The following is a 546,512-nucleotide window of genomic DNA, read 5'->3' as shown; positions in this document are numbered from 1 at the left end:
CATCTATGTTCATCAGGGATATTGGCCTGTAGTTTTTCTTTTTCATTGTGTCCTCAACCAGTTTTGAAATAAAGTTAATACTGGCCTCATAAAATAAGTTTGGAAATATTCTCTCCTCTTAAATAATCTGGAATAGTTTGAGAAGAATGGATATTAGTTCTTTTTTAAATGTTTGGTAGAACTAAGCTGTGAAGCTATTAGGTCCTGGGCTTTTCTTTGATGGAAGACTTTTTATTAATGATTCAGTTTCGTCACTCGTTACTACTTCGTTCAGTTTTTCTATTTCTTCATAATTTAATCTTGGTAGTCTGTATGTATCCAGGAATTTATTCATTTCTTCTAAGTTATCAAATTTGTTGGTGTATAGTCATATATAAGTCTCTTATGATCCTCTGTATTTCTGTGCTATCAGTTGTAATGTCTCCTTTTTATCTCTGATTTTATCTATTTGAGTTTCTCTTTTTTTTTCTTAGTCTAGGTAAACGTTTGTCAATTCGCTTTGTCTTTTCAAAAAAACCTTTCTCTTCATTTCATTGATTTTTGAATTTTTTGTCTCGATTTTGTTAATTTCTTCTCTGAGCTTTGTTTTTTTTTTAATTCTACCAACGTTGGATTTAGTTTGTGGTTGTTTTTCTAGTTTCTTGAGGTGCACTGTTAGGTTGCTTATTAAAATATAGATAGATGATAGATAGATAGATGATAGATAGATGATAGATAGATAGATAGATAGATAGATAGATAGATAGATAGATAGATAGATGTAGGTATTTATTGCTGCAAACTTCTCTCTTAAAACTGCTTTTGTTGTCTCATAGGTTTTGGTATAATTTGTTTCCAGAGTTTTCTGTCTCAAGGAAATTTTTAATTTATCTTTTTTTTTCATTGACCCATTGGTTTTTTAGCAGCCATGTTGTTTAATTTCCATGTATTTGTAAAATTTCCAAAATTGTTATTGTTGCTGATTTCTAGTTTTATGTCATTGTGGTCATAAAAGATATTTGACACAATCTCTATTTTCTTAAACTTGTAAAGATTCGCTTTGTGGCCTAACATGTGATCTAACGTGGAGAATGTTGATGTGCAGTTGAGAAAAATGTGTATTCTGCAGCGGTTGGAGGAAATGTTACGTAAATATCTGTTGGGTCCATTTAATCTAGAGTGCAGTATAACTCTGATGTTTCGTAGTTGATTTTTTGTCTAGGTGATCTGTCTGTCCATTGTTAAAGTAGGGTCTCAAAGTCCCCTGCTATTATTGTATTGCAGTCTATCTCTCCTTTTAGATCTAATAATATTTGCTTTATATATCTGGATCCTCCAGTATTGAGTGCATATATATTTTTACAATTGTTATATCCTCTTGTTGAATTGATCCCTTTATATAAGGTCATTATCCTTATATAATGACCTTGTCTCTTTTTACAGTTTTGACTTCAAGTCTGTTTTATCTCATGAAAGTATGGCCACCCTTGCTTACTTTTTGTTTACATTTGCATGGAATATCCTTTTCCATCCCTTCACTTTAAGTCTTTAATGTTTGTCTTTAATGGTGAAGTAGTCTCCTGAAGCTAGCATGTACTTGGGTCCTGTTTATTTGTTTTTAATCCATTCAGTCACTCTATATCTTTTAATTGTACAATTTAATTCATTTACCCGAGGTAATTTTTGATCGGTAAGCATTTACTCCTGACATTTTAAAAATTGTTTCCTGACTGTCTTATAGATCAATTGTTCCTTCTTTTCTTATTAAGCTCTGAGGTTTGGTGGTTTTCTGTGCTGCTATGCTTTCTTTCCTCTTTCTGGTTTGTTGCTGTAATTTCTTTCTTTATGATTGCCATGAGGTTAGCATAAAGACTCCTGTAGTTATACTAGACTATTTAAGCTGATGGCCGCTTAATTTTTGTATCATAAAAATACTCTAGAGTTTTTACTACCCCCACAATATATATTTTTGTTATCTTAATTTGTTTATTATGCATTCCTTAGCCACTAATTGTAGCTAGTGTTATTTTTGACCATTTTGACTTTAAACCTTCATACTAGAGGATTGAGAGATTTACATAGCACCATTATATCACTGGTGTATTATCAGTTTGATTTATTAATTTACGTCTTATGGTGAATTTTATACTTTTACATGTTTTTTTTTATTCCATAACCTGTAACATACTTTTCACATGCTTTAATGATAGTAATTATCATTCTTTTCTTTCCATTTGTAACACTTCCTTAAGTATTTACTGAGAGGCCAGTCTATTGGTGATGAATTCCCTCAGACTTGCTTGTCTGGGAATGTCTATTTTTCCTCCATTTCTGAAGAATAGCTTTGTTGAATATAATATCTTAGCTGACAGTTTTTTTTATTTTCAGCACTTTGAATATACCATCCTATTCTCTATTCTGCTGAGAAATCTGCTAATAGTCTAATGAAAATTCCCTTAAAGGTGACTTGACACTTTTCTCTTTCAGCTTTTAAAATTCTATCTTTGACTTTTGATGGTTTTATTATAATGGGCCTTAGAAGGGTTTTTTGAAATTGAATTTAATTGGGGACCCTTGAGATTTCTGAATATTAATGTTCATATCTCTCTCAATACTTGGAAAGTTTTCAGCTATTATTTCATTAAAAAGGTCTTCTGTGACTTTCCCCATCTCTTCTCTGTCTGGAAATGCTATACTGCAAAATTTATTTGCATAATGATGTCTCATAAGTCCCACAGGTTTTCTTTATTATTTTTATTTCTACTTCTTTTTGTTTCTTTAAATTATGGTCTTCATGTTCAAAAATTATTTATTTTGCTTGATGTAGTCTGTTGAAGCTCTCAGTTGTATTTTTTTAATTAATTCATTAAATTCTTTGGCCCCAAAATTTCTGTTTGGCTCTTTTTTAAAAATATCTGTCTCTGTCAAATGTCTCACTCAGATCATGTTTTCCTTATTTTATTGAATTGTTTGTGTTCTCTTGTAGCTCTCTTAGCTTACTTAAAATTATTATTTAGAATTGTTTTTCAGGCATTTGGTAAATGTTCTTTTCTTTGGGGTCTGTTACTTGAGACTTATGTGTTTCTTTGGGGGTGTCATGTTTCCTGCTTTTTTATGTTTCTTGTGTTCCTATGTAGATATCTGCATATCTAGTGGAATAGTCACCCTTATTAATTTTATAGTGTAGTTTTCATGGGGAGAGACTTTTTTTTTTGTAGATGGGACCTTGAGTGTTCGTTTAATATAGTGTAATGGCTTTGTTTTTGGGTGTATAGTGTGTTTTCCATGCATTTTTCTTCCACTGTAATCCCTGTCAGCAGTGTCTGCAATTGCCTCAGTGGTCTAGGCTGTAGGAATTTTTGATGACAGTAGAGGGGTCTTGCTGGGGTAGAGGCTCTGGGCCCATTGTCAGGCTGGTTGCATGTGGGCACAGAAGACTGACTGGCCTTCCACTGGGCTGTCTGTAGAGTTGGTGGCTGCTGCCAGATGCCTGTCAGGCTAGGCTTGGGGGCACAAGGATGTGGCCAACTGGGATGCTGTGTGGTTCTTTCTCCAAAGAGGCAAGGCTACAGCTAGACTAGATGTCAGGCTAGGTATGCATAGGCATGGCAGTCCTGGGAGGCTCTGTGGCAATCTGTTGGGGGGCAGGTCTTCCATAGGACCAGCTGTTGGGCCAGGTACAGGTGCACACATTCTTGGCAGGCCATCTGGCTGTGGGTCATGGGTGTGTATGGACAAAGTAGCTGATCTGCTGTTTGTTAGCTCCCATACTGTGCAGATTTGCCTGTTCCTTGGAGACAGGGTATATCACATGGGTTTGGATACCAAAGTCTTGATTATTCCTTCTGGCCTGGGCTCTGGACAGCTGGAGTCATGGTGCTGCGGGCACCTGTGTAAACATGGTGGAATGATGGTGGGGCCTCAGGGATAGAAAAAAAAATCAGTTGCCACCAGCCCCTAGAAAAGGGTGCCCTTTTAGTAATGGGTGCAGTTTTAGGATAGCACCAACCTATAGAAGCTTAGGTCACAAGGGTGATGAGTGCCCAATGTAGGCTTCTACTCTGAGACAATGTACCTGCCTGAGCTCCTGGTTAATCTGCAAACTGAATTTGGTGCCTGTGAAGATTGGGGGACTTTACTCTAACAAGGATAGCTGGCATTTGGTGGCAACGGGGGCTGCCAGACATCCACAGCTCAACTTTTCCCAGTAAGAACTCCCTCCTGACGCTAAGTTGATTCTGGTGGGAGAGAGAGTGAGGCAGGGGCGGAAGGCCTCACTGTCCTCTCTCTGGTGCTATCCTGGGCTTCTGGGCTCCACAGAGAATTTGACACTCCCCTGGTGCTCTCCAGCATACTTCTTCAGCCAGTCTAGTCAAAATATAGTTGTTTGTTTGTTACTTCAGTTTCTTTTTGTGAGGAGGGTGAGTACTGGCTAACTCTAGGTTGCATCTTGCTGACTTCATTGAGGCTGTTGATTCTGTTCCATTGGTCTATGTGTCTGTCTTTATCCCAGTACCATGCTGTTTTAATTTTGAAATAAGAAAAGATGCTGTCTCCAGCTTTGTTCTTATTTCTCAAGATTTATTTGGCTATTTGGGATGTTTCGGAGTTCCAGTGAATTTTAGGATTGTTATTTCTACTTCTCTAAAAAAAAAGCCATTGTAATTTTGATAGAGATTGCATTGAATCTGTCAATTGCTTTGTCTAGTATGAACATTTTTTTTAGCAATATTGTTTCATGCCATGAACATGAGATATCTTTCAATTTATTGATGCCTGCTTAAATTTCTTTCATCAGTGTTTTTAATTTTTTTTAAATTTTTTATTATACTTAAAGTTCTGGGATACATGTGCAGAACGTGCAGGTTTGTTACATACATATACATGTGCCATGGTAGTTTACTGCACCCATCCACCCGTCGTCTACATTAGGTATTTCTCCTAATGCTATCCCTCCCCTTACCCCCACCCCCTGACAGCCCCAGTATGTGATGTTCCCCTCCCTGTGCACATGTGTTCTCATTGTTCAACTCCCAGTTACGATGAGAACATGCAGTGTTTGGTTTTCTGTTCCTGTGTTAGTTTGCTGAGAATGATCATTTCCAGCTTAATCCATGTCCCTGCAAAGGACATGAACTCATTCTTTTTTATGGCTGCATAGTATTCCATGATGCACATGTGCCACATTTTCGTTATCCAGTCTGTCATTGATGGGCATTTGGGTTGGTTCCAAGTCTTTGCTATCTTCCTTGTTTGATATTTGTGCTTGTTTTTTGGTTTGTTTGCATTGCGCTACTGTGTCTTTTTCATCTGTTTCAGTTTGTTTTCTGCTGCTGCAATAGAATACCACAGACTGGGTAATTTATAAACAATAGAAGTTTATTTGGCTCAGAGTTTTAAAGGGTGGGAAGCCTATGAGCATGACAAGCATTATCCCATGGCCAAAGGGTGGAAGACAGAAGCAAGTGTGTGTGTGTGTGAGAGAGAAAGAAGAGAGAGAAGCATCATCACATGACCAAAGGGTGGAAAGGAGAAGTGAGTCCATGTGTGTGTGTGTGTGTGTGTGTGTGTGTGTGTGTGTGTGAGAGAGAGAGAGAGAGAGAGAAAGAGAGAGAAGAGAGAGAAGCATCATCACATGGCCAAAGGGTGGAAAGGAGAAGTGAGTCCGTGTGTGTGTGTGTGTGTGTGTGTGTGTGTGTGTGTGTGTGTGTGAGAGAGAGAGAGGAGAAATCAGGACAAACTCTCTTTTATAACAATCTTAGTGTTGCAATAACTAACCCATCCTGTAATGATGACAAGCCATCATGACCTAATCACCTCTTAAAGGCCTCACCTCCAAATACAGTTATATTGGAAATTAAATTTCAATGTGAATGTTGGAGGAGACATTCAAACTATAGCACCATTCTATCACTTACTGTGTTTTCAATAGTCTATTCTCTTTCGTACTGCTTCTAATTTAACCTTAGTTTTTGTGATATATTTTTCCACTTCAGCATTTTTCCTGAACTATAAAAGAAGCAGAGCTGGTGTTGGGGATGTATTCATTCTCTAGGGCTACTGCAACAAAGTATCACAACAGAAATGTATTGTCTCAAAGTGCTGGAGGCTAGAAGTCCAAGACAAAGGATGTCAGCAAGACCACGCTTCCCCAAAAATCTGCAGAAAATTTTATACTTGCCTTTTCTTAGGTTATGGTGGTTTGTCAGCAATCTGACAAGTGATTTGTTGCTGAATCACTCTAATCCTCTGTCTTCACATGTTCTCCCTATCTATGTCTTCAAATAGCCACCTTTTAGTAAGGACATCAGTCATATTATATTAGGAGGCCAAGCTACATGAGTATGACCCCATCTTATCTAATTACATCTGCAACCACCCTATTTTCTTTTTTTTTAGGAGGGGTCTACTAACACTGTAATTTTTTAATTTATTTATTTTTATTATACTTAAAGTTCTAGGGTACATGTGCACAATGTGCAGGTTTGTTACATATGTATACATGTGCCATGTTGGTGTGCTGCACCCATTAACTCATCATTTTCATTAGGTATATCTCCTAATGCTATCCCTCCCCCCTCCCCACACCCCACAACAGGCCCCAGTGTGTGATGTTCCCCATCCTGTGTCCAGGTGTTCTCATTGTTCAATTCCCACCTGTGAGTGAGAACATGTGGTGTTTGGTTTTCTGTCCTTGCGATAGTTTGCTCAGAATGATGGTTTCCAACTTCATCCATGTCCCTACAAAGGACATGAACGCATCATTTTTATGGCTGCATAGTATTCCATGGTGTATATGTGTCACATTTTCTTAATCCGGTCTATCATTGATGGACTTTTGGGTTGGTTCCAAGTCTTTGCTATTGTGAATAGTGCCGCAATAAATGTACATGTGCATGTGTCTTTATAGCAGCATGATTTATAATCTTTTGGGTAGATACCCAGTAATGGGATGGCTGGGTCAAATGGTATTTCTAGTTCTAGATCCTTGAGGAATCACCACACTGTCTTCCACAATGGTTGAACTAGTTTACAGTCCCACCAACAGTGTAAAAGTGTTCCTATTTCTCCACATCCTCTCCAGCACCTGTTGTTTCATGACATCACTGGCCATCAGTGAAATGCAAATCAAAACCACAATGACATACCATCTCACACCAGTTAGAATGGTGATCATTAAAAAACCACGCTATTTTCAAATAAGATCACATTCTGAGGTACTGGAGGTTGGGACTGTGTATTAGTCTGTTTTCATGCTGCTGAGAAAGACAAGTCCAAGACTGGGTGATTTGTAAAGAAATAATAGACTCAGTTCCACGTGGCTGGGGAGGCCTCACAATCATGGTGAAAGGCAAAACGCACGTGTTACATGGCAGCAGGTAGGACAGAATTAAAATCAAGCAAAAAGGGTTTCCTCTTATAAAATCCTCAGATCTTGTGAGACTTATTCACTACCATGAAAACAGTATGGGGGAAACCACTCCCATGATTCAATTATCTCCCACAGGCTACCTCCTGCAACACATAGGGATTATGGGAACTACAATTCAAGATGAGATTTGGGTGGGGGCACAGCCAAAGCACATCAGACTTCAACATGTCTTTTAGGGGAACACAATTCAACCCATAACAGGGTGGATCTGCTGTATGCTCCTGATTCTCGCAAGTCTCATTTTTAAATAATTGTTTCATTAAAAAAATTCAATCTTGAGAGGTTTTATGTGTCCAGGAATTTATCAATTTCCTCTAGGTTTTCTAGTTTGTATGTAGATATACTCACAGTAGTCTCTAATGATCTTTTCTATTTCTGCAGTATCAGTTGCAATGTCACCTTTATCATTTCTAATTGTGCTTATTTAATTCTTTTTTTTGTTCAGTCTAGCTAGTGATCTATCAATTTTTTTATTTCAAAAAACTAAATTTTTGTTTTGATCCTGTGTATTGGTTTTTGTGGGTTTTTTGGTATCCTGAACAGACCAATATTGAAGGTATATAATAATTGCTATAGTTTGAATGTTTGTCATCTCCAAAATTCATGTTGAAACTTAATCCCCAAGGTGTTAGTATTGAGAGATGGGCCTTTAAGAGGTGATCCATGGATTAATGTATTAACGAGTTATCACAGGAGTGGGACTGGTGGCTTTATAAGAAGAGGAAGAGAGGCCTGGAATAGCATGCTCAGCTCCCTTGCTATGTGATGTCCTTCACTACCACAGGACCCCACAGAGAGTCCTCGCTAGCAAGAAGACCCAAACCAGATGCAGCCCCTTGACCCTGGACTTCCCAGACTCCAGAATTGTAAGTAATATTTTTTTTCTTATAAATTACCCAGTTTGGGGTATTTTGTTATAAGCTAGAAGAAAATGGACTAAGATACCAATTCTGTTTTAGAAATATTGAGTTCCCACATTTTAAAGTGACACCTAAGACAAAGGTTAGAGAAGAATTAACCAGCCATGACATATTGGATATTTCACTTACAACATGCAGGCTGGGAAGAGAATGAAAAATTGCATCTAAGTACTTAGTGGGATCTTACTAAAATTTTTTCTCTAACATAAGCAACGTGAGTGGGTGACACTTATAGACAACTTCATTTGACAGATGATGTTTCTTTTTACCTTCAAGTTCATGATTAACCTTGATTTTAAAAGAACAAGAGGGCTTCAAACATGCACTTACAAATATGTCATTTAGTAAAGGTTAAAAGACAGACTCTCATTGTATGCAGTTCCAAAAATATCACTACTAGAGGTAGTCATTTGGAAGCTTGTCCAGCTCATTAATGAGAAAAGAAGGTATTAACTTCTCTTCTTTCTCTATTGATTTCATTTATTGCATGGTGAATTAAAGGAGAAAATAAACCTTTAGTTGTCTTCTCTGAATTACAAGTACAGCATTTGGGTGCTGATATTTCAGTGGTAGTTCGTGTCCATGAACGTCCACAGCTTTGAAAAGAAGTTATCACATCAGACTCTGTCTGCACTCACAAGTCAGGACAGCAATAAATAACAATGAATTAAAGGAGCTGGGTATAGCAATGGATTCCATGTACTCAGGATTCAGCTTAACTCACTCCGTCTAGGGCTATCTTAAAATATACATGGAGTAAATTCATCTTTGAAGACTTTCATTCAGTTGTGAAATACCTGAAAAGTCTGCTACAGAGTGAAGTATTTATTTCATGCTCCCTTTGTAGTTAAAAATGTAGAGTGGGAAAAAATGAATATTTTAATATATAAATGCATGAAAAATATTGGAACATATTAAATTTAGCATTGATTCAGTAATCAGCCTTAATTTTTTTTTTGTTGTTGTTGGGGGGACGGAGTCTTGCTCTGTCACCCAGGCTGGAGTGCAGTGGCGCCATCTCTGCGCTCACTGCAACATCTGCCTCCCAGATTCTGGGTTCAAGCGATTCTCCTGCCTCAGCCTCCTGAGTAGCTGGGACTACAGGTGAACACCACCATGCCTGGCTAATTTCTGTGTTTTTAGTAGAGACAGGGTTTTACCATGTTGGCCAGGATGGTCTCGATCTCCCGACCTCATGATCCACCCGCCTTGGCTTCCCAAAGTGCTGGGATTACAGGCGGGAGCCACCACGCCTAGCCTAATCAACCTTAATCTTATACTGAAATGTTTCTTTAAATGTTTGAACATAAGCTCATTTTGGGGTAGCAGTGACCATTACTTGAGAATGTCATATGCTTAGCATTGTGTGTACCTGAGGACTGGCTTACATATGAATCCTGTCATAAAATTTCTATTTTAACCGTAACTGCTTTCTGGATAAGGTCAATTACTGCACATATTCTACATTGTTAGCAATGTGTATTGAATTTATCACTAAATCATCATCCTGTTAAACAGGATTGGATAGAAATATTCTCAGGTGGTACCACAAACAGCCTAGAGTATATATTCAATTTTTAAAGGTGTTATGCTATGAAAAATTAGATTCTACTCCAAGCTATTAAAATTATTCTGAATCACCAGCACAGGAGTACTATGGTACTTTACAGCACAAAATTTCTATAAGAGAAAAGTTTTTGGAGATTATCTAAAAGCTTATAATCAATAAAATAAAGAATTCCACAGGTATTGTTCTTTAACCCCAGATGACAAATAAAACAGTATGTTGAATTAAAATTGAAGCAAGAGTCCACCAACATTATTATAAGACTTTATCTAAAACACTTGCTTTATTCCTTTAAAGTTTTGTAGGCTCCCAAGTCACAATTTAACAGCAGGACTAACGATACACTAAAGACTCAAAATCAAAGTTTATATAAAGGGAGGGAAATGGCAGCTATAAATTTAATGTGGTTCAAAAAATTCAGCAAAATAATTATACCATGAAAATATACCATTATATGTTATCTTGGAGTGAATAGAATCATAATTTATTTAAATTATAATATATAAACTATCCTCTAGGGAATATTTAGCAGTGGAAAGATCTTAAGATAATGGATTTGATTTGGAAAATGCTGATGGACTTGTGGAACAATACTAGGTGGTGTTCAAGTGACTTTTCAGAGGCAGCAGATTGAATAACTAATATATAAAAAGTATCAGCAATACTTTATATGTAACTCCAAACTCTATCATCCATACTCCTACTTCCTTCTCCTCCTTCCACATATACACATTAGTTGATGAATTAGAAATAAGAAGAATCATGCTGTTATATGCTCATCTTTCAAAACAGAAATCTATGTAGAAGAAATGGGTAGTTGATATGATTTTATATCTATATAAAGCCTGTTCTTTAAATTGCTCAGTTATCTATTCTTAAACAATGACTACAGTGAGCAACAACAAATTCAACCATGCAAATGGACATTTTTACTGAGCTGATAATTCCAGCTATTTATCTTAAAGAAGTTAACTGATATATGCGAAATCTAAAAAGCACAAAATCATTGATGTCATTAAATCTAATAAAATGTAAGATAATTCAAACCAGTTATTTTTATAAAGCATCAAGTTCCAAATGGGAATTCTCCTTTTCAGTATAGTGTAGCAAACACAGTGACCAGTGTAAAATGAATTGTCAACTATAATACATTGCCATAATATGTAAACTTTATCTAAAAAGCTAAAGTCGGCCTTGACCAACATTCCCAATTCCAGTCCTCTACAATTGCCATCAGGAATTTGGTATGTATCTTTCCAAATGGTTACAAAGCCTTAAAATTCTTATACATGTTTTTATATAAATGTTATTATACTGCTGCACAGTATCTCCTAGTATGGATATGTAATTGTCCACTTTATTTCTCCCCTATACATGAGCATTTAGTTCTTTCCAAGTTTTAATTTTGCATGACGTATATACGAGCAATGCTGCAGTGAACAGACTTCTCTATCCTCCTCGTACACACAGATATATATGTAGTGTTGACAGTAAGGGCAAATACAAATAAAAAATAAGAGGCTTAATTCTCTCTGGTGAAAATAAGAAAAGAGATTCTCCCAGCTGCCCATCCCAAACCTCACTCACCCTTTTCTGAGAATATCTACATTAGAAACCTTTCAAGTTCTTTGTCTCTTTGAAATGCATGCACATCTTTTTAAAAACTGAATTACCCTTTATTCTGAGCCTATGTGTGTCTCTGCACGTGGGATGGGTTTCCTGAATACAGCACACTGGTGGGTCTTGACTCTTTATCCAATTTGCCAGTCTGTGTCTTTTAATTGGAGCATTTAGCTCATTTACATTTAAGGTTAATATTGTCATGTGTGAATTTGATCCTGTCATTATGATGTTAGCTGGTTATTTTGCTCGTTAGTTGATGCAGTTTCTTCCTAGCCTTGATGGTCTTTACAATTTGGCATGTTTTTGCAGTGGCTGGTACCGGTTGTTCCTTTCCATGTTTAGTGCTTCCTTCAGGAGCTCTTTTAGGGCAGGCCTGGTGGTGACAAAATCTCTCAACATTTGCTTGTTTGTAAAGTATTTTATTTCTCCTTCACTTATGAAGCTTAGTTTGGCTGGATATGAAATTCTGGGTTGAAAATTATTTTCTTTAAGATGTTGAATATTGGCCCCCACTCTCTTCTGGCTTGTAGAGTTTCTGCCGAGAGATCAGCTGTTAGTCTGATGGGCTTCCCTTTCTGGGTAACCAGACCTTTCTCTCTGGCTGCCCTTAACATTTTTTCCTTCATTTCAACTTTGGTAAATCTGACAATTATGTGTCTTGGAGTTGCTCTTCTCGAGGAGTATCTTTGTGGCATTCTCTGTATTTCCTGAATTTGAATGTTGGCCTGCCTTGCTAGATTCAGGAAGTTCTCCTGGATAATATCCTGCAGAGTGTTTTCCAGCTTGGTTCCAATCTCCCTGTCACTTTCAGGAACACCAATCAGACGTAGATTTGGTCTTTTCACATAGTCCCATATTTCTTGGAGGCTTGGTTCGTTTCTTTTTATTCTTTTTTCTCTAAACTTCTCGCTTCATTTCATTCATTTGATCTTCCATCACTGATACCCTTTATTCCAGTTGATTGAATCGAGAATAAGTTGTTTTTTTTTTTAAATCCCTAACGCTAAATGATGGGTTAATGGGTGCACACACCAACATGGCACATGTATACATATGTAACAAATCTGCACGTTGTGCACATGTACCCTAAAACTTAAAGTATAATAATAATAAAATAAAATTAACAAACAAACAAACAAAAAACTAAATTACCCTCTTTCTAGCTTTCTCTGGGGCCGGGGAGTACCATCTCTTTGAAATGTAGGAAGACAGTGGCCCTATCTCCCAGTTTCTGTAGGAGGGTAGGAGCCTAACCTTGCTGGGCACCTGGCACCAAGTTGCAAATCTACCATCTGGCATAAAGATATAAGAAGTTGAGTTTTCCTTTAGATAAAGCCAGCTGGTTAACACAGATCATCATCTCAATTACCAAGTGAATTTAAAATGAACTCTGCATAGAAAATGACTGTTATTTGATTAAGCACTAGATTAGCTTGACAACATGTATGTAATGTATTGAATCTGTGGGTCATAAAAAGAATAAGATTTCCATCTTTGCAGTGTCTTACAGTATTCCCTGTAGTGCATATCACATTCTGCTTTAGTACTTATTCAATAATAAAACCACTTCCTTTCTATTCTGTCTTTGTGAAGAAGTTTTATGTATTGGAAAGGGATTTTGTTTTTAATTCTATTTCCCCACAGTAACAGTTCCTCTTCTTGGCAAGACACGTACTAAGAGTGTAAACTGAATAGCAATTTTGCAGGGAATCTTGGTAGTAATTATTAAAATAAATTTAGTCTAATGGTAGATTGTGAATACCTATTTTTCTATGTATGTTCACAAATATCAGAGATATAATCAACCTTACACATTCTTTGTGAATCTAATAACACCTTACTTTATTGAGTTTATAAAACATTTCCTAAGACTTGCCTCTTCCATAAAATACTTGTTTTACATCTTTTGTTTCTTTTCTTAGTTTTCTTAATACCCCTTATTAGCCCTTACAAAATTAAACAGGTTACAAATATTTTGTCTGTTGCTTGTTACACTTTTGTTTATATCATCTTGCTATACCAGATATTTTGATGTAATCAAATGTATCTATCATCTTTTCCTCCTTGCTTTCAGCATTTGAGAATTCAGGATTTTCTTAGCCCAATATCAATTTTTTTCCCATGTATGCTAATTTTTTTGTAGCTTTATTTCTTGTTTTTACATTTAGGCTATTTTCTATATTGTATCAATTTGGGAAGCAGTGAGATAGAAAGGTGACTTTTTATTCCAAATAGCTAGCCAGCTTTAGCAACAATATTTGTAGATTAGTCCAGCCTATCAGAACCCTTTAGCTTCTGTTTTCTTCAGTGGATGGAAGCAAATTTATACTGTTTGTCCATGGTTTAAGATATTCAGGCTTTTTTTTTTTTAAGATGGAGTCTTGCACTGTCGCCCAGGCTGGAGTGCAGTGGCACGATCTCGGCTCACTGCAGGCTCCAGATATTCAGGCTTTTTAATAACAATGATTTACAAATGGGAATGAAAGTGCTATAATTTAAGAGTGTTCATGTTTTGAATAATATGATAGATTTCAAACTGAATAACACTGTAACTACGGTATTTACTCTAGGAGGTTTTCCAAAATGAACATCAGGTATTTTGTAAAAGCAGATTTCCGAGTGAGTCTCATCCCTACAAAACTAACTCAGTAAGTCTGAAGTAAGGCTCAGGATTTTTCATTAAGCAAATTGGGTGCTTTTATGTACATATTTCAGGAAACCAAACAACATTTTGAAAAGTCACAGCTTATGGTAACAGTCACTTTTAGAAACATTATTGAGTTACATACATATGCATATATATGTACTTTATAAATATACATATTATACATACATATGTTTTATGTATGTATATATAGTATGTATGCATACACACATAAAATTGCACATACATGTATACACACATATGTATCACATATATGTGCATATACATATTACACATCTATATATACATATTACACATATATGTACACATTTATACATATAAATGTATGTATATATACATTTATATATACATACTTCTATTTATGTATACATATATGTACATATGTATAAGTATACATATATGTATACATATGTATATATGCATATAAAATATATATGTAACCCAATTTATATGTACATATACAAATCATATAGATATAATTAGAACATTGGTAAATTTATGATGCCTGAGACACATGCAAAAAAAATCCTTTTAATTAATGAGGTATTCTGTACTTCTTGCCAGCATCTCATCCAGTGTGTTTTTATGTGTATCTGTGTGTGTATATATACATATACACACATGTATATGCAATTGATTTTTCAAAGTAAATAAGTCAGAGTATTCTCTTCTTTCTTTTCTTTTGGCTATTTATGCAGCTCACCCTAAATTCAAATTTTATGTTTAAGTTATAAAAACAAATTGTGGCAAGACTTTAAAAGTAATGTGAAATAGTGACTCAGTTTTATTTCTAAGCTGTAGGAAATGGTAAATATAATAAACTATCTCACACAAAAAATAATCTAAGTGTTTACAAAAAGCAATTTATTTAAGGTATTACCAATGCTTAAAATTACCCTGAGAAGTTAATAACAATTGTAAAGATGGGCAATGAAAGTGTAATATTCCTGATTTTGAATGTACTGTTAAGGGAATTTAAACACAATGGATTTCTTGTAAAAATGAAAATTAATATATAAAAAAGAAAATTCCAAGCAGATTGCAATCTTTTCAGAAACTACTTAGGATAAGCTTTATATTTCTAACATTTGAGGTTAAGCACCATTTCATACTTAATACCACTGGACTTTGAAATATAAAAAAGGTTGAAAAGTTGTACCTAGAGTAGAAAAAAACTAAGGAGTATGAAACATATTTTAGAAAGAAAGAGTTAATTCAATATTTAAAAAAATAAACAGATATTATAGTCATTAAATGATATATATTACTTAAATCAGGGTCTTTTACTTTTTCACTTCAGAAAATCTGGTGCTATGTAGATATGTAGAATACATATCCAAAGAGGTCAAAAGGGTTTTTTTCTTACTTAAATATATAATATATAAACATATATGTGATTTCTAGGCAAAACTTAGGTTTAATGAAAAGAGAGCTACATTTTATCGTCCCTGACAACTATTATTTATTCCCAGAACATAGCTGTCAAAGCAAATGCACTTCTTGCTGTGTTTTTCAGTGTTTTGTTTTTGTTTTTGATTTTTGTAAAGACAAGGTCTCTCTATGTTGCTAAGGCTGGTCTTGAACTCCTGGGCTCAAGAGATTCTCCCGCTTTGACCTACCAAAGTGTTGGGATTAGATCTTGCCAAGCCTAGGCTTTGGTTTTGTTTTTGTTCTCAATAAATTAATGAATCTTGCCCATCCAAGTTCACTTAATGTATAAAACAAATTTGGTCAAGGTCTCATTTTGCATTAGCTTTGGATTGTGTTACAAAACCCTTACAATTTTATTTGAAAGTTGGAAGTTCTGGCCAGGGCAATTAAGCAGGAGAAGGAAATAAAGGGTATTCAATTAGGAAAAGAGGAAGTCAAATTGTCCCTGTTTGCAGACGACATGATTGTATATCTAGAAAACCCCATAGTCTCAGCCCAAAATCTCCTTAAGCTGATAAGCAACTTCAGCAAAGTCTCAGGATACAAAATCAATGTACAAAAATCACAAGCGTTCTTATACACCAATAACAGACAAACAGAGAGCCAAATCATGAGTGAACTCCCATTCACAATTGCTTCAAAGAGAATAAAATACTTAGGAATCCAACTTACAAGGGACGTGAAGGACCTCTTCAAGGAGAACTACAAACCACTGCTCAACGAAATAAAAGAGGATACAAACAAATAGAAGAACATTCCATGCTCATGGGCAGGAAGAATCAATATTGTGAAAATGGCCATATTGCCCAAGGTAATTTATAGATTCAATGCCATCCCCATCAAGCTACCAATGACTTTCTTCACAGAATTGGAAAAAACTACTTTAAAGTTCATATGGAACCAAAAAAGAGCCCACATTGCCAAGTCAATCCTAAGCCAAAAGAACAAAGCTGGAGGCATCACGCTACCTGACTTCAAACTATACTACAAGGCTACAGTAACCAAAACAGCACGGTACTGGTACGAAAACAGAGATATAGATCAATGGAACAGAACAGAGCCCTCAGAAATAATACCACACTTCTACAACTATCTGATCTTTGACAAACCTGACAAAAACAAGAAATGGGGAAAGGATTCCCTATTTAATAAATGGTGCTGGGAAAACTGGCTAGCCATATGTAGAAAGCTGAAACTGGATCCCTTCCTTACACCTTATACAAAAATTAATTCAAGATGGATTAAAGACTTAAACGTTAGACCTAAAACCATAAAAACCCTAGAAGAAAACCTAGGCATTACCATTCAGGACATAGGCATGGGCAAGGACTTCATGTCTAAAACACCAAAAGCAATGGCAACAAAAGCCAGAATTGACAAATGGGATCTAATTAAACTAAAGAGCTTCTGCACAGCAAAAAGAAACTACCATCAGAGTGAACAGGCAACCTACAATATGGGAGAAAATTTTCACAACCTACTCATCTGACAAAGGGCTAATATCCAGAATCTACAATGAACTCAAACAAATTGACAAGAAAAAAACAAACAACCCCATCAACAAGTGGGCAAAGGATATGAACAGACACTTCTCAAAAGAAGACATTTATGCAGCCAAACGACACATGAAAAAATGCTCATCATCACTGGCCATCAGAGAAAGGCAAATCAAAACCACAATGAGATACTATCTCACACCAGTTAGAATGACAATCATTAAAAAGTCAGGAAACAACAGGTGCTGGAGAGGATGTGGAGAAATAGGAACACTTTTACACTGTTGGTGGGACTGTAAACTAGTTCAACCATTGTGGAAGTCAGTGTGGCGATTCCTCAGGGATCTAGAACTAGAAATACAATTTGACCCAGCCATCCCATTACTGGGTATATACCCAAAGGACTATAAATCATGCTGCTATAAAGACACATGCACACGTATGTTTATTGCGGCACTATTCACAATCCCAAAGACTTGGAACCAACCTAAATGTCCAACAATGATAGACTGGATTAAGAAAATGTGGCACATATACACCATGGAATACACCATGTCCTTTGTAGGGACGTGGATGAAATTGGAAATCATCATTCTCAGTAAACTATCACAAGGACAAAAAACCAAACACCGCGTGTTCTCACTCATAGATGGGAATTGAGCAATGAGAACACATGGACACAGGAAGGGGAACATCACACTCTGGGGACTGTTGTGGGGTTGGGGGAGGGGGGAGGGATAGCATTAGGCGATATACCTAATGCTAAGTGACGAGTTAATGGGTGCAGCACACCAGCATGGCACATGTATACATATGTAACTAACCTGCACACTGTGCACATGTACCCTAAAACTTAAAGTATAATAATAATAATAATAATAATAATAATAATATAATAATAATAAAAGAAAGAAGTAAGTTTGGACCTTTCTTAAATCAGTAAGTTGGACATGATATAAGTAAGTCCCTTAAAAATAAAAGGCAAAAGTTAACAAATTTTTCTAAGGCAGAAAAGTACATCCCATATTACCTTTCTATTGTAGAATTATACTAATTCAAAAGTAAGACTTCGGTCAAAATATTTATTATTTTCATTAATTGGCTTAAATGGTAATGCAGATATTGTGAATCTGCCTTAAGTTTCTTAGATATTATACTTTAAATGTCCCGACCCTTAGATAAAACCACACATGACCTAGTGTCTTTCACAATTCATACTATAGAAGCTCAGATTTAATTGTATATGCTTTGAAATACTTTCTCTCCTTGACCATTGCTATCACAGACTTGAGAAAGAATTGCAACCATCATATCACTTAGGCCCTCAGTTATGAACATAAACACACAGGAAGAAGAGAGAAAGGACTAGGGAGAGAGAAGAAGAAATGCTCATTTATATAGTTTCCAAGGGGTAGTAACCATATCCAGAAGGAAACATCCATAATACAGATGTGCTATGAGTACTTTTTCAGTCATTAAGAAGGTCATTTTAATGTATTTAAGAAGAGCGACCACATGCCACACCAGCTATGAATGGTTAAGTTAGTTATAAGTAAGGAAAGTAACTTTACACGAAGTTTCAAAAGGTTCGTTTGTTTGTTTTGCTTTGTTTTGTTTTAAGAAAGAGGTTCTCACTCTGTTGCTCAGGCTGGAGTGCCATGGTGCAATCATAGCTCACTGTGACCTCAAACTTCTGGGCTCAAGTGATCTTCCTGCCTCACCTTCTTAAAGTGCTGGAATTATAGGCATGAGCCACCATACCTGGCCTTTCCAAAGTTTTGAATAGAAAATCGCTAAAGAGAAACCTCAAGCCTTCGTGGCTAATAGAATCTAAAAACCCCCCTAAAAAGCGAGGATGCAATAAGGTGGCAAAAATAAGACTCAAAATGACCATAAGACTGGAGGTAACATTTTATTACCACCCCAGCACTTACACTAAAAGCTACAACTTGGAAGCCTTACCAAATCCTGAGGAATTGTCATATAAAAATGTTTAAAAGGATGTAAACATTATCTTCCATATGATGGCAACAATGACAAAAGCCTAATTGTCATCTGTTAAGTTACAGAGCCACTAGCAGGGATACTTCTCCCAAAGTTCCATTTTCAAATAAGTGCAGGCGCCCAGTGGTGCTGCCTTTTGAAGTGCCACATGTGGGAAGACTCCCAGCTAACATGACATCTGTAACCCATTCTCAGGAACTTCTTCAGAGCTGAGGCACACACAAGAGAAGCAGAAGCCATATATCAGCAACACTGGGATTTGTTCTCTGCTCTCAAGGTCTCTTGATCTAGCTTAATTTTGTCCACATCGTTTTCTTCATTAGGAAAGCTTTGGTGGTTTACAAGAATCTTCTCCACTAGGAACCGGGCAGCTTCCTCTATGTTTATGTTATCCTGTAATGCAGAAATGAAGAACGGGATTAATTTTTAGGATTAATTCTTAGAATAAGGCATTAAGAGTATGAATGGGACCAGGAAAATTTGTTAGAGGTGGCAGCAAGTGCACAGCCACTTTCCTCTAATACTAAAGTGTGTGCCCACTTAGAGTTGAATGTTAAAGAATAATGTGGTGATGGAAAGAATTCCCTTATTTTTATGAAGGACACCTTTTCTGATGTTCCTATCTTAAACCTTTGCCACTGAGGTTCCATGAGCTATCTCGACGGTTGAAAATGAATCTTTGCTCTGGGCTGCAATTCATATAATGAAGACATTCCAAATAAAAAAATTCCTGCCCTTGAATATCTAATTCAAGCAGTCAGGATACACTGTGAAAAAAACTGAAAGGGCTCAAACAACATTAAAATGTGATAAATGTATCATGTCATTTTTCCATCTCTAAGTACCAATTATTCCTTTTAGTTGTCATGTATAAATTAGCCTGAAACAATGTTGTCAGTGCAATGTCCATTAAGGACACCCTAAGGAATTATTAGCCGTCACAGCATTTGTGCGACTGAATTATAAGTTATCATTAAATATACAGTAGGTAACACATTGCAAAAACTGTGCTTATTTTTAAATATATTTAACTGTTCATTTTTAAATAATTTTGGATTTACAAAAACATTGCAAAAAAAGTAAACATTCCTACCATTCACACATATTTCTCAAATGTTAACATCTTAGATAACCAGAATACAACTATCAAAATCAGGAAATTACATAATAGTGTTGTATCAGTGCTAGCCTAAAAAGCTTACTCAAATTGCATCAATTATCTCAATGCCCTATTTCAGATCCAGGATCATAAGCTATATTTCACTGTTGTCGCCCTGGTCTCTTTTACTCTCGAACAGTTCCTCACTCTCCTTGCTTTTCATGACCTTGACACTCTCAGAGAGCACTGGCCGGTGAATATACCTCCATCTGTGATGTTCGATGTTTCCTTATCATTAAATTCAACGTATGTATTTTTGGCAGAAATAAAACACAAGTGATGTACCCTGCACAGTTTATCAGGAAGCACACTGCTTCAAGTTGTTTTTGCCATGTTTCTCCACAGAAAAGTTATTATTTTTCCCTTTGTACTTAGTGCAAATATGTAAATATCCTGTTTCTCACCGCACTTTTCCCCACTAATGTTATCATCAATTAATTCCTCCCTACAACAATCATCACTGTGGTGTTTAATGGTGACTTTTTTATTTCTGCCATTCCTTCTACATTTATTAGCTGGAATTCTACTGTTAGAAAGAGGTTCCACACATGTATACATACGTGACTAACCTGCACGTTGTGCACATGTACCCTAAAACTTAAAAGTATAATAAAAAAATAAAAATAAAAAAAGAAAGAGGTTCCCTTCTCCCCCATTTCTTTATTCATTTGTTCATTTTTATCATGGATTATTAGTTTACTCTATAAGTTGAACCCATTACAGTAATTATTTAGTTTGTTGCTCAAATTGTCTTACATGTTTGGAGCTTGTATGGCAGTATCCTGTATCTTTGTCACATGTCCCCATCATTTTGTAAGCATTTCCTTAGTTTCTTGCACAACAAAATATCTCAGGCACATCTTTACTTGACTTGTTCCACCCGTCCTAAAATCAGGCATTTCTCTAGAGATTCCCATTCTTTTTACTGGAGAATGATATTTAAAAACCGAATTTTGAGCACGAGGTAAGTTAATTGGTTCTGTGGTGTCATTCCTTTTAAGCCCTCTCAGCAGGTATGGCTAGTAAATAAACGTATGTATACACACATGCATCTGTATCAACTTCTTTATCTGTTTACACATATGTGTGTGTACATACATATATCTATACACACTCACATATATATATGCATATACTCTTACACACACACACATATGAAACCTGAAGCTCATATTAATGTCTAATCCAATCCAATGCTATGAGGTTCATTGTAGCCTTTTTCCTTATTTGTAAACCCTTTCTCAGACAACAAGAAACCTAAAACAGCTGTGCTATTTACAGGCATCTTTCATAGCACTGAAACAAGCTTTTTATTTATTTTTTACCTCCACTCCCAAGATAAGTGTTAACTTTAATTCAAGTATTGATCTTTTGAATGTCCAAGTGACATTCAGTCCCAGCTATCCCCATTATATCAAATAATTATAAAATTCTCTAACTGTATTTGGAAGCAGTTGGTTAAAATTCCAATGATAGTGTAACTAGTCACATGTTAATGTAATTCCCATATGTTAATATTATTAAAGTTTCATATTAGAAATCCATTATTTGCCATAAAGGTGAAATGATGAAATTTATTTGCAAAAGTTATCTTTTGCCTATGTTCCTAGTGAAATTCGGATGACTGCAATTCAAGCAAAAGTCAGATCTGAAGTTAGCTGCAGGCCAGCTCAGAAGTGTACCTTAGTGACATTTAGGCAGTACTTTAAGCCTTAACTCTAAGATTTTTAACCTAAATTTTTTTATTACTGTTATTCTCTTGGAACACGTCTGGTTTACTGCTAAGGAAATTCTACAGAAGCTGCTTCTATTATATTTGTATGGAAGCACAGAGCAAACTTGAAACTTGTACTCTTAACCAGCGTTTCACCTTTCACCTCTGCGTGTAATCCTATCCATACATAAAGTGAAACCGATGACTTACACAGTCACAAGCTACTAGTCACATGACGTCTTACATCTGGGGGCAAATCTGGATTTACTATCTGAAAGATTAAATAGAGCCTAAAGGGGAATTTTGTCTATCATTTATAAAACTCCTCCACCAAAATGCACACTCGCATAAGCAGTTATACTTACTGCCCCTTTTTTTTTTTTCGTCTTTTTACAGCAAAGCTGGCAAGTAGAGCAAATCACCCAATAGGCATACAGAGCAGACAGAGGGCATGAGTGTCCAGAAGAACACGCCTGTAATCCTAGTGCTTTGGGAGGCTGAGGCAGGCAGATCACTCCAGCTCAGGAGTTTGAGTCCAGCCTGGGCAACACGGCAAAATTCTGTCTCTACTAAAAATGCAAAAAGTAGCTGGGCATGGTGGCACATGCCTGTGGTCCTAGCTTCTTGGGAGAATGAGGTGACTTCTCTATAAGAAGGCTTTCTTTCTGTGATTTTCTCCTTCGTGTCAGATTAAGTGCTCACATAGCACTCCTGGGCTTCATCTTTCTTCTATCACTATGTTTTATTTATGAAAGGAAATTTTAAGATGCTATATTTATTCAAACAATTAGCCTCTAGCTTAGGAGTGTACATTTCTGCCTGCAGTAGACAGTCTTTTTTTTCCCAGTGACTCCATCATTGCGCAATATTTTTGGAGCGGTCTCCTTTTGTGCAGTCTCTCATTGCTTCGCTTTTATCCCGCAGATCATCATTGGCATCAAGTAGTTTTTCACTCTAAGGGTAAGTTTCTAGTAGAGCTAAACCTAATCTGATTAGTAAATATCCAGAATGAGGTGGGTGATTTGGAGGAACAATCATACATACATACATATATAAAAACACCCGTAAACACACACAAGAAATCCACAGAACATAAACTAAAAGCTAGAACTGTGTTATGATTTCAACAAATTTATGGTATAATGTTTATCTGTCATCACAGAATTTTTCAAACATTTCATCATTCTTACATAAATCTGATTGTCACTAACCCCCTTATGTGAAAGTTCCAATGCACGTAACCCCCCCCCCAAACATTTTATATATGTATAATTTTCACCTTTTTTCTATATCTAGACTATTAAGATTTTTTTTTTTTTGAGATGGGGTCTCACTTTGTCACCCAGGCTGGAGTGCAGTGGCATGATCTCGGCTCACTGCAACCTCTGCCTCCCAGACTCAAGTGATCCTCCTGCCTTAGCCTCCCGAGAAGCTAGGACCACAGGCATGCACCACCATGCTCAGCTACTTTGTGTATTTTTGGCAGAGACAGGGTTTCGCCACGTTGCCCAGGCTGGTCTCGAACTCCCAGTTCAAGCGATCTGCCCGATCCATCTGCCTCGGCCTCCCAGACTGCTAGGATTACAGGCATGAGCCACCGTGCCTGGTCACTAGACTGTTAAGATTTTTGAAAGTCAACTGAGTGTTTTATTTTTTCCTTCAGAAAATATTTTATTCAGCTTTCCATAATAGACAAAAGAAAAAATTCTCACTCTACTGTTTATGAAGCATACCACAAATGTTGATACTTTCTGGCTGTTTCAAATCTTTCGTACACAGTTAACCTAAAACTCTTCAAACATCATCTGAATAAATCTCCTCTCTGATCTTTTCACATGGTCCTGCATGTGACACACATCTTCACCAGAGGCATCTTCCTATTCACTTAGCCTTTTGTAAAAACCAAAAATTCTCGTGCTTGACAATACCCCCAACCACTCTAGTTGCATGAGAAGTACCTCAGTTAAAAACTCAAACTCACAGAAAATGTCATTTGCTTTTTGCCCTAAATAATTCTTTTTGTTTTGATGGAAAATCTGCCCTTCTATTAGCCATTAGCCAATTTGGAAAGCAGTCCTGTTGTGGACTGAAAGAAGCTATAACACATCCATGCTACACTTCTCATTTTCCAGACTTTCAAACACCACTCACATAAATATATCTAAATACTTTACATTTACAGCTCAGAATTATGAGCTAGAAAGCAAAAGATGCATAAGCAAAGCAGATCTCACCTTTGCAGAGGTTTCAAACCATCCGGCAAAGCCATGTTCTTTGCAGAATTGGTCCACCTGGGAAGGACTCTGGCTACTGTCCTTGTTCTGGTCACATTTGTTAGCCAAGAGGACAGCAGGGATAGGGCTGCCATTTGGAAGATGAACTTTACTATCCAGATCACTTTTCCATTTTAAGACTGCCTCAAATGTGGAACTTCTTGATATATCAAAGACTACAAAAGCACCAACAGCTTCCTTGTAGTATACTCGGGTCATGTTGCCAAATCGCTCCTGCCCTAGACATAAATATAAGAAAAAATTAAAAACTTGTAATTCAGACAGAGTCTACATTTAGGTATAACCCCTTTTACCCCAAGAGCAACACTATGAACAAATGTCTTCCATTCCACAGCAATATAACCTGGTGTGATTAAGGCTATCCATACAGACCATGACCCATAGAGCAGATGTGTCTGATAATTTGGTTTAAGTACATAATGAATTAGTTTTATGTTCTGTACAACATATTCTCCATAAAAACCAATATGACAATATTTAAAGCTACAAAGTCTGTCATTTATTCCGACTCGTCTCCCCTTAGTCTAAGAGAAGAGAGGCACTAAAGGAAAACATAAAGCTGGAAGTAGAGGAAGAAGAGACAAGAATAGAAGAAATGAAGCCTGCAGGAAGGAGATAAGTGCAGTGGGTAACATGCTAGTCAAATAGATTAGGGCTGGACATGAGATAAAGTAGTTCATGTTCTCAACTCATCTCTCCTTCATATCTCTAGCCCATACCCACTTCTGACTCAATATGCAAGATTTCACCCCTGTAAGTAGTAGATACATGAAAATCTGTTTCAGAACAAAAGGCACAACTGGTTGTGTTGTTACAAGAAGAATCAATTCCAGGGTTCTTCAAATGTCATTGTACTTTTAAAATAATTTATGTCAAACACTTTGGGAAAAATCTGCTTTGTACATTATATAGGACTTTGCAAAGCGTTCTCTTACTATCTGCTATTGTACTAATCTTTGGCATAGGAAAGACCCTTCTTTTCATCTGACAGATGTAACAACAGGAAAATGGATGCTTGGCCAGGATTATAGTGGCACTGACTAAAGAAGACAGGACTAGAATCCAGGTCTTCTGACTCCCACACACCTATAGAAGTGGGATGCTAGCCTTTCTGAACTATCTTGCAGTTGCCTTGACTTAGTTACTGACTACAGTGTGAAGGAAAAATGATTGGCAATCAATGCACATCTAAGATGTATCACTCTGTTCTATGATAAAGACACTTTCTTCTTGAAACACATGAGCAACAGGCTTTATCTACATTTTATTGACACATTTTCTCTGCACAGATGCAAAGATACCCCAAAATATAAAATTCTTCCTTCTCCAAACTCTACAATGCAATATAATTTTATATATTGTTTTAGGGAATAATGGAAGAAGAATAAAACAATGGTCAAACGTGAATGCATAAATTTAAGGTTTGTTTTGTGATGACTCCTCATATGGTTTAACTGAAGCTGTACTGTAATAGTCCAAAGGTCTAAATTTTACTGTAACAAATGGTCACATATGAAACCCTACTATTATGCTCATATTTTATTGTGATGTAAATCTGACCATTATATAGTTCATTGGCTCATAATGCTGACATTTATAAAAACTTACATGATATGCCAACTGTTCAAAATCGCTATTCTGCAGAAAGACTATATGCATTGAAATGATTCAGACTCCAATTTCAAATGCAGTGCACACATTACCAACCACTTCCATTTTTATATATTTTAATTATTGAATATGAAAAGACTAAGCAACAAGATATGACAGTCTTAAATTAGGAAATTGAAAAAGTAAGATTTCAAGATAATTACATGGTAATAAACTATTCCTTTGGACTATATCTTTAATTTAGAAAAGAGAGTGGGGTGACAAATGAGTAAAAGAACAGTTAGAAACCTAGAAGTTAACAAAGAGTTGTTAAACTTTAGTGACTGTTGCTTTTTTTTTTTTTTTTTTGTGAATCATCTGTAAATTTCAAGTATTTCCTTTTACTCGTGCTCATGAAAGATGATAGGAGAGTTGTGAAAAAAAAGACAAAGGGATATTACTAGGTATACTAATCGACAAAGTATAAGATGCAGCAAGGCAATCAGGATCCACATTCTATTTTGGATGGGAATCAAAACAATGTAAAATAAGTTTAGGCATAAATTATATAGTTTATATCTTCCAAGCACACATTTTATGCTTGGGTAAATATTATTTATATGAACTTCAGAGCAGACTGTTCCCAATTTGTCCTTTGGCCCAAAGGAGAGTTACTCATTCAGATTTTTATTAAAAAATGTTGATCCTAAAAAGCAAATCACTCAGTCAATACATGAAGGCTAAAGTATACTAGACCTAAATGGACAAACTTGTTTTTTTAAGATTTAACCTAGACCAGTCTTTCAATTTGCCTGAAAAATGCTATAGTGACTAATAAGCAATAAGCATATAATAGTAAACCAAATACTACTTTACCTACACTGAGCATTAAAAGGAAGATCAGAGACATCTCTTGCTATATCTTGAGTATGCATTTATTAAGATCTCTGTAAAGTGTTATCAAAGACTTCAAGATTTTAGTATATTTCAGTTATGTTTTGAGCAGCAGTCCTAAAGTACGTGTGAGTTAAGAGATGGCAATTGTCTAACACAAAAACTGCACTAAACTGCATCTGTATTTTAAAGCCAGATTCCTTCAATGCCGTAAGAACAGATTTGTGTATCTGAGGATCACAGTGGTTCTTAACCTGAAGAGTTCAGCTGAATCTGCTTAGCTACATGTGTAGAAAACATTTGATAATTCTAGCCTATCATACTTGCCACAGCTTTCAAGCATAGAGATTCGTCATAATTTCTTCACTACCTCGCCCTCTCACTGAAGCAACCAAAAAAAAAAAAAAAAAAAAAACCTAACTAGTAAAAACACCACACCTTAACTTAGTTATGGCAAGTAGCTGGCTCTATCTACTATTGTGCAATCAAAGAATATTTCTATTATTTGAGAATTAAATATGATCCAACTTTGTTACTACATAAGGCAAGTATGCTTAGCCCTGGGGGAAGTTTGTGGAGCAGCCATCAGTTTGCCTTCATTACATCATCATTACTTAATTCAAATGGTATGAGCTGAGATTCACTAGTAGCTCAAATATTCAAATCAAACAGTTAGTAATGTAGCTCTCCAAACTTTAGGCTAAGGATTTTTTGTTTTGTTTTGCTTTTTTTGGTCTCTAAAACAGTTTTTTTTGTTTTTTTTTTGTTTTTGGTCTCTCACTAAGCTATTTTTCTCCCTCATATTCAGAGATATTAAAATTCTATCTCTGAAAATCTTACTTATAATGTGAGCCTAATAATTTCTATAAATTTACCTCTAATTTTGTAAATTGCTGGTCTGTACTTGCTGTATGGGACAACAATACCTGTTGAAACAATATCTAACATCCAGAAATCCCTTTTGGAGATCTTAAACTTTTGTTTTCCTTCCTGGCAAAACTCAAGCTTTGGATTTAGTGAAAAGTACAAGGATATCCCATCTAGGCAGATGTTTATCAGAGTCTGATAAAAAACTAGATATGACCCCTTCCTGTCATTCGAGGTCTGTGATTAATAAAAAAAGAAGAGGTGATACCAGAAAGAAAATTTGTATCTTACTCCTGCTTTTACTTTCTCAAGTTTCTAACTATAAACACTTAAAAATCTAGTTACTCATACTGATTTACCAGCAGTGGGACCCAATCGTAGTTTAATAACAAAATGCCATAATTTACATAAAGAGTAAGGCAAGGTCAATCACCCTTGTAAGCAAGGTTTTAAAACCATCTTTGTGAAAAACCTCAGCTATGCTGCAGATTCCTGGAGAATGACCGTCACATGGTAAGGCAACCTTTAGAATCCATGACTTTGTCAAGAAGCAGAAATACTGCTCATTAGGGTTCTGTGCAACGGCAGGAAGTGTTTCGAAAAAACTTCTGGCTTCAAAGATGACTTTTCAAACGAACTTTTGGTTTTTGGTAACAAAAAACAACAACAAAAAGCTGAGTCCCTGGCTGATTACTCCTTTTTTCTGAGCAACTGAGTTGCATACAGTTATTCTCCTGTCTGAGGGACAGAAATGTGCTCTTAAATGAATGAGTTATAGGTTACAATTATTTACTACTCTTTCTTATGTAACAAGCTATAAATGACAAGAGCACTACCTGGCAGACAGACAGTAGACCTGTGATCCCCCCAACCACTCTGCTACCAGCCAGGTAGCTATACCCTCCATGGGCTTCAGTGTAGGGACTGTAGAATGAAGGGTGGCCTCAGGTGTCCTCTAACCCTAAACCAGCTCCCATTCTAATGCTGTACTGCAGACTGTGCTTCTTAACACCTGTAATGATTGAACAGAGTAATTTTCGTACTTTTTTTTTTTTTTTCTGAGATAGGGTCTCACTCTGTTGACCAGGCTGGAGTACAGCAGTGAGAACACAGCTCACTGAAGCCTTGACCTCTCCTAGGGTCAAGTGATCCTCCTGCCTCAGGCTCCTGAGTAGCTGGGACTACAGGCACGCACGACCACACTTGTCTAATTTTTTGTATGTATGTATGTATATATGTATGTATGTATTTTGTAGAGACAGGGTCTCACTAACAGCCCAGGCTGGTCTCGAACTCCTGTGCTCATGCGATCCTCCAGTCTAGGCCTTCCAAAGTGCTGGGATTACAGGCGTGAGCCACTGGCACTTGGCTTGGTACCATTTCTATGAACTTTCCAATAGTTAACATCATCTTTAAAACGCCCACTCCCAACCACCACACCAGGCAAAGTTCAAGTGTTCATAAATCAGAGCAGAGGGAAATGTACCCCCTCAAACAGAACAAATGAAAGCAAATGGCAGAGAAACACTGTATTGAGGAGTGGGGGGGGGGCGGGGGGGGGCGAGGGCACCAGGGATGGGACTAGGTGTTGGTTTAGCAAGAGAGGAAGGGGTGAGTGTAAGGTTTCAGAAAAGCTTTCCCAAATCTTCACGGAGTGTCTGTCCTCGGCTTCCGATGAGAGCAAAGTATTTGAGGAATGGAGTTTCCCTCACAAAGGCCAGTCTCAGAGCCAAGGCGGGTGGTGGAAAATGATCTGGAAAGGAACCTGGCTTTTGGTCTTGGTGGTGTCACTAACTAGGAGTGCAGCTTCGGGTTAAGTCACCCAATCCCTCTGAACTTGAGTTGAGGCTGAGAGGCGCCGGCCCGCTCCAAAGCAGCCTTCTCAACTAGTCCTGGTGTATGTATGATATACTTGCATTATTCAGAGTTCAAACTTCTGGAAAAGGCCCCCTGGCCTCCTCGCCTCCCTTCAGGAGAGCGAGCTCTGGCGTGCAGGACCTGCTCCAACTCCTACTGCCCATCCCATCCTCTGGGCCCCACCGAGTCCAGCCGACCGCGTCCATCGCATCTCGCCCTTGGATTGGGCCTCTCTCTTCTCCTAAAGGTACCCAGGCAGACGAGTTCAGGCAGAAAAGAAAAAGAAAAGAAGCAGAGAGGAGCCAGGCGGCCCGGCGGGGCTCTGGAGTGGGAAACTCGCGGCCGCGCTTACCCGCGATGTCCCACAGCTGCAGGCGCACCAGAGTCCTGCTGTCCCAGTTGAGGACCTTGAGGGCGAAGTCCACCCCGATGGTGGCCCGGTAGTGCTGGGAGAAGAGCTGGTGGACGTAGCGCTTGATGATGCTGGTCTTGCCCACGCCAAGCTCGCCGATCACCAGCACCTTGAAGAGGTGCTCGCGGGTCTCGGGCGCTGGGGCGGCGGCCGCCCCCAGGCCGGGGTCCCCGGCTCCTCCGCCCGCCATGAGCGCTGCGGCTGTCGGGCGCGCCTCGACTCCGAGTCTGGCCCCCTGCCCGGCCTCGCGCTCTGCCGCCGCGCCCCCGGCGGCCGCGGAAACTCCCCCGAGGCCGGCCAGCCCTCCGCCGCGCCCGCTGACGCCGCCTGACCGGTCACAGGACCCAGAACCCGCCAGTGCTCGCGGCCCGGGCGGGGCCAGACGAGGGCAGGGCCGGACGAGGGCAGGGCCTGGCGCCGGCTTGGGGAGGACCCTGCGCGAGGCGGCTCCCGCCCTGCGCCTCTGAAGCCCGGCCGGGCCCAACTGGACTTCCTCTCCCGGGCGGCGCCTCCGAAGCCCGGCCGGGCCCAGCTGGACTTCCTCTCCCGGGCGGCGCCTCCTGGCGGTCGCGGCGCGGAGGGAGGCCCAGACGCCCGCTGGTGGGCCTCCGGGGAGCCGGCCTGGAGCCTTTATGGGCCCCGGAGGTTCACTGGGGGCCTGAGGAGGCGCCGAGGTCGCTGAGCCCCCCCCGGGGCCGGGGTCGGCGTGGGGTCCGGGCCCAGCCTGGAAGCCTCTGGCCTGGAAATCCACCTCCTGCCCTACTCTCCCCGCAGGGAGAGCCACACTTGCGGGCCTTGGCTTGGGTCGCGAGCAGTCCCCTTTAGATGGGAAAGGAAGTGGCACCGTGACTTTGAACTTAACGAAGGACGGATAACACTGGGCTGGTAGTTCTGTTTTTAACTTTTTGAGTGAACCTCCGTAGGGTTTTCCATAATGGCTGTTCCAGTCCGCATTCCCACCACCAGTGTACAAGGTTCCCTTTGCTCCGCACATCACCGACACTTATTATCGCTTATCTTTTTTATAACAGTCATCCTAGCAGGTGTGAGGAGATACCTAGTGGCTTTTCCCTGTTCATTAGTGATTTTGAGCGCCTTTTCTTATACCTGTTGGCAATTTGTACTTCCTCTGGAAAAAAAAAAAAAGTCCATTCACATCCTTTGCCCGTTAGTTAACTGGGTGTTTTATTTATTTATTTTGGCTGAGTTCTGTGAACGTAATGTATTTTGGATATTAACCCCTTATCAGATATATGGCTCACAAATATTTTCTCCCAATCTATAGGCTGTTTTTTCATTTTGTTGATTATTTCCTATGCGGTGCAGAAGCATTTTAGTTGGATGAAGTCCCATTTATCTAGGTTTGCTTTGGTTGCCTGGGCTTTTGGTGTGATATTGCAAAAATCGTTGCTAAAGCCAGTGACCCAGCTATCCCTCTTCTGGGTGTATACTCAAAGGAAATGAAATCAGGATCTCAGAAATCGCTCTCAAGTTCATGCAGCATTATTCACAGTTGCGAAGATTTGGAAACAACCAAAGTGTCTGTTAACGATGAATGGATAAAGAAATTGTAATACATACATAGGCATGCACGCGCGCATATACACAGACGCACACACACACACAATGGAATATCATTCAGCCTTTAGAAGGCGATCCTGACATTTGCAACAACATGGATAAACCTGGAGGACATTATGCTAAGCGAAATAAGCCAGACACAAAAAGAAAGATACTGTGCAATATCACTTATATGTGGAATCTTAAACACACACACACACACACACACACACACGGAATACGTGGAAACAGTGGTGGTTACCAGGGGCAGGGAAGAAACGGAATGATGCAGGTCAAAGTGTACAAAGTTGCAGTTATATAGGATGAATGAGTCCTAATGATCTAATGTAGCATGAGCGTTATAGTTAATAATATTGTATTTTAAACTGGAAATTTGCTAAGAGAGTAGACTGTAAGTGCTGTTACCATTAAAAAAAAATTGCAGCCAGGTGTGGTGGCACCCACCTGTAGTCCCAGCTACCCAGAAGACTGAGGTGGGACGACTACCTGAGCCTGGGAGGTCCAGGCTTCAGTGAGCTTAATCGCACCACTGTATTCCACCTGGGCGACAGAGTGAGACCATCTCAAAAAAAAAAAAAAAAAAAAAGAAAAGAAAAAATGAAAAGAAAAAATTGTGTAACTATGTGAGATGATGGACATGTTAATTTGTTAATTTGCTTAACTCTAGTAACTATTTCACTATGTATATCAAAGCATCATGCCGTATACCTTAGATATAGATATATATATATATACACACACACACAACAAAATAGTCTATTAAAAACCTTATCATGCTTTAGCATTTAAATTATGGAAGGAGTTTGAGAAAGAAGACACAGGGACTCTGAAGCCATCTTACTTTACTTCCCTAACAATCCTTTTTCAACCTTCATCTGGTAGTGTTTGGATTAGATGTAAATGCTCTAAGATAAATCATAGGAAATTGATTGGAAAGTAGTAGACTTGTGGGTTTTTATTTTAAAGAAGAAACATGGGGGACAGCCCCTTGCTTTCTCTATCTATAAAGTTGAGGGATGCACCCCATCACCTTAATATTTAGAAACACCTGGAGCTGACATCATCTGGCAGCTTCCTTAAATAAACTAAAGCAGCTGCTTACCCTACTATCCTCACTCTAATTGACAATTATTGAAAAGTGTTTTTCAGAGATGGAGGCGTTTTAAAATTTAGAAGTCAAGGTGGGAGTAAAACCTTTTTCTAGAATAGCTATTGAAAAACCACAGATGTGGAAGTACAGCCAACCAGTACATGGCTTTTATGTTCACCCAATTAGAGAGCCCTTCCAAACCCATGTACAGTTTGGGAAAAAAAGGAAATCCTCCAATTTTTGGACAAAGTGCAGCATTTTGTTCCGTACGTATGTAATACCATAGATGTTTTTTTTTATTCGTCCTTCTCTAGCCCTGCTGAATTTCCACTGACTTTAGAGGTAGAATTGTGGTGGTGCTTAAAATTAGAAAAGGTCACTGCTAAAGGCAGGATAAAGTTGTGGATCAACGATTCAAAGACAGGATAAGAGTTTAGATGAGTGGTTTTCAAACTTGAGAGTTCTGGGTTTGTTAAAACAGAGGGGTTCTGATTCAGATCTAGGGTGAGGCAAATAATTTGCATTTCTAACAAGTTCCCAGGAGATGTTGCTGCTAAGTGTCTAGGAGCACAGTGGTTTGGATCAGAATTTGCTTCTCGAACTTAAAAGTTCTTATGTATCTAGTAATACATACCACTTTTTTTTAAATCCATTTATCCTTCCGTAGATATTGAGATTGCTTCCACACTTTGACTATTGTCAATTGTGCTGTATTGAACATTTGGGTGCTAATATCTCTTCAAGATTCTGATTTTCATTCTTTTGGAGAAATACCTGGAAGTGGGATTGCTGGATCATATGGTGGTTCCATTTTTAATTTTTTGAGAAATCTCCATATTATTTTCTATAGTGGCTGCACCATTTTGCATTCTCATCACCAGTATACAAGCGTTCAATTTTCTCTGCATCTCTACCAACACTTGTTGTCTTTTAAAAAATATAATAGCCATCCTTATATAATGGAATATTATTCCACCTTAAAAATAAGGAATTTCCACAATATGCAACAACATGGATGAACCTCAAAGACGTTATGCCGAGTGAAATAAGCCAGTCACAATAGGAAGAATTCTGCATGAATCCACTTATATAAGGTATCTAAAATAGCCAAACTCAGAAAATCAGGAAGGAGAATGGTGGTTTTCAGGGTCTGGAGTCAGGGAGAAAAGGGAAATTGCTAATTTCAATTATGCAAGATGAATAAGTTCTAGAGATCTGCTGCACCACATTGTGCCTACAGTTAACAATAGTCTTGCACACTTAAACATTTAAGAAAGTAAATTTTATGTTGTGTTCTTACTACAATACAATTATTAAAGTTCACATAAATTATGTAGGATCTTAGAAAAGTTTAAATTCTGATTCAGCATATCTGGGATGGAACCTGAAATTCAAAATTTCTAACAAGTTTCTAGGTGATGTCAATGCTGTTGGTAGACCACACTTTTGTTAGCAAGGTGTGATGGTTAATATTTAATGTCAACTTGATTGGATTGAAGGATGCAAAGTATTGTTCATGGGTGTGTCTGTGAGGGTGTTGCCAAAGGAGATTAACACTTGTGTCAGTGGACTGGGAGAGGAAGACCCACCCTCAACCTTGGTGGGCACCATCTATTCAGCTGCCAGTGTGGCTAGAATTAAAGCAGGCAGAGGAATGTGGACGGACTAGTCTTCCAGTGTTCATCTTTCTCCTGTGCTGGATACTTCCTGCCCTTGAACATCAGACTCCAAGTTCTTCAGCTTTTGGACTCTTGGACTTACACCAGTGGTTTGCCAGGGGCTCTTAGGCCTTCAGCCACAGATTGGCAGCTGCACTGTTGGCTTCCCTACTTTTGAGGTTCAAGGACTCAGACTGGCTTCCTTGTTCTTCATCTTGCAGATGGCCTACTGTGGGACTTCACCTTGTGATCTTGTGAATGAATACTCCTTAATAAACTCCCCTTTATATATACATCTATCCTATTAGTCCTGTCCCTCTAGAGAACCCTGACTAATACACACGGGTTCAGATTAGAATTCAGTAGTTCCCACATTTGCTGTGTATCTGACTTACCTAGGGAGCTAGCTAGTTAATTAGCCCCGACCTTCTGTTTTAATGTTTTAGAAGGGGATCCCAGGAATCTGTATTAAAACACAAACAAACCTAGATAAGCATGATGCACACACTAAAGAAACCAGACATACATAATACCAAGTACTGTAAGTAAGTGTTGGACAATATCTGCGTGTACAGCCCTGAACTGGAGAAGGTTGGGGGAGAATGGATAAGTGTTAGAATCCTGAACTGACATTTTAGAGGAAAACAAGTTTTCTTTCCACACATGAAATAAAGAGAACATAATACAGGTAATCTGAGACTTGTCACTGAATAAATACGACTGCCTTTATTTTAAACAGACATTTCCATTTACTACATAAAAAAATAGCCCACTCAGAAAGTCACCCTGTGATGTTCCCCTACACATTTATTATGTTTCAGCATTTGCTATGCCTTTTATCTAGAATGTTCCAAACCATTACCCCATCCCAGGCTCTCAAATAAACTGTCCTCATCCTTCCTGCGCTAGATCAAAGGATTATGTTATTTTCACTCCTCATTTTCCTGGCAGATTTGTATATTCATTTATTTATTCAAAAGCTTATAATTATACCTTGAAATATTTTAGATATTTTAGCTACAATGTTTAGCAGCATAGATAAATTCTTGTTCTCAGGGACTTTATATTGTAGTGGGAACAGGAAAAATAATTTAAAAGCAATCAAATAAATGAGATAATTTGAGATAGTTATACGGTTCATGAAAAATAAAATAGGAAAATGGTATTTAACGATAATCGTTGAATGATAAATATAAACCACACTAACCAGCAGGCCTACCCCAAAGGAAATACGAAAAGCAAACGTCAGGTTTCATTTGGTTCCCAGAGGGACAACTGATTGACTCAGGACTATTGACTCAGGACGATTCACTGAAAAGCCCATCTTTTTTCTATTCCTCCAACGTGCCACCTTTGTCGTAATTCAAGTAGTCCTGTAAGAATGGATCTGTTTCTGCTGTCTCTTGCCTTCATTAGTCTGTGGTCTTTACTTGTACCAATTCTTATTTAGTGATTGTAACTATGGTATAAGTCTTTTCTGGTAAATCAAATTCTCTCATTCTGTAATTCTTCAAGTTTCCCTTAACCATTCTGGTTCCTTTATATTTCGATACAATTTTAGTCTCAGCATCTCAATTTTCAGAAACACACCTGCTGGGACTTTTGTTGTCATTACATTGAATCTATAGATCACTTTGAGAAGAATTGGAAATTATACAACATCAAGTCTTCAAAAATATTGACATGGTATATCTATCATTTATGTAGGTCTTATTATATTTCAATAATTTTGAGACGTCTTAAAATTTCTGTAGCTGGTATGTAAAATTAAAATTAAATTAATTTGTGTATAATGAATTGATTCAATGACGCTGATAATTCTAAAGGTTTATTTATAGAATTACATTTTCTATGTATACATTATTTTAAAAAAAACTTTTCTATCCTTATTTTATTCCTTTCTCATAACTTATTTCACTGGCTAGGGCTACTAATATAATTTTGAATAAAAATGGAGACACTGGAGATGCTAGTTTTAGAGGTAAAAATTTCAACATATCACCATTAATTTATTTTAATCAAATTATCATTTTAAAATTGTGTTAGGTTTACAGAAAAGTTGCAAGGATAGTACAGAGAGTTCCTATGTACTTAACATCTAGTTTCCCCTGTTGTTGACATCTTAAATTAGTATGGAAAATTTGTTATAATTAATGAACTGATATTTATACCATTAACGAAAGTCTATGCTTTATTCAGATTTCCTTAGTTTTGATCTACTGACCTTTTACTGTTCCAGTGTCCCATTCAGGATAATCATTACTCTTAGCCAACATGTCTCCTTAGGTTCTTTTTGGTTGCAGCAGTTCTCAGAGTACAGGCTAGGTATTCTGTAGAATGTGCCTCAGTGGGGATGATCCGATGCTTTCCTCCAAATTATACTAGAACTTCGAGGTTTGGGGAGAAAGACCACACAGGTAAAGTGCCATTCTCCATGAATTACATGAAAGGTACATGCCATCAATATGACTTGTCATTATTGATGTTAATCTTGATTGCTTGACTAAGGTAATGTTTGTCAGATTTCTGCACTGTAAAGTCACTTGTTTTCCCCTTTTCCATATTGTTTTCTTTAGAATACTGTCCGCAGCCAATATTTAAGTAGCTGGGTTAATACTCTCTCTCTATGAAAGATAATCTCTCACAAGATGTTTTGAATTCTGCATAGTAGATTTAGATCTCCTCCCCTATTCATTTATATATCCAAACATTTACTGATGCTAGTATGAACTCATTGATACTTCTTTTCTGCTTCAGCTTACACCCCAATATAACTTTATTTTGTTGCTCATATTGTTCCAGCTTTCGCCATTGGAAGCTCTTTCAGTTGGCTCCAATGTCTCTTTGATATTTTCCTGTCACTGTGGGTTTTGTGGGTTTTATATTTGAGTTTTTTCTCACTTTCTGGCACTACAAGATGCTGCAAGATCATTATTTCATGCCACAGACCCAAATTGGTCATTTGTGCAACAAGTCTGGCATCCTTTCATTGGAGAATGGAATAAAAAACTGATATCTTTGAGCTAGGTGTGTTCACTGGTACTGTCCCGTTGCTCAAGACCATCTCAGCTGAAAGAACAAGGAAGTATGTGTGTGTACTAACTCATGTATACGTGCATATTTATAAATTTTTCTGTATGTATCTAAGAGTATTTATTTTAAGCTAAACATGAGTTCATACTCTTGTCTCCCATTCTGATCAATGATCACATGGATCCTTCTGGCATTCCCCACCTGTTTATGTGTAACCTGTCACTCCAACAGTGAGAAACCTGGCTTCTGTCATCAGCCAGCTGTTTACTTAATTGTGCAATTCCAATGTACAGGTATAGTAATTTCAGAATTATTGACCCATATCCCTGTGGGAAACAAGTTTATCAACTAGAATACAGAGCTTATGTAAGGTTCCTTTTATCTTCAGTATTATAGACTCTACTTATTTCTAAATATACTAACCAATTATCTTTTCTCCATCCTCTTTAGCAAGATTATTTCATACATTTGTAATACAGTTGTTTTTTAAAAAAATCATAGCCTGCATCTCATCCTAGGATCCTCTTATCTCCTAAATGTTTGTTTAATTTGCAAACATTAAGCTCCACTCTTCATGCTGTAAAGTTCTATGGTTTTCAGAAATGTAGAGAATCATGTATCTGCCAGTATGTATCATACCCAACAGTTTCACCACTCTAAAAAATCCTGTGTGCTTCATCTATTTACTACTACACCTCAGAATCCCTAGCCGCCATTGATCTGTTTACTTTATCATTTTGACTTTTTAATGGAATGTTGTTTTAATTTATATTTCCCTAACAAAAAATGGAAATGAGCAGCTTTTCATAGGCTTATTTGGTCACTTGTATGACATATATTCACTTGTATGTCAATGTATGTCACTTGTATGACATATATTCTTTGGCGAGGTGTCTGTTCAGATCTTCTACTCATTTTTATTTTGTTTTTTGTTTTCTTGTTGGCTTTTAAGGTTTTTTTGTATATTGCATATTTCGGATATAATTCCTTTATTATATAGCTGTGTTGCAAGTATTTTTTCCAATCTGTGTCTTATCTTTTCATTCTTTTAACAATGTCTTTTGTAGAACAGATTTTAATATATAAAGTTCAACCTATTCATTTTTCATGATTTTGCTACTCTTGTTGTATTTAAATATTCATTCTTAAATCCAAAATCATCTAGATCTTACCCTATGTTTTCTTCAATAAGTTTTATAATTTCTGTATTTTTATTTATGTCGATGATTTATTTTGAGATTCTTGTGAAAGGCATAATGTCTGTGTGTAAGTTCACGTTTTGCATGGATGTCCAATTGTTCTAGTACCATTTGTGTAAAAGACTATTTTTGCTCAGTTTAATAGCCTTTACTCTTTTATCAAAGATTCTTTTTTATGTTTGTGTGGGTCTATTAATGGACTCTCTATTCTCTTTTCTCATCCATATACTTGTTCTTTTGCTAATACCATGCTATCTTGATTACTGTAGCTTTACAATAAATATTGAAGTTATGTAGTGTCAGCCCTCTGACTTTCTTTCTTTCATATTGTGTTGGCTATTTTGAGTCTTTTGTTTTTCCATATAAATTGTAGGACCTGTTCATCAATATCTAAAAACATATATTGCTGGAATTTTCATTGGGATTGCATTGAGTCTATATATTAGAACAGACAGTTTAACAATATCGAGTCTTCCAATCGATAAACCAAGAATATCATTCCCTTTGTTTAGATCTTCCTTTATTTCCTCATCAGTGTTTTGTAATATTCTACATAAAGATTCTGTATATATTTTGTTAGATTTACACCCCACCTTTAAAATTTGTTAGTGTTATTGTAAATGATATTGCTTTTTAGAATTTAAATTCCCATTGTTTATTGCTGAGATATAGAAAAGCAATTGATTTTTTCATGTTGACCTTGTGTATTGAGAGCAGGTTATAGTATATATTAGTATATACTAAGTGTATTACTGTGTGTGTGTATGTATTAGTTCTAGGAGTTTTTAAATAGGTATTTTGGAGCATTCTACATAGAAAATTATGTCATCTGTGAATATGATCCTTTTCTTTTTTAATAATCTCCATAATTTTTCTTTTTTATGTTTTATTGCACTATCTAGGACTTTGAATAAACTTTTTAATACAAGAGGACAATCTTGCCTTATGTCCAGTTTCTTACAATTAAGATGCTGGCTGTAGATTTACAGATGTTCTTTATCAGGTTGAGAGTTTCCTTTTATTCCTAATTCTCTGAGAGCTTTTATCATGCATGGATTCTAAATTTTGTTAAACACTTTTTCTGTATCAATTGATATATCATATGATTTTTCTTATTTAGTGTTTTGATGTGATGAATTACACTGATTGATTTTTAAATTTTGAATGAGCCTTGAGTACCTGAAATAAATCCCACTCAGCCATGGTGTATAATTCCTGTTATACTTGTTGGGTTCAATTTGTTAATATTTTGGTAAGGATTCTTGTGTCTATGTTCATGAGAGGTATTGGAATGTAGTTTTTGTTTCTTGCAAGGTCTTTCTCTGGAACTGATATTAGGGTAATGCTGGCCTTATAGAATAATATAGACAGTGTTTTCACGGCTTCCATTTTCTTGAAGAAATTGTGGAAACTTGGTATTATTTTTTCTTTAAATGTTTAGTGAATTTACCAGTGAAATCATTTGAGTCTGGTGCTTTATTTTTTTGTAAGTTTATTAAATAGTGATCAAATTTCTATAATAAATAAATGGATATTCAGTTTATCTAGTTCTCCTTGTGGGAGTTTCAGCAGTCTCTTTTAAGGATCTGACCTATTTCAGCCAGGCCTAATTGGCTTTTCTTACTCTAGTTTCTTAAGGCGGAGGGTGAAGTTTTAGATTTTTCTTCTTTTTGAACACATGAATTTAATGCTAAACATGTTAATCTAAGCACTGCTATCACTGTATCACACAAATTTTGATACATTTTATTTTTTCTTCTATTTGGTTCAAAAAATTTTAAATTTATCTTGATACTTTTTTGACCCTGGATAATTTGGAAGTGTGCTACTTTCCAAATATTTTGGAATTTCCCAGCTATCTTTCTGTTACTGATTTCTAGTTTAATTATATTGTGGTCTGAGAACATAATTGAATGATTTTTATCCAATATGTTGGCCTCTAGTGATTTAAATTAATTTAAATTGCCACTAGCAATTGCCACATATAGCAATGTAAATTTAAATTAATTAAAATCAAATAAAAATGTTAAAGTATTTCCTCAGTCACACTAGCCATACTTTAAGTGCTCAGTAGCAACATGTATCTAGTGGCTACGATGTAGGTTAGCACAGATATAAAATATGTCTATTATTGCAGAAATTAGTAACAGAGTGCTGTTATAGAACATGACATAGGAGGATATATTTATGATTTTAAGATAAGTTAGAACATTTAAAACAGTCACAAAAACCATAAACTATAAAGGAAATATGCAAAATTAGACAATACAACTTAGACATTTCTCCCTCAAAAAAAGCTGACAAGAAAATAGAAGCCAAGTTAACAGACTAGGGAAATCTATCTGCAACACATACAAAAACAAAAAGCTCAGATTTGGAATATATAAATAACTTGTAAAACTCAGTAAGAAAATACATACAACAAAATAGAATGAGAGAACAAGTTGTGAAAAGATACTTTACAAAAGAGGCTATCCCCATTGCCCACAAACATGTAAATATGATCAACCTCATTAGTCATCAAAGAAATGGTAATTTAAGCCACAAATCAGTGTTTTCTTCATACTTTCTAGATTGGCTAAAATTAAAAAGTGCTGACAATACCAATTGTTGACAAAGATGTGGAGCCATTAGAGCTGACATGCACTACACGTAGTGGTATAAATCCGTGTATCCAACCGGAGAACTGCCATTATCCTCCAAAGTTGAAGACATACATTTACATTCCTAGGCATATACTTATGCACACTGAAAAACATGCATTAAAAGGTTTATAACTGCATCATATTTTAATGAACACAAAGTAGATAAATTATTGCATAGTCATGCAATGAACTATTATGCAGCAGTGAAAAATACTACAGCTATATGCTACAACATGGACTACTCTCATAAACATATTGAGGAAAAGAAACTAGACACGATATGTTCTGTATAGTTTGATTCCACTTACTTGAAGTGGCAAGAATAATCTATGGTGTTATCATTCAGGATAGTGTTTCTCTTTGTGGAAAAAAGAGGATGTAGTGTTTTGGAAGGGGACCTGCTTGGACATTGTAGGGTCCCAGCAATGTTAGATTTTTGGATGTAAGATCTAGGTGCTAGATGATGGTTATATTGGAGGTGTTTATTTTGTAATACTTTATCAAGTTGTACACTCATGACTTGTACGCTTTTCTCTATGTAAATTATACACTAATGAAAACGTTTTGTTAGAAAAATAATAAAATGGGCATTTCCTAGAAGTATGTATATGAATGGTCAAATGAATATATGAAAAATTTTTAAACCAACTAGTAATCATAATGAAAAAATACCAATTAAAATGAGAAAATATTTCACAGCTATCACATTGGTCCAAAATATTATACGTTACAAAATTACGTGCTGGTGACGATATGGAGAAATGTACATTTTCATCACTGTTGATGGGAATATAAAAATCCTACAATGTTTTATACATCTTGCCAATATTTAGTGAAATTGTATGCGCACATATCTGATGTATTAGTCAGCATCTCCAGAGAAAGAAGCGACAGGGTGTGTGTGTGTGTGTGTGTGTGTGTGTGTGTGTGTGTCCTATTGGTTTTATATACATCCTATTGGAAGGTAGAGAGAGAGATTTTAAGGAATTGGCTCATGTAATTGTACAGGCTAGCAACTCCAAAATCTGCAGGTCCAGAATCTGCAAGGTAGATTGGCAGGCTGGAACCCAGGAAAAAAAATGGATGTTATAGCTCAAGGCTGAAGGCAGTTGGCTGGCAGAAATCTGTCTTCTTCATGGGAAGTCAATCTTTTCCTTATGGCTTTCAGCTGATTAAAAGATGCCCACCCACATTATGAAGGGTAATTTACTCAAAGTCTTCTGATTTAAATATTACTATAGTTTGAATGTCCCCTCAAAATCTCATGTTGAAATTTAATTGCCATTGACAGTATTAAGGAGTGGGAACTTTAAGAGGTGATTAAGGCATGAAGGCTCTGGCCTCATTAGTGGGATTAATGTGATTACAGAAGGATAAGTATCGTCCCCTCTTGCTCTCTTGCTGTCTCACCTTCTGCCGTGGGATAACGCAGCAAGAAGGCCCTTATCAGATGCTTTGATACTGGACTTCTCAGCCAGCAGAACTATGAGTCAAGATATTTCTGTTCATTATAAATTACCCAGTTTCAGGTATTATATTATGGCAGCACAAAATGGACTAAGACAAACCTTAATCTCATCTTAAAAATACCTTGAAAGCAACACCAAAGTGTTTGACTAAATATCCGAGTACCTTGGACTAACCAAGATAAAACACAAAATTATCATTGCACTCAATAATTCATTATCTACACTAAAAACAAAAACCAACCTCTTAAAATTGTTCACAAGAAGTCATGTATTAATTGCTTTATTGATTGTAATAGGGAAAAAGCAGAAACCTGATCATTCCTCACTCAAGAGGAATGAAGAAACTGATTTATTTATATAGTGAGATAATATGCAGAAGGTAAAATTAATGAAATACCATGTTTTTGTGGAGATATTCCTCCTACAGCCTTTCAGTGTCCTACTGTAATTGGGATTGAAAGCTCTTAGGCTGGCTTACACAGCTATTGTTCTGGATATTTTCTTACCCATCACTCCAGATTTTTCTTCACTTCTCTTCTGGATTTCTGACTTCTTGGATCTCCAGTCTACCTCATCTTACTAGAGCATATTCTTTAATAACTTCCTGAGAAAATATGCTTTGAAAGTAAATATTTTTGAGTCCTTATATGCTTGAAAATACCATTACTCCACCTTCACATTTGACTTAACTTTTGAATAGCTATATAATTTTATATCAGAATTTTTTATGCTCTCAATTTTAATTTCAAAGACATTTATTTATTAATTTTTTGCTTTCAGCATTGTTCTCATAAGTCCAATGCCATTCTGATCATATTTTGTCTAGAAGAAGGTTTTATCCTTCTTTACCCTTGATATTCTGAAATTCCATAAGATATACCTTGGTGTGTATCTTTTTGTAATCACTGGACTCCTTGAATATAGAAATTTATGTCACCCAATTCTGAAAGTTTTTCTTACATTATTTATTTTATAAATTCTTCCCCTTAATTTTCTTGATGCTTTCTTTCTGAAACTTATATTAGCCGGTTGTTTCAACTTCTGGGTTGATTCTTTTTATTTGTTTAGGATTCTTATTTTTTGTCTTAAATTAGTTATTGTTAAAATAATGCTGTATAAGAAACCTCTCTCGAGCTCAGTGTCATGCAATAACATGCATTTATTTTCTTACTCATCAGTCTGCACTTGGTTGCAGCTCTGCAAAGATTGGCTAGAGTCAGCTGAACTTGGCTGATCAGAGACATTTCCTCTTTGTCTTTGTCTTCTTTCTTGGGCCACTGGCTTGAATGACAGATGTTTAATTAAGCCAAAAGAAACTCACATGCCTCTTATGAATTTGGTTTATAACCAGCACGCTGTCCTTTCTACACACAAGCAGGGCTTGGTGGCCCTAGCCCATCCTCCATGTAGTAAGAAAATATCCTCCACCTTTCAGGGAAGAGGAATAAATATTTTCTTAAAAATTATGGAATTTATTTCAGCTATGTTACATTTTTTTTCCTTTTTTCCCCCATTTTTGGGTTCTATCTAGATGATTTTCTGTTGACTTTTCATTTTTGCAATCATATTTTTTATTTCTAAGAACTCTTCTTTGTTCTTTGATAGTTCTTTTTTCAAATAGTGTGTTTTATTTTAAACAAAAAAATATTTTCTCATATTTCACCGAACCATTGATTGCTTTCTCTTTCTCTCTTTTTAAAGTTTTTTGTTCTGCTTTCTATGCTTCTCTGTTTCTTGGAGTTTTTTACTCTTTATTATGTCTCTGTCTTATATATGGGAGGCTATCCTTAAATGCCAAATACTACATTGATTCAAGAGTGAAGCACTATCATTAACTGAAAGTTCTGTGAGCATGGCAAGGGATTATTGCCTGGTAAGTTTTACTGCAGGATAGCTGGAAGGGAGACCCGCCTACTTTGTTGCCCCACTCCATGTCAGTATCTATAGATCTTTTAGATCTTTCCTCTTTGGCTGCTCATTTTCTCCAGGAAAGAATCTGAGTCTCCTTTATGAGAGAAATAAGCCTGGTGTCTAGCTAGAGGGCATGGAATTCTCAATGTTCAGTACACAGCCTTTCACCCACTAACCCTCTATCAGTATGGTACTTTGCCCTTCATTGCACCCTACTTGATGTCCTCTCCAGTGCAATTCTCCCTGATAACAACCTTATGTATTTTTTAGGAGTATGAATGGGTAGTAGTCTGTTGTACCAGAATGCAGAAAAGGTCTCAGCAAGTAATTGAACTTAATAGTGACTTTAAACTAACTCTAAACTGTGGAGAGTCCACCTTACAGTCTCCATTTGCCTTCATTAGAATCTGTTTGTTCAGTTCCTGAGCTTTTCTAGGTTTGCACTATAAATTCCTGCTATGGTTTGGCTGTGTCCCCACCCAAATCTCACCTTGAATTGTAATAATCCACACATGTCAAGGGTGGGGCCAGATGGAGATAATTGAATCATAGGGGCAGGTTTTTCCCATGCTGTCCTCATCATAGTGAATAAGTCTCACGAGATCTTATGGTTTTATAAATGGGAGATCCCGTGCACAAGCTCTCTTGCCTGCTTCCATGTAAGATGTGACTTAGCTCCTCATTCGCCTTCTGCCATGACTGTGAGGCCTCCCCAGGCATGTGGAACTGTGAGTCAATTAAACCTCTTTCCTTTATAAATTATCCATTCTCAGGTATGTCTTTATTAGTAGTGTGATAACAGAAAAATCCAATTCCCTTGTTTCTTATAAGTGTCTCATGAATGCCTAGACTTCTGCAGTCTCATCTGTGTGTCAGTTACCACTGTCTGTATGCTTTCCACCTTCAAAGTACGTGTAGCTATTTCTCATTTCCTATTGTTCCATCTCCTGGCCTAATTTGATCTTTTGAGTTTGCAACTTTTTAAATTAATCTCTTGTCATGTTACTGGAATTTTCAAAGCAAATGATGATAAACGCATGTGTTCAACTTACCATATTTAACAGAAATCAGAATAATATTTATAAAATTAAAATCAAATCATGCCTCAACCCTGTTTAAATCTTCTCAGTGACAGAAGATCTCTAGACATATTTATCTTGTACAACTGAGACTTTATACTCACTGAACAACTCCCCATTTTTCCATACCCCAGCTCATAGCAACCACCATTCTACTCTCTGAATCTATTAATTTGATTATTTCATATACCTCATATAAGCAGAATCATGCAGTACTTGTCCTTCTGTGACTGTGTTATGTCACCCACCGTGGTGTCCTCTAAGTTCATCCATGTTGTTGTAAATGGTAGGATTTTCTTCTTTATCTTTTTTTTAATGTCTATGCTTTAACTGCAGTTAGAATATATGCCCTGATTTCTGCACAAAGTGATATATAGATAATATTTGTAAACATGCAGATGTGTAAAATATGCAAAAATTAATCTTACTTTAAGAAGCTATTGAATACTTACTGTGTGCCCTGCAGAGTTCATTGCTGTGTATGTGTGTGTTTTCTCAATATCTTCTGTTTGAATGATCAACTTCTCATTTTTCTTAGGTTTCTATAGTAATGTGATTAAGAACAAAAGCAGAAAAGTGCCCCTATTAGTAACATGATTTTAAGTAATTATAAATACCTTAAATATATCAGGCAATTACATTTTACAATAATTTTTTACAGGTTACGTATTCTTACCTAACTATTTCCATTGTAATTCTATGTTTATTTCACATAATTTGCCACAATTAATGTAGAAAAGCTTGGCAAAATATAAATGGAATTCTAGCCAGTATGGACAATTCTGTTTATTGCCTTCTGTTTCTACATTGTGCAGGAGAATCTTATATTCATGATATCAGAGAGCCAAATATGATTATAATCTCTTTTCAGTTTAGGATATTATATTTTATATTGCATGCTCTTTGGGGAGGCCCCACGGTGGTGTGCAGGCAGGATGCATTTTTTTAAATTATTTATTCACAGAGCTAGTTGACCAAATCTTCCAGAGAATGCACAAAGGTCAATTTTACAACTTATTCTTATATTGATTTGAATATACTTTTTGGATCTGCTAAAGGCCATTTTTGAATAAATTTATTTTATTTATCTGCAATATGATTTTCATGTCTAAAAAAGTCATTGCAATGTTTATTCGATTGCCTGGAAATTTTGAAAGGAAATAGAAAAAATGGGAGAAAGAATATTTAATAAATGCCTCTTTTCTCTCTAAATCATTCAAGAATATAATTTGGCATGTGAATATTTACACATCTTAGTCTGTCATGTATGAATGTCTTCATGGCTTTATGGAGTCATGTATAGAATTATATGACTTGGGAGGCACATTTCAACACAGATTATAATCATGTGTTGAGACTTTTATTTTTATCTGTTTCAAATACATTTTGAAATGTTAGTTGATAAACATATAGCCCCTTTAAGAATAGCAGCTGCTGGGTGTAGTGGTGCACACTTGTAGTCCCAGCTACTCGGGAGATTGAGGGAGGAGAATGCTTGAACCTGGGAGGTGGAGGTTGCGGTGAGCTGAGTTTGCGCCACTGCACTCCAGCCTGGCGACAGAGTAAGACTACGTCTCAAAAAAAAAAAAAAAAATAGCAGCTGCTTGTCTAGTTAATATAGCCCTATGAGTAAATCATGTCTAGATACTAGTTTAGTGTCACTGTACATAATATTAGTTCATTTTATTTAAACACTTGTTGTGTGGTAAATATTATTTTAAACCCTGTACATGTATTAATACACTTAATTGAACATCACTGTAACATGGGTACTTTTATAATCCATATTTTATGGATAAAGGAAAGGAAGTTCATGATGATACTGACAAGAGGTAGTAACTCCCAGACACAAACCCAGACATCCTATTTTAGAGTCCTTGCTCTTCACCAGTCTGCAATGCCACAGATTCTGGCCCTCATCAGTCAGTAGCTTTAAAGAGATATGTAGACTAATCTCTATTATCCAGGCATAACAATTTATAAATTGGAACTGTTTGGCCTCAAGAGGGCAAGCTTTGCAAATGCAAGCCTGCTGAGTAGTGACAGCAAATGTCCTGGAACTCATAACTAATTTACCTAGGAATTTCCTTGTAGCAAAAGAACATGAAGTGTCCACAGTGTATTGTCCAGTGTATGTGGTTATGGCATTTTGGGTCAGTGGGAAGATCAAGGGGGTTTCAAGATTTGATACACATTATTTAAATGTGTGTTGAAGGATTATACATCACAAAATGTCACAGTCAAAATTTCCAGGCTCTGACCTTTTGAAAACAAAACTGTTACCAAGTCGGTCTAGGTCGAGGTCCTGTTGCTTGCTGCAGTCTAGGTACTGTTGCTTGCTGCACAGAAAGCCAGTCACTGAGACAAGTATTGCCAGGAAAGAAGGCTTTAATCAGGTGCTGTAGTTAAGGAGACGGGAGATCAGTCTCAAATCCATCTCCCCGACTGACTAAAATTAGGGGTTTATATTGTAGGGAAGAATTGTAAGCATGTGTGGGAAAACAGGAATTAGGAAGGGGTAAGGAAGAGGAGTTGGTTAACAGGAATCAATTAGTCAGGCAATCATGACAGGTAAGGCACCTGTGCTTTCATTGTCCAGATGCAGTGATCTGGTAAGTTTCAGTTCCTTGATACAATATGGGAGGCCTGATGGTTGGTTCCTGAGAAAGGAACTCAGATAAGACAAATGTAACTTTCTCAAGTTTCAAGAGTGGGAGGATCAATTTTTATGCTTATTCAAAATAGACCATAAACATCAGTTCCATGGGACACTTGGGCCAGTTTTAAAACCATGAGGCCAGACCCAGCATACTAGTCATAATTGGACAGATATATTCTGAAAAGAAAAATAAAACTGAGTTAATAATTCCCTTTACCTTTTACCAATTTGGTACTAAAATATTTCTGAACACCTGTTCTATCCCAGGAATTGTTCAACTAGAGTATAAAGTGCTGAATACAACCAAAATTGTTGTCCCTTTAAGGTGATATAGTAATCAGATAAATCTACATTAAACTTCATTAACAAACAATCCTGAAATTACAGTTGCTTAACCTGGAAAAGGTTTATTTTCAGTCTTGTGAAATCTAGTATAGGTTTGGGCCCATCTCTAGGCAGCTGTGTACCATGTGTTAGTTGGAATCCAGGCTACTTCCATCCTGTGATGTCACCGTCTCAACTGCAGTGTCCATAATCACTAAGCCAGGGCAAGAGAGGACTGGACAGGTTGCACCAGCCATTAAGTGCTTTGGCCCAGAAGTAATGCACATCACTTAAATATGCAAGACATTGGTTAAAACTAGTCATGAAGATCTGTCTACATATATGGGATATAGGGATGTATAAGCTTACTGTGGGCCTGGAAGGAGAGGAAACCAGGTGTCTCCATATATAGATTACTGTTGGCTAAACAGAGAGTAAGAAAGTATATTTATATTGTGAAAGATAAGGCGTTACTCTAATGGTTACAAGTAAATTAATATGATGACCCCTGTTTACATACAAAAAAGCTAAAACTCAGTTAATCGTCTAGTGGCAAATATACTAATGAAAATGTTTTACCTATCATATATTTTTAAGTTTGAGCCAGGGTTTCTCAACATTGGAACCACTGACAATTTGAGCCAGATAATTCCTTGTTGTATGGTGCTTTGCTGTGCATTGCATGATGTATAGTACACATATGGCATGGCTGGTCCCTATCCACTAGATGCCAGTATCCAACCCCTCCTCCAACAAATGTGACAACCAAACATGTCTCCTGACATTGCCAAATATCTCCTGGGGGGTAAAATTGCTCTAGATTGAGAACCATCCCCCATAACATTTTCTACAGCAAATCTTTGAGTTAACACAGTAACATAGGCATGCATGTATACCTTTTAATATATAAAGCATTTTACACAGCTTCATCTCAATTAATAAAATTATTGGAAGAGAAAGTTATTATTATATTCAACATATGAGGAAATTGCAGGGCGTCAACTCAATCTGAGTCCTCTTGCTCCAGATTCTTACATTTACTCTGTAAGTGTTTATTGAGTACCTCCTGTGAGACAGGCACTGTTCTAGTTATAGAGGATACAAGGATAAAAGATCCAGTTTCTGCTCTTAAGGGACTCCTGGTCTAGTGGATAAAAGACACAAATTAACATAAAATTACATAGCAGATAATTAAACTAAGTGCTGTTATAGAAAAACCTACAGTGCTTCAGAGAGAGGGACTTCACCATGGAACTTTGAGCAACACAATAGAAGCACAACACAAAGGAAGAAAGAGCAGCAGCACAAAGACAGCTGAATTTTATTTCTGAGTCGTCACTGGAAAAAATGAACTGAAATATAGGGAACTACAGGATCAAGAGGAAAGAGGAGAATTATATTTTGAGCTGTGAGAAGCAAGAATTGTGAAAAACACTGCTAAGCCTTAAACATACAGGCAAGTGCTGTCTGAAGAGTTGCCAGTGACCGAAACACCCCTTACTTACTAGGTGTCCTATAATGTTGATTTCAAAGAAGCTCATCTAACTGAAAGGAGAAATCATACTACAGAAAATCATTAATTTTTTTGAAAGCTCAAACCATGTGTCTCTAAAGCAGGAGAAAAAGCAAATGATTAAGAATAGGAGTAAAGAAGGTAATATTTCATATAAATGATAAGCAATATAATTTCTTTCTTTTCTTTTTTTTTTTTTTTTTTTTTGAGATGGAGTATTGCTCTGTTGCCAGGCTGGAGTACAGTGGTGCGATCTCAGCTCACTGCAACCTCCGCTTTCTGGGTTCAAGTGATTATCCTCCCTCAGCCTCCCTAGTAGCTGGGACTACAGGCACACACCACCATGCCCAGTTAATTTTTGTATTTTTAGTAGAGACGGGGTTTGACCGTGTTAGCCAGGATGGTCTCAATCTCTTGACCTCGTGATCTGCCCGCCTTAGCCTCCCAAAGTGCTGAGATTACAGGCGTGAGCCACCGCACCCAGCCATGCAATACAATTTCTTAACATGTAGTCTGCCTGGAAACTCAATGTGCTGCTCATTTGTTCAAGTTTTGAAATGAGGTCACTTGGAACTAACTTGTTTTGCCTTTTGCTTTTGATTGGACTCTGTCTTAATATTTATTTATTTATTTATTTATTTATTTATTTTTTTCTCAAAGTCATAACTCACAAGAGTTACCTTTTATGTATTCCATAAAAATACACTTTTTTTTTTTTGCTATCCCTCCCCCCTCCCCCGACCCCACCACAGTCCCCAGACTGTGATATTCCCCTTCCTGTGTCCATGTGATCTCATTGTTCAATTCCCACCTATGAGTGAGAATATGCGGTGTTTGGTTTTTTGTTCTTGCGATAGTTTACTGAGAATGATGGTTTCCAATTTCATCCATGTCCCTACAAAGGACATGAACTTATCATTTTTTATGGCTGCATAGTATTCCATGGTGTATATGTGCCACATTTTCTTAATCCAGTCTATCATTGTTGGACATTTGGGTTGGTTCCAAGTCTTTGCTATTGTGAATAATGCCGCAATAAACATACGTGTGCATGTGTCTTTATAACAGCATGATTTATAATCCTTTGGGTATATATCCAGTAATGGAATGGCTGGGTCAAATGGTATTTCTAGTTCTAGATCCCTGAGGAATCGCCACACTGACTTCCACAATGGTTGAACTAGTTTACAGTCCCACCAACAGTGTAAAAGTGTTCCTATTTCTCCACATCCTCTCCAGCACCTGTTGTTTCCTGACTTTTTAATGATTGCCATTCTAACTGGTGTGAGATGATATCTCATAGTGGTTTTGATTTGCATTTCTCTGATGGCCAGTGATGATGAGCATTTTTTCATGTGTTTTTTGGCTGCATGAATGTCTTCTTTTGAGAAGTGTCTGTTCATGTCCTTGGCCCACTTTTTGATGGGGTTGTTTGTTTTTTTCTTGTAAATTTGTTTGAGTTCATTGTAGATTCTGGATATTAGCCCTTTGTCAGATGAGTAGGTTGTGAAAATTTTCTCCCATGTTGTAGGTTGCCTGTTCACTCTGAGGGTAGTTTCTTTTGCTGTGCAGAAGCTCTTTAGTTTAATTAGATCCCATTTGTCAAGTTTGGCTTTTGTTGCCATTGCTTTTGGTGTTTTGGACATGAAGTCCTTGCCCACGCCTATGTCCTGAATGGTAATGCCTAGGTTTTCTTCTAGGGTTTTTATGGTTTTAGGTCTAACGTTTAAATCTTTAATCCATCTTGAATTGATTTTTGTATAAGGTGTAAGGAAGGGATCCAGTTTCAGCTTTCTACATATGGCTAGCCAGTTTTCCCAGCACCATTTATTAAATAGGGAATCCTTTCCCCATTGCTTGTTTTTCTCAGGTTTGTCAAAGCCTTTGACAAAATTCAACAACCCTTCATGCTAAAAACTCTCAATAAATTAGGTATTGATGGGACGTATCTCAAAATAATAAGAGCTATCTATGACAAACCCACAGCCAATATCATACTGAATGGGCAAAAACTGGAAGCATTCCCTTTGAAAACTGGCACAAGACAGGGATGCCCTCTCTCACCATTCCTATTCAACATAGTGTTGGAAGTTCTCGCCAGGGCAATCAGGCAGAAGAAAGAAATAAAGGGTATTCAATTAGGAAAAGAGGAAGTCAAATTGTCCCTGTTTGCAGATGACATGATTGTGTATTTGGAAAACCCCATCGTCTCAGCCCAAAATCTCCTTAAGCTGATAAGCAACTTCAGCAAAGTCTCAGGATACAAAATCAATGTGCAAAAATCACAAGCATTCTTATACACCAATAACAGACAAACAGGGAGCCAAATCATGAGTGAACTCCCATTCCCAATTGCTTCAAAGAGAATAAAATACCTAGGAATCCAACTTACAAGGGATGTGAAGAACCTCTTCAAGGAGAACCACAAACCACTGCTCAATGAAATAAAAGAGGATACAAACAAATGGAAGAACATTCCATGCTCATGGATAAGAAGAATCAATATCATGAAAATGGACATACTGCCCAAGGTAATTGATAGATTCAATGCCTTCCCCATCAAACTACCAATGACTTTCTTCACAGAATTGGAAAAAACTACTTTAAAGTTCATATGGAACCAAAAAAGAGCCCACATTGCCAAGTCAATCCTAAGCCAAAAGAACAAGGCTGGAGGTATCACACTACCTGACTTCAAACTATACTAAAAGGCTACAGTAACCAAAACAGCATGGTACTGGTACCAAAACAGAGATATAGACAAATGGAACAGAACAGAGCCCTCAGAAATAACACCACACTTCTACAACTATCTGATCTTTGACAAACCTGGCAAAAACAAGAAATGGGGAAAGGATTCCCTATTTAACAAATGGTGCTGGGAAAACTGGCTAGCCATATGTAGAAAGCTGAAACTGGATCCCTTCCTTACACCTTATACAAAAATTAATTCAAGATGGATTAAAGATTTAAATGTTAGACCTAAAACCATAAAAACCCTAGGAGAAAACCTAGGCAATACCATTCAGGACATAGGCATGAGCAAGGACTTCATATCTAAAACACCAAAAGCAATGGCAACAAAAGCCAAACTTGACAAATGGGATCTAATTAAACTAAAGAGCTTCTGCACAGCAAAAGAAACTACCATCAGAGTGAACAGGCAACCTACAGAATGGGAGAAAATTTTTGCAATCTACTCATCTGACAAAGGGCTAATATCCAGAATCTACAATGAACTCAAACAAATTTACAAGAAAAAAACAAACAACCCCATCAAAAAGTGGGCAAAGGATATCAACAGACACTTCTCAAAAGAAGACATTTATGCAGCCAAATGACACATGAAAAAATGCTCATCATCACTGGCCATCAGAGAAATGCAAATCAAAACCACAATGATATGCCATCTCACACCAGTTAGAATGGCGATCATTAAAAAGTCAAGAAACAACAGGTGCTGGAGAGGATGTGGAGAAATAGGAACACTTCTACACTGTTGGTGGGACTGTAAACTGGTTCAACCATTGTGGAAGACAATGTGGCAATTCCTCAGGGATCTAGAACTAGAAATACCATTTGACCCACCCATCCCATTACTGGCCATATACCCAAAGGATTATAAATCATGCTGCTATGAAGACACATGCACACGTATGTTTATTGTGGCACTATTCACAATAGCAAAGACCTGGAACCAACCCAAATGTCCACCGATGATAGACTTGATTAAGAAAATGTGGCACATATACACCATGGAATACTATGCAGCCATAAAAAAATGATGAGTTCATGTCCTTTGTAGGGACATGGATGAAGCTGGAAACCATCATTCTCAGCAAACTATCGCAAGGACCAAAAACCAAACATCGCATGTTCTCACTCATAGGTGGGAACTGAACAATGAGAACACTTGGACACAGGAAGGGGGACATCACACACTGGGGCCTGTTGTGGGGTGGGGGGAGGGGGGAGGGATAGCATTAGGAGATACACCTAATGTAAAGGACGAGTTAATGGGTGCAGCACACCAACATGGCACATGTATACATATGTAACAAACCTGCACATTGTGCACATGTACCCTAGAAGTTAAAGTATAATAAAAAAAGAAAAAAAAAGATGCTTAGTAAAATATATCTCAAAGGGGATGTTATAGGGTTTAAAGTAATAATTAGATGTACTTTATAAGTAGCTCTTAGCATAGTTCCTGGCATAGATTAATAAATTCTAAACAACATTACTGGGACCCCAACAATTATGTAGGCTTTTTGTCCTTGATTGAGCTTCCTCAGGCTGATGATCAATGAAACAATTTAGTTCTACAAAACTATATTACACTCTTATGGATATGGCACCTGGCTAGACACTGAGGGGATTTAAAGCATTGTAAGATATAATAGCTATCTTCAATGTGTTCACAATCTGACGGGGTGAGCAGATATGTACATATCAATAGTAAAATAGTTCAGTTGCAAAAATAGGGAAGGAGGGATTAATGCTCATTGGAGAAACCCACAAGTTCTCTGGAAACTGAATCTTGAAGGATAAGTAGCATTTCAACAGCAGAGAACTGGAGGAAGGGTGCTTTGAAAGTTAGAATGGCTATGCAGAAACGCTAGACATAAAAACGCTTAATGCATTTGGAGAATAATTAATCGTGTGTGTGTGTGTCTGTTTGTGTGTGTGTTGGGGGCGGGGAGAGAGAGAGTGTTTGTGTGTGGTGTGTTGGGTATTGGGATTGCTATAAATAATTGTATACTTATTGCTTTGGGATTTTCCTTCTAAAATGACAGGAATTATTTCTCATTCAATTGTACATTTCACACAACTCCTCATAGTGCCTTGAACAAGGTAAGCTTGAGTGAAACAAATTAAACTGAAATGTTTCTCATTAGATACAAATTTCCCAAATATCTTAAGGTTTATTGCTTTCTTTGCATGATGAGTTTATTTGATGGAGCCATCCCAATTAACATGCTTAGGGGTCCTTCTGCTAGTTTCAGAAATGATAGTGTGAACTTTTAAGTTATTGTAGCAATTTACTTGCCTTTAAGTAATTCATCCTTCATACTAGATTCAGCAAAACCATGCAAGAATTTAACCACCTCCCAAGATTTTGATTCTGGCTGATAATTATGAGGTTTCTCTCCGTCAAGGAGTAGTAATAAAGAAATATTCCTCTGCCTCTTTGAGTGTAAGGACCTGGAGATGGAGGTCTGGAGAAGAGGGCATTGCCCCAGCAAAGGAGGCAGCTGTTCCAGAGATACACAAGTGCTAAAAGAGTAACTGAGGGAAAGACTGGCAGCCAGCATCCTTACCAAATGAACTCAGATGGATCGTTCATTTCTGACCTATGTATTAATAAGGGAGGAAGAGGAAAGAGAAAGACAAGATAATGCAGTTAGTTTTAAGTTTGCACAGGCAAGAACATACTTTAGAATTAGGGGTATTGCTGGAGGGAGCCAATCCTCAAATGTATTTGAAGTCAATTTTATTTCAGTGATAAGTAAGTAAAACAGAATAATGAGATTTGAAGGATTATCATTTCAATATTTACTTTGTATTATGCATGAACTACTGTGTTGTCAGCTGTCGCTGTCTTTTTATCTGAATCTCTCAGATTGTCAGGTTTTCCCTCATGATTGGGCAATTCTCTTGACCCATCCTCCTATTCAGTTACCCTCTCTCTCTTTTTTTTTTCTCCATTGGCAAAAAACAAATCTTCAAAATATGTTCTCTGCTTAATTCTCCTATTTTTTCTTCTCCCGTTGTCTGTTGTAAAGATAACAATAATCTTTTCTTGGTGAAGTCTGAGATCTTGCCTCTCACTGCACTGGCACCCCTAGGGAGCCTCCTGACAGATGCATCCCCTTCTCTTGCTAATGGGGCATCCTTCTCTGGTTCTCCTCCTCCCTCTCTGATTGCTTTTTGTTTCAGACTTCTTTTGTGGGGCTCCATCATCTATGCTACCATGATACATTGGTGTTCCTCAGGGATCCTGGTTCTCTCCTTTATTTACATTTGTCCCTGGGTGAAATCATCCAGTCTTACAGTTTTATATGAATATATTTGCATTTTGAAGACCTCCAAATGTTCATCTCTAATCTGACCTGACCCCTGAATTTGAGACCTACCTCCCTGCTTACCATGGCCAAAACCAAACTCCGTTCCTACCCCAAAACCTGTTCCTCCTCAATTTTCATTATCTCAACAAGTGTTATCTCCACTTTTGTGTCGTGCAGGCCAATTGAAACTCTCCTTGACTCCATTTTTTCTGTTACTCCCTATATCTAATCTGCCAGCCATTGTCTTCACTTAGTATTTTAAAAATAATTATTAGCCCCCACTGTGTTCCTGGTACTGTTCTGGAAGCTTCAGATACAGAAGAGAATAAAGCAGATCAAATCCCTACTCTTAGGTTCTTGTGACTTTAAAATAGATCCACAATCAAGCAATCTTTCATCACCTCCCCACCCACACTACTACAGCCCTAAATTATTGCAGTAGCACCTCTGCTTCCACCCTTATCACCTATAGTCTTTTCTCTCCATACTAGCCAGTGTGATCATTTTAAAATATAAATCAGATCATGCCATTTCTTGCTCCTAACCCTCCAAAGGCTTCTCATCTTACTCAGAGCAAATCCAAAATCCTTACCAGAACCACAGGGCTCTATATGACCTAGGCCCTGATGTTGCTCTGATATTCCCTCTATCACCTTCCCTTCCCTGACTCTGCTCCAATCACACCAGCTTCCTGGCTCTTCCCCAGCAACAGTTGACAACACATGACCTTAGCTCTTGCTGTTTGATATATTCCTACACTTCAGGTCTTCCCTAAAATGTCACCTTACTGAGGAGGCCTTCCCTAATTGTGAACATAAAACAGTCTCCATACCTTCATCACTCTATTGTCTTTACCCCATTTCATGTATACACACATGTAATGTATGTATGTATGTACATATGCATGTATGTATGTGTGTGTGCACATCCTGGAGGCCTCCTGCATCTAGAACCTACACCTTTGAGAGCTAGGATTTCATTTTGCTCACTGCTATATCTCCATCTCTTAGAGCACTGCCTGACAAATATGCACTCAGTTAAGATTAATTGAACTGTCTTCAATCCTGGGATTTATGATTTTGTTATTTATAAACGTGTTTACATGAAGTCCTTTTTGATTAAGGGTCTGCATTTGTGAGTCAGCTAATTCTAGATAAGTGTCGCATTGATGGCTTCGAAGCAAGGAAACTCCACTTCCCTGTGACCTTATCAACTTTCTATTCTAGCCAAATAAGGTGTGTGAACTTTCAAATCTAAAAATTAAGTATCCCATCTCTTTGTTGTGACTAGTTTGCAATATCTGCTAAACTATTACACAGAAACCCTGCTACAAATATGCGGTTACAAAGCCCCTTGGAGGTGGTGTAAGTAATTAGCATTTAGTGGCTTACAGCAATGTCAAATTAACCATCTCATAATTAGGGATTTTAGATCAACTATAAAGTCAGGTGAGCTATGTAGAAGAGAAATCATTACATGCACTTTAATCCTTAGATAGTGAACTATGTAGGAAACTATTTCAAACTATCATATAGAACTATAATAGTTGATAAATTGTGGCAAAAAAGAGTCCATATACAAATATTCTCAGAAAAAAAATCGCTTGGATGTCATAAAGTAATAATTTAAATAAAAGACAATATCCATGCAGGAAGAGCACTGGTCTCTTATTTAGCTACCATTTCCTAACACCTGCAACCTGAGCTCCAGCCATGTGGAACATTTTGTCATTCATTCTTTGATATCTCTGAACTTTTCATGTACTTTCATCTGCTTGGTCTGTCCTTATCCCATAGCCTATAGATAGCAAATTCCATCAATAAGGTTCAGTTCAAATATCACCTTCTTGGTAAACTCTTTCCTGAATTCTTTGATAGATTTTGTTGCTTTTCCTCCTCTGTTGCCATATTCATTTGTACATGTGTATACTATAGAGTCTCACTGTATGAATTTGCTTGTGACTTTCTTCCTAATCTCTGTTGGTTCCTTAAGAATAAGAGATCTTGGGTTGCTTCTAAGATGGCTGAATAGGAACAGCTCTGATCTGCAGCTCCCAGCGAGATCAACGCAGAAGACGGGTGATTTCTGCATTTCCAACTGAGGTACCTGGTTCATCTCATTGGGACTGGTTAGACAGTGGGTGCAGCCCAAGGGGGGCAAGCCAAAGCAGGGCGGGGCATCACCTCACCCCGGAAGCACAAGAGGTTGGCAGATTTCCCTTTCCTAGCCAAGGGAAGCCGTGACAGAATGTACCTGGAAAAACAGTACACTTGCGCCCAAATACTGCAATTTTCAACAGTCTTAGCAACCAGCAGACCAGGATATTCCCTCCTGTGCCTGGCTCAGCAGGTCCCACGCCCATGGATCCTTGCTCACTGCTAGCGCAGCAGTCTGAGATTGACCTGTGAGGCTGCAGCCTGGCGGCAGGAGGGGTGTCCGCCATTGCTGAGGCTTGAGTAGGTAAACAAAGCTCTGGGAAGCTCGATCTTGGTGGATCTCACTGCAGCTCAGCAAGGCCTACTGCCTCTATAGACTCCACCTCTGTGGACAGGGCATAGTGGAACAAAAGGCAGCAGACAAATTCTGCAGACTCAAACATCCCTGTCTGACAGCTCTGAAGAGAGCAGTGGTTCTCCCAGCATGGCATTCAAGCTCTAAGAATGGACAGACGGCCTCCTCAAGTGGGTCCCTGACCCCGCCCCGTGTAGCCTGACTGGGAGACACCTCCCAGTAGGGGCTGACAGACACTTCATACAGGTGGGTGTCCCTCTGGGATGAAGCTTCCAGAGGAAGGATCAGGCAGCAGTGTTTCCTGTTCTGCAATATTTGCTGTTCTGCAGCCTCCGCTGGTGATATCCAGGCAAACAGTGTCTGGAGTGGACCTCCAGCAAACTCCAACAGACCTGCAGCTGAGGGGCATGACTGTTATAAGAAAAACTAACAAACAGAAAGGAATAGCATCAACATCAACCAAAAGGATATCTACACCAAAACCCCATCTATAGATCACCAACATCAAAGACCAAAGGTAGATAAAACCACAAAGATGGGGAGAAACCAGAGCAGAAAAGCTGAAAATTCCAAAAGCCACAGCACCTCTTCTCCTCCAAAGGATTGCAGCTCCTTGCCAGCAATGGAACAAAACTGGACGGAGAATGACTTTGATCAGTTGACGGAAGTAGGCTTCAGAAGGTCGGTAATAACAAACTTCTCTGAGCTAAAGGAGCATGTTCTAACCCAGTGGAAGGAAGCTAAAAACCTTGAAAAAAGGTTAGATTAACGGCTAATTAGAATAAACAGTGTAGAGAAGACCTTAAATGAATGAATGGAGCCGAAAACCACAGCACGAGAACTTCGTGACACATGCACAAGCTTCAATAGCTGATTCAATCAAGTGGAAGAAAGGATATCAGCAATTAAAGATCAAATTAATGAAATAAAGCAAGAAGACCAGATTAGAGAAAAAAGAGTGAAAAGAAAAGAACAAAGCCTCCAAGAAATATGGGACGATGTGAAAAGACCAAATCTACGTTTGATTGGTGTACCTGAAAGTGACAGGGAGAATGGAACCAAGTTAGAAAACACTCTTCATGGTATTATCCAGGAGAACTTCCCCAACCTAGCAAGGCAGGCCAACATTCAAATTCAGGAAATACAGAGAACACCACAAAGATGCTCCTCGAGAAGAGCAACCCCAAGACACATAATTGTCAGATTCACCAAGGTTGAAATGAAGGAAAAAATGTTAAGGGCAGCCAGAGAGAAAGTTCGGGTTACCCACAAAGGGAAGTCCATCAGACTAACAGCTGATCTCTTGGCAGAAACCCTACAAGCCAGAAGAGAATGGGGGCCAATATTCAACATCTTAAAGAAAATAATTTTCAACCCAGAATTTCATATCCACCCAAACTAAGTTTCATAAATGAAGGAGAAATGAAATCCTTTACAGACAAGCAAATGCTGAGAGATTTTGTCACCACCAGGGCTGCCTTACAAGAGCTCCTGTAGGAAGCACTAAACATGGAAAGGAACAACCAGTACCAGCCACTGCCAAAACATGCCAAATTGTAAAGACCATCGATGCTATGAGGAAACTGCATCAACTAATGGGCAAAATAACCAGCTAACGTCATAATGACAGGATAAAATTCACACATAACAATATTAATGTTAAATGTAAATGGGCTAAATGCCCCAATTAACAGACACAGACTGGCAAATTGGATAAAGAATCAAGACCCATCAATGTGCTATATTCAGGAGACCCATCTCACGTGCAGACCCATCTCACATAGGCTCAAAATAAAGTGATGGAGGAAGATCTACCAAGCAAATGGAAAGCAAAAAAAAGCAGGGGTTGCAATCCTAGTCTCTGATAAAACAGACTTTAAACCAACAAAGATCAAAAGAGACAAGAAGGCCATTACATAATGGTGAAGGGATCAATTCAACAAGAAGAGCTAACTATCCTAAATATATATGCACCCAATACAGGAGCACCCAGCTTCATAAAGCAAGTCCTTAGAGACCTACAAAGAGACTTAGACTCCCACACAATAATAATGGGAGACTTTAACACCCCACTGTCAATATTACACAGATCAAGAAGACAAAAGATTTACAAGTATATCCAGGATTTGAACTCAGCTCTGCACCAAGCAGACCTAATAGACATCTACAGAACTCTCCCCCCTAAATCAACAGAATATACATTCTTCTCAGCACCACATCGTACTTATTCTAAAATTGACCATATAATTGGAAGTAAAACACTCCTCAGCAAATGTAAAAGAACGGAAATCACAACAAACTGTCTCTCAGACCACAGTGCAATCAAATTAGAACTCAAGTTTAAGAAACTCACTCAAAACTGCACAACTACATGGAAACTGAACAATCTGCTCCTGAATGACTACTGGGTAAATAACAAAATGAAGGCAGAAATAAAGATGTTCTTTGAAACCAATGAGAACAAAGACACAACGTAACAGAATCTCTGGGACACATTTAAAGCAGTGTGTAGCGGGAAATTTATAGCACTAAATGCCCACAAGAGAAAGCAAGAAAGATCTAAAATCGACACCCTAACATCACAATTAAAAGAATTAGAGAAGCAAGAGCCAACAAATTCAATAGCTAGCGGAAAGCAAGAAATAACTAAGATCAGAGCAGAACTGAAGGAGATAGAAACACAAAAAACCCTTCAAAAAATCAGTGAATCCAGGAGCTGGTTTTTTGAAAAGATCAACAAAATAGACTGCTAGCAAAACTAATACAGAAGAAAAGAGAGAAGAATCAAATAGACACAATAAAAAATGATAAAGGGGATATCTCCACTGATCCCACAGAAATACAAACTACCATCAGAGAATACTATAAACACCTCTGTGCAAATAAAGTAGAAAATCTAGAAGAAATAGATAAATTCCTGGACACATACACCCTCCCAAGACTAAACCAGGAAGAAATTGAATCTCTCAATAGACCAATAACAGGTTCTGAAATTGAGGCAATAATTAATAGCCTACCAACCAGAAAAAGTCCAGGACCAGACTGATTCACAGCTGAATTCTAACCAGAGGTACAAAGAGGAGCTGGTACCATTCCTTCTGAAAGTATTCCAATCAATAGAAAAAGAAGGAATCCTTCCTAACTCATTTTATGAGGCCAGCATCATCCTGATACCAAAGCCTGGCAGAGACACAACAAAAAAAGAGAATTTTAGACCAATATCCCTGATGAACATGGTTGTGAAAATCCTCAATAAAATACTGGCAAACCGAATCCAGCAGCACATTAAAAAGCTTATCCACCATGATCAAGTCAGCTTTATCCCTGGGATGCAAGGCTAGTTCAACATACACAAATCAATGCATGGAATCCCTCACATAAACAGAACGAATGACAAAAACCATATGATTATCTCAATAGATGCAGAAAAGGCCTTTGACAAAATTCAACAGCCCTTCATGCTAAAAACTCTCAATAAACTAGGTATCAATGGAATATATCTCAAAATAATAAGAGCTATTTATGACAAACCCACAGCCAATATCATACTGAATGGGCAAAAACTGGAAGCATTCCCTTTGAAAACCAGCACAAGACTAGGTTGCCCTCTCTCACCACTCCTATTCAGCATAGTGTTGGAAGTTCTGGCCAGGGCAATCAGGCAAGAAAAAGAAATAAAGGGTATTCAACTAGGAAAACAGGAGGTCAAATTGTCCCTGTTTGCAGATGACATGATTGTGTATTTGGAAAACCCCATCGTCTCAGCCCAAAATCTCCTTAAGCTGATAAGCAACTTCAGCAAAGTCTCAGGATACAAAATCAATGTGCAAAAATCATAAGCATTCTTATACACCAATAACCGACAAACAGAGAGCCAAATCATGAGTAAACTCCCATTCACAATTGTTACAAAGAGAATAAAATACCTGGGAATCCATCTTACAAGGATATTAGACCAGTATCGCTGATGAACATGGATGTGAAAATCCTCAATAAAATACTGGCAAACCGAATCCAGCAGCACATCAAAAAGCTTATCCACCACGATCAAGTCGGCTTCATCCTTGGGATGCAAGGCTGATTCAACAAGGGATGTGACTTTTTTGGACCTTATAAGACTGGACCTTACAAGGGATGTGAAGAACCTCTTCAAGGAAAACTACAAACCACTGCTCAACAAAATAAAAGAGGACACAAACAAATGGAAGAACATTCCATGCTCATGGTTAGGAAGAATCAATATCGTAAAAATGGCCATACTGCTCAAGGTAATTTATAGATTCAGTGCCATCCCCATTAAGCTACCAATGACTTTCTTCACAGAATTGGAAAAAACTACTCTAAAGTTCATATGGAACCAAAAAAGAGCCCACGTAGCCAAGACAATCCAAAGCAAAAAGAACAAAGCTGGAGGCATCATGCTACCTGACTTCAAACTATACTACAAGGCTACAGTAACCAAAACAGCATGGTACTGGTACCAAAACAGATATATAGACCAATGGAACAGAACAGAGCCCTCAGAAATAACACCACACTTCTAAAACCATCTGATCTTTGACAAACCTGACAAACACCAGCAATGGGGAAAGGATTCTCTATTTAATAAATGGTGCTGCGAATACTGGCTAGCCATATGTAGAAAGCTGAAACTGGATCCCTTCCTTACACCTTATACAAAATTAACTCAAGATGGATTAAAGACTTAAATGTAAGACCTAAAACCATACAAACCCTAGAAGAAAACCTAGGCAATACCGTTCAGGACATAGGCATGGACAAAGATTCAATGACTAAAACACCAAAAGCAATGGCAACAAAAGCCAAAATAGACAAATAGGATCTAATTAAACTAAAAAGCTTCTGCACAGCAAAAAAACTATCATCAGAGTGAATAGGCGACCTAGAGAATGGGAGAAAATTTTTGCAATCTACCCATGTGACAAAGAGCTAATATCCAGAATCTACAAAGAACTCAAACAAATGTACAAGAAAAAAAAAACCACCAAAAAGTGGGCAGAGGATATGAACAGACACTTCTCAAAAGAAGACATTTATGCAGCCAACAGACACGTGAAAAAATACTCATCATCACTGATCATCAGAGAAATGCAAATCAAAACCACAATGAGACACCATCTTAGGCCAGTTAGAATGGCGATCATTAAAAAAGTCAGGAAACAAACGCTGGAGAAGATGTGGAGAAATAGGAAGGCTTTTACACTGTTGGTGGGAGTGTAAATTAGTTCAACCATTGTGGAAGACAGTGTGGCGATTCCTCAAGGATCTAGAACTAGAAATACCATTTGACCTAGCGATCCCATTACTGGGTATCTACCCAAAGGATTATAAATCATGCTACTATAAAGACACATGCACACATATGTTTATTGTGGCACTATTCACAATAGCAAAGACTTGGAACCAACCCAAATGTCCACCGATGATAGACTGAATTAAGAAAATGTGGCACATATACACCATGGATTACTATGCAGCCATAAAAAATGATGAGTTCATGTCCTTTGCAGGGATATTGATGAAGCTGGAAACCATTATTCTTAGCAAACTATCACAAGGACAGAGAACCAAACATCGCATGTTCTCACTCATAGGTGGGAATTGAACAACGAGAACACATGGACACAGGGCAGGGAACATCACACGCTGGGGCCTGTTGGGGAGTGGGGGCTGGCAGAGGGATAGCATTAGGAGAAATACCTAATGTAAATGACGAGTTGATGGGTGCAACCAGCCAACATGGCACATGTATACCTATGTAACAAACCTGCATGTTGTGCACATGTACCCTAGAACATAAAGTATAATAATAAAAAAAGAATAAGAGATCTCTTAATTACTGTCATACTTCCAGCACCTAACCCAATGTCTTCTTAAGTGTCTTCTCATAATTTTACTTATATTGAAAATTTATAATCTATTGAAATTAACAAAACAGCCTTAAGTATTATACCCTCTATAAAGTGTATTTTATACTTCCAAAGATCCTAGGACCTCATATAATGCAAACTTGTTCATATATAACAGTATAGGGTGGAAGGAGAGTGGTGATGGAAAGAGTTCCTATTAGGACCTTATGCTTATTACCTAAGTAACAAAATAATCTGTACACCAAACTCCCATGACACACAATTTACTGATATAACAAATGTGCATGTGTACCCCTGAACCTAAAATAAAAATTAAAAATATAAAATAAAACAGAATACATCAGAGCAACCTATTTTCCTATCTCAGATACAAGACTAGTATAACATAATTTTTTTTTAATGTTAGTGCTCCTTTAAACTAGTTGTTTAATGAAAGGATCAATAATAATGTGTTTCATCCCTCTTTGTGCTAAAGATATCAAAACACCATATTGGCATCAGTTTAGTCATCCTCATAAGATTCCTCATTCCATCTTATGTTGAATTTATAGATGAGAGGACTAAAGCACAGAATGTGGGCTGGCTTACTCACTTATCCACTATGATATAACTGGAAAATAACAGATCTATTCAATTTTGCTTCTATTTCCCTTTTAGACCTACATTCCCAGTTTTTGTACCACTCTTGGCAATATGTAGGTATTGAAAAAAATTTAATTCCAAACTTGGTGATTTTTCACGAATTGTTCCTCAAATATCTTAGAAGAAATCTTTCTCTTGTTTTTTCCCAATTGCATGGCTTGTTTCTTCTCCTTAATCTTAAATAACAATCAAATTATGTTTTGTGTTATTATTTTTACTAGATTATCAATTCTTAGTATCTAACTGGCCTTATTGTTAGATGTTTGCTGACTCTGCCCCTGGAAGAGTCATTTATTTGGTAAATCCCTGATCTTAGAAAGTGCTTAACCCTTGCAATTCCTGTGTGCAAGACCATCCTTAGATTCTTTCGGTTCTTGATGAGATAGACATTGCAGGGCATTAAAAGAGAAACCAAAGACTTTTACTCTCACTTTATTCCCGTTTAACCACAATGTTGAGTATTCCACCTTTGTAGTGTTTGCAGTCCTTTATTGCAGGTAAGATTCTTCAATACTCATAAGCTTCTGCACCTCAGGGTTGGTGGAGCCGCCTTAGAAAAGACAGAGTCATTTTGCCCTGAACCTACAGTCAAACCCCACAGGGGGACCCCACATGTATTTCCAGCAGGGAGAGGGTGTTCTCATCACTTCTATTTATGTTCTCCTGGATAGAATCTGGGTGTCCATGGTAGCATCCAGTTACAATTTCGTATTGCCTTATTTGGGATGCAAAGGGACAGCCTTTTCCCAATATTCCTAGAAGCATGGAATACTGACTGGCAAGCATGATTTCTCAGCAAAGGTCTTTAAAAAGCTTTGCCAACATTCCTTTTCCTTCCCTTACTGCAGGTAGGCAATTCAGCTGTAGGATGGGGCACATGAGCAATGCCTGTTAACCTCCTGCTCCTATAAGAAGAGACATTATTACATGGCCCATGAGAGAGGCCTAAGGTCCCATGTACAGGATTTCCCACAGCATTTCCCTAATATGGCACTTGATGAATATTGATTGAAGTATTAATCTTTGCATGCCCTTGTTGTTTCTTTTTCTCAGCTTGCCACACTACATAGCTCAAGTTCTTAAGGATATTTGTCAAATAGAATTGAGTTAACATCCTCTGAAGAGCTTCTGAAATTAATTACTGGAATGTACATTTTATGCATCTTTTTTTCCATGCATAATGCATTAGATACCGACTTTACTGCGATTTACTTTATAGCCTAGGCAAAATTTAACCCATTCTTTTCCCCACAGATTCAGCTCCCCAACAAGCTAAGGACGTGTGCCAAGGCTTCTATTCCTCCCCTGGAGATCCACATTCTCTTGCCAAAATATGGATACATTTTGATCAACTTATGACCTTTTGATTTTGCCCTAGTGTCCTACAGCAGATACAGCTGTGCTTGTAGCCAGACTCCAAACCTTAGTGTGGTCTGGAGATTAGGTGACAGAAAATAACTCTTATCTCATGGGCCATACTTCTAGGAAAGTTGGGTTAATTTTTAAATGGTCAAAATTTTCACTGGATTCACCATTGAACAGAATTTGATGTCATTTCTTGGGACAAGTGCTCAAGACTGTATGAGTTAGCCCCTCTCTACTCACCAGAATCCATGAGGAGGTCATCTTGGGTTGCATGGAAAATGGCCATGTCCCCAAAGCTTAACTCTTCACATAGTGCTTCCCGAACCTGTTTGTACTTATAATTGTACTGTTGAAATGCGACTATTGTGATGACTAGTGAGTGAGTTTATCAGATTCTGACATTGACTTACTGCTCTCTGATGAGCTTGGAAATTCTGATTTAATGCTTTGCGAGAAGAGTACCTTACTCATTTTTTGCTATCAGATCAATGATTTAAAAATCCGTCTTCAGTGTTTGGGGAAGTATGTGTCTCTTCTTTCCTATACAAAATAATAATAATACTAAGGAGAGTTCATCTATATCAAATTTATATCTTAAGACAATATAAAATGAATAATAACTACTTGAAAGATGTTTTGGAACAGCTGCCACAATATTCAGAGTGTATTTTTGGTTAGAAAGTTTCAAACCACAGATTGCAATTGATGTATACATTTGGGGGAGCTTATGTTTCTCATTTTTAAAATCCTAAGACAATTGCTCCTTAAAGTCAAATGTTGTTCACTTGGATGTAAAAGGCTACTCTTTTCTGCATGTTTCTGAACTGTGAGATTTAATTTTGTGAAGATTATTTTAACTTGGAAAATTATGTGAATTGCATTAACTCTAAAAATTGTCTTGATAAATATCATCTGAATTAGTTCCCTTGAAAGAATTCAGAAATTGACACCTAGGCACTTCCAGCTCTAGGCTCCAACATCTCATGCCACTTGCCAAAATAATCTCATCTATTTTATTGATTTGGTTCAGGCCTGATGAACAATGGTTGGTGCTCTTTATTTAAAGCTTAATTTAGAATTACCCACAAGGAACATAAGGGGAATATTGCAGTTTCTCAACTGCCTTAATGTGATGAAAAGCTGAGGGCTTTGTTTCATGGTTCTTTGCTGATAACCCTGGCTGGGGTATATTTAGGCTGTTCCTGCTTCTCAGAAGGTGTGAAGCTAAGTCACAGGACAAACTTTTTGTTTGCTTCTTATGATACTGACATTCGCAGACTGTTCATAATGGAACTACACCTTTCCCAGTTGCTCTGTTTTTCCTATTTACAAGAATAAATTGTGGTTTAATCAGGATATAATCTTATGCAATTCCCCTGGATGCTATTTTTTAATTTTAAGAATCATTTTAGATTGTGCTTTCTTAATTTTAAACTTTCCAAGGGCCATTCTCTGAGAATCTCTTCAATATCTTTGTTTCTGATGCTCATTCATTTTGACAGACAAAATGGGAGACAATTGGACTGAAGCAGGTTTTTTATATCAACTCTTGCAGTCATTTTTTATCTCTCTCCCTCGCTGATTCTTATGTTTCAAATCTCAGCTGCAAACATTCCACTCCCTCTGCTATAGCACTGTTCAGAGTATATTACTCATTGTTTGTCTCAGGAGTCATTATTTTTAGTAGCTCAGTCAGGAGTTTAGGGATATAGCTTGAACATATGCTATAATTCAAATAGAGAAAACCCCAAGTCTCTCAGGATCCTGGGCTTCTAATACTGCAGCTGCAAGGCAGGTGAGAACACAGACAATTCAAAATCTCATCATCATTTATGGTGTATGACCAGGAGGGCTTCTGTATCTCCTATATTATCTCCTATTTTACTGGATCTTAAATGCCACGTCTCATAAGAGTGTTCTGGTACAGGCCCCTTGTCTCATTTACTCTACAGGGGGTTGGGTTGACCACTCCTCATGAAAAATATCTCCAGAATAGAAAAATTCTTAGTACAGAGGGTTTTCTCACACAACTATCTCCTAGAAACATGTGAAGGCAGTAGGAGGAGTAGATTTGCCTTCAAAGCAGCAGCTTCTCAGAAGGAATATGATAGAGCTAACGAAAATTTCTTTTTCTCACTGCTTTTTCTTTTAAAATAGAAGCATTTCTTCTGACAACCTATTATAACCTACTCCAGGGATTCCCCCTGAATCTTCTATTTAAGAAAATGGATAGCAAGTGGAGCAGAGGTGATGTCGGGGGATGGAGGGGAAGAGCAAGGCGACTACCTCTTACTTCTTTAGGAAAGATAAACACACAATCCGCATTCTGACACTGAGTGGCTATGAGGGAGTTTGCTGAAAATAAGAAAGTTCATGGATTATGAAATCTCAGTATTATTCCTGGAGCTATTATATGGCTTGGTACCAGTATGACAGTGTGTAAATTCTCTCTCCCTGTATAAAACACATACACATACGCACACACCCCACAGGACTTTCCATCCAGAAAATGTCTTTAATGGTGAACTCCTTGCTTAAAGGCAAGATATAACCAGCTTTGTTGAACAGTTTTCTTTTCCCTGTTTATGACACACCTCCTATTGTGAATCTTGCTGAGAGGAATGCCCTTTATGTTTCATCCATGTAATTGTGCCTGACATTTTTGCAGGAACCACTCTAGTGATGATTTTGCTGTGTGGCCATGTACAAATTTTAATACAGAATAAGATTTATCCTTCTCCCACCCTGTTCATATTAATTGGACAACAGAAATGACAGACTATAATCCAACCCCAGGTCAGATTTGAATACAGAGTGTACAATCACTATAACATCATAGAATCTAGCGAGGGTTATAAATAAAAGGCAGTAAATTGTTGAGTTGCTCATTACACATCAAATGTTTCTGGCTATAAAACTATAAAAACAAGTTTAACAAAATCTTAGTTTTCATATAATTGTTAAAATTGATCAAATATAGCTATTCAGTTTAGTAGGTGAGCTGAAGGAAAGTATGCAGTTTTGAAGATACATTGACAATTATCCCTCTTTTAAAATTACCTAATTAAGATGTTTCTAGCATCTTGATGCACACCTTACCATTTTTAGCATGATTTTCCCTCTAATTAATAGATTGAATCATTGGTTTCTCCTCTTTCTTTCCTTTCTTTCTTCTTTCTTTCTTTCTTTCTTTCTTTCCTTTTCTTTCTTTCCTTTCTTTCTTTCTTTCTAGATCTCTTTGCACAGTAACAATGAGATGATACAATCATTTGTCTTGCTAATTATTTCAACAGAAAATGGAAAAATATATTTAATTTAAAAAGGATATTTATAATTCTCTCTTGCCACTCTTTCAATGTTGAGGCCCAAAATATCTAGACAGGCTACTGTATGCATGGGAATAGGCAAATAATAAGATTGGAGAATTGTTGGAGGTTTCTTTCAAAATATACTACAAATATTATCATATTATATTTCAAAATTAAAGTATTTCAAATTTTAGGAATGTTTGGGTATTTATGCACATGAATGCATTTTCAAAAGATCTAGGCAGTCTATATTTTTAAGTTCGTATACATTTTTATGGGATACAATTATCCTTTTCACCATTCATTTTATTTTTACCTATGCCCACTAGTAATGTCTATGTCCTTTAAAGTTATATCTAGCATTGTTTTCTTATGAATATTTGCCATTTTAACCAAACATGAGGAAATTCTTAATGGAAAAACATTTACCAAGTGCCTCTTCAGTGCCAGGTACTTCACTTCTCAAATGAAAAATGATTTAAGGAACTGGGAATGCCTAGCCTATAAAAGACCAGATTGATGCAGAACTATAGAACATTGTTCACACATTTGAAGAACTGACTGTAGATAAGAAATTCATTTTACACAGTGCAGCTCCAGAGGCAATAATGCCCATTTTTATTCAGCAGACATTTATCAAGAATCTTCCATGTGCCAGTCACTGCCATGAATCCTAGACATACCACAGTGCATAAGACATTTCTCTGCTCTCAAGAAGCAAACTATCTATTGAAACCCAAATAGGTCAAAGCCTCAGGGAAGATAATTTCAGATCAACACAAAGACAGACTCTCTAACAATTAGAACTCCCCAAGAATGTAATAGGCTGTCTTGTGAGCGCTAAGTTTGCATGTGATACTCCAGGATATGACAGAGGAGAGGCAGAGCCCAAGGCAATGAAGTTAGTAGTGGTTTAATGCTAGACTGGAGTGGCTGCCAAAGGCATCATCAGAATGTAGATATCAGGCCATGGTCAGTAATGGGATGGCAAGTGGTTGCTGGGAATAAAGTAAGGGGAAACCTAGAAGCTAAATTAGAGCAATGAAGCTAGGTGTGAATCAGGAAGTGCATGGTAAAGTTTGTTGGCAAACATGGCTACCTTTCATGCCTGTGGGAGATGCCTGTTTAGTATGACTAAAGGAACCTGCAAGGTCCCTGACAAGGGCGAAGCAAATGTCAAAGTTAATAGCATAGCCATATTCAGCAGATGAAAATACAAAACAGTCTATTAAATTTTAATTTCAGATAAATAAATACTTTTTTGGTATAAGTATGTCCTATGTATTGCATGGAGCATGTATATACTATCATCTTTCATTGCTTATCTGAAATTCAAAGTTAACTGGGAAAATTGTATTTTATCTGGCCACTTTAACCAAAGTAGCATCAGCCAGGATGTTTAAAGGGGATCCATTCATAGGATCAAGTTAAAATCATTCATCAGTATTTACGGGTACTTGATATAAGCTAGATGCTGTGCTCAACATTGGGAATACAAGAGTGAACAAGGAAGCCATGACCTTTCTACTCCATGATGTTACTTCTGGTGGAAAGAAAATATCATTCTGTAGGTGCTATGATGCAGGAAGCATGGAGTGTTATGCAACCACATAGTACGGTTTCCAACACGTTTCAGAGGGATCAGGAAATCTCTTAATCTCTTAAGATATGACTGTAGCTCTCTTTCGTAAACAGCTTTATTGAGTTAAATACTATAAAAAATGTACATATTTAATCTGTACAATTTGATGAATTTGGACACATGCAAACACTTGTGATACTATCACCACAATCAAGGTAATAGACATGCCAGCACTTCCCAAACTTTCCTTGTTTCCCTTCGGTTTGTTTTTTCCTTCTTGTAGTAATGACACTTTACATGATCTATTCTCTTAACAGATTTTAAAATTTACAATATCTTTTGCATTTCTCTGATGGCCAGTGATGATGAGCATTTTTTCATTTTGTCTTTTGGCTGCATAAATATCTTCTTTTGAGAAGTGTCTGTTCATATCCTTTGCCCACTTTTTGATGGGGTTGTTTGTTTTTTTCTTGTAAATTTGTTTGAGTTCATTGTAGATTCTGGATATTAGCCCTTTGTCAGATGAGTAGGTTGCGAAAATTTTCTCCCATTTTGTAGGTTGCCTGTTCACTCTGATGGTAGTTTCTTTTGCTGTGCAGAAGCTCTTTAGTTTAATTAGATCCCATTTGTCAATTTTGGCTTTTGTTGCCATTGCTTTTGGTGTTTTAGACATGAAGTCCTTGCTCATGCCTATGTCCTGAATGGTAATGCCTAGGTTTTCTTCTAGGGTTTTTATGGTTTTAGGTCTAACGTTTAAGTATTTAATCCATCTTGAATTAATTTTTGTATAAGGTGTAAGGAAGGGATCCAGTTTCAGCTTTCTACATATGGCTAGCCAGTTTTCCCAGCACCATTTATTAAATAGGGAATCCTTTCCCCATTTCTTGTTTTTGTCAGGTTTGTCAAAGATCAGATAGTTGTAGATATGCGGTGTTATTTCTGAGGGCTCTGTTCTGTTCCATTGATGTATATCTCTGTTTTGGTACCAGTACCGTGCTGTTTTGGTTACTGTAGCCTTGTAGTATAGTTTGAAGTCAGGTAGCGTGATGCCTCTGGCTTTGTTCTTTTGGCTTAGGATTGACTTGGCGATGCGGGCTCTTTTTTGGTTCCATATGAACTTTAAAGTAGTTTTTTCCAATTCTGTGAAGAAAGTCATTGGTAGCTTGATGGGGATGGCATTGAATCTATAAATTACCTTGGGCAGTATGGCCATTTTCACGATATTGATTCTTCCTACCCATGGGCATGGAATGTTCTTCCATTTGTTTGTATCCTCTTTTATTTCATTGAGCAGTGGTTTGTAGTTCTCCTTGAAGAGGTCATGTTCTCACTCATAGATGGGAATTGAACAATGAGAACACATGGACACAGGAAGGGGAACATCACACTCTGGGGACTGTTGTGGGGTGAGGGGAGTGGAGAGAGATAGCATTAGGAGATATACCTAATGCTAAATGACGAGTTAATGGGTGCAGCACACCAGCATGGCACATGTAAACATATGTCACTAACCTGCACATTGTGCACATGTACCCTAAAACTTAAAGTATAATAATAATTAAAAATAATAATAAAAAATTTACAATATCTTATTGTTAACTATATGCACTGTGTTGTACACCAGATCTCTAGAAAATACTTACCTAGCATAATTGAAATTTTATACCCATTGAATGCCAGCTCCAATTATTAAGACCTGATGCATATATAGGAGTTAGTCAGAGGTAGGAATAGGGTGAGCATTACTAGCAGAAAAAATAGCAGATGGATGAGATTGAGTACAGACCCCTCAAAAGATGAAAATATTTCACAGACTTCAGTTTAAATTGCAATTTGGGATTTACAAAAGATAACTTTGGAGCAAGGACTTGATTTTGAAGTGCCACAGATCCTGGTAGGCTGAACAAAGGAGGACAAATGTGGGAATAAAGACAACGACAAAAGAGTATATTTGGAAGCAGGAGTCAGGGGGCTCCTTGCTTCTAGTGAACAAGGGCGCTGAGCTTCTAGAGCCCTTTGTATTTATTGAGTAAAGGAGATAGGGAGAAGGGGTGGCTGTCGGTCAGCTGCTTGACTTAGTACAGACCTGCATGACTGCATTCTTTGAACAGTAGGCTCCAGATGTCCCAGTAGATAACCTCAAGGAGCACGGTGCCAGGGAGTGACTGCCCTCAGCATACCTTCTGGTGGCAGGTACAGATGCGAGTTTGCCCACATTCTGCATTCATGAAAAACAGCTTGCTGTTTAATCATATAGCCTCCAGTGGAATGCTGAGTTGGTCACGACCCTCAGGCTTTCAGCTCCCAACATTGAAGGGTTTTGGAAGCAGGACATTTGGATGCTACCCTAAAAGAAATGGGTATCTCCAGAAGGCTCAGCAGGTACCAGGTGTAGAAAAGGTCATGTGATCAAATTGACATAAGAGATATACGTAGTGGGGAAGCACAGAAGTAGATAAATTTTAGAAATATTTAGAAATTTGGATGGACAGGATAAGTGATTGTTTTGATGTGTGGTAAAAGACAATAGGAATCAAAAATTAGTCCCCAGGTTTCTGGCTTGTGCAAACAGAACACTGATAATGACATCGCCAGATGCCTCGAAAGTGAACACTGGAGGAAAATAATCTCATTTTGCATAAGAAGCAACTAGACTTGGAAGTCTTATGACAAGGGAAGAAGTCTCATATGCATCTGTATTTACTGGCCTAGCGCTAGGCACTTAGTACCTATCAACATGGAGATTGAAAGCAAGGCAGATGTAGATGGAAATTGAAACCAAGGCAAAGGAAGGGAATGCCCAAAGTAGTTGGCAAAATGAGGCAGGCCTTAGGATAAAGCCCTGGGGGACATCAACAATTACAATGGAAATGAAAAGTGAGAGTCTGGAGAGCTAGTCAGTTTGGTGACATTTGACACATATCCATCAACCTCAGGCCTCAGTTTTATCATTTATAAATTGAGTGATACAATATAGGATTGTTGTGAAGATTCCATGCGATTACACAGTGCCTGACATACAGTAGATACTCAATGTATTTAGCTTTATAGTCTGTGCATAGCCATTCACACCTGCTGTATATATAAAATTTGGTTTATTTTATACAGCAGTGGTTTTTAACATTTTTTATTTTGGTTGAGTTCTTTTGAAAACCTTATGCAAGTGCTCCCTTTCCAGAAAAATGGATATGAACTACGCAAAACAATCCCAGTGCCTGACAGAGTGCTCTGTATATAACAGACACATCGTAAATTTAAGAATGAATAAACTTATTATGAGTACATTATATTGCAATTGTATTAAATAAAAGGATGCAACTTATTTTTTTTTAATTGCATACCACTCATGGAGCTTGTGGACCTTCCAAAGAGACTCCATCTCTGCAGCATTATCTGAAGGAAGGGGACATATAGATTGTGTATGCCTCGTTATTCTCTTGGGGTTTGGGTGTCTATGTTTAAATCTATTCCAGGTATGTGGGCTATGGCAAAGCCATAGGGGTTCTTAGATTTAAGACAGAAGTAGGTACCTCTGTCTTGGGGGCTGATTTATTCTAATAGTGATCGGAGTATTTTTAAAAGATAAATGTCCCTCCATATCCTCTTCTTTTAGGACTCTATTTTGGAAATTAGTGACTGCTGTCTCATAGCTCTTTCCAGATTGTATTTTTCATTTATCAGTAAAATCAGTAACTTTATGGCATATGGTAAGGAATGACCTTGAGGTTTTTTAATAGAAGTGCAGTCTCCATTTATAAAATTATATTAACTTGTCTGCATATTTTTAAGCCTGTTGACTTTGCTTCTGTCATCAGAAGCCATGTTCAGGGAACAATAAAGACTGTCATTTTAAACTGTGTGTACACAAATCATTGGTAGTGTGCATCAAGCCATCTGCTCTTCCTGGAGGTTTTTCTTTTTCTATGCATATCCTAACTGTGAAAAGAGTTTAAGATGATAATGTCATACAACCCATTTCCTGTGCTACGATTCTCATTACCTTGACTTAGGAAAAGATGACTACTGATGACGTAGGTGCAAAATTCTGGCAGTAGATTGGTCCTTTCACTTCTACATATCACTTGTCATTTAAACCAGTAGATGTTTTTCAAATGTTAGAAAATCTCTCCTGAATAAAAGCAAATCTCGGCTTCATTGTCTATTTTCCCCTTGTCCCTCACATTTTTCTTCCTCTCTTCTTCTATTCCCGATTATTAATCAGAAATAAATGAATCATGGTACAAAATTTCAATCACTAACTTTTGTATAGAAAGATAACATTCACTCTCAACATAACATCAACATTTATTTGATAGTAGAAAGCAACATTTTTCTTCTCTCAAGTTCTTTGAATAATTCTGTTTACAACTGAGTCACTTTTGGAAGTTCCTTCTTTCCTTTCTGAAGTTCCTTCTCTCCTTTCTGACATCCCAGAGGGAAAGAACTATATCAAGAACTGTGTAACTTCCTATAAGGCTCACTGAGATCATTCATATGTGCTGAAATTGAAGTCCAAAGATGATTGGGTAGGGCTGCCATCTCAGTATTAGGGCATACTCAGAAAGGTCTATTCTTTTGTTCTCAACCTTTGAAAAAAAAATTACATATCTAGCTGAGCATGGTGGTTCATGCCTGTAATCCCAGCACTTTGGGAGGCCGAGGCAGGTGGATCAGTTGAGCTCAGGAGTTCAAAACCAGCCTAGCCAACATGGTAAAAACCCATCTCTGCTAAAAATACAAAACTTAGCTGGGCATGGTGGCATGTGCCTGTAGTCCCAGCTACTCGGGAGGCTGAGGAATGAATCACTTGAACCCGGGAGGTGGAGGTTGCAGTGAGCCAAGATCAAGCCACTGCACTCCAGCCTGGGTGACAGAAAGAAACCCTGTCTCAAAAAAAAAAAAAAATTATGTATCTATCATCCAGATACTGAAACAAAAAAAAGTTGTTTTATTTCAAACACTGAATATCAGAACACTTGAGTTATGTTAGAATCCATGTTTTCTATATGAAGCAGATTTGCCAAAGCTAGTGCCTTTTAGAATTCATTGGCAATGAGTTTCTAGAAGTTTCCAGACCCTGTGGATCCTGCAACACCTAGAGTAAGGATGAAAGAACAACACTTGGGATGTGAAGTCAGGGGTCACTGGAGATGGGGAAGCCTGACCCCCTACTATCCTTGATTTCACTTATTTCTCTTTCTCTCCAACTTCCTGCATCTGTCAAAACCTCTTCCCTGGGGTGGAAATTATTATAATATTAACACAGTTGTTCAAATATGTCACTAAGCAAAAGATTTAACCCAGCATAGGATTCTTTGCATCATTGAAGAGGAGCTTCTATAATCAAAAGCTATTTTCAAGAATGTCCTTGGAAGGAATTGAACTTTCACTGTAAATCCACTGACCATCCATGCCCTGGCATGACCATGAAAAGGGTTTCCAATAAACAGAATAAAGCCCGAGGAGGGTGGTGTTTCTGAGTTAAGGTTGCTCCTATGATACTTTCTTTTCACCCTAAATACTCAGGTTCTTGACATATAAATTAATAAACCACTTGCAGACATACATTTTCTGGAGAATGCAGCACTGCATTTTATGACAAAGTTAAAAGAGGATTCCCTATAATTTTTTAATTCTCTTTTGATGAAGTCACAGGCTGAAGAGGTAGTAGAAATTACTCCTGTCTTCTCATTACTCCATTCATAATGATGATGAACAGAAGGAAACTAATATGCTAGATGCTTTATATACTTCCTTTAGTTCTTACAGCAACCACATCAATAGTCCCTATGGTCACCTCATTTTATAAAGGAAGACATTAAGTTCAGAGAATTTAGGTAATTTTCTCAAGATTCCTTAGAGACAAAGGGATCAACACAAGTGAGCTGCCATAGCCTGAGCCAGTCAGGCCTGAGAGTGCCCAAAACAACAGAATTACATTGCATCTTATCATTCATAAGATTGACTTTATTTTAAAGAGAGATTTCATTTATAAATGCTAATCCATCATGTGACCCTTGACTAACCCTAAGTCCAGGAATACCTCCAGGATGTCTGGTTGATTTATTAGTCTTTATGTAGAAACACCTATTCACTATAAGTTTTGTCTTTCATCCAAAACAACCCTTTATGTTGTTGCAGAAATCATAGGTTGTGATGATTTCTCTCAACCACCTACACATTCTTTTCAAAGCATGCATACTTTTTTCCAAAATATAAGCCCTGGGTCGTGGGGTTGCAGCATGAAGATCTACCTGTCTTGTAGCCACCTGAGACTATGCTTCTGTCTGTTAGGTCCCCCCAGTAGATCACCTCCCACTGACAAACTGGGCTTGTCTGCCTCATTCTTCGGTTTCTTGACTCCTTTGGCATTTTGGGACTGCTTTGCATATAGGGCCTTTCATGGAATAATGATTTATACAAGCAGTAGCTGGCTGTGACTTTTTTTGACACACTAGGTAATTTCCTTCATGTTACAGATAAGGGTGGAGACAGTGAGCACACAGCAGAATGCCAGGCTCAAGATAAAGCCCAGATTGCTTCATATGTCAGATTCAATGGTCAAGAGTCTCATTTTCCATTTTTCTATAGGGTCCAGGGAATTCTGAAACCCTGAACTATAAGAACCTGAAATTTCAGAGGCTCACTGAGAAATTTGAAATAATTGGACTAAAAATTATTTCCTCTACATTCGCTTTGATGGAGCAAGGCTGCCTGGGTTCATGCCCTGACTCCATCACTTATTGTTGTATGACTTTGGGTAGGTTGCTTGATCTTTATATACTCAGTTTCTCTATCTGTGAAATGAGAATGATATTAGCAGCCTACATCATACATTATTGTAAGGATTAGATAAATTAATAAAATCTACCAAGAACTGACACATAAGATAGAATTGGCAAATATGTTAAAACAAATGCCTATAAATGCATTCTTTGTGTTCAAAAAGTTAAGTAGAAACATGATGACTAAATGCAATGTATTGTACCAAGACAGAAAAAGACATTAGGTAAAACTAAGGATATCTGAAAAGAGTATGGATCTTTAGTTAATAATAATGTATCAGTGTTGGTTTGTTAATTGTAATGAATGTGCCACACTAATGCAAGATGTTAACAACAAGGGAAACTGGCTGTGACATATATGGGATTCTCTGTACTATGTTCCCAATGTTTCTCTAATCTAAATTCTAAAAATAAAGTTTATTTTAAAAATAAATTAGATATTTTAATAAAAATTTCTAATTTCCTACCCTCACCTTCTCCCCTTTTTTTCTCCAAAAATCCCCAGGGGTTAAGGAAAAACAGGTTATACTATTTCATGTTGTTAGAGGAGTAGTTGATCTGTATAATGCTGTTTTCTGTTGCGGCCTTGAACATCCAGTTAAGCCATCGTGACTCACTCTTCTATCCTTGTCTCATTCCATATTGTTCCTAGAGCTAAAGGTCTCCGACAATATTAATCTGTTTTCAAACTGCTATAAAGAACTACCTAGGACTGGGTAATTTATAAAGAAAAGAGATTTAATTGACTCACAGCTCTGCATGGCTAGGGAGGCTTCAGGAAACTTACAATCATGGCAGGAGGCGAAGGGAAATCAAGACGCGTCTTACATGGTGGCAGGAGAGAAAGAAAACGAAGGAGGAAGTGCCACAGGCTTTCAAACAACCATATCTCCTGAGAACTCACTATCAGGAGAACAGCAAGGGGGACGTCTACCCCTGTGATTCAGTCACCTCCCACCAGTCCCCTCCCCCAACACATGGGAATTACAATTTGAGATGAGATTTTGGTGGCAACACAGAGCCAAACAATATCACCGACTAAAGATTGTATGGCTCATTTTTCAATGAGTTCCCCCTAAACACACTATAGTATCATTCTAGTCTGTTGTGGCCACCCCATGTAACCACTCTGTACTCCCAGAATATCAGATGGTGAGTAAGACATCACCCCACTTTCCTTGGTTTGGCTTTTGTCCTTTTCTGCATTTCTTATTTCTTTTTGTTGTTTGTTTGTTTGTTTGATTTTTACCTTCATTCAGAATCAGCCTGGCCAGATGAATGGTGCTCCTAGCAAATTTATATTTTTAAGTTCAGGCTATTTGTCTTCTGATTACCTAAAAAATTATATAGATTAGACATTTAAGTGGTACAGTCCTATAGTACTCTGAGACCAACCTGATTCTGCATTTAGAAAACTCTTCTTCAGAGGATGACCACCAGTCTGCATCCTTCTTCTGAGTTGTCTCATTGTAAATGTCACACACACACACACACACACACACACACACACACACACACACTTTCTGTTCTCCAGTAACTTCAAATGACTAGTTATTTCCAGAACATGCCATGGTCTATGAAGACAGGGTGGTTTTCATACATCATTCTCTCTCTCTCTCTCTCTGTCTCTCTCTCTTAATCTCTCTCTCATTTCTCTCTCTTTCTGAATTCTCAAGCTAGAATCCCCACTTACATATTAATGATCTACTTTTAAGCCTCCTTTAAGATCCAGCTCTGGGGAATCTTTACCTCCATAATCTCTCCTCCTGTAAAGATATGTTATTACTTTTTTACATGTCTCTCCCAGGCATGTGAGATCTTGGAAAGTAGAAACCCTGAGAATACATTGCTATGCTAGATTTGGCAAGCATATGTGTGTGTGTGTGTGTGTGTGTGTTGCAGAGGTTTATGTGTTTGAAGATGCTTGTTGGCTAGGACCAGTCTATGTGAGTAGAAATAAGAAAACAAAAGTCATTTCTCTGTGTGGTAGAGAAATAAGTATTTGGGGATTCTTTACTGGCTGTCAGAGAGAAAGGGTTTGGAAGATGATAGAGTGGCATTGGGAGAAAGGAAGCAGTACAGGAGGAAATCAGGCCTGAGGAGAACAACCAGAAAGCCATGCAACTTTTGTGAATGGTAACATCTAATACTTGTTTTAAAATATTGTTCTGTGCAATGCAATTACCAAATCTTCAGTAAAACTTCTGTGGGTGGTATGTTATGAACTGAATGTGACCCCTCTAAATTCACATGTTGAAATCGAATGCCCAGTGTAATGGTATTTGGAGGCAAGGCCTTTGAGCGAGAATTCAGTGATGATGATAGAACCTTTGTAAATAGGATTAGCACCCTTGTGAGAAGAGGCCAGAGAGCTAGCTAGCTTTCTTTCTACCATATGAGGACACAAGAAGTCAGTCATGTGCAAGCCGGGGGAGAGTCTTCACCAGAACCCAGCCATGCTGCATCCTGATCTCAGACTCTGTGCCTCCAGAGCTGTAAGAAATCAATGTCTGTTACTCATAAGCCACCCTACCTATGGTAGTTGTTTTATCAGACTGGACTAAGACATGGTGCCTTGAGAAAAGAGGAAAAGGCTAGATGATTAATTTGGGTAAAACGCTGCAGACAGGACAGCAGGAGAGATGAGGTGAATGCTGAAGAATCTTATTAAAAATTCATCAAGGGCAATAATAAAAGAGTGTTGTGTCCAAGAGAATCTAAAGACTTCCTGGAAGTTTTTGGAGACTTTAATGATGGTGAAAAAGTTTTCACAGAAGTTGAGCTGAAGTAACAAACAATTTGATTGAGTGAAAGGAAAAGATAACCCTGAAGTGTTGAGGGATTTGAGGAGATTTTAATAATTCAACATTTAAACGAGTTTAGCATTGACATTAGAATATAATATATTAAATCCCATTTTCAGTTATGTCAATATATCATGCTTTGCAAACTGCATTTTTTTCTCCACCTAAGAAATAAGAGGGTGGTGTTTCCATGTGTTTGAGAATAACATATAAACTACAGCACTTCTAGAAAGGAGCAGGTCTTATTCAGGCATATGATGTACAATGAGGCCTTTCTAGTCTATGTATTTGGGACATTTTAACCTCTAATAAATAAATTCAGCAATATTGAGAGGATTATCTACTCTGGGATTTATGATAACAAGAAAATCATTTGAGAATAAACATATCCATGGTATGACAAGAACAAAATAAATGTCACTAAATATTTATTTCAAAATATGTACACACATATACATTGGAATAGATACACATCTGAATATATATTTGGATACATATTTGAATATATATAAATTTATATATGTATTTGTATATATATATATGTGTGTATTGTATGTTTGTGTGTTTTTTTTAAAGAATGTAAAATCCATATAAAGAAGCCCATTATTATATAGCTGGTATTAATTTGGAACCTCTGAAACCTGGCTGGCCAGGTATGGTTAAAGTAAATATGCCTTCCAGCTCCTTTTCAGTTTTTTTTCTTTCATCATTTTCATGTCTATGAGAATTCCAATTCTTTAATATCATTTCATTTTAGTAGTTGTGCAGTGATTGATCTTCATTCTGGTAGGTGTTTGGTGATAGTTCTCTGTGGTGTGAATTTGCATTTCCATGATGACTAATAAAGTTGAGCACTTTTTTCCATGTTTAGGGCCAAATATAGCCTCCTGTGAAATGCCTGTTCAATGTTTTGCTGTTTTTTTTCTATTGAATTGCCTGATTTCTACAGTTGTTTATATATGCTGGACACAAGTGCTTTTTTAGTTTTACAGGTTACCTTAATAATACTTTTTTAGTGTTAACCAGCTTTAATTTGTTTAGTGTTTGCATGTTACATATTTTAATGTGTTTTTTAAGCTTTATATGTTCTTATATTTATATTGTATCTTTTATCCAGTCTGAAAATTTTTGCTGCATTTTTTCAATGTTGGTGATAAGTACTTATTTTCTAATATTACCATGATTAGAATTTAAAGTAGTTTTGTTTAATTTTTAAAAGCCTTTGTGAATAATGTTGGTTCTGAAGTCACTCACTACCTTCTAAAAATAAGATCTTATTAATGTGAGGCCCCAGGAAAAGTTTCCCCCAAAACATGCATATTCTAGGTAAGTAGACAAGTGCTTACTTTAATAGCAGTGAAAATGTCAAAGTTTGTATTTATTGAATATCATTTATATACTCACATTTTATATATACCACATTTTAATAAGCTTAAACTAAGTGAAACCAAATACCTAAAATAAATACCTAAAACTGCTTCAAAAATGCCAAAAAGCCTGGCATGTAACTGATGAGAAAGGATTTTTAATGTGGGATTCCTCACATTAAAGGCTGTTGATTGAGCCTTGGGATCCATAGAATAATTGCAAGAAGTCTAGATATGTGGACCAATATCTACATCATAATTTATTAGCTGAATATAAATAATCAACCCACTTCCTCCATGTTTGTTTTGGTCCCATTGTGATTTATATACAATAAATCTATACTCCATTATCATCACTATGTATTTTCTCAGTCAACCAATGTAATACTTACAACCGTTATTATAGAGTGATGTGGTATTTTTATGTCCTTGATAGGGTTCTTATAAGGGAAAAGTTTTGGAGATCACTGATATATTGAAAAATATTGTTTTTTCTCCCAGGGCCTAAGTTTTTTCAACTGCAAATGGAGATTTTAACATCTACCATGTAGAAATTTCGTAGATGTTGAAGAATTTAAAAACTGTTAATGTCTCTATCTGTCCTTCCCCACATGTATTAAAAGCATGGTTTTGCTTTGTAAAATAAAATTTCAAATTAAAATTAAATCTATTGATTCTCGATTTCTCACATTTCTGATTTCTTTTAAAAATTAATATAGAGAAAATTAATAGAAAAATCAAACTGTTTAGCAGAAATTACTATTGGAGATGAGTATAAGAATAACAATGATAGTTTACTAATATAACTGGTGGTCATAACACTAAACCTATGCATTAAAAGAGGTCGTTTAAACAAGTTAATTTATGTTTCTTTCTACTAAAAAAAACCCTGTCGGCCACAAAAAGTAAGAGTTTCAGTGTTTTACACATATTACTTTCTTTAATCCTTACAACAAACTTTTCTGTTGTAAGCGTATGCTAGTATTATTCTCATTTTATAGATGAGGAAACTGAGATGCAAAGATGTTAAGAACTTTCCTCAAGGTTACAGAGCAAGTATGTTGTAAAGCTGGTTTTAACTATACATCTCTCATTAAGGAAACCTTGCCCAAATCTAATATGAGAGATCGTCTTTGAATTGATTCCGATGCATTCTGGGTAAGTATATGACCTGTCGTGAGGGTGGGAGGAGGCAAGGAACTCACTCCTCTCCTCCTTCATCCCAAGAAAGCATGCCTGTTCTTTCCCTGTTCACTGAACATTAGCATTGAGCTTTTTCTCTCCCTCTCCTTCACAGTGAGCAGCTTCCTCGAAATTCCTCTGAGCCCTATTATTGTGTGAATCTTCCCATTTCTAGAGACTACAAATTAAGGGTAGCCTGGCTGATTCTGATTTTTCTGATATCAAACAGCCTTAAAATATCTCTCCTAGGAAATAATTATTTCAGGATAGTAGAGTGAAATTTCCTAGATATGTAGAGAGAAATAAGATTCCTGAGGCACATTTGCCAGGATAACTCTCTGAAGTAAAAAAAATCATATCTATGACAGAGCACTGAAATAAAGTGTCGATAGCATTGCTAATTCCCCTAGGGAATGTCAGTGGCACGCCCTGGTCTGTGAAAAACGTTTACAGTTAAAACTACAGAAGCCTAAGCTTTTACTTTTTTCTTCATTGATTACCAGCTTAGCTGGCTTGTTATGGTTGAATAGGTATACACAAGCATAGAAGAGTATTTGACTGATGTGAGTCTTAATGAACTATTTTAATAGCACATATCTCTCTTGAGAAAATTACTGCTACTTGGAGCCAAATTTTGCTATTCTTGTGAGCAGTGATTAAATACTTAGTAACCATGTATATACAACACTTTACTGAATAAATTGATGACTGGGCATAAACATACATTTACACAGGCAGAGAATTTCAGGAATAATTACACTCTGAAACCATAGCTACTAATGCAGAGAAAGCTTTGAGAGAGTGGGTCATCCAGAGTTATCTTTGTTGATTAATAACTGCTCCTGTCTCCTCTCTCCATTTTACTTTGCATGAGTGTTACTTAACATTAAATAATACATCAATACTGTGGATGTAGTCAATATTTTTTGTTATTGTTTGGGAAATGATTTGGCTACATTGTATAAAACACATTTAGAGTAACTGTTACTGGTTTATATATGGCTCATTTCTACTTTTCTATTGTGATACACTTTAGAAAAAAGTCCTTCATTATATAGGTCTAAACTTCCCCCCGCTTTTTCCTGTCAAAGAAGGAAGGAAAGAGAGAAAGCTGAAAAGACAGAGAGAGCTAGAGAGAGAGATGGATTCACAGATTCCATCTATTATTCCTTTCTTTAATTTCTGTAACTGAGTATAGGAGAATAAGTGTCGTTCAAGTCCCTCTTGCTAAATGGGTATCGTAGTTTGAGAGCATTTTGGAATTTTCAGGACCCTCGTGCTCTGATATAAACTTGAATATGCAAAGGCCATGACATAGGGAAAGAAGAGGTTCAAGAACAGACTAGAGGATATAAAATACACTGACAAAATATAAAAGCCAACAGGTGAAGTGGAGCAGACAACTGCTGGCATCCATGGGGAAATAAGCTGTGAATGACTCAACAGGAGGCCAAGATTCCAGTTATATCTCAAGGAGAGAAACGGGATTTTAAAATAGTGGACACAGCCGTTGACCTCACCTACTCCATCCAGCCACATGCTTGGCTGATCTGGCCTCTGGTGAGACCCCCGTCACTCCCTTCCTAGAGTGAGTGGTCCTACCGAGTGCAGATTTTTCTCTGACAGTGGAAGTACCCACACCTTAGTGCTCTGTTTCACTGCCAAACACAAACTATTTTTTTAAATTATTTTTTCCAAAGACAACTACAACTCTGTCAGCTTTTTATCCAATAAATGGTCTGAAACAGGAAGAATCTATTATTTCCCTTATGAGTTTATCAGTAGAAAAGATATAAAGCAATCCAGCTGTGCAGAAAAGGGCATAATCTGTTAATATCACCCTGAGTGAGAAAAATACATGCCATGATACCAAAAACGTGTTTGCCATTTACCTAGTCTTGAACATAGTATAGGAGACTGGATTATCTGTCAATAATCTCTGAGTCTGAATTTGTTAGAGCCCATTGGGTCATGCTTGAACAATCTTGCAATCCTAGAAGCTTGTCTATTGTTTCTTGTAAATCAAGATAAATAGAATATCCATATTTCTTAGAGACAGGAAGTTTTGTTTTTAGACTCAGCCATAAAGTACATAGACAATAAACAGTACTTTGGAAGAATATAAATAAGTATTTAAGTGGCATGAATGGTAGGGTAGAAGAAAAATATTGCTGTGTCAATTTTCATCCCAGAAAGATCAATAGGTAATTAAGGCTGCATCTCAGCTCCTTATAAAAACACATAATTCATTTAGTGCCTCTAATTCTCAATGCTCTACTGGTTGCTCTGGAGAATGAAATTCTCTCTTTGGACTTAAAATTAAGAAACTAGAAACAAATCATAGTTTTTATTAAAGTATGACCTGGATAGAATTCCTTAGGGGTCGTGTTAAAAATGCAGACTCCTGAGTCTTGCCCTCCGTCCCTCCCCACCCCAAAATAATTCAATGGCAGAAACTAACTTATAAAGGAAGAGATGACAATATCTAACACAAGCTTCCTTAGACACAATATTCCTTGAATATTCCTTAATGAGACTGGTCTCATTAACTTATTCATTCAGCGAATGTTTATTGAGTATATAGTAAATTCCAGGTATTTTTAATCCTGGGATTTAAATGGTTCCTGCTCTATAGAACCTCAGAGTTTCTTGATAAGGAGACAGGTCAAATTAGTGCCATAAGTAGTAAAACAGAAATATCCCCCAGGCTAAGCTGGACCCAGAGTAGTGGTGGATAAAGAAGAGATGTCAGCTTGATGGAGGAAGATGCATAATCTCCAGTAAAAGAAAAAGTTAAATTGAGAGAAAATCAAAGGCAGAAAGGCCAGTCAGGAGATCATCAGAATTAATCAGGAGAGATGTGGGCATTGAGAAGAGGAGACACATTTCTTTTCTTTTTCATTTCAAAATAGATGTCATCATTCCTTACTGAAATTGCTCCCTGCTTCCCTCCCCCAAACACAGATACATACACACAGGCCACCATCACTCACAGTACACTATCATCCTGACCCAGCCAAGGGTCCAAGTTCTGAGCCCATGACCATTTTTGTTACCTATCCCTCCGAGTTTCAGTGGACCAGAACTCAGTTATAACAAAAAATGTGAGAGAAACCACATAATAGTCAAAGATGAAACCACGACAGTTTCATAGAAGCAGAATTTTCAACAAAAGCAAGACCTAACAGTAATTTTTGGAATATAGTAACAATGCAAGATAAGCAGCAATGGAAACCATGGCCAAATCAAGACCATTCCGTTAATATTCATTGTTCCTTTCTTCCTTCTTTCCCCTTCTTTCTCCTCTCTCTCACGCCCTTGCTTCCTTTCTTGACACAAGCAGAACAAGTAATGGTGGGTGGTGCCAGGATGGGGGTCAGAGATGGGAGATGAGGGAAGTCTGATAAGCTGAGACATGGGCAACATAGGAGATTGGGCAAATAAGCAAAGAGGTTGAAGATGTTGGGGCTAGGCTTATCACCAATGAAGGAGCGAATATAAGTATGGAATAAAGGAAGATCTGAGTGAACTTAAACTCTGTAGTGTAGACTGCTAGAAAAGATTTAATAGAAAATCTAAATAAAAGGTACAAGTCAAGCAGCGAGACTCGCGTATCAATTAACATACCTAGCACCCAGACTTTGATTTTTAGATAGTACTCTTCATTTAAAAAACCAAACCTTCATAGAGAGATGCTTTATGCAGGGCTGATAAGTAAAGTAGAAAATATTCTTGAAACATCTGGTTGTGCCACAAAGGAAGACAGTGCTGGAAGAATGAAGGAAATATTTCAAAGATATCTTATCTAGTCCAAAGAGTTACCACTGTCCAAACCTGGGGAAATTATAGCATACAAATATTTATATTACTGTATCTATGTTGAATATAAACCATTAAATGATTTATATTAAATATATTTAAATACATTAAATATAAATAAATGTATATAAGAGAAACTACTTTTATGCTTGGATATATAATAATAAATATAGAAATTCTGACATAACTTAAAATCACCACTTACTACTCATTATGCTAATAATTAATTCAGTAAATGCTAAATCTAGTAGATGAAAATGGGATAAGGAATGGGACAGTTGATGGGCCTGAAATTTCTCCACAAAATCTACTTATTAATTCCAAAGTAATGTTACAGAAGAGAATCCTGGTAAATATCATTTTTATCAGTGATCAAATAAACACCATTAATAATAGATCAAATTGGCATTATGTACCACCTGATAGGACCAACTGTGTAATGTGGGTGTCTTTGGGAGGAAATATCAGACAGACCTACATGGAGAAAGACTACAGAAGGAATGAATGTCCTGCAACTCCAGAAACGTCAAAATCATGAAGGTCAAGGAGAGACTGAGAAGTTGCTCCAGATTGAAGAAAACTAGAGAGACATAACAAGTGGGTACCATGCGAAATACTGATGTGGGTGCTTTTATTATAAAGGATATGATTAGAACAACTGGCAAAACTCTAAAGGGATGTCTGGGCAAAAGGTATATTGGTATTCCTGTATATTAATCTTGTTTTTTTTAATATGTCTACTATCTCACACGTCCAAGAAAATCCATTTAAAAAGTGAAAAAAAAAACCATTTCTTATCCAAATTGCCATTATCTCTGGTTATCTCCTTGTGTACCTGAAGAGGCAGCTGGGCCCTATTGTAACATGATTCTTGCTGTACTTGCTTAGTTGTATGCCACTTCAAGTAGTCACAGAAATTGGAAATGGGATATTCGATAAGACATACTAAGTGTGGATGGATCAACACTTATAATACAACAAGAATAATAATAGCTTATTCTTCTCAAGCATTTACTGTGCTCTCATTTAATTTGTGTACCAGCTCCAAGAGTTAATATTATTATTCTCATTTTCCAGATGAGAAAACTAACATTCTGCTAAGTTTAAGTGATGGTTTTAGCAAATTATGGAGCAGAGATTTGAACCCAGCCAGTCTGATGCTATAGCCTACACTGTTAGCCACTTCTCATAGGTAAGTATGCCATTTCTCATAGGTAAGGTCAAACTCTTGAAAGGCAAGGCTGGTGTCAGGGATAGAAGCCATTGTGAGAGATCTGTTGTTCGCTTTGGATATGACCTTCTACAAGTAGGCCACTTGTAGGGCAAAACTCTACTCTTAGCCCCTTCCTTTGGCCAAGCCAAAGTAGGCAAGGGCACAAAGGCACATTTCAAAAAGGTAGGAGGAAGAGGAACTCTCATTTTCCCAAGGGGCCAGAGCACTAGGCAGGAAGGGCAGGGCAGAGTATAGAATGGACCCCAAGGCCATAGCTGAGACCAAGACTCCATACCAAATGAAACCCAGATATTTATCCTGACTGGGGACAGCCATGTAAACTTAGGATGTAGGAACCCAATAGTTGTGCTGGGACCTATAGAACTCAACATGGATGACTCAATCACACATCCCAGTGGACAGGGACTGTGGAAGTGCCTGCTGAATGCCTTCCCTCTTCTAAGATTGGCTCAGGGATTGGGAGGCCTTGAGGCTGTATCTGCATGCTTGCTTGCTCCAAGCTGCTGTGTAAGGCACAGACTAGTGTAGCTGAGCCTGAGTCACAAAATGACTTACAGTTATCTTATTACAAAATTCACTCCCCCAGTGAGGGCAGCTGGGACCCCTAATTTGTCTCAAGTACACAGAACTATTTCCTCTTGGCGTTCTTGCTCTTGGGACCCTAACGGATACAGCAATGAAATCCTAGAACATTTTGCTTATTTGTAAGCAAATTTTGCTTATTTTGTTTTACAGCACAGTCATCAACTTTCTCCTGAATGTCTAATTTTGCTATTGTCCCAGAAATAATAGTTTTCATAGATAACGCAGCATTTAGGGCTCCCTATTTAACATTCTCATTTCTCACAATTCACAAGCAGATTCACTCTGTTTGATGGGCTTTCCCATTGAGACAAACTGACTAATAATCCTGAGGCCAGCATTAGCCTCTATGGCAGCCACTTCCTTCCCACATACTTTTTCCACAACATCTAAATGATTCCCCTGTTTCCAGCTTTCAGATCCAAAGTCAAAATAAAAAGAAATGATAAACCTAAAATGTTTCTGAAGGGCAAAGTCACTGGAGCTCAGTAGCATGGATCCTGTACTTGTTGCTCATGAAAATTCCGCTAGTGCAGGTTAACCAAAAGAGATGTGCAGCAGACATCATGTCAGTAGGAAAAAGTGTGTCCAGGTGGGTTTGTGGTCTGGCTGACTTCAAGAATGAAGCCGCAGACCTCTGCAGTGAGTGTTACAGCTCTTAAAGATGGCGCAGACCCAAAGAGTGAGTGGTAGCAAGGTTTACTGTGAAGAGAGAAAGGACAAAGCTTCCACAGCACGGAAGGTGACCCAAGCGGGTTGCCACTGCTGGCTGGGGTGGTCAGCTATTATTCCCTTATTTTCCCCTCCCATGTTCGGTTTCCGTCCTATTAGAATGCCCTTTTTTCAATCCTCCCTGCGATTGGCTATTTTTAGAATCCTGCTGATTGGTGCGTTTTACAGAGTGCTGATTGGTGTGTTTTACAGAGCACTGATTGGTGCATTTTACAATCCTCTTGTAAGACAGGAAAGTTCCCCAAGTCCCCACTCAACCCAGGAAGTCCCACTGGCCTCACCTCTCAAAAGTACAAATCTAGATGAAAAGCCTTGTTGTTAAGGCTCATTTTTCAAATATTTGTAACCAAGATTCTATGGTTTGAAATTTCCCCCAAATTTCACATGTTGGAAACTTAATCCCCAAATTCATATGTTGATGATATTTGGAGAGGGCACATTTGGGAGGTAATTAGGAGTAGATAAGGTCCTCAGAGTGGAATCCCCACAATGGGAGTTGTGGCTTTATAAGATGAAGAAGAGACTGAGCTGGCCTATTTTTGCCCTCCCACCATGTGATGCCCTCTTCCATGTTATGATGCAGCACAAACAGCCCTCACCAGATGCCAGAATCATGCTCAGAGACTCCCCAGCCTACAGAACCATGAGCTAAATAAACTTTTTTTAAAATAAATTGCTCAATCTGTGGTATTCAGTTATAGCACCAGAAAATGAAGTAAGATGCAAGATAAAATCTGGACAGATAAGTTTTGCAGAGAATTGAAATGATGTCTATAAAGACCTATTTAGATTTGAAGTGTAATGGTCAATTGTGTGACAACTTAAACGTAAAAACACAAGTTAATAATTCCTGGAATACGTTTCAAGAGAAAAGAAAACTAAGGGTATGAAAGAAAGCCATGCAGGCTGGGTGCAGTAAAATTTCAAAAAAAAAAAAAAATAGAGGAGAATAAATGTCGAGGAGAATAAATTGCCTATTTTTAGGCAGTTAAAGCACAATAAAAAACACAAACCTCCAAGCATGGTTCTGTGTACCTATACTTCCAACTACTCAGGAGCCTGAGGCAGGTGGATCACTTGAGACCTGAAGTTTGAGGCTATAGTTCACTGACTGTGCTTGTGAATAGCCACTGCACTCCAGGCTGGACAACATAGTGAGACTTCTTCTCTAAAAAGTTTATCATCCCAGTTATTCAGGAGGCTGAGGCAGGAGTACCACCTGAACCCAGGAGTTTCAGGTCAACCTGGACAGCCTGGCAAGACCCCTTTTCAAAAATAATAAAAAAAGATAAAGCAATGCAAAATAAAATAAATAAAACAGAATTTTCTTCTAAATCAGCCTTCAGTTTTAATTCTCTTGACAGGTATTACTCAGATAATATTCTTGCATGGTACCAATATTATCAGACAGGATGAACGGAGGACTTTAAGATATTATTTGCCTATGTTCCTCAATTTTTTTTCTGCTCAGAAAGAATCCTTACAAACTACCTGCATCCTCTTTATTGGAAAAGCCAGCCCAGGTCCATTCTCCACAGAACTGACAAACGTAATATGATTAGAAAAAAACGTCATAACAAAGCTCTTAGTTTTGAGGGGTAATTTTTCCCTGATTTGTTTAGATGACTTTCCTCAGTCTTGAGAATCATAGCAAGAGGAGATCGTGCGTTCACTTTAATTAAAATATAGCTATTAACTGAAAGATTTATTTAACCATGTGAAACTAAGCAGAGAGACTAGAATGTGTTTATCTCCAGCAGAATAACAAGTTGCAAAAGAACACAAAACATTTCACCGCATGGTGAACCAAGGTTCATTTTATGGAATATTATATCAGGATTATGTCTCACAAATAATATTTATGCTGTCGGGAAGTCCCACTCAGGAGAGTGTCTCACAGGAGAGAGAGCTGTTCTCCTTTCTCTTTCTTTTGCCTATTAAATCTCTGCTGTTAATCTCAAAAAAAAAGTTGAGGTCACTTGAAACTCAGAAGAGTTAAAAACTTTTTATTTATGAATTCTGGGTCCACCCCTAGCTGGGCGATTGTAGATGAACTACATAAAAGTTTTTTTGATTTCTATTACGGGATGCATTAAGATAATTTTGTCCTTTCATAATGACAGACACAGATTCTCTCTCTCTGGCCCAGGTCATCATCTCCCACTTTGGCCTGCTACCCTAGATGACAAGCCACCCTTCTGATAGTCAATGTTAGAACTGCAAATGTAATGCCTGGAGAGAGGCAGCTTGTTCCAGCCCATTGTTTGCAAGCCTGTGTAAGATCACGGGGCATGTGAGTGTGTATGTGTGCTGAAATGGGGCTGTCCCAGCGTGGAGAGCAAAGGGATCAGCTGATCTCAAAAGGCTTGTTAGGAATTTCAGAGCTAAGTGGCTTCCAAACTTGAAGATTCTGTAGACAAGTAAAATTTCAAAGAAAATACAAGAGAATAAATATAGAAGAGAATAAATTGCCTATTTTTAGGCAGTTAAAACAATTAAAAAAAAAAAAACAGCCAGGCATGGTACTGTGTACCTATACTTCCAACTACTCGGGAGTCTGGCGTCTGAGGCAGGAGGATTGCTTGAGACCAGAAGTTTCAGGGAATAGTCCACTGATTGTGCTTGTAAGGATAAGGTGTAATATCATAATTATATATATAAAATAAAAATTAAATATGGGACTGATGAAACTCAGGTATTAGGATCAAAGTTGAATGGTGCTTAATGAAAATAACTTTTTAAATTTAGTTATTTAATACCCTGCTGTTTTTCTCTTTTCCTTCAAACCATACATCATTTTGTAAATACTCAATAATATATGACAATTTCCTTGTAAACATTCTGAAATTATGTCTACTTATGCTAATTACTTATGGTCATTACTCTTACGCTAATTACTTTCCGTTTTTTTCTTTCTTTTCTTTTTTTTTTTTTTTTTTTTAAGAGACAGTGTTTCACTCTGTCACCCAGGCTGGAGTGCAGTGGTGCAATCACAGCTCACTGCAGCCTCGACCTCCTGGGCCCAAGCAATTTTTCAACCTCAGCCTCCCGAGTAGCCAGAATTTTAGGAGTACTCCACCATGTGCAGTTAACATTTTAATTTTTGTAGAGATAGAGTTTCACTATGTTGCCCAGGCTGGTATCAGTCTCCTAAGTTCAAGTGATCCTCCTGCCTCCTCCCAAAGTGCTAGGATTATAAGCATAACACACAATGCCTGGCTGCTGATTACTTTTAAAAGACAAGTCCTAAATGCTGCAATAGAGAACAAATCTATTTATTACCTGTCAATCATGTCCAGTTTCACATGAATGATTGTAATTTAATGTCACTGAATAGCATGTAATACTTTTCATTTTTTCTCCTACTTCAACTCGTGTCAGTGGTTTATCTGCATTGTATTCTATTCAGTTGAAGAGTTTATTATTGTACAAAATACTTAGGAATTATTAAATAAAATTAAAAACTTTTAAGCAGAGACTATGGGGTTTTCTAGATATAGAATCATGTCATCTACAAGCAGGGATAGTTTGACTTTATCTCTTTCTATTTGGATCTGATACACAACTTTAGCAAAGTTTCAGGATACAAAAGCAATGTACAAGAATCAGTAGCATTCCTATACACCAATATCCAAACCAAGAACCAAATCAAGAATACAATACCATTCACAATTGCCACTAAAATAATAAATTACCTAGGAATACAACTAATCAGGGAGGTGAAAGACATCTACAAAAAAGAATTACAAAACGCTGCTCAAAGATATCAGAGATGACAAAAACAAATAGGAAAACATTCCATGCTCCTGCATAGGAAGAATCAATATCATTAAAATGGCCATATTGCCAAAAGCAATTTACAGATTCAATGCTATTCCTATCAAACTACCAACGCTATTCTCCACAGAATCAGAAAAAAAAAACTACTTTAAAATCCATATGAAACCAAAAAGAGCCCAAATAGCAAAAAGAAGAAAGCAAGCAAAAAGAACAAAGCTACAGGCATCACATAGCCTGACATCAAACTATACTACAAGGCTACAGTAACCAAAACAGCATGGTACCGGTACACAAACAAACACATGGACAAATGGAACAGAATAGAGAGCCTAGAAATACTGCCACACACCTACAACCATCTGATCTTCGATAAAGCTAACATAAACAAGCAATGGGGAAAGGACTCCTGTATTAGTCTGTTTTCATGCTGCTGATAAAGATATAGCTGAGACTGGGCAATTTACAAAATAAAGAGGCTTATTGGACTTACAGTTCCACATGGCTGGGGAGGCCTCACAATCATGGCAGAAGGTGAAAGGCAAGGAGAAGCAAGTCACGTCTTACATGGAAGGTGGCAAGCAAAAAGAGAGAGCTTGTGCAGCAAAACTCCCATTTTTGAAACTATCAGATCTCATGAGACTCATTCACTATCAGGAGAACAGTGAAGGAAAGACCCACCCTCATAATTCAATCACTTCCCACCAAGTTCCTCCCATGAAATGTGGGAATTGTGAGAGTTACAATTCAAAATGAGGTTTGGGTGGGGACACAGCCAAACCATATCAACACCCTATTCAATAAATGGTGCTGGGATAGCAGACAAGCCATATGCAGAAGATTGAAACTTGATCCCTGTTATTACACCATATACAAAAACGTACTCAAGTAGGATTAAAGACTTAAATATAAAAACCTAAATCTATAAAAACTCTGGAAGATAACCTAGGAAATACCATTCTGGGTGTATGACCTGGCAAAGATTCCATGACAAAGATGACAGAAACAAATGCAACAAAAACCAAAATTTACAAATGGGACCTAATTTTATTAAATAGCCTTTGCACAGCAAAAGAACTTATCAACAGAGTAAACAGAGCACCTATTGAATGGGAGAAATTATTTGCAAACTATGCATCTGGCAAAAGTCTAATATTCAGAATCTATAAGGTACTTAAATTTACAAGCAAAACACAAACAATCTTATTAAAAAGTGGGCAAAGGACATGAACAGGCACTTTTCACAAGAAGACATGCATACAGCCAACAAGCATATGAAAAAACTGCTCAATATCACTAATCATTAGAGAAACGCAAATCAAAACCACAATGAGATACTATTTCACACCAGTCAGAATGGCTATCATTAAAAGGTCAAAAAATAACAGGTGCTGGTGAGTTTATGGGGAAAGGGAATGCTTATACACTGGTGATAGGAGTGTAAATTAGTTCAGCCATTGTGGAAAGAAGAGAGGCAACTCCTCAAAGAACTTAAAACGGAAATACCATTTGACCCAGCAATCCCATTAGTGGATATATATCAGAAGGAATGTAAATCATTCTACCATAAAGGTACATGCACGCATATGTTTATTGCTGTACTATTTATAACTGCAAAGACATGAAATCAACCTAAATGCCCATCAACAGTAACTGGATAAAGAAAAAGTGGTACATATACACCATGAAATGCTACGCAGCCATAAGAAAGAACAAGATCATGTCCTTTGCTGCAACATGGATGGAGCTGGAGGCCATTATTGCTAGGCAAACTAATGCAGGTATAGAAAACCAAATACCACATGTTATCACTTATAAGTGGGAGCTAAACAATGAGAACACATGGACACAAAGAGGGGAACAACAGACACTGAGGTCTACTTGAGCAGAGGGTGGGAGGAGGGAAAGGATCAGAAAAAATACCTATCGGGTACTATGCTTATTACCTGGGTGACAAAATAATATGTATATCTAACCCCATAACCCACAGTTTACCTATATAACAAACCTGTACATGTACCCCTGAATCTAAATAAAAGTAAGAAAAAAACTTAAAACTTAATTAGCCACTAACCAAAAAGAAAATATGGAATGTCAAATTTGAAGTATTTTCACAATAAAATGAACTTTAAAACAATGCAATAAAATCATCTTAAATTCTAATTTTTAAAATTAAGTAATAAACCATACTATCACATAAAATTAATAGGCATTATCATAAGACAGTTTGCCCCATTAGAGAGCTAAGAATGCCAGGGGAAAGGCCTGTTGACTCATTGCCACAGTATTATTTCAAAAAGCAATATGGAATTAAACTTGAATTTTTATGAAAAAAACACTGCTAATGCAAAACCAATTCCACTAAGCCAATTTCATTTCTTTGCATACTGCCCTCATAAACGAAAGAACTGTATTTTAGTTGAGAACTCAAGAACTGAATGCTGAAACAATATCATGAGCTACAATTTGTAAAATGTGTTAAAGTCTGTTGTTTTGATAGTATGTACATGCCAATAGCTATGTTGACTTTTGCTTCTAAGCTGCCATAAGTGTTTCTTCAATCCCAGTTGTGTTTCTGGGCTTCAATTCCTTATTCTAATTTCATTGTCCTACCATCATCTTAAAATCAATATACATAATGTTGAATTTTTTTCTGTTTTTTGAGATGGAGTCTCACTCTGTCACCCAGGCTGGAGTGCCATGGCACGATTTTGGCTCACTGCAACCTCCGCCTCCCAGGTTCAAGTGATTCTCATGCCTCAGCCTCCCGAGTAGCTGAGATTACAGGTGCACATCACCATGCCTGGCTAATTCTTGTAATTTTAGTAGACACTGGGTTTCACCATGTTGGCCAGGCTGGTCTCAAACTCCTGACCTTAAGTGATCCGCCTTCCTCGGCCTCCCAAAGTGTTAATGTTGAGTTTTTTTAACCTTCCATCTAGATCAGCTTGTTTTCCTAATGTGCTTTCTAAAAGTTCTGTGTCAGCCAAACATTGTAACCTGTCATTTAAGAACTTCAACACTATAACCCAACCTATTTCTATTTCCTTAGTGCAATTTTCTACTGTTACTATGTTCTATTTTCCGTTAATTTTTGTTTATTTTGTTTTGTTTTTGTTACAATTACCTTTAAGAATCTGTAGACTTTTTTCTCCAGGAAAATACCCATGTATCTATAAACCCAACATTCTTTATGCTACTTTAGGGGGTTCAAGAATATTTAACAACTCACAAATAAACCTCTATGAGTTGTATTAGTTGATGCAAAACATTATATTTTCCAGGTTAGGCATCCCTTTGTTCTTCATGTAAAACTAGGCCATTTAATATTTTCTGCATATTTATTGCATTTTCTTCACACTGAGCTCTGATTTTGTTGATCCCTTCATCAGCAAACCCCCTCTGCTATACACACACATTCTTCAAAGCCTATCTCAAATGCTCACATCTCTACATTTTGGGGGGATTTTGACTATCCAGAATTTATCCTCTTCATGCTGATAATATTATATTTATTTTCATTGAAAAACTTACCCCTTTCTTATGTGGTCCACATTTGCCTTCCAGGAGCAATTCCTGATTAATTTAAACCAACAAGCAGATACAAGCTGTTGGACATAGAGATTGGTTGATATATAGGCACGTGACTGAGATGCTAGCAGAGTTTTGGTTGCTCCTTGAAAAGTAGTTTCATTACTCTTCAGTGGATATACTGTTTTTCTTTTAGATTTCAGAAAGCAAGTATATAATCTTTCTGCCGCTGCCAATGCCGTCTTGTAACTTCAAGTAAAGCAAATTTAGGCTTATGAAGAAAACAAAGGAAATGAAAAGAAACTAGGTCTTGAGTGACATTGTTGAGCTACTAGAGCATGACTGACAAGAAGCCTACATTTTCTGGATTTTACATTTATATTAATCAAAAAATTTTCCATATTATTTGAGCTAGTTTGAGTCCAGTTTTCTGTTTTTCACAAACAACCCTGTTTTTCCTTTTTAGTGCACTATACAATGTGTGGGTTCAATTATTATTTCACATCTCTTAATCCATGTTGTAATGGTATGTGTGTCTTATTTCCTATCAGTTCAGAAGTTCAGAGCTTGCAAAACTGTACATCAAGTATGTTTTTAACATCCATTTGATCTTCAACAAGACCTTGCTTATCCATAATTTCTTTATACATTACATTTTCACATCAACATCACGCTGCTGCCCATGCTCCAAGACTCCAGGACAGTTCTCACAGACCCAGGATTCTGGCCTGCCCTGGCATACTCAGGCTCAAGACCCAGCCCAGTACCAGATAAATCCAGGTTCCAGGCTGCCCCTCAGGGACCCAGACTCCAGGCCTACCTCTGCAGATCCAGGCTCCATGCTTATCCCATGGATATAGTCACCATGCCTACCCCAGTGGACCTCACTACCAGATCCATCTACCCATTGACCCCAAACCTAAGACAACCAGCCTGAGGACTCCAGCAGCCAGCCTTCCTAAGGACCCCAACAGCTGGCCTGCCCAGAATCTCTGGATGGACTGACTGATGAAGAGCTTTTCCTGCTAAGGTTAGACTGAAAAGACTGGAAGAGGTGTCTACTTCTTCAAATGTGCAGACACTAACACAAGCCCACAAGGATCACAAACAGTCAGGAAAACATGAAACCCCCAAAGGAATAAAATAAAGCACTAGTAAGGGATCCTAGAGAAATGGAGATCTATGAACTGCTTGCAAAATAATTCTAAAGCTTCTCAACTAAGGAAGCTTAAAGAAGTTCAGTGAAGACAAAGCAGAGAGACAATTAAACAAAACCAGAAAATGCATGAACAAAATTAAAAGTTCAACAAAAAATAGCAACTTTAACAAAGAACCAAACAAAAACTCTAAAGTTAGAAAAAATGAACTAAAAAATTTTATAAAAAGCTTAAACAGAAGACTCCAGTTGAAGGAAAAAATCAGTGAGCTTGAAGACAGGTCATCTGAAATTACCTAGTCAGAGAAAAGAAAAGAAAAAAATTTAAAAAGAGTGAAGAAAGCTTATGGGACTTATAGGACATCATGAAGCAAATGAACATATGCACTCTGGGAGACTCAGAAGAAGCAGAGAAACAGAAATTGACAGAAAGCTTATTTAAAGAAATAATGACAGAAAACTTTCCAAATTTATGGAGGGAAATAAACATCCAGATGTTTGAAGCCCAAAGAACCTCAAATAGATTAAACACAAAGAGATCTTCACTGAGACACATAATCAAATTCTCAAAAGTCAAGACAGAGTATTTGGAAAGCAGCAAGAGAAAAGCAACTTGTAACATACAAGGGAACTTCTATAAAACCATCACAGGTGTCTCAGCAGAAACTGTAGTCCAGGAGAGACTGGGACGATATATATATATATATAGATAGAGAGAGAGAGAGAGAGAGAGTGAGAGACAGAGTTATGGAGTACACTGTGGTTCTAAAATGTTATATTTAAATCGCTAACCCCCACTATGACTGTATTTTGTGTTGAGACCTTTAGGAAAGTAGTTAATGTTAAACGAGGTAAAAAAGGTGAGGTCCCAATCCAATAGAAGTTGTGTGCTTCCTAAGAAAAGGAAAAGACACAGGATCTCTCTCTCTCTCTCTGTCTCTCATTCTCCATGCACACACAGCAGGGCCATGTGAGGACTCAGTATGAAGGTAGCCATCTACAAGCTAGGAAGAGAGGCTTCACCAGAAACCATCCCTAATGGCACCTTGATCTTGGATGTCAAGCCTCAAGAACTGTGAAAAAAAAAAAGTTTAACATTTAAACCACCCAGTCTCAGGTATTTAGCCTTTTGCAGACTAAAGTAGGTAGGCAGGCAGATAGATATAGATAGATAGGTAGATAGATAGATGATAGATAGATAGATAGATAGATAGATAGATAGATAGATAGATAGACAGACAGACAGACAGACATGTCCTACTCAGACTTTGCCTTGCAGGGAGGTCAGAGAAAGGCTGTCATGCTGCATAACTCCAAGATATCTTATCCACATAAAACACAGTGTGAATTATGTCCCCTGGAGCCATGCAATGCTGCAGCTCTGGGTGACGGCAGGAGTTACTGAGAAGTAGAAGTTTGAATTGATGCTAGAAGTATAAATTAGTCATATTCATTGAAAGACAAGGGAAGAAGGGTATTCCAGGCAGAAGGCACACTTTGTGAAAGGTTATAGGCAAATGAAATAAACATGGCCTTCTTAAGAAACTTTAAGATGTAAGAACTTCTAAGGTAAGAGTAGAGGACACATAGGAGCGTGTGTGCAATAAAATCTTTGAACAAAACTGAGCTACCTGTTGCTGTTATTGTTATGGCCTTTGCCTAGTTTTGCTTAAAACAAAACAAACAAAAAATCTTGAAGTAAGACAAATTTTTATCTTATTTTCACTTTATGCTCAGTTGGTCTCCAAGTCCTAGTATTTTTTAGTTTTGAATATCTACCACTTTACCAAGTCACTGTCTATTCCCACTAGCACGTTTTACTCACTGTTGGAATATTGTCTAACTGCTAAGTAGACAGTACTTGCTCCTATTCTGTTCCCACCCGTGAGCCATGTTTAGAGAATGTAATTCGTTTGCTTGGATATTTTAAGAAGTTAGTGCCTTGGCAATACGTTATTACTGACTTTTATGTGGATTGATCAAAGTGAAAATCCGTCTATAAGGCCCTGAATGTGGAGTGAGTTTACAAGCAGAAGAAGGGTTAAGTGGCTGCTTTTAAGAAAAGAATTACTTTTAGTAGCAGAAGATGTTGATTTAGCTGCAGGATACTTAAGAATTGGTGTGATACAGATATATCTAATTGTATGCTCTTTTGGTTCCTCTTTGGGGAAATATTGCCCCAAATATTTACTATTATATATTCTGAGCAATACCAAAACCCCAATCCAGTGATCAAGCTATTGTCTCTCAGCAAAGTCCTCTCCCCTCTGTACTCTACACTCAGTCTTGTTTTGCTGAGACTGTGGCTCTGCAAGCCTTATTTTTGCCTTCCCAGCTAGATCCTTGTTAGCTTCCAACAATAGGGAGCACTAGATGAAAAATGCAAGGCTGCAGGAGAAAGAAAGGACACTCTCCTTCCTGTTGGCTTCCTACCTGGCAGCTTGTAGTTCCTGTGAGCATCGCCTTTCTTTGCTTCTTCACTCTGGCAGAGCAGTACCTTCCTGGAGCAGTGGCAGGAGGCAATTTGCAGCTTTCTGCGTTTTCTCTGAGCCGGTGTTACAGTGACTACTCAGAAACACCAGCATCAGCTGGTTATCCCTATCTGCTCAGAGAACTGTCCTAGGCCCACAGGCTCTGTCCTCTAAATTTCTAAGTTTTAGTAATTCCACTTTCTGTCCTTGCACCCTAAACATTAGGGGTGGTGTCTGATTCCTTCAGTTGCTAACTCTGTAATATACCTCAGAGTTCTAATTTACTCTTTCAGTTAGTTAATAACTTTTTACCTACTTAACAATTATTTATATTAAATTCTCATTATTCAAATAGCTCATATATGGGTCATAATTCAACCAAAGAAGCAGAATCAGTAGAATCAGTAGAATATCTATCTGTGTACTCTATGCATGCATATGTATATATGTATACCTACACATATGTATCTACATATATACCATATATATGTGTGTGTGTGTGTATGTATGTATGTGTGTATATATATATGATTGTGGGGGCAGGCTAGGCATGTCTGAAATCCACAGGGCAGGCCATCAGGAATGCAGTGCTGGAACTCTTGGGCATGGGCTAAACCTGCTGTCCACAGTTGGAATTTCGTCTTTATCAGGGAAGTCTCAGCTCTGCTTTTAGGTCTTTCTGTTTATTGAATCAGGCCCACCCAGATTATCTAGGATAATTTTCCATATGTAAAGTCAACTGATAATGGACCTTAGTCATATCTACAACATACCTTCACAGCAACACTTAGATTAGTGTTTGGTTGAATAAATGGGAACCACAGCCTAGCCAAGTTGACAGTCAAATACCTTCACAGTTGGTGTGGTTTCTGTCTCTTTCCTGGGGTCCGACTTGTACAAACCATCATCTATAGTTAGAGTGTTGGATTTTCTAGCTGAACAAATGACAGGAAAGAAGAATCAGTGGGAGGAGCTCTCTTTCTAATTTCTCTAAGACATTACAAAACGAGATCACTTGTAAATCTAAAGTGCAGGCTCCAGCTCTTTGTCTTTAAACATTTTTAAGAGTGATGTATATTTAGGAAACTTGCTTCTATTCCTGCCCTTGGATTCTTATATTTGATTTTACCCATAAATTATGAAGAATGCATCTTAAAATTTTATTGAACAAAAAGAATATATTTTTACTAGAACAGTGCATTAAATAAAGTCTTCTTGATTGATACGACATTAATAAACCTGAATCTAACATACCTTTGTCTATTTGAATATTTCCTTCAGATGCCTACATGTTAGAACTGCTGTAAAATTTATTTTTTTCCTATTCTATTCACTTAAATTGTTTTTATCTCAGGCAAAACACTTGGTGAGTTCTCTGACCTTGAGCCACTTTCCTGTTTATTTTCTGAGTTCTTGTGAGGTTCAAGTGGGATAATGTATAGGAAGATGTTTTGTCCACACTGTGAGGCATTCTTTTTGCTTTAGGAACATCAACTGTGATTTCAAAGATATGAGCACCTAGCAGTTCTGTTTTCTCAGCTCTAATATTTTAACTCATTTTTCTTTTTCCATTTTGAAAAGCTTTAGTGCCACCCTGGATTTATTTGTTGCACTTATTATTTCAATAAAATTCATTTAGGAAATAGTTTTCTTTGGATGGCACTTAAAAAGAGATTTATGACTTTGATTTTCTAGATTCATTTTTCAGAATCATAGACACTACATGGAGAGATTGTTTAGCTTCCACTAAGTACCTAGTGTTCCTAAGGTAGCTTTTATGGAGCTGATTAGCCAAACTTAGACCCAAGAGACCAAAGGGAGATCTAACCTTCACTCCATTCCGTTCTTTTCTAAAGCTCTGAAAATAAATGTAGTTGGATCCTGGTTTTATTCCATCTGGTCCTCATGCTAACATGATTGCAGTCTCTGGGATATAGGCTTGAGAATAATTTCCCACCTGCTGAGAACACAGTGTCAGAGAAGGTGGAATATGGATCTGTTGAATATTTCCTTCTGGAAAAACTATTCTATGCTCTTCTAAGATTTGTTTCTGAAATGTCCAACTCAGTTGGCTGGAAACACCGTGTAGAGGATGAATATTCTTTCCTGACAATAGCCATCCATTTATATGTACCCAGGAATGATAGGATATTAGAATGAGAAATTAAGGAAGGGACAGTTTTGATATGCACGTGTATTAGCTTGCTAGGGATGCTGTAACAAAATAACACAAACTTGGTGGCTTAAACAAATAAATTTATTTTCTCACGGTTCTAGAGACTAGAATTCCAAGATCAAAATGTCAGCAGATTTGGTTCTTTTTGCAGCTTGCAGGTGGCTGCCTTCTGGCCATGTCCTCACATGGTTTCACCTCTGTGAACACTCATCTCTGATATCTCTGTGTGTTCAAATCTCCTCATAAAAACATCAGCTAGAATGGATTAGGGCCTGCCCTAATGACCTCATTGTAACTGAGTCACACCTATATGCAGTCACATTCTGAGGTAGAAGGACTTAAATCTATGAGTATTGAGGGTGACGCAATTCAGCCCATAAACAGCATGCAAATAGCTCAGTACTAGGTATTGTGATAAGGCATTTTGTCATTTAATTTTTAAAGCAAGCTATCAAAATAGGCTCTATTATTTTCCCCACTGTGCATGTCAGAAAATTCATACTAAGTGAAGTTAAGATGGTTGATGTTGGTAAGTTGGTGGAGTTGAGGTCTTATGAATGGGAAAATGGCCCCTGGCATCAAAAGAAATGTGAGAAAATCATAAACCCGAGGAAGCTTCTGTCCATGAATTGCGTAACATTTCAAGAAGGTAAGGAAACAGGTTGGACTTCAATTTCACATCAGTGTAGTGAGACCTTTCCTATACTTTTGAGTTTTCCAGGATCTCACTCCAGAAAAGCTGAGTATGCCAGAATGTATCCAGAAAAGGCTCCTCTAATTCAGACTTAACTTTGTCAGTGCTTTGCATTTAATGGGTCTTCTTCAGAGGACTGGCCTTGGGCTACTGGACTCATTTCTAGGTCTCACAGATAGTAAGAGTACCTGGGAGTATATGTTCCCTCCACCCAGGGTTGCTCACCTGGCAATGGCTGACTAGAGCGTAATCAGGAGGACAAGCTCCTCAGTGTAACTTCCCTTGGAAATTCCCCTGGGAATCAGATTGAGGCTGGGACTTAGCTGGAAATTTCACCCTTGCTTGGTTTCTTCTCCTTTCCTGCTCTGCTTCCCTGGTCCATGTCAGTTTCCCTTTGTGGCATATTCTTAGTAAATTACTTGCACAGAAATCTTTGACTCAGGGACTAATTCTGGGTAACCGAAACTAAGGCACTTTCTGTGGCTAAATCTTATTCTAATTTGCTTGAATTCTTTCGAGAAAACCAAGGATTAAATCAAATCTAAATACTGTGATGGAAAAGAACAGAAAACCTGGGTTTAATTACTGGCTCTGCCATGTATCAGCTTAGTGATTGGATCCTTCATCACTCATTCCAGTGCAAAACACTGAAAATCAAATCAGTCAGACTTAAAAAAAATACAAAGGAGTTTGTTCATTTATCTAACCTCAAATCCAGGAGTAGCTCTGACTTTCAGCGTGACTGATGTTAGAAGAAATTTGTTTCATCACTTTTGACTTCTAGCGTTGCACCAAGATGGGCACCATGAGCTCCAGTTTTCACCTTAGTAGTTCAGCAACCTCCACAGAATGAGGGCACCTAGTCTCCCAAATCAGTCCTGAGATTTATTCTGATTGGTCCAGTTTAGGAAATGTGCCTTCCCTTGAACCAATGAGTGTTTCTAGTTGGCCAGGTGGGACAGATTTCCTTCCCTGGAGCCAGGGTAGAAGCAGCCCCAACTTAACTATAATAACTGAGGGTGGGGAAGAAGTGATAGGTTTCTTAAGGCAAAACTGAGGTAACAGAAGAAAGATAAATGGATATTGAGCAGACAAAATTAACTAGTGCATACATGGAGCTTGAATGAGATAATTAACGTTTATAAATCACTCTATCCTTACTGCTAATTGGAAATATAGTCCTTATTGTATAGGGTTGTTATGATGATTAAAATGACATGATGTAGAAAGAGTTATCAGCACAGTGCCTGATGCATAATAGTTGCTCAATAAATGATAGTTATTAATACACTAGTGATAGAATTACGCTTGGTCATCTCAAGGTCCCTTCTGTCTGAAGCATTTTATTATTCTAAGTTTTTCAGTGATGAACTCAGATGTGAGGGAATAAACTAAGACAGAACCCATATACTAAGGACATGTGCCTAGAATGGCAAAAGCTTCCAGGAGCAAGTCAAGTCGTGCTTAATGTTATAACAAGGCAATTCTAATCTGAAACTCTATTGTAAATGTCATTGTGATGATTTCGCTGTAAAGATTATTTTGGGTGGGGGATATTGGGAAGGGGAAATAATTAGGGAAGTAGAGAAGCATTGAGTATTTGTATTTCTTTTCTACTCACAATACCTGTTAAATTGCTAAGAAAATAATAGGAAAATACAAGATGTATGTAATTTTTTTCTGATTTTTGTGTGGGTGGCTATGAGATGACAAAAAGAATCATCTGTGGCCCTTGGTAGAAAACATAAATTTTTTATTGCTTTATAATGAAGCTCTATTTTATCATTTCACATAGCTATGTGCTAGGCAATAGTAAAACGGACTTCTCCATATGTATTATTTCTGGTTTAATGACTAAGTGTCACTCAATCATTTTCCTGATTGAATGTAAATATATCCAAATTAGACAGTACAAATTGCCTTTACAGTTAAACATTTAGCCCTTTTTCTTGGAAATAAACTTAATAATTACATATTTAATATTCAATGGTCCTTGTTACCTTAGAAGAACACAGAAGAAAAGAAAAAGTTAAATGAGAATATTAGCTTTATCTTCATTATTTTGGCTTCATACCTCTAAAATTTCATGCTGAAAGTCATTTTGTAGTTACAATTTTCTGGATAATACAAACCCTTCCTTTTAAATTGATCTTTAAATTTAGGATTGTATCCTTTTCAACTTGAGAAAAATATATTTTCTTCTCTGAAAACATTTCTCTTCTTGTCACTGGGTAGTAACATTATTTCACTCATTTTGAAAAGAAAGAAATATTTTATCAGATACCCAGACATACCCATGTATTCAGTGTTCTGTATAGGACAGGAAAGACCTGGAAGGGATAAAAATGTACAGTTTTCTCATTAGTGATTGGGCTTATAGCTTTAACAAGGCTTCTTTCTCTTTGCCTTGATCATGCGTGCATCATTGGAGAAGAGAGAAAAAAATGTTTCCAATCATTTTTTTAAACCCAGAAACCATTTTCTTTATCATTAATATGAACAGATAAAACAATGCTCATTAAAACTATTTAAGAGATGGAATCACATGTAAACATTAAGAAGTATGAAGTACCTCTACATATAATATTACCTAAGTCTCCAAGATAAGTAAAAAAGCGAAGTCCGAAAAGGAAAAAAAATGTGGTAACACAAATAGAATTTATAAATTATTTAAACATAGAATAACTCTTAAAACATAACAAGACCCCAATAAAATTGACTACATTCAGGGAAAACTGTAACTCTGAACTTGAGTTTTATTGTGTACCTTTATTCTTGTTAAAATGTCTCCACATGAAAGTAGAGAGATAGTATAATAATCCTCCACAGAGTCATCATCCATATTCAACAGTGTTCAGAATTTTCCACACTTGCTTCTTGTTTCTTATTTAAATTTTATTTTTGAAGCATTTTAAATGCATGTCCTAAACATTACATCATTTTTTCCAGTGTACATCTCTAAAAATATACAGGTGTTTACTTGTATAAGCACAATACCATTATCACCCCCAACACAATTGCAATGAACTAAGTGTTTTTGTTTCACCCACTGCCACCAAATTCATATATAGAAGTCTTAATCCCAATGTGATGGTATCTGGAGGTAGTGCCTTTGAGTGGTAATTAGGTCATAAAGGTAGAGTTCTCATGAATAAAATTAGTACCTTTATAAGAACAAGCCAGAAAGCTACCTAGCTCTTTTTGCAACAAGTGAGGATACCAGGATATCTGCAAATCAGGGACTTGACCTTCACCACCAAACACTGGATACTGGCACCTTGATCTTGAGCTACTCAGCCTCCCAATATTGTGAGAAATAAATGTTTGTTGTTTAAGCCACCTATTCAATGGTACATTGTTATGGCAGTTTGAACTAAGACAACAATTAACAATAACTTTTGATTTTGTGATATATCCAGTCCATTTTACAATGTCTTCAACTATCAAAAAAAGTCTTTGAAAAGGTTCGCATATTTTTTTAATTGTAATGACCATAACATTAAGTTATTTTTATCATTAAGACATTTTAATTTAGAGTAGTATCTTCTTTTTATTTGTCATGCCATTAACTTGTTGAAAAAACTAAGTCAATTTCCTGAAGAATATCGTAAAACCTAGATTTTTGTTTGTTACTTCATGATTTCTTTTAATTTGTTCCTCTATCCCCTCCCCATTATTCCAGAAAAATAAAAGGCAAAATCTTGATTAGATTGAAATATGTTCATTCCTAACATTAAAACTAAATGGGATTTTGGCCGGGCGCGGTGGCTCACACCTGTAATCCCAGCACTTTGGGAGATCGAGGTGGGCGGATCACTAAGTCAGGAGATCTTGACCATCCTGGGTAACACGGTGAAACCCCGTCTCTATTAAAAAAAAAAAAAAAAAAAAAATTAGCCAGGCGTGGTCGCAGGCCCCTGTAGTTCCAGCTACTCCGAAGGCTGAGGCAGGAGAGTGGCGTGAACACGGGAGGCGGAGCTTGCAGTGAGCCGAGATCGCGCCACTGCACTCCAGCCTGGGCTACAGAGGGAGACTCGGTCTCAAAAAAAAAAAAAAAAAAACTAAATGGGATTTTAACAACATTATTTCAACAAGAGTCTTTATGGATTTATTAAAGGTCCAGCTCTGATCCTGGTTCTGTTAGATGCATATTCAAATGCCCAGCATTCGCAAAATGCTCCCCAACATTTCCTTTTTCTTGCAGGAAATTGCTTGTTAATGAATATAAGTATTTGGAAAAGTTTGGTACTACCAGCTGGTCTTTAACAGCAACAAAAAGACCTGGTCTTTGACATATAGGGGGACTTTGAAGGTCTGAAAGCCCTATGTCTAATAGATGCCTTGGGTAGCTATTAAATTCCTAGAAAATATTAGATATGAAACTTAAATATGTAGAGATATTAAACTTCTAGAAAATATCAGAAATAACAAGGCTTAACACTTTTTCACTTATTTGTAGCCTGGCTGATTTTTTACTTTGCAAGTCTGAATGCTTTACATGCCCTCAGGTTTGCTTAATAAATTAGGTTCTTTGGAAAGCCCACTAACTTAAAAAAATCATTTTTCATTCATTTAATCAGATATTCATTTATTAATAATCAGTGAATCCCCACTTGGTGGCTGGCACTATTCTAGAAATTGGAACAAAGATGTAAAAACTCTACAATCATTTTAATGCTTTCCAATTGAGTTAAAAGTATTCCTCATTTAGTATATGTGTATACAATATACAAAGCATGAACAAGGCTTTACTATGATAGAAAGATACATCAGACAGATCACCTGCCCTCTTGATATCTTAGTCTGGTGTTTGGGACAAATGTACCCACATCCTTCTGTAACAAACTGCTACACTTGAAAGGCAGATGAAAGTCTATTGATACAAAGAATGATCAAGATTGTTTCTAACTAAAGGCTCTGAAGCTTTTATTTCATTAAAGTCCTCATTTAATGGCAAAATAATACTAGAAACAACTGGATTGATATGTGTTTTATTCATATGTCTTAAAAAGTCACAATTGGTTTGTATTCGAATGGAATATATCATGAATTCATGAGCATTTTTTTTATTATGAATGGTTTGTTGCTTTTTTAGTGATGTTTTTATCATTTACTAGCAAAAAGGCACTTGAGAACTGAGTGATGTACATTCCTATTATTTGTTTGTTTTGCATTTTTATTATATGAAGATCTTCTTCCCATCCCCATCTTATCCCTGAACTATGTTCAGTGAGAGGTAGCAGATTGAGTGGTCCTACGGGAAATGGGTACATGTCAAGTCAAAGACATCACCAGAAACTCATTATCCAAGCAATCATTGTTGTGGTTTTTCACAGAAGCCTGACCAGGGACAACTCATTCATGAATAATGAAAGTGCAGAAAGAGGAAAAATAGAAAGATTCGAGTCCTAGATTTCTATTTTTTGTTAACATGGAACTCTGGGCTTCAGAAGCAGGCCTTTCTTTGCCACCCTGACATAATTAGGCAAAGGTAGCGACAAATGCAGCTCCCCACTTTATTCTCATTAGCTGGCACTACCTGACACTAGGTTAAAGCAATCACACTTTGTACCTTCTGACTTGGAGCATGGTGTGATAGAAATAGCCTTTAATATATCAGAAGAAAAGTGTTTTAGACTTGGATCAACCACTTACTAGCTATGCAATCATCGGTGAGTTGTTTCTTTAACTTTTCTTAACTTTACTTTAATTTGGATGCAAAATGGGGTTTAAAATACTTTAAGGGCTTTTGTGAGAATCACATGTGATCATGAAAGTAACAACTCTGAAGGCTATGCAAAAAAAGAATCACAATCCAACTTCTTGGTAATATGTTTTGAAAAACTTTTTTTTTTCAAATAGAGATTTTATTATTTGTTTTTGTATCAAGAAACATTCACTTACCAGGAATTAAAATGGATATAGACTCTTCTCTTTAGCTGATTTTAATGTAAAAGACATAAGTGTAGGTGGTGGTGATGAGGCTGTATGCTGAATTAAAGTAATCACAGGTGTGGGGACTCATCTAGGAAGTGGCAAAGGGTTAATGAGTTTGAAAATTTGGCTTGGCTTAACCTCTAGCAAATAAGAGAGTTATAAATGATCAAGTTAGAGTTTAGAATCTGTAAGAAAGTTTGAGAAAAGAAAAAGCATATATATACATTTGATGAAAAGGAAAATAGAATTTGGCTGCAGTAAAAGAGGAGAGAGAAAAGCAGAGGAGGAGAGTTTGAATGGGAGGAGAAATGGGAGAGGCAGAGAGAAAAGGAAGGAAAGGAGAAGAGGAAGGGAGGTAGGGAGAACAAAGAAAGAGGCTAGCCTAGGACTTCCAATGACTTTGGAAGCCATTGGTAGCCCCTAGATTGAAACCATAGTTTCTCAACCTTAGCTGCACTTTGGAATCACCCATGAAACTGTAAACATACTGATGCATGGATCCCAGTCCCAGAAATTCTGATTTAACTGGTTGGGGGTAGACTTTTAAAAATCTCCCCCAAGTAATTTCTAATCCATAGGTTGATGTCTCTCTATCCTTAATATACATACAAATTGCCTTGAAAAACTGCCTGCCTGGGCTGGAGGCTGATATTCTGCATCCCTAAGTAACTCCCAGCTCCTAACAGGCTCCTGACAAGCTTACCTGTGACTTCTGGAAAGGGATGTAAGGTAACTGAAAAAGTGGTGAAATAACGATGATGCTAATGCCAATGATCGCTATTATTTAATGAGTCCCAAATATGTGCCAGACACTGTGCTGAGGACTTCCAGTTAACTTGTTAAAGTCCTCAGAACAACCATTTAAAGGTTTATATTATTATTATTATATTATTATTAACTTGCTTTACAAATAAGGAAACTGAGGCTTGAAAAGCTGGGCATCTTACTGAAGTTTAGAAATCTGTATATGTATTTGACTTCTTACGGCCTGATACTGAGCTTGTGCTATTAACATTTCTATTATCCTGGTTTTTAAATAATTCTGAGCCTTAATTTTAAATATTAGGCATACCTAGGAGAGAAAATCTGAAAGAAGGAAGTAAGTCTGGAAGGATCTCCAGTATTGGCACAGATGTAAATAAGTTTAAAATCTATACCTGCGTTACAGATTTTGGCCATGGGAAGAGCTGAAAAGAGTGGCATGAGAATTGTTGCAGAAAAAGCATAAGTTCTTTATTCTGGATAAGGCAAGTCACAAATTTTGCCAGGGTTCACAGCTATGGTTTCAATCTTGTCTGGGTAAATTTTTTAAATCTTGGTGTTTAGGTCACACCTCAAACCAAATAAATCAGACTTTCTGGGAATAGGATACAGGTATTAGCATTTTTAAAGCTTCCCAGGGATTCCAAATTGCAGGTAAGATTGCCAGTAACTGGGTTTGAAATGTGAAATCCTGGAAGGAAATTGATGCCACTGATGAGAAGATGTCAAATGTCACATTTTCCGAGCAGCTTATTCTGGCATCTGGAGGCATTTTCTTCTTCATCTGAGCTGCCCTTCTTTCTATCTCTACCTCTCTGAAAACACTGACCACATTCCATCTTTAAAATGGGTATTTTTGTCTTATCCAGCTCCCTTTGTAGCCCATAGCTTTGGAGACTACAGGGCAGTATAGTATAAAGCAGTACTACACAAAAGGTTTTTTACTAGGCTGGGTTCTAAGAAAAGCTCATAGCACCAAAGGTTTCCATTGTCAAATCAGTTGAGGTAATGTTGTGTAAATATTGCTCCCTTTGAGAATTCCAACAAACATGGCATTTGAAAGCTCTGAAGTATTTTGTAATAATGAAACATCTTTAATTTTGTCTCACTGAGGGTTTCCAAAAATACTTTAACAAAAATTCATCATAAGTGCCTGTAGGGAGAGGGATCCCTGAGGGCAGCTGGGGACAGTGGAGATGGAGCTAGCAGCCCCAGCACATGAAACTCAGGGGCTGCTCTCCATCTCAAACAAGAGGTGCCAAATCAGAGAAGTAATTCAGTAGCACTGCACTGTTGGAGGTATGCTTCATGGGCCCTTTGGGCAAAAACTCCTACTCAGCTTACCCACACAGCTGGGAAATCCCCTTCAGGACACCCCCAGTCCCCATTCTGGATGAGCAAGGCCTTGAAGTTTTGAAAGAGCCATGGTAAACCTGGGTTTAGGCCACCATCTAGTGCTGAAAAGGAGGCAGCAATCTAGGACTAAGGATATTAATAGGTGATTATCAGACAACATCTAAACGCATATATACTAGAGAGACCAAACCAACCCAGACAGTGAAGACTGGAATAAACAACTAATCCTTCCATGTGAAGACATACATGTGCATCCACATGTAACAAAAGCAAACAGGGAACCATAACCTCCTCAAATCCACAAATCAAGAAGCCAGTAAGAGAACCCAAAAAGATGTCAATGTGTGAGCTCTCACCTCAAGAATACAAAATAGCAGTCTTCGAGAAACAGTGAACTCCAAAATAACACTAAAAATCAAATAAGATATTATCATAGAAACTTAACAAAGAAGTCGAAATAATTGAAAAAACCAAATAGGAATCCTGAAACTGAGAAACATGTTAGCGGAACTGAAAAATGCATTGAAGAGTCTCAACAGCAGAATTGATCAAGCAGAAGAAAAAATTGATGGGCTCAAAGACAGGCTTTTCAAAAATACATATTCAGAAAAGAAAAAAGGAAAGAATAAAAGGGAATGAAGAACACCTAGAAAATCTAGAAAATAACCTCAGAAGAACAAATTCAAGAGTAATTGACCTTTGAGAGGAGAAAGAGCAAGGAGTAGAAAGCTTATTAAAAGAAGTACTTACTGAAAACTTTTCAGACCTAGAGAAAGATATAAATATCCAGGCACAGGAAGGTTGAAGAGCACCAAATAGATTCAATCCAAATAAGACTACCCCAAAGCACATAATACTTCCCAGAGGTCAAGGACAAAGAGAGGATCCTAAAAACAGCAAGAGAATAAAAGCAAATTATATATAAAGGAGCTCTAATTCTTCTGGCCATGGACTTCACAGCAGAAACCATACAGGCCAGGAGGGAATGGGAGGACATATTCAAAGTGCTAAATGAAAACAAATAAAAAACAAATAACAAAAAAAACCCTGCCAACTGAAAATATTGTATCCAGCAAAGCTATCCTGAAAACATGAAGGAGACATACATAAGACTTTTTTAAACAAACAAAAGCAGAGGAAATGTATGACCACCAGACGTGTCTTATAAGAAATACTAAAGGGAATTCTTCCATCTATAAGAAACAGGTGATAACATGAAGTAAGAAAATCATCTGAAGGTACTCACTAGTAAAAGTACACAGAAAAATTCAAATATTCTAATATTATAATTGTATTGTGTAAACTACTCATATCTCTAGTGTGACAATGAAAAGAAATATTTCAATAATAATAATTACAACAATTTGTTAACTGGACATACAAAATGATGTAAATCAAAACATCAAAAAGTTAAAATGTGGGAGGATAAATGACAAATTTTTTAGTTTTTTGTTTCTTTGTGTCAATGTTGTTATCTGTTCAAAATAAATTGTTATAACTATAATATGTTTTTTGTAAGCTCATAATAATTACAGAAAACCTATAATGGATACATTAGAAATATAAAACAAGGAATTAAGAAACATCATCAGAGAAAAAGGAAGATAGTAAGAAAAAAATAGGTGAAAAGAGTTGCAAAACAGTCAGAAAACAACAAAAAACCAAATTGGCAGTAGTAACTTCCTACCTATCAATAATAACATTTGAACAAAAATGGAGTAAATTATCCAAATAAAAGACAGAGTGGCTGAGGTGGATTGAAAAAAAAAAGGACTTAAATATATGTTGCCTACAAGCAACCTACTTCACCTATACTAAAAAGACACACAAACCAAAAGTGAAGAGATTAAAAAAAAATCTACCAAATGAACACCAAAAAAGAGGAGTATCTATACTTATATGAAACAAAGTAGACTTCAAGTTAAAAACTGTAAAAGATACAAAGGAGGTCATTATATAATGATTAAGGGGTCAGTTTGGCAAGAGGATATAAGAATTGTAAATATATATGCACCAAACACTAGAGCACCACAATATAGAAAGCAAATATTAATAGATCTAAAGGGAAAAAACAGACTGCGATGCTATAATAGTAGGGGACTTCAACACCCCACTTTCAGTAATGGACAGATTATCGAGGGAGAAAATAAAAAAAGAAACATTGGAGTTAAACTAAACTCTAGACTAAATGGACCTAACTGACATTTACAGAATGTTTTGTTCAACAGCTGCAGAATACATGTTCTTCTTATCAGCACATGGAGCATTTTTCAAGATAGAAAATATATTATGCCACAAAACAAGTCTCAACAAGTTAAAAAAATCAAAGTTATATCAAGTATTCTTTTTGACCCACAATAAAATAAACATAGAAATCAATAACAGGAGAAATTTTGGAAATTGTAAAAATACGTGGAAATGGAACAACATGCAGATCATCCTATATGACCAATGGATCAATCAAGAAATTAAGAAGGACATTCAAAAATTTATTGAAAAAAATAAAAATGGAAACCCAAAATACTAAAACCTATGGGATACAGCAAAAATAGTACTAAGAAGTAAGTTTATAGTAATAAACACCTACATTGGAAAAGTAGAAAGGCTTCAAGAAAGCAACCTAACAATTCGCCTCAGGGAACAAGAAAAGTAAGAGCAAGCAAAATCCAAAATTAGTAGAAGGAAAGAAATTATAAAGACCAGAGTAGAAATAAATGAAATGGAGACAAAAAAAATCAACAAAATGAAAAGTGAGTTTTTTGAAAAGACAAACCAAATTGACAAAGTTTTAGTTTGACTAACAAGAAGGAGAGCAGACCTAAATAGATAAACTCCAAGATGAAAAAAGAAACATTAAAGTTGTTACTAAATAAAAACAAAAATCATTAGAGACATTTATGAACAACAACTACACACCAACATATTGGAAAACCTGGAATAAGTGGATACATTTCTGGAGGAAAAAACACATACAACCTACTAAAATTGAACCATGAAGAAACTGATAATCTGAACAGAACAATAATGAGTAAAGAGATTGAAATGGTAATTTAAAAGTCTCCCACCAAAGAAAAGCCCTGGATCTGACAACTTCACTGCTAAACTTTACCAAAGACTTAAAATCAACTGATACACATTCTACTCAAACTCTTCACAAAAATTGAAGAGGAAGGAATACTTCCAAACTCATTCTATGAGGTCAATATTATCCTTATACCAAAACCAGTCAAGGACACAATGAAAAAAAGAAAAGTATTGGTCAATATCACTGCAAAAATTCTCAATAAAATACTAGCAAATAGAATTCTACAACAGATTAAAAAGATCATTCACCATGATCAAGTGAGGTTCATCCCAGGGATGCAAGGATGGTTTAATACATGCAAATCAAAAAACCTGATACATCACATTAACAGAACCAAGGGCAAAAGTTATATAATCATTTCAATGGATGCTCATAAAACATTTGATAAAATTTAACATCCCTTCATGAGAAAACCTCTCTGTAAACTGAGTATAAAAGGAACATACTTAAAACAATAAAGGCCACAACTAACATAAAACTGAATGGGGAAAACTGAAAGCCTTTTCTTTAAACTATGGCAGAGGACAAGAATACCCACTTTTACCACTTTTATTCAACATACTACTTGAAGTCCCAGCCAGAGCAATTAAACAAGAGAAAGAAAGAAAGGGCCTACAAATTGTAAAGGAAGAAATCAAATTATCCTTGTTTGCAGAAGACATGACCTTATATTTAGAAAAACCTAGAGACTGCACCAAAACACTGTTAGCACTAACAAAAATTCAGTAAAGTTGCAGGATCAACATACAAATAAACATACAAAAGTCAGTAACATTTATATAAACTAATAATGAATAATTGGAAAAAAATGAAGAAATAAATTCCATTACATTAGTTTCCAAAATGATACCCAGGAATAAATTTAAACAAAGAAGTAAAATATCTCTACAATAAAAACTATAAAACACTGATAAAAGAAATTAAAGAGAACACATACAGACACAAAAAATGAAAAGACATTCTATGCTTATAGATTGGAAGAATTAATATTGTTAAAATGTCCATATTGACCAAAGTGACCTACAAATTCATTGCAATCTCTATCAAAGTACCAATGATGTTCTTCACAGAAATTGAAAAAACAGTCCTAAAATTTGTATGGAATGACAAAAAATTCTGAAGAGCCAAATCACTCCTGAGCAAAAAGAACAAAGCTGGAGGCATCATACTGCCTGACTTCAAAATGTCCTACAAATCCATAATAACCAAAACAAGATTATATTGGCATAAAAGTAGACACATAGATCAATGGAACAGAATAAAGAACCCATAAATGAATTCCTTCATTTAAGCCAACTCATTTTTTACAATAGTGCCAAGAACGTACATTGGGGAAAGGAAAGTATCTTCAATAAATGGTGCAGAAAAAACTGGATTACCATATGCAGAGGGATGAAACTAGACCCCTCTGTCTTACTATATACAAAAATCAAATCAAAATGAATTAAAGACTTAAGTTTAAAACCTGAAACTACTAGAAGAAAACCTTGTTGAAATGCTAAGGATATTGGTCTAGGCAATGATTTCTGGGGTAGGTCCTCTAAAGCAGGTAACAAATCAAAAAGAGGCAAATAAAATCGCATCAAACCATAAAACTTGTTCAGCAAACAATTAACAAAGTGAAGAGATAACTTCCAGAATGAGAGAAAATACTGGAAACTATCCAGTATCCAGTGTATAAGGGACTCAAACAACTCAACAGAAAAAAAAAATCAATTAAAAAATAGGCAAAGAACATGAACAGACATTCTCAAATGAAGACACACAAATGGCCAATAGTTATATGAAAAAATACATAATATCACTAATCATTAGGGAAATGCAAGTCAAAACCACAATGTGACATAATCTCACCCCAATTAGAGTTGCTATTATTAAAAGGACAAAAGATAAGTGTTTGCAGCCATTTGGAGAAGGGAGAAATCTTATACACTGTGGATGGGAATGTAAATTAGTACAGCCATTATGGAAAACGGCATGGAACTTCCTCACAAAACTAAAAATAGAACCACTGTGTGATTCAGCAATCCCACTTTTGGGTGTGTATTCAAAAGAAAGGAAATCAATATATTGAAGAGATATGTGCACTCCCATGTTTATTATAGTACTATTCACAATAGCCAAGATATGGAATCAAACTAAATGTCCATCAATAGAAATGAAAATATGATACATATTTACAATTAAATATTGCTCAGCTATAAAAAGAATGAAATACTGTCATTTGCAGCAACATAGATGAAACTGGAGGTTATCATGTTATGCAAAATAAGTCAGGTACAGAAAGACAAATATTACATATCTTTACTCATATGTGGGAGCTAAAAAACTTGATCTTATTAAGGTATAAAGTAGAATGATGACTATCAGAGGCTGAGAAGGGTAGGAGGATGGGGAGATAAAGAAAAATTGGCTTTGGATATAGAAATACAGTTTGAAAGAATAAGTTCTTTTTTTCCATAGCGTAGTAGGTGACTATAATTAACAATAATTTATTGTATATTTCAAAATAGCTAGAACAGGAGATTTAGAATGTTTCTAACACAAAGAAATGATAAATGCTCAAAATGATGAATATCTCAAATACCCTGAATTGATTATTACATGTTATATGTGTCAGGCCTCTGAGCCCAAGCCAAGCCATCGCATCCCCTGTGACTTGCACGTATACGCCCAGATGGCCTGAAGTAACTGAAGAATCACAAAAGAAGTGAAAAGGCCCTGCCCTGCCTTAACTGATGACATTCCACCATTGTGATTTGTTCCTGACCCACCTTAACTGAGTGATTAACCCTGTGAATTTCCTTCTCCTGGCTCAGAAGCTTCCCCACTGAGCACCTTGTGACCCCCGCCCCTGCCCACCAGAGAACAACCCCCTTTGACTGTAATTTTCCATTACCTTCCCAAATCCTATAAAATGGCCCCACCCCTATCTCCCTTTGCTGACCCTCTTTTCGGACTCAGCCCACCTGCACCCAGGTGAAATAAACAGCCATGCTGCTCACACAAAGCCTGTTTGGTGGTCTCTTCACACAGACGCACATGAAATTTGGTGCCATGACTCGGATCAGGGGACCTCCCTTGGGAGATCAATCCCCCGTCCTCCTGCTCTTTGCTCTGTGAGAAAGATCCATCTATGACCTCAGGTCCTCAGACCGACCAGCCCAAGAAACATCTCAGCAATTTCAAATCCGGTAAGCGGCCTCTTCTTACTCTCTTCTCCAACTTCCCTCACTATCCCTCAACCTCTTTCTCCTTTCAATCTTGGCACTACACTTCAATCTCTCCCTTCTCTTAATTTCAATTCCTTTCATTTTCTGGTAGAGACAAAGGAGACATGTTTTATCCATGGACCCAAAACTCCGGCACCGGTCACGGACTGGGAAGGCAGGCTTCCCTTGGTGTTTAATCATTGCAGGGAGGCCTCTCTGATTATTCACCCACGTTTCAAGAGTGTCAGACCATGCAGGGATGCCTGCCTTGGACCTTCACCCTTAGCGGCAAGTCCTGCTTTTCTGGGGAAGGGGCAAGTACCCCAATCCCTTCTCTCCTCATCTCTACCCTTTCTCTGCTTTTCTGGGGGAGAGGCAAGTACCCCTCAACCCCTTCTCCTTCACCCTTAGCGACAAGTCCTGCTTTTCTGGGGAAAGGGCAAGTACCCCAACCCCTTCTCTCCTGGTCTCTACCCCTTCTCTGCTGTTCCGGGGAAAGGGCAAGTACCCCAACCCCTTCTCTCCTTGTCTCTACCCCTTCTCTGCTTTTCCGGGGAAAGGACAAGTACCCCAACCCCTTCTCTCCATGTCTCTACCCCTTCTCTGCTTTTCTGGGGAAGGGGCAGGTACCCCAACCCCTTCTCTCCTTGTCTCTACCCCTTCTCTGCTTTTCTGGGGGAGGGGCAAGTACCCCTCAACCCCTTCTCCTTCACCCTTAGCAGCAAGTCCCACTTTTCTAACGGGCAAGAACCCCCAATCCCTTATTTCCGAGCCCCAACCTCTTATCTCTGTGCCCCAATCCCTTATTTCCGCACCCCGACCTCTTATCTCTGTGCCCCAATCCCTTATTTCTGCACCCTGACCTCTTATCTCTGTGCCCCAATCCCTTATTTTGATGCCCCAACCCTTTCTTTGCTTTTCTGGAGGGCAAGAATACCCCACCCCTTCTCCGTGTCTCTACTCTTTTCTCTAGGCTTGCATCCTTCACTATGGGCAAGCTTCCACTTTCCATTCCTCCTTCTTCTCCCTTAGCCTGTATTCTTAAGAACTTAAAACCTCTTCAACTCTCACCTGACCTAAAATCTAAGTGTCTCATTTTCTTCTGCAATGCCGCTTGACCCCAATACAAACTCGACAGTAGTTCCAAATAGCCGGAAAATGGCACTTTCCATTTTTCCATCCTACAAGATCTAAATAATTCTTGTTGTAAAATGGGCAAATGGTCTGAGGTGCCTGACGTCCAGGCATTCTTTTACACATCAGTCCCTTCCTAGTCTCTGTGCCCAGTGCAACTCATTCCAAATCTTCCTTCTTTCCCTCCCGCCTGTCCCCTCAGTCCCAACCCCAAGTGTCCCTGAGTCTTTCTAATCTTCCTTTTCTACAGACCTATCTGACCTCTCCCCTCCTCACCAGGCCAAGATAGGTCCCAATTCTTTTCCAGCTTCCACTCCTCCACCCTATAATCCTTTTATCACCTCCCCTCCTCACACCCGTTCTGGCTTACAGTTTCATTCCATGACTAGCCTTTCCCCACCTGCCCAGCAATTTACTCTTAAAAAGGTGGCTAGAGCTAAAGGCACAGGCAAGGTTAATGCTCCTTTTTCTTTATCCCAAATCAGATAGCGTTTAGGCTCTTTTTCATCAAATATAAAAATCCAGCCCAGTTCATGGCTCATTTGGCAGCAACCCTGAGACGCTTTACAGCCCTAGACCCTAAAAGGTCAAAAGGCCATCTTATTCTCAATATACATTTTATTACCCAATCTGCTCCTGACATTAAATAAAACTCCAAAAATTGGAATCTGGCCCTCAAACCCCACAACAGGACTTAATTAACCTCACCTTCAAGGTGTACAATAATAGAAAAAAGTTGCAATTCCTTGCCTCCACTGTGAGACAAACCCCAGCCACACCTCCAGCACACAAGAACTTCCAAACGCCTGAACCGCAGTGGCCAGATGTTCCCCCAGCACCTCATCCCCCAGGAGCTTGCTACAAGTGCCAGAAATCTGACCACCAGGCCAAGGAATGCCTGCAGCCCAGGATTCCTCCTAAGCCATGTCCCATCTGTGCGGGACCCCACTGGAAATCGGACTGTTCAACTCACCTGGCAGCCACTCCCAGAGCCCCTGGAACTCTGGCCCAAGGCTCTCTGATTGACTCCTTCTTGGCTTACTGGCTGAAGAATGACGCTGCCTGATCGCCTCAGAAGCCCCGTAGACCATCACGGACGCCGAGCTTTAGGTAACTCTCACAGTGGAGGGTAAGTCCGTCCCCTTCTTAATCAATACGGAGGCTACCCACTCCACATAACCTTCTTTTCAAGGGCCTGTTTCCCTTGCCTCCATAACTGTTGTGGGTATTGACGGCCAGGCTTCTAAACCTCTTAAAACTCCCCAACTCTGGTGCCAACTTGGACAACACTCTTTTATGCACTCTTTTTTAGTTATCCCCACCTGCCCAGTTCCCTTATTAGGCCGAGATATTTTAACCAAATTATCTGCTTCCCTGACTATTCCTGGACTACAGCCACATCTCATTGCTGCTCTTCTCCCCAACCCAAAGCCTCCTTCGTGTCTTCCTCTCATATCCCCCCACCTTAACCCACAAGTATAGGACATCTCTACTCCTTCCCTGGCAACCGATCACATGCCCATTACCATCCCATTAAAACCTAATCACCCTTACCCCGCTCAACGCCAATATCCCATCCCACAGTATGCTTTGAAAGGATTAAAGCCTGTTATCACTCGCCTGCTACAGCATGGCCTTTTAAAGCCTATAAACTCTCCATGCAATTCCCCCATTTTACCTGTCCTAAAAACCAGGTAGGCCTTACAAGTTAGTTCAGGATCTATGCCTTATCAACCAAATTGTTTTGCCTATCCACCCCATGGTGCCAAACCCATATACTCTCCTATCCTCAATACCTCCCTCCACAATCCATTATTCTGTTCTGGATCTCAAACATGCTTTCTTTACTATTCCTTTGCACCCTTCATCCCAGCCTCTCTTCGCTTTCACTTGGACTGACCCTGACGCCCATTAGGCTCAGCAAATTACCTGGGCTGTACTGCTGCAAGACTTCACAGACAGACCCCATTACTTCAGTCAAGCCCAAATTTCATCCTCATCTGTTACCTATCTCGGCATAATTCTCGTAAAAACACACGTGCTCTCCCTGATGATCATGTCCGATTAAGCTTCCAAACCTCAATCCCTTACAGAACAACAACTCCTTTCCTTCCTAGGCATGGTTAGTGCAGTCAGAATTCTTACACGAGAGCCAGGACCACACCATGTAGCCTTTCTGTCCAAACAACTTGACCTTACTGTTTTAGCCTAGCCCTCATGTCTGCGTACAGCGGCTGCCACTGCTTTAATACTTTTAGAGGACCTCAAAACGACAAACTATGCTCAACTCACTCTCTACATTTCTCATAACTTCCAAAATCTATTTTCATCCTCATACCTGACGCGTACACTTTCTGTTCCCTGGCTCCTTCAGCTGTACTCACTCTTCGTTAAGTCCCACATTTACCATTGTTCCTGGCTGGGACTTCAATCCAGCCTCCCACATTATTCCAGATACCACACCTGACCCTCATGACTGCCTCTCTCTGATCCACCTTATGTTCATCCCATTTCCCCACATTTCCTTCTTCCTTGTTTCTCACCCTGATCACGCTTGATTTATTGATGGCAGTTCCACCAGGCCTAATCGCCACACACCAGCAAAGGCAGGCTATGCTATAGTACAAGCCACTAGCCTGCCTCTTAGAACCTCTCATTTCCTTTCCATTGTGGAAATCTATCCTCAAGGAAATAACTTCTCAGTGTTCCATCTGCTATTCTACTACTCCTCAAGGATTATTCAGGCCCCCTCCCTTCCCTACACATCAAGCTCGAGGATTTGCCCCCACCCAGGACTGGCAAATTAGCTTTACTCAACATGCCCTGAGTCACAAAAGCTAAAATACCTCTTAGTCTAAGTAGACACTTTCACTAGATAGGTAGAGGCCTTTCCTACAGGGTCTGAGAAGGCCACCGCAGTCATTTCTTCCCTTCTGTCAGACATAATTCCTCAGTTTAGCCTTCCCAAATCTATACAGTCTGATAACAGACCAGCCTTTATTAGTCAAATCAGCCAAGCATTTTTTCAGGCTCTTAGTATTCAGTGACAGACTAATGGTCTATTAAAAACACACTTCACCAAGCTCAGCCACCAACTTAAAAAGGACTGGACAATACTTTTACCACTTTCCCTCCTCAGAAGTCAGACCTGTCCTCAGAATGCTACAAGGTACAGCCCACTTAAGCTCCTGTATAGACGCTCCTTTTTATTAGGCCCCAGTCTCATTCGACACCAGACCAACTTAGACTGTGCCCCAAAAAAACTTGTCATCCCTACTATCTTTTGTCTAGTCATACTCCTATTCACCGTTCTCAACTACTCATACATGCCCTGCTCTTGTTTACACTGCCGGTTTACACTGTTTCTCCAAGACATCACAGCTGATATCTCCTCGTGCTATCCCCAAACTGCTACTCTAAACTCTTGAAGTAAATAAATAATCTTTGCTGGCAGGACTATGCTGAATCTCCTTAGGCACTCTCTAATCAGATGTCCTAGGTCCTCCCAATTCTTAGTCCTTTTATACCTGTTTTTCTCCTTCTCTTATTCCATTTAGTTTGTCAATTCATCCAAAACCATATCCAGGCCATCACCAATCATTCTATACGACAAATGTTTCTTCTTATATCCCCCACAATATCACCCCTTACCACAAGACCTCCCTTCAGCTTAATCTCTCCCACTCTAGGTTCCCACACCACCCCTGATCCCGCTTGAAGCAGCCCTGAGAAACATCATCCTTTCTCTCTCCATACCACCCCCCAAAACTTTTCGCCGCCCCAACACTTCAACACTATTTTGTTTTATTTTTCTTATTAATATAAGAAGGCAGGAATGTCAGGCCTCTGAGCCCAAGCCAAGCCATCGCATCCCCTGTGACTTGCACATATATGCCCAGATGGCCTGAAGTAACTGAAGAATCACAAAAGAAGTGAAAAGGCCCTGCCCTGCCTTAACTGATGACATTCCACCATTGTGATTTGTTCCTGACCCACCTTAACTGAGTGATTAACCCTGTGAATTTCCTTCTCCTGGCTCAGAAGCTTCCCCACTGAGCACCTTGTGACCTCCGCCCCTGCCCACCAGAGAACAACCCCCTTTGACTGTAATTTTCCATTACCTTCCCAAATCCTATAAAACGGCCCACCCCTATCTCCCTTCGCTGATTCTCTTTTCGCACTCAGCCCACCTGCACCCAGGTGAAATAAACAGCCATGCTGCTCACACAAAGCCTGTTTGGTGGTCTCTTCACACGGACGCACATGAAAATATGCATGTCACAAAATAACATATGTACGTGAGAAATTTGTATGATTACTAGTATCAATTAAAAAACAATAATAGTACCAAAATTCAAAGAGTTGTTGTGAAGGATTAAATTAAATGAGATTAAAATAATAAATATAATTAGTGATTTAAATTAAATGATGTCATTTATATAATATTCCATACATACAGTTCCCAATGTTGGTGGGTTTCTTTCTTTTTTATCTTCGTGGCCTCAAAAGTACCTATTACAGACCTTATGTTAAACACACATGCACAACCATGATCCTGGCAATATTTTTTTTCTTTCAAAACAGTAAGAAAATCCATAATTCATAAGTGGGTGTCAGGATTGAAATTCAGATTTGTTATTCATTTATTGATTGGATATTTGCTCAGTAATTAATATGTGCAAGGTACTCTGGGAGATACAAAAATTGATAAGATGTGGTCTACTTATGGACTCACTGTGGTACCTCTTGCTGCACAACTCTCTTACTTCTGGGCTGTCAGAAAGGCTGATGATGCAGCAGATGCTGGCAGGAGTTGTCCTGCTGGTTGAGCAGAGGGAAGGCTCTGAATAGCACCAGAGCTGGCCACTCTCACCTTTGTGTTCCTGGGCATTTTGTAAATGTGTCTATTTTTTTAATCAGCTGTGGACTCAGAGAAGAGCACAATGCCTGACCCTCAGCAGATCTTTTATAATTGGCTACTTAATGAATTAAATATGGGATTTAATGTCATTTGGCTTTGTGTCCCCACCCAAATCTCATCTTGTAGCTCCCATAATTCCCACATGTTGTGGGAGGAACCCAGTGGGAGGTGATTGAATCATGAGGGCAGGTCTTTCCTGTGCTGTTCTCATGATAATGAATGGGTCTCATGAAATCTGATGGTTTTAAAAATGGGAGTTTCTCTGCACAAGCTCTCTCTTTGCCTGCTGCCTTCCACATAAGATGTGACTTGCTCCTCCTTGCCTTCTGCCATGATTGTGAGGCCTCCTCAGCCATGTGGAACTATAAGTCCAATAAACTTCTTTCTTTTTTAAATTGCCCAGTCTCATGTATGTTTTCATCAGCATTGTGAAAACAGATTAATATAGTAAATTGGTACAAGGAGTGGGGCATTGCTGAAAAGATACCCCCAAATATGGAAGCAACTTTGGAACTGGGTAACAGGCAGAGGTTGGAACAGTTTGGAGGGCTCAGAAGAAGATAGGAAAATGTGGGAAAGTTTAGAACTTCCTAGAGACTTGTTGAATGGGTTTGACCAAAAGCCTGATAGCGATATGGACAGTAAGGTCCAGGTTGAGGTGGTCTCAGATGGAGATGAGGAACTTGTTGGGAAGTGGAGCAAAGGTGACTCTTGTTATATTTTAGCGAAGAGACTGTCAGCATTTTGCTCCTGCTCTAGAAATTTGTGGAACTTTGAACTTGAGAGAGATGATTCAGGGTATCTGATGGAAGAAATTTCTAAGCACCAAAGCATTCAAGAGGTGACTTGGGTGCTGTTAAGGGTATTCAGTTTTATAAGGGAAGAAGAGGATAAAAGTTTGGAAAATGTGCAGCCTGACAATGTGATAGAGAAGAAAAACCCATTTTGTAAGGAGAAATTCAAGCTGGTTGCAGAAATTTGCATAAGTAATGAGTCAAATGTTAATCCCCCAGACAATGAGGAAAATGTCTCCAGGACACGTCAGAGGTCATCACGCAGCCCCTGCCATCACAGGCCTGGAGGCATAGGGGAAAATGGTTTCATGGTCTGGGACCAGGGTCTCCGTGCTGTGTGCAGCCTAGGGACTTGGTGCCCTGTGTTCCAGCTGCCCCAGCCACAGCTGAAAGGGGCCAACATAAAGCTCAGGCAGTGGCTTCAGAGGGTGCAAGCCCCAAGCCTTGGCAGCTTCCATGTGGTGTTGAGCCTGCAAGTGCACAGAAGTCAAGAATTGGGGTTTGGGAACCTGTGCCTAGATTTCAAAAGAGCAGAAGTTTGCTGCAGGGGCAGGGTGCTCATGGGGAACCTCTGCTAGGGCAGTGCAGAAGGGAAATGTGGGGCTGGAGCCCCCACACAGAGTCCCTACTGGGGCACACCTAGTAGAGCTATGAGAAGAAGGCCATCCTCCAGACCCCAGAATGGTAGATCCACCAACACTTTGCACCATTCTCCTTAAAAAGCAGCAGACACTCATTGCCAGCCCATGAAAGCAGCAGGGAGAGAAGCTGTGCCCTCCAAAGCCACAGGGGTAGAGCTGCCCAAAACCATTGGAATCTACCTCTTGCATCAGTGTGACCTGGGTAGGAGACATGGAGTCAAAGGAGATCATTTTGGAGCTCTAAGATTTGACTGCCCCACTGGATTTTGGACTTGCGTGGTGCCTATAGCCAATTTCTCCCATTTGGAATGGCTGTATTTTTTTGCCAATTTCTCCCATTTGGAATGGCTGTATTTACCCAATGCTTGTATCCCCATTGTATCTAGGAAGTAACTAAGTTGCTGTTGATTTTACAGGCTCATAGGCAGAAGAGACTTGCCTTGTCTCAGATAAGACTTTGCACTGTGGACTTTTGAGTTAATGCTGATATGAGTTGAGACTTTGGGGGACTGTTGGGAAGGCATGATTTGTTTTGAAATGTGAAGTATGAGATTTGGGAGAGTCCAGGGGTGGAATGATATGGTTTGGCTCTGTGTACCCACCCAAATCTCATCTTGTAGCTCTCATAATTCCCATGTGCTGTGGGAGGGACCCGGTTGGCGTTGATTGAATCATGGGGCCAGGTCTTTCCTGTGCTGTTCTCATGATAGTGAATGGGTCCCATGAGATCTGATGGTCTTAAAAATGGGAGTTTCTCTGCACAAGCTCTCTCTTTGTCCACTACCATCCATGTAAGATGTGACTTGCTCCTACTTGCCTTCCACCATGATTGTGAGGCTTCCCCAGCCATGTGGAACTGTAAGTCCAATAAATCTCTTTCTTTTGTAAATTGCGCAGTCTTGGGTATGTCTTTATCAGCAGTACAAAAATAGACTAATACAGGATTCTTCAAGAACCAAGGGGATTCTGATGGAATAGAGATTAATTTAATAGAAAGGTATGTCCATGTCTACATGAAGAGGGAAATGTAACAAATAAAACTGATGGTTTTGTGGTTGTGTTTGTCGGGGGCATAAAGAGTTCATATCAGACATTGCGTCTCACATTCCCACCCTGCCCCCTTTGGTATTGAGTACAAAACCAACTCTTATTGGAGGATACTGGTCTGGTTGGGAGATGAAGAGAATGAGGAGGAGGAAAGAAAGCTCTTCATCCCCTTAGGAGTTGTTTTTTAATGCTTAATGTAGCATTTCTTCCTCCCTTTGGCCGATTCTATTGGGAGCCTCTGGGGCCATGGGCGAGCTCTCAGCTTGTTATACAAAATGTGAGCCAGGATTACAGGTAGGAATGTAAAAATTTTCTAAAGGAGACTTTTGTACAACTCTTAGGGATTTTTTTTAATTCAATGTCTCTACTCACACTTTTGAGACAATAATTCTCCATCCTGGCTGCACAGTAGAAAAACCTGGAACACTTTCTGAAAGATATGGATACATAGGCTATATTTCTAAAGGCTGCAAATTGTCTGAGAGGTTGGACTCAGGTATCAGTTTTGTTTTTTTGCTACTTTGGTGCTCTAACATACAGTCCAGATTAAGAACCATGGCCTTAGAAGGACTCCTTCAAATTTCCACAGTTATTAACTAATTCATTGGTTATTATTGTTAGAGGATTTATCAAAATGTTGGGGGCTGAAAAGACTCCTATGATACTGGTTGGCTAGCTGTTTCCAACAATGAGAATTTCTTCTAGTAGAAGAAGCATAGTCACAAACCATTAGATCATGAGGGTCCTATCCTAACTGGTGACTCTCACCAACAAATTATGAATTGTGTCAAATACTGTGGATTTTTGTACCTTAAATGTCAGGAAAGAAAACAATTCTAGTGCCTTTGGCCAGGTGACACATAATTGGTGACACAATAAATACCTATTGACCTTTTTATTTAAAACCTTTGGAAGAAATTTTAATAACTCCCTGAGCGGTTACATGGTCAAATTGTGCAGTGGTATAGACAAAATATCATTTTCTAACTTCAATTTTGAATATAAGGGACAATGATATTTGCTAGGAAATAAATCTCCAATATTCAGGCTTTTTTCCCAATATGCTGACTGATGCTGTGATTTGTGGTTTCCAAAATGTGAAATAGTTCCCTCTCCTTCCTTTAACGTTAGCAATGGGTGCAAAGTTTTCTTAAGATTCAGGTGTGGTTCAGGACTCTTTCTAGACTACAGTTTAAGAAGAACCAGTTTGAAAATAATATTTTAAAAAATTTAAATATACAGAGATAGTGTTTCTTAAACTTTGCATAAACATTTTGAGATAAAATTAAAACCCATCACATATTTGTGTTGGTTTTAAGGAAGTAGAATATAGATAACATTTGTTTTTAAGTGAAACTGCTTTATATATTATGCATAATGCTCTGCAATGTCATTACTTTAACATAAACAAGAGGAAGAGTAAAATGACGTTTGTCATTCAATTTTACCTGCATATGCCAACAGAAATGGTAAACAAAAAGATGATAATCAGGGAAAACTAAATATTTCATGAGTACATTTTTCCTTCTAGCTTAGCCTTTATATTTCAGACAAATTTAGAATGGCTTAATAGGAAAAGGGAAGGTAGATAATATTTACAGTCTCTAGGATTTCAGGCCTCAGATCTACAGATTTAAACATAGGGATTACAAAAAGAAGAAATGAGGATCAACAGTCTTTCTGAAGGTAAAACAGGCTGAAGCTCTGCAACATTATAACCTCTTATAATGGGTAGGAAATATCTTGACACCATTACAGCAAGCTGATGGGAGGCGTTAAGTGTAAATAATGCCGTAAATTATATCCTCCTCATATCTTGGGAATGACCATGTCTTCAGGTCACTTGGTATTGCTAATGTGGGTCATTGGTCAGAGCTTCTTCATTACTCACATCTCTTTGGATCTCAGACCCTGCACCTCTGAGGCTCTCCGCTGCCAGGCATTACAGTCATTCTTTCACAAAGCGTATGCTTTGTACAGGAGAAATAGAAGGTATCTCATCAAGTTGTAAATTATACATATTTCTACAGGAGAAATAGATTGCATTTCAGCAAGAAAAATATCACCCTGAATGAGCAGAAACCACTCATTAATTATAAGCCCTCTCTCCTAGAAAAGTATTTTCATTTTATCACTAAGGTTCTACTATAACCTTGCAGGTGTAAAAATAATGTGCTCCCTACCCTATATTTTTATATTTTTTAACTAGTTATTTTAAACTTTGGGCAAAAATTAATTTGTATTGATTAAAAATTATTTTAAAAATTAAAAACTCAACTGATGCCTTCAATTATTGAAAAAAACACTTCTCTCCATGACCACTACTTATGGTAAATTAAATACGGTATTCCAATATGAGGGGATTAAGGTTATTTTAAGATACATCTGTTTACTAGTTACTTGGGGTGGACTTGATGTAAGTCTTCACAATCAGACTGGGTTTTGATAAATAGAAAGAACTGGTTACAAAAGTCTGTGATAAAAATCTCTGCCATGTGCTCATCTGTGTGGCTACATGGAAACAGATTATACATTGTAACAAAGAACTGAAAAAAGAAAAACAAATCAAAAGAATTTGTGCTATCAGTTACTCTGTTTTCTGGGTGCAGTCATCGTGGTGACAATACTGCAAATGGAAGGAGACTTAGAGGTTTGCATAATTTAGAGGTTAGTTAAGGTAAACCCTGGATTCTTTTGATCCTGTGTCTCTCATAGTCATCACTTGTTAACTGTGTGACCCTAGGCAAACTACTTAGTATATCTAAGCCCCAGTCTTTTTATATATAGATTGGGTCAAATAACTATGACAGAGGCAGTGAACTGTGTTCACTATTTATGGTGTTAGACATTAGGGCGACTATATTTCTTAGCCTCCCTTATCGTTAAGTTTCAGGAGATACATGACTGAGCTCCACCCAGGGAGTGTGGGCGGAAGTGAAGAGAAGCCATCCACTGCCGGTTCTGGTCTTTACAAGCATCCTGCACAAGCCTCCAGCTCATGCAATTGCCCTGTGTAGTGACTTAGGAACTGCAGAGTCCAGCTGGGGTTGCTACTGGCATGAAACAAGGTAGCTCAACCTGCATGTAACTTTATGTAAGCATGAAATAAACGTTATTTTATGAAGGCACTGAGATCCCCTCCCCTCCCCTCCCCTCCCATCCCCTTCCCTTCCCTTCCCTTTTGTCTTCCCTCTCTCCTAGCTTAGTCTATTCTGTTAATACAGCACTTCATACCTACTTCACTCAGCTCTGTGGATTAAACAACATCAAAGACATAATGCTAGAGACATAGGGACATGTAATAAGTCCTGAATGCATTTATTATTATTTTACATAATCGATTCATTATTTTAGAGATAAAAATGCTGAGGATTAAAGGAGTCAAGTGATTACCCACCACCAAACAGCTAACTTTTACTACAGCTAAGTATTTCTAACCTAGGTTTCTTTTATTACAGATTTTCCCCCTAAATCAGATGTACCACCGTAGTGAATGAAATGTTTAAACATGCTAATTCTGAGTGAGGTTAGTCTATAAAAAATAAGAACTGAGTTTATTTTTAAAATATAGCCAGTACATTGAGGGTTTACTGATACCCACACAATGTTGGTCTCAATTTTATAATTGTTGGGTGATTCTCAGTAGGAATTTAGCTGACTATTTTTACATTAACTTATGAATAGCTTCACATTTTTGAGGATAGAGTAATTTCTTCTCTAACTTTTTTTTTTATTTTGAAATTCTTTAGTAAATATTTTGGAAGTAATAATGACCTATTTTTTTAAATGTTACTTTCAGAATGGTGTATGTTATTAAATTGCAGAACCATAAGATAATTACTATAAATCTTTTTATTTCAAGTATTTTTCTAATATATCTATAAATTACCACAATTAAACTGTGATTCAAAGGTAGAATTGGGCTTTCTTGTGGTAGCCTTCCACGGCAAGTCAATGTGTGGTGGTAATTCTACTTGTGTAGTTAGACGAACTTCCCCAATTCCATAGAATCTTGAAGCCCCTACGGAGATAATTCATACTCACTTTCCAACTGGTGATTCTACAGTCAGCAGTATAACATTTCCATTATTTTGCTATTCAAACTGAGTGTGTTTATTTGTATCAAGAGCTTTCAGAATAGCATTTTTAGCATAGCTTTTCAGCATAGTATGGTGGTTAAGAGTGTGGGCTTTGCAATCCAATGGATGTACTTCACTAGCCTTGTGATCTTAGGCAAGTTTATATTTTTGAGCCTCAGTTTTCATATTTATAAAATAAGTCCTATCTCAAAGGATTTTACCAAGTCAATTGTCATCTAAAAATATATTGTTTGACAGTAAAAATAATAATTATTACTAAATAATTGATAAAATAATAATCTCAGAAACTAGCCTAAAAATGATATTATACATAGAAAAATCTTTTGGCATGAAATAATTTCTCATACTAATTACAGAATTCAGAAAACTATAATAATCAAAATGTCTAGAAATAGGGAAATGATTAAATACATTAAGATATATTCACATAATGAAGTTTATGGAGTATTTTTGTTAATGTCAGTAAGAAATACCTTCAATGCTTTACCTTTTAGCTGATGAATACTAAGCAAGTCACTTTAATGATTTACCCAAACCCCCTATGTGCCACATGGCAAAGCCCATGGCATGTCCCAATTGCGCTGGGTCTTTGGATAAGGGAGAGTGTTGCCCTTCATATAATTTGCATACCGCCTGCATCTCTGCCTTCTTTGTTTCAGCTGCTAATTTTATGCTCTGTTTTGGCTCTTGCCTGTGGATACTTTATTGCTCCTATGGTTGTTCCATGCATCTATCCACAGCCACCTAGCTAGCTATTCCTGGCTTGAGCTGCCCATGAGGTAGTGCTTACACAGCATTGACATCTTATGTCCTATGAGGTTCTCTTCCTTGCTGTCATTAAGAGCTCAGGTACTCAGGTACCCTCTGCTTCCGATTTCTGTTATTGACACCCCATGATACATTCTTAATGTTGAGCCACACAGCCTTCTTTGTTGCTGAGTGTGGTAGATTCTGATGGGTTTAATCCCTGCTCCAGGATCTAATGGGTTTAATTATTGCTTCTGTCCACCCATCACCCAAGCCTTGTTGCTGATTTTTGCCCAGATGTCATGCTTTCTTCTTCTCCCTCTCCCTCTCCTTCTGCTTCTTCTCTTTCTTTCCCTTCCCTTCCCTTCCCTTCCCTTCCCTTCCCTTCCTTTCCCTTTCCCTTTCCCTTTCCCCTTTCCCCTTTCCTCTTTCCGGTCTTATCCTGTAACTTCACTTAGGCTGCAGTGTAGTGGTGTGATCATGGCTCACTGCAGCCTCATACTCCTGGGACTCAATGGATCCTCCCATGTCAGCCTCCAGAGTAGCTGGGACTACAGGTGTGCTACCGTGCCTAGCTAATTTTTTTTTTTTTTTTTAGAAATGGGATCTCTCACTTATTTCTCATGATTCTTTTTTTCTCCTTCTTTCACACCATCTGTTGCCCCTCTCCATAATCTGATTTCCCCAGGACACTACTGCCTATTGGCTATGGTGCTATACATTTGAACCTCAGTTAGGAACCAGGTATGAATTATTTCCCAAAGCTTTCCTGGATTCTGTGAGAGAGGGAGATTTGTCTAACTCCATAAGTGGGTGATTCCTCAGATCTGATCAAGTGGAGACTCCTGCTGTAGGTCACAATGCTAAATGAAAAAAAAAGAGCAGAAAACCCAATTATCGGGTTGGTGCCAAGGTAATTGGGTTTTACCATTAAAAGTAATAGCAAAAACTGCAAACTGCAATTACCTTTGCATCAATCTAATATAAATGAAAGCTGATTCTAACTCTGTTAAAATGAGACTTATATGAAAGTCACTGGAAGGAAAAATAAAATCTACAATGTCAATGTTTGGATCATGTGACTATAGGTTTTTTCTTTAATTCCCAGTTGTCTACAATGCATTTTATTACTTTTGTAATAGAATAATGACTAAATTTAAGGAATCATTGCATGGAAGTAATCCAGAATCTAACAACACACTTATTTAAAGCAAGCTTTCACTTTAATTTTCTTTTGTGATTTTCCTTGCTATGAAGAAATAGTAGTCTCTATGGGTGATTCTAGAAGTGCCTGTTCCCACTACAAATGATTAGATATACCTTTGCTTTGACTTCTTCAGGTCTTTGTTTTCACGTCTTTATCTATAGTGTTATCTATGTCTGTGGAAATATCCCCCCACTTTCTCTCTTTCTCTCTGTCTCTCTGCACTCCCCCGCCTCCACCTTTCTTTCTCTCCATAATCACATCTGTATCTAGTATGCTATTGCTCTGACCACGTCCCCTTGGTGCCTACCTTCCTCACACAAACCAACATTAAAATGTCCAACCTCCAGCATCTGCAACTCTTTGCCTGAGGGCTTTCTCTGGAGACAGGAGCCTGTACTTGGGACACACAGGGAGTAACTAGAAATTGACATGTACCTCCCTCCCCAGCAACGTTCAGCCATGATTGACAGGAATTGCTCCAATTGCTACCCTCAATTCTCTTGCCCCACGGGGAGTGAGGACACTTGTGAGGCATGTTCTCCACTGTCTCCCAGAGTTCCCAGCAGGACTGAACTCCTGTTTCCCACAGCGGCAACCCTGCATGATAATGTCCCTTTATTGCCTGCATATTGTTTGCTGCCTCTTGCCCGCTCTTCTACCAGAGCTTCCAGGGATCGCTTCCCCAGTACACAACTTGTGGGCAAGTGCTCCTCTCAGGGTCTCTTTCTGGAGAAATTCAACTTAAGAAAAGGTTCATATTCATATCCAATTATTGCAATTCATATAAAAATGGCTTCAGGGTTATAGCTGGCTCTGAGCTAAGTGTGAGCTCAAAATGTGGCAAGACTGCAAACAAAGTAACGTAAATTTAGGCAGAAATAGGAGAATAATGATTAAAGAGAGTCAAAGTATATGTGTGGTATTGTGTCCAGTTCTGGATACAATATGTTCTTAAAGCATATTCAAAAATTGGGATATGATCATGGCCTGATTAGGGGGTTAGGAAGACAATAACAAAGGTAATAATGGAAAGAAGCGATTTGTCTTGGAGCATAAACTGCTAAAGAATGACATAATCACTGTATTCAAGTAGCTGAAGGGAAGTCACGTGCACAGTGGACTAAATTTGTTCAGTGTTTTTCTAAAAGGCAGAACTCAGGAAAAATTAGAGAAAAGCAATATTCAACTCAGGAAAGGAAAGAATTTTCTAACAAGTAAAGCTTTCCCTTATCAAATATAAGATTCTAGTCTCCAGAAATACTTAGGCAGAGGTGAAAAAAAGTCACCTAAATCTATCCTGACCCTTAAAATAAACTCTGGTTACATATGTAATCCTCTGAAAAGCTCATTTTTGTCACCAGCATTTTATCTGCAGAATTTCATAGCCTACCACCCTGTTGCCTGCCTTGATGATTTTTCCTTGTAGATTCCCTGGTTCCTGTCATGCCTCCATTCTGGATTTGGGCCTGAGTTCTGTTCTCTGACCAGCATTCTGGTTTAGCAATGTGGTTTTGGACTTCTTCTCCCAGTGTCTAAGGCTCTCTGCCTTCTCCTTTGGCACAGCAACTGCAGGTAGTTGGCCCTGTACCCAGCCCAACCCATCAGTGGTGGCTTCTCGCTGTCTAGGAAGAGGAACAGAACACAGGAGAATGGAATCCTAAACAGGGTGAAAGTTTATTTTAAGTGACTTCTAAGTTTACTTCCAACTCTAAGCCTCTGTCACTATTTTCCTTTTTGATTTTTGTGATCTTCATTCTTAAGCTTTGTTTCTCTTGTTTATTAACTAATAAGTCTTTCTTCCCAAGCTGCCCTGGGAAAATCAAGCACAAAATCAAGGTTTCTGGTGTTATTAGTTCAAGTCCCTACCTAAGCTCTTCCTCTCCCTCATATTTCTCCAACTCTTGGTAACTGGTTTTGTTTGCCTGTGTCTGAAGAGACATATTTCTTTAAGTAAGGAAACCTGCCCCTGCTTTTCCCATGGGTGATTTATGTTGCCCTCACTTAAAATGTCCCACTTCAGTAGTTTATGTCTTACCTGCAGTTCTTCTTCAGAGGACGCTGTCTTCCATACCCAGCACTGATCTCTGGCTGGGCTCAATGGACTCTGCAGGAAAGGGGGACCTGCTGCCCATGGGCCAGCTCTTTCTGATGCCAAAAGGAGAGCTTGCTTTTCATGATGAAAGCATGTGTTGTTCCAGCTGGCAGAGTTAGAATTAGTAGGTGGAAATATAGAGCTCTGGACCCCATAAGGATCTTGGAATAAATCTTCAGGGAATTGAGCTGGGGAAACTATATGGTATTATAACATTCATTTTCTATAATACTTTCTCAACAAATCTCTATTGAATATGTGCTTTGCCCTGAACTCAGAAATCAGAAAGAAAAATTGATCCCAAGCGAAAAGGAACTACGTCCATCATTCTTCCCTGGGCTCTGGAGAGGAACATGAATTCACAGGCTCTATATTGGATGAAAATGACGATTGAAGCCCTGCTGGGCTACTTACTAGCTGAGAAATTTGAGGTGGGTTAGTTCAGTTATCTAAAGTTTCTATATGACAGCAGTAATGGAAAGATTAAATAAGAATGAATTCAAATAACCTAGCACACAGTGGCTGGCACACAGCAGGTTATAAAAGTGTTGTTTCCCTTCTCTTTGATTCCCTCACAGGGCATTCTCTGTAGAAATCACTGGGCAGTTACTCATACATCATTTACAGCATCTGGACCCTAATCCTTACCTCTCCAAATGCCTTCCTTATGGTCCAAGTAAAGTTTCTGGACTCTCTCCAGATGGAGTCCTTTGTGACCTATCATGACATTTGGATATGTCTGTGGACTACGTATCTTAAACATTTTTCTTTTTCTTCTCTATCACTTTTCTTCATTTTTTTCTTTCCTGTTTTTGTTTCTCATTCTCTCTCCTATAACTTTTCCTCTTGAGACACAAAGCTCTCATTTCATGATTTATTATTGCATCTTTTAGGCACACTGAAGAAACCTCTGGTGTCCCAGCCCCTGTGTGTGGTTCTTTAACATTAGTCTTCCTGTATGGAGCTTGCTCCTGCCATCAAAATGCATGACAATCTCATCGTGTGGTCCTTGTACCATCATATTCTCTTTTCAAGTGATACTTGGGAAATGCCCTACTTTGCAGGAATCTCATAGCAGAAAATGTGAATAACAGAGACTCCTTTGTTTGGGGAACCAATGAGGTGTCAGTTGAAATGTAGAGGAATAGAACTTAGGGTGAGCAGAAGAGTAGCAGTAAGGTTGGAAACGAGGCCCCCCTAAAGTGTGAACCATGGAAAGAAAAGCCTTGTAGGGCATGAATGAAACAAAGCTGGGAACATTGGATGCCTTTGCCCCCAGAGCTCCACTAGAACGCCAGGAGTTTGTTCAGCCTCACACCCTCATCAAAAAGACGAATGACAATATCTGCCAAGGGCACTGCAAATTTTAATTTTGGAGTTCATTTAAAACTGTTACAACATGAGGTACCACTTCTTCATGGTCAAATTGTACTTCTCACCTACTTGATCTGTAGATCTTGTGTGGCATTCTCCAGCTTTCACCCAGAAGACATGTTCTGAGTCAAATCAAAACCTTGGAATTATTTCTTCCACTGGTCTATTTCTATTATTATAACTCTCACAGACTATAGAGAAAGAACATACACATTTAATAAATAGAAAATATTTATTATACAGCATTGTCAAGATTATTTGACAAAAGGCAGTAACAAGCCGAAGGAAAACACATTTACAAGAAGCTGAACAACTTGTATCAGAACATACATCAAGGTGAAGAGTTTCGGCCCTCTTGGTATAGGGTATGTATGTGTACATCTCCAATTTTGAACAATGATGACATAAGGACTAATACTCTATTTATTCAGGAGACCCCATAATCAGGATAATAGTAGGCATTCAGAGTAATAAAGTGATCACAGTTGAATGAACGTGTTCACCAAAAGTCTTAGACCAACCTGATATCATCTTACACTTGAATATAAGTTGTTTCCTTATCTATCCTAATTTTTTAAAAATCTGAATGCACAAGCCCTGTGATATTAGGGATGTATATTAGTGGCATTAAGAGTAAAAAATAAGCATGATTCACTAATAAAGAGATCATATGCTTTCCCTCATGAATTTGTCAATTACTAAAAACCCATCTATTAATCACTGGAGCCATTGATTTTCCGCTCTCTGCTTTCTTACAATGAAAACATGGAACCAAAGTCCACATCTCAGTCATGAGATCTTTTCAATAAAGGTGTTTTAAAATAATTTTTAAAGGAAATGCAGTTCATTCTTGGTGTGGAACTGACTAAACTTGGCAATAGAATATGATGAAATATAAGTAATACAAGCCTCCAACATTGGAATGGATGTTAAATTCTGAACAAATGATGCAATGGATATTTAAAGATTCTAAGATGATTTTTGGCTGAGAAATCAGCAGCTTCAATATGAAGGAAGCATATTAAAATATGACTGAACATAAGGCATAAACAAAGATATTTAAGGGGGGTATAATTCATTCCACAAATAATAGAAGAAATCAAAACAGCAAGAAAAATCCTTTTATTGGTGGTAAAAAGGGATTGTAAAGATGGAGTAAGTGGATTACATGTCCATGGATATTACACAACAGCAAATAGCAGAAATAAAAAGTTATGACAGCCAAGACACAGGAATAAAAGTCCATGAACATAAAAATTAAAAGAAGGCAAAATGTGATTGATAAAGATTTTACAAATTATTAGCTGAGTTAGATGTTACTGTATGTTAGACACTCAAGTAGCTGTGGAAAATCTTTAAAAAAATGATATAACCTGGAATAATCTAAATGCTTTGTTCAATCTTATGTGTTAATAATGTGTGCAAGCTTATAAAATGTACCTTTTATTTTCACTCTCAGTTTTTGTGCACTTTTAATATAACAAATTTTCAAACCACTTCATTAATAACATATCTCCACATCAGAAAATATCTGAAAAATAAGTTCCATCTTAGAAGAAAAATGTCCATCCGAGCTGCATATGAAAACCTTGAGCCATAGTATTCAAACCGTCAAAGAGCTTCTGTAGATATTGATGACAATGATGTACAAAACATTATTGGAACATAAAAAATATATATAGTATATTCAAAAGACAATTTCTAATTGCAGTTAGATTGACTACTAGGTTGACATTGACCAGTCAATTTGACATTACATTGCACAAATTTTACGATCGCACATATACAAGGACACAGGAACACATTCACTCGCTAGTTACAAGGACTTCAGTGACAATAGGATAGAATTATTTGTCATTTAAACCAGTAATAGTTGCTATGAGTACACCATTAGATTCAAAGATGGATTTGTTTCTCTAATACGTAGGAGAAATAATGGCACCAAATTGTACATATACGCATCTTAGAAGTTCAACTTGTAGGTATTATTTGCTACAGTAAGTGGAAGGTAACAATTTTGTCACATGGTTTGTTCTTTAACTGAAGGTCAATGGAAAGCCCGCTTGGCACAAACACAAGTCAATCTACAAAAGGGTTTCTGCCACTCTCGTAACAATCTCTTGTTCCGGCCTTTTCCCCAAATCGCCAATAAGTGAATATGGAACATGAGAAGCTGATCATGTGTTTTTTTTTCAAAGTCTCATGCTGATGGATTGTTCTATTTCTAGCTCCTTCCTCCTGTAGCACGCCTGATGAAGCACTTTTTGGTGATAATTTTGCTCTTATTCCTGTTTTCCTAAATAAAGGGAATCTGCAGAGCAGCAGGGGGTCCATGCACCTTTCTTCAAGTGCAATCTCAAAGCTGGCACTGGATGGGTTGCAGTGGATGAAGAGAGACCCCTGTGCCGCTCCATTCCTGAGTCTCCTGAAGATGAGGAGTCTGTCAGCCCAGCGGGGAGAAGGGCTTCTGAGCAAGGAGCTGCTGTCCCATCATCCCATCATCCGTTTGGGATGGGTCTGGCCTGGGCCCTTCCCTTCCCCGCACCTGCTCTGTCTGGCTCCACCAGCTCACTCCGAATGCCATCAGGTGAACTCATGATCCGACTGGCATGTCCACGTGGGCTGTTCCTTGGCAAGCATGGCCCAGTGTGTGTGGGCATATATATATCTATGCACAATTGTGCAAAAGAGGACATTATGTTTGTGATGTCACTATTTGATTTGTGATAAAAGTTACATACCATATGGAATTGTGCTTTGTCAGAATTCCCTTTCTTCCCAGAGAAGGCTTCGAGTAATTCAAGAATCCGAATCCTGGCCTGGAACATTTTTTGCTTGGTGTCCTTCCCTCTCTTCCTACTTAAGGCAGCAGCAGCAGTAGCGGCAGCAGCAGCAGCGGTCTCCTGTCCTCCCGACGAGGCCCCCCACTCCCAGGCTTTTCCTCCCAGCTGTTTGCACATCTCTGGAGGTGTGGGAGATCTCTGGCTTGTCTTGCTTTTCTATGTGGACCCTTCCCCCTTACAGGGTGGAAGAGCTTTGCTTGTAGTCCCGCAGAATGACAGAGGCGTAGGATACGTTGGGAGGGGTGCAGAGCACCGACTCGGACACGGGGGAGCTGGGCACCGAGCTGCCCGAGGCCACCGAGTCGCGGAAAGGCGACGGAGGCGTCAGCGCAGGCGAATCATCCGGGGTCAGTTTGCTGGCCGCCTGCAGGTCCTCCTCCTCCTCTTCCAGTTCGTCTTCTTCCGTGTTCCCTTCCCGCTCGTGCTCATACACGTACTCCTGGAGGAGCTTAAACCTCTCGCTGTCGTCGTCGTCGTCCGCGGGCGGGGAGACCAGCTCCTCCCCAAAGGTGCTCAGCTGCAGCGGCAGCATCTGCAGGTGCTGCGGAGGTGGCGGGGGCGGGTACAGGGACCGCAGCCCGTTCCCGGGACCACCGGGGCCTGCCAGCACCGCGTGAAAATCCGGGATCGCGGTACTGAAGTTGCTGACCACTCCCTGGAGCTGGTCCATCAGCGATTTCTGCTGTGGAGGGGGTTGCTGCTGCTGCTGGAGAGGAGGGGGCAAGCCCTTGGGGAGGGCTGGTTCGGCCAGGAAGAGGGGGGTCTCCTCTGCGGTCAGGTGGGACGGCAGAGGCGGAGTGGTCGCCGCGCTTGGCACGCGCCTGTGCACCACCATGGAAGGGCTACCAGGCGGGCTAAAGCGAATCGGCTGGGCATCCTCCTCCTCCTCTACGTTGTAAAGGGTCTTGGTGCTGGTATCTGAAAAGGTCAGGCTCTTGCCAGAGCCTTGGTAACTTTTAGTGAGGGGCTTGATGACGGCTGTTTGGTTGCAGGCCGTCTCATTGGTCTTCACGTGCACAGAGAGGCGGTGCCACATATGCTGTCCCTTGGGCACCTGTCCTCCACCTGGTTCAGACCATGACACAGACTTGCCATTAGAACTATGAATAAAATAGAGATGGATTTATTTGCAGATAGATCATGCACACAGGATAAAATACATAGAAAACATATGCAAACCTAGCTCAGTGTGATTTAACTGCTGTCTCTGCTGTAGGCCTTTGCTCCAGCACCCCATACCTCCTCTTACAAAAAGAACACCAAAAGCTGAAGGAAATATTGACCCTGAGAAAAGTTGTTGAGGAGAAAAGCCAGTCTGTTGTAGAAATAGCTATTTTCATTTAGGTCTAAGATTTCACAAACCTCTCTTTTTTCTCCGTTGCACTCTCTCCCTCTCCCTCTGTCTCTCTCTGACACACACACACACACACACACACACACACACACTTTTGAAAAACTCCCAACTGATGGAGGAAAACTTTAAAAAAAAAATCTTAGTTACACATGGACAACCAAAATAATGGCTATTGTCCTTGGGACAAATTAGGACCCACATACAAAGCTACTCTCGTTGTGTTGTGGGATTATAAAATAGATCCTCTCAGTTGCCCATTCTCATATGCAAGTATTTCCCATGACCAGGGTGGCGTGATCACACAGGGTACCTATAAGGAACATAAAAAAGCAGATGACAGAAAAACTCAGACTCATGGTCAATTTATGAGCTTCATAGCTTTTGATTTTTTTAAAACATTTCAATGCATTATTTCTCACACATACAGTGGATCACAATTCACACAAAGGCCCTGACTCACAGAAGCTGGTTTGGGATTTTCACTCTAGGAACATTGAAATAGCTGTATTTGAAAAGCAATAGAATGAGGAAGCCAGGAAAAATACAAATGCCCACATCCTGCTTTAGGATAGTTTGATGCAAATAAGAGAAAATTATGATTGAGACAAAGCAGCAGTTACTGAGACGAAAACCTCTACTCATTGAGCCTTGGTGAAGAAGAGTCTTAGGGTGCCAGGAGCATCCCAGCCTTATCAACTCCCATCTTCATGGCACCCACAGAAAAGCAGCCATATGGAATTTCTCCCTGAATAAGAAAATAAGAAGATGTACTGTGGCCTACACCCCAAATTCTGTTCTGTCTATTGTAATAACTCTGATCTCACTTCTGGACTCAGCTTCTTTTCTGTATAACTTTAAGCAGATGTTGGTACCTTACCATAGCCTTCTACTAATAACAACGGTGGAATCCTTAAATCAGGAAATAATTGTTTCTTTTCTTTTTTTAGAAGTTTGCTTTTTCTCTGTACTCAGTAAAATGACAGAGAAAGTAGCATAATAGTAACACATTTATGACATTAAAAGGAATATAAAAATGGACATTTTTTTCTTTAAGTGGAGGTGTGAAATAGACTAATCCATATTCTAGTTTTTGTTTGGAAAAAATGTAGGAAATGATCAGTAGTTTAAATAATGGTTTATTTCATCATCTTGAGAATACAAGAACGAATACTTCAAAAATTATATGTGAGCATCATTTATGATGAAGGTAATATTTTGACATTTCATATTTTATAATCTTGAAAAGTAAAGTGAGCCAGATAAGTACAGATGAGTGTAAATGTCTGATATTGATTATAGAAAATTCTGGATATAAAGGCTCTAAAATAGATAAAACAGTTAAAGTTTTGACCTGATTATTTGAGAAATAGGTAGTTCCTCCATATATCTGATACCCTACACTGCATTTTTAATTGTCTAAGACAAAGCTCATCTCTGTTATGTCAAAGTTAATATTTCTTTCAAATATATGCCTTACACATTATCTGAGACTGTGGAAGTGCTTGTAAAGTTTTTAAAAATTGTCTTATTGACTTCCACACTATCTTGTTGGAATAGCTGACTCTTTTCTGAGGTAAACAAACTAAAGAACAGGTCAGTGGTGTCCCTGGCAAGAACAGGTAGTCAACCAGCTAGCCAGAATCACCACCAGAATCCACAGTTGCTCTTCTGAGCTTAAAACTGTAGGTAAACTCATCTTCCACTTAATCTTTTTCAACTGCCCCATCATCTACCACTATACACACTTTGTTTTTTTTATGCATTCAATATGCCTCTTCTAGAAAGGCAAATATAAAACTTATTTGCCTCTTACCCTCCTTAAGTATGCCTTACTATATATAGCATCCAACTCAATAATTTGCATCATTTTAAATTGCAATGAAAAAAATGTTTCCTTCCCCATCTTCCCACTTCTTCATAGGCATTAGGAAATGCCTTTTTAATGTTCACCAGGAAAATGCTTAAACAAAATGTTATCCTGTATCTATTTAGTTGTGTGTGTGTGTGTGTTAAAACAACAACAACAACAACAACAAACAGGTCCCTTGAGAAATAATCTGCCTCTAATTCAACCAGCAGGCTTAGCTGTTCCAATGACACATTGCCTTAGTTTCTACACATAATAGCAAAAAGGTACCTTGTTTCCTGAAAGCCCTAATGTGATCCACTTCACCCACTCATTCACATGGGCTGTTTTCCTCATTGTCCACAGGTTCTATGTGGGCCTCTTTTTAAATCAAAAGCACCCATAAGTTAACAGTATTATTAATCATGTTGCAGACAGATATAATCAGAATTTAGTTCTGTTTTAATTAAATCCAATTTTTATTGTTGAGATGGGACATTTTCACTATGGCCTTCAAAACTGGTAACTTTCGTTCCCCTCAGTCTTGCTCTAGATTTGCTGTAAAGTACTTTTAATTAGGAAACAGATCTCACACCTCAGGGCATTTATCAGATTAAGAAAATTAGTGTAATCTTTTTTCAAGGATAAAATAAACTGCTTTTTAAAAATCAAACATAGTAGAAGGAATGTATCATCTCACAGACATTGCAGCACTGAGTACAAACTTTAGTTCTTCAAGATGAGTCATTTCTTACCTGTGGTCCATAGATAATCTGAAAGGTCCATGCATCTATACCTGCATTAAGCATTGTTTTTAAACTGAATAAATATTATGTATTTGTAGACAATGCACTGCTGTTTTTAAATGTATGTAGATGCTGTTATGATAAAGAGTGTTATTCAATACATGTGTAACTAAATTCTGGGAAGCTTTTGTTTTGTTCTGTATTCAAATGGCCGTGAAGAGAGGTATATTTAGTAATAATAGATTCAGGTGAAGGCTTAAGAACTGTTTTGGTGAGAAAAGAGAGTATCTTATTTGAGAAGGCAGGGAACCCACTACTGTGATATTAAGAAGAGAAAAATATGTAAAATCAAATCCATTTATATCAAGAAAGAATAAATACATTATAAAAATGCAATATTATCCTGCAATATGACATTTATTTAATCCCAGATAACTTTAATCGTTTCTGCTTCTGCCACCAGCTTCTTCCTTCTATTGTTTAATTTTATTTGGCTTCCTAATCTTAGGAAAAGCAATCTGGTTTAGAAAACACCACATAATTGTTACAAAGCACCTGAACCTTTTGCTCCGACTTCAAAAGACAGACCTGAGGCCTAAATCAATCTTATATTTGAAGATCAAATGCAGAGGCATTTAGAGTAAATATCTCAGGTGGCTCAATTGGAGGAAAACACTGTTAGGCCTACAGGATGTATAGGATAATGTATAGTTACTGTGTGGACAGCTAGGCAGGCCTGAGGTTGCAGTTCCAGCAACAACAGGTTCGGGATCTTGCTTTGGTTTTTCTTTCATTAGTTAGCTATCGCAATCCCCCAAACAGAAAACCCAATATTTACGGCACTTTAGAGAATAGTTGAGAGTGGGTGGTGTAAATAGATTAGTGTATCTTTGGCATTCAGTGATCCTGTCTGTTTTATTTGTTTCAGTAAGTACTAGTTACATCTGCAGAGTACACTGTTCTCTGATCCAGAGAGGTTTAAAATGGGAATAACAGTGGGTGGGTGTTTGAGATCATCAGGAGGGAAGCCTCCTGCACAAACTGCCTGAAGGGGAAGCTTACACAACACCTGTCTCTCTTATGTCCAAATCAAGTCTTTGCCTCTAGGCTTAATAGCTTCACAACAGATACAAGGACAGTATCCAGAAAGCCCACAGATAATGCAAGACCTTCGCGTAAGAAAGAGAGGCTCACTCCTGGGAACCTGAGGAGGGTAGCATTTGTTTTCTCTGAAAGTGAAAATGGAAACGGAAAACACCATTGAGTCCCAGCAAGGAGGGAATTGGCTCACCAAGAAAAAAGATAAAAAGGCACAGACTTCGGGACAGTTCTGCTCTGGCTCCCGCAGCTACAGCTAGAACATGAGGCCTGTCAAGGAAGGGGAGGTTCTGACCCCACCAAGACTTTCCCAAAGGAATGCTGGAAATACAGCTGTCCAGATATTTCAACTTCACATTCGTCAGCCCTCTGGTACCCTAGTGCAGCTTGAGAAGTAGGTCTTGTAGAATCTCAGGCCTAGGAACTATTTGACACCAGTTGTATCAGACTTCTGTTTTCCCAGGCAACCTCGAGTTTGTCATCAATACAAAGGACTCCCACTGACTCCAGCTCCACTTCTTGAAAGCCTTCCAGAAAAATCTGCATATTTAGAATGTATTCTCAAACTTGGGGGCCTATCTGAACATAATTACAATTTCTCGCCTTTTTGACTCACCACTAGCTGTAAGGTAAAGAATTTCTGAGGTGTTTTTTAAGACAAATGCTTTCTAATTATATGAGAACTTGGTAGTTTCTGTTGATATGACATCTTAAATGGCATTGTGAATCTTAGCCTTTTCCCCTTTAATTCTACCTTCATCATAAGCTAGTCAGAGAGTCATTGGCTTGCTAAAATTAGAGAATATCACAAAGTCTAAGTATGCAGTTCTTCTTTTAGGATCTTTAGATCAATTACATCCTACATCCTCAAGTTATATGACACTAGATAAAAGACAATACAAAGAAAATCAGTTTGCCCTTATTAAGACCTGTGCTTTCTTCATCTGATCAATAAAGAAAAAGACATTCAGAAATAAAATTACCTAATCAAATTCAGTAAAGTATAGAAGGCACCATAAAGTTTGTCTGGGTAGAGGCTCCACTCTCCTGAGAACATTACCCAATTTATTTCATATTAAAGAATAGAATTCTGATGGATACTAAAATTTTTCCAAGTACAGTTTGAATGGTCTTTAGTTCAACCTAATCATGATTACTGGCTGATCTAAGAAATTCTCCTACCAAAGTCTATTTAAGACAACATGTTGGTACCATGGCGTTGCTTTAGCAGAGGTATAACAAATATGATTATATTTCTTCAGGAAGTATAGATGAACTTAAATTACGCTCCCTTTAAAGGAACTTCAGGTCAAACATTATTATTTCTTCTATACTTTGTGCTACCAGAAACAATCTCTTAATAGTAAGAGATTTTTATGCTCCTCAGCTCTACCTGGAGTTCTCATAATTCACCCTGAGAAATGGGAAAACTGGTAAATTTTCTAATTTGCCAATTTCCCAACAAAGAAATGCAACTGCCATATTTCCTGCAACTGGAAAATTCACCAATTTTCTAATTGCAATAAAAATTACAGTTGCATTGCTCTGTTGGGATTATTTCTCAGGAGTAGGATAGATCTAGACAGACCATAATGGTCCAGTAGGCAGCTTTATTTCCGTCATCACTAATCTCTTTGCCTTGCCTATTCACAAAAACAGTGGGAACTGAAGGTCACAGAAGAACATATCTTTAAAAAAAAATTTAACAGGAACAACCATGGCTAAAAATATCCAGTCTTAGTTTAGTGTATGGTGCACAGATTTAAACCTACTTATCTCTTCCTAATCCTTTATGGTCTGAAGAAGGAAAGTTTGAATAGATCCTATTCTGAAAGTTCTTAACGGCCAATCTGTTAGCTTTGCTGACTGTTACTTTATTTTTTGTCACCCACCAGGGATGTACCACATTCAGCTTTTACTTTTGCTTTTAGGCACTCACCTTTTAGTTACAAAATGTCAGTCAACTCTCCTCTCTCTCTGGCCCTGCTGTCAGGACAAGACAAGCACATCTACCCATTCCCATCAATCCTTTTTGACAGGCAGCCAGCAGCTCTCACAATTAGAATCTCCTTGCTGTGTCCTTGGTTAGACTCACCCCATGATACAAGAAACACTCAGTGCCTTCTGAGCTTGGGAGAATTACAGAGAATTCATCCAGCCACAGTAGAGTGGCTCTGACCTAGATGCGCAGACACCTCTCAGTTACTACCTGGAACACCAGCAGGACTACCATATTTGTTCTTCTAAGAATCAATATGATTTGGTGGAGACCACACTCTTTCTATTTGGGTTTGTATGAGGAATAGCAGAAAGGCAGACAACAGACTTCCCATTGCACTCCACTGAGTGAAGGGAAGAGATGTTATGGCCCTATTCATCAGCCTCCATGGCCAGGTTCAGTAGCAGACATTTGAACAAATTGGGCTCTTCTCATCTGAAGAGCTATTCAAGCCACAGACACCTCATCAGTGGGCTCCCTCCTGCTGCAGGAATGTGTACCTTTGACTCTCCAAGGAGTTTGAAGGGCTGTAAAGGAACAGCTGAAAATGACCACAGACTCCGTGCACAACGAACTGAACATGGTCTATGTTCTTTTGTTAACTTAAAAAGACACTGTCAAGAGCTAAAGGTCAAAAATGGGACCAAACATGCATCATTTTTATCAGACGAGGAAATCTGATAAAAATCACTCATAATGTTAGGAAAATGACTACTTTTCCTTTTTGTAAAGTGTACTTTTTGTGGGACTCACAAAACTTTTGTTTTGTGCTCCCCAGGGTGTGGGAGGCACCCAGCAGAGGCTCATGTTGGCACCCACCCCCGCAAACTGACATGATAGAACTCTTCCATAAATTCAAGCTATGGCTTTTACTTTAGTGCAGACAGCATCATTTCAAACATTTGTGCAACCGCAAAAAGGCAAAAAAAGAAAAGAAAAGAAAGAGCTCTGTTTGCCAAGGAGAAGCTGACAAATTTCTGAAGGGGGAAAATTCACTTTCGGGCTTGTGAGTGGGAGTCACAAACAAAAGTGAGTCTCCAGAATCAGAAAAAAAAAATAGTGCATCAAAACATAAAAAAGCAAAAAGCCTAAATGAACAACTTGACAGTGTCCTTTTAAGAACGATGGACAATCAATTTAAGGCAGTCGTGCAAACCATGGCACGTAAATGAATTCTTCATTCTGATGGCATGCACCACATCTGTTTCCATGTTAGAAAGTGGAAAAACCCAGGAGAGAGAAAGCAAGGGGCAAAACACTAGATTTTCCATGCAGCTTCTCTTACACATTCACTGCAGTGTGGGGGTTTTCAAAGCTGCACATGTGCCGACGGACATTGGCTGGTGGGCGAGAATTCTGGCTGCCTCTTCCTGAAGATTGAAAAGAAAAAGACACCCAGTGAGCGAGGGGGTTATACATGTGTACAGATATGGCAAGTCCACCACTCAGGCAGTGCCTGGCCCTGAGCCTTGCTCTGTATTGCCTCCACCTCCGTTTGCTCTATGGTCCTTGCTCTGCCTGGCTGTTTCTCATTGCCAGGCTATTTCTTAAAACCCTGTCAGTGGGGTGCATCTCTTTCCAAGTGGCAGATGCTTTTTTTGCTGTGTGTGTGTGTGTGTGTCTACCCCAGGTTTGCTCTTTCCCTCCACTGTTGACACACTTCTTTATCCCTTGTGGCAGTGGACTTCATCTCTACTTACACTGATGTAGGCTGATTCTTCCCACCCTCTACTCCTAAAGGAAGTGCATGAGTTTATGTCTGACACTGTGACTTTTAATTGCACTGTTAATTTTCCTGCATATTATGGCATAATGAATGCATTGCTGTCACTTCATATATTTATCTCTTGGCATTCACAAGACAGAAAGTGTCCAGTGGTAGAGAGAGAGGGAGCAGCAACAGACCCACCTGTTGAGATTGGAAGAATCTGCACACAGGAAGAATATCATCTCATTCCCTAGCTGGATGTCTCCTTATACAGCACCTAGGATAGTCTGGCTTCTGTGCCCCTTTGGCAGATGGAGAAGAGAACTAGCTAGACATGACAAGGCTGATGGGCAGCCAGGGGTAGTCGGCCTTTCCATCATTTGTTGGAATAAGGATAAGTGCATTTCCCATGAGTCAGCTAGCACTGCAGAAGGTGATGGGATAAAGCTGTCTGGCTGTCATGCCACATAAGCGGGCTGCCTGTCATAGAAAAGAATTTCAGGTACAAGATGCTTAGGGTGAACTATCAGCACATGCTACAGGTGGTATGGGTGAAGCTGGTTCAACTGGGGAGAAATCTCTCATGTCAGGGGACTCTGGCCATGATGCAGTTCTCTACAGGGCTCCTCAAACTCATCAATGTTCTCTATGAGTCAACATCTGACCCTCTACCCAGAAGATCCTGGTGACAACTGTCCAGGGTAACCTGGAAGAGGACCAAAATGGCTCCTGGCAAATCAAAGACCTTTTCCTTCTCTTCTATCTCTTTTTCCCATCAAAGTAGACAGACGAGTGAAAACTCAGAAGAAAGAGGAGGAAGAGGTATTGCAGGAGGAGACCATGCCCCTTCCCATTCCAAGTCTCTCAGGCTGAGGCCTGACAGGTGCTGGGAAGAAGAGCTGTGAGTTTTAAATTTTAAACAAGAATACTCTGGAACAGATGTTCACTACCTGAAAGCAAGGGATTTGAACTGAATGTATAAGGCAGGAAAAGATTTTCCATAGCACATTGAATGTAACAGAGAAAAAACAAAGTTAATCCATATGTACAATTCCATCAAGTTTGGACCATTCATGAAATCATTTAAAGGTGCATGATTTACCGAGAGTAATTTGAAATCCTCATCAAAAGATAAGAATTTGAGACACCTTGGTGTAACTTCATTATTACTGCAATAATCCATTCATTTAATAAAATTAGAAAAACAGACACTGTTTGCTATCAAACTTATCAAGGTAATATGCCCCTGACATTCAAGATGCCTACTCGAAATCAAAAGATCATTAAAACAATGTAAATGTTAGCAAGGAGATGATCAGGAATAAAGGTATGTCTGAATATGTAAATGTAGTGGGAAGTAATATGTAAAATGATATTCAAGCAACTTTATTTCTCATGAAAGAAGATAGAAAATACACTCAAAGCATTAGGCTTTGCCTTGTTTGCATGTTCTTGAGCCTCTAATTAACTCTACTTTTGAGGAATGTCTGTATGTGGCCTGTTCAATTGGCACTGGGAACTGGGGCCCTGGCAGGACCAGCTTCACGGGCCTGGAACCAGAACAGACAGACAGACAAACACAATCTCTACCTCCGAAGAGCCCTGCACTTGATGTTTAGTGCTCTGTAATCATCCTCTTGAAATTCATAAAAATGTTATCTTTTAATTTGTGTTTTGCAAGTGATGGTCAATGGGGAAATAGAGCATGCGCTGGGAGATTGGAGCCTCAGTTTACACATGGCCCACATCTTGCAGCCTCCCTGCCTTTCTGGACAGGCTTTGGGATTTTCGGACTCTTGTCCCCTGGGTCCCAGCCCTGTCCAGCCTCCCACTACCTGCCCCTGTCTAGAAATCACTACCACTTTCCACCATTGACAAGGGGTTGGGCATAAGTCCCGACAAGATCAGGGTCTGATATATGTGCCCTGTACTATCTCAAGGCAATGAATGGCAGTGGCTGTCTCCTCCCTGGACCGGAAGTGCCACTGCACTTTTGGTAGGCAACACGCAGTGGCAAGCCTCTTGCACATCCTTTATCCAGATACCTTAGGTGTCTCTGCACTGTTATTGCAATACCCTTGGGAGTCACCTGTCTAATATGGGCTGAGGCAAAGAGGACATGAGAAAGAGAGGTAACCGGTTCAACTTCCCTATGACCTCTGCCCAGTGACTGGCTGGAGAGGAACCTGGCAGCCTGTGGGCTGAGCACGTGCAGTCACAAAATGGGGATGGCCGTGTCTGGTGGGACTTCATTTGCCCCACACAAGGGAACACAGCACTAAATGAAAAATACAAAACACCATGACAGATCAAGAGAAGCTGTGGCTTTATAATGTAGTACCTTTAACACTTTACCTCTGCTTTTTGAATCAGGAGCTCCGTGTTTTCATTTTGCACTGGGCCCTGCAAACAATGCAGCTGGTCCTGCCTGCTGGGGATGTCTAATGATAAAAACAAGGGGCGGGGGGATGCCTTGACAACTTAGCAACTCGGTGTACTGACCTTAGCAGAGTCCCACAGTGTGGTGCACCCAGGCAGCATCTGTACTTCTGTGTCTCCCGGAAATTGGACAGGAAGCTCTGTGGCCTCTGTGACTTGCATTCCCTCTTAAAACCTACTCCTGCAGTTAGGGGACAGTTCTGCGGTTCCTTTGAGGCCTTCCGGCATATTGACAGCCAAGCTTCACACAGTAACTCAGTAATCCCAAAGACACCCTAATTAACTACTGATGGAGAGATTTGAAAAAAAAAAAAAATAGAGCATCTCCTTTATGATCCCTTTTGTTTGGTCTCCGACTTTCACTTTGCATTGAAGTGAAACATAAATGACCCTGCATACAGACCTTGCTTTTATGAAAGGAGTGTTTTATTAAAGGTTACAGGACAAGCCATGTAAAATCTGAGGCCAGAGTGGCCATTTTATCAACTGCATAAAAACTGAGAGAAAGAGGTTGACTTCAGGGTATTTTTAGCAATTGTAAAACCACATATTCAACCAACCACAGATTCAGCAAGCCAGAGTAAAAGCTTGGAGGGAAAATGTAGCATATGGGGGCTTGTCAAATATAAGTCCCAAATCTGTGCTTGAATCTTTTGGCAGAAGTTGTGGATTTAAAGAAACCCCAGAAGTAGTTTAGTTAGAAAGGGTCCTCTTCAATTTCTTCTTAAAGTGCAAAGGTCTCTCTCTCTTCTTTTCCCTTCTCTCCTTCCTTCTTCTTTCCCTCCTTCCTTCCTTTCTTTCCCTCCCTCCCTCCTCTCCCTTTCCCTCTCCTCCATTTCCCTCTCCTCTCCTCCTCTTCCCATTCCTTTTTCCTTTCCTTTCTTCCTTTTGTAAAGTCACTGCTTGTCATACACTGATGGATTCTGCGTAACTTTACCCATATATTTCCATTGTCCAAATAGTCTTCCTTGATATAACAGCCTATCTCTCTTTGAGAGATACTTAACTCAGTATGACTTTGCTTTAATATTTTATTTACATCAGGTCACCCATTCTTCACTTTCTATGTAAAGATTTATTTTTTAAATGAAGTTAGAATTTGTTACAAATAAATTTTACTCAGTATGATGTTAGCAATGAGATCTCTGGACATTGAATCAGGAGGCCTGGCACTTTCCAATTGTATGATCACTTCTTTCAGACTCAATTTTTTCATCCATAAAGAAGGATTGTTGAAAAAGTATGTGTGAAAATGCTTTCAAATAGCAAAATGCTATTCCAGCCTAATCCATAAGCCATTGCTATTAATACCCTTATTTTGAAGGATGGAAAAATAAAGACACAGACAAAAGACTCAGACATTTAAAATATCAGTGTGTATTTAGCTTAGACTTATTTCATAGGATCTCAAACTTCCCTTCACTTTACTTGTTGACTTCAGCCACTTTCCTTACTCAAGAATGTCAATAACTTCCAGTAGAAAATAAATTAAACTTTATTTTCTCTCTCTTCCAGACTTTTTTATTTGGGTAACAGTGACTTTGAATGGATTTGTCAGGAACAGGTGAGGCACACAGTCAGGTTAGCTGTCTATGAAGTTGCATGTTTTCGGAGGTTTGGAGGTTAATCTACTTTTTAGCAGAGATAAAATGTTCTATACAATTCCAGATGGTCAGTCTTAAAAATATAGAAAGCTCACCATGGAAATAATAATGCAGCAGCTGTCCAAAGTAATCATAAAGAATGACAGCCACCACTCAAGACCATTTTAGCAGGGTACAGTCTATTTTATGTTGTTTTTATAGATAAATACATAATTTGTGCCTCTGATTGCTTTCCAAAGCCAAATGCATTTTTGCCTGTTTTTTGAATTTTAATGTTTGTTTTTCAGCATTTGTTTATAGGAATGGAGAATGGAGCTCTGGGTATGTGTGTAGGCTCTCTGTAAATGGAAATTTTTTCCACCCTTCCTTTTAACGCATGCATGTATATTAAAACTCTTTATATATATGCACAATGCAGTCTTTCCATATAGGTGTAAAATATTGCTTCATTTCAAAATTGTTAATTATTAAGATTCATAAGCTAGTAAGAGACTACAGAGAATGGTTTAATCACATTCAGTTTAGTTACCACCATAGATTTGACAAATATTAACATTTTGCCCTATTAAAATCTTCTTTCTTTTGAAAATATTAAGGATATGTTTGAAGCCCTCTGTATATTATTCTAAATATGAATCTGCTCCTTTTAAAGAGACAAATTGGTATGTATTGTCACTTGGCATATTTTATGTTGAATATGTATATTCATATGTGTTAGTAAATAATACATGATAGTGTTTAGCATATTATATTTTATATACTTGACATTACATTTCCATTCAACAATTTCCCTTTTTGCACGGTATTATGTATAACTAGTATTATGTATAGCTAGAGTATAACTCTAGTTCATTCACTTAAACTAAATTGAACAAATACCACACTTTAAAAAATAATCCATTCTTCTACTGATGACCATTTAGTTTTTTTCCTACATTTTGCTATTTTATCAATACTGCAATAAACATTGTTAATGGGAGATTTTTTTCCCATGATATTTACTTAGAACTAGAATTGGTACATTGTTGAGCATGCACATTCATCTTTCTTATATATTACCAAATTGCTTTGCAAAGTTCTTGCACAATTTACACTAGTGTATGAGGTTTTTAGACATTCTGCTTGGTTTTTAGACATTTTTAAAATTAACTTTTTATTATGGCAATTTTCAAAGATATCAGATGTTGTTATCCTGATGAATACTTTGTAAAACATCCCATCAGTCTTTCCTCTGGTGGTCTTAGCAGCCATTAATTATCAGAGTATAGATAAATTATTTTATTATGAGACTACAAAGTGGTAATGCAATTCTATCATCCTTTTTGTATCTGTCAACTGTATTTCCCTTCTAACAAAGAACTTTCCCTCATCATCTATTTAGTTTCTCTGAGATAGAGTTCAAACAGAAAATGCAAGGCAAATAGATGATTCTTTTCCTTTATTTACCAATGTTAAGAATACTGACTTGGTTTTCTAACATTCTCCAATAGTGTATCACATGGGGGTCTGCTTCTATTGTCTGTTTCCCTAGGTTTTCCAGTAATATGGTCCTATCTCTTGGTATGCCTAATAGTATTTTATATCAGATGAGACACTGTGAACATATAAAATAAGATTATGTAGAGGCCCTAGAAAGTGCTATCTTGCCTTACCATTTCCTCTCCTAAGTAGAGGGGCACTGCTTAACGTAATCCAACCACTGACTGAGCTGAGTCACAGTCATTTTGATAAAAATCAGTCTACCACAGGGCATATCCCTTCGGGACTTTCAACAGAAAGCCTGGCTGTGCACTAGTGCACTTCATCTGGTGGGTCTTTCTTTACGTTCCCTGCTTTTTAAAGATTTTTCTATTTAGATTTTTGGTCTTCTGCTGCAGATAGCTTCAAAATTAGGAAAATATCTTGTCAGGGAGCCTTGATCATGTGTTTGAATGACTTTGAGTCTTCAATTTTGTCATTTTAGCTTCACATGATTACAAAAGTGTTTTTGAGCCCTCTCCTCGATGAGTCTGTCTCTCAGCACTGGAGAACTCCATGGAAACCTATTTTGTATGTCAGATGTATTCAGCTTATCTTTTAATCTTTCTGACCCACCCAATGGCAGACATCAGCAAATGTGTTGAGGGAGAAGCTGGACCTGTGGTGAAGCCTCTCTGGCCTTTCATTTCCTCACCCCAGTCCTTTGTGACCAAAAGATTTCCTGTTTCCTCTGGTCCTTCCATTGATTCTCTGCCAAGCCCAAGCCTGGAAACTCAGGAATATGGTTTGGCTCTCTGTCCCACCCAAATCCCATCTCAAATTGTAATCCCAGCATGTCAGAGAAGGGGTCTCGTGGGAGGTGATTGCATCACGGAAGCAGGCTTCCCCCTTCCCCCTTGCTGTTCTTGTGATAGTGAGTGTGCTCTCAGGAGATCTGGTTGTTTGAAGGTGTGTGGCACTTCCCCCTTCACTCACTTGCTTTCCTGCTCTGCCATGGTAAGACGTGTTTGCTTTCCCTTCGCCTTCTGCCATGTTTGTAAGTTTCCTGAGGCCTCCCAGTCGTGATTCCTGTTAAGCCTGTGGAACTGTGGGTCAATTAGACCTCTTTTCTTCATAAATTACCTAGTCTCAGGTAGTTCCATATAGCAGTGTGAGAATGAACAAATACACTCAGCCTCCATATAGTGCCCTGAACTGGCAAATTTGCACTATTAGTGCTTGTCCCGTGGAAACACTGTTGCAGATAATTGTCTCAGTTTTCATTTCTCTTCTCTCTGAAATTTGAGTCTCATTAATCTTCATCATTTCAGTAGCTCCCTGATGCTGTAAATAAATTATCTTTGTCCTTCCTATTGTTTTTCCAATTATTCTTCTTGGGAGCTATTCCGCCACAGTCTCTTTCATGCTATCCAAAACAAAAGTCTCATCAGAATTCTTTATTTCTTAATTTTTGCCAAACCAAGGATTGTAAAATGATATCTTAATATTTTTCTTCCGTCTGTTTCTTTGATAATGTTTAGGTTCCCTAAAGGATCCTTAGCCTTCGTGGAATCTTGCATATGTTTCCTTCACAATTCCAACATGTTTGTCAAGTTCCTGTACAATTCACATTGCAATGTAGGCGAAATCTCAGTACCTCTCCTGTGATCCTTTTTACTCCTTATATGTTATTAATGTTAATTCTAATCTCCCATAGGCCATAGTCTCTAAAGACTGACATAATTCATGTCAGAATTACCTTATGTGCCACATTATTCTGCTTTCATATGCCCCAATTTTTTCAAATAATTAAGAAAACCATAGAATTTCTCATGCGAACATTACTTTTAAGCGTGAAAGAAGTTTTCTTTATAATTAAGCCATAAAAAAGGGATAAATTGGGACTGCCTGGGTAGGTACAAAGACATATGGCCACTCTACTTATTATGAGTGTTAAATGAATGACTGAATAAATCAAAACAGAATATGGAAATATTCCAAGTATGAATATTAGCAAGAAATAATTTTGAGCTTCTCTATTACTTTGCTAATTGAAGGGATAGCAAAAGCAATTATTTTTATTATAAATTCTTAAATTAATTATAAAATTTAATATTGAATGTCATAATATCCCCAGGAAAATTTAAATTAAAAAAATAGTAAAAATAGTGTGTATGTATATGCATGTATGTATACGTGTGTGTTAAAATGAGGATATACATAAAAATATCAGTGGTGATTTTTCTTTCTAGGTATAATTGGAAGTAATTAATATTAGCTTCCTTGTGCTTCCCAATATATTCCAAATTGCACACTGTAAATATTTATTATTTTTAATATAAAAATAAGCAATAACTTCTATTATAAAAATAAATTTATCATGACCTAATAATTCAGACCATGATTCTTTTTCCTCTTAGCTTTACCCCAGGAACTAAGATACTATATGGGGCTGCATACATATTTTCTTTCACTTAAAAAAAGATATAATGTAAACATTCTAAAACTGTATATTAAAAGATATGAACAGCTACTAAGGAGACACGCCAAATGTAAATGACAGAATTTGGCACAGTACTAATATTTTTAAGTTAATTACTACTGAAGCTTTTCTTACTTCAGAACTCCACAGTAGAGTACAGTTAGTACTTTTCATGTTGTAAATACATTATTTAACTGTACATACATTTTAAGTGTTTGTTCTCACATATAGGCATCTTTTCTAATGAGAAAGCAGCCGCTCAAAATTAGGAGGAAAAAAAAGGTAGATCAAGTTACACAAAAGGGAAAATAGCCTGCTGTGCTTCCAGAGAGACTTTAGATGACAAACTTCCAAAGTCAGACTTTTTATTACCTTACTTTGATTTATTACAGAGGGGAAGAGAAAAGGATGATGAAAACAACTTGCCAAAAGTTAAAATTTTCACCTCAGGATGTTTTGAAAAGAAGAAATAATTATTTAGTAAGAGGCTTAGAACTGAAGATGTAATGATAATTATAAAGGACTTATAACACAAAAACCTAAATTTTGTGAGAATTCTGAAATTCTTGGCTATAGCACTAACCTCAATATTAGATGCCTACTTCCACTAACGTTTATTTTACACTAGTATTTCTCTTGAAGCAGAGGCGTTAATAGCTTCATGTCATCACACATGGAACCTGAAACAGAACTGAATAAGCAATTATCATACAATTTCTCTCATAGTATTACAAGTGTAATCACCATAGTCCTAAAGAACATCATAGCCACATCACAGCCTATTGAGAAAGGTATTGGTTTTCTAACATCCTCCAATAGTGTTAAGTGGTAGATATAATATAAAAGGGAGGGATCAAGATTGGCATAAGAAGACTTCTGCTTTCAGCTAATATGTAGTACCCCAGGGCAAACTAACTCTCCCACTGAAAACAACAAGAAAAACCAGATAAATTTTTTTAAACCACTGGAAGATATTGAGAAGCTGTCACAGCACCAGAATGCAACGGATCAACAAATTAGAAGGAACAGGACTTCAGAGAGGTAAGCGGATCATCTTCAAGCTGTTTTTCCCCTTGGAATTTTTGATGATTCTTGATACAGGACAACAGACTAAGAATCCAGGCAGAGAGTCTTAACTAAGAGGCAAAGAAGCAAGGAAAATTTTTGATACATTCACAGGACTGTAGACATAAAATTTTGAATTCAAGTGCTCCAAGGCAGCTAGAACTTGAGGAACCGAGATCCTGGAGAGAGGGAAGTAAAGAAAAGTGAGACTGACACTTGGTGGTTTCCCTCTAGAAAAATTTTCATATTTATCACATTTTAGGCTACACAAGGCACAGGGTACAAAACTAAGCAGTAAGCTGCTGAAAATCAGAGTAAAGTTTCTGGAAGTCTCACGGTGCTGAGGAATCAAAATTGGAGTCAAGACTTTCAAAGGATTAGAGGTTCAAGTACACCATCGGAACCCAGAATCTCAGCCAGGACCCCCGGATAGCTCTACCCTCAGAACAGGATGCACCAGGTGAAGCAGAACAAGTTTTATAAAACCACAGTCCACATCAAATCAGCTCAGTCCGTAACTGGATTATAACGTAAAGGAGAAACATATGGGGATACATAGATATTGATTATGCAAATCAATCACATTAATAATAATATAAGATAGGATGTAAAATATGTATAGAAATGAAATGCATGTGAAAAAAGCACAACAGTGATGCAAGATAAATTTAAGTGTTTCATGATCCTTGCCTTGCTTGGAAAGTGATAAAACTACTAATTTATTTGAGACTATAAAAGATTAATTTTTTTTGTAATTTCTATGATAACCATAAAAAATAATAAAAGAATGTAGAGCTAACAAACTAATACAGGAGAAAGTTGAATATTAAAATACTAGTGATTATTATTTTGATAAATATTAGACTAATCAAAAGAAGGAAAAAAAATAAAATGGAACATAAATCCAGTGAGACAAATAGAAAATAATTAAGTGGTTGATATAATTATGTCAGCATTTATATTACATATAAATAAACTAGATATTCTAATTTAAAGGTAAACATTATCAGACTGACTGAAAAGCAAAATCAAACTTACATGCTGCACATATAAGACACAATCCTTAAACATATAAACACAAAAGGTGAAAGTCAAAGGTTAGAAAGCTGAAAATCAAAGGATGGAAAATGGTATATCATGCAAGTACCAAACAAAAATAAAAGCTAGTAGTTATACTAATGTCAGACAAAGTAGACCCTGTTTCTAGTAGTCTATATAGAGGACAAAGGAGAGCTTATATTAGAAATTCAGGGTTTGATTAATATTTGATAATTCAATATATTTTCCCAGTAACATAGAAAAATATAATCATTTCAACTGATACAGAAGAATCTGACAAAATTCAATGCTTATTTGTGATCAATTTCTCAGCAAACTTAAGAGTATAAGGGAATATCTTCAACCCTATTAATGGGCATCTCTGCAAAACCTAGAGATAGCATCAAACATAACGATGAACTTTTGAATAATGAAAATGATATTCTAAACCTGGAATGGCCAAAACAATCATGGAAAATAAGAACGAAGTTGAAGGACTTACACTACCTGATTTTCAGACTAAAGTTTCAGTAATCAGGTCAGTGTGGTATTTGCAAAAAGATAGATGAATACATGGATAGAACAGAATAGAGAGGGTTCATAATCAGGACTAAACGTATGTTCAGTTGATGTTGACAAAAGTACCAGTCATTTAATGAGGGAAGGCAATATTTTCAAAAATTTATCTGGGTGAACTGAATGTATATTTAGAAAAAAACAAAAACAAAAACCTCGATCCATTCTATTATGAACTGAATGTGCCTCCTCCAAATTTATGCATTGAAATCCTAACTCCCAGTGTGATGATATTAGGAAGTGGGGCACTTGGGAGGCAATTAGGTCATGAGGGTAGAGGCTTCAGAAGTGAGATTACTACCTTTATGAAAGAGACCCCAGGGAGTTTTCCAATGTCTCTGCCAGGTGAAGATACAAAAAGAATACAACAGTCTGCATGGTGGAAGAGGGCCCTCACCAGAACCTGCCCATGCTGCTACCCTATTCTCAGACTTCATGTTCCAGAACTGTAAAAAATAAACTTCTATGGTATATAAGCCACCCAGTCTATGGATGGCTTTGTTATAGCCACACAAACTAAGACATGTTGCTTATGTATTACAAGATGTAGTACAGTAATAATGCAATACAGTAATAATGCATTACAGTAATAAATGTAAAAGTCAAAACAATAAACCTCCTAGAAAAAACACAGGAGAATATCTCTATGATCTGGGAATAGGCAAGGTTTCTGCACTGAACTATGCACTAACTGTAAAAGGAAAATTTATCAATTGGACTTCATCAAAATTAAAAACTTTCATTCATCAGAAAATACCAATAAGAAATGAAAAGTCAAAGACTGAGAAAAAATATTTGCAATAAATAAATCTGACAAAGAATTCAAATCCAGATTATACGATTAATAATAAAAGGCAGGCCAGGTGTGGTGGCTCACACCTGTAATGCCAGCACTTCGGGAGGCCGAGGCGGGCGGATCACAAGGTCAGGAGATCAAGACCATTCTGGCTAACAGGGTGAAACCCCGTCTCTACTAAAAATACAAAAAATTAGCCAGGCGTGGTGGCGGGCGCCTGTAGTCCCAGCTACTTGGGAGGCTGAGGCAGGAGAATGGCGTGAACCCGGAGGCGGAGCTTGCAGTGCGCCGAGATCGTGCCACTCCACTCCAGCGTGGACGACAGTGTGAGACTCCATCTCAACAACAACAACAAAAATAATAATAATAATAATAATAATAATAAAAGGCAAACGGCCCAATAAAAGAAGAAAGAATTTGGATAGATATTTCACAAAAAGATGGTATATAGATGGCCAATAAACACATAAAAAGACTCTCAAGATCATTAGTCATCAGGAAAATGCAAATGGAAACTATAATTAAATACCTCTACATACGCATTAGAGTGGCTAAAATTTAAAAGACTATCAACACCAAATGCGTCTCATACATTCTTGGTAGGAGGCAGAATGACAAAAGTATTGTGTAAATTTGTTTGGCAATTTCTTATAAGTTAAACATGCACCTGCCTTATCATGCAGCAATTTCATTCCTAAGCATATAACCACACTAAGTGAAAATATATGTTAATAAAATCTTGTGTATGTATGTTGATTGTACCTTTATTTGTCATAGTGAGAGTTAGAAACAACCCATATGTTCATCACCAGAAGAATAAACATTGTGTATTCATGCAATGGAACATTACTCAGCAATTAAAGGGAATAAGCTCTTGTTACATGCAAGAACATGGATGAATCTCATGTTGTGTGAAAGAATAGAGACATAATAATATCTACCTTATGATTTCATTTTTATTAAGTTCAAGAACAGGCAAGATTAATATATGGGGCAAGAAATCAGAATAATGGTTGTCTCTAATTGGAGAGCAGGATAGTTTAAAAAGGGACACTAGGAAACTTTCTAGAGTGAGGGCAATGTCCTAGGTTTTGGTTGTATGTTGGTTTCATGAGTGTATTACACATTTGTAGAATATATCAAACTGTCATTAATATCAATGCATATTATTGTATATAATTATACTTCAATAGCATGTACATGAAATGAGAGAATAAAAAGGATTACAGAAAATGTGTAAAAGATGATTTAATATATAGATACTAGGAATTCTTGACAAAGAAAACTAAAGCAAGGAAAGAAATGCTGAAGACTGTAATTCAAGAAAACTTTCCTAAAATTAAAAAAATGTAAATCCATGTTAAAAGAGAGCATTACATTTCTAAGAATATTGACCTAATACAATCAATACCAATAATTGTTCTAGTAAAATCACTAGACTTTATAGAAAAAGAAAAATATATTTTGGATGTCCAGGAAAAATCAGTAAGGGTTTTATAAGGGAAAAAAGATTATTATCAGATTTGGGGGCAGCAAAGCTTTTATACTAAAGGTAACTGGAACAACATATTGAAAACACTTCAGAAAAATAAAATGTGCACCCTGAATTATATCCAGCAAAATTGGCTTTTGAGATAAAGATTGTAGACAAAATGTTTTCAATAAGCAAAATCTAAGTTTTAGTCCCATGAACTTTTCCTGAGAAATCTACTCTAGAACAAGATTATAAGCTTCAGACTAGTGAAATAACTAGGGAGCCATCATCATAGGAACAGGAGGTAAGTGTTAAACATATCCTTAATTATAGAACTAAGATGAAATAAAAGTTAAAAGAAAGATGGTATTGTACTCAGATAATGTAGATATAGTAAAACTATTTTAAAAGGAGGAGATGGGAAGGTAGTATGAAATTTGTTTTAACTCTTCTCAGTAATGAGTTGGTAGTGGTAGTATTAGTAGTTATTCTAGGACATTTGTATGACTATCATGGAATAATAAAAATATATACTTATGAGATATTCTGACTCTCTCATCTGTTTTCTTGGGAGTTAGGATTCTTCCTGTGGGAGAAATGAAATATAGATGTAGTACATGTTAACACATGAGCCATCTATGAATTTCTGTCAGAAAAGCTGAGCACAGGTATAATAAGGTAGGCTTTGGGAAACAAACTTTGAGCTGATTCTTAAAATCTACTTACTACATAATTCAATATCTTAGAACAGTATGATGCCATATGAATGTAGTATGTTCATGGGTAGTGTGATAAGCAGAATGTGGGTATTGTCATCTCTACTGTAAATGAACTGAACTCTACAAAAAAAAATGTGAAAAACATGGTGAGCTGCTATGAACCCCAAAGACTGCACATTCCTAATGAAGGGTTTTCCAAGGGCCAGCCAGGATCTGGCTCTCGGTCTTGCTGTTGTCTTTCCCACTACTCACCTCTCAGGTCAATCCTAAATGCAGGGCTTATTTTTGTCTGCCCCTGAAAGAACGATATGTCAGCTAGGATAAGGCTTATATTAAACAGTTCATGAAGTAAGATTGTCACATGCCAGAATTCATTCCACTTTCATTTGCAATGGAAATAACATACAGCGTTGACAATGCTGCAACATATATCAATAGACTTGTAAGGGGAGACAAGACTTGACCATTGCTTGTTCACAGGGAGGCAGAAGGAGGGGATGGAGGGTTACAAGGTTCAATAGTTAAACATTTGATGGCATCAAATGAAGACAGTTAGGTTCATCTTAAATTTGTAATGAACCCATTGGTCACCAAGCCCTTCACCCACCTCCACCTTACAGAGATCTGTGGCCATTTCCAATGTTTTCTTGGGTGACTGCTTTTCTCTGCTCTCCTCCTTTTCCAGATCAGTCATGTTTTAGTATGTTTATACATTTATTCTGGTGATAGTTCAACTTTTATAGGTCTTGTAGCCCAACAATCCTGAGGCAAAGGCATGTCTCTGTTGGCTCTGTGTATATCTTAACATTGAATTTTTTGAGCAACTTTACTTTTACTTTTGTTCTTACTTAAGTATTTCTCTTTGTTCACTGTCTTCGTCCCACCTGTCAAAGCCACAGGTCAGGCCACTGTAATCTCTTCCCTGGACCCTGTACCAGTCTCCTCCTGGAGCTCAGGCTCATATCTTGCTCGTCTCCTAAACATCCTGCATACTGGGGGTACAGTGATAGTTCTGAAACACACATCTCACCAATCACAGTGCACACTGCTCTGTGACCTGAGTGGATTCTCATTGTCCAGAAGATAAGGTCCAAGCTCATAAGGCTTCCTCTAACTAGTTCTAAGTAATCTGGCCCTAGAGGCCTGTCCAGTCTTGTCTCACTGTTTTCCTTCTTACTTCCTCTGCTCCAGGCATCCTGGAATTGCTTCATTTCCATCATCTGTGAGTGCTTTTTTTCCCGTCTTTACATCCAGATTCCCTGACTGCTCTAATCCATCAGCCTTCTTCCTTTCCTAACCAACTGCTTCTCCTTCTTCAGAAATCTTAGCTAGGGTAATGCTTCCTGGAAATATTTCCAGCATTCTTGGACTGGTTGGAGACTTCTAATAACACTCCCATAACACCCGTACTTCTCATAGAAACACTCACTATGCTTGTATTGTCTTGTTCAATGCCCAGTCTACTAGCTAGATTTCAGTTTCCACAAAGTCAGGAGCCAGATCTATTTGTTCACCACTGCAGTTGTCCCAGTGCCTGACACAATTAGGTGCTTGAAAGTTGTTTATTGAATGAATGAGTCAACAGTATTTATCTTCTGGATCTTAAGAGGTATGTTTCAGCCCTTGAAACCAAGCCTATAATTCTAACCATCCTAGCAAAAGTGATTTTATACTAGGATTAGCCCTGAAATAACTTTTGGCTTCACATACTTGAAGCTAAACAAACATTCCTTATAAGGAATACCAACCCTACTGAAACCTTTTATTTTTTTCTTCATTTTCCTAATAAGCTGAGGTCTTGTTTGCCTCCAAATCTCTTTACATCGTGGTCCCTCTGCCTAGAATACGCTCTCTGCACTTCCTCCACCTTAACCCCCTCTTTCTTAATCTCCTTCTTGGTCTAGCTAATGGGAACTATTGTCCATAGAGCTTCGTAGACCTTCCCTACCTCCAAGGCCTTTACTAGAGGCCCTCTAGGTGCCTCCCAAACATTCCCTACCTCCTCTGTTGTAGAACTTCACTTTGTCACATTGTTGTGGCCAGGTTTCTTGCTGGTATTCCTCTACTCCCCTACACTCAAACTTGATTAAATACTCACTGATTTTCTTTTTTTATTCTATTAACTAATGTTAACAATCATATTTTATTGTTGTCCTGTAACTTATAATGTATTTTTATTAACTCAGAAGACAATGTCCTAATGATCTATTTTCTTTATAAGACAAAGCAAAGATCACAGACTGTGCTATTTTCTTTACCAATAAATTGTCCACAGTTTGCAAAATAGTCGACTCTGTATTTTTTTTAAATTAAGGACTGAATTATAAAAACCTTACTTCAAGTTTGCAGTAAGACACTAATGGAATCAACAGCTACAGTCACAGAACTGGCTGACAGCATCCCTGTTCTCCCTCATCCCTACTCCAACTCCACTATCATAATTTCTTTTAATGTACTTTTATTACATAAGTCTATATTTTTTCATACCCATCTAAGCCAAATAATATGAGAAATATGAAGTTTGATCAAGTGGAAAAAGATATTAATTCCCACAGTATTTGAGGGTATTTGCTAGGAGCATGGTAACTTGAGAATATATTTTTATAACTGGAAAATTTGGGGAAGGAAAGTATTTCCTACTGTTATTGATTTCTTTCAAAGAGTTGTTTTTCATTACCTGGAGCAGCATCACCTAGGGGCTCAGCCTAATTTTGTTAGCAGCCAATTCCTCATATATCTTACAGATAATTTGCATAGAGGCTAGTATTAAGTTGCCTTCAGTTATAGAAGGCTTCCCTTACTCTGTTGAAATAAAATGTTATTATAGGTACATTTTTTGTTAACTTGATTAAATACTCACTGATTTTCTTTTTTTATTCTATTAACTAATGTTAATAATATTTTATTGTTGTCCTGTAACTTAAAATGTATTTTTATTAACTCAGAAGACAATGTCCTAATGATCTATTTTCTTTATAAGACAAAGCAAAGCAAAACAAAACAAAACAAAACAAAAACAAAACTTAATGTTCGTCTTTTCTTAGTCTTCATCCCGAGGCAATGGAGAGGCATTTTATAGCCAGAAATCTATATAATAGAAGTGAAGATAAGGTCTGGCTTTTAAACTTAGTTGACTCTACACCTCAAACTTTCATAACAAATGGATCCTCTAACAGAGCCATGGAGTTTTCTTCCCCCTCCATGGACAGTATTTCTCTCTGTGCTATGCAGAACCCTGTGGGTTGAGGGAATTCAGTCATTCTCTTTGGGTATCTGGACCTATAATAACATGTGAACTCATGAGCATTGGCATGGTTATCCTTAGACTCACCATGCGTGCTCACGAAATAAAGATATCTGAGGAGAAGATGAAGAAGGCATAGGGCGAGACAGGAGGCAAGAAGACAGAAACCTGGAGCCTTTCCACTCTGGACCCAGTCTTCTATGTCATATGAGATACCTGATATTATTTCTTATATTTTTACATTAAATACCCCACCCCATTTGCTTAGGCTAGCTTAAGTTGTCGTCTATAACTTGCAGCCAAAGTATTCTAATTAATGACCCTTTAGGCTCTATTCTTGTGATCTGAAGCTTCCAAACCCACTGAGACTTTTCTCTTATTTTCTTCATTCTCCAAACTCTCAATACTTTTGCTCCTGGACTAGCTTTACAACACGTTCACACAGTCTGCTTCACTTTTAAGTTGATAACACTTTACACTGGACACTAAGGCTAGCAGATGGGATGCAAATGACCTCATCTTTCTTTAGCTGAGGCCAAGCAGGGACAGGTTGCCAAACCGTGTCATACAGGGTGTCCTTCTTCACACATCTCACACGGAGTAACAGTAGCATGCCTCCACTTCCAGCAGACTTACAGCTCCTCTATTTTTTATAGCACGAATATAATGAATGCATAAGGCTAAGGCATATCCCCAGTTTCTAGAACTCTCTTTACTTGAAGGGGTAATTACGAATTTTATGTTAGTATAGTATAAGAACTTTCATATACCTTCCCATGTTTTTATAATTTTAATGTCACGGGCTAACAATTATTGAGATTTTTCTCAATTATTTAGGTATTGTGCTGTGCTCTTTATACAAATTTTCTCATTTTATCCTCCTCAGAACCCTATGAGATAAGCACTATTATTATCCATTTTTATAACTGAAACACATAGAAGTTAAGCAATTTGCCCAAGGACTAGTAATTTGAAAGAAAACAGATGACTCGATAGACATCTGCTATGAGCTGAATGTTTGTGTTTTCCAAAACTCATATGTTAAAATCTCCCAATGTGAGAGTATGAAGAGGTAGGGCCTTTGGAAGATAATTAGATCAGGAGGGTGGTGCCCTCATGAAGGAATCAGTGCCCTAATGAAGATACAGGAGAGAGCTTGCTTCCTCCCTCCTCTGCTCTCTATCATGTGAGGATACAATGAGAAGATGGCCATCTTCAAACCAGAAGAGGACCCTCACTAGGACCTCACCTGCTAGCACCCTAATCTAGGACTTCTCAGCCTCCAGAACTGTGAGCAATATATTTCTGCTCTTAAGTCACCCAGTCTATGATATTTTAGTTATAGCAGTTCAAACTGACTAAAAACAACATCTGACTCTGAAATTTCCCATTCACATGAGTCACCACATTATACTGTTTCTTATCATTTCATGCACACAATGAGATTGTAACCACGTGTTATACCATGAATTTTTTGGGAATGGGCTCTATCTCTTATTAATTGAATTTAATGCGTGAATAATAAATACATTATTGAGGTAACAAACTTAGAGAGCCACTGAATGATAAAAATAAGTGATTTTTATCCAGAAAACAATGATTTTTGGCCCCATTTACTCCTCTTATAAAAATGGCATTGAGCTTTCCAAGCCTCAGATTCTTTATTTGCATGATGGTGTTATGAATGTACCCACCTTGGGCCATTACACATAATTATCTGGGAATATTTATGGATTCAGTTTAGAAACTACACATTAACATATGAGAATAAAATATTAAGTTTCAGAACTTGAATATGCATTGACTATACAAGTTTATCTGAATCTGAAATATAAAAGATGACCTATATTTAAAAGGAATTATGTTCTCTTTGAAGATATAGCATAATAGGTGCCCATGGTCTGTCTCAGGTGAGAACTTGAAAATATGAGCCATAAGTATTAAAAGTATTAAAAGTAGCTATTTCTGTGTTATTTGTGGAGCAAGTGTGTTATTTGCAAGAGAAAAATCAAGGAAATGGTGGTGACTGCAAATTTGCTGCACCAGGCTGGGGACAGGGAATGTGCATCTCCATTATCCTGGGGCCATTCGCCCCTTCCTTGCACTTGAGCATGTGGCTTTCCAGGTGGTCTCCTGCAGCAGCATTGTCCTCCACACACCATTTACTTACTAAGCTACGTTCGTTCTAAAGTATTCTAAGGGCCTTCATGTGAAGAAAAAGTGTGGCATCTTTCAGGAAGTGAGAACATTCTGGCCTGATTTTTTGAGGAGCACAGGACTTTACCTCAAACGAAATATCCTTGCGCTGGCCACCTAGGCACTATGACCCGTCAGGGATGGGTCTAAGGATTTCTAACTCTTTCCAATCACACAGAACAGATGTGCATGCTGTATCCCCAACTGAGTCTAACTCTGGATACACAATACCCTTCTTTCTTCTTCTTCTCCTTCTCCTTTATTCTTTTTGTTGTTGTTGTTTGTTGTTGTTTTGGAGATGGAGTTTTGCTCTTGTTGCCCAGGCTGGAGTGCAGTGGTGTGATCTTGGCTCACTGCAACCTTCGCCTCCTAGGTTCAAGCTATTCTCCTGCCTCAGCCTCCCAAGTAGCTGGGATTACAGGTGCATGCCACCACGCCTGGCTAATTTTATTTTTGCATGTTTAGTAGAGACAGAGATTTGCCATGTTGTCCAGGCTGGTCTTGAACTCCTGACCTCAGGTGATTCACCCACCTCAGCCTCCCAAAATGCTAGGACTATAGGCGTGAGCTACCATGCCCAGCCTACCCTTCTTTCTTCTACAAAGGGCACCTACTTACAGGCTGAGAGTGCTCCAGCCCATCAGTAATTCCAGAAGAACACACCTTCCTTTCCAGGCTTTCCCTCATTTGTCCCTTCTCAAATCTTACTGTCAATGTTTATAAGTCCAGAGGCCCAATAAAATCAGTAGGATGGGGTTTATTTTCAAATTTTAATAAAAATGATGATAAGTTCCCAGCCTGATTTTTCATACTATGTTAATACCAACCATTACACATCAACACAGGTGAGTGAGAACCAGTGTCACCCACAAACATCCTCAGAGTTGGTGCTTCATTGTCATAGTTCTCCATTAATGTCAGATGGCTCTGCTAACAGCCTAGCTCTCGGCCAGGCCTCCCGGCACACACCAGATGATCTCTCTCTTATGTTTCCAACTTTTCCTTCTTTGTCACCTCTTTTCTCAGATATTACAAAGAAGCTTAAAGTTCTCCTCTATGATACCCTTCCTCCCTCTTCTTCAACCTCCTTAAATACTGTCGGAATTTCCTACTTCTTTTAATGCCAAACTCCTCAACTTATTGCAGTATAACTTCTACCCAGATTATAGCACTGAAACCTCTCAAGGTTAACCATACAGTCCCCATCCTTGGTGATTCCAAGGATAAGACCTCAAGTTCTATCTTATTGAAACATTCTGTTATTGACTGAATATATGAGTCATTCTCCCCAAAATTCATCTATTGAAGCCCTAATAGAGAATGTTTTGGAGATGGAGACTTTGGGTAATTAGGTTTAGATGAAGTCATAAGGATGGGGCTCCTAGGATGGGATTAGTGCCCATGTAAAAAACAAACAAACAAACAAACAAAAAAACACAACAGAGCTGTCTCGCTGTCTCTATCATTGCTATCTATATCCTCTATCTCCCAAAGAAGAAGTCATGTGAGCACACAGCAAGATGGTGGCTGTCTGTGACTCAATGGGAAAGCCTTCACCAGAAACAAACCATGTTGGCATCCTGATCTTGATTTTCAGCCTCCGGAACTGTGAGAAAATACACATCTTTTATTTCAGCAGCTCAGTTGGTGGTATTTTGTTTTGACAACCTGAGCGCATTAATACAAGGTCTCCTTGGTTTCCATAATATTGCATCCTTTTATTTCCCACATTCTTTTTGATAACCTTTGTCTACTGCCTTCAGATTTTCCTTATGTTATCTCTTAAGTGTAAGAGTTCCCTAATGTTTGTTCTTCCCGGTATTTCTTCTTTTCTCATGTCATAACCACCCTCTTGGGCACTTTAAATATTTTGACAATTGATCTTCAAATCTAGAGGTCTGGCCTAGACCTTTCTCTTAAGCTCCAGACTTAAATTTCTAAGAATCTTATGGATACCTCCCTTTGGATGACTTTATAGCACTTTCAATTAATTAATCTGAAACCCATCTTGTCAATATCTCCTCTGTCCTGTTCCTGTATTCCTTATCTGTTTTAATAGTAGCAGTATTTCACTTGGGCTCAAATCATAAGAGTCCTATTTTCTTATTATTTCTTTCAGCTCGCATAACTGGTATTTCAAGTCTAGTGAATTAAGCTCAGAAAACTTTTTCATATGCATGTCTTGGATTCAACTTTACTGCTCTAGTTTAAGGCTTTTATTTTTACCTGTTATTGGATTACTGTGGCACTCTATTAACTGGTCTTTCTATAAGTCAGTTTCTTCCCCTAAAGCTTATACATGATGATGAAACTTCACAAAAACCTTTATTGCACCTTGTGATTTATAGAAAAAGTACTGAAACTTCCTCTTGGTACATTAACCATTATCTATATTCTATACTCTTCTTGCATTTGCAAAGTTGCCCAACACTACATCTCTCTACGTGCTTCATGCATAACAAACTCTACATCGTGGCATGAAAGTGCATTAACATTTCTGAATCTTCACTTATGTTATTTTCTCTATATAAAATAGTCTAGCATAGCACAATTTCTCCAGTTGAAAAACATGCTTTATGGTCAAGTTCAAATGCTACTTTTACTCGAAGATCTTTCCAATCCTTCTACAGATACTACTCCATTAACTGGACTTAATCTCTTTCTTCCCTGGGCACTGAGAATGTTATATTGGTTTTCTACTATGGCACATAGCACAGTACATTTAGTTATATTTTTTAGTGTCTCCCTTCCCATATTGCAAGATTGGTGCAGTCAGGGCCTGCCTCTTATATATATATATTTTATCTTGACTACCTAGCACCATATCAAGTACCTAAGTGCTTTTAAGCTTACTGTTGAAACAATGATTGATTACATAAATGAATGAATGAGAAATTGATCCTCAATAAATATTACTATCCAGTAGTAAAATTCTATCACAAATGTTTCAATAAATCTTCTGATGTTTACTATAAATATCATGAAGAATTACAGTAGCTTTTAAAGCTATATATTGTGTGATTAAGAGAAAAATAATTACAAAATGACAAGATTATCCTGTTTGTGAGCCAGAATAGTAAATGAGTTCTTTCAAATAAGTTCTACTAGGGTATAGTGACTATAGTTAACAATAGTTCAAGTAGTTAGAAGAGAGAATTTTGAATATTCCCAACACTAAGAAATAATAAATGTTTGAAATGATAGATGTGCTAATTACCCTGATTTGATCATTACACATGGCATTCAGGTATTGAAATATTACAGTGTACCCTATAAATAGGTATAGTTATTATGTGTCAATTAAAAATAATAAAAATTTAGCAGAGCTATAGACATAAATGAGAACTGTATCAAAAATAAAAAAGAGGAGAACACGCCACTTCCATTTGGCCATGATATCTGTAAACTCACTAATACATTTCTTTTCATAATCAGAGGAAAGAAAACCAAAATGCTTACCCAGGACATAATGACTAATGCTGCAGGCTTATTTGCTTCTACTGGTGGACAAAATATATTTCTAGCAGAGAACAAAGTGGAAAATTTCCTCTGAGCATCATTCCATTTAGAATTTCACTTGGTTCTTGACTCAGTTAAAAAAAAACTCAAATACTCAAGAAATAATCAAGGTAGCATATAATAATATCCATTTACTTAGTAACCTATATTTTAAAATTACTTCCTTGTGTCAGTCTGATGCCTTTAGGGAGGAAAGGTTGTAATTGTTTTTAGTTTTGTACACAATTTTGCATGCAAAATATCATAGGAATGTATTGTCACATTTTAGCTCCATGTGCCATCAAATTGTTTGGCACTCAGTGATTTTATTTATCTAGGAATTAACTAGAGATGTTAGATTGACATGTAATCACTGATGTAATTACTTTTTAAAGAAGCATGTCATTTATATGATATTTGAATTTTTCAGTTGAATAATGTTAACTCATTTTTCTTTAAAAGGAAGTGTTAAATTACTTGGATCTAATTAATTTACTTCCTCATAAATGTCCAGGGATTTTCATTTTCTTCTATTGCCAATAAATCGATTTTTTCAATATTTTAAAGTCTACTGAGTCCTGCATATTTTTCCATTCATGTTCATTTTTTTAAAAAGCTAAAGAAATGAGAGGTGTCAAAGGTAACTTCAGCTGATCTCCCAGGATACAAGTATGCCTGAAGGGACTTCTGATTATAAATAACTCAAGCAACCCAAACACCCAGTATATTGATTAAACTCCTCCTATATTATATTCCAGAAAATGTAAAGCAAGTGTCCAAACCTTTGGTTGTGTCAGATATTCAGCTGTGAATAAAATAAAAAATTGAAGTAAACTTTGCTAAAAACAGACAACGCAACATCATTCCAACCACGTATCTCAGAAACAGCCTGTCATGAGAATGCCGTTGGACTTGCAACTCCTCAAAACAATGTTCAAACAGATAGATCAGTTGGAAGCTCTTCATTACAGCATCTGTTCTGTGTTTATAGCTACACATGCAGACTGCTGAACACCCTCAGTGTACCATAAATGTAGGAATTACACATCTAGAATAGCAATAAACTCATTGGGTGATGTGTTCTCTAGAGTTTTTAGCCCCTTTGCTTCAGTTGGCAAAACTCTACCAGATTTTTGCTGCTGTAAAAATATTAGACTGTTTGTGCTTTTTGTAACTTTGGAGACAAACTAAGAAAATATAAAATGGCAATAAAAAGGTAAAAACATAGCATTGAGATTCTTTTTTATATACTAAAATTACAGTCTCACATAGTTACAACAGGAGCAACAGCAGAACAAATGAGAAAAATGAGTAAACAGATGATTGTTTTCCGTAGAAGGTTAGCCTCAAATACCCTCTCTGGGTCAGCTCATTTGCTTGGTGCATATTGGAGTAGGTATAAGTTGTACTCAGAAAGCTGCGGGTTATAACTTTTAATTAGAAATATATTTCTTATTAAATGAATGTAATAATGCTTGATAAATTGCAGCTAATAGTTCAACAGTTTACTGATGAAACCAGCACTTCCTAGACAACCAATCCAGTTAATTTAGACCATGCTGATTTTTCTCTCAAAAGCAAGATCCCACATGAAATTAATTTCTAAATTTCTAATAGTGAAGGGAATGCTCTCAGTTTATAAGGAAAGTGGTTCCAGGTGTGGGAAGGTAATCTCTTGCAGCAATGCCTGGACATGAGAGAAATACTCAGCATTGTTAATGTGACATCAGATAGCTCCAACTCATCTCTGCAGCAGGCACTACATACTCTTCATTAGTCACTGTTCTCTTAAACAGGTGCCCATATCTGTCTGTACATAGAATCACTGGGAGAGCTTTCAAAAATGCATATTCCTGGGCACCAACACAAGATAACTTAATTATATAGGTTTTCTCTTTACCATAAATGGTTAGAAGAAAAACTTTCAAAAATGACCCATACCTAAAAATTACAAGGAAGCTTCTGAAGAACCATAATAAAGGCAAGGTAATTAGAAACATGGAGTGGAATAATGGTGGATGTTGTAATGGAGCCCTCAGAAAACCATAGGTGTTGCAATAAAGTGAATCTTTTAATCCTTGTGAACACTCCAGTTTAAGAAATGCCTTCTTTCTTTTCATTTTCTTTCCTCTTATTTCTTCCCTCTTAATGGAAATTGTTAGTGATGCCATTTTACATCTGGACTAATTGTCTAATTATTTTTTCCCATTTCGTGGCACTGTTGGTTTGCTTTCATGCTCCCTGATAACTCCCTGCCAGGAGTTTGCTCCTGAGGGGAGTTTGGCTAGAATAAAAAAAACATGGTAAGAGGAAAAAAAAGGCTAACCACTTTTATGATCAACATCCTATAACAAACTTAAAAATTGATATACCAAGAAGTAAGCGTACATTATTGGCTTCATCCTAGTTTTGAGAAAATTAGGGATGTCTTTACTTGAAATCCATAAAATGGATTTCAAAGATATGTTTTCCCAAAGACTCCCTTGTTAGATCCTCAAAGTATATAAATTCTGCAAAAGATGCCCACGTTGCTTCTTGGAAAGTAAAGATACAAAAACCAAGAAATTTAAAGGATGTAGAATTTTTGGCATGTGTTAAAGTGAGAAGTATCATATCATTTAAGATCTAAATAAAGAATAACTAAGGGGAATTACATTGAAAAGTTACAAAAATTCTACTATCACATTTGGGATTAAGAAAATAATAATAATAAATAAATACAAGTTATAAAAATTTACAGCAGAGTACTTTTCTCACCTACAAAATAGGGGGAAATAATGTTCCTGCTGACAGGTTCAGATGGATGGAATGATTATTAACAATGTGTACCTTATCATGATTATTATTAAAACTTTTTATTTTTAAAGGATTGTTTGAAAGAGTGAAATTAATGCTGCTGGTGGAGAAAATGACTTAATCTTTGGATACTTCGGTTACCTTTAGAACTTCAAGCATCCGTGCTATTTTTGAAATAAAAAACGTTACATGAAATTTGTTTTCATGGGTCACAGAAAGAGGTGACATATGCAAATTTAACATATGCTTCTTCTCAAAATAGAAAAAGGATAGGAAAGTGCTTATTATAAAAACAACTCAGAAGAATTATAGAAATATAATTCATCTGGACTTTGAATAGAATTCATCTGGAATTCATCTGGACTTTAATGTTCACACAAAGTCTCAAGATTGGGGCTTATCACCTGGTTCCCTTTTTTTATTTTTTTTTATTTTTTGGTGCTTTATGACTAAGAAACTATTCTGATCATGACTTTGCAGTAGCAGAGATGACCCAATTCATGTATAACATCGTGGAACATGTTTATTACAATGTACATTCCAGTTCAATAAATAAGAGAGATATGATAAGTCAGTTGCTTGCAGGATCTTATTTTAGGACATACTTGGTGCTCAGTAGTGATCAAATTTTGAAATGGCAATTTCTCCAGGTGCTAAGTTTTCCTCCCTTTCACCCCGGTTTAGAAGTGGTGTGATTCCGGAATGATAAAAATAAACCAGAAGCTACTTTCACCATGGTCAGAACTAGACATTATAATTAGTGCTTGCCTCTCTGACCCAGCCCCCAGGGGCAAAATGATGCTCCATAGAAGGAGGTCCCATGCGAAAGGGTAAGTTACTGGCAGAACCGAAGCTTCCGCTTCTAGGCAAGAATAAAGATTGTTTCCTGCTCCTTTTCTTTCAAAGAAATGAAAACAGGGAGGAGCCTCAGTTCTGCATTCTTACTGCAACAGAATGTGAGATTTAAGAAAGGGAGAAAAGATTAAGAAAGGAAGAGAAAGACATGGGGGAAATGGAAGAGACAACTCAGAAAACTAGAGGAAGATATGAGAGACAGAGAAAGAGAGAGAGAGAGAGAGAGAGAAAGAGACAGAGAAAGGAAGAGAAAAGAGAGACAAACAGGTCAGATAACTCACTTGGCATTCCCTGCCCCTGCCTTCTTTCTTCGGAAGATGTTGAGGAAAGTGTTGGAGCGGCAGGGCAGCTTGCCATCGCCAACATGCATGCGGACAACATCAGAGGTGGTGAAGGCACTGCGGACATTCCTCTCAGGCTTGGCAATAATGATGTACATCTTGGGAGTGAACATGCACCCCAGAGCCACTGTTACACTGAGACTCACTGCAAAGCAAGTTGTGATGATCTTGTAGTTGCTCCCAAAGTAAATGGGCACAAAAGCTAGCCAGATGATACAGGTGGTGTACATGGTGAACGCGATATATTTGGCCTCGTTGAAGTTGGCGGGCACGTTGCGGGTCTTGAAGGCATAGTAGGTACAGCTCATGATGAGGAGTCCATTGTAGCCCAAAGGGGCCACCACACCCAGGTTGCTGGTATTGCAGATAAGGTAGACTTCCTTGATACTTGGGTAGGACAGAATGGGCATAGGGGGTTCCATGATGATCAGGGTTACCACCAGGGTTAGTTGCACACTAATCAGAATTGAGGCAATGATCACCTGAGCCCAGGCACTCATGAACCTGGGCTTCCGGGTGCAGATCTTCTTCTTGCTGCCAGCCAGGATGCGTGCAATACGATTGGTTTTAGTCACTAAAGCAGAGTAGCACATCGCAGAGGAGAGGCCAACCAAGAGGCGCTGGAGGTAGCAGGAGGTGGTAGTAGGTTTGGCAATGAGAGTGAATGGGCACACATAACCAAGGAAGATGCCAGCTAGGATGATGTAGCAGAGCTCCCGACTGGAGGATTTGACCACTGGTGTGTCCCGGTACAGTACAAAGATTAGGGTGACAAACAAGGTAACAAGGATTCCCAGGCATGAAAAGGCGATGGCTATAATGGATTCGATGTTGCTCCACTCAAGATAGCGCACAGGAATGGGCTCACAGCCTGTGATGAGAAAAATCATTTGAGCATGAATCCAAGGTTTCTGCTAGGAATAACAACTTGCCTATTAATTACCAGAGACACAGTCATCTTTGCATCCTTCATGATTTACAGCATTTAATGCTTTTTTAAAAATGCACACTATTACACAAATAAAGATACATCATTGTCTTACCTGGACAATTATGTCCCCAAACTTAATCTTATTACAAGCCTAATGTGACATACTTGAACCTATAAAAATGATCTTTTCTTCCAACATCAGCATTATAAATAGATGTCATTCTGTGAATGGGACTCGGTTCTACATGTTCAGAAAAAGAAAACACCCAAATAAAACTTTATTTCCAGTGAGGGTTAAATGGTGATAATGGGATAGAATAAATTATTAAGAAATAAACTAACAAAACTTTTCTTTTGATGCAGCCATTGTCTGTAGGCAAGTCCAGCTCATAGACAAGTCGTTTTTGGCCAGCAGAGTGTTTTCAATGTAAATTTCATGGACTTCTTTAGAAGAATCTGCATTCTCCTGTTTCCTGCATAACTCTATATTATACCTTAAATCTCACTCTTCTCATGAATCATGAATGATCTGTATCTGAAACCTGAGGGCCTTTGAGTTAGTAACCTCTAGTGGACATATCCAGGAAGAATGAAATCTCCCCTAACCCATCTCTTGAAAGGAAAGACTAGAATTTGTTCCTAAATTCCTGGCTTATCTTTTCCTTCTAGATGGAGAATAAAATGTATTTTGTATTTCAGAGTGAGAGAAAAATTTGTCAGGCTCTGGGACAACCCCTTCACAGAATTTTGTAATCACAAAATATTTGGTCTGGGCCAATATTTCCCAAATTGTGAGAATAAAGTCATTTCCATAAATTTAGGAAAAGACTCATTGTTCTGTAGCCATGGCAACAAGGAACCACCAGAACCAGTGCTAAACCTGTCAGTCAATCAACAACTTGCCTCAGTGAACATGTGTTTGGATGCCAAGCAAGCACTGTCAGCCCTTACTTCTGATAATCACTCAGGCAGGATCAGAATCACTTCAATAAATGAGTGCCAACTAATCAACAGTCTCATGTGAGTAATCGTATTGCTACAGGTGATGTCAACCAGCTCTCAGAAGCTGCAAGGTTTTCAATCCCTAAACTCCACACTTTCTAAAAACTCCATATAAAATGAATAGTCTTCTGCTCAGAGAAAATGTATCTGCCTAGCATAACTATCCCTTACTATAGTAAGCAATTTGTTTAGCTTTTGTGCTTTTTTTTTTTTTTTTTTTTTCTTTTTTTTTTGAGACGGGGTCTCACTCTGTTGCCCAGGCTGGAGTGCAGTGGCGCAATCTCAGCTCACTGCAAGCTCCGCCTCCTGGATTCACGCCATTCTCCTGCCTCAGTCTCCCGAGTAGCTGGGGCTACAGGCACCCGCCACCATGCCCGGCTAATTTTTTGTATTTTTACTAGAGACGGGGTTTCACTGTGTTAGCCAGGATGTTCTCGATCTCCTGATCAGCCTGCCTCGGCCTCCCAAAGTGCTGGGACTACAGGCATGAGCCACCACACCCAGCCAGCTTTTGTGCTTTTTAAAAAAAATTTTATGTATTTAGTCTCACCATGTTTCATATTTCTAGAGGCTTCACCAAGATAATTTTGAAGACTCCTTATTTGATAACATTCCAGGAGATGCTCTGATCAACAGGGTCACTCACTGGACCCCCTCGTGCCCGCATTCTGTCCTTCCCATGTACTAGCATGAGAGTCATTCTCAATAATTTTCTCACTCTGGCTAATTTTACTGAGCTCTTGTTGCTGAATTTATGTAGTTGTCCTAGGATTTGTAATCATGTAGGTCTTTATATAGAAGGCACTTAAACTTAGGTCTTTGTGTAAGGTTATTTCACCTGTATCTTTATATATTAAGTCATATAACCTTTGGTTTTGAAATGCACCATTTGGTAATTAGACATAAGCTTTTTATTATGTCAATAAATAGTTCACTTTAGAGATACACAATTTGATAAATATTTTTTTCCATATCTGTTTATTCCCTTGCTGTTTCTTTGCTTTTGCTGTTATTTACATACATACACAAAGTCTTATTTTATGGGTCTTTTTTGTTTGTGTGTTTGTTTCGTTTTGAACCATATTTTTCTGTTTTGTTTGTGTGTTTGTTTTGTTTTGAATCACCTTTTTCTGTTGACAATATAAGGGATAGTTCATAAACATTAGAGGAACATGTAAGCCTAAGAAGTGTCCAATCCAAGCTGGCCCTGAGTGCTAATGTTTGGAGCTCCTTTAAATTGATAACCAATTTGCCAAAAGTGGTAGGTCACTCAGCCTTAGGTTTCTTAGAAAACCTTTACAAGAATACTTCCCGTGTTGTCAACTTATGAAAGATCACTTTATTTTAGTGATTGTGTGTTGCCTTCCTACACTCCGTTTGCTTTGGGAATCTAAGACACCATTGGCAAGCACACACTTTTGACAGAACTTAGTGGCCTCTCTTCCTTGTGTATCAGAGATTTGTCTCTGTCTAAATACAAACCTTTTTCTGGAAGAACTTATTCTTCCTATATAAAGTCACATACTAATCCTAATTTTATTTTTGTTTTCCCAATGCAGGCAAGACAGATGATACATAGATGATAAATATATATATATAGACGATAGATAGATAGATAGATAGATAGATAGATAGATGATGGATAGGTAGGAAAATAGATATTTAAAATAACATTGGCCATATGGGAACTAATTTATGATGAAATCAATAAATTAAAATATTTACAAGGAGCTCTAGACAAATTAGGAGATAAAATACCACAGTGAATTGTCAGTTTCTTTAGCTGTCATCCTGCAAACAAATTTTCCAATTCAAAGATGATTTTTGTCAAGGCTTTGGTAACCTTCTGAATGCTACCTTCTTTTCATTTCATTCTTTTTCTATGCAACTTTACCTGACTCTCTAAATGAAATACTCTGTCATCAGAGATTTTACCAGAAAATAGTATAACATTTTAAACTTTCTAGAACACAAGTCAGATCTATAGAAGTTGAATTAAAGAAACTGGTATAAAGCCAAATTAAGACCTATAGTTAATAATTTTCCTAAACTTCATGAATACAGAACATAATGTTTGCTATAGAATTTGGAAATTTTATTAGATACTTATTGTCCATACTACAAGTATGTACCAATTAATTCAATTAATTATTAGCCTTTGATGGAGAAAAATGTTTAAATGCAAGAGCAGAAAAGAGAAGATTAAAGTAACCCAGTGGTGTAACATTTAAAAAAGAAAAATAGAAAAGGCATTGCATAAAGCACTTTCAGAAGCTTTTCTTTCAATAAATATTCAAAGTTGTAAACTAAATAAAGATGAAGAAAAAACTTTAGGAAACTTTCAAATAGTTCTGAAATAGACTCAACAACTAACTTAAAAAGGACCATATTCTCTCCCTCTGTAGGTAGGCTTAGACCTCCTGAATTAGTTGAATCAAATGAGGAAAAAACAGTTATAATTTAAAATTACCAATTTAGAAAATGTCTAATATGTGGCTTGACATTTCCAGATAGAGTTAAAAAGTAAATAACCCAAATCAACATAATTATGGATCTTTCAGTAAACCAACTAAAAGGTCTCTGCTCTCTATGGTTTGGGAGCCTATGGAAGAAAATCTGTAGATATCTCAAGCAGAAGTTTCATTTGAAGAATATTTGTGAACACTCAGTACATCTCATGAAAAATGAGGCAACTTATTCTGGAAGGACAAGTTGGCCAATTAAACAGCAATGGAAAGACATTTTCAGGATAGCAGAAGATGTGTCCAGCTCATGCTTCATTTGTAATTAAATTAATTTGGAAAAAAATGTATGGGACATTGATAAAATTGCAAAAGAAACCTTTGAGCATCTCCAGATGGATTGTATATGGTTGTGCCTCTCTATGATTTATTACTAGGTACTAGTTCAAATAGCGTGCTTATTTTATGACTCTGTTTAAGCGTTCCCCTGTTGAAAAGCCACAATCCTCACAATGGCTAAAATACAATTACATTTGTATTTCTTAGCTGAAACATTCTAATTTATAAATCCAGTGATATGAGGACATTTTCACCGGAATATTTATTCATGACCTCATCATTCCCAACCCTCTAGAAAAATGAAAGGGAACCTTGATACACTGATGATTACACCCATTAGTAATTTTAAACTGAAGCTCTGCAAAAGCCTCCAGAAGCAGAAAGGGCATGGAAGTTAACTGCTGACCCAAAGACCTTGGAGCATGCTAATAACCATATAATGATCTTCTGTGCAAGATCACCATTATAAAATTCTTGTATATATCATACTCTCCTTTGTATATTCTTGCTTATTCATACTTCTTTCCTTACTGATTTAAAGCTATAAAAATCTGAGTTCATCTTTATTATTTCTCTTACTACTAAGAGGAATTTATCTGAGCCTAGATATACTAGAGACAATCATCACACTAACTCAATAATTTAGTTATATTAAGCTACTGTTGGTGGACATCATTCGAGAAATAATATAAAGGTCTTTGCCCATGCCTATGTCCTGAATGGTATTGCCTAGGTTTTCTTCTAGAGTTTTTACGGATTTAGGTCTTACATTTAAATCTTTAATCCATCTTGAGTTAATTTTTGTATAAGGTGTAAGGAAGAGGTTCAGTTTCAGTTTTCTGCATATGGCTAGCCAGTTTTCCCAGCACCATTTATTAAATAGAGAATCCTTTCCCCATTGCTTGTTTTTGTCAGGTTTGTCAAAGATCAGATGGCTGTAGATGTGTGTGTTACTTCTGAGGCCTCTGTTGTGTTCCATTGGTCTATATATCTGCTTGGTACCAGTACCAAGTTGTTTTGGTTACTGCAGCCTTGTAGTATAGTTTGAAGTCAGGTATCGTGATGCCTCCAGCTTTGTTCCTTTTGCTTGGGATTGTCTTGGCTATACAGGCTCTTTTTTGGTTCCATATGAAATTTAAAGTAGTTTTTTCTAATTCTGTGAAGAAAGTCAATGGTAGCTTGATGGGAATAGCATTGAATCTATAAATTACTTTGGGCAGTATGGCCATTTTCACGATACTGATGCTTCCTATCCATGAGCATGGAATGTTTTTCCATTTGTTTGTGTCCTCTTACTTCCTTGAGTAGTGGTTTCATGTCTAAAACACCAAAAGCAATTGCAACAAAAGCCAAAATTGACAAGTGGGATCTAATTAAACTGAAGAGCTTCTGCACAACAAAAGAAACTATCATCAGAGTGAACAGGCAACCTATAGGATGGGAGAACATTTTTGCAATCTATCCATCTGACAAAGGGCTAATATCCTGAATCTACAAGGAACTTTAATTTACAAGAAAAAATAAAACAACTGCATCAAAAATTGGTCAAAGGATACGAACAGAAACTTCTCAAAAGAAGACACTTATGTGGCCAATAAACATGAAAAAAAGCTCATCATCACTGGTCATTAGAGAAATGCAAATCAAAAGCACAACGAGACACCATCTCATGCCAGTTAGAATGGTGATCATTAAAAAGTCAGGAAACAACAGATGCTGGAGAGGATATGGAGAAATAGGAACGCTTTTGCACTGTTGGTAGGAGTGTAAATTAGTTCAACCATTGTGGAAGACAGCGTGGTGATTCCTCAAGGATCTAGAACCAGAAATACCATTTGACCCAGCGATCCCATTACTGGGTATATCCTCAAAGGATTACCAATCATTCTACTATAAAGACACATGCACAGGTATGTATCACAGCACTATTCACAATAGCAAAAACTTGGAACCAACCCAAATGCCCACAATGATAGACTAGATAAAGAAAATGTGGCACATATACACCATGGAATACTATGCAGTCATATAAAAAGAATGAGTTAATGTCCTTTGCAGGGACATGGATTAAGCTGGAAACCATCATTCTCAGCAAACTAACACAGGAACAGAAAACCAAACATTGCATGTTCTCACTCATAAGTGAGAGCTGAACAATGAGAACATATGGGCATAGCGAGGGGAACATCATACGCCAGAGACTGTCAGGGAGTGTGGGGCAAAGGGAGGGATAGCTTTAGGAGAAATACCTAATGTAGATGACGGGTTGATGGGTGCAGCAAACCACCATGGCACATGTATACCTATGTAACAAATCTGCACATTCTGCACATGTATCCCAGAACTTGAAGTATAATTTTAAAAAAGAAATAATATAAAGGTATGTTATGCTAACTTTTCCAATAACAATACTCTGCATATGCAAAGATTGCATGAGTTTAGATATTTGAAAAGATTCAGAAGACTTGTAGAAGACACTCATGTAACAATTTTATTTAAAGTCAAAAGGTCTAATACGGTGCGAGAAAGACAGTGCATGTCAACACCAAGGGACCAAGAGATAACCAGGTGCAAGCTCTCTAGGTTCTTATTCACACATGGATAGACTTTAACTGTGGATTGGACTACCAGGATCTCTACCATGAATATTGGCTTTGGGTTAGCTAGGGCAGAAGTTTCAGTGGAATCTTTTTATCACCCCCAAGTCATGTAGCCAAATCAAGCTAATTGGTGATTTCAGGCAAAATCCATCAGTGAGCAAACAGGATTTGGTTGCCACCAAACACATTTTAAACTTTAAACTGCATATCGTAAATCCAAGTTCCCCTAATGAGGACAATAGTCAAGGACAGATACTAAGGCCTCTCCAAGGATAATCATAAAGTTGTCCAAATCTAGCTATAAAATAACTCTGTCCTATACAGTGCATCAAATACAGATGAAGAACAATGTTGTTATGCTAGAGGGGATGTAAGTACTCTCGTGTTGTAACAGTAGCAGTTTGTCATGACACCCAGAAACATACTTGCAATTCTACTATGATTGCTTTATCTCTTGGGAAGATGCTAGATTCTTTTTCATATATGGAAACCAGGCTTTTCAATGCCAATCTGGAACCATCCAAAACAGAATCTATATTTTGAGTAAGTTTCTTAAAAGTTTTAGATTCTTTTTCCTTTTTTTCTTTTCTTTCTTTATTTTTTATTTAGGATAAATTTAAATTTATCCTAAATTTGAGAAACATTAGCTTTGCCATCTTGAGGGAATTAGCTGTAATGTCATTTGTCCAATTATGTAATGTCATGTTATGTGGCTTTCTTTGAGATCCTGTTTTGAAGTTTTTAAAAAAGAGTTATCCAACCTCCAGGTGTGTTTGTTTATCCCAAAACTAGAAAGAGGGGAGACTACCTTCAACCAGTGGTGAGTAGCGTCCACCTAACCTCAGAACTCAAAAGGGGGACTTTGTGAGAGTTGTGCTTTGCATATCTGAACCTTGGGAACTTGAGGTCCTGGCAAATGTTTATGGTTAGGGTTATTACAGAGAACTCAGAGCTATCAGACAAGTCAGTTTCCTTCAAGCCAACTACAAATTACTGAGCAAAATCAAAGCAAGGTGGCAATAACTCTGATCTGAGGACTGGTAGCTACTTCTAATTTTTGAATCAAATGTTAGGGTACTTATAAGATCCTTATAAGATCCAGTACATCTTATATGATCCAGATGTATTGGAGGAGGATGAAATTTACTATCAGACTTTTTTCCAATTAGGTCAAGTCAAATTTAACATAAATTAAGAAATAAAACTCTATGCAAAGCGTCTTGAGGTAATTCATAACATTTGCAATACTACATCATGATCATATAAACCTTCATCAAAATGCTTCCCTGATTGTTTTAAAATCAATATAAATAGTAATTCTATTACAATTCAATGAAATTCTACCAGGTGAAATTCTGTTTGTAATTCAGTGCTCAGATCAAATGTCCCTTCTTCTGCAAAGGCTTTTTTCTTCCCAGGGAAAAACAGCCGCTCCATATTTATCTGACATTTTACCCATAACTCTATTGTAGGACTTATAGTTGGCTGTTTACATGGCTAGTTTCATATGAAGCTCCTCCCTTAGGATATAGACATTGCTTAATTCACCTGTATATTCCCAGTTTTTAAAAAGTACCTGGCACAAAACAGGTGGTAGTGTTTATTACAGAATGAAATAAATTAGTAGATACTAGTGTAAGAGGTTACAACAACTGTCGGAATGGAAAAAAAGTTGTTAAAATTAGTTAATGTTTATAAAGCATTTTCCGTTTTTTTTTTTAATGAGAAAATGTAGCGTAGTCTGTCTTTTTGAGGAATATTCTTATTTTACTTCTACAAATAAATTAGTAGCATTGGATTACATATAATTGGTCCACAAATTGTTAAACTACTGTCAAGCTGTATATCATGGTAGAAAAGATCCCTGTTTTTGTATCACAAGAAATAAAGTGTGAAATTTAAGTGCTGAATTAAAATGTGCAATTTCACAAGAAGAAAATATGAGAAACTTTTTAACAGCTTCAAAAAGCACTTTCTCTAAGAAATATACTAATTTCTTCATAGCCAAAAAAAACCACATTTTAATGGAAATAAAAACCACAGTAAACCTGTTTTTATTCATTAATATTATAATGTATGGAGTATATATTAAAAGTAGCTAACTTTTAAAGTGATTTTAAGTATATTTTAACCAACTATTAAAAATAAAAAGTATATTTTACTTCAGTAGAATACACTATTTTTCAAAGAAGAATGATTTCTCATTTTAACTAATATTTAGTGAAAAAAAATTACCCATAAATCAAACACCTACTTAAAGGCAATGCGTTTACTTTTCTGAGTAATTCTACTGATTTTTAGTATTCTGTTCTCATAGGTTTTCTCATTTCATAACTACCGCTACCATGGTAACACCCACAACACATTGGCACGGACTATGCCCTTGCTCTGTGCTTGACATGGCATCAAGCAAGTGGTAAATGGGATTTCCTGTAAGAGACCAAAAGAAAGGCAGAATCAATATGGATCATTAAGACATTAGTATAAATTAGAATGAGGAATCTATATTGTGAAAGACCCTAAAGATAAGATTTGCAAAATCATCTGAATATATGACCCAGTCGCAGCTGCATGCCTGTTGTTATTAGCTAAGGGCATGGTCTGAGGAGTTGCTGGCTCAACTCATTTGAATGTTAAAGTGACTTTTATGCATATGATAGCTCATGGCATATTAAATCGTTAGAAATGTAATTGTATTAATATTAATCCATTTTTAACCAAGGAGAATTTTAAAAATATTTTACCAAGTTAAAGATCCCTAATCAACGGAAATGAGCATTTGGCAGTGGACAGAAAATATGCAATAATCCCACAATAGAGCATCTCCAAGGAATAAAAGGTATGACCTTGAGTTCCACTATTACATCATATCATGTTTTTTAAAAAGCTTTTTTATCTTAGTGTTTTAAAATAGGATAGAAATTTTTTTAATGTGTGAGATAAGCCCTAATGAAAATGAAATAGAGCAGTAGGAGAAGTTGGAGAAAGCCCAAAAAATGTAGACAAGAGAAAAATCTTTGTACCTCAAAGCCAAGACTTCTGACTTCTAAGATTAACCTCATAAAGAGGTCACTTTTGTCTTTGAGCTTTTTCCTAGTCAGCTGTGATCTCAGTCAAACAGATGAGTGGAATGACTGTCAGTAAACCCCAGCTCTCAAACACAATGGCCATCTAAGCGGACCTACTTATACAAGAAAAAGAGGCCTGGCAGGAGGCACACACCATGAAGTAGGATACAAATTTGAAGAGAAATAATGTAAGTGGAGGGAAGGCATGAGTCCAAAATGAGGTTGGAAAAGCTTTTCCAAGCCAGGCCATTGCATGCAACCATGGCAGAGTGAGAGCATTCATTAGATCCAGTGACAAACAATCTTGAATGCTCACTGTGGTTTTTCTATTAACCAACTGCATTGACCTCGATGACCCTGGGTGAGTCCCTTCTTCCTAATTCCCTCAATTTAACAAACATGTATTAAGTAGCTATTATGTTCAAGGCATCAGGCTATGCGCCAGAGAGTGGTGTTTCTCAATGGGTGGGACAGAGAGTAATTGCATCAGGATCTGCTGAGTTCCACTCCAGCGGGAGCAAAGCGGAATCTCTGGAGGTGGGTAATTCCTGGGTAATTTTTAGGCATGAAATTTAGCTGGCAAATAAAAAGATGAGTGAGATGCAGTTCATACCTTCAAAAACGTTCTGATCTACTTTTCTTCTCTTTAAAAAGGACCTTTGTACTAGGTGACTTACAAAAGCTTTCTGCTGCTCAGTTTAACTTTTTTCTAACAAAATTAACATTTTACAAGGTATTGTCACTTAGTATAATTTTAGTTACGTGACCTAGTTCTACTTACCTAGTCATTTTTTATGTACTCTGAATAAACTGCATGATTTCTTAGTTGCATATTTTTACTTGGAAACAAGTAAAAAAATGTCCAACCATCAAGAATATTACATTTACGGATGATTTTCAACAGCACCCAAAAAGACATGGAGTCAGGGGTTAGTGGACTAGGTTCTGCTTCTCACTATTTTCCTGACTTTGGCCATACAACTTCACGTCTCTAGGCCTCAGCTCCCTCTTTCTAAGATGATAAGACGAGGGGCTAGATTATTCAGATGACAAAGTGTCTATGTACTCACATAAAAAAGCCTCTATGGCTCCTAAAATTTATGCAAAGTTTTATGAATCATTTCTCCTCTGTAAGCTCATAACAAGATGTGTGAAAAACAAAATTCATTTATATGAACATCACTCTTAGGAAACTTACAAACTCATATAATCAATCCCTCTGAGTTCCATTGGTTTTACTAGTGAATCATCTGTTTCATTTATTCCTTTCCATTCCTACTGTAGCTGTCCTAATCCACACCTTTTCAAGTAACTCACTTGCATCAATACAACAACTTCCTATACCACTACAAGAAGCATACCAGAAATGCGGGTATCATAATGTCATTCACCACTTTAAAATTCTTTAGTGGTTCTCCTGTGCTCAAAGCCAAAGTCCAAACATGTAGAGGAATGTCACACAGAAGCACTCTGCCATCCCATCAGTGTCCTTGTCTATTCTCATTTCTGACCACTACCCTACTGGACCATTGTCCCTACCTACCAACCCCACATACTTGTTCTATGGTTTTCTGCAAATGTGTCATAAACTTTCATGTTTCCCGTGTTCTACTTTAGGCCTGAAATTCCTTTCATCTTCTTGCCTGCTTAACAAACTTTATGCACTTTATAGATATCTCTATTATTTCAATAATTATATTATGTTTTATTATATTTTTCATGTTTCGTTCCTGATAGGTTTTAAGCAAAATAAAAGCCGGGATGATTATTTTAATAATTATGTTATGTTATATTATATTTTTCCATGTTTCTTCCCTGATAGATTTTATACAAAATAAAAGCTGGGACATTTACTTTTCTATTTTTAGGGCCTATAGTAGTGCCTCATCCATAGTAGATGTTCAAGAAATGATTGCAAATATAAATTCAGGTGGCCAGAAATACCTTCAAATACAATTTAAAGAAAAACAGAAAACAACTCTATAATAGCATAGCCTACCACACATCAATTCATTGTTATTTAGATTTACATGAACTTTCTTTTCAATATAGATTATAGAAAACTTATGAGGTTTATGTATACTCCTTGACATGAGGACTAAAAAGTGTGCATTGTAAATTAACATTGAGAAGACATGAGCTAATCATTCTCATTTGAGGGATGGACACATTGGAAAGGCAAATAGTGAGGCACAAGGTTTCCAAGTGAGGCAGTTCCTACCTGTTAGATCTGCATTGGGCCACCATCCCAAGTCACAAGCTTTGCAGGTGAACTCATCTTGCACATATTCATTCTCTTTGCAGGCCGTGCAAATCCAGCAGCAGCTCACTTCTCCTTTCCGTATAACCTATAACATAGATATTTCATGAATTTTAAAGATAGTTTTCCCAGAAAAGCTTCTATTTCAGATGAGGATTTGTTTTCAGATTATGAATAAAGAAAAAAAGACTAACTATGAAAATAATCTTATATGCTGAGGAATCTTAAGAATGTGAATTTGTATATATTTGATTACCTTAGAGTTTGGATGGAATTGTCAATTCATTCCATGCTGGGTTTGGAGGCTTTTCAATAATAATTCATTTTATAGAGTTATTTGACTACATTTTTTTGCAGAGTTAAAAATGAAACAGTTTAATTTAATCCTTGTTTATATTAATATTTATTACTCTCAAAAAAGAAAAAGTATATATTTTTCTTCTCTGAGAAAGCAAGTAATGTTTTACTAAAAAAGTCTGTAATAAAACCTTTTAATTCATCAAAGCTAAGTAATTATACAATTTTTGTTGTAATTATGAAAAACTGAATTATTAGACAATTTCACTCAAGAGCAACTATATATACATAAAAACAGAATGATAGCTAAGAAAGAAGAATCAAGTATTGCCCTGCCTGACTTTCTCTAGTGAATTCAAAAGATCATAACAAGTACTGGTAGCAAAATTACTAGTTCAAAATTACTGGAGAGCTGCTTAATATCTGAGCAGTTTAAACTTTCCCCCATTTTCAGTTTGCTTGGTAAACACTTTCACACTCCATAGTACAAAAATAAACATAAAAACACATTCCATTTGAAGTGCACGTCTTGTAGACAGCACACAATTTGGTCTTGCATTTATCTCTAGTCTGACAATTTCTGCCTTTTATTGTTTAGTACATTTACATTTATCATAATAATCAGTATGGTTAAATACAAATCAATCATCTCTTATTTTTCTTTTTTCTGTCCTATATGTTCTTTGTTTTTTGCCTTCTTTTTAGCATTCTATTTTATCTGCATAGTGGCTTACTAGTTAGGCCTCTTTGCTATGTTCCAGTGGTTGCTCTAAAATTGACAATATGCACCACTAATTTATCACAATGTACATTCAGATAAGATTATACTACTTTATGTATAATGTAAGAACCCTACAGTAATATTCTTCCATTTTCCCCTCCCGTCCTTTGGGTTATAGTTTTATACATTTTACTTCCACATATTTATTTTATAGACCCTTCCCAAATGAATTATTATTTTTGCTTTAAACAGTCAATTATCCCTGAAATATGTTTTTTAAAATAACAAAGATATTATATTTTATATTTAGCCATATATTTACATTTCTGGTTCTTTTAATTACTTTGTTTAGGTCCACATTTTGGCCTGGTATAATTTTCTTCTTCCTGAAGACCTTTCTTTAACATTTACAGCCATGCCAGCCTGAGAATATGACCTCTCTCAGCTTCTATTTGTTTGAAAAAGTATTAATTTTGCCTTAGTATTTCAAAAATAACATTTTCACTTGGTATGGAAGTTTAAGTTGACCGTATATATATATTCTATTTCAGCATGTTATGTCATTCCATTGTCCTAGGGAATGGAATTCTAGGTTAAAGATTATTATTATTATTTTTGCTTTCAGTGCTTTGAAGATGTTACTTCTTTCTTGTCTCACCTATAGTTTCTGATAAGAAGCCTGCCATAATTGTTATTTCGTTCTTCTGAATGTATCACCCCTTTCTTATTTTGGATATTAATTTTTTATCACTGGTTTTTAGCAACTTAATTGTAATGACTTCTTTGTGTTTATCCTGCTTAGGATTTGTTGAACTTTATGGATTTGGGCTTACATTTTCATTACATTTAAAATTTTACAGCCACCATTTCTTCAGGTTTTCTTCTGACCTGCTTCACTCTCCCAGCCTTTTGAAGCTTCAGTTGCACTTATAGTCTACCACTGGGTATTACTCTGCAAGTAACTGAGAGTTTGCTCATTTCTTTTAGCTTTTAATTTTTTCTCTTTGTGCCTCATTTGCCTGTTTCCTATTGCTATGTTTTTCAGTTCACTGACCTTTAGTTCTACAACAATTAATGTGCTGTTAATCCAATCCATTAAAATGTTTTTTTCTTAGATATGTTATTTTTCAGCTGTATAACTTCTAATATGTTATTTTTTATATTGTCATTTTTCTTCTTTTTATATTTATGTCTTCTTTTAAATCTTTTAGCACGTATTTATCCTTGTGTTTTAACGCCCTTGACTGCTAATTTTAACATCAATGTAATTTCTGGAACTGTTTCTATTGCTTGGTTTTCTTCCTGGTAATGTGACACATTTTGCCACTTGGTCAAATCTGCAATTTTTTGGCTAGATGCAAGACATTGTGTGCATTAAGGTGTAGAGTGCGGATTTATTTTTCTTCCTTTTTAAAATGAGTGTTGGACTTTGTTTGAGCATGCAGTTAAGCAACTTACAGCTTAGTTTGTTCCCTTTGAGCTTTGATTTTAAATTATTAGAGCAAGTCTAGAATAGTCACTGTTTGAGGAATAGTTTAGCCTCATTATTAAGACATGACCTTCCAAGAGCTTTTACTTAATTCCTTATGTATTCAACAAGATATCTCTACTCTGGCTGCTGGAAGTTGGAAAATTTCTGGCTCTATGTCAGCTCTGGGAATCCAACTCCCTACTAAGTGTTCCTTACTCGGACTCAAAATTCCAGCCGGCTGACATGTAGACTAGTATTCAATCAAATACTCAAGGGAATGCCTATGCTAATTTCTGTGGCTCCTTTTTTGCATAGATCCATCTTCTTCCATACTTTGCACTACAAATTCTAGCTGTTTTGGTCCTCCCAAACTCTGATTCTGTCTTCTTAAATTAGCAAGATGGCCAAGCTCCATTTGTTTTCTCTCTCAAATGAACAACCATCAGGAAATTATTTCTGTCTTTCTGTCTCCAGGCAGAAAGCCTGAGTGATTTTAGGGTTCACCTTGTTTGTTTCCCTTCACTTCCATGAACTCAAGGTCATGTACTGTTTTCCAATGTCTGAACACAGTTGTTTTGTATATTTTGTCAAGATTTCTAGTTGCTTATGGCAGAAGGCTAAGTCTGGACTCTGTTAATCCCTCATCTCTAGGAGCAGAAGTTCCTCTCTAACACAATAAAAATGATCAAATATTCCTATATGTAAAATCAGAAACTAAATTCTAATTATTGCCATACTTTAAAATGATAGAAACTCTAGCCTTCATAAAAATAAAATTATCTTCCTGCACATCAGGTTGACATTTATACCACTGTTTTAGAATTACATAAAAAGATTAAATGACAGAATATTTTCAGCAAGTGTATAAGGTTTTCTGTTCCTACTTTTACTTTCAGATAACTTTTGAAAGTAGAGTCAATTAAGTCTTTTCTGAAAAAATTCACACCTATCTTCAAAATAGGCATAAGAAATTTAAATTATAAAAGATATCTTTTCTAAATGATATGAGAAAAAATTGAATTAATAAGTAAATGCTACTGTCTTATTTTAATTGGGATAAGCAGTACAGTAAGAGCCATCATGAATTATTGTATGTCACTTCAACCAGCTGTATCTTTCTCCCTGTGTAAAATTAGTACTGCTAATTAGACAAATTCAAAAGACAATAATGCTAAACCAATTTACTTATGCAGGATGACTGGTGAAAGTAGATTCTGCAAATAACTAGTACATGGAAGGTGTTTGACATTAGCTTTTGAATGACTGAATACATTAATGAATAAGTTATTAGCTTATATCTTTAATACAGAATTAAAAATAGGGATGCTTACATGGAGTTAGTTTTTTAATCCTCTTTCTTTATGCACGAAGTGCATCAAGCATGTGTACTTTTGCCATATAATATCTGTAAGATGAAATTTATCCTTTCTATCTTCATAGTCAACCCTCTAGACTCAGACTTTATTAATTTACACTGAAATTATGCTCCCTCCCCATAGTATCATCCATTGTATATATCTAGGGACTTATATACCATGCCTCTAATTTCTTCTCACTCCAGAGTAAGATGCACACAGCTGCCAAGATCATCCAAATAGTCTGTAGCTCCTCAAAGGAAAGGACTATGCCATCTTTTCAATGTTTTCACAGCATAGTCATCAAGGCACAGAAATATACCAATAACACACAGCCAATAAATGAGTGTTGAATGGAATATTTTTCAAAAATATAATTAGGTCACTCAAAGAACTTTAGTGCCTCCTCTTTTAATACCTTTGAAATATAACTTCTTCAGTCATGTATTCACTTGGCCCCTAGTTTTTGTTTCTGTACCTGACTTTGTCTGTTATTAATTTCTTACATATGTCTGTGAAAAAAGGAAGGGTAGTCTCTATGCTTAAATGCATATTACCTTCTATTTAGAATGTCATCTTTCCTACATAAAACCCTCCATGTCACTACTTCCAAGATAAGACACAAAAGTCACATGCTTTAGTGAGTATTTTAGAGCAGTGAGTCTTTCAAAGCATTATTTTATGTGGAACTCTTAATCAACAAAAATATAGTTGATATTTTATTACCACAGGTTAGCTTTTGTCCTCTAATTGTTTTACAAATATGGGGGAGATATGTTACATTCAGACAAGTTGTTTTTTTTTTTTTTTTAAATCTTAGGTTCTTATATCTCTTATATATGTTCTAGTTTCCCCCAAAGTGACAAATTTAAAATTATTTTTATATTTGTCATAGTAACTGATATTTCTTTTGTATGATGTATACGTTCAATAAGTGAATAAGTGTTTAATTTTTGTCACAATAAAATGCTTTTTATGTCAACTCTGAGTCATAGTAAAAGTTTTGACATTTCACTGAAACTTCCCTGGAAGGACTAAGGCTTTCTAAGACCTACCTGTTTTGATTCTTTTTACATCCTGTGTACATGGTTCTATGCTTGTTAGTGAGACTAGGTGATCTGCTGCTACACACAATGTTATGATTCACTTTATGTACACTGTGAGTGTCTTAAAACATTTATACCATAGGAAATTAAATGTCCACTTTGGGACTACATTTCTGAAGCAACCGGAAATGGATTTGTTTAAATTAAAATTTTATTTAGAGAATGGATGAAAGAAAGCAAACAGCATCAAGAGAACATAATGGTGGAAAAGTAACTAAAAAAAGGTAAAAGAGAAAATTTTCTTTGTAAGAGAAACATCTGAAAGACTAAAAAGAATAAAGGAACTGGGTCTACTTTAATTAGAATTGTAGGAAAGAGTAAACTGTTTCTGGCCCCTAGGTGGAGCAAGATGGCGGAATAGAGAATTCTACCGATTGTCTGCCTCCCCCACCAAGGACACCAACAAATATCTACAGAGAATCAAAAATCAAGTAAACACTCAGTATCTGGTTTTAACTTCATATTGATGAAAGAGGCACTGTAGAGTCAGAAAAAACAGTCCTGAATCACCGATGCCACCCTTTCTCCACCCTCTAGATGCTGCAGCATGATGCAGAGAGCATCTCTAGGTGCTGAGGGAGGGAAAACACAGTAATTGTGAGGCACTGAACTCAGTGCTGTCCTGTTAGAATAGAAGGGAAAACCAGATCAAACTCAGCTGATGCCCACCCACAGAGGGAGCATTTAAACCAGCCCTATCTAGAAGATACTCGCTGATTCCATGGGTTTGAACTTAAGTGCCTACAAACCTTGCCACCAAGGGCAACAGGATACTGTTTCTCCAAGTAAACTTGAAAGGCAGTCTAGATCATAAGGATTGGAACTTTTAGGTGAGTCCTAGGGCTGAACTAGGCCCAGAGACAGTGGACTGGTGGGGGCAGATAACATACTGGGACAACAGCTGGGGCAGCTAAGGGAACGCTGGCATCACACCTCCCCTAACCCCAGCCTGTACAGCTGGTAGCTCCAAAAGAGACCTCTTCTTTCCACTTGAGCAAAGGAGAGGAAAGAGTTGGGAGGACATTGTCTTGCATCTAGGATACCAGCTAAGCCACAGCAGGATAGGGCACCCATCAGAGTTGTGAAGCCCCTGTTTCAGGCCCTAGCTCCCAGAGGACACTTCTATACACATCCTGGGCCAGAAGCGAACCTGTTGCCTCGAAGGAAAGGACACAGTCCTGGCAGCATTTATCACCTGCTAACTGAAATGCCCTTGGGCCCTGTATAACCAACAGTGATACACAGGTACTACATTGAGGGCCTTGAGCGAGCCTCTGAGACTGACTTCAGGTAAGACTCAACAGATTACCAGCTGTGGTGGATATGGGGCAAAACTCCTTCTGCTTGGGAGAAGCAGAGGGGAAAGAAAAAGGGGCTTTGTCTTAAGTACCAGCATGGCCACATCAAATGGGCTCCTGGGTCCTTGATTCCATAGCTTGACTCTTGAACTACATTTCTGGATCTGCCTTGGGCCAGACAGGAGCCCACTGCCCTGAAGGGTATGTCCCAGGCCAGGCAGCATTTACCACAAGCTGACTTCAGAGACCTTGGGCCTTAAGGGAACATCAGGGGTAGTCTGCCAGTACTCCTTATGGCCTGGGGTGGCAGTGACTATGGGGTGAGTCTCCTCTACCTTTGGAAAGATGCCAAAGGGCTCTCTGATGGGTGCCCTTTGGAAAGGGGGAAAGTGTGTGAAGGACTGCATCTTGTGGTTTGAGTGCCAGCTCAGCTGCAGTATGATAAAACACCAGGCAGACTTCTAAGTTTTTTGACTCTAGTCTTTGACTCCCAGATGGAACTTCCAAATCCACACAGGGCTCTGGGAGACCTTGCTGTCCTGAAGGCAAGAACACAGACCTGGCTGGCTTTGCCACTTGCTGACTGTAGAGCCCAGGGCCTTGAGCAGACAGGTAGCATGGAGTGGTTTCAGCAGGCCTTGAGAAAGAACCAATACTGTGCTGACTTGAGGTCAGCACAACTATGGCAAAGTCATAGTTGTGGTGGCTACAAGGGCACTTGTGTCACTCCACTCACAGCTTTAGGTGGCTCAGAACAGAGAGAGTGAGAAAGAGAGAGAGAGAGAGAGAGAGAGAGAGACAGACTCTGTATGTTTGAGAGAAAGTAAGGGAAGAGAACAAGAGTCTCTGGTAACCCAGAGACTTGTCCTGGATCTTGTCCAAGACAATCAAGGTGGTACCTCTATGAGTCTGCAACAACCACAGTGTTACTAGGGTTGGGGAGCCCCTTAAAGCAGATACAGCTTGGATCACAACACTCAAGTTCTTTCAAATATCTGGAAAGCCTTCTCAAGAAGGATGGTTACAAATAAGCCCAGACAGTAAAGGCTACATTAAATACCTATATCTTCAATGTCCATGCACCAAAGAGCATGTACTAGCATCAACACCATCCAGGAAAACATGACCTCACTAAATTAACTAAATAAGACACCGGAAACCAATCTTGGAGAAACAGAGATATGAGACCTTTCAGACAGACTTCAAAATAGCTGTGTTGAGGAAACTCAAAGAAATTCAAGATAACACAGAGAAGGAATTCAGAATTCTATCAGATAAATTTAACAGAGATTGAAATAATTAAAAAGAAACAAGCAGAAATTCTGGATCTGAAAAATGCAATTAGCATACTGAAGAATGCTTCAGAGTCTTAATGCAGAATGGATCAAGCAGAGAAAAGAATTAGTGAGTTTAAAGACAGGATATTTGAAAATACCTATCAGAGGAGACAAAAGAATAAAGAAAAGAAACAATAAAGCGCACCTACAGAAACTAGTAAATAGCCTCAAATGGGCAAATCTAAGGATTATAGGCCTTAAAGATGGGTAGAGAAAGAGATAGGGTTTGAAAGTATATTTTAAAAGGTAGTATCAGAGAACTTCCCAAATATAGAGTAAGATATCAATATCCAAGTACAAGAAGGGTATTGTATGAGTCTGTTCTCATGCTGCCAATAAAGACATACCTGAGACTAGGTAATTTATAAAGGAAAAAGGTTTGACTCACAGTTTCACATGGTTGGGGAAGCCTCACAATCATGGTGGAACACAAAGGAGTAACAAAATCACATCTTTTATGGTGGCAGGCAAGCAAGAGAGAGAATGTGCAGGGAAACTCACCTTTATAAAATCATTCACTTCTTCACTATCACAAGAACAGCACAGGAAAGACTGGACCTCATGATTCAATTACCTCCCTGGCCCCTCCCAAATCTCATGTCTTCACATTTCAAGACCTATTATGCCTTCTCAACAGTCCCACAAAGTCTTAACTCATTTCAGAATTAACTCAAAAGTCCACACTCCAAAGTCTCATCTGAGACAAGGCAAGTCTCTTGCATCTATAAGCCTGTAAAATCAAAAGCAAATTAGTTACTTCCTAGACACAATGCTAGATACAATGAGGGTACAGGAATTGGGTAAATAACCTCTATTCCAAATGGGAGAAATTGGCCAAAACAAAAGGGCTACAGGCCCCATCCAAGTCCGAAACCCAATATGGCAGTCATTAAACCTTAAAGTTCCAAAATTATCTCTTTTGACTCCATGTCTGAATCCAGGTCTTGCTGATGCAAGAGGTGGGTTCCCATGGTCTTGGGCAGCTCCACCCCTGTGGCTTTATCAGATACAGCCCCACTCCTGGCTGCTTTCACGGGCTGCTGTTGAGTGTCTGCAGCTTTTCCAGGCACACAGTGCAAGTGTCAGTGGAATAGATCTATCATTCTGGGGTCTGGAGGATGGTGGCCCTCTTCTTACAGCTCCACTAGGCAGTGCCCCAGTGGGAACTCTGTATGGGGGCTCACCCCCCACATTTTCCTTCTGCACTTCCCTAGCAGAGGTTCTCCATGAGGGTTCCACCCCTGCAGCACACCTCTGCCTGGACATTCAGGTATTTCCATGTATCCTCTGAAATCTAGGCGGAGGTTCCCACTCCTCAACTCTTCCATGCACCCACAAGCCCAATACCATGTGTAAGCCACCAAGGCTTGGGTCTTGCATCCTCTGAAGCAACAGCTTGAGCACTATATTGGCCCATTTTAGCCACAGCTGGGATGCAGGGCACCAAATCCCTAGGGTGCACACACACTTCCAACTTCCGTGCAACCACAAACCCAACACCAGGTTTAAGGCACCAAGGCTTGGGGCTTGCACCCTCTGAAGCAATGGCTTGAGCTCTACCTTGGCCCATTTTAGCCATGGCTGGGATGCACAGCACTGAACTAATCCAGGAAGCCTTTTTTTCCTCCTAGGCCTCTGGACCTGTGATGGGAGGGGCTGCCCTAAAGGTATCTCACATGGCCTGTTGACATTTTCCCCATAGTCTTGGTGATTAGCATTGGGCTACTCATTGCTTATGCAAACTTCTGCAGTCAGCTTGAATTTCTCCCTAGAAAATGGGTTTTTCTTTTCTAATGCATCATCAGGCTGCAAATCTTCCAAACTTTTATCCTCTTTCACCTCTTGAAGGCTTTGCTGCTTAGAACTTTCTTCCATCAGATACCCTAAGTTGTCTCTCTCAAATTCAATGTTCCACAGGTCTCTGGGGCAAGGACATAACGCCACCAGTCTCTTTGTATAGCAAAAGTGACCTTTACTCCAATTTCTAACAAGTTTCTCATCTCCATCTGAGACCACCTCAACCTGGACCTTATTGTCCATATCACTTCAGCATTTTGGTCAAAGCCATTTAATAAGTCTCTAGGAAGTTCCAAACTTTCCTACACTTTCCTGTCTTCTTCTGAGCCCTCCAAACTGTTCCAATCTCTGCCTGTTACCCAGTTCTAAAGTTGCTTCCACATTTTCAGTATCTTTACAGCAGTCCCCCACTCCCAGTACCAATTTACTGTATTCGTCTGCTCTCATGCTGCTAATAAAGACGTACCCAAGACTGGGTAATTTATAAAGGAAAAAGGTTTAAAGGACTCCCACTGCAACATGGCTGGGGAGGCCTCACAACCTCCAAGGCCTCACAACCAAGTAGAAGGCAAAGGAGGGGTAAAGTCACGTCTTGCATGGTGACAGGCAAGAGAGAGAGCATGTGCAGGGGAACTCCCCTTTATAAAACCATCATATCTTGTGAGACCTATTCACCATCATGAGAACAGCACCAGAAAGACCTGCCCTCATAATTCAATTACCTCCCACTTGGTCCCTCCCATGACATGTGGGAATTATGAGAGTTACGATTTGACATTTGGGTGTGGACACAGCCAAACCATATCAGTTATAGAACTCTGAGCAGTTTGAACCCAAAGAAGACTACCTCAAGGCACTTAATAATCATAGTATTAGGTAAAGGATGAAGAAAGGATTCTAAAAGTAGCAAGAGCAAAGAAACAACATAAAACACAGCTCCAATATGTCAGGCAGCAGACTCCTCAGTGGAAACTTTACAGGCCAGGAGACACTGGGATGACATATTTAAAGTGCTGAAGGAAAAAAAAATTCTACCATAGAATAGTATATTTGATGAAAATATCCTTCACACATGAAGGACACATAAAGGAGAAATAAAGACTCCCAGACAAAAGCTGAGGGATTTAATCAATACCAGACCCATCCTACAAGAAATACTTAAGGGAGTACTTCCATCAGAAAGAAAAGAACATTAATGAACAATAAATAATCACCTCAAGGTACAAAATTCGCTGGTAATAGTACATGGAATAAAAAGAATATTATAACACTATAACTGTGGTATGTAAACTACTCTTAAGTAGAAAAACTAAATAATGAACCAATCAAAAGTAATAAATACCACAACTTTTCAAGACATAGTCAATATAATAAGATAAATATAGAAACAACAAAAAGTTTAAAAGCAGGGATACAAAGTTAAGGCATATCGTTTTTATTAGTTTTCTTTTTTGTTTGTTTATTGAAACAGTGTTAAGTTGTTATGAGGTTAAAACAATAGGTTATAAGATAGTATTTGCAAGCCTCATTGTAACCTTAAAACAAAAAACATACAATGGAAACACACACAAAAAAGAAAAGCAAGAAATTAATTCATGCCACCAGAGAAAATTACCTTCACTAGAGGAAAACAGGAAGGAAGGAAAGAGAGAAGGGAGGGAAGACCATAAAACTACCAGAAAACAAATAACAAAATGGTAGGAATAAGTCCTTATTTATCAATAATAACATGGAATGTAAATGGACTAGATTCTCCAATCAAAAGACATAGACTGACTAAAAGCTGCTGCCTACAAAAAACACACTTCACCTATAAAGACATGGTTAGACTGAAAATAAAAGGATGGCAAAAGATAATCCGTGCTAATGGAGACCAAAAAAGAGCATCGGTCTCATATAACACAATATAATTTTAACACAAAAACTATAAGAAGAGACAAAGAAGGTCACTATATAATGATAAAAGGGTCAATTCAACTGGAGAATATAACAATTTTATACATATATGAACCAAATACTGGAGCACCTAGATAGGTAAAGGAAATATTATTAGAGCTATAGAGAGAGACAGGCCCCAATACAATAATGACTGGAGATTTCAACAACCCACTGTCAGCATTAGACAGATCTTTCAGTCAGAAAATCAACAAAGAAACATCAGACTTAATCTGCACTATAAAACAAATGGATCTAATAGATAATTACAGAAGATTTCATCTAAGAGCTGCAGAATACACACTCTTTCTCAGCACTTCCTCTCTTCCTCTTTCTTGATAATGAGTCATTATCAAGGATAGATCATACATTATGTCACAAAACAAGTATTAATACATTCAAAAAATTTAAATAATATCAAGGATCTTCTCTGATCACAACAGAATAAAAGTAGAAATGAATAACAAGAGGAATTCTGGACACTACACAAACTACGTGGAAATTAAACAATATGCTACTGAATGACTAGTGGGTCAATAAAGAAATTAACAAGGAAATTGAAAAATTTATTGAAATGAATTATAATAAAAACACAATATACCAAACCTATGGATAGTGTGGATAGCAAAAACAGTATTAAGAGGGAAGTTTATAGCTGTAAGTGCCTACATCAAAAAAGAGAAAAAAACTTTAAATGAACAATCTAACAGTGCATCTTAAGGAACTAAAAAAGCAAGAGAAAACCAAAGCCAATATTAGTAGAAGAAAAACATAATGAAGATCAGAATAGAAATAAATCAAATTGAAATGAAAAACAACAATATGAAACATCAATGAAACAAAAAGTTGGTTTTTTGAAAAGTTAACAGAGTTGAAAAACTTTAGTCAAACTAACAAAAAAAGAGAGAAGATCCAAATAAATAAAAATCAGAAATGAAAAAAGAGACATTACAACTAATATTGCAGAAATTCAAAGGATCATTACTGGCTACTATGAACAACTGTATGCCAATAAATTTTAAAAATCTAGAAGAAATAGACAAATCCGTGGATACACACAACCTACCAAGATTGAACCAGGAAGAAATCCAAAGCCTTAACAGAACAATAACAAGTAACAAGATTGAAGCCGTAATAAAACGTCTCCCAGTAAATAAAAGCCAGGGACCTGTTTGCTTCTCTGCTGATTTCTATCAAGCATTTAAAGAAAACCTAATACCAATTCTACTCAAACTATAACAAAAAATAGAGGAGGAGAAAATACTTCCAAACTCATTCTATAAGGCCAATATTACCCTGATATCACAACCAGATAAAGATACATCAAAAAAGTATAACTACAGGCCATTATTTCTGATGAATATTGATGCAAAAATCCTCGACAAAATAGTAGCAAACAGAATTCAACAATACATTAAAAAGATCATTCATGATGAACAAGAGGGATTTATCCCTGGGATGCAGGGATGGTTCAATATATGCAAATTAATCAATGCGATACCGATACATCATATCAACAGAATAAAGGATAAAAACCATATGATTATTTAAATTGATGCATAAACAGCATTTGGTAAAATTCAACTTCTCTTCTTAATAAAACTCCTCAAAACTGGGGATAAAAGGAACATATCTCAACATCATAAAAGCCATGTATTACAGACCCACAGATAGTATCATACTGAATGGGGGAAAACTGAAAGCCTTTCCTCTAAGATGTGGAGCACAACAAGGATACTCACTATCAGCACTGCTTTTCAACATAGTACTGGAAGTATTCACTACAGCAGTCTGGCAAGAGAAAGATATAAAGGGCATCCAAATTGGAAAGGGAGAAGTCAAATTGTCCTTGTTTGTAGATGATATGATCTTATATTTGGGAAAACCTAAGGACTGCACAATAAAACTATTAGAACTTATATACCAATTCAATAATGTTGCAGGATACAAAATCAACATACAAAAATCAGTAGCATTTCTATATGTCAACAACAATGAACAATGTGAAAAGGAAATAAAAAAGTAATCTCATTTACAATAGCCACACTGATATGGTTTGGCTCTGTGTCCGCCCCCATCCCCAAATCTCATATCAAATTGTAATCCCCAGTGTGGCAGAAGGGGTCTGATGGGAGGCGATTGACTCATGGGGGTGGTTTCTAATGGTTTATCATCATCCCTCCTAGTGCTGTCTCACGATAGAGTTCTCATGAGATCTGGTTGTTCAAAAGTGTGTAGCACTTCCCCCTTCACTTTCTCTCTTTTCTGCCAGCCATGTTCAGGTGCGCCTGCTTCCACTTCACCTTCTGCCATGATTGTAAGTTTTCTGAGAATCAGAAGCCTGTACAACCCACAAAACCATGAGCATATTTAAACCTCTTTTCCTTATAAATTACCCAGTGGCAGGTAGTTCTTTATAGCAGTGGGAGAACAGACTAATACACACACATAAAATTAAATACCTAGGAATTAACAAAAGAGGTGGAAGATCTCTATAATGAAAACTATAAAACGCTGATGAAAGAAATTGAAGAGGACACCCAAAAATTGAAAAATTTTTATGTTAATTGATTAGAATAAACCAATATCGTTAAAATGCCCATGCTAGCTAAAGCAATTGACAGAGTCAATGCAATCCCTTTCAAAAGACCAATTTCATTTTTCATAGAAATAGAAAAAACTATCCTAAAGTTTGTATAGAACCACAAAAACCCAGAATAACCAAAGCTATCTAAAGCAAAAAGGACAAAACTGGAGAAACCACATTTCATTACCTGACTTCAAATTATACTACAGAGCTATAATAACCAAAACAGCAGAGTACTGGCATAAAAACAGGCACATAGACCAATTCATCAGAATAGAGAATCCAGGAACAAATCCACACACCTGCAGTAAACTCATTTTTGACAAAGGTACCAATAACACACACTAGGAAAAAGACATCATCTTTAATAAATGGTGCTGGGGAAACTGGATTTTCCTATGCAGAAGAATGAAACTAGACCCCTACCTCTCCCCATACACAAAAATCAAATAAATATCAATTAAAGACTTAAATCTAAGACCTAAACTATGAAAATGCAAGAAAACATTGGGGAACATTTCCAGGACATTGATCTGGGCAAAAATTTCTTGAGCAATACCCCACAAGCATAGGCATCCAAAGCAAAAATGGACAAATGGGATCACATCAAGTAAGAAATCTTCTTCACAGCAAAAGATACAATCAATAAGATGAAAAGACAACCCACAGAATGGAAGAAAATATTTGCAAACTACCCATCTAGGAAGGAATTAATAACCAGAATGTATAAGGAGCTCAAATAACTCTATAGGAAAAAAATCTGATAATCCAATCAAACTACGGACAAAAGATTTGAATAGATGTTTCTTAAAAGAAGACATACAAATGGCAAACAGGCATAAGAAAAAGTGCTCAACATCATTGATCATCAGAGAAATGCAAATCAAAACTACAATGAGATATCATCTCACCCCAGTTAAAATGGTTTATATCCAAATGACAGGCAATGACAAATGCTGGCGAAGATGAGAAGAAAACGGAATCCTTGTACACTGTTCATGGGAATGTAAATTAGTACAATCACTATGGAGAATAGTTTGGAGTTTCCTTAAAAAAACTAAACATCGAGTTACCATCTGATCCAGCAATGACACTGCTAAGTACACAAAATAAAGGAAATCAGTATATTGAAGAGATATCTGCACTCCTATGTTTGTTGTAGCACTTTTTCTAATAGCTAAGATTTGGAAGCAACCTAAATGTTCATCAACAGGTGAATTTAAAGAAAAGGTAATGCATATACACAATGGAGTATTATACAGCCATAAAAAAGAATGAGATCCAGTCATTTGCAACAACATGGATGGAACTTGAGATTATTATGTTAAGTAAAATAAGCCAGGCACAGAAACACAAGCATCACATATTCCCACTTATCTGCGGGATCTAAAAATCAAATCAATTGAACTCACGGACATAGTAGAAGAATGGCTACCAGAGGCTGGGAAGAGTAGTTGGGGCATGGGGAGGAGATGGGGATGGTTAATGAGTACAAAAGAAATAGAATGGATAAAACCTACTATTTGATAGCACCGTAGGGTGACTATAGTCAATAATAACTGGATTTTACATTTTAAAATATCGTAAAGATTGTAATTGGATTGTTTGTAACTCAAAGGATAAATGCTTGAGGGAAGGAATACCGCATTCTCCATGATGCACTCATTGTACATTGTATGCCTGTGTCAAAACATCTCATGTACCCCATAAATATATATACCTACTATGTACCCATAAAAATTAAAAATTAAAATAAAAAGTAAAAAGAACTGTGGGAGAGTCAGCTGTAAGAGAAAGGAGCTAGCTCCACTAGCCTGTGTCCCTATAGCACTTCATATCCTCTTTGAGAGCTTGGGCAACAATAGAATCTAATTACTGATCCGTTTTTCCCCAGTTACACTATGAGTTCCTCAAAAGAAGAGGCCATGTTTATTTCCTTTGCATTCACAGTGCTAGCACAGTTTTTGGCACATATCAGTTACTCAACAATGTACGTGAAAGAATGGAAGGCAATAATATAGACTATGAGAGAAAGAAAAAATGGAAATGAAGAATTCAATTGGAATAAAAGAGACATAGAACTACATAAACATATCATACAATGTAGGACTACATTGTAATTTATCACCGACAAAGTATAATAAAATGGTAAGAACATAAAATGATCAAAAAGTTGACATATATTAAGTCAAACTATGTGCTAGGCACTCTATATAGAATTACACGAATCTTGATTACTCCACAGGGTGCAGTTAATTGTGTACATTTTGCAAATGAGGGGACGTGTAGATGGACCCAATACCTTGCACAAGCCTCAGTCAAGTTATTTCCAAGAATTAGGCTCTTCCCAGTATCACAATGGCTGCCAGCATGATGACAGATTATTCTGAGAGCCAAAATTGTATCTCAGGGGTTGGCATATATATATTCAATTAATCAACTTCTGTTTAGTGACCCGCTGTGGCCCACATGATGTTATGCATGGGAATAAATAAATGGAAAGACCCGATTATTGAAGTTAAAGAGCTCAAAAATCTTATACAATGGATTAAGTATATCTCTAGAAGGGGAAATAAAATGCCAATGAAGAGATATTTATTCAGTTATTCATTAATTCCTTCATTCACCATTCATTCATTCACTCATCCAAAATTCTATTTGAGTGCCTACAATGCACCAGGCACTATGTCAAGGTTAGAAATAATCAGTGAACAAAGCAGATAATGTCACTACCCATGAGGAGCTGTCATTCTGGAAAAAGGCTATGGAGAAAACTAAATCAAGAAAAAGAAATAGGGTACAGAGCAGAAACAGAGGTGAAGAAAGAAAAGGGCCTAGGGAACAAAGTTAGATACCTTTCCTTCAGTTATATGCAAGTCTTCACTTAAACTTGCACAACATCAAGAAAGGCTGAGTCTTTAAAAGAGCAAGAATAGCTATACTCATATCAGATGAAACAGACTTCAAGTCAAAACTGTAAAGAGAGACAAAGCAGGCTATTTTATAATGATAAAGGGGTCAATTCAACAAGAGGATATGACAGTTGTAAATATCTATGCATCCAACATCAGAGCACCCAAATATACAAAGCAAACATTCATAGACATAAAGAGACAGATAGACTGCTATACGGTAATAGTTGGAGACTTCAACACTCCACTTTTAGCAATGGACCAATCATTCAGACAGAAAATCAATAAAGAAACATTGGAGTTAAATTACATTTTAGACCAAATGGACCTAACTGACATTTACAGAACACTCTATCTAACTGCTACAGAGTGCATATTCTTCTTACGAGCAGTACATCTAACATTCTCTGGGATAGACCATACATTGGGTGACAAAATAAGACCCCAAAATCAGAAAAAAAATCAAAATTATATCATACATCTTTTCAGATCACAATAGAATAAAACCAGAAATCAATAACAAGAGTAATTTTGGAAACTGTAAAACTACAGGGAAAATAAATGACACGCTACTGAATGACCAATAGGTCCATGAATAAATTAAGAAGAAAATTTAAAAATTGAGAAACAAATAAAGGTGGAAACACAAGATACCAAAACCTACAGTATATAGCAAAAGCAGCACTGAAAGGGAAGTTTACAGCAATAAATACCTACATCAAAAAGGTAGAAAAACTTCAAATAAACAACCTCATAATGCACCTAAAAGAACTAGAAAAGCAAGAGCAAACCAAACCCCCAATTAGTAGAAGAAAATAAATAATAAATATCAAAGTAGAAATATGAAACTAATAAAAACTAAAACAGATTAAAAAATTAGTTTTATGAAAAGATAAACAAAGTGGACACAGCTTTAACTAGACAAGCTAAGAAAAAAAGAGAGAAGACCCAAATAAATAAAATCAGAGATGAAAAAAAGGCACCACAATTGATACCACAGAAATACAGAGGACCATTGTGAATAACTATATGCCAACAGATTGGGAAATCTAGAATAAATGGATAATTTCCTGAATACATATAACCTACTGAGATTGAACCATAAAGAAATGGAAAGCCTGAACACACCAATAATGGGTAAAATGATTGAATCAGTAATAAAAATCTCTCAACAAAGAAAAGTCCTGGATCAGATGAATTCACTGCTGAATTCTACTGGACTTTTAAAGAAGACCAGTATTAATTATTCTCAAACTATTCCAAAAAATTGAAGAGAAGTGAATTCTTCCAAATTCATTCTACAAAGCCATCATTATCCTGATACAAAAACCACACAAGGACACAACAAAAAAGAAAGCTACAAGCCAATATCCCTGATAAACATAAATGCAAAAATCCTCAACAAAATACTGGCAAACCAAATTCCACAGTACATCAAAAAGATTTTTAACTACAATCCATTGGGATTTATCTCAGGGATTCAAGGATGGTTTAATACCACATCAACATAATGAAGAACAAAAACGATATGATCATTTCAATAGATGCAGAAAAAGTATTTGATAAAATTCAACATCACTTAATAATAAAAATTCTCGACAAATTAGTTATATAAGAAATGTCTGTCAACATAATAAGGCCATATATGAACAAATCCACAGCTGACATTTTACTGAATAGGGAAAAATTGAAATCTTTTTCTTCTAAGATATGGAATAAGGTAATGTTGCCCACTTTCACCATTTTTATTCAACATGGTACTGGAAGTTCTAGCCAGAGAAATTAGGCAAGAGAAAGTAATAAAGGGCATCCAAATTGGAAAGGAAGAAGTCAAATTGAACTTGTTTGCAGATGACATAATAATCTATTTAGAAAAATCTAAAGATTCTACCCCCCCCCCCAAAAAAAAACTGTAGAAAATGATAAATGAATTCAGGAAATTTGCAGGATGCAACATCAACATACAAATATTAGTGGCATGTCTATATGCCAATAGTGAACAATCTGAAGAAGAAATAAAAAAGCATTTTTCATTTAAAGTAGCTACCAAAAAATACCTGTAAATAAATTTAACCCAAGAGATAAAATATTTTTACAATCAAAACTATAACACACTGATGAAAGAAATTGAAGAGGACACAAAACAATAAAAAGATATTCCATGTTCACGCTTGGAAGAAATAAGATAGTTTAAATGTCTATACTACCCAAAGTGATCTACAGATTTAATGCAATCCTTATCAAAATACCAATAGCAATCTTCACAGAAGACACATGTATTCATGTGTTCATCATGGCACTATTCACAACAGCAAAAACACAGAATCAAGCTAGATGCCCATCAATGGTGGACTGAATAAAGAAAAATGAGGTACATACACACTGTAAAATACTACACAGCCATAAAAAAGAAAAATCATGTCCTTTGCAGCAACACAGATGCAGCTGGAGGCCATCATCCTAAGCAAACTAATTCAGGAATAGAAAACTTGCAAACACTGCAGGTTCTCATTTATAAGCAGGAGCTACACACTCGGTAAACATGGACATGAAGATGGCAACAACAGGCACTGGGGACTACTACTATGGGGGCCATGGGTTGAAAAACTTCCTGTCTGGTACTAGCTCTCCAACTGGGCCACTGGATCATCCCTACACCAAACCTCAGTGGCATGCAATTTATCCATGTAAAAAACTGTACCCTCTGGGAAGCTAAAATAAAAGTAAAAAATAAAAATAGAAAAAAAAATCCTAAAATTCTCATGGAACCACAAAATAATCCAAATAACCAAACAATCTTGAGCAAAAGAACAAAGCTGGAGACATCACACTATCTGACTTCAACATACACTACACAGGTAGTTAATTAAAGCAGCATGATTCTGGCATAAAAACAGACACATAGGCCAGTGGAACAGACGAGAGAGTCCAGAAATGAGTTCACATATTTACAACCATCTTATTTTCTACAAAGACTCCAAGAAAATACACTGGGGGAAGGACAGTCTCTAATAAATGGTGCTAGGAAAATATGGATATTCATATGCAGAAGAAAAAAAAACTAAACCCCTATTTCTCACTATATACAAAAGTAAATTCAAAATGGATTAGAGACTTAAATGTCAGAGCTGAAACTATGAAACTGCTAGAGGAAAATATTGGGGAAATATTTCAAGACATTGGTCTCGGCAAAGATTTTCTGGATAAAACCTCAAAAGCACAGGCAACAAAAGCAAAAATAGACAAATGAGATTATATCAAGCTAAAAAGCTCCTTCACAGCAAAGGAAACAATTAACACAGTGAAGAGACAACCTACAGGATGGGCAAAAATATTTGCAAACTATCCATTCAACAACAGATTAATAACCAGAATATGTAAATAACTCAAACAACTCAAGGGCAAGAAAACAAATAACCTGATTTTAAAAATGGGGAAAAAAACCTAGACATATCTCAAAAGAAGATATACAAATGGCCAATAGGTATATGAAATCCTGTTATTTGCAGAAACATGAATGAGCCTGGAGGAAATCATGTTAAATAAGCAAAGCACAGAAAGAAATATGTTGCATGTTCTTACTCATATGTGGGAGTTTTAAAAGTTGGTCTCATGGAGGTAGAAAATAGAATGCTGATTACCTGAGGCTGGGAAGGGGAAAGGAGAGGGGTGAATGAAGAGAGACTGGTTAATGCGTATAAAAATACAGTTAGATAGAAAAAATAAATGCTAGTGTTTGATAGCACAATAGGGGGACTATAGTTAACAATAATTTATTGTATATTTTAAAATGGCTAGAAGAGAACAATTGGAATATTCCCAAACACAAAGAAATGATAAATATTTGAGGAGATGGATATCCCACTGACCCAGATTTGATCATTACACATTGTGTGCATGTTTTAAAATATCATGTGTATCCCATAAATATGTACGATTATTATGTGTCAATAAAAATGCCTATGGAGAGCATATTTATTCAGTCATTCATTGACTCATTCATTCATTCATTCATTTGAAATATGCATTTGATTGCCTAGCCTACATGCAATGTGTCAGGCACTGTATCAAAGCTCAAAATAATCAGTGAACAAAACATACTATCCCCACCTTTGAGGAGCTGTCATTCTACAAAAAAAGGCTTTGGAAAAACTAAAGCAAGAAAGAGGAATAGGTCACAGGGGAGAAACCAAGATGAGGCAAGGGAAATGTCCAGGGACCAAATTTAAAGAGACTTTCTCCCTCAGGGACGTGCAAGTCCTCACCCAGCTTTCAGGACCTTGAGAGTGACCGCCTCCTTGAAGTCTGTACCATAGGTGCCTGCCTCACTCTGGTCCTCGTCCTGATAGGAAGACACCTGAAATACGGGGTTACCATTTTGCATATGGTGGTCAGGTAAGGTCCCGCTAAGATGTTGCCACTTAAGTAAAATCTTGAGGGAGGGAAAGGGCGTAGCTATCTGGTGAAAGAGTGTTCTAGGCAGAGGGGACAGCTAGAGCAAGGCTAGGTAGGATGAGTACCCTGCATTTTCATACTTGTGCTGCCCTCCGCTACTTTTCTGTGTGTATATTATACTTTAATAAATGTCTACTTAAAAAATCAAATGTGGCTCACTTACATCACTGCCACCAAAGACATGTCAGCCTTGCTGTGTCCCCTGTTCTGCCCAATAGCCCATGATTCACAGCATTTCTCCATGGGGATCTGTCCCTGAAAGTGACGAAGGGGCTGGATCTGAGGTAATAACAAAAAAGTTCAGTGACCAAGAGAACAGCACAGATATAGGTCTGAGTGGGAGTGGTGAAGGTGTGGGCATTACTCATAGTGGTTGTGGATAAATTAATGATATTTCCATGGAATTTTTCACTATGACTGTGTTTGCAAAGTTTCCCCCTCATTCAAAGATACTACAGTAATTTCATTTTTTTTTTTTACATTCACAACAAGACACTAAAGACAATGTTTGGACTTCAATTCCTTTTCAAAATTTTAGTAGCACAGGCAGATCTCATCATTACATAATTATAGACTTCTCAAGTACAAGATTCTTTGATATGCCTGTGGGCAATTTGTACTCAGAACTTGCCATTTTGCAGTAGAATTGAGAAGATATTACACAGTGGAGGAACTGAATCATTGTTTTACTGGATGCCAAAATGGTTACATTAACTATATGATTTAGATGGTTAGTTTGTTTTGATTCACAAAGAGGGAAAAAAGCTGAGGTGGATGTGACAGTTACGGCTGAAGATGTTATTGTTAACTTTCTTAGCTGGTTTGATAATTATACGAGAATTGTCCTTATTAGAAGATGTAAGCTGAGGTATTAAGGTATAAAATTTGATGATATTTCTACCCTTTAAATTGTTCCAAAAAAAAAAAAAATAGAAGAAGAGGGAGAAAGACAGACAGAGAGAGAGAGGCGTGATGTGGTAAAAGATTTATAATTCTGGAATGAGATTGGTGGATATGCGAGTAACTATTGTACTATTTTTTAATATTTTCTTTTATGTTTCAAAATGAGAACAAAAGAGAGGTATTCATTAATTTGGTCAAAATTTTAAGACACAGCTGGACAAGAATAAAAATACTCATTACAGATGTAAAAAGTGTTCAAAGATAATCCACGTTAGTAGGCATGAAATAGTTAAAGAAAAAGGAATAATCTCATTAAGCTATAGCCAGCTGGGCTGGCTGGAGTGGGTCATGGGGACAGGATCATGATATGCCAGTGCCAATCAGGTAGTAATCAGATAGTGATGATTGTTTGCAGAATAGGATAATTTACTTGAGGTAGATTTCGGTCTAAACAATTCTCTTGCTATCATATTCAAGACAAAATTCCTCCTCACACTGTCGTGGAGGAAAGCAAATGCATACAAGCAATTTTGAAGCACATGCACTGGAGGAGAAAGAAACTATTTCTATATTCTATGGTGTAGCCCCTAAAAACAAAAATAAATAGCTAGAGGTAAAAGGAAATACAGTCACAATGTGACACACTTTAAACTCTGAACTGGGAGCAATTGCAGATGGAAAAATTGAGTATAAAATCGTCAACCCAGCATGATTTACAATGTGACCTAGAAGCAAATCAGCAGATGAGCTACTTGGATTCAGTGTGAGAATAGGAAAGGTAGAAGCGGATGCGTCGTCTATCCTCTTCCCAACCTCATTTTCCCCTGCCTTTTTAGGCTGCCATTTCCTCAACCTTCCAACCACTGCCAGTGAGAACAGAGGGGCAATATCTTTTGAGTGGTAGCTCTTATCAGGAAATGGTGTTATAGCATATTTTTGTTATCCTATATTTGGACAAACATGTTGCAATGTTTCGATCACTGCAAAGTGGAAATGATAAGGCTTTTCAAAGTTCATCTAGCTGATTTCCATAGAATACAAGTTTCATCTATCACATTATTAAAGTTGTTTTTCTCCTTGAGGACATCATCCATTTAAATAGCTGAGAACACACCTATTTTATGTAGCTGTTTCTGTATAAAGCAACAGGAAGGACTGATTACACATAGTAGAAATATATTAATAATATACCCACACATATGTATACATACATACACATACATAGACACATACACATAGATTTTATATTACGTTCTAGAGATCAACTTTCACCTTATCACATTCCTTTTCTTATTATCAGGAAAGGTAGGGTTGTACTAATTGCTTGACTATTGTGGTCAAGAATGGGTATCCAAGCTTCCAGATAAACAGCATCTTTTACCCAGTAATGCAGAAGCTAGGTTAACTAAGCAACTGTAAATATAGAGAGCTCTTTGAATAGCAGGAAAATGTACAGAGGAAGAGGGAAATGATATTAAAATAAGGGAGCTAAGGAAGGATCTTAGGTTGCTGATGACAAATGCTCTGGAATCTGAGACCCTAACTCCAATCTCTGCAGAGGCTTGAAGAGACATGACCGAACATAACTTGGCTACATTTTAATCAATGGCCTATGGTGAAAGGTGTCGATCTGAAAATTAATATGAGCAATTTAATTTTTTTAAAGAAGGATATTATTAGAAATTATAAGTTTTCTCCACTGGCAATTTGTCTCAAGTAGCTATATCTACTAACAGGAAAAGCCAGATACGAACTCCTGTAGCAGCATTATTTAATAATGCTTGCAGCACAAACCTGGGCACATTTAACGTTCCAATTCCAGCCAAATATAAATGGTTTCTTAGTGGACTCTCTTAGTTCCATCCATTTTTAAGCGTATCTTAGGTCGTAATGAGAATGATCATGTTCCCTTTGCTTTGATTCTCAATGAATCTGCTCTTTGGCCTCTTTGCTCACCCATGAAAAAATCAGTCATATAAGAAGCTAAAATTGAGCAAGGAGCACGCTAGAGGTTTAAATTAAGCAGTCTTCTTTTCTTAGGGCCACATTTCTAATGCCTTTTAAGATGAAAATTTTATGTCTCTAGTAGATAATTCCAAAAAATCAGATGAAATGTCTTTTTTTTTTTTTTTTTTTTTTGAGATGGAGTCTCGCTCTGTCACCTAGGCGCTATCTCGGCTCACTGCAAGCTCTGCCTCCCAGGTTCATGCCATTCTCCTGCCTCAGCCTCCTGAGTAGCTGTGATTACAGGCGCCTGCCACCACACCTGGCTAACTTTTTGTATTTTTAGTAGAGATGGGGTTTCACCATGTTAGCCAGGATTGTCTCGATCTCCTGACCTCGTGATCTGCCTGTCTCAGCCTCCCCAAGTGCTGGGATTACAGGCGTGAGCCACCGCACCCGGCCGGAATGTCTTATTTCATAAATGAAAACAGTTAATTCTAAAGTCTACAGTGTGTAAGATATGTGTAAGTGGACTTTGTTCTATATAAATAAGGTGCCACTTTACAGCAATAGGGCATGTGTAAATGAGGAGAAACATTTATGATGTGTGCCACATTCACCTAATATCTCCAGAATTCTGTCATGATTGGCTGGGTGATGATAAGAAGAGGTAAGGTTACCTCTATTCTCTTACTGCAACCTCCCAACCCAAAACCAACGTCTTGGAGAAAAGAATTCAAATACAAACTTAAGACGAAAAAGAAAGCAGGAGAAGAGAGCAGAGAGAGGAGAGAGGGGAAGAAAGAACAGGAGGCCAGTGAAATCAATCTTCAGTATCCTTTCCCTCACTTCTCTGTCAATGTCTCAGTCTCTATTAAACTCTTCCAGCCTCCTTCACAAATATTGCTTGCTGAATTCTGGATTCTGTTCCCTCGGCATTTTAAAAGTGGATTATTACTTATGATTTTATTGTGAGCTATTGAAAAAATAAAGGCTTAGAAATTGAAATATGCATTTGAAGGAAATGTGCCAGTTCATATAATGAAAGATAGTTGAACAACATGTGTCCGTGGGATGATAACAGCTTTGAGCTGGCTCCAAGCCCAGCTTTGGCACTTTCTAGCTGAGAGAGCTTAGGGGCAAGTGACTCAATCCCTCTGGGTCTCAGATTCCCTCGTCTATAAAATGGGGGGATGATAATACCTGCTTTAAAAGGGTCCTTTTAAGGAGTAATTGAAATGATGTCTGTAAATCATCTATTGTACTTGCTTATGAACATACTTGACCAATGTTAGTCCCTGATCTCCATTACTTCCCTTCTCCTTTCCAGCATTTTCTTTTCCTTTACCTTTCCTCCCCTTTCTACCCCTTTCCTGTCCTTCACTACAGCAAGGAAAACAGCAGTGGGTTCTGTATGTGAGACCAGCACACACACAAGGCCCCTGATGTTTGCTTGCATAACACTGTTCAGATTTTATCTGTTGCCCCAGACTCTCTTTGGCTGTACTTGTGTCTTGGGCCCTTGGCTATCAGCACTCGGAGAGTTCTAGACATTGCTGTTATGACTGCTACTGCAGTCTCAGTCACTGCTCGTTCATCTTCTGTCATCTCTTGCTGTCTCTCTCTCCCTTTGAGTAGGCTCTGGGCTCCAGAACTGCCCCTGTTGGACTCACCATAGCAGGACCCAGGTCAGACCATAGGAGACCCACCTAGGCTCTCACTCCTCACATTGCTTTCAGAATCTGAAGAAGTGTTGTGTTACAAGTCCTGGGCTCTGGCTTCCTCAGTAGCTGCCTGTAACTTCCTGTGAGCATAAACTTTGGCCACACGAAGCAGAACATAGGATGAAGTGAACACTTTCATTCCTCTCCCATCCTTCCTCCAATAGTCCAAGTAGCCTATCCAGTGACCTCTTGAGGCCACGTGATTAGTTATGCTCAGTGAAGCAATCTCCTGCTCAATAACATGTCACCTTGTTTTGTTTGTTTTGCTTTTCCCCATCCTTCCATACCTCACTTCCCTTTCCCCCTTATTCTTGTTTCTCTAGGATTGAATCTTCCATTAATGTATTAGCAATTAATCCTTGCATAGTTGGTAAAGTTCAAGGGAACCTGAGCTAAGATACTTGTGAACTACATTTTCCAGGATCTCTTGCCAGCTGTCTTCTGGATGGGTTTGGTAAAATAGGAGCAACTAATGGGAGGCAGAAGAGAAAAACCAGGGTGCCCTCACTCTCCCACTTCAGGGATAGCTCAGAGGTAGTAGCTGTGAGGTTTCCTTTGGTCCCTGTAGCTCTGGAGTGGGAGTAGATGCTGCTGTTGGTCACCTTTGAGTTGCCTCAGTACCCCATTTTACTTTTGTGACCATTTTCTTCTATTAAATTTCCCCTAGTAAACCATCTGACATGGGCTCTTTTTTTCCTGAGTGGACCCTAAGGTTACACACAACAATAAAAAGTATTATTTTATTCACCTGTGTTTGTGGTATGACAAAAATTTTTCTCTTCTTCCATGAGATATTATATTTATAAGATATATTTATAATTCTAAAAATCAATAACATAAGAAAACTGGATTTTTGACTACTTCAAAGGAAATGATCTTAAGAAAGTTCTGTGGGTTATCAGAAAAGACATCAAATTATTATTTTAGCAGTTTAAATGGATTTGATATTTAAAATAACCCTTTCCTAAAGGCTGTATTTCCCAGTTAATACAAGTGTATGTCCTACAATCACCTTGCAAGCTGCCTGTTTCTCTTATATCTTGACAGTGGCTACTGATCTGGCTGTATGCATCCTGGGCCTGGTAGGTGGCAAATTAGTGATGTTAGAATGTGCATAATATTATTTGGTAAATACGACTCAAATTTCATTTGTTTCCATACCTCCCAAGGTGCTTATGAGAAACAAAACAAACATCCCCCCTCACCTCCATTCCAGGTTGGTATTGAGAGCATGCATATTTTCCTTCTGCAGGGTATACAATTTTCTAAAATTGGCCCCCAGGAGCTTTGCATTTATAGTGAATGCTCTGTAATGGCTCAGCAACAACTTCTGGGATCTCCTTCGATAACACGCATGGGCATAGCACAAACATGATGGCAGAAACACTTCAGTGTCTAGGTGCAGGGACAAATGCGGACAGCCTTGCCCCTGAACTGGGGAGAACAAAGGCCTCTCCTCTGGAAGGTGTAAAGGGGAGCACACGTGGTATGTGAGCAGCCATTCATGGTCACCTGGCAGTCAGAGTAACAGTAAGGAATTGTGAAAGGGAGCTTGAGGACAGCAAATCCTTGCAACAATTTGTTTTCTCCTGCCAGGTTTTATTTTTTCCATATATAACCTGCAAAACTGAACTTTGCAGTTCCAAAAACTGTTTCCCAGTAATTGTCTGCACAATAGACTCAATGCTACACCCACACTGGAGAGGCAGCCTGAGCCAACATGTGACATCCTTTGGGTGGCAGAAGTGCATGTGCTCAGGGCTTCTGTCCTCTCCCCACCTTATGACTTCAGTCCACAGATAATCCTGTTTTTTCCCACTATTCAGAAAAGATGATGCAACCAGAATGCCTTGGTCTGGCATCTCATGATAACAGGCAAGGAGAAATGTGGGGCCTGTGGATTTCAGAGAACATACCTTATATCATCAGCAGCCTCATGTGGAAGTATTCCACCTAGTCAGGAATCAGCCCATACATACTACTTTTACACATTCTTAGACTACTGAAATACTTCTGCACTGCTTGGAAGCTAGCAGTGTCTCCATGTCTCCTGAATCCCCCACATGACCCCAGCCATGTAGAACACATTGGCCAAACCTTCCCATGATCCACCAACTCAAAGATTTACCATAGCCATGGCATGAGGCCTCCAGTACTGTGTCACAGCATGAGAATGGAGTCTATGCTGATGGACTGGTTGTCATAACAACTATCAAATATTTTTAATATAACTTCTGCAGAGAAGGCACAAGATACCTAAAACTAGGATGACTCATCTCAGAAGTTTCTTTCTTTGTCCAAGTGGCTGGAGTGACTGAGAATTTGAGTCCACCAGGATAGCTCTTCTCAGCTGCCAAAAGCTGGTACAGGTTGCAGATCCTGCATTTTCTTTAGTCAGTTGAGATAAAGCATGTCCAGCCTCTGTCTAAACTTAGCATTATATGACTGGATTCTTGCCCTGGGGACCCTTCAGTGAACTTATCAGAGCATCTCTCCTCCATGGGTGTTTTTGCAGCTCCCAAGCAAAGAATGGTACAGCGGCATGTCAGCATGGCAGGAGCCAGAGCCTCACGCCTGATCTACCCCAGCTCCAGCTGTGCTGTGAGACATTTACGTGACAGCCTGTCTGTGCCTCAAGATGAATCACAGAAAATTAGGGATGGGAAAGATCTATTAGGTCATCTAATCCATACCCTGCCATTCACAATCCCTCCCCTATGCTCCATTTCCTAGCGCATCCCCCAGTTTGGTTTTAAATAGCCTGGGATACAGAGAGTGTTGCCTCCATGCTTTCTTCATCAAGAAGCCTCTTTAGCACACCCCGCCGAGGATTTGATGCTTGTTTGTTGTCATTTTCTATATATACTGATGTCATAGTTACTCACTTGCCCCACCCACCCTCCAAATAGCTCCTGAAAATAGTTAGAAAGTGGGGACGCTGTCTTTTGTAGAAAAAAATGCCAGTTTCAAAAGAATCAAAGGACTAGGTAGAGAAACGGAAAATGATAAGCAGTCTGTGTTACCCTATTTCAACTTCTGGTATTTTGGTTGTTTGCTTATTTAGCATTGTTCAGCTTCTGCTTTCTTTAACAATAGCTAGAACTATGACTAAGCACTATTATTGACTTTGGTTTTCACATTTACTTCTGTTTTTGATTTTTAAAATTTGATTACTCATCCGTTTCCTGCCAAGATTGTGTTAAAGATTCCAGTCCATCATTGTGATTCAAGTAAAGACTATGCAAATATTCTAAGAGTTTACTCACTCTGTTTCCTAATCTTTGTCTTTTCAGTTTTACCTAAACTCAAGAGCCAAAACTGTAAGCCTGGCACACCCTTTCTAGACAGTTATGTTTTTAAAATTGTCTGTGTTGTTCTTTACTAATGTCCAGGCAGCCAACCTCCTCACAGATACCATGCAAGAATGCATTTGTGGCTTACCTTAATCTGGCCCTTTAAGCAAGGCTCACTGCACACAGACCGCACCACTCCACTCTTGTTCATCTGGATTTTGTAATCATCAATGTTCAGCACTCCTTCATGCCAGGTTCCAACGTGCACATAGTCATAGCGATTAGCTTCAGTGTACTGCAGATTCATGATATCATACCTACAAAGAGCACAATGTGCATGTCTTATAGAATATAGACATAATGTAGAAAACAAAGAAAGTTGGTAAGTAGATAATAATAGAAACAAGAGAAAGCTAGAATCATCTTAAATCAGCTACTGCCAATATTTTAGCTTATTTCTTATGTTTCCTCTGATTATCCCAAATGTGTATATTCCATTCTTCAATCTCTGTGTATCATCCATATTCACTAAAAATTAAATTACTCTTGTACTTTTCTCTCTGCTTATCCTCCAAAAAATAATGCTATGTTTGCTAAGTTGATCATGTCCTTCCAATTATGGTTTATTAAGTTATTCTTTGAATAAGTATCAATAAGAACATTAATTTTTTATTTGATTAATCCAAATTTCTTTTTCACATTAAGTTGTCATTTTCATTACACTGTATTAAAAGGGATGAGTTTTACCAAGTCTGGAACGTTTTTAAGGTGCTAATAGAGCAAGAAATCTGAGAAAGGCATCTTTAATTACTAAGGATGTTGAGGATTTAATGTCTTGTGCACTGACATTTAAACTAATCTCTTCCCTGATTAGGATAAATATTTTTGAAACCAAATAGCTGGTATCAGTTATTTCAGTAATTTGAAATGCCGGAACACTACACAATGGCAAAACCTGCACTTAGAACTCTTCACTATAGTAATCATTACTATATACATACAGTATATCAAAACATCATGTTATACACCACACACCATATATGTATATGGTATAGGACATTCTACAATGCAATCTAAAGAACGCAAGATCTAACATCAGAATGTACAAGCTGGTCTCTTTTCTAACATTTTAACAGTAGATTATACTACTTAGGAATGCCACTAAACTCTTTAAGCCTCACGTGGTTCTTGTGGGGATTTATTAAGATAGACATGTAAAAAACTGCTTTATATTCAGGACAAATGCATATGTCCTATGGTCGAAATGCTTATGTTCACCCCCTTCCATTCATATGCTGAAAATCCTAACCCCCAAGGTGATGGTATTAGGAGGAAGGGCCTTCAGGAGGTGATTAGGCCATGAGGACAAAGTTCTCATGAATGAGATTAGTAAAAGCAGCCTTAAAAAGCTTTCTAGCCCCCTTCCACCACACAAGGACAAAATTAAAAGGTGCCATTTGTGAACCAGAAAGCAGGTCCTCCCTAGACACCAAATCTGTTGGTGCCTTGTTCTTGGACTTTCCAGCCTCCAGGACTGTGCGCAAGACATTTCTGTTATTTATGAACCATACAGTTTATGATATTTTGCTACAGCATCCCAAATGAAGGAAGACAATCTATAAGTCAATAGCATGATTTCATTCATATTTCTATTACTATTAATGCCCTAAAATACTCTGGTTATTTTCATTACTATACGAATACTGGAGAACAACTTTGTACTGGCATAACCATTTATATCTCAGTCATGGGAACTCTGGCATTCTTACATCTCCTTTCCATGTTGCTATTCACTCTATAATTAATGCTGCAGTTTCCCAAAGCTGCATGCTTGGTTGCTCCTTACTAGTTCTGCAAAGTGGGATTCTATTCTGCAGTACCTATGCAAAGTGCTCGTCCTCCTGGACTAGAAGATGAGTCACGGCCTCTTGCTCTTTGTGCTTGACTGAAGGAAATGGCAATTAATCAACACATACTCTTCTTCATCAGCTCTCTTCATCCCTCGCCCCTCTCACACGCCCCTGCTTAATCCTTCCTGCAATTCTTTCTCTCTAAACTGACTCATGTTCACAATCCCTCTCAGCCTAACACTCCAGGAGGCTACAGCCAATCAAACTAAGTTGGCATCTGAAATCTATTGGCTGTATCTGGCCTAGTTTTTTTGTTTGTTTGTTTGTTTTTCAATCTAGACAAGGAATGTCAGTTGATTGGGTTTTCTGCTTGTTCTTAATGTGCAAATGCATTCTGTCACCCACAGGGTAGCTAATGGCTTCTCCACATCCAGATTCTTGCAATTTCTACAAATAGTTGTCCCCTAAAAGAAAAGGTATTCTGGGAAAGTAAAGAAAGCTCTCCTTTGCCAGGTAAACAAAATGCACTTAGAATGAGAAGAGAGAATGGTACACCCAGAGCACATTATTCATCTCTTTGCTGTGTTGACTTTTGACTGATAAAGAGTTATTAGCCCCCAGTTGCTAGACATACCAGAAAGTTATTCAGAGTATCTTTCTGAGTGATATCCAAGTGAGAATTAACTGTGGGCTGCTGGCTCACACTCATCCTGTTGATCAATGACACTAATCTACACCTCTGATATCTTTCCATTTTAGATTCATTAGAGCTATAGAACCTGTTGTGCTGTTGTGAGTGCTTGATGTGAGTAATTTCCATTTTCATTTCCAGGAATTTTTGTGTTTTATTTCAGATTACATTAATACAGCTTCTCACATACAAAGAAGGCTTTGCTGCAATGCTGGCTCTAGAATGTCTTTTTCCTTTAAATCAGTTTCCAAAGACTTTTATTTTAGCTTCCTCATTTGCTTTTTCATAAGAGAAATCAGTTCACACTTCATTAGCATTTAGAAACAAAAAAAATTCACAATATTTTGGTATAAAACACATTTTTTTAAAAAGTCCCAAAAGCTGGGAAAAAAACTATGGAAAAATATCCAGGGAAAAATACTGACTTCATTTTAAGAAGCCTTCCTCATACTGTGTGTATTACTGAACACTGCCCTTTTCCTTTGACCCCAGGGTTCCTTCCAGGCATGTTGGTTTTTATTTTGGAATTTTTATGCTATAAATTACATATTTACAACATCCTCTCAATGCATTCAGTTTACATTGTGTGATGATTAACTGAAATAATTACAAGAGGGACCAAAAGCATGAACGATGGTATGACAGGAGGAGGAAGTACAGGGAGATTTTTGAAACAGAAATTGAAAACGGATTATGCCAACCAATTGCAAGCAGAAGGATATGATCCCTAAGAAAAGACCCAGGGGAAAGCTTAAGTAACATTTGAATATTTAATTAAAGATGGAGAAGAAACAAGCTAAAATTATGCACCGACATTTTAGATAACTTGTAGAGAGAGAAGAGGAGTAAACTTGAATACATGAAGTGTCAAAAATGCATCTGGCCTTGTGCTAGGCACATTGTATGTTATCTTTGGGAATCATGAAGGAAGGTTTACATTCTAATTCTGACCCTTATTGAGCCTAGGGTCCAGTGGGACACAGGATGAAAGAGGGTTTACAGAGGCAGGTAGTCAATGTTCTGAACCTCAGACTCACTTGTTGCTCCTAGTACCATTTCCTCGAAGCTTTTCACATGCCCAGTTCCTGAATCATTCCATCTACCTCACTCGCATTCCAGTCAAAACCTGCTCCCATCTAACTAGCAGCTTGGAAGAAATCTGATAAATTGATCATTTTAATTGCTGACAATGACTGATATCGTTTATCCTTCCTAGAGCTGTCAGATTTTAACAGGGAGAATCCACTTAGCTCTCACAAGGTACTCCCTAAGTGCAGGACTTCAAGCTGACACAAACAGATACATGGAGACTTACTTAGGGTCAAACAGTCCCTTACAGTACTTCTGAAATGACATTAAGAAGGTTGCCAGGCCGGGCAAAGTGGCTCACGCCTGTAATCCCAGCACTTTGGGAGGCCAAGGTGGGTGGATCACTTGAGGTCAGAAGTTCAAGATGAGCCTGGCCAACACGGTGAAACCCCATCTCTACTAAAAATACAAAAAAAGTAACCAGGTGTGGTGGTGCACACCTGTAGTCCCAGCTACTTGGGAAGCTGAGACAGGGGAATCACTTGAATCTGGGGGACAGAAATTGCAGTGAGCCGAGATTGTGCTACTGCACTCCAGCCTGGGCAACAGAGTGAGACTCTTTCTCAAAAACCGAAAAGAAGATTGCCAGCCACGTTGCCTAATTTTAGGATCTGCTAAAAGGCAGTGTGATGTTGTAAAAGATTAGAAGCCTCAGAGTGAGAGCACTTGCCTCCACCGCTTGCAATCTGTGGACATTAGGTGAGTTCCTTAGTTTCTCTGATACCCAGTTTTATTATCTGTAAAAGAAAGACAATGATCCACCTACAGCAATGAAGATTAAATGATTTGATGTTCCACTTGAACACAGCATATGCTTTTCTAAAAAGCTCTAAGTCTGGGACATCGTAGACTGACAGGTGACAGGGCCTATAAGACCCTGGGCTTGCTGAGTGGTAGCCAAGCTGAGGGCCTTTTTCCTTCTTCCTGAAGGTGTTAATTCTTCTGCCATTCTGATTATGCCTTTCCTAAGAAACTGTTTATGAATGAACACAACTATTCTTGATACTAACAAAATTTCCTATGTACCAATTATGCTTGAGCTAACTGGTAGTATCAAAACAAGTATTGCAGAGCAGACTGTATGTAAAACGGCTTGGAGAGGATTTTATGTATATACCTTGGTTTACTTTTCATCTGCTTTTTGTTTGATTAATAAGCCATAGGGGCTCAATCCCAAAAAGAAAGTTGTTTCCTTTCTTGCTCCAAGACATATGTTAGCACAAACATAGGTTAGCCTGAGGAGAAGGGACACATATGCAGGACTTAGTTCTCTTTGCATACTGAGCTCTTTAACCAGGTGTAATATTCAAAATATTTCATAACCAGAATGGTATATAGTCAATCAATCAGAAAGATGCTGGCCTGGTGCTGGCAAGGTCTGAGAGGTTTCTGCTGGCCAAGTGTAATTTCTTTAGGTTCCTGGGCTTGCAGGAAGGTCCCAAGCATTCTGGAAAAAGGGTCAAGTGATAGGTGAGTTAGGGGATGGCACTGGTAGAATACTGGGTATTGGGTGTTGAAAAAGAAGTATTTTAATGTCTTAAAAAGTGGTGTGGTCTTTGGTAATTTCATCTGATATTATCCCTGGACTTTTTGCTACCTAGTTGTATCTATCCTCATGGCACCCAGAAACCATGGAACCAGATGAAGCCACAGTTGCCATCTGTCTGGCACAGGAAGGCTCACAAGGTTACTTAGATTGATTACTGAAAAGATTACCTTCCAGGAGCGTCTCCTTTCTCATCAAACCACACCTCCTCTCCAGATACTCCAATGAATGAGGACTTGATGAGGAAGTCCAGCAGCTTGCTGCCGTCGATGGGCTTCATGGCATCGCAGAGGCCCACGTGGCCAGGGCAGAGGGCATGGTGCATGTTCTGCAGCCCATGTGCCATGGCATAGATGGCATTGATGACAAACCCCATCTTACTGTCCTGGACATAGTTTTCTTCTAAGCTTTCATTGCCTGTAACAATAAAAATAGATCACTACCAAGGTCACAATGATAAAGACTAGGCTCCCAGGTTTAATTCTCAAATGCTTTTGGGGGTTCTCAGAGGAAGGGAATGAGCAATGACACTGGCAGAAGCCACGCCCACCTGTGCAAGCTTTGTACTTGTGGCTAGCTCTAGCAGATTCCACCTGCAAATGATTTATTCAGTTTTATTCTCTCTATTCGATAATGGTTTTATGAGATATAAAACAAACTCCACAGAGGCGAAAATAAAGGACTTTTGAATATTGTAAAGAAATCCTGAAGGAGTAATGGAAATAACTCTTACTCCCTCTTTGTTCACAGGAACTTATATTAAATATCTTCCTATATCATGGTACTGGAAAAACATTTTTTGATTCCTTTATGACAATCTACAGTTTACAGGAATTCAATTTATGCATTATCTAAACCATGGTATTTTCTTTTGGTGATTCCACTATTTTTTTTTCATTTCTAGGGCCACAAAAATCCAGAGTTAGAACTGGTCAGTATGAATCTCTTCTTATATACGGTTGATGGGGCCGAAATATTTAAATCAGATTTGCTAGTTATTGGAAACTCAGGTAAAATGTTTCTTGATGGAAGAGTCACACTACACATTAATTTTAGCCTTTAGATTTTACCTGTGAATTTCAAAAACCCTGCAATCATTTCTACCTATGTCACAGGTGATCAAAAACTCCCCTACTGCCAAGCAGGTTTGCAAGAATGGTATTGTGTTAGATATAAGCTCCATATTGGAAGCCTAGACTTCAGGACTTAGATATGGATGAGAAATTTTGGGACCAACTGGGTTTGCTGAAATAAAGGTAAGAGGTTTGGAAAACAAAAAATATATTTGGAAAACATCACTGGCATAATTCAGAGACTTTAGTTGGTTCCTGAAATTTGCTTCTCTCTGCAGTGAGCATTTCCTCCCTCATTTGACTGATAGTAGGGGGTCGATGTGATGTGTGTTTGAAGTACTAGAAGGTGGGAAAGTCAGCAATTTAGCTGCATATGGGGTTGAGAACAACATGGGGCTCCTCACACTCCCTGCCAGCTGCCCTTTGTTCCAACCTAAATAGGTCACTGGACACTAAGGTTCCCAGGCTAAGACTAGCAGAGAAATATTTAGGATGTTAGACAGTTTGAGTCTTTAGAAGAAACGGTAAAGAGTTTTGACTTTGATATCGAACTTGGGATGAAAATGGACATTTTTAAAGAGTTCTATTTAAAGGCCTATTTAGATGTAGTCAAAAGTTTGAAAAGGATATCCTTATATCTACCCTGAGAGTGACATATAAAATACCCAGGCTAGGTTAAAGGGGAAGAAGATTAGATTTTAATCCATTTTCCAGCTTTGCAAGATAAGACATTGTTAAAAGTGTAATTTGCTAAAGCAATATTTTCCTGATTTAAAGGAAATTTTCCAAGAGGAAATGAGGAGTAAGATAGAGGAAGGGCATTTTAAAATCAAACCACACAAAATAAGTATAGAAAGTTACATAAGAAAGAAAAGATCCTCCTTCCAAAAATTGCAGATTCATTTAAACAGAGTAGCTTATGTCTGTCACTCAGAACCCATGGCCCTTACTGTTGGTTTTCTTTCTCTCCCTCTCCAACTTACTGGGACCATAAAAGAGGTAAATTTGTGCCATCTGCCTGATAACTCTTAAACAAGCCCTTATAGGCTCGCCTAGAACCCCAAATGCTAAATATTAAAGCTACTAGAATCATAGAAATTACCAAGAGTTAAAGAAAAAAAAAAACACAAAAATTGAGTGGCAAAATAACCTTGAAGACAGCAGCCCCTTAAAGTGTCCTGTCAATACTAAAACCATCACCCAAAGTTGCAGTCATTACAACCAACAACAGGGTCAAACTGTAGAAAAATATCAGAATAAATACACAATGTTCTTTACCAAATGAAAAATTATCTGTTAGACACAAGCCTTATGGACACTGAGTTTGCTCTTCTTGTTTTTATAACTACTATTTAAGATTTATTTTACATAGATAAAAAATTATGTTGGTGTCCCCAGTACAAATTTCTTAAGCCAGTGCCAGTGGTTGTCTAGTGGATACTTCATTCATCAGCACTGAGACAGGAACTGTTCTTGGATATCTGTGAGATCAGTCTTTTCCTTTTGATCCTCATTTAGGGTGATCATAGAACTTATGACTTGGGTCGTTTTTTTAGAGAGAAAGTTAGTGTTAGCAACAATTATTTTGAGAACACAGGTGTAAATAAGGCAAACCAGGAAAATTGTGTCATCTCTCTTAAGTCAGGTGCCTTCTAACTGTGTCTTATCTTCTGAGGTTATTAAGGGTAAGATTAACATAAAAATATGTATGTATAGACACACGTAAATATATGTACATAGATGTATACATATGTATATACAAACAATAGTCAGTAGAATGTCATTATTTTTTAACTAATTTCACAGTTATGTAATTTTTTAAGGATTTGACAAATATTTATTCATACCTATGATACATCTGGCACTGCTTTTTTCAATGGGGTATTATGTAGACAAAACATACAAGAATACCTGATGTCTCCGGACTTAAATTCTTGTAAAAGGCTATAGAAAATTTCTAAAAATTAACACAACTAAGAAAATTATGTAATAATTACAATCAAATCAGTGTTACAGAAAAAAATACAAGAGAACAGGAAAGAAAAAGTGGGTATGTTGAGACAGTATCATGTCGATTGGTTAGAGTAGACCTCACTAAAAAGAGGAGCATTGAGTGAATAATTGAAGAAGAATAGGGAGTGAATCAGGCAAATATTTGGGAAAGAGCATTTAAAGTAAAGGCAATAGCTTCATATCTACAATAATACTAATACGGCCGGGCGTGGTGGCTCACGCCTGTAATCCCAGCACTTTGGGAGGCTGAGGCGGACGGATCATGAGGTCAGGAGATCGAGACCATCCTGGCAAACACAGTGAAACCCCGTATCTACTAAAAATAAAAAAAAAATAAAAAAAAAAAAATAGCCGGGCATGGTGGCAGGCGCCTGTAGTCCCAGCTACTCTGGAGGCTGAGGCAGGAGAATGGCGTGAACCCGGGAGGTGGAGCTTGTAGTGAGCCGAGATCGCGCCACTGCATTCCAGCCTGGGCTACAAAACGAGACTCCGTCTCAATAATAATAATAATAATAATAATAATAATAATAATAATAGCTACCACTTCTTGTTTGTTATATACAATACTTAATAAATGAGCTATAATGCTTACTATAATCCTGCCAACTAAACATTAGTCTCACTATTTTACAGGTGAGGAAAGCATGTGGTATAACCTGGATCCAAATGCCTCCTCACTCCTTGTTCTTCCTGTCACACTTAGTGGCAATGCAGGGGCAGGTATAGAAATCTACAGAGGAGAAGCTTTTCTGGTGACAGAGGACAGGGCATCCTTCAGTGCCCTGGCACCATTGTCAAGCCTGGTTTAGGACTTCTCTCTGGGATCATTCCAGATGTGCACAGCTGTCTCCCTGACTACAAGTACTGGCACCCAATCTACCAACAGCAAATGATGACAAAGAAGCCCATTCTGTCAGTGTCATATAGAGAGCCGGGAGGCTAGATACATGCTCCTGGGGAATATTTGCAATGTAATAGCTCACACCTCTTTCCAAAATAAACACAGAGTTTGTGTGTTTGTGTCCATCTGAAGTGAGTACCTATGCTCTCTTACTCTGCCAGTCCCCTGGGCTCTGTACACCCAGGAGGGTCCTACTGTCAGGAAGAACTCTCTTCAGCTACTACCTCAGTCTCAGCCCTGCTGGCCCCAAGTCTAATAAACTAGCATGCAGGAACATGTGACATAAAGTTGGAAAGTCATGTGGCTTTTATAGGGCCATTTCCTTTACTACAGCAACTGTCTAGATAATGTTGTAAGGATCTATTATTGAACAAACAAAATCTATTATAGGCTGCCCTGTCCTCTAAAGCTCCTATATTTTCATGGCTAGTAAATAGAGAATTATAAACTAATAACATTGTCACCTGGTGGGAAGGTGAAAACACTTTGGCTTCCTGGGGTTTAGTGCCTTTTCATAACACTTGTCTCAGAGTTATTAGTGAGAAGGAAATTTTATGATCATTTTCTGTGGTACTTTATTTGGGACCACTAGGATATCATTAAACCATTACTTTTTGTAATATGCTAAATGGAACCAAATAATTGTAGTTGACTGTGTTTATTTACTTTCAAAAGAATACCTGCCTAACTGCTTCACAGTGGGTTATGAAAATAGCTGCCTTGGTTCTAAATAGTAATCATGTTCTTATTGTGAAAGCTCAACAAGGGCTATAAACGGCTACCTGAGTGCAGCAGCACGCAGGCTCTCCATTGTGGGCACATATCAAAACCATGTTCCCGATCCAGTATGTCTTTTGTTTATCAGTTAGTTTTGTTTTTCACTGAAGTATAAATCACATATAGTAAAGTGCAGAAATCTTTATAGGTCAAAAACTTTTTACATATGTACACATTCATGTAACTGCTGCCCAGGTCATGGTATGGAGCATTTCTAGAAGAAAGTGTTCATTTATTTAGTTTTCTTAATTTATCCCAGCAATTTTTTTTATCTTTCAGTGTGCAGAATCCATGTGTTTGATTTTTCTGATACTACTACAATTGGCATATTTTTATTTTTTAATTGTTTGTTGCTAGTATACAGGAATACTGGTGATATTTGCATACTAACTTTGTATCCTGCAAGCTTGCTAAATGTACATATTAATTCTAATTTTTTATAAATTCCTTTGAATGTTCTATGTGCACTCACAAGTATATTCCTAGGTCTACTTCTTATTCGGATCTAAATTTGAGAATGAAATACATTGGCTGGCCCACTAAAATCAGGAGTCCTAAGTTCAAGGTCACAGAGTCAGCAAGGACAGATGAGGAATTCATATGCAGGCACTCCCTATTAGGCAGCACTGTGCATGCACGCAGCAGCAGTCCTACCCAACTAGTGGAGCAGTCCCATTACAGACAACAGGACATTTGTTAGCAAAAATTATTAGCTTAATGTTTGTTTGTTCTGAGTTGTTAGTAATATTGTGCCAGTTTGAATGTTCAGAATTGAAAAATATTGAAAGAATGTTTAGCTCCAATAAAGTACATTTGTTGATGCCTGTTTGAGTTCATTAATGCAACCCCATCACTATGCACGTAGGTACAGTGGTACCTTTTCAAATCTAAATTCTTGTCATTAACTTCAAATTAAAAGAACAAACACCGCGTTATTCTATCTCCTCATAAAGCAAGGAAGCATTCGGGGAAGCAATGGTAAATGTGACTCCCCCTGGAGAAAATATTCTTCTGATTTCTCGACATTTGTAGCTCTCCACTGCTTATTTTTGCCTGACAGAATTATATATTCAATACCTAATTTGATACAATCTCAATTCAGATCAAAATAGAAAGGGCTGTAATTATTTTATATTGTTAACATATCGAGCAAAGAAAATGAAATTCAGATTCCTTTAAATTGCCTGAGTCTTAGATTTATTGAAGGAAGATTAATCAGGTCATTTTTTAAATAATGACCTCAAAGGGATAAAGTGCCCTCAATTTTGCTTGGAGGCCTGGCTGCTAAAGTTTCTTTATGCTCTTCCAGGGAGAATTTGAGATAAGATTCAGAACTGTCTAGCCTTGCCTGTGCCCAAGTCTAGGACCTGGGAATTGTTTCCTCTGACACTATATTTTACTCTTTCCCTAAAGGGTTATCTCTGCTGACATCATAGAAAAATATAACAAATCCATTATTTTCTATTCAGTTTATTAAAATGTAAATTAACTGCTATGTAGGATAGAAGAGAAGAAAGAAAAGATCATTTAATCAAGCACATGTTATTATCACGGTTATTATTAGTTGAATTTCTATTGCTTAACCCCACCTGGGCTTTACATGTGCAAACAATACAGATACTTTTCTAAATGCATCATTCCAATCTATTGTTAAAACAGAAATTTCTCATGTGCATGACACATAAACAGCAGGCTCTTTGCAAATTGACAATAAGGTATGGTAGATCTTGATTCTCTGAAAATACAATTGCATTTAGCTGATTCATATTTCAAAAAATTATGGTGTATCTGGAAAACAAATAAGGGCAATCACAAGGGTGTTAAAGTGATGCCGAGGATCAATCAGTAACAGTTGAATTGTGGGGCTCTTTGTTTCTATAAGAGAGGAAACAAGGGCTGCTTGCTGTGTGCCTTTGCTGTTATTATTGACCTGGCTCAAAACAGTGTTGTGGAGTAATAAACCACTCCCCCGAAGTAACTAATCTTTGCAGGTCTGCAGTAGGCATTTGGCAGGTAATCACAGAGACAGAGTATGCTACAGAGAGCTGACTGCTTTAGCCAGTGTGGGAAGTTAGACTGTTGTAAGAATCCATCAGAACCAATTCCTTACTCAACAACCTGCTGGGTCAGAATCCTTGCCAAGCCTATTCCTCTTGGCCTCTCCCACACTCTAAGAAGGCAGAAGGCAGATCTATGCTCATAGCACCACCTCTATTTATTTATGGGTGATAGGAAGGATGCTTTCCTTTAGATATGTAAGAAAGCTTCAAAGTTTATGCTATTATGGTCCTCTTTGAATCCCAAGCAATGGTATGTCCTTTCTGAGTATCTCTATTTTCATGCTGCAGTGATTTAGGCTGAGCTAATAACACAAAGGGAAAATACAGAGTGAAATACAAGAGTTATTGTAAAAGCTCTACTTATTTCTGACCTGTTTTATTAGGGTCTAATGTAACATCTTCTGGTAACCAATATGAGGTCTTGCTTATTACAAAACAAAACCATAAATGTTATATGGCATTAACATTGTAAATCCACTTTTATGACTGACTCTAAATGAATGCAACAAAATATCTATAACTTGACAAGATGTTGCACTTAAAAAGTCTATTTTAGGACATATTAAAGAGTATCCTTCAGCTGTTTTCCTAGAATTAATATGCCAAGTAGATGAAATGGAAGCAAGGAACAGAAGCCTGCCATGTTCTGAACAGACTTTGTGATTTAAATATAGGCCATAAGGTTTACTACAGTATTAGCAACACATGGGAATAAGATATACTGTGGATTTTGGCTGGGCTTGGTGGCTTACGCCTGTAATCCCAGCACTTTGGGAGGCTGAGGAGGGTGGATCACCTGAGATCAAGAGTTTGAGACCAGCCTGACCAACAAGGAGAAACTCTGTCTCTACTAAAAATACAAAATTTGTCAGGCATATTGGGGCATGCCTGGAATCCCAGCTACTAGGGAGGCTGAGGCAGGAGAATCGCTTGAACCTGGGACGTGGAGGCTGTGGTGAGCCGAGATCATGCCATTGCACTCCAGCCTGGGCAACAAGAGTGAAACTCCGTCTCAAAAAAAAGAAAGAAAAAAAAGAAAAGAAAAACGAAAAAGATATACTGTGGATTTTTGTTTAAAGTTCATTTCTTCTATTAGTTGGTACTTTATGTAGACTTATCAGCCCAGTTAAATAATGACACTCTGTCTCAGTGTCGTAATTGTGAGGATTTCTTTAATGTTGCCTTTTATATGGTGTCTCCCAATAGCATCTCTTCAAAAAGTCAAATTTAGAATTCCCGAGGGCCTAATAAAAACTCATGGCTAGTGAAACTTTAGTCAATATCTATCCCAGAATTTAGGAAGATTAATGTTATCAAGAGCACACAGGCAAGGAGGTCTTAGTAACATCTGTTGATAAAACAAATGCAGGGTCCAGACTTAATGCAAATCTATCTGGATACATCAGCCACTCTGCTCAGGTTGTAAAGGGCATATTTACAGAAACAAGAACGACAAATACAGATTCTACAATAAGAAGGATCACCTTGAGAGGTCACAGTCTGAGCGAAATCTATTAAAATGACACTCAGGAATGACATATAAGCACTGCACTATAGATAGTAAAGTTGTCTCTCATGGGGTATGCGTTAATAATTTTCAAATAGCTACACACACGTATACCAAGACTGAACAAATAAATGAATAGCAGGTGGTAGAAGTCAGCATTTTATCATTGTTGGGTTGGGAGGTTACAAATACGCAAAAGGAGAAAGCTAGAATAAACCATGTGGTACAGGGAAAGGGTTGTTGGAAACATCAGCATGAATTTAAATTTAGTTTGGTATATAAACTGATAAACTTATACAGAAATGATTACAGATACATGTTTACATGTGGTCTGGCATACGTATATACCTAGCTCTTTTCACCGAATCAACAACACTCCAATAGCAGTAAGCACACCCAATGCCCAGATCTTGGTTTCTAATACAATTCTTCAATAAAAGGGATCAGGACTTTTTGGGGAAAAAAAATCATGTGTAGTGCAGGTGAAGGAAATATACAAGATGAGCCTAGAGCACTTGGTAGTGCCAGAAAGTAAACAAAACAATGTTTTTAGCCAGAAATCGCTTGAATCCGGGAGGCAGGCAGAGGATGCAGTGAGCAGAGATTGTGCCACTGCATTCCAGCCTGGGCAACAGAGAAAGACTCCATCTCAATAATAATAATAATAATAATAATAAATAAAAACAACAACAACAACAATAAAAAATGGAGATATGTCAAAGGGACACAAGAGCCAACTGAAAGACTTCCAACCATCAGAGACAGAAAAAATTGAGTAACAAAATAAAAAGGATGATAGTGGATTATAATCCAGGGTATAAAATAAATACCCATGCTGATATAAATAAATGATTAAGTAAAAAACAAATGAGAGAGAAAAGACAAATCTACACAGGAGAATTTCAAATAATTTATGTAGATACTCTGTTCTCAGCAAGGTGAAACATAATTCCCCATTCTTTAAGTGGGTCGTACACTGAGTGAGTAGCTTTCAAAGAGCATAGCATTTTTTTAAAAAGCCATAAAAAGTAAGTTTATGGTAAGTCTGGTAAACACGACCTTAGCTGAGTGATCAATGTTAACATCATCACTGATAAATTGATCATATATATTTGAGAATGTCGCTTTTTCTTTTGGCCTTCCTCTCCCTAATCCCAACTGAACTATGAGAAATAAGTTAGCCAAAGTCAAACTTAGGGACATTCTACAAAATACCTGACCAGTACCTCTACAAACTGTCAAAGATATCAAAAACAAGGAAAGGCTGAGGACTGTCACAGCCCAGGGAAGCCTAAGGAAACAAGGAAAATAAATGAAATGTGATATCCTGGATAGAATTCTGGGACAGAAAAAGGAAAAAAAAAAGATGAAATCTGAAAAAAAATAGAGTTTAGTTAATAATAATGCATTAATGTTGGTTCATTAACTATGACAAATGTTACGTAGCAATATAAGACATTAATAATAGAGAAAGCTAGATGTGGGATATACAAGAACTCTGTGCTATCTTTGCAACTTTTCTTTAACAGTATTCTAAAATGCAAACTTTAGTTTTAAAATATGTCCAAGAACTAGTCTAACATCTGACCTAGTGTCAGGAAATAAATGATAATGTGATTAAAGGTTTGCTCTGTGATAGGAGCTCCATTAGGTGCTTTACATGTGCTGTTCTATTCATCTCACAAGGACTTATGAAACGGTTGATAGGACTAACCTCAACTTATTGATGAACAATCTAAAGACTAGTGGGTCAAATAACTTGTCCAAGATCACACAGCTGGATGTGGATGTGGAGGTCACTAGATTAACACCCAGCCTGCCTGACTCTGCAACTCTTACTCTTAAGTACAAGATACTTCTGTCTCTTGCTTAGTTACTGTCCCAGAGTAACATTACACTCAGCAAGCTAATGGGAAGATGTGATATTTGTCACAATATTAACAAATGTTTGTGTGTACAAAATAAAATTTGTCCCTGATTGCAGACAATATATAATCTATAAAGAGACCTTCCACATTTTATCACATGTAATGTTGCCATGATTTATTTCACATGAATGATGTTAATACAGAGACCAAATTTTTGCATAGCTCTTTATATAGATGCTTTGTTCATCACTGCATAGAGGAGGTTAAAAATCAACAGGCAAAACTAATTTGGAAAGAAGCTCACCACTAAAAGTCAGTATTATAGATTCTAAAACCCTCAGACCAACACCGCCACAATAAACTATTAACTGATTCCCTAAGGTTTTGTCTGAGTTCCCAGACTGTTACATGGTCATTTCTTCTGACATAGTCATTGTTCATGCACTTAAAAAGTTTCAAGTGCACCTTCTCTTCTAGGGGTAAATACACAAAAAAGGTTAACTTAAGACTCTAATTAAATGAGTGGCCCTTGAGGCAGGCATACAGTCATGGTTGTTAATATTAGTTTAGAGCCCAAATAATGATAACAAACTTTAAAGAAGCTCTAAGGTGCCACAAGGAATTGTCTCAGAGAAGCAGCGCCCATGCCTATAAGGCTTCTCGTTAAGACTGGCTGCACCGTTGGGGTTAGGTCTTTGCAAAGTGACCTTGCACAAGCTTACCAAAACACACTCATCAGAAATGTGATTGAGGAACATACGGAGTTTAGCATCTCTGGGCCAATGTTTCTGTTGACTGTGGAACTTTCTTAGTGCTTTGGGGAACTTTGCTTTCTAGAGAGTCATGTGTTATTCCCTTTTCGGATGATGTCTTCATCGTGGGATTCAGTCCTACCAAAATACTAATTGGGCAACATATCAAGATTCTCCCTGATGGTTTCTAGTTATTTTGAGATGAGAATATATGAGACAAACACAAACGTGGTCAGGTGCTTATTTGTCTACACTTATTCCATGTTCATTTTTATGCCAAAAGTATATTATTTTATAATATTACAAGAAAAACATCTTCAACTAGAGCTTGGAATTTAGATGAAATAGGAGTGGTCCCTCTACCGCTTCGCTGTATGTATTTGATTCTCAAAACTGCATAAACAAGGAGCCAATTCTAGAGAGAGGGAGGGAGACAGAAATCTTAACATACTGCTAACCACTTGGTTTTTCTAACCAAAACCAAGAAAACAGGAAAAATAGACCATAGTTAGTCATACCTAACCAAGGCTAGATTGAAGGAATGAGCAATGGATACCTTTAACTCAACATAAAGGAAGAATCTAGACTGAGGTACTAGATTTACACCAAAGCCTGTGTTAGTTGAGGGCAGTCCTGGTTCTGGGTACAAAATGCAGTGGTAGTACAGCAGAACTCTCTCACCATGTGTGTGCATGCATGTGGGTTTGCACATGCTTTGGGTTAAATACTAGAATGTGTGCATTCAGAGGACCCTACTATTTTGGGGCCTGTTGTTTTGTAGCATCCTCCAACTGAACTGAACACAGAAAGAGGCAACCTTCTCAATAAGAGGACATGCTAAGCTACGAGTGAGGTTAGAAATGTGGCTTTGGGGCAGGGCGCGGTGGCTCACGCCTGCAATCCCAGCACTTTGGGAGGCTGAGGCAGGCAGATCACGAGGTCAGGAGTTCAAGACCAGCCTGGCCAACATACTGAAACCCTGTCTCTAATAAATATACAAAAATTAGCTGGGTGTAGTGGTGCATGCCTGTAGTCCCAGCTGCTTGGGAGGCTGAGGCAGGAGAATCGCTTGAACCCGGGAGGTGGAGGTTGCAGTGAGCTGATATCATACCACTGCACTCCAGCTTGGGCAACAGAGTGAGACTTTGTCTCAAAAAAAACAAAAAACAAAAAAAAGAAATATGGCTTTGGTCCCATGCTCTGATTTCTCTCATCCAAGTACTAACCATGCCTGACTCTGTCTAGCTTCTGAGATCAGACGAGATCGGGAGCATTCAGGGTGGTATGGCCCTTGCACTAATTTCTTACACAGCTAGAAACAAAAACAAAAATGCAGCAGCAGAGATTACCCTTCAACAAGGGACAAGAAAGTCATTGCAGAGACTAGTTTGCTGAAAAATGGGCACTAGTACCAAGATAGGTGTATTAATTCTGTATATGCTCAGAAATAGTTAAGAAAGAAAAACCAGGGAAAAGATTGATCAGCATGATACTGCCACACTAATTAAATATGACAGATTCTTCTATGGGCTAGGTCAACAGGAAAACCATTAACAGAAGCTTCTCTAAGTACATACCTGGCATTGATTTTTCAGTAGTGCCCCCTGAAAGCTCACAGAATCTAAAGTGAAGGCAGAAATGATTTCCTTATGCCTCAACGACTGCTGAGTCATAGTCACCAGGTACGTCTGCAACTGCTAATGTAAACTGAAACAGCATACAAAATTCCTTGGTGGATTGTTTTCAAACTGTGTTCATTAAGGAGGAAAAGCCTATTTTGTGTGCCAAGGGATGTTGCAGTTTAATGGGTTTCCATGGTCCCTGGCTTCCCACAGTGGAATGTTATGGTGGTACAAGTTACAGAAGCCCAACGTAGCTTATGATGTTAAGGGAAAGGATAGCTGAGGGCTAGCGTGCTGCCAGAAATCCAGCACAGCACTTCCCCTATTCCTGCCACCAATTTGCAAAACCTTCTTTGTATTGTCAGAGTAGACTCTGTGATATCAGCGCACTTTGCTTATTTTCATGCAGTAATAAGTTATTTAGACAATTGTCTTTCATATTATCTCAATTATTCTTATAGTGAATGACTGATAACTCAGCAATAGGATGATGATCTAACTGAAGCATGATTATTATTGATGGTGACTACAATACATTTAAGAATATTCAAAAGAAAACCTGATATGATGACTATAAGCTATCACTCAAGATTATTGAATAAAAGCTGTAATATAAATGAGGTGTCTATTTAGTATATTAGTCAAATTCAGAGCTCTTAATGTCTGTGGAAATAAAATGAGTGTGTATAAATGGAAAAAATGAAAGGGAAAAGTTCAGATTATTATTTTAGTCTGAAACTATGAGATGTTCTTCAAGTCCCTTAAACATAGAGCAAAAATTATGTTCCATGTTAAGGTTGTGAATTGAGTTTGGGTGGAAGGGAATTGTTGAATGCTCATGTCCATTCAGTTATTTGATGGGATGAAAATGTCAGCACCTGATATAATAGGAATTTTTACTTGCTTCTAGAATAAAATTAAAATGAGAATGCCAGTTCATTCTTTGAAGTTATTCAAGAGAACAAGAATTTAATACCACAGTGATTGCATTTCCATTTGGAAAATTGCCTACTTAGCTGTTCATGGAGTATGTTTCATATGTCTAACTCTGTGCTGTTTGTATAGAATACAGTCAAACTTTGTGGGTCCAACTATAAGGACAAGGATTTAAGAAATGCTGCAGTCACTGTGGCATCCCAGGGAAGATTTATGGAGGAGGCTGGGCATAAGATGGCTATTAAGCAAGAATAAGACACAGAGTAGAGAAGAGAAGAAGGAGGAAGGGGCTGCTAAGTAGCATTGGTATTGATAGTGGTGCAAACAGAGAGGAGATACCGAGTGTGGAGGGGGCAGGGCAGATCCAAGCCTTTATGAACTTGGTTAATAAAGAGCTACTCTGGGCTTCTATAACTTGTACCCCCATAACATTCCACTGCAGGAAGCCAGGGAATAATAACAGATATTTATTGAACTTTAACAAATCAGAGGGCTTTAGATTTGAAGCAATAAGTCAAAGGGAGCTCCTATAGACGTTTAGCATAGACAGGCTCAGTGGACTATCATTTCTTTGAAGGCCTTATCTGCTAGATGGTGTTCAGTCCACAGTGACTATTTTAAACATACATAAGCTCATGAGTCCTACTCTAAGCCATAGACATGCAAGAGGCCCTGAGAAGGATGTGTGAACTGTGGAGGCAAAGAAAGCAAAGTTAACACTCTCTTTTTAGCTGGGGCTTGGGCCCCAAACCAAATTCAGAATTCAAACGGGATAAGATAGACCACATAGAGGACTTGTTGGGGCTGAGCTTGTTAGATGCAAGTAACTTCAACCCTGCTCTGTCTTTTCCATGCCAGTCTTAGGAACCTTTGAGCCTGGATTATATCACCATTGAAAAAGCCGATTCATAGCATACCTGCCATAGCCCAGTAAAATGGAGCCATTATAATTCGTGGTAAAAATATATTAGCATTTATCTAATATTTGACCTGTTGGAGATTAGGAATATAGGAAGTTTTTATTTTTCCTGTTTGCACACAAATATTTCTAGCATTGCATAACGTGATCATTTCCTTGGTATGAATCATTTGCAGTAAAATTGTTCGATTAAGACGTTTCTTTAGACTCTTGATCCATATTGGAAAATTTCCCCCCAGGAAAAATCATAGCATGTATTTTACCATCAGCTGCATATCTGAGCACCCATTTTACCACATCCTGACCAGCAGTAGATACTATCATTTTGTATAATATATGCCAGTTTGACAAGTGCAAAATTATTCTTTTTGTTTTCTTTAGTTACTAGGGGAAGTAAATCATTTTCTTTTGGGGGAATTGTGTATTCCTGTTTGTGGCCTCATTATTTTAAAATTATAATGATAACATTTATTATAGTATTTTCAAGTCGTTATAATTTTTTCACTTTTGTTAATTTCCTGTAAATAAACACAAAATTTGAGTCTGATTCACCAAGTACATCATTGTGCTGTATCTTTAGAAGAGAGATTTCCTGGCAGGGAAGAAGCTGGAAGCAGCGCTTTTTGAATTTCTGCCACAGCACACAGACCCTGAATTTCATGAGAAGGCCAAGTCGTGTGCAGGCAGCAATCCCAGAGACTAGGAAGCTGGCTTAATATCCCTATCCCTTACTTTCCATATATAGTTTAGTTCCTTTGTTTACTCTGTCCAAAGAACGTTTTAGGAATATATCCCCCAAGTGATTTGATTGAAACATTTAATTTCATTATTAGTTGGCCAAATATGTAAAAGCATTTGATAGCCTCTTGTGATTTTCCAATTTTTTAAAAAATTAAAAGTGGAAAAGTATTACAAAGAAACAGGCACAGAGAAGTAAAAGCATTCCTGAATTTATATGGATTATCACCAGGCAGAACCTGGGACATGAGAGAGACTGGGAGAGGCTGGGTCTGGGCAGTGGGCTGCCAGGTTCTGCTTCAGAAGTGTAGTCCTGAGGCAGACACTTGCCCAAGGAGTACTGCCTGGACTGCTGTACCGCACATCTCCACATCTCCAGAGGTCACCATCACCATCCACAGAAAACATGATGATAATGGTGCCCTTGGAGTTCTGTGGTGTGGAAGCCCTTCCTGAAACCAGGAAGAGGGACAGGCAAATAAGTTCAGCAAGAAAGCGAAAAACCAGGTTGGGACCTTGGAAACAGGAAGTAAAGGAAGAGTCATGCAGACACAAACACCTGAGGGTACCCAGAGTGGGCAACCTTTCAATGGCAGGCCCCAGGGCAGGACATCACTCTTTAGGAAAAGCATTATTCAGAACAAGTTTTTAATTAGTTGTGGTATCATAGAAGCTACCAAGACAGGGACTCAGGCACAAAAATATACAGAGTCGGGTACTGGAACTGGGTTCAAGATGGGACTGTGTCTTGGCATCAAATCAGAAGAGTTGCCAATACTGGAGAAAGGGAAAAGCCAGGAGGTCAAGGCGAGGAGCAAAGGTAACTCTTGTTGAGTGGAGAGATGTAGCCAATACTTTTGGTGACCAGCCTAGACCACCTTTTCAACTAGAACACTCACAGCACAGCTGATGGAGTGTTGCTAAAATCAACCCACAGCTGCCATCTTCTGTGAGGAATTGCTCTCAGGCGAACAGGAAATGCCTCATCAGGAAGACTCTGTTCCCCCATCGTTTGCTGTATGCCAGAACTCAACCAATGATGGATAGTGGAGTTCAAAAGCCTGGACCCCTTGCTAACTCTCAGTCAATCTGTGTTTCAGAGGATTTCCTGGAATCAGATTGCAGCTTCTCTCCAGCTGAGACATTACTTAACTTACTCCCCAGTCTTAGCTTACTTCCTCTCCTCTTGACAGCACGCCTCAACAAATCATTAGCAAAGGAATCTCTGCCTCTGGCTCTGCTTCTTGAGAACTCAATTTAAGAAAGAATGGATGGCCTAGATTCTACTACACCATAATGCTCAGGCTCAAGATACTAACACTCTTTCCAACTCTCCCACTCCACATCCAAACTGATTGTGAGGTGTATTAGTCCATTCTTAAGCTCCTATAGAGACATACCCAAGACTGGGTAATTTATAAAGAAAAAGAGGTTTAATGGATTTACAGTTCCACATGGCTGAGGAGGCCTTACAATCAAGGCAGAAGGTGAAGGAGGAGCAAAGGCACATCTTACATGGACACAGGCAGGAGATCATGTGCAGGGGAACTGCCCTCTGTAAAACCATCAGATCTCTTGAGGCTTGTTCACTATCACCAGAACAATATGGGAAAAATCTGCCCCCATGATTCAATTACCTCCCACCAGGTCTCTTCCTGGACACGTGGGGATTATGGGAGCTACAATTCAGGATGAAATTTGGGTGGGGACACAGCCAAACCATGTCATGAGGTATTTAAAAAATTATAAGCATTGTACTCTTTTAATGTATCTGTTAAAATGGAGATTTCCGGGCTCATCATAGACCTACACATTAAAAAAATTACCATTTTGGGGGCCCTGGGAAAGTGTCTTGAACTTTAAAGATTAAAAATGATGTTCTAGGACTTGGAGTAGGAAGAAGTTATTGATGGAAATCAAGTGGGTGGGCAAAGAAAGAGAAAAGGGGAACAGGAGCTGGGATTGATGGCTGAAGCAGAAGTTGAGACTGAATGTGTATTTAGCACAATGTGATATAAATAAAACACATCTCAACAGTGAACACAACTTTCCTAGGGAGGCATTCAGAGCACAAAGAAACCTCCTAGAGTTTTATGTGGACTTTACTAATTTGTGTCACTTCGTTGACCCTTAGGGTCCCTATTTATAAATGGGTACAGTGAGGTTTTCAGTCTATGTAGAGAGACTGAAACAATGCGTTAGGTACTTTGAACCAGCTGGAAGAAAGAACATTACATAAATACAAATTATAACACCATTAATACCTCCCTGGCTGAGTTTCAAAACCACAGCCAAGTTTTGAAGCCTTACAATATTCATGAAGATATAATTAAGTTCAAGAGGCTGCAGATTTCATTTGTAAGATGTCAGTCAACGGGAAGGGTTTCTAATCTGATATCTAAATTGCTCTTAACTGAAAGCAGATAGCACCTATAAGACACCTGCAACTGGACAGTCATATTTGCTTTAAAAGCAAAACCCCCATAATGGATAATTTTTTCTCATTAAATTTTGGCTAAATTTCAAAGGGAAAAAATCCAATAAAGAGAAATTCTTTACACAGGAATCCACATGAGTACGAAGTCTCATCATATATCACCAAGACCATGAAATGCTCTTGGACTGAGAGAAAATGATGTTGTCAAGACAAAGGCCTCAAGCTTATGGTGATTTATTAGTGGGAAATAAGGCATCCTGGAGCACAAAGGGCATATGAAGATGCAAATGATGATCCATCAGGTGCTTTCCTCCCCACCTAGCCACTCTGTTACAGTAAGCACACTTTCTCTGCAACTGTTCAAAACCTGGCCAGACATAAGCTGGTGGGAAGCCCGTACGGAGAAAATACAGTGGATTTGCATTCTGGTCTTAGTTTATTCATACTGACCAATGCAACTTTCAGTAACAAATTCTGAGGACAGAATGGAGAACCATACATATGAATGAGGATCACAGGGGCAATTTTCTAAATATCGTATGAGGAAATGTACATGGTGTTTGTGTTCTGTGCCCATGCAGAAGACCATTATTAGTTGGCCAAATGTGTAGAAGCATTTGATGGCCTCTTATGATTTTTGAATTTTTTTAATTAACAGAGGAAAAGTATTAGAAGGAAATAGGCACAGAGAAGTAAAAGCATTCCTGATGTCATATAGTTTTTCTCCAGGCAGAACCTGGGACATGAGAGAGACTGGAAGAGGATGGGTCTAGGCAGTAGGCTGCCAGGTTCTGCTACAGACATCTAGTCCAGAGGCAGAAACTTTTACCCAAGGAGTACTGCCTGGACTGCACATCTCCAGTGGATGTCATTGACAAAGAACATGATGATAATGGTGCCCTTGGAGTTCTGCAGTGTGGAAGCCCTTCCTGAAACTAGGAACAGGGACAGGCACAGGCAAATAAGTTCAGCAAGAAAAGGAGAACCCAGGTTAGGACAATGGAAACAGGAAGTGCTGGAAGAGTCATGCAGACACTAGCAACTTGAGGGTACCCAGAGTGGGCATCCTTTCAATGGGCAGGTCCCAGGGTAGGACTTCCTTTATTTTCCCTATTATTTACTAAACTCCATTTTATTTTTTTCAGATTTCATCATTTTTTTTTCCTTTTTCTGTCCCAGAATTCTATCCAGGATATCACTGTTCATTTATTTTCCTTGTTTCTTTAGGCTTCTCTGGGCTGTGACAGCTCATAAACCTTTCTAGGTCCAGGTTTTTCATCTTGTAAAATAAGGAAAGGATTATCTAGGTAAGCTCCAACAGTGCCCACTTGGATTCTAAGTATGCCCAGGTCTTTATAGTAAAGGCCATCTATAGGCTACTTGGATTGTTACTGGGATCCTGGAGACAAGTAATGATGACTAAAGAGCCCACTCTTCTGGCCCCTGGTTTTCACCATCTCATTCTCCAAACCGTATATCAGGCTGATAATTAGAGTAAGATATAACTGTCATTTCTCTGCCACCGTTCACTTGCTGGTAGAAATTATATTAGCAGTGAAATGGCTGAAGGACAAGTAAGCCAAAGGAATGAAGAAGAGAAAAACAGCCTGAAGAACAAGGATTTTACAATCTTACAGTAATAATGTGTGATTTTCCTCAATTTATCTTCCTACACTTAAAGGAAGTAAATACTAGGGGGAAAAAAAAAGAATCAACACCTGAGGATGTAGGCTTTTGTCTCTTGGTCCTTTAGGAGTTCACCCACATCCCAGGAGCCATTGTTTGCACCCATATGAGGAAGGGTCTCAGAGTACCCATGTCAGTAATGGTCTCTTATCAGCCAGCCTGAGCCTCATGCCAGCTGAATCCTACCAAATGACAACAGATGGTTCAGCATCTACATTTTCCCACATCACTACCAGGAAATGTGGTCAAATATATTTTTAACTACTTTCCTGATCATTGTCCCATATAATATTCACAGACAAGTATTCAAGTGTAATGAAGCATAGTTATCAATAAAAACCACTTTCTTTTAATTTGATAATCTAGAAAATAGATCCTACAACTAAGAAATGTAACAGGGATGGGGGAAAATACTCAGTACTCATGTTAAGAGGCAATCCATGATAACGAATAAGTGTATATTTGAGGCAAAGCAGTGTCACCGGAATATCAGGAACTAACCCTCTGAGAGTTATATTTTGGGTATATTAGATGGCAGGGTCGCCAAGCTCATGGAATTGAAATTTAAAAAGTGATTTTGAGGAGGACAAAATACCTTAAAAAACTGATAGCAGAGTAATAGCTTTTAACAGGGGGCAGAATGGCCCCCTACAGATGTCCACACCCTAATTTCCGAAACCTGTGAAAGTTACACTTCATGGCAAAGGTACTTTACATATGTAATTAAGATTAAATGCCTTAAAATAATGGGGTTATTCTAGATTATTCAAGTGGGCAAATTCCAAACCATATGGGCCATTAAAGTGAGAACTTTCTCTGCCTGGGATTAGAGAAACAGGGCACAAATGTAAGGATTGGAAGCACAGGAGGGACTGCGTCCATTGTTGCCAGAGAGGTCATGTGGAAAGCACGAAAAGGGATGTAGACAACCTACAGGAACAACCTCTAGGAACAACTGCTGGCTAATAGGCAGCAAAGAAATGGGGACCTCAGGACAACAGCTCCAGGAAGAGAATTCATGCAACAACTTAAACAGGCTTAGGATTGATTCATCCCCAGAGCCTTATGAGATGCTAAACAAGACTCAATGGAGCCATGCTCTACTGAGACTTCTGACCTACATAACTGTTATATAACAAATGGGTGTTATTTTAAACTGCTAACATCATGATAATTTGTTAAGGCTGCAGAGAAAACTAAAACAACTCTCATTGGCAGATACACACAATGCATTAGCTCCCAGCCAACTATAAAAAGATACTCCATGAAAAAGACAATGGGTTTTCACATTTCATGAAATCTACCATTATGATCAATACTGTAATGGTCTAAGAGTACTTCCTCTGAGTGTTTAAGAAATAAAGAGTGCTCATATCCCTCAAATGATAACTGGAGAGTGTACTGTCTCCATACTAGTCCTGTGATTCTTTCGGATTCCCAAACTATCACATGATAGTTTCACTCCGAAGGCCAATTTTTTTCAACCAATGAGTTGACCTTAAGGCCGTTCTTCAAGGGCAACTGATGGCTAGACTAGACTTTTTAGTGCTACTTAACACAAGCTCAAAGTCACCTTCAAAAATAAACATGTTTGGGATTAGAATTTTTTTTTAAAGGAAAACAGGACAAACTAGCATCTGTTTGTACTCTGTCTCCCTTCAAATCTTATGAAGAAGACACAAAAGCTCTCATTCCACAGAGGATGAAATTGACCTTGCTCCCAGACCCATACCTAGTAAGCAGCATGCTAGAGATGGAAATTAACTCTGTTTGTTTCCTAACAGGAGTCTCTAGTCTTCCTGATAGCAACAAATGATATCCCTTGCTTATGACAGGTTTATAAATTTATTATCAGGATTTTAAATCTATACATGCACACACCCTTCACATTCTCTGTGATATATATATAGTGAAATGGTCTCTCTTCTTTGGTTTGTACAATATCATTTTCCATTATTTCTTGTTTACTATCCATTTTTTCTCTAGCTAGTAAAAATGTAAAAACACAAGAATGTCTTGTTCTACAGAGATTTATTCTTTCTTCCCTAATGTGTTCTCTCAGGGCTGGCACAAACTCTCAGAGCCATGGCCGTGGTGAGCTATAGCTCTAAGAGGGCATGAGACAAGCACATTCCACCAAACAGCCCAGTATAGCTCATAGATCATTTCCAATAGTGACTGGAAATCCATTCCTGCTCCTCTCTGAATGCTGCCAGGGCAGCAGCCCCTATCAGCCGCTCTTCTGAGACTCCTTCCCTGATGATACAAGAAGGCTGCAGGGCACTCTTGCACTCTCTCTCTTTCTGCATGGATCTGAACTTCACAATTAGCACATCGTGTATAGTATGTGCTTCCTTGTCCTATCAGTCTCTGCATCTCACAATTTGGCATGCTATTATTTCAGCTTAGCTTGCTGTTATATATGATTAGTTCCTGTTAGTTATAGAATCATGTGAGTATGCCCCAACACCTCAACTTGACTATAAACTTCTGTGGGCACAGATATAAATAATTTTTTTCAGCCCATAGCATGTTCTTACACACTCACAAGTTAATTATGATGTAATAGTATATAATGAACAACTGCTAGATTTACTTAAGTAGTTGATTGATCCTGCCTTTATTGCAGAATATATGTATTAAGCCCTGTTAGTTTTCCTCAAAACATTAAAGAATTTAAAACAAAGCAACATTATAAACAAAAGTAACCAATAGATTGGGGATAACACCACGCTGATGATGTATTTTTTAGACTTGCCAGAATTAAGAGAAGATAAGGGAAGGGCTACAGATACAATGGGAAGAGAAAAAGATTTTTTTTAAATCCAATATAAAATTGAAAATTTAGATTACAAGACTGGATCAAAAATATCTCTATAACATGTAGGAGTTTGTTATGTATAGGATAAAAGTCTATAATATAAAAAGACATGTGATGGCAAATTTGATAAAGTGATGGGAGTGTGGGAAAATTCCCAGTAGGTTTCCATTATAATTTTACATTGTTTCCCTAGTAAAAACTCATTAAAAATACACCAATTCTCTCCGGAAACTTTTCTCTTTAGATCCTGAGTAACTTTCCAAGCTAAATCAAATAATTGTATCTAAGACAACCAACAAAAATCCATTTAACAAGAAAAAAGAAAACCAATGCAGCATGAATCTTCACTATGTTTCCCTCCCAGCCAGCGGAATTAAAGGGAGGTCCAGGGTTCTTTGAGTTGTTCAGTCATAATCACACAGTCACCTTTTCTGCCATTCAAGAAACTTGCTACTGCTCAATTTGGTCAACTGGGTTCTTACTTATAGTTTTACACATTTATTTTCCTCTGAAACTAGCAAAAAGCCTACTTAATCAACACTGGCATGTTAGGCCTGTCAGTAAGAACTCTTGGGAAGTTTAAGAAATACAGGCAGTCCCCGACATACAACAGTTTGACTTAAGATATACACATTCAGAAGAAACTGGACTTCGAGTACACATAACCATTCTGTTTCTCACTTTCAGTACAGTATTCAATAAATTACATGAAATATTCAGCACTTTATTCTCAAATAGGCTTTGTGTTAGGTGATTTTGGCCAGCTGTGGGCTAATGTAAAATTTCTGAGCATATTTAAGGCAGGCTAGGCTAAGCTATGAAGCTATGATGTTTGGCAGGTTAGGTGTATTCAACACATTTTTGATTTATAGTACTTTCAACTTACAATGGGCTTATCAGGATGTAATACCATCATAAGTCAAGGAGCATCTGTGATTTGCAGGAAATCACACAAAGTTATGTTTAGAAATGTAACAAGGTTTGATTTTGGTGCCTTTCTATCTATACATCTTTGGCCACTCCCTCTAAGGAACCCAAACTCTTGTCATTGCTTTCATGATATCCAATCTCTCGCAACACCCTGCCTTAGTCAAGAAAGCCAGGGGTCTCAAGATCCTAACTGCTCATGACCTTAATCCTCCACAAAACACATGAGCTTGTCCTTCAGATCCCTGTCCTCCACTGTGGAATTTGCAGCAGCATTAAAGCTGGTAGGGTGCCCCATCTGAAATAGTACTTGAATTATAATAGGTAATAGGAGCTTTGAGGCAGTGAGAGATCTATGCCAGGGAACTTCTGAGGGATGCTCAATGTCATCTCTTTTCCATTCGTTCAACTCTGTGTATCACACACTCACCTTTTCATTGTGCTTGCTGGGGAGGCAATAGAAAAATGTATCCTACATTCACAATCTTTAAGGAATCTATGATCTAAGAGAAAAGTTTGACAATGGCAGCAAGAAAAACAGAGACTCCTCAGGAGGAGATCAAAGATGTGCTGGTAACAGATGGTAACAGATGGTCCCAGGGTGTGGTAAGGTGGGGTTAGAAGGGTTCACACTAGTGGCATTTACTTACAGATGGACAGGTCAGGCTGCCCCACGCCACTGGCATAGCCTGCCCTATTGAGGATGAAGGATAACATGCCCACAGTAGTGTCTGTCCTCTGCAGGGTCATGGGGTCTTTTCTCCTTAGGTAAGGATCAAATGAAGATAGAGACAAATTCCCAACTGCACCTAATCAATAAAAATTTCCCCTGAGATGAGTATCTTGAGAGCCTATGCATAGATCTGACAACTGGAAAGGTGAAGAATTCAAAAGAACAGAAAGAAATACGAGGGGAACCTTATGACAAATATCACACAGGAAAGGGCACATGGTTCTAATTGTGATATAGAAGATAGAGATCATATGTCATGATTAGATAAGTAAAATAGTGTTGAATATATGTACATTACATATGTGTATATAAAGAGGTAAAGAGTATAGTTAAGATAATATTACTATTTAATGTTTTTAGGAGGATCACATAATTTATTTCACTTTGTTATTTAACATTGGCACATTGCTTACATATGAGGCAACTGAGGCCCAGAGATGTTAATTTGCTTTTTCCAAAGCCACACATACCAAGGAGTAAAGCCAGAAATCAAATAAGAGTCTACTAATCCTAGGGTACAGACCTAGGTCAGTGACAACAGTTGTTGTGTCAGTGTGTCTTTATGTGTATGTCTTTTGTCAGTGTGTATATGTGTGTGTGTGTATGGGCTTAGGCGTAGTGGGTATCACTTTTATTTTAATTGCAGAGATGGTTTAATTGACAATCCTGTTCACATAGGAATTCTAAATCTAGAGAACAATATAAATGATTGCAATTACAGAAAATCCCATCTGGTTTCTGGCATATTAGAAATGCATAGAAAAGGTAGCTTCAAACTTTTGGCAACCGTGCACTATAGACAGATGTGGCTAAAGAAAATATGTTTCATTTTTATGAGCAGCTGCCCCTGACCAAATAAATTGTGATGTAGGAAAAAACAGAGCAGGCAGCTATCCTACAATCTGTGGGGCGCCTCACATCCTTGCCTGTGGAAATCCAGTCCCTTATAGTCCCACCAGCCTCAACAACTACCTGACCTTATGTCCACTGACCCTAAATCGCCCATCGAAATCTCTCTTCAAATAGCTAGGTTTAAAAGTCATTTGCTTGTATTGCATCAAAGAAGAAACTAGGGAAAGTGGGGGGTGAGGTGGACTCAGTGGGTGTATTGTGAAATAGACATGGCGATGACTGAGTTGGACAGTCTTTTCCGGAAGCCTGGAGAAGAGCCCTGTAGGATCAGCTACCTATTATTTAAGGGAAGTTTCCCAGACCTCTGAGGAACTTGCATAGCTTCAGGCCTTGACTCCACTTTGATCCTTCCTCCCCACACCTGAAATACACTTAGTCATTACGACCTTGGCTAACCTCAAAGATGCTATAGAAAATAGCCTTTGTAAGCCATTTTTTACTTTACATAAAAGTATGTTACGGAAAATGCTTAGGACACTACAAAGTGGTCTCTTATTGAAGGCTGTATGAGGAGGTTATCTCAGGACTCACTATCAGGAAGAGTTTCATTTCTGTGAAGCACTGTAAACAACTGGTGTATTTGTTTCTTTTGGACATTGGGGGTTCAGGGTCATATTTGTTGCCCACCTCTAGAGACAGAACATAATTTCATAACACCTATTTTGTCTCTAAACACAACCTTGAATTTATCTGATTTTACGTAACCCTTATTATACAAACTTTCCATATTTTAAAAAGTCATAAGAATCACAGCCAAGAGACCTATGGTGATATGATGACTAAATGCAAAGTGGTATCCTTTGGATGGCATCCTGGGACAGAAAAAAAGGCATTAGATAAAAATTAAGAAACTATGAATAGCAGATGGACTTTAGTTAATAACGTATCAAAACTGGTTCACTGATTGTGATAAATCTAACATACTAATGTTACATATTACAGTCAGGGAAACTGATTGTGGAGTATATAGAAACTCTATTCTATTTTCACAATTTTCCTGTAAATCTTTAAAACTTTTCTAAAATTAAAAGTTTATTTAAAGAAAATCAAGGCACATATTGGGAACCTTATATTATACCACAGCTAACTTCCTGGTATTCTTATTTTCTGTTCACTCAACAACCCCTAGTCATATTGTCAGGATTTTTGTATATTGCCTTAAGTATATTTTGGAAAACAGCTATGTATTAATGCATAAAACACATCCAGGCATATAAATATAAACTTTTGGTTAAATAAATAGTCTTCAGTAAAGTTTTTTACAATGTTGTTAGCTAATGTGGGCTATGCCATGCAACAGTGAGATTGCTGCACAGTATATTTATATTTTGATTTACTTTCTACTTATTAATTTTACTATTATTTATTCATATCACTTTTATTTTTTTTTAACTTTTAAGTTCAGGAGTACAAGTGCAGGTTTCTTACATAAGTAAACTTGTGTTCTGGGGGTTTATTGTACAGATTATTTCACCAGCCAGGTATTAAGCCTAGTGCCCATTAGTTATTTTCCCTGATCCTCTCCCTCCTTTCACCCTCTGCCCCTCAAAAGTTCCCAGTGTGTGTTGTTTCCCTCGATGTGTCCATGTGTTCTCATCATTTAGCTCCCACTTATGAGTGAGAACATGTGGTATTTGGTTTTCTATTCCTGTGTCAGTTCGCCAAGGATAATGGCCTCCAGCTCCATCCGTGTCCCTGCAAAGGCCATAACCTCATTCTTTTTTATGGCTGCATAGTATTCCATGGTGTATATGTACCACATTTTCTTTATGCAATCTATCTTTAATGGGCATTTAGGTTGATTCCACATCGTTGCTATTGTGAAAAACTGTGATTTATAAGCATGTCCTCAAACACAATCTAACTTTTGTTTCTATTTTTGTTTTCAATTAAGTCAATTCCAATAGGCTTATGACCACTTCTCTGACTTATTCACTTCATTTTAGAGTCCAACACTTATGTTCTAATAACTAAATGTGTGCTTACTTACAAACCAAACCTGGCGCTAAGGACATGGTTTTAAAAACTCAAAGGCCAAAACTAATTTTCTATATGACTTAAGGGTTTAAATATAAGGAAGTGGATGTTTTATAATAAGAAATTTAAAATAAAATCAATTTTAATTTCAAGAAAAGGCACTCTGACAAAAGACATAAGCAAAGAAACTCACAGAAGATAAAATTATAAAAGCTGAGAAAATATTCAGCTTCAGTGATATATAAAAAGATATAAATTAAAATGTGACAGAAATCTTCACAGATTAATTTAAGGATTTGAAAAGTATAATGCCTAATAATAGTGTTCCAAGGACCCCTGGACAATTTTGTGAAGAATGTTGGATCAGAGAATGTGGGATTCCTAGCCGTTTGCTACATAACAATGTTTCCTTAACCTCTGCACATGTAGACTTGGAAAACTGTCACTAAGAGAGCATGGTACAGCCAGGCTGAGGCCATTTTATTCCTAGGGTAAGGTGTAAATAAATCCATTTCAAATGGATGAAATATGGACTTGAGGTGTTCAACAATCTTTGTACTATATCATAATAACTTGTACATGCTTGTTCTTTTGCAAGAACAATCTCTTGTTAGAAAAGATGATATTGGTTTCTCACACCCATGCAAGAAAGGAAATTCTACAACTGCTCATCCGTGTCACTTATCTCAGGATAGATCTGGAAGCTGGTATCCCTCTGTAGAAAGAAGTTCATTATATTGGGTGGACTATGTATAAACTCCTTTCTTTTTGTCCCTCTTATGATGAAAATAAGCTCCAGTCCTACTCAAAACCTTTAAACAGAGAAGAAGACTTCACTAGTGGAAACATGAAACTCAGGACAGTAATGCCTGATTATTGCTTAATCTTACTTTGATTAGAAAATAAAGATATTTTGTTGACAAGCTCTTCCAACAAATGTCACTCTGTCTTGGAGCTCGGAATATTTCATTCACTGCCTTAATATAAAGTACCTATAATTAATTTACTGGAGTCTTGATAGAGAAGGAGGAAATTTCTCTTCATCTTTGGTAAAAATTTCTCAAGGCATTTTAACGCAGTAATTTTGACAGTTAAAATTTTAATTAAGTTTAAAATTCTAGGTGGCTAGCAAGATGGCCGAATGGGAACAGTGCAGGTCTGCAGCTCCCAGCAAGATCAACACAGAAGGCAGGTGGTTTCTGCATTTCCAACTGAGGTACCTGGCTCATCTCACTGGGGCTGGTTAGACAGGGGGTGCAGCCCACGGGGGGTGAGTTGAAGCAGGGTGGGGCATTGCCTTACCTGGGAAGCGCAAAGGGTCAGGGAACTCCCTCCCCTAGCCAAGGGAAGCTGTGAGGGATGGTACCCTGAGGGATGGTGCACTCCCGCCCAGGTACTACACTTTTCCTGCTGTCTTTGCAACCCACAGATGAGGAGATTCCCTCAGATGCCCATACCACCAGGGCCCTGGGATTCAAGCACAAAACTGGGTGGCTGTTTGGGCAGACACTGAGCTAGCTGCAGGAGTTTTTTAAATTTTATTTATTTTTTTTAATTTTTTATTTTTTTTCCCCAGTGGAGCCTGAAATGTCAGTGAGAGAGAACTGTTCACTCCCCTGGAAAGGGGGCTGAAGCCAGGGAGCCAATTGGTCTAGCTCAGGGGATGCCACCCGCACAGAGCTCAGCAAGCTAAGATCCACTGGCTTGAAATTCTCACTGCCAGCACAGCAGTCTGAAGTTGACCAGGGATGCTAGACCTTGGTGGGTGGAGGGGTGTCACCATTACTGGGGCTTCAGTAGGTGGTTTTCCCCTCCCAGTGTAAACAAAGCTGCTGGGAATTTCCAACTGGGTGGAGCCCACCGCAGCTCCGCAAAGCCGCTGTAGCCAGACTGCCTCTCTAGATTCCTCCCTCTGGGCAGGGAATCTCTGAAAGAACATCGCCAAGTCAATCCTAAGCCAAAAGAACAAAGCCAGAGGCATCATGCTACCTGATTTCAAACTATACTACAAGGCTACAGTAAACAAAACAGCATGGTACTGGTACCAAAACAGAGATATAGACCAATGGAACAGAACAGAGCCCTCAGAAATAATGCCACATATCTACAACTATCTGATCTTTGACAAACCTGAGAAAAACAAGCAATGGGGAAAGGATTCCCTATTTAACAAATGGTGCTGGGAAAACAGGCTAGCCATATGTAGAAAGCTGAAACTGGATCCCTTCCTTACACTTTATACAAAAATTAATTCAAGATGGATTAAAGACTTAAATATTAGACCTAAAACCATAAAAACCCTAGAAGAAAACCTAGGCAATACCATTCAGGACATGGGCATGGGCAAGGACTTCATGTCTAAAACACCAAAAGCAATGGCAACAAAAGACAAAATTGACAAATGGGATCTAATTAAACTAAAGAGCTTCAGCACAGCAAAAGAAACTACCATCAGAGTGAACAGGCAACCTACAGAATGGGAGAAAATTTTTGCAACCTACTCATCTGACAAAGGGCTAATATCCAGAATCTACAATGAACTCAAACAAATTTACAAGTAAAAAAACAAACAACCCCATCAAAAAGTGGGCGAAGGATATGAACAGACACTTCTCAAAAGAAGACATTTATGCAGCCAAAAAACACATGAAAAAATGCTCATCATCACCGGCCATCAAAGAAATGCAAATCAAAACCACAATGAGATATCATTTCACACCAGTTAGAATGGCAATCATTAAAAAGTCAGGAAACAACAGGTGCTGGAGAGGATGTGGAGAAATAGGAACACTTTTACACTGTTGGTGGGACTGTAAACTAGTTCAACCACTGTGGCGATTCCTCAGGGATCTAGAACTGGAAACGCCATTTGACCCAGCCATCCCATCACTGGGTATATACCCAAAGGACTATAAATCATGCTGCTATAAGGACACATGCACACGTACGTTTATAGCGGGACATTCACAATAGCAAAGACTTGGAACCAACCTAAATGTCCAACAACGAGAGACTGGATTAAGAAAATGTGGCACATATACACCATGGAATACTATGCAGCCATAAAAAATGATGAGTTCATGTCCTTTGTAGGGACATGGATGAATCTAGAAACCATCATTCTCAGCAAACTATCGCAAGTAGAAAAAACAAACACCACATGTTCTCACTCATAGGTGGGAATTGAACAATGAGAACACATGGACACAGGAAGGGGAACATCCCACACTGGGGACTGCTGTGGGGTGGGTGGAGGGCGGGAGGGATAGCATTAGGAGATATACCTAATGCTAAATGATGAGTTAATGGGTGCAGCACACCAACATGGCACATGTATACATATGTAACAAACCTGCACGTTGTGCACATGTACCCTAAAACTTAAAGTATAACAATAATAAAATAAAATAAAATAAAATAAAATAAAATAAAAGAAAGGCAGCAGCCCCAGTCAGGTGCTGATAGATAAAACTCCCATCTCCCTGGGACAGAGCACCTCAGGGAAGGGGAGCTTGTGGGTCCAGCTTCAGCAGACTTAAACTTTCCTGCCTGCCAGCTCTGAAGAGAGCAGTGGGTCTCCCAGCACAGCACTGGAGCTCTGCTAAGGGACAGACTGCCTCCTCAAGTGGGTCCCGGACCCCCATGCCTCCTGACTGGGAGACACCTCCCAGCAGGGGTCGACAGCCATAGAGGAGAGCTCCAGCGGGCATCTGGTGGGTACCCTCTGGGATGAAGCTTCCAGAGGAAGGAATAGACAGCAATCTTTGCTGTTCTGCAGCCTCTGCTGGTAATACCCAGGCAAACAGGGTCTGGAGTGGACTTGCAGCAAACTCCAGCAGACCTGCAGCAGAGGGGCCTGACTGTTAGAAGGAAAACTAACAAACAGAAAGTAATAGCATCAACATCAACAAAACGAACATCCACACCAAAACCACATCCGAAGGTCACCAGCATCAAAGACCAAAGGTAGATAAATCCATGAAGATGAGGGAAAAAATTGCAAAAAGGCCTCTTCTCCTCCAAACGATCACAGCTCCTCTCCAGCAAGGGAACAAAAATGTTCCAATTAAAAGACACAGACTGGCAAATTGGATAAAGAGTCAAGACCCATCAGTGTGATGTATTCAGCAGACCCATCTCACGTGCAAAGACACACATAAGTTCAAAATAAAGAGATGGAAGAATATTTACCAAGCAAATGGAAAGCAATAAAAGAGCAGGAGTTGCAATCCTAGTCTCTGATAAAACAGACTTTAAACCAAAACAGATAAAAAAAGACAAAGAAGGGCATTACTTAATGGTAAAGGGATCAATGCAACAAGAATAGCTAACTATCCTAAATATGCACCCAATACAGGAGCACCGAGATTCATAAAGCAAGTTTTTAGAGACCTGCAAAGAGACTTAGACTCCCACATAATAATAGTGGGAGATTTAACACCCCACTGTCAATATTAGACAGATCAACAAGACAGAAAATTAACAAGGATATTCAGGACTTGAACTCAGCTCTGGACCAAGTGAACCTAACAGACATCCACAGAACTCTCCACCCCAAATCAACAGAATATACATTCTTCTCAGCACCACATCGCACTTATTCTAAAATTGACCACATAATTGGAAGTAAAATAGTCCTCAGCAAATGCAAAAGTACAGAAATCAAAACAGTCTCGCAGACGACAGCGTAGTCAAATTAGAACTCAGGATTAAAAAACTCACTCAAAACCGCACAACTACATGGAAACTGAACAACCTGCTCCTGAATGACTACTGGGTATATAACTAAATTAAGGCAGAAATAAATAAGTTCTTTGAAACCAATGAGAACAAAGGCAAAATGTGCCAGAATCTCTGGGACACAGCTAAAGCAGTGTTTAAAGGGAAGTTTATAGCACTAATTATGCACATGGGAAAGTGAGAAAGATATAAAATCAATACCGTAACATCACAATTAAAAGAACTAGAGAAGCAAGAGCAAAAAAATTCAAAGGCTAGCTGAAGACAAGAAATAACTAAGATCAGAGCAGAACTGAAGGAGATAGCGACATGAAAAATCCTTAAAAAAAAAATCAGTGAATTCAGGAGGTGCTTTTTTGAAAAGATTAACCAAATAGATAGACTGCTAGCCAGACTAATAAAGAAGAAAAGAGAGAAGAATCAAATAGACACAATAAAATATGAGAAAGGGGATATCATCACTGATCCTACAGAAATACAAACTACTATCAGAGAATAGAATAAACACCTCTACGCAAATAAACTAGAAAATCTAGAAGAAATGGACAAATTCCTGGACACATACACTCTCCCAAGACTGAACCAGGAAGAACTCGAATTTCTGAATAGAACAATAACAAGTTCTGAAATTGAGGCAATAATTAATAGCCTACCAACCAAAAAAAAAAGCCCAGGACCAGACAGACTCACAGCCAAATTTTACCAGAGGTACAAAGAGTTGCTGCTACCATTTCTTCTGAAAATATTCCAAACAATATAAAAAGAGGGACTCCTCCCTAACTCATTTTATGAGGCCAGCATCATCCTGATACCAAAATCTGGCAGAGACACAACAAAAAAAGAAAATTTCAGGCCAATATCCCTGATGAACATCGATGGGAAAATCCTCAATAAAAAAACTGGCAAACTGAATCCAGCAGCACATCAAAAAGCTTATCCAGAATGATCAAGTCAGCTTCATCCCTGGTATGCAAGGCTGGTTCAACATACACAAATCAATAAACGTAATCCATCACAGAAACAGAACCAATGGCAAAAACCACATGATTATCTCAATAGATGTAGAAAAGGCCTTGATAAAATTAAACACCCCTTCATGCTAAAAAATCACAATAAGCTAGGTATTGATGGAACGTATCTCAAAATAATAAGAGCTATTTATGACAAACCCACAGCCAATATCATACTGAATGGGCAATAGCTGGAAGCATTCCCTTTGAAAACCAGCACAAGATAAGAATGCCCTCTCTCACCACTCTTATTCAACGTAGTATTGGAAGTTCTGGCCAGGGCAATAAGGCAAGAGAAAGAAATAAAGGATATTCAAATAGGAGAAGAGGAAGTCAAATTGTCTCTGTTTGCAGATGACATGATTGTATATTTAGAAAACCCCATCGACTCAGCCCAAAAACTCCTTAAGCTGATAAGCAACTTTAGCAAAGTCTCAGGATACAGAAGCAATGTGCAAAAATCACAAGCATTACTATACACCATTAATAGACAAACAGAGAGCCAAATCATGAGTGAACTCCTATTCACAATTGCTACAAAGAGAATAAAATACCTAGGAATACAACTTACAAGGGATGTGAAGGACCTCTTCAAGGAGAACTACAAACCACGGCTCAAGGAAATAAGAGAGGACACAAATAGAAAAACATCCCATGCTCATGGATAGGAAGAATCAATATCTTGAAAATGGCCATACTGCCCAAGGTAATTTATAGATTCAATGCTCTCCCCATCAAGCTACCATTGACTTTCTTCACAGAATTAGAAAAAACTACTTTAAATTTCATATGAAACCAACAAAGGGCCCATATAGCCAAGACAATCCTAACCAAAAAGAACAAAGCTGGAGGCATCACACTACCTGACTTCAAGCTATACTACAAGTCTACAGTACCCAAAACAGCAGGTACTGGTACCAAAACATATATATTAACCAATGGAACAGAACATAGGCCTCAGAAATAATGTACAACACATGTACAACCATCTGATCTTTGACAAACCTGACAAAAACATGCAATGGGGAAAGGATTCCCCATTTAATAAATTGTGTTGGGAAAACTGGACCCCTTCCTTACACCTTATACAAAAATTAACTCAAGATGGATTAAAGACTCTAAATGTAAGACCTGAAGTCATAAAAACCCTAGAAGAAAACCTAGGCAATACCATTCAGGACACAGGTATGGGCAAAGACGTTGTGAGTAAAATACCAAAAGCAATGGCAACAAAAGCCAAAATTGACAAATGGTATCTAATTAAAGAGCTTCTGCACACAAAAGAAACTATTCATCAGAGTGAACAGGCAACCTACAAAATGGGAGAACATTTTTGTAACCTATCCATCTGACAAAGGGCTAATATCCAGAATCTACAAGGAACTTAAACAAATTTACAAGAAAAAAACAACCCCATCAAAAAGTGGGTGAAAGATATGAACAGACACTTCTCAAAAGAAGACATTTATGTGGCCAACAAACATGAAAAAAAGCTCATCATCACTGGCCACTAGAGAAATGCAAATCAAAACCTCAATGAGATACCATCTCTTGCCATTTAGAATGGTGATCATTAAAAAGTCAGGAAACAACAGATTCTGGAGAGGATGTGGAGAAATAGGAACACTTTTACATTGTTGGTGGGAGTGTAAATTAGTTCAACCATAGTGGAAGACAGTATGGTGAGTCCTCAAGGACCTAGAACCAGAAATACCATTTGACCCAGCAATCCCATTACTGGGTATATACCCAAAGGATTATAAATGATTTTACCATAAATACACATGCACACGTATGTTTATTGCAGCACTTTTCACAATAGCAAAGACTCGGAACCAACCCAAATGCCCATCAATGATAGACTGGATAAAGAAAATGTGGCACATATACATAATTGAATACTATGCAGCCATAAAAAAGGATGACGAGTTCATGTCCTTTGCAGGGACATGGATGAAGCTGGAAACCATCATTCTCAGCAAACTAACACAGGAATAGAAAAGCAAACACTGCATGTTCTCACTCATAAGTGGGAGTTGAACAATGAGAACACATGGACACAGGGAGGGGAACATCACACACTGGGGCCTGTTGGGGGATAGGGGGCTAGGGGAGTGATAGCATTAGGAGGAATACCTAATGTAGATGACAGGTTGATGAGTCCAGCAAACCACCATGGCACATGTATATCTACGTAACAAACCTGTGCATTCTGCACATGTATCCCAAAACTTAAAGTATAAGTTTTTAAAAAGTTTAAAATTTTAAAGATTCCAACCATAAGATTTGCCCTCTTATGAATAAATGGCTATAGTACTAAGCCTGGTTTATTAGTTTGATAGATTGAAGATTGTTCCCATATATTAGATACCCTTCCCCTGAGATGGGTTATATTTCCTCTCTCCATTAATAACTGGCTTGACTACAAAACTTGCTTTGGTCAATGAAATGTGAGTGGAAGTGACACATATAACTTTTAGTGGAAGTTTTAAACTAAGTTCACATTGGCTATGTTTTGTTCTTTATGCTGCAACTATCAATGTTCCAGATAGAAGCTGTTCTATAGTTTGGCTTCCAGAAAACATAAGGGAGTTTTAACTAACATATAATGAACATGTTGCATGAATGAGAAATAATTATTTATTGTTATAAGGCATTAAACTATTTTTAATTTCTTGTCACAGTATATCTAGCCTATCCTGACAAATACAGAAATTGGTACCAAAAAGTAGGGGGGTTCCTATAACACAACGAAACCAACAATGAAACATAAAATACAAGGCATATAGATACAGGAAGCAATTTGCAAAGAAACTGTGACCAGGGTCTAAAAGGACATAATTATTCCATTATTATGCAATGGCAAAACACTCATTAGTATTGTCACCTGCAATAACTTGGAAGGCAGCAGTTTTATCAACTGAGCTTACATGTTTAGGCAAGGAAGTAGAAAAATTAAATGTGCAAAGATAAAAGTGAAATGGATTTTTATTTCGAACTCTTAAAGAGCAAGCTGACAAGGTCTTTGTACCACAAAAGACCCATGAAAACTCAGATTAATGGCAAGAACCATATCAAGACTCATATTCTTTTGTTAAAAATCTCTGAAAATAATAATTTGGCACACATAAATCTTTCAGATGAAGGAAATGGCTAAGAAACAAGAGACTAAGACTGTGGCTTTTCACTAGGAGTCTGTTAGGTTCAATGTACCTCAAAGTAAGTCTGGAAGGCGAGGCTTGTCTAACAAGAATTGTAGGCATGGCTATTAACGCAGGTTGTGCCTGATAAACTAGTTAAAAAGGAAACTACATTTAAAATAAGATTTTTCTTAGAAAAATTAAAAAGCTGGCAGCCTAGACTAAAAGAGACTGTGAGCATCAAATATCTGAAATGGACCTTGGGCCTTCAACATTTTAGGGTCAGGTAGTAGAGGCAGACAGCCGCCTGGCCCTCAAAAAGACAGTCCCCAGGCCCTCAAAAAGACAGTCCCCCGGCCCTCAAAAAGACAGTCCCCAATCAGAGGAGCATGCTCCGTCAGAGGACGCCAAGGAGGATGATGATGCGAAATAAGAGACTTCCCTGAGAGTGGATGCAAGAAATATATGTCGTCAACTGCCTGGATGTTTTACCTTTCACAGGAACACAATACAAATGACTTTTCGAATCTGTTTCCAAAGACTTATATCCTACAGAATCAGCCTGCAGCAGTAGAAGGCACTAAAGAATCAGCCGGTAGGGACTTAGAGAGGCTGATGCCGTGCTGTCTTGACACCTAGTGTGGTAGACAACGTAACAGTCCCACAAAGATGCCACGTCCTAATCACTGAACTTGTGAATAAATTCATTTCCATGGTAAAAGAGACTTTGCGAATGTGACTAATTGTCCCTTGAGATGGAGAGATTATCCTGGGTTACCTAGGTCTCAATCACATGAATCCTTAACAGTGGAGAAATTTCCCTGGTCACGTCCAGAGAGAGGTGTGGTTGAGGAAGAAAAGTCAGATAGATGTAAAGTTCCTGGCTTTGGATATGAAGGAAGGGGGCCATGAGCCAAGACACGTGAGTGGCCTCTAAAAGCCAGAAAAAGCAAGGGAACATTCTCTCCTAGGGTCTTCATAAGGAATGCAGGCCTGCTGACCCTCTAATGTTACCCCAGGGAGACTCTTGTCAGGGTCTTAGAGGTTACGTCATAGGCTTCTAACCTACAGAATTGTAACATAATAAATTTGTGTTGCTTCAAGCCACTGAGTCTGTGGTAATTTGTTATGACAGCAATACAAAATTAATACATCTAAGAATTACCCAATCTGGACAGGGAGGCATACAGTATTTGGTTATGACTTACTGGTTTCGGAATGCCAATACTTCAAATGCAAAACAAGCCTACCAATAAATAAATAAACAAAAGAGACTGATTCAGATCATGAATTACTAAAATCTCATTAGCTATCTCAGATGCCACAGCCAGGGCCAAAACCTTAGCAGGCTCTCAACTTGGACAGTGACAGATGGTTCTGAATTTTGAAAATTTAAATGGCTCATAAATTTTAAGTATGAATTTCTTCTTGTCCTTAAAATAAATGCTTGGCCTCACTCCAAAGATTCTGATTCTATTTGTATGGCGTAGGACCCAGATTAATATAGGAAAGTTTTGTGTAAAAGCTTTCCCGATGGTCTTAATAAGCCATGCTTGAGAACTACAGCTCTGAAGGACCAGATTTTTATTTACATCATTCAAAGGCTTAAGCTATTAATTTAGCCAAATGGATTGCATAATAGTATTAAGCTGACTGGAGTATTCAGTCCAGATCTATTTACATCTCTAAGGATTCAATTCACTGGCATTTCTTTTTTACTTTTATTTTTAAGAGGCAGATTCTCATTCTGCTGCCCAGGCTGGAGTGCAGTGCCACAATCATAGCTCACTGTAGCCTTGATCTCCTGGGCTCAAGTGATCCTCCCACCTCAGCCTCCCAAGCAGCTAGGACTACAGGTGCATGTTAGTATCTATTTAGATTGTTTCTATGGCATTTTTCCATGTCCTCTAAAAGTGCCCAGCTAACTTTTTGGAGAGACAGGGTCTTGCAGTAGTTCCCAGGCTGGTCTTGAACTCCTGGCCTCACACAGCTCATTGGTGTGAAGTTTGACAAATAGCTCTTGGATATAAAATATAACTCCCCAGTGCATTACTGTGGCCTAGAGACATGGGAACTATACCATAAATATAACTTGTGGGTTGATTATACAAGGCAATCTCCCAGTCATTAGGGCACAAATGAATATTTTAACTTTGGGTAAGAGGCTAGTTTTTCGGAAACGCAGTCACTGGAGAATTAATCACTAGGGAACATACTCAGGAAATTGTTCAGAGATACGACAACCTTGATTCCATAGTAGCTAATAAGAAATCTAGCTAATTAGAAATCATGTTTTATAGCTATTATGACCCAAGACTTGGCTCATAATATGAACATAAAATAACCCCTTCACCTTAACTGCCATCTGCAAATAAAAAAAAAATGGAATGATGGAATACACTCTTCAAGAAGCAGTTCAGAAGTCTCACTGGTATTTGAACTTTAACAAGCCTTCTCAGTGTTCAATCCCTTTGTGATGCTATTTTCCCAATCATATATCTCCATAGTGAATAAGACCAACAGGTGAATTAAAAGAAGTTAAACACACACTTACCACATGATGCAGCCATTACACTCCAAAGAACTGACCAAAGAAAAATGAAAGAATATGCTTATGCAAAGATTTGTATAAAGATATTCATAGCAGCTTTATTTGAAATAACCAAAACCTGGAAACAACTCAAATGTTCATTACCAGGTGAATAAATAACCACATTATGATACACAAATAATGGAGCACTACTCTTCAATTAATAGGAGTTAAGTGTTGTTCCAGCACTTTGGGAGGCCAAGGCAGGTGGATTACTTGAGGTCAGGAGTTCGAGATCAGCCTAGCCAACATAGTGAAACCCCATCTCTACTAAAAATACCAAAAAAAAAAAAATTAATCGGGCATGGTAGCACATGCCTGTAATCTCAGCTACTCGTGAGATTGAGGCAGGAGAATCGCTTGAACCTGGGAGGCAGAGGTCGCAATGAGCCAAGATCCAGCTATTGCATTCCAGCCTGGGCAACAGAGCAAGACTCTGTCTCCAAAAAAAAAAAAAAAAAAAAAAAAAAAAAAAAGGAATTAACTATTGATATATACAGTGCAATCATGAATCTCAAAATAATTGTGCTGAGTAAAAGAAGGCAGGCAGAAAAGAGTTTATAATGTACTCTTTTATAAAAATTCAATTTATATTAAAGTATAGAAATTACAAATAAAATATAGTGTCAGAAAATCAATAAGTGACTGCCTGGGGATGGGATGAAGAGGGGTAGACGAGAGGGATTTTCAATGAGGCACAAAGGAATTTGAGAAGCAATATGTTCAGTATCTTAATTGCAGTAAATGTTTCTTGGGCATATACATACATCAAAATTGATCAATTTTTTTGGTGCACTTTAAATGTGTGTAATGTAGCTATTATACCTTAATAAAACTATAAAAAGGAAGAAAAGAGTAAATGGGCCAGACCCCAAGTATAATGGGTCACACCCATCCTGAACAACTGTTACTTTTTATGATGGCTGAAAATATGACTTTATTTTATATGAATTTTCCCAGCAGCAAATGTATACAAGGCGTGAAATACAAAACTATTCTCCTGATGAGAAGCGACACTTTTAGACGACATGGGAAAATGCCATAGAAACAATCTAAATAGATACTAACCTAAATAGATACTCATCCAGGGTGAAATATTTATGAACAGTCATAGATTTTAATCATTGAAAACACTCACTTCAAACTTGTTTGGAAGGCAAGCTGAACCACATGACAGACCATTCAACTTCAGAAATACATATTTTATTCAATAAGAAGAAAACTGATCTAATTAAAGAACTTATTAATAGTTATAACCAAATTCTAGTAATAACTAAAGTATATGAAACTTAGGTCAATCTCTAGGTAACTGGTTTGCAGGCATAGTAAAAATAAAATTCACTTGCATATAAAAGATAAAATAGTAACTGTTTACTCTCTCGATGCCATTAGATGCCTCAGATAATTTCCATTTTTATACCTCAAGTCTGTATCTGCTACTAAAAATTATTTGAGCTTTTGGGAAACAAATCAAGATGAATATAAGGTAAAAGAACCAATAACTCATGCCCCTGCATCAATCTTTATAATTTTTGGATGACAGAACATGTGCATGTTTCTCTGATTCCATCCAATATTAAAAATGACATGGATTAAAGAACTTAACTAGGCTCTTTAAGACATGCCTGGTCTGTGTGGGAACCAGTCCACCCTATGTTGGGCATCAGATCTGTAGGAATTACCAAGCAAGCTGGCAGCGTTGGCTCATACCAAAGAGTGAGTCAACTTTCAGCTGTTGTAATTCGTCAGGATATTCAACAAGTTGATCAGTCTCAAATCACTAACTTGTGAATTATATCCAAATACTACAGAAACAATCAAACTTGCATTTGTGGAGTTAGGAAAATAGAACACAGTCTAGAGCAGCATTGTTCAATAGATCTTTCTGCAATAGTAGAAGTTTTCTGCATCTATGCTGTCCAATATGGTAGTCACTAATTACAGAAAATGTCAGAAGAATGACATTAAAATGGTTATTTCATAAATTTACACTCAAATTCAGATTTGCAAAAACCAGATCTGTATGAAGAGTTAAATCTTTTTAGAAAAGTTGTTCAAAGATAATCATCAACTCTATGCTAAAATTTGTCTTTTGGGATGATTTATCAAAAAATTTGTCTCAATGGAGTCAAAGCTTACTAAATATTCTTTTTTTTTTTTTTTTTTTTTTTTTTTTTTGAGACGGAGTTCTTTCACCCAGGCTCTTTCACCCAGGCCGGACTGCAGTGGCGCTATGTCAGCTCACTGCAAGCTCCGCCTCCTGGGTTCACGCCATTCTCCTGCCTCAGCCTCCTGAGTAGCTGGGATTACAGGTGCCCGCCACTGTGCCCGGCTAATTTTTTGTGTTTTTAGTAGAGATGGGGTTTCAGTGTGTTAGCCAAGATGGTCTCCATCTCCTGACCTCTTGATCCGCCCACCTCGGCCTCCCAAAGTGCTGGGATTACAGGCGTGAGCCACCGCACCAGGCCTAAATATTCTTAACAGTTACTGTAACAATTGCATCAGCAGAAAGATCCTTCTCAAAATTAAAATAAAAAATTATGTGTGATCTTGCATTTTCCAAGAGCAAATGATAACATTCTCAATCATATGTAATGAAAATGAGGTTACTAAAAGTATAAATTTCAATCACCTAATAAATAAGGTTCCAGAAAATAGAGCAGGAAAAATCATATGATCAATCAAAACAGCACATTAACAAAGTATTGTTACCTATCATGCTATGTAAAACTACGAAACCAAAAGTATTTTTTTTCACAATTTGTAAGTTCATGCTGTTACTCATGTATCACTGTTACTATTATGTTTATAAGAAATAAACTATTTTAAACAGAAAAATGTATATTCTAGTACCTGTATTGATACATGAACTGTGGCTAGTGAAACTGAGGAACTGAAGGTTTCATTTCACGTGATTTTCACTGATTTAAATTTAAATACAAATAGACACATGTGGCTAGTGGCTAACACATTTGGCAGTGCCAATCAAAAGTGTTAATAAGAGATAGGTAGGCCAATATTGTGCCTATTGAATAGTTACTCTCAGAGCTTCATCTGTGTGATAATCAGATTTGTCTGAGAAATTATAAGGTCCAGATGAGACACACAGTCAGTTCACTTTCATTCTTCCAACTAAGATATATAAACACTTCTAAGACTTGTAAAACCTATTCCCATAAAGCAACTTATAACAGCACTGTATGAGAACATATGACTGTTTTATTTTGAGAGTATTTGTTTGACTAAGCTATAACTGTACCTCATTTTTTCAGCACTTCCTGTATGCACAGCAGATTTCCTAAGTGGAATAGTTTAACTGCCTAGGATCAAGGGGGCTTTAAAATTCTTTTGATTGCAGGATCTATAAAACTTTTTGGCTTTGCTCGACGAGATCCTGGGTGCAATATTGCACCATTCTTCTTATGATGGGAAAAGACTGAGCATTCTACTATTGGGTTGAGGAATTATGTCCCATAATTTAATTAAACCAACTATTGCTCCATGGATTACAAAGCTATGAATACCTTTATCAGTTATCAATTGCCCCAAAAAAGCCGCATAACAAACCATCCCAGGGCTTAGTGGTTTAAAACAATAATAATTTATTTAGTTCATGAATCTAGGAGTCAACTAGGAAGTTCTGCTGCTCTGAGTTGGACATAACTCATCTCAGCTTGGCTCACTCAGGCGTCAACTGTCAGGTGGTGGGTTGGCCAGGGACTGGCTGATCTAGGACATTCTCAACTGAGAGGTCATCCTGTTTCTGATCCATGTTATTTCTCATCTTCTACCAGATAAATTCAAGCTTATTCATATGGCTAAGGTAAGGTTCCAGGAAAGAAAATGAGAGTAGGTCAAGTCTCTTAAGGCCTAAACTTAGAGTTAATAAATGGTAAGGTCAATTCAGATTCAACAGGTAGGGAACAAAACTCTACCTCTCGAGGAGAGATGCTACAAAGCCATATTTCAAAGAGCATGGATACAAAAAGGGGTGAAGAAATGTAATGTCTTCCACAAACCCCAACTAATAATACCAACTTCTGGGTTGAAAGCAAATGATATTCTTCAGGAGTGCATATTGACATTTGGGTCAAACTTCCCAAGATAAAGAGAAGTTATTACCAAAGGACCTAATGGGCTGAAGTAAACTGGAACCCATCTCAGTTTATGGAACATCTTAATCTGGATCAAACTCTAATGGACTGATCTTATCTGGCCTTATAAAATAAGTTAATTCCAAGTGGAGTCCATAAAATTTGAAACCTAATAAGGCAAATATATTATGAAAATTAGTATCAGTCTAAAATTGTGAATGGCAGCCTCCAAACTATTGGAGTAAGAGTCCCCTTGCTTCAAAGTCTTAAAATGTTTTCACTAGACTAGCTATCATCATCTTACCAGTCCTGAGCTGTTGGTGAGAATTAGATACCAGCCAGATTCTTTCATTATGTCTTCTAAAATAGCCAAATGTAATATAGACTAATTTTAAAAGTCATTGTGTCCATCTGTTCTCAATTGGTACAAAGAATATGGAGAGAAAATAAAATAATGGCTATAACTTCACTGAGGTGTGAAAAAGGCTGATAAGGACAGAATAAACCCCATGAACTCATACAGTTAATATACTGCTAGCCGGAGCAAATATTAAGTATGCAAATATTGCCATATTGCAAGAAAATGCAGTTTATATTTTTAAGGGACCCCAAATTTATCAAGTTATTACTAATAATTATATTTAGGAATCTACTGTAAAGGAACAATCCCAAAACAGTAACAACAACTGTGAAAAATCTGTGTATCATATTCAGTGCTTTTTTTTTTATGTAAGAAGGAAAATTAAAAGTCGTCTAAATGACTGACAACATAAGAATGGCCAGTAGTTATAGTATTTTAACTGGTTAGAATATTATGGAGCTTTTAAAATGGTGGTTATAAAGACCATGAAGCAACATCAAAACTATGTAAAATATAATCCTGAGTGAAATAAGATAGAGAATTGTATGCACACTGTGATGATAATTATGCAAAATAAAATGAAAAGAATGCATAGAGTTTCAAGCAGCGTTAGTAGGAGCTGCCTTTTGGAACTCCTTTTCAAAAGCTTAAAAATGTTCTGTTTTTTTTTTTTTGAGACAGAGTCTCGCTCTGTCACTCAGGCTAGAGTGCAGTGGCGCGATCTCGGCTCACTGCAACCTCTGCCTCCCAGGCTCAAGCGATTCTCCTGCCTCAGCCTCCCGAGTAGCTAGGATTATAGGCACCCGCCACCAAGCCCAACTAATTTTTGTATTTTTAGTAGAGATGGGGCTTCACCATGTTGGCCAGGCTGGTCTCGAACTCCTGACCTCAAGCCATCTGCCCACCTTAGCCTCCCAAAGCACTGAGATTACAGGCATGAGCCACCATGCCCAGCCAGAAATGTTTATATCTCTTGATTAAACTTCTAGAAATTTAACTTCTAGAAATACAACTTAAGAAAATTATCCAAATGTAAAAAAAGAAAGTTTAGAATGAAAATTTTTTTATTATATCACTGCAACATTTTTGAAAATTGTGAATAAGCAAAAACAGCCTAAATAGAAAGAATGAAATGCCTAAATTATAGCTTATGTGAATGCAAAATGTTAAGCAGCCATTAAGAATAAAAGAATTTAACGACAAAGACAAATGTATCAATGTATAAAACATTTCTTTTAATACAGCAATATATAAAATAATATTAATACATAATTTAAAACTATATAGAGAAAGATGAAAACATGCCAAAATTTTAACAGTGACTAATGATGTTTAGATAAGAGCAAATTCTTAATTCTCTTCAGCTTTCTAATGCTTCTGTATATTTCCAAGTGCATGCAATAGCATATTAAGCACGTATTACTTTCATCATCAGAAAAAAATTATAAAAGACTGCATGGGAAAATATAAGAGAAAATATCTATATTGGCACTAACTATGTAAGGGTGATTGATTAAAGATTGTTGTCTTGTTTTTTCTAGTTTCCACATCCTGGGATGTAGTTAAGTTAAACTTACAATTACAAAATATATAATTTTTATGAAATGATCTATGTCATGCCCTGTTTTCTAATAAGACATGACACTAGTAGTAACATTTTACATTTATGTTAAGTATTTTCAGTTTGCAAAGTATTTCACTTGTATTATTTTATTGTAAAGTAGTTCATTTGTGTTATTTCATTTAATTCATGCAGAGTTCTGTGTGAGGTGGATATTGTTGTCATGTTACCAAAACTGAGGTTCTGAGGTTAAGTGAGGTCATGCAAGTCGTGCGGCTGATACATAACTGAACTGGTATTGGACCCAGTGATAGTGCTTCAAAATGCTACACCCTATCAGCTTCTATGGAATTTCTAATAAGTCTCATCAGGAATGAAAAAGCACTATGCCATTGCAAACATGATACAAATCTTTTAAGCAGCTAAGACATTTACTGGAAGAGAGTGACTCTGATTTGCTTTACAGCTCTTTCCACTGTCCTACAATGATTAATTTTTTAGAAGTTATGTTTTGATGTTTCAGTTAGTGCTTTTCTAACACACCTCCAATCCCTTGATATACTCAACTAATTAAGCAGTGATGTGTACTTTACATGAAATACTTTTTAATTAGCCACAGTGATTCCTAAACTACTCAGCCTGGGTTTGGGACCTTTAATATTCAAACTGGCAATCTAGTGCACATAAACTCTTTATTTAAATAGTGACATCTGGGATTAAGTTCAATAATGGTTTCTATGGAAACTAATAGCAATATCAAAACTTTCCAAACCACTAGAAGTGACCCAATTAGAAGAGGTAAAAAGGAGTGACAGAAACAGTAGCTATCAATAGTATGGAAAGGTTAATTCTCCTTCCTCACACTAATTTTCATAGATGTGTCTGCATATTTGTTAGAAGATTATGGAATTCATTTGATATTCAAGGATCTCAAATGGATAAGAATAATACATGAAGTGAAAGTTTATTGTTCTTCAATAACATTGAAGCCAATTTCACAGAAATATAGAGATTAAAACCGAAGACCAAGGTAGGTATACATGAATGTATACATCATAGATAATATAGATAAACACTGCTAAAGATAAAAGTATAAGAATTTTGCTGCATAAAACATAAATAAGTTTTATGAATTAATTCAAATAGAAAAGTTAAATAAACCTCCTGCCTTCCTTAGACCTAAAAAAGAGAAATATTTGCTGAACTTGACTCCAGAATGAAATGCAAATATAAACATGTTTCATAAAGATTGTAATCATATAAGAAGCTCTTAAACACAGCTTTGAGATTCAAGCACAGCATAAAAATAAATCAAGATTTGTAAATTGTTATTTCTTGCTGTGAATACTAACACAGTTTAAGCTTTAACCTTGACATTTATGTACTGTCACAATTAAAAACCCAAAATATTAGTGTACCTTGTTGCAGAGTTTTAACTTGTTTTGAGAGCTCAACAAAATATCTTCCTAGAAATCCTTATATAAATGATCTAAGCATAAGTAGTATCCTGAATTTTACTAATAAAACACAATGACAAAATGACATCTGTAGTTGGACCACCATCAGATATCTCAGACTTAATTTATCCAAAATCAGCCTCTTGGACTTTCCCTAATCTTTTTTTCCTGAAGTCTTCCTCTGTCTCAGTCAATGGTGACACCATCTTTCCAGTTGCTCAGATTACAGTTATTCTTGACAATTCTGTCAGCAAATCTCAACCTTCACTCAACATGTCTTCACCATCAAACCACTTCTCTCCACTTTGCTTCCCACTACCGGGCCCAATTCACCACCTTCACCTGCTTTTTCAGTAGGCTCCTCACTGCTCTTCTCCTTGGGCCCTTCAGCAAAACTCCCTACCCTGAATGAAAATGTAAATTAACTGATCAATTAGCTAACAAGAATTGACTGAGCTCCCAGAGATCCATGTTGTATAGGGTTCTATGAAGCAAGTAAGGATGCTTTGACTACAAAGATATTACAGTTGAAGATGGCAAACATTTCTTAGGAAACAATTAGAAAGCAATGAGAGATAATATATTACCAAATACTAAGTCTAAAAATAGGCACTATGTTGTCTAGGAGGTGTGGGTTGTCGTTTCTTTGCTGCCATTAACCTTATGAGCCTAGGGAAACTGTTTCCCCTGTTCACCCTCATCACCTCTGTTTTGCAAATAAGGAGACTGTCTTGGATGATTTATTGGTTCATTAGAATGCTTATTCTTGGTTTATCTATTATTTCAGAGAAAGGAGATGTCTATTATTTCAGAGAAAGTAGAAACACCTACGTGGCAGAGGTGGGTTATTGTTTAGCAATGTCTCCCCTTTCTCCTGCCTTTCGCCGCCTCCCTAGAAGCCACACTGAGGAAGTTCTAAAAGATTGAAACTTCCTTATTTGAAAATAGATCCATACCAGGCAATTTCCCATTGAACTCTGCTGAACCTTATGAAGCCAAACATACATTGATGCATTTACATATATTGGTATCTGAAAGCATTTTCTAACATCAAACTATGAATACTATTGAAAATAGAAATATTTTATGTAATTAGCCATATTCTTACCATCCCCTGCAAAAACTCGTTGTCCTCTATTGTTATTTGTCTATTTCATGTATGTGATCTGTTTTGATTTGCCCAAAGAGATGGCAAGCCTCTCTAGGTCAAGAGTCATGGATTATACGCTTCTCTATCCCCCTTTGTTTGCTATATACAGTGTTTTATACATGGGCGTAATATGATTCTATACCTTTATAAATAATATCTGCGTAGCCTACATACAGGATATACATGTCGCACCACTGTTCTACAATACAAATTAGGTCATGGATAGATTCCATCACCCATTATCATGAGTGCTCCATTATTCTATGCTATCGACCCAGTAAGAACAACTGGCTTTGAATGGCATTATGAAAGGACATAGATGATTTATCTTGGCAGCATAGAAAATACTGAAAAGGACAGGGGACAGCAATGTCCCTATGCAGTAATAATAATACTCATAAAAGTTACAGTTTTCAGAATCTGGGTTATGGTAGTACTAGGGGTTGCAAGGAGGACATCCTGTGGATTTCACCACACCCCTGAAGAACTTGGAACAATGTGCTGCTGTTTCCTGTCATGGCATCAGTGAGTAGTGCATGGGGCTCATCTGTCCAGCTGTGAACCATTGTTCTGACTGAAAGATCAGAGTGCAGTTTCTTGGCCCCTATGCCCACAAACACTTTTGTTGGTCGTGTGGCTTAGGGTCACATTACCTCATCTTCTCCTGACTTCTGTATCTAAACAAGCCACAAAGAAAAAAGAGGATCTAACCAGTATTGCTGACTTATGTCTATGGCTAAGGTCTCCTAAACATGTTTGTAATAAAATCTCTTCCTTCTGTCTTAAATACTAGATACCTGACTCCTCAGTTTGCTTTTCCTTTACTTCTGTTATCTCGTATCACTTGCTCCAACAGAGACCAAAGTTGTCTTTCCAGATTGCCATGAATCCCTGGGGTAATACACAATTCCTCCTTATTCTAGCATTTTATAAACACAGATGGCAATTTTGTCTTTGGATCTCTAGCCCTGGCACCTTCTATTCTCATTCAACAAGTTGCAATAAATCTAGAAGAGATGACCAAACCTCTGAGTTGTTATTTTGTGAACATGAGTTACCTGTGCAGATTCGTTTAAAGTTGGGATTTTCCAGAAGGTGTCCTGGAAGGCGGCACTGGAACCGATGTTGCCAGAACTCAGGGAACCAGGGATTCCTCGTGTTAGTGTCCAGCCTCAGTTTCAGGAAATAATCATCAAATGACCTGACCTCTGGAGACTGCAGCTTTATCGTGATTCCCCCGTTGGCTTCCACCTCATAACCTTCAATGACTTCATCTCTGTCTGCCCATCCATCACTAAAAAATGCAGGGATTGGGGTAGGGAGAGAGAAAGACAAACATCTCACAAATAGAGCTCAGAGTTATATATGAATGAAGCAATCCAGAAAAGGCTACAGACTATTTTAAGCCAGCATTACTACCCATCAACTTTTTTTTTGGTAGAGAGTAGAAAGTTTTGAAAGCATAATATCCTGTTTGTTTCTTTGTTTTTCACAATTGTGAAAGTGATGATGAGATGATGACAGCAACACTTACAATTAAAGTTCGATGAGTATTCACTAGTCATCAGATTCTGCGCCATTCACTTTTACTGAGAGGGAAGACATTCAGCCACAAAGCCTATCAGTCACTCTCCAAACCAGAAGAAAATAAAATCTAGGTACCTCAGAGGCTGACCTTCAAAATAAGAGCTCAACAAGGTTTCAGCATTGCAACGAAGATCATTACATGAGCTACCTTACATAGATAAGAAAACTGATATAGTTCTGAAACATGCCAACCACAGTTTTTCCTCCTGGGACATCATTCAAATCTGCCTCCCATAGAAGTAGCCAGATATTTTCATTTTTTTAATGTTACTTCAAAATAGCAGCATTAAAGAAAAACAATCTCATCTCAAATTATAAAAAGAATTCTCCTTCTCACTAAATGGGAGCACACTGACATTTTATTCAGTTAGATAGAATTTTTGAAATGTGATCACCTTCTAGAACATTCCTATCTACCAGACGTAATGTAGCCCCAGTTTAATTCAGGTGCACATGTGAGCCAGGCCTATGAGGGTATCAAAGACAAATTCCACCAGACAAAGCTAAACATGCAAAGAAGACTCTGTTCAAGACTATTACAACATATGAGAGACACTGAACCCAACTCTGCTAAAATAAAAGATGGGAAGGTTTTTAGTCCCGGGTGAGCTAGTGGAAAAGTACTGGAGGGCCACTGGCACGAGGTCGGCCCATGTGATTAGGCATCTGTGTTTGCTAATTGTCACATTAGACTCCTGCCATCCCACAGAAACTGGAAGGGAGGGGTTTACCACTATTCTTGATGATTACATTTAAAGGGATGGCTGTCAGGTCCTTGTCATTCAGTAAAACTTCCTTGGTTTCTGAAATTAGCAAGAAACTAGACGATCTACATCTCAAAAAGGCAGAGAAATAATTTACAGTTTTAGGTTTTCCAAAGTAAATGCTCTTAGAAAAGGGACGTCAGGGGCCTGTACTCAGGAAGAAACCTGTCTAAAGTTTAGTCAAGCTGAAGAGAATATTAAGGCTGTCTTGGTCAGGGGATGGATTTATTCTTCTCTGCACAGAGTGGTGCCCTGAAGTTTGTGGAATATAAAGATGCAGTCTCTGCCAAAGAAAGCATTTTATTGCTTGCTTCTCACAGAGAAGGGACTGGGCAAACATTAGTGACCATATCTCACCCTTGGTTACCTGAGATCAATTGAGATAAATGTACTCTTAGCTGAGCTAAGCAGTGCAGTTCTTCTCTAGAATCTTCCCATTGAACCACACATGAGCTGCATTTTCAACAGATCAGGGGTTGCTGAAGGTATAGCTGACTTAACCTGACCCAGAACTAAAGGGACTTTGAGCTACAGTAGAGTCTAGCCAGCCACATCAGAGAATGTATTTTTTATATGCTTCCAAATCCACTAGGGTAGAGACTCTTTTTGTATAGATCCTTCCTTCCTTCCTTCCTTCCTTCCTCCCTCCCTCCCTTCCTCCCTTCGTTCCTTCCTTCTTTCCTTCTTCCTTCTTTCTTTTTTCTTTCTTCTTTTCTTTGCTACTTCTGTGTGTTCCTAGCAGTCACTGTGTGCCAGATGTTCTGCTATGAATTCAAATGAGAATAAGACTCACTATCCTCTGCCCCCACGGTGCTACAGCCTTGTGGGGAAAACAGACACTAAAAAAGAATTACAAACTCTATGAGGCTAAAGAAAAAGAAGTGCCTTTAATCCTAGGACTTTGGGAGGCCAAGGGAGGTAGATTGCTTGAGCTCAGGAATTTGAGACCAGCCTAGGCAACATGGAAAAACCCCATCTCTACAAAATAAATAAATAAATAAATAAATAAATAAAATTATCTGGATGTGTTGGTCCACACCTGTGGTCCCAGCTATTTGGGAGGCTGAGGTGGGAGGATCCTGTGAGCCCAGGAAGCTGAGGCTGCAGTGAGTCATGATCTTGCCACTGCACTCCAGCCTAGGCAACAGAGCAAGACCCTGTCTCAAAAAAAAAAAGTGACCAGTATCATGGGGAGCGATAGCTTGGGGGTTTAACTTAATCTAGTGTGCAGATATGACACGTGTGCCTGCTTGTGTGTGTGCACGCACGCCTGTGTGTGTGAGGTAGTGGGGGACAGAGGTAATTAGAGATGGCTTCTTTAAGAAGGTGATGGCTGAGCTGAGACCCAAAAGAGGAGTCAGGCTTAGTCAGGTGAGGAGAAGGGGAGGGTTTGGTATAGAAGGTTCCTGGCAGATTAACATACAAGAAAAAGTTTGGCACATTCAAGGAACTTAGAAAGAGTTAGTATAGCTAGAGAATAGAAAGAAGTATGGCATGCGATGGGGGTGGGTGCATAAATCCCAGCCTAGACACTGTTAGTCTGAAGACCATGGGAAGTCCTCAAAGTGTTGTAAGCCTATTACTCAATCAGGTCATTCTGCTCTCCTCCCTCATGGTAAATGACCTGCCTATTGTTCTAGTGAGTCCTCTGCTTACCATCGCTGAATATGATGGCCAGTCAAATTGATTTTAAAAAGACTGACTCATTCATTTTTTTCATATGTCCAGTCTGCTCAGAAAGGCTCAAACCGGTTTATTTACATTTAAATGTATTTATATTTACATCTTAACTACATCTAGAGCAATTTGAAGATTTGAGCTATAGTTCATGACACAAAGGAGGATAAAAATAAGACCAGTTAGGCTTTGAAGAAATTCTGTCTAAGGGTAAATATTTAAAAATTGAAATGACATAACTTGAAAAAAATAACTGCTTTTGACATAAAGGTTAGGGTTGAAGTGTGTTTCTCCCTAAGGTTTAATAAGATGTGAAATTTGTTTTGTTTACAGTCTGTACAAGAAAGTCACCATCATAAAAATGTGTACGAAATGAACTTGCTGTGATGTTCATGTGCAATTTAAAAGCACATGACAGCTTAGTTTGTAAAGGCAAATGCTTTGTGTCAATTCTAGAAGGAGAGAAAAGTGTGACTTCCTGCCCTTGAGCCCACCAGCATTGAAGGGCACTTTATAGGACGAAAACTTTATCTGTGAATATGTAGAAATTTTAAGTCACATGGTTTAGTGGTCTGGAATTCTAAGTCTCCTTAACCACTAGTTAAAGACCTTCACCCTCACTATAGGTGCCTGCTCTTTCAGAAGTTAGAGTTGTTGTTAAATCTAAGAGGTCATAAAATCAAGGAGAACCAGGATATAAGGAAAACATTCAAGTAGGATTTCTTGGTGGATATGTTTTAAAGAGTTAATTGCTAAAGGTTTGTATGAGATCTTAAATCTATCACAGGTAAGGTGTTAGAGAATGCTATCATGAAAAAAAGTCACTAGAAAACATCTCTAAAGCAATCCTCTGTTTTTATACTTTCAAAGTGTTTCATCTTTGTATCACCTGTCAAATGCATTTTCAGAAAATTTTAAAGGATTTTTGCTGTTTCGTTGCATTAGGATTCTGTGTGAGGATGTTGTTTTGATGAATTTTCTCTGAAGTACACTTTAAAAGAGCAAACCAGCAACATATCTGATTCCTGGTAGAGGATCTTTCTTAGATGGTGGTGGCAGGGTGTAAACTAGACTGTGCTTGACCTGAGATGACCTGCAGGTACCTGGTCACTCGCCAAGTGTCTGGAGTGAATCCTGCTGTGCTGGGTAGTGACCCAGCCTCAGACAGCACTGGACTCTCTGTGAAGCACATTCACTGCCTCTAGCAGCTTCTGCTGCTCCATCTGCTTCTCAGTTATGAGTTCCGTTTTCTAGCTGGGGTCTGGAAATAAAACTATATATTGTGAACTGTTTAACAGAAAGCTGTATGTCTTAAGTATTTCTCACTAACATACGAGAATTCTTATTTCCTATTCCCCCTCAATATTTTTATACAGCAATTCTTCATGAGGCTATTTTCCAATCAACCTATAAAATTTCACATTTCAAACCTGAATAGTTAGAAGATTTCTTCTATCTTATACATTCTAATATTAATAACAGGAAAATACCATTTCTGCTTCCACCAATTACAATTTGACAGGGGCTGTATGAATGTTACTTTTGCATTATATCAGTTAAACTAATTTAATTAGCAAACTGACAGTAAAAAACAGAAATACAATAGTATTTTTTAAATGTGCAAAAACATTTTAGAAAAACCTATTTTCATTCAATTAAAATAATTACAGTCTAGGTGCTAAAGCAATTTTATTTGTGTTATGAGTTCAAGTAATTGTGTGTACCTGATAATAAAATTATAATTCTTTAAAATATTCCAGAGATTACAATATAATAGGGAAAAGACGAAAACCATAATCAAACGATATTTTTAAAACATATGTAAACAAATATGACATTCTTTTATTTACAATGTTAACCATATTCACAACGGTTGAAGAAATATAGCACGTGTCATATTCATTTGACATTTATCAAATGAATAAATTTATTAATTTCTTGAGCAAGAAATGAGGTGAACACTACTTTTTTTTGGCGTACTGCTTGGATGTTTTCAAATCATGGCACAAGGTTGAGGTTGTGGGGAACTCAGGTACAGCCCAGTGGATTTGCAGAGTTGAGAAAAAGGAGCTGGAAGTCTAGCAAAGCTAGGGAGGCCAGGGTTTACAGGGCAAATGCTGCAGAAGAGATGCTACGGCAAAAGAGAATGGTCTGCAGTACATCTCCCACAAGTATTCAGATGAATATTAGCCATTTATTTAATGAAATTACCTGAGGCTGAGGAATAATCAACCAATATGATTTGAAGGAGTAGCACCTGGAGGCCATGTATTGTTGGGAATAGTAACTGTTTCTAACAGCTAGAGTGAAAAACTTTATATTCCAAGGAGAATTGGATAATGTATTAAGAAGGGTCTTGCCTCAATAGTGAAGAAAAATTGGCTTTTGACTAAATACCACTCTGGGCCTGCCTAACAAACCATAAAAGCAAAATATAAGAGGATCCAAATATTTAACTTCCTCCCAGAACTAGTTCCAGAACATTTTTTTTAATGCAAAATACTTGGTACTCAACAAGGTAAAATTCTCACTGTTTAGCATCCAATAAAAAATTACCAGGCATGTAAATCCATATGTGGATGGAAGGAGAAAGTGATATTAAAGTTACAATTATAATAAATTATCACACGGTGATGTAGGTTAGATAGAGGAATTTTTAAAGAGTCACGTAATAGGAATGAAGAGGAATATATTTTTGATTGGGTGGCCAGGAAAAGTATCAAGTGCTTTGAGAAGCAACTTTGAAGAGAAAACACTTAACACTAAGATCTGAGCTACATGAAGGCACAAGCCAGGTGAAGATCAGAGGGAAGGAAGTCTTTGGGCAGCTTGTGCAAAAATCCTAAGACAGGAACAAGCAGCTATGACTGAACATTACCCATTGCCATGAAACTCTAGACTAAGCAGGTTTACGTTAATCAGAAGAAAGGATATTTGAGTAGACACTTTTGTTTTTCAGCTATCTACTGTATATTTGATACCTAAATTTTTGATGTGTTTTCATAGCTTTTGTAAAGTCTTTGCTAGGAAGTGAAGATGACATTTTCTACGAGAAGACGGTCCCATTTTGATAACCTAGATTAATGAGTCACTTCTGAGAGCAAAACTAGAGAAATAAATGAGCCCATCAGGGCTTAGAGCAAGCCACAGCTCTCTTCCTCACACCTTACTCAGTAGACCCTATTTCTATGTCATTAGGAGCTCAGAAACACCTCACTGTTCAAACACCTCACAAAGATATGCAAAGTCCCCTCCAGAAAAGTCTTAACATTTTGTTCTGAGAGTTTTCCATATGGCCTCAAAATCATCTTGTGTTATTGCAAACTGTTGGCTACAGGACTTCACTAGGATTCTGTTAGAATGGACCCAGTTTTGAAGTTGAAATTCTGCAAGGTTTGAGTGGAATGTGAAGTTTTAGACTTTGGCTTCACTAGGTCCCATAGTGAACTCATCCAATAGGCTCAGCCTCGTTACTAAAATTTCTATTACCACCTATTTTTTAGTGATCTCTCATTCTAAAGCAGCCCTGGAGTTGAGTAGGGCTCTGCTTCAGACAGGTGACTGGAAGCAAGAGCTATGCACAATTTCTGTAAAAAAGAGAGAAAAAAAGTGTTCCTTAATAAGGACCATAGATAGTCTGACCCTCAGCCAATTTAAAGTCATATGTGAAAAGGGCACAAAAGTATATATGGAGTCAGGGAGGGTAGGTATCATGAATAATAAGAAGTTAGGGGTTTATAAAATGAATGTAGAGAATGAATGAGTTATGACTAAATTGTGAGGATATTGAGCTATTCTTGGCAATCATGCCTGGCTGGGCAGTTTCTTGGGTTGCAGTGTCATTGCAATGACTAAAATGAAACTCCCAGCTCAGGGGCCTCAGGCAACAAGAATAATTCTTCAGCACCACAGAGAAGGTAACTGTATGTTTTCAGTAATTTGCAGAAGAAAGGAAGAAAAGAACACAGAGTGAAAGGGAAAGAGAGACTAAGAAATGAGCATCTAAAGACCATGGTAGCAGAATAGTCAGCAGTGCACATATAGAGGGTTAATTTTCCAGGGCTGCTCCCTTGTATTCTGAGATGCCAACCAGGTTGTCAGAATCTCTTTTAGTTCTTTTTAAAAACTGATTTATTTTTCTTATTTGAACAAAAGGTCAAAGCACAGCAATTTGTGACTTTTCAAACGTGAATCCAATGGTTTAGTAACTCATTAACAAATCCCCCCTAACAGACCCAGTGCAAGTGATTCTAATCTCTAATTTCTAGATCCTGCCATTTGAAGAAAAACAAAAATGTCCTCATCAGTTTGGGGTCAATAGTTCTATGAATTGCTAATTCATCCTAAGTATCCAAAGTATCCCCTGACGTTTTGCATTAAAAGTAGAATATTTAAAAAAAAATTGTTTGGACTTTTTGGCTGGGCGTGGTGGCTCATGCCTGTAATACCAGCACTTTGGGAGACCGAGGCAGGCGGATCACGAGGTCAGGAGATTGAGACCATCCTGGCTAACACAGTGAAACCCCATCTCTACTAAAAATACAAAAAATTAGCCAGTCATGGTGGCACGCGCCTGTAGTCCCATCTACTGGGGAGGCTGAGGCAGGAGAATTGCTTGAACCTGGGAGGCAGAGGTTGCAGTGAGCTGAGATCGCGCCACTGTACTCCAGCCTGAGCGAAAGAGTGAGACTCCATCTCAAAAAAAAAAAAAATTGTTTACACGTTTCACAATGTAGTCAACTAAGTTAATGCAGATATTCTCCTGAATACAGAAGTATATACAAAAAATGAAATATAATCAAGAAACAAAAAGTAATTCCCAGGTGCTAGCAATGGTGACAGAAATCAAAGCCAAATGATATGCATCAGGGAATGCTTATCAACAATAGCCTGTAAGGCCCTGGAGACTGGAAATCGATTCTAACACCCATCTGGTGATGTGAAAGATGGCTTCATGAATCGTAGAAGTCAGACAGCTGAAGCTGAGACCCAAACAGAAAACTGGGATATTTGAAGTCTTACAAAATCCAATAGAATGGAACTGGAAGTGTTGCCTGAGGAGGCTTGAAGTCAGTCCAAGGACTATGGTAGAAAAAGTAATAAAGGAAAGTCACCATGCACAAGAGTGATGTCTGAATTTACACAGCCTATATAAGAACCATAAGTCTAGATATTGTTATAAAAACTCATCTAACATTATTGAAAATCCCTAGGATCCAAATGAAATGCCATCGGAAGTCAAAATTTAAAGACACTTTTAAAATCAATGGAATTCTGAATTACCATTCTGGGAGGCAGGGTAGATGGGGAAAGGGGATATGTTAGTTAAAGGGTACAAAATTCAGTTCAACAGGGAGAATAAGTTCTAGCAGTGTATCATAGTGTGGTGACTATAGTTAATAATAACGTATTGTGTATTTTTAAATTGCTAAAAGAATAGATTTTAAATGTTCTCACCACCAAGTAGTGATAAGTATGTGTAGTGACGGATATGTCAAGTAGTCTGATTTAATCATTCCAGAATGTATGCATGTATCACAACATCACATTGTACTCCATAAATATAAAGGATTAGTATTTGTCAATTAAAAGTAAAAGGAGCTAAAAACAGAACTACAATTCAACCCAGCAATCCCATTACTGGGTATATATCTAGAGGAATATAAATCATTCTACCATAAAGACACATGCAAGTAAATGTTCACTGCAGCACTATTCACAATAGCAAAGACACAGAATCAATCTAAGTGCCCATCTATAACAGATTGGATAAAGAAAATGTGTATACACCACGGAATACTATGCAGCCATAAAACAGAATGAAGTCATGTCTTTTACGGGAAAATGGATGGAGCTGGAGGCCATTATCCTTAGCAAACTAATGCAGGAACAGAAAACCAAATACCGGATGTTCTCACTTATAAGTGAGAGCTAAATTATAACACATGAACACAAAGAAGGGAACAACAGACTCTGGGGCCCCCTTGAGGGTGAAGGATGGGAGAGGAGCAGAAAAAAATAACAATTGGGTACTAGGCTTAGTACCTCAGTGAGGAAATAATCTGTACAACAAACTCCCTTGACATGATTTTACCTATGTAACAAACCTGCCCATGACCCTCGAACCTAAAGTTTTTTAAAAAAGAAAATATGCCCACTAAGATAATCTCTCAATAATATACATATACATACACAGACTAGAGCACTAAACTGACATCAGATTCACAAATGAGTTAAACTTTACTTTTAAAAGACAATTATTCTAAAACTAGATACAAAACCTAGCATTACGCTTTGAGAAATTCCAAAAACATAGTGATATGGAATAGTTAAAAGAAATGGATAGGCTGGTGTGGTGGCTCATGCCTTTAATCCCAGCACTTTGGGAGGCTGAGGTGTGCAGATCACCTGAGGTCAGGAGTTCGAGACCAGCCTGGCCAACATGATGAAACCCCGTCTCTACTAAAAACTACAAAAAAAAAAAAATTAGCCGGGCATGGGGGTGGGCACCTGTGATCCCAGCTGCTTGGGAGGCTGAGGCAGGAAAATCACTTGAACCCAGGAGGCAGAGGTTGCAGTGAGCCAAGATCATACCATTGCACATTCCAGCCTGGGTGACAGGGTGAGACTCCATCTCAAAGAAAAATAAATAAATAAATGGATAGATGATACTATTCTCAGAAAAATGGCCAAAACAAAATTAAATACTGATTAAAATATCCAACTAATCCAATTCTAAACAATCAATCAAATATCTAAACTCTCCAACAGAAGGCAGGAAAGTAGGGGAGAGCACTGGAAAGGTAAGACAAACAGCAAGCGCAAGATAAGCTGATGACACTAATTCCACATATATCAGTGATTATATGTAAATTCACAGGTTAAAAAAAAACAGACTTTCTATTAAATTAAAAAGAAAAACATCGATATCTTTTTTGTAACACGTTTTTCTAAAATATGAATGTACTGAATAATTAAAAGTAAAAGATAGTAGGAGATTAACCAAACAAATATTAACTAACACACAGTAGAGGTTGTTATAGTAATGTAAGATACAACTTATTTTCAGGCATAAATCTTTATTAGGAATAAAGAAAGTCAGTGTCTCTGAAGATAAAATAATTTGAAATTTGTACAGTAAGTAACATAGCAAGATAGAAAGTAAATTGATAAAAAGAAATCTCTCGCCTCTATGTGAATCTCTCTCTTTGTAATCTAACTTACTACTCTGTTATTAATAGAAGAAGCTGGCAAAATTTGTTAGAGATTTAGAATATTTTCACACAATTAACATGCTTGATGCTTGGTCTAATGAACATGTATAAGGTCTCCTTCTTAACAGAGGAGAATGTGTTTCGATGGCATACATGGAAATTTAAAAATTAATCTAGTTAATAATGTAAGTCTCAACATATTTTAAAAATTAATATATAGCCCACATCTCTGAGCATCATAAATTAAATTAGAATCTTTTTTTAAAAAAACCAACACATCTACCTCCAACTACTTGGAAACTAAAAACTTTAAACTTCTAAGGAAATTGAAGTTAAAGAAGTCATAAATGAAACTTAAAACATATTATTTGAATGTAAAGAAAAATACCAGATATTGAAATTCATAGGAAGTAGCTTAAAGAGTTCTTAGGAGGAAATTTATTCCCAGAAATGCTTATATTTTTTAAAAAAGAGAAAAGCTGAAAATAAATGAGCTTATTTTCAACTTAAGAAAATAGAAAAGAACACAGAATAAACATAAAATAAAGCAAAAAATAATAAAATTGGGGGAAAGATGTAATAAAAATGATCAACCAACCTAAAACTTGGTTCTTAGAAAACATTAATGAAATATTCAATCCTCTGAGATTATTGTCATGGATGAAAAAGAGAGAAGGCACAAAAAAACAATATTTAGCATAAAATTAAAATATAATGTAACTTCAGATACAGGATAAATTTTTTTTAAAATTATTTAAAATACTATGAAAAAGTTGATGCCAATAAATTTTAACTCCAAGCCAATAAAATTTAATCCTAACCATTTTCTTAGAAAAGCTTAATTAGTAAGACTGAAGAAGAAATATAATATCTGAACAATAGTATATTTAACAATGAAATCAGTAGTTTAAAATGTACTCACTAAAATAATACTAGATTTACCAGATGGTTTAACAAGTGTTCATAGAACAGATAATTGTTATCTTATATAAACTCAACCAGAGATTTAAAAAATGAATATTCTCCAACTGAGGATATTATAACTTTCCGATTAAGGATATTATAACAATACTAAAACCAGTCAAAGACTGAAAGATTTCTGAAAATATATGCCAATATCACTCACGATATTGTTGTAAAAAATATATAAAGTCAAATTAAGGAAGGTATAAAAAGAGACTATATTACAATCATATTTAATTAATCAAGTAATCCAATAATTTTTTTGTTTTTTGCATTTATACCTGGTTGGCTTTATTAGAGGACTAGCAAAAGTCAGTCCTGTAGAGACATCAGCTCAGGCTGATGTTTACAATTCACCTGCATCAAGCATCTCCTCTCCATTGTTTTTTTAAAAATTATTCAATTATTTTTAAAACTTAAGGTGAAATTTACATAACATCAACCATTTTAAAGTGAAAAATTCAGTATCATTCAGAACATACAAAATGTTTTTCAATCATCACTTCTATCTATTTCTAAAATATTTTCATTACCCCAAAATACAACCCCATACCCAGTAAGCAGTTACTTCCTATTTCTCCCTGTCCCCAGTCCCTGGCAATCAAGTCACTTTTTTATCTCTATAGATTTACCTATTCTGGATATTTCATATGCAAATGTAATCACACAATACATGAACTTTTGCATCCAGCTTCTTTTATTTAGCATGATGTTTTAGAGATTTATCCATTTTGTGGTGTATATCAGTGCTTCATTCCTTTGTACGGATGTATAGTATTACATCGTATCAGTATACTACGATTTGTTTATCCATTGGTCTGCTGATGAGCTTTTGGGTTGTTTCCATCTTTTGGCTATCATGAATAGTGCTTCTATAAACATATGTATACATGCATTTTTTTGACTATCTGTTTTCAAATCTTTTGGTTATGTATCCAGGAATGAAAATGCTGGGTCATATGGTAATTCTATGTTTAGCTTTTTTGGAACTACCAAACTGTTTTCCTTGGCAGCTGCACTATTCTACATTCCCACCAGCAATGTACAAGGGTTTCATTTTTGTACAAATTCATTAATTATTGTTATCTACATTTTTTGAATTCTAGCCATCTTACTGGATATGAAATAGTATCTCATTGTGATTTTGATTACCATTTTTGTAATGGCTAATGATGTGACTACTTTCCTGTGCTTGTTGGTCACTTGTATGTTTTCTTTGAGAAATGTCTATTTGTGGCCTTCATCTATTTTTAATTGCATTTTGTTAAGTTGTAAGATGTATATATTCTTGATACTAGGCCCTCAACAGATATATAATTTGCAAATATTTCTTCCACTCTGTATGTTGTCTTTTCACTTTCTTGATAATGTCTTTTCATGTATAAAAGTTTTAAATTTTGAAGTCCAATTAATCTATTTTTTCTTTCATTGGTAATGCATTTGATGTCATAGCTAAGAATTAAATTCCAAAGTCATAAAGATTTACTCCTATGGTTACTTTTAAAATTTTATGGTTTCACCTCTTATATTTAGGTCATTGTTATACTGAATTAATTTTTGTATATAGTGTGAGGGAAGGGTCCAGCATTATCATTTTGTATACAGATATCCAGTCCTCTCAGAAATATTTGTTGAGACTATTTTTCCCATGGAATGATCTTGGCTTCTTCACTGAAAATAATTTGGGTTTATTTCTGGATTCTCAATTCTATTGCACCTGACTATATGTTAATATCTGTCCTTATGCTGGTACCACATTGTTTTGATTACTATGGCTTTGTAGTAAGTTTTGAAGTATTAAAATGTGAGTAATTAAAATTTCTTTTTCTGTTTCAATATTGTTTTGGTTATTTGGGACCTCTTGCAATTACATATGGATTTGAGGATCCATGTTTCCATTTTTCCAAAAACAGTTGTTGGAATTTAATAAAGATTGAATTGAAACTTACAGATTTGTTTAGATAGTTTTATCATATTAGTAATATTAAATCTTCTAATCCACAAATATTGAATATTAAGTTTTCCAATCCATGCATATCTTTCCATTTATTTGTGTCTTATTTAATTTTTTTAGCAATCTTTTGTAGTTTCCTGTGAAAAAGTCTTTCACTTCCTCATGGTTACGTTTAAGAAGTATTTGTGGTAGCAAATGAAAGAGAAGACAAGGGGGACTTTCTTAGAATAATAACAAAAATTTTCCTAAATATCAGAAGATCTAGATGTGTGTATCTACATACACACATGCACACTACAGAAGCAAAGAGATAAAACACCTCAAGGAAGGCTTTACAAAGTATAAAATAAATATATATATAATATATCTGTTCAAAATAATATATACATATTTCTGTCAAAAAGATATATTTATCAAAAAAAGCAATATTGGCTTAACTCACACATTATAATAAAAATAATATATTAAATTGGATTTCAAAGAACCAAAACTATGTTGCATACAACAGACCCACCTAAAATAAAACTTATCAGATTGAAAAGCTGAAAATAACATGATATGCAAAAGCATACCAGGGAAATGTAAACAAAAAGAAACCAACTAACATAATTTTAACATCAGAGAAGGAATAATTTAAGGCAAATGCCAATTTTAAATTCGTTTGATTAGCAACCTTAACTCCATCTGCAATATTAGTTCCCCCTTGTTTCATAATATAACATAGTCACAGGTCCGGGAAATTATGATGTAGACATTTTTGGGGGGTCATTATTGTGCCTACCACAGTCTGCCCTCTGTTGCATAAAGATTTGTATCAATCCCACATTCAAAATACAGTCACTGTATCCCAACATCCCCAAAAGTCTCAACCCATTACAGCATCAACTCAAAGTCCAAAATCTCATTTACATTTCTTCAACTCAATATTCCCAGGTCTCATCACCTCAATCATGTAAAGCAGGTATGAGTGAAACATGATGTATCCTGGGGCCAAACTCCTCTCCATCTATGCCTGTGAAATTAGAAAACAAATTATCTGCTCCTCAAAATACAATAGTCGGACAGGCATGGAGTACCAGTATATAGACATTCCCATTCAAAAAGAGAGAAAATTGAAAGAAAAAATGAGTCACCAATCGCAAGCAATTTCAAAACCCAAATGGCCAGACAATATTGGGTTTCAAAGCCTGGGAATAATTCCCTATGGTTACAGGCTCTGCCCTCTGGTCATGAGACTTGGCTCTCTGAGTCATGCTTCCTTTTTTATGAATGGTAGCACATGTTTGCAACTGAATAGTTTATCAGTCTATTTCCTGCCTGTATAATTTTGTGAGTCTGACAGTTATGCTTCATTTCATAGTCTCTGTCCCTTTCAGTCAGAGCTGTCAGTTTTTTACGTTGTTAAGAAATTCTGAAGAACCTTGTGTACGTCAAGAAAATGTTTCCCATTAAACAAGAGTTGCGTCCATGGATCTTTCCTAGATAATCTGATCTCTATTTTTGGTTTCTCTGGAGATGGCTAAGGAGACCCATAAAGTGCACTAATCTGTTCAAAGAGCCCCTTGTATGACCGAATACACTTATCTTTTGATCTTTTTAATGCAGTAACAAAAGGTTGTCCAGCCACACCCTTGGCTTTCCCTACAGATCATGTTTTCCTGACAGTTATTCTCCTAATTTTAGCATATTTGTAATCTGGACAGGCTGAGCATTTCCCAAATCCATTATTTTTGCCTAACATCTCTTTCATTTCCTTCCTTTCACACTTCGCTACAGGTACAATCATTTTTCACTTGGCAGTGGGGATGCATCCTGAAAAACACATCCTTATGTGATTTTGTCATTGTGTGAACATCATAGAATGCATTATTTACACTCACCTAGATGGTACAGTTTACTACATTCCTACACTGTATATACATGGCCTATTGTTACCAGCATATAAATCTGTGCAGCCTGTGACTATATTGAATACTGTAGGCAATTGTAACACAACGCTAGGACATCTAAACATAGAAAATATAAGTACAAATAATGTATAAAAGCTAAGAAATGGTACCCCTGTACAGGACACTTACTATGAATGGAGCTTGTGGGATTAGAGGTTGCTCTGGGTGAGACAATGAGTGAGTGGTGAGTGAATGTGAAGGCCTAGTACATTACTCTACCATAGACTTTATAAACACTGGGCATTTAGGCTACATAAACGTACTTTTTTCTTCCATAATAAATTAACCTTAGTTTACTGTAACTTTTGACTTTATTTACTTTTTAATTTTAAAAATTGTCTGACTCTTTCATAATAACACTTAGCTTGAAACACAAATACATTGTATAGCTATATAAAAATTTTTTATATCTTTATTCCATAGACGTTTTTCTAATTACGTCACTTTTTAAACTTTTTAATCTTTTTTGTTAAAAATGAAAACGAACAAACCCATGAGCCTAGGTTTACACAGCACCAAGATCTTCCATATCACCATCTTACACCTCCAATTTTGTCCCTCTGGAAGGTCTTCAGAGGCATTAACACACATGGAGCTGTCATTTCCTATGATAACAAAGCCTTCTTCTGGAATAACTCCTGAAGGACCTGCCTGAGGCGATTTTACACTTAACCTTTTTTTTTAGTATGTAGAAGGAGGATACTCCAAAATAACCATTCATATAGCATAGTAAATATATAAACAAGAAACAGTCATTTATTATCAATATCAAGTATTAGGCACTGTACACAATTATAAGTGTTACACTTTTATACAATTGACAGTGCAGTAGGTTTGTTTATACTGGGATCACCACAAATATGTGAGCAGTGCATTGTACTAAGACATTATGGCCACTATGACATCACTAGGTGATGGGAATTCTTCACCTCTATTATAATCTTACAGGACCACTGTAGTATACATAGTCCATTATTGACTAAAATGTTCTGGCCCCGCGCGATGGCTCACACCTGTAATCCCAGCACTTTGGGTGGCCGAGGCAGGCAGATCACTTGAGGTCAGGAGTTGGAGACCACCCTGGCCGATATGGCAAAACCCCATCTCTACTAAAAATACAAAAATTAGCCGGGCATGGTGGCTGACACCTGTAATCCCAGCTACTCAGGAGGCTGAGGCAGGAGAATCGCTTGAACCCAGGAGGCGGAGGTTGCAGTGAGCCGAGATCGCACCTTTGCGCTCCAGTCTGGGCAACAAGAGCAAAACTTCATCTCAAAACCAAAACAAAACCAAAAAAACAAAAATCAAAAGCCATTGTTCTATGGTTCATGACTGCATAAGTAACCAAAAGAAACTAAGTTGCATTTTGAACACTTTGCTTGGAAGTCACCTTAGCTAAATATCCAAGTTCTTAGTTTTGCTTTCCACAGTTTAGCTAAGCTCTCTGCCACTGTAAAATAAGGATCCTCTCTCCTCTACTTTCCAGTAGCATGGTCCACATTTCCATTTGTACCCTCTCCAGCATTGCCTATAACATCCTTGTTTCTACCTACTATCTGCTCATGATGACTTGGGTATTCTCCACCAGGCTCCTCACACCCTCCAGAGTACTCCTTAACAGGGTCATTAACAGCCATGTTTTCACTAACGGTCTGCTCAAGACAATCTAAGCCATTTCTATCATGTTCCTTAAAATTCTTCTAGCCTCTGCTCATTGACCAAGTACCCAGATCATTTCACATTTCTATGTATGTGTTGCATCAGCAACCCACTTCCAGGCAGCCAAATCTATATTAGTTTCCTACTACTGCTATAACAAATTACTGCAATCTTGATGTCTTAAAACAACACAGATTGATTATCTTACAGTTCTGGAGGTCAGAAATCCAAAATGCATTTCACTGGGTTGAGACAAAGATATCAACAGACTGTCTTCCTTTTGAGAACATTAGAAGGCAATCTCCCCCTCATCATTTCCAAATTCCACTGGCTGTCTGCATTCCTTGGCTTGTGGCCCTTTTCCCTTTTCAAAACCAGAAGCTGTAAAACTCTGACCTCTTCTTCTATTACCACACTTTCCTCTCTGACTCCCTTCCCTCTTTCTTTCCCTTATAACAACCCATTGTAAAGCTGAGAGGCTAAATTTATGTTGTAAACATGAGTTGGGTCAATATTTTCAAGGGACTGGCACATCCTGTTGGGGAATGCTAAATTCATTGGAGATTGAATATTTTGATGAAAAAGGCCAACATAAAATCTCTTTTAGAGATAGCTTTGGTGGAAGTATAGGAGATAAACGAAGGAGTGAGAAAACTGAAGCCAATACAAACAGCCATAAATAGTACACAAGCTGAATTAGTTTAAGAAATGAAACTTTATATCTGTACCTTAAGACCCTCCTAAATGTGGTGAAATAATTTCATGCTTAAATGATTAAATGCAATACGAAAAAGGAAAGTAAAAGGTCCCAGAGAAGGACTTATCTAGGACCCTGACCTCTTATATAAGGTGAAAAGTTATCAGTAGAATAAGACAGGAAGGTTGCCCCAGACTGATTTCATCACAACTCCAAGCCAAAATTATGGGAAGAGTCTCTAAACCCTACTTATTACAGAAAACTCCTCTTTCCGTTACAAAGAAACTCCTCTTGGCCAATGGCCAATAGCTTCATAATCAAAACTGAAGCAGCACTCTACAGATTATTCGAGCAATAATCTGCCACAAAAACTTTGAAGCTGTATTCTTTTTTCTCCCTGAGTCAAATGATTGAATTGCCTGTCCACACTAATCAAAAATAAAGAATCATTGTTCATCTTGCCATCTTGCTTAATGTTTATACACTTCTAAAACATTTTATTTTCATTATATTTTCCCCTAGAGGGATAATATGCCTGCCATTTAACATTATTTTCACTTGAGGTTGTTTACTATTTCATAAAAATCTATACAAGAGGCTGTCAGTTTTAAGACATTTTTCAGAAGCAGCACATTCTTCCAGAACTTTTTATCACCGTGGTTCTTTTGTAACTTGTGGAGGTCATCAATGTCAGTTGAACCAGGTTTTTAAAAGTGGATCTTCAAGTTCCTTGCAGCAAAAACTTGTTAACAACTACGCTTTCCAATTGTTCACTTATTTCCTTATATCTAAACATGAAGCCCTTTCAGTTGCCACATTTGTAATTTAACTGAAAGTGTATTTTTCCACTGACACATGGCAAAATCTAAATAACTCATTCTTGCAAAGATTCCTGTGATTCATTTAAGAACTTGCAGTTACTGTATTAATAAAACACAAGTACTTGATTTAGTTTATAGAGATAATCCTGACATTTTAGCAATCTATCTAAATCCAATCTAATCTAATCAATTAACTTTCTGATAAAATAAGCAAGTAGATAGGTTTTTTAAAGTCACATGCTATTTAAATGTGAAATTCTTTAAAAATAAAATATCATTTCATAAATTTAAAAGTACCTCCTCATTTAGCTCCTTTCCATTTTGTATTTTTATATGTATCGAGTTTTCTTAGAATAGACAGCTTTGGAAATTTGGAGGAAATTTAAAATAGTTACATATTTAGGTGTCAGTAATGACTTTTATAAATAACTAGGATTTATAAATTTTTAGTGTTTAAAGTACTTTAAATTGAATATTTTTAAAAGAGATGTTGATGAATTTAATGTTGATTCAGTTGTGATAGCAGGACAGATATAGATATCACTGTTTTTAATTACAATGACAGTATAACTTAGTTTGAATGTTCTAAAGGTGTGGGAAGCTCAACATTTGGATAGAAGCTAAGTTTCAACTCCATGCAAAAAAATAACTTCCTATAGGCTAGAACTCATTAAATATAGATTTCATTCAACGTATTAAAAATATGAAATATGCATATCCAATTTTCCAGGCGTACTAAGAGCTATTAAGCTATGAACTATTGAGCAAAATAGACACAGCTCCTGTTCTCAAATTCTAGCAGAGGAGCGAACATGAAATAAATAAACAGCAGGAGAAACCTAATAAAAATGTCTAACTATATACCTATGTGCTAGGCACTATTCTAAGTGATTTACATGTACTGTATCACAACTCTTACAACAACCTGAAGTATGAATGAAAATAGAATATAGTGCAATCAACGGAGGTCACCATGCAGAAATACTATGCAAAGAGATAAGAATAGCATAGCTTTCAGGGTCAAAGATTATAGTTCTTCCTGAGCACAATATGAATCTAATGAAAGGTTGAGAAGAAAGGAAGAGATCTAATTCATGTTAATAAATAAAAAATACTCTGTGAGGAAAACAGAAGAAAAGTGTGTGGAAGCAAAACCAGATAAATTAGTTGGAAGCTAGCAAATCAGTCTAGACTACAGGTTACGGTGTTTGTCACTCTGAGACAGTAGACACAAGGAGAAGTGCAGCTTTGTTTGGAGTTACACTCAGCATAACTTGGTGATGGAGTAGATGTGAAAAATTAACGGGAAAGGGTGAGAGTGATTATTTCTGACTCAAGCAACAGGTGGATAGCAGTGATGTTAACAGAGATGGAGAAAATCAAGAAAGGAGAAGTCAAGAGTTTGGCCTGAAATGTGTTCAGTTTGATATAGCCAGTAAGTGTATCAGCTGTGAGGTAGGGTATACTCCAGAAATGGTACATGCCTCCATCAAAGGAAATTCAAGAATCCAATAGAAATTTGTCTAGATGACATTAAAGTCTCCTCCATTTTTAAAATTCTAAGATTGTATGAAAGGAGGAAAGAAGAGTGATCTGAAGGGAATGTCATGAACTATTAAATTTGCTCTCATTGGGTGAGGTGCTTGGAACTAGAATTTGTGCATTTTATATTTCATTTGATTTCAAGGACTTATCCATCACTAGCTAAAAAGCAGACTGGATGAAGCTAAAATTTCCAATATATTCTGTTTTAGTTCATTCTTACACTCCTATAAAGACACTACCTGAGGCTGGGTAATTTATAAACAAAAGAGGTTTAATTGACTCACAGTTCCACATGGCTGGAGAGGCCTCAGAAAACTTACCATCATGGTGGAAGGTGAAGAAGAAGCAATGCATGTCTTACATGGCAGCAAGAGAGAGACAGAGAGCACATGGGGGAAACTGCCACTTTTAAAACCATCATATGTCATGGGAACTCTGTCACTATCACAAGAACAGCATGGGGGAAATCGTCTCCATGATTCAATCACCTCCCACCAGGTCCCTCCCTCAACACATGGGGATTACAATACCAGGCGAGATTTGGGTGGGGACACAGAGCCAAGCCATATCATATACATAGATTAAAATTCACAGAAGTGAATCTTAAAAGCCTCTTTTTGCATTACTCATGTAATGAAGCATTCATTATAATTTTAGAATCCAGCACAAAGAACATTCAATTATGCACAGCTGCTCTCTTTAATATATATGTATGTAGATTACAAAACAACCATACCTATGCTATAAAGGAAGATAATGGCTTTGGATGATATTTTCCTTTCTTTTTTAAAAGATAACTTCAAGGTTGCCATTGCCTATCTTTGTTAGTAAACTGGTGTCTTCATATTATTACTAATAGTAATAACATTGTTAAGCCAGCATTCCTGGATCAGATGTGTGACTATGAGTCTTCTCATATATTTCCCACATGCTTTTCAGAGCCAGCACCCCTGGGTTTTCATCACCTGTGTGCTGATCTTTGATGTTCTGCTGTCTGCTGTATTCCACAGATAGAGGCCCAAGCCCATTTCCATAAGACTCAGGCAAATAGACAGACACAGAACATCTGCAATTACAAAACCATGAATTGCCAAAACTGCAGTATTTGAAATCAGTTTGGAAGTACTTATAATTTTTAAAGGAAATAGTATTGAGAAGCCAACTGTTTCTGTATTATCTATCATACGTGAGTTATACATGAGTAGTAGGCCAGAGATACTTTACTTCTGCATTGTGGTGAAGCATGTGGATCCTGGAAGCCTGTAAAGGTGAAATTTCAGCTATGTCACTGTCCAGTTCTGTGACCTTGGGCAAATTACTTAAGTGGTCTACTCCTTACTTTCCTGATCTGTAAAATGAGAATAATATATTTATCACATATTTTACAGAGTCTGACGTCAATGATGAGCTCCTGGAACTATACCTGTCGTAGCAAGTGTTTAATAAATATGAGGTATTATCATTTTCTTCCACTCTTTTTCTAAGGATACATGAGTTAACACAGGAGATAAACACCACAGGCCAATCCAAAGTTCTTTTATAACATGGGACATTGGTTTTAATTTGCAAGGTGAATATGACTAATGAGAGCAAAACTTGCTTTGTTTCTTGCAGAAGTATGCCCATAAAACCCTGCTTCTTGTGCCTTGCTAGCTCACAGGACTACCCGATGTTTTCCTAAATAACTTCCACATACCCAACAGCATAAAAACAAAGCACATATGTATTTGACATTCTTAACTCAGGACTTCAACAGGGGTTGGGGGCTTGTATCTGGCTGATTTTTCATTCTTTAATTATAACAAACCACCACAAAAATTGGCAGTTTAAAACTACAATCATTTATGCTCATTCACACATCTGCAGATGGCAGGGGTTCGGCTGATTTAGGCTGGGTTCTGCTGGGATGCTCTGCTTCAAGCTGGACTTGCTATGCATTGGGCTCAAGTCTGGTCCTTATAAATTCCTTGTGGACATGGCCTGGGGCTGAGAGAGCAGCATCTATTTCAGGGAAGCTCTATTTGTGGTGATGGCAGAAGCGCAAGAGACAAGACCAACTGTACAAAATACTGTACCTCTCTTCTTGCAGGGGGTTTGCTATTATTTCACTGGCCTTGGCAAGTGATATGGCTGAGCCCCAAATCAAGAGACAGGGATTATGCAATATTTCTGGAATGAGGGTGTTAAATGTTATTTCTTCTCAGTTATCCAGTCTATTAGAACAGAATATGCTGCTGGTAATGCTCTAAGTCACTACTATATGTACACATACTTAAGTTTGAAATGATTCATAATGAGACCTAACATTTTACATCCTTTTTTTATTACATTTTTTCTAGTTCTAGTTTTCTGACCATCTGTAGAAAGAAATAAATAATATTTTTCTTAATAAGGGAGAATGTTATTTTTTACACATCAGGCACTCTGGCCTAGAATAGCATTTGACTCAATAAATATTTTCTGAATTAATAATTGAGAGTAATTTTTTGTACTAATTTTCCACCCTTTTTTTTTTTGGTGGGGTGTGGAGGGCTGGAAGGAGAGACATTCATTCTGTAATTTTCTAATGCCTTCCTTCCTTCATCTTTTCTTTCATTCAACAAATATTTTTTGAGTGGCTGCTATGAGCCAGGGGCATTCCAGATTATACGGATATGAAGCAGTGACCCAAACAGGTTCCTACCATCTGGTCAGACATACAATAAACAATGACACAAATAAATAAGTTAGTTGTGGATAATAGTAAGTGGGGCTACAAAGTAAAATATTAGGGAAATTAAATTGTAAGGGTGATACAATTGTGGAGAAGGTGGACAATGAAGGCCTTAATAGAATGATATTTCAGCTAAATATTAGATAATGGGAAGTGAAAATACAGGGAAAGAACATTCTAGTCAGAAGGTGCTGTGTGTGCAAAGACAGACAGGAAAGAGTGTGGCCTGTTAAAGGTACACAAAGGCACCAGTGCTGACAGTATTATCCACTCCACTCTTGAAAGACCCATTCAAATTTCCTAAATTTGATTTCTTGTTTATGATTCCCAAGCAGCCTGTGCACTGCTCATCTGGATTTAGAATTATTGACTGCCCTGTCAACCTCCTCCACTGGAATTTGAGCTCCTTTAGTGCAGATACAGTATCATAACAGTTTATTTATCCACAGCATCAAATGCAGAGCTCTGTTCAACACAAGGTTGCCAAATGTACACATGCATGAATGCAGCTTCTTATAGTTTAAGAATCCATGGTGATGTGTGCCAAGATGGGATCAAGCCACTTAGAGCACAGATTAATAGATGAAAGAAGTAGTGAATCACAGAAAACACCACAATTTGAAAAGAATAAAGCCATATTTATTTCATCACATTAAGTGATTTCAACTGTCATTCTCCTTTTCCAGAAGTATATTAATCATAAAATTAAGAAAGTATTCAATATCTATTACATATAATGTACCACAAGGAACATAAAAAATGAATATAGCCTCCAGAAATGATAATTATAATCTAAATTACATTGCTAAAACTATTTCAAATTGCTTTAATACTTATTATCACATTTTGTCCTTTGTCAAACATAGCAAAAGGCCATTTTTAATTACAATTTCTTTAGGAGTCTGAGTTCGCTCAGTGGGAAAAGAGAAACATTTCAAATTGTATCCTTAAAGATAGAACTTAGAGTTGAAAGGACATCAGAAAGCATCTTGCTTACTAAGGGTTAGAATGCTGTGATCAAATGTGCTAAGTAATGTACCAAAATCTTACAACTAGTCAGGAGCAGAGCTGTGGTTGGAATCCTGGTCCCTGAGTCTCTGGTTAGTTTACTTCCTGTTACACCAGTCATAAAAGAGCTGGAGAATTTGGTTTATAATGAAATTAGCAATCACAAAAGTTAGGCTCAAAACAAATTACCATCAAGAAGAAGGTAGAAAAGCAGTGCTAATGAGAAAATAATTCTTCCAAATGTTTTTGTTCTTGTATGTTTTAAATTTTTGAGCATTATTTTGAAATTTGAGTCAGTTCTTAACTAGACAGTAAGTTACCTATAAACAAAAAAGTAGCTTTCTTAGTATAAAGTTGTCTTCCAAAGGCAAGAAAAGAAAGGATGGGTGAGGTTGGTATTAAAAAATGAAGACATAAAAAATGCTACTTGGGTGTGGTGGCTCATGTCTATGATCCCAGCACTCTGGGAGGCCAAGGCTGGAGACTTCCCTTGAGGCCAGGAGTTCAAGACCCGCCTCAGCAGCATAGTCCGACCCTATCTCTACAAAAAATGAAAGAAAAAAAAATTACCTGGGCTAGGTGGTGTTAGTGTCATTAGTCCCAGCTACTAGGGAGGCTGAGGTGGGAGGATTGCTTGAGCTCACGAGTTTGAGGCTGCAGTGAGCCACGATCATGCCACTGCACTCCTGCCTGAGTGAGAGAATGAGAACTTGCTTTCAAACAAACTAAATGTAAACGAAGTAATGAGTAAAAATAAGAGAAAGGGGATACAATCCATTATGTAGAAAATGTGCATGTGTTCAGGTAAGAAAAATTATACAATTCTGGGCCCATAGCGTTCTGTGTATATTAAGGGATTCAACTATTAATCCAGTTGTGCCCCTTACAACTAGGTTATATTAGCAAACTAGAAACACTGAGATTCCAAACAGAATGATACTAATCAGAGCAATAGTTATGAAAGAATCATAGTCATCATGTGTTAAGTTCTCCCTTAAATAACACTAAAACTTGACAAATATCTACAGTAGCTATTTTCAAGGATGGAACAATGGATAACTCAGGGCTATGATCACTGGGATAGGGGAGCTGCACAAAATGATCTCTGCATTAACCTCAGCTTTCCACCAGGGATCATTATCCAAATCACAGCACTAGACACACCAGAGAGCTGGGGTCTTGGTGGGTGGAAGAAATAAAATTCATAGTTCAGGGTGGCAGAAATGTGCACATAATTGAAGTCCAAGAAGATGAGAGCAATTAGAATGAAAAAAGTATTTGAATGAATAATGATGAAACTTGTCAATTTTGACCAAAAGAAATCAACCCACACATCCAAGAAGTTCAATAAAATCCTAGCAGGATAAATACAAAGAAAACCACACCTAGTCCCACCACATTTCTGAAAACCAAAGTAAAAGAGAAAATCTCAAAGGCAGCCAGATAAATTACACACTGGTGAACAATAATAAATAAGAATTATCACGCCCTTGTCATAGAAAAATGATGCAAGCAAGAAGGCAAGTGATGAAAAAAAAATCAATAAATAAAACCCATCAACCTACATTTCTATAGTCAGTATAATATTATTTTTAAATGATGGCAAAAAAATGGTGTTTTTATATAAGTAAAAGCTTGGGCCACAAGCTCACTAAAACTCAAAGGATTAAGTGATACAAATAATGTTCTCTCACCACAACAGAATTAAACATAAAAATCAATAATAACACAATCTGGAAAAATCACCAAATATTTTGAATTAAGCAACACACTTATAAATAATTCACAGTTAGAGAACAAATGTCAAAGGTAAATAGAAAATTTTTTAACTGAATAATAACTAAAACACAGTCTATTCAAATTTATGGGATACAGTTAAAACAGTGGTTAAAAAATTTTTATATCTCTAAATGCATATGAAAGATAAATAAAAATATTTAAAATTAATGTGTTTCAACTTTAGTAACCTAGCAAATTAATATCAAACTAAATCAAAAGTATGTAAAAAAAGAGAGTATGTAATAGAAGTTAAAGCAAATCAAAGAAACCAAAAGTCATTATTTGAAATTATTAGCAGCATTTATAAACCTCTAGATATACTGAAAGAGAGAGACAGAGAGCAGATATAAATGATCAATAATAGCAATGAATTAAAAATCACTATTGATTCCATACACATTAAAAGGAACAGAAATTATTATAAAAATGTTATGCCAATAATGTTGACAGTTTAAAAGAAATTTTAAAATTCCTTGGTAGACACAATAGAAAAATGGACTCAGGAAGAATTTAATGGTTACAATTACAATATCTGTTAATAAAAATGAATTTGCAATAAAAAACATTCTCAGCTGGACGCGGTCGCTCACGCCTGTAATTCCAACACTTTAGGAGGCCGAGGCGGGCGGATTAGGAGGTCAAGAGATTGAGACCATCCTGACTAACACGGTGAAACCCCGACTCTACTAAAAATACAAAAAATTAGCCGGGCGTAACCTCTAGCTCTATATAACTTCTCTGTTGATTTCCATTAAATATTTAAGGAAGAAGCAAAGTTTTTGTTTTGTTTTGAGACAGAGTCTCACTCTGTCACCCAGGCTGGAGTGCAGTAGCGTGATCTCGGCTTACTGCAACCTCAGCCTCCCAGGTTCAAGTGATTCTCCTGCCTCAGCTTCACAAGTAGCTGGGACTACAGGCATCAACCACCACACCCGGCTAATTTTTGTATTTTTGTATTTTTAGTAGAGACAGGGTTTCACCATGTTGGCCAGGCTGGCCTTGAAATCCTGACCTCAGGTGATCCGCCCGCCTTGGCTTCCCAAAATGCTGGGTTTACAGGAGTGAGCTATCACGCCCAGCTGGAAGAAGCAAAATTGATGTACAAGCAGCTTACTCTCTCTACTACCAGAGGCAGAATAAGTAACATGTCATTAAGGGTGAATATATGGAGTAACACAATAGAACAAGCATGAACTTAATTCCTAATAGACCCTAATCCAAATACTCTCTATGCCACATCCAGTAGTATGCCTGGAGTAATCTCTTTAACTTTCTAAGCCCAATTTTTCTCACATATAAAGCAACATTAATATTATATCACCTGATTATGCTGAAAATTAAAAACTAAAGATAATATATTTAAAGTACAACATAGCTTCTGGTTTTTAATGAGTCTTCCAAATAAATATGATTTGAAGGTACATAATGATATTTCTTTTGGGGTTCTTTATCAAATGGATATTATAATAATGAATCAAAGAGAAAAAATATAATCACTTTAATCTTGAATCCAAATGATCTGGAATCACTGAAAGTTGAAAACTTGGTAATAGATACTTAAAAATCTCAGATAGCCTAAAGATAGTATGTTTTCAGTAAATTTTTTTCTCTTAATGTAATTTAAAGTTAACTATTAAGCTTTTAATTAAAAAATCTTGCTTGACTTTAGAAGCATTTTAGGAAAGCTTTCTGAAGTGATATTATTAATTTAATTATTTAGGAAAGCTTTCTTAAGTGATATTATTAATTAAAAGACTGTCTTGAACCATACTTTGGGGTGAGGCAGGCACAATTCACCCTCAGTCTCAACTATTCACTAGAATCACTCATGAGACTTGAACAACTGTTAACATTCACAGTTACAATATATTGTAACAAATGGATACAGATTAAAACATCAAAGGGAAAAAGTGTAAGAAGTCAAGTCCAGGGGAAACCAGGAGCAAGGTTCCAGGTGTCTTCCCCCAAGGCAGTTGCATGGATAGTCTTAATTCTTGAAATGTGTAAAAACATTTGCCAAAGTCTGTAAGCCAGGGGAACTCGCTCAAATCTTGATGTCCAGGGTTTTTAATTGGGAGTCAGTCAGGTGACCTCAGCTACTCAGTCTCTAACCCCTCAAAAGCAAAATCAGTTTTCACCATAGATCATACTGTTAGCCTAAACTATTTGATCTAACCGGTGCTGGGTGGCCCAAGGCCTTAGGCCAATAGAAACACTCTTGTCAGGCAGAATATTCCAAGGGTTTAGCTCATCTCCCAGGAGCTACCAAGGGGCATTCCAAAGGCAGACAGGCCTTTCTTAGGAGTCTGCAGGGTTTGAGCAACCCAGAGTTAACCCAAGATGAACAAATTAACCCTTTCCTGAGCACACACTCATATTACAGAATTCACTATGCAAACAATCACACACCAAACTTGCTGGGAAACTTTATTGTATTTTATTGTATTGTATTGTATTGTATTTATCTTTTTGAAGACAAGAGTCTCACTCTGTTGCCTAGGCTGGAGTGCAGGGGTGCAATCATGGCTAACTGCAGCCTCAATCTCCTTGGCTGTTCTCCCACCTCAGCCTCCTGAGTAGCTGGGACTACAGGTTTGCCCCAACATGCCCAACTAATTTTTATTAATTTATTATTTGTAGAGATGGGGGTATCACTATATTGACCAGGCTGGTCTCGAGCTCATGGGCTCAAGGAACCCTTTCACTTCAGCTTCCCAAAGTGCTGGGATTACATACGTAAACCACCGTGCCCTGCCTCTGGAGAACTTTACACTCAAGAACATTAAGATAAAATGTACAAATCAATTATTAGTAAGTAAGTAAGTAATTAGTAAGTAATTATTAGACTATTTTATTCTTTAGTCAAGATTTTTAACTAACAATTCATTTTCTCTGGAAGAAAAAAAAATCAAAGTGTTTACAATTGTTCTGGTGTCTAGACTTGACAGACTGATAGCTTTCATCTTTTGCCTGTTAATTTTTTTTCTTTGTCTCTACATATTATAATTTAAAATTATTGGCATAATGAGTCTTGAATAAAACCATTCATGCACTAAAATCATTAACATAAAATGTATGAGGAATAATTATGTTCTATAATAACAACTGGAAGGATAGAATTCCTAATATAAATTATTTGCAAATTGCATTTGCTTTAGAGGAAGGGGAACAAAAATTCTGTTACATAATTTGGAGGCTGGAATGAAATTTTTAGATTATCTAATGTAAGAATGCCATAATTTCTTTTCTCTTTTAATGATGGTATTACTCAAGACTCTGAGAGATAAATTTATATTACTAAAATCACATAGTGATGAATGAAGAATTAGAATCCATTTTTATGCCTATTCTAATATTCTTTTCACTGTACTGGTGGTACCCGGTAATAACCACAAATAATGGGCTTAAAATAAATTTTAAGATAGCTCTAGGCCAATAACATGACTGTGTTACTTAAATAATAATAATAAACCTTGCACTATGTTTTCACAATCTTCTGGCAGAGAGTCTAAAATACTTTTAAATTGCTTGATATAACATTAATGATTTTACCCTTTGTGCTCTCTCTCTCTCTCTCTCTGCCTTCCTCCTCCTCTTTCTTCTCTTCCTCATCTATTGGAAAATAAAAAGATGTACAAATAATATTTTCAACAGACCCAAGACTCATTGGTTGATCAGAAGAAAATTCCAGCAATGTGTGCAAAACCACAATGCAGAATAATTTTTAATAAATTATATGGAATGATAAAATTAAATAAGTAAGAATTTCAGTATCATCGGTGCTGACTCTTTAAAGTAAAACACTGACAATATTAGATGGCGAGAACAGTGTGCTAGAAGAGAAAATAATGAGAAAAAATGTTTAGAGCAGAAAAAATGAATTTTGTTTATGAAAGAGTGAAACTTTAAACAAAGGAATTGTCTTGGCTTTGGAGGCTGATTGGATTCTAAGTAAGAGCTAGAGCTAAAGATAAACTTATGGATAGGGATAGAGATAGGAAAAAGGAGAGAGGAAGGGAAGAGAGAAAGAGATAGGGGGAGAGAGAGACAGAGAGCGAGAGAGAGAAATAAACAACAGGGGCACCGGGTGGGGGGAAACTAGAGCAAAAGAGATTGAGGAGTCCATGAAATGAACTTGATTCCCACGCCTTCTCACCCAGCTCTCCCCCTCTTCTGGAGTTCCTGCATGTACAAACTGTCCCATGTACACGCCTAGCAACCCCCAGCTATCATTCACTCACTTAGATGCCCTTACCTCTTTCCTCCTGTAATCCAAATTTCACCCACCTTAAAAGGTCTAGCTTAATTGTGCCCTGCCTACTGCAATTTGTGGTGACATCTCCCACCTCTGAAGCTCTGTGGTATTTACATGTTTTGTTTTGTTTTGTTTTGTTTTTCTCTCTCTGTCAGTTTCGCTTTTTGAAATAAGCATCCACTTAGTTTAGCTCATTGCAGTTCCACAATGCTCACTGCAGTCCTTCAACAGACATTTTTTGGCCAAGTGCCATCTTTTTCTTTTTAATTTTTTTCTTTTTTCTTTTTTTGGATACAGAGTCTCACTCTGTCACCCAGGCTGGAGTGCAGTGGCACGATCTTGGCTCCCTGCAAACTCCACCTCCTGGATTCAAACCATTCTTGTGCCTCAGCCTCCTGAGTGGCTGGGATTATAGGTGCCCACCATCAAGCCCGGCTAATTTTTAGTTAGCTAAGTGTCTTCTGTCTGGACATTAACTTCTTAGCATAGACATTGACATCTTGGTCCTGATGCATTTTTGTGTCATGTGACTATTAAAGCAAAGGGTCTTATCAGGAGCTAAGCTAAGTTATCCTCTGTTTTCTTCATTCATAAAGCAGGCATTCTTTTACTATTTCAAGCCTATATCATTGAAATGAGATAAATATTAATAACTAATATATATTCAACATTCTGAAGCATGCAAATAAGCTTCATAATTGCAATCTCTGCTTTCTGCATTTAATCTTAAAATAGTTGAAAACATCTCTCTTTTGCAAAAATTTTAAAGCATATTTTAAATACTGTGAGAACAAAAATAATTAACAAAATTGACAAGAGTTTGTCCTACTCAGAGAATATTTTGGAACTAAATTAGATGTTATGTATACAATGAAATTAAGCATCACTTCCACAAATTATTTTACTGATTTCTTCACGGTATGGAGGTGATATTCTTTGCAGTATTCTTAGAAAGTAGCCTATATAAATTGATTTTATTGAAAATAGTTCACAAATCTGGAAAATATGTATTGCAATTATGCAAGTTTTTAAAAATTATGTTAATTGAATTGACAACATTTAGATAAAATTATGTAGAATATAAAAAAGTGCCAGATTATTTGCCATTTTTCCCCAAGTTTTTACTTATTCAAAAGAAATCTTGATATTCCTGTGTTTGGTTCCTCTTTGAATGGCTTTAATAAATAAAAAGCACTCATATACATATCTTATGCAAATCCAAAGATACATTCTTATTGTAGCTACATAAAGTAAGAAAGACTTGAAATTTGCTATAATACAAAAACGATTGCAGAGTGATGGACTCTGTAATACATGTTTTATTCCTATGCATCTGCATAATCACATATTATTGCAGAACATTTTAACAAAAGATAAAAGGTTGAATTCCATTACCAGGAACACACAACAAATACTACGACTGCTCCAATATTCAAATCAAAATGAAGGCAGATTTGTTCATAGCCTCCTCATAATTGCCTTTTCATGTAACTACTTGTAATAACCCTTTAACAATTATCCATCTGGAAAAAAATAGAGCAAGTTCCAAAACACTGAGTCCAATCATTTGTACCTCTTAGCAGCCTCCTTTAAAGGGGACATTTTGTATTTACCCTCTGGTTTATAAAAGAAACACTTTCTAAGTCTTCATCATGGGAAATTAAGAGAGATCATGTGACTACTATTGTAACTCTGTAAGAATGGTGCATCTTAAGCCCTAGGCATCACTTAGAACTTGTAAGAGTGAGAATCAACTCTGTGGGTGTTTCTGCTCTTTGAAAACATGGCCAGATTTCAAAACATTTAGCTGAGATTTTAGGACACCTAGGGAGTAGCATTAACAAAAAGTTATTTAAGAAATAATCATAGATTCTTTTGCAGTGCTTTGGCTTTGTGTTTGAAGAATACCTCCTTTGACTGACTTCTTTTCTCACATAATAAAAGCTGTGGGTTTTTTCTCCTTCTCCGCTGGGGCATGTCTTTCCCAGAGCAGGCCTCACATCTTCCACATTCCTTCAAACCATCAGCTGAAGGGTGTTCACCTTAAACCAAGGAAGCCCCTACACCAAGGAAGCCCCATACTATTCACCAGGATACTATATATCAGAACACATTTACCAAAGGTATTAGTTAATTCAAATACCAGAGGACCAAAAAGGAGAGGGCATTATATTTTGGTGAAAAAGTATATTTGGCACAAGAATATCTTCTTATGTAGACACTTAGTATTCAAAGAACAAGTCACACAACATTCTTCTTGGATTCACAGAGCTCTAGGCCAATTTTGTCCACCATGCTGGAAGAAAGACCTGTCTTTTGCCCCCAAATCATTTTGTGTTTTCTTCTCTGGTACCCAATGATCTCATTTGGTTACTGTGATAGTCATACTCTTGCTGAAAAGCCTTCAGGAGCTCCTGATTGCTTATTTTAGGAATAATGTCTATGTTCCTTTACAAGGCACTCCCAGGATTCCATTCATGGTTGCAATCCTTGTTTTTCACTCCCTGTCCTGCTTTACTACAGGCACTAGCTGATTTCCCAAACAGGATTACCCTTAAAAAAATTATCTATTCTTTTTTGGTACTCTTGACCCCAGTAGAAATTCCCACAACCTTTTCACACAAGCCTCCTCAATTCTATCCAACAATCAAGCTAAATGAAACATCCTTTATGAAGCCTTTACAAATCCTCTTTGTCTCTCCTCATTGCCAAAATATTTGTAGTATTCTCATGGTGTTCCTAATGTACTGTATTGATCATAGATATTTGTGTGCATGGGAAATCCACTGGAATAATTTAGTAGTGTATTTATTCAGTAAACACTATTTATCAGTTCTACTATTCTAGGCACTATAAAAGACAGACTTTGAGAAACTCATTCTCGTAGTCTAAAAGGTCCCCAGTTTCAAGGATAACTGTTTACTTAGTTTCAGGTCCCACAACATAAATAACTTTGTATCTCAAATATAAAATGCAACCGATAATGTTTGCTGATTTGAAACCTATATGATAAAATAAATCTCAGCTAAAGTATTAGGAGATTATTATGTTCATTCATTAAGCATAATTTGTATTTCTTTAAATGATGAGCTCAAAAGAATCCCCAAGCACCCTTGCATGATATATTTTTGGCAAAATGGGCTTTCTTAAATCTTTTCTAATTACAGAAAATAGCCAAATGCTTACTTTATGTATCTATATCCATAAGGGAGGTATTTATGTGTATCCATAAGGGAAGGCAAAGCTAACTCTACTGTGTATCTGGACACAGTCTTGGAACACTGAAAACACTGATGAAATGCAGGAACGTGGAGGATTATTGGACAAAACTGAAAAGGAACTGCCATTTTCTTCAGTGCTGTGGCCACAGGCAGGAATACATACCCTGATAAAAGCTGCAAAGTGTTAGAAAAACATAAGACTACCAGACGTTAGAGATAATAAATTATGTTTGATCTGACCATTGAAGACTCATTCTTCTAATGGGTGAGTGATTTGGCTCATAAATCATTATGCAGCAATAGCTGTGAATTGTGAGATTCCTTTGAACATGGCCATTTAGTGGACTGTCCTCACAGAGAAAATTAGGTGGCTCACTTGGGCAGCTGTTCTTCACCCTTTTCTACAAACAAGGCTAGAAATTTTTAAGGTGACAGACTGCCTACATTTAAGAAAATGCAATTCTATGCTTACAAAACTTAATGACAGGCAAAGCTCAAAAGACTTAGAACTCGAGTTGGAATAAGGTAAATGTTCAAAAGACCACCTACCTCTCAGAAGCCTTTCTGAACTCCTAGGCCTCTTTCCCTCTCCAGGATTCCCTCAGAGGCCCCTTTGTCTCCTTTTCCACAGCCTCCTCCTCTGTCCACCTCCACCAGCTTCCTAACAAGTCTCTTTCCTGAGCCATAGTAAAACCCTCCTACCTCATTACAGTCTGGTTCTAGGCTCTGGGCCAGGGAGCCCTGGCAACCTCTCAACTGGATATCACTAGAGCTTACTTAAAAAAATGAAACTCTGGCCGGGCACAGTGGCTCACACTTGTAATCCCAGCACTTTGGGAGGCTGAGGCAGGCAGATCATGAGGTCAGGAGATCAAGACCATCCTGGCCAACATAGTGAAACCTCATCTCTACTAAAAATACAAACAATTAGCTGGGCATGGTGGCATGTGCCAGTAATCACAGCTACTCAGCAGGTTGAGGCAGGAGAATTGCTTGAACCTGGGAGGTGAAGGTTGCAGTGAGCTGAGATCATGCCACTGAACTCCAGGCTGGGTGACAGAGTGAGACTTCATCTTGAAAGAAAGAAAGAAAGAAAGAAAGAAGGAAAGAAAGAGAGAGAGAGAAAAAAAAAAGAAAGAAAGAAAGGAAGGAAGGAAGGAAGGAAGGAAGGAAGGAAGGAAGGAAGAAAGAAAGAAAGAAAGAAAGAAAGAAAGAAAGAAAGAAAGAAAGAAAGAAAGAAAGAAAGAAAAAGAAAGAAAGGCAGGCAGGCAGGCAGGCAGACAGAAAAGAAAATCTTTAGTGGGTACAATATTAAAAACTCTGCAATTAGGAGACTACATAAGTATGTTCCTCCCTGAAATGGTGTTCATGAAAATTAGTTTGTAGTTTCAATTTCCAAGTGGTTTAGGGCAGTTAATTTTTTCTTGGTCACCAACATTGTGACCAACTATCTCAGGTGTCACAAAAGAGAAAGTAGAGAAGGAAAGTTGGAGGAATTCAAACCTTGGGTTGGGGGTCATGGGGAGTTATCAGCAACTCCTGCCTTGGGGCCAGAGCACAACTCATCCTTTGGTGATTGATTTTTTTCCTATATTTGTTCTGAAAGCCTTCCCTATAAACATTAACTAGGGAGAAAAAAATCACTTGAAAGCAACATATCTTTCCAATGTTGCTCTTGAAATCCTGACATAATGTAGAAGATTCTTCTGTCTGAGGCAGAAGAAGTTTTAATAAAAGATTTACAGACATTGAACTGGATAAAACACACTTGCTGAGTTTTGCATTGTTTTATTTTCAAAATATTCTGAATGCTGATCATCTCTTTTTGAAAAATAAAAGAAAAAAGTGTTGATCCCTGAATCTTTTTTTAAGGAAATAATTATCACAAGTGCCTTGTTTGCTTATACACTCTCTCTCTTTTCTCTTTGGAGTTCTTGGAAATATGCACTGTTAAGGAAAAAGTTCAACCTACCTAAATCTAATTTTTCCAGCTAGCAGGCCCTTGTGATGGACAAAAACATAAAACCTTAATATACCATATGCAAAAAATATGTAAACTTAGGCATCCTCAGCATCATTTTGTGTCTGAATTTTATGCAAATTGATCCCCCCATTTCTTGTTTTTTTTTTTTATTTAAACATTACATTATTCCATTTAATCCTGTTTAGCAAGTATTTATTGCACACAAGCTTCAACCATTCCTAATGAGTTTGCTCACCATCCTGGTCATTTTTCTCTCACACTTTGTCCTCTAAAACAATGGTCCTCAAACTTTTGGCACCAGGGACCAGTTTCATGGAAGACAATTTTTCCATGGAGGTTTTCAGATGAAACTGTTCCACCTCAGATCACCAGGCATCAGATTCTCATAAGGAGCATGCACCCTAGATCCCTTGCATATGAAGTTTACAACAGGGTTTGCATTCCTATGATAATTTAATGACCCTGCTGATCTGCTGGAGGCCAGCTCAGGTGGTAATGCTTGCTCACCACTGCCACTCACCTCCTGCTGTGCAGCCCAGTTCCTAACAGCCCACAGATTGGTACCAACCTGAGACTGGAGGTTGGGGACCCCTGCTATAAAACATCTTGGTAATTGTCTTCTGAAACAACCAGCCAAAATCCAGATTCTCTTCTCTGTGAAGTGTGTATGTGAACTCCATTCTTTCTATCAGTGTTTTAAAGCTGTGCTAATTCATAGAATTTTTAGGAGGTTTAAATGACATATGAAGCATGAATCCTCTTATTAACTATAAAAGGAAGTGTAAATATACATTAGAGACATGCAAAGTTAGACACTGATTATTGAATTTTCATTCAAGTATAACATGAAATCTGGCTTGATGCTCCCTGTAAGAATGCAAATTGGGGATACTTATTTTATAGGTCAATTGATAAAATTATAATGCTATCATTTACTTAACATCACATGTACTCATGTCACCTGGTTTGCTTCAGAAGAAGCAGTCAGGGCGGATAAAAACAAGCCTCTTTCCTTAAGGAATACATATGTTGTTGGTTTTTCTGTACTTACTGATCTTGAGTACCTTTTGTAAGTCTAGGGAAAAAAAATTAGAACTCTGATGAAGAGGCTGTTCTTTTTCTATTCAATGTTCTTGGTGCCTTTGTCAAAAATCAGTTGGCTGTAAGTGTGTGGGTTTATTTCTGGGCTGTCTTGTGTTCCATTGGTCTATGTCTGTTTTTATGCTTTGGCTACAATAACTTTGTAGTATATTTTGAAGTCAAGGAAGTGTGATGCCTCCAGCTCTGTTCTCTTTGCTCAAAATTGCTTTGGCTATTTGAAGTCATTTGTGGTTCTATAAAAATTTTAGAGCATTATGAGTTTTAAGAGAGGATAACTGAAGTACTGCAGGGGCTGCAAGGTCAGAAAGGTCATATCCAGTTGACAATGGTAAAGAATCAGAAAAGTTCTATTGTAGGAGGTAGTATGTGAGCTGACTCATGGTGGTCAAGGATGATTTTAATAGAGTATTTTATAAATCTCTACACCAGAATTTTCATTTATCTCATTATTCAACAGACACTTACTGGGTGCCTAATACTATCAAGCATGTGACTGGCATTGAAGATACAAGTATTAATAAATACTTGTAATGAAGGAATGCAGGAAAGACAAATAAGTAAATGGATAATGATACAAATGTAGTCAGTATAGATAGAGCAATATTGCTCCTACCCAGAAGAAACAGCACCAGGAATTAAGAAAGCCTTTGGAAAAGAAGTCATGAAGGAGTGAACTTCTTAAGCATAAACATAAGTGGACATAATAGGACTCAGTGAGGTAAAGTGCTGAGAAGTGGCAATGGAAAGTTACTGTAGGTCGGGGGCTTAACATTTTTATATGTTCAGTCATTTTAAAAAATGTGTGTCAATTACTTACACCTTACTAAGTAAAAACAAAAATCTTGAGATAAGTGAAAACATGTCAAGTCTTGAGGAATGTGTTTAGTAGAGGTGGAAAGCAAAGTGGTTAGCAGAAGTGGTCAAAAAAGGGGTGAATTTCAAGAATGAATCAGAATTCACAGGGCTTCAAAAGTCTTGTTATGACCATTGAGGAAGACAGTGTGCCAATTCCTGAAAGACCTAGAGGCAGAAATATCATTCAACCCAGCAATCCAATTACTGACTTGTGATGGTTAATACTCAGTGTCAACTTGATTGGATTGAGGGATACAAGGTATTAATCCTGAGTGTGTCTGTTGCCAAAAGAGATTAACATTTGAGTCAGTGGGCTGGGGAAGGCACATCCACCCTTAATCTGGTGGGCACAATCTAATCAGCCACCAGTGAATATAAAGCAGGCAGAAAAACATGAAGAGACGAGACGAGACGAGACGAGACGAGACGAGACGAGACGAGACGAGACGAGACGAGCCGAGCCGAGCCGAGCCGAGCCCAGCCCAGCCCAGCCCAGCCCAGCCCAGCCCAGCCCAGCGCAGCCCAGCCCAGCCCAGCCTCCCAGCCTACATCTTTCTCCCATGCTGGATACTTCTTGCCCTCAATCCATCAGACTCCAAGTTCTTCAGTTTTGGGACTCAGACTGGTTCTCCTTGCTCTGCAGCTTGCAGACAGCCTATTTTGCGACCTTGTGATCGTGTATGTTAATACTTAATAAACTCCCCTATATATATTCTATTGGTTCTGACCCTCTAAGAGAACCCTGACTAATACATGAGTATATTACTCAAAGGAATATAACTCTTTCTATTATAAAGATACATGGACACATATGTTCATTCCAGCACTATTCACAATAGCAAAGACATGGAATAAACCTAAATGCCCATCAATGACAGACTGGATAAAAAAATGCCGTACATATACACCATGGAATATTATGCAGCCACAAGAAGGAATGAGATCATGGCCTTTGCAGGGACATGGCTGGAGCCGGAAGCCATTATCCCCAGAAAACTAATGCAGGAACAGAAAACCAAATTCCATATGTTCTCACTTATAAGTAGGAGCTGAGTGATAAAAACACATGGACACATGGGGGGAATAACACACATTGGGGCCTGTTGGAGGGTAGGGGGAGGGAGAGCATCAGGAAGAATAGCTAATGGATGTTGGGCTTAATACCTAGGTGATGGGATGATCTGTGCAGCAAACTACTGTGGCACGTGTTTACCTATGTAACAAACCTGCACATCCTGCACATGTACCCCTAAGCTTAACATAAAAGTTGGAAATTAAAAACAAATCCTGTTATGGAATTTGCTCTTTATCTCTACCACTTGGAAGGCTATTCAACAGGGACCTTGAATGGGAAGCCATCAAAAGATGGACACAAGGTGGTGATACTAGCAGAGTTGTTTTCTAGCCAGAGCCCTTCGTTAGCACGCGGTGAATGGATGGGAGCAGGGCTTGCTGTAAGGCTAGTTACAAAGTTACCAAGTTTGAACAAGTTACAAAGAGAAAATAATTGGATAAGAATTTATAGGGTTCTTCACTAGGACAGCGGGAGTGTGGTTGGAGATAAGTGAAGCTGGGAGATCAGGGAAAGAGGAGTTTCCTGTAGAACCTGGTGATTAATTAAATGCTGATATTAAAGAAAAGACTGAAGAACGACAGACAATTCATTCTTGTTGGATGATTAATTCTAGTGGTCAAAATATGATGGAACTAATTAAGACAAAAGGGTTCCTGGGAGATTGAGGGAAGGAAAAAAATGAATAGAAGAATGAGAATTGAAGGTATTAAGAAAACTAAAACTTTATCAACACCCTGTTAAATTATATTTAAGTTATAATTCAAAATCAAATATTGCATGCAAATATTTAAATTTTATTGTAAATATTATTTGCTCATTTCATGCTGGATTATTTTATGTTTACTAACATATATTGTAGTTTTAAAAGTTAACTCTCTAATATGTATTTTTTTTTTAAGACAGAGTCTTGTTCTGTCACCAGGTTGGAGTGCAGTGGTGCAATCCCAGCTCACTGCAACTTCCATCTCCCGGGTTCAAGCAATTCCCTTGCCTCAGCCTCCCAAGTAGCTGGGATTACAGGCACGCACCACCATACCTGGCTAATTTTTTGTATTTTAGTAGAGACAGGGTTTCACCATGTTGGCCAAGATGGTCTCGCTCTCCTGACCTTGTGATCCGCCCACCTCGGCCTCCCAAAGTGCTGGGATTACAGGCGTGAGCCACCACTCCCAGCCTCTAATATGTATTTTTTTTAAATAGTTAACAAAAATAGACACAGAGGTTAATGGAACACAATAGACAACCCATAAGTAAAGCCACATACAATGATGGTTGACAAAAATAAACAATGGGCAAAGGATGCCCTATTCAATAAATGGTGCTGGGAAAATTGGCTAGCCATAAGGAGAATGAATTTGGGTCCTTATCTCTCACAATATACAAAAACTAACTCAAGATGGATTAAATACTTAAATGTAGGACCTGAAGCTATGAAAATGCTACAAGAAAACCCAGGAAAAAGTCTTCTAGACATTGGCCTAGGCAAATAATTTTTGACTAGGCTCTCAAAAGCAAATGCAACAAAAAACAAAAATAGACAAATGAGACTACTAAACTAAAAAGTTTCTGGACAGCCAAAGAAATAAACAACAGAATAAGAAGACAACCTACAGAATGGGAGAAAATATTTGCATATTATACATCTGACAAAGAAATAATATTCAGAATCTACAAGGAACTCAAACAACTCATCAAGAAAAATCAAATAACTCTACTAAAGAGTGAACAAGGGACATGAACAGACATTCCTCAAAAGAAGATGTACAAGTGGCCAACAAATATACAAAAATGCTCAACATTACTAATCATCACAGAAATGCAAATTAAAACCACAATAACATACCATTTTACACTAGTCAGAATGGCTATTATTAAGGTAAAAAATCTACAGATGTTGGTGAGGATGCATGCAAAATGGAATGCTTATACACTGTTGGTGGGAATGTAAATTAGTATAACCTCTATGAAAAACAGTGTAGCGATTGCTCGAAGAACTAAAACTAGAACTACCATTTGACCCAGCAATCTCACTCCTGGGTATTTACCCAAAGGAAAATAAATCATATAAAAAGGATACCTGCAATTGTATGTTTATCAGAGCACTGTTCACAAGAGCAAAGTCATGGAGTCAACCTAAGTGTTCATCAAGTGATACCTGAATAAAGAAAATGAGGGATGTATATACCATGGAATATTATGCAGCCATAAAAAAGAATAAAATCATGTCTTTTGTGCAACATGGATGGAGCTGGAGGCTGTTATCTTAAGTGAAATAACGAAGAAACAGTAAATCATATACTCCATGTTTTCACTTACATGTAGGAGCTAAGCAATGGGCACACATGGACATAAAGATGGAAATAATATACACTGGAGACTCCAAAAGAGGGTAGGGTAGCAGAGGGATGAGGGCTGAAAAATTGCCTTTTGTTACAATGTTCACTATTTGGATGATGGGTACTGTGGAAGTCCAAATCTCACCATTATGCAATATGTTCATGTAACAAACCTACACATGTAACAAACCTACACATGTAACCCCCGAATCTAAAAAAAAAACAAAAACAAAAACAACAAAAAACTCATACTTAATTTTCAATTGCACTGAAATATTTAAATTCATTTTGATTAAAATTTTAATTAAAAATTATCTTCTTACTATTATACTGTGCATTAAGAATCTTACTGTCATGTTTTTATTGTTGGGCTAAACCTTTTATTAAATTTATGATAGAAATATTGTTAAAGTTCTATCATGTGAGCAATACAGTATACCATTTTCATATCTATAACTAAATTGGAGTATCTAATGACTCATTTTAGAACACTGAAAACACCGTTTGATTTCTTCTATAGGACAGTAAGCAAAATTTCCAAACCATACAGTCCTCAAACTGAATGTATTTTCTCTTTAATAGTAGCTCTGAATTTCAGAAATACAGCAAATGTTCAGTTGCAGCATCATGCTTTCCAAGACGGTGATTTTTATTTAGCAAAAATTGAATTCCTTGATTTATCAGAATTAAATGACTATTTAGGAACAAGAGCAGTATTAATATACAATTTTCATTAAGATGTTAATTTAACATTCATTAACTCTCCAATGAGCATGCATTCTGCAAAGAACAGTGTTCTAAGGTAATGCAATTGCTGTATATTGCCAACAGTAAAAGACTAGCACGCATTCTCTCAAATTGACTTTTAATGTCATTACAGCAAAAAGTGAAGAACCTATGCCTTAGCCTAGTTCCTTTTTTCATGAGAAAATTAAAGATCCAACTATAAATGAAATAGTTGATTTTTCTATAAATGTGTACTTAGATTTGTATAATAGATTAAACTAGCCATTCTGTTATTTTTCTCCTAAAACATTGTAGAGATTGTAGTAATTGAAATGCAAAATAATCAAGCTACAAAATGTTGCAGTGCTGGCATTCAGACAGACATAGAAAATATTGTACTAAAGCAATAAGCAAATGTATGCTTGTGTACGAGATAAGGATCTAATCTGAATTGCTTTTAAATTGCTATTTATCAGCGCATTGTTTACTGAATAATACTTCCCTGCTATTTTATAATTTTTTGAACATACACTTAGAATTTTATATGTAAAGGGCATAAAGAATAACATATAAATTACCTAATATCTCACCATTTAGAGAATAATAGCACTATGTTTGGTTAATTCTTTCCAATCTCCTAAAAACATAATCTATTTTCCTTTACAAAACTGCAATCATACTAATAATTTCACATTCAGTGATTTAGTTATAATTATATAATAAACTATTCCTCACATCATGAAAAATTGTTTTTAAATGTTTTTATGGCTGTAACAAAAATATTTTCTCCTAACCAATAGCTAGATATTTTATCCATTTCTAAATTTTTTTGTACTACAAATGACACTGAAGTAGACACCATTTTTCATGCATTTTGATCAGTATCCTGATACGTTTCTAAGAACAGAGTCAAGAAGGGGAAATACTGAGTCAAAAGAAATAAATATTTTAAAGGTTCTTAATACATATTGCCAGTTTGATAGTGTTATTTACATTCAGCAGCAGTAAGTGTGGTACTGTGAAGATGTTCATCTACTCACAGTTACCAACATGAGAAATACCATATGGATGGCTGTTTGAATCTTTGATAATTTAATAGGTGACAAATTGCATTAGGTCGTTTATTTAATTTGCCTTTGTTTATTATTAAATTGTTCATTATGAGTAAATATATATATATGTATACATTTAAATTTGGGGTTTAAACATTTACTCAACAAATATTTATCAATATACTTACTTTTAGATTTGTAATTCCTCTTCATGTCATTTGCCCACATCAAGGTTCCATATGTTTCATATTTGTTACATCATTATAGTTTGGATGTATATATGTGTGTGTATTGTGTTTATATATGTGTATATAGGTATGCATATACATACACATACACAGAGAAAATATAATATATACATGTTGAGTGTATAATATATACATTCTTATTTTGTTGGTTTTTAAAACATTTTGTTTATGATGATTTCTGTTGTAAACAGATGTTTAAAGAGTCAGTGTTATGAATACTTTCCTTTTTGATTCATGCATTACCTTGAAATATTTATGTATATTTTCATTGTTCTGTTAGCATATATATACATGAAGTAAATTATAAATAGAGACACACACATATAGTTTAATTTACTTAAGATACTTTTGGTATATGCTGTGAGATGAAAATCTAATGACTCCTAAAATCTAGTCAGATGGCGAATATGTTTATACAATTTTTCAGCAGGTTGTCAAGATAATTTTTTCTACATAAGATTTTAAATATTTTTTTTAACCTTTCTTCCACATGAGGACAACATCTTGACTGGGTGCAGATAACAACAAACTGTTTTTCACAAAATTCTTGGCCATTTTTACATTTTCTTCTATCATAAAAACCTGAAGCTAGCTCGGGTTTATACCTTTGTGTCTTTTCCTTCTTTTTTTTTTTTTTGTTTTGTTTTCTACTAGAATTTTTTATGTTTTGAAATTCCTAGATATTTCAAGAATGTGCCCAGGTGCCTCTCTTTAAATTCATTTCACTTGAAACATGGCGTGCCCTTTCAAGGGGGCTTTCCTTTGTAACTTTCTAAAACTATGCTTCAAATCATTGCTTCTGTTCTAATGCCCTGTCCTCTCTTGAGAAAATGACTATAATTTGTAGCTTACATTTCTTTTCTATTTTTTTCATATCTATAGTCTGCTTTTGCTTTACTTTATTTATTTGATTTTTTTCTCTGCATTTTAGGAGACCATCTCAAGCCCATATGCTAAAATTAGATTAAATTAGATCATCCATGCCAGCAGTTCTCAATACTGGTTTTTAATTCAAATCACATATGAAACTTAATAATAATAATAATAAGGCAGTTAGGCTTAGGGCTACTTTCCTACAGATCTCTAGGTTTTGGTCTATTCCAGGTGAGAAAGTACCTGTCAGATGCCAACTAGTTCTCAATTAAATTAATGTTAAATTAATGAAGATTTATCCAAGATTGACAATGGTTTACAGTCAGAATTAGTTTAGAAAATCTTGATTTTTTTTCTCCATGTTAAAGAGCATTTTTTGGGAAATTGAGAACCACAACATCTATCCTGTTTGAACTGGCACATTTAAACAGTTCCTTCCCTTCACTCTATGCTCCAGATTAGAAGATCCACAAAACAACTCCTCGACCAGGTTCCAAGGCATTTGGGTACTTCAGCCTACCCTCCTTTCCTACTCATTTACAATGTCACTGTGTCTTTCATTTCAGTCCCCATTGCATAACACCCACTTCTGCTCATCAACTCCAGACAGATCCTTCAGTTGGATTTTCTCCTTGGCATTTTATTTTTGCTTCATCCCTGAACACTGTCCTTCAGATTTTCCATAATTCCACGGTCTGTAGCTTGCTCGTTAATCCTTGCTGACTCCTCACTCACAGTACAGCCAGCTTGGTCAAACGCCCTGGGATTCCACTTGTTTTTTCAAGTAAGTTTATATAACAGCATGAATGACTAGCCAGGTTAAGCCAAAGTCCCCATTTAAAAATTTCAATTAATGGCTTTCACTCAATGTCTCTACCCCGGCTTTTGCCAAGCAGTATCTAGATGCTAAAAATATAGAGGTGAGCAAGAAAGAGAAGCTTTCTTCCCAAATAGAGCTAACAGTCAAAGGAGAAATAGAAAAATCAATTGAAACTCCTACACCTCAATTGCAAAAAAAAAAAAAAAAAAAAAAAAAAAAAAAAACCCAAATAACCTAATTAAAAAATGGGCAAAGGACTGAAGACATTTTTCCAAAGAAGACATACAAATGGCCAACAGATTTATGAAAAGCTGCTCATTAATCATCAGGGAAATGCAAATCAAAACGGAGATGAGATACAACTTCACACGTTTTAGGATGGCTACTATTAAAAATATCTCTTTTACACTGTTGGTAGGAGTGTAAATTAGTTCGACCACTGTGGAAGACAGTGTGGCAATTCCTCAAGGATCTAGAAACAGAAATACCATTTAACCCAGCAATCCCATTACTGGGTATATACCCAAAGGATTATAAATCATTCTACTATAAAACACATGCACATGTATGTTTATTGCACCACTATTCACAATAGCAAAGACTTGGAACCAACCCAAATGCCCATCAATGATAGACTGGATAAAGAAAATGTGGCACATATACACCATGGAATATTATGGAGCCATAAAAAAGGATGAGTTCATGTCCTTTGCAGGGACATGGATGAAGCTGGAAACCATCATTCTCAGCAAACTAACACAGGAACAAGAAACCAAACACCACATATTCTCACTCATAAGTGGGAATTGAACAATGAGGACACAGGGAGGTGAACATCACACACTGGAACCTGTTGAGGGGTGGGGGCCTAGGGGAGGGATAGCATTAGGAGTAATATCTAATGCAGATGATGGGTTGATGGGTGCAGCAAACCATCAGGGCACATGTATACCTATGTAACAAACCTGCACGTTCTGCACATGTATCCTAGAACTTAAAGTATAATAAAAAATAATAAAAATAAAATAGTGTCACTAACATATATATATATATAAATATATATATATATAAATAAGTATTGGTGAGGATGTGTAGAAATTGGAATGCTTTTACATTGTTGATGGGAATATAAAATGATACAGCTCCTGTGAAGAACAGCATGAAAGTTCTTAAAGAAAATAGATCTACCATATGATCTGGCAATTCCACCTTTGGTTATATATCCAGAAAAACTGGAATCAGGAACACAAAGAGATAGTGTATGCCATGTTCCTTGAAGCATTATTCACAATAGCCAAGATATAGAAACAACCCAAATGTTCATCAACGAATGAACGAGGAAAGAAAATGGGATATATACATACAATGGATTATTACTTGGCTTTTAAAAAGAAGAAACTCTACCATCTGAAACAACATGAATGAACATAGAGGGCATTATACTAAGTGAGATAAGCCATCACAGAAGGACAACTATTGCATGATTCTGCTAATATGGGCTATCTGGAGTAGTCAAACTCATAAAAGCAGAGAGTACAATGGTGGCTGCCACTGCCAGCGGGGCACAGGAGTTGTTGCTAAATGGGTATAAAGTTTCAGTTATGCAAAATGAATAAGTTCTAAACATCCAATGTACAACATTGGGCCTAACGTTAACAATACTATATAATGCACTTAAATTTTTTGTAAAATGGGCAGATCTTATTTTAAGTATTCTTACACAATTAAAAACCAAAGTCAGTGTGATAAGCACTGAGAGAGGAAAAACACAGTAGTACCTGAGATCAGGCCACCATCCTAGATTTAAATTTCATCAAAATTGATTGTCTAAACTAGGACTTGATGGATTAATAAAAGTAAGTCAAGGAAAGAGGTGGAAGGGAAAGCGTTCTCTAGGAGTATTAACCTTTAACCATGAATATGCCCAGGTGATGGGACCAGTCCAAATTTACTGGGCAGACAGCTCATGGAAGCTTAGACAGAAAAGTCTTTGCCAGCCCCAGGAGTACAGCCAGGCAAGAACTCTTCAGTATTCTAGATGGGATACAAAGGGCTTTTTCATGTATTAGCATTCTTGACAAGTCATTGTTCAGCAAATGTATATCTATTATTTCAATGCATTGAACAAGATGCTGCAGCTAGGATAGTAAGTAGGGTAGGTATGACCCCTGCTGTCGTGGATTTAGTGTCTTGCATGTATTAAGGTCAACTTCTAGGCTATTTGGTTCCAGTGATCTCTCTGGTATTCTCAGAGGCTTCACAACTGAGGTAAATTTGGTGAAACATTTTAACACATGGGGCCCCTGAGCAAACCCTCTGGCAGGTAAGTCAGGGATAAAATAAAGGCCCGGCACCATGACTCACATCTATAATCTCAGCACTTTCAGAGGCCATGGCAGGAGGATCTCTTGAGCCCAGGATTTCAAGGCTGCAGTGAGCTATGATCATGCCTCTGTACTACAGCCTGGGCAACAGAGCAAGGGCCTATCTCAAAAAAAAGGTGAATAAAATAAAATACATAGGAACAAAAGAGGGCAAGATATCAAGGAGACTTAGAAACAAAAAGAGGCAGAAAGTGAACTGCAATAAGGCAGAAAGAGGAAAGAATGAGCATATTTGTGGTTGATAAAGGCAAAGTGCCAGGAAAAAACCCTCTTGGGTAGAGCAGGCTGCCTACCTTTGCATTTAGGATTTTTAAAATCAAGTTTAGCTCAGTCATGTGCATATAGGCACATGATACATATTTTATAGGATGAATTCAGGAAAACGTGCACCCCAAAGCATTTTTAAAGTGCTTAGGAGCTCATTTTCAAAGAAAATTTTGCATGAATATCATTGCTGCTGATAGAAATCAGGCAAGTCCTCAAACCAGCATTTCAATGTCTTCAATTCTATTAGAAGTTGTAAAATCTTAAACCAGCTTCTTCAACCTGAAAACCTGAAGAAAATTGCTCATACAACAGTAACTGCTGGGCAGTTTAGTTAATTCTGCTACTAAAACCACAAGTATTTTCTTAGAAAAAAACTATTTTTTTTTTTTTACGGAAGAACAAACGGATGGAAAGTGTGTTCCGTGTGTATCCTGGATGTGTTGGTTAATTTTATGTGTCAACTTGACTGGGACATGAGGTGCTCGGATTAAACATTATTTCTGCATGTCTCTCTGAAGAGTGTTTCCCAATAAAATTTGCATTTGAATCAGGGGAATCAGTAGGCAGATTGCTCCCCAATGTGGGTAGGCATCCTGCAATCCATTGAGAGCCTGAATCAAAAAAAAAGATGAAAGGGGAAATTTGCTGTCTTCACCTGAATGCTTGAGCTGGTTCACGAGTCTTCTCCTGCCCTCATCTGGTTCTCAGAACTATACTGCCAGCTTTCTTGGGTATCCAGCTCGTAGATAGCGGAACATGGAACTTCTTAACTTTTATAATTACGTAAGTCAATTCTTTATAAGAAATTATATGTAATATATATATGTACACACATATAAATTATACATATATATATATATACACACATATTACACAGACAGACACACACATACGCACACACATATAGGTAGGTATGTGTTCTACTAGTTTTGTTTTGCTGGAGAATACTGAATAATACACTGACTACTCATTTCAATTTAAATCATAAAATACTTAGTGACTTAATGAGCACTCATTAACTACAGGACTCCCTGCTAAATACTCAATGCTACACAGCCACTATGGGGCTTAAAAACAAGAGGCTGTATTTCCTGTCCTTAAACAGGTTATGATCTGATTGTATAAGGTGAAAACCAGTCCCATTATAAATTTTAAAATAAGGATGCCTATATATACACTTATATGTGTCTACATGCCGTAAGAGAATTGAAAAATACATGCTAATGAACGAATTAATTATATCAGAATGGGGATAGAGAAGGCCTTTACTGAAAAGATGATAGCAGAAGAGATGGACTTAAGTTCCAGAATTTCAAAAAATAAAGAAGGATGAGAGACTATTCTTTAGGTGGAAAAAATGGCATAAAACAAAACACAGAGGCAGAAAACTTATGTGCTGTTCAGGAAAACATCTAGCTCATCTGGAGCATGGAGTAACACAAAAGCAGCAGTGGGGAAATTAGACGTTGCAGTAGAGGGCCATGAACACCCCTGGGAAATCCACACGCAATTGTGTAAATAACAGGGAGCAGCTTTTCTGGTTGTAAAGGAAACAATTTCGTGAGGACTTTAGGAAGATGACAAGCAGCATTGTATAGGACGGACCACAGTAGAGAAAGCCTGGAGTTGAGAATCCAATGGAGTAGGGGAAAAATATCAGTAAGTGTTGGGGTTTGAGAAGGTCCACAGGGTCACCACCCTTTTTTCTCTGCTCAAATTCTTCATCAACTGAAATAGATAAAGGAGATGGCAGATGAATCCAAAAGTGCTGAAGATGATGGCTTAGGAGTGCAACACAATCAACTTCCTAATATAGAGCCCTAGCCTTAGATAAACTTATCATACACAGTGTCCTCTACAAAATTTCGGGCATAAAGGAGGAGAGTGGAGAAAAAGGAAGATGGAAGGAGTTAAGCTACATAGGAGGACTCTTTCCCCAGACACACTGGGGGAGGAGTGAAGGGCCAGATAGAGGCCTAGGGTGGTATAGTGGAGGAACTCACTCTTCATGAATTTGAAAAATGTGTTCTTCCATCTGCAACAGAAGGGCCTCTGTTTCCCTGGTGGGAAAATGATAACTGACACTGAAAACCAGCCAAGGACTCTCTAAGCACTTTACCAATATTTTCTCATTTAACATTCAGAAGACCCTAGGATATGGGCTCTATTATTTCCATTATACAGTGCTGAGAAGGGTAGGACAATTAGGCAAGATGGCATAGCTCACAGTGGCAGATCCCAGATTGAACCAAAGTTAAATTATTTGCCTATTCTCTTCGACTCAAGCTGTATCCGAGCCAGTAGATGTAAGTGTATCTCGCCCCTCTACCAAAAAGAAGGTTGGTCAGCAGAGGGCTTTGGGAAATGCCTACTGGTTAGGATACAGCTTGAGTCAAAGCACCAGAATAGTGTCACAACAAGGAAACCAACTGAAACAAATACACATCTTGGATATTGTCATGAGAGACTCAGGGAAGAGTTTTAGTAGATTGAAGAGTGAATGCTTGATTAGAGACACAGGAATGAGTGGATAGTATGAAATGGAAGCAAAATGTACATACAGTACTTTAAAAAAATGTAGCGTGTGAAGAAAGATGGAGTTATGGAATGGTAGCTTGTGGGAACAGGAAAGTTGAGCAATCGTGTTCAGATAGTTTGTTAGGGCATCAGAGAACATTTGTAAAAAGAGATGATTTCGCCAGTAGAGAAGGCTGGTTTGAAGAAGAAAATGAAAGAGGACAAATTCAAGAACTTGGCTACCAGGAGATGCCAAAAGGAATGAGATCCAGACACAGGAGAAATGATACACCTTAAAATTTGAGGGATTCTAAAGAGAAATCTCAGGGAGGAAGGCTTCAAATGCAAGTTAGGGAAATCATCCCCTGGTTTGATAAGGATAGATCAAGCACTAAAGGTTTGAAGAGAGAGATTGCCACAGTTCTCCTAGGAAATGGGATAGGGGATCATTAAAAATGAAATAATTACAGTAAATTATCCAATTATATTAGATTGAAGATCTTTGGTCAAATGTATTATGAGTCTAATAATGCTTTGGTGAAAGACTAACTAAAATAAAAAATAAAGAATTGAGTCAATTATTTCATTAATTCAAGCCTCAAACCTCTAAACCAATTAACTCAACATCTTAGGCCAAAATATATGTTTGTACCAAAAATATCCAAATAGGTTTTTCAATACAGTCAAGATTAAGAAAAGGTGTGCTTAGCCTCAGGAATCTCATTTCAGGGAGCAACAGCAGATGTTTGTGTGCAGAGCAGAAAACTATGATATTTCAAGAAGGCGGTTGTAGTTTTGCTGAGGCTTAAGTTATCTCACATTCTTCATTTTACTATTTCTTTATTCATACCGTTTTTATTTATATGCCACATCTCTTAAAAGTTATGAAATTGATACAACTCTATTCTTCAGGAAACTATGACTAAAACTATGCCATCAGCCAATAAAATGAGAGAGGCTGCAGATATCTTGGTCATTCAGTCACTGACTGTGATTTTATTTCATGGGAGAGTGGGAGGCAAAATAAAGGGGGAAGATGATATAAGAACTGATATTTACAGTTTGCTAATATTTGGTACAATGTACTAATATTATATACATTATAACAAAATGTGTTCAGCCTGTAGATTGTAAACCATTCATAAGTTATGAAATCAATTTAGTGGGGCATGACTGGGCTGTTAAAAAGTGAAATAGAATAAAATAGAACAAAACAGAGCAACATATATGGTAAGAATAAGCTTGGTAAGAAAAGAAACATCTTTCTTGGTTATAAAGAAATACAAACATGCATATACATATGTGACTCCTAGGTCATGATGTAAAATGCATTTCTTGCTGTGGATTGTGATCAAAACACGTCAAAAGTCATCAATTTAATAAATCACTTTAAAGGCATCACTTTCATGTTTTTGTCTAGCAAGAATCCATTCTTCCTTCTCAGCATCCCAATTTCCTTTTGCAGAATTATTTCTGTCTGAACGTCTAGAGTCTTGCTGGGATGGAAACCCCAGGGCCTTCCTTCCAGTGTGGAAGCTGGAAGGGGTCAAATCTGCCAATTTGATACTCTCTCCTGGGACTGAGTCTCAAGCAGGTCACATAAAGAGGAAAAACAGGAACAGCTAGCACACACTCTTTCTTGCAGTGGCATCCAGACCAGTTTGTTTCAGCTATGAGACTGTTTCTGTGATTCTTGCTGCCGTCGTTTCTGCCCATTCTCTGGCTTCATGTCAATAATTTAAGTCCTGATTTCCTTCCAATAAATCCTATTTTCCTAATTAGCCAAAGTTGTTTATACTCAGAATCAAAGGACCCTCAAACTTATACATACACACTATCTAGTTTAAACCTCATAACTATCCTGGGATGTAGGGTTTTCAAAAAAAAAAAGTAAAATATTGTCTTATGAAGAGAAAAGTAAGATTCATGGTGGCCTGGTAATTTTGCCAAAGATTATCTCACAGGTATGGGATTTAGCCTGTATCCCTGTGACTCAAAGTTTATGTCTTTTCTACTGAACAATGCACACTGAGCTGCCAATAGCAGACAGCCATGTATTTCACATACAGAATAATGTTATGCAGAAGATTTGTCAGTGAATAGTTCTTATTTTGTTTGAGTGAACTAAAATCAACAATTTTCTGTTCACTTCAGGAAAAAGTTCAGGAGTCGAGATTTTACACAAGGTCTTCAGATTATGCACCTTGAGAAAAAAATACAGCTTAGGGTGTTCTGCTGATCTTTTCATTGATTTTAAGAAACAAAGGTCTATCCTACTAATTGCATTCCCTAACCAATAAACCAGAGTTCTGGAACTCTTAAGATATATAAAATGAATGTGAACGGCTTAGGAGTTACCCCAAGACATACATCAATGTTAACGAATAAGAAATAAACTGAGTAATTCAGCTGAACAACCCCATTTTTCATCAACAATAAAATTCAGCTCCTTCACTCCTCTAAATCTCCCCCCAAAACACGCACATATTCACAGAAAATCATTCAATCAATCATTTATAATGTTAATTCTTTTGTTACCATCCCTGTCCCTCCATCCTATAGTACAGTCCTCATCTACTGAAGCCTGGACTGTTGCTAATGCTTTTAACTTAAATCTCTAAACAAATCCTCAATTTCTGCAAATTTATGCTTCATATTGCTGCCGAAGGATCTTTATAAAAGCAGAACAGAGCATAATTCTCTATCACTCATGCTTAAAACTCCCAATGCACTTTCCACGATTTAAATAATAAATTCTAATATTTTTATTTTAATATCATACAATTTATCAATTTTTTTTTTGAGATGGAGATTCGCTCTGTCACCAGGCTGGAGCACAGTGTCACAATCTCAGCTCACTGCAACCTCTGCCTCCCGGGTTCAAGTGATTCTGTTGCCTCAGCCTCCTGAGTAGCTGGGACTACAAGCACACGCCACCACGCCCAGCTAATTTTTGTATTTTTAGTAGAGACAGAGTTTCATCATGTTGGCCAGGATGGTCTCGATCTCTTAACCTCATGATCTGCCTGCCTCGGCCCCCCAAAGTGCTGGGATTACAGATGTGAGCCACTGCGCCCAACCAATTTATCAATATTTTTAAACTTAAGGTATTCTAAATGCACCATATAGTTTTGTATCAGTGCTTTTGCACATGTTTTTTCAACTACGTAAAATTTCCACTTCTAACTTGTCCTGCTGGAAAACTCTAAAACTCTAATTTATCCTTTTTTAAAATTGTTAGTTTTTTGAGTTGGAGGTTTGCTCTGTCGCCCAGGCTGTAGTGCAGTGTCGGGATCTCAGCTCTCACTGCAACCTCTGCCTCCCGGGTTCAAACAATTCTCCTGCCTCAGCACCCACCACCATGCCTGGCTAATTTTCTATTTTTAGTAGAGATAGAGTTTCACCATGTTGGCCAGGCTGGTCTTGAACTCCTGACCTTAATTGATCCACCCGCCTTGACCTCCCAAAGTGCTGGGATTACAGGCGTGAGCCACCACACCCAGCCTAATTTATCCTTAAAACCCTAGTTTTGATGTCACCTCCCTCAGGAAGTCTCCCCAAATATTTTTCAAACATTATTAAAAAGTGAATCAAACCCTTATTTATTACCTCTGTTTTTTGCATGTATAATCTTTGCTTGTTTATTTAGTCAACAAATATTTTGCTGCTTACTCTTTTCAAGGCACTTTTCTAGCCTTTTTTCACTTTACCAGTGAATAAAATGAACAAAAATATCTAATTCTTGACAGCAAACTAATAAGGAAAAATAAGTAAAATATATAAAATGTTAGATAGTGATAACTTCTTAGAAGGAAAAAGAGGGATGTAAGGAAGTGTCAGGACAGAGGGTTACAATTCTATGAAGGTGGTCAGGGAAAGCTTCACTGAGATGTATTTGAGAAAAATCCATGAAGGAGGTGAAGGCATGAGCCCTGGAAATATATGAGGAAGAGCAATTCAGGCAGAGAGAAGTACAATGTCAAAGGCATCCTGGTAAGAATGTGCTGGGCAAAATCAAGAAAGAGTAATTGATTCAAGGTTGAAAGATGCCATCAGTGGAGACGAGGTCACAGAGGATCTGGGCATGAGCTTTGAATGAGATAGGAAGCCATTGAAGGGACAGAAGTAAATAAGGGATATGGTTGGAGTTGATTTATGAGGATCATACTCACAAATCTGCCCTTATCCGTGCGCCCAAGTCAAATGCTGAGAAGAGATTAGATGGACAAGGTGTCTTTACTTAAATGCCATGCTTCTGAACAACTGTGAAACACAGCATCTGCTGCTTTTGGCCTAAGGTAGTTTCAAGTAGGACCTGCCAGATATATATAGCAAGGCTGCCCCTCACTTCTAATATTTAAATTTTAGGTCACAAATAATTCAAAATGGAATAATATATGATCTACTTTCTCTAGGTCTGCTGATTTGTGAATGTGGCACTGATGTCTGAAAATGGAATGAATGCAAGGACAAACATAAAAGGACCTTGGGGTTAGAAAAGCACTATGAAAGAGGACTGGGAAAATTTGGAAGGTATTTTTCTGATGAAGCTTTAGGAACTTACACCAATTAAATTAGAGTGGGAGAAAGAAGGGATAATAGACATGGAGTCAGTATTTAAGATGCCTGATTGTAAGAGGACCAAAGAAGGGAGTTTCATAACATATTTTATGGTTTTAATGTAGGCAATTATCTGTCTGCAATCATTTAAATGGTCCCATTTAGAAAGAGATAGATGGCCACTAACGTTTTCACTTAGGCTTATTGTATATTCTTCCAAGGACCTTATGTGTAAGCCTGAAAATTAGGGAAACTAAAACCAGAACTTCATTAATCAAAGGATTGCATCTGGACTGAAAACTAAAATGTCAGAAACCTCGAAGTTCTTTAAGACATTTGTCTTGCTAAAATAGTCCCATCTGTCACCTTAGAACCAAAGGAAGTACAGGAAATTATGGTGTAATTTTTCTCACCTTTATGTAATTTTATAGTTCTGATTTATTTAAACATTTCCAGTAATATACCCTTAAATCTGTCAGCTACATTATTATCATGCCACTGTACCTACACTGAAAAGGTATGGGGTTCATAATAGAATGGGCTCTGGGACCAGACTCACTGGGTCCAATCCTGGCTTCACCATATGATGCTGGTCAAGCTGTTTTACTTATCTGTGACTCAGTTTTCTCCTCTGTAAAAAGAAGTATCCTGAGTAGGTAGTATCTTTATAGCAGTGTGAAAACACACTAATACAATTAGGACCAATTTATAAACAAAAGAGGTTTAATTGAGTCACAGTTCTGCATGGCTGGGGTGGCCTCAGGAAACCTACAATCATGGTGGAAGGCAAAGAGGAAGCAAGGACCTTCTTCACATCATGGAAGGATGGTTAGTGGGGAAGCACCAGACATTTATCAAACAACCAGATCTTATGAGAACTCACTCACTATCATGAAAACAGCATGGGAGAAACTGTCCCCATGATCTGGTCACCTCCCACTAGGTTCCTCCCTTGACATGTAAGGATTATGGTGATTGCAATTTGAGATGAGATGTGGGTGGCAGCACAGAGCCAAACAATACTATTCTACCCCTGGCCCTTCCCAAATCCCATGTCCTTTTCACATTTCAAAGCCAATCATGCCTTCCCAACAGTCCCCTAAAGTCTTAACTCATTCCAGCATGAACTCAAAAATTCAAGTCCAAAGTCTCACCTATGACAAGGCCCCTTCCACCTATGCGCCTATAAAATCAAAAACAAGTTAGTTACTTCCAAGATACAATGGGAGTACAGGCATTGGGTAAATGTTCCCATTCCAAATGAGAGAAATTGGCCAAAACAAAGGTGGCACAGGCTCCAAGCAAGTCTGAAACCTGGTGGAGCAGTCATTAAATCTTAAAGCTCCAAAATAATCTCCTTTGACTCCATGTCAGCAGGACACACTAATGCAAGGGGTGGGCTCCCAAGCCCTTGGGATGTTCCACCCCTGTGGCTCTGCAGGGTATAGCCCTCTCAACCCACCCCCTGGCTGCTTTCATGGGCTGGCATTGAGTGCTTCCGGCTTTTCCAGGTGCATGGTGCAAGCTGTCAGTGGAGCTACCATTTTGGGGTCTGGAGGATGGTGGCCCTCTTCTCACAGCTCCACTAGGCAGTACCCCAGTGGGAACTCTGTATGGGGGCTCCAACCCCACATTTTCCCTCTATATTGTCCTAGTAGAGGTTCTCCATGAGGTCTCTGCCCCACCCCTGCGGTAGACTTCTTCCTGGGCATCCAGGTATTTCCATATATCCTCTGAAATCTAGGCAAGTTCCCAAACCACAATTCATGTTTTCTGTGCACCCATAGGCCCAAAACCACATGGACACAACCAAGGCTTGTGGCCTGCATGCTCTGAAGCTACAGCTGAGCTGTACCTTGGCCCCTTTTAGCCACTGTTTGAGCTGGAACCGCGGGGATGCGGGACACCAAGTTCCAAAGCTGCACAGAGTAGCAGGGTCATGGGCCCATCCCATGAAGCCATTTTTCCCTCCTAGACCTCTAGACTTGTAATGGGAGAGGCTGATGTGAAGGTCTGTGACATGCCCTGGAGACATTTTCCCCATTGTCTTGGCTATTAACATGCAGCTCCTCATTACTTAGGAATATTTCTGCAGCAGGCTTAAATTCCTCCCCAGAAAATGGGGTTTTATTTTCTACCACATGGTCAGGCTGCAAATTTTATAAATCTTTATGCTCTGCTTCCTTCTCAAACATAAGTTCTAATTTCAACCCATTTTCTTGTGAATGCATGTAACTGAATGCTTTCAGAATAAGCCAGGTCACATCTTGAATGCTTTGTTGCTTAGAAATTTCTTCTGCCAGATACCCTAAATCATCTCTCTCAAGTTCAAAGTTCCACAGATCTCTAGGGCAGGGGAAAAATGCTGAAAATTTCTTTGCTAAAGCATAGCAAGAGTGACTTTTGCTCTAGTTCCCAATAAGTTCCTCATCTCCATCTGAGACCATCTCCACCTGGACTTTGTTGTCCATCTCACTATCAGCATTTTGGTCAAAACCATTCAACAAGTCTCTAGGAAGTTTCAAACTTTCTCACATCTTCTTGTGTTCTGAGTCCTCCAAACTGTTTCAATCTCTGCCTGTTACCCAGTTCCAAAGTTGCTTCCACATTTTACCTCACTCCTTGTACCAATTCTTTGTATTAGTCCATTTTCACACTGCTATAAGGCTACTACCTGAGACTGGGTAAGTTATAAACAGAAGAGGTTTAATTGACTCACAGTGCTGCATGGCTGGGGAGGCCTCAGGAAATTTACAATCATGGCAGAAGGCAAAGGGGAAGCAAGGACCTTCTTTACATGGCAGCAGTGGGGCAAGGAGTGCCAGACACTTATCAAATAACCAGATCTCATGAGAACTCCCTCACTATCACGAGAACAGCATGGGAGAAACCACCTCCATGATGCAATCACCTCCTACTAGGTCCCTCCCTCGATAAATGGACATTACAATTTGAGATAAGGTTTGGGTGGGACACAGAGCCAAACCATATCACAATCCAATCCACCTATCTTGACAGTAATTTATACAGCTTTTCTTGTATCTTTGTAACTCTTCTCATTCACCATGCCTAAGGGCTTATCACAATAGGGCTTTTTATAATGAAAGCAGCTACACTGGTATGGGTTGCTTCTGTAGGAACGAAAGAAGAAAAGGAAGGGAGGGAGAAAGGAAGGGAGGAAGCAAAGGAGGAAGGCTTACTAAGCAGAAAGCTTTTGTCTAAAGATCTAGTATTTCCCCCAGAACAGAGCATCCTTCCCAATTCTTAAGACCCAGCATCCAACAAAAGATTCCTAGGGAAACATCTAATAGAGGTTCTTTCATTCTTAGTACAACTTGATGAGGCTCTAAAATGTAGGCTGATTTTATCATATATGTATATATTATATATACTATATTAGTGATATAGCATACTGTAACATATTATAATATATATTAGTATATATTGTTACATGGTTATATTACATATAATATGTAATTTTATATATATATATATACACACACACACACACACACACACACCACACACATTTCCTTTTTTTTTTTTTTTTGAGATGGAGTCTTGCTTTGTCACCCAGGCTAGGGAGCAGTGGCACAATCTTGGCTCACTGCAATCTCCACCTCCCGGGTCCTAATGATTCTCCTGCCTTAGCCTCCCAAGTAGCTGGGATTACAGGCGTGCCCCATCATGCTCGACTAATATTTTTGTATCTTTACTAGAGTCAGGGTTTCACCATGTTGGCCAGGCTGGTCTTGAACTCCTTACCTCAAGTGATCCACTCGCCTCAGCCTCCCAAAGTGCTGGGATTACAGGCATGAGCTGCTGCACCCGGCCATATGTACATCTCTTAAACTGCTTTAACATTGATTCCTCTAAAGTAGCAGGCTACTTATTTTCAAGTTGTTTCACTTGCCTTTTTCTAAAAGCTGCCTCCCCGCTCCTTGTACCATGCAGCTGTATCACTAGGTTAGTGGCAGCCAGGTCACTAATGATATATGACCCTTGCCAGATAAGTGGCCCCACAGATGGGTATTTGATCCCAAGATGTAACACACAGCCTCCCTCCCCAGAGAATTTAGAATGAGGACTGAGAAAGTAATCTTTTCTCAGCAGCAGATTGACCCTACCTGTCTCATGTAAACACGGCTGCCTACTGAGGGCCGTGTGTTACACCTTGTGGACTGAAGAAGAAGAGAAACTGGCCTACAGAGAGAGGGAAGTATATTGCATGGGAGCAGGAATGTGAGAACATCCTATTGATACTGATGTCCCTCATACCAGTTATTTTCCTGATTCCTGAATGTGGCCTTCCCCCATATTATAAATTCACCATTTTCACCTCAGTTAGCTCAAATAGGTTTGTATAACTTGGATCCAAAAGAGACTCCCTTAATATAACTGGTTTCATCAAACTACAATGTATATCAAGAACCTATTATTATCCAGATACCTTGTAAATTCACCATTTTCACCTGTTAGCTCAAAAACTTTTATAACTTGGAACCAAAAGAGTCTCTGTTAATATATCTGGTTTCATCAAAGTACAATATGTATCAAGAACCTGCTATTATCCAGATACCTATTTCATGTATTGGATTTAAAAAAATAATGCAAAGTCTGCATTGTTTTATTGCATTGCATTTTAGATGACACATTTCTCTAGAAATAGCAGATATGAAACAGACTGTGATAGAACATGGTGAACTTCCCACTCTCAGTGAGAGTCTCTGACCTTTCTGTGGATTCTGTTCAAGGTATAGCTATTAATAAATAGTACTTAACCCTTGGCTCTCAGCATAATCTAGCCTTTGATCTTCTCTTGCTGAGAGTGTACATCCATAGACTGACTCCTACAGATCATTAGCTGTACCTTCCAAAGCTATTACAAAGAGCCATCAGCCACCTCACCTGGCTGGCAAGGTCCCCATTGAGCCCTGCCCCTCCATAGCAGCCTGATCTAGGAATCTTACCAACTTTCCAATCAAAAGAATCTGTCACCAAAGCTCTCATCTACAGCAAAGTACTCTGGTCAAGCCCTGGCAGTGTCATCTGAGCAGTAGGTACAGACTCATCTGTTGCTAAGTTGTTGAAGGCAAATTTGTCCAAATGCCTGCTCTCTGGAGTATAACTGCTAGTGATCGAGAATTTCCTCCTGGAATGTTACAGGCCAAGACTTCAAGCACAAAGAGACAGCACAAAGAGACAGCCCTGTTCATTTGTTGTTGTTGACTCTAATATTTGTAGAATTTAAAATTTATAAGCATCATTTAATTTATCTATATTTAGAATAAGAGTGTACATCAGAAGCTACATATTTTTAACAGCAGGAACTGTGGAAGATTGAGACAAGTTATGCTATTGAAACAGGGCTTGTAGAACACAATTTAATAAAATAGCCATTCTATCTTATTGTATTGCTAAGAGAAATATTCACAAGTCACATCCTTTGAAAGACACTAAGACCACAAATAATAGACAGTTGAAAATGAAAGTTCTTTCTTGTAAGATTTAAACAGTTGGTTTATAGCTATTAGAAAAGAATTTTGTTCCTTAGAGGGTTCTCAATAATATTTTACTTTTAACTATAATGAATAATTGTCATATGAGCATTAATCTTGAAATTATGAAGTGTAGGCACTCTGAGAAAATGAATGTATTCACTATATGTTTGTGGTGGGAAAATGGAGGTTTTGAATACTTAACTACTCTTTATAATCTTGCTATAATTATCTCAACCTGTATAAAATCTGATCATCTGTCCTTGACTTTTAAAACCACCTATTTCAATCTTTGCATCACTTTTGGTAACAGTATCAATAAATAGTAATTATGATAAGTATTTTTAAGCACATAGAATATTCATTTCTTTATCAAGGTGTTTATTCGTAGAAACCTTGAAATTTTAGAAAACATCAATTTCATGCCTAATGTTTTGCCTGGTATAATTGTTGAGCCCAGAGACTGTTTGTACTTGAACAGTTCAGGAAGAAAAGAAGTAGAAATGATTTTTGTTGCTGCCACACTTCCTACTTTTTTGTATGAGCTTAAACCTATGTCTTGAACATTTATATCACCATTCTTGCCCCTGAACACAAATGAATTTTTTATCTTTATTTTATGCTACATTTCTATACAATTAAATTTATATTTTCAATTGTTTGTTTGCTTGCTCCCATTGGGAGTCGTTAAAGTGTAAACAGGGCATAGGGACTGCAATTAACCTTGAGAACAAAAGAACAATTTATCACTTTACCAAACAACAAAATTCACTCTTATTGTTAATAATTCATAATAAAGGCAGCAACTATCAATTAAGTTGAGAACAGAAGTGGCAAAACAGGCACAGTCATCAAATTTGCAATAGCTAACTGCTCTATTCTGAATTATCAGCAGTAGCTGAGAACTACCCAAAGGTTTGCTGATGGCCACAGTACAGAACGATTAGTGAATTCACGGCTGCATGTCTGGTTTGCTCTATTTCCCAAACTGAGTAAATAAATGAGAGCTTGCTAATCAGGACTATTAGGGGTTGCTAGGAAATAAAAAATTTGCTACTATGGGCTGTCTCCAACCTAGCAAGGAGTTTGACACAAAACTTCTATTACACACGGTTAACTAGCACTTAAAACAAATATATCTATAAGAATTTATCAGTACTGGTCTGATTCGTAGGCTACCCCAAAACCCTGCCTAGCCAATGAAGTAGCTGGAATAGAAGGAAAGGTAACTGTTGCCAACTGATTGAACAACTTTTTGGTTCTTTTTATTTGTAACAGTGTACCCCCAAAATCTGAGGTGTTTGAGGGTTACCTCCCTCTGCCAAACACCTAGACATTTACTGAACAGACTTTTACTACGAAGTGTTAATGGAAGTCAGGGACCCCAAATGGAGGGACTGGCTGAAGCCATGGCAGAAGAACATAAATTGTGAAGATTTCATGGACATTTATTAGTTCCCCAAATTAATACTTTTATAATTTTTTACATCTATCTTTACTGCAATCTCTGAACATAAATTGTGAAGATTTCATGGACATTTATCACTTCCCTAATCAATACTCTTGTGATTTCCTATGCCTGTCTTTACTTTAATCTCTTAATCCTGTCATCTTCATAAGCTGAGGATGTATGTCACCATAGGACCCTGTGATGATTGTGTTAACTGCACAAATTGTTCATAACTCATGTGTGTTTAAACAATATGAAATCTGGGCACCTTGAAAAAAGAACAGGATAACAGCTATGTTCAGGGAACAAGGGAGATAACCATTAGGTCTGGCTGCCTGAGAGCCAGGCAGAACAGAACCATATTTCTCTTCTTTCAAAAGCAAATAGGAGAAATATCGCTGAATTCTTTTTCTCAGCAAAGAACAGCCTGGAGAAAGAGAGTGTGTTCCTAGCAGGAGGTCTCTGAAATGGCTGCTCTGGGAATGTCTGTCTTATACGGATGTAGATAAGGGATGAAATAAGCCCCAGTCTCCCGTAGTGCTCCCAGGCTTATTAGGATGAGGACATTCCCACCTAATAAATTTTGGTCAGACCAGTTGTCTGCTCTCAAACCCTGTCTCCTGATAAGATGTTATCAATGACGATGCGTGCCCAGTGGAACATGCAACTTCATTAGCATTTTTAATTTCACCCCAGTCCTGTGATCTCGCCCTGCCTCCATTTGCCTTGTGATATTTTATTACCTTATGAAGCATGTGATCTCTGTGACCCACACCCTATTCGTACACTCCCTCCCCTTTGAAAATCACCCCCAATAACGAAGAAGGCAGAACTGTTCTTACATTGTATTCTGTAAAAGAAGCCCCCATTCTCGTCATTTTTAGGTGCTCTGACTATTCTATAATTCTGGCATGAAAGAATTACTCAAGGCAGACACAAGAACATTCCAGAGATAGGATTCTGTTACTCCTCTGGTTTCCATTAAGAAAACAGAAACACTCCTAAAGTAATGGCTGGACAGAGTACCACTTAGGAACTGAGTACAGGAACTTTCTTGAGGTCCTGACTACAGACATTACTAGATACTTAAACCCTATTTAGAGCATCTTTAACATATTTTAGCTGATGTGTATATTGTGAATACATTTTATTTCACTGATGAAAGGCCACTTATGACACTCTTCATGCTAATTAAGACAACAGTTTCACTAATATAAATTCATGGCTTGCATTCAATATGTCTTTTAGCCAAGGTTCCTGTGTTAAGATCTGGATTGCTGAAAGGTTTGTTGCTGCTGCCTCTGGCTTACTTAATTAAAGGTCAGGTGACCTCTCTGGGACTAAGCATAACTGATTAGAATGCTTGAAGTACATGGGTTATAGCTTAACCTAAATAACACACACACAGTAGCATACGTATTCTCCATAGATAAAGAATGCTAACATGAATCCACAAGCATTCACTTCCCTATGTTAAGCAATTTCTATATCTCAGATGGAATCATTACAAAGTCTCTCATGTCTGGTGTGCTGTAAAATTCTTTTTTAAAGAGGAGGGGAAATGGAAAAGGGAAAATATTCTAGGCCTTCAGATAGAGCGGCATTACAACAAAGAGCTTGCAATATAGATGGAGGTACGGTGGAAGCTACCCACTGTTCATTTTCTGTATTTTCCCTACTACCTCTCAGGTAATGAATAGAGAAAAGTAATGACCAGATTCAGAAGGGTGTCGACAGAGCACAGGAATTTCATGCAACTGGCTTTATAGAAGCTGATTGAAAAGTATTTTCAAAGTCAAAAAACTGGAAAATGTTTAACCATTTGAGAATCTGGGTGGGTGGCATGTGATCATTTTAGAAAATATTCTTCCATAAATTATTCACAGGAAGATTGGTGTCTAAAGTCTACCAGGTCTTTTCCATACTCTGTTTCTGGTTCTCGAAAATCCTCAACATCTGGTCCTCCTTCATCAATCCTATATTACTTAGGAAATAAGGCAGCAAACTGCCATGGTGTAATTTTGGGCTTTGAAAGCAGACAGAGCTGAGTATTGAAGAGGGCTCTACTGCTTGCTAGCTGTGTGACACAGGTTTCTGTGCTGTGAGGATTAGAGCTCATATATGTAAACAATCTGGCAAAGCTCTAGACACATGGTAGTCACACTATACATTGTAGGTGGTGTAATCACATCTCACCTGGAGCTCTTAACCCCATATAGGGTGATACTGTCACTGTGCTCCTGAACACAGCTTGCCCATTCCTGACTCTGAGCCTTTACACATGCTGCTCCTTGGAATACTATTCCTTTTCAGCCCCAGCTCACATTCAAGTCAATAAACAGGTCCTTGTGTCCTTTTGATATTGCTGTAAGATACTTCATAACTAAACTTTTAGAAGCCTAAGGCTTCCCTGGTTATTGGTCCTAACATCCTGGTTACTGAACAGTCAGAAACCTTCACCACTGGACAAAAAGAAAAGAGTAACAGAATATTTACTATCTGCAGGTGCCCAGTAGGTATTTTATAGGTTTATAAAACCACTATATAAAATCTCTATATAAAATCTCTCTTCTGCCAAGTGGAAATGGGGATGAAGATACTGAGTAGGGCTCTTACAGAAATATAACATAAAAGAATAAAAAACTGAGTTAGGATAAATTATTCAGAACAAGGCTGAAAGCTGGTGGAGAATCAAGTAGTGTCAGAAATGAACCAAGGCATGGATATTAAACAGTTAGTGAACCTTGGGAACCTAAGGGAGGGAATTGCCAGGGAAGAGTGGAGCCAAGAGGGACTGCTTGGCAACCCCAATGCATGTGAAGTGCTGAGTGTATGGAGACCATCATTTACAAAAATAAATACATGTATCATTAAATAAAATAAATGCAGGAAAATATTACAAAAGAATACCAAGATCTTCAATTCAATATTATTCCCTTTTAAGAAATGTTTCATTTCTGATTCCTTCCACAAGACCATGAACTCCTCAAAGGTAGAGGCAACCTTATTCATCTCTCAGTCTCCAGGTTCCCAAGAAAGGTTTAGTAAAGGTAACAAAGCATCCGGTATCTTATACATGTCTCATTTGTTGAAGAAAATTAGCACCAGCAGAATGCCTCCCTCTTCAACTTTGCATTTAAGTAGACAGTATCTTTCCTCCATAAGAATGATCCTCATTTCCCTCAAAAATCTCAATCGTGTAATGAGGCACAGGTGTTCTTCTCATTTCTTAGATGGATAAATTTGAAAATAAAGTGGTGAACAGAAGGCTCAGGAAAATCCGGCAGCTGCTGAGGCAGGCATAGATTTTGGTTATTCTGCATCCCTGGCAAGTAGACCCTGCAGGCTGGTTTCCCTCCTGAATCTACTCCAACAAAGGGGCCTTGTGTTCAGTTGAAAACTGTGTCTCTTCTCCAGGGGACCCACATTCAGTAGTCAAGTTTTGGTTTCATTGCCTAGGAACATTTATTCATGGTAGAGTTAGTAGGTATACATGTAAATTCCTGGCAAGGAAGACTGTACCACAATGTCAGTCATTTTTAGGTAATTTATATTCAACTGAATAAGCCTCAAAGGAAAACGTGTTGTAAAGACATCCTGCTTAAAAAGTACCCAGCATAAAGTAGAAGACTGGAAATTGCCTAGATATCTTCTATTTTCCCTTCCAGAGCCTTCTCCATCCTTCTTCATCCTGCTCTGTGTCACCAAAGATTGACCCTTAGAATTGCTTTGGATGGGCATCCTCCTTCTCTAACTTAGCCAATGTGACTGCCAGTAGAAAATCAGAGAGTAGGAGGAGAGGGAGATTCTTTTCCTGGCTCCCTTCCTGCCAGGCTGCAGTCTGGCCAGTAGCTCTGTTCCTCTCATTTGGATTCAGCTCCTGCCAGGAATCCATTTCTTGCAGCCACAGATAGTACCAGTTTCCAGTAACCACTCTGACCCCTTGGTCTGGTAACCCTGCCTTGCCTCACAGTTTCTCGGTGGTTCCCTTAACCTCTCCACACCTTTGAAAAGAGTCTTTTATTAACACTCTTAATTTACCCTTTTGGGTGATGCCTCATGAGTATTCTGCAGGGATCCTGACAGATATGATTAATGCTTGCTCCTTTCCAGTCAAAACGTCGGAGCCAGAGGTATCCTGTACGGTTCTACATGGCCCTGAAGTGTTTGGAAGTCAGCCAACAAAGGTTCTCTTCACAACGTGTTTGCAACTCAGAGGATATTGTGAAGGGAAGAGATGGTCCTTGCCAGGTTCCCACCAGCATGGTTCTAAGGCACTACTCAGGTCATATCATTAAGTTTCCCCAGACATCTCACAAGTAAGTATTATTTCCATTTTATGGACAGTGAGGAACAGATGGCTACAGTCAGACAGCACTTGATAGGCAGGTGACCCAAGAGCTTGTGCTCTTCTCATGACCTCGTGGTTCTCACTCCTCTGCGGCCATTTTCTCCACCACAAATGGAGACTGTTGGACTACATCAGTGATAATTCGGTTCCTGAATCTCCGGGGGGAACTTTAAAAAAAGGATACCTCATTTCAAACTGTCACTCAAAAGTTATAAGTTCCAGGTGTGATTCTGATGAGAACCATTAGATTAAATGTCCCACAAAGTTTCTTTTAATTCTAAAATGTGTTTATAATTCTAATATTTTTACCTGAATGCTTCAGTTTGTGCTTATTATAATTTCATATTGGTAGATTTTTAAATTGAACAGTTTCCTTCTTTCTTTCAGGTTCTAGTAAGAAAATATTTTTGTAGAAAGTGTACAGCACAGACACTGGCATAAAATCATTTTTTTTCATGCATCCGTCAAACACTGATGAAGTCCTGGCTATGTATAAAGAACCTGCCTGTATGATGAGTAGAACACAATACTTGCCCGCAAGGAACTCACAGTTCAATGGGGAAACAGACCCCAAACCAGATAGTTATAATGTAATATGGCAATTGCAATGCCACAGTGTAGATAGTGTGTGTGTTAATTTCAGAACTTCCTACAGAATAGTAATGCCATGACCTACAGCCTAAAATATTAGTGGAAATATCTCAAAGACTTCGTAGATACATTTTTTAGAGAAGGAGTGGGTCAGTTTTATCCACATACGGATATAAACAATTCAGCCCATCTGAGCTGTGAATTCAGGTTGCTTGGCAACAGCTTTTACAGTTGTGTTATTTGTTCTGAAATGAGAGGAGCTGATACCTTTCTCTTTAAAACGAAAGAATATTAATAACAGCCACAATGGTGAGTATTTATAAGTCTTTTGTAGAAGAATGGCATGATATTTTAGTTCTTGCATTCTCTGGAGTCAAACTTAGAAGGTTTTTGGAAAGGTATGAAGGTTAAGGAAGAATCTCATAGTCAAATGTTATCATTAGCAGAGTTTCCTATACTCACGTGAACTGAACTATTAATGCAATGTGCACTTATTGGGCATATTTTTTAGGCTTAACCTTCTATTTACAAGGAGTTTTGTGAAAAGTGGGAGAGGCAAGGGTGCATATTAGGGAAAGAGCATAAAATGTGTTAAATGCATATTTCCTGTGCTTAAGATATTTCATTAAAATCATAAATCTGTCCACTTCACTTCAACTTAAAGAAACAAACAGAGCATCTCCCAAGCACAGCTGTACCACTGTGGAAAAGGGATTTGGCAGTCATAGGGAAAAAGAAAAAGTTACACCTCCCAACAGGAATAATTAAGGATATACAATTCACAGAAATTCACCTCTAACTTACAGAGAAAGTCTTCCACAAAATGTCAGCAACTGTAGTGGGAAGAACACTGTCTACTGAAGGGTACGTACCCTTTTTCTTCATTTCTAAAAAAATTTTTTAGATAATGAAACAAAATACCAGTCATATCACATGTCCACCTCTTTCTATAAAACCCAGCTCCAGAAAGGGAGGCAGCTCCTCTACTACCTACTGGTGTAAAATGTGACAGCTAATTTATTTCACAGCATTGGAACCTTTTGGAGAGAGGTGAGTGAATTAAATATAAAATGAATAACCAATGTGAATGCAAACAACTGTCCACTTAAAAATAATGCTGTCAGCTTATAGTTATCATAAAAATCATCCATTTTCAAGGTCCTATCCATTTTTCATTTATTTATCAGTTCTGAATGTTAGCATATTAGTAAAACCAAATGATAGAAAACAATCTTGGAAATGTGAACAATATTTCCTACGTTGTGTTTTTCGTTTTGCTTGTTGCTGAGCAGACAGATTGGATCTAACTTGTCACGCACACTCCAGCAAAAACAACATAAAATACATACAAAAAATGATGGTGTCAGTGAAGCCACAGGCTCATAGTGCCCATTAGTTAGCAGCTGTGATTTGTAACCAGGGGTCATTGCAACAACCAATACCTGGAGGTGAAATGTGTCAGATTAGAAACAATTTGTCCAAATACTTTTCAAACATTTATGTTCAGCACCCAGCATAGCTGGCTACATAAATCTTGAGTACGTAGTCTGTACTTACGCCCTTGTAAAACAATGAAATTGGATCAACCCTGAATACCCAATCATAAGTCACCCTATCAGATGGCATGACTTCAGATGTCTAAGAGGATACAAAGATTGACACTGCTTGGTCTTACTGTGCTTGTTCACCAATGACACTGATCAAACTCTCATTTCTCCAGTCACAAAGAAATGTCTGTATCATTGATTTCTAATATATCTGGAAGTGGGGTAAGGGACAGTCCTCCTTTTATCTGGATATCAGCTTCTCTGAAGGAGAAAGTATGAGATAAAAAAGAATATTTAACAAATATTCTTATTTGTTAAACAATTATTTTATAAATAAACAATTATTCATAAAAATATTTTACAAATAACTATTTGTAAAAATATTTTACAAATAACTATTTGTAAAAATATTTTACAAATAATTTATATTTGAAAAACAAACAAAAGCACATTGTTTCTTAATACAGCAAAGCATAATAAACTATGACTTAAGGAATCCTTTGAAAGCTAGGCTTTACTTTCTGCATATCCATGATTTTCAGCAAAATGCATGAGAGATTCCTTGGGAATAGGAGAGTTATACTTATCAAAAATAAGCATCAAGGAATTCCCATTTCCTCCTGCTATACAGAAAGCTGAAAGTAGTGTAACTTTCCCCTTTAAGTTTAAAAAAATATATAGGAAAATCTGCAAAAATCACAATGGTTCTTGAATCTACTAGATAGCTGAGTCACAAAGCAACCAACTAACCTCAAATCTAAGGAAAAACAAGTGTTTCTAAAGAGCACACTAGCCTCTGATGAGCCAAGGCAGATGCTAGACACCCAGTGCGGTTCAAGCCAGTGAGACAAATTTTACTAAAATTGAGCAGCTTGCTAAAGGTGAAGTGTGAACTCTTGTGACATCATACAGCCCTTGGGAACCAAAAACACTTGGGGAGTTTGACCCACTTCCAGACTCTTCACAAACCTCACTGGATGCCACCACACTTGACTGGGGGCAGGGTGAAAATCTTGAGAATGTCTCTATTGGGCCTGTAGGAACAGAACAGCAGCCCTGCAAGAAAGGCATGAAGGCCTACCTGGATCCTTCTCTCCTATCTCTCCATGACAAATACCTTAAGACTCTGGAAAATGAAGAAAATATCATCATCCTTAAGGTGCAGATAATGACCCAGTGATGTTGAGGGAAGGGAACAACAACAACAACAAAAATTCCCTCACCCTTGTGGAGGAAAAGAAATATATACTGGGCCCAGCCTATTGAAGGGAGAAGAAGAACCCTTGAGAAGGCTCTATCCCTGAGATGCAGACAAAGTGATTGCCTAAGAATGAAGCTAGACCAGAATACCAGAGAATGTTCCCCTAGTGCCTACCACCAGTCACAGAGAAACAAGTAACAGCAGTGTACTCCTAGGGGAATGTCAAAAATGTAGAACGAACACTTCTCCAAGGACAGGTATTAAAAGAAAACCTAAAGGTGATGGTGGAAAAACCATTGAGAACAACTCTCTAGCAAACGAACCTCCATTCTAAAACAGAAAATACTCAAATTTTGTGGTCCAATATTATAGTCACAAACCACATGTGGCTATTCAGTACTTGAAATGTGAGTAGAGCTGCATGTCATAATGACAGTATTTTGGATATGTTGCATTTTTATTTTACTTTTGAAAACAACACTACTAAAAACTTAAAATCATGTATCTACCATGTATTATATTTCTATTACAGAGGACTGCTTTGGAAGAATTAGAAGCCTATATTCTGTCCAACTCCAAACAGGAATGACATAACTCATATTAATAAAGGCCTGCCTAAAAACAAGGCAAACCCATTTCCAAGCAAAAATGCTACTTCTCTGCATTTCTTACCAAAAATGGCATATCTTTCAACAAAAAGTATAAGGCACACAAGGAAGCAAGAAAAAATAACAACCAGACACAGACATGACCCAGATGTTGTCACTATCCAACAGGAAGATTAATTTAATGATGATACATATGTAAAGGGCTCTAGTGAAAAAGGTGGACAACAGACATGATCAGATAGATCATTTCATCAAAGAGATGAAACTATAAGGAAGAAATCAAGTGAAAATGCTAACACCACCACCGAAACACACACACACACACACACACACACACACACACACACACACACGGTAACAGAGATGAAAATGTCTTTGATGGCTCATCATTAGACTGAAAACTGAAGTGAAATTGAAGGTAAAATTGTAAAATTGGAGATAAAGGATAAAAGTCAATCAAACTGAACACAAGGAAGAAAAAAACAGAATATTCAAAATCTGTGAAAAAAACACCAAACAACCTAACATGCATAATTGAAATCTTGGAGGGAGAAAATAAAGTAACAAATGAAATTTGAGGGTATTATGGCAGAGAATTTTTTATCCATGAAGTCACAAATACAATAAGCTCAGAGACTAACAACAGGAATGAGCACATAATACACACACAAATCCTTGGACATATCATATTTGAACTTCTGAAAAATCAAACACAACCAGAAAATAAAATATATTACATCTAGAGGAACAAAGATAGGAATAACAAAAACATTTTTATCATAAATTTTACAATCCAGAATACAATAGAGTGACATCTTTAAACTGTCGAAAGACAAAAAAATGGTCAAGTGAGAATTTTATGCCCTGTGAAAATATTTTTCAAAAATACAATGGAAAATTAAAGAATGAGAGAAAGAGAGGGAGAGAGAGAGAATTCATTGCCAGCAGACCTGCACTACAATGTTAGAGGAAGTTCTTTAGGCAGAGGAATATGATGACAAAAAGAAATTTGGATAAATGGCCAGGGGCAGTGGCTCACTCCTGTAATCCTAGTACTTTTGGAGACTGAGGTAGGAAGATTGCCTGAGCTCAAGACTAGCCTGACCAATATGGCAAAACCATGTCTCTCCTTAAAATGCAAAAAATTAGTCCGGCGTGGTGGCCCATGCTTGTAGTCTCAGCTGCTTGGGAGGCTGAGGCATGAGAATTGCTTGAGCCTGGGAGGCAGAAGTTGTGGTGAGTTGAGATGGTACCACTGCACTCCAGCCTGGGTGACAGAGTGAGACCCTGTCTCAAAAAACACCTAGTAATCAAGATAAACATAAAATTCATTTTTTTCTTATTTTAGTTTTTCTAAAAGATAATTGTCACAAGCAAACATAGTTGCAATGAATTTATAAAATATGTCAGAAGAAATTTATGAGAAATATGACACAAAATATGAGAGGAAAGAAGTGGAAGTTTCCTGTTATTATGTCCTTACACTGAATATGAAGTAGTATAAAATTATTGGAAGGCATATTTTCATTAAAGATGAGCATTATAAACCCAATGGCAACCACTAAAAAAAAATTCAGACAGATATAAATAATAAGGCAATCATAAAGACAAATGAATCATTGAAAACCCAATCCCAAAGAAATAAGAGAAATAGAAACATATATAACAAATAGGAAAGCATCTAAGAAGACAACAAATGTTAATACAATTATACCATAATTAATATGATGAAAATAAACTAATTAAAAGGAAAGAGAGTGCCAGAATATGTAAAAGGAAGATACACTTGTATGCTGTTATATGCTACCTGAAAGATACTCACTTAAAGTATGAAAGAAACAGGTTAAAAGTAAAAAAAATAAAAAGTTAAATCAACCAAAATGCCAATCAATGGATTACTGAATAAACAAAATGTGAAATAATATTCAGCCATAAAAAGAAATCAAGTACAACTATAACATAAATGAACCTTGAAAACAATTACTAAACAAATGAAATATAAAATATTACATAATGATAAAGGGATTAATCCATAAGGAAGATATAACAATGCTATATGTGTATGGATCTAATAATAGAACCTTATAATGTATAAAGCAAAAACTTTTTAAAATTGAAAGGAGAAATTAACAAATTTATGCCCATAGTTGAATTCTTCAACCCTCTTTTCTTAGTAATTGATAGAACAAATAAAAAGAAAACTTAAAAGATATAGAAAGCTAAACCACACTCTGACCTAGCTTGGTCTAACAGATATTTTTATTCCGTCTAACTATAGTTTGATATATTATTATTTCAAATGCACATGGAACACTCTAGACTATAAGTAAACTATATTTTAATTACAAACAAATCCTAACACATTTTTAAAAATTGAAATTACACAAAGTATGTATTTGGATTATGAGTAAAATAAACTAGAAATTAGTAACAGAAGGATATCTGGGGAAATGTTCAAATATGTCCAAATTAAACAACACCCTTTTAAATAACTCATGAGCCAAAGAGGAAATCAAAAGAGAAATGAGAAAATATTTTGGCTTAAGTAAAAATGAAAACATGATCTACCAAAATTAATAGGACATATGAGAACACCGTCATAGTAAATGTTCAACAGTCAGCTCTCTGGGAAAAAAAAGATACAGATTTGTAGCATTTGCCAGTTTTCATGTTGTAAATGTTTCCATCATGATTGACATCACAGAAAATGGAGTTGGGCAGAGACTCCACAATTAGCTCTCATGAGCCAGTATAAGTTGAACCTAGCATACTACTGGATGCAGCTAAAGCAATGCTTAGAGGGCTATTTGTGGCATTAAGTATCCATATTTAAAAAGATTACAAATCAGTGATCTAAGTTTCAGGCTTAAGAAAATATAACAAGAGAAAACTGAACCCAGGGCAATTAGACAGAAGAAGATAATTTAGATAAAATCAGAAGTCAATGACATTGAGAGCAGAAAAACAATAGACAAAATAAACTATGAGCTGTTTCTTGGAAAAGACAGTATTATTGGTAAATATGTGACCCCATTGATCAAGAAGAAAGGAAAGACACAGAATACCACCACCAAGAATAAAAGAAGAGGCACAACTCTAAACTCTACAGAATGAAAGTTTAATAAGGAATGCTATGAACAGCTCTATACTCATAATTCTGGCAACTTAGATGAAGTAGACAAATTCCTTGAATGACACTGTTATGGAATGAATTGTGTCACATCAAAATTCATATGTTGGAGTCCCAACCCCCAGTACATCAGAATGTGACTACATTTAGAGATAGGGCCTTAACAGAGATAATTAAGGTAAAATAAACTCATATAGGTGAGCCTTAATGCAATATAACTAGTGTGCTAGTAAGGGAAGGGTATTGGGGGGCTGGAGGGCAGGTGGGGATGGTTAACGTGTACAAAAAACTAGAAGAATTAATAAGACATATTATTTGATAACACAACAGGGTGACTACAGTCAACAATAACTTAATTGTACATTAAAAATAACTAAAAGAGCATAATTGGATTGTTTGTAACAAAAAGGATAAATGCTTGAGGGAATGGATATCTCATTCTCCATGAGGTGATTATTTCACATTGCATGTCTGTATCAAAACATCTCATGTACCATATAAATATATGCATCTACTATGTACCCACAAAAGTTAAAAATTTAAAAAAATTAAAAACAAGGGGAGATTATGACATAAACTACCTGGACTAAGGGATGATGATGTGTGGATAGACAAAGAAGATAGATCTACAAGCCAAGAAGAGAGGCCTCAGAAGAAACAACCTTGTCAACACCTTGAACTCTGACTTCTGGCCTCTAGAACTGTGAGAAAATAAATTTTCACTGCTTAATCCACGAGTGTGTGGTACTTTGTTATGCCAGCCCTAACAAACTAATAAAGACACAAACTGCCAAAGCTTATCCAATAAATAACCTAAATTGTCTAATCTCTATTTAAAAAATTGAATGTGTAAGCGATGTACTTCCAGAAAGAAAACTTTAGGACCAGGTGGCTTTACCAGTGACTTTTACCAAACATTTAATTAAGAAATAATACCAATTCTACACTAACTTTCCCAGAATGTAGTGGAGGAGACAGCACTCCCTGATTCACTTTATGAGGCTAAGATGTACGCTTACAGAAAAAATAGACAAAGGTATTACAAGAAAACAAAATTTCAGACCTATTTCCCTCATGAATATAGATGTAAAACCTCAATAAATTATAAGCAAATAAAAATCCAATAATATATACAAATAATAATATATCATGGTTAAAGTAAGGTATAATGAAATAATTAAAAAGGCTAATTTAACATTCAGATATTTGTCAATATAATTCACCATATCAACACACAAAAGAAAACAAACAAAGATATGATGATTTCCGTGGAAAGAACTTTCAAGAAACTAGGAACAGAAGATAACTTCCTGAACCTGATATAGTATATGACATGACACAACTAACATTATATTTAATCATTAAAAACTAAATCTGTCATCTTGCCTTTGATTTCTTGCATTTCCATTTGATTTTTTATAGTTTTCATCTCTTTGTTGAAATTATCTGTTCCCCTAAGATCAGGAATAAGGTGAAGTTGCCCACTCTCACCATATTCAACATAGTACTGCAAATTCCGGTCAGTGGAATTTGACTTGGCATTGCTGTGGAAAGACATTTAAAGTGTTGCCCTTAAATCCACTCCTTTTTAAAGACTATTTTAAGAGCAATGTTACATCCTCAGTAAAATTGAGTGGAAGGTATGGTGATTTCCTGTATAGCCTTGCCTCCACGTGTGCTTAGCTTCCTCCATTATTAACATCACGCACCAGAGTGGTACATGTGTCACAGCTGATGAGGATATGTTGACACATCATAATCACCAAAAGTTTATAGTTTACATTAGAATTCACTCTCAGTGTTGCACATTGTATGGGCATGGATAAATGTTTAATGACATGTATCCAACATTACAGTAGCATACAGAATAGTTTCACTGCCCTAAGAATCCTCCATGTTCTTCCTGTTCATCCCTCCCTGCCTTCAACCCTTGGTACCCACTCATCTTTTTATTGTCTCTATAGTTTTACTTTTTCCAGAATGTCAAATAATTGGAATTATATAGTATGTAGTTTTTTCAGATTGACATCTCTCACTTAGAAATATGCACTTACGTTTCCTTCATGTGTCTTGATGGCTTGATAGCTTATTTCTTTTTAGTACTGAATAATATTTCATTGTCTGGATGTGCCAGTTTATTCATTCACTACAAAAGACATCTTGATTGCTTCCAAGATTTGGTAATTATAAATAAAGCTGCTATAAACTTCCATATGCAGGTTTTTCTGTGGATATAAATTTTCAACTCTTTTGGGTAAATACCAAAGAGTGTGACTGCTAGATTGCACGGTAAGAGTGTGTTTAGTTTTGTAAAAAACTGCCAAATTGTCTTTAAAAGTGGCTGTGCCATTTTGCATTCCCACCAATAAAACATGGGAGTTCCTGTTGTTCCACATCCTTGCCAACATTGTGTGTTGTCAGTGTTCTGGATTTTGGCCATTCTAATAGGTTTGTGGTGATATCTCTTTTTTGTTTTAATTTGTATTTCTTTGATGAAATGTGATGAGAAGCATCTTTTCATATGATTATTTGCCATCTGTATACCTTCTTCGGTGAGGTGACTATGAAGGCCTTTGGCCCATATTTTAATTGGGTTATTTGTTTTCTTATTAGTGAGTTTTCAGAGTTCTTTGTATATGGACAACAGTCCTTTATCAGATTTGTCTTTTGTTAATATTTTCTCCCAGCCTATAACTTGTTTTCTCATTCTCTTGAAATTTTATTATTTGGTTATTTATGTATTGCTTTTCAGCAGCTTAGTAGAAAACAATGTATGCAAAGTGTTGTAAACAATGTATCAACCACTTTCAGTCTTGCAATGCCAATAATATTTGATCTACAGAGCTTCACTTTAAGCATTTTTTCATAACTTTCCCAAATAATTAAGTCCTTTTATTTACTCCTGAGAGCAACTGACATGTTGCCTTGTGCTTCTAATGTCTTATATTAGACAGAAAGTATACATAGTTGTAGTTAAATGTTAGAGCTCTAGAGCAAGTCAGCCTGGGTTCAAATCCTACCTTCTATATTTATGTGATCTTAGAAATAATGCCTGTAGTGCCAATCTTATAGGTCTGTTGTGAGCACTAAATGGGTTTATTCATTAAGTGTGTATATAAGTCTTAGCATAAACACTCAGTACATGATAGTTATTTTTATTACAAATATACACTATTTTGTTTGGGTGTTATCCCTATAACATTTTGCTTACTCCCATAATTTTTGAAGAATATAATGTAGAAGAGATTTTTAGGACAAAACATAAATTCATAGAATTATGGGACTCTAGAAGAATTCTTAGACTTTTATTCCATTTTTGTAAACATTGAAGAATCCCTTATTCAAAAACAATCCTGAAGAAAGTTTACTCAGTGGGTAAAGTTTAACGTGACTTTGGTTACTTTTGTGAAAGGGTGGTGAGGAAGTTAAGCAGCACAACAGCTCCAGCTCATGCCCTCTCTATTCTGCTCTCTCTTAATGGCTAATAGGAGGCTCCTTCCGGTCCCTATGGCTCCAAGAGGCACAAAAATCACTGATCTAGTATGAAAATCACCACTAGCTACCCTTTTAATTTTACAGACCAAGACATTGGTACCCAGAGAAGTTAACCTGTGCAACACTATTCAGAATGTCACAAGTTTGGCCGGGCATGTTGGGTCACGCCTGTAATCCCAGCACTTTTGGAGGCTGAGGCAGGCGGATCACCTGAGGTCGGGAGTTCAATACCAGCCTGACCAACATGGAGAAACCCCATCCCTAACTCTATACATTAGTGTCATAGGAACACAATTTTCCAAAAATTAAAAATAAATACAATTTTAGAATTGACTTTTTTCTGCTACTAAAGCATATTTCCTCCTTTAAAGGCTAACATGGATAAGCTTAAAAGAAAGGATGTTTATGTACTCTCTACACCCTCACCCTCATACTAAAAATCTCTTTTACCATTTCATAATGATTATGTTTCCTAGGTTGGCAGACAGAAACTATAAACAAAGATATTTATTGGAGTTGAAGAGGAGAGTAAGCAGATCACAATAAAGCAAGGAGTATGGAATTAGCATAAAGATAATAAAGTTTAGATGCCGCATTTATAGATGATGTAATTGATAAAAAGATAAAATTGGAGAAGCTACAGGAATCAATAGTTCATATGCGAGGTAGACTGTCAAATATCAAGCATCTCAAGAGAGTCTTTGACAGGGTGTGGACTGCAATAAACTTATGATTGAGTTATCTTACATATACTATTACTATAATGCAATTTATCTACATTGTCAGTTGAAGGAGAGTTATATCCTTCAGAGTTACAACTGTCATTGCACTAATTAAGCTTAAGAAACAAACCTAGGTTCCCGGTTGCTATGGTTTGAATGTCCCCTCAAAAAATCATGTTGAAATTTCATTGCCACTGTAACAGCATTAGGAGTGATTAGGTCATGAGGGTGGAGCCTTCAGGAATGGATTAATTTGTTATTTTGGGAATGGGTTCATTATCACATTAACAGGTTGTTATAATATAAAAGTGAGCCTAACCCCTGGTGCTCCTTTCTTTTGCAGGCAAATGCTTGTCCTTCTGCTCTTCTGCCATGGGATAACGCAGTACAAAGGCCCTCACCAGACACCAGCACCTGCTCTGGGACATTCTGTCCTCCAGAACTGTAATAAACAAATTTCTTTTCTTTAGAAATTACTTAGTCTATGGTATTTTGTTACAGCGAAAGAAAACAGACTAAAACACTGATCAAAATCAATCCTCTTCAGCAACTGTGGGCTCTGAAGGTGATGCCAGAAGGACAAAGCACTAGTTTGGGGTTCTACTCAACAGTTGATAAATGCTTTGTAGTATATATGAGGCCTTAACATTTTGTACAATTTACCATAGAAGAGATAAATGTCAGAGAAAACTTTGAGAGTAAGTGTTTCAATCGTGGTCTCGCTTGACAACAACAAAAGAAAAAAATCTCTAAGAAGTGCAGATTATAGAAATCTAATGAACTCATAATAATGCCCTCTAAAACTGAATAAATTGTTTTGCCAGAATGAATGTTCAATACCTTCATAAATAAATAGTGGTGCACAACTCATTTACACAATGACTTCAGTTTGGATGCAATGGATATTTAATTGTGCTTCTTTCTGCATTATATGCTTTCCCTTCAAAATAAAAAGATTTCCCCATTCTGTAAAGGAGGCTGCCTATGTTTCTGCTTCCTTTCATAGGAAGCCATAGTTGCAATTTATTTAATTGGTATCTCTGTTATTACTGAGATTGGTCCATATGAAGCATTGATAGATTAGTAGCATATTAAGCATTCATGAATCAGAACCATAGTCCATTGATGGGATCTCTAAGGTCTCTTCTAAGATTTCTTAGTTCCTATTTGTCAAATCAAAAATTGGAGACAGATTAATTAGTCCAATAAATGCTATTTTTAAAATATTGCTATGCAACTATTCTGTGTGATACTACAATGCTGGACACATGTCATTATACATTTGTCAAAACACATAGATTGTATACCAAGAGTAAACCCTAGTGTAAATTATGTATACCATGAGTGAACCCTAATGTAAATTACAGACTTAAGGTGATGATGTGTCAATGTAGGTTCATCCCCAAACCCCACTGTGAAAGTGGGGCCAGAAAGCAGAAGCCTTTCTGTGTAATAAATACGTGTATGTCTGTGTGTGTATGTGTGTAGATACACACACACGTTATATACTACATATATTTCTGTATGTTTTAGATATTTCTGAGTATTTAGATATTTTAGATATTTATATGTTATATACAATAGTTTTATATAAAATTGATATAATTGCACTAAAGATAGATAAATGATAGATATTTAGTGAAATGATATAATAAAATTAATAAAACACTGAGATAATCTTATTCTATTAAAATGTCTGGAGGATTATTTGTATATAACCTCAGGGTGTATTTCTTCAAATGAACAGTTCTGAACAGTTCTCCTATTTACTGAGGGTAAACTTTGTCTCTCGATGGTACAATCTTGAAGAAAAGAGCAAATGCAGTAACAGATACTGTGGCAGAGCATGGGGAGTGAGTGAAAAAGAATCATCTAGGACTTGTGTTCAGAGATCAACAGCAAAGTTAGCATAGAATCACAGGTGCCCATATTGCAAGTCTGTCCATTAGAGCATTTTTAACAATGACTGTAGAAGAAACAGCATGAGCAGTAATTGGTCAAACCATCCACCTACCGATCAATTGTAGAGCAAATAAATGATCAGAACACAAATACAGAAGCGGTTTTAATTAAGACCACTCACATGCCTTTGGTAGAAATAATGCACACCCAATTATACTCCTAATAGTGAGCTTGCTAGTGATACATAGATAATGTTCTGAGCAGGCATTGTGTTACTCCAGATGGTTTCATATGCAAGCAACAGAAAATCTATTACATCTTTCCTGAAGAACAAAGGGAGTTTACTTGCTCAGATAGCTAAAGAGTTCAAAGGAAGAGCATACTTTGGGCTAGTTTTATTACAGTCACTCCAAAAGGCATGAAAATTCTGGTTTCTTTTCATCTCTTTTTTGTTTCTCACAGTATTGTTATCACTTGAAGTTGATTTTTCCTGAAATTGCAACATGCCTACCAAAATAACACTAGGGCTACAGTTTTCCTCAGTTCATGTCCATTAGGAAGAGACAGCAACTCCCTGAATTGCTCTCTGGAAAGAAGGAGGAAGTGCTTTTCCCAGAAATCACCAATGACCTTCTCCTTTTGCCCTGTTCGTCCAAATTTTGTCTCCTATCCCTATCCCTTAGCCAATCATGAAGCTAGGAAATGGCTTTACTGATCGGCTTAAATGAAGCAGAACTTGCCCTTGAGTTTCAGGATAGAGTCATTCTTTCACACTCATCTCTAAAGGATATTTACAACACAGTTATCACAAAGGGATTTGGAAGCAAACAAAGGTGCATTCCAGGTTATAACAAAGCAGAAGCCAAACATCTGGTTGAGTCATTGTAGGCAAAGAAAGGAAATTTATCTAGTTGTTCAGATTTGCCATACTCATTTATACTAATATATTGCATGGTTTAAAAATATCCTATATTCATTTGTTTTGGTAAGTGAATTTAACTTAATTACATAAAATTTCTATTATTTTGATGAACATACAAATACTCTAATAATCCCATTATTTAAGTGTACTCAGTGCTCACATAAAATAGTTTCATAATTAGGCAGAACTTAAATTTATTTTCATTATTAAATTTGGTGTTAATTTATTATTAGAATGTAATTTATTTTCCAAATAAGAATATTAATGGCTACTATACCTGAGTGTTAAAATGGGAAACTATTTTATATTTCTGATTGAAGTCCCAAGGAAATAGATTCTAAATACATACTTCAAAATGAAAATGAAGTATAGCCTGTGCAAGACTTCTAAAAGTGTTGTTTAAAAACCAGTTTTGCTATCCTTTTCTTTCCTTCATATCAGGAGTTTGATACGGTTGCAGTTGAATTGGCCACAGAATGCTGAATATCAAAGGGAGGACTTCCCTGGAGATTATTATACTGTGGTACCTCCCCTATCTTCCTGGTCTTTCTCCTAAACTAGTGAGAGATCTTCAAGAGAACAGCAGGATTACTCAAGATACGTTCCTTAATCTTTTTAGCTACCATATCTGAGACATCTCATAGGTAAAAAGCTGGAGCTGTCTGTGAAGGAGCTGAAACAAGAGGATCGCACTCCCACACATGATGACTCAAAGCCACTGTGATTCCCGTGGACCAGATATCGGTCATACAAAACGAAAAACAAGGCTGAGAAATTTTCTTAAGTCTTCCCACAAGTGCTACCTAGAGGGCTAAGGAGAATTTAGCAGAGAAAAATTGGAAGAGTATCCAGATGCTCAGGGATGATGGAGGACATAAACAACCATTTGAAGGGGATGCATCTCCTGTATTTGGGGTGGGGAGAAGGTCTCCACAGAATCCATGAAAGTGCCCCAAGAGAAAAGTCAGCTTTGAGTCCTAGTAGCTTTACAGAGGATTGATACTAACTGACCAGTGTCTGTCAAAGAAGACCTTTTATGTTTTCTTGACTTTTCTCCCTGCTTCCTTCCATTTCAAACAGTAGTTGTTAGTTGTTGGTTGAAGAGATGTTACTGTCTAAGGAAAAAAACTGCCTAAAGGCCTCCCCAAGTCAGACTGAGGACTCTCGATTTTACCAGGCTCTCTCCAAGGGAAGGCAGAAACTTTCATCTTACTCAAAATACAAAGTTGCTTACTATTACACCGGACTGGACATGTTACGAAACACAGACTCTTGTGATAAGAAGTGAATGTAGGACTTTTCATTATCTAAGCTGTCAAGCTTATTCTGTCACTTAAGGTTAGAAGAAAATTATTAATTACTCTTTAATGCAAGTTTAAAGATAACAGCCATTGTGAAAAATAAAGTTGCCTTATGATGGCATCCTCTGAGTTTTCTCTAGAAAACATAATAGCTACAAGCCCCTTCTGTTGTTAGGATAAGATTAGAACTAATTTAGCAAGTTGTACTTAGCTTTTATAACCATCATTAAAATAGTTTTGTCACTAAGATATATTTTCAGAAATTGTTTGCTGCATTTAAAAAAATAGTAAATTTCACCATTTCAGCCAACACTTCCCACCTCACTCTGGTATTTCATTATTGACCAATCATATTTAATGGATATTTTCTGAACTTCTTAAAGAATTGGGGAAAGTTTTATCTGTAATCAGTAATTAGATGATTCAATATTTACTTGAATTAACAATTTGTAATACAGTGGTTGAATTTTAGCTTTTCTTGGCCGATGACACCACATCTAGGCCAATGAGGTTTCTATGGGAACACAGCTGGATTTCTGGAGGGCCCAAATTATTCATAAGTAATGAAGATACTGGGTTTTTTTCCACCCTTAAAAATGGATCTGCTATAATGTCAGGAAACTACATTATATGCCTGGGCTCTAAGGAACAATGTTAATACTACATGAAAACAGTAAATTATGATATTCATATTTAAAATATTTAAAATTAAAACTCACTTTCTTGTGATGGGACACGAGTTATAATGGGTACAACATCTATGAAAGAATATCAGAATGTGCATGTGGTGTATGAAGACTGCAAATGTAAACCCAGAATCTCAGTAGATTTCTTTTACTATAGCACATGAAATATGTGGCGGAGAAAGGGTATTCCGTTGATGCTAAAGAGGTGGTGCCAAGGCAATGAAATTGCTTTGCTTTTTCCACAATAATAACTGTTCTTATGCAAGTATATTTTAGTGATATTCCTGAAAAAAAATTGGCATTTTTCAAGGCTGTTATAGAGATAACTTTTTATTGTTTCCTCCTTTTGGCATGAAATCCTTTGTTCATGGTCTCTCAAACACATGTCTTGAGGTCAGTGAAACCAAGTTAGAGCTTGCAGATGAAAAGTCTTTAAACTACTTGCCTGTGGTCGGTCACAGGTCTACCCTACCTCAATCTAATGGAAAGAATGATGTGAAAAAAACATCATGACTTCTTCCTGGAGTGTTTTTCAAGAAGCAAGGGCTCTGAAGGATAAAATCAGGACATAAATATGGCTTAGATGGAAAGTTTTTCTTGTGGATTATTCTTTTCTCTTAGATGTTATTTAGATAAGACTGGGGCATAAGTGTGTACAAAGGTGCAGGAAGCTCATTACTTAAAAAGAGTTCTTGTTTTTGAAAAACTGAATAGCGCCGGTGATCTACTCTTTACAATACCTGAGTATTGGCATCTCTCTACTGTTTGGCCATAGTAGAGCCAGCTGTAAGTTGCTTACAGCTATATGTTGCTTACAGCTGGCTTTACTCTGGCCAGATAATAGAGAGACACCAAGAGTTCCTGGGCTTTCTACATTACTAGATAGAAATAAGGTACTTCTTCTGATCTTTCCTACGCTCTAATATTGTACTAGATTCAAAGATATATAACTCCCCCATCTAAACTTCTCTTACCTGCCTTCAACACCCCCAATGACTCCGCTACCTAACTCACTCATCTGAAGGTCCCAATTTAATGTTACTCTTCAGAGTAACCAGACCTTCCAATTATCTCATTCTGACTTAGAAACTCATTTGTTTTTGTGATGATTAATTTTATGTGTCAACTTCACTGGGCCACAGGGTACCCGGATATTTGGTTAAACATTATTTTAGGGTGCATCTATGGGGGCGTTTCTCAATTAAACTAACATTTGAATCAGTATACTGAGAAAAACAGATTGCTCTTTCCAACGTGAGTGGGCCTCAACCAATCCATCAGCAGCTTGAATGGATTAAAAAAGGTAAGTAGGAAAAAATTCTCTCTCTCTCTGTCTCTCCTTTCCTCTCTCTTTCTGCCTGTCTTTAGTTGGGACATCAGTCTTCTGCCTTGAGACTCAGACTCAGACTGGAATTTATAACACTGGCTCTCCTGGGTCTCCAGCAGCAGATCTTGGGATTTTGCACACATGCACACATACACACACAGACACACAAACACACAGAAATATACATGTTCTATTGGTTCACTTTCTCTAGAGAACCCAAACTAATACATTTACCATGTATGTCTTTCTTATAATGCCTGTTTCCATCATTAGCATGTGAAAACACTTGAAGACTTGATTTGTTTTAGAAAACATTAATTCTCCTTAAACATATCAGAACAGATAAAAAATATGTATTGTCCCTCCAAGGCATCATCTTAAGAGTCTTTACAATTGTACATAATACTTAAAGTACCTTTGCATTCAGCCATTAGAATTAGAGTTAGAAGCAAGGATTAACCAGGTGCTTTACTCTGTAGGTGTCCTCAGGCACCACCCAAATGTTGCTACCTAGGTTACACACCTGAGTTTCTCTATAGAGTAGGGTTCAGCACACTAGAGTCTGTGGGCCAAATCTGACTCAGAGCCTACTTTTGTGTGGTCTGTGACCTAAGAACCATTCTTAAATGGTTGAGAAAAAATAAAAAGATGAGTATTTTGTGGAACATAAAAATTATATGAAATACAAATTTCAATGTCTGTAAGTAATATCTTATTAGAACATCATCTCACTCATTTGTATACAAATGGTTTATGGCTGTGTACATAGCACAACAAGAGTTTAGTAGTTGTGACAGAGACTACATGGCCCACAAAGCCTAAATTATTTAATACCATTTGACCCACCAATCCCATTACTGGGTATATACCCAAAGGATTATAAATCATTCTACCATAAAAGCACATGCACACATATGTTTATTGCAGCGCTACTCACACTAACAAAGACTTAGAACCAACCCAAATGCCCATCAATGATAGACTGAATAAAGAAAATGTGGTACATATACACCATAGAATACTATGCAGCCATAAAAAAGGATGAATTCATGCCCTTTGCAGGGACACAGATGAAGCTGGAAACCATCATTCTCAGCAAACTAACACAGGAACAGAAAACCAAAGACTGCATGTTCTCACTCATAAGTGGGATTTGAACAATGAGAACACATGGACACAGGGAGGGGAACATCACACACTGGGGCCTGTCAGCGGGTGGGAGGCTAAGGGAGGGAGAGCATTAGGAGAAATATCTAATGTAGGTGACGGATTGGTTGGTGAGTGCAGCAAACCACCATGGAACGTGCATACCTATGTTACAAACCTGCACGTTCTGCACATGTATCCCAGAACTTAAAGTATAATTTTTAAAAAAATCTCTGATTCTTTACAAAAAAAATTTCTTGACCTCTGGTCTAAGTCTACACTGGATGTTGAGTGGCTTTGGGTTGTTTTCAGAAATATATTCCTACTCAAGTGGAGCTGGCGTAAATGCCATCAGCAAGTCCCCATTGCTTTTACGACACAACCAGACTCTTACCTGGTTTCAGTAGATTTCATAGCGAGATGTAGCCCCTTCTCACCTCTCTGTGGTCGTCTCTCACCTCTCTCTCCCATGTTCATCTTGTCACCCACCCTATGCACATGCTATTTCTTCTTCCTATAACACTTTCACCTCATCCCAGCTCTGACTTGCCTGGTCATGCATTTCTGATACTTGAGGTAGCATCTGAGATGTCATTTGACCCAGGGACTTCCTCCAAACCCCTACTTCTATGCTAGATGCCCAACGATGTGCGCTCTCACTCCTTGTCCTTCCCCTTTACTGTAACTCTATGAGGACAGGGACAGTGTCTGTCTTCCCAGCTTATGGCACATGGGAGAAACTCAGTTTATATATGAAAAGAAGGAAAGAATATAAAGGAAGAATGGGTAAGAGGAAGGAAAAAGGAAAAATATTTGTCTTAATGAAGATGCTAAAAAATATTCAGCAGTTTCTGAAATACTCCTAAAATTATTTAATCTACAGATGAAGATAATGAATTGTAGAAAACAGAGTAAAACATGACATTAAATTCTAACACAAAATATTGGGATATATATGCAGAGGAACTCACACTCTTGCACATAGGTGGACTTTTCAGACTAATGTTTTTGTGAAAAAATATTAAAATAGCATACTCTGACAATCTTTCTGATAGTACCTTGAAAATCAGCAATGTGAAAAAAATTTCTTAAAAATAAAGTGACTTTTGGCATTGGACCTGATAATACACATTTAGTTAATCGTACATCTCATTTCAAGTGACAGAATTCAAAATTAAATTGAATAATTAAGTAACTACCTATATTTACACTGCTTTCCATTTTCAATAAAGCTATTTGAAATTTATTAGTTTCTCACCTACAGATGATATTATTTAAATGTATCCAAAAATTTAAATGCAGTATCCATGATATGTGGATACATTAAAGACACTCAAATATGGACACACGCACACATGTAATTCTACATATCCATATACACAGATATGTAATTCTACGTACTCACGGTCATCTGTTCTTTTCTACCTCCTTGATACCTTCCCTGTTCCTAATACTAAGCTTATACACTCCCATATGTGTGCACAAGTGCATACACACACACACACACACACACACAAAACAACAAGATTCATTTTATTGGAGGTATTTGTAACAAGGTAGAATTCACTGAAGTTTTTGCCAGAGAGATGGAAAGGGTTTATAAACTCTTAGCTTTATTCTTCCCCAAAGAAAGCCCCTGTCCTACCATTAATTCACATTCCCTTTCTCTGTAGATCATTTTTTGTAATTTATTTTTACCAAGATTCTATAAGAAATATATTTACCCAATACATATGCACACACATAAAATTGAAACATTTTACAAAACAATACTTAATCTTCACTATATGTGACATGCAAATATTTCCTTAAAAATTATTAATCTTCACTATGTCTTACATACCAATATTTCCTATTCTCTTCCTCCCCCTTTTTTTTTAAGTGGCTGGTTGACATCCATTAACTGATTCCATGACTTACTAATGGGATATGTCCTACACTTTCAAAACCGCCGTTCTGGGCTGTCCCACACACTGACCATTCTAACTCTTATTTCATTCATTCTTCATTTTTCAGCGCTACTCTCTTCCTTACATGAAACCTAGGCATAAGTTCTACCCAAGACTCCAAAGTATTGTTCTCACCCCCTGGTGGCTTTATCAAAGCCTCTTCTCAACAAGCTTTCTCACACCAGCTGCTGGGAAGATAACATATTCTCTTTATCCTCACACATTTAAAATATTCCCATGGGCAGAAACTTAGTTAATAAAATGCTCTCTACTTTTAAAAAACTACTTCAAATTCATCCAGATCTTGATTTAAATGCTATTTCTTAAGGCAGATGTACTTGATCATATCATTTCAAACTCTAAATGAGAAATGAGTGCAAAGAAAATCTAAAGCTTTTAAAAATAACCCAGGCTTGAGCAATCAAGGGATTTGGAGAAAAGAGAAATCAAAAAATCATTTCTAAAACATAACATAATTTAGCTCTTCAAAGATGAAGAAATCAAGCAAACCGTGGGTAGGTGACTCCACATCTTTCCACTAAAGAACTAAGAGAACAGATTTAATGGTGGTGCAGCCATGATGTTGTCTTTATCATATTATTTCCACAACGATGTGTTATAATCTATACGTGTGGCAGGAAGAATGTCTTCTCTTCTCGGTTTCCCTTGTATTTAAATATTAAATGCACCTAGTGAGCCTCCAGAAATTGATAAACAATGTCACAGCAAAAGGCAGGCTGTTATATCTGGAATTGTGGATGTATTCACAGAAGCTGACGTTTTATGGCAGTTAGATTTCACTACCCATATAATTAAGTGAGGATCTGAATCCTTTAAGGTTCATTCTTCTGATTTTTTTCATACATTTTATTCAACAAGGAACTAATTTATTTATGTCTCTTTTTTGATACTAACTGACTTTGTCAGAATCTTGCAAGCACATCACTTATTTATGTATCATTTATGATTTTGCAAAGTTTCCTTAGTAAAGACTCAATACTCATGAATCAATGGCAAGGAACTTGCTTCAGAGAACATCTTTATCCCAAATATTTTAAAAGTTGTACTTTGTATCTGTAAATGACTTTCTGCTTCAAAAATATTTTCACACATACACATAAAAAGAGTTCATGTCTGTAATTATCTAGGAAATTTATATAGGGCATTGAAAGGGATGTAAAAGAATCATACGATCTGGACCTTATTCTCGATCTCACAGTCTCACCAAAACTGAATTCTAATAACCAGGGCCAGAAAATCATGCTAAGTTTTTCACAACCCTTGTGTCTATTCCTCTCACCAGCACAGTGACACATGGTTTCATTTAGGTGGATAAGAGATCAGGCTCAGCAGTGATCGCTCTCCACACACAGGCTGGGAGACCTTGACAAATTACTAACCTCTCTATACTTGGTACTTTTTTCATTCTCTAAAATGGAGATGACAATGGTACCTGAATCACAGAGTTATTAGGATAATTAATAAAATGTATTGCAAAGAAAAAAGATATGTGTAACAAAATAGTCGGCAAAATATACATGATAAAATGATTTTGCTACTACTGTAATACAGCCTATCTGCCTTACAACATCTATTCTTCCTTCAAGATAAGCCTCTAAAGTCACCTCTCTGGGAAGCCTTCACCTTGCAAATATTCCTCTATTCTTGATGCTCCCCAGACATGTTTTACTTGTACCTATTAATGCTTTCATTTTATATTGTAATTAAGAATGTTATCTATCACTTCATATAGACTATGGGCTCTGCATGCATATTCTTGCTGAAAACACACAAAAGAAAGGCCATGTCTTAGTAAATGTTGCCTTTCAGCTCCTACCCCAGTGCCTGGCACACAGTAGGCACCTACATTCCTCTCTTGATTTGAATAAATGAATGACTCTATTGTTGGCATAATCTTCCTCTTATTCTAAATATTATGAGAGCATAATAATATTAGAGACCTTTCAAGACAGGCTGTGTTGTTATTAGTTGCTCAGACAAATGCCTTAAAATATTAATTCAGCCCTCTGTTGAACCTGTGCTATGTTTATGAATCATGATTTTTATCGGTAAATAAAACAATGTTATCAGTCGAGAAGAACGCAAGTGAAGTCAATGCACCAACTCAAGGTATTGCTCTCTGGGCAACAAATTTGACAATGAACACACTACCATTTAGCAGCAACACTACAGAGATTTCCAACAAGAACATACACAAAGGTTAACTTATTCTAGTAGGTATTCTGTGTGTCATAATGGATGAGAAATTTTCATTACTTTGCTTTCTCCTCTCCTACCTCACTGACCTATGGCTCATTTGCACTCTTTAAATATAAGAATCAATATAACTAGGTAATTATATATGCTTGTCTTCTCAAATTAAGTATAGATCCCACAAGGCTCCTCCAGTCTTATCCACTTTTTTATAACATAGTGATAGACATATATGTCTATTAATGGAGTTACTAATGGAGTCTCAATAAATAATCTTTGTTCATAATATTTAGACTTCACCTGCACCAAATTGTCTCTAGCTTTTCAATGCTATAGAATCTGGAAAGATGCCTTAGAAACCCAAACCAAGTTGGGCTCCTTGATTGGGTACCTTGTTGCTCAGAAAACAGGTGGCCTCCAGCAGGTGGTGCTTAGCTGGAAAAGCTTTCTTAAAAGATTTCACTGCCAATGAAATGTTCTCAACAATTTATTGAGTGATAACTTGACTTCAGCGTGTGAGGTGGCTCCTGAAAGTACACGGTGACTCTGCTGTGAATGTTTTACAGTTTAGAGGAACAGGACTCTTCCATGCTAAATGCTGCCCCTTCGAGCCACAGTTTGCATTAGCCCCAGTTTCTGTTACACTGTTAAATTGTGTAGCCAACTTTAATAAACTTTTCTAAGAACCAGTCAACCGAATGATATTTTTCCACTGGAGGCCAAAGAAGACAAACTTCAGGTCAAGCTGTTAACATGGCAATAAAAACCATTCAAAAGAAGATGACAATGTAGGTCAGATGATTTTAAGTGGCATTTTGAAACAGCAATGTTTGATGCTGTTCTCAAAGCAGAAGTCTACTATGTTTTTTTTACCACTAATTATCTATTTCAGATTTATAAACTGGATATAAGCTTATTTAAACTATATTGTTTAAATGAAAGAAAAAAGCATTAAAATTCTTAATGATGTTTGGTATATTCCTAATTTTCAGTCTCTACAGTTGATAACATTTACCTAAAAAGAAAACAAAATTAAGGCACAATGGTATTAGCACATTTTTCAACTGGACAAATCTAATACATACTAGAGTCTGATACATACATATACATACATATATATAATCTAATACATACATAGAGTCAGATTTACAGAACAATTTTAGAACAAGTTTTCTAGAATATACAGTATTTTCTTAAAATGTTTGGTCAGGTGCTGTGGCTCACGCCTGTAATCCCAGCACTTTGGGAGGTTGAGGCGGGCAGACCATAAGTTCAGGTGATCGAGACCATCCTGGCTAACACGGTGAAACCCCGTCCCTACTAAAAATACAAAAAAATTAGCCGGGCATGGTGGCAGGCACCTGTAGTCCCAGCTACTCAGGAGGCTGAGGCAGGAGGATGGCGTGAACCCAGGAGGCGGAGCTTACAGTGAGCTGAGATCGAGCCACTGCACTCCAGCCTGGGCAACAGAGCGAGACTCTGTCTCAAAAAAAAAAAAAAAAGTTTGTGGATACACAATAGGTATATATATTTATGGGCTATATGAGATGTTTTGATACAGGCATGTGCTGTGAAATAAGCACATCATAAAGGAGAAGATTTTTGGTGGTGATGTTAATTTTTTTAATGATAAAACACATTTTTAAAATATCAGAAATATTATTAAAATATGTTTAAAAGGCCACTGCTTATAGGAACACTATTCTAATAAGACCTAAGAGTAAGGGCACAAAAATCAGGATGTCTCTAGAACGTTATTCACATCTATTTGTTGCTTCTTGCAAGGGCAAGTTTTTTGGGGAGGCAGCTATAGATTTGTAATATTAGGAAGTATGATGGAGAAAAGCAATTCAGAAAGAAAACAGAGAGTGGTTGAGAAAAAAGAGACAAAGGCCAGAGAGAAAAGACAAAAAAAGAGAAATACTGACATAGATGGAAAAATAAATACATGCTTGATTATCCTAAGACTAACTATCATTAAGGAAGAGACCAAATTAGAAGACTTTGAGATCCCTTTACACTCTTAAAACTAAATTGAAATTATTAATGGACATGTTTAGTAATGTATTATGTTGGTTACTCTGGAAAGCCAGACAACTATTTAAAGGCAAAAATGGTGGTTTGAGTGGACTTTATACAAAACAATAACAAATATGGAGTGACAAACTTTGAGCATTGCAGTCAGACCATGGAAAAGTCAAATGAGGCACCATCATAAAACGGGTCTATTTTAGTCCAGCTCCATTATAAGGTGTATTTCTGGGTTAGCAGAGTAAGAATATCCTTTCAGAGCAAGGTAGATCACAAGCCCTCTGTCTGCTACAGACTCTACGTTAAAGCCCATCTAGTCCTGTCACTGTTCCCAGGAATACCATGCTTTTTTGTTGCATCTCTCATGCCTTTACTCAAGCTCAGCCCTCAGACTGGCCATTCCTCACTGAACTTCATGCATTTCCCTCTCTGGTGAAGTCCTACCTATTTTTCAAAAGCAGATCTAATTCTACCCTCTCTGTGAAGACTTCCTCTATATATATCCAAAAGAAGTATTTATTCCTATATTCTCTTGTAGCATTTTGGACATAACTCTATTATTCTTCACATTGTACTACAAATATATTCCCCTAGTCTGCCTCCACCCCCTACTTAATTATGAGTTCTCTGACCTACAATACAATTATGACCTATTGTATTGATACTTATCATATCCTTTTTGGGTCTTTGTAATAGCTCCCACCTGATTTTACTTTTTGCGGTTTATTCTAAAATACTCATTTTCCAATTTCTATCTTAAGGCTACCACCTCCTTAAGCAGGTTTTCTCTGACAACCTTACCTGAAGTAGCACATGCTGTTCTCTATCGGAGCAATCTTTGTTTTCTTTCATGGAGTTTAGCACAATATATAATTATCTTATTCATTAATTTATTGTTTATCTCCCTCTCCCATGAGACCCATTATGGCTTAGACCATGCCAGTCTAATTTAGTACTTACTATCTTCTTTGCATATAGCATGGAGTATTATAGAGAGCAGTTGTGATGGTTAATCTTAGGTGTCAATTTGACTGGATTAAGGAATATCTAGAATGAGAGTATTTCCAGAAGAGCTCAGCTTATGAGTCTGAGAGGACTGCCTGGGGGAAGATCCACCCTCAAAGTGGCCAGGCACCATTCAATTAGCTGAGACCCAGGATAGAGCAAAAAAATTAGAAAAAAGGGTGAATTGGACTCTCTCTTTTTCTCTGGGAGCTAGGAGACATTCTTCTTTTACCGCCTCAGACATTGGGACTCCAGGCCCTCCAGCTTTTGGACTCCAGGACTTACACCAATGGCCCCCTAGGTTCTTAGGCTTTCTGCCTCACACTAAGAGTTACACCATCAGCTTCCCTGGTTCTGAGGCCTGCATACTTGTACTGAGACATGCTACCAGCATCCCAGGGTCTCTAGCTTGCAGACAGCTTCTCATGAGACTTTGCAGCCTCCCTGGTCATGTGACCCAATTCCCCCAATAAATCTCCTTTCATCCATCTATCTATCTATCTATCTATCTATCTATCTATCTATCTATCTATCTATCTAATCTTTCCATCTATCTATCTATCTCCTATTGGTTCTTTCTTTGGAGAAACTGACTAACACAGCAGTTAAGTGACTAATGCATATGGAATGAAATGAAAGAATACATTAATAAATCAATGCCTACTGTATTTCAAGCACTGAACTAGTCAGTGGGAATATATGTACAATAATGTGTAAAATTGAAACATCCATTACCTTCTGATTTACAGGATCCCTTTCTTCAATCTGTCATCTATACTACAAGCAGAGAGATTTTTCTAAAATGCAAATCTGCCCCCTTCTTGCTTTTTCACTTCCAGCTCTCTGATGCCTTTTGATTTTCTGCAGGTGAAGATTAAAATTAATTTCTTCTAATATCTGGCCTTTACTTACCGCCCCCCACCCAATCTCATCTCTGGACACTCCAACCCTCTCATTTTGAATTCTATGCTTCAACCTGATACAACCTCTCTCATAATCCATCATGCTATCTCACTTCTTATCTTTCATGCATGTGCTTCCTCTCCTCCTGCCCTTTCCATTCCCTCCTGCCCTAAACCAAGTGAATCTCAGTTTAGCTATTAATTCCTCTAGAAAAAAAATCATTAGAAATTCGCTGGTGCCCCCATATATTCTCTTACAGAATTTTCTACTTCCCTTATTATACCAATTACCCCAAATTGAATGCACAATTAAGCTCTGTAAGGCTGTTTCCTTTGCCTTTGTGGTTTTATACCACAGCTTCTGGCATCAAGTCTAGCATGTAGTAGAAACTCGATAAACGTTACCTTATGAGAAACAATTAGAAATAATTATTATACTAAAAATAGAACAATTTAACAAATGAGTACACAGGGAAGTGATATCAGTTGGGTGTATATATACTTCATAAACTAGCTGTAAGTTTGTGGTATAGTTGCCTTAAGGAAGAACTCTCCAAATGGGGGTATACAGCTAAAGGGTCCAGTTTTTGATCTTTGAACTGAGTTTGTAGGGGCAAGCCTGGGAACTTAGCCATCATGTATTCAACATTATTTTATACATTTTTAAAAATCCTATTACTTCTTTACCATAGCAGCAAATAATCAATTCCATGAAAGAATGGTTTCCCCTATTAAGACTAAAAAGAAGTTGGAGAAAGAAAAGAAGATAATCCCATGTCCTCCAAATAGCAGCTATGTGCTGATATTTATAGGCCTGGAGCATTAATATCTGGTTTAGATAACTCAGAGATTTTCTCCAGATGAAAACCCAACCCGCGTCACCTACTGACTTATTTATTTGAGGTTATACTGAGAATTAGAAGGCAATGCTGAAGCATCTTCAAAATGAAATCTTTTTGGGAATGCAAAGATAAGCCCTGTTTGAATAAAATAGTCAATTAGTATTAATTATTTGCTATTCACATGGATCAGTTATATGCTGACATGTTGTGATGGTCTTCAGATGTGTCAACTTAGCTAGGCTACAGTCCCCAGTTATTTAATCAAACACCAGTCCACATGTTGCTGTGAAGGCATTTTGTTGATATTTTCAAAATCCATAATCAATTGACTTCTAGTAAGGGAATTCTCCTAGACAATTGAGTGGACCTGATTCCCTCAGTTAATACATGTTAAAGTAGAGTTGAGGCTTCCCTGATGAAGAATAAATTTCACCTGTGGACAGCAACTTCTGCTAGTTCCCAAGAGTTCCAGCCTGCCCTTCCTGATGCCCTGTCCTGTCGATTTCGGATTTGCCTAGCCAGCCCTGACAACTGTGTCAATCAATTCACTGCAATAAATCTCTTAATATGTACCTCTCCTAATGATTCTCTTTCTCTGGTTGAGCCCTGACTGATACATGTGTTGTTCTCTGGGTTAGCCCAGTTCCTGAAACACAAGCCAGTCAGTGGAATCTAAAAATGAAACTGAAAACAAAAAAAGAACTGTATAATTAACATTTAGAAAAAAGATTAGGAACAAATACCATTGTTCATTACTTATTGTTGTTTATTGTCTGAGCAATTAGCTCATAGAAATTTAAGTATAGTCATGGATTTTTGAAAGATGTAATTTGAGATGTTTGATGAAAATTTACAGATGCTTTTTCAAATAAGATCTCAATAAAATATGTTCTAGCCACCAACACATTACTTAGCAATTAAACTGAACCCCTAATGGATGTCATATAACAAAAAGTCACCGGATAATCAAAATGATCTTATTTGATAATAGTTTTAACCTGATTAAATATCAAACTTCCCCCATTTAAGAGACCCAAGAAAAATTTCATTTTTTACCTTAAAATATGAACTGTCCATCTCCTATAATGGTGGTTAAGAAAACACATTTTCTTTGCTTTCCTTTTTTTTTTTTTCTATCATTAGAGACTGGGTTCTGTCTTCGAGTTTCACTGGAGACACACAAGTCACCAGGTATGAATGATCAAGTGTCAGAACTGTCAACTTCTTCCAAGACAGTGGATAAAAACTCTCTGGGCCAAAGACAAACTCAATGCTCATTACTTTCTAAGAACTCTAGGGATGCTTGAATTTTGAAAAATACTATACCAAGTTAAGCCAAATGTTTTTTTTTTTTTCTTCCCTATATAACTCAAATAGAAAGTTACACTGACAGAAGTTGAATAACTCAGTGGAGCTGAAAGCAGGGAGATAATTCCTTTGAGTAGGTCATAATTTCCTTATATTGAGAAGTTTTTTTCCGAAAGGGTCACATAAGAGGGTGGTGTGCATAACAGGCAGTCTATTTTACCCATATGCTTAACTTACTGTGAGCTTTAAAGGTCTCTCCCCATTCCTGCTGTGAATCTCCATTCTTTAGCATACACAAGCCTGCCCATGTGCCACTGGAGCAAGAAGCATGGTTCTCAATGCCATGCAAGCAACCCCTGCATTTGGGGGACTGCCGTGAAATTAGTCTCCCTTATTTTGGAGAACTATCAATTCAGAATAAAGAATTTGTAAATGAATGAGCCCTTTTTCAAATACTTTTGCTAACATTGGGGTAGTAGGCGGACTCAGGGTGTTTGGTAAAAGGATGTTAACTTTCACAACAGTGTCATGGGCAGGCTCCTGGGTCTTGTTCTATTTCCTCCCTCTTCCACCTACCTCAAACTCCTATCCCTGTTCCTGCAACACCTACCCAAAATCCAGCACTCCCTGACATTGCAAGAACAAAGAAGCAGCAGCTTTTCTACCAACTCTGTTCCCCGTACTAAATTGTCTGTGTTACTACTGTGTGGTATGGTAAAGAAGGCATAGAATGTTTAATAAGCATAATTAGTTTCATTGTAACCTTACGGCATCTTGCAGTGTGTCTGCTTCATACTGTGTTAAGCACTTATCACTTATTTTCTAGTTTAATACTACAGTAACATTGTGGATTTGGGTTATTATTATCCCGATTTCACAGAACTCTGAGGATATACAGTTCAAGAACATAGATTTAGGAGCTGAAAATTTTGGACAAATTGCAAAGCTTCCGTGACTTGGTTTTCTTTCTTTTGTCCCTCAAGGCCATGCTTCTCAACTCCTTCCTTTTGACATTGCAACTCAATCTGCTGAGTCACTGAAAAATTCTAAGAGTATAAAAGCCAAGAGACTCCTATGATATTGCATGTGAAAATGTAATTGCTAATAATTCGACCCCATCCTGCATTCAAAAATAACATTACCTTCAGGAAATATAGCATGGTTGTTCTTTGTATAAAATCCCATGTGCAAAGTAGAAATGCCTTACTCTTTGAGATTCCTTTCTGTTAAAATATTTTATTGTAGTACCACTACATTTTTTAAGAGCACCAAGACCCTTAAACCTGGAAGGCTTATTTCAACCTCTGCTTTCCTTGCAATCTTCCCCACTGCTGCCTAACAATCTGAAAGTGTTTTGAAAGTAAAGTATCTACTACTCATCAGTAACACTAAGGTTCATTGAATCACTGAATCCAAAATAATGATACCAATTTGATTTGTAATGTAAATGTACAAAATCCTAATTAATTGATATCACATCTCAATGATAACGTCTCAAACATCTCCCTTCCATGAATGAAATATACCCTTCCATCCCTAACCATCATTCTGTTTTGTGTAACTTGCCTCCAAACCATTTTCCATGAATCTTTCAAATCTATACATAATTTTTTTTTCTGAAACCCTATATAGTAGAATAAAAGGTATCTCATGTGCCTGAAGCCACCATGGACTGTCAGCCTTTTATGTGATGGTTCATTACTTCTTGGTTCTATGAAATCACATTTAAAGTACAAAAAGTGAATGAAGTCAGAATGGAAAAAGTTGGCAAATTTTACCAACCTTCACCTACTTAATCAAAAATGTCCCAGATCTTTAAAACACTTTGGGAGCGAGTTAATTGCACTCTCTAGGACAAATCATCCCAGGTGGATGATTTTCTATTCTTGCCTCTCTGACTCTTAACCTAAGATTTGGAGCATTTGCTCAATTTTCTAAAAATAAAAATATCTGTTACCTGCAACATGGTCACAGGAAAGAGCATAGGATTTGGATCTAAAGGATTTAGATTTCAGTCCTGGTCATGCCAACCTTTAGCTTCATACTCTTAGATAAATGAAATGACTTAGGTCTCTATTTCTTGTCTAAAATATTAATAATAACTAATTTATAGGTTTGCTGTCAGGAATAGAGTAATAAATATGATATCGTTTTGTAACTATAAAGAAATTATAAAGTAATATGTTAAGGTTAGTATGTATCATTAATATTTTTACTCATAGATGACATTTTTATATCATTTTTACAGATTTTCAAAATTTCATTTATTTAGTCAGGTCATCTTGGGTTTTTAAAGAAATAAACTATGCTGTTTATAATCACTGGCATTTATAAAAATTTAAGAGGAAAAATTAAACTGAGAGCTGGAGATTATTCAAAATTGCAACACAAAATGAATTATTATTATTGACAAAATACTGCCAGTAATTTATCTTTCTTCTAGGGAGAACTATTTGTGTGTGTCTGTTTATGTGTGTGTGCATTTCATACATATATGTATAAATACGTATATATGTGAAATTCAAAGGTAAAATTCCTAACAACTTCAAAATGCATAATGACAATAAATGATCAAGACCCCGACATGAGTAGAATGAAGAAAGATTGGCAGAGTCCAGAAATAAGGTTAAGTATCTATTTAGATGATATTTTTAATAGCCAGATAAAGAGGTGGAAAGGGGAACATATTTAACACTTTGTCTGTATGAATAACCAATGTTACTTGTTTAAGAATGACTTAAAATTGTGAAATGAAAGATAATTCTAAAACAATTTTTACTGCTTCATTACATACAACAAACTACATTATACACAGAAAAAAATATACATTTTTTTCAATAGAAACATCACCTGTTCACTCTAAATAAAAGTTGAAAAGATATGTAAGAATTATCAGTTTGAAAGCATGTTATGCCATTAGCCTTCTTGGGTTACCAACAAGGATCATGAAGTCGCCTGACAGAGAGGTGACCTATGTCATATGCCTGTATTATCTAAGTCGCTGTAAGCCCACAAGACTTATGTCCTTCTATTTTACTCAGCCCTCAACTGCCTGTAGGTATATACAAATGAAGTCTGATGACAGTGAATCAGGGCAACCTTTAAGAAAAAAAGAGAAGTCAGAGAAAGATGACAGGCAGCCTGAGGGTTGTTGTGTATGAAAGAGAGAAAGAGGTCTTTTGCAAGAGGGGAAAGGAGGGAAAAATCTCAGAAGCTGATTAGATAAAAATGCCTATAAATTCATGTCTATTATATATCAAAGAATGGAATGTACTAGGTGCGACTTTTACAACAACTCTTCAGGGAAAATATTACAAACCCCATTTTAGGGATAATAAAATAGGCTCAGACCAACAACTTAAAATGTAATAAATAACTAGTCACTAAGTTTAGGCAAGGATTCAAACACATGTCTGTTTGACCCCAAATATCTTCTTCCCCCTCTCATCAAAACAAATTGTCTTTCTATACTTTTAGTTGCCTATTTTAAAAGATGGGGTTTGGGTGGTGTGTGATAGTATTATGGCCAAATATCTGGGGGTGTCTCTAGCTTTTCCTGCCCATTACTCCTCTCTGCAGAAAAATAGGAATTGAAGTACTACTTAACTAGTAACTATGCAAGTAGCTAATACAGAGCTCTGATGGAGAAAATATTTCCAAACTATTCATCTGACAATGGTCCAATATCCAGCATCTATAAGAAACTTAAACAAATTTACAAGAGAAAAAACAAACAACCCCGTTAAAAAATGGGCAAAGGACATGAACAGACACTTCTCAAAAGAAGACATACATGTGGCCAACAAGCAAGAAAATAAAAGCTCTATATTACTGACCATTAAAGAAGTGCAAATCAAAACCACAATGAGTTGTTATTACAAACACTTATACACTGTTGGTGGGAGTGTAAATTAATTCAACCATTGTAGAAAGCAGTATGGTGAATTCCTCAAAGAGCTTAAAGTATACTACCATTTGACCCAGCAACCCCATTACTGGGTATATACCCACAGGAATATAAATAGTAAATCATTCTGCCATAAAGACACATGCACATGAATGTTTATTGCAGCACTATTCACAATAGCAAAGACATGGAATCAACCTAAATGCCCATCAATGACAGATTAGATAAAGAAAATGTGGTACCTATACTCCATGGAATACTATGCAGTCATTAGAAAGAATGAGATCATGTCTTTTGTGGGAACATGGATGGGGCTGGAGGCTATTTTCCTTAGCAAATTAATGCAGGAACAGAAAACCAAATACCACATGTTCTTATTTATAAGTGGGAGCTAAATGATAAGAACTAATGAACACAAAGAAAGAAACAACAGACTCTGGGGTCTACTCTAGTGGAGAGGGTGAGAGAAGAGAGAGGAGCAGAAAAGATAACTGGGTACCCAAAAGTACCCAAAAGATTGGGTACTGGGGTTAATACCTGGGTGATGAGATAATCTGTACAACAAACCCCCATGACATGTGTTTATGTAACAAACCTTCATATGTACCATCAAACCTAAAATAAAACTTAAAAAGAAAAAAAAAAACACTATTTGAAGAAACTAACAAACATCCAAGTCTGTATCTAAGATCAAGTAGATTTTAGGGGGAGAAAGAGACAGAGAGACAGAGAATACAAGAATGAGGCTGCCTCTTAATCAAGCTCCCTGAGACCCTAAGACCACTTGCCCACTCTGCTGCATAAAACCAGGAAGATAATAATAAATAGGCATAACTTTGTAATATTAAGGAATGATAACCCTGGCAACTGACAGTATCAAGATCCCAGGCCTGGGATAGCAACTCCTTCTTCCTCTCATGGGAGCATCTAGCAACAAAGTAAGGAACTAGAAGTGGGGATGATCTGGGAAGACAGGAATAAAATTGCCTTCCCTATCAAGTGTACACTGTAAACATTCTCTTCCCCCACAAGCCATTGGGCTTACCTCCTGCTTCTCTATCTGTTTCTCCTGACTACATCTTTCTGCCTTAAACTCAAAAGCAGAAAAGATTTCAAATGATACAGGTCCTACAGAAACGGTCCTGATTAGCTTTCCTAGGATATAGGAAACCATGCTGACCATGCTTGGCAGATGTCCCCACTTCTCTTTCTCTGCTACGACATACATCAATCTCTTCCTTTCTTTAATCACCTTCCACCTAGGTTTAAAGGTCCCAGAACCTATAGAGATCAAGAGAACATGATGATGCTGCCTGCTAGTGGACCTCTGCTCCCGCCTCCCTGGGAGAGCCTGCCTGTGACTCTGCACATGCCTGCAAGTTTTTGCTTGGAGCATGTGGGAAAAGGAGAACCAGGTAAATGTCCAAATATTAATCAGGACAGGGGCAGGGTAAGGCTGAACCTCAGTTTGCTTACAATGCAAAGTGCTCTCAGCTTGCCTTCAGAAAAAGTGTGTGCCCCAGAACAGGATTGAAAGTAGACAAAGGGCTGAGTCTTGCTTAAAAGGGAGAAAATAAAATTAAGTTTTAATGTGCCATTTCTAAGTATAGTTATTGAGTTTTTAAATCTGATTTCACTTACCTCCTTAGACAGAAGAATATGCTGCATTGTTATGATAACAATTCAGGTTCAGACTAACTTAACGAAAAATAAATTTTCAAAAACTTTCCGCATAATAATTCACCAGGATCCTGAAATGTTCACCATGTTATTTCCGTTGCTTTACCCTTTCGAATATCCACTGTCAGATCATCTAGCTATTAAGAATTTGCTTCCTAAATATTCACTCATCTGAAACATACATGCTGAGTTAAATCAGTCCTCAAAAAGGAATGAGGAAAATAAATAGAAAAAGCCAGAACACCATAAAGTTTTCCATAAAATGAACATTATCTTTTAAAATAAATTTTGTATGCTATGAAAGAATATTAAACAGTAGTTCACAATAAAGAAAGAAATTAGCTTTGTGGAAAAAGGGACCATAACTCAATGACCTCCTTTGTCATTTTCTAACAAAATCTTTGAGTATTATAGATATTTTTTACTCTAAAACATGTCCTCAATTGAACCCCAAACTATCCTGAAGCCACTTTTCACATTACTTAAAAGTTCACTAATTAGAAATAGATTAAATGCAGAATATAAATGAAGTCATTGGACATTTTTGATGCATGCATTTTCATATATTCATTCAATAACAAAATATTACATAACACTGTAAAGGGGCCAACTCTACTGAAATTCAAGGACCCTATGAAACAAAGCCCATGTCCTCATAGAATGTGAGGATATATCTTAAAGCATTACATGAATTTCAAGGGCAGCCATAGAGTGGCTGAAAATAAGGCCCCTGCCTTACACATTGGGTCTGTTCCCTTAGCGCTGTTTCAGAACTCTGCGTGCACAAAAGTGCCCCTGCTGTGTTTGCCCATGAACCTGAGCATCCCAAAAGCACACAACTAAGGCTTCTAAATTGCTTTAAAGTTCAATATACTCTTCCAACCTTTTTGGCAGTATTTTATTTAGCAAACCTTATAAGAAACATTTAAATTAAATCTGAATTACTTCTGAATCATCATAAATTTCAAGAAATTTATTTAAAAATGAAGTTCTGAACATGGACATGGCATATTCTAATACCAGGCCCATCTATAAATGTGATACCTGGGCTACACCTTCTGCACCCATTTCATTGGACCCTATGAAGTTACATGAAAATGTTAACAATAGACCGTGCCCTGCAAATAATTTTAAGCACAGTTAAATGGGTCTTTTCCAAATTAAAGGGTGTAAATTAAGAAAATCATAGAAAAATAAAAATAGATTTTTCTGTGCTTATGTGTACTTTCTTTGCTAACCGTAAACGTTCAGGAAATTAGGGTAAATTGGCAAATGCTTTCATCAATAGAAACTTCTGTGCTAGAGCACTTCTGCCCATTGTCTTATTACGAATTTTTAAACAGAAGCAATATATCTGCATTTTTTTCTTTCATCGCTCTCATCTCCAAGCAGACCAAAAATAAAGGGCTTGTGAAGTTCCTGCTAATCCACCTTATAAATTAACACATGCATAAAGCTAGAGAGAAGACTGGCTGTTATCAGTTTGACAGTATCTAGTTATCACTTCTTTGAAAGTGTAGGTGCATATAATTAACACTCAATAAGAACATTATATTCAAAAATAACACAATCTACATGTGCTGAAGAACAAGTGAATTTATTCTTATAAAACGTTGGTATAGTGATTGAAATAAAATACTTCTTTTTATTTGAAAAGATTTTTGCTATCCACATACCCAAAGGATAAGGGAATTAGCAAAGGGTGACAGCAATTAATGCTCCAACATCCAACATTGTGGGAATTTACATGAGAGATAAAGTTTTTCATAATATTTTCTGGTTTTCTCTTTGCCGTGGAATTCAAATGTAGGATACGAGTTCAAGTTTCAGAGTTTCCAAAAGTTTTACAACCCTTGTTAAACAATGGTTAAGTAAGATTCCTCTATACATACTGTGCTTTAGGCATATAGTCTGATTATCTTGGGTGCCATCAAGTTCACTGAGTCACAAGTCTGGCCATGGTAGAGAAAGCTGGAGGTTCACAAAAGAAATGAGTTCTCCTCCTTTGAGCATAAAACTGTCCCTGAAATAGGACTATCTAGTCAGAGTCTACATCTCCCACAGCCCCTTGAGCCTAGGTGCACAATTAGGCTAAGTTCTAGTTGATGAATCTAAGAGAAAGAGATGTGCCTCACTTTGCATGCACTCCTACATTCACTTTTCTATGTCTGCTAGCTGGAAACAGAGGACTCTAATGCCCTGGTGGAGGACAGAGCAACAACATGAAAGAAGATGAACCCCCGACAGAGGGAATAGCGGCACAAATGGCAGTAACCCCTTCATCAGACTGTTACATGACCAGGAAATAAACTCCTCTGCATTAAACCACTAACATTCAGGGATTTATTTATTTATTTATTTATTTATTTATTTATTTATTTATTTATTTATTTTGAGACGGAGTCTCTCTGTCCCCCAGGCTGGAGTGATGTGGCGCTATCTTGGCTCACTGCAAGCTCCGCCTCCCGGGTTCACGCCATTCTCCTGCCTCAGCCTCCCCAGTAGCTGGGACTACAGGCGCCCGGCACCACGCCCGGCTAATTTTTTGTATTTTTAGTGAGACGGGGTTTCACCGTGTTAGCCAGGATTGTCTCTCTCTCCTGACCTCGTGATCCGCCCGCCTTGGCCTCCCAAAGTGCTGGGATTACAAACGTGAGCCACCGCGCCCGGCCAATTCAGGGATTTATTTCTTACAGTAGCTAGCATTATCCTAAGGAATAAAATGCTATCAGACAGAATCACTGAGGTAGAGCCTTCGACTAATTTTTAAAAAGTTTTCTGCTGAAGTTCTTGCAGCCAACCCAGCACTTCTCCATGGTACTGAATCCGAGAATCTCAACTCAGAAACAATAGTGGAAAGTTGCTTGTCTAGAATCACACAGCTGACCAGTGAGAGTGCTAAGAAGATAATTCAGGACCCCTGAAGATTTTAGCCTAGAGAAAAACGAGAAGGCTGGACTTAAACTGCAGGGTACATATTTTGAAACCAGCTCAGGTTAACATAATCCACGTTCATTTTATTAATAATCATTAGAAACCTCCATCGTGTTAAGAATTGTAAATGATATTTAATTCAAGTTAACACAATGTTCACTGCTCTCCTGAGTACTGGAGCTGTGTTAGGCAGTTTTACTTCTCTTCTCTCATGTGATCTTCAGAGCAACCCTGTGAGATAGGTATGATGATAGCTGCTTTTATTGATGAGACAACTGAAGCTCAAAGATGTAAAAATACCTGCTGAAGATCCCACTGCTAATTAGAGTAAAAGTCTGTATGGCTTCAAACCCGACAGATCCCATACTAACCAGTTACTAATACATTTATGGGAATACTAAAAATGTTCTGACTGTGTATACTTAAAATGAACATATTATAAGGCATGGGATAGCTACATGATATATTGATGTGTATGAAGCATGTGCATACAGGTTTATATATGTATTTATCCATGGTGGAAATAATATATATTTATGGAGTGCATATTTCTACATGTGTTCATTGGGGGATGCACTCTCTGGCTATCAGAGTCCCACTTATCTGAGTCATCCAAGTTACGTTGCACCAGCCACTCAGGGTCCTTCATTAACAATAACCTGCTAAGTCATGTTCAGCATTAGCTTCCAAAACTCTTCTGCAGAGCCATAGACAACACAGGAATGCCCACATGGCAGCATTGCACAGCGGTTGAGAGCACTGACTCTGGAGCCAGACATTGTGGGTTCAACTTACAAGTTGCACAACTTACAAGTGGCACAATCACTTACTAGCTATGTGATTTTTAGGCAAGTCATGTAACTTCTTGAAGCCTTAGCCTCTTCACTTGTAAAGTGGTGATAATAAGAGTGCCTGTCTCAAATGTACTGTTACAAGTTAACATATAGAACAATTGATATGGACTGAATGTTTGCGTCTCTCCAAAATTCTTATGCTAAAGCCATAATCCCCAATGTGATGGAATTTGGAGGTGTGGCCTTTGGTAAGTAATTAGGTCATAAATGTGGAACTCTTCTGAATGGAATTAGTGTCCCTAAAAGAGATATGAGAGAGATGATCTCTGTCTCTGCTATGTGAGGATATAGCAAGATGGCCCTCTGCAATCCCAGAAGAGGGTCCTCAGCAGACACCAAATTGGCAGGCACTTTAATCCTGGACTTCTCAGACTCCATTGTGAGCAATAAAATACCTGTTGTTTAACCCACCAAATTTATCATGTTGTTATAGCAGCCTGAGCTGACTGAAACAGAATCCTTGAACATTTTCTGGTAAATAGTAATCTATTATATAGACCTTTGTTTTAAAATACGGTAAAAATACAGAGCATTCTCTTGACCAAAGAAAAGCAGTGAAAACCACAGACATTAAAAGAGGTATCATGTGCACTCCTAAGTTAATTTATATCAGCAACTCAAATTTTAACACAAATATAAAGCCCAGAGTTTTAAAAAGTATATTTCACTGAACATCCCTTAAAGATGTTTTACAGGTAAAGTCCATGATCAAAGAAGTTTGAAAATGCAAGACCTTTCGCAGCCATGAAATGCACCACTCAGATCTCTGGTGGGAACACAGAACCACCACCATGTCTGCCCTGAGACATGGGGAATCTCATGTTTCCCTATGAGTTTCTAACAGCCAAGAAATGAGCAGAGCAAAAGAACTAATACAAGACACAGGATGCTTCTAATGGACAATTTTGACTCATGGTTCCAAATGAACCTGACCAAAACTTTATTTGAACTGCGTAGCAATTTGATTCTTTTTCTACCCAGTTCTCCTCTTTCCCTCTCTTTTACAGATTTCAGATTTGCATTGTGGCCTGAAGTCTCTCTCCACCTTATGCTCCCTTCCCCTTATCCTTCATATGCTTTCACCATCCCCCCCACCAAAAAATTATTTTGCATACTTAATCCCATCTTGGCATGTACTTCTTAGAGCAGCTGAACTATCACAGGGGGTCCCAGAAGTAATACAAGAACACAGATGGAAAAATAGAGTTTGGATGCTGGCTCACTTACTGCCAAGAAGACAAAGAATATATGCATGCTCCTGCATGATATATGGCCAATGCAGAGTTCCTGGAAGGAGGCAGTGACCCAATGACTAAAGACTATTAATGGTGATCTAGGAAAAATGTATGGGGGAATACGCCTGGTGTGAGCACAAAGGCATTTGATAGAGATCATGGGAACAATCTCTAGAGAATAAGGCATTGTCTGGTTATTGCTAAGTTGGATTGATGCCCTGCAGAAGGATAATGAGAAACTGAAAACCATGACAAGCAGTTTAAGACTAAAAGATGAGAGCAAGGGAGCTTTACTGGTAGCTTGCCAAGAGACTAGTACCTCCTGCAGTGAACGGCACAAACAGATGAGCAGCAGGCTGAAGACTTAACTGTTAGAGTTGCAGAGCTCCAGAAATGTTTTAATGCTCAGCCAAGGCAAATCTATGTTTAGTTCAAGTCCCAGGAAAATTTTAGTTTAGTTCCAGGAAAATCTGGAACCCTGAAACATAGATAAAGACATTTGGATGGATGCCTCTGAGGACGTGAGCTCTGCAGACCCTCTGAAACCTCAAAGTTTGCTGATGTAGTACACTCTTCCCTAGAAACAGTTAAAGATTTTGGCTCGCCGAATCTTCACCTCCCAGGTTCAAGCGATTCTCCTGCCTCAGCCTCCTGAGTAGCTGGGATTACAGACGTGTGCCACCATGCCCAGCTAATTTTGTATTTTTAGTAGAGATGGGGTTTCTCCATGTTGGTCAGGATGGTCTCAAACTCCTGACCTCAGGTGATTTGCCTTCCTTGGCCTCCCAAACTGCTGGGGTTACAGGCATGAGCCACCATACCCGGTGAGAGTTAGCACTTCTCTTATGCTTAAAATTGCAGCAGAGACCTCCCCACCAACAATGCAGTCATACCCACTTCAGGGACTGCCCCATACCTCCTCTACTGGCAGTCATCAGACAGATAATAGGCTACATCCCAGTATAACTCTGCTAGGAATACAGTGAGTCTGATAAGCAAGGAAAGAGATGATATACTAAAAAGCTGAAAGAATTAGCTAGCCTATACTGGCAGGACCCTGGGAATTACCTCTGGGTAATTGAATTTTGAGGTAACTTAATTGAGAGGGTAATAATTTAAGGCTGAATAAGTAAGAATTCATTGACTTGGGTCCACAGAATTTACTATCCCAGCAAGAACACTGGGGGACAGGGGATATTGACTTTAGGGTAGCTCTTAGAAGCCTAGAGAAAGCAATGACCAATGCTGAATGTGCTTGAGTTGCTTGAGTTGCCTTGGCAAATGACAGAGAAAGGAATAAAGAGCTGAGCAAAGTGGGCATGCTATGCTGGATATATTATGTGCAGTTAGACAACCCCTCAGAGAATTGCACTCAATGGGAAGCCTGGTGGACACACCAGCCACTATCAGGAATACACTAGTGAGAGGGACACTAGTATCACAAAAATTGTCCAATGGTAACTCTGCTCTGCTGACCTGGTCTAGGAGAGGAGTCACAGAGATGGGCTTGTTAATATCCATGAGGATAATAGGGCCCCGAATAATAGAGGCCATGGAAGAGTGCTTTTCCTCTTAAGCCAGGAAGCTGAAATTACAGTAACAAATGCAGAAAGTAAGAATGGAGGATTGGATGGCTGAAGGGAATTACCTCAATAGAAAGTCACTATCCTTTGCTCAGTTCACAGACTTAAGCCAATTTTCAGATCTGGAAACATCTTACTGAGGAATTGGCTGGGTTCCTGGGAGGAAGGACTTAGTGTTTCCCTGGTCCTTCTGCCATATATTCATATAATGGTACACTGGGGACAAGGAATGCCCATACATCTCAAGGATAATTGAATATAAGGTCTGAATTGAAGTTGATACTCAGAAACCCAAAGCATTATTATAGCCTCTCTGTTTAAGTAGGTGCTTGTGATGACCAAGTAATAAATAAGTCTCATCTCAGGTCCATTTTAAGGTGGGCCCACTAGGTGTATGGACCTACCCAATGGTGATTTTTTCAGTCCCTGAGTGTACAATTGTTACTAACATACTTGGCAGCTGAAGTCACCACTGTATTAGATCTCTGGTCTTGGAAAAGACCAAGTAGCAACCACTGAGACTTTCCCCCACCTCTAGCCGAAATTTAGTAAATTAAAAATATTTTTTATCCTGGGAGTGGGAGACTGTTAAACTTGATTGCCATCACTAAATTCCTAAAGGAGGCAGGGTCGATGCTGTATCATGTCTCCACTTCATTCTCTGAACTAGCTCTTGCAGAAACCAGATGGAACCTGGACAATGACTATAGACTACCATAGACTCCGCCAGATGCCTCATCTCAGCTGCTATGCTGGATGTGGCATTGCTAAAGCAGATTAGAAAGGCTTTGCTGATTTTTAAATGGCTTTATTGAGGTATAATTGATATACAAAGAGCTGCATGTATTTAATGTGTACAATTTGATGAGTTTGAATATGTGCAAACATCCATGATACCATCACTACAATCAAGGTAATAGAAATATGCAACACCTCCCCAAGTGTCCTTGTATCCCTTTGTTTTATTTTTTGTTTTTATTGTGGTAAGAACACTTAACATGAGATCTACCATCTTAACAATTTTGAAGTGTACAATACTGTATTGCTAACTATAGGCACTATATTTTACAGCAGATCTCTAGAACTTACTCATTTATTCTAACAAGAAATTTATATTCATTAAGTGACAATGCCCCATTACTGTATTCTCTGCTTCTATGAGCTTGACTATTACAGATACCTCCTTAAAAGTCATATGTTGACATTCTTTTGGTAAATATGCTGTTTTTCATTACAAATAGAAAAGAAAATCACAAACAGTTGTCATTCACAGAGGATGAACAATACTATTTATTTACAGTTGTGCCTCAAGGCTAGACTTTTCTCCTATAATTTCTTATAATAAAGTCTAAAAAGATCTGGGTTGTCTGGACATCCCACAGAACATCATTTTGATCCATTTGATCAATGACATAATTGGGTTGAACAGGATAAGCAAGAGGTGGCCAGCATGCTGGATGCATTGGTAAACCCCATGAGAGCTGAGATGATTCAGGAGCTTTCCACTTCAGAGGTGTTTTCAGGGATCTTATCCCATTTTGGCATCTGCTGCTCCAAGGACCATAAGTCAACTGGTAAATGCCACAATCCTTCTTGGAGCACCACATTGCTCTTTAGCATTTTAAAGACTCTGAGAAGTATATGCAGTAAAAGAAACTTGTTTAATTTTGTCTAATCTCAAGTTTTGAAAACATTTCACCTTGGATCCTTTTTTCAATAAGACCAATACAGAGCCCTATTGGCATTAACACTGTTCTCTTCAGTTGCTACTCATTGTTTGCTGAAAATTGATCTTATCTCCCCAGTTAGACTCTCCTGGTTCCTGCTATTTCCCACCTGTTCTCGTTTCTGAGTTCTATGTCCTCCACAAAGTATCTCCTGTCTGTGCTCTCCCATTGGGAATTCTCTCCTGAACTCCAATAGACATTTTAGCTTGCCTACTTATTTATCATTTTCTATTATTAGACAACTTCTTATGGGTGTAGGTCCAATTTCCCCAACCCAACTGCAATCTTCTCAAGGGTAGAGAATGCTTATTTTACTATCTTTTTGTTCTCTTGTATCTTTCACAGAATAAAGTACCCAACACAGGGCTTTGTATCGATTCTTAACAAATGATTGATTGACAGATTATAGCACTATCATATTTCTGCCTTCACAATTATTATATATAAATGAAACCACTGGCTCTTAAACATTCCTGTGCATCTGATTCACCTGGAGAGTTTATTAAAACATAGATGGCTGAGCCCCAATCTCAAAGATTCTGATTCAGTAGGTTTGGATGGGTCCTGAGAATCCTCATTTCTAACAAGTTCCCAGGTGGCACTAATATGGGTCCCCTTAAAGGGATCACACTTTAAAAACAACTGAACGGCCGGGCATGGTGGCTCATGCCTGTAATCCCAGCACTTTGGGAGGCCAAGGTGGGCGGATCATGAGGTCAGGAGATCGAGACCATCCTGGCTAACATGGTGAAACCCCGTCTCTACTAAAAAAAAAAAAAAAAAAAAAAATACAAAAAATTAGCCGGGCATGGTGGCGGGTGCCTGTAGTCCCAGCTACTTGGGAGGCTGAGGCAGGAAAATGATGTGAACCTGGGAGGTGGGGCTTGCAGTGAGCCGAGATAGTGCCACTGCAGTCCAGCCTGGGCGACAGAGAGCGACTCCGTCAAAAAAAAAAAAAAAATCCACTGCACTAGATAAATGGAAATAGTCTCTTTGACTATCTTTGTGTTAATGACAACATTTCCTCAAAGAAGGGTTATGACATCCAATTTTCAGATGGCATTTAAAACTAAAGGCATATAATTACCCATCACTTAAAAATCACGTTCCTCATGAAACTGCTCATCTATGGTTTTCTCCATTATCATGCACCAACAACAGCCTTGTTCTTTCCACCACACCTGTGGTGACTATATAATTAATTATCCAAACTGGGATACCTTTGTTCAGGAAAATACTAAACTGAACAAAATGCTAAGACTGTAGACATACACCTGGACTGTCCCAGCCAAATTAGGACTTGTGGTCCCTTTTCATAGCTATCTCTCTCTCAGTACCTCCTGCTGTTGAATCTATTCTTCATCAGTCACCAGCACTGCAATTCTATGAGTGTTCCTACTGTATGAAACAAATGAAGATGTCTCCATCCTTTCATTTACCACTATCCAGCTCCTTTCTATTTGTCTCTCCATGTTTATTCCCTCTCTATCGCCTTTCTTTATCTTGCTGTGCATCTTCCCTTTTACTGGGACTTCTCAAGGGGTAAACTAAGTGATAAAACACAGAAGTCAGAAAAGAATCAAAACATCAGCCTCACTGCTAGTAAATTTGTATTAGAGAATTTAGTTTGCATCTGGGGCAAACATAGGCTTTCCTACTTCCCCTGGTATGGGTATCTCCCCACACAGGGTCAAGTCCTGCCCCTGTGCACTTACTGTTGGAGGAGAAGAGAAGAGGCTTTGCCTGCAGGAAGGCTGGGTGAAAAGAAAGAGCAAAAACAGGGCTCAAGCAGTCATACTTAGTAATCCTCTCAATCTCACCCATCAGTAGAGCCTTCCTCCTGAACGGCGGGTCTGAGGAGGTGAAGAGATAGGTGAAAAGTTTTCTCCTATTATCTGTGAAGTTCTCATTTTTATGGGCCAAGGCTAAAATAGAAAATGAATAATAGAAGATGGTTGCAATTACGTCTTCGTGCTTTTTTTCTTGGGCCTTCAAATCAATAATTTAAAATTAAATTACCACTTTAATCTTATATTTCTTAAGCTTTCTTAGCTTCCTGTTCCTGTTTTTACTTCTAGTTATCATTTCACCTACTATCTGTAATATATTGCTTTCATATTCAAATCATTTTAAAAACATGTACTATTAATATGTACAACATGTCACTGGAATGGAAATAGAGTGGATATCAACATTTAGAGTAATGGGTAACATTTATGGAGTGATTACAATCTTCTGGACATTCTTTTAAGTGTTTTACATGTAGTAACTCATTTAATTCTTTACAACAATGATGTAATAAACCAAGTCACAGAGAGGTTAGGTAACATCTCGAAACTAAGTTGTTAAGTGGCAGAGTCAGAATTTGAACCAAGACTACCAGGCCTAAGATCCGAGTTCTTTACACCCATGTTATATTGGTTTATGCTAACATGCCCACCCTCCAACAATTGATAACCTTATAGGACAGTTGAACCGAAGCAAAGAGTGACCTGTGGGACAATATCTACTTAGTGCCATGTGAGTTCAGTGTAGGTATGTGCGGCTTCTTGGAGAGGAAAACATTTGGCTTGGTTCCTTACATTCTTTCTGGAAAGAATTGTGTCTGCAACTGGGTGTCAAATGGGGATTAAGGAATGTTAGTGCATGTGTTGGGAAGCTCAGCAGGGAGTCAAATAGTGGGAGTGCTGCTTCCAGACATTACTGCAAAATGTTTGTTGTAAAAAAAGAAACTCTTATTTTGAAAGATTAAAAATGGAACGTTGCAAAAGTTGCCCCTGATGTTGGCTCATTTAGAGACTTGGCCAATGAAGTCGAGAAAGTTAAGGAAATATAACATTACAGTGTTAGCTGGATATTAAGTCATTGATTTGAAGGCTTAAGGTAACTGAAGAGAACTGTAACACAGACTCTGGAATCATAAAGAGAGGTAGCTTGTGTCATGGGAACTGGCAAAAAAACAACAAAGAAGATGTCATTAGTGGATAATGAAGACTCTAAAAAGGAGAAAGCTGGTTCAATGGAGATAGCAGGAAACTGGACAAAGAAGATATGAGTAGGCAAGTGCATAAAAGAAGAAGCCCAAATTGCCAATATCAATATGAAAATGTTGTTAAACTATTAGTAATGAGAGATATGCAAATTAAAACATTGAGAAGCCACAGAATTCCCATTAGAATAACAAAAATATCAAGAAAAAGGGGTTAGATCCAAGTGTAAAAAAAAGTTATGAAGATATTGAACTTCCATATGCTGTTGAAGAGAAGGTAAACAAGTTCAGCTACTAATACTAAAAAAAAAAATCTGGCAGTATTTCATAAAAATGAAGAATGTCCATGTCCTAAGACCTAGTAGTTACATTCCTAGGTATGTACCCCAGAGAAATACTAGCACAAGACTAAAAGGGGACAGGAAAGTTCACTAGGGCAGTGACTTAGAAACTACATAGGTCTCCATCATCAGAGAAATGGAGTTAAAAATACAGTAGAATGCGCAAGTAAAAAGCAACAACCTAGACGTATGACCTAGAATGCATTTTAAAAACATGATGTTAAAAAAAAAGGTAAGAACAAAAAATGTATTGCATTATAACAATTACATGTTGTAAAACCTGAGACACACAAAATATGTATCTCACACTTTTGCTTCCACCCTACCAAAATGGTGCTTGTGTGCATCATCAATAAGCATCAGTGGCTAAATACATCATCTCCACCTTGTGATCCACTGACAGCCCTTGACACAGGTGACCACTCACTCCAGTTGTACTTTTTTTCACTCGGCTTTAGGACACCACACTCTCCTAGGTGTTAATCTCCCTCTCATTGGCTGCAGTGTCTCAGTCTCTTTACTTGCTTGTAGTTATTTTCTCATGGTCTAGATGTCACAGTACCCCAGGGTTCAGTCCTTGGACAACATCCCTTCTCTAAATTCCACTCACAACCTTGATGATCTCATCCAGACACATGATTTCAAATAGTATATATATCCTAATGACTCCCAAATGTGCATCTTCAGCCCAGAGCTCACCTTTGAATTTAGACTTGTATATCTAACTGTCTATTTAACATCTTCACATCCATAATAATAGGCATCTTAAATTTAATATACTCAAAATTTATCTTTCTCTGTTCTAGTCCACAAACCTACCCCACTTAGGGGCATCCTCATCTCAGAAAATGGCAAATCCATTTTTCCAGTCGCTTGGTACAACAAAAAATTTTTACCTTACATCCAGTAGTTAACAAAACCTGTTGCCTCTACCATGAACTCTATCCTTAATCTGGCCACTTTTCACCCACAACTATTTCTTCTATGCCGGTCATCTTCCTCACAATCACTCACTTGGATGATAGTAAAAGCTCCTTCTTCCAGCTGTGCCCACCTAGAGCCCACAGTCCATATAGCAGGCAGAAAAGCCTGTTTAAAATGTCAGTCAGACCATATGTATAACTAAAAAGTTTCACAAAAATACTTTTTGCTAGTACATACAATTCACTCTAATATTTTCTATTGTATTACATTTAAAAATAAAGATCAGTAAATTGACTTCATAACCCACTAATTGGTCACAACACAGTTTAAATGTGCTGGTTACTGGTTTAGAAAGAGTAAGAATAGTGAGAATTTTGAAAGTAGGCATTTAAGTTGGATGGCAATAATGAAGGGAACAGGAGGATGAGAGAGATAAGCTAACGACAATCATTATTTTAATTTCATACTTACATATATCGGGTATTTTATATGCCAGGAATTCATGCTAAATAATACATTGTTCCTTTTAATCCTTAGCCTAATTGACATATGAGGAACCTGAGGTTTTGTATAAGGCCAAGTGCCTAATAAATTATAGAACCAGAATTCTGACCCAGCTGTGTAGATTTTAGTGCCCAGCTTCTTTAACCAGGGTAACATTTTCCTCCATGTATGTCCCATTATTATTCTACAGTTTGGTTATGCTAATTGTAAACCCAGATAATAATCCCATTTATCCTATTTCAACATACTGTCATATAGTTGTTATGACATATTTATTTCAAAATGTTACCATAACCATTCTCATTAAAAGGAGGATGGCAGAACATTATTATTCCACAGACTTTCCCCTTTTCAATAAGTGAACGCTAGCATTTGGAAATTGTCTTAGACCACAATAAAATTTGTTTACACTGAAAGTTAAGCAATCTTAAATTGTGAGGAGGTTAGTAAGTAGTCTGAATAATTACTTACTTGGTCTTAGCACAAACAAAAGATTGCAATAGATCAATATGTTTATCCCAATTTTTCCAACTACTTATGTGATAAATAGTCCTTTCCCCAGCTTGTTTGTGTGCTGTGTGTTCCCTTTTAAACACAGAGAGAAACCATTTATATTCAGCACAAAAACTTGTCAAAGTTAATCTGTCACGGACCAGAGATTGACTGACAGGAAAGAACAAAAGGTGATAGATTGCTTTTAGTGTCAGCATGAAAGAAAGGAAACAGAAAAGATCCAACCAAAGATGGATACGGGAATGAAGAAAATATCTGAAAAAAAGAAGAGAAATTGGGAAAAGCAAAAGAGATCACACAAAACAAAAAGATTAATTAAAGAAACAAGATAGAAAACAGAAAGGATTCAATATTTTCTCCCTTTATGTAATTATTTAGGTAAAACTGTCAAGTGTGACCCCTTGTAGATGATCATAAAGGGACAGTGATGTGACCCTGAAACTAGGGATGGAGGATTCTTAGAAGCAAATCAAATCCACTTTTAATACTTAAGAAAGATAGCTGAGAAAGGCTTCAGCTTAAGTTGGAAATCAAATCAGTAAGAGGGTTAAACAGAGAGGAATCACCGAAGAGGAAACCATCCAGTAAACCACCTCACTCACTAATAGCACAGGCTTCATCACCTGTGCCAGACACTATGCCAAATGTGCAGGAAGCAAATACAAGCAAGACCTGGTCCTTGCCCTCAAGGAACCCACAATCCAGTAGGGATCACCCCGGTCCACAGACCATCAAGACACCCATGGTAATGCCATGACAGAGAAGACACTGAAAGGAATGGGGGCACGATGGCAAGAAGCCTAATCCAGACTAAGGAAGAGGCTGTGGAGAAGATGAATCAATGAAGCTTCCTGAAAGGGGAACTGACCTAGGCAAAGGAGACTTGGAGACCTTTCCAAACAGCAGAGATAGAGCATGCAGAGGCACAGAGGTGAGAGAGAGAGAATGGCAAGTGCATGGAGGATGAGGCAGCTGTGTGATGATATTGAAGAGGTGGTCTAGGGTCCAATCTTAAGGAGCTATGAATACAATTCCAAGGAGCTTGAACTACATCCCAAAGACTAAAATCAGCCTATAATACGTAAATCAGAGGGGTGATGTGTTTTGATATAGCAATGTGAAGAACAAGTGGGAATACAAACAAGATTGGGGAGAGAGAAAATTGCAATGCTCAGCCAAGAAAGTCAATTAGGAGGTTGTGGCAGTAATCCAAATGAGAAATGATGAAGGCCTGAACTGAAGTAGTGGCAATACGGATGGAGATGAGGAGACAGAGCCAAAAAACCATTGAAGAGGTAAAAACAACAAAACATGGTGACCAAAAATTGTCTTTTCTTATTATTTGTGATTCTATTCCTCTTTTTACTTTTTAAGTTACTTCAACTGTGCAGTAAATATTACCCAGCCTCTTTGTGGCTGTTCCGTAATCTCGTTTTGAGAGAGCTGCTCCTCCTGAATTCGTGTTGGCCAACTCCCTCAAGGTGTGATATCGCCTCGTGTACTTTCTACTTTTTCTCATGAGCTCATTTTTAGTGAAACTTTTTTCCCTTAAGAATCTCATGGACCCCAGTTTGGTTATTACATAATTGTTTCATCTTTGCTTTCTTAACACTCCCAGGATGTTTACTAGTTCAAAATGTTTTAAAATTAGTAGCTTGGCTTGAGGAGTCTAACAAAACATTTATAAACTAACTTCAGACTCCATGCTTATTTGTGGCTCTGGCCTAGGATTTCAGCTTTTCACTGGAAAATTTTATTTCCCACCTAGGATTTTGGTAGAGTCAAGTTCTTTGGTGCTTCTCAGGCAGATGTGAAAATTTTCCCCACTTCCTCTCTTACTCCATTTCTTGTAAAGGTCCAGCTTTAGCATGGTTATTCATTCCCATTTCTTCAATTGAATCCAAGGTCACAGATTCTGTTCCCCAGTGGATACTGAACTCCACTCAACAACTCCAAGGCCCTATACCCGAACTTAATCTAACATTCCTGCCCTCCCATCTTTGAGTTGCCAAAGCAAAACACTGTAACATAGAATTCTGGTTTTAAATTTCCCTTTGACTTTGGCACCATGGGATTTCCCTTCCTTTATTTAACAGTGAAGATTTTGATTAGTTAAAATATATCCATGAATTATATGTGTTATTAGCAGAAGAAAGATTTATGCTACCTCGGTGGAAGGTCAATGTCTAGAGAAGGTTTTCACAGCAGATAGAATCGTAGTGGAGAGAGCCATGACGCTGCTTCTGCAGAGAATGTGGTAGATTCATGGAGCTTAAAATCAGAACACCTGGATTTAAATCCTAACTCTCCTACTAATTACAACACTGCAATCAAGTGCCTATCTTCACTTGTACTGAAGGTTTTTATTAATGAGGAGAATGTAAATGACTTTGGGATATATAAAGACCTCTAACATGTGAAGCATAATGATAATGATATGAAAGTGGGAGTGTCAATATTTCAGGTCGACAGACCAGAATGCTTATAGAAAGCATTACATGAAAAAAGAGTTCAGAGGCAAGAGAGTCGAAGAAGTCAACTCACTCATTGCATTAGGCTCATATTTAGAATCAGAATAGGAATTGCTACAGAATTTATAGACAGATGGAAAAAGCAGCAGGATGTCATAGTGGCTTAACCCAGAGTTGAGCGAGGCTCAAAAAGCTGGTGGGAATGCCACAGAAAGCAAAAAGCAGGCCAGGTCACTGAGGAAAACAGGAAAAATAGTCCATTGCATAGGAACCAGATCAAGGATCTTAAGGCTTAAGAGGAATGAAAAAGTTTCTTTAATGATGTGAAACAACAAGAAAATGATACTTAGGGAAAAAATCAACAATTAAGAAGTAGGAGCTTTGGAATTCTTTTGCTTTCAAATGTTTCCCATTATACTCAACTGTATTTTAGTCTAAACACTCATAACATTATTGTGCATATTGGTTTAGCTTCTCTCTCTCAACCACGTTATGGACTCTTTAAGGAGGAGATAGTTTCTCCATTCCCAGCTTTTAGCACAGTAGCTTAGCATAGACTATGTTTTCAACAATTGGATTGTGAATCAACAAATAAGAAAACTGATAAAAAACGTGAGGGCAGAAAGCCAGGGAAAAGAGAAATGTGTAACTACTACTGTTGTTTGGAAGTGAGGCAGCAAGTTCTAGATTTAAAAGAGTTTCTGGTTCTAGAGAATGAGGAACTAAAATGGGTAGTCTAATTTTGTGGCTAATTTATGAATTTGCTGGGAGATGGAAAATAAGCCAATGCTACATGGTCAAAAAACTAGCAAACGTTTCGTCAGCATTCACTGTAAGCTTGGTCCTGTGAAGAAATTTAAAAATGTATTCTTTGGCTTATGAAATCATCTCATTACTTAATAATTGGGCATGTTTAAGTTATTGGGGTATGGGGAGAATTAAACATTCTGACATTAACATTTAAAAGTAGGATAATATTCATGGGAGTCTTCTTGGATTTTAAGTTTTAGTACAAATTGCAAGGGAAGGTACAATATTTCAGTCCAGAAATGGGGATGCCTGTGGCAACTGAGGTAGCAATAGAGAATTGCCATTCTCTTGGAAGAGAAAAGCAATGATTGTAACATCTGTGAAGGATCCTGAGTGCTACTACAAGAGGTCTAGACTGTATGCTACAAAAAATAGGGCATTAAAATTGTTTTTGTCTTGAACTCATATTAACAAAAAAGGATTTTTAGAAAAAAAGATGTGTAGACAGAATGATTTAACGGTAGGATAAAGGATGGATTTGAAAGAAAAGATGCCTGGAAGAAAGAAAATCAGAGAAAAGGCTATTTCAGACATCTCAGTGGTACAGTGACCACAGGGGTTTTTGAGATTCCCATTAATTCTATAATGTATGGTAGCTGTAAGAGAAAAATTAATCCTTTTTTGAAACACTTTAAATGACTGTGATAATTATGTGCAGAGATAAACATAATGAACCTTAGTTTTAAAAAGAAAGTGCTCTCTGCACAGGACAAAGGCTTGCTATTTTACCAACTGGATATTCAGTTTTTAACAGTAAATAGAACATAAATAATAATAAATAAACAACTATTCTACTAGACCTCATGAGATGCTGCATTTGCCTGGTTGTTCTTACCGATTATAGAAAATTATTTCCAAAACCTCATCTATTCATTTGGCATCTTTTGTATCGTTTTACTCTTTTGTTTTTTGTGTTGTTTTATAAAAAAGCAAAATAGCTAATTTTATATATATATATATATGTTTTGTGCCTAGTTGTTGTAGATATTTTTCTTCTTGTTTGTTAGCAAATATAAATTATATTTCAATTAAATTAACCCAGTAATAAGAGAACATCCATTTTTGTTGTTGTCCGTGAAATATGTCTTTGCCTCCCCTCTACTTGGTGCATTGATGGGTACCATAGATCATTCAAAAGAATATGATCTTTTGCCATGGACAAATTCTAAAAGTTCTAAGACACTTAAATGACATCTTTATAAATGTGCCTTAATGCATACCTCTCATACAAGTAAGGGGATTAGCAGAAAATGAGAAGCAAATTCTAGTTGATCAAAAACTTCGTGATATGGTATGAGTTATAAATGTCCTCATTTGGAAAACAAAACACCTTCTGTCTGTATTAGCAAGTAAATATTCTTGATGCAGTCTTCATTTATTTTATAATGGATTCATCTTTTCTTCTGAAATTTAGCAGATATTATATGGTTATATAAATATTTTATAATAGTTGATTAATATATTCTAGCCCTACAGACATTTGAATAATGAAATCACATTTGGTTGTTACCTGTGCAAACACTAGCATTTCAGAGCTTTAGACCTTCTAGACTTTAAACACAATCAACCAATCTTTTATCAAAATTAAAAGAAGCAGGGTAGTCTTTAATGCTGATAACCGATATTTCTAGGTCTCCTTCTTTTAAATACATAGTAATATTGCATTTCTTCTTCCCTTTAAATCACATGTGGCCATGTGACTTTCTTTGACCAATAAAAGGTAAATATAACTGACATTTGTTATTTCTAGGTAGAGACCTTTAAAGTTCCCTTCCATCTGCCATAATTCCCAGTTGCACTCCAAATAGGAAAACTCCCTTCTTAGACAGTTGAGTTAGGACAATGTACAATATAACCCCTATAGCCCAATGGACACATAGTGCGAACAGCAAATAAACCTTTGTGGGTTTAAATCACTAAAATGTTGTGGGTGTTTGTTACCAGAAACTAATTTAGTACATTTTGATTGATGTAGACATTTGTACAAGAAAAGGAGACAGCTGTAGCAACAACAAAAAAAACTATGATCTGTGGCTTTGCAATTAAGCAGTACGTAGGGAAGAAACTGTTATCAGTTAAGCAGTAGGAAAACATCTAGTAAAACTGTTAACCTTTAGTAAGTTGGTAAACAGATCATGTACCCAGTAAACTCAGGACTCTTAGAAAAGAGGCTAAGAAACAGTATCTGTGTTGTGTAGGTAGCTATTGGCTGCATTTGGCAAGGGATTATAAGAAATTTGGTCAGAAAACAAAATGGTTTGGAATCAAGAATGAAAAAGAAATCTGTGTCCTTGAATTCAGGAATACAGAGACAACTGATTTCCAGCCCAAACAGCAAAAATGTAAAATTCATAGTCTTTGAACAACAAAGGCAAAGTAAAATCAGTCTTAGAGGCAATTGTCATATTAAGAGTATATCTATAGGCCAGGTGTGGTGGCTCACGCCTGGTATCCCAACACTTTGGGAGGCCAAGGTGGGTGAATCACTTGAGGTCAGGAGTTCGAGACCAGCTTGGCCAACATGGTGAAACCCCGTCACTACTAAAAAACATAATAATAATAATAAATAAATAAAAATGAAAATAAATACAAAAAAAAAAAAAAACCAGCTGTAATTCCAGCTACTCGGGAGGCTGATGCAGCAGAATCACTTGAACCTAGGAAGTGTAGGTTGTAGTGAGCCAGGATCACACCACTGCACTTCAGCCTGGGTGACAGGGCAAGACTCTGTCTCAAAATTTAAAAAAAAAGAAAAAAAAGTATGTCTATAGCACTAAGTGGATAAGGTATCTCATCGTGAGATCTAACTAAAGGTATGTGTCCCAGAAAATGAGCTTAATGGTATTACTCTCTCTAAGCCTAAGTGGCTCAAAGTATCTGCAATGGACAATAGTTAGAGATATGTGGATAAGAAAATTACAGAATATAGCTGTCCTAAGAAATGTATTTTAAGAACTGTGGGTGGGATTGCTAGCATCAAACGCTGATTGGAATCAAATAGGTAGGACACCCACAAAGTTTTCAGAGAATTTTACTCCCAAATCACCACAAATCACCAATCTGGACTGAAAGAGAATGTCACTAATCTGGGTTTAAATTAATCCTTAAGCTGTCAGTCATCTGTAAGCAGAAAGTGGATGTGGAAAGCTGCCCAGGCCTGAAAGAAGGCATATTTTCCAATACCAGTTTTTCAGAGATGCCTACAAAGGGTAACAGAAAGGAAGGAATCTTTCAGAGGGTCACAGAGAGCAGAGGACAAGGGAGCTACTCCCAGGTAGCCAAATCAGGGTCTGTGCAAGGAATATTTCTCAACCTCAAGGTAGGCAGCTTTCACAGTCTTGGCTGTATGGCACAGCACAATTGCTCTAGGCCAGACTAGCCCCATGTTCTTTTATTATTCTTTTTCCAAAGTGGAATGTTTATTCAAATTATCCTATTCTACTTTGGTCAGCGTATATTGGACTGTGAGAGGAAGTTAATGTACATTTTTAATTCATATGTGTTCAGATCAAAAAGGGTTATATTCAGACCTGGTATTAAGGCTACTGCATATCATCCAGATGTCATGATTTAGAAGATTTGTGCTGTCACTCAGTGGTACTTTTGGGTTACCTCCTTTTTAAAGAGGTTAATGTATTGTGCGCATGGAAATAAAAATAAGCTGACCTTTTGTTGACCAGATATTACATGTTTGTTACTAACATTTTACTGGAGAATGAATATTTCTGGTTCTCCACCTTTCAGCACACATGGTACTATTTCATTTCCTTTCCATAAAATAAAGTTTATCCAGGGAAATGTGAGTGGAAACTATGTAGTCTTTTCAAGGTAAACATTTTTAAGGGAAATACTCTGACACATTCCTTTCCTGTCTCTATGTTAAAGAGCAATCTTGTTGATCATGAAGGCTTCATCAGGCTACATCCCTGCATGAGGATGAGATGAAGCAGAGCCCCACACACCTGAGATGATATATAACATGAAAAATAAATAAATGTTTATCGATTTAAGTTTCTAGAATGTTAAGATTGTTTTTTATTGCAGCATAGCATAGCCTATCAGACTAATACAAGATAGAGAGGTATAGGAAATCTGTGCTTTGCTTACCACAGGACTCAATAAAAATTTAGTTAATGGTACTGAATTCATGCCGGCATTTTAGTGTTAAGTAACGAAACTCTGATTCAAGGAGAATAAAATTTAGTATATTATCACAGCAGTCCATGAGGCCCATTCAGATAATCCACAGATAGTTAATTAAAAAAAAACAGAAAAAACTTATCAGCCACAATTAGAGAATTTATCAGTATTGTAAACAATAGAACAATGGATTGTCTCAGAAGGCAGTGAGTTTCCAATCAAGCAAAAATAGAATAAACATGTTTGGGAAGTTGGAGAGAGAGTGCTTCTTCTGGAGGGAAATTAAGTGAAATGACCTTTATATTTTCTTCTGATTCAAAGATTCTGTGATCATAATTATCTCCCCCTCTGTCTTTTTCAAACTGATTTAAAACAAGTTAGGGAAAAACCAAGTGCCCAGGCTGGACCCAAGATTTATGATCATACTGTTAAACCTTTTTTTATCATCTGGCAAGTGCTATTATATGTCCGAGGTGACCCATTTAAATATTGAATTCCTGGCTAAATCCAGCAGTGTTCCAGGTCCTACATTTTACAATGCTTCAGGGTTCTCAGTGGGGAGGAGACCTAGTTAATTGCCCACTCCAAGTGTGATTTACAGACTAAGTGGCCTGATTATTGCTGTAGTTCCTGAGATACATCTTCCTGTTTTCAGCTGTGTTCCTATCTTTACAGAAACTGCACAAAGAACTTAGAAAAATATGAGGATTTATGCCATATGCAAGAGATAGAAGTCAGGGTAGATATTGGAACCACCAACATTAGGAGTCAGACTAAGGAGCAGAAACTGATGAAGGAGAGAAATGTACCTGAATTAGACAACATAAAACCAAGCAATCAGCCTATACACGAAGGTTCTAGAGGAGAATCGCACAGTTACTTAAGAAAGACACAAAGAACTTTAAGATCATAATACAAGGCATGGAAAAGGAACATAGAGATCATCTATTCTGGCCGTCTTTTTATAGATAGAAACTAAAATTCAGAGCTGTGTTCCCACCCAGGTCCTAGTAGCTGATTTCAGGACTAGTAACTACCATTTTTACTTTACTGTGTTATCAGTTAATATATCTCCTCTACCTCCGTCACTTTATTTGACCCTCACCACAATCCTAAGAGCTGGGAAGTGGAACAGAAAATGACAGTTGTCTCCCAAAATTTATTCTCCTATTGTTAAATAATAGGAGAATTATTTAACATATAAGAGTTCCTAGTTGGGCACATGGACAACCAAAAGAAAGAATAAACTCTTCAATCTCTCATGGAGCTAAATGTGGCATGTTATAACAAAGTTCTTGTCAACAGGATGTGAAGAGAAGTGATGAATATGTAGAACTTTCATGTCCTTCTTTTAAAGGAAGGAGGTCTCCACTTGTCTCCTTTTCTCTTTCCAGTGACTAGACGATAGATGATATGGTAAGCCATCTTGAACCCTGCAGATGAGAACAACTCCAGAGAGGATGATGGAATGACAAATGTGAAGGAGCCTGAATCTTAGAAGACCTCATGAGGTAGAGCTGTCCTACCAGCCCTTAACTGCCTGCCTCCAGATTGTTACTTTAGTTTCATTTCTACTGTAGTAACTAAATTCATACCCTAATTCTATGAATTAAGAACAAATTCATAGAATACCTGACAAATTGAACAAATTCAACAAATACCTGACAAAGCAGGTATTTCTGTTACTAATTTTATGAGAAAATATTAATACTCAGTTTATCTAGGATATTTGATCTTTGGCTAGTGTCTCTATTCAAAGAAAACATGAGTGGAATGTTTTATTGACTTAACCCCAGTATGTATGTCTTGTTTCATGTTGTAAATTACTGCATCTCATTCCACTCCAGAAAAAAAATACAACAATAACTTGTATTCAAATCTGCAGTGATGGAGGTAGCACTCCATTTATCCAACCTAAGAAGTCTTTGTGAGAATGTACTATGTATGGGTAATATAACATTTTAAGGCAAATTTATGTACAGTTTGCAAAGTACTTTATTTAAAGAGCATCAGGAAAGGGCAAGTAATTGTTGTCATTAGAATTTTGCCTGTTCTCCTAATAGACATGCAAATGAATGAGTTTTGAAGTATATTTCCAATTCAGATAGCACTGCATGTACAGCTGTAACTGACTTGGGGGGAACTGAGGGATGAAATTAGATAATTTCTTGCAATCAAGACAAATTCAAAAAAGAAAAAGTTTCATCCACCTGTCGTTTAGAATTCTACTAAAAATAACTCTAGACAATGTATTTCAAAGAGAAACAATTTGCTAGAGGAAAAAACAATCTACTAATCAAGCTTCTTGTCTTTCCTTCTTATTAATGAAATAAATCTGTTTGCAGACCCTGTGTTGTAAAAGCTTACAGTGCACCACAAAATAATTTTTAAGCTATATTCTGTGTACATGAGATGTGGATGAAAAGGTTAACAAAATAGGCCAATAATTTTCATGTTATGTCCAATCCATTTCCTTTACTTTCAGTAAAACAAGAACTTCTTAGGTAAGCTGTGGAAATGTTTGACATAACCTTTCACAACTTTTTTATTAATAAAATAACTACCCTTTCTCAATTGCTTTTCCTTTTTAATGATCTCTTATTTTACATCCCTAAAATTCCACTGCTGTGTGTTCCAAGAATAATCTTTTGTATGCTCTTATTAACTATATTGCTTTCATCCTGCTTATAATTAATAAATCTTATTGAAAAATGATTACTAATTGATTTTCATTGTTAATCATTCTGATCCCATATTTATTCACCTCTCTTTCTTACCTAGTAATAGACTCAGGCACTTAGTCCTTAGTACATTGACAAACGACAAGGAGACAAAAGTACCCTACTTGCTAGTTATTCGAAAGAAAGGAGAAATTGACAGCTTGAGCTATAATAATATTTTGGATCAACCTATGAATTTCTAACATTATGCCATAATTCAGTTCTCTATCAATATTTTCCTTCTGAAGTCATTCAACAAAATATATTAAGTGACAATTATAGATCAAGTGCTGTAGGTATATTCAAAATACAACAGTAATCATGGCAGAGTGAACTTATATTCAATACAATAAGGAGTTAAGGACCTTGATCTTCTTTTTGAAATGTTCTTTTCTCACTTGAAGATTGAAAGTTATTTTGAGTTTTCTTCCTAATCTTGAATATGTTCATATCCTAGGATGGTGGCATAGGACATATTTTATTTAGTGAACTGAAGTTATCACAAAGACTTCCTTATTCAGTGCCTCAGACATTTCATTTCTCACCATTACTCTTTGGAGAATTTGTGGATTTTTGTTGTGGTTTTTTTTGTTTTTTTTTTAAAGGTGGCAAGTTATGTGTGAACATTTCAAGTTTCCTAGCCTCTTTCCAAGTTCATTTCGTATTCACAGCAGTCTCTTGCTGAAATGCATGTTATCCATGGGCACTGCAAATCTATTTATGTACCTGAGGTGTGTTATTGCCAATTATCCTCAGTTGATGGGCAGTGAAAATAGTGTCATCTCTTCTTTGGCACAAATTCTCCTCAGCAGAATTTCTCTTATAATTATACGTTTCATAATCCTATGGGTTTTAAGTGTGTTATCACATTGAGGTTATTTCTAGTTATACTAAGATTATATCTCCTGCCATTATACCTAGAGCTAACCAGAAAGGTCCGCTTTTAAAAATATTTGCTGTAAGTGAGTTCTTATTCAAGAGTCGACTTTGCTTAAAGTCACATATTAGAGAAGCACTATTTTATTAGAACATTTTAAACCTAAAGTGCAGTGTGTTAAAAGTAAAACCAGGCTGTGGGTTGGAAAGAGTAAACCATGAGAAGCTAATGAAAGTCCTATGAAGAAAACCAATTTTAGTAAAGTTTAAGTTCGTGACATTTGGTTGTTACAATCCCTTTGGATTTAGAAAAAAAAAGAAAAAAGAAAAATGATCAAGGTTGCAAAACCTATATGACAAAGAGAAGAAAAGGTTTAGTTCTTTCTTAAATAGAATAATCAGGAAGGAATTTCATCAACGATCACTCCACACAATATATATTTCACATTTATTCCTCCAAGAGCTCTAACTTGTAAAGATGAAAAAAAAAGTTCCTCTGCTTTTAAAAGAGATAATCATCTAAGTATAACCTCATTATGTAAAAATCAGTTAAGATAACTTTTCCTCTTGCATAAACAATAGAAATAAACCAAATCTTAGTTTTACTTCATATTGTCAGTGAAAATAAACTATCTTTAATTGGAAAATATGGTACCTAACACTAGCAGCAACAAAATCTAGCAAATCTCTTATATGGTTTGGTCTATAATATTAAAAGAAGTTAATATCTGCATAAAATAAACTTAAAGTTAAGAAATGATAGAAAAATACAGATAATCTTTTAAGAAGAGTTTTTTGTTTGTTGGTTGGTTGGTTTTTTTGGTTTGTTTTTTGGTGAGTTGGGATTTTGCTCTGTCACCTAGGTGATCATGGCTCACTTCAGTCTTGACCTCCCAGGTTCAAGCAAATCTCCTCAGCTTCCCTAGTAGCTGGGGCCACAGGTGCACACCACCATACTCCAGTTAATTTTTTTCTTACATTTTTTTGTGGAGACAAAGTATCCCTGTGTTGCCCAGGCTGGTCTTGAACTCCTGGACTCAAGCAATCCTCCTGCCTCGGCCTCCCAAAGTGCTGGGAAAAGAAGAGTTTTTCAAACTCTTAAAAGATGAAGGAATAAAGAACAAAAAAAAATTAAAGGTTCTGAGTTCTGGGCTGGGCAGGGTGGCTCACGCCTGTAATCCCAGCACTTTGGGAGGCCGAGGTGGGCGGATCACAAGGTCAGGAGATCGAGACTATCCTGGCTAACACAGTGAAACCCCGTCTACTAAAAATACAAAAAATAAATTAGCTGGGCATGGTGGCCGGCACCTGTAGTCCCAGCTTCTTGGGAGGCTGAGGCAGGAGAATGGCGTGAACCCGGGAGACGGAGCTTGCAGTGAGCCAAGATCGCACCACTGCACTCCCGCCTGGGCGACAAAGCGAAACTCCGTCTCAGAACAAAACAAAACAAAAAAAGTTCTGAGTTCTAATTCTGGGCATGCTACTTACTGACTCTACAATCTAAACAACAGGCACACTGTCCTTTAATTTTCTCTCATATAAATGAATGAGCAGAAAGTTCAATCAATTGACCCTACACTGATACCCACCCATTCCTTCTCCAAAGGCTTAGCTGGCTGGGGTCATAAGGTCATCTCTCTGCAAGCTCAAAATCAAGATAAAGTCAAGATGAAGTAAAACTTTATCTTTTCCAGCGGGGGCATGGCATTTTAGGTAGTGGGATCTGAAAGGAATCTTGCTGTTTAGGTCTGGATTGCACTAGTCAGTGTTAGTCCTGAGAACACATGTGCACGTGAGAGTGTTGATTTATTTTCTTCAATATACCCTTTTCTCCCAATTTGTATATTTGAGATTCGCCAGTGGTTTATAGTCTGGTACTCTGTATTTCCTATCTGAAAATGGATTACTTCCAGGACAAAAAGTCCATATGTCTGGGTTCTGACCACTGTCTATTTCTCACAGGACTCTCTTCCAAGGCATTAAAATCGATTCCCATTCTTATACCACCAGCCCAGATTAGAGGCCTTGTTGTGGGTAGATTAACATCTTTGAATTAAATCACAGGGATGTTCCTAACCCAGCTTCACCTTAGCAGTGCCAGCCAGTGGGTGATGTACATAATGAACAGTACACAAGTTGGTCTAGGGCAGATAGTCCCAAACATGAATATACAAGCATAGACATTTGGTATCCAAATAAGAATGGCTACTAAATGAGAAATTTTAAAAAATACATAAAAATTAGATGCTCAACATCAATATCAGCAGGGATAAGTCATGTTGATAGAAGCTGAGCATTCCTAATCCAAAATCCAAAATGTCCCAAAACCTAAAACTTATTGAGCGCAGAAGACATGAGATAGTGACACCTTTGCTTTCTGATAGTTCAATGTACACAAACTTTGTTTCATGCACAAAATTATTAAAAATATTGTATGAAATTACCTTCATGCTATGTGTATAAGTTGTATATGAAACATAAATTAATTTCCATGTTTAGACTTGGGTCCCATCCCCAAGATATTTCATTGTGTTTAGAAAAAATATTCCCAAATCAAAAAGACATTCAAAATCCCAAAGCATTTCAGCTAAGGGATACTCAACCTATATAATATGATGAAAATGGCACTTTACCTCTGTGGTCTTAATCCCCCAAATCCATAACACCAGTCTACTAATGAGAAAAAACATTAGACAAGTGCTAGATGAGAGACATTCTACAAACTACCAGACCAGTACTCCTCAAAACTATTGAGGTCATCAAAGCAAGGAAAGTCTGAGAAACTGTCATACCCAAAAGGAGTCTAAGGAGACATGACAACTAAAGAGAATGTGGTATTCTGAAACAGAAAATGGACAGTAAGTAAAAACTATGATCTGCGGAAAACATAGACTTTTGTTATAATGCAGTATCAATATTGATTCATTAATTGTAACAAATGTACTCTACTAATAAAATATGTTAATAAAGCTTACTAAGGGAAATTGAGTGCTGAGTATAGGGGAACTTTCTTGACCTATCTTAGCAGTTTTTCTGTAAATCCAAGAATAGTAAAATTCATCTAAAAAGTAAAATTTATCAAATTAATACACAGAATAAAGAGTTCTGTAGGCCTGTTATAAAAATAATCTCTGCAGACCTATGATGAGCAAGTGCTTATATGACTATGAGATTGTGATCTTTCACAGGCATTTTTCTTGTCTACAATTTTAAAATGCATTTTTCAAGGCAGAGACAAGAAATGGTCAAACTCAAATTGCAAAAATGCATTTAATGAGAGCAACAGCAAAAGAAAAAAAATTCAGTGAAGGCAGAGATGCCATTTAAATAATGATAACTGAGAAAGGAATGCAATTCATTTTTTTCCAAAACAGTACTCATAAGTTATCCAGCTTCAAAAAGTTGCAAACGTGAATATCAGATTTTAGTGTGATTAAAAGCTCTGAAACTGAATGCCAGGAATTTAAGAACATTGAGTATAAAAAATACATATATTAAGCTATATAAAAAATCAAAGAGAGCCAAATTAAAAGAAAGACACCTTTAATAATATCCTAGAGGAAAGAAGTGAAACTTAACTTGTACAAACTATTTTCAGAACACATCTAGCAGAAAGAGAATGAAGATAATCTAAAATTTTTAACTCAGCCTATTCTATTCTATTCTAGCCTGCTGTGAGTTGTCAGAGGAAGTCACTCTGGGAATACATGTCAGTTCTAGTTATTCCCCTGGGTTGAGATTAGGAAATCATATATTGAAACAATGGACTAAAGGTCAGACATAAAGGACTCACTTACTTTACTTTGCTGCTTTCTTTCCTGGTCCTCTGTTAGGAAAATGAGATACAAACTTGAAGCCAAATACTTAAGGCTTAAAGAAGAAAAGAAAGCTCAGGCTGAGTCCATTTAGTAATACAAGGCTAAAATGTGTAGCTAATATATATTGGTCTAATGGCATGCAGGGGAATTCTGTTAAACAGTTAAATTCCATTTTCTTCATAAAGGTCGCAATAGCCCTAATATGAGAGATGTTAATATTGGTATCACTTTAGAGAAAGGTTAAGTAACTTACTCAAGTTCTCTTAGTAATGAATGGGGAATCTGGAGTTAGAATGCAGGTATTTCTATTATGGATGCTAGTTAAAAATTATTCTATGAGTAATTATCTGATGTAATTTATTGCTTATTTAGAGAAGTAACCTCGTTAAAAGATTTAATCCTCTTCTAAGAACTTATTGAATCAACTAATTATTTTGGTATAGAATAGTACAACTTCATTGTTGCTTAGAAAATATACAATATTTAATATATCTTGAAGGAAAACTTACAGACTTCTTTTTTCCTTTCAAATATTTTGAGCTGTTGATTCTACAGGAGACAGAGCCAAGTGAACTCTTGAACATACTAAACTCTTGAACAAGTGAACTCTTGAACAAGTCAACACACTAAAACCAAAATTTTAGTATGTTAAGATCTCTGAGTCTTTATTACTGATTTCCTTACCTCAATTGACCAGAGAAGCTCATGGGGAGATATTCAAATTACAGCTATTCACTGTAATCCTCAAAAACAGGTAAGATATTAACCCAACAATTCTGAAACAGCAATTATAACACATCATGACTTAAAGTCAAGTACATCAATAAATTTCCTAATTTATTAATCCCTTCCAGTTCCTAATAGGTGTTTCAAAACCTCTGCTTGACTATTGCCAGTTAAAGGATCCTTGCTGACACCTAGAGAAATCTATTTTATTGTTGAATAATCACAATTGTCAACATTTACTGAGAATTCATTGTGTATCAGGTACTGAACTGGACACATTATTTGATATTAAGAATTAACTGAATACCTATGAAGCCTAAAGCACTGTTGAAAGGGCGCTAGGGTTTCAAAAGCTAGCTAAACAAAACTGTGCCCTTATCATGATTATATTTTATTATTTAATCTTCAGAATAACTTAGGAGATAGTTACTATAGTTAGTGAATTTTTGTCTCTCTTTTAAAGTGAGGAAAGAGGGTTAGAGGTTTCCCCAAAACCACAATGGCCTATTATAACATACAGGTTTAGACAACCCGAGTATTATTGTAAGCTCTGTGAAATACAACCTATATATTTTTATAACCTAATGTAACCCATACCCTATCAACTATAGGGAAGATGGTGGGCCTTTCTCATCTGGCTAGTAAGGTATAGCATATACATCTTTTTTTTTTCCTTACCATATGAATTGTGCATGAAGACCTGAAAACTCCAGTTTGTGACTTTAAAAAGAAAAACTTCCAATGACCCAGAGGAGGATATTTTGGATTTATGAGATGGATCCTGCATTTGTATTTATGTGTATTGTATTATTCTTACTATTTACAATTTTGAAGGAAAAACTAACTTCTGTAGAGCAAAATACTCCTGTTTTTCATAGACTGCTCCTCAAAGTCACATGGAAAACACAATAAACCCAGCAAAGAAACACCATCTATATAGACATGTCCAGACAACTTGTGAGAGGCTTTACCTGAAGCTTTTAAAATAGATGACATTTAAGGAAAGTAGAGGTTGTAACAAGAATCTATTATAAGTCTCGAAAACTCAAGTGATAACACTAGCACAGGGACGTATGTCCTCCAATGGTGTCATTGAAAAATTTTCATTCTGATTTCTGCTTTAACCTCATTAGAATAATAGCTTTAAAAGCAAGACTATAAAATGACTAACAGCCAAGCATATTTAATCAGAAAAAGTGATTTCCAAATGCAAATACTATGGGTCTGTTTCTACCACCATAATAGGCAGCCTCTAAGATGATCCTGCCTCCTTGTGTTCATTCCCTTGTGCATTCCCCTCCCCTTGAATTGCTGGACCTAGTGACTTACTTCTAATGAATAGAATATGGCAAAAGTAACAGGATATCACTTCCACAATTAGTTACCAAAGACTGTGATGTTCTCCCCTCTCTCTCTCGATCTCTCTCTCTCTATCCGCCCCCCACCTCAGGGAAGCCAGATCTCACCTGGGCTGGCCCCACACAGAGGTCCACATGGCAAGAAACTGTTAGCTCCAACAAATAGCCAGCAAGAATCTGAGCCATGGCAATGGCAAAGTGAATGAGTTTGGAAGCAAGTTTTTCCCAAATTGAGCCTTGAGATAATGAGATTTTGGATGGATGAAAACCATTTGCATTTCACAAGTCTTTCTCCACAGAAAGTCAGCCTCAGCCAAGACTTTCCTCTCTTTAAAGAAAATTCAAGGCACAAAGCCCTGGGGATACAAGTGTAAACATTCCTAATCTAATAACCCAAAACATAGTTAATGAGCTCTTGTTTATCTTTCGGAAATTATAAGCTTAATTAAGTGATTGTATAACAATATAAAATTTTCCAATAGTATGTAGTGACCAAACTCAGTACATAGATATAATAATTTTCAATATTCTACTTTGGCAAAACATACCAGCAAACTACACACAGTATACCTCTTTACTGACACAATTTTTGCAATTCCAGCTCCTTTGCACTTATCTAGGTTTGAAATCCCCACAGGCATGGACTAGAGTAAAATTTAAGAACTATATAATGTGCTATATTTGATGAGCAAGGAGAAAAAATAATATTCATATTTCTCTATTAGAAAGGAATGCTAAATCCAGAAGCCCATAAAGTCATATCCAGTAGTTATTGTGTAGTGTTTCCACACATCCCTGAAGCTGTGTCTACCTTTTGGAAAAAAAAATGCCTATAGCAATTTCCAGGGAATATACCTGTGTAGGGAAAATTTAACACTAGGAAAAAAGAGTAAAAATTTCTCAAACTGAATTTTCAGGACATGATTTTTTTCAACTTTCAATGTTGTCTTAAAAATGTATAGAAATTTTTATCTCTTAGAGATAAAATTTATCTCTTAGAGATAAGATGTCAGATATCAAGTAAGGATTCATATTCTTCCAAATATGTGAGCACACCTGACATAAACATAACTGAAACTACAACTCTGAGTAAGAACCTCAAGGAAGAGCCAGGTGCGGTGGCTCACACCTGTAATCCTAGCACTTTGGGAAGCGAAGGCGGGCGGATCACAAGGTCAGGAGTTTGAGACCAGTTTGGCCAACCCCATCTCTACTAAAGATACAAAAAATTAGCCAGGCGTGGTGGCGGGTGCCTGTAATCCCAGCTACTTGGGAGGCTGAGGCAGGAGAATCACTTCAACCCAGGAGGTGGAGATTGCAGTCAGCCAAGATCATGCCATTGCACTCCAGCCTGGGCAACAGGGCGAGACTCTGTCTCGAAAAAAAAAAAAAAAGAACCTCAGGAAAAAAATTATTCTGCAATTTTCAACCATTCCACAGAATTTAGATAAAACTCTGGAATCATCCATCAGTGAGAGAAGTTATTTATTTTTACTGTCTAGAATGATTAAGGCAGTGGCTCTTAATTATTTTACTATTCATCAAAATCAGTTTATTCACAAAAAGAGATGGGATATGATAGGATTGGAAGAATCAAGAGTTTCTTTTTTTCTTTTCTTTCTTTCTTTCTTTTTCTTTTTCTTTTTTTTTTTCTTTTCTTTTCTTTTTTTTTTGAGACAGAGTTTCACTCTTGTTGCCCAGGCTGAGTGGAATGGTGCAGTCTCGGCTCACTGCAACCTCTGCCTTCCGGGTTCAAGTGATTCTCCTGCCTCAGCCTCCTGAGTAGCTGGGATTACAGGCAGGCGCCACCATGCCCAGCTATTTTTTTTTATTTTTAGTAGAGACGGGGTTTCTCCATGTTGGTCTGGCTGGTCCTGAACTCCTGACCTCAGGTGATCCACCCACTTGGGCTCCCAGAGTGCTGGAATTACAGGCGTGAGTTGCTGCATCAGGCCAAAATCAAGAGTTTTCCAGTCAAAGAACTTGCATACTGCAGCACACCTGCTTCTGAATCCGTTTATTACCAAAGTCCATCCAGACTTTTACCCAGCCAGTCATTCGCTCACTCTCCTGGGTCAGAGGAAGAAATGTCGCCTCTCTTTTCAAAATCCAGCCTTACGTATTTATTTCTGATCCTATCTCCCTGATCAACTTATCAGTTAGTATTTCTCTACTCTTCCAAAACCTATCTCTTTCTGTGAAAAGTATAAAGTGTTATACATTTTTCAATTTTTTAAATCCAAATGCCATTAAATATGACAAAAACAAATTCTAGGACTATAAAAAATACTGTTTTAATTTCAGACCACTAACCTACCCTCTAAGACTCATATGCTGCCTTGTGGAAATATAGTGCCCTCATCCCAACCCCACATTGAGTATCACTGTGCTAAGACCTTTCTTGGCTATCCCTCACCTCATATAGCTTTAAGATTCTTACTTTTTATCAAGTTCTTCCCTCAATCTACCAATCTCTTAAGGCTCCCTCACTCCTCTACCAAATATTTCCTAGATACTGCTTTTTCCACAGACTACTAATACCTGTCCTCTCTTTGACCTTCTGCTCAAAATAATAGCCAGTCAAAGATGTCCATGCTCAAATCTCTGGAACCAGTGAATACATTCGGCAAAGAGAAATTAAGGTGGTAGATAAAATAAAGGTTTCTATTCACCTGGTCTGAAATTAGGGAGAATGTCCTGAGTTATACAGGTGTGCCCAATGTAAATACAATGCTTATTAACAGTAGCAGAGGGAAACAGAAGAGAGAACAAGGGAGATGGCAGTGTGAGGAAGACTCAGCCCAATGCTACTGGCTTGAAAATAGAGGAAGAAGGCTGTGATCCAAGGAATGTAGGCAGAGTTCTACAATCCAAGGAACGTAGAAAAGGCACGCCAATATCTTAATTTTAGCCCAGTGACACTCATTTCAAACTTTTGGCATCCAGAGCTTTTTTGTCTTTTTTTTTCTGAGTAAAGCATATCTTTAATAGTGACTGGAAGGAGAACTAATATCTATTGTCTCTTCTGCCACCATCAAGCTCAAGGTAGGACCATATTAACTTATACCAACAGATGCTTCCCAAAGCCATTTGGATTTGCCACAGCAGGGAGGAAGTCATGGGAAAAGAAGAGGCAGGGCTCTATGCCCTATGATGGAGTATAGAGGCTGGTGGCTGGAAAAAAAACAAGAACAATAGAAATGAGGTCATCCTCCTTATGATGCCATGCCAAGCAGAAGACCTCTGAAAATTTCCCCAGTCATTAGAACATTCTTCTTCACAAATGACACCACCTCCTCAGCTTTGCTCTTGACCTTAGTAGGTATCTGATTGCTTTTATGGATCTTCAGCTGTTCTTTTGCTTTCTTCATGTCCTCCTCTAGTTGTTGCCAGTCATCTTTGATGTACTCAGTATGACTTGCAAGCTGAAGGAGAAAAAATTCACCCCCCCACAGCTGTTGCAGCCAATTTTCAACCTTTTGGAATATGAACTCCATGCATCATCTAGTGAAGCTTCCAATTAACAGCTGGGTTGTCACGGGATACTTTTTAGCCAGAGATCCAGATTCCTGTCCAAACATCTTATTCCCCCATGGCTGATTTTGAGCAAATTCTGCAAGATCCAGAGACTCAAAATTTCCCTCAAAGTGTCCTTGACTGGACATGGCCATTTCAGTGAGCTCATCTCCCAAAAGCACATGCAGAGGATCCACGCTGTAGGATGCAGAGTGGCGTGCAGTTGCCACACCAGGTGGTTTTTGGCACGTGAGGGCCCAGAACTCAATATTAAAATTTTGTATTTTTAAGTCATTAACGTTGTGGTAATTTATTATAGTAGAAAACAGAAAATAAATACATACTTCCTCTGCAACCTTCAACATGGTACCCTACTTACACAGGAGAGTACTCTTAAGCTAGACAAATTTTTATTTGAATATCTTTGCTGTAGTGACTAGGTAAGTGGCTCTGGATAAGTCATCAAATCTCAGTGAGCCATGGTTTTCTCATATATAAAATGCCCCCAGTACACAGCACAAATTCAAAAAAGATTATTCAAGTGATTTCACACTGCAAAAAAATAGACTTCAATAAAATAATCTACCCAAGACAAAAAATATAAACAATAACAAAATCAAGCCCCAGAGAAGAGGAACAGGATTAGTATCTGGAATTGTTATAACATATTAACAAAATTTCCAGTTTTTAACCAAAAATGAGATTTTTTTAAAAAAAAGTGTGACTCACATACATGCAAAAAAAAAGCAGGCAACCAAAAACTGCCTGTGAGATGGACCAGATGTCAGCTATAACAAAGTCTTAAAAGTATCTATTATAAATATATTCAAAGAACTAAGGAAACTATGCTTAAAGAAGTAAAAAAAAGGATATAATGACAGTGTCTAATTAAATACAGACTATCAATTAAAAGGCAGAAGTTATTAAAAAACAAGGACCAAAATTAATTCTGGAGTTGAAAAGATAAAGAAAATGAACAGTTTATTAGAAGGGCTCAACTGTAGGTTTGAACTGGCAGAAGAAATATTGAGTGAATCAATAACGATTACAAAACCCAAAGAACAGACAGAAAATAGAACAACAATAAAAACAAAAATGAACGGAGCCTCAGAGAAATGTGAGATACCTTTAAGTGAGTGTACCAACATACATATAAAAAGAGTACCAGAAAAAGTGGAGAAAGATAAAGGAGAAGAAAAAATATTTAAAGCAATAATGGTTGAAAACTTTCCAAATTTGCTGAAAAATCTTTTATCTACATATGCAAGAATGAACTCTAAGTAAGATAAACACAAGAAGATTAAGGCTCAGCATAGTAAAAATGGTTACATGGGATTAAACAGAAAAATCTTGAAAACAGCAAGTGAAAAACCACTGATCATATAAAAAGAAAACCACAGTAATATACAGAAGTAATCCCTTATGAAAAACAAAAGAGGCCAAAAGACAGTTGAATGACATATTCACCATGCTGGAGGGAAAAAAAAGTTGTTAGCCAAGAATCTTATATCCAGCAAAAATATTTTTCAAAATTAAAGGTGAAATAAAGACATTCTCAGATAAACAAACATTAGAGAAAGACAAATCAAAACCACGTGAGATATCATTTTATGCTCACTAAGATAGCTATATAAAAAGGACAATAATGATAACAAGCCTTGGTTAGTATGTGGAAGCTTCATACATTGCTAGTAGGAATGTGAAATGGTGGCCTCCTGCCTTCAACAACTAGAACACGAAATAAAATATATGAACCAACTGTTATCAGACATTGTATAAATGTCAATATAGGACTATAATTCTCCAGAAAAGTAAAATCAAAGAGATGAACCAAATTGCCCATGTTACTGTCTGGTGGTAGTCTCTAGGCTGCAGAACAGGGCGGGGGAAATTCAGCGAAAAATAAGAAAACAGGGATCAGAGTTTGGGAAGGTTGAAGCAGGTAGACTTACTGGGACAGAGTACCAAAAAGGAGAAAAGTGGGTTGAAAAACAAATCTTTGGAGGGATTCCCTCCAGTCTTTAGCTAAGTTCTGATGTACACATATCTGAGAAGAAAATATCTAAGGCGGGAGAAAGACTCACTGGAAAACATAGAACAAACAAATCCTGGAACTTACACAACACTGAGAACAGCACATACCCCATAAACTGCAGTGGAAAGCCTGCCTGGCAAGACAGAGAAGGACATTAAAACAACTACTCTAAATATGTTTTTATATATCCCAGAAGAATGACCATGTTAAGAAAAGAAATAGAAAGTAAACAAAATACTCAGGTATAACTTTTAGAGATGAAAAATACAATATCTGAAATTTTAAAATTACATGATGGGATTAACGGCAGATTAGATGTTGCAAAACAAAAGATCAGTGTACTCAAAGTTATAGCAATAGAAACTGTTGAAAATGTAAAAGAAAAAAGTGGAAAATAAATAAATAGATAAAATTTCTATGTAAAAATGTCAAGAAGTCAAACACATATAAATGGAATCTCAGCTAGAAAGAATATAACAACAAAGGCAGAAATAATATTTGAAGAAATAATGGCCATTTTTCCAAATTTGATCACACTTAATCTAAAACGTTCAATAAGCCCCAAGTCCCATAAATATTTAAAAACTACATCAAGGCTTATCATAATAAAATGACTCAATACTAGTGATAAGGAAACATGCTTAAGAGCATTCAGTGATAATACATATTAGAGAAACAAAGGTAAAAAGAAGTACAGCAGATTTCTCATCAGAAACCATGCAAGTCAAAGTATAATTAAGTAATATCTCTAGAGTATTGACCATAAAAGTCAACTATCAACCTAGAATTCTATACTAGGCATTTTTCTTTCATTAAGACAAAATTAAAACATTTGCAGGCAAAACAAAAAGTAGAAGAAAATGTGTCTCAGTAGATAAGTCCCACAAGTGATGTTAAACGAAATTCTTTAGGCAGAAAAAAAATAATCCAAATGAAAATATGGATTAATACAAAGGAATGAAGAAGGTCATAAATAGTTTTTATACGGGTAAATATAGAAGCTAATTTTTCTCATTTTTTATTTCTTGAAAGATAATTCACTATTTAAGCAAAAATAACAATGTATTTTGAGTTTAAGAATAGATATAGAAATAAAATACATAATAACAATAGAATCAAAAGTCAGGGAGAAATAGAAATTTACTATCATAAACTTCTTATATCATATGTGATGCAGTATAATATTCTTGGGACATGGGCAATAACAACGTAAAGAAGTATATTTTAAACCCTAGATCAACTATTCATAAAATAATTGTCATAGCTAGTAAGCCAAAAATAGAGATAAAATTGAATGCTAAAAATTCAATTAATCTAAGATAAGAATACACACACACATATATTACATTATTTTTAACAAAATGTCAAGTTAATTTAGTGAAGAAATAATATTTCTTCTAGTAAAATGTTCTCAAACGACTGGGATATTCTTACATAAAAAGAACATTCACCCTTATGTCACAACATATACAAAAATTAGGCCCAAATGAGTCATATATCTAATATGAGGGCAAAAAATATAAAACTTTTAGAAAAATGTTTGTGACCTTGGAGGAGGTAAAATATTTTTGATAGAACACAAAGAATATAAACCATAAAAGAAGAAATTGATAACTACACTGTTAAAATTCAAAATGTTTCATCTTCCAAAGACACTCAGCAGAATACAAATTTCAGACACATATTGAGAGAAAATATTTATTATACACATATACGATAAATCACTTGTGTCCAGAAATTATAAATAACTTTTACGACTCCATAATGAGAAGATAAACAACCTGAAAATCCAAATGGACATAGATGTGAAGGATATTTCACCAAAAAAGATACTAAAATGTCAGATAAGTACATAAAAATGCTCAACATTATTAGTCATTAGGAAAATGCAAATTAAAACCACAAAGAGATGCCACGATACACCCACTGGAATAGCTAAAAGTCAAAAGACTGACAATACTATTTTGGTGAAGATGTGGAGGAATTAGAACTCTCATACATTGCTGGTGGAACTGCAAAATTATATGGCCACTTTGGAAAATAGTCAATTTCTTATACAGTAATTGACAAGGTTAAACACACACTTATGACCCATAATCTCACCCCTAGATAGTTCCTAAAGAGAATTGAAAATACATGTCCACACAAAGACTTGTACAAGAATGTTCACAGCAGGACTATTCAAAATAGTTACAAATTAGAAACAATCCAAATGTCTATCAATAGGTAAATGGATAAGCAAGTTGAGATATATCTATGCCATGGAATCCTACTCAACAATAAAGAGGAAATTAGTAATATGCCCAACAGCATGAAGGAATCTCAAAAGTATTTTGTCAATTGAAAGAAATCAGACACAAGAGACTACATTCTGTATGATTCCTTCTATGTGAAATTCTAGAAAAAGCCAAAGTGTAATGCCGTGGTTGCCTGTTTCCAGGGGTTGCAGAGGAGAGACTGCAAGGCGGTACTAAGAAACATTGTGCAAGCATTCTACATCATGATTGCTTTGGTGCTTATGTCACTGCGTAGAGTTATCAAAATCCATCAAATAAACACATAAAATTGGTGAATTTAGTAAAGCTAATTTGAAGAGCACATATAAATTACTAAGTCCCTTCCCCAGCATATTAAACTGGAATCTGAAGAAGGTGGAGCCCAAAACCTAAAGTTTTTAAAACCTCCCCAGTTTTATGATGTAGACAGATAAGTGGTTATGGAGAGAGTCTAACTTAAGGAACAATTCAGTCATCAGACCCCATTCTGGTAATTAGCAAGAGAAACTTCATTGGTAGGCCCCAGGCAACTCTAGACTCATAACCTTGAGTTATGTTTAAATGCTCCTACTTTGCAATTTGATTAGTCAGAAAACTGGAACATGACTGTGTTTTCAGAGGGCAGGTCAGTAGGCCAATTTGGGCAGCAGGAGAAGACACCAACACAGGAAATAAAGAGAACTGCAAATTGTTTTTTACTACTCCGACTACTATTTACTAATCTCAAATGTATCTGTAGTTTAAGACAAAAACCTTGAAGGCAAGTAAATTTCAAGAAAGAAAAAAACAGAGCTGAAATGGTAGAATAATGGACAATAGAGTTAACCTTTCACTTTGTCTTCCCTTTCAAATATGCCCCATAAGCAGTTAATTCATAGTGAATGCCACATGAGTGCAAATCCCTGATCTAGGCATCATAAGGTAGTGATTCTGAAAGCTAATTCATCAGACGGGGAAAATAAAAAAAGAAATAAGATCCAAAGTCCTGACCAAGAAATTGTATTGATGGTCTAAGGTGAGATCAGGGAATCTATTTTTAAGTGTGTCTGCTGATTGTGATTTAAACCCAGGTAGGAACTGCCACAAGTGCTACAAGAACATGTTAAGATAAATTCCATATTGTCTCTGATCAGCATCAAAGACAAAATGAGCTGAATCATAATGACATCCTTTTCCGTCTATTCAAATTGGGTAGTGCCATACAGACGCAGACAGCACCAGAAATCCTTTTCCTCAATGTTTTAATACCCTAAAGGCAGGTAAAGACCATGAAAGTGGAATCTTTCACGTTTCAGATGTCCGGTATCTGAAACATGAGACTATAGGTGTTAGAATATAGGAAGGGTTTATAATTACCAACTTTAAGGTAAATCAACCTCCTCAGTTGTTATGGAAATCCTGACCAATTCTGTATCAGAGATCTATACACACGATACCTGTTGATATCTTACAAATAATATTTATTCTCCAGAGTATTCTAAACAAAATTCCTTCTCCTTCCCAAGCAACATTTCTCAGTCTTTTTCTAGCAGTGTAATTTTCCACAAAGCTCTCATTAATCTGTCTGTAGAGCAGTAGTGTTTTAAGAAAAGTATAGCCTGTCTGCAGGTTTGTAATAATTTCCTGCCCTTGGGAGCTGAGAAAAGGCCAAGTCATATATCTGTAAGTCATGACCATTATGCATCAGAAAATGCTTATCTGCCTTGCTGGCCTTCTGATTATAATCCATTTTTGGAGATGTCACACTTCAATGAAAGTCCACATTCTCTTTAAAATAAAATCTTTGCAATTTTTCCTGAATGCTGCAAACTTTAGAGTTTTCCCCATTTTTTTTCCATAGTGGAAACATGAAACTAAAATAACTCATATTTTATTTTTAAAAAGTATATGAAACATAACACCGTGGTATATAATCTTATGTTTCAAGGATATAGAGGTCACTTTCCCAAATGTGTGTTCTGAAAGAAAAAGACCCCAAAAGGTACACAGTAAAAACCAAGTATTTCATTTGCTTTTAAATGAAACTGTAGTCTTCTTTCCAAATAAAGCAATTGCTCCATTTCAACCATTTTTTACACGTGTGTTTGATGTGTTTGTTGTGTTTCAACTAAAAAAGCAGGAGAATAAAATTTTCTTGGATCAAGTTTTAGCTAAAGGGCTGGGGGTGGTGTTTCTCTGCAGTGAGGAGTGATAGAAAGTTGGCCTAATGAGTGAGAAGATCACAGAGTTGCGAGAAGCAATAGATAAAACAGCACACAGTAGTAAGGGACAAGCAATTGAAATGCAAGAACTGTAAAAAAAAAAAGATGTAGTCAGAATCCAGTAAAAAGGGCTAGCAAATATATAAATAAATATGGTACACCTAGTATGTCTAGTCAAAGACTCCTAACAAGGCAGAATGTGAACTTACAGTAAAGGCTTTCCAAGATGAGGAAACCAGGGTGGAGGCTCAGGATAATGCCAACACTAGGCAAAGGACTAAAGTCAGGAGGCTCTCACTCACCCTGAAAGAATAGTGTGTCTTTAGTGGAGCTAAGGTACCGCCAAGGGACCTACTAGTGAGACCCAGTGATGACTCACCAGGCAAGCAGGCATTTTGTGATTAGACAAATAAGACAACCTAAATGGGTTGTTGTTCCAATTTTACAGATGAATTGTTCAGATACAGGCTGATTGAAGAGCATCAACCCTTACCAAACTAGGTAAAATTTACTGATTCTAGACTATCAAAGGGAAATCAGGGGTCACATAATGAGGCTACATGCTCTCTCTACTAGCTATCAAGCTTTTTGATGTAGTTATTAAAAAGTTATCATACCAAAACACTGTGCTAGGCATGAAGGAAAATAAACAACTGTATAAAACTTGGTTCCTACAGTTGAGGAGGTTACAATTCAATACCTATATATGTATATGATAATATGGTTCAGTAGTAAGTTTGAATATTGACTCCACCACTTATTAAACTTAGGAATTTGGAGTAATTATTGAACTTCTCTGCTTTTCAAGTCAACCTTTCAGGGCTGTTTTTGGAACTAGAGACAACATATATTAATAGCCTAGTACCTACCAAACCCTCAATAAATGGTAGCTATTTTTTGTGCTCATACACATAAATTATTCTCAGTTTTACTTTCTTCAGATAAAAAAAAATTTAAGAATTAGAACAGATCCATCAGTTAACTATTAGAATTTTAATAATTATAACTTAGAATTTTAGAGAAATAGCACTCATTCCAAGTTGACTTCTACATAAATATAGTTCTATAGATAAAGCCTGGTGTGCAAAGAGAATGACATTGTAAAGTCCCATGTTAAGATAAAGAAATGAGCTGGAAAAGAGGTTAAATGAGTTATCCGTTAATGAATTATCATAGGAAATATTTAAAACTAAGCATGAAATAAAAGAATGCAAAGAAATAAAGAATAACTAGAAATGTAAAATAATTTTCTCATGGGAGATACTTTAGCTGATTTTCCCAAAGAAGGTGACTCTAAACCGTGAAATAAATCTCTGAAAGAGAGAGCAAGTTAAAAGGAAACTAAGATTAATGCCAATATCTCTTAAACAAAACAATCATGGTAAATCTAGAACTCTTATCTCATGTTTTGTTTTGTTTTTCCATTACCCCACAAACTTACTAATTAACAGCACAGATTCTGATGTTGCAGTCCCTAACTTCAAATCCCAGCACTGGCACTGCAGCACTTTTTGACAAGTTACTGTACTCCGTACATTGAAAGGGGAATAATATTAGTACCTATCTTATCACATTGTTGTGACAATTAAATGAGTTATGTGCAAAGTTCTTAGAACAGTGCTTATATATAGTAAGTCCTAAACAGGTATTATCAGACGCAGGTACATCATCAGCATCACAATCATTATTACAATTATTATTATAGTGAGCATAATTCTGAGAAGCATCTTAAATAAAGCTTTCATAGAGACAAGAAGAAATGATTCTTTTGCACAATGATTAACTTGATTGTGATTAGTTAATTTGCTTGGTAAGAATACTATGCCAATTTATTCAAAGTCAAAGGTTTGATTCTCCCCTGGGTCTGCTGGCTATATTTCATAACAACAGATTTATCCTAATACTGACCAGCTTATTCTATGAATTCTGGTTTTAACGAAGTGGCTGGTGAAGAAATTGATCAGCCCAAATTAATGAATAATATTAGATAAGTCTATAAATACATCCCTACTGATCTTAGATTAGTCATATTGTCTTAATATATTATAAATTCTAGGACTGGAAAAATGTTTAAAGATGATGTGGAGCCAAATATTTTATTTTAATAGAAAAAAATAGGCTCCAAGACAAAAAGCTACTAAGTAAATAAGATCATATAATTGCTTCATGGCATAGCTAGAACTCTTAGTCCACGTTTTGTTTTGTTTTGTTTTGTTTTTTCATTACCACCACATTTTTTCAATATATAATATTTTTATTCTCTATGAGAACTTCCTTTTTTAAAAGTCCATTTTTCTATCAGTATAGTTCATTATTCCATTCTCAGCAGCTCATTCCAAGTGGTCAAATATGGAGCTTTGAAGGCCTTTGTAATGACTTTGTTATGAAATAAATAGGGGGTCATTTTAAGGCATTAGGCATGTGAGGTGATGAGTGACACTACTTGACTTAATTTCTTAGAAGATCACTTTGCCTTCTATGTTAAGACTAGATGGCCAAGAGGTCCGATTCTGAGGTTATCACAATAAGCCAAGGGAAAATGATCGTGGCTTGGACCAGGATGATAGCAGAGGAAGTGGTGACAAGTTGTCCACATCTGAATATGTTTTGATGGTAGTGTCAAGACGAGTTCCAGACACATTGCATGTGAAGTGTGAGAGAAAGTAACAGACATGGAGACGAGGGCATGTAGGTCTTCATTTAAAAAGTCCTAATTTTTTTTTAACCAAATCTCTCCTGCTGCTATCTACACCATGATTTACTATATGAAAAGAAGTTCATGACCACCTACACAATGCCCTTCTTGTGACTCTGGCAGTAGCCAGAATCATACCGTGTGTTACGAAAGAAACCAAACAATGGCTTCTGATCTCAAAAAACTTCAACATTTGGTAGATAAAATCCCTTAGAAAGGGAGGGAGATATATTTGACAGCATTACTAATGTAGCTAGAAGTTGTAGCTTGAGGTTAAACTGTAGCTATTCTGGACATGTCTGCTGACATGAGGGAACCAAGCCCACATGTCCATTGACATGAGTGACAGAGCAGCATTTAGGATAGAATCCATCCCCGATAAAGAGAGGGAATCAGCCACCTGAAGGGAAGGCTACTTCTAAGGATGGCATCGTCTCACTACTTGGCTCTGTCCCCAGCTCAGCTCCTTATGAACTCATATCTGAATGTCATGGAAGGGAGAGAAAATTGTGAGCCAAAAAATTTTAAAGGCTGCTTTCATTAAAATTCTCTAAGATTCGAGATTAAACGCCAACACCATTTTGATAGACACTCGTGGAAAGTAGCCCAGAAGAACAGAGAGACACTTTCCTTCACTTGGCAAAGAGTATGGTATAGCTTTGTCATCTCAATGATTCCATGCATCAGTGACCGTAACTATTAGCACAGAAAGCAGTGTCCTCAGAAGCTCAGGTGTTCATTGAGACAATAGCTCCCTCGGATATGTGGAATCCAGTAGAGGTGGGGCAGGTAAGAGGAATAAAAGAGGTAGACATCACATGTAGCTGACCTGTTCATAGACAAGCACATAAACAAACACATGTGCGACTCTCAGAAATACTTGTATGAGTTCAATTGCATTATTAGGAGGTAAAATAAAAGAGCTAGAAAGACTTAAGTTGCCATTATCATTCTTGTCCAGCTCACAATGGTGACAGGATACATTTTTCACACTCCAATTACACACCGCACAATTTTGTGTAATTATGTTTCATAATTAGGTAGTCTATATGCCCCGAAGCTCACAGGTTTGCCACATCTTTTCAATATCTCCAGAACCCTTTTTTGAGGATATTATAAAAGGAATAAATTCTGCAAAACAGACTACTGTTGTTTTGTAAATTATAAATATGAGAATTTTTTAAAAACAAGCAACCTTCCTAAAAGCAGTCATGTTACAGAGCAATGGAAAGGCCTGAATGTCTGGACACCCTCTGTCCTGGTGCATATATTACTCTGTGTAACACTTCAACAATACTGCTTACCTTCTTTTCACTCCTAAAAGAAATAACATTTCTTATTTAAATACTCCTTAGAAGACCTGCTTTCTTATGAACATTTTATTGGCTTCCAAAAACTGCACCATGTTGAAGACGCCAAGTTGACTCTGTGTGCCAGTGTGCCAATTTTGCCCACATTTAATAATTATCTTAATCATGAATTACAATTTGACCTTGGCTCCACACCTCCTCATGCTTGGAGAGTATCTCTGTTTCTTTATTCATTTATTTGTATTTCTATCCTATTTTCTTTTAAAAAGTCCCTCAAGTGTCTTATACCTCTAATTTCAGGTGATGGCAAAGTTAGTGTTCCTAGAATTGCAGTCATTATTATAAACACAAGGACAAAAGGGAAAGGTCCAGTGAGCATGTCCACACCAGTACTACCTAGCTTCCAGAGCAGAAGATCAGTGGTTGAGGCTCTTTAATGGGTGTGATATGATTGTAGTGTACCCAGAAGAAGAGATGGGAAGAGACAAAGAGCTTCGGAAGATGAGTGTGATAGGGTTGAAGATCAGTAAAGATCAGGTAAACTCAGTAGGTTCCTGGGGAAAACTGAGCAGGTTATTTATGCAATATTAGAAGCTGGCAAATTAAACAAGATATCTGTTAGGTCAAAAGCCCTATGAAAAATCCAGTGATGATGACCATCTATTGCCAAACAAGTACACGTGATTTAGAAAGAGAACAGAAATTTTGGGAGCCACCACCAGCAATTCCAGAAATCACATGCAGAAAGCATCAAAATTAGCTATCTCATAAATGTGACAAGATGATATATTATAAAATTCCACAGTTCCGTTGCATATCTTCACTTGTCTTTAGCCAACTCTGTAAATTTCAAATCTTAATACATATTTTCCATTTTCACTGCTGTCCTTTATCCACTGATATCTCAATAAGATGTTCATGTTTAGGAGGTAGGAAGACATAAGCATCGGCTTGGGTGTGGAGAAAGCAAGTGAAACGAATAATTCTCCAGATCAAGACATATTCTGCCAAACAGCTTTCCATCTTTTTTTTTTTTCTGAAAAAGTATCAGTATCTTGTTATATGCTGCTCTGCTCTTGTTTTTCTTTCTTTCCTTTTTTTTTTTTTTTTTTTATAGTTAAGGTCTCACTCTGTCACCAAGACTAGAATGCAGTGGCACCAATCATAGCTCACTGTAACCTCAAACTCCTGGGCTTAACCAATCCTCCCTCCTGAGCCTTGTTCTGCTGTTGTTTAGCAGGAAGATGCCAATATTCACATTAACAGTGAGATCCAGAACTAATGTTCAGCTCAGCACTGCACATCTCTCCCACTTTGGAGTTAGCAAGTCTAGTTTTGTGAAAGCAAGCATATGTGTTTCAAAGTGTGTGTGTGCATGTGTGTGTGTGAGAGAGAGAGAGAGAGAGAGAGAGAGAGAGAGAGAGAAACTTACCTTCCAATGAGTGAGAACTCGCCCACGACGCCAAGGCGCCGCATGGCGCTCAGGAGTCCTCGCACTGTCATGCCTTCACAGAAGCAGACCACCACTCTAGCCTTGGGAAGCCTCTCTCGGAGTTTGCGCAAGAGTCGGTCAAAGCTCTTCTCCCCAGCGTTGCTGTAGATTTTGTCAGAATGGGCGATACAGAGGCCTTCCTGGGCAGCCAGCTCTTTGAAAGCGTCCATTCCGCTCTCCCCATAATTCCCTGTCCAGAAACAATCAGCAGATGTTCAAGACAACTGTGGCAATAACACTACTTACACAATGGAATAACAACTTGTTAGTCACAGGAATGGAGAGAACGGACTTGCCAAATAATTTGTAAATATGGCTGAGACTGACGGAAGATCTGGATGGATTAAAGAGAGTAATCAAATGTAACCAGACAATCAACTCTGTGGAAATAACGAGAGACGATCTGAGCTAGGGAACCTATAATGAGACATGTTTTATAAAATGAAGGATTGCTGCCCTATTTTACAACCATTATTAATAGTTCTTGTCCCAGATTTTAACCACGTAGGAGAGATCAGTGCATTGGACTAGGGAGGTCAAAGGAGCATGAAGAGAAGCTCTGTTTATTTGAGGACTTGCATCAGCTGGCTGCCAGGTTAAGAGACAGACACTCTTGGTAACATAAAGTCCTGCAACGTTTCCACGAAGAATGAGCAAGCAAAATAAATGGAACACCTGGCCAGGCCAGAGATCAGCAGACCAGAAACAGCTATAGGGCTTTGTCAAAATCCACCATCCTCTGACAAAGTGATGGGATTATGAGAGGTTTGTGTCTTATATTTTGATTTTTGTTTTATAGCATTCTTGTAATAAAATACACTTCAAAAAACTGAAAACTCATAGAAATCAATGAGATAAATATTACACTTTACAAGTTCCCTGTCTCTCTATTCCACTGATGATTTTAGCCCCCATTTTATGAGCCTCTGTGTCTCTATTCCTCTCCCGAAGTTTGAGGATTTTCACTTGTATGTGGATGATACATCTGATACCATGCCCTCACGATTTCTCAAACTCTCCCCTTCCACTGATGTTTCCTGTAACCCACACATGTCCAGGGTCACACTTTTGACCATGTTATCACAGATGTTTCTAATACCTCTGAATGTGGATGTCAAACATCCATCTCTGCTACCTCATCTTATCATACAAACTCATATATTCTACTACCTCTACTGCAGCACTTTTTCAACCTCATCAAAATTTCAAATCCATTAACCTTCCTATTTTTTCCTTCCATCCTCCCTCTTGTTTCCTTCTTAGCCCAGCTTAGATTTCATAGTCTACCTCTTAATTGCTTCTTGCAAATTCCTTAACTCTCTTATGTTTTCCTGACATTAATGCTAGTTAAACCCAACCATCTACCTATTCCATGTCTACACCTGAGCACCTAAATATGGCTAAAAAAGACACAACCTTGCTGAATGGTTTTATTTAAAATTCATCAGCACATGTACCAAAAATGATATTCAATAGCACAAGGAAATTATACTACATCACCCCTGTAAGTAAATTTTCTTACAGAAGGAATAAATTATTTCATTAATGATTAAATATTAAATATTTCATTAATCATTTCATCCTTACTCTTCTCTCTTCAAATTTCCAAACTACCAAAACCATTCCCACTCCCCATTTTGGCTTGGTTGTCATTTCATATTTCAATAAGAACATAGAAACAGTCTACCAAAAACTAGCTTTGCCTCCCACTACAACATCTATAAACATTTCTTCACTGGCATTTATATTATCTATCAATCTTTCTGTTGTAAATTTGAAGTGTGTCTACTTTAGGTTAGAGCCAACTCCTGCTCACGGACACTAGATCCCATCACTTTTTGTCTATTCAAGGAGTTTCTCCTACAGTTGTTCCCTCTCTTGGATAATCAATTTCTCCTTCCTATCAGTGTCAATCAAAAAGAAAAATACCCCTGACCTCATTGTCCCTCTTGAGTTACTCATTCATTGCTCCTGTTTATAGCAACAATAGTTGCCTAGGTCAATGTATTTGCTTCTTCTATTCTTTCCTTTTTAGCATTTTTTTCTCTTTGTCTTAGTTGACTTCTAATTGATATACAAAAACTGTACACATTTAATGTATACGTCTTGATGAGTTTGGACATAGGCATACCCATTACCTCATAATCTTCTCTTATCAAAATCTTCTTTTGTCAAGATCAGCAATAATCTCCCTGTTTCCATATCTTGTGATCTGTTGTCTTCATCAACCACCCAGTTGCATTCAACAGTTGGCCATACCCTCCTGGAAACATTTTATTCTCTTTATTTCTGTGATACAACCTTCTCCTGTTTTCCTCACTTCACTGGTCACTCCTCAGTATGTTTGTTGGATTTTCTTTCTCTGCTCCAATTGTCATACCAGGACTCAATCCTGAGAAATTTTGTCTTTTTCATCTATACTCTCACCATAGGTACTCCCACTCTGTCACATGCATTCAAATGATATTTGAATCCCTGTTGAATCCCAAATATAGATCTTCAGACTGAACTGCCCTTGGGATCAAAAGATTGGTTTATTTACCTACCTGATGGTATCCATTTATAGACACTTTAACATATTTGAAATAAAATTATTTCCTTCTCTACCTTGCAAATCTACTTCTTCCAGACATCTATTAGTACATGATGCCATTACCCACCAAGTTGTGCAATAACAAAATTTGAGAACTACTTTTATTTCTGTCTTTTTCTCACATTCCAGGACCATTCCTGTAGCCCTTATCTCTAGAACATTCTTAATCCTTTCTCTCTCCTCTGTTTCAGCCTCTGCCACTCTAAACTGTGTCTTAGGTCAGGTTATTTAAAAACAGAGCCTAATATGAAGATTATTGTTCAAGTAATTTATTGAGGAAGAGAAGGCAAAGAGAAGCAGGGAAGAACAGTAGGAAAGAGCTAAGCAGAAACATCATTTAAGCTAAAGAATAGCTTCAGGCTGACAACACAATAAAGTGCTAGAGCACATTACACCAGAGAGTTAACCCCACCTCCAGGCAAGGGATCCCCTTGTCAGTCAATCATTGGCTAAGGTCCACAAGAAGGAAGACCAGGTACTGCCTCCCAGGAAGCTGGCAACTGGGACTGATAGAAGCCTACTTTCTTTTTTTCTTTTGAGCCGGAGTCTCACTCTTGGTCGCCCAGGCTGGAGTGCAGTGGCACGATCTTGGCTCACTGCAACCTCCGCCTCTTGGGTTCAAGTAATTCTCCTGTCTCAGCCTCCTGAGCAGCTGGGACTACAGGTATGTGCCACCACACCTGGCTAATTTTTGTATTTTTAGTAGAGACAGGGTTTCACCACATTGGCCAGGCTGGTCTTGAACTCCTGACCTCAGATGATCAACCTGCCTCAGCCTCCCAAAGTGCTGGGATTACAGGCATGAGTCACTGTGCCTGGCCGATAGAAGCCTACTTTCATGGTAGCTAGGAGACTGGCACATACAGCAGGTAAAGGAAATCTGGGTGGGCAAAGCATAGTATCCTCTACACCAAGTAAATATCAGCTCTTCCCTAGACAAGTGCCGTAGGCTCCTGATTGGCCTCCCGGCATCCATTCTTGTTCTCAGTGATTGATTTCACACCTAGCAACCAGAGTAATCTGTTAAAGTGTAAATCTGATTTTGTCACTCCTTTACAGAAAGCTACACTTGCATTCCAACATGTTTGGAATAAAATGGAAACTCCTTTCCCTGGACTACCAGGCTGTGCATGGGCTTCTCCATAAGACTGGAGAAGGTGAGGGAGGGAAAGTGAGAAGAGATGAAGTTGGAGAAATTGGAAGGTTCATCCCAGGAGGCTTTTATCTTTTTCTGTTGGGGGAATACCCCAAACTCATGCATGCTATTTCCATCACCTGAAAAGATGCTCTGCTACTGGGTGATCTTATCAGTCATATCATGAAAGAAATATCACCTCCTTTGAAAAGCCTTTCCTGATCAGTTAGCTTAAAGCAACCTCTAAGTAAATCCTGGTCATTCCCCATGCTTTTATCTCAATATAGTCATGTGACACTTTACCACAGGGATATGTTCCGAGAAATGTGTTGTTAGGCGATTTTGTCATTGTACAAACATTATAGTGTGTTTCCACAAACATAGATGGCATAACCTACTATACACCTATGGTATATCGAATAGCCTATTGCTTCTAGGCTACAAACCTGAACAGCATGATACTGTACTGAATACTGTAGGCAACTGTAAGACAGTGGTAAGTATTTGTGTATCTAAACATAGAGAAAGTACAGTAAAAGTACCATATTATAATCTTATTATGATTGTGGGACCACAATCATATATGGGTGGCCCACTGTTTCCCAAAATGTCATTACTGGTGCATTGCTGTACATATTACTGATTGCTTTATTTTTCTTTTTCCCCTAGAATGTAATCTCCACGAGAAAATATTCTTATGGCTTTTTCAATGATGTACTCATGATAGTTCCAGATACTTAAATGCACAGCAAAGGTGCATTTGTTGTATCAGCCCAATGGAAAAATGGGCAAAAGTTATAAGCAAAAGCAATTTAAACAAAATAAGTAAAAGTGGGTAACAGGTATATGAAACAAATCACTGAACAGTATTTGCTATCAATAGAGTACCTTTAAAATGAAACATTATTTTTTTACCTAATAGAATGCTAGAAGTTCAAAGATTAATAATATTCAGTGTTGGCAAGGTATAAGTACATACACTGTTTGTGAAAGCAGTTCTAACTTTTGGTGCACAATTTGGCAGTAGTTTTCAAAATTTTTTAAGATAAATATCAGGTAAATGCAGCAATTATTTAAGCAAATAATTGTAAAAATATGACAGTATTCAGAAAGGACTTGGGACTTCAATGTCAACATCTGTAAAAGTTTCATGAGCATTGTAATTAAATCTAATAAGACATTCCTGTATTTTTTAAAAGAAGCTTTCTTATTTCCTTTTTCATAACATTAAATGATCAAATTAATGCATTTTTCTCTTAATTCAAACACCTTCAGTAACCTAATTCAGTCCAGTGAAGCCCAAACGAAGCATTAACACATCACAAAATCCTCAGCTCCAAAGACTGTGGAAACATGTCACGACTCAAAAGACAGGCATTGACTGATTACAAGGGAGAAAACCACACACAGCTGGCCAGCGAATGGCTTATTCATCTGCAGAAGAGGGCGCGAGGAAGGAAGTCAGATGCCACTTTCTCACAATACATGCAGGTTCAGGAATCTGCAAGGTAAATAGACATCACTAGCAGACCCTCTCAGCAGAAGTCACTGTCGGCCTGTCAGAAGATTGTGTTACAAGGAGAATGATTTTAAATTGCAGGGTGCCCACCCTTGGACTTCAATAAAGAAAAGATTTTGCTCCTTTTTGAAAACACATGCAGGTTAAACGAACAAGAATGCTCTTTGCATTAGAATAAGAAAATCCTTGTGTTTTAAACCTAATAAAGACCCTTAGGCATACTCAGAAAAACAGATCAGCTTATAGACAAGGAAACTGAGGCACAGAGAGGTGAAATATCTCACCAATGGGCACGAAGCTTATTGATGTGAGAACTGGAACAGCTCTGTCCTGATTCTTAGGTTACTTCTTATTTCTGTTAGTAGCAAAAAGCAATTAAACATGTATGTTTCATAATCTAAAATGTCTGGATGAGTTAACTGGTTTCATGAAATGTTTGTCCCAATTTCTTTATTTATATGCTCTTGTTTGAACAATTCTTTTTGTTGTTGCTGTTCAACTTTTAAGTTCAGGGGTGCATGTGCAGGATATGCAGGTTTGTTACATAGGTAAACACCTTCCTTGGTGGTTTGCTGCACAGATCAACCCATCACCTTGTAAGCCCAGCATCCATTATCTATTCTTCCAGATGCTCTCCCTCCCTGCACCGCTTCCCATGACAGGCCCTAGTGTGTGCTGTTCCCCAGCATATGTCCACGTGTTCTCATCTGAACAGCAATTCTTAACTACACATATTGATAGACAGCTGAGTATTACGTATTTGACTATGTTTAAACTCCCCATTTCTCTCATGATACCTAAAAGGCTCCAAACTTACATATAAATTCCCATGAGTGCAGCACTAATGTAGAAAGAACTTGTCCTTTTATCAATCTTTACTTTAAAAATTGTATTTGTACACATTATCTTAGTTGATTCTCAAAACAACCCTGTTATACTCATGGTATTGACAACAGTGTTAGATGCAAAGAGCATACAAACTGAAAAGGAAACCACCTCCCATTGAGCTTAACATTCTATTACTTTCATTTACTAAAAACAGAACTAATGACATGACAAGGACAACTGCAAGTATCTAATAGAGGTGCTATGGGTTAAGAATCAGGAAAACTGTCTAAAGAAAGTGTCGCTTGTTCTGAGTCTTAAAATATAAGCAGATTCTCCATAAAGAGAAAGAAACTAGGGGACATGTGCTCTTTGGCTATCTACCAGGTCATGAGCAAGCAATGTCAGGCTGAAGATAGTACACCCAGCCACGAGCCCACCCTCTGCCTTTCCCCAATCCCATTCTGCCACTTAGGCTTCTTCCTGCTTTTGCTGGCTTGAAGAATTTATCTAGATAATTCTCTGTGTCTAGTATCTGTAGCTCTGAAAGAAAGTTGTGAATATATAAAAAAGTGACCTATAATAAAACACTTAAGAAATAAAAAGGCTATGTAATTGTAAACACTCAGGGCTGGTAGAGAGCTGCATATTTTCTTTGGATTAGCAAATATTTTATTGAACTCTTAACCTGAAAAATTCCCTGTGCTCTGCCCTTTAAGAGTTGCCAAGAAATGTTAGACATTGACTCTCCCTTCAATTTGATGAAAATTTACTATGTGTCTGGCACTGGGATAAACACCTAAGCATTTCATTTATTCATCATAATAACTCCATATAGAAGTTATAACCCCTCTTTTACAAGTGAGGATGTGGAAGCTCAAAGAAGTTAAGTAACTCACCCAAAGGGACACAGTGGTGGATCTAGGATCTTAATTGGAAGTTCTTGCTCATAACCACCATTTTGTACTGCTTCCTCCATGGACTTACAGTATAGGTGTGAAGGCATGACACAAGCACACAAAATACAGCAGCAGTACTGAGCCATATATGCTACATGAAAAATAAAAACTACCGTCATCCTAGATTTAAGGATGGGAGAGCAGAGATAATCAGAGAACACCTCTTCAGAAAAGTAAGAAGGAAAGTGGGCCTGATGCCAAGCAAGGCATTGGCATTCAGGGTGAATGGGAGTGAATGTGAATCCATAAGAGGTATTTTTAGAGGCAGTAAGTAGAGAAGAACCACTGGAGCAGAAGGTTCATGATTTACAGAATGACACTCTGTTTCAAGATCTTTAGTGAGGCCTCTGGCATACCCCTACAAGATTGCAACGTGGTAATGTGCTATATGTTGCTGCATTGTAGAAGATTTTATAACAGACTTTATCACTGTTAAGATCCTGCCTAAAACCTAGAGAGTACAAGAGAAAGGGAAGAGCAGCGTCTGACAAAGTCCATAACATACACAATTTAATATGTTGAAAAATCTTAATTTTTATCTTAGTTATGTGACAATATTTACAGAGGGTAGGTTACATCAAGATATGCTCTAAAACTAACTTCTAGACAGAACTGATGGGATATTTATGAAGGAGAACACATGGAGCTTACAAAGAAATCCTATTATTTGAATAATCATAAAAGTACTTTAAAATAATAGAAGTGGACATGATTGTTTATACCAGAGTAAAGTTAAGATAGGCACTGAAAATGGGGGTAAAATGGGATCTCAGGAGAGAAAATAATGGCTGCAACTCTGAGTTCTCTAAACTCGGTATGATTTTGAAAAGTCAGACATAATTATCCAACTGGAAAAATGGAAATGTATTCAGAAAAATTGATTTATAGTGACTTAGTGGCTAAGTTTCATTGACCCATGAAACAGATTGTGTTGCATTTCATAATCACCTGTACGAACTGCCATCATGGCAAAAAAGTAGGCACTGAAAACTAGGCTTTAAATTGATTTTTTTTCCACTCCTAAAATATTGAGGATATATTTAAAACCATCTGAGCTCCATTTGGTGGCTCAAGTAACATTTCAGCCATCATGTAGCACTTAGTTCAAATCCTGTCAGTGCATCTTCAAACACTTTCTTGGTCAAACAACTGTATTCAACATTGCTCATTCCTGCATATTTACACATCAGTAAATCAGGGGAAACATTCATATAGAGAAAATATGTAGATATTTGTTTGTACACTTTCACTAAAAAATAAATGGTTTTCCTTTGGAGAATCTGCTATCTTATACTCTAGACACTCTTAATTCCTGGGTTATTTCATGTAGTCTCTCTCATTCTCCTGTGATGATGAATCCATTCCTGGTCTGGTCCCTTGGGTCACAGATCACTCCCTGTCAACCAACTACTTTGCCTCCTATGACATCTTGGACAAACAAGAGAATGTCGCATTTAAAAAATATTTCTTGGAAAGTCTTTATTTCTCCTTCATATTTGAAGTATAATTTCACTGGGATGAATGGATAGAGAAAATGTAGTGTGTGTGTGTGTGTGTGTGTGTGTGTGCGCGCACACGCGTGTGTGTGTTTATACAGGAATATTATTCAGCCAATAAATAGTGAAACCTGTCATTTGCAACAACATGGATTGAAATGGAGGACATTATGTTAACTGAAATAAGCCAGGCATACAAAAACAAGTATTGCATATTCTCACTCATTTGTGGGAGCTAAAAGTTAAATCTCATGGAGATAGAGTAGAAGGATGGTCAGAAGAGGCTGGGAGTGGTAGTGGGGAGAGAAGATAAAGAGGGGTTGGTTAATGAATACAAAAATACAGCTAGATAAAATGAATATCTACTATTTAGTAGCACCACAGGGTGACTATAGTTAACAAAAATTATTGTATATTTTAAAATAACTGGAAGAGTAAAATTGGAATCTTCCTAACAAAGAAATGATCAATGGTTGAAGTGACGAATATCCCAAGTACCCAGATTTGAGCATTGCACATTGTATGACTGTGTCAAAATATCACATGTACCCCATAAATATGGGAAACTATTATGTATCCAAAAATAAAAATAATTTTTTTAAATTAGTAATAAAGGGTAAAACAAAAATAAGAATTTCTGTGAATAAAATTGATTTCACAGCACCTTCTGGAAAACTATTGTAATACTCAACATCTATAACTATCAGGAAATTCTTTTTTACCTAAATTTCTTATGATAAAATCTAAATTTGTTTGTTTCCTCTTTATTCTCAGTGCAGACAGATATCAGCTGGTTTAAATTATTCTTTGGGGAGAGGGGAGGTTGTCCTTCTGGAAGTCATAATTCAGATTTCTCTTCCCCAGCAGAGAAACAACCCCTATTACTTTCACTTTTCCTGGCAGCCTTTTAATTTGTTTGGTTCTGCTCTGCCACTTAATACCTAGAAAATGTTATGGGTTTCCTGCCTCCATCCAAACATCTGCTGAGTCCTCTAACACAGTCAGCATGATGGGTCTGGTCAGTCAGAGGTGAGTGAATCATCACCTGTCCCGGTGTTCCCAGGTGGTGGCATATAAGGAAATTTATATTCAAGGTCAGTGAAGGAGCTGCCTCACACTGGGCAATCAAAGAGAACAAAAGAATCTTACAAGCAATTTTCCAGCCTCACCTCTGTTCCAGCTTTGGCAGGCACAAGTATAGCACCCAAGTAGAAGAAGGGGATTTACTACAAATTGGGTGTTTTCTTTAGGTAATAGCATAGAGGCCAAGTAATCTTTGTCCTCTTGCTTCACTGTGTTCTCAGCATCGTGTTCCCATTGTGCCTTACAGCTAAATGATTGAGAGGATGAGACTTAAAGGCAAATCAACCTGGTTTGAATCCTGCATCCTCAGTAAAGAGCTGGATAACCCTAAAGTATTTTCTTTTCTAAGTTTTGGTCCCTTTTGTGTAAAATGGAGGTCATAATGCACATCCAAAAAACTCATCATGATTATTAAATTATATGTGATAATAACTTTAAATTTCCCAGAACAAAGAAAAGTGCAGGGAATATTCTCCACGTCTTTCTACAGCTGTAGAATCTGAAAGTGGACATAAGGCTTTAGCACTGACCCAGTAGCTTTAGCTTTATGCCCATGTTGCTATTTATAAAACCCAAGCTCATGATTGTTTCTTTACTGCAGTGCTTCACTGTCCACTCATGGTCACCTTGTGTCCATGACTTTCTGCCACACTTGCACAAAGAAAGTCCTTCTCTTTTTTATTTTGGGGCTTTTAGTGTTTAGGTTTAAAGATGTATTGAAAGTCTACATTTATCTATATCCAGCCTCTGTCATTGAGTCTTCTTTAAGTTACAAACACTCATGCCTCACTGTATCCATTTTAGAGCTTCATACAATGATCCACTTCATTGATTCTCTAACTTCAGTTAGCTATTTATGAAATGGAGAAAGAAGTTAAGAGAAGGCAAAATCTAAGTGGTATAAAAATACAAAAGGAGATCATCATTCTTGGAAAAAAACCCAGCATTTCCCACTGTGGTTTCCACGTGCAAGAAACAGGTTCACAGGAGCAATTCTATCTCACCTGTCCACTATCCTTACCTATGTGGTATTGGTATATAATCAAAAACAGGAAGGTTGTATATAGCAACAACAAGTTCAGAAAAATTACCTCCAAATTACACACACACACAAACACACGCTCACACAAAACTATATATACTTGTTAATGATAATATCCACTGTTGGCAAGAGTTCATGTTAATGGTGTAATACATTTTTCTCATCTTTTTGGTAAAAAATTTGTAATATTAATATCAATACTATGAAGTATGTTAAATTATGTTCATATCCTTTGACTCAGAAAATAATTTCATTTTCCACGAAGTTTCAGTCACAAAAATTATCACAGCACATATTAGAAATAATAAAAACAGAAAACAATTTGTGTCCAACAATAGGAGGTTGGTATGTATTTATAAAAATAATGCATGCAAACATTTTCAAGGATGATATAAAATTGTACTCAATGTCAGGGAAAATATTTATGTCATATTTTTAAATGTCAGCATGGTTTAAAATAGAATGCAAAATATAAATCCAATTTTTAAAAATATATATCAATACATTTACATATATAAAGCTTAAAGAACAAGTATAAAAATGTTAACAATAGTTTTATTTAGACGATAGAATTATATGTAATTGTGTTTTTATATTTTTAATATTTTTTGTTTCTAAGTTATCTACAATAATCATTTATTAATTTGTTAATATAAATAAGTTTGAAATAAAAATACATAGGGATGAAAACTGAATGCCATGCCAAGCACAGCTATTACAGGGTATTTGGGAAATTTTTCCAGAAGGGAATTGAACCGCTCATAATGCCCACATAACAATTTTTCTTCCCAAAGGAAATAAGAAATACTAATGTTGTAGTGACTGCCTTTAAGTAAAGTTGGCCATAGGCTATGTGCCACTTTCTGTGATATCTACATACTTAGATTAAAAGACCATGTGTAATACATACAGATTTCTTGATAGAAATCCTGAAATCTGATGTGAGAGCCCTAATTTACTAAAGAAGAAATTTGTCTTCTTTTTTTCTTTTTCTTTCTTTCTTTTTTTAAGTTGAAGACTCAATGAGACTGAGTTTGGGAGATGTAGATTTATTGATCTATGAGCCTCTGCCTTAAGAAAAAATATACAGGACTCAGGACCCCCTCTCTGTTTGTTGTAAATTCCCTACAAGGGCTAGGCTGCAGGCCTAGTCACCACTTCTCCAACACAAGGAAGCACTTCAGCTTGAGCACAGGATGGCTGGCTCATAGAGGACTTCTCTTTAGGCAAAGGGCTAGAAGCAGAGAGAATAATTATTTTTAATAGGAAATAATGCTGAATAAAACCTGTTTCATCAGCTTCTGTGTCTTGGTATTCTGAACATTCTGTCTCACTAAAGTTAAAAGAAATTAAAGTATGACTTTGTCCAGGGAGGATAAGAAACACAAATGCCTTGTGATCCTAAAACGGTGGTATAATGTGAACACTAGCATTTATGGAGACCTTATGTCTTAATTATCATCTTTCATCTTTACCACAACTTCGTCGCCTTATTTGTCATAATTCTCTCCATTTACAGAGGAAACTGAGGACTAGAGAACTTACGTAACTTGCCCAGATACTGTCGGAGCTGGGATTTGAATTCAGATGTGCCTGACTCTAAAGCCTATGGCTCTTAATTATTTACCTACAACACGTTCTATGTTTCAGACTCCAGTAGTTTTCTATACATTATCTATTCCTCTGTTCTTCTTTAATAAAAAATACTCACTTTTGTTTGGAGTGACCGGGCATAGCCAAAAACACCTACCTGCCCAGATGCCCTTGTAGCTAGAGAAGCAAAGTGACCCAGTTCCAGGCAATGAGATTTAAGCAGAAGTTGTCAAGTGAAGCTTCTGGGAAATTTTTGAAAAAGTCAGATGGCAGATGGTCTGCTTCTTAAGCCTTTTGTCTCTTCTTTTTTTAGCCAGTAAATGGACTTGAGCCTGGAGGTGTAGCAGCCATGTGGTAACAATGGAGGGTCAAATATGAAGACTGTATTACTCTGTTTTCTGTTGCTTATAAAATAATACCAGAAACTGGGTAATTTATAAAGAAAAGGAACTTATTTCTTAAAGTATGGAGTCTGGGAAGTCCAAGGTCTATGGTGAGCATCTTGTGAGAGTCTCTTTACCGGTGGAGACTCACTTCAGTGTCCCAGAGTTGGCACAGGGCATCACATGGTGAGTAATTTGTGTGTGCTCATGTGCTAACATGCTAGCTCAGGCTTAATCTACTCATGAGGGCAGTCCCTCTTAATCTAATCACCTCTTAATGCTCTACTTCTCAATACTACCACATTGGGGATTAAGTTTCAACATAGTTTCAGAGGGGATGTTCAAACAATAACATTCCACCACGGTCCCCAAAACTCATGTCCTTCACAAATACCTTCATTCCAATCCCATCACCCCAAAGTCTTAATTCATTCCAACACCAACACAAAAGTCCAAAGTCTAGAATTTCATCTGGGAACATGTGAAATCAAAGCAGGTTATCTAATTTCAAGATACAATAGTAGGCCGGGCACGGTGGCTCACGCCTGTAATCCCAGCACTTTGGGAGGCAGAGGTGGGTGGATCACGAGGTCAGGAGATGGACACCATCTTGGCTAACACGGTGAAATCCCGTCTCTACTAAAAATACAAAAATTAGCCAGGTGTGGTGATGGTTGCCTGTAGTCCCAGCTACTAGGGAGGCTGAGGCAGGAGAATGACGTGAACCCGGGAGGCAGAGCTTGCAGTGAACCGAGATGGCGCCACGTCTCAAAAAAAAAAAAAAAAAAAAAAAAAAAAAAAAAAAAGATACAATGGTAGTACATAGGCACAGGGCAAATATTTACATTCCAAAAAGAAATAAGCCAAAAGAAAGTGTTAAGAGGCCTTAGGAAAGTCTGAAACCCAAGAGAGCAGACGTTAAATCTTAAGACTTCAGAAGAATCTCCTTTAACTATATGTCCAGTGTCCTTTGCACACTAGTGAGGGGAGTTGGGCCCCCAAGACCTAGGACAGCCCTGCCCCTATGGTTTGACTGGGCTCAGTACACCTAGCTGTCCCAGACTGGCACTGCACACTGGTAGCTCTATAGTTCTGAAATCTCAGTGGCAGTCCCACTCTCATGGCTCCAATGGGCATTGCCCTAGTGAGTACTCTGCAGAAGCTCCAACCCAACATTTCTGTTCATTATTATTCTAGTGGGATATCTCTGCAGTGCCTCTATCCCTGTGACAAGTATCTGCCTTAACTCCTGCCTTTCCATGACATCCTGTAGAATCTAGGTGGAGGATGTCAAGCCACCACAGCTCTTGCTTTCTACAAGCCTGCAGAATTAGCACCATGTGGACGCCACCAAAGTTTACAACTTATATTTACCAGAGCTGCAGTGCAAGCTGTACCTAGGGCTACTTGAGCCATAGTTGAGCAGCTGCGCAGTGTGCTTGGGGACAGAGAGTAGAGTTCTGAAGTGGCCCTGGGCAGCTAGCTCATAGAGATAGTCCTGGGCCTGTCCCCTGGGAATATTCTGCTCTCCTAGGCTTCTGGGGCTGTGATGGGGGGACAGCCTAAAAGATATCTGAAATACCTTTGGGGTCTTTCTTCCATTGTCCTGAGGAGTAGCATGCAGCTTCCTTCTATCTGTGCTAATATCTTCACCATATGGTTGCTGAGCTACAATCTTGGTTTCTTCATCTGAACATACTTTTTCACTCTTTATGTGCCAAAGTGAGGGTTTTCCAAATATTTTCATTCTGCTTCCCTTTTAATTATGTATTTTGTTTTTAAATCATTCCTTTTTTCCTGAATTTCGGGATTAGCAGCCAAAAGCAACCATGCAGCTTCTTCCGTTTTGCTTAGAAATTTATTCTGACAGATATTCTAGATCATTACTCTTAAGTTGGACTTTCCACAAAGCCCTTGGGCATGAACACAGTTCTACCATATTCCTTGCCAATCTATAAAAAGGATAGCCTTTACTCCAGTTTCCTATACTTTTTTCTTCAGTTTCACTGTAAATTTTAACACAATGGCCTTTACGATCTATGTTTCTATTACCATTCTGGTCATAATCACTAAACCAACCTCTAAGGAGTATCAGATTTTCCCCATCTTCTTGTCTTCTAAGCCCTCATCAGAATCACTCTTAATGCTCTGTTCATAAAGACACAGATCTTTCTAGCCTGCTCCTCTAAACTCTTCCAGTCTCTTACCCAGTTCTAAAGCCACTTCCACATTTTCAGGTATTCATTATTGGCAACAACCCCACTCCTGGTGCCAATTTTCTGTTGTAGTCTGTTTTTTATTGCTTATAACAAAATATCTAAAACTGAGTAATTAATAAAGAAATGTAATTTATTTCTTATAATGATGGATACTGAGAAGTTCAAGGTTGAGAAGCATCGTCTGGTAAGAGCCTTGTTGCTAGTGGGGACACTGCAGAGTCCTGAGGCAGCACAGGGTATCACATGGTGAAGAGGTTGAGTGTGGTAGCTCAAGTCTCTCTTCTTTCTATAAAGCCACAAGTTCCACTCCCATCATAACCCAAACAAAATATATATGCTGAAGTTTTAAAATCCAATGTAGCTGTATTTAGAGATTGGGCCTAAAAGGAGGTAATTAAGGTTAAATAATGTCATAAGGGTGGGGCCCTGATCCAATAAGATTAGAAGCCTTCTAAGAAGAGACACCAAAGTGCTCACACTCTTTATGAGCAGAAACCAAGTATGTGAGAACCTGTGAGGGCACAGCAAGTGGTACCCATCTGCAAGCCAGGAAGAGAGCTCTCACCAGACACCAAATTTGCTGGAAACTTGATCTTCAACTCCCCAGGCTCCATAACAGTGAGAAAATAAATTTCTATGGTTTAAGCCTCCTAGTCTGTAATAATTTTGTTTGGTAGCCCAAGTAGGCTAATACAATATGAAATTTCCCAATAAAATTTTCAGAATGAGAGCCAGGAGTCTTGATTGCCTCTAACTAGCTATGACCTTGAGCTGGGTATCATTCTGTCTTCTTTATTCATGTTCAAAATACAGGGTTTGTACTAGGAAATCTCTAAGGTTTCTTATAGCATAAGCATTTGGTGATTCTAGAGCAATATGAATCAGCACTCTTTCATAATCTGTAGCCTCATGTCAAAACATTTTTCATATTCTCAGTATTCAAAGTAAGTACCTGCTTAGCAGATTTTTTTCAACAGCTTTTTTCTTTCCCAATATGATTTCTTTTACAAGTGTATTACTGTAGGGGAGGAGAAAGCATTTGTTGTGCAGCCACTTAAAATGTATCTTGCCTGCAGATTCATTTTTGCCAATATTCATTTTTAGGTATGCAGTCACTGAAAAACAGGGAACAAGATACTGCCCTGCAGAAACACCCAACATATGACAAAACCAGACCACTTCCAGAACAAGCTCATCAGGTGAACCTGAACTAACAGAAAGACATACTGCCCAGCATCATTGGACTGACATTCATCAGGATCCAGCTGTTCTCCTATCCCTCCAAGCAGCTACTTTTAGCCACCTTATGCTTGGTGGGATCAATTCAACCCTATTACTAAGCTCTCAGTCTCCTCCTATTTAACCCCACATTTTATATATCTTTTACATCATCAGTAGAAAATAAGATTTAGCTAAGTCAAAATAGATTTTACCCAGGGTCAAAAGGAAATTAGGGTATGGAAGAAAAGTTTCCTTTAATTCAAAGAACGTGAGGACCTCTTGAAGTAAATGTAGTGAATTTAAAAGCCCTTGGAGAACCCATTGCCTTGAAGGGAAGGACCCAGTCCTGGAGGATTCATTATCTGCTGACTAAAGAGCTCTTAGGCCCTGAATAATCAGTAGTGCTAGCAAGGTAGCGCACATCATGGGCCTTGGGGGAGACTGAGATGTGCTGGCTTCGGGTGTGACCCAGCACATTCCCAGCTGTGGTAGCTATGATGGGAGACTACTTTCTTTGAGAAAAGCAGAGAGAAAAGTGAAGAGGACATTGTGTTGCAGCCTAAGTACCAGCTTGGCCACAGTGGGTTAGAGTACCAAGCAGGCTCGTGGGGTTACCGATTCCAGGCCTTGGTTCTTGGGTAGAATTTCTCAACCTTCCCTGGGTGAGAAGAGAGCCCACTGCCCTGAAAGGGTAAGTCTCAGGCCTGACAGCATTCACCACAAGCTGACTGAAGGGCTGTAGGGCTTGAGTGAACATAGGCAGTAGCGTCGCAGTACTGTCTGCAGGCCTGTGGTGGTGGTCTATGCGGAGAAACGCCTCTGCTTGTGGAAAGGGAGGGTAGGGTGGGAAAGACTTTGTCTTGTGGCTTGAGTGCCAGCGCAGCTGGTGTAGACTACAGAACAAGGTAAATCCCTAAGTTTTCTGACTCCAGGTCCTGCCTCCTAGATGGCATCTCTGGATCCACCCAGGCCTGGGGGAACTCATCACCCTGAAGGGAAGGACACAGCCTGACTTGTTTTGTCACATACCAATTGTGAGCCCAGCAAACATAGGCAGTAGCCAAGTAGTAGTTACAGTGGGTCTTGTGTGAGTTCCACACTGCTGTGCTAGCTTCAGGTCTGACCCAGCATAGTTGCAGTGGTAGTGGCCACAGGAGTGCTTGTGTCACCTCTCCCACAGCTCCAGGAAGCTCAGCACAGAAAGAAAGACTCTATTTGTTTGGGAGAAAGTAAGGGAAGATAAAAAGGGTTTCTTACCGGTAATCAGAGAATTCTTCCAAATCTTATCCAAGACGACCAAGGTGGTACCTCTATGAGGTGGTACTTATACGGGAGCTACAGTGTTACTGGGCATGAGGTGCCCTCTAATGCAGACATGGCTGCAATGACCAAAAACTTAGATAACAACACCCAAGTCCCTTTGAATACCTGGAAAGCCTTCCTAAGAAAGACAGGGACAAATAAGCCAAGACCTTGAAGACTATAATATCTAACTCTTCAATATCCAGCCACCAACAAAATTCCACAAGCGTTAAGACTATCCAGGAAAACATAACCTCACCAAATGAACTAAATAAGGCATCAGGAACCAGTCCTGGAGAGACAGAAATATGTGACCTTTTGGACAGAGAATTCCAAATAGCCGTTTTGAAGAAACTCACTGAAATTCAGGGTAACATAGAGTAGAAATTCAAAATCCTATCAGACAAATTTAACAAACTGATTGAAATAATTAAAAAGAATCAAGCAGAAATCCGAGTTGAAAAACACAATTGACATGCCAAAGAATGCATCAGAGTCTCTTAATAGCAGAATTGATCAAGCAGAGGAAAGAATTTATTAGCTTGAAGACGGATTATTTGAAAACACATGGTCAGAGGAGACAAACAAATAAAAAACAATGAAGCATGCCTAGAAGATCTAGAATATAGTCTCAAAAAGACAAATCTAAGAGTTTTTGGCCTTAAAGAGGAGATGGAGAAAGAGATATGTGTAGAAAGTTTCTTCGCAGGATAATATCAGAGAACTTCCCAAACCAAGAGAAAGATATTAACATTCAAGTACAAGAAAGTTATAGAATACCAAGCAGATTTAACCCAAAGAAGACTACTTCGAGGCATTTAATAATCAAATTCCCAAGGTCAAGGACAAAAAAAAAATCTTAGAAGCAGCAAGAGAAAAAAAAAAAAACTAAGAACAGACAATGGAGTTCCAGTATGTCTGGCAGCAGACTTTTCAGTGGAAACATTACAAGCCAGGAAACAGTGTCATGACATATTTAAAATGCAGGACGAAAAAAAATCTTTTACTCTGGAATAATAATATATTCAGTGAACATATCCTTCACCCATGAAGAAAAAATAAAAACTTTCTCAGACAAACATAAGTTGAGAGATTTCATCAACACCAGACATGTCCTACAAGAAATGCTAAAGGGAGTTCTTCAATCTGAGAGAAAACAAAATTAATGAGCAATAAAAAACGATCTGAAGGTGCAAAGCTCACTGGTACTAGTAGGTACACAGAAAAACATAGAATATTGTAGCACTGTAATGGTGGTGTGTAAACGACTCACATCTTAGGTAGAAAGACTAAAAGATGAACTAATCAAAATTAATAACTACAACTTTCCAAAACATAAATGATACAGTAAGATATAAATAGAAACAACAAAAAGTCAAAAAGGTTTTAAACTTCTGTTAAAAAAAGTTAAAAACTTTTTCAACAAAGTTAAAAAGCAGACAAAATTGAAGCGTAGAGTTTTTATTAGTTTTCTCTTTGCTTGTTTGTTAGTTAATTTGTTTTTGCAATCAGTGTTAAGTTTTCATCCGTTTAAAATAATGGGTTATAAGATATTATTTGGAAGCCTCATGGTAACCTCAAACCAAAAAACATATAACAGGCTGGGTGTGGCGGCTCATGCCTATAATCCCAGAATTTTGGGAGGCTGAGGTGGGTGGATCATGTGAAGCCATGAATTCAAGACCAGCCTGGCAATCATGGGGAAACCCCATCTCTAGTAAAAATACAAAAATTAGCCTGGTATGGTGGTGCATGCCTGTAATTCCAGCTACTTGGGTGGTTAAGGCACAAGAATCACTTGAGCCCAGGTGGCAGAGGTTGCAGTGAGCTGAGATCGTGCACTGCACTCCAGCCTGGGCAACAGTGTGAGACTTTGTCTCAAAAAATAATAATAATCATAATAATAATACGGATACAAAAAATAAAAAGCAAGAAATTAAAATATACCACCAGAGAAAAATCACCTTCACTAAAATGTAGACAGGAAAGAAGGAAGGAAGGAAGGAAGGAGAAAGAAGGAAGGAAGGAAAGAAAGAAAGAAAGAAAGAAAGAAAGAAAGAAAGAAAGAAAGAAAGAATAAAGAAAGAAAGGAGAAAAGAAGAGGAGAGGAAAGGAGAAGAGAGGAAAGAAGCAAAGGGGAGAGGAGGGGAAGTGAGGGGAGGGGAGGGAAGCGGAGGGAAGCGGAGGGAAGCGGAGGGAAGGGAAGGGAAGGGGAGGGGAGGGCAGGGGAAGGGAGGGGAGGGGAGGGGAGGGAAGGGAAGGGAAGGGAAGGGAAGGGAAGGGAAGGGAAGGGAACAAAGCAACCAGAAAACAAATAACAAAATGGCAGGAGTAGGTTTTTAGTTGTCAGTAATAACACTGAATGTTAAGTCGACTAAACACTCCAATCAAAAGATATGGAATGATTGAAAGGATTAAAATAAATAAGACCCAATGATCTATTGCCTATAAGAAATACACTTCACCCATAAAGACACACACAGACTAAAAATAAAGGAATGAAAAACTATATTCCATGCAAATGGAAGACATAAAAGAACAGAAATAGATATATTGGACAAAATAGATTTCAAGACAAAAACTATAAAAAGAGACAAGGATCATTATATAGTAATAAAGTGGTCAATTCACCAAGAGGATATAACAATTGTAAATATATATGGACCCAACACTGGAGCACCCAGATATATAAAGCAAATGTTATTAGAGCTAAAGAGAGAGATTGATTCCAGTACAATAATAACTAGAGACTTCAACCCTGTACTTTCAGCATTGGACAGATCATCCATACAGAAAATCAACACAGAAACATCAAACTTAATCTGCACTATAGATCAAATAGACATAATAGATATTTACAGAACATTTTATCCAATGGCTCCAGAATACATATTCTTCTCAGCATATGGATAATTCTCAAGGATAGGCCATATATTAGACCACAAAACAAATCTTAAATAATTCAAAAAATTGTAATTGTAAAAAGTATCTTCTTTGACCATAATGAAATAAAACTAGAACTCAAGAGGAATTTTGAAAACTATATAAAATGGAAACTAAACAGTATGCTCCTGAATGACCGGTGGGTCAATAAAGAAATTAAGAAGAAAATTGAAAAATTTCTCGAAACAAATGATAGTGGAAACACAACATACCAAAACCTATGGGATACAACAAAAGCAGTATTAAGAGGAAATTTTAGCGCTGTAAGTGTCTACATTAAAAAAAAAAGAACATTTCAAATAAACAACCTAAGTATGCATCTTAAAGAACTAGAAAACAAGAGCAAATCAAACCGCAAATTAGTAGAAGAAAATAAATAATGAAGATCAGAGCAGAAATAAATGAAATTAAAACAAAGGAAACAATACAAAGGATCAATAAAATAAAAAGTTAGTTCTTTGAAAAGATAGACAAACCTTTAGACATACTAAAAAAAAGCAGATAAGGCTCAAATAAAATCAGAGATTAGAAAGGATCATTAGAAGGTACTATAAGCAACTATATGCCAATAATTGGACAACCTAGAAGAAATAAATAAATTCCTAGACACATACAACCCACCAAGATTGAACCAGGAAGAAATCCCAAACCTGAACAGGCCAATAACAAGTAAGAAGGTCAAAACTGTAATAAAATGTTTCCCGGAAAACTAAAGCCTGGGAGCTGATGGCTTTGCTGCTGAATTTTACCAAACATTTAAATAACTAATACCCATCCTACTCAAACTATTACAAAAAATAGAGGAGGAGGGAACACTTCACTTGATGCTGAAAAAGCATTTGATGAAATTCAACATCACTTCATAATAAAAAAATCTCAAAAACTGAGTATAGAAGGACGATACATCTACATAATAAAAACGATATGCAACTGACACACATCTAGTATCATACTGATGGGGAAAAACTGAAAGCTTTTCCCCTAAGATCTAGAACACAACACGGATGCCCACTTGCACCACTGTTATTTAACATAGTACTGAAAGTCCTAACTAGAGCAATCAGACAAGAGAAAGATATAAAAGGCATCCAAATTGAAAAGGAAGAAGTCAAATTATCCTTGTTTGCAGATGATGCAATCCTATATTTGAAAAAAATCTAAAGACTTCATCAAAAAAACTATTAGAACTGATAAAGAAATTCAGTAAAGTTGCAGGATACAAAATCAATATTTAAAAAATTAGTACCATTTATATACGCCAACAGTAAATAATCTGAAAAAGAAATCAAAAAGTAATCCCATTTATAGTAGTCACAAATGAAATTAAATACCTAGGCATTAACTTAACCGAAGAAGTGAAAAATCTGTCCAATGAAAATTATAAAACACTGATGAAATAAATTGAGCAGGACACAAAAAATGGAAAAATATTATATGTTTATGAATTGAAAGAATTAATGTTGTTAAAATGTTCATATACCCAAAGCAATCTATAAATTCAATGTGAGCCCTATCAAAATACCAACAATGTTCTTCACAAAAATGGAAAACACAATCCTAATGTTTATGGAACCAGATAAGACCCAGAATAGCCAAAGCTATCCTGAGGGAAAAAAAATTGAGGAATCACATTACCTGACTTCAAAATACACTACAAAATATAGTAATCAAAACAGCATGATACTGTTATAAAAACAGACACATAGACCAATGTAACAGAATAGAGAATCCAGAAACAAATCTGTATATCTACAATAAACTTATTTTTAACAAAGATGCCAAGACCATACAATGGGGGAATGGACAGTCTCTTCAATAAATGGCATTAGGAAAACTGGGTATCCATATGCAGAAGAATGAAACTAGACCCCAGTGTGCCATATACAATAATCAAACCAAAATAGACTAAAGAGTTAAATCTAAGACCTCAAATTATAAAGCTACTAAAATAAAACATCGAGGAAACTCTCCAGGATATGGAGTGGGCAAAGATTGCTTCAGTATACTCCACAAGAATAGGCAACCGAAGCAAAAATGAACTAATGGGATACATCAACTTAAAAAGCTTCTGCGGCCGGGCATGGTAGCTCACGCCTGTAATCTCAGCACTTTGGGAGGCCAAGGCGGGTGGATTACCTGAGGTCAGGAGTTCAAAATCAGCCTGGACAACATGGCGAAACCCTGTCTCTACTAAAAATACAAAAATTAGCCGGGTGTGGTGGTGCATGCCTGTAATACCAGCTACTTGGGAGGCTGAGGCAGGAGAATCACTTGAACCCAGGAGGCAATAATTGCAGCGAGCTGAGATTGTGCAACTGCACTTCAGCCTGGGTGACAGAGCAAGGCTCTGTCTCAAAAAAAAAAAAAAAAAAAAAGCTTCTGTACAACAAAGAAAACAATCAACAAAGTGAAGAAACAACCCACATGACAGATTATTTGCTGTTGGCATATATAAATAGTACTAATGCTTTAAATATTGATTTGTATCCTGCAACTTTACTGAATTTCTTTATCAGCTCTATTTGCAAACTACCCATCTGACAAGGGATTAATCACCATAATATATATGGAGCTCATACAACTCTACAGGAAAAAAATCTAATAGTCCTTTTAAAAAATTAGCAAAAGATCGGAATAGACAGTTCTCAAAAGAAGACATACAAATAGTAAACAGGTATCTGAAAAGGTGTTCAACATCACTGGTTATCAGATAAATTCAAGTCAAAACTACAAAGAGATCTCACCCCAGTTAAAATGGCTTTTTCCAAAAGACAGGCAATAACAAATGCTGGTGAGGATGTGAAGGAAAGGGAACCCTCATACACTGTTGGTAGGGATGTAAATTAGTACAATCACTATGGAGAGCAGTTTGGAGGCTCCTCAAAAAACTAAAAACTGAGCTACCATATATTCTAGCATCCCACTTCTAGGTATAGACCCAAAAGAAAAGAAAACGGTATATTGAAGACATATCTGCACTACCATGTTTATTTCAGTACTATTTACCATGACTAAGATTTGCAAGCAATCCAAGTGTCTATCAACAGACAAATGGATAGAGAAAATGTGGTATATATACACAATGAAGTACTGTTCAGCCATAACAAGAATGATATATTCTCATTTCCAACAACATGAATGGAACTGGAGGTCATTATCTTAAGTGAAATAAGCCAAGCACAGAAAGACAAGTTTTGCATGTTGTCACTTATTTGTGAAAGCTAAAATTCAAACAATTGAACTCTTAGAGATAGTGAGTAGAAGGATGGTTCCCAGAGGCTGGGAAGGGTAGTTGGGGGGTGAGGGGAAAGTGGGGATAGTTAATGGGTATAAAAAAATAGAAAGAATGAATGAGATCCAGTATTTGATAACAAGGTGATTACAGTTAATAATAATTTAATTGCACATTTTAAAATAAAGAGTAGAATTGGATTGTTTGTAACATGAAGGGTAAATGCTTAAGGTGATGGATACCCCATTTACCCTGATGTGGTTACTGTGCATTATATGCCTCTTTCAAAATATCTTATGTACTCCATAAATATATACCCTTACTATGCACCCACTAAAATTAAAAATAAAATAAAAGCCCTTGGAAACCTAACCAGTGGTTGGTTCTGCCTCAATGTAACTATGACTGTGTGCAAGTTCTTGCACTGCCCTGGGTTACAGTGTTCTTATATGTGAAGTGAAGGAGTTACACTGAGTAACCTCCGACATCTCTTACTATGTGTCTGTAAGTCTAGCCCAGGTTTTCTGCATCATGGTAGGAAAGGCTCATTCCACACCACTTCACATCACAGAGCCTTAGTCAGACCTGCATTTCACTTGGATTCAGATTGTGCAGAGGAGTTTTCCAATGGCTTTGCCAATACTTTTGGAGTGATGTCATCCATCTATAGGAGAGATAGCATTGCAGAATGGTGATAAGCAGGCGCTCTGGCAGCAGAGAGTCCTGGGCTCAAATTCTAACTCCCTACTGTTTACTAGCTATGAGACTTTGGGTAAGTCAGCTAATCTCCTTGTGCTTTGGCTCCCTCACCTATAAAATGGCCATAATAGTAACCACCTCTTAGGGTTATCATTAAGAATTAAATAATTTATATATATGCAAATATTATCATATAGTAAGTATCTGATATGGTCTGGCTCTGTGTCCCCACCCAAATCTTATCTTAAGTTGCAATCTGAATTGTAATCATCATATGTTGAGGGAGGGACCTCGTGGGAGGTGATTAGACTATGGGGGTGGTCCCCCCATGCTGTTCTTTTTGTTTTGTTTTGTTTTGTTTTTGAGACGGAGTCACGCTCTGTCATCCAGACTGGAGTCCAGTGGTGCCATCTTGGCTCACTGCAAGCTCTGCCTCCCGGGTTCCCGCCATTCTCCTGCCTCAGCCTCCCGAGTAGCTGGGACTACAGGCGCCTGCCACCACACCCAGCTACATTTTTTGTATTTTTAGTAGAGACGGGGTTTCACTGTGGTAGTCAGGATGGTCTCAATATTCTGACCTCATGATCCACCCGCCATGGCCTCCCAAAGTGCTAGGATTACCGATGTGAGCCACCACACCCGGTCCATGCTGTTCTTTTAATAGTGAGTGAGTTCTCAAGAGATCTGACGGTTTTATAAGGGGCTTTTCTCCCCTTTGCTCTGCACTACTCTCTCCTGACACCATGTGAAGAAGGACATGTTTGCTTCCTCTTCTGCCATGATTGTAAGTTTCCTGAGGCCTCCCAAGCCACCCCGAACTGTGAGTGAATTAAAACTCTTTCCTTTATAAATTACCTAGTCTTGTGTATGTCTTTACTAGCAGCATGAGAACGGACTAATACAGTACCATATGAGAGTTTGTAATTATTTGTTTTGGAAACATTTAATGAGCTCTATGTGTTAGGTACCAAATTAAGCCCTTTACATTCATTATCTCCTTGTCTTCAGAAACCCACAACATGCCATTTTGCATACAATAAAACTGGGGCTCAGAAAGGTTCCTTATGTTCCCACATGTAGTAAATGGGAGAGAGGAGAACACAGCCCAGGCAGTGAGACTCCAGAGCCCACAGTGGTATTCAATATGCTGCAGGAGAATGAGACATATGAGTAGGCATCTATAGCGGGTAGACCACAGGGAGGGGTGACACACTGTGCCTGTGTGGAACACTGGGCAAGCCCAAGTCAATGAAGTGCCAAGAATACAAGCCAGTAAATGTCACTGGGCATCTTATCTGCTCCACAGGCCAGGATTTTGAGGATAAGACTTACATATGATGTTATCGAAAATGATGGCAGGGGCCCTTCTAACCTAAGAAATTCTACCATTATCAAGATATTACTTTTCTCTTGCTCCTGAAAAGAAAAATGATCCTAGGAGAGGTAACCCATTAAAGCCCTGATATCCTAACGTGCTTTGGTTCCACAGATCCTTCTGAAGGCAGCAGGCAGCTGAGGCGTCATGTTGCCAAGGAGGTGAGGGCTGCAAAGCACAGGATTGCACAAAAGGTTGATTTTGTCAATTCCACATGCAGTTGGGTCCCAGGTGCTTTGATCATCCTTAGATCATTATCAAACACTCTCTGATGGGAAGTTCTAATGGCCATTATTTAAAATCTTCACAGCACATTTTGACAAGAGGACTCCTGAGAGGGAAAAAGATGGGCAAGGAAGACAGGTAGTTTTCATAAGAATATGAAGGTTAAAGATATACATAAATAAAATAGAAAGGAATAGTTCACAAAGAACCAGAATGGAAATCATCCTCTGTCATCTCCCCTAATCTATATGCCATATCTTTTCCCCTGTCCTTGTGTACAAATGCAATTTAATTAATTAGTAGCCAAAAAATGAGAATGTGTTAGTGTCTAATTTTCCTTTTTGCTATTAAGTCATCATTAGTTTTCACCAATAAAAACTAAGAAAAGAGACATTATTTCTGAGAAGCCCAAAATTAGGAATCCAGCATTTTAGACAAATTCGGCTGTAATGTTGCAGTACAGAGTGAGTCAGTTGTAGGACTAGATCTCCTCTGAGGCTCCTTCCAATTCCAAAAGCTTTAAATTAATGAACCACATAGGTATTGTTGATTTAGCTCTTCCAAGGACAGTTTGCCAAGCTCTATGACTGCCTGCCATATGATAGCCTCCAATGTCTCTGACTCATTTCAGAGAGATGATAGCAGAAATGAAAAACTCAGGTAAGCCACTCTTTAGTCTTCAGTTTTCACACTATCACCAGAGGACATAGAAAGACAACTATTACATCCTATGAATCAATATGATCTCTTTGTTGTTCAATGTTTTCCAGCATGTACATGCCAGGTAGAACTAGGCCTTTGGAGACAAACAAATGGAAGAAATCCCATGCACTAGATAAATTCATAGCTTTCTGGAAGAGTGAGACCTGCAAAGGAATGATTGTAGCTGTGTACAGGGTGCTGAAGTGCAGACCAGAGGAGAGAATATCTACACCCAGTTAAGAATAAGACAGACTTCCCCAGGGAAAAAAATCTATACTAGGTTTTAAAGTAGGTCTTGATTCTGAAGGATTAGGAAATAAGGTCATCAAAACTGTACCTTCATCATATGTCTGTTTCCTGGACCCATTCTAAAATAGGAGTAAATTACAGATCTTTTCAGTTAACAAAACAAGAGGAGAGGAATACACAATAAAATGTGGGACAATTCCAAATACACCCACACCCACACACACATGCACACCTGTGCATGTGATACATGAAAAAGTTGTCTTTAATGGAAGTTAACTTAGATATATTCCATATGCCCATTCATAATGAAATCATTTTATTTCCTTACACTTGCTCACCTATAATCTGTCAACTTCTTAATGATATGTTGAATCTATCTGTATTATCTTACCTTAATGTAAGTCTTCATTGGCTCGCTCCTTGACTATTGCCATATCCTTCAATGTGGTCCCCCCCCACCACATCCACTGTTTTTCCTCTCCGATCCATTCTCAACCTAGAAATCATAGCTATCTTAAACATAATTGGATCAAATTATTTACTGGCTCAGATCTCTTTAGTGGTTTCCCCTGACACTTAGGATAAAGTCCAAAACTCCTTTATAGCTTAAGATGTTCCATGTGACTTCCAGTATCCCTGTTTTGCCAGCCTTACTTCTTTCCGCTCTGTGAGTTCACTTTTACAGCCACATTGGACTTCTTTTCATTATCAAATGTGACAAGTTCTTTCCTTGCCGGGAGACTTCACTCATTTGTTTCCTTTGGCTTTGCTAGGCTTACTCCTATTCATCATCCAGGTTTCAGCTCTGTCTCTTCCTCATAGAGGTCCTCCTTGGCCATCCTATATAAAGTGGCCCCTATCTTGGCTTCTTCACCACACTCCGTTTATTCTCTTTACAGCACTTATGGTTGGACATAGATAAATATATAACCATGGATGTGTGGTTGTTTGCTTGATGCCTGCATACCACACTGGTGTGTGCACTTTCTAAAGATAAGGGTCATGTCTGTATCACCTTTGTCCAGAACAGTGCCTAAACAAAGTTTCCATTCAATAACTTCTGTTAAATGAATAAATTCACTCTCCTGCAATTGTTGACCAATTCAGTCAGCAAATATATGATTAGTCTGCTGGACAAACTCTTTGTCCGAGTGGAGGTATCACTGCCCTTCTAGAGCCTCTGCAAGTGGCAGTGTGTATGTGTGTATTTTCTGCATTTTATTAAAATTATATATATTATATATATACCATATCATATATAATATTAAAACTTGAAGAGACTTAGAGATTATTTTATCCATAATCTTCACATTACAGCTGAGGTGCAGAAAAATAAATCTGCCCAAGATCACATTGAAACCCAGGGCTCCTAATTTTGGGGATAACACCTTTTCTACCACATTGCCACACAAAAAATTCTAGGTTGTCATTCAGAATTTTATACAAAACGGGAAATAAAGCAAATGAAAAAAAGTCTAAAATTCTACTTGAGAATTACAACATTCTAGGACAGTACAGACAAATTCATCATCAGCCACTGCTCAATGACATAATCAATGAAATGTGTGCTGTCTTCTTAGTGCCTAGGTCTTAACTGAGTAAATCAGCACCTAGAGAAGTAGACATTGTTTAATTATTCTAACTCCTGAAACATAATGTAATATTTTAATAGTTATTATGGAGTAACTTTGCTCCAGGGAGAAGAGGTAGGCCTTGGGGGAAAGAGAACATACCTGGATCTCCCAGTTTACTATTGTTAGGTTGACTCAAAAAGTGGCAAGAACTTCCATCTGTGATCATCAGTAGTGCTGATGGTGCTAATTCTACACTAAGAAGAATTACTTAACAAAGAAGGTTGAAGACTCATGATGGTAGATAAATTTTCGTGCATATATTTATCTCCTTCTAGAAATTAGAAGGAACTTGAGAGGGGGGCTAGCCTTACAGTTGCATTACTATTGCACTACAATGTCACAGCCTAAACTCAGATAAAACCTTTTGCTTCCTAATATTGCATTTCTCAAAAATTAGGTGTCTCCTTTCTCAGACTCTTCTTGGTGAAACTAGTGAAATTTTAGTACAAAAATAATAAGATTCTCTGGAGTTTTACCTTCTGGAAATACTGAATAAATTTATTATTAATAAAATATAGTAAACGGTGAGTTCACTGAGGTGAAAGAAAAGCATATCATAAAGTTTTCTTTAAATCTTAGCACAGTATTGAGCTTTACCTACCATGGTACTTTAAATAAAAACATTAAAACTTAAAAATATAAAATAAAACTAGTTAGCTAATTCTCAACTGTTCAATATTCACTTTCTCTTAACTATCTAACATCCTCCACCTATTTTTCTTAAGAAATTTATTTTCATTATTTACTTTCAGGAAATACACAATTGTTAAAACTCATAAGTGTACTGACTGATAAAATTCTTCACAAAATTATTTGTCTTTTTCTTACGAAAGAAAGAAAGAAGGAAGGAAGGAAGGGAGGGAGGGAGGGAGGGAGGGAAAGAAAGAGAAAACTAAATCTAGAGTCTCAGAAAACAACAGTGGGAATAAAAGTAAAATTTTAGTGAAGTATCAGGATCTTCAGCCATTGCAGTGTGAGTTAAAACTATATGGTGGTAGAATTCCCCATGACTTCCAATTACACTAATCATCTTAAATATACAATGAAGCATTGGGTTGAGTATTGACAACTGGCATTTTTTTCCTACAATTGCCTTTCTAAAGCCAATACATCTGAAATTTTATAGTCTGACCACCAAGAATGTCTAGTTGCAAAATGGTGCTCTGAGTGATATTTTTGCTCTGGATAGAAAAACAAAATAAAAAATCTGAACATCTATGACTCTAGCCTTAGGAGTCCAGGCTCAGGACACACCATGATACTGAGATGATAACTTGAATTCCCTGGGGAGTCAGAGAAGCCCCGACTGGCACAACATTCAGAAATCAAATTGGGCCCTTTCTGTTGCAGAAGTGTCTGCCATAGGGAGATCCTAATAATGACCACGCAAAACAGACCCAGGCTAGAGTTTGGGACCTTTAACAATGTGCAGTTGCCATCAAATCACAACCTTCTATCTCAAACAGCCTTAGAGTGGCCTAGCTTCACTAAGAACTCAGCCTAAGGTTCAGCTCAAGATGAATCAAAGGCCACAAGTCCTTGTCATCTTCCCAAGTTGCTCTGTGCAGCCTCTCAGTGAACTGCAGTAACACCTGCCATGGAGGTTCTGGCTTTTTCCTGCCCACAACTCTTTATAGAAGGCTTCACGTAGGACAAGAATGTGGTATTGTGTGGTATAATTGGAATTGATTTCCCTGCCGCAAACATACTCACACACACACGGGAATTCTTTGTCTTGTTTAATGAAACACTGCACTTCAAGAAGAAGGCCATATATCCTAGATAGTAAGTGCCTGCTACTCTGAAACCAGTCACTGCTTCTGGAGGCTGCTTCTATATAATGCAAGCTGTAGGAACATGGGAATGTTATCTTCTATTCTCCTTCCTGTACTACACATATATTGCTATTTGGTTAAATATTAATAGATGAAAAAAGAAAAATTCCAATAAAATGTTCAAATATTTAACCACCAAAAGAAATTAAAAAGAAAATTTTCACCCCAAGTCAGTCATTCTTTAGGGCTGTAAAGTTAAACTGCTAGAAATTTTACATGTACCGGAAAATATCAGGGAGGAAAAGTGACCGAAATCATTATTTATTCTCAAAAGTCATTTAAGCTTCTGGAAACCACATCTAAAGACTCTAGGAATACAAAAGCGAGTTGGGTCATGTAAAATCTTAGGGTTTTTACAGCTTTAACTAACATTCTCTGATTTCATAATGAAAATGCAAGGGATGGTCTGTACTTTTAGGGAAATGGCCAAGGATGCTGGGATGAGAGAGTGGAATGATCATAGACAATTCTTTTAAAACGAAAGATTCTCAGAAGTTTACCTCTGGAAACACCAAAAATATTACAATATTATTTGTTATATTAATTTTGTAGCCAACCAGACACACATTCATTGTGTGTCTGAAATCTAAAATATTAATATTTCTGAAAAAGTTTCCCAAAGTTTTTCCTTTAAAAAGATTTAAATTTGGATAGCAAATTTAGAATTCACAAAGCATTTTTATGTATATGTTCTTGTTTGATCCTGAAAATAACTGCTGCGAAGGATTAAAAGTACAAACTCTAGAGCCATGGGTTCAAATCTCAACTCCACACCTTAAATATATTATTGGTGAAATAAGACTCCCTATGCTGCATTTTTCTTATCTCAAAAATAGAGATGATAATTGCAGTACCTACCTCAGAGTGTTTGGTGATAAATTAAAGGAGGTGATGTATGTATGTAAATCTCTTAGCGCTTGATACATATTAAATGCTCTTGATAAACATATCCTATTATTATCTTAGCAGCAGGATTGCATTTTCTAAAGATGGCCCCAGGGATATATCCCCTTCCACATGTTCTTCCTACAACGTGAATTATAACTCCTCCATTGAGACATAGACCCTGCTCCCTCCCTTTAAATGATAGTGGGTCTGTGACTGTGATCTGGATGACTTCTGAAGCTAAGTCATGAAGGTGCTACAGGTTTTTCCTGTACACCTAGGGATACTTGCCCTTGGAAAGTAGCCACCATGCTAGGAGGAAGCCAAGCAGCCACGTAGAGAGGCCATGTGTAGACCTTCCAGCCACATTCTGAGGTTCCAGCAGATGGCCAGTGTCAACTGCCAGGGAGGCTTGTGAGCAAACTCAGCAAATGATGATGATTCCATCCCCCAGCCTTTGAGCCACCCCAGCTAACTCTCAGTAGCACAGAGACAAGCTATGCCACTGAGCCCTGCTCACATTACACAATCATGACAAAAATGCATGTTATCATTTAAACCACTAAATTTGGGAGTGATTTGTTACATATCAATAGACAACCAGAAAAATACTTAATATCATTATTTTACAAATAAGGAAACTGAACCTTGGGGAGATTGAAATCTTGCTGAAGATTACACAGCTCCTAAGAGTTAGCAGGAGATCTAAGACCCAGATTTTCTGATTTCAAATTTTGCTTCTTCAGCAATTTAGAAGATGGAAAGTTGTCTCACTCAAGAATGCCCAGCTAAACTGAGAATATTTCTGGTTCATTGTTACATTGTAGGTCTATTGCACCCCGTGTCTGATCCTTTGAGCCCAAGTGGACCTCCCACCCATCAAACCTCAGGAGTGAGCACCAGCCATGAACAATATCACCTGCATTTCCCTGGGAAAGGCCTTTCTGATTACTTTCTGAAATCCTGAGATGGGCACTTCTATTTCTGCTTCAGATCTTCCCCCTTATTTCACTACCAGCTTATACTGCCTTTTCTGATTTCTGAATATTTGCCAATCATTCTCTATTAATATGTCACTGATGAGGCCATCACCTGAAACTTCAGGTACATAACCCCTCTCTTACTCTTGGCTGCAGGATGTTCAGTGTAGCCCCTGGCTCTCCCCACCATGCCCTCACCATTTCTTTCCACGGAAACTATAAATCAATTTTCAGTAATGTAATTTGTAAAATGTAACTATGCTTTTGAAATGAAAACTAATGTTAACTCCTGAGTCAAGGCAAATTTAATATGAAGAAAGCTCTAAGCTTCAGGGCTGCTCACTTACATGGGCTCTTTTCAAGACACTGGGAGGAGCCCTAGCAATGTACTTGTGGAAATATTTTTTTATTACCTTCACCAAGTGTAATATAATTTTGTATATTTTTATTTTAAAAGGCTCTCCAAATCATACCTAACAACCTTGAATCCACACCTACTCCTGAGAGGCTCAGCTCAAATGGATCACACACTACAGCTATTAAGTTCTATTTCCATAAGAAGGGTTATTGCATTAGTTTGAGATCTTAGAACAGTTTGGCAGCAGCAAATTTAAAATAGTTTCTTCAGAGCAAATTTAAAACTTTCTTCAACAGTAGATTTCATAACAATTTTTTAAAAAGAGCTTCTAAAATTAATGAATAAAATTAGGATTCCAACAACAAAACACACAGGAGAATCTTTCTCCTGTCCCTTAATGATTAAAATTACAATGATATGATACAACTAATGAGACTATTTAGAAGAATACTTAAGAATTTGAAAAATGTGTCTGTAATAGATCGATTTAAAATGAAATAATTGTTTAGTTCAAAGAATATTTTGATTCTCTGGTTTAGTGATTTTAGAAAACGAGCTTGCTTCCAGTTGAACCAATTATATTAATAATTTTTAAAGGCTTGGCTATATACACAGCAAGTTTTAAAATATGTGTATACTTGTATACAAATATATGTGCACCAAAAATATATAGAAAAGCAGTATATCCAATTGTTGTAGTAAATATCTCTTGGTGATGAGGTTATGGTTGCTCTTTCTTTCCTTTATATTTTTCTCTACTTTAGAAATATTATGTCATCAATATGAACTATGTTCATAATCACAAATAAAAGATAAACATTCATTGTCAAGAATGTATTTTTTCAAGTGGTGGTTCAAATATTTGTGTTTAGTTCAGTCTTCATTAAGATTAATTCAATTTGTTCCACAATTTTGGTCAACGTTTGATCCTTGTTGGTATAAGATGCCTCCCTAAAGGTCTCCACAAAAATATAAAGCAGAAATTTTTGGTTCTGAAAATCATTTTTCTCTAGTTTCTGGCTGTAACTAGAAATGAATAGAAATATATCACTTCGTCAGAATTTTAAAAAACAGATTAAAAACAAAAATGTAATTAGAAAACAATCTGAACTTTAAGAAAATAAGACAAATAGTACTCTGATCAGTCAAATTATACCATGAATTCACTTTCAGTTTATTTTGATTTTCATTTCTTTTAAACATTTTCAGAATAGGCTGCTTCCTTCAAGAACCAGGTGATAAAATGAAGAAATAATTGACCACTACTAAGAATTCTGAGTAAGTGAATTAGAAAAAAAACACATGCAAGCATAAGCACTCACATAAATAGCAACTCAGAATGGAGAAAAGGAGGGGGGAAGAATAAAAGAGTTTAGATGCTTAAAGTGCTACTAAATGTGATAAACGCAAAATGATTACCTTAGCCTCAAATATACTTAGCATATAGACCTACACTCTTAATGTATAATTTATACCTTAAGTCTAAGAATCAAATGATGACAGCCAGAAATAAAAAATAATGGGAGGAAAGTAGAGGGAGAGAAAGTACACAAGGGTGGAAAAGGTGAGAGAAAGTTGAGGGGGGGGCAGAGAAAGAAAGAAAAGAAAGAGGAGTGAAGGAAGGAATGGAGGAAGGGAGGAGGAAAAAATATCCCTATGTTCTAAATACCAGCTATACCCACACAAAGGGCTTTGAAAATGGCTGAACATGACAAGAAAGCAGAGAAAACATATAGTCACATTTAATAACTAAATTAAGATATGTTTCCTGTGTATGTTTAATTGTTACAGTTGAAATATCAATTGAAAATAAAAAGTTAACTATTTGGGTGTTGGGAGTGATAAAGATATTTTCGTCTACTCCATTTTTTTTCTTAGAGAACGTGCAAATAGTTTCAAGCTTAATTCCAGATTCCATGATTTGGCAAGTGGCAGTTACCAAAGAAATATAAAAACTAGCCTGGGTCATTCTTGATCTCAAACCTATTTGGAGTGACAACAAGTAACACCAATGGTAAAGCATGTTAAAAGAATCCTTTTAACTCACTTACATGATGTCATTAGCATTTCATAATTAACACAGTTTTTAGTCACATCACTAACAGTTTTCTCTAGTTTAAATGAGGAACTGGAATTTTAAAAATTTTCATATTTCAAGAAACCTAAGCAATGTTTCTCTCCCAGAGCTCTGTGGTTATTAATGTCAACCTGCAGAAGTGCATCGCAATGGATTCTTGAAGTTTTAGATAACCACAGATGAGTTGTTAAAAAGATAAGCATGCATTTAAAGTTATAAAAATGCTCTGTTTTATTTCTATTGATGAATATTATCATTTAACTGTTTTGTTTAGTTTTCCAGAAATGTTTATTGTAATATATATCAATTTTGTAGTATATAGGTATATGGTTGTACCATATTGTAGTATAACCAATTCTTATGCCACAGAAATAGGTATAGTTGATACTAAGATCATGAAGATAATTGTTGCCAATATATCACCTTATATCTGTGATACAGATATAAATATTATAAGCATATACACATTTATTAATGTATTGTAGTGATCATTGTCTCTAAAAGGATAAGAAAAATGGTCAATAGAATAATGTGTGTGGAAAAACTAAATATTTAATGAATTTAGAGACAATCTCTGCCAAAATCAGTGCAAACATTTAATGTCCTCTTCGAAATCAGCAATGAAGAAATTATTACTGAATTATTATATAGAACTAGTCCTGATTGAAATTACTAAACCATAAAACTTAGTAGTTTAAGTTATGCTATGAAGTCTTCAGTGTTTTATATTTGAATCAATTTATCCTTTGGAAAAGTACGATTTTGGAAAGCATTACATTGTTCAAATCACTTACTAATTAAAACTTTCCAAGTATTTATTTTTTCATCTGTAAAATGGAAAAATATTGAATTTGCATAGTTATGAAGATATAGAAATACGTGTACAAACATGTGACAAAACACTTAATATTTCTGAAACTGTTATTCAAAGCTGAAATCAAAAGAAAAATGATGAGTTTTGTAAACTCGACTATGCTGATTCCTTAGAAGAAATCAAGTTTTATTACTAAAACTCGAAACAGAGTTTTTCTGCTTCATGATGGATATCTGAGCATATGTATCAATCTTGCCTGTTTCCATGATGCCACTCAAATAACAGCAGAGATTTAAAAATAAGGATGAATCCATGGTAGCGCTAGAAACCTGGGAAGGATGCCAGCCAGAGACCAGAACAGTGGGAGAATTTCTAGAATGTTTGAGGCAGATGGGATCAGATTGCTGGTAAAAATCGAATAGAGCTGAACCTGTAGCATTGAAAAGACATGAGGGAAGGCTACTAACAAAGTGAGTGTTCCTCTCAGAATTCATGAAGAACACCAAGATCAAAGACAGCAGGGACTGGAGGCACAGTTGGGTATTGGATGGTGAGCTGCAGAATTGCTGTACTGCTGATTGTATCATGAGCTTCTAGCCTAGAGTTCTGTAAATAAAATGGAGACTCTACCATAGAAAACGTACAGATGTTTTTGGGGCAAAAGAGTGAGAGCACTCCAGTGGTGCTCCAGATAACTTCTGGTCCCTTTGTGAAGAGGCAGCCCCTGCATCCATCAGGCAAACTCTCTGGGTAACCTAGAAGAAGGTTTGCCTGGTCCAAACATGCACTCTCTCTGCCTACAAAGCTGCTCTAAAATTAGAATATAAATTCACTCTCTGCAAGAATTGTAATCACTTTCGCTGGGAAGATCATCTCTAACCATCACTGCTTACCAATCTCAGCCTTCAATTAGAAATACAAAAGTATGTTTCAGAAAATCTAACAATGTGAAAACTGGTGTTAGACCAAACCAAGGAGCTAATATCTGAGGAAACAAGGTTAATAAAAGAAATCACAGGCCGGGCACGGTGGCTCACACGTGTAATCCCAGCACTTTGAGAGGCCGAGGTGGCCAGATCACGAGGTCAGGAGTTGGAGACCAGCTTGGCCAGCATGGTGAAACCCCATCTCTACTAAAAATACAAAAATCAGCTGGATGTGGTGGTGTGCACCTGTAATCCCAGCTACTCAGGAGCCTGAGGCAGGAGAATAGCTTGAACCCAGGAGGCAAAGGTTGCAGTGAGCCGAGATTGCCCCACTGCACTCCAGCCTGGGAGACAGAGCAAGACTCAGTTAAAAAAAAAAAAAAAAAAAAAAAAAGAAAGAAAAGAAAAGAAAGAAAAAGAAAAAAAGAAATCACAGAAAACTTTAAACTAAATAGAATTCTTAGAGATTTGAAAAGAATTACACCCACAAAAATGATTGAGGTTACTCTTAAAAAGAAGCAATTAAAAATAAGACAATTTAAATGTAAAATTAAAATGAATACCAAATATCAGAATGATATAGGCTTAAAGCTAATTTGTGAAATGGAAGTTTGTGCTGAGATATTCTCCAGTGTTCAGTGCAACAGAATGAAAACATTAAATAATAAGAGAAAAGCAGTCACAGAGGAGAGAACCAAAGGAACTGACACCTATCAAGAGAAAAGTAAGAAGCAGAAAATGATGAAGAAATTCATAAAAGAAAATTTACTGGAAATAATGAAACACTAACATCTTCAGAGAGTGAGCACTTCATAAAATTTTTATAGGAATGTTGCAGTGGGGGTGGGGCAAATTTGTGGAATGCAATCTAGATACCACCTAATAAAATTTGAAAACTCCAAAGATAAGGAGAAACAAACATTATCTTGCCAAGGAAGAAAAAAATACTACAAAAGAACTGAAATCAAACTGGCATCATAATTATTGTATAATCTCCAAAATAAAAGCCTAGAAGGGGGCAAAGACCAACTACAAAATTCCGGTGGAAAAAGATTTTTATCTAGACAAAAATTATTTAAGTTAAAAAATAAATATATCCCTTTACCATTATGGTCTTGTCTCTTTTGATCTTTGGAAGCAAGTCCTTAGAGACCTACAAAGAGACTTAGACTCCCACACAATAATAATGGGAGACTTTAACACCCCACTGTCAATATTAGACGGATCAACGAGACAGAAAGTTAACAAGGATATCCAGGAATTGAACTCAGCTCTGCACCAAGTAGACCTAATAGACATCTACAGAACTCTTCACCCCAAATCAACAGAATATACATTCTTCTCAGCACCACATTGCACTTATTCCAAAATTGACCACATAGTTGGAAGTAAAGCACTGCTCAGCAAATGTAAAAGAACAGAAATTATAACAAATTGTCTCTCAGACCACAGTGCAATCAAACTAGAACTCAGGATTAAGAAACTCAAAACTGCTCAACTACATGGAAACTGAACAACCTGCTCCTGAATGACTACTGGGTACATAATGAAATGAAGGCAGAAATAAAGATGTTCTTTGAAACCAATGAGAACAAAGACACAACATACCAGAATCTCTGGGACACATTTAAAGCAGTGTGTAGAGGGAAATTTATAGCACTAAATGCCCACAAGAGAAAGCAGGAAAGATCTAAAATTGACACCCTAACATCACAATTAAAGAACTAGAGAAGCAAGAGCAAACACATTCAAAACCTAGCGGAAGGGAAAAAATAACTAAGATCAGAACAGAACTGAAGGAGATAGAGACACAAAAAACCCTTCAAAAAATCAATGAATCCAGAAGCTGCTTTTTGAAAGGATCAACAAAATTGATAGACTGCTAGCAAGATTAATAAAGAAAAAAAGAGAGAAGAATCAAATAGACGCAATAAAAAATGATAAAGGGGATAGCACCACTGATCCCCCAGAAATACAAACTACCATCAGAGAATACTATAAACACCTCGACGCAAATAAACTAGAAAACATAGAAGAAACTGATAAATTCCTGGACACATACACCCTCCCAAGACTAACCCAGGAAGAAGTTGAACCTCTGAATAGACCAATAAGAGGCTCTGAAATTGAAGCAGTATTTAATAGCTTAACAACCAAAAAAAGCCCAGGACGAGACGGATTCACAGCTGAATTCTACCAGAGGTACAAGGAGGAGTTGATACCATTCCTTCTGAAACTATTCCAATCAATAGAAAAAGAGGGAATCCTCCCTAACTCATTTTATGAGGCCAGTATCATACTGATACCAAAGCCTGGCACAGACAAAACAAAAAAAGAGAATTTTAGACCAATATCTCTGATGAACATCGATGCAAAAATCCTCAATAAAATACTGGCAAACTGAATCCAGCAGCCATCAAAAAGCTTATCCACCATGATCAAGTGGGCTTCATCCCTGGGATGCAAGGCTGGTTCAACATACGCAAATCAATAAATGTAATCCAGCATATAAATAGAACCAAAGACAAAAACCACATGATTATCTCAATAGATGCAGAAAAGGCCTTTGACAAAATTCAACAACTCTTCACGCTAAAAACTCTCAATAAATTAGGTATTGATGGGACGTATCTCAAAATAATAAGAACTATTTATGACAAACCCACAGCCAATATCATACTGAATTGGCAAAAACTGGAAGCATTCCCTTTGAAAACTGGCACAAGACAGGGATGCCCTCTCTCACCACTCCTATTCAACATAGTGTTGGAAGTTCTGGCCAGGGCAATCAGGCAGGAGAAAGAAATAAAGGGTATTCAATTAGGAAAAGAGGAAGTCAAATTGTCCCTGTTTGCAGATGACATGATTGTATATCTAGAAAACCCCATCGTCTCAGCCCAAAATCTCCTTAAGCTGATAGGCAACTTCAGCAAAGTCTCAGGATACAAAATCAATGTGGAAAAATCACAAGCATTCTTATACACCAATAACAAACAGAGAGCCAAATCATGAGTGAACTCCCATTCACAATTGCTTCAAAGAGAATAAAATACCTAGGAATCCACCTTACAAGGGATGTGAAAGGCCTCTTCAAGTAGAACTACAAAGCACTACTCCATGAAATAACAGAGGACACAAACAAATGGAAGAACACTCCATGCTCATGGATAGGAATAATCAATATCGTGAAAATGGCCATACTGCTCAAGGTAATTTATAGATTCAATGCTATCCCCATGATGCTACCAGTGACTTTCTTCACAGATTTGGAAAAAACTACTTTAAAGTTAATATGGAACCAAAAAAGAACCCACATTGCCAAGTCAATCCTAAGCCAAAAGAACAAAGCTGGAGGCATCACGCTACCTGACTTCAAACTATACTACAAGGCTACAGTAGCCAAAACAGCATGGTACTGGTACCAAAACAGAGACATAGACCAATGGAACAGAACAGAGCCCTCAGAAATAATGCCGCATATCTACAACCATCTGGTCTTTGACAAACCTGACAAAAACAAGAAATAGAGAAAGGATTCCCTATTTAATAAATGGTGCTGGGAAAACTGGCTAATCATATGTAGAAAGCTGAAACTGGATCCCTTCCTTACACCTTAGACAAAAATTAATTCAAGATGGATTAAAGATTTAAATGTCAGACCTAAAACCATAAAAACTCTAGAAGAAAACCTAGGCAATACCATTCAGGACATAGGCATGGGCAAGGACTTCATATCTAAAACACCAAAAGCAATGGCAACAAAAGCCAAAATTGACAAATGGGATCTAATTAAAATAAGAGCTTCTGTGCAGCCAAAGAAACTACCATCAGAGTGAACAGGCAACCTACAGAATGGGAGAAAATTTTTTCAATCTACTCATCTGACAAAAGGCTAATATCCAGGATCTACAAAGAACTCAAACAAATTTACAAGAAAAAAACAAACAACCCCATCAAAAAGTGGGCAAAGGATATGAACAGACACTTCTCAAAAGAAGACATTTATGCAGCCAATAGACAAATGAAAAAATGCTCGTCATCACTGGCCATCAGAGAAATGCAAATCAAAACCACAATGAGATACCATCTCACACCAGTTACAATGGCGATCATTAAAAAGTCAGGAAACAACAGGTGCTGGAGAGGATGTGGAGAAACAGGAACACTTTCACACTGTTGGTGGGACTGTAAACTAATTCAACCATTGTGGAAGTCAGTGTGGCAATTCCTCAAGGATCTAGAACTAGAAATACCATTTGATCCAGCAATCCCATTACTGGGTATATACCCAAAGGATTATAAATCATGCTGCTATAAAGTCACATGCACATGTATGTTTACTGCAGCACTATTCACAATAACAAAGACTTGGAACCAACCCAAATGTCCATCAATGATAGACTGGATTAAGAAAATGTGGCACATATACACCATGGAATACTATGCAGCCATAAAAAAGGATGAGTTCATGTCCTTTGTAGGGACATGGATGAAGCTGGAAACCATCATTCTCAGCAAACTATCACAGGGACAAAAACCATGCACCGCATGTTCTCACTCATAGGTGGGAATTGAACAATGAGAACACCTGGACACAGGAAAGGGAACATCACATGCCAGGGCCTGTTGCAGGGTGGGAGTAGTGGGGAGGGATAGCATTAGGAGATATACCTAATGTAAATGACGAGTTAATGGGTGGGTGCAGTACACCAACATGGCACATATATACGTATGTAACAACCCTGCACGTTGTGCACATGTACTCTAGAACTTAAAGTATAATAAAAAATAAATAGGCCGGGCACAGTGGTTCACGCCTGTAATCCCAGTACTTTGGGAGGCCGAGGCGGGTGGATCACGAGATCAGGAGATCCAGGCCATCCTGGCTAACACGGTGAAACCTTGTCTCTACTAAAAATACAAAAAATTAGCTGGGCGTCGTGGTGGGCGCCTGTAGTCCCAGCTACTCAGGAGGCTGAGGCAGGAGAATGGCGTGAACCCAGGAAGTGGAGCTTGCAGTGAGCGGAGATCGCACCACTGCACTCCAGCCTGGGCAACAGAGTGAGACTCCGACTCAAAAAAAAAAAAAAAAAGAAAAGAAGAAAAAAAGAATAAAAAATAAATAAATAAATGTATGTCAGATATATAAAGACATACAAAGTTTGCTACTCATGCATCTTTTTTGAAAAAAAATTTTTTATACTACATTGCAGCAAAATCAAAAATGAATTCAAAACAAAAGGAGACAGAGTATTAAGTAATAGTGGTAAGCAAGTTGTGTAATATGTATACAAAGCTGAATAAATAATTGTTTATAAGTAGTTACATGTTAAAATAATAGTCAAAGTAAAATATCTATAATGTAAAAGAATGACAATCAAGAACTTAAATTCTTGGTTTTTAACAAAATCCTGCAGAGAACAAAGGGAAAGGAAAATAAATATGTTAAAGCTCTATTGTACATGTGCAAATGGGGGGGTCTTATAAAGGCTATAGATATTGAGCTTTGAAACTGATAGGAAAACTCAGTATGTTTATACAAATATATACATTAGCAGAATTGTAATAAAAGAATACCTAAACTATTTTGTAGTAGATAGTGAAACATAATCAGTTTGACCTTAAAATAAGTAAAAATAAACAAAAAAAAGAAGTCATAAAATGAAAGTGCAAAAAGAAAATAAAATATAGAAGTGATCACAAGAAAAATAAATTAGATGTTCCTATTAAACAGAAACTTATTCATTGGCTTAACAAACATCCAGCTATATGCAAGTTATAAAATAAATAAACAAATAGGTCAATAAAAAATGAAATGTTACAGAAAGGTAAGAAATGAAGAGTTAGATGTATCCACTGGATGAATACCAGCAACAACAATTTTAAAAAGGGAGTAATAGCCATATATTAATAACAAAGTGTGTTTAGAGCAAAAAGAATTATATAGAAAGATAAATATTTTATATTCCTTATTGTAATATAGCAGAGAATACAATAAATATAATTTTTGATCCAAATTCAGCATTATCAAAATATTAATAGATAAGCATGAAACTCAAGAAACTAAAAAAAAAATAAATAAATAAATAAATCCAAGGAAAATTGAAAGAGAAACTTATAAACAAAAACACAGAAATTCATAGAATAGAATAAAAAACATATTAAAATAAACACACCAAAAATAAAACCAATAGAAGACTTTAAAAAATTAAAAATATTGTCAAACTTCTTCCAGATTTACTCAAGGAAATAAAAAGAAAATGCAAGTAAACCACATTGGAAATAAAAATGGGAGTGGGGGTGGTGAGAAATATTATGGTAAAGATAGTCAAGTGCTTAAAAATTAGATAAAATTTTATGCCAAAATAAGAAATTCTATATGGTACAAAAAATAATGTAAATTTTCACATTGACAAAACAAAAGTTGGAAATTTTTCATAGATTAGTGACCACAGATCACTATGGGTAGAAAAAAATTGAAAAATGTAAAAGACTTATCTCTCCCCAAATTTACTGAAATTAGATGACTTAACTGGTAAATTTTATCAAAGCTACAATCTTCAACCAATGATAAGAAATGAAAGTTAATACATTCTTTGATTCTATAAAAGCATGTGAAACTGATAACAAAACTGGAAAAATATAATATATACACACATACACACTCAATTCACTGTGGATTTTATCTCTTATGAAAAACACATGTAAAAATCCTAAGTACAATATATGAGTAAAGCACATATAGAAGGATATTGAGAGAATATTATTCAATTACCAAATAGGGTTTATTCTAGAAATATAATGATCATTTGGCATTAAAAATGTATTAATATGATTCAGTGTTGTAACTGTTTACTGACATGATCATTTGGAAGTGAGGAAAAAGTCTTTGATAAAATTCAAGGCTAATTCCTTAGTTTTAAACTTTACACTGAATTAAAAAATAAATAAATATCTCTCTTAAATTGATGAATGGGGGCCAGGTGCAATGGTTCATGCCTGTAATCCCAATACTTTGGGAGGCCGGGGTGGGCAGATCACTTGAGGCCAGGAGTTCAAGACCAGCCTGGCCAACATAGCTAAACACTGTCTCTACTATTATTAAAAATACAAAAATTAGCCAAGCATCACGGCATATGCTTTTAATCCCAGCTACTTGGGAGGCTGAGGGAAGAGAATCACTTGAGCCCAGGAGGCAGAGGTTGCATTGAGCCAAGATTGCGCCATTGCACTCCAGCCTGGGCAGAAAATATTTTAAATGAAACAAATATATCTACTATGAATGTAATTACAAAGAATTGTACATAGCCAATACAATAAGACAAGAACAGAGATCAATCATTAAATATCAAAGGAAAATCAATGTCATTTTGCAGACCACTTGTTTGTCTATTCATTAATACAAGAAAATAATCTCAAAAACCAACTAGAACTGAAATGAAAGCACATAATGGTGACCAGATACAAGAATATCCAATCAAAATCAATAGCTTTTCTAATAAATCAATGTAAAATACTATGAAAAATCTCCACTTCACAATTGGAGTAGCAAATTTGTAACTCCTAGAAATAAACACCAAAAATATGCCAGACCTATATGAATGGGAAGACGGTATTAAAAAATTATATATTTATGTAATTAAGGTATAGAGTTGTTAAAACAGTATTTTAACAGCTCCATAGCTTAACTCCCAGTTTTTAAAATGAAATTTGGCAGTTAGGACTGAAGTTAATTTGAGGAATAAGCAGATAATTTAATCAAGAAATATTGAATAAAGAATGGTAGTGCATAGCATACTATAAAGTAAAGTTACAACTAAAGCAACAGAATTGCAATACTAGCTGCCACGTGTTGAGAACATGCTATGTGTCAAGCACTGCTCTGGTGTGAGAGACTATACATATATAATATTTTATATATGAAGTCTATATTTACAAATATTCCATATGTACTATATAGTACATGTATAGTATATGTATATATATGTGTGTGTGTGTGTGTGTGTGTGTGTATGCATTTAATCCTCAAAACAGCCCTGTGATTCTTATGAGCATTTTAAGATGAGGAAATTGAACTATAGAGAAACAAAATAACATACCTAAAGTCAAAAGCAATTACTTTTCAAATCTGTAGGTTTGAAGGAGGTTACTCAGTTTTCTCTCTCAAATAGCAATTGTCTCAATCAGATTTTTGACCTGAACTATAATCTTAGTATCTGAAAGTGTAGATTTTCTGGGTTGTTTGAAAGAATTTTCATGTCCTGTAGTCCTTAGGTAAGCCTTTGATAAACCTTATATCCACAGTATTGGAATGATCACTGAACAACAAACTTGAACACTAAACATCTAATCTAAATTTCTTATTATTTGTGTATTTTTGATCCTTAAAATGGGGATAGCAATGCAAATTTGCAGAGCTCTTACAAGAATTAAATGAAAATATATGTAGTTTATATAGTCTATTTGTTGGATGAATAAATGAATAACCCCATCACCCAAACACAACTAATATTATAATTTTAATACATTCCTTTCTATCCAGTCTGATGCTTATAGTATTAGAATAATACAATTTGAAAATCAGCCTGCTTTTACTTACTATTGTACAATAAACAGTTTTACCATGTTTATGATACCAATTTACCATGATTTTGAAGGCCTCATAATATACAACTGAGTGAAGGCATCTTAATTTTCATAATCATTCTACAACTATTATTTATTTGGATTTTGATTTGGTTTGGTTTTGCAATTGCACGTAACACCTCACACAGTTTGTTCATGCTTATAGTTTTCTCCATAATTTCAGTTATTTCCTCAGAAAATGGAATTCCTGGGAAAAGATTATACACATTTTTAATTTTAGAACAAATCCCAGTTTGATTTCCAATTATTAGAAAAGCAATAATATCATCAATATACAAGAATACCATCTTCAAACTCTTTGTAACTTTGAGTATTGATTATTTAAAGTTTTTTGCCTATTTAATAGATTCTAAACAACCATTAGTATTCTATTCTGAAATCTAAAAACAATGCTCCTAACAGCATAACTGTTTTTAATAAATGAGATCATCTTTTCCAAATTCTCGATGTAGAAATATTACGCATCAGAGTCCACAGGTCAAAATGTTAAATATACATCATCTACCTCTCCCTTTTCAATTTCAACACGTGTCAACAAATATAGTAATTATGTAGGAGGAGTTCATGCATGTAGATCCAAAACTGTATTAAGGGAAGCTGATTTGGGAGGAGTACATGGCTCAGTTCAAGGTTTAGGGCAAGAAATCTTGTCCACACAGTGTTTCTCAGTGTGCAAAGAATTAAGCAAGGATTGAGGACCGGTGGCCCAAAGAACCTCTCCCCAAACAGCCATGAACTCACCCCCATTCTTCTGAGAAAAAGATACAGGCTAATGGTTTGTCAAAATCTATCACAATACCTCTGAGAGAAATGAATCATATTTTTATTTTCATGAAACCTTTTCTCTGAAAAGTATAATTTGTTTCACTGTCATTTATAGGCTTTGTTTCAAAAATTTGGAGAGGAAAAACTGTCAGTGCTCTAGACATCAAAACATCACTAGCCTCACACTGAGTGACCTTCAGTAAAGGGCTTCAAAAAACGCTGTACTGCACTACACAGATTTAAGAGGAACGAAATGAAGCTATCCTCATTTGCATTCTCACTTTTGAAGTCTTCAGTCTTTAAAATAAGGAGTACATATACTTTCTTCTGGAGGGCCTGAATTATACAGCATAAATGCAGCAGTGTACTCAGCATAAGATAAGGCCTTGTTAGTGCTCTATCCTTGCAGCATGCCAAATTCAAGGGCTCCGAAGTTAAATATAGTTTAATTACTGTCACAAGTGGAATATCATGAAGCTTTAAGTTGCAGCAGGGAGTCATCAAATAACAATGCAAATCTAGTGTCTCAAAATATTCTACTGAATTTACTATGTGTTTGTTGAGTGTCTATTCAATCTACGATGTGTTTCTTGGCAGTGTAGAGGAAACACGAGGACATGCCATGATCTGTTCCCCCAGGAATTTTCCATTGCCATTAGAAGACAAAAGTTAAATTAAATCACACTTAAATTAAAGACTGAGTATATCAAAGGAATAAGAATACTTTTAATTTAGTCTCTTTGCTACTTTCTTACTATTGGACTTTATTTGATGTTTTTGTCGAAAGGAAATATGGAGCTTGAAGACTTAAGAGGAGGAAAACAGAATAATACAAAATACTGGGTTGCCTTTAACTTATTAAAGTTTTACCCTGTCTATTGATTGTTTCCAAAGTGAGCTAGATGGCTGAAAATCAAACAAATGTTTTTAAATGTGTGTTGACGCTCAAGCTAGTGCACCTATTAATCATTTGAAGGTGACCTTCTATGAAAAAAATGAGAATAAACAACAAAAAGGGCCACCAATTCAAAGGGGAGCTGAATTGGCTCAGATTTGAAGTTGCATAAAACCCAAGAGGCATCTCTAATTCCAAACAGCAGACAATTTAAAAATCAGTGCATGTCCCTGAGTGAGTGATCTGAATGTGAACATACAAAGGAAAAATATAAAAATCTTCCTACTTCTTATGCATAGAAACAGTGACAAATACCTCTTGGGAGACTTCCATTCAGGAAGAAACCTTTACCAAGGGAGCCCAGATAGAGGGGTCTCTATCTTGATCTCTATTCTGTCAGAGAGAAAAAGAATACATGCTATAAAGCACAGAAAAATCTAAACACTTGGCATTTCTAAGAAGAAATAAACCTTCAAAATCTAAGTAACAGTATGTATCTCAATAGAGAACTCACTAGTTCTGCTTATCTCAAAAGCAGATGGTGTGGCAAATAAAAAGAAAAAAAAAACTTTTCTGAAGATAGTCCCTTTCCAAAATGCTAAGTAAATTCTTCATTCCTTATACTTGTGTTGTTCTTTTTTTTTTTTTAGATAATCATACAAAAGTGAATGTTATTCCAGAATGGTAATTAAATATAGATCAAGCTGAGAATTATGCATGCTTACACACTCCACTGTGTGCAAGTTGTTATTACAGACTCATCAGATAGCCTCATGTGTATGAGATGATGTTAAATGGGCAGAATCAGGCAGCTTAGCTGAATTACTCAGAACAGTGCAAGTCATCTGCATGGAAAAAGCTGTTGCCTAGTGGTGCACTGGGGTAACACTCACATCTAACAAGCCTGATCAAGTTATGTGTGTCATAGAGTGCCACATTGTGCATGCAATAGCATGATATATAGGCCCTGTATTTGAGAAGTTAATGATGTAGTTTTAATAATAAAACACATATGAAAGCAGAATAAAAATATGTTAAACAGTTAAAGTGTTAACTATCAAGCATTGTATCACGAGCTTTTCTGTGTTAATCCATTCAACACCCCCAACAGCCAGAGAGCCTTGTTACCCTTCTCATTGACTTCTTATTGCAACTAGAATAAAACCCAAACTCCTAATTACTGCTTAAAATCCCCACATGATATGCTGCCTCCTTCTTCAGCAACTACCCATACTGGCCTTCTCTCTATTCCTCTAATAAACCAGGCTATCTCAAGCCTTAAGTTATCCTGCATGAACAACTCCTCATCACATCTTTGCAAGGCTGGCTTTACACGTCAGTCAAGTTTCAGGTAAAGTATCATCTTCCTCAAAGAGAGGCCTTCTACAACCACCTTCTCTAATGTGGATTCTTTCTGCTGTGACTATGTTATCAACTGTTTTTATTTTTAAAATCATTTAATATTGCTTGCAACTCTTGACAATCTGTTTTACTTGCCTATCTCTCTCACAGTCTTTGTGTGTCTTGTTCATTGGTGTGCACACCTGGGATATAGTATGCATTCAGTAAATGTTTTTCTGAATAAATCCCCACTTTACAAATCAGTTAGCAGGGACCCATGGTCGTGAAAGCTGGTAGGTAACAGTCAGGATTTGAACCCAAACCCAGATGGCTCCAAATCCCACTTTTTTTCCCCATAAAATCTTATCTCCAAAATGGCTGTGCTATGATTCAGAACATCTAAAATGGAGCCTGGAGCCATTTTGTTGAGAAACTTCTGCACATTCACAGACAGGTGTACCTGGAACTTCTTGTGAACTTTAGAACTGGTCCAAATCACAAAGACCACAGCACCCTGGAACATTGCTTAATTTAGCCAACCACTCTTGCAGCCAGCTGTGTATGGACTCATGTACTTTACAATGCCCTAGCCAATCATGATTTTTGAAAAGCAACTTTTGTAATGTTTTAAACTTTCACCTTCTTTCTTCTTTAAAACCCTTCTCTCTCCTTCCTCCTTTAGGAACACAATTCAATGTCATATTGAGTTTATGTCTCCCAAATTGCAATTCCTAAGACCCCTAATAAATGTCAGTAACTAGGTACTTCTTGCCTGGTTTGATTTCAGTTTGATTCCTTATCTCTAAACATCTAGTTTGGCATAGTTAAATAACCATACAAAACAGCCTATGAGGAAATACAAAATAAATGCCTTAAATAACAAGCATTTACAGAAAATAACTCTAGACTGGTTTTGTCAGGAACAGCTTTTAGGAAGGAGGGAGACTTGAATGGAGCCTTGGAAAGTGGGTCTTCTGATTCATTGAGAGAAGGAGCTAGGTGAGCACAAACAGATGGGAAGCCACATGCCATCTGTGGGATAGTAGGGTGTATTAGTACATTTTCGTGCTGCTGATAAAGATATATCTGAGACTGGGCAATGTACAAAAGAAGGAGGTTTATTGGACTTAACAGTTCCGTGTGGCTGGAGAGGCCTCACAATCATGATGGAAGGTGAAAGGCACATCTCACATGGCGGCAGACAAGAGAAGAGAGCTTGTGCAGGGAGACTCCCATTTTTAAAACTATGAGATCCCATGAGACTCATTCACTATCATGAGAACAGCATGGGAAAGACCCACCCCCATGATTCAATTATCTTCCACCAGGTTCCTCCCACGACATGTGGGAACAGCAGGAGCTACAATTCAAGATGAGATTTGGGTGGAGACACAGCAAAACCATATCGTTCTGCCTCTGGCCCCTCCCAAATCTCATGTCCTCACATTTCAAAACCAATCGTGCCCTCCCAACAGCCGCCCAAAGTCTTAACTCATTTCAGCATTAACTCAGAAATCCACAGTCCAAAGTCTCCTCTGAGACAAGGCAAGTCCCTTCTGCCTGTGAGCCTATAAAATCAAAAGCAAGTTAGCTACTTCCTAGATACAATGAGGGTACAGGCACTGGGAAAATACAGCCATTCCAAATAGGAGAAATTGGCCAAAACCAAGGGGCTACAGGCCCCATGCAAGCCAGAAATCCAGCAGGGCAGTCAAATCTTAAAGCTCCAAAATGATCTCCTTTGACTCCATGTCTCTCATCCAGATCACGCTGATGCATGACAGGGGTTCCCATGGTCTTGGGCAGCTCCACCCCTGTAGCTTTGCAGGGTACAGCCTCCCTTCTGGCTGTTTTCGTGGGCCGGAATTGAGTATCTATGGATTTTCCAGGTGCATGGTGCAAGCTGTCAGTGGATCTATCATTCTGGGGTCTGGAGGTCAGTGGCCCTCTTCTCACAGCTCCACTAGGCGGTGCCACAGTAGTGACTCTGCATGGGGGCTCCCATCCCACATTTCCCTTCTGCGCTGCCCTAGCAGAGGTTCTCCATGAGGACCCTGTCCCTACAGCAAACTTCTGCCTGTTCATCCAGGCATTTCCATATATCTTCTGAAATCTAGGCAGAGGTTCCCAAACCTCAGTTCTTGACTTCTGTGCACTCGCAGGCTCAACAAAACACCAGGTGGAAGCTGCCAAGACTTGAGGCCTTCACCCTCTGAAGCCACAGCCCAAGCTGTGCCTTGGCCCCTTTCAGCCCAGGCTGGAGTGGCTGGGACACAGGGCATCAAGTCCCTAGACTGCACTCAGCATGGGGACCCTGAGCCCTGCCCACAAAATCACTTTTTCCTTCTAAGCATCTGGAACTGTGATTGGGGGGGCTGCCATAAAAACCTCTGACATGCTCTGGAGACATTTTCCCCATTGTCTTGGGGGTTAACATTTGGCTCCTCATTACTTATGCAAATTTCTGCAGCTGGCTTGAATTTCTCCTCAGAAAATGGAATTTTCTTTTCTATTGCATTGTCAGGCTGCAAATTTTCCAAACTTGTATGCTCTGCTTCCCTTATAAAACTGAATGCCTTTAACAGCACCCAAGTCACCTCTTGAATGCTTTTCTGCTTAAAAATTTCTTCTGCCAGATACCCTAAATCTCTCTCACATTCAAAGTTCCACAAATCTCTGTGCAGGGGCAAAATACCACCAGTTTCTTTGCTAAAACATAGCAAGAGTCACCTTACTCCAGTTCCCAACAAGTTCATCATCTCCTCAACCTGGATTGTATGGTCCATATCATTATTAGCATTTTGGTCAAAGCCATCCAGCAAGTCTCTAGGGAGTTCCAAACTTTCCCACATTTTCCTGTCTTCTTCTGAGACCTCCAAACTGTCCCAACCTTTGCCTGTTACCCAGTTCCAAAATCGCTTCCACATTTTTGAGTACCTTTTCAGCAGCACCCCAGTCTACTGGTACCAATTTACTGTATTAGTCCATTTTTCATGCTGCTGATAAAGACATACCTGAGACTGGGCAATTTATGAAAGAAAGAGGTTTATTGGACTTACAGTTCCCTGTGGCTGGGGAGGCCTCACAATCATGGCGGAAGGTGAAAGGCACATTTCAAATGGCAGCAGACAAGAAAAGAGAGCTTGTGGAGGGAACCCCTATTTTTAAAACCATTAGAACTTGTAAGACTTATTCACTATCATGAGAACAACATGGGAAGGACCCACCCCCATCATTTAATCACCTCCCACCAGGTTCCTCCCATGACACATGGGAATTGTGGGAGTTACAATTCAAGATGAGATTAGGGTGGGGACACAGCAAGACCATATAATGGTGAGATCATGCTGGTAGAAGATAATGGAAGAACACTGTGTTCTGAATCCTTACACCCAAATTTCAGCGTGAACATATCTATTTATCAGCTAGGCAACTTAGCAGTTGCATAACTTCTCTGACTCTCAATTTTCACATTTGTAAAACTTGCTTTACCTATTTCACACTGTCAATGTGAAGGTTAATGAGAAATTCTCACATATATTTATATACATTTATATTTGAAAGCACTCTGAAAAATGTAAATCTCTCTGAAAGCCAAAGACATCTTCAGCATAAAGTAGAGAAAATGAATTGGAGATAGATAGTAGAAAACAATTAATGCCAGCTGATATAAGTAAATAATTTCATAATAAGAAACTTTTATGATTAAGACTCAATAATTAGAGAATCAAAAAGAGAGAACTATAAGGAGGGAAAAAGCATTCCCTTATATTAGGGAAGTGGCCTCTCAGATAATCCCAAGTCTTTTTAGGAAAATGAGGCCCTCAGATGAGGGGAATAGGAAGGTAACTCGCAGACTCCATGGATACATTAAAGTATGCATTTTCCCCAAACTTACCTGTCAAATGTGCAAACATCTACTGGTTTATGAGATAAATGCAAATGAAAGATGATTAAAAGGAATAGAAATCAATAACTACTGAGAGGGATTTCTTGAGTTCCCAGGAGAGCTCAGAATTTGGGGGACAACTGCAGTTCCATTTTGGGCTTGAAGGGGTGAAGTCTCCAGTAAGAACAGCCACCTCAGGCCAGTAATAGGCAAAGCTGCAATTGCCTGCAGGAAGCCTCTGAGGGATCTCAGCCTAGCCAGGCCCTGTGGCTGTTTTTCAGTGTCTGAAAGCGTTGTAAGTAAGTCAAGGAATGTTAAAACCATAAAAAAAAAAAAACTACCTGGAAAGACAACAACAAAATATGTATTTAATTGAGCATACTACTACATTACACCTGGATGTTTCTATTTATTTTATGTATTGTACCTTTATTATATTTCTTTACTTTGTCTTATATACAATAATAGTAGTATTTGACATAAATATTCATAGAAAAAATTCAAGAATGTGCTAAATGCATTTTAATCTTAGAGGAGAGGGAACAGAAGGAGTCATAGAAGGCCGTCTTCCTGCTAACAGGCACAAAACATTGCAGGAATGATGTCAAGGGAGAGATTGCAAATTCAACCTACTGGACTAAAGGCACAGTAAAGGGCCACTGAGGCCAAAGGAGAAAGCACTTATAATCCTATTGTCAAATGCTACCCAGAGGTCGAAGAGTAAGTTCGCTACTCTTGGAAGTACAGAATCAAGAAAGTGATACAAGTAAAAAGCACTTATCATTGTTTGGCTAATAATTACTGAGAGCTCACTCTGTGCATATCGTCATGCTAAATAGCTGAGTTACCCAGCCTCATCACCTGCCTTCAAGGCACCTACAGTGTGGCAAAGGTGTTTGTTAGTTCTTATACATAAGGAATGACACCACGAGGTCAACTAAATTTAAATGAGCTGAGCATTCTCAGTGATGACATGGCTCAGTGAAGTGATAAACTAAAGGATTTTGTTGGCAGTCACTGGGAAGGTCAATGGCTATAAAGACCTTCAGGCTGCTGAATACAAATTTCTTGTTTTAAGAGATGTAGCCCCTTATAACAAAATCAATGGTTACAAAAAAATCCTGATGTGAACTGAATTGGTAAGTTTTGCCTTGCATTTTATGATGTGTCACGTGGGACACTACTGTTCAAAGAGGATAACTTTCCTATAAGCATAGGGGCAACTGTAAATAAACTCTGAAGGCCGCAGTTTGTTTGGGGAGTACTGTCTGGGGCCCACCACCTTTATAGCCAAGAATTCATTTCCTACTATCTATGATGAAAGCAGAAGCACTTGCCATCCACAAAGGTATCTTAAGGGTCTGTAATGAAGCAACACAATAGTTTTCATATTGTAATATTAATAGAAAGTGACAAGGTGATCCAGTTGACCTTCTATATCAGGATTTAAGCCTGTATTATGAGTTGCATTTAAAGAGAATTTCCATTAATCAAGTGGTGTTCTAATCACATTTTACAAAAGAGATAATTCCCCCTAAATAAATGTTACCACCCCATGACAAAATACAAATTATGCTTAATGACGCATTAAACCTTTTTAGAATTATGACTTGAAAGAAAACAATTTCCAAATACAGAACATTTTATATGTACAGACCAAATTCTATTATAACAATGCCCTAGACCCTGTTTAGAATCTTAGGTAACAAGATTTGCTTTATGAGATATTGCTCAAAGGTACTGAGTGGAATTATCACTAGACTGAGAGGTGAGAGACCCAAGCTTTAGTTAGGCTTTCCACTAACTGTGTGACCTGGGTACTGACATTGAGTCTCCAAGCCTGTGGAGTCCCAATCTGTCAAATAAGCAAGTTAAATGAACTACCTTAAAGGTCTCCTGTTATTCTTAATTTCTTGACTCTAAAGAAATTTTGAAGTGTGGACTTCAAAATTCTGTTTTTAATGAAGTTAAATGTGTCATATTTTGCTGTATCAAAAATATCACAAAATACATATACTATGCTAAAACTATAAAAACACTAATATAGCAAAGATTCTAGTGCCTTGAAATGATTATTGACATATATTGAATTGCCTGTCCTTTTAGATAGTTTATCTTTTTTTTCAAGCAGTCCCATGTTACAACTCCAAGTTTCTAGGAATCATTTATGTATTCACAAAATGACAAATATGAACAAAGTTTATTCAAAAACCTGATTTATAAAAAATTGTTATTTGCTTGCCACCATGCATTTTCATCACTTACTACTAATGTTTCATTTGGTTGTTTATAACTTACTCCTATCTACTTGTATGAGTTATAGATTTTAACTAAGGGTATTTGCCTTGGGAGTACTAAGTTTACTAGTTTAAAGGCTACTTACTCCAAAGGGCTACATTATCTTTTTCTATTTCCCATCAACATACAAAAGAAATAATTCACATTTCTGGATTTTGTTCCTTCAGTTTCTCAACCCAGGACAATCAGACTTCTACCATCAAACATTCTACTCAAACTTCTCATCAAAAGTCACAATGATTCTGAAATTAATCATTTCCAATTGCTTATTTTAAAACCCTACTTATTGGAAAATATGAATTGCATCACAGAAAACTTTACAAAACAGAAACATACAGCCCAAAGGTTTATCCCAAGGGAAATATCCATAAAAAATCACTCAGGTCAAGAAAGAGGACTTTACCAGAACACAGCAGATCCCCTCATGCCTACTTCAGATCATTACCCCCTCTCTCCTTACAAAGACCCATTTTTCTAGCTTTCTTTTACGTTTGTGTCACCTATACAAGTTTCCCCAAGCACTACATGTTTAACTAAACCCATCTTTGTAGAAGATCTAACTTTTCTCACTCAATATCACGTTGCAAAATTTATCCTTTTTTCTCAGATGAACCTGTAGTCATTTTTTACAGTATGGTGTTGCATTTATGAATGTATCCCCACTTGTGTGTTCATTTCGCTAGAGCTCGAGGGCTTCTTATTTCGAAGTTCTCAACCTGCTGAACATCTCTAGAGCATGTAACAGTGTTGACCTTTGCCTTTCGGAAATTCTCTACTCTCCAGCAATATTCCAGTTTTCCTTCTTCCACTTTGATGGTTCTCCAGTGGTTCACTAGCTGCTCTTCCTTAATGCCCCCCCATATGAAACATTGGTCTTCTTTAGGTATCTTTCGTTATCTCCTCATTTTACACATTGTCACTAGGCAACCATTCCTTCTTTCTTTTTTTTTTCTTTTTTTTGAGACGGAGTCTCACTCTATCGCCCAGGCTGGAGTGCAGTGGTGCGATCTCGGCTCACTGCAAGCTCCGCCTCCCAGGTTCACGTCATTCTCCTGCCTCAGCCTCCCAAGTAGCTGGGACTACAGGCGCCCGCCACCACGCCTGGCTAATTTTTTGTATTTTTAGTAGAGACGGGGTTTCACCGTGTTAGCCAGGATGGTCTCAATCTCCTGACCTCGTGATCCGCCCGCCTCGGCCTCCCAAAGTGCTGGGATTACAGGCGTAAGCCACCGCGCCCAGCTGGCAACCACTCCTTCTTTAGCTCTGGCCCCAAACTATTTCCTAGCTCAATTTTTCATTACTTCCTGCCATTGTTCATCCTCATCCCAGCCTAGCTCTTTGCTTCTCCCCAGACATCTTACACAGCTGCAAAACAAGCAACTCCCAAACCATTCTCTTTCCTAGGAAAGAGAATTCAGATCAGATGGTTTTTTTCTTCAGTTTAGATCAAATGTTTCCTCATCTTCCAGGATACCTGGGCAATTTTAATTGCCCCCTCATCTGTGTTCCCTAAGCGCATTGTGCAATCCTCCACAATAGCACTTACGATGTTGTATTGTGAACACTTGTTTGTGCCTACCTCCCTCACCAGAGAATAGGAATCTTGCCTTAATCATCTCTGCATCCCTGAGAAGGATGTGTAAATGTTGCCAGGATGAATGAATCTGTTTACTTGGTAACCTTTGTGAGCTTCCTGTTCTAGGGAAAAGCCTCACAGCATTCCCATTAATGTTATGCTTCTCTGGCAAAGCTGCATCAAACTTTTACATGGTGGGAGTTGCAAGTTAGGTTCTCTTGGAAGCAGACTCTAAGATGAAGATTAGCATACAGGATGTTTATTACAGAATCAGTGCCTGTGGAAGGAAATGGAAAGAAAGAGAAAGAAGGAAGATTGGGCAGAGGACGATGTCAAGCTGTGACAGTCTCAACAGAAACCTTAGCTGACACTATAGGGAATTCTGAGGACAGAATGTGCCAAGAGAGTGTGACAGAGCTGGGCCTTCGTGTCCCTTCACCTGTCTCAAAGCAAAGCATGACCCCTTTGGCCTGGGTAATCCCTGAAGGGCTCTGACAGCCAAGAGTGACACTGTCAATAGCAAACTACACATCATGGTGTCCCTCACTATATAAAACACTGTTAAAAATTTTTCATTAACCAATCTCCTAAGTTATATATAATGCTGGTTAGGATTTCCAATGCCGTCAAATATACTTATATCATTATGCAAAAATGCCAATTGCCAATTTCACCATGTTTGGTATAAAAGTATCTGTTCTAACTTAACAACTTCGGTTTTGTTCCCTGTGGCACTGCAGAAGGACAGCCACGCCATCCAAGAGACCCCTAAAAACCATCACAGAAACTGCACAGAGAAACCCCTGCAGCAAGAATTTAATGTGACTCCATTTGAAAAAACTGAGGTATCCCCAAATATTTGGTTGTTCACCCATTAACTTTAATGAAGCGCACAGTCTGATGTTCTCAGCCACACTTTTGTGAACATTGAAAAAGAAATTGCAAAAATCTCAACTAAGTTCCAAAGTATTTGAATATCAGTTTCTTTACAAGTTTTCTCTTCCATAATTTTAGACACCTAAAAGTGTTGAAAAAAATCAGTAAGTGAGTACTTGTATGATACTCTGTTGGGCAATATCAAAATGTAAGCTGCTAAACTGAAAGAATTATTTTTCAATATATGAAAAAATAGTTACTGTATCCCAAAAAGGGTAAAATCTGCAGTTATTAGTTCATCAAATCATCAACATATCAAGCTGATAAGTGCTCCAAATGGGACAGCACCAGGAGATGGGTCACTAAAGACCAGAATGCAAAGAAATCTGCATTGGTAGAAGAGATTTCTGAGGCTGGCATGATAAAAACAGTTCTATGATTACCAGTTTTCTGGAATGAGCAAATGGATAAAGGGTGATGCTTTTAACCAGGATAAGATACACAGGAGGAGAAGGAAGTTTAGGAGAAAAAGATTTATGAGCTCAGTTTTGTAAATATTGACCTGGGATGTCTAGACTCCAACCAATGAAGATATAAGATAGTTTACCATTCAATAGTTACAAGACAGGCACCATGCTAGGTCTTAGATATAATGAAGTTGGTATGTTAAGTGAAAGCTTATGTTGTGGGAGAGGATATCATATAAGCAAGGATAGGAAGAGTGAGAAAAGGACCAATGGCAAGACCCTGGTGAGGAGCCAGATTGAGGATATGGGCAGTGGAAGAGAACCCAGAGAAAAAGAGTAAGAAAAAGAGGCAGGATGGACTAGAGGAGAACAAGAGGCGAGCGAGATCTGTGGATTTAAGGCAGAGACAAGTATTGGGCAGAGTTTAGACTCTTGCATGAGGCTGACTTCCCTGTAGAACTTACTCTTCATGACCTTGGACAATGGAAAGGCCATCTCATCTTTGATAATAATATCTGGTTTGTAAAAGTAGTGGCTCTAAAGTGCTGCCCCACAAAAGATACTCAGTAAGTTGGTATTAATTTTATCACTCATATTATTATTAACATAATTATGTATTATTATAATTATATTATAGTAATTATATATTACAGTAATAATATATAATTATAGTGTTATTATTACTATAATTATAATTATAGCTATAAGTATAGTCATAATAATACCAGTGATATTTACCAGTGATATATACCAGTTATAATTACTATGGCTACTATTAATACTTTTAGCATTATAGCAATGTTCTACAGTGCTGAAAAATCAACATAAGGACCTTGAAAAATAGTCCTTGGCTTTAATTGTGAGAGGATCCTCTGGCAGAGCAGTTGCAGTGTGGTGGTGGAAGCAATCAAATCGCAGCAGGTTGGAAAATGACTGGCTGAAAGGTAAGAAGGAAGAGACAGAAGCGTGGCCCATCATGCCTAAATCATTGGCCATGAAAGGAAAAAGACATAGAGTATATAGGGAGCTACTGAAGGGCTTTTAACAATGGGTACATAATGGGTTCAAATTATGTTCATGTAATAAAGAGAGTAGCTCAGTGGAAGAAAAAACAGTGAGAATACAAGTTAGTGAAAAGAAATGATAAGCAAAGTCTAGGAAGATTTTGATGAGCTATGATCAATGACAAAGGTGGGTTTATATAGCAGTATCAAAATGTATCAGGTGACTCGGTAAAAGTCCAACAAGGATATATAAGGCTACTACAGAAAAAATCATAAAATGGGATTAAATTACATTAAAGAAGACTTCAGAAAAATGAAATATATAGCAAATTCACATATTGAAAAACTTGTGACTGTAAATATTTCTCCTGAATTTTTTTTTATGAGATAGGTTCTCACTTTGTCATTCAGGCTAGAAGGCAGTGGCGTAATCATAGCTCTCTACAGCCTGGAACTCCTGGACTGAAGCCATCCTCCCACCTCAGCCCCCTGTGTACTTGGCAGCCTGCCAACATGCCCAGCTTTTTAAAAACATTTTTTCCCTAAAAACAGGATCTCACTATGTTGCCTAGGCTAGTCTTGAACTCCTGGCCTCAAGCAATCTTCCCACATTGGCTTCCAAAAGTGCTGGGATTATATGTGTGCAACTACTCTCTCCTGAAAGGAATGTATAGATTCAATGAATTTCATATTACCAGCAGATTATTTTAGTGTGCATGTGGAAGTTCACAAGTAGATTTTCAAATGTATATGTATGTTAAAAAGGCCAAAGTTAACCAAGAAAAATAAGGCAGAAAGGACTTGCCCAGTTATCAAGACCTATATAAAGCTATGGTAATTAAGGCAGTGGATGTTTATTGCAGGAATAGATATTTAGACCAAAGAAATATATTTTAAGTTCAGAAACAACTTCACACACACAAGGACACTTGATTTATAATAAATTAGCACTCCAGAGCAATGGGGAAGGCCACTTTTTAATCTTTGGAACTGTAATAATGGGTATCCATATATAAAATCAATTAAAAACCAGAGTGGAAAGGGCAAAATTTTTAAACTTTGAGGAGAGAGTAAAAGTAAATATCTTCATAATTTTGTGACAGGGGGTCTTTAATAAGTCAGAAAAAGTAGTCATTATAAAGAAAAAGAGATAATTTTAACTACATTAAAATTAAGAACATCTGCTTATCATATGGCTTTATAACAATACTCAATACACAGTAAACTCAATGAGAAATACACATAAAACAATACTTCAATAGAAGAGTAGGCAAAGAACTGAACTTGAACAAAAGCTTCGCAAAAGTGAAAATCCAAATTACCAATGGACTTCTGTTTTTTAAAAAGTTACTCAACCTAACTGGTAATAGAGTAAATGGAAATTAAACAAAATGAGTTAGCACTAAACACTCTTAAGATTGGGAAAAAAAATGCAAAAGTAAATACAAGTTGTTGGTCAGGATTTGGAGCAGTAGGAATTGTCATACACTGCTGGTAGAAATATAAATTTATACATGCACTCTGGAAACAGTGTGGTGTTTTCTAGCCTAGTTGAGGCACACATACCCTTTGACCCAGCAATTCCACTGCTAAGTATATACCTTAGAGAAATGCATGCACCAAGACATATTGTTCAAAATAGCCCCAAAATGCAAACAGTCCAAATTGCCTTAGAAGTAGAATGGATAAATAAACTGTGGTATATTCATTTAAAGGACACTGTATAGTATTAAAAATGAATGGACAAACTAAAGTCACATACAACAGCATGAATATATTTTACCAACCTAAGGTTAAGAAAAACAAGCCACAAAAGAATACATATAAATGGTCCCACTTATATAAAGTTCAAAAACAGAAAAATTTATCTTTTTCCTTAGGGAAATTATAAAGATAAGAGAAGACATTAACACTATAAAGCCAGGATAGTATAAGCAGTAGAGGAAAGGAATGAGTCTGCAACTGGCAGGGATAATCAGGGAGATGCTTGTGCTTGGCTAGCTTCCTCTCCCTCTACCCTCAGTAGATACTCCAGATCTTTTAAATGAAATGTTCTATTTGGTCTGGGTAGTTTTAACACAGATTATTTGCTTTTATTTTTTAGACAGGGTCTCGCTCTGTTCCCACACTGGAGTGATCTTGGCTCACTGCAACCTCTGTCTCCCAGGTTCAGGTGATTCTCCAGGCTCAGCCTCCTGAGTAGCTGGGACCACAGGTGCACACCACCACACCTGGCTAATTTTTGTATTTTTTCTAGAGACAGGGTTTTGCTGTGTTGCCTAGGCTGGTTTCAAACTTCTGAGCTCAAAGTGATCCACCCACCTTGGCCTCCCAAAGTGCTGGGATTACAGACATGAGCCTCCACACCCAACCGACACAGATATTTGCTTTATAGTTATTTGTAAAACTGTTAATATGGGTTGTATGTACTTTTCTTTGTGAAAGTTACATTTCTCAATGAAAAGTGTGAAAAAAGTATAGGTGGTGTATTAGTCCATTTTCACACTGCTATGAAAAAAATGCCTGAAACTGGTTAATTTATAAAGGAAAAAGGTTTCATTGACTCACAGTTTGGCATGGCTGAGAAGACCTCAGGAAACTTACAATCATGGCAGGAGGGGAAACAAACAATCCCTTCTTCACATGATGGCAGGAAGGAGAAGTGCCAAGAAAAAGGGGGAAAAGCCTCTTATAAAACCATCAGATCTCATGAGAACTTACTATCACTAGAACAGCATGAGTGTAGCCACCCCCATGGTTAAATTACCTCCCACCAAGTCCCTCCCACATGTGGAGATTATGAGAACTACAATTCAGGATGAGACTTGGTTGGGGACACAGCCAAACCATATCAGGTGGTAAGATTAACTTTAGGTAATAGTAGGAAAATAACATTTACCCAATAACTTATTGACCATAATCTATACAACACGTTTAGTTATACATCTAACGCAAAACAACAGGCGTGACAATTATAATAGTAAAGTATTTATTTTAAAAGACCATACCTAAAAAAAAAGAAAAATGTTATTATAATCTGGATGTTTTATTTCAACTCAGAAATACTTCAGGCAATATTTTTACTACTTAGGACTATTTGTGGTTAACAGTAATCATAGCCTTTTTATGTAAATTCTCTATAGAACAATATTATCAATATCCTTTTGAGATGGGTAAGCAACTTACCAAGGCATTTGGTTAAATGTTATCCTATTGAAATAAGTGGTTTGATCATACATTCTAAAGTTTAGCATGCCAATATATTAAAAATGATTCTATCTTAGATATTTCATTGTCTCCCTGGTTCTTTAGTATACAATTTTGAAGACTAATTTGGTACAATGGTGTCAAATCAGCTAAAATAATCATTCCGTTTCATTGAAGAATGACTGAGACCTCTAGACAATATTTTATTCAATTAATATCAGTTTTATAAATATTTATGGAGCTTGTGCACCATAATAAGAATTGTAACAGGGATAAGAATAAGGAGTGCTGAACAGAGGAATAATCTGTGGTCAATAAGGAGATCACAGAATTTAAGTTCAGTAGATCAATATGAAATAACTAATCACAAGGCAAAGCTGGTATAAGCAATAAATAGAGGTGTTAGTAATATGCTGTAGGAATATTTAATTCTGACTGTGTAAATCAGGACAGGTTGTCATTGAATGAAACTGACAGATGATCCAGATTTGGCCCTCAACGATGCATGAATTTGAACAAGCTCCTTGGGCACATCAGTGAGGAAACTGCGATAGCAGAGGACAGAAGTTGTAGATATGCTCAAGGATCTTAAAGGAGATTGATGAAGCTGGAGCATTCATTTTGTGGAAAATGTAGGGGGGGAAGATACTGGATAGGTAATTTGGAACCCAACTTTGAGAACACAGAAATAGCTCTAGCTTTTCTAGAGTAAGAGGGTTAAACTGGCTATAACGTGAGACAGAAAAATATGACCCAGCATGTAGTTTTGCAAATGCATTCCAGAATTATTTATGAAATTCTATTTAACAAATTTTCCTCACTGACACTTACTTGTTATTTTAGGTACTTCCTACCCTGTGCTAGCAAACACCTATCCCACATCTTCATACATATTTTTCTACTCACAGGATTAAAACTGGTTTCTACTAAAAATTTTTAGAATCATCAAAAATCAACTAATTTATCCAGAATATGAATTTAAAATAAAGCAATATTTTAAAATGCAGATACAAAGAGTTTTCTGAAGTGGCATGTCTGAAAGATAAGGAAAAGAGTAAAATCATAATTTACTTTGGAAACCCCCCATTAAGCAAAATCTCCCTAAAATTTAATTTATTATATTATCCCACAGATTGTCTGTATTTTAGTTCCTGAATAAAGTTTAGGTATGTACAATATCAACTTTTTGGAGTATGTTCCTCATAAGCAGAACCACTTTTTAACCCAAATCTTTTATTTCCTCAATTTACTATTGCCAGTTACATAATCTAACATAACTATCATTCCCTGGCATAGTAGAACATAAAATTTTTAAAAAAAGTAAGCAACAATCTGTGAAAAAAAAGTAAATTCACAGAGTGTTTTCAGACCAAATATCATCTGTTTCCTGTACTAAACCCAAATGTATTTCAGTAGATAACATTAAATGCTACTTAAAATTATAACAAATTTTCCTTTTTATGAGAACCAAAACTATCTCACAGCTAAAAATGATATCATCAAACTTATTACTCAAGCATGTTCCTATGATGAATTTCTGATTCTCTCATCTTCCTAAGAATTAGCACCCATCTAATATCACTCCTTAATCAGTTGACAGAAGACAAAACAGTTGTCTGCCTGGTCATGGGTGATACACCAGCAAGTGAACAAGTAAGGGATTAAGAGGGAAAAACCATTTGTTATGCTTGTGATTAAGTTCATGAGATTAATATTGTAGCTCAAAAGTGAAAAGCTTCTGTTGGAGCATACGGTATTACTGCATATAAGAAATTTGTGGAATAAGTAGCCACTGGGTCCTTTAAGCAGGCCAGCAGCTGGGAATGCACCCTCCTTTCCTGTATAGCTGATGGCTGAAAGTAAGGTGTGTGACCTTTAGCAAGTCCCTTCCTCTTACTTAGGCTCCATTGGATCATCAGAAAATTAAGTTGAACTAGCTAATCTCCAGGTCTCTTCCAACCCTTTGAATCCATGAAGGGAAATAACAGTTTAAGAAGAATGGTGATAGCATCACAGACATATGCATACTTCCAAACTCATCAAATTATATACATTAAATGTGTGCAGGTTTTTGTTTATAAAATCAAATATATCTCCATAAATCTGTTTGAAAAAACAAAACTACAAAAACTAAAGTATCTGAAGGAAATTTCAGCAAAGACAGGAAGAATCTGGATAGTTCTAGGCTTGAGACTGATTAAAACAAGAGACTACTTTCAGCCTTATGAAGTTAAAGTACCCTTAGCTGAGTTGGTAATAAATCTGCGTCTTGAGGTCAAAATATTGTCAGGAAAGAGGAGAAGAGAGCCACATTAGAACATGTCTGAAATGGAAAAGACTGCCTCTAGAGGAGTCAAGTTAACCATCACTGGAGATGTTCAAGAAAAAGCTGGGAGATCACTTGGCAGAGATGTTTTAGAGATGCTAAGAAGCTTCTAAGTCAAGCTCCCTCCAACCTTAGAGTATAAAACGCCACCATAAGCTGCTGTACAATAATTCAGTGTCTGTTACTCTCATGAATCTCATGGCAGAATTGCAGCTCATCATTCATCCAACACATTTATTGAAACCTACCCTGGGCCAGACTGTGCAAGTCCTATCAGGCATACAAAGATGATTCAGAGAATACACTGTAATACTAAGGGATGAGAGAGGAACATGATAGCTACCAGGCAGGTCGTGATAAGTGATAAAGAAGAAGCACAGAAGAAATATGAAGATATTTCTGAGAAAAGGAGATACTATTTCTAGCTTCACAGAGCAAGGATGGAACACTCATGCAGAGTTTTTGGAAGATAGGAAAGATCTGCACCTTAAGGAAAGCAAAGGGAGCAGAGGGAAAACAAATGGCTTCTAAAACCCTGCCATTCCTGAGCTTCCATGTGCTTCACTAAATAGCTAAGAATGCCATGAAAATGAGCACAGATATGTTGGTTCCCCCTGCCTTAAAGTGATCAATCTGCTCACCATTTGACCATAAGGGACTAAATAGGCAAGAGCCAGTGGGGTACACCCTGCTATCAGAAGAAGTGGGGCCTGAACAGGAGTTCACACTGGTGTGGAATCAGAATCACATGTCGGTTGTCTTTGGGTGATGCCAGCAAACTTAAGGCATCACATGCAATTTTAATGGCAAGATTGAGTTTTATAAAGACATTATAGGGTTATCTAAGACTCACTCTATGGACAGTGACTTAAAACTTCAATTTCAGTGACACATATACATTCATATTAGTGCTGATCATATGTGCATCTTTATCTGCTTGATCATTTATTGAATAATATACAACTCTATGAACATCTGAATTCACTAATAGCATTTTATTTTGATTATCTATGAAACTTTACCTTTGGATCTTTGGAGGAATTGTCTTGTGGCAGCTCATATATGACTTCAGCCTTTTTAAAAATATAACAACTGCCCTGGTCTCCCTCTTTAAACTAGTGCATGATTCTCAGCACATTTTCTGGGATTTGAGAGTTTAGTCATGAATCTATAGTAGATTCTCAATGACATATCTAATGAGTATTGATTATTCTCCTATTCCACTGCAAGATTATAATTATAGTCTAAAATGAGTCTCTGAGTCTTTGCCATTTAGAATAACTATGCTCCATTTAGAATAACTTTCTTTCAGTATTTGTCATCATACCATTAACAATGAAATGATTAATTACACATACACAGGGTAACCTAAGGAAGTTGTTTAAAATTCAGACTTGCTAGTGTTACCAAATAGTATAATTAAAATAGTAAAGAAAATCGAGTAATACGCCCTATAGCAGTCATGCAAAGATAATATTTTGTGATTGATTCCAGAACATATGGCATAGAAATGCTAATAATTACAAGTATGATAGAGAATTGTAAGGCCTCAGTTCCATGTTAATGTAGTAATGACCAGGAAAAGCTATGCCCCTGACCAGGACTACTGGTTGCTTATAACCTAGAGGGACAGGCTCCCCAGCCAGGAAAAGAGACAGTCACCACAGATTTACCATTCCAAGCACTCACACTTTCTCAACAATTTTGTGCTACATTCTCATACTTTGCACTTTCTCTAGCTTGTAGAGACCTGGTGTTCATTGTGTTTAATCCTAATTTAATACGGTTAACAAATTCTTCTTTTCTGTTAAAGACTTCATTGTCCCTAGTTTTATTTATATCTAAGAAAGTCATGTAGCCAATTATTATCAGAAAATACTTAGGGGTTGTTTTTATAAGCACTATCAACGAAAGAGAATGTTTAAATTCTGAGCCTCTAAACAAAATTCTGCAAAATTTTACTTATTATCAAACTCATTTTCTTACTATATTTTAGGAGGCCTGATATGATATGAACTCTGAGACTTCTTAATACAGTTTTAATATTCATTCCCCTGTTATTCGAGTAGGAGAAAATCGACCTAGAAATGTGAGGATAATATTCTAATTATAATAGAAAAACCTGCTAATTATATTCATAGGGCATGTAAGCACCTAAGGAGAGTGGCTCTTTGTTCCTGGCAGTCCTTTATTGAGCACCTTAATGGATTTGTATATGCATGTTTGAGAAAAGGAGCTGGAGAAAACTCACTTTCATAGTAAAATTGAGACTGAAGTATTTAGAATTTCTAGGAAAAAATGAAAAGAGGGTATGTGAGACAATAAAAGAAAAAAAGAGAGGTTCACAAAAGGATATAAAACAGTGTGATGTATGGGGCTAGAACTAAGACAGGAAACTTCAGTGAGGGCCAGCCACAAAGGATGTTAGAGAGGAGGAATCCAGAATATGGGCTGTTTTTGAGCTATGCATCAAGGGACTCCTCCCTTTAACTAGCAACAGTAAAATCCAGTGTACTCACAAATGCTCTGAGTGTGTGTAAACCAACCAACCAATATTCTGAGAATCATCTCTGAATTAACTGCATGCACAGCCAAGACAGCAAAGGTGGAAACAAGAGTCTGGCAGTCAGAGGAGATCACAAGAAAGAGGGAAACTGACAGAAATCTTCCAAAGACGTGGAAGCATTGGATTCAAGCCAATCTTACATAGTTATTTAGTGACAGCAAGGCTTTCCCATCTGACATGGCATTTTGCATATTTCCAGCTAAATCTGTTTCTTTTCTGAATATTTATTGGTATGGGAATAACCTGAAGCAATATACATGGGCTCTAGTCTCAGGAAGATTCCAAATTAGAAATAAAAGGCATATACCTAAAACTTAGAGAATAATACCTAAGACGAATAATGTGGTGGAAAATTCTAGTCCTGCTCACCCCATGTTCTTTCCCCAATCAAAACTTAAAATTATATTCCGATCTCTTAAAGGAGAAAGAACCAGTGATATTACCAGCAATGTTTCATACTCTATTTCTACTCTGTAAATTGTTCCTCCTCTTGGACAGAGAAAAACAAATCAATTTGGCGAAATCAATAAGATCCTAACTTTCATTGAACAATGTTTCCAGTGGGAGTCACATTGCCTCAAAAGTTAGAAATAGGCTCTGTGCTCTTCCCTTGCTTCCTCTTGGTTCTGCTTCTTCAGATGCAGCAGGGGCCAGGCTTCCAGCTTCCATGCAGTAAGCCCTCTCAGATGTGCATCACAGCCTCTGACCTGTGACAAGATGGATAAATTCAGTGTGGGGAGAGTCAGAAAGCCTGCTAGTGTCCTTGATCCAAGCACACATTGAGTAAAACAGATACCCATACTCCATGCCTATGTGACTCTGTATGTGTAAATTCTCAACCAGTTCTATGAAGGGAAGGACAGACTGTACCATGAGTCTAATCTCTAAAGATAATACAATACCAAAACCACATAAAAATGTTAATATTTTAAAATGACTAATGCAGGCAAAAATGACCAAGGTTTGAGGTAATAGATACCTGCAAAAGGTGAAGATAGTTGATGTTACGGACTGTATGTTTGTATTCTCCCAAAAATCATGTTGAAACCCTAGTCCCCAGTAGGAGTGTCAGTAGGCAAATCCTTTCATGGAATTAGTGTCCTGACAATAAGAGAAATATACTAGAGCTCACTCTCTGGTCATGTAAGGGTATAAGGGGAAGGTAGCTGTCTACTACAAGCCAGGAAGCAGGGCTTCACCAGATACCAGGCCTGCTGGAGCCTTGATCTTGGAATTCCTAGCCTCTAAAACTATGACAAATAAATGTTTGTTGTTTAAGCCACCCAAACTACGGTATTTTTGTAATAGCAGCCAAAACAATGAAGACATTCGGGGAATGGGAAAGTGAAGCATGTCTTTGAAATTATTTCAAAGAAAAATTCACAGCCTGGTTAACTGATGAGATACTGGGTAAATGAAAGATGACAGCATGGAATCTCAACAGTCCAAAGATGCCACCATGTTTGTGTTTCTTGAGCTTGACTTTTCTCTGAGTTTGCAAAGCAACTCCAATCACATATGATAGTATTAACTATTTTAACTCCCCCCAATTAATCTGAATTTTTGTTTCTGAATTCTATTAAGATTGCAGAGATAGATTTTTTCACAATTCTTCAGATAGACTTTTTCACAATTCTTCATGACAAACTGCTGAGTCCCATATCTACATTTAAAAGCTGTCCTTCATCACTCTAGCTACTAATTATTCTTCAGAAATATAAATACTGTAAAAATGATTTCCTTACTCAAAACTTCAGCTCCAGCCAGTTTCCCCCATGTCCTTGCCACACTGGATTCCCTGGCTGCTCCCTGAACACACTGGGCAATTTTATGGCTCTCCCTTTATTTATGTTGTTCTTCTGTCTAAAATGCCACTCTAGCTACCAAACATCTAGCACACTTGTACTCATCTGTTAAAGCTCAGCTTCAATGTCACACATCTGTTCCCAACCTTCCACCTAAATCCCTATTAGAGCTAAGGACCCCATCAGCTATGAAGAGGCTTTCATGAATACACTATCAAAATATTAGGAGGGGCACTCACTCACCCCGGCCTCCTCACTTTCCCATAGTGGAGAGGGAGCTCTACTTCCTGAAAAGGTACTCTTTGCCTCCTTGCCTACACTAGCCCAAGGGAGGAAAGACTTCTTTGATCCTGCCAATGGGAAGAAGGAACTCAGACAAACAGTTCAGCTTCTTTCTCTTTTTTCAGACAGCAAAGTCTTCAGGACACACATCTTTTCTTCCCATTCCTGACCAGGGCAGTTCTGTCTTTTTAAGGCCTGATATTGTGAGTAGGCAAGTTTGATTCACAGGTTGGGGGAGCAGAATAGAAAGACTGAGTGTGGCTATAGGTCAAGTGGCATTTTCTAATTTATCATCAATAAAGTATCAGATATTTTCCCCATCATCTGTTTGGACTCCTGTATGCTCTTTTTGGTTTTTTTTCCCAAACTCAGGAGGTGAAGAGGAATGTCATTGATTGATTCTCTTCAGCCCTAACTTAAAGGTTCAGGGATTGGAAATTCTCAGTAATAAACCATGGGCCAGAATGTGGGCCATGCTTAGAAAGAAAGGGAAGGAGGCTAGAAGCTCTCAATGCCTCGGTAACCTTAAGCCACCTGGGTTTGGACTTCATTGGATTTCTGTGGCTTTTATCGTCACTGTGTGGCTGATTTTTAACTGTTGAGGGAGTGTGGGGCTTAGCAATCATAGTCTGTGTGGTTTTCTGTGGCTGAACTTGCCCTGACTCATGCTGGCACAGCTATGGCTTAAAGCCACCCAATGGGGCAGGGATTACATTATAGTTAAGAGAGTTTATTTTGCTCCAATAAAGGCTAATCTTAATGTAGGCCGCATTTTAGTGTAAAAACTTTGTAGGCACTTATGAGAAGCTCAAGCTTAGCTGATTTTATTGTATTTCTTAATCAGATCTATAGGCTGGGTCTTAAAATGCAGAAGCAGCTATGTTACAGTCCACAGAGTCCTACTAAAGTATGTCTCATACCACGAATAGGTAAATAGTACTAAATATGCTGCCCCAAATTGCATTTCCTTCTATTTTGTTTTGAAATACAACAAGAGTTAAAAATAGAATTTAGGATAAATTAACCTATTGGCATCATGAAGACTGCTGGCAAGGTTTTAAGAGTTGCTCTCTAAACCCATGGCCTCAAGGAGGCTACAATTTGCTATTGGAACAACCAAAAAACAGGGCTTGGATTTCAAAGGTCTACTATAGCTTCACACACAGAAGGTACATGGATGCTATTAACAAAAATTTTCAGTTTTACAATAAAAAACTTTTCATAAACAAAGTCAACAGAAAACAAGTAGATTTGAATAAAAAATCTGCAACATACAGGTCTGAAGTTTAATATCTATAATACATATTACAATAAAAAAAGACATAAAAAATAGAGGAGAAACATTGGCAGAGTTTTAAAAAGCAATTTGCAGAAGAGATAACCCCTGTAACCGGAAACATTAAAAAATGGTTAAACTCACTGGTAGGCAGTGAAATTTAAATTAAAGTAACAATGCGATATCTCTTTATTCTTTTGAGACTGAAAGGATTTATAAACCTCTATTAGGGCCCATTGCTAGTAAGAATAAAAGAAAAAGGATACGCTTACACATTGCTGGTAGCATGTGAATCATTAGAGCTTCTTTAGAAAGCAACCTGGCATCACCTATTAAAATTTAAAAGAACATGCAGTAACCACACTCCTAGAAAATCTATCCATAAAATAAAGGCATCAATATATAAAGATATATGAATAAAAATATTTTTCAGTATTGTTTCCGTGGCAAAAATAAATAAAATCTGGGTAGGGGTGAAGTTGTATTGATTTTCTATTGCTGGGTAACAAATTATCACAAATGTGGTGACTTGAAGCAACACACACACATTATCCCTTAGCTTCTGTGGGTCATGATTTGAGAGGTACAGTTAAGGCCTCTGCTTAGGGCCTTATAAGGCTGCAGTTGAGGTCTCATCCAGGCTGTATTCTCATCTGATGTTTTGACTGGGAAAGAATCTGCTCCCAGACTCACTCAGTTTGCTGGCGGAATTCATTGCCTTGATACTGAAGGACTGAGTGAGCTCTCTGGCTTCTTGCTGGTTCTTGGCTAGAGAATGCCCTCACCTCTCAAAGTTTACCTGTAGTAGGTCCACAGTGCCTTGCCAGATGGGCTTCATCAATGTGGCCACTTATTCCATCAGGCCAGCAAGGAGAGTCTCAGAGTGAGTCTGCCAGCCAGACAGAGGCTTACATAATGAACAATAACAGAAGTGACCTCCCTTTACCTTTGCCATATTCTGTTGGTTAGAAGCCAGTCACAGACCCTGCCCACACTCAAGAAGAAGAAATTACACAAAGGTGGGACATCAAGAATGGCCATCATGGGTCTGCACCTCCACTAAAGTTGAATTTCATTGATTCAAGGAGGCTAGGTAAATTGGTATGTGTTTATACTTATATTGATTACTATAAAGTATTACAAATAATACATTAGGGATGTAGCACTTGATTTAACAGATGTGGGGACAAGGGAAAACTGCCCCTAGCAAGAAGATTCCATAGGCCTCTTTTATAGCCAGAGGCACGGGGGCAGCTACTGTGATGGGAGACCTGCTTATAGATAGGTGGATTTTCTCCCCATTTATGGTAAATGCATCTTGATTAGTAATTTCTTACAGTTCAGTTTAAATTTTTAGATCATGGTGTTTGGACCAATGACATCTACTGGCATCCTGGTAAGACTTAAAACAAGATTGTCTCTGTCCACCTTCCTTTCCTCAAATATCAAGGAATTTCCATTAGCATCTTTGGCAACAATAACAGGAATCTGCACTAGACTAAACACTGGGTTCTGGAAAATTATTTTGCCTGGGATTACAGCTCCAATCACTCAAATTTTTGCTTGGCTCTTAAAATTTCATGGCTATGGAGTTGGTCTTGAAATATCAGGTGTTTCAGTATTATTTTCGAACTTTAAAAATGAGGCACATGACCACATACCTGGCAAAGAACATATTTTTAGAATATATAACAAACTCTCAAAACTCAATAGTAGAAAACAAAAATCAAACAATCCAATTAGAAAATCAGAAAAAAATATATTGTCACATTACACTGAAAGAATATACACATAAAATATAAGCACAGGGAAAGATGCTCACTATCACTAGCTTTTAGGGAAACACAAATCAAAACCTCAGTGAATTATTAGTACACATATCAGAATAGTTAAAATAAAAAATAGTGACAGAACCAATGCTGGTAGGATGTAGAGAAAACGTATCATTCATATTTCTAGTGGGAATGTAAAATGATACAGCTACTCTGGAAAATAGTTTGGCAGTTTCTTTAAAAAGCTAAACATATACTCAGCATGCAAATGAGCAATAGCACTTCTGGGTATTTATCCTAGAGAAATGTACAGTTTGTTCACACTAAAACATGCACACAAATGTCCATAACAACTTTACATGTAATATCCAAAAACTGGTAACAACTCAAATGTCCTCCAACAGGGAATGGTTAAGACAAACTGTAAATCCATGTGATGGAATACCATTCAACCAAAAAAAGGAATGAACTTTTGAGGCACGCAACAAATTGAATAGATTTCAGAAGCATGATGCCAACTCAAAAACTTCAGTTTCAAAAGGTCACATACTGTATGATTTCATTTATATAACATTCTTTAAATAACAAAATTATAGAGATGGAAAACAGATTCGTGGTTGCCTGGGGTTAGAGATGAGGTAAGCGTGGAGAGTGTGGGTGTGACCACCAAGGACAAACAAAGAGGATCTTTGTGATGGTGGAGCAGTCTGCATTGATTGTGGTGAGGGCCACATGAATCTACACATGTGACAAAATTTTACAAAGCTACACACATGCGCGCAAACACAGACACACACACACAAGTGCACGTAAAGCTAGTGAAATCTGAATAATGTCTATGGATTTTACCAACGCCAATGTTAGTTTCCTGGTTTTGACATGGTACTGTGGTTATGTAAGATAGTATTTATCACTGGGGAAAACTAGGTGCAGGCAGATAGGACCTCTTCATACTAGTTCTTGGAATTGCATGTGAATCTACAATTAGGTCAAAATAAAAAGATAAAATAATTAAGACACAGGAGAGGCTTAGGGATGAAAGAACCTTACTCATTCCAATACAAGGCAGCTCAAACTGAAGCTGATTAAAAAACTGAATTCTGTCTAGACTGTGGAATACATGCCGCTATCTGAGATTGGACAGAAAGAAAAACTGGATAACATAAATTTTGAAAGTTGATTTCTTTAAACTTAACATAAAAGTTTTGGATCTTAGAATTTCAGACGAAAGATAATTTTCATGTCTCTTTGACATGGGAATTTTTTAAAGGGGGGAAATCTGCACTTAGGGACATTTATATATTGCCATCATAATAGATTACTGGAGTATCTTTATGCTGCCATTTATCTCCCTGAATAACATTCCTGGAGCTATATTGATCACGAGGCTAGACATACTTGGGATGAGAATTAGAGTAGGGAATGACTACTATCCCTGGCTAACAGCAAGGTCTGAGAATTGATTTAACTAATGTGCAGTTCTGATCCACTGCATATCTGCACTGCCTACCAGTTGTCCCAGAAGACAGACTAAGGGTCAATTGTTGGTACTGGGAAAAGGAGTTCATGAAGGGAAGAGCAGGACGCATTAATGATCTTCTCCCCCGAGAGAGAGACATCACACCCCCAGATGACCTGAAACTTAGGTATTAAAATCAATATATTTATCTCCTACTTTTTATATCCTATCCAGGAAAGAAAATGCCAGTCCAGAGGTGTAAATAGTACCCAGCCCCTCTTTCACTCCTCTCCAAAATAAGAGGAGTGACTTACCTGATTAGCAGCTTTGGCAATGAGCAAATGAGCACCCTTTCTCTTACAGAGTAGTCTGGCCTTGAGACACATACTTTTCCACTAATCTGTTGTAAAGTTGTGTTGTAGCTTATATTGTAAACATGAGGACAGGTTTTGTCCTCAGAGAGAAAGCTGAAGTTTTAAACAGACATGTGCGATTCAGTGAAATGACCTGGGCAAGAGGAGCAAATCAGAGTTTGTATAGCTATCACCATAGGTCAAGTCAAATAACTAATTTAGCCTTTACGAAAATGATACTTTAATTACTGGCTCCCTCATTCCTTGGTAATCATTTCCAAACTAGAAAGAGGTACAGAGTTATTATGTGTGGGCTCCTTTCAAATCTAATAATAATACATACTATTCCACTATCAAATCACCTACATAAGAATGCACTCTATTCCACTCATATACCCCGAATTGTCTTTGTAGCTGGCACAACTTATATTTCTATATCCCCGTCACATAGAGTATGCCAGCACAAAGCAATAACTTTCTCAAATTCTATTAAATAAACTCACAAATTCCATGAACTTTCAGCAGTCATATCAGAGTATAATTCTCAACTTTAAAAGGAAGTTATCCAAAAAAACTCAAGTCCTAATTCCTCAAAGCAACTAAATCCTAAATCCTCAAAGCAACTAAATGTGTAACCCACTGATTGATGACAATAAAGAAAAATGCCAGTACACTCTTAGGGTGTTGAGATTAATGTATAATCGAAAAGAACAGTGGTTTATACATGTCTACAGTCGATTAAGTAGCAAAGTTTTTCTCCTCTTTTTATGAAATATAGAAGATACCACTTCCCTCTATTTCTTTTTGTCAAGAGATCTAAATTAAAAAGCACTGAGAAGATACTGAAATAAAACTTCTAAAGCTTGTCACTTATATTTAACAAAGGGTCTAGTCAGCTTAAAAACCTAGTAGGTATTATTCACCTAAAGAAAAGAGACTTACGAGTGATCTAAAAACAGCTGGTCATGCAGAGGCATGTTTGAATCAGAATTATGTGAAAGAATAGTCTATACCATCTTAAATTTCTTCTCCGAAAACTGGTCAAGTTCTTTCTCCATTTTTCTTTGAGGCATTAGTGTTTCTTTTACTGTTTTGTGTCATTTATTTATGTGGCAAAGCAGAAGCCATTTAGCATCACCCTTAAATTATTCTCCCAGTTTCTCCCTTTTCTTTTAATTTTATTTATAATGTATTTAAACATGCACTATTGTATTTAAAAATATTATGATATTTTTATTGTTATGTAGTTATATCAATCAGCCATTTCTGTTGCTGGTTCTTTCATTGCTTTAATATTTAGAAAATCATTTTCTGCCCAGAGATTAAATAAATATGCACTTATACTTTCTTATAGTTTCAAAAATTACAAATATTCCTTTGAGACTTAAAAAATGGCATGACTAAATGGAGACACTTAACATGCTTCTGTAAGAGAAAAGTAAGTATTTGTCATTTCTCTTCAAAGTACAGTTTTGTATAATCCTGAGGATTTGTGGGCTAATCTAGAAAAAAATAGGAAAATTCATAAAGCAAGTTCTTAGAGACCTACAGAGAGACTTAGACTCCCACACAATAATAGTGGGAGACTTTAACAATGCACTGTCAATATTAGACAGATCAACAAGACAGAAAATTAACAAGGACATTCAGGTCTTGAATTCAACTCTGGATCAAATGGACCTAATAGACATCTACATAACTCTCCACTCCAAATCAACAGAATATGCATTCTTCCCAGTGCCATATGGCACTTATTCTAAAATTGACCACATAATTGAAAGTAAAACACTCCTTAGCAAATGCAAAAGAACTGAAATCACAACAAACAATCCCTCAGACCACAGGGCAATCAAATTAGAACTCAGGATTAAGAAACTCACTGAAAACCACACAATTACATAGAAATTTAACAACCTGCTCCTGAATGATTCCTGGGTAAATAATTAAATTAAGGCAGAAATCAAGAAGTTCTTTGAAACCAACGAGAACGAAGACACAACATACCAGAATCTCTGGGACACAGCTAAAGCAGCGTTAAGAGGGAAATTTATGGCACTCAATGCCCGCATCAGAAAGCTAGAAAGATCTCAAATTGACACCCTAACATCACAATTAAAAGAGCTAGAGAGGCAAGAGCAAACAAATCCAAAAGCCAGCAGAAGACAAGACATAACTAAGATCAGAGCAAAACTGAAGGATATAGAGACACGAAAAACCCTCCAAAAAAATCAATGAATCCAGGAGCTGGTTTTTTGAAAAAAAATTGACAAAATAGATAGACTGCTAGCTAGAGTAATAAAGAAGAAAAGAGAGAAGAATCAAATAGACACAATAAAAAATGAAAAAGGGGATATCACCACTGACCCCACAGAAATACAAATTACCATTAGATAATACTAAAAACATCTCTATGCAAATAAACTAGAAACTCTAGAAGAAATGGATAAATTCCTGGACACATACACCCTCCCAAGACTAAACCAAGAAGAAGTTGAATCCCAGAATAGACCAATAACAAGTTCTGAAATTGAGGCAGTAATTAATAACTTACTAACCAAGAAAAGCCTGGGACCAGACAGATTCACAGCTGAATTCCACCAGAGGTACAAAGTGGAGCTAGTACCATTCCCTCTGAAACTATTCCAAACAATTGAAAAGGAGGGACTCCTCCCTAACTCATTTTATGAGGCCAGCATCATCCTGATACCAAAACCTGGCAGAGACACAACAAAAAAGGAAACCTTCAGACTAATATCCCTGAAGAGCATCAGTGCAAAAACCCTCAATAAAATACTGGCAAACCAAATCCAGCAGCACATCAAAAAACTTATCCACCATGATCAAGTCGGCTTCATCCCTAGGATGCAAGGCTGGTTCAACATGCACAAATCAATAAATACAATCTATCACATAAACAGAACCAATGACAAAAACCACATGATTATCTCAATAGACGCAGACAAGGCCTTCAATAATATTCAACATCCCTTCATGTTAAAAACTCTCAATAAACTAGGCATTGATGGAACATATCACAAAATAAAAAGAGTTATTTATGACAAACCCACAGCCACTATTACACTGAATGGGCAAAAGCTGGAAGCATTCCCTTTGAAAACCAGTACAAGACAAGGATGCTCTCTCTCACCACTCCTATTCAACATAGTATTGGAAGTTCTGGCCAGGGCAATCAGGCAAGAGAAAGAAATAAAGGGTATTCAAATAGGAAGAGAGGAAGTCAAATTGTCTCTGCAGACAACATGATTCTATATTTAGAAAACACCATCATCTCAGCCCAAAAACTCTTTAAGCTGATAAGCAACTTCAGCAAAGTCTCAGGATACAAAATCAATGTGCAAAAACCACAAGCATTTGTATACACCAACAATACACAAGCAGAGAGCCAAATCATGAGTGGACTCCCATTCACAATTGCTACAAAGAGAATAAAAGACCTAGGAATACAGCTAACAAGGGATGTGAAGGGCTTCTTCAAGGAGAACTACAAACCACTGCTCAATGAAATAAGACAGGATACAAACAAATGGAAAAACATTTCATCCTCATGGATAGGAAGAATCAGTATCATGAAAATGGCCATACTGCCCGAAGTAATGTATAGATTCAATGCTATTCCCATCAAACTACCATTGACATTCTTCACAGAATTAGAAAAAAACTACTTTTTATTATGGATCAGAGGAGGATGAAATATGAGTGCCAGTTCTAGCTGTTGGAGCAATTCGGTAAAAAATGATTGCAACTTGAACAGGTGAGGATGAGGATAGGGAAAATAAAAATATTTGAGAAACATTTAGAGATGGATTTGATAGAACTTGGTGATTGATTGGATATGGGAAGAGGTAGAGAAAGGAAGGGGTTAAAGATAATGACATGGGATTCTTACTTCAAAACAGATATCAAAATAAATCCCAGATAGGAAAGAAGATAAATGTTTAAAAAGACGAAACCACAGGCCAGGCATGGTGGCTCATGCCTGTAATCCCAACATTTTGGGAGGCTGAGGCAGGTGGATCAACTGAGGTCAGGAGTTCGAGACCAGCCTCACCAATATGGTGAAACCCTGTCTCTACTAAAAATACAAAAATTAATTCAGCATGGTGGTGGGTGCCTGTAATCCCAGCCACATGGGAGGCTGAGATGGGAGAATTGCTTGAACCCGGGAGGCGGAGGTTGCAGTGAGCCGAGGTTGCACCACCACACTCCAGCCTGGGTGACAGTGTAAGGCTCTGTCTCAAAAAAAGAAACCAACCGAACAAAAAATCACAGAATTCCTTAAGGGAGTTAATGTCTCTAGATTTGAGATCCACTCCACCTACCTATTTCCTAGTCTCAAAGCAGCATTATGAAGAATGCCCCCATCTACCCATTTCTTGATGCCTGCATTTCAGCATATGTTCTTCCTAAGAACTAACTTTAACTTCCCCGTCTCTACTCGCTAAAATCCCACTGACCTTCAAAATCTGGCTAAAATGTCACTTCTCCACAAAACCTTTCTTGTCCCTCCAATAAAAATAATTTTTATTTTGTTGCCACAGTATTTTACTTATAAACTTTGTATAGTTATTATTAAATTCTATTATTTCATGATTGGATTCATATGTTTGCCACTCCAGAGACTCAAAGACATCTTGAAGGAAAATCTTCATAGCTACAACCTAGCTCGCACAACACCTATTATACACTGCTTAATGTACAATTCATCGATGAATTAAATAATAAAGAAAGGCATTAAATTTAATTTGAAAAAGTGCTTCCAGGTAAAATCAGACATTTTGCCACTTACTTACCAAAAGCTCAAGATTTTCCAAAACTCATCTTTCTGCAAACTACGGGCTGCTCCAAGCCATTCACTTCACTTTATATTAACTTCAGCTTAAAACAAATTAACACTCTGCTTCCACTCTTGCCGTGACATGTCCCCAAGCTTCTGTGAGCCGTTCCTCTTTTTCTCTTTTCAGATGTGAAGAGGTGGGCCCCTAGCTATTACTAATTCAGTACTGCAGGGCTGCTCTTTTTGAATAAATGATATTCTGCAGATCTCAAACATGACCCAGTCTGCTCTAAACACATTGCTTTATTTTATTTTTTGGCCTCTCTCTGTAGCTTCTTAACTTGTTATTTTGAAATAATTTCAGATTTACAGAAAATACAAAGTTCTGTATACCCTTCCCCATATTTCCCAAATGTTAACATTTTATCACAGTTGCTTTTTCATTCTCCCACCCACACCCTCTCATACTTAGAGCAAGTTGCAGTCAAGATGCCCTTTTATTTCCAAGTACTTTGGAGACTCCACAGCTTTTAAATGATGCTTTGCTGAGACGGACCTTATTCTTCCTGGACTTGGGTCATCTATTCATGGATGTTACTCCATCATGCTTCACTGCCAGCAACAAGGCTGCTCCAGGACCTGCCATCTCTGAGCCATTCCCACATCCCCCTTGGGCACTTGGGAAACATTTAGCTGTTCCCACTCCACCGTGGGTGTGGGAAATTCAGTAGGAATGTGTAAGGCTATGTTTGGGCACATGCACAGCCATGTGCTGTCCCCATCCTTTGGGGGATACAGAGAATTATGAAATTATCTAAGCCTTGTCTGCCCAGACACCACGTGCAGCCACTTCTACTTTATTGCTTCCGACCCACAGTTGGGAACACACAAAAAAATTAGTCTTGCTACGTGCATTTCCTCCCCTTTCTACTCCCTTTACTGCTCTTGTCCTCCCACCCAACCCCATCCCACACCAACGAGGCTTGGATCCTCTCTGCTCTCAGATTCCCCTGAATTACCTGAGGACCACAGACTCTGACCAGGGAACTAGGGTAGGGGCCCCTTGCTTAGGAACCCTCAACATCTTTTACTCTTCTGCTTACCTTGTAACTTCCTCCCTTCTCTCATCAGTTAAGGACCTTTTCTAGTATGAGGAATGAAGAACTGGCTCTCCCTGTGTCACGTGTATTTTTACATCCTGTCTCCCCAGGACCTAGGCATTAGAAACACAAAAAGTAAGACCTGATTTCTCTGTTTTTGTGTTTTGTAGTATCATCCCTTCATTGAAGCAGTGAAGGCAGAAGACAGCATATTCAGAAGAGGAAAAAAGAGGAAAGTAATATTTGAAAGTATTATTATGCAACCCATAGGCTAGTGTACATAAAATTCTTACATTCACAATTCTAACATGGTAGGTAAACTTAATTGCTATATCACCCTCCACACCAGCCTCTTCTACACAGTAACAGAGTCAAATCACCATCCCCAATGAAAATTATAAAGCTGCCTCTGACTAATAATTTCTTGAAGATGCTCCGAGTCCTTCGGCCACCAAAATCTCACACTTACCTACTTTATTGGTGACAATCTGCCAGTGCATGCTCACTTTAAAATTATGGGTTGTCACTGGGGCAAACCTATAGTGAAGAATTCTGAAAGCCTTCCAAGCCCCATTTTCACTGAAGAGGATGAGAGCAAAATACAAAATGAAATCCAGGCATCTTTTAAACCTTTAACAACCTCTTAACCCATCCATAGTGGTAAAGAGATATGGTGGATTTGCCTGCACGGGCAATGAAAATGAAAATTCCACTGATAGTTCCTCTACAACGCCTGGCTTTATGAAACATCAGTCTGGTTTTCATTTTTGACATTTCATGAGCCACTAATGTTCTATATTCTCGTGATTGAAAAGACAAGGCTCTTTCATTGACTGCTTAGGAAGAAAAAGACATTTCAATACCTTGGAGTACTTGCTCTCCATGCCCAGGTACCATACAAAATGGGAGGAGGGAGGTTCGACACACTCTCATCTGTACCAAAGTTTTCTCTCATAGAGTTAAAGAAAAGTATCATCTTTTCGATAATTGAGACAGGACAATAAATTTTTACTAATGGAGGTGTTTCTTATAAAGTTTCAACAACTTAAAAACAAACACAAAAGCTGTTCTCCATCCATCTGCTCCAATAAAGAAGATAAATTTGGGGTCCCTTCTTTGGCAGAGTACCCCCTTTTTACTTTAACCCTTTCCTCTCTTGCACTCAATGGAGATGGCCTTCTTATCCCCACCTATCCCCTCAAAGCTGGATCTCACATATCACACATCCGAGGTGCTGAATGGAATGTTGCCTTTAAACTAAAAATCACTTCTGAAACCGCATGCTGCTCAACCTAATGTCCAGCCCACGGGCATTGCAACAAATGCTTCTGGGCAACCACAGTGATAATGATTATGGTATTGAGACAGCCAAGTAAAAAGGGCTCCCCTGATCATCTCCAACTGGCCTGTGCACTGGGAAGACAGGGTGATGCCTCAGGAAGTTCATGAGATTTGCAGGGAGCAGGGAGGAGGAGCCTGGCCCCTCCGGTTCCTGTGTGCTAACCTGGGATTCAATCTGTGAGATGGGGGCCTGTTAACAGGAACCCCTCCCACTTTGTGGAGATTTTTCCTTTTTGCCCAATAAACTCCATTCTCCCCCACCCTTCAAAGTGTCTGCGAGCCTCATCTTTCCTGGTGGTGTGACAAGAACCTGGTTTTTCCTACAACAGTGGGGATGGTGGGGATGGGAAAGGGAAGGCCAGAAACAGCCTATTTACAGAGAGAGGAGAACACACCGTTGTCTATGTTCTAACAGTATCGTAAAATTACAAGAACAAACTACATGATTGGAATCACTAAAGTGATCCCACCGCATTGTTTTATTAAGTTCCTGCTGAAATTATTCATTTTAAATACTGTATAACATTCTATAAATAATAATAGAACAATTTTACCCAAGTATATGTATCCAAATATATTTATAAATTATCTAGTGATAATCAGTCTTTCTTAACCTCTATATCCACATTTTATGCCAGTGGAATGGTAACACATACATCTCCTTCATCTTCTTTAATATTTCTTTCCCAGCATATTAACTATCAATCATGCCCAGTGGACCCCACATATCCAAATGCCAGTTCTAGCTAGCACTTGTGCTGAACAGCCAGAATCTTTTTCTTTTTCTCTTTCTTTCTTAACAATGTATTTCCACAGCTGCTATTTCAAGTGAGTTATTCATCTTGAGGTCTTTCAGACTGCCATTAAAAACAACACATAAGGAAGGCAGTTCAGACATGGCACAGGCAAAGAATTTAGCAACAAAAATCCTGTCTTTCAACTTCCATCACACCGGCAGATCTCAGCCTGAATAATAATGAAGATGCTGTCAATGTGATGTTACACTAAACACTAGGAAACATTCCCAGCCCGTATGAAAATTCTGCTGACAATGCTTACTCCTCTCATCACACAGAGCGACAAAGGAAATCTTTTTTTTCCAATAGTGTTCTTTTGCTTATATTTTGTTGAATGTGTCAACTAAGCTAACATCTGCTTTGTCAAAGGAGCTGAAACAAAACTGAGTCTCATTTTAATATGGCGCACCTTTATCGGGCTGTCTACATTTCCTTCCTTTTCTCAGCTTCACATCTACTCTGGTTCTGCCATCTTCATTAGCTGCCCTCCTGGCTCACCTGAAGCAGCAGAGCCAGCATTGAGTTGCCTCTGCCCTGTCTTGACCTCTTAGACCAAGTCCTTCCACCAAAGTGAAATAGAGAATTACCTCTATGCCCATACCAGGGCCTGGTGTATGAGGGCATTTAGCAAATACTTGTGGAAATGAATGAGCTAGATAAATTAGAAATAATCTTTAAAGATAAGGAAATTTATTCTGAATTGCCTGGTAATAAACACTAAGTAAGATTTTCCCCCTTCACTATCCAGATAAAAAATTAATTTTCCAATATTTGTAATCAGTCGGTAATTGGCTATTATTTTTTTCCTTTCCAAAGTTCAGCAGAAATCTGTTGACATCTGTGATGCTCAGTCCAGCTAGTGCTTGTTCTACCACACCACTCTGCTTCATAATTTGTCTTTGTGTTGAGGAAAATGTCTGTCTCCTGAGTGCTGAATTGAAGATGGGAAAGGGAAGTTCAGAAAAAGCAGTGTAAGGAGAGGAGTGCAGAAGGGTGCCTCTGGAACAAAGCAGCCACTGACTGAAACCACCAAGGTGGAGCTAACCATCCTGTACCACCAGGAAGTGCCCCATCCAAATAAAATTTGGAAGGAATAGAGGTGTTGCATGTATCTGTCTGTGTGTGCGTTAGCAATGGTGGTACACATAGCTCATGTTTGTATTTGAACCAGAATTCACAGTGGTCTTCAAGTCTAGTGATTGGAAAATCAGGCCCCAAATATTTTTGTTTTGAATATGTATCCATCACTCCATACTGTAGCTTCAATCACAAAATCCATAACAAATTTAATTGAAAATGAGAAAAGTAAATTATTATTTTTCATTCAAATTCCAAAATAACGAAATATCCTACTATCAGTCTCTGTCATCCACTGCCTTTACACACCTACCCTCTCTAGATTTGTCCAAGGTCATTCTGACTAGAGGGATAAAAAGCCAGGACCTGGCTTCCTGTGAAGAAGGGAAGAAAGAAGCAGCCTGTTGGATATAGTTCCCACGGAGGGTATACGCAGGGATAACACAGCCTGAAGACTTTCAGGCAAAGGAGAAGCTGGGTTAATGTATTTGACCCAGAGAGTCACTGGTCCTGAAGAACTGCCTGGTGCTAATTTGCACAAATACTATCTAGCAAGAGGCAGCTCTTCTGTCAGATCTCTCACCTCAACTTCAACTGTTTATGCAAAACTGACCATCCAACCTCTCCACTCCAATCATCTTGTACATTACATGACCTAAATGGGGCTTCTAATCCTGCCTCCAAACTTGCTCCACTGGCTTCTGCATATCACTCAGTGCAACTCCATCCTTCCGGTTACTCATGTCAAAATCCTTGGATTCACCCTTGACTCCCTTCTCACACCTACATCCAAACAATCAGCAAACCTTCGAGCTATATCTTCAAAATCTACCCAGAATCCATCCAGTAACTTTTTACCACTTCTACTGCCACCACCCTGACCCAAGCCCACATCATCCTTCACTGGAATATTGCGATCAGATTGCTTCTAATCACATTCGCTGCATCTTCCTTTACCTCTGTAATTTATTCTCAACACGGCTGACAGAGTGAAGCATTTAAGACATAAATCAAATCCCTAAAGCTCCCTATTCCACTTTGCATTAAAAAGCCAAGATCACTAGTGGCCTACAAGTCCCTCACCAGGCTGTCTCCTGGTTCTTCTCAGACTTCATGCCGTCTATTCGACTCATCACTAACCCTATGCAAGATAAATGAGCTCCCTGAAGTTTTTCAAACACACCAGTCATGCACCCTCTTCAGCTCCTTTGTACTGGTCCCTGGACCCCAAACACAAATACCTGCATTGCTAATTATCTCATAGTTATAGATTGAACTTTGTCCCCCACAGGGACACAATTGTTTGATCTTCAACAAAGATATGTTGAAGTCCTAATTCCCAGTACTTATGAATGTGACCTTATTTAGACATAGGGTCTCTGTAGATTTAATCAAGTTAAGATTATGGTCACTAGAGTAGACCAATATGACTGCTGTCCTTATAAAAAGAGGAGTGGACATTCAGAGACACACACAAAATAGAGGCCCATGTGAAGAGATGGAGCAGAGATTGCAGTGATGCAGCTACAAGCCAAGGAATGTCAATGAGTGCCAGGAGCCACCAGAAACTGGGAAGAAAAAAGGAAGGATTCTCTCCTACAAGTTTCAGAGGAGTCATGGCCCTGCTGACACCTTTATTTCAGACTTCTAGCCTACACAACTGTGAGACAATCCATTTCTATTATTTTAAATTATTCTGTTTGTAGTACTTTGTTATGGCAACCCTAGGAAACTAATACACTCACTTTCAGTCCTTTATGCAGATTCTATCTCCTCATTGCAGCTATCTTCACCATTTTACTTAAAATGTAATCCACTCCAGTTCTCCCCATCATCCTCACCCTGCTCTGTAGTCTCACAGCATTTAGCATACAAAATATCATACAATTTAGTTATCTATTACTTTATTGCCTTTTTCCAGGAGAATATCAGCTCTCTGAGGACAAACAATTTTGTTCACTGATGAACTGTCAGAGCTAGCACAGTGTCTGACACATAGTAGATGATCAATTAATAATTTGTTAAATAAATAAGGAACAGTTGTGCTTTTTATTATTTTAGAGTGTAACACTGGGCTTTCTAACAATAATTGTGCTGTGAGTTTGCTTTGTCAATCAAGGTAATAATATATCTTCTTTTATGGAGTATATCAAATATCTCCTTGTTATTTGCAAAGGGCAAATATCTAATTCTTTTTGATGGAACACTATCAGGAAGCAACAGAGCACTGAGATCAAAGAAACCCAGTTTATGATATATGATTACATTGTTTCATAGCATATGAACTCTGGAAAATTGATCCTCATTCAAATGATAAAAGGCAAAAAGATGTAAAATAGGCATAGAAAAGCAAATTGTAATTTCTATGAATTAAATGCTCTTATTTGGCAGCATAACGGTATTTCACTAAGCTGCCACAGCCCTTGATTATATGTAATTTGCACAGGTATTTTGGACTTCTCTAACTTGTCACAGAACCATGGTTTAAAGTCATTAAACTGTTATGTGAAAGTAAATAAGCATTGCCTGTGGGATATTTGTGTCGGATTTATGACTCTCTAGTATTCAATAAAAATTGTTGTTACAAAAAGTCCAAGTAATCCCAGCCAAAAGCAAAAGGGGCCAAAGAAATTTAAGAATAAGGCTTGTTGGGCAATATTCATTTGAGACTAACTTCTATAAGCAAACAACAATTTATTAATAAAGAAACCTGCCAGGAAGTGGCTACCCAAGCCAAAGGTGACTGCAATCCTGGGCACAGGAGAAATGCTCACAAAATATCCCACGACTGACAAATCCATTCTGAGACGAAAAGACTTCCAGGTCTCTGGGTGGGGTCTAATGTAGGCACAGATTCGTGACTCTGAATTTGAGGGAATCTCAATAACCCTGTGAGTTCTCAGGCATGGGGGATGCCTGAGGACTGAGAGGCAAGGGAGCACGGAAGTCACACATCATCATCCTTATTACTCTTCTTAAACTCCTCCTGTGGAAAAGCAGGTGACTAGGAAACAACCAGGCAAAATCACAGAAATGTACACCCTGCAACCTTTTCGAGATGAAGGCTGCACAATCTTGCCCACACCACTCCAACCCCATGCTAGGGAGGAGGAGAAGAAATGTGAGGCAATCTGGTCTTGATATCTCTCATCCATCAACATTTGGTACATTGTTTCCCCCAGGATAATGACCTCCTATGTTAAGCAGGTCTTTTTATCTCGGTATCTCTTTCAGAAATCAAGGGATAGCTGTTCCACAAATCCAGTACTCCTGTACTGATAAAACATTCACATGATCCTTAATCTTGGTGATTTTTATAGACTTGAATTCATACATTATGTTAACTACCATTTTTTGAGACTATTTAGGATCAATATTTCTAAATAGTGTCAATATCTCTTTTTTCTCCACATATGGACATCTCTACGTTTACCTGATTACATTCGTGGCCAGTTACTTTTGTGATCCACACGTTTATTTTTTCCTCACAATGCAATTCCAGAATTTCATCATTCCAGATACAGATACACAAGGTTTTGCTCAGTTGTAGCTATTTTTCCCTGTGCCTTTCCAAATAATGCCTAATATTCTTGTGGCCATTTTAATTATCACTTATAATACTTGTAAAGTTTTTTGTCATATTTCCCCCATCATTACCAGTTTTGCAGACAACACTCTACAATACCACTTGGATTTTGATGACACTTGGTGGGTTATAATCTATAATTTTATAATTTATTGCATTTTCATTATACTTAAAAGTTTTAAAATTATATTTGTATATGGTTGTGTCCTTTGGTCTTCTTATATAAATAGGCCAAATATTAGTACCAAAATACAAATGAAAAGTAAAGTTTAACAAGTTGGCCATTTGCATAGCAAACAAGTGGTAGAGTCTTTTGACTCTTATCTCAGATCCACATTTTACTACACCATGCCTTACTTTAAAGTCCAATCCTCTCCTTTTACAAGAAAGTATGCTTTAACTATGTGTGTTCTAACCCACATTGAAAATGTTTTGACTTCTTAAGCCTCAGCCCCCTTCTAGCCAACAAAGACAACAAACTACCGTAGGGTTTGGCATGCTGATGAGTTTATCTTCTTCCCTACAGATCCATCATTTCTCCCTAGTCTCTGCAATCAGAGTAATACATATCCCGTCCCAATAAGCACACCCTGAGATATGTTATTATAATTATTACATAATATTCAATTTCCTTTATAGATAATTAACTAACCTATAATCATCATCATCTCCCCCCAAAAAAAGATAGAGTAGAAGCTGGGAAAGTTTGAGGAGCGTTACCTAAGAGTGTAAGCATCTGAGTATACATATTCAGGTGGCCACTGAGACCCCTGTGCACATCTTCCCTGTGTATTACCACTAAATAGTAATTTGGTTGGCAGCAAGTCCCATTTCTTATTAATCTTCATATCCCAGGCACCTAGCATATAGCACAGCGCATCAAGAAAACTTAATGAATGTTTGCTGGAGAATATATCAAGCGTCTTCAGAAATTTATAGACAGTTTCTGCTTTTATCACCAATTTTTCCTTTGAAACCTTAGCAGTTTATTGTCTTTTGCTTTATAATTAATTCTTTCACCCACACAATCTCTTCCTTCCTCTATCTGGCATAAATTAATAATCCCCATATTTCAACGTATATTCCTATATAATCTATATCTAATAGCTATATATGCCATTTGACCTCACAAATATGGTCAAATTATGTCATACACCTTAAATATATACAGTAAAAAAAGAATTAGTACTCTATTCAGGACAATAACATTTAAGTTTTGTTTATTTATATACTTTGCTTTTGATGTGGAATCTTGCTAAAAACTTTTGAAAGTAAAAAGTTTTATCCATTGGTTCTTCTTTATACATCAATCACTTGATCTTCTGTGAGCATTTAGTGCAGGATATTATAGAATAATGCATGAAAGGAGGGAGGGGTATCACAACATCACTGTACAGATATTATCTTGGTCATTTTGCAGAAAAGTATTAGGAAATGTTACAGCTCAGATGCCCTAATGGAAGTATCTGAGCAGGTCAATTAAGAGAGAAGGAAAGCAAAGGAAAAGAAGTATCTCTTAATGTATACCAGGGCTCAGGGTGTATTCTTGTCCAGCGGATAGATACAAAGAATGCAGATTATCAACCAGAGCAACACCACTGCTTCCTCAGGGAGGTCTATCAAAATAATGCTTTATGTTTATCAAAAAGAATGATTTGAAATGGTTGAGACAGATTGGCCTAATCTATGTCATTATTTCCTCTTCATGAAACACTAGTGTCACGAATGCTGCATTGTGCTGCCAAGATCCTGTCTTTAGCACTGAGGGATTTATTCCCCAGCTACTGGGACAGCTCTCAGCTGTTAATTTGTTTCCAGAATTCCCTCCATTGAAAAAGTTGCCTCAGCCAAGGTCATACTAACTTCAGTAGCAGCCTCCATTGAATGACTGGTAAACACACAGGATTAAAGGCCCAGCTCCTTGCCCTAACCAAATACAGCTCTGATGGGTACAGTATTTCAGTTTCAGAGCTTGCTATTGGGTTGGTCAAGGTTTTATCATGACTGTATCACAGTCCCCTACCTTATCCTGTCTCCCTTCCTTCCCATCCCTAATAAGTGTGGATCTCAAAAACATTCCTATTAAGTTTCCTGCAGGCTAATCTCCATCTCAGAGACCCAGGATGAGACAACTAAAAAGTAACAGATTTTAGTAATGCTTCATGCTTTCTAAAGAAACCATGCTCTTCCAAAAAGTCTTGCCTTTCAAGCCTACATGATTTTAGGAGAAATATGATTAAAGAGTAAAACTGCCTAAGTAAGTGAAGATATATAACTATATTAAGCATGAAGTTGATAATGCATCCATGGTTCTTGATAACAGGAGATCCATTTCTAGCTTAGATTTCTATCTGGAATTTCTTCTTCTACCAGAAAATAAGCAGAGTAAAATCTCTTCCTTCTACCACAGAAAAGAATATGCAGGCCGCGGGTAGCAACCCAGCACAGTGCTAGTGCTAGTGCACTATAGCAAAGAGAACTAGACGGAAGCTGCCTAACAGAAAGTATCTTAGAAGGTTTCCTTTTAAAGAGAAGAGACAAAGACTATACTTAAGTGACCTTTGAATAATAATCACGTGGACAAAACCCAAGAAATTCCTGTCAATGTAATAATAAACTTGATGCAAAGAAGCAGACCAAGATGAGACAAGAACAGCATGATCAAACAGAATGACTCGCAAATTTGGAAGAGAAATCCAGATACACAAAAAGCAAGTGATTCCCAAGCCCCATAGGCTAATTATTTCGATAGTTTCTTAGTGAATTAAAATTAGCAGTTTATACTGCTAATAGGTACTGCCTTGTAGTACTTTAATTACTACAAGTTATTGTGTTTCAGTGAAGTGTTAATGGTTATTACAGGGTGTGGGTTTAGCCATTTTCAACTAATATTTTTATTGTAAAGTCCCAAGCTAAGAAGTCTTTCCTGATAATTCAAGTGGATTCCTGAATGACTAGTAAGGTCATGATTCTGCTGCCAAAAATTGACAAAATAGGTTAAGAAACACTCCTTACTGGAAGGATTTCTAACCAAATGTATTTAAGTCTGGTTTTGCTACCTCTTAATTTTATATATTTGTACAGTGAACCTATTTTAACATAGATTCTACTAATCTACCTGGTATAGTAGGAAAATTTGCTGCTCTATAAACCTCAGGTTCCATAGGGAACCTTCTCCCAGACTAGAAATCAGGTACCAAAACTACGTGGGAGATGCCGTGATCCAATTGGAAATGCAAAAGCTTTGGATATCACTAGATAAGACTGAAATCCCAGCATCTCTGCTTACAAGTCTGGTCATATCTCTTAACCTCTAGGAGTCTCATTTTTCCCCTTCATAAATCTTATATAAAGCGCATACCATAAGACTGTCCTAAGTATTCAATAAAATCATGCGTATTGAGTGCTCAAAATGTGCCCAGTTTTTTTCCTAATGTAATTCTCTCACTTATATTCTGCATACTTTCAGCTGTATGACAGCTTTCTTGGATATTTTTAAATAACATTAAAAAAATGGAGTTGGTGACCACCACTGAGCAATAAACTTGTTAGAGAAAAAAAAATGACTTTAAGAGCACTGGAGGAAAGATAAAGAAGTGTTTTCAGAAACTTTTCTGAGATTTATGCTTCCCAAGGGCAGCAACCAGGTTCTATTTATTTTGGTTTCTCCAAAGCCAAACACAGAAATTGGCACATAACAGATAAACATTTTTATTAGACTTTTGGGGTATTTATTATGGGAGATAAAGGTGTGGAGATTTAGTTAAATCCCATCTCCTCCATCTTATAGCTGAATGACCTTGGCTAAGCTACTGAAACTATCTAATGCTCAATTTCTTCCTCCTGAGTGGAGTCGTTATGAAGATAAAATGAGTTTGTATATTTAAAACAACTTGCACAGCATTTAGCATATAGTAAAAAATAGTGGTCATAGAAATAGTGGTGATGATAGTGGTGGTAGTACAAAAAAGGCACAACATAGATTGCTTCATTGGCTTTCCAGTAGTTTTCATAACTTTCTTAAGCTAATGTTAGGAATCTTTCATCATATGAAAATGTTGTGGCATATTTTAAATTCAACTTGGAATTGACAGTGTTATTTAAACACAGCCAAGAGTACTTAACTCATGGACTTTTTGAAAAGAATTTTATGGATCGGGTACCAACTACAGCTGAAAACTGGCCTCCAGGGAGTCAGAATAATATGTTAACAATTACAAATAAAATAAAAGACATTTCAAACATATCAAAACCTTATCTGTATATTTTTAAAAGATTTCATATTCCTATTACTCATAACACAATCTAGAGATGGTCATAAGTTTTTAAAATATTTAACATATAAAAGTTACTTTAGAAGATTTTTTGAAACTCAGTCATAATGTAATGTAATGTAATGTAATATGAGCATTGCCATTCAGAAGCTTACAAACTGATGAAAGATATTGAATAAAATGTTCAAAATAACCAGTAAGTTCAGAGATGCTCAGTGTTGTACAGGATCAAGGTCTCCCAAATATAAGTGATCACAGTCACAAGGAAACATAAAAAGCAATAGAATGCTGGGACTCAACTCCTAGATATTCTCCTTCAATAGGTCCACAAAGAAGTCTGATAATCTCTATATTTCAAAAGTCAAAATGTGATTTGATGTTTGGGGACCACTGACATCAAAAGATCATAAGTTTAACAGTTCAGATATTTAGGAATTTAGAAGCTTCATAACAAACACATAGATCAAGAAGCAGAAAAATTCACATAGCCAATCTGAAACATAAATTTCATATTAAAAATTTAAAAGGAAATGTGGCTTACATTTTCAAAGTATGATTTTTTAAATATGTATCAATTGATGTTCAAGGATTGTTGGATTAAGTAGGTAGCTTTTTAAATGAGGAGGTGCTATTACGTAAAAATTTTATTTTGTTCAGATAAGTAATTAAAATCACAAAGTAGCATTTAGCTACTTTTTAATTGTCCTCAAGACATTCAAGCCAATTTTTTGCCTTTATTCTGATTCATGAAATAAATGAGGCTTTTCTAATATTACTCTCAACTGGATGGGCTGTACCATAGGTTTGTAGCAATTATTATTTTCCAAGACAAATCATTTAACAATTACCTGATTATTCATTCTGTAGATTAGCTCTGGCCTGAAATTTAAGGAGCCTCCTCATGACTTGCCACATTCCTTGGTCTTCTCTCTCTATCTTGTGGACAGATTTTAGTTTTACCCTCAGGAGAATGGGGGAATAAAGTTAAAATTGTGGATGCAAAGACATAATTTAACACAATGACAAAGTCTTTTAAAAAATTATTTGAGGCCGGGCGCGGTGGCTCATGCCTGTAATCCCAGCACTGTGGGAGGCCGAGGTGGGCGGATCATGAGGTCAGGAGATCAAGACCATCCTGGCTAACAGGGTGAAAACCCGTCTCTACTAAAAATACAAAAAATTAGCCAGGCGAGGTGGCGGGCGCCTGTAGTCCCAGCTACTCAGGAGGCTGAGGCAGGAGAATGGTGTGAACCCCGGAGGTGGAGCTTGCAGAGTGAGCTGAGATCGTGCCACTGCACTCCAGCCTGGACGACAGAGCAAGACTCCGTCTCAAAAAAAAAAAAAAATTATTTGAAGGTTCAATGATATTTAATCTACACATTCCATGAATTCTAACAATTATTGCCAAATATCAGAGTTGTTTTGTAGGTAAGCTATAAGCGACCTTTTAAAATGCAAAGCGCATTACAACTTTTCCCCTAAAACCCTGAAATTACGTGATTAGAGCTGATCAAAATAAAATCAGTGAAAAGAAAGATAAAGCCAGATTATTTTCTCTATTATGAGAATTCTAAAAGTTATATTTCATTTTATCACGTCACAATATAAACTTATCAGGTTTGGGAAACTATTTTCACAACATTTTGAGAATTATTTGCATAATAACTTGAGGAATTCTCTTTCAAAGTCTTTATCTTTGGAAACTTATTTTGTTGTTTTGTTTTGTTTTTTTAAGAATGTAAGAAGGCTTTTTTAAAAAATAAGAAAAATCTAAACCCAGTCCTTATCTTAGGCTTTTATTTGTATAACAATGAACTTGTGATAGATAGGTATTTTGAAATCATTTTAATAGTTTAAGATTACTTTAAATTACTTTACTAAGGATCATGTTTGGTTATTTATTTATTAACTCTTTCCTACTTAGATAAGCATAATAGTTAATTTCTTTAACTGTCCTATTCCATTCCAAAAAAATTTAAAGATTTCAGAAGGATATTTATATGTTTAGTAATTGACTCTCTAAATTACTGTCAAATAATTACCCAGAAGTAAAATATATGTCTAAGACTTTACAATAATAGTGGTTGGAATGTGTCTAAAATAAAACATAAATTTAGTTTATACACTGCCTACCTTCACAGGAGATTTAAGGCATATATCATATTGGAAACATAAATAAGCAATAGACAAATAACCAAGTTTCTAATTCATGTGCTACTCTCTAAGGAATACAGCCTTTCTTATTGCTGACGAGCAAATTTAGTTATTTTGCTAACGTGAGATCAATTAATCAATCAAATTGTTCTCTCAGCGAAATTCATTAATGCCAGAGTGAGGGGTATAATACAGAAACTCACCAGTTCAATTGGAAATATTAACTAAAATGGGTTTTGAGAATTAGCTATGTTTCTGAACTCTCTAGTAAGCATGGATTATACTTATGTGGTTAAATGTGAAGACAAAAATAAAATTACATCCAGACTATAGCTTAGAAAAGTTAAGAACTGAATAAATATGTTAACATTTTTACTAGAAATTTGGAAGATTGAGTATCATACAACCATTAATAACAGAGCAAGTTCTCAAAGATCTGAGCTCTTTCCCTAAATGTCCCACATTTGTAGAAGTCATAGATTTAGGCATATTTACTATGCATTTACTGTGTTCTCTCTCTCTCTCTCTCTCTCTCTCTCTGCCTGTCTGTCTATTATTATGTAAAACCTGTTCTCTAAGGAGTGATTTAGACCTCTGCTTAAAAACTTCCTCCAAAAGGGAGCACATTTACACTGTTGGTGGAATGTAAATTAGTTCATTCACCATAGAGAGCAATTTGGAGATTTCTCAAAGAACTGAGAGTTCAACTACCATTCAACCCAGCAATCCCACTACTGGTATCTACCCCAAAGAAAATAAACTGTTCGACCAAAAAGACACATGCAACCATATGTTCATTGCAGCAGTATTCACAATGGCAAAGACATGGAATCAACTCAGGTACCCATCAATGGTGGATTGGATAAAGAAAATGTAGTGCATGGAGTACTATACAACCATTAAAAAAATCTTGTCCTTTGTAGCAACATGGATGTAGCTGGAAAGAATTATCCTACATGAACTAACGCAGAAACAGAAAACCAAATACCATGTGTTCTCACTTATAAATGGGAGCTAAAATCTGAGTATACATAGTCACAAAAATGGGAATAATAGACACTGGGGAATACAAGAGAGAGGAAGGAGGGAGGAAGACAAGGGTTGAAAAAACTGTCTGTTGGGTAATATACTCTCTTACCTAGGTGACGGATTCATTTGTGCTCCAAAGCTGAGCATCATGCACATGTACCTTTGTAAGAAATCTGCACATGTACCCCCTGGTTCCAAAATAAAAGTTGGAAAAGGGAAAAAGAAAAAATAAGAAATAAAAGCCGTCTCAAGCAACATGCATCTCACAGCCTTACAATACAGTTCATTCAATTTCAAATTCTGATCAGGTTTTTTTTTTTCCTTTGAGTCATGGGAATCTGACTTCTTGCCTGTCTTATGTGCATGTCCTATTCTGAACTTATACAACCACATGGAGCATGACTAACATCTCTTTTGCAAAATAGTACTTCTGCTAATGAAAATGACAATACAATCTTTTTCCCCTTTATGATTCCTTCAACATTTCCCCATAGGGAGTGGACATCTGTTGCTTGTACTTACCCAACATTCCTTCCGCCTTCTCCTATCTGGACAATTCCCTTCTTTTACTTTGAAAATCTCATTCCACGTGGATCAGGAGGGGTCTACCCTGCTTCTATCCTTGTTTACGGGGCTGAACAGCTCAGGCCCAGCATCACATGTCCTGTTTTGCTATGTAGTTTATATAGGGTACCTCACTTGCACTGAATGGGTAGTAATCATGGTGGCAAACTCTGTAACAATATACTGTGTGCCAGGTATTATCTCATGTACTTGTCAGTCAATTACCCTAAAAGATAAGTATGATTATTATCTGTATTTTACAGATTCAGAAACGGAAGCACAGAGAAGTTCAAGAACTTGTCTGGTAAGTGGCAGGGTCAGGATTTGGACCAAAGGCCACCTGCGTTCAGAAACTGCTCATTACCACTTTGCAGGGCTACCTATTAATGTGGTTTTGAGACACTGAGTACAGCTAGATCTGAACGTGGTTCACACATAGCCTGAACCTACACCAGCACAAGACCATTACATTTTCCTCCAAAATCAACACCAGGAATTCATAGAGAACATAATAATAAAGAAAATTTTGAATATGTTTTTTACAGGGTACACATTAAGAAGGCTTTCTCCTGCATTTAAAGTAGTTGTTTAGAGATCAAGGAAGGGTTCATAACTGAAAGATGACACAGGCTTAGGGAGTGATTATATTTTTTTAATATTAAAAGTTTTATAAGGAAAAACTTTAAGTGTAAATCAATATAAAAATTCAAGGCTTTGAAGATTATCTAGCAACTTTGACAATTATCTTCAATAAGGTAAAACAGTGTGCAAACTGCCATCTAGTATTTAGATATTGATGATATTGATGGTTTGTTAAGTATAAGACTCAATCTCGAAAAAAATTCTGTAACTATTAGGCTCATCAAATATTCATTAAGAAAAAGAGAAGATATAAAAAGAACAAAATTTTTTTTTTTTTTTTTGAGACTGAGTCTCACTCTGTCACCCAGGCTGGAGTGCAGTGGCGCGATCTCGGCTCACTGCAAGCTCCACCTCTCGGGTTCAAGCGATTCTCCTGCCTCAACCTCTCCAGTAGCTGGGGGAAAAAAAAAAAGAACAAATCTGACCCCTTGTTTTTTATTTTGATTTCTTTGTGAGAAATTAAAAATTAGTGGATCAAGGAAGTAGAACAGATACTATATACTGATAATCAGGAAAAGCATTATCATATTTTAGCAAAAAGAATAATCCAAATGGATTTGGACACAAATGTTGTCATATGTTTTAATATTTTCTGAAAATGGAGAAAGCATGGCTAAAACATTGGTACAGAATTGCAGGGTTTAGTATTAAATTTCATATTGGTTAATGTATTTATTTATGAAATAATTTTAAGTTAGGTTAAAGTAACTATAAAAGTAGACTTAAAGTATTAAGATGAAAACCAGGTAATAGTTCTATTGTTCAACTTAACACTATGGAAAATACACAGCTGCAATCCTTACATTAATTATACTTTTGATACACATAAACATATACATGTGCACACACATGCACATCACGCCAGGAATTTTTACAGATTCATAAAGAAGACTTGCTAATTCTTAACTATTTGTGGATTATCTATTTTAAGAATTATCTACCTCGAATTATATATCCTGGATTTCTATTTTTTTGTTGCAAACTAACATGCTAATTTAGGCAATTGGTATATTTTCAGAAAATCCAAGTTAATTTGCATGTAAGTTTAGGAGAGATTCTAGTTATCTAAATATGAAGAAAGTCAAAAGTTATAATGCAAATGAATCCAAAATAATGCATAGTTTCCAGATTTCATTGTATTTCTGTGACTTTGCATCTCTTAATTAGCATAGATAATAATTTGGCTGTACTTGAGTATGCAATATATTTAAATATCATGAACTCCTATTCCATTAATACAGGATTTGCAATGATTCTGATATGTGTGACTGCCCATGACTTCAGTATGCAACAGAAGAGCTACCATATGGATTCATAATGTTGATATTAATATATAGTATTAATATCATGCAGTCTATGAATGGCTTCAGTGCTCAAAAGCCTAAACTATAGCCTTAAGAAATGACCTGTTTTCACTGTGCATACGGAATTAAATAAGGAAAAAAAAATCACAATGTGACATAGAAAAGCAAACAAATGAAATTCTGGTTTTTTTTATTATGTAGAAACTAAGTTACAGAAACAAGAAAATAAAAGTAAGAAATCTCCCTTCCCAAATGCCTATTAAGATGTCCAAGAAAATGTCTGATTTGAGAAAAAATCTTAGTAAGTCTTGAAAGCAATTAACACAAATAAAATAATCTTCAACATCAATATCAATGTTGAATTGAATATTCAATTCAATAATCTTCAATGCTGAATCTAATCAACATTTCTACAAACTACCAAATTGATGAGACTCGATTAAAAACAGCATAACTAGCAATCACAGTTCTGTTAACCCATTTCAAAAAATTTTCCCGTTAACTTGAATTCTAATTAGTTCATTCACAGCCAGGAAGATAAACTAAAACTTGTTGAGGCACTGCTCTGGTGGTACTTTGCACTGGAGCCTATGCTGGGTGCGCTGAAATCAGCCTGCTCTCCAACCTCAAATCTGCCAGAGGAGGTTGCTCTTAGAGGAGCAGACAATGGTAGCTCTAAGAAAAGTCTAAGCAAAGGTGACTGTTGGTTGCTTTGGACTATCACATCCGATTGGACTTAGCCTCACTCAAAGATGAATGCGAAGGAAAAAGAAAAAATAGCCTGCAAGGATCCATAAAAGAACATTTATAGCACAAAAATAAAGGAAAAACTCTGTAAAGGCATGGCAAGGGTGAGGGAGAACCTCAAAAATAGTGTTTTGAAGAAATATAAAATAAATTTAGAAAATATCTACTTAATGTTCAAAAATGAGGTTTTCAAGCAGGTATTATTTGAGGGCAGGCCAGAATAAGAGCAGATTGTAGACAAATGAAAAACAGAGTAATCGACCAAAAACAAATCACACTGGAGGAAGAAAACTAGCAAAATAGGCATTACAGAAAAATAAATTGATGATGAAGTGGAGAAACCTGAATACAGAACAAAAATAGATTAGAAAGGATGAGAAAATAAAACAAAATTTAAAAGATATATGCACAGTACTGGATAAATTGAAGGAAAAACAAAAACAAACCAAAAACTATAAACATCCTGAATTCTTAAAACAAACAGCATTTTATTTTATTTTATTTTATTTTATTTTATTTTATTTTATTGTTATACTTTAAGTTCTGAGACACATGTGCAGATTGTGCAGGTTTGTTACATAGGTATACATGTGCCATGGTGGTTTGCTGCACCCATCAACCCATCATCTACATTAGGTATTTCTCCTAATGCTATCCCTCCCCTAGCCCCCTACCCCCCAACAGGCCCTAGTGTGTGATGTTCCCCTCCTTATGTTCATGTGTTCTCGTTGTTCATCTCCCACTTATGAGTGAGAACATGCATTGTTTGGTTTTCTGTTCTTGTGATAGTTTGCTGAGAATGATGGTTTCCAGCTTCATCCAAGTCCCCGCAAAGGACATGAACTCATCCCTTTTTGTGGCTGCATAGTATTCCCTGGTGTATATGTGCCACATTTGCTTTATCCAGTCTATCACTGATGGACATTTGGGTTGGTTCCAACTCTGCTCTTGTGAACAGTGCTGCAATAAACATACGTGCGTGTGTGTCTTTATAGTAAAATGACTTATAATCCTTTGGATATATACCCAGTAATGGGATTGCTGGGTCAAATAGTATTTCTGGTTCTAGATCCTCGAGGAATCACCACACTGTCTTCCACAATGATTGAACTAATTTACACTCCCATCAACAATGTAAAAGTGTTCCTATTTCTCCACATCCTCTCCAGCATTTGCTGTTTCCTGACTTTTTAATGATCGCCATTCTAACTGGCATGAGATGGTATCTCATTGTTTTCGATTTCTAAAAAAAGCTCATCATCATAGTGATTTCTCATCACTCATCATCATAGTGATGATGAGCTTTTTTTCACATGTTTGTTGGCTGCATAAATGTCTTTTTTTGAGAAGTGTTTGTTCATATCCTTCACCCAGTTTTTGATGGGGTTGTTTGTTTTCTCTTGTAAATTTGTTTAAGTTCTTTGTAGATTCCGGATATTAGCCCTTTCTCAGATATATAGATTGCAAGAATTTTCTCCCATTCTGTAGGTCACCTGTTTACTCTTATGATAGTTTCTTTTGCTGTGCAGAAGCTCTTTAGTTTAATTGGGTCCCATTTGTCAATTTTGGCTTAATAAAGGGCATTTCAGTACAGGCATTCAAAATGCAATATCTGTGATGCACAATAAATCAATGTGCAAACACAGATATTGCATTTTTACAAATTGAAGGTATGTGGCAGTCCTGCATAGAACAAGTCTATGAGTGCCATTTTTCCAACAGTATGTGCTCACTTTGTGTCTCTGTCACATTTGGGTTATTCTTGCAGTATTTCAGACTTTTTCATTATTATTATATCTCTTATGATGATCTATGATAAGTGATCCTGAATGTCACTATTGTAATTGTTTTGGGACACCATGAACCATGCCCATATAAGACAATAAAGTTAATCAATAAATGTTGTATGTTTTCTGATGGCTCTACTGCCTCGGCATTCCCCCATCTCTCTCCCTCTCCACAGGCCTTTCCTTTCACTGAGACACAATAATAGTACAATTAGGCCAATTGGTCAACATCACTGATCATTAGAGAAATGCAAATCAAAACCACAATGAGATACCATCTCACATCAGTCAGAATGGCTACTATAAAAAGTCAAAAAATAACAGATGCTGGCAAGGTTGTGGTGAAAAGGGAGCACTTATACACTACTGCTGGGAATGTAAATTAGTTTAGACACTGTGGAAAGCAGCACAGTGATTTCTTAAAGAACTTAAAACAGAGCTACCATTCAACCCAGCTGCCCCATTACTGAGTATACACCCAGATGAATATAAATCATTCTACCATAAAGACACCCATGTGCATATGTTTATTACAGTTCTATTCACAATAGTAAAGACATGGAACCAACCTATATGTCCATCAGTGATAGACTGGATAAAGACAATGTGTTACATATACATCATGGAATACTATACAGCCATAAAAATAAACAAGATCATGTCCTCTGCAGCAATGTAGATGGAGCTAGAGGCCATTATCTTAAGTGAGCTAATGTAGGAACAGAAAACCAAATGTCACATGTTCTCATTTATAAATGGCAGCTAGACATTGAGTACACAGGGATACAAAGAAAGGAACAACAGACACCAGGGCCTACTTGAGGGTGGAGAGTGGGAGGAGGGTGAGGATCAAAAGACTACCTGTTGGGTACTATCCTTATTACCCGGGCAATGAAATAATCTGTACGCCAAATTCCCACAGCATGCCATTTACCTATATAATAAACCTACACATGTACACCTGAGCCTGAAATAAAAATTAAAAAAAAACACAGAAACCTATATAATTGCCTCTAAGTGTTCAAGTGAAAGGAAGAGTTGCACATCTTCCTCTTAAATCAAAAGTTAAAAATGATTAAGCTTGGTGAAGAAGCCATGATGAAAGCCAAGATAAGTGAAAAGCTAGACCCCTTTCACCAAAAAGTTAGCCAAGTTGTGAATGCAAATAAAAAGTCCCTGAAAGGAATTAAAAGTGCTACTCCACAGTGAATACACAAATGATAAGAAAGTGAAACAGCCTTATTGCTGTTAAGGAGACAGTTTTAGTGATCTGGAAGGATCAAACCATTCACAACATTCCCTTAAGCCAAGCCTAATCCAGAGCAGAGCTCTAACTCTCTTCAATTCTATGAAGGCTTAGAGAGGTAAGAAAGATTCTGCAGAAAAGTTTGAAGCTAGAAGGGGTTGGTTCTTGAGGAAAGAAACCATTTTTAAGGAAAGAAGCTATATCCATAACATCAAAGTGCAAGATGAAGAAGCAAGTGCTGATGTACAAGTTGCAGGAAGTTATCAAGATCTACATAAGATAATTGATGAAAGTGACTACTTTAAACAAGTGATTTTGAATGCAGACAAACTACATAAAGCTTTGGGCTTTTAAAGCTAGAAAGGAGAAGTCGATGCTAGCTCCAAAGCTTCAAAGGACAGGCTGATTTCTTTGTTAGGGGCTAATGCAACTGTTGACTTTAAGTTGAAACCAATGTTCATTTATCATTTTGAAAATCTGAGGCCTTTAAAAGTTATGCTTAATCTACTTTGCCTGTGCTTTATAAATGGAGCAATATAGCCTGAATGACGGCACTTCTGTTTATAGCATGGTTTACTGAATATTTAAAGCCCACTGTTGAGATCTACTGCTCAGAAAAGAGAAGATTCCTTTCAAAATATTACTGCTCATTGACAATACACCTGGTCACCCAAGAGTTCTGAGGGAGACGTACAGGAAGATTAATGTTGTTTTCATGGCTGCTAATACAACATCTGTTCTGCAGCCCATGGATCAAAGAGTAATTTTGACTTTCAAGTCTTATTTAAGAAATGCATTTCATGAAGCTATAGCTGCCATAGATGGTGATTCCTCTGATGGATCTGGGCAAAGTAAATTGAAAACCGTATGAAAGTGATTCACCATTCCAGATGCCATTAAGAATATTTGGGATTCACTAAAGAAGATCAAAATTCAAAATATCAACATTATTAAGAGTTTGTAAGAAGTTGATTCCACCCTTCATGAAGGTCTTTGAGAGGTTTAAGACTTCAATGGAGAAAGTCACTGCGGATGTGTTGGAAACAATAAAAGAACTAGAATTAGAAGTGGAGGCTGAAGATGTGATTGAATTAATACAATTTCATGAAAAAGCTTGAACAGATGAAGAGTTACTTCTTCTGGATGAACTAAGAAAATGGAATCTTAAGACAAAATCTGCTCCTGGTGAAGATGCTGTGAAATGACAACAAATGATTGAGACCATTACATAAACTTAGTTGACAAGGCAGCAGCAGGGTTGAGAGGATTGACTCCAATTTTGAAACAAGTTCTAATATGGGTAAAATGCTATCAAACAGCATGGTATGCTACAGAGAAGTCGTTAATGAAAAGACGAATCAATTGATGTGGCAAACTTTATTGTTGTCTTATATTAAGAAATTGCCACAGCCACCCCAACATTCAGCAACAACCACCCTGATTAGTCAGCAGCCATCAACATCAAGGCAAGACCTCAGCCACCAAAAAAGATTAAAATTTGCTGAAAGCTCAGATGATCATTAGCATTTTTTAGCAGTAAACTGTTTTTAATTAAGGTATGCACTTTTAGGCATAATACTATTTCACACTTAAAAAATTATAGTATAGTGTAAACATAAGTTTAATATACACTGAAAACCAAAAAATAGGTGTGACTCACTTATCGCAATATTTGCTTTATTGCAGTGGTCTAGGACTGAATCCAAAACATCTCTGAGGTACACCTGTATAGCCAGTTATAGAATATCATGCCACCACTCTAAATCATGAATACTGAGACTAGGTAGAAACTTAGGAAACTGTTTATCATGTAAGAATACGCAAAAAGAAGATGACAGCTCGTTATCTACATAATTCTGTATGTGATGTTACAATCACCCGAAGTCCTCAATTTTAACACTAATGTGGAAAAACTGGAAGAAGTCCAGAGAGACGGAAAAAATGAATATTAAATATATAACTCTTTTAAAAAAGTAAATCCAAAAAACTACAAATTGGGTTCAGTGTATACTGCTTGGGTGATGGGTGCACCAAAATCTCACATATCACCACTAAATAATTTACTCATGTAACCAAATACTCCTTGTTCACCAAAACCCAATGAAAATAAAAAATTTCTTAAAAAAAATTAAAAAGTCAAACCAAAGTAATCTTCTTTAGAGTTCTTCAGGGAACATATCAAATCTTTTTCTCTGAGATTCTGAGTTTGATTCCATATACTCAGTGTCACAAATTAATTAAATGGTTGAGAAATAAGACATGGTTTAAAATGGGGAAAGAAGGAATGGTAGAAGAGAACAAGGAGGTCAATTCCAAATCCCAAAGAATTATGCAATTCTTTAGGATTCAACAAGCTGCTTTATTCAAGTTGTACTTCTATTCCTTATGTTTGAATGAGTTAAGAGATTGATTGGTATGTTATCTCGCTGATATACAGTGCTCTATGTTTTTGCAAAGCACTTTCATATCTAATTGCTTTCTTGTGATCCTCTCAACTACCCTATCACATTTTTTAATGTAGCATCTTTATAAAAGATAAAATGGAAATTCAAAAAGGTGTGCCGTTTTCAAGGTTACTCAGCTAGTTATCAGTGAAGACAGAGGTGCTTATGTGTGATGCCTAGGTTATTCCGCTACACTGGGGATAGTTCCCAATTTATGATACAAGATGTTGTGTAGAGGCATTTATCGTATTTGAAGCATCTGAAGTTCTACATTGAAAAGTGGCTACAAAGGCAATGTACTATTCTTATTTCTGGCTCCAAGGAATTGTGTCACAGAATACAAGAAATTGTGTGACAGGATGAAAAAGATAAAAAGTCTTCTCATTACATGGCATTGTGTATCTTCCCTTATGACTTAGGCTCTGTGTATCAAAGTTACTGGTTACAGTGATTTTTGTACTGAATTGAACTATGATCTGGCTATGACATAAAAAACAGAATATTTACTAGGATACCACAAGCAAGGCTTGCTCACTAGGAGAGACAGACAAGTAAATGTGACAAGGACACTGTGTTTTCAAGAACTGCATCTGTTCACAGTTCTTCTGGTGAGAGCTTATTAATATGTTTACTACAGCAGGAGATAGCCAAGTACTGAAACTCTGCTAACAATTTGCTTAGACTCAGAGACAAGTTGACAGTATTTTCTCTGGTCAGTTTCAACAAATGTTCATAAACAACTCTCAGAGAAGCCAATAGTAGGCAGATTTCAAATATTTGGAGAAATCGCATAGTTCACAGTGAAAACGAAAATGTTAATGACTGAAGATCAGTTACTGTTCCTTGTGAAAGCACAGATGTTGCGAAAGTTTAAAAGCTACTCAATTACATATCACTTGGCACAAATCCCTAATTTTAAAAATGAGAAGGCCCTGAGTAAAAGCGTGACATGCCGAAGGTTCGACATTAAATTCTTGCTTAGTTAGAACCCAGGAAGTCCAGTTCTAATGGTTGTATTCTTGCCACTACACTTGACTATCTAAGGCAGTGCTCTCAAACTAGCAGCTTGGGCACAGTTAGGCTTTGTTGGGTCTATATGGTGTTTCAAAAAATTAATTAGTTGCTGCAATGTAAAGACAGGGACGTTTCACATACAATTTCTGATTTCTATTTTTTTCTTTAAATAAGAGACCTGGCAACAGCAGGTCTACCTTCTCCCATGACCACAGTTGGCTGGAGAGGGTGCCAGTTCCCACTCACTCAGGTTCTTGCACAGTTACCCTTGTAGCCTCACCTGTGTGTCCCTGTAAATGTCAGAACCTGTGGTCTCTGTGTCCAGATTGTCCTGTGTGAGATAGTTTTAGAAAAATAAACTTTTTAAAATAGCTAATTATATAGAAAGATACTGCATTCCAAACATGTCAACTTTCCCATTATGCCACCAAGATGAGAAATATGAGTTCTAATCTGGCTATTTTTGAAAGCATTCTTTGTATGGTTTTAAGTGAGACTGAATTCATGTAAACAGTAAATATGTTAACTAACCAATGAATCAGTTGGAGGGTTCTTCTCACTGATTAGTCTCTAACTGCTTCCCTTCAAATCAATTTAGTAATTGAGTAAATTCAATTGTTTTGACTTTTTATTTAATAAGCATATGTGTATAAATACAATTCATTAAAATTCACTAAATAAAGTAAATACACATTTCTTTCCCTACTGGCAATCCAGCTTCCATTTCCTCAAGTTATTTCATTACAGTTATGTTTTCATTTTAGTTGGCAATCATTTATATTCCATTTGATTTATAAATGTAAAACCACATATTACCCAACTTTACAGCTGCCGAGGGAAATTATTTATTGCTCTACATGCTGCCTACGTGCTGTCAGAAAAGAAGCACACCTCCCCAGCCCTTCAATTCTGTTCCCACAAACACAAACACATACCACTCAGTGAAAGACTCATTGAATTTGCATTTAAAATTTCAATCCAAGAGTTGATATCTATAAAAGAAAGAATAATAAAGTTAACACGACATGTTAGGAATTGAAAGTCATGATTTTGGAATAACTTTGATTTTGGATGAAATTTCTCATTCTCAGGAAAAATTGTTTAATGGAAAATGAAAATAAGAGCACGCTTTCCTAAAAATTAAAAAAAGGTGTGGTTAGTTATTTCAAATGTATTTAAAATATTAAAATATGTAAGACTTAACTCAACATCCATGCTAGAGGTTGGGCCACAGAACTTCCTTATGTGCCAGTTGTATCCATAATATTATGCTAGAAGCAATACACACATCTAAATACCACTCATCCTATTTATTAACCTTAATTTTTCCCAAAAAGTATGGCATAATTCTGTAAGCAGATATTCAACATACATTTTCAAGTATACATTTATTCAACATGTTTTAAAAAAATAGCTCATATGTGCCAGGTGCTGTATTAATTGCCCGTAACACAGTATGAACAAGAAATGCAGATTCCTACATTTATTGGAAGCTTAGCGTGAACCCAAGGCAAATCGCCCCATTCCTATCTCCTCACTCATCCAGCACTCAGCTCCCCTCCACCCCCAATTATTACCCGCACCCATCACTTGCCCTCCACACCCACCCCTGCATCTTCCCTGCCATAGCAGATAAGAGAGACAACTGTCGCTGACACTAACAATGACACAGACTTCCCTCTCCTTAAAATCCCTAGTTTTTTCCTCTGGGGAAAAATTATACACACATATGTTGTTCTGTCAGTTGAATCTTTGTCCTATTCTTTCTATAAAACATTTCTGGTAGAGCATTAAAAAACAAATATAAAAATATATATTGCACCCAGTGTACATTGGATCTCCCAATGGCTGTTGGAGTCTAACAACCGTCTAAAATGTTTCTTTCCCTTTCTCCTCTCCATAAATGTGAGAAATGAATGTCTATGCCCCCTGACATAAACTATGTTAGGCTGAACATTCTGTGAAGAGCATATAGAGAATTGTCTATGGATAGAATATTTTACTGCTGACAGATAATTTTGGATAAAATATAAGGTACAGAAAGGGAAAGCTGGTCAGGAAAAGCAGAGCTTGCTATGGAAACAGCTTGCTACCTCCATAGAAAAATTAAATCTGTTTTATAATTATTATATTTTATATAATGAAATATATCACTGCTCAATCTGAAAATATGGGAGAGAAAATATATGATGCTTGTTTTCCATTTCTTCTTCCAATCATCCAGAGAATGTAAATAATGAAAGAGTACTTTGAGTACTGGTAGATAATTCCATGACAGTTTAAGTGAAAAAGCTGATACTTTCATGTGAGAGTAAATCAGAACAAATCAAACATCCCTGTGCACCTTGCAAGGTATAAGACACATTGCTGACAGCCCAACAAATCATGAGTATCTAAAATTCAGGGGAATATCAAGGTTCTGTAATTTATTGTCCTCTATTTAAGCAGGATTTAAATAATCTATATTAAGAAGTATATCTTATTCATTTTTTATCTCTCATAGTCAATAACTGTTGGATTTAATTAAATGTCAGAAGCAAGTCTTTAGTTTATTGAGATTTAGCTCAGACTGGTACTGTGTAGCTAAGCAAAAAGTAGAGGGTTTCTTTGAAAGTCCTACAAATGGTATTCTCCATACATTATATGGAACCTCCTTATCTCTTCAGTTAAAACTGAGGCACATTCATATACTAATAATATCACGTACATAGTGGTCCCAAATTTGGCTGTGCAGCAGAATTACCTAAGGAGGAAGGGGATTATAAAAATATGAGTCCCAGAACACCATTCCCAGCATGTTTTGCAATATCCCCAGATGTTTCTAATTGCATGCATTTGGGGATCACAGGTGGGGATGAAAGAGCCCTGGACCAAGAACTGGGTTCAGAGATCTGCTGTGCCACAAAAAAACTCACATAACGTTCAGCAGGATTCAGTCCATCAGTCCTTTATTCATCCTTCAAGCATGCATGAAAAACAAACTATTATATCTCGGTTTTTAACTTCCTCATCTGCAAAATGAGGTTCCTGGAATAGATAATCTGAAATCCCTTCAGCCTCTAAGTCGATCCTATAATCTACATTATAATCATCCCACCTACATTTGTCATATATGCCTTACATAAAGTAATTTAAATCAGTTTTAAGCTCTCTATTGAATTAAATTCTGCAAATATATATTGAAAAATATATTATGACCAAGCATAGCACAAAATCAAAGTTCTGGAGACATGTTGGGCAAAACCTTGTACAAAATATTGCTTCTTGTATTCTAAATTCTCAATAAGTATTGTGAAGTGAATGATTTAAAAGAAAGAATAAAAAAATAAAATTTGCTAAACCTATTTGAGCCTTAATTTCCTAAATGAAATAAGCTAGGTACAAAAAATTACTTTTTAAACCAGGGGTATAAAAGAAGTTTCCATCTGAAGGCTAATGATGGATAACTGAGAATGGTGCTGAGAACTATGTTACAGAATCTGGGAGAAAGGGTACCGTAGGTCAATTAGCAATGTCTAGTCACATATTTGTCTTTCCTGTTATAAACATAAAACCCCGGGGTTTTTTTATTTCAAAAATGTATACTTCAAGCTTTTGGGGCATCAGGCATTGTTCTAGGTTCTGGAAATATGACGGTGTCCTGTTAGTAGGTGAGTATAACAACAAATATGTAAAGAATTGCATAAATGAGATAATTTCCAATAGTAGGAAATGGCACAAAGTAAACACAACAAAGCAACAGGATAGAAAGTGAAAGGGGAAGGGTTATACTTTATATAGAGAAGGGATTCCTGAGGAAATGATATTTGAATTAAGATCTAAATGAAAAGAAGCAGCCAGCCACAAAAATAGCTGAAGAAAGTGGATTTCAGCTGGAGGAAACAGCCAACACCAAGGCATTAATGAGGGTACATCCTTCATGTGCTCAAGGATGGCAAGGAGACCCATGGCTGAGTGGGATGGGATAGGTGATACCAGATGATACTAGGCAGACTCACCCTATACATTTGCAATGCTAGACACACTCTTTACCCCTTTCTCTCCCTAACTCCCCATCCTTCTCCCCATGGGAAGGGCTGTGAACACCTGAGTCTGATTTCCAGGCTCCAGCAGAGCCTCCACGGCTGGGGCTGGGCATCTATAGGTTTTAAAGCTCCCTAGATAAATGTAATGAGCAGCCAGAAGTGACAACCAGTGCCCTAAACAAAAATTAAAAAATAAAAACTTAAGTTATAAACAACAGAGAGGCTGAATTTATGGCCCATAAATGACTAAGAAAATGGAATGTAATAAAGTAAATATAATATTGAGGAAAGTTTGGTTACAGAAATTGCTCCCAATCTCTAATTCTTTCCCTCAGACAAATAAAGAACATGTTTTCCTCACAGCCTCACAACTCTGATTTAAAATTTAAAAAAATCCTACTTTGTAATGTCAATTTATTTAAACTAACATTTTCAGCCTATGTACAAGGAGTTGTAATAAGTGCTATATAAATCAGAAGAGATATAAGATATATCCTACTCTCGAGAAAGTTACAAGCAGCATTACAAATATCTGGTTTCAGCCTTATGATCTTGTTGACATGACTTCAGCCTCCACCACCCTTTGCAACTGGTATTTTCTTCCCAGTGCCTTTTCAAATCGCAACCTTGTACAGAGTAGAAGCCATTAGTTTATATAAACCAAGAAGATTATATAAGGGTGCTTGGGAAACAGTAGTGATGATGATTAAAGATGATTCTCAGGAAACTTCAGGAAATGCTATACATATGTTCATAGCTAAAATCCACTAACAATTATGAAATAGGAATAACCTTTGATGTCTTCCAACTGGCCTGTGAAGGACTGGCTCCCCGCTGCAGGCACTACTCTGTCATGACCCCCTAACCACTTATCTGAAAATCTTGAAGTCATAACTGATCATAGCTTTAAGTGCTATATTTTCCAAAGGCATTACCTTTTAACAGGAGCATATTAAACACTGCAAATTTTCCAGATGCAAAGCAGTCAAGGGATGGGAGCAGTTAGATGCCTAAGAGGCTCTCAGTCTATTCTCTATATGAATCTTCCTCTTTTCCCCTTTATCAGTAAATTATGTGCTAGCTCCAGTGTAGGTCTCTGAAAAAGACTTAGGATGAGCACTGTATCATATTTACAGATGGAGGGGAAGTCACTTCCAATAGAAGCTAACCACTGTAGGATACACAATATCAGACCACCACCTTATTAGCTTATGTGTGTATGTTTATGTATTTTATTGAGTTCTTATTATATGCTAGCCATTATCTTGTTAGCTGCATGAGAAGTAAGTACAATTATAATCTCTGGTTTGCAGATTTGAGGAGTAGGTTTAGAGAGTCTCAGTGACTCACCTAAAGTCACACGGCTCTAAGATAGGGTAAGAAAGCAGATGTGTCTGAGTCCAAGTCTCCTTATTAACCACTAATCCCCCTCCTTCATACCCAGACTTTTTATTATGTGTCTGCTTGAACTATAACTACAAATGGAGGAACCAAAATTTAAAAGGCTAGTAGCTCTTTTGGTAAGCCAAAGTCACTGGTAGACCTTCCCAGGAAGGGTTGATTGCAACGCTCTGTTATGAAACCATAGACTCTATGTATCCTCCTCACTGGATCACAGGTTCACAGGTCATCAGCTTTATTTGGTCCAATCAAATGAGCCTAATACCGGAATTCCTTCCACAAAAGCAAATGAACAAACAAACAGGAATCTCATAGGCATATGCCGTAATCACACTAGGGACTAAGTAAGAGAGGCTGGCTTCTGCATGAACTAACACTACAATGGAAAATTAATTGGCAGTGTGTAGATTCTGCTTTGGAGAATGAGCAGCTAAGAGTATTGTCAAATTTCAAAATGCAGTAAACTCCCATTACTAATGCCCTGGAAATTTCCAAAGAGAAGATATAGCTTTTCTTCCCCTCCCCCCTCTTAAAAATATCCCTTGTTTTTAGAAATATGGATATGTTTGTTTCTTTTAATTATAGAATTGTTCTAAATACAGAAGAAAAGAAGGCATGTCTTTTTATCATCATTTCCAGGAGTTACTGTGTTTGAAGGTTTTTCAAGGATCAAGTGTGCTTTAAAACAAATCAGTGTGTAGCTACTCTTACCCTCTGACAATGCCTCCCTCTATCTGTTACTTGCAGCCAAACAGGAGCAAGCTTTAGAGTAGAACTGCCTTTTCTAGAGAGACACACATTTTCTAGAGAGACACACATGAAGAAAACAGAAAAGGAAGACCCAGTGTGCATTTATTTTATCCTTTTCTGAATTGGTAATGAGTTGGGCTATGTCCTTCTGGTTGACAAGAACAGGTGTGTCGAATGCAATATAGCTCCAGGACCTGATTTTTTAAAAAGACTTTGCCCTCACTCATGGTAATACAGTCTTTGCACCGGTTATTTACATTTTCCTTACTCACTTAGACATTAAAAATGCTGACAATATCTAGCTCAAAACTCATAAGCCTGTTTTGAATCTTAGTGTCTCCTTATACAGGAGATTATACGTAGTAATCAGACACTAAGCCTTTGGAATGAGACTGACTGGGTTTGAACCCTGCGTCTGCCACTTTTTACCTGTATGACTTAGATGATCATTTTTAAACTTCCAAGAATAATAATAGTACCTACCTTCTAGGGTTATCGAGAGGACCAAATGAAGCAATGAACATTGAACAATTGCACAGTGTTTGGCACACAATAAATACTCACTCCATGGTACTGCCATCGTTGTTATTTTTTAATAATAATAATTTTGTTAGTCAAGATTCTCTAGAGGGACAGAACCAACATGAGATGATAGATAGATAGATAGATAGATAGATAGATAGATAGATAGATAGATAGATATGAAAGGAGGTTTCATATGGGAATTGGCTCATGCAATTATGGAGGTTGAGAAGTTCCACAGTAACTTGTCTACAAGCTGGAGAACCAAGGAAGCCAGTGATGTGACTCAGTCTAAGTCCAAAGGCCTGAGAACCAGGGAAGCTGATGATAGCATAACCCTCAGTACAGGGCCAAAGGCCTAAGAATCTAGGCAGCTACTGATGCAAGTCCTGGAGTTCAAAGTCGTAAATCCTGGAGTACTGACGTGTAAGAAAAGGAGAAAAGGGGGGTCCCATCTCCAGTTCTATATAGGTCCTTAGCTTATTTCATTATTGAGGGCAGCTCTTCCTTGCTCAACCCATTGATTCAAATGTGAATCTCTTGGGAAATACCCTCATAGACCTACTCAAAAATGATGCTTTACCAGCTATCCGGGTGTCCCTTAATCAAGTCAAGCTGACACCTAAAATTAGCCATCACAATAACATACCTCTGAGTTATATTACCATTTATGAGTAGAAGGTGGTGGTTCACATGGTAGGGGGAGGGTAAAAGTTAAGCAATTAATAGTCGATAAAAAGATGAGCATCAGTTGCACCGTGAACACTAGTTTTTTTTTTAGCACATGCAGAAAGTACCAAAACCTAGAGCAGGTTTTACAATATAATAGCCTCAAAAGAACTGTATTAGTTCTCTAGGGCTGCTGTAACAAAGTAGCATACACTGGGTGGCTTAAACAACAAAAATTTATTCTCTCACAGTTCTAGAGGCTAAAAATCTGAAATTAAGGTGTCGATAGAATTGGTTCTTTCTGACAAATGTGAGGGAGAGTCTGTCCCATGCCTTCTCCTAGCTTTTGGTGGTTGCTGACAATCTTTGGCATTCCCTGGCTTGCAGATGCATCACCCCAATCTCCGTCTTCATCTTCAAATTGTGTTCTTCCTGTGTGCGTGTCTTTTTTTGTATCCAAATTTCTTCTTTTTATAAGGTCACTAATCATGTTGGATTGGGGCCCACCCTAATGATATCATTTTAACTTTACCATTTAAATCACCTTTGTAAAGCTCGTATTTTCAAATAAGCTCATATTATGAGATATCAGGTATTAGGGTTCCAACTTTTTTGGGGGGTGTGGTGGGACACAATTAACCCATAACAAAAACAGAGGGCAAAAATAAGAATTATATTTGAAATGTTTTGAAAAAGCATATGTTTTAATGGTTTTAATGGCATATGTTTTGGAATCACTCAAAAACGCAAAGGAAAATGCTTTAACTCTTAAGTATTACACTTGTGCCAAGATGGCATTATTATGGCAGTAAGAACATGCATCTCTTCCTAAAAGTAAGTCCCAGTGAGGTTTTACATAGGTCCTTCCTAGAGAAACATGAAGCCAAGGAATTCCAATACCCTGGCCAGCCCAAATGTCTATTAGATTGCCTCTTAACAAAACAATATTTGCTTATTCATTCAACAAATATTAATTAAGCACTTTGTGCTTAACCCCATATCAGACCTTACAAAGATATGGAGGAAATCTAAAATATGGTACACGCTGTATGGAGTGCTTTACCTGCTTGTGAATATGTGAATTATGTTCCTTGTTTTCTATGCCTTAAGAGTTGATGAGGCATGGTTCTAAGGATCCAGAATGTGTTCACTAAGGCTGATTTCCAGGAACCCATGCATGCTATTAAGGAGTGACATAAGGAGTGATCTTGCTCTGTCACCAAGGGTGGCATCATAGCTAGGTGTCAGGTGGAAATATGCCTGTTATATGCCATCTTTCATGTGAAACACAATTCAAATTTTCACCCAGTGTCATTCTAGGTTATAACCATTCTTCTGGATTAAGATTTGTCCAATAAGTATGGGCAATAAACCCCAATTCAATAAGTTTCAAACTAAATTCTCCACTAGATAAATGCCATGGAGAAATACACTGCAAAAGGCAGAGAACACAACTTCCCCACATGCAGAAGTGAAGCAAAGTTATCTGTGCATGATGCTAGAGGGGACAGCAGCTTTGGGTGACAGGTGGCATGCCTCTCTGCCAAGAAGAAGGCGTTGCTCCTGGCAGGTTTTTTTTTTTTTTTTCCTGAGGCATGTGACCTAAGTAGTGGCATTTCACAGCTGAGAAACCAGCTTGTGATATGCCTTTTGCTTCACTGAGAGGCGGGCCACATGTCCACAGAGGCTGCAACTCTAGCTGCAAAACATTGCAATAAGTTTGCCTGTATCCTTCTTAAAATCAAATATTTATGTTGCTCTGGAAATGTAAATGGACTGTATGATTAATGATGTTTTTCTAGACAAACAAAGAAGGTGGCTTCCTTGCAAAGGTGTCGCTTTCTAACACAAATGCTACAAGGAGGAAAAAAGAACCCGAAAAATGAGTGGGCAGGAAATGTTAAAAATAAATCCCTATTTATCAGTCTTTGGTAGAAATTTGCAAAAGAGGGTCTACTCTATTTTGACTAACATAGCAGATGGAAGACAAATTCAAACTCTGACATTCTCAGCACTCTGACATCTGGGTCCGCTTTTCCAACCAGCTCCACAACTCTCCTGTAACTACCTTCTGCTCCAGATGAATTAAACCACTCACCATTCTCTGCATACCTGTTAGCACCTTACTCAGATCCCTGATTTACATGATTTTATTGATGTGAGATTATTTTTCCATATAGCTCTGCATTTGTAACACTAGCTATCATGTAAGACCCAGTTTTAATGCCTCTTATTTCAAATACCTACCCAATATCCCTACTGGAAGTAACCTGTCCCTCCCTTGGACCTCACACCCTCTCACAATGATGTGGCAATAATCCTTTCTCTAGCCCTCCATCTGGACTAAAAACAATGGTAAGAACTGCAGGGTACCCATAAAATTTGGAAACATAAAAAATATTATTTTACTGTACTGTAATAAAATATCTGGATAATTTTTTACATATATTTGCTTATGTTACCAAACTTTATTGGCCTCTGCACACCTGGATTCATTTTTAATATCTGATGCCTGGTGCACTGCCTAATAATTAGTAGAGCAGTTTTTATAAAATAAATTGACTAACTTGCTGGCTTACTGATATAAATATGAGGGTTACCCTTCAAGCCCACCTACAAAGAGTAAGGGTGGAAGAAAATCAGACAGTAGGCAGAGCATATGAAGAAATTAATGTCAATGATCAGGAGATCCTTCAGAGGCTGTAGAGAGAAAAAGCTGGGCTACAATGATAGTCATGCATCATGCATCTTGTAGTAACTAGCTGTGTGTAACCCCACATCTAAGCTTTCTTTTCAAATCAAGGACTTAGATACTCTCTTTTAGCATATAATCTATCATTTTAAATAAATGCTGAGTAATAGTGGTTGTTTATAACTTTCTGGTAAATGTAGAGGCTAGGAGGAATTATTAATAATAAAAATGAGAAAATAACAATACAAGCTATAGTAGAATATAATGCAGCTAATTGTATGTATATAAAAGTATACAGTTTCCAAAGTACTTCCACATCAACTATTTGGGTCTCACAGGAAGCGTGTAAGAAAGGCAAAGGCAAGACAGACTCTTTACAGATGAGAAGACAGATGGACTTAAAGCAGTTTCCTGGCTTGTCCAGAGTCATGGAGGTTGTTCTCAGAGGACGTGAGATCAAATCCAGGTCCTCCTACTCAGTACACCTCTTGCTGCCCACGGGCGCTAAAGTGTAAAAGGAAGAGAGGGTACTAGATACCAGTATTCATATAAAGAGAGTGATTGAGAAAAATATAACATCTGTGAGCTTTAATTGCCAGTAAATGTAATGATTTTTCCTTCAATGATTAAAAAGGGAAAAAGGGAAGAGTGATAATAAGTAGAGTCTACCCACAAAACATGCAATTAATTTGATTTTTTTTTTTTTTTTTTTTTTTTTTTTGCTGTATTCCACTTTGGTGAGAAAGAAGCAAAAGAAAAATAATCTACAACAAATTTAGTAAAAACCAAAGACTTCTAATGTTGCTGGTTCTTGGAAGTTGAATAAATAATCGATCATCTTGTTTCATTTACATTTACATTTACAGTACTAGGCACTAAGAATTGATGTGAAGCCCTGTAAGCTCTTAAATCATCAAACCCCTTACTAAGGCAGAAAAGGCATTTGAAACAAAAGCCTTCCATACTTAATTCAATTGAACAAATGTGTACCAAGTGTCTACAGTGTCCGAATCCCTACTTTAATTGCTGAAAAAATATCAGTGAATGAAACAAAACTAAGATCTTACTTTCCAGCAGTTTATATTCCACCAGGACAGATACTTTTTGGGGGCAAAGTATTCTAGCGGGAGAAGGCATTGATGTAACCAGAAATTTGATTAACTACAATGCTACATTCAGTAATTATTCAGGTTAGCTAATGCATATTTTTAAAATCATTAAATGTAAGAAATGAATAGATAAATATCTTTTCTATAATTTTTTAAATTTGCACATTTTAAAATCCATTTTCTGCCTATGTGAGAATCAAACAACATTTCTCTTAAACATATATAAACGATTTTGCAGGAAATAATTCATAAATGTATGGGAAAGCATCTACAATACACTGTCATAAGAAGTAAATTATGAGAAGGGGCTTCCAGAGGTTCTGTCCATATTGCGGTCCAGAAATCAGCAGCATCAATACCACCTGAGAGCCTGTAGAGACAGACGCTCAGGCCCACCCCAGATCTACTAAGTCAGAATCTGTAATTGAAGCTCCCCAGGTGATTTGTATGAACAATAAGGTTTAAGACTCCTTGACTGCATTCCTCTGTACCAAGGAGAGCCTAAAATAACCTTGTAAAAGGCAGAATATAAGCACTTCAAAAAATTAATCACTCACTCGATTTTTTTTCATTTTTAAGAGGCAGTTTCTTTTCAAGTAAGATTTTACTTTTAAAATGGCATATCAAAGATATTTCATACTAAACTTTCCTTTAGCATGTACTGACATAGACCAAAAAAATGAATTTGCCTTTTCATGGTTTCAAATTTGGTGCTTCTAGCCAAAGATTAATTTATCCCTCACATGTATCAACACACAGTACCTCCCTCTATTCTCTGTGATTGAATCACCACCTTATTAACAGGTTTAAGAGACATAGGGTGTCTTCCATTTTCTCATCCTATATCAAGCTCGGTTTCCCAAGTTACATCATGTTGCCCTTAAGGCAAACAAGAATGAAGTAGAAGACAGCATCATAGGTACTGAGCCTACCTAGAACATTCAACAAAACTGGCTGCCAGACTACAAGTAATTATGGCCAGGGAAGTGCATGAGAACACCAGGAGAAGTTAGAAGATGGGTAAAAGCAAGCTTCCTCTCCATTTCTCACTGAGCAGTCACTTTACAAACAGACTCGCCTTTCCCAGATTTTATTTATTTTTATTATAAACATGAGAAAAGGGGAAAACAGGAAGGGAGACTGTTATAAATCCACAGAGGCACCCATATCGAGGTTGAACATGGAAGAAAGACAGAATGTTTCAGCCACACATATGCCCTGTCAAAAAGGGACAAAATGTCCAAACACAGCCTCATGGCAGGTCCCAGAATGCACTAAGAAGGAAATGGCAGGAACAGGTGAGCATCTGAGCCAAGAAAGGAATTTCAAATAATCTGAAAAAGTATGATTCTCTTCTGTTATGTGATCAACACTCAAGGATTCTTCTGTACACACTAGATCTTCTCATCTTTAGCGTATTAAACTATGAGTGTAAGATACCTCCAGTTTCCACAGTTTAAAAAAAAACTTTCCACCTGTCATTACCATCTGCTTCATAGCATACAGAAATTCTGGTTGAGATATACACCTACGAGGAGGTCACTTCCCTTTATATATATATATATATATATATATATATCACCTGACTCTTTCCAAAAATAGAGTTGAGATATTTTACAATTATAAAAAAGTATAAATTAATGCCATTGAAGTAAGGTGGAAGAAGCTAGTATCTATGCACATAAGCTAGAATATATTCTGTGATTGAGCATTAATTTTAGTTTTGAGCTTCCTGGTAGGCAAGAGATAAACAGAAAATGCAATGTTCTCATTACCAATTAAGATGAAACATGTTAGCTCTTTAAGAGAAACAAATACTATCATAACATTTAAATCTAAAAATAATATGTTTCTGATGAATTTATACAAGTTGCATTAAGCAGCACAGGCAATATCTTCAACAAAAAATAGATGAAAATGATAAGCATTGTCTAAATTTTTAATCCCTGTTCTGACCTTTAAGAAATGAAAAAGTAAAATATTAACATGTTACTTAGAAAAGGCAATTCTTCAGGAAGACTAAACAAAGTCAAGTATGTAATATTCTGGAAACCTAATTTTTTTTAGACAAGGTCTCACTCTGTTGGCCAGGCTGAAACACAATGGAATGCATCATTGCTCACTGCAACCTCAAACTCTTGGGCTCAAGTAATCCTCTTTCCTTAGCCTCCACCTACAGGTGCCTCCTACAGGTGCACGCCACCATGCACGGTTATTTTTTAATTTTTTTTTTAGAGATGGGGTCTTGCTATATTGCTCAGGCTGGCCTCAAATTCCTAGCCTCAAGCCTCCCACCTTAGCTTTCCAAAGTGCTGCTATTATATGCATGAGCCACTGTGGGTGGCCCCTGGAAACCTATTTTCATACAGAGAGGTTGGTAATGATCTCCCAGATGACACTGTTAAATATCAGTTCTCTTATCTGGCCCTTTGAGAGGATCTGGATAAAGGATAATTCTTGGCTCTGATCTCTGATGGGCACCTAGTAGCCTTTGTAGTAAATTAAAGAAAGATTTTGGTGTTTTTGGACATTGGGCCAGTAGGTGGCCAAGTTAATTAACTGCTATGAAAGCTGAGACTTCTTGCTTGTAACTGAGGGCTGTACAATAGTGAAGAGAATGTCAAAATAGTATGAACTAACACTACTAGGAATATGTGGTTTCTCATCTCAATTGGCTCCTCTAAAAATATGCTCTATTTGTATTTGACCTGTTTCTTCTCTCTTTCCATTTCCCTCATTGAATAATTCAGAAAATAAAGGCTACCAAATGTTGTTTTCAAATACTCTTTTCTCCTCTTTCCCGAACTTCACTACATCACCACGCAGAGAAAAGGCTTCTGTTCAAGGCTAGCCCTGCCACAGCTTTGTCGTGGCTCCTCAGCAACCTTGCTTGATCAATTATCTTCAAATTTTCCTTTTCTACTCACTCTTTTTCATCAGCCTTTAAAACTGCTTAATTTTTTCCCCTCCTAAAGGATTATTTTACTTAGAAGTACATCTCTCTGTAGTTATCATTGGATCTCTCATCTCCCTTTCTCAGGAACAAGGATGCATATTAGCAGCCTCCACTTCCTCCTGGCTTCTGCCCTTCCAATTGATTTATAAACTGACACACTACTGGAAAGACAGAGCTAGGAGGAAGTGGAGGCTACTTGCTATGGTCTGAACGTCCCCCAAAATCCATGTGTTGAAATTTAATCCCCATTGTGGTGGTATTAAAAGATAGAGACTTTTGAATTTGATTGAGTCATTGAGGGCCCTGCACTCAAAAATGGATTAGTGCCTTCTAAAACAACTGGAGAGAACTAGCTTAAGCCTCCTTTGCCCTTTTGTTCCTTCCACCATGAAGACACAGAGTTCATTTCTCTGGAGGATGCAGTAACAAGACACCATCTTGGAAGCAGACAGCAGCCCTCACCAGACACCAAACTTGTGGTGCCTTGATCTTGGACATGCCAGTTTCTCCAAAACTGTGAGAGAATAAATTTCTATTATTTATAAGCTACTCCGTCTATGGGTATGACATCACCAAAATGGTGGAGTAGAAGAAATATGCCTTCCATCTTCCTCACAGAAAACCAAAAACAACTATCTAGTGTCAAGATTATCATCACCAATAACCCAGAATTCGAAGCTGAGGCTGTGAAGATCCTTGAAGCCACAGAGAAGTGAAAAATTGTGAGCAGAAGACAAAGGAGATACCGAGTCAGAGAGGAGGTTCAGCAGCACCACATTGTAGGAGGCACATTCATGAGTCTTCTGGGCATAAACTCCTAGTCAGCCTCCCAAACAGCAGAGAAATTCTCTTGGAGACCCCTCTCCCCAATCCAGAATGGGCAGTGCTTCCAACTTGTGTGAGAGCTGTGGGAAACCTGGGCCTAGGGCACCATCTAGTGCCAAAATAAAGGCAGCTGTCTAGGGCTAAGGGGACTCAACAGGCAACCAGCATAGAACCTGTAAATACACATCACTAGACAGACCACACCAACACAGGGAATGAAGACTGGGATAAATAACTAACCTTTCAATAAGACACAGATATCCATTCATAAAAAACACCAGCAAACAGGGAGCCATAACCTTCCCAAATGGGTAAAGCAAGGAGCAGTGGCTGACTCCAATGAGATGGCAATATGTGAGCTCTCAGGTCAATAATCCGAAATAAGAATTCTAAAGAAACTCAGTGAACTCCAAGATAACACATAAAAGCAATTTATAAAGTTATCAGAGAAATTTAACAAAGAGATTGAAATAATTAATTTACAAAGTTAAACAGAAATTTTGGAGTGAGAAATACTTTAGTTGAATCAAAAAAAATGCATCAGAGGGTTAAAACAGCAGAACTGATGAAGCAGAGGAAAGAATTTATGAGCTTGAAGACAGGTTATTTGAAAATACATTCAGAGGAGAAAAAAGAAAAAAAAAGAAAAGGAATAAAGAATGCCTCTGAAATCCAGAAAATAGCCTCAAAAAGGCAAATCTAAGAGTCATTGGCCTTCAAGAAGGAGTTGAGAAAGGGCAAGTGGTAGAAAGATCACATAAAGAAATAATACAAGAAAACTCCCCAACCCTAGAGAAAATATAAATCTCTAGGTACAAGAAGGGTAGAGAACACCACACAGATTTCACCCAAATAAGACTACCCCAAGGCATATAATAATGAAACTTTCAAAAGTTGATAATCCCAAAAGGAGCAAGAGAAAGGAAAACAACATATATGAGCTCCAATTTGTTTGGCAACAGACTTCTTAGTGGAAACCACAGGCCAGGAGGGAGCAGGATGACAAAGCACTGAAGAAAAGAAATTGTCAACTGAGAATACTGTACCCAGCAAAGCTAACTTTCAAACATAAAAAAGAGATAAATACTTTCCCAGGCAAACAAAAACTGAGGGAATTCATCACCCCCAGACCTTTCTTAGAAGAAATGCTAAAGGGAGTTCTTCAATCTGAAAGAAAAGGACACTAACATGCAATAAGAACATCATCCGAAGGCATAAAATTCACAGGTAAAAGTATAAAAATTCAGAACATTCTAACACTGTTGTTGTGGCATATAAATTACACAGTCTCATGTATCGCTACTAGTACAGAACACTGTTTCTATAGTTCTTCCTCTTTTACCCATCAGCTTTCTTTGTCACTGTTCTATTATCAAAACTGTCTCCTCCATTGGCTTTCATAACATGAGGTTCTTCCTGTTTCTTTTTCTACTTTTTAAACTGTCCTTTTTCCCTTTTCTGTAGACTCTTTCTCATTTCACATGCCTTAAAGTACTGCCCTTGACCATCTTTTTGTGTTTTATATCTTACCCCCTTGGCAATCCCATCAATTTTCATGGTTTTAACCAGATATTTTCTGACAAATTTCAAATATAACTCTCTTTCCAGATCGGTGGCCTATGGGATCCCTTGACTTTATTGTCCAATGGATACCACAAACTCAAACAGCCTAAACTAATTTTTTCCCAGTCTGCGATTTCTCTTTATTCCCTATTTATTCCTACAAAATAGACCTGCGGCTTATTCTAGACTTCTCTTTTTCCTTGATTCTCATAACCAATCATTCACTAAACACTAACCTCCCTGCTACATAGAAAGTCAAATTCATTCTCCTCTATCCTTTTCCATTGACACTTTCTTTAGTAAAACTCTAATCATCTCTTGACAAAATTAATTAATTGAACTGGCCTTTCCTTCTCCACTTCCCTCAACCATCAATGGCCTTCAGATTTGTCTCCTAATTTCCAATTTGACTCCTTTTCTTAATCTGTCTTCTCCAAAGCTTTCCAGATGCCCTTTCCAAAATATAATCTGATCTTGATTTCTTCCTGCATAAAATTCTTCACTGGCTCACCATGTTTCCAAGAGTCTAATTTTCTTGGCTTGATAAGTATGTCCCATCATGACCTAGGCTCTTTCTCTCTTTTCAGTTTGGTCTTCCCCACTCATTTTCCCAGGACATATACTTTAGAGTTAATGATATTCTTAGAGGTCCCTGAGCATATTTTGCTTTCTATGTCAGTGCTTTTACTGAATTTACTCCTTTGTTTCCTCGGATATAGTGAACTTCAGATGTCACCTTTTCTGGGGACCTTCTATGAGCTTTCCCTCACTGCTTCCCTGGACCAGAGGGAGCTAATCACAGTTCTCTCTGTTGTCTCTCTACCTCATGCCTACTCCTATGGTTGCACTTAGCAAAACTGAATAGTAATCACCATGTGGTGAACTTCTTAAAAGGAAGACTATAATTCCACTATCTCTACTCCTCAATGACTATAGCATTGGTCAAACCAAAGAATGTGCTACAAAACATAAAAATTGAGATAGGAATCTGGACATGACTTCTTCTCTGCCAGTAGAGTAGTACCTGTTAACCAAAACCTGAAAATAACAAATAATGTATTTATTTATCGAAAAAAAAGGATATTGAATTTCTTTATTATAAGCTGTTTCCACTATTTCAATATCCTGATATAACCTTTTAAAATCTTTCATAAAGTTTTTTTCTCTTGAACATACTATCAGCAATTTGTTTATTGATTTTTTTGTTCTACCTTTTATAACAAACAAATTATAAAATGTGTTATAGCACCACAGAGAACAGAGGAAACTGTCTCTGATTGTTTAACAATAGCTGTGGAATATGCTGTCCAATCAAAAGATTTGCATTGAGGGCCACATGCTGTGAGTGCAATTTTTATAAAGGGAGAGAATGAGAAGTTGAATATGCGCCACTCAGTGTTAGTAAATCAGCATTTTCCCTCTTTATTTTCACATCTCCACCACAGAACTTCCCTGTATTTACTTCACACAGGCTCATCTAAGCTAAGGGCATCTTCCTAATTAAGGTTAGAATAGCATGACAACAATAATGACATCTTACATCTATTACATCTACCTAGCCCTATATGGAGCACTGTTGCATCTTATCTGTATAATAAACTTAGGGGACTGTTTTCTGTATACTTCACCCTGATAGCTCTCTAAGCATGCCTAATTCTATTAATCCCTTGAGTCAATCCTATTCCAGATCTCTGGATTTCAACTCTAGCCACCCTTCTCTAATTTTCTCATCCTTATCCACTCCATACCACTTCTAGTTACTTGTGGTAGAGATGGTGTCACAGAGATGTCTGACCATGTGTCATCTCCCACTGTTAACCACAACCCTCATAGAGAAGGCATCCTTTCTTCTTTCATTTTAACAAGGTGTTTAATTCTGGTCTTATTTTACATTTCTGCCCTGAAGGAGCTGGAGAAAAAAAAATGGTTAATTCATAATCTCCTGAAATAGAGCTTCATGTGGAGCAGTCACTCTACATTGAAAGTTTATTTTCTCTGCGAAAGGACTTTTATTACAAGATGATAACAAGCACAAATATGGAGGTAGAGTTGCTCAGATGCAGAAGGGAAACCAGATCAGCTGAGAAAATGGCTTTATTCAGACCTTCCAGAGAAATGTGGAGAGCAGGTGAGGTGGGAGCAAAAGAAGTTGAAGAAAAGGAGAGGCTTCTATTTTTCAGTGACTTTCTCATGTTTAAAAATTTATAAATAAAATAGTTATTGGCAAGGCCAGGGTACCAGATTGTGGTCAGGGTAAGTGGGTTGCTAAAGAGAAGGCAAGGAACACAGAGCTGAGATCAATGAGCTATGAGGATAGGTATTGGTGGGACAAACACATGAATGTTGGAGTCATCCAAAACTAAGGTAAGAGCTGACATTAAGAGGAAGACTAACAGCAGAGTGAGTTTTCAGAAGAGGAATCTCCTAGAAGCTGCTAAATGACAGCAGCAAAGTTGGAAAGACACAGTTGAGCTAAATAGTATGGACCTCACATGAGAGGCGTGCATGAGGGTTAAAAAGGAAAGAAAGAAAGAAAGAAAACTTTGGCTTGAGAAAGTATCTAAAACAAAGCTAAATTAGTCCTAGCTTTGCTGCTGATGAATTTTATGATCTTGAGCAAGTCATTTTGTTTTATTTTTCTGGGCTTTTGTTTTCTCATTTGTAACAAGAAAGTTTCCTAAAGTCTATAGTAGATGCTACACCTTTATCTTAATCATGAATTTCATTTTAATCTTATATTACTAGGTTTAGGGTCGAAAATCTGTATCCAATTAACTGGCTTCTTGGACTTGCTTAATATTCATCAGCTGAGAAGAAGTCATCGCTTTGGTGGCAGTTTAAGAAAAACAACTGAAATGTATTTATGGGTACCATCTTCTTGTTCTTTGAAAAGCTGCTGTGAGGAATATAACATGGTAGTGATTATAATTCCCATTTTACAAATGAAACTGAGATGTGCATGCATACAGTATTTCCCATATGTTTTGTGCATTTTTCAAAACAGTAATTAAACATTTTCTTTTTAACCCATGAGCCTATAACTGTCTATATATTTACATGTCTCTTCCAACAAATATTAGTAGTAATAATAGTTATTATTATTGATTTTTATTACTTTATGTGTTACTAGCACCAAGAAAAATATGTGATGCATAATAGTCACGTGTTTATTTATAAATGTCTTTATTAGAAGGCAAATTAGTTACTAGGTAATCAAAGAATTTCTGCCTATCAAAATCCTGTGCTTCTACTACAAATTAAGGCTTTTACCTGGATATTTAGATAATTGCCTTGAATATTTAATTTGTTGGCTATGAAATAAATAAAATAGATAATCCTAAAATTGATAATTGGAGATTTCTGAGAAGCAATTCTCTTCATAAAAACATTAATGTTCTATTTGGTACTACAATGCCTTAAGTTTAAGAGAGTAAAGCTTTCTGGAATACAGAAGGTAATTAAAATTATAATTTCTCATGTAAGTTAAGATTTTAAATGTTGTAGACATTCATAGAGAACAATTAAACAGGAAAAAGTAGCAAATATTTCTATATAATTTTAGAATCTAATGATAACTCTCTGTTGCATAAGACAGTGACATTTTGACAAGGCTTTATGCCTTGTCTTGACTCTGGTTTTCAACTACAGCTTCTCTGAAAATTGACAACTTTCTCCTACTGACATGCTGTTTCCAACATATATCAGAACAGCATGTGCCATGAGTTTTTTTAGTGGTTGTAGGTGTTCACCAAACTATTCTTTTCTGGATGTGGTTCCCCAGCCCTCTGTGTTCTTAAAAAAGTGTATGCCGAAAACACGACTTTTGATAAGTCTCTTTGTGAACCCATCACTCCAGTCACTGCCCAGTTACTGAAAATCCACAAAGCAGTTATTGTATATTAGCTCCCTATATCATAAGGGCAAAAATTTTAATACTTGTAGAAGGATGGCTACTGCCAAGCCACACGGTAGAAACATAAAATGGAAGCTGCCATCACCACCTACCCTATGAAGGACAGCTTCTTATAAAATTTGCAGCAAGATAAACGTAGTCACAGGGTGATTGTGTGGCAAAGGAATCACAAAGAGTTCAAGTTTACTCAAAATAATGAAAGTGTCATTTTTTTCGTCTTTGGATTTCACTCTAATTCTATGCACATAATAGCTGTTTGCTAAATACTGATTAATGACTTTAAAAATGAGTTTAATAAATCCAGCCAAGATATAAAAGAAAAAATAAAGATAAAAATTTTTAAGTATGGCAATTTGTGGCCATTTTGAGTAATAATAAATGGCCTTATATTTTTTTAACAGGCTCCAAGATTACCACCATATTCCAGCGCAAGGTAAAAATTTATGTTCACGATAACTTGGTATATTCAAGGAAAATGTCCATTAAATTGAGCACTGTCTTTAAAAGAAGTTAGGGGACCTTACAGTAGTGTTTGCAAAGATCACCTCATAAAATGTTTTAAATGTAAATGTTGGTGTTTAAAGAGACCAACTCTCAAGTATAAAGTAGACAGCTAGAGAATCAAGGTTATGGATAAACAAGGTTTTACTTGGATATGAACACTTGTTAAAAAATTACAAATAAAGTATCTCGTAACAATATCTGGCTTTTCTTTCGTCCACTCACCAACTTTTGCCAATAATATATGTTCTCTTGGCCAAAGTTCACATGTCTAACTGTGCTTGGATGTATCTTTCTTGAAACCAAAACTCTTTGTCACATGCTTCAAGATTCTCCATTACTTGTCCTTCATGTCTATAAAGACTGATGTAATCACAGAATATTAGGACTTACTTCTGTTTTTATTATTAGTTCTTACCCCAGACTCTTTCCTCCAGATAAGCAAATCTGTTTTTTTCACACCATTACAGTACTTTCAATACTGTCTCTTTTACAAATGCTATGTTTCCAAACAAAACTCTAACCAAAATTCCCTTTTCTCCAGGTTTTCTCTAGATAATTGCACCACTAATACATTCTTTCAGTTCCCTACAATTGAATAAACTCATGTTTATAAATGTCTATACTGTGATTGCTTTTACTTACTTTACATGTATTTAAACTGCACTCCCCTTAAAGTAAAAACTACTTAGTAACCGAAATTAAGTCTTCAAAATTGTTATTTAAAGTTTTTATGCAGTAAATCTTTACTTAAAGTCATCTGTTGTGATGACTTTTCATTTAAACTACATATAGCCATTTATACATTTGCAAGGTAGTATAGTAAGAGGAGGAAAAGCACTGTATAGAAGAAATTCATAATAGGCTGAGTGAACACCAGAATTAGCCAGGTAGTTTGCTCGTGAAAGGGTTTGAGACTTTACTTTCGACCCTTATCTTATTCAGGTTTTAACGTATATGGTTAAATCCTGGAGACACAAAGCTGGAATACTAAGATAAATTAAACAATCAAAATCCCAGAACTTACTGATGTTAGAAAGGCAGATTGAAGCTAATAATTTTACATTTAAAGGGAAAAAATTCAAGTCCTCCTCTTGAATCTAATGGTAACAGTAACAAAATTAATAACTGTTCAAGCATAAAAGGAAGGAGATATGGATTAATAGCAGCACTTCTGAAAAGACCTTGGGATGTTAATTGATGTAAGATCTACTCTAGTCAGCTATGATGGTAAGGGAAGTAAAAAATGAAATGCATGAGTGAAGGAACTGGAGAGCTACACTACAAAAGAGAGATTATTCATTGATGATAAATGTCACATGGAAAAGAAGCTTGAATGTTTTGGATGACTCCTAGTCTTCAATGAAGGATTGGTGGAAACTTCAAGAAATCTGTTTTAGGTCATTACATAGAAGAACTGACTAAAAGTCAGGTGAAATTCTGCTCTCAATTTAACTCCGATATACTCCTACTCTAATTAGAAACCCTAATCACAATTAGAAAGCTTTGAGCGTGGGCAAGCACGTAATGTGATGTTCTAAGCATCTTTTATTAGTTGGCCTGAATAACCTTTCAAAACACTCCTATTTCTTACTATATGATAAAATGAGCAATGTATTAAGATAATTTCCTTTGAAGTAGGTTGCAATCAAGACAAGAAAGATATATAGAAAGTTACTGGTACATAGATAGGAAATATGATATTTAGTAGATATAAAATTATTACAGGTAATTGCATTAATCAAAGTATGTATTTATGACTTAGGAGGACTTTTTTCTGATGTCATTAGACTTTTTAATTGTTTTATATCAAATAAAAAAGTACTTAAAAAGGAAAAAATCAGATTTTGGAAAGAAGCTCAAAAAGGCCAATTTTATATAAAATGTAAGCAAATGTCAAAAAAATGTCACACCAAGATCAAAATCTAACTGGAAAGAAAAGTTTACCTTAAAGTGGATATTTTAATAAGGGAAGCAGCATCACTAAATTCATTATTATATCAATACTTATCTAAGTAACTGAGACAAAATACTAGAAGAAAGGCTTAAGATAAATAAATAAATACATAAAAGTAATGAATGAAAATTTATCCACTCAAAAAAAATTCTTGTAGCTACATACTCAAAGAACATTTTTATTGGACTTGTTCAATGCTTTGAATTTTATTAACTACAGTTATTTTTAAGTACTGTTTTCAAAAATCATTTGAAATAATAAATTTGTTTTTTTGACGGGGAATCTGTATTTTATCAGAAGAACAAAATATAGTGTCCTTGGCTGAGATATTCTTATCAGTGGTAGGCTATTTCTCTACTATATACTTAGCATATTTAAAGACTCACATTCCAGGTAGGCAGCTTGCTCCAAAGTGCATTCAAACTTTATTTGTGGATAAGGCTCCATTACTCCAATATCCTGCCTCCCCCTTGACAGGCTCATCTTAACATTTGCCTCCAGAGCTAATCATGAACAATTTCTGGAGAGTCTATTGCATTGCAGGTAACTTTATGTGTACTGATTTTCTTTCATTTTATGTAAATTGATAATTGTCATGTATCAAGTGTGGTACAAATAATATGATATAAGATTGAAAAGAATGTAAGAGAATATAAAAACTAAATTGTAACTGGTTAAAACACAAAACAAAACAGAAAATATCTGCAAGTTTAGCTTCAATATAAAAAAAAGTAATATAAAAACAACTGTACCATTCAAAAACAATATGATTTCAAGATAATCTCACAATTAACTACAGAAATGAAGGTACACTAGTCCAGTCACTTAGTGCTTTTGGTATTAACTATTCTTGGTTAACTTCTAATACAAGAAACGATGATAATGAATTGACTAGGGAATGGCTGATTTGGAAAGGAGAGATGAAGGTCACGAGAGGCCCCAGAATTTCTAAGCCCTAAGTTGCCAATATCCAGACAAACTGGCTTCCTTGCTGAATAGTGCTCAGACGACAGAGACAACCCTGATATGTGGTCTTCTCTGCTATTTGACAGGGAACTGTCACCAATAAGCGACCCCATCAGTCTGAAAGCAGTAAAATTACTAAATGATCCAAGGAAGTGCCTGTAGGCCAGTACACTATGGGGCCCTGAAAAGCAGGAGGGCAAAACCTCAGGAAAAATGAATCTTCAGTGGGACCTTACACAAAATTCCTTTCCAGATAGAAGGAAAGAAATGCAATTTAGTTTTTACAGATGTTACGTTTAATAAGAGAAGTAACTAATTCCCTTTGAGAAGAAACAAGGTATTATATATGAATGGCAAGGTGAATGGTGTAACTGCTTGGTAATAAAATAAACCCCACATATTTCTATGATGCTGTTCTGTGAACACAATGTAGTCTGGAATCAATTACTATAATAGTACGGAGACATTGTCTTTGCCATACAACACCAATCAGAAGGCAGAAAGGAAACATAGTAATCCAAACTAACACATGGGCAAAATTATAATATTAGTCCTTTCGCAGCAAAATTAGTGAAAACATGTTCAATTCATTTTCCAAAAACATAATTCTACTCCTCAGAAAGCAACCCACTATTAGCCACCTCTCACCAAATAAAACAATCTTATAATGAAATATGGAAAATAAAACCACTGTTTAAAAATAATGAAGCATTACTTCTTCCTGAAGAAAGAATTTATACTTCCAATATTAATAATCAATTATCTAGCTCAATGGGGGAAATATTATTAAATATTTAAATAAATCACATTCAATCTAGATTTTGCCATTCTCTTTGCCATCATCTTTGGATCTATCCAATGATGATATTTAACACATTTTAACTTGCTCTTTCAGGATGTTTCATTTAAGCAAGCACTAAAGAAACTATGCTAAACATTAACATGTAGTAAAGTTAAATATTAAAATATAAGGAATTAATACTTTGAGTCTTAAAAAAGTAATGAATTTTTGTTCAAAAAGAGATACGCAGTTCATGATTAAAAATCAAGCTTCAGAAGCATAAGTCAGTTATTATAAAGTTATAATATCACAGCAGATAGTTTTTTCCAAAAGCAAAATCTGAAATTATAATGTGTAATCCTATATCATTTATGTTTGTTCTGAAAATTCTGTTCCCTTTATAAAGTATATGTTTTCAATAATGATAACCATATAATCACTTCACTATGGATGCTGTCAATTTCTATAATCAGACCTCACGCCAGTAACTGAATATTATGGAAATATTAAAAAAACATGGAGCCATGCCTATGGCTTCTTGAAAGTCATTTGAGTTGAAGAAATATGAATACAGAAATACCAGCAAGATTGTCTTCTTCTGCCAGCTTATACATGTGAATTGTCCTAGATGTTAATTTATAACCAGGGCTTCAGCTTTTTCATAAACCTACTGGGGGACTTAAGAGTAGCTGAGCTCAGAAATCCCCTTTTATTAAAAAATGTATATAACCTAAGGTGAAGAGAGTCTAGAAAATCTTTATATAAAAAATTTTTGAAAATTCACATCCATAAGTCTCTGGAAAAATCAAAGCTTTTAACCTTAGGTTAATCTATTGCATTTTAGAAAGACATTATAAACCTAATATCTGCTATCCATTCATTAGTATTTTATAACTGATCTAACTTTAATTCTAATATGTAAGTTCATTGTGTTAGAAGAAAAAAGACTAGAAACCAAAACTCAAATCCAAGTGGTCACCAGTGTTATTTCTCATAAAACAAGATAATTCTTGGGGGAGTGAGGGAATCTGGATGATTTTAGCCTATAAAGTAAGAAGAAAATACATTATTTAAATTACTTACTTTTTCTTTGTAACTAAGGTACTCCAGAAGTAAAAATATAAGTTTCTGATATACTGAGGGAGATGACTGCATTAATCCTACATTCACAGGAAAGTTTTGGATATGTAAGAAGGGGTACAAGAGGACAAAGAAAATCTTCAACTGTTAAAGAAAGATAAAGCTTTGAAGTCCTATTTGTGGAATAGTAACTTCTTTTTGCCAATCACTCACACTGAATTAACTCATTACACCTGGAAAGTCATAGCCAGTCACTGAAGGGCAATATAACACCTTGGACAAATAAGCCTTCCAAACGCAAACTCAAAATATGAGGGCAAACAAGTATTCAAGTCAAATCTACTGCTGGACACTTTGCATGGAAAGTTTGATACCCTTTCAGCTCCTATTATCCTCAGATATTCTATGGGGTACAATTTTCCTACACTATAATTGTAAGGAAATGAGGATAAAAGGCAATGCCTGGGTGGGCAGTACTGAGAAGGGTAAACTCCGTTCCCCACAGTGCTAGAAATAAACAGGAACAATACTATGATCCCAGGAGCACATCATGCATTGCCCTGACTTTCTCAGTACCCTTCTTTCCCAAATATAATGCCTACCTTCCGTGTGGACTGCAGAGACATAGGTCCAATTGTAACGTTTGACTATGTCAAGCATGGCCCTTGCCTGCAAAGTGTCAGAAGGGACAACCCTCAGGAAGTATTTGTACAAAGTTTTGTCACTCAGGTCGATGCTTGTGGCTGAATAAGCGATCTGGGGGATGTCGAAGAGCTGGAGCAGGTTCTGCACTTGAATGGCTACAGAGCTGGAGCCGGGACCGATCACTCCCGCAATGGGCTTCTTAGTCCTGCCTGGGGGGAGGGACTGGCCGTCAGGCAGACACCGGTTGATCCCATCCTTCTCATCTCGAATGGAAATCAGAGAGTCCCTAATGAACTCAATGCTCTGTTCCAGAGCCACGGAAGAGTGCCAGCAGGAGTCCCGGATCTCACTGCCCAGGGTGATGTTGGGCAGGAGGACCGGGTCCGCGTTGATCTTATCCAACGTGTGGAACATGGCCTCCACCCTCTGGATGCCATACTGCTCCCTGATCTCCCCACACTTCCTCTCGGGCACTTTCTCGGCCGGAGGCTGGTGATGGACTGAGAAGAGGGCTCCAATGATGACATCTCCGTCCATTCTGGCCACCGAGCGCTGAGACGACGCTCCTGCCAGCAACACTTTCCTGCCGGGGCTTCTGGGGAGAAGGGACACCTCCAAAAAGATCGCTGGGAAAAAAAACAAAAGGAGCCCGACCATGGTGGTGAGGACGAGGTCCACAGCCTGCCAGCCGCGTTCCCACGCTGGTCCCGCTGCAGGCTCCCGGCGCGCACCCCCAAGACGCCCAGCGCCGCCTCTCCCGGAGTGGTGCCCCTCGCCAACAATGGTCGTCCAAGGCCTTTGCCTCCTCCACCACCGCCTCCTTCCCCTTCGTCTCCTCCTCTGGGTCCTCCACGACCGCCTCTACAAGCTGGAGGCGTTTGTAAGGGAATTCGAGTCCCCGTTCTTCACCGGTAGTGCATCAAGGTAAATTGATCAAGAGTACAGTGGAAGTCGTGTTGGCAGCGGTGAGCTAGATGCTGCTGACAAAAGACAGAGAAAAATCACAACCTTGTCATCAGAGGACCTGTGTTAAAACTCTGGGGTCTATAATGTTAACAGTTGCCTTGTCCGTTTCATTTCGGCACATCCTGATATCGGCTGCAGGAACAGCTTGGAGCGCAGCTGTGGTCACTGAGGAAGGCGGGGTGTCCTGCCCCCTCTGTCCTCACGGGTCCAGGCGGCGCAGAGCCCCGCCAACTCGCCCGCTCCTCCAACCTTAAGTCGTTTCCTGGTCCCCTAAAACCTATCATGCTTTCTAACTTGGAGGGCGGTGGGGAAGGTGAGCAGAGAGGAGGGGAGGAGCTAGGTCCTTCAACCCAAGAGAACTTTCCGGATTGGAAAAGATCAACTTTTTTTCAGAAGAAAATTTGGAAACTCATTGTAAAGGTGGAAGCGCGACTTTAAAATAAACGTAAACAAAGGATGCACCTTTTACTTTAATTTTGAGGGGTTGAAGAAGCCCTGACATAAAATCAGCTGTAAATATAAATTTGCCAGCTTGAAGAAAATCCACATTAGTTACTAAGGCAACGCCTGGTAAAGTCTCCGTATGGAGGAGTTTGGTATGTTTCCCCCGTAAGAAGTCAGGCTTGCTGTGTATGTTCAAGAAGAAGGGGTGCAGATAAGGTAACTTGTTTCCCGCGGTGGGTGGACGGGTTAGGGGGGGTCCTGCGCTTGCTTTGGGGTTTGCATAGTTGCTAGAAAGGGAACGGAGGGGAGCTTCCGGGTTGCTCTCGCCGCGGCAGCCTGAGCCCTGCCGCCTTCAGGACCCTGGACAGTGCTCGGTCCAGCCAGACATTCCCTGGCAGGGCCTGCAAGGGACGCTTTGACCAGTGAGTTGCAATTCCCTGACCCGCTTTGCTCTTTCAACCTCCCTCCTCTGAGTTCTTTACCCATACACACACACACACACACACACACACACACACACACACACACACACTCCCTTCCACTCGAGTCCCCACCGCCCCTCCGCCCTCATTCTCATCACCTTGCACCGCTTGTGCAGGTATATATCCAAACCCACCCGCTTGGGGACAGAGGCGCCAAATCTCAGCCGCCTGCGGGGCTGAAGTTGGCTCCCTCTCCCGTTCCTCCCCTGCTCCTTTTCTCAAGGTGAGAGTCGACGAAAAGGGGGCTATGGGAGCGGGCGAGGAGAGCACAGGAGGTGAGGCAGAAAAAGGAGAAAGAAAACCCAGGCACCCATTGGTCCCGACTCTTCCTGAGGATACAGGACGAAAAGAAATACATAAGCGAGAATGCGCCTGGGACCCGGAGGAAAATCTGATAGACTGGGACTTTGTCTGCCGTTGTGGGTGGGTTTCACCGGAGGAAGTGTCCGCTCACCTGAGTCTGTTTGGAGGACATGGACTTGAGACATACCTGAGTACCTGAGTCGGGGTAGACAGCGCTATGGTCCCGGGGCCAGAGGACCGTGGCCACGCTCGGCTTGCAGACGCCTCAGCTCTAATCCAGACGGTGCAAGGATGCGATCTGGGCTGTACACTAGTGCCCTCTTTCTTCAGCACTATTTTACCGCAAGGGAAAAAGAGGGGGAGGGAAGAAAAAAAAAAACAGGTCACCCAAGGCTTGTCTATTATCTCATGTATAAAAATCAGTCGTTTGATAGAGGGAGGAGGGGAGACAAACTAGGAGGAAGTGGGGAATATTAATTCCTTTACTATATGAGGGGTCGTATAGAAGCTGCCAGATACGTGAATA

The 546,512-nt window shown here is 37.3% G+C and overlaps 2 protein-coding genes and 2 pseudogenes across 9 annotated transcripts, besides 6 other annotated features; all 4 read right to left on the bottom strand.

Moving 5' to 3' along the window:
- Nucleotides 1-19,012: 19,012 nt before the first annotated feature.
- RAB32 (RAB32, member RAS oncogene family) lies at nucleotides 19,013-30,133 on the bottom strand. The gene is made up of 3 exons (NM_006834.5): nucleotides 29,845-30,133; nucleotides 24,225-24,502; nucleotides 19,013-19,510 (listed from the first exon to the last, which is right to left on the bottom strand). The coding sequence occupies exons 1-3, from the start codon at nucleotides 30,092-30,094 to the stop codon at nucleotides 19,361-19,363; spliced, it is 678 nt and encodes a 225-aa protein (NP_006825.1). The 5' UTR covers nucleotides 30,095-30,133; the 3' UTR covers nucleotides 19,013-19,360.
- Nucleotides 30,180-30,559: a silencer, noted in NCBI's record as "silent region_17644". NCBI's record gives its function as "represses an Ori minimal core promoter by ATAC-STARR-seq in GM12878 lymphoblastoid cells {active_cell/tissue: GM12878}" and the evidence as "EXISTENCE:reporter gene assay evidence [ECO:0000049][PMID:35858748]".
- GRM1 (glutamate metabotropic receptor 1) lies at nucleotides 136,365-546,259 on the bottom strand. Of its 8 annotated transcripts, NM_001278065.2 has the most exons (10): nucleotides 546,138-546,259; nucleotides 543,749-544,768; nucleotides 414,369-414,618; nucleotides 269,120-269,355; nucleotides 221,470-221,716; nucleotides 216,272-216,440; nucleotides 186,950-187,076; nucleotides 174,267-175,197; nucleotides 147,323-147,407; nucleotides 136,365-140,094 (listed from the first exon to the last, which is right to left on the bottom strand). In NM_001278065.2, the coding sequence occupies exons 2-9, from the start codon at nucleotides 544,446-544,448 to the stop codon at nucleotides 147,347-147,349; spliced, it is 2,721 nt and encodes a 906-aa protein (NP_001264994.1). In that variant the 5' UTR covers nucleotides 544,449-544,768; nucleotides 546,138-546,259; the 3' UTR covers nucleotides 136,365-140,094; nucleotides 147,323-147,346. The 8 variants fall into 8 exon arrangements, with proteins under 8 accessions (NP_001264994.1, XP_016866273.1, XP_011534084.1 ...); XM_017010784.2 differs by lacking the exon at nucleotides 147,323-147,407; XM_011535782.2 differs by lacking the exon at nucleotides 147,323-147,407 and having other exon boundaries at nucleotides 543,749-544,771; nucleotides 546,174-546,259.
- Nucleotides 184,274-185,473: an enhancer, noted in NCBI's record as "BRD4-independent group 4 enhancer chr6:146709629-146710828 (GRCh37/hg19 assembly coordinates)". NCBI's record gives its function as "activates an origin of replication core promoter dependent on BRD2, P300/CBP, MED14 and CDK7 cofactors, and independent of BRD4, by STARR-seq in HCT116 cells {active_cell/tissue: HCT116}" and the evidence as "EXISTENCE:reporter gene assay evidence [ECO:0000049][PMID:35650434]".
- Nucleotides 215,083-216,282: an enhancer, noted in NCBI's record as "MED14-independent group 3 enhancer chr6:146678820-146680019 (GRCh37/hg19 assembly coordinates)". NCBI's record gives its function as "activates an origin of replication core promoter dependent on BRD2, BRD4, P300/CBP and CDK7 cofactors, and independent of MED14, by STARR-seq in HCT116 cells {active_cell/tissue: HCT116}" and the evidence as "EXISTENCE:reporter gene assay evidence [ECO:0000049][PMID:35650434]".
- RNA5SP222 (RNA, 5S ribosomal pseudogene 222) lies at nucleotides 233,442-233,546 on the bottom strand (annotated as a pseudogene).
- Nucleotides 315,885-316,436: an enhancer, noted in NCBI's record as "OCT4-NANOG hESC enhancer chr6:146578666-146579217 (GRCh37/hg19 assembly coordinates)". NCBI's record gives its function as "activates a minimal SCP1, AML or CMV promoter by ChIP-STARR-seq in primed H9 embryonic stem cells {active_cell/tissue: H9 hESC(primed)}" and the evidence as "EXISTENCE:reporter gene assay evidence [ECO:0000049][PMID:30033119]".
- FUNDC2P3 (FUN14 domain containing 2 pseudogene 3) lies at nucleotides 401,897-402,681 on the bottom strand (annotated as a pseudogene).
- Nucleotides 544,085-544,585: an enhancer, noted in NCBI's record as "H3K4me1 hESC enhancer chr6:146350517-146351017 (GRCh37/hg19 assembly coordinates)". NCBI's record gives its function as "activates a minimal SCP1, AML or CMV promoter by ChIP-STARR-seq in primed H9 embryonic stem cells {active_cell/tissue: H9 hESC(primed)}" and the evidence as "EXISTENCE:reporter gene assay evidence [ECO:0000049][PMID:30033119]".
- Nucleotides 544,586-545,086: an enhancer, noted in NCBI's record as "H3K4me1 hESC enhancer chr6:146350016-146350516 (GRCh37/hg19 assembly coordinates)". NCBI's record gives its function as "activates a minimal SCP1, AML or CMV promoter by ChIP-STARR-seq in primed H9 embryonic stem cells {active_cell/tissue: H9 hESC(primed)}" and the evidence as "EXISTENCE:reporter gene assay evidence [ECO:0000049][PMID:30033119]".

The sequence above is a fragment of the Homo sapiens genome, chromosome 6 (assembly GCF_000001405.40).
Source record: "Homo sapiens chromosome 6, GRCh38.p14 Primary Assembly".
Lineage (NCBI taxonomy): Eukaryota > Metazoa > Chordata > Mammalia > Primates > Hominidae > Homo > Homo sapiens.
Note: the sequence above shows the minus strand (reverse complement) of the source record. Positions and strands in the feature narration are given on the sequence as shown.

Bases quoted from the DNA above. Each gene is read 5' to 3' on its own strand.
- GRM1 (XM_017010784.2), bottom strand. From the start codon at position 544,448: ATGGTCGGGCTCCTTTTGTTTTTTTTCCCAGCGATCTTTTTGGAGGTG. The intron at 269,356-414,368 runs GTAAGTTTCTCT...TGCATTTTTTAG, and splicing joins GAGTTCTCACTCATTGGAAG to TGATGGATGGGCAGACAGAG. The intron at 140,095-174,266 runs GTGAGTTATCTG...TTTTATTCATAG, and splicing joins GCAGGGGCAGGGAATGCCAA to TTCTAATGGCAAGTCTGTGT.
- RAB32 (NM_006834.5), bottom strand. From the start codon at position 30,094: ATGGCGGGCGGAGGAGCCGGGGACCCCGGCCTGGGGGCGGCCGCCGCC. The intron at 24,503-29,844 runs GTAAGCGCGGCC...ATTTATGTCTAG, and splicing joins GCAGCTGTGGGACATCGCGG to GGCAGGAGCGATTTGGCAAC. The intron at 19,511-24,224 runs GTGAGATCTGCT...TCTGCATTACAG, and splicing joins GGTTTGAAACCTCTGCAAAG to GATAACATAAACATAGAGGA.